At 42.6% G+C, this 576,716-nt stretch overlaps 4 protein-coding genes, 1 non-coding gene, 2 pseudogenes and 3 gene segments (V, D, J or C); 8 read left to right on the top strand and 2 right to left on the bottom strand.

Moving 5' to 3' along the window:
- Positions 1-44,980: 44,980 nt before the first annotated feature.
- Positions 44,981-54,916, top strand: LOC128562074 (fructose-1,6-bisphosphatase 1-like; the record flags this gene model as incomplete). The annotated part of the gene is made up of 5 exons (XM_053556667.1): positions 44,981-45,067; positions 48,851-48,988; positions 51,661-51,798; positions 52,882-53,001; positions 54,613-54,916. Coding segments are annotated over 5 exons (678 nt in total), but the record flags the coding sequence as incomplete, so codon positions are not given.
- A 15,869-nt stretch (positions 54,917-70,785) lies between these two features.
- LOC128562073 (immunoglobulin lambda variable 6-57-like) lies at positions 70,786-71,650 on the top strand. The segment is given in 2 exon segments: positions 70,786-71,210; positions 71,328-71,650. Coding segments are annotated over 2 exon segments (369 nt in total).
- Positions 71,651-90,924: 19,274 nt separating this feature from the next.
- On the top strand, positions 90,925-91,557 carry LOC128562072 (immunoglobulin lambda variable 10-54-like). The segment is given in 2 exon segments: positions 90,925-91,023; positions 91,157-91,557. Coding segments are annotated over 2 exon segments (447 nt in total).
- Positions 91,558-105,141: 13,584 nt separating this feature from the next.
- LOC128562071 (immunoglobulin lambda variable 1-40-like) lies at positions 105,142-105,689 on the top strand (annotated as a pseudogene).
- A 12,903-nt stretch (positions 105,690-118,592) lies between these two features.
- On the top strand, positions 118,593-119,161 carry LOC128562070 (probable non-functional immunoglobulin lambda variable 5-48). The segment is given in 2 exon segments: positions 118,593-118,638; positions 118,761-119,161. Coding segments are annotated over 2 exon segments (447 nt in total).
- Positions 119,162-221,140: 101,979 nt separating this feature from the next.
- Positions 221,141-237,145, top strand: PLA2G10 (phospholipase A2 group X). Of its 2 annotated transcripts, none has more exons than XM_053557678.1 (4): positions 221,141-221,263; positions 224,028-224,178; positions 225,724-225,830; positions 236,943-237,145. In XM_053557678.1, exons 1-4 carry the CDS (start codon positions 221,194-221,196, stop codon positions 237,083-237,085), a joined length of 471 nt encoding a protein of 156 aa, XP_053413653.1. In that variant the 5' UTR covers positions 221,141-221,193; the 3' UTR covers positions 237,086-237,145. The 2 variants fall into 2 exon arrangements, with proteins under 2 accessions (XP_053413653.1, XP_053413654.1); XM_053557679.1 differs by lacking the exon at positions 236,943-237,145 and adding an exon at positions 226,979-227,023.
- A 3,709-nt stretch (positions 237,146-240,854) lies between these two features.
- BFAR (bifunctional apoptosis regulator) lies at positions 240,855-273,923 on the bottom strand. Of its 13 annotated transcripts, none has more exons than XM_053557665.1 (10): positions 273,760-273,867; positions 267,097-267,208; positions 265,813-266,088; positions 263,445-263,649; positions 262,255-262,424; positions 259,600-259,744; positions 251,960-252,133; positions 251,549-251,617; positions 242,722-242,924; positions 240,855-241,177 (listed from the first exon to the last, which is right to left on the bottom strand). In XM_053557665.1, the coding sequence occupies exons 3-10, from the start codon at positions 266,073-266,075 to the stop codon at positions 240,985-240,987; spliced, it is 1,422 nt and encodes a 473-aa protein (XP_053413640.1). In that variant the 5' UTR covers positions 266,076-266,088; positions 267,097-267,208; positions 273,760-273,867; the 3' UTR covers positions 240,855-240,984. The 13 variants fall into 13 exon arrangements, with proteins under 13 accessions (XP_053413640.1, XP_053413642.1, XP_053413641.1 ...); XM_053557667.1 differs by having other exon boundaries at positions 267,097-267,227; positions 273,760-273,845; XM_053557666.1 differs by lacking the exon at positions 273,760-273,867 and adding an exon at positions 273,011-273,109.
- On the top strand, positions 254,267-256,759 carry LOC128562588 (40S ribosomal protein S4-like; annotated as a pseudogene).
- Positions 273,924-274,009: 86 nt separating the features above from the next.
- PARN (poly(A)-specific ribonuclease) lies at positions 274,010-546,160 on the top strand. Of its 4 annotated transcripts, XR_008373466.1 has the most exons (27): positions 274,010-274,053; positions 275,371-275,895; positions 276,333-276,410; positions 278,298-278,377; positions 278,843-278,910; positions 278,994-279,075; positions 285,527-285,587; positions 293,551-293,704; positions 294,362-294,427; positions 295,351-295,389; positions 297,309-297,351; positions 298,689-298,769; positions 302,263-302,319; positions 306,950-307,027; positions 310,986-311,029; positions 313,367-313,409; positions 314,129-314,204; positions 319,261-319,371; positions 320,010-320,079; positions 343,862-343,917; positions 345,282-345,368; positions 348,246-348,320; positions 439,836-440,022; positions 484,027-484,220; positions 493,937-494,113; positions 526,416-526,514; positions 545,732-546,160. XR_008373466.1 is itself a non-coding variant. In XM_053557661.1 (25 exons), exons 2-25 carry the CDS (start codon positions 275,709-275,711, stop codon positions 492,681-492,683), a joined length of 2,070 nt encoding a protein of 689 aa, XP_053413636.1. In that variant the 5' UTR covers positions 274,010-274,053; positions 275,371-275,708; the 3' UTR covers positions 492,684-493,621. The 4 variants fall into 4 exon arrangements, 2 of the variants coding, with proteins under 2 accessions (XP_053413636.1, XP_053413637.1); XR_008373465.1 differs by lacking the exons at positions 526,416-526,514; positions 545,732-546,160 and adding an exon at positions 515,495-515,723; XM_053557661.1 differs by lacking the exons at positions 493,937-494,113; positions 526,416-526,514; positions 545,732-546,160 and adding an exon at positions 492,631-493,621.
- LOC128563024 (small nucleolar RNA SNORA77) lies at positions 312,422-312,559 on the bottom strand. Its single transcript, XR_008373697.1, has one exon. It is a non-coding gene; the product is annotated as a small nucleolar RNA SNORA77 (small nucleolar RNA).
- Positions 546,161-576,716: the final 30,556 nt, after the last annotated feature.

The raw sequence follows: 576,716 nt of genomic DNA, 5'->3' as shown, positions 1-576,716 counted from the left end.
TTACTCAATGGATGTACAGTAGCAGTAAGACGAGGTGATGACTGTAGCAGAAAGATGACGAGAAGAGTTCTGGCTGGATTAACACTCTCCAGAAGGAATGCCGAAGACGCAGGTGTTCTGGCAAAAGAGTTCAGTATGGATGAACACAGTCAGAAATACGATGTTTGGACTCGCTTGCAAAGCATACTGCCTGTTATATGCTAGAGTACGGGAGCCAAATTCTACTGTCACTGAAGTTGTGCACTAGGAGGCAATGAAGTTGGGACATGGGCTTCGGAGCACATACGCATAGATATTCCCTCAGCAGCAGTGTTGAGTCACAGGTACGAACTATTCAAGATTTCCCTGGTAGAGTTTGCGCTGTGGAAACCCTGTTCCCTGATGCGACGTGCTGAGGAAGTTGGGAAAAGTCTTTCCTGGGTACCTATGTAAGCGTTCTGGACTAGAAGAAACTATTTCCCTCCGTGAAGCATACTGCAGCTTACATGCTAAAGTGGGGCTAAACTCCTGTGCTCACTGACATCGGGTAAGTAGTGGACGTGGCTGTTGCCTAATAAACCTAAATTGGTCAGGGATGCATATGTATTAATGTTGCCTCATCAGGAATTATCAGAGAGTCATATGTGCGATCTGTACAAGTATTTTTGGAGTAGATTGCACGTTGAAACACGCAGATGTGTTTATAAATAGGGTGCCTATGAACCGTCTGGGCAGCTAGGTATTGTGAAATTTTTAAAAGGGCATTGACGGGTGGCTCTAAAGTGCATGACCTAAGAGAAGAAACCGCTTTTCTCTGCCTGTAGGATGCTGCCAGGTATAAGCTAGTGTAGTGGAGCTCTGCTTAATCTCACTGACACCATGCACACGGTTGAATGGCCATTGGCTATTTGGTCCTCACCTCTCCCGTCTCCTAGTATGCAACACATGACTCTCGTCTTCTGCTACCGGAGTCCTCAACTCTCCTTCGATCTAATGTGCAACCAGACACATTTTCACCTTGCAACCCTATCCTAATGACTCATTTCTGCTAGTGTGCACGCAGACAGCAATCTTTTCACAGAGCACCTGAGTTCTCACCTTGCATTCTGGCAGTGTTCAATCACATGATATGCCTCTGTGAGAGCACCCGACTGCTCAAGCCGGGTGCTCAAGCTTTCAAGTAGTGCATGGCCATATAGAGCACACTCCTGTGCGAACACACCCGAGTCTGCATTACTCCTTTCTGCCAGCTTGGAAGAGACAACACTTCTTCCATACAGAACCTGAGGACCATCGTGTCCTCTGAAAGGAGTGCTGTCTGGATGCACATAGCACAAAGGCGGGGTGAGGACTACGCTCACACAGCGGAGGTTTACTAGCTGAAAGTACACTGGGAGAAAGGTGAGGTGAGACCTCGGATCAGCCGGGCAGGATGACTCCCTAGATTTACAACTGCAGAAAGCGAACTGAGCACTGTGATCACCCTGCAGAGGATTACTCGCTGGACCTACACCAGCAGAAAGGTGACGTGAGGAGAGGCATCACCCTGGGAAGGATTCCTCCCTTTAATTACAGTAGCAGAAATGCGTTGTTAGGGCTCGAATCACCCTTGGCAGGATTACTCGCTGACTGTATGCAGAAAGACGCGGTACGGACTCGGATCGTCCCAAATAGGATTACTCAATGGATGTACAGTAGCAGTAAGACGAGGTGATGACAGTAGCAGAAAGATGAGGAGAAGAGTTCTGGCTGAATTAACACTCTCCAGAAGGAATGCCGAAGACGCAGGTGTTCTGGGAAAAGAGTTCAGTATGGATGAACACAGTCAGAAATACGATGTTTGGACTCGCTTGCAAAGCATACTGCCTGTTATATGCTAGAGTACGGGAGCCAAATTCTACTGTCACTGAAGTTGTGCACTAGGAGGCAATGTAGTTGGGACATCGGCTTCGGAGCACATACGCATTGATGTTCCCTCAGCAGCAGTGTTGAGTCTCAGGTACGAACTATTCAAGATTTCCCTGGTAGAGTTTGCGCTGTGGAAACCCTGTTCCCTGATGCGACGTGCTGAGGAAGTTGGGAAAAGTCTTTCCTGGGTACCTATGTAAGCGTTCTGGACTAGAAGAAACTATTTCCCTCCGTGAAGCATACTGCAGCTTACATGCTAAAGTGGGGCTAAACTCCTGTCCTCACTGACATCGGGCAGGTAGTGGACGTGGCTGTTGCCTAATAAACCTAAATTGGTCAGGGATGCATATGTATTAATGTTGCCTCATCAGGAATTATCAGAGAGTCATATGTGCGATCTGTACAAGTATTTTTGGAATAGATTGCACGTTGAAACACGCAGATGTGTTTATAAATAGGTTGCCTATGAACCGTCTGGGCAGCTAGGTATTGTGAAATTTTTAAAAGGGCATTGACGGGTAGCTCTAAAGTGCATGACCTAAGAGAAGAAACCGCTTTTCTCTGCCAGTAGGATGCTGCCAGGTATAAGCTAGTGTAGTGGAGCTCTGCTTAATCTCACCGACACCATGCACACGGTTGAATGGCCATTGGCTATTTGTTCCTCACCTCTCCCGTCTCTTAGTATGCAACACATGACTCTCGTCTTCTGCTACCGGAGTCCTCAACTCTCCTTCGATCTAATGTGCAACCAGACACATTTTCACCTTGCAACCCTATCCTAATGACTCATTTCTGCTAGTGTGCAGGCAGACAGCAATCTTTTCACAGAGCACCTGGGTTCTCACCTTGCATTCTGGCAGTGTTCAATCACATGATATGCCTCTGTGATAGCACCCGACTGCTCAAGCCGGGTGCTCAAGCTTTCAAGTAGTGCATGGCCATATAGAGCACACTCCTGTCCGAACACACCCGAGTCTGCATTACTCCTTTCTGCCAGCTTGGAAGAGACAACACTCGTTCCATACAGAACCTGAGGACCATCGTGTCCTCTGAAAGGAGTGCTCTCTGCATGCACATAGCACAAAGGCGGGGTGAGGACTACGCTCACACAGCGGAGGTTTACTAGCTGAAAGTACACTGGGAGAAAGGTGAGGTGAGACCTCGGATCAGCCGGGCAGGATGACTCCCTAGATTTACAACTGCAGAAAGCGAACTGAGCACTGTGATCACCCTGCAGAGGATTACTCGCTGGACCTACACCAGCAGAAAGGTGACGTGAGGAGAGGCATCACCCTGGGAAGGATTCCTCCCTTTAATTACAGTAGCAGAAATGCGTTGTTAGGGCTCGAATCACCCTTGGCAGGATTACTCGCAGACTGAATGCAGAAAGACGCGGTGCGGACTCAGATCGTACTACATAGGATTACCCAATGGATATACAGTAGCAGTAAGACGAGGTGATGACTGTAGCAGAAAGATGAGGAGAAGAGTTCTGGCTGGATTAACCCTCTCCAGAAGGAATGCCGAAGACGCAGGTGTTCTGGCAAAAGAGTTCAGTAAGGATGAACACAGTCAGAAATACGATGTTTGGACTCGCTTGCAAAGCATACTGCCTGTTATATGCCAGAGTAAGGGAGCCAAATTCTACTGTCACTGAAGTTGTGCACTAGGAGGCAATATAGTTGGGACATCGGCTTCGGAGCCCATACGCATTGATGTTCCCTCAGCAGCAGTGTTGAGTCACAGGTACGAACTATTCAAGATTTCCCTGGTAGAGTTTGCGCTGTGGAAACCCTGTTCCCTGATGCGACGTGCTGAGGAAGTTGGGAAAAGTCTTTCCTGGGTACCTATGTAAGCGTTCTCGAATAGAAGAAACTATTTCCCTCCGTGAAGCACACTGCAGCTTATATGCTAAAGTGGGGCTAAACTCCTGTCCTCACTGACATCGAGCACGTAGTGGACGTGGCTGTTTGCTAATAAACCTAAATTGGTCAGGGATGCATATGTATTAATGTTGCCTCATCAGGAATTATCAGAGAGTCATATGTGCGATCTGTACAAGTATTTCTGGAATAGATTGCACGTTGAAACATGCAGATGTGTTTATAAATAAAGTGCCTATGACCCGTCTGGGCAGCTAGGTATTGTGAAATTTTTAAAAAGGCATTCACGGGTAGCTCTAAATTGCAGGACCTAAGAGAAGAAACTGCTTTTCCCTGCCAGTAGGATACTGCCAGGTAGAAGCTAGAGTAGTGGAGCTCTGCTTATCTCACCGACACCATGCACACGGTTGAATGGCATTTGGCTAAGTTTGTCCTCACCTCTCCCTTCTCGTAGTATGCAACACATAACTGTCCTCCTCTGCTACCCGAATCCTCAACTCTCCTTCCATCTAATGTGCAACCAGACACTTTTTCCCCTTGCAACCCTATCCTCATGACTCTTTTCTGCTACTGGGCTCGCAGACAGCAATCCTTTCACAGAGCACCTGGGTTCTCACCTTGCATTCGGGCGGTGTTCAGTCACATGACACGCCTATGTGAGACCAAACAACCGCTCACCTAAGCTTTCCAGTAGCGCATGGCCATATAGACCACACTCCTGTCCGAACACACCCGAGTCTGCATTGCTCCTTTCTGCCAGCTTTAAAGAGACAACACTCCTTCCATACAGAACCTGAGGACCATCGTGTCCTCTGAAAGGAGTGCTGTCTGGATGCACATAGCACAAAGGCGTGGTGGGCACTACGCTCACACAGCGGAGGTTTACTAGCTGATAGTACACTGGGAGAAAGGTGAGGTGAGGGCTCGGATCACCCGGGCAGGATGACTCCCTAGCTTTACAACTGCAGAAAGAGAACTGAGCACTGTCATCACCCTGCAGAGGATTAGTCGCTGGACCTACACCAGCAGAAAAGTGACGTGAGGAGACGCATCACCCTGGGAAGGATTCCTCCCTTTAATTACAGTAGCAGAAATGCGTTGTTAGGGCTCGAATTACCCTTGGCAGGATTACTCGCAGAAAGACGCGGTACGGACTCGGATCGTCCTAAATAGGATTACTCAATGGATGTACAGTAGCAGTAAGACGAGGTGACGACTGTAGCAGAAAGATGACGAGAAGAGTTCTGGCTGGATTAACACTCTCCAGAAGGAATGCCGAAGACGCAGGTGTTCTGGCAAAAGAGTTCAGTATGGATGAACACAGTCAGAAATACGATGTTTGGACTCGCTTGGAAAGCATACTGCCTGTTATATGCTGGAGTACGGGAGCCAAATTCTACTGTCACTGAAGTTGTGCACTAGGAGGCAATGAAGTTGGGACATGGGCTTCGGAGCACATACGCATAGATATTCCCTCAGCAGCAGTGTTGAGTCACAGGTACGAACTATTCAAGATTTCCCTGGTAGAGTTTGCGCTGTGGAAACCCTGTTCCCTGATGCGACGTGCTGAGGAAGTTGGGAAAAGTCTTTCCTGGGTACCTATGTAAGCGTTCTGGACTAGAAGAAACTATTTCCCTCCGTGAAGCATACTGCAGCTTACATGCTAAAGTGGGGCTAAACTCCTGTGCTCACTGACATCGGGCAAGTAGTGGACGTGGCTGTTGCCTAATAAACCTAAATTGGTCAGGGATGCATATGTATTAATGTTGCCTCATCAGGAATTATCAGAGAGTCATATGTGCGATCTGTACAAGTATTTTTGGAGTAGATTGCACGTTGAAACACGCAGATGTGTTTATAAATAGGGTGCCTATGAACCGTCTGGGCAGCTAGGTATTGTGAAATTTTTAAAAGGGCATTGACGGGTAGCTCTAAAGTGCATGACCTAAGAGAAGAAACCGCTTTTCTCTGCCTGAAGGATGCTGCCAGGTATAAGCTAGTGTAGTGGAGCTCTGCTTAATCTCACTGACACGATGCACACGGTTGAATGGCCATTGGCTATTTGGTCCTCACCTCTCCCGTCTCCTAGTATGCAACACATGACTCTCGTCTTCTGCTACCGGAGTCCTCAACTCTCCTTCGATCTAATGTGCAACCAGACACATTTTCACCCTTGCAACCCTATCCTAATGACTCATTTCTGCTAGTGTGCACGCAGACAGCAATCTTTTCACAGAGCACCTGAGTTCTCACCTTGCATTCTGGCAGTGTTCAATCACATGATATGCCTCTGTGAGAGCACCCGACTGCTCAAGCCGGGTGCTCAAGCTTTCAAGTAGTGCATGGCCATATAGAGCACACTCCTGTGCGAACACACCCGAGTCTGCATTACTCCTTTCTGCCAGCTTGGAAGAGACAACACTTCTTCCATACAGAACCTGAGGACCATCGTGTCCTCTGAAAGGAGTGCTGTCTGGATGCACATAGCACAAAGGCGGGGTGAGGACTACGCTCACACAGCGGAGGTTTACTAGCTGAAAGTACACTGGGAGAAAGGTGAGGTGAGACCTCGGATCAGCCGGGCAGGATGACTCCCTAGATTTACAACTGCAGAAAGCGAACTGAGCACTGTGATCACCCTGCAGAGGATTACTCGCTGGACCTACACCAGCAGAAAGGTGACGTGAGGAGAGGCATCACCCTGGGAAGGATTCCTCCCTTTAATTACAGTAGCAGAAATGCGTTGTTAGGGCTCGAATCACCCTTGGCAGGATTACTCGCTGACTGTATGCAGAAAGACGCGGTACGGACTCGGATCGTCCCAAATAGGATTACTCAATGGATGTACAGTAGCAGTAAGACGAGGTGATGACAGTAGCAGAAAGATGAGGAGAAGAGTTCTGGCTGAATTAACACTCTCCAGAAGGAATGCCGAAGACGCAGGTGTTCTGGGAAAAGAGTTCAGTATGGATGAACACAGTCAGAAATACGATGTTTGGACTCGCTTGCAAAGCATACTGCCTGTTATATGCTAGAGTACGGGAGCCAAATTCTACTGTCACTGAAGTTGTGCACTAGGAGGCAATGTAGTTGGGACATCGGCTTCGGAGCACATACGCATTGATGTTCCCTCAGCAGCAGTGTTGAGTCTCAGGTACGAACTATTCAAGATTTCCCTGGTAGAGTTTGCGCTGTGGAAACCCTGTTCCCTGATGCGACGTGCTGAGGAAGTTGGGAAAAGTCTTTCCTGGGTACCTATGTAAGCGTTCTGGACTAGAAGAAACTATTTCCCTCCGTGAAGCATACTGCAGCTTACATGCTAAAGTGGGGCTAAACTCCTGTCCTCACTGACATCGGGCAGGTAGTGGACGTGGCTGTTGCCTAATAAACCTAAATTGGTCAGGGATGCATATGTATTAATGTTGCCTCATCAGGAATTATCAGAGAGTCATATGTGCGATCTGTACAAGTATTTTTGGAATAGATTGCACGTTGAAACACGCAGATGTGTTTATAAATAGGTTGCCTATGAACCGTCTGGGCAGCTAGGTATTGTGAAATTTTTAAAAGGGCATTGACGGGTAGCTCTAAAGTGCATGACCTAAGAGAAGAAACCGCTTTTCTCTGCCAGTAGGATGCTGCCAGGTATAAGCTAGTGTAGTGGAGCTCTGCTTAATCTCACCGACACCATGCACACGGTTGAATGGCCATTGGCTATTTGTTCCTCACCTCTCCCGTCTCTTAGTATGCAACACATGACTCTCGTCTTCTGCTACCGGAGTCCTCAACTCTCCTTCGATCTAATGTGCAACCAGACACATTTTCACCTTGCAACCCTATCCTAATGACTCATTTCTGCTAGTGTGCAGGCAGACAGCAATCTTTTCACAGAGCACCTGGGTTCTCACCTTGCATTCTGGCAGTGTTCAATCACATGATATGCCTCTGTGATAGCACCCGACTGCTCAAGCCGGGTGCTCAAGCTTTCAAGTAGTGCATGGCCATATAGAGCACACTCCTGTCCGAACACACCCGAGTCTGCATTACTCCTTTCTGCCAGCTTGGAAGAGACAACACTCGTTCCATACAGAACCTGAGGACCATCGTGTCCTCTGAAAGGAGTGCTCTCTGCATGCACATAGCACAAAGGCGGGGTGAGGACTACGCTCACACAGCGGAGGTTTACTAGCTGAAAGTACACTGGGAGAAAGGTGAGGTGAGACCTCGGATCAGCCGGGCAGGATGACTCCCTAGATTTACAACTGCAGAAAGCGAACTGAGCACTGTGATCACCCTGCAGAGGATTACTCGCTGGACCTACACCAGCAGAAAGGTGACGTGAGGAGAGGCATCACCCTGGGAAGGATTCCTCCCTTTAATTACAGTAGCAGAAATGCGTTGTTAGGGCTCGAATCACCCTTGGCAGGATTACTCGCAGACTGAATGCAGAAAGACGCGGTGCGGACTCAGATCGTACTACATAGGATTACCCAATGGATATACAGTAGCAGTAAGACGAGGTGATGACTGTAGCAGAAAGATGAGGAGAAGAGTTCTGGCTGGATTAACCCTCTCCAGAAGGAATGCCGAAGACGCAGGTGTTCTGGCAAAAGAGTTCAGTAAGGATGAACACAGTCAGAAATACGATGTTTGGACTCGCTTGCAAAGCATACTGCCTGTTATATGCCAGAGTAAGGGAGCCAAATTCTACTGTCACTGAAGTTGTGCACTAGGAGGCAATATAGTTGGGACATCGGCTTCAGAGCCCATACGCATTGATGTTCCCTCAGCAGCAGTGTTGAGTCACAGGTACGAACTATTCAAGATTTCCCTGGTAGAGTTTGCGCTGTGGAAACCCTGTTCCCTGATGCGACGTGCTGAGGAAGTTGGGAAAAGTCTTTCCTGGGTACCTATGTAAGCGTTCTCGAATAGAAGAAACTATTTCCCTCCGTGAAGCACACTGCAGCTTATATGCTAAAGTGGGGCTAAACTCCTGTCCTCACTGACATCGAGCACGTAGTGGACGTGGCTGTTTGCTAATAAACCTAAATTGGTCAGGGATGCATATGTATTAATGTTGCCTCATCAGGAATTATCAGAGAGTCATATGTGCGATCTGTACAAGTATTTCTGGAATAGATTGCACGTTGAAACATGCAGATGTGTTTATAAATAAAGTGCCTATGACCCGTCTGGGCAGCTAGGTATTGTGAAATTTTTAAAAAGGCATTCACGGGTAGCTCTAAATTGCAGGACCTAAGAGAAGAAACTGCTTTTCCCTGCCAGTAGGATACTGCCAGGTAGAAGCTAGAGTAGTGGAGCTCTGCTTATCTCACCGACACCATGCACACGGTTGAATGGCATTTGGCTAAGTTTGTCCTCACCTCTCCCTTCTCGTAGTATGCAACACATAACTGTCCTCCTCTGCTACCCGAATCCTCAACTCTCCTTCCATCTAATGTGCAACCAGACACTTTTTCCCCTTGCAACCCTATCCTCATGACTCTTTTCTGCTACTGGGCTCGCAGACAGCAATCCTTTCACAGAGCACCTGGGTTCTCACCTTGCATTCGGGCGGTGTTCAGTCACATGACACGCCTATGTGAGACCAAACAACCGCTCACCTAAGCTTTCCAGTAGCGCATGGCCATATAGACCACACTCCTGTCCGAACACACCCGAGTCTGCATTGCTCCTTTCTGCCAGCTTTAAAGAGACAACACTCCTTCCATACAGAACCTGAGGACCATCGTGTCCTCTGAAAGGAGTGCTGTCTGGATGCACATAGCACAAAGGCGTGGTGGGCACTACGCTCACACAGCGGAGGTTTACTAGCTGATAGTACACTGGGAGAAAGGTGAGGTGAGGGCTCGGATCACCCGGGCAGGATGACTCCCTAGCTTTACAACTGCAGAAAGAGAACTGAGCACTGTCATCACCCTGCAGAGGATTAGTCGCTGGACCTACACCAGCAGAAAAGTGACGTGAGGAGACGCATCACCCTGGGAAGGATTCCTCCCTTTAATTACAGTAGCAGAAATGCGTTGTTAGGGCTCGAATTACCCTTGGCAGGATTACTCGCAGAAAGACGCGGTACGGACTCGGATCGTCCTAAATAGGATTACTCAATGGATGTACAGTAGCAGTAAGACGAGGTGACGACTGTAGCAGAAAGATGACGAGAAGAGTTCTGGCTGGATTAACACTCTCCAGAAGGAATGCCGAAGACGCAGGTGTTCTGGCAAAAGAGTTCAGTATGGATGAACACAGTCAGAAATACGATGTTTGGACTCGCTTGGAAAGCATACTGCCTGTTATATGCTGGAGTACGGGAGCCAAATTCTACTGTCACTGAAGTTGTGCACTAGGAGGCAATGAAGTTGGGACATGGGCTTCGGAGCACATACGCATAGATATTCCCTCAGCAGCAGTGTTGAGTCACAGGTACGAACTATTCAAGATTTCCCTGGTAGAGTTTGCGCTGTGGAAACCCTGTTCCCTGATGCGACGTGCTGAGGAAGTTGGGAAAAGTCTTTCCTGGGTACCTATGTAAGCGTTCTGGACTAGAAGAAACTATTTCCCTCCGTGAAGCATACTGCAGCTTACATGCTAAAGTGGGGCTAAACTCCTGTGCTCACTGACATCGGGCAAGTAGTGGACGTGGCTGTTGCCTAATAAACCTAAATTGGTCAGGGATGCATATGTATTAATGTTGCCTCATCAGGAATTATCAGAGAGTCATATGTGCGATCTGTACAAGTATTTTTGGAGTAGATTGCACGTTGAAACACGCAGATGTGTTTATAAATAGGGTGCCTATGAACCGTCTGGGCAGCTAGGTATTGTGAAATTTTTAAAAGGGCATTGACGGGTAGCTCTAAAGTGCATGACCTAAGAGAAGAAACCGCTTTTCTCTGCCTGAAGGATGCTGCCAGGTATAAGCTAGTGTAGTGGAGCTCTGCTTAATCTCACTGACACGATGCACACGGTTGAATGGCCATTGGCTATTTGGTCCTCACCTCTCCCGTCTCCTAGTATGCAACACATGACTCTCGTCTTCTGCTACCGGAGTCCTCAACTCTCCTTCGATCTAATGTGCAACCAGACACATTTTCACCCTTGCAACCCTATCCTAATGACTCATTTCTGCTAGTGTGCACGCAGACAGCAATCTTTTCACAGAGCACCTGAGTTCTCACCTTGCATTCTGGCAGTGTTCAATCACCTGATATGCCTCTGTGAGAGCACCCGACTGCTCAAGCCGGGTGCTCAAGCTTTCAAGTAGTGCATGGCCATATAGAGCACACTCCTGTGCGAACACACCCGAGTCTGCATTACTCCTTTCTGCCAGCTTGGAAGAGACAACACTTCTTCCATACAGAACCTGAGGACCATCGTATCCTCTGAAAGGAGTGCTGTCTGGATGCACATAGCACAAAGGCGGGGTGAGGACTACACTCACACAGCGGAGGTTTACTAGCTGAAAGTACACTGGGAGAAAGGTGAGGTGAGACCTCGGATCAGCCGGGCAGGATGACTCCCTAGATTTACAACTGCAGAAAGCGAACTGAGCACTGTGATCACCCTGCAGAGGATTACTCGCTTGACCTACACCAGCAGAAAGGTGACGTGAGGAGAGGCATTACCCTGGGAAGGTTTCCTCCCTTTAACTACAGTAGCAGAAATGCGTTGTTAGGGCTCGAATCACCCTTGGCAGGATTACTCGCAGACTGAATGCAGAAAGACGCGGTGCGGACTCAGATCGTACTACATAGGATTACTCAATGGATATACAGTAACAGTAAGACGAGGTGATGACTGTAGCAGAAAGATGAGGAGAAGAGTTCTGGCTGGATTAACACTCTCCAGAAGGAATGCCGAAGACGTAGGTGTTCTTCGAAAAGAGTTCAGTAAGGATGAACACAGTCAGAAATACGATCTTTGGACTCGCTTGCAAAGCATACTGCCTGTTATATGCCAGAGTAAGGGAGCCAAATTCTACTGTCACTGAAGTTGTGCACTAGGAGGCAGTGTATTTGGGACATCGGCTTCAGAGCCCATACGAATTGATGTTCCCTCAGCAGCAGTTAGTCACAGGTACGAACTATTCAAGATTTCCCTGGTAGAGTTTGCGCTGTGGAAACCCTGTTCCCTGAAGCGACGTGCTGAGGAAGTTGGGAAAAGTCTTTCCTGGGTACCTATGTAAGCGTTCTGGACTAGAAGAAACTATTTCCCTCCGTGAAGCATACTGCAGCTTATATGCTAAAGTGGGGCTCAACTCCTGTCCTCACTGACATCGAGCACGTAGTGGACGTGACTGTTTGCTAATAAACCTAAATTGGTCAGGGATGCATATGTATTAATGTTGCCTCATCAGGAATTATCAGAGAGTCATATGTGCGATCTGTACAAGTATTTTTGGAATAGATTGCACGTTGAAACATGCAGATGTGTTTATAAATAAAGTGCCTATGAACCGTCTGGGCAGCTAGGTATTGTGAAATTTTTAAAAAGGCATTCACGGGTAGCTCTAAATTGCAGGACCTAAGAGAAGAAACTGCTTTTCCCTGCCAGTAGGATACTGCCAGGTAGAAGCTAGAGTAGTGGAGCTCTGCTTATCTCACCGACACCATGCACACGGTTGAATGGCATTTGGCTAAGTTTGTCCTCACCTCTCCCTTCTCCTAGTATGCAACACATGACTCTCCTCCTCTGCTACCCGAATCCTCAACTCTCCTTCCATCTAATGTGCAACCAGACACTTTTTCCCCTTGCAACCCTATCCTCATGACTCTTTTCTGCTACTGGGCTCGCAGACAGCAATCCTTTCACAGAGCACCTGGGTTCTCACCTTGCATTCGGGCGGTGTTCAGTCACATGACACGCCTATGTGAGACCAAACAACCGCTCACCTAAGCTTTCCAGTAGCGCATGGCCATATAGACCACACTCCTGTCCGAACACACCCGAGTCTGCATTGCTCCTTTCTGCCAGCTTTAAAGAGACAACACTCCTTCCATACAGAACCTGAGGACCATCGTGTCCTCTGAAAGGAGTGCTGTCTGGATGCACATAGCACAAAGGCGTGGTGGGCACTACGCTCACACAGCGGAGGTTTACTAGCTGATAGTACACTGGGAGAAAGGTGAGGTGAGGGCTCGGATCACCCGGGCAGGATGACTCCCTAGCTTTACAACTGCAGAAAGAGAACTGAGCACTGTGATCACCCTGCAGAGGATTACTCGCTGGACCTACACCGGCCGAAAAGTGACGTGAGGAGACGCATCACCCTGGGAAGGATTCCTCCCTTTAATTACAGTAGCAGAAATGCGTTGTTAGGGCTCGAATCACCCTTGGCAGGATTACCCGCTGACTGTATGCAGAAAGATGCGGTACGGACTCGGATCGTCCTAAATAGGATTACTCAATGGATGTACAGTAGCAGTAAGACGAGGTGATGACTGTAGCAGAAAGATGAGGAGAAGAGTTCTGGCTGGATTAACACTCTCCAGAAGGAATGCCGAAGACGCAGGTGTTCTGGGAAAGGAGTTCAGTATGGATGAACACTGTCAGAAATACGATGTTTGGACTCGCTTGCAAAGCATACTGCCTGTTATATGCTAGAGTACGGGAGCCAAATTCTACTGTCACTGAAGTTGTGCACTAGGAGGCAATGTAGTTGGGACATGGGCTTCGGAGCACATACGCATTTATGTTCCCTCAGCAGCAGTGTTGAGTCACAGGTACGAACTATTCAAGATTTCCCTGGTAGAGTTTGCGCTGTGGAAACCCTGTTCCCTGATGCGACGTGCTGAGGAAGTTGGGAAAAGTCTTTCCTGGGTACCTATGTAAGCGTTCTGGACTAGAAGAAACTATTTCCCTCCGTGAAGCATACTGCAGCTTACATGCTAAAGTGGGGCTAAACTCCTTTCCTCACTGACATCAGACACGTAGTGGACGTGGCTCTTGGCTATTGAACCTAAATTGGTCAGGGATGCATATGTATTAATGTCGCCTCATCTGGAATTATCAGAGATTCATATGTGCGATCAGTACAAGTATTCTTTGGAATAGATTGCACGTTGAAACACGCTTATGTTTTTATAAATAAAGTGCCTATGAACCGTCTAGGCAGCCAGGTATTGTGAAATTTAATAAGGCAATCACGGGTAGCTCTAAATTGCGTGACGTAAGAGAAGAAACTGCTTTTTTCCGCCAGTAGGATACTGCCAGGTATAAGCTGGAGTAGTTGCTCTCTGCTTTTCTCACTGACACCATGCACACTGTTGAATGGCAATTTCGTAAGTTTGTCCTCACTGCTGCCCTCGCCTATTATGCAACCCAGGACTTCTGTCTTTGACTTCCTGAGTCCTCAACTCTCCTTCGACGTAATGTGCATCCAGACCCTTTTTTCTCCTTGCACCCATGTACTCATGATTGATTTCTGCCAGCGTGCACGCAGACAGCAATCCTTTCACAGAGCACCTGAGTTCTCACCTTGATTTCGGGCAGTGTTCAATCACACGACATGCCTCAGTGAGAGCACCCGACTCCAATCCTAAGCTTTAAAGTAGTGCCCATATACACCTGACTTCTCTCCGAACACACCTGAGTATGCATTTCTCTTTTCGGCCAACTTGAAAAAGACAACACTGCTTCCATACAGAACACAATGTCTCACCTGTCCCCTTAAAGGAGTGCTGTCTGGATGCACATAGCATAAAGGTGCAGTGATGAGTGCGATCACACTGCAGAGGGTTACTCGCTGAAAGTACACTAACAGAACTGTGAGGAGAGGAAACGGATCACCCTGTCAGGATTACTTCCTGGATTTCCACTATCAGAAAGGTGAGGTGAGGACTCCCATCACCCAAGCAGGATTACTCCCAGGATTTACAAAATCAGTAAACGAAGTGAGGCCTCAGATCACCCTGGAGAGGATTACTCCCTGGATTTAAAGTAACTGAAAGGGGAGGAATTGGATCACCCTTGGCAGGATGACTCCCTGGATTTACACAAGCAGATAGGGTAAGTCAGTACTCGGATCACCCTGGCAGGATTACTACCTGGATTTCCACTAGCAGAAAGGTGAGGTCAGGAATCGGATCACCCTGTGAGAATTACTCCCTGAATATAAAAAAGCGGAGAACGAAGTGAGGACTAGGATCACCCTGGCAGGATTATTGCCAGGATTTACAAAACCAGAAAGTGAAGTGATGACTCGGATAACCCTGTGCGGATTACTACCTGGATTTACAGTAGCAGAAAAGTGAGGTGAGGACTCAGATCACCCTGGCAGGAGTACTCCCTGGATTTACAATTGCAGAAAGCGAATTGAGGACTAGGATCACCCTGCAGAGGATTACTCGCTGGATGGACGCTATCAGAAAGTTGAGGAGAGGACTCGGATCATTCTGGGGAGGATTACTCACTGTATTTACACTAGCAGAAAGTCATGGTGAGGGCTCGAATCACCCTTGGCAGTGTTACTCGCTGGCTGTAACCTAGCGGAGAGACGCAGTGCGGACTCGGATCGTCCTAAAGAGGATCACTCGATGGATGTACGAGGTGATGACTGTAGCAGTAAGATGAAGAGAAGAGTGTTGGCTGGATTAACACTCTCCGAAAAGAATTTTGAAGACGCAGGTGCTCTGGGAAGAGAGTCTAGTATAAAAGCACAAAGTCAGAAATAGGATTTTAGGACTCGCTTAAAAAGCGTACTGACGGTTGTATACTTGAGTAGGGGAGCAAAACTGTACTGTCACTGAAGTCGTGCACTTGGAGGCAATGAAGTTGGGACTCCGGCTTAAGGGCACATGTGTATTGATTTTCCCTCAGCAGGAGTGTTGAGTTACACGTACGAACTATTCAAGTATTCCCTTGTAGATTTGCACTGTGGAAACCCTGTTCTGTGATGCGAAGTGCTGTGGAAGTTGGGAAAAGTCCTTCCTCGGGACCTCCATAAGCGTTCTTGAGTAGAAGAAACTTTTTCCCTCCGAGAAGCATGCTGCAGGCTTATATAGTGGAGTGGGGCTAAATTCCTGTTCTCACTGACTTCAGGCACATAGTGCCGTGGCTGTTGGCATATTAACCTAAATTGCTCAGGGATGCACATGTATTAATGTTGCCTCAGCAGGAATTGTCAAAGAGTAATATGTGTGATCAGTACAAGTATTCTTTGGAATAGATTGCCCTTTGAAACATACTGACGTGGTAAGAAAGTGCCTATGAACCATCTGGGGAGCAAGGTATTGTGAAATTTTTAAAAAGGCATTCATGGGTAGCTCTAAATAGCATGACCTAAAACTCTAAATAGCATGACCATAACTCTAAATAGCATGACTCTAAATAGCATGACCTAAAAAGAAGAAACTGCTTTTCTCTGCCAGTAGGATACTGCCAGGTATATTGGTGCTCTGCTTATCTCACTGACACCACGCACACGGTTGAATGGCCATTTTCTAACTTTGTCCTCTACTCTCCCTTCGCCTATTATGCAACACAGGAATCCTGTCTTCGACTATCTGATTCCTCAACTCTACTTTGACCTAGTGTGCAACCAGAAACTTTTTCACCTCGCACCCGTGTCCTCATGACTTTTTCACCTCGCACCCGTGTCCTCATGACTTTTTCACCTCGCACGCGTGTCCTCATGACCCTCGCACCCGTGTCCTCATGACTCTTTTATATTATTGTGCACGCAGACAGCAATCCTTTCACAGAGCACCTGAGTTCTCACCTTGCTTTCGGGCAGTGTTTAATCACCTGACATGCTTCTGTGAGAGCACCCGACTCCTCACCTAAGCTTTCAAGTAGTGCCCAGACAGACCGCCCTTCTCTCCGAACACACCCGAGTCTACATTTATCCTTTCTGCCACAGAACCCAAGGTCTAACCTATCCTGTGAAAGGATTGCTGTCTGGACGCACATAGCACAAAGGCAGGTGAGGAATGGGATCACACTACAGAGGATTACTCGCTGGAAGTACATTAGCTGAAAGGATTTTTACTAGCAGAAATGTGAGTAGTCAGATAACCCTGGCAGGATTACTCCCTGGATTTACACTAGCCAGAAGGTGAGGTGAGGACTTGGATCACCCTGTTAGGATTACTCCCTGGATTTACGTTAGCAGAAAGTTAAGGTGAGGACTTGAATCACATTGGCAGAATTAATCCCTGGATTTACAAAAACAGAAAGCTGTGGTGAGAACTTGGATCACCCTGTTAGGATTACTCCCTGGATTTACAAAAGCAGAGAGCAAAGTGACAACTCAGATCACCCTGGCATTTTTAACCCCCAGATTTACAAAAGCTGAAAGCAAAGTGAGGACTCGCATCACCCTGGAGAGGATTAATCCCTGGATTTTTAATTAGCAGAAATTAGAGGCGAGGAATCTGATCACCCTGGCAGGATTACTCCCTGGATTTACAAAAACTTAAAGGTGAGGTGAGGACTCGGATCACCCTGTGAAAATTGCTCCCTGGATATGAAAAAGCAGAGAGTGATGTGAGGAGTCAGATCACCCTGGCAGGATTACTCCCTGGATTTACAAATGTAGGAAAGTGAGATGATGACTCGGATCACCCTGGCAGGATTACTCCTTGGATTTACAAAAACTAAATGGTGAGGTGAGGACTCGGATCACCCTGTGAAAATTACTCCCTAGATATGAAAAAGCAGAGAGCGAAGTGAAGAATCAGATCACCCGGGCAGGATTACACCCTGGATTTACAAAAGTAGGAAAGTGAGGTGAGGACTCGATCACCCTGGCAAGATTACTCCCTGGATTTAAAAAAGCAGAAAGTGTAGAGAGGACTTGGATCACGCTGGAGAGGATTACTCACTGGATTTAAAATTTCAGAAAGCAAATTGAGGACTAGGATCACCCTGCAGAGGATTACTCGCTGCATGTACATTAGCAGAATGGTGACCTGAGGACTTGGATGACCCTGGGAAGGATTACTCCCTGTATTTACACAAGCAGAATAGCGTGGTGAGGGCTCAAATCACCCTGGCGGGATTACTCGATGGCTGTACCCTAGCAGAAAGATGCGGTGAGGACGCGGATCGTCCTAAAGAGGATCATTCACTGGATGTACAGTAGCAGTAAGACGAGGTGATGACCATAGCAGTAAGACGAGAAGAAGAGTGCTGGCTGGATTAACATTCTGCTAAGGGAATGTTGAAGACGTAGGTGCTCTGGGAAAAGAGTCCAGTATGGATGCACGCAGTCAAAAATAGGATGTTAGGACTCGCTTGCAAAGCATATTGCTGGTTTTATGCTTGAGTAGAGGAGCAAAATTCTACTGTCACTGAAGTTGTGCACTTGGAGGCAATGCAGTTGGGACACCAGCTTCGGAGCACATGTGCATTGATGTTCCCTCAGCAGGAATGTTGAGTTATACGTATGAACTATTCAAGTATTCCCCAGTAGAGTTTGCACTGTGGAAACGCTGTTCTGTGATGTAAGGTGCTGTGGAAGTTGGGAAAAGTCTTTCCTGGGTACCTCCATAAGCGTTCTTGGAGTAGAAGAAACTTTTTCCCTCATAGAAGCATGCTGCAACTTATATGGTGGAGCGGGGCTAAACTCCTGTTCTCACTGACATCAGGCACGTAGTGCTGTTGCTGTTGGCACATTAACCTAAATTGGTCAGGGATGCACATGTATTAATGTTGCCACAGCAGGATTGACAGAGAGTAATATGCGCGATCAGTACAAGTATTCTTTGAAATAGATTGCACTTTGAAACACGCTGACGTTGTTTATAAAGAAAGTGCCTTATGAATCGTCTGGGCAGCAAAGTATTGTGAAATTTTTAAAAAGACATTCATGGGTAGCTCTACATAGCATGACATAAGAGAAGAAACTGCTTTTGTCTGCCAGTAGGATACTGCCGGGTATAAGCTGGAGTCGTGGCAGTCTGCTTATCTCACTGACAGTATGCACACAGTTGAATGGCCATTGGCTAACATTGTATTCACCTCTCCCTTCACCTAGTATGCAACACAGGGCTCCTGTCTTTGACTTCCAGAGTCCTCAACTCTCCTTTGAACTAATGTGCAACAAGACATTAGGGTTAGGGTTAGGGTTAGGGTTTAGGGTAGGGTTAGGGTTAGAGTTAGGGTTTGGGTTAGGGTTAGGGTTAGGGGTTAGGGTTTGGGTTAGGGTTAGGGAAAGGGGTTAGGGTAGGGTTACAGTTAGGGTTAGGGGTTGGGTTTCTGTTAGTTTTAGAAGTTGGGGTTGAGTTAGGTTTAGGGGTTAGAGTTCGGGGTTGGGGTTGGAATGAGGGGGTTAGGTTTATGGGTTTAGGGTTAGGGTTAGATTTGGGGCTAGTGCTAGGGGTTAGGGTTAAGGCTAGCGTTTGAATTAACGCTAGGGGTTAGGGTTTGGGTTAGGGGTTATGGTTAGAGCTAGCGCTGGGGCTGGGGTTGCGGTTAGGGTTTGGGTATGGTTGGGGTTAGGGTTACTGTTGGGGTTTTGGTTAGGTTTAGGGTTGTGGTGGGGGTTCTTTAGGGTTAGGGTTGGTTTAAGGTTATGGTTAGGTTAAGGGTTTGTGTTACTGTTAGGTTTAGGGGCTTGTGTTGCGGCTCGAGCTGGGGTTAGGGTTTCGGGTTGGGGTTGGTGTTAGGGTTAGGGTTACTGGTTGGGGCTGGGGCTGCGCCTGGTGTTGGGGTTTGTGTTGGGGTTGGGTTAGGGTTAGGCTTGTGTTAGGGTTAGGGGTTGGGGTTAGGGTTGGTGTTGGGGTTGGGGCTGGGATTGGGGTTAGGGTCAGGGTCAGGGTCAGTGTCAGCATCAGGGTTTAGGGTTGGGGCTGGGGCTTATGTTAGTGTTAGGGTTGGGCTTGGGGTTAGGGTTAGGGGCTGGGGGTTAGGGTTGGGATTGTGGTTGTAGTTAGGGGTTTAGGTTTGGCATTGGGGCTAGGGCTATGGTTAGGGGTTTGGGTTTGGTTAGGTTTAGGTGTTGGGGTTGGGGTTGGGGGTTATGGTTATGGGGTTAGTGTTAGGTTTTGGTTTTGGGCTAGGGTTAGGGGTGAGGGCTACGGGTTAACGTTAGGTTTGGAGTTGGGGCTGGGGTTGTTGTTAGGGTTAGGGTTGTCTAGGGGTTGGGGTAGCGGTAGGGTTTGGGTTGATATTGGGGTTTGGGTTAGGGGTTGGGGTTGGGGTAGGGGTTAGGTTTGGGGTTAGGGTTAGGGTTAGGTGTTAGGGTTATTGGTTAGGGTTATGGTAGGGCTGGGGCCAGGTTCAGGGTTAGGGTTAGGGTTAGGGTTAGGGTAGGGTAGGGTTAGGGTTATGGTTTGTGTTAGGGATAGGTTTAGGTGTAGGGTTAGGGTTAGGTCTAGGGATAGGTTTAGGGCTAGGGGTAGGGTTAGGGCTAGGGTTAGAGTATGGGTTAGGCTAGGGTTTGGGTTTAGGCTTAGGGTTTATGGGTTAGGGTTGGGGTGGGGTTAGGTTTAGGGTAGGGGTGAGCGTACGGTTAGGGTAGCATTAGGGTCAGGTTTAGGGTTGGGGTTGTGGTTAGGAGTAGGGCTAAAGTTAGGATTAGTTGTTGGGGTTGGGGCTGGTTTTGGGGTTATGTTTAGGGTTTGGGGTGGGTCTAGGGTTAGTGTGTGAGGTTAGATTTAAAGATAAGGTTTTGGGTTACGGTTAAGGGTAAGGGTTTAGTGTTAAGGGTAAGGGTAAAGGTTCGGGATATGGTTGGGTTTAGGGGTTAGGTGTTAGTGTTATGGTTATGGTTTAGGGTTTAGGGTTAGGGTTAGTGTCAGGGTGTTAGGCGGTTAGGGTTAGGGGGTTAGGGCGTTAGGGTTAGGGTTGGTAGGTCTTTTGGGTTAGTTTTAGGGGGTTAGGTTTCGGGGTGTGGTTGGGGCTGTGGTTAGGGTTAGTATTAGGGTTAGGGTTAGCCTGGGTGATAGAGCCAGCAAGACCCTGCCACTAATTAATAAAATAAAAAACTTTTGTAAAAAAATTGAAAGTGTACCAGTTGATAGATTTTGTTTCTAATACAGATTAAAACTAATTTAATCAAATTAAATGAATATTTAGTTTTATAAAGATACCTTAAGTTTGGCAGAATTCTTTGGGAGTATAAGTAAGTATCTGAAATACATTTAAAAAACAAAGGCATAGCTCTGATTTGATTGTTGAATTCCAGGCAATGTCGATCTTCCTGGGATGGGATAGGAAGAGAGACTGGAGGAGATGACACTGACCCGTGTCTTGAAGGGTAAGTTGGATGCTTGGTTTTCTTTCTATTTCAGCACCAACAGCCAGGGCTAAAATCCAGGTTTTTGAACTTTGGCTCCCCTGACTGACTTCCATCTTGAACATGAGAATGTTGCTTGAAGTACTTTAAAGGCATCTCCGGTATGCCTCTAAAAAAACAAAAACTGTTCTAGATTTTTTTTTCCTAAATAGGGCAGATCTACAAAGTTGGAAAGAAGAGGAAACACCAAAAATAACTTTCCCCAATTAGAGAGAACCAAACACATATGGGAAGATGGAAATAGTTTTAGATGGCCCAAATAACACGGTGATGTGAAATGAACTCCCCAAAGCAGAGAGAAGGATTAGAAAAAGCCACAGAAATTGACTCAAGATGTTACAGGAATGACTGGCTGCGACAGTTGGGGAATGAAGCAGCCCCTGAAGGGGGGGCTGAGGCCTTGCAGCTTTTTGGAACCTACAGAAGTTGAGGGATGGCTCTGAAAACATTCATATCTGATCTTTTTCATGGAGATTACATTTTTTTCTTGGAAAGTCAGAAATTCTGGCTCTCTTCTAGAAATTCTAGGGAGGGGAAAGGAGGAGAATCAAACATTACAGGAAACCCAGAGACAAATGGCTCAGCCATTCCTGCTCCCCTGGCAGGAGTTTTGTTTTTTCTCTGGCATGTGGGGACGAGCCATGTGTGGGCTGAGGCTGCGGCAAGGCCACAGGGGCCGTTCAGATTAGGCTGCGAGCCTCAGGTCTCTGGGCTCCAGGCCCCAGGCCAACTGACCAGCTGGCCACCCTGCCTGGGACTTTTGGGCAGCTATCAGCCAGCTGGACAGGTGCTTGGTGCCAGCGCCGCCTTCCTTTGCAGGAGAGTCAATGCTGATGACCAGAAGGAGCACAGCCCCACCAAGATGGGAACTGATCTGACCTGGAGAGCAGCTCTTCCACACCACACCAGCTTCCCTTTTGTTACTGACAAGCTTCTGTGTCCTCTTACTGTCGCATATATTCAAGTTTCTCACCCCTCTTTCCTATGCTCAGAGCAGTTGTGGATTGAGTGTGCTCTGTGGGAGCACTGATGGCTACCACACTAAGCTGCTCTGACCTGGTCAGTCCCCAGTGCCCTGAGCCGCGGTGTGCTCCACTACCGGACACCTCTCCATGGCCCGTGTGGCTGGCTGGCTTTTGTCTGTCCCCCACAACAGGTGAATAAGGTGAACTTGTCTTTTGTCTGCATCTGTGATTTCTTTATTACCATCCATTCACTGATCCTTAATTTCCTACTAACACACCCTAAACTCTGCTTTGAGTCACCCCATTCATCCCTCCCTCTCCTTAAACAGCCTCAGGGCCAGGGTTTCCTTCTCTCTTGGCCTTTCTCACACTGAAGATTACCATCCTGCCTTCCTCTGCCTGTCTTGGCAGTGTCCTGTGGGCGGATGGTACCCCTCTCCCCGCTAAGCATGGTGATGTAGAATGGTGCAGACAGCACCACGTGGAGGGCCCAGAATAGCCTGTCACTTGGGCCACATCCAGACTCGCAATGGTTTTTGAGAATTGGCAAACCAGTGACATCGTATTCCTTGGCCTCTCTACTCAGCCTGCTTGGATGGAGAAGGCCCTCCTTGCTCCCTGCTTTGCTAATCAGTTTACAAAGAAAAAGGAAACCAAGGCCACTGTTCCCAGAGGGTCCTGCTTATGGACTGGCTGCAGCTCTTCCTTCTCCTCTATTCCTTCCCATGTTTGCTTTTGTTCCCTGGCAATTTTTGAGGGATTATCTTTCCTCCTGTGAGAGCACATTTATATGCAAATAACTAAAGTTCTCTGGCTTATTCTCTGACACAAGGCATTCTCAGATCCCACCTTGGGAAACACTAACTCAGAATCAACAATTGAAATGGAACAACAAATTGAAGCAGCTGCAGTTTCACCACTTAAACAAGTGAATGGACAGACCTCTGTTGAGTATCCGCCGCAAGTGAGAAGCTGTGTGTATAAAAGCAGCACAGTAGAGGACGCTGTCCTCATGGAGGTAGAGTTTCTGGTCTAGAGAAAGAGATGATAGAATCTGCACTAGGAGGCAGGAACCCAATGCTCACAGAGGAAGTCGGGGGCACCTGATGAGAGGGTTTTAGGCCTGGAGAGGACACCTGGATGTGAATCCCAGCTTTGCCGAGGACTAGCTGTGGACCTCACCATGCTTCAGTTCCCTTCACTATAAAATGGAAATAATCGTGCCTACCTCATAAGACCGTCCTGAGAATCACACAAAGATTCTCCTAAAGCTGCTGGCATGGAGTCAGTGTGAAATAAATGGAAGTGAGTTGCACAGAGGAGACAACATTTGACCTTGGCCCTGGGTGCAATTTGGGCATGCGCACAGGGAGGGTACTGGGCCATCTCAGCGCCTCAGACAAGAGAGGGCTTCCAAAGAACCAACAGATTCTCTTGTTTTGGGCCAACAGGACTTAATGGTGCCAACCCTTAGTGACAACAGTTTTTCAAAATTTCTCTTTAGGGGTCACTTCCAAAGGTCTGCTCCCCTCACTCAGGCCATGTGTACATGTGCTGCTGCTGACTCTGCCAGGGCAGGTAGTGGACATCTGGCCACAGGGCTTCCTACAGCATTCCCAGCCTGGACAGCTGGGAGACTCCTTTCAGAAGAACCTTGGGGGAACTAAGACTACACCTTTTATTTAATCTTGGCACTTTCTATTTCATAATAAAAACATATGTTTAACAGCAATGTATACTGTTAATCTTGTGATTAGTTTCTTAACCCTCAACCATGTTTTGTACTTTATTTTGTTACATTATATACTTGTAATGTATACTTTGAAATCTTTTGTTTTAATGTCTTTTTAAAAAATTTGGAATGTTCTAAACTTGAAAAGCAATTGAATATAGTATGTTGAAAATCTGAACGAAATTTCTGTTTAATATAATAGGCTTTGGAAACAACTACTAAAGAAAAATGCCAATAAAAAAAAGACCTGAAGCTCATGGGATACATTGTGGGAAGACCTGACGGTGGCCACCTGCGTGGGGATGAACAGTGTTGAGGGTGTCCCGGCAGACTTGCCCAACAGGGCCATTTCTCCCCAAGATGGCTAGGTGGCGACAGAAGCACACGAAAGTCGTGTGGATGTGCCCGTCCCATGTCATCTCTGCACTGGCAGGCCACCCTAGGGCCTGCCCTGCTCGCCACGGTGTCCATCCCTCACCCCACACCCACACAGCCATACTCTTGCCCCTTCCTGCCTTTCTCTCTTTAGATTTTAAATAGAGAAAGACTAATATGTCTCAGAGCAGTAAATGCCCTGAGGAGCAGATATGTATAGAAAATTCTGTAGAAGTAGCAAGTCTCATACGAATAGGTTGCTACATTTGAGAAATGCACGTTGTCTGTTAAGAAGTCCTACTAGAACCCTAGAAGTTCCCCTTAAAACTCAAACCTTTGGCAGGAGTGGCTGGGCTCCTGTGGTCCCAGCTTCTCCAGAGGCTGAAGCAAGAAGATTTCTTGAGCCCAGCAGTTGCAGGCTGCTATGATCATGTCACTGTACTCCAGCCTGGGGACAGAGCAAGATCCTATCACAAAAAAACAAAACAAACAAACAAAAAGTAACACAAAAAACTCAAACCCACCTAAACACAATTCAAAGGTTCCAAAGTTTCTAGGACTATATCATGTACTTGATTGGGGGTGGTGGTGGTGTGAAATTCAACCATGTTGTGTGGGAAGAGCATGACTGCCATCAGCAGTCCTCAGCTGACGGGTGAGGTCCACAGCTAGTCCTCGGCAAAGCTGGGATTCACATCCAGGTGTCCTCTCCAGGCCTACAACCCTCTCATTTTGAACCCAAAATGACAGCTCTGGGTTCAACTCCTACCTTCAACACAAACAGCCACATGGCCTCAGAAATTATTTAATCTCTGAACATCAGATTCCACTACTATGCAAGGCAATCAATAATTGCACATGCACACACATGGCATGTAATATGTGCCCAACTGATCAGTCCCTTGCACTCTGCTCTCTAGTGTAGGAGGGACACAACATGTGGCTACCCACATAGAGAAAAATGGGACGTGTCTGAGCCAGCTTGCAGGGACATTCCCTGGTCTGGGCAGGGGACTGGGGGGCTGGAGGCCTGCATGACTCTAGGCATGGGGAATGGTACCTAACTCACAGGACTCAAACACGTGAAACTTTTGGGGAAGGAAACAGAGGTGGCCCAAGACACATTTATTATCAGGTGAGGGAGAGAGTTCAACCCAACAGATACTTGTTGAGTGCTTAGTATGTGTGAGGCACAGGGATGAGCAGGAGAGGAGTTGTCACCCCCTAGCAGGAAATTATCCTGGTGGTGAAGCTTCCTGAGCAGGAGTAGGATTCCTGGGCAAAGACAGCAGAGAGGGGCAAGAAAGAGAGCAAAGAGAGAATGGAGTGAGGGCTTCCTTTCTTTTGGGTCACATGACTTATCAGTGGTTTGGGTCGGCTTGTTGCTGGGTACCTGGGTTTGATGGCCCAGGCCTGGAACTGACAGAGGGGTGCACTGAGCCAGGTTCCCTGGGGAATCTTGGTCAGGACTGAACCACAGTAAGTGTGACACGTGGTCAAGAACTTTTACAAACATTCACTCCAGGCGACCTCCAATAAAGGGTTTGTTTTGAGATTGTAAAGTTTGCTTTTAGAACAGGGGGCTGTGTTAGAGGAGCTGGGGCCAGGGCTACCCACTTGATTGCATGTCCAGTGTCAATGTCTGCTACTCAAGGGGCTTGAGACATGTGACTGTGACTTATGAAACAGGACTTGTGTTGGTAGAGTTCTAGGATGGCTCCAAGGCTCCCACCTTCTGGTGTGTAAGCCCTGGGTAGCCCCCTGCCCTGAGTGAGGTGAAACCCGAGAGTAGGGTAGGACGTCACACCCATGATTATTGTATATTGCATAACAAAGATGAAAGGATTCTGCAAAAGTGACTAAGGTTTAAAAAAAAATGACTGAGGTACCTGATCGGTTGGTTTTGAGTTAATGACGGACAATCATGGGTTCGCCTGACCCAATCACACGAGTCCTTGAAAAGAAGGTCTAGAGGTCAGACACTAGTATCAGGACAATTCTCCTAATGGTCTTGAAGAAGTGGACTGTCTTGGGGTTGTGAAGACCACATGTCAGAGAATGGAACGTGTCCTCTAGAAGCTGAGGACAGCCCTACCTGACAGCCAGCAAAGAGGCAGGAACCTCAGCTCTCCAACCATTCAGCCATCACAGGGACCAGCGAGCTTGGCTACCATGATGACACAAGGTGACCGCCTACACTGTGATGGCAGCCTGTGAGACCCCGAGCAGAGGACCCAGCTAAGCCACATTGGACTCCTGATTTGCAGAAATGCCAAGATGTGTGTGGGTGTAATTTTAAGCCCCCGAGCTTGTGGTAATTTGTTACACAGCAACAGAAAACTAAAACTAACTAAACTAACTAATACTAACTAAGACACAAGACCTCACTACCTACTTTGCAGAACTGTTGTGAGGATTAGCAAAATATACACAAAACACCAAGTATGGACCACTAATAAGTGGACTTTAAGTCCTGCAGTCCACGATGACTCCATTCTTTTTTTCAGGGAGTGTAACTTTCTTCTTCTGTGAATGAATCTCATGAAATAGTAAGAACTGTTGAGAGGATTGAATAAAATTGTGTGTATGACGTGTCCTAGGGCAGAGTCTAGAACACAGTCCAGGCATTCCCCGGGTTATCAACGAGACAGGTTCTGTAGGTTTGTTCTTATGTTGAAGTTCTATGTAAGTTGGAACAGGTACAATAGCCTACAATAGGCTCATTTTGTAAGTGTGAGTCGTATCTCAGTTGGATGTTTGTAACTCAGGGACTGCCTGTAAACAGTAAGCAATAGTAACAATGATGGTGACAATGTGGGGGTTATTCTGGTGAAAATGTGCCATGTGTTGAAATAGACATAGATCAGTGTTTTGCCTTAAAACCATTTTTGACGTGCTTTACAAGGAGCTTTTCTTGAAGAAGTACCAGAGACCATTACAGAATGATCCACTGTCTGAATAGAAATGAGTCTTAGATGTAATCTGGCCCAATGTCTTCAGTTTACAAATGAAAAACCAGTGAGTCTGAAGTCAGCTTGTCTGAAGTCAGGTCACAAAGCAAATTTAACAGCAGAATCAGGAGTAGTATGTAGTTATCTTGGTGCCAAGGTCACGTTTGCAGGATTGTATACAGTCATCCCTTGGTGTCCACAGGGGATGGGCTCCAGGGCATGTGGTGGGTACCAACATCCATAAAGGCACAAGTCCTTGGTAAAAAATGGCACAGTATTTGCCTATAACCTACAAGATAGTCCCATATCTAAATGACTTACATGTATAATACCTAATGCAAGTAACTGCTATGTAAATAGTTGTTTTACTGTATTGTCTAGGGAATAATAACAAGGGGAAAGAGTCTGTACATGTTCAGTACAGAGGCAAACATCCATTTTCCCCCAAGTATCTCTGATGCACGATTGGTTGACTGTACAGAAGTCTAACCCATGGATATGGGGGGCGGGCTGGCAGTATTTATTTCTTTCCTGAAGTGCACTCTCTAAGACATGGTGCCAAATCCACTCACAAAGGGTCAGCATGCCTTTGTAAAACTCACCCTGCATGCAATTTATCAGTCACAACATTTTTTCCAGTACCTCTCCTGAAGAATTTATTGTTGTAGTAATTCATCAAGTTAATATTCATTGGGCCTACTTTTACCGCACTTTGAACTAAGCTTGTTAAACTGCAGTGCTGAATCACTGTAACATTGTGACCAAAATTCATTGCAAGCCTTTTGGCCACAGAGGCTGTACAAGAAGGGCCTGTTTTGACCACAGGAATGGAAATGAGAAGAGGTTCGGGGCTGCCTGGGTCCAATGACTAGTAAGTGACAGAGTTAGGATTTGTACACTGACCTGGCTGACAGCCACTTTTAACTTCCTTCAGCTTTTAATTAAACTGCTTCCCAGCAGCTAGATAAGCCAAAAGTTTATAATAACAAGTAGGATGGGTCAAGAATGCCCTCCCCAGGGTTCCTCGTTAGTGGCCGTATGGTCTGGGCTCAACGCTGCTTCCTCGTCCTTGATCTGAAGCCTCCCCCCCCACTGTAGACTAGTGAGTGAGGAACCACATTTTACCTTTAAGAAAGCAGTCACAGGGGCTCTTGTTGGGAGACCCTGCAACATTTTTCTCTTTCCCTTCACCTGCAGCTCTGCAGAGAGAAACACTATGACTCTGGCTGGAGATCATCTAGAATGGGGTGGTCTCCACAGTGGTCCTGGCTGTGATCTGAACTTCTCTCTCAATTAGGTATAGAAATGTCTCCCTGGAGTTTTTAAGCTCCTTCTAATCAGAATTCTCCTTTTTCCTTAGTGGACTTCTCAGTAACTCAGTCAGACACTGATAGCAGCTCCAATCTCTCCTCTCCCTTCAGTCGTGACCCTGTCTCTCCACAGGTCACCTCCCAGATCTGCCTTCACAGGAGGGAGCCTGCATTAGGTCCCCCAGGCCTGGCTGTGAGTCAGGATCAAGCTCAGAAGCAGGGACTGGTGTGTCTTCAGGGCTCAGATATTTGTAGGGAGAGCAGGAAACAAGCCCCAAGGGCCAAGCCATTGAAGAACAGCGGACCCAGGCAGCGTGAGTCAACTGTCATGAGCTTTATGAATGACTCCCTCCTGCCCTAGGGACCATCCCCAAAAGGTAGACTCCGAGCCAGGCCCTCAGGGCAGGGGACTGCCTGCAAGTCCTGGGGGCCAGCAGGAGCAGTAAGGGAGCAAGTTGGGAGCACAGCTGAAATGCTGTTGTTTGTTCAGTTGGAACAGAAAACCTGCTTTGAGAAATGCTAAGCAACTGAGTGTTCTCTGAGATACGTGTGTCAGAATTTATGTCCGTTTGTAGCGGTGGGGGAAGGCAGGAGACAGTTCAGGTTGGAGGCAGATAAAGAGCCCAACAAAGACAGGGAGGCTAAAGGTTGACGCCAGTGCAGGGCTAAGGTGAGGATCTAACTGCTGCTGATTCCTTTCCCATGTGTGTTTGCACTTAAAGAAGCTGTTGGCAAATGGCAGTCTGTCCATTCCAATACTTCCCTTAAAACAATGCTCATGTTGTTCTTAAATTCTGTCTGAGGGCCCCGGCGAGGCTCACCATGCTGACACGCCATCTGGAGGCTGAACTGTGCTTGGCATGTGAGGCTGCTGCTACCAATTGCGACACAAAACAATCACTTTCAAGTGGTATTGAATTTATTGTAGCTTCTAGCCAATAAAGATTTCTTTTTCTTTTCTTTTCTTTTTCTTTTTTTTTTTGAGACAGAGTCTCACCCTGGGTAGAATGCTATGGCATCATAGCTCACAGCAACCTCAAACTCTTAGGCTGAAGCCATCCTCTTGTCTCAGCCTTCTGTGTAGCTGGGACTACAGGCACCTGCCACTACGCCTGGGCAGTTTTTCTATTTGTAGTAGAGATGGGGTCTTGCTCTTGCTCAGGCTGGTCTGAAATTCCTGAGCTCAGTAGATCCACTCACCTCTGGCTCCCAGAGAGCTGGGATTACAGGTGTGAGCCACTGTGCCTGGCTAGTCAATAAAGATTTTTAAAATAAGTGAGGTAAGTACTACTAATGGGACCTATGAAATGTTCTGATATTACAGTGGTGCCTCGTACTAGAAAAGGTGGGGAACTATCTCCAGAAAGGTCTAACCAAAGCTCCCAGAACCAGGAGGAGCTGCCACTCAGCCAGCATCACCAGCAAGCTGTTGTTAGGACAAGATAAACCAAATAGTTCCTTAGCATCTGGCACAACCATAGGAGAGGTTTGTTATGCAGCATTTGACATATCTTTTTTTTTAATTATTTAAATTTTTTTATTTATTTAATTTTTTGAGATAGTCTCACTGTGTGCCCTGGGTAAAGTGCTGAGGCATCATAGCTCACAGCAGCCTCAAACTCTTGAGCTCCAGAGGTGCTCTTGCCTCAGTCTGCTGAGTAGCTAGGATTACAAGTGTGCACCAATATGCCTGGCTAGTTTGTCTATTTTTGGTAGAGTCGGGGTCTCACTCTTGCTCAGGCTGGTCTTTAACTCCTGAGCTCCAGCAGTCCATTGCCTCGGCCTCCCTGGGTGCTGGGATTCCAAGTGTGAGCCACTGCACCCAGCTGCATTTGACATGTGTGATACCCTCCCAGCCAGCCTAGGAGTTAAACAAGGTAAGCTGTAACAGACAATTTTTGGGATTTATAAGATTTATCATACAAACAAATAGAAGCATATTTCTATGTCAGTGTTTGGTTAGTTCCCTATGGTACTTGTGAGAAGGAAAAGACTAGAAAAAAAGCAAGAAAAACCCCATTAGCATTGAGCCTAGAAAGCTATTGGCATGAAAGTCAATGCTGGCCCTAAATGAGAGGGATTTTATAAGGTGCAGACTGGCCCGGGAAAGAGTAATCAGGGCCACTTGTGAATTGTTTTCTACACTGTAGACTGCGTGTGGATGAGTAATTCCTTCTTATTTCTTCCCCAGGTTGTAGCTCCCAACTCCAGGGCAGGCTGTTTCTCCTGCTTCCCACATAGTCAGTCCATGAGACTAAGCAGGCCTTTGACCTTAACTGAGGTTCCCCAGTTCTATCTTGCTGCTTGAGTTCTAAATTCATTGGGTAGTCTTGGCTTGTGGGAGGCATTTGTTCAAACAAACCATTACTGAGTATGTTCTGGGCAGGGCATTTGGAAACACAGGTTGCTAGCTGAAACTCTGGCCTTTTCTTCCTCTCCTGTCCCCTGCTGGAAGTCACCTCCTCCTCTGACCCTGGGGCCTCCTGGCTCTTTCACCTTCTTCTCAGCCTGGCTCTACCCTCCTCCACCAACTCTTTTTTTTTTAATTTAATTTTATTATTTTTATTATTATTAAATCATAGCTGTGTACATTAATGTGATCATGGGGCACCACCAACTCTTGCTGTGGCAAGTAAAAGAACGGAGAGTGAAATCTTTGTTTTCTATCTCAAGGGTATTTTCTTTGAAAACCTTTTTTATTAACTGTGGATCAAAACATCCTTTGCTCTGTGTTAAAATTGGTTTCAGCTCCGTGGCCCCGGTGGAAGAGACAGTATAAACTCCACAAACCATGGGGTCACTAACTTTCTCTTTTTGTGGGCACAGGTGGCCCAATGCAGCAGCTGGTCCCCAACTTTTTTGGCACAGGAACTGATTTCATGGAAGAAAACTTTTCCATGGACGTGGGGAGGGCAGCTGAGATGATTTCAGTATGATTCAAGTGCATTATATATACTATGCACTTTATTTCTATTATTATTACATACTAATATATAATGAAATAATTGTATAACTCACCATAATGCAGACTCCGTGGGAGTCCTGAGTTTGTTTTCCTGCAACTAGATAGCACCTCCCAGGGCTAGCATCACCATCTCGGCTCCCCCTCAGATCATCAGGCATTAGATTCTCGTAAGGAGCCCACAGCCCAGATCCTTCACATGCACAGTTTACAGTGTGGTTCGTGCTCCTATGAGAATATAATGTGGCAGCTGCCATGACAGAAGGTGCGGTCAGGTGGTGATGCGAGGGATTGGGGGTGGCTCCTGCTATGGCCCGGGGATAGAGGACTACAGGTCTAGTGGACAAAACTCAAGTAAATAATAGTGATGCTGACAACTTTGTGGGTATTAGTCTGAATAGGGGCTGGGCTGTGCTGAACAGCACACCTCATAGCATCATGGCAGAGATCCTATGAGCAGGTGTTAATTCCAGTTTATGGAAAAAGGAAGTGAGGCCTATTAAGGCTGGCTATCATGCTCCAGATGACCCTAGTATCAAAAATTGCTACTTCCCCACCTTGCACTTCTAATTCCCTTTAAATTATCCTTTTCATATCTGTGTAGCATTGATCCCTGTCTTGTTCCGTAACTTACTTATCGATTAGGTTTATCACACAGATAAATCTGCCTCTCCCCAACTCCCAGTGAGAATCCATGCACTCTCCAGAGGCAGAGGTTTATCAGCTCACTGGAGGGTCCCAAGTGCATAGGATAGATACACCATAGATGCTGAGGAAATGAAAGTAGCCACGTGAAGATTGTAAGCATTAGCACCAACTTGGATACGTCAACCTAAAAGAATCAAAAGAGTCAGAATCTAGCTTAAAGAAACTTTATTCATAGACACCAAGTTTGAGGGCAGCTGCTCAGGAAGCACAGGTTCCAAAGAATGGAATCAATCCAGTGTTACAAAGTATAAAAGGTTGGGATTGTTTATATAGATAAAGTTTAAGGAAGCTTAACAGAATTTCAACATCTTTCAAGGCAGGGATGTCCAACCTTTTTACTTTGCTGCCACACTTTGGAAGAATGAGAGTTTCCTTGAACCATGATTTACATATAAAACACTAATGAAAGCTGATTAGCAAAATATTTTTCATTATATCTGCCACACAGATAAACAAAAAAATGTGCTCAGGAAGTCAGCATGCAGCCCACGGGCCACAGGTTGGACACCACTGAATAAGGCTTACAGCACAGTTAGAACAAACAATCTGATTAGTTGAGGTGGTCTTTTTGTTTCAGGAAAGATACACTTACCATTCCAGCTGAAGATGTAAAGTGATGGGATCTTTTGCACCTCTGGTCTGAGTTAGTATGAGACAATAGAGGAGAAAATTAATCTATGACAAAGATCAGTGATTAAAGGGGAGAGTCTGGTCTCTGGTCCCTCCTGCTTATTTACAGACCAGGAACGAGGAAGAATGCTAAGTAAGCCTGGGTCCTCGAGTTATATCTATATTGTTCTTTTATAGTAAAAATGGCCAACTTCTTGGTTTCTCCTTTTTTTAGAGTAGGTTCTAGAGTGGTGTTTCTCAACCTTTTAAAAAAAATCTCATGGAACACTTTACCTATAGTTAAACTTCCACGGCACACTTAAACTATGTTGATTAAAAAAAAAGAGTAAAAAAGAGAATACACTTACTATGCTTTGAACTTCTTTGGAAACTAACTTAATTAATGATCTTTAAAAATTTTTGCTGCACGCCTAAGATCGTCTCAAGGCACACCAGTTGACAATTGTGGAGGCATGGTGAAAATCACTGTTCTAGAGAGACTTTGTAGTACATGTCACAGACATGAGTTCAAACCCATGCTCTGCCTCTTACCAGCTGTGTGAATTCAAGCCAGTTACTTCCCCTCTCTGTGCCTCCATTTTGTCATCTGTAAATGGAGATAATAGTGTATCTAGCACATAGGACTGTTCTGAGGTTCAAATGAGATGTGTACAAAGTGCTTAGCCCAGAACTCAACACCTAGAAAACCCTCAGTAAATATCAGTTATTATCATTGTATTGAAAAATAAAGATTTTCTCTGCTTTTTATCCCAGATTTGTGGAGTTATAGGAGTATCTTTGGTATTCATGATGGGGCCTTGGACAAATCGCACCTGTGTTTATGCCAACGATATGACCTAGGATGGGGACCAGTCTTGTGGCAAAATGATTAGGTTTATCACACAGATAAATCTACCTCTCCCCAACTCCCAGTGAGAATCCATGCATCATTAATGGAGGCATGTTGAAAATCACTGGATTAGTGGATCCACTAATCCATCATTAGTGTTTTGTATGTAAAGGATGGTCCAAGACAACTCTCATTCTTCCAAAGTGCAGCAGTAAAGTAAAAAGGTTGGACATCCCTGCCTAGAAAGACGTTGACATTCTGTTAAGCTTCCCTAACCATGTGATTAGAGCGTTGGGACTTTGAGTCACCTAATTTCAGCCCAGCTCCTGACCTCTGTGGAGGGGCAGGGGGGTTACAGTCAGTTTCACAGCCAATGACCCAGTTAGTCCTACTTACCTAATGAAGCCCCAGGTTGGTGAACACATCAGTGTGCCAGGAGGGTGATGACTGATTCCACAGGGAGAAGGTGTGGAAGCTCTGCGCGTGGGACCCTCCCAGGCCTCCTCCCCTGCCCCCAAGCATCTCTTTGTTTGGCTGGTCCTGACTGTATCCTTTATAATAAATCTGCAAGCCTAAGTATAACACTTTGCCAAAGTCTATGAGTCATTCTAGTGAATTATGGAAACTGAAGGAGTCACACAAACCTTGAATTTTTAATTAGTTGGTCAGAAGTGCAGGTGATTCAGGGACACCCAGACTTGCAACTTGGGTCTGCAGTGAGGGCTGTCATGATGGACACAGTGCCCTTGTCCTGAGGCATCTGTGCTTATGCCTTGTGGTTAGTGTCAGATTTGAATCGCAAGGGCTACATGTTGTCATTGGATAAGATGTTGACTGGTTGGCAAAGAAACGAAACCGTGACAGAAAAAGAAATACTCTCGGAGTGCCAGGTTCTAGATTGTTGGGTTAGGAAAAACACACCATGTTTTAGTCAGAAATTCACATTCTACAGAATCAAATACTCAGCCTTCTTTGAACAAAGAAAGAAGGTCTCTTCTTGGATGTTTCTGTGAGTGGAAGTGAGAGGCTGGGACATACAGGGACAAGAATGGTAAACTTAGGACTGGATCCCAATTTAATCTTCCATTTTTATTTTGATACAATGTAACATTCTTGGGCTAGGCATGTTGGTTCACATGTGTAATCCCTGCATTCTGGGAGGCCAAGGCTGGTGGGTCACCTGAGCTCACGGGTTCGAGACCAGCCTGAGCAAGAGTGAGACCCTGTCTCTAAAAATAGCTGGACATTGTGACGGATGCCTGTAGTCCCAGCTACTTGGGAGGCTGAGGCAAGAGAATCACTTGAGCCCAAGAGTTTGAGGTTGCTGTGAGCTGTAATGCCATGGCACTCTACTGAGTGTGACAAAGTGAGACTCTGTCTTAAAAAAAGAAAAAAAAAATCTGTAATATTCTAAGGACACAACAATTATTTTCTGGGATCCAACTAAGAAAATAATAACATTATTACCAATAATGAAACTTTCAAGATCATCCCCAAAGTGGCTTATTGAAAATTGACTGTGTTTTGAATAATTTTTATTTTGCCATTGGGATCCCTGTAGGCTCCCTCATCTTAAAAGCAGATTCTGTTACTGAATGACAAGCTCCTCTTCCTGGACCCCTTCCAAACCCTCCTAGCTGTGCTTCCCTCCTGCTTCCCTGACTAGTGGGGCCCTGTTTGTGCAGGACGAGGCAGCAGACCTGCCCTCTGAGCCCCTGCCATCCTTCGGCCCTCCTCCCTGTAGAAAAAGCCTTCTGCAGCTCCCTTGCCCACACTTCCTCCTGTCCTCCAAGCTCTGCCTCAAGGCATATATCTTTTCTGATGTCTTTCATGGAGATTTTCTCATCAGCGTCTTCCCATGATTTGAAGCAACTGAACATTGTTTTCTATTCCAGATTCATCTCAGAGGACAAGCCACAACGTGTGCCTGTGTAGAAAGAGACGACATCACTGCCAAATAGTAGTATTTACTCTTTCAGTTTTCTAATGAAAATGAGATTTTCCTTGAAGAGAAAGGAAAAACAGACAAAATGTGCCTTGTCATGCTAAGGCCAGTTCCTGTTCCCTGATGATGACTGTGGTTTTGTCCTGAAGGGGAGGGGAGGGCCCGTGGGAAGACAGTTGCCACAGAGCAAAAGAGGTCAGATAAAGGGGGCCTGATCTTCAGTCCTGGAAACAGCTGCCTCAGTTCTGCTGCTGGAAAGTGTCTCAGTCCTTGGGTACATCCACACTTACTTTCTGTGTGACTGAGCCTCTTATCTTTAATTGTGCAACCCACTTGGGCCTGCTTGACAGTAGCATTTTTGAGGCAAAAAGCAGAGCAAAGGCCAATTCCAAAGGAGACTTCACAAGCCTCTCCTGAAACAACCAAATGACAGCCTCCTGAATCCCACCTTCTTGGAGGGCCTTTTCTTTATATCCTGAATCTAGTCTTTCTCTTTTGACTTAGGGAGTCTTGCTAAATACAACTTTGAGTGAATGAAGCAGCTTTTCTTCAACGAGCAAGTGGCCGATGCAGTTTAAAAGCTGTCTGTGGAGAGGAGGTGGAGCATGATGGCGGGTGGGAAGGAGGTTTAGCTCAGCTCTCCTGGAGCAACAGGCAAGAGTGAGTGAGTAGATCATTCCTGGCATGTAATATTGCTGTGGAGTGGCAGTCTAGGGTGGGCAGAGAGGTGGCGGATTGCTGGACTTGGATTGTAATCTGGAGCTGCGGAGACTGCCAGGAAAGGTTCTGTGCCTCCGCTGCAGCGGTGGCGGCAGCAACCAGCCCCACCACAGAGGATTGCAGCCCCCAGTTTGTGGGTAAACTAGGTATTGTGTGGAAAGATTGGTGAAGTGTGGACTCCGGAGTGGATTTAGGAGGCCAGAGTGGGGTGCCATCTGGTGCGGCACCACTACAGTTAGGCAGCAAGAGAGACACTCAGATGGGAAAGATCCCGGATAGGAAGAGGCCATTATTTTGGAATTTGGGAGATGGTGGTCGCAGCAGGAACCTTTCCCTGTGGGCCACCCCATGAGTCTCACCCGCAGACAGTCATCCTACACTCGGAACTGGCCCAGGATATCCTGCACTTCATGGGAACTGTTGCAGGGAGAATTTGTGAAACCTGCCTGTGAAGATTATTTGAGATGGGTGGAATCAGCAGTTCGGTAGGGTCTAGGCGCCAAGTGGGTAATCAGGCAAGCACCAAGAAAAATTTAAGCCTGGGAACCACTGATGGCGCCACCTGGTGTCCAGAAAGTATATTGCAACATAAATATATTTCTACTAAAGTCGATCCCTACAGCATGTATAGTCATATGTTTATGTATATAAATATATATAAACAAAATTATTTTATATATACATATATAAAGCAATTTTGTTGCCTTTTTTGTCTTTTTCCTTGTTCTTTTTGCTTTTTTGCATTGCTTTTCCTTTTTTCTTTCTTGTAGGAGTTATTGTTAAAAATTTTCAATTATTATTATTTTTTTTCTCTGCTTCCTTTTTTTTTAGACAGAGTCTCACTATGTTGCCCTCGGTAAAGTGCTGTGGTGTTGCAGGTGACATCAACCTCTAACTCTCTTGGGTTGAGGGGTTCTCTTGCCTCAGCCTCTCAGGTGGCTGGGGCTGCAGGTGCCTGCCCCAGTACCTGGCTGTTTTTTGGTTGTGGTTGTCATTGTTGTTTGGCAGTCCCTGGACTGGGTTCGAGTCTGCCAGCTCTGGTGTGTGTGGCTGGTGCTCTGGCCAATGAGCTACAGGCACCGAGCCCTCCCCTTCCTTTTATGGTTGCTGAGAGTGTGTATATCAGGCTATTCGAGTTTTTTGTTTGTTTCTGTTTTTGTCTTTGATTGTGTGTATGTATGTGTGTTTGTGTGTTTGTTTTTTTTGTGTGTGTTTGTTTGTTCATTTTGCTTCAGGGAACCTTGTGTTCTGCTACATGCTTGGGTTGGCTATTTTCCCTAACTCCGATTTTTACATTCAACAAGAGCAAAGGGGAGTGGGGAATTATAGCCAACTGAAGCCAGAGCTTTCAACAGAGGGAGAGATAGTGGCCAGTAAGAACACAAAAAAGCTGAAGGGTGGGAGCTGATCTGAGAGAAGAGATTGATAATTGCACATCTTTTCTGCTGAGGCAAGCTGCAACTCCAAGAAAACAAATTTCAGGTACAGAACCCACCCCAAAGAGGACGCGTGTCGATCCCCTACCCCAAGAGAGTTGCTTGCTTACTTGCTGTGTGATCTCTACTAGTGAGCAGTGAACTGAGGTCCTCTTCTCTCACCCCATGGGAGTGAGTTGCTGGAAGCTGGGACACCTTATCCAGAGGGTCCCTGCTGTAAGCCTGGGAATTCTCTTGTCTGGCATGAAGGTTGAACAAATATTTTCCCTACCATTTTTAACTCCCAGTCCACCCTTCCCCCTGGGCTGGCAGTCTAGAAGCCCAACCCCTGCAGAAACAAGAACTGTTGCTGTTCTTTGTTAAGACTGGGCATTGCATGGTCTGAGTTAGTGCTGCTACACTGTAACTGTGAATCCAGTAAAAGTGCACCGTAACTGTGAATCCAGTAACAGTGCAGAAAGGCAGGTGAGAAGGTGTATGGCATGGCTCTGAGAAAGTGCAGCTCAGCAGCAGGTGGTGTCTTGGGTCTCTGCCCAACAGGTGGAGGCTAAAGAACCACTGAAGAGTGGGAAACTGAGTAGAGACACCTCCCACATAGCAGCAGCATTAATAGAGTGATTCCACTGGGGTCATATTTCAGAGGGACACTCCCCCAATTCTGTAGACTGCTGAAGGGACCTAGATCTCGCACTGCAGGGATACCAGAGGAGCAGAGCAGCTGGGGTAGAGGCATGGTCTCTGAGGGTGAAAAACGTTTGCTGCTTTATTAACCTCTGGTTTGGAACGAGCTCAGCTAGAACACTCTCTAGTTTCCGTTGAACACCTGAGGTAGTCAGACTTCAACTCCCCCAGCCAGCTGGTGGCAGAGTGTGGTCACCTGGCCAATGAGGCATTGACTTCCCTCTGACCCTGAAGGGCCCAAATCCCTGGCACATTTTCTCATTGGAGGGAACTGGGCCACAGCACTGTGGGGCTACCAGTGCCTGGGTGTGACGAAGGTGTAAGGTGGGGAAAGAGGCACAAGTCCCCCTGGACTATTTTGCTGGGTGGGCTTTACTGATTCCACAGAGCACTGTAGTGAGTTTCACTTGAGCTGCCAGTGGACCCCTGCTACTTAGATGCTGAAGGCCTTTAGAACTCTCCCACCCAATGGGTCTTTGTGTTGACCAGGACAATTAGATTGGACCCTCCAAGGTTGTATCCTGGTTGTGTTTTTTTGAGAGTGTGGGTGTCTTCTCTTCCAGTTGTTGCCTGTGTGGGTGGGCAGTGGGGTGTCTTAGTTGCTTATATATCTCCACTGATTCACTAGGATTGGACAGAGACTAGCTGAATACAGGTCAGAGCCATCTAGCCCCATCACACCAAGCAGGTCCCCAGAGTTTCAGGCTGAATGGGACCTTTGTAAAGCTCTAGGGGAAAAGGTGCAATCAACTGCCCCACTTCTTTGATAATTACAACTCCAGGAGCCTTCAATTCAATTTCACCTTCCAAGCTTCTCCAGCCAAATGATGAAAAATAATCATGGGGAAGAATCAGTGGAAAAAACTCTGGAAACATGAATAATCAGAGTAGCTCAACTCCGCCAAGGAATGACAAAGGAGATGCATCAGAAGATGCTATTCATAAACAAATGGCTGGAATGTCAGAAATGGAATTCAGAATTTGGATTGCAAATAAGAGTAACAGAATGGAGGTAAAGTTGGAATTAGAAATTCAAGGAGCAATTCAAAAGTTCTCTCAATAATTCAGTTTGAATTCAGAGACAAAAATCACCAAAGATTTTGACACAGTGAGGCAAGAACTTGTAGCCCTCAAAATCTGAGAAATACAGTTGAATCCCTCAGTAACAGAATGGAGAAGGCAGAAGAAAGGATCACTGACATTGAAGACAAAGCTTTTGAATGCTCCCAAATGCTCAAAGAGGAAGAGAAGTAGAGAACACAAATGGATCATTCCCTGAGAGAACTGTGGGACTACTCCAAAAGAGTAAACATTTGCCTCATAGGAATCCCTGAAGGAGAAGAGGATGGTCCAAAAGGCACCAGATACTCTACTCCAAGAAATAATTGAGGAGAACTTCCCAAGCATGGCAAGAGATTCTGAAATTCAGATAGCAGACAGTTTCAGAACGGCAGCATGACTCAACCCAAATAAAGCATCTTCTAGACACATTCACCGAAGTTCACATGAAGAAGAAAATCCTGCAAGCAGAGAGACGTAAGAAAATCATAACCTACAAAGGGAAGAATATTAGAATGACTACAGATCTCTCTGCTGAAACTTTTCAAGACAGAAGAGGATGGTCATCAACCTTCAATCTCCTAAAACAAAACAATTTTCAGCCCAGGATCCTGTATCCAGCTAAATTGAGCTTCATTTATAACAGAGAAGTTAAATACCTTAATGACATACACACGTTGAAGAAATTTGCCATAACCAAACCAGCTCTTCAGGATATTCTCAGATCCATCCTCCATAATGACCAGCATAATGCTCTACCACCAAAGTAAACTCACTCTGAAATTCTTGACCAAAACCCAGTTTCCACAGTGGTGAAAAGATTTTAAATGTCCACTGGACTTTTGAAAAACTTGACACCCCAAATATTACCAGGCTTATCAATACTGTCGATTAATGTGAACAGCTTAAATTGTCCTCTTAAGAGACACAGGTTGGCTGACTGTATACAAAAACTCGGGCCATATATCTGCTGCATACAAGAATCTCATCTTACCATAAAGAATAAACATGGACTCAGGGTGAAGGGATGGACATGTGTAATCCAGGCAGATGGAAATCAGAAAAAAAGCAGGAGTGGCAATTTTATTTGCAGATACATTAGGCTTTAAACCAACAAAAGTAAGGAAAGACAAGGATGGTTACTTCATATTTGTTAAGGGAAACACTCAACATGATGAAATGTCAATTATTATCATTTATACACCCAACAAAAATGCTCCTCAGTTTATAAGGGAGACCCTAACAGACACGAGCAATTTAGTATCTTCCAGCACCATAATAGTTGGAGATTTTAACATCCCTTTGGTAGTGTTGGATAGATCCTCCAATAAGAAACTAAGCAAAGAAATTTTGTACTTAAACTTCACTATATGACAATTGAATTTAACAGACATCTACAGAACATTTCATCCTAACAAAACTGAATACACGTTCTTCTCATCAGCCCATGGAACATCCTCCAAAATTGATCACACCTTAGGTCACAGGTCTAACCTAAGCAAATTTAAAAGTATAGAAATTATTCCTTGTATTTTCTCGGATCATTATGCAATAAAAGTTGAACTCACCAATAACAGGTATCTGCATATTCATACAAAGACATGGAAACTAAATAACCTTATGCTGAATAATAGCTGGGTCATAGATGAGATTAAGAAGGAAATTGCCAAATTTTTGGAACAAAAAAATAATGAAGACATGAATTATCAGAACCTGTGGGATACTGCAAAGGCAGTCTTAAGAGGGAAATTTATAGCGTTGCAAGCCTTCCTCAAGAGAACGGAAACAGATGAAGTCAATAACTTAATGGGACAGCTTAAGTAACTGGAAAAGGAAAAACATTCCAACCCTAAACCCAGCAGAAGAAAATAAATAACCAAAATTAGAGCAGAATTAAATGAAATTGAAAACAAAAGAATTATTCAAGAGACTAATGAATCAAAAAGTTAGTTTTTTGAAAAATTCAACAAAATCGACAAACCTTTTGGCCAACCTAACTAAAAATAGAAAATTTAAGTCCCTAATATCATTAATCAGAAATGACAAAGGTGAAATAACAATAGACACCACAGAAATTCAAAGAATCTTTAATGAATACTACAAAAAACTTTATTCTCAGAAATATAAAAATCTGAAAAAAATTGACCAATACTTGGAAGCATGCCAACTTCCTAGACTTACTCAGAAAAAATTGGAAATGCTGAACAGGCCTATATCAAGTACTGAAGTAGAATCAACTACACGAAATCTCCCCAAAAAGAAGAGTCTGGGACCAGATGGCTTCACATCAGAATTCTACCAAACCTTTAAAGAGGAACTAGTACCTATATTACTTAACCTTTTCCAAAACATTGAAAAAGAAGGAATACTTCCCAACACATTCTATGAGGCAAATATCACCCTGATCCCCAAACCAGGAAAAGACCCAACAAGAAAAGAAAATTATAGACCATTATCTTTAATGGATATAGACGCAAAAATGTTCAGTAAGATCCTAGCAAACAGAATCCAGCAACATATCAAATGAATTATACACCATGACCAAGTGTGTTTTATCCCAGGGTCTCAAGGTTGGTTCAATATATGTAAATCTACATAATAGATTTACATTATTTACATTAATAATTAATTAATTAATAATAATTAATAATACATCACATAAATAAACTGAAAAACAAAGACCATATGATTCTCTCAATAGATACAGAAAAAGCTTTTGACAATACCCAGCATCCTTTCATGATCAGAACACTTAAGAAAATAGGTATAGAAAGGACTGTTCTTAAACTGATAAAGACCTTCTACAGCAAACCCACAGCCAATATCATATTGAATGGAGTAAAATTGAAAATGTTTCCAATCAGATCAGGTACCAGGCACGGTTGCCCATTGTCTCCACTGCTTTTTAACATTGTTATGGAACTCTTAGCCATCACAATCAGGCAAGAGAAGTGACCAAGGGTATACAAATAAGGTCAGAGATCAAACTTTCACCCTTCGCAGATGATATGATTTCATACCTGGAAAACCCCAGGGACTCAACTAAAAAACTCTTAGAAGTGATCAAGGAATACAGTAGCATCTCAGGATACAAAATCAATACTCACAAATCAGTAGTTTTTATATATACTAATAGTAGTCAAGATGAAAAAACAGTCAAGGACTCTATTCCCTTTACAGTTGTGCCAAAGAAGATGAAATAGTTGGTAATTTACCTAACAAAGGACATGAAAGATCTCTATAAAGAATTATGAAACTCTGAGAAAAGAAATAGCTGAAGATGTTAACAAATGGAAAAACATACCATGCTCATGGCTGGGAAGAATCAACATTGTTAAAATGTCCGTATTACCCAAAGCAATTTACAAATTTAATGCAATCCCTATCAAAGCACCACCGTCATACTTTAAAGACCTTGAAAAAATAGTACTTCTTTTTATATGGAACCATAAAAAACCTCTAATAGCCAAGACATTACTCAGAAATAAAAACAAATCAGGAGGAATCATGCTACCAGACTTCAAACTATACTATAAATCTATAGTGATCAAAAAACCATGCTACTGTCACAAAAATAGAGAGGTAGATGTATGGAACAGAATTGAGAACCAAGAGATGAACCCAGACACTTGTCATCATTTGATCTTTGATAAGCCCATCAAAAATACAAATTGGGGGAAAGATTTTCTATTTCACAAAAGGTGCTAGGTGAACTGCCTGGCGACCTGTAAAAGACTGAAACTGGACCCACACCTTTCACCATTAACAAAAATTGACTCTCACTGGATAAGAGGTTTAAACTTAAGACATGAAACTATAATCTTGGAGAGAGTGCAGGAGAAACACTTGAAGAAATTGGCCTGGGAGAATACTTTATGAGGAGGACCTCCGCAAGCAATTGAAGCAACACCAAAATACATTCCTGGGAGCTGATCAAACTGAGAAGCTTCTGCACAGCCAAGAACACAGTAAGTAAAGCAAGCAGACAGCCCTCAGAATGGAAGAGGATATTTTCAGGTTATGCTTCTGACAAAGGTTTGATAACCAGAAGCCACAGAGAACTCAAACTTATTAATAAGAAAAGAATAAGTAATCCCATTTCATTGTGGGCAAGAGACTTGAACAGAAATTTCTCTGAAGAATCTAGGCACATGGCCTACAGAAACATGAAAAAAATGCTCATCATCTTTAATCATAGGAGAAATGCACATCAAAACCACTTTGAGATATCATCTAACTCCAGGAAGAGTGGCTCACATAACAAAATCCCCAAATTACAGATGATGGCATGGATGTGGAGAAAAGGGAACACTTCCGCACTGCTGGTGGGAGTGCAAGCTAATACGTCCCTTTTGGAAAGAAGTACGGAGAATATTTGGGGATCTAAAAGTAAACCTACCATTTGATCCTGCAATTCCTATACTAGATGTATATCCAAAAGACCAAAAATCACTTTATAACAAAGATATTTGCACCAGATTTTTCATTGCACCTCAATTCATAATAGCCAAGTCATGAAAGAAGCCCAAGTGCCCATTGACCCACGAATGGATTAAAAAATTGTGGTACATGTACACGATGGAATATTATGCAGCCTTAAAGAAAGATGGAGACTTTACCTCTTACATGTTTACATGGATGGAGCAGGAACATATTCTTCTTATCAAAGTATCTCAAGAATGGAAGAAAAAGTATCCAATGTACTCAGCTGTACTATGAAACCAATTTATAGCTTTCTTATGAAAGCTGTGCCCCAATTATAGCCTAAGAAAAGGGAAGGGGAAGAGGGAGGGGAGGGGGGAGGCTGGGTGGAGGGAGGGTAATTGGTGGGACCACACCTATGGTGCATCTTACAAGGGTACATGTGAATATGTTAACCAGTTTGATGAAAATATTTCAAATTGTATATAAAACCAGCACATTGTACCCCATGATTGCATTAATGTACACGGCTATGATTTAATAAAAAAAAGAGATTGTGATTTGACTATATCAACGACATAGAAAACTATGACTTATTTATCTGTATCCATTATCCTCATCTATACCTCCAGTTCTAAGTGTTGTTTTCTCTGTTTAATTATCTTTTGGTGTGTATATAAACATATATATATTAATTCATTCAGTATGTCACCTTATATCTTCCATGATAGAGTACAAATAAATAACACCCATGTTTCTTGCACTTTCCTCTAGCTTCCTACTTTTACTCTCTTAGTGTATATTTTGTATCTTGTTATAATGTTTGCAATGTACACATAGTGTATACTCTCTATCTTGTTACAATATTTTAAAGTTGTATTTCTGGCTGGGCACAGTAGCTCACACCTGTAATCCTCTGGGAGGCTGGAGTGGAAGGATTGTTTGCGTTCAGGAGTTTGAAACCAGTCTGAGCAAAGCGAGACCCCATTTTTACTAAAAATAGAAAAATTAGCTGTGCACGGTGGTGCATGCATAATAGTACCAGCTACTCAGGAGGCTGAAGCTAGAGGATCACTTGAGTCCAGAAGTTTGAGGTTGCTGTGAGGTGGGCGGATGCCCTGGCACTCTGGTCTGGGCAAAAAACTGAGACTCTGCCTCAAAAAATAAATAAAAATAAAAATAATTATTTTTGAAAAGTATTTCTTTTGTCTTTGCTTGGAGTTAATATGTGGTCTGTTTTGATCTCCTTGATGGATCTTCCAACAATAACTGCCTTGTGTCCATTGGAACCATTTTTGGCAACAATAGAAAGGTAAAATGAGATGTATCAAGCACCCGGTTTTGGATAAAAAAAAAAAAAAAGTTAAGGTTCAACATTCAGTCCTATTTCGCTGTGGTGGAGCAGACAGAATGCGAATCAAATGAGGCTTGAATAGATTTGTATGTCAAGTCCTGAGTTTTTGTTTTCTTTCTTTTACTTTTTTTTTTTTTTCACAGAGACTTGGTCTTGCTTTTTGGCTCGGGCTGGAGCACAGTGCCACAATCATAGTTCATATGACCTTGAATTCCTGGGCTCAAGAGATATTCACAAGTAGTGGGGACTACAGTCATGTACCACCACTCTCAGCTAACTTTTTAAATTTTTGTAGAGACAGAGTCTGGTTATATTGCCCAGGCTGTTCTCAAACTCCCAGCATCAAGGGATCCTCTTGCCTCAGCTTCTCAGCGTGCTGGGATTATAGGCATGACCCACTATGCCAGCATTCAAGTTCTGCATTTTTCAGGCTTAATTGCAGAATAAAAATCCATTAGGTCATTAAGAAAGAATATAACAGTGAAACATGGTGGAAGGAGTGAAAGCCTCTTGAAACTGTGTGAGAGCTGAGCTGAGTCCTGTTCAGACTCGACTCTGTCTTTTATCTTTTTCTGCAAATTGAAGCCTTTCCAGTTCCTGGAATGGTCTCCTCTCCTTCTTACAGGTCCTTCCTGAGACTCTACCCTGTTCCTCTCAGCCATTGGCTAATTTTACGCTATTCTGTCATGGTTGAATAGTTATTCTAGAGACTCTATGACACCCCAAAACTAAAATACTAACTTTCCATTGTGGGAAAAGTTTGCTGAGCCCTGCTCTGAGTCGTAGAAAGCAGGAGGTGAACCCAGACCCTGCCTTGGGCCTTCAAACTGCAGGAGCTGAGCTGTCTCCAGAGCTTCTCTTTCCTTTTTGTTTTTAAGTTTGTGTGTGTGTGCGTGTGTGCGTGTGTGTGTGTGAGAGAGAGAGAGAGTAGGCTCGATTATAAAGACAGGTGAAAAGCCAAATAAATATCTGTGAACCCATCATAAAACATTATAAAATATAAAATACGTCCTCTTTTTTTTTTTTTATTAAACCATAGCTGTGTACATTAGTATGATCGTGGGGCACCATACACTTGGTTCATAGATCGTTTGACACATTTTCATCACATTAGTTAATATAGCTTTTGTAGCATTTTCTTAGTTATTTTGCTAAGACCTTTACATTCCACAATACGTCCTCTTAGTATCTGCTTTTGTTATTTTAGAAAGGAAACCTCACAGACTTGTGGCTAAACCTCTGCTTCTACATCTCAATAAATGAAGCAGTTAATTCAGTTGAACTCTGTTCTGGAATACTACCCAGAGAGGCATTGACTTATTCAAGTGAAACCCACAAAGATGGGTGGATGAGCAGAGTTCAGGAATTGGAGACCAGTCTGAGCAAGAGTGAAACGAGACCCCGTCTCTACTAAAAATAGAAAAGCTAGCTGCCTGTGGTACCAGGCAGGCACCTATAGTCCCAGATACTCAGGAGGCTGAGGCAGGGGGGTGGCTTGATCCCAGGAGTTTGAGGTTACTGTGAGCTCTCTGTTTCCAAAAAGGAGAAATTATACCTAAATTTGTATTTGATCTCTAAAAGTGACTTATTGTCTGATACTGTGCATAGTTGCTTTTCAAACTCACAAAAAGTAGCATCACTGTGGCACACTTGTTTTTGGTCATCAGAGAGCATTTTTCTTCGTCTTGGGTGAGAGGCAGATTCACACCAAAATCAATTTGAGTAATAGAAGGTTTGAATGCTCTGGAAGGTGGAAGAGGGTGGATTGTTTGAGCTCAGGAGTTTGAGACTAGCCTGAGGAAGAGTGAGAGCCTGTCTCTACTAAAAATAGAAAAGTTGGGTGGTGCCTGTGGCTCAAGGAGTAGGGTGCCGGTCCCATATACCGGAGGTGGCGGGTTCAAATCTAGCCCTGGCCAAAAACCAAAAAAAAAAAAAAAATAGAAAAGTTATCCAGGCATTGTGGTGGGCTCCTACACTCCCAGCTATTCAAGAGGTTGAGGCAGTTAGATTGCTTGAACCCAGGAGTCTGAGGTTGCTGTGAGCTATGACATGATACCAGGGCAACAGAGTGAGACTCAAAAAAAAAAGGTTGAAATTCTTATGCCATAAAGGCAAAGGCAATGATTCATCTGTTTTCCAAGCCATGCCAAGAAACATACCATTCCTGTTATAGACATGGAGGGAAATAATTTTTCTTGCAAAGTACCAAATCTGTAGTATAGCAAGAAAGGTGTATAGCAAAATTCGTTCCTATGGAAGAAAACCTCTGGATAATGTCTTAACCAAAAAATAAAGTAGCACTGATGTTTGCCAGACCCATTTTCTACCTCACCCCCCACCCCAATATAAGCCTCTTTTAAGGAGAAAATGGATAGACTTTGGCTATGAACAACAACAACAACAAAACCAGCTTGCAATACTGGCTTGAACTGTGATTGCCAGACAGAGCTGTCAGCAAGAGTCTCCACAGTCTTCTCAATAAACCTGGAGTGATTTAAAAGATGAAAAGAGATGATGAGTGTGACACAGCTTTTAAAGTCATTTCAGTTTTCAAAAGTTTTACTGATTGAAAATATTTGAGGGCTTGTGGGGCATAAACTTTGATGTAGATTTTGCTTCCAAGGAGACCCTTCTGGCTCTCCACAGAGAAGGTTCTGTGCTGGAATTCAGCACACATGCTCAGGGAGAAATCCGTAACTGTGACCTCCAGCAGTCATCAGGCCATGGCCACACACGCCTGGAAAAAGGCTTAAAAGGGACCTGGCAGGGCACATGGTTCCATGTCCATGTGGCCCCTGCTGTAACCTCTCTCCAGGGGCCCTATGCTCTGGCTGAGATAGTCAGAAGGAGCATGTTCTCCTGAGATGCTGGGACACCATCATATTTTGTCCATAGGTGGAGTCCAAATCCTATTATTGCTCACGTGGTCTTTAGAACATCAGAAAATAAGATTCTTTTACATATTTGACCATAGCTTTCTTGCTCCCCCACCCCTACTTCCTTCTTTAAGCTAAACGTCTTTCATGGGAGATGACTTTTAAACTTCTCTCTAAGCTAAACATCTTTCATGGGAGATGACTTAGACTTTCCCATTTCATGGGAGATGACTTTTAGACTTCTCTCTAGCTTGGTCACCCCCTACCAGACATGTGTTAATTTGAGATATTCTTTAAAAATATCCCGTCCCCACAACTAAAAGCAGAGTTTCAAAAGGAGTGTTTGGTTGCCTCTGTGAGGAAAGGTCGTTGGTGACATGAGTATTTGCTCATGGCCCCCAGGCCTACTTTCTTTTCGAAAACCTCAAGCCTCCGGAACCCCCTGTATCTTCCCTGTATTTCCTAAGTGGTGAAATAAAGCAGAGACCAATACCTATGAAGATGGAGCAGGCAGGTGAAAGACGTTGATTCCCATGATAAGATTAAATTAGTGGGAGCTCGCAAGAAGGCATGCTCCTTTTTGGAAGTGATAGTGGAGAGATGAGGGAATACCAAATTACAAAAATTGAATAAGGACGCTGATTGGAAAGAAGGATCCAGATTCAGGAAATGTGGGGTCTGGTGGGAAGGCTTCTGTGGTAATAGAATCAGGATATTACTGATGTGTGGGGGAGGCCCCTCTGGGAAGACGCCCTATCTCATCAGAAGGGTGGCAGATCATGCCTCCTGGTAATGCTTGAACTGGAAGAAAGAACCATGAAACAAAACAAAACAAAAACATACTTTGGTTTTTTTCTTACTGTATAAATCAACTAATGAGCCTTCGGAGGATGCTCTACAGCCAGGCAGGAAACTGGTGGCAGCCAGCTATGCCCTCTATGGCAGCGCCACCATGCTGGTGCTTGCCATGGAGTGCGGTGTCAACGGCTTCATGCTGGACCCGGTGAGAGACCTGGCAGGGGCTGGCCTTGGCTGGTGGCTGTGAGTGGATGTGCTGGAGAGGCAGGCTGCGGCTGTGGGGGGAGCTGGGGTGAACTCAGAGTCCAACAGTTTCTATTGGGACGAGGGCCTAGCCTGCCAAGTCTTCTGATGGTTCAAGAAACACTGGATTTTGAAGCACACAATGTTTCTAACGTGGGAAACAGTATGCTAGCCAACTAAATCTCATTATGGCTGGGTGGAGCTGCAGGAGGTCTGTTAGTCACCCACTCTGTCCATTTCCAGACTTTCTACCTACTTACCCACCAACAGGGGCTTTTCTGAGATGAACGAGTGTCCCAGCCAAAGCCGCGAATGATATTATTTCCTCAAAAATAGCTCCCAAATGTATTTGGTTCTGTGAGCATGCTCACAAATCTCCAGTTTGTTCTTGCAGTCATGACAAGGCTTTGACCAACTCAAAGAAGAATATGAAGACAATCCCTTACTCTACCTCATTGAGAAAAGTCACCTTATACAGAGGAGCCAATGGTGCCATGAAAAATGTTCATTAATGATTTTAATTTGTGGATAATTTTTTCCATGCAGAGGGAGATGGAGATGACAAGGTATACATTACTAATTTTTGAGTTATTTATTCATTGAGTTAGGTGACAGTATCAACAAAGCAGGTAAATTGAGAAAAGTCATCTCTTTAATACCTGGCACAATGAAACCCACCATTGAAACACAAACTCCAAAGAATAATCTTTAATACGTTGGCACCTTCATTATATGTTTTTGGGGAAATGAATTCGATTTATGCCCTTTTAAAAATGTTAGCAGTGTTGTCAGGTGTCATCAATGCAACATGCTATGCATGTGGTGCTTCTGGCTGACAAACTGAGAGCAAGGTGCAGCCCGTGTGACCCCTGTGGGTGAAGGGCTGCTTGGGTAAGCCCTGGGTGTGAGCAGCAGGTGGGGCAGGTCAAAGTGGCACACAGGGAACCTTAGTCCCAGGCACTCTTACACAGCTGGACGCACCCCTGCCTGGAAGCCTGGGGCGCTCAATAAATAAAACCAGGGTAGGGTCAGAGCACTAGTTAAAGTCTCCAAATGGGGTGACCTCAGGGGAAATGATGGGGGATCCAGAGCAAAGTTTCATCTGAGGCCAGGACGCAGGTTCAGGCTCCTCTTTTGTTTGCTGCTATGTGCCTCGCCGGGCGTTTCCAGCCACCCCAGACATTCTTGTTGTGCTTTCTCTGCTACCTTTAGTTGATGAATGTGTGGGGAAAATGAAATCTCTTCTTGTTTGTAGATTGGAGGCGGTATACTGGAGTAAGTTTTCGTGTGTTTGGTGGTCTTTGCCCTCTGAGAGCAGTGCAGGCCTGCTGGGGTCCCACCGGCACCCCCTGCTCGCTGCTGCTGGGAAAGGCAAGGCTCTCCCAGGAGAGGCCAAGTGCTTCGTCTTCATTTGGGCTGCAAGGACAGGCTGATGGTTTCTGCTGAAACCACCACCACCGCTCTACTTGCGTCTCTACAGGGCTTTAACTCGCCAAGAACAGTTACTTTTTGGCTCCATAAGCAGGAGGGCTTCTCTCCTTCACACCTGGGACTCTGGTCTGGGTACTGGGACCGCGTGTCTGGACAGCTTCCTGGGCTCTGCACCAGCTCCGGTTGTGAGATGGCTGCTTTCTGGATTCGGCATACCCATGTGAGCAGGAACCAGTCTGGGTCGTGGGAATATATGGCTGGGGGAGATGTGGCTGGGGCCCCTTTCTTCTCAGTTCTTACACTACGGAGCCCTGCTGGACCTCTTACCAGTGGCACACAGGGGCCCACGAGAATCCTTAGTCCAGTCCACCCGGGAGCTGCGGGAGACATCATTTCAGAAGTTTACATTTCACCCCTGTAGCAAAAGCACGTGGACCCCCAAAATCTACTGAAATGGTAAAGAACAATCCTTAATCCAGACCAGCAGTAGTCACTTAGCACTTTTTCCCCAACCTAAACCTCCGTTGGAGAACCCAGACCCCAAGGGCACACGCTGAGCGCTGTGGCTCCGTGGGGGGAGGAGGCGCGCCCAGAAAACTGCTGGTCACTGAGCGTAGGTCTGAAGCTAAACGTGCTGGGACCCAAACTCTGGGTTCTACTTTGTTCTATGGCAAAGCGCAGAAGGGAATACTTGCCTCAGGATAGAAATTAAAGCTGAGAACAGCCCTGGGCGCCGCCAGTGTCACTCGGAGGCTGGTCCTGCAGTCACCCATCTCTCCCACAGCCACCTGCTGTCGGGACCAACTCGCGTCTTATTTTCGCACCGGCTCACACATCCTCCATCGCTCTGGGCACACAGGCCTTATTCTTGCGGCTTTTGCTGTTTTGCTGTCTTGCACTCCCTATTTCTGCGAGGTTTCTTTCTTGATTTACTAAACTGACTTGCAAAGTCAAAGTCTCTTTTATCACCCGATGGCTTCTGCAGCATCCTCTCCCCCTCCCCCCACATTTCCTTGTCACTTTCTCTCTCTTTCTCTCTCTCCACTTTCTCTCTCCCTCCCCTACTTGCAATTCTTGGAGAACTTGGCAGAAGTCACTCATGCCCCAGGGTGAGGTGAGGCCACATCCCAAGCCTAGAACAGTGAAGTGCACCTGGGGGAGACAGCTGGTCATCTCCTGACCTTCCCTTCTGTGTCTCTAAAGGACACGGGAGAGTTCATTTTGGTGGACAAGGATGTGAAGATCAAAAAGAAAGGTAACATCTACAGCCTTAATGAAGGCTACGCCAAGAATTTTGACCCTGCTGTCACTGAGTATGTTAAGAGGAAAAAGTTCCCCCCAGTAAATGAGGGGTCTGGGATGGGGCTGAGGCCGTGTCCAGACATCTGGCATCAGGGGCAGGTCTAGAGAGAGGGGGGTTTCCTCTGAGGGGAGAAGGGACCCTTGTATTAAAGGGTCTCACTTAGGCCTCTTAAGGTATGTGGAAATTCATTGATTCATGATTCACCTTTGAAGTGAAAGAAAGCAAGGATGGGAGGTGGTTGGATTTCAATCTGCACCAAGGCTGCAATGAAGTTCTCATCTACGTACTGGGGATTGGAATTCTTGTCCTGAGATGTCAATGTGGGACTGTCTGTGTCAGTTCTTGCAACTTTCTCTTGGCAGAAGAAAATCCAGATAATAAAGTCAACCGGACGAATGAGTGCATGGCAATGAGGCATTTTCCCCTCTATGGGCCCCTGTTCCCAGATGGTATAAAGTGTGGTTCTCCTACCGAGATACCCTTGTCTTGGTATTTCTCTGTAGAAGTACAAATTAGTGACTATGAAGAGGAGAAATGGCTGATGGTAGAGCTGGCTCTGCATGGGAATAGCTGATTTTGTCATACCTTTCCTTAAAACCCACAGACACCAGCTGTTTTCTGAGGATGAGGCTCAAATATTGTTCCCATGACATTGGTATTCCTGAGAGCTGGGGCTGCAAGCTCTCTCTCCATCTGAATCATCTCCTTTCACTTTCCCTAGATTCTCCTCCCTCCTCCACCCTGCGCACACTCTCTCTAGTCCCCTCCTACAAGCCCACTGACAGCAGCGCTCCCTTCTCCATGTTGCTAAACTTTGCCTTGGGCAGTATCTTCTCCCTAGCTTGGCAGAAATCCTTCTGCACCTTTACAGTGCTACTAAATGGCACATTTTTTGTGAGGCCTGCCCCATAGCCAGAGTCAACCACACTTTTCTCAGGGTTTCCGTGGGTGATGTGACCTCTTGTGAGCTGTCTCCGTTGTTCCACTTCCTGCTTCACACTTCTTAGCACAGCCCCAAGCACAGTGAATGGCTGTGGAGTCAAACACACACAGGAGACGCAAAGGGAACTCGCTTTCTTTATTTTCTGTAACCCTGGTCATTGCTGTTCTTAACCTTGCAGGATAACTCAGCTCACTGTGCCACGTGGTATGTGGGCTCCATGGTGGCCAATGTTTACCACACTCTGGTCTATGGTGGGATCTTTCTGTACCCCCCTACTAAGAAGAGTCTGAACAGAAAGGTAAGCACATGGCCTGGAGAGTGACTTACAAGCAGTAGATTGCATTTTCAGCCTGAGGGATTTGATTTAGGAAGATGGAAAGGTTATGGTAGCTGTTATGCTCTAATAAGTTGCTAAGGATGTCGGTGGTGTACTCTTTTCTAGATTAAAGGTAAAGCCACACGATACCACTAAACATAAAAATGATCTCCTGAGAGTCCTTCCAGTGCTTTGGGAAAGAGAATTAATGCTCAGGAGGGGGACTAAGCATCCAGAGAGCCTCCAGCGGGTACATGGTTTGGCTTGGGCAAGGTGAATTCCATTCACAAAGGGAAATGAAACAGCCCAGGCTCATTTCCAAAGCAGCTAATCCAATACGTATCCCAAATAGGAGTCTTCTTTCGTTGTTTTCAAAAAGCATAAAATAGAAATGACTAATGAGGTGACATTTGCTACTTGGGAAATGCTACCTTTTAGGGAAGGAAGGAATCGCCGGGAAAACCTATAGCTTTCAGGTGAGCTGTTACTGCTGACCTGCTGTCTCACCCTGGGTAAGAAGCACCTGCTTTCCTCCCCCCAGGTTGGCAGTGTGCCCGCTGCGTATTGTGTCTAGTTTATTTTCACCTCTTTTTTTTTTAAACATGAGAGAAGAAAAGACCTCATTGTCATACACTCATTAGTCTGGTTGACTTTATCATTTGGATTTTCTTCTTCCAAGAGAAAATGGCAAGAGCTGACACAGACAGTCCCCTACTCGCCTTAAGATAGTTAGACATCTATATATTTGGGTATAGTGAGAGCTGTTTGCTGCAGCTGCTCTCCAGTCTTCTGAAGACACCCTTATTTATTTAGAATGCCTTTTCTGCCACAGCACCTCACGCACCCCAGCCTATCAAATTAGCCTGCCTTACAGCACATTTCTCAATGCCTCCAAAAATTGTTCCTGAACACAAATGTTAAGGCTCCTTCATTATTCCCCCCAGTTTTTCCAATCTGGCCATGACACCTACGTGAAAATAGAGTCAGGAAACACCTGCAAAAAGCTTTCTCTCAGTAGGCAGGCTGCATGAAAATGCATAACAGTAAAAAGTTAATATTTAATGTAACTGCCAAGATGTATAACATACAAAATTCCAGCCCTCAGGCCTTAGCAGAGTTGTAAAGGGAATGCATACAGAGTTGCAAACAATATTATACTGTTTGGAGGAGCCAGTCTGCTTTCCAGATGTCTGCAGCCAGACACTACCATGGATTTTTCTGATGCTTTTAGAATAGCCTAAGCTCCATCCAAAACACACAAACAGTCACTCATTAAATCCAGTTTCCATGCTATAAAGAGAAGGGACTCATCAGTTCTGCCAAAATGTCATTCTGCATCCAGGTGGTCTGTTGCGAATTTGCATCAGGTAATCTACTGCGGGTTCTGGCCTGATGAATGGCTGAATTTAAACAAATGGCTAACCGTTTCCTTTCGGATGTAACACAGGCTGGGAGGGAATTTTCACAACCTCATAGTAGGAAAGAGGGACTATCGGTTACTGCCACCAGCTCTGCACTACTTTGCTACAGGACAAGTCCCCTCTCTATGTAATACCTCGGGTATGAGGCGGCTGCTCTGGTCTTGTTTTCCAGTTGAGGCTGCTGTATGATTGTAATCCCATGGCCTATGTCATGGAGAAGGCGGGGGGCGTGGCTACCACCACTGGGAAGGAAGCTGTGCTAGACATCGTTCCCACTGACATTCACCAGAGGGCGCCGTTCATCTTGGGGTCCCTGGACGACATGCAGGAGTTCCGGGAGGTTTACAAGCAACACTCTGCCAAGTGAGGGGCTGACCTCGCCCACTCAGGAAGGAGTGTCTTCCACGCTGACCTTTGTCTCTCATCGCGTTCTGGCGGCGCATCCTACTGTCCCTAGACAGCAGAAATAAAAAGCGTGGCTGTTTTCTCCCTCAAAAGCTGTGTAATGCCTGGTGCTACATAGCAAAATGCTGTCTCCAGGATGTCACTGGTGGGCAAGATGTATCCTGAGCAGATGCAAGAGAAATAAACATGTTCTTCCTTTTAGGAAAAGGTCTTCATTGCTTTATGTCAAATGATAATTATGGTGATGATACCAGCTCACGTGTCTAACCTTAGGTAGCTCCTGTGATCCTCACAATGACCATATGGATTAGACACTGTGAAGAACCCATTTTCTAGATGACTAGATGGAGGACTGAGAGGAGAAGCAATGGGCTCCAGGCCTCCAGCCAATGAGTGGCAGAGCTGTGGTTTGACCCCAGGACCTGTGAACCTGAGCTAATGTGTTGCTTCTTCCACCTGTCGTTCCATTCCAGTCTCGCTGGGCAGAGCTAACCTGCCCAGGCTGTCAGTGTCCCCCTAGAAAGGGAAGTGCTAGTAGCTCAGCGATGGCCCCTATGCATCTGAGTCACAAATGAAGGTTTACATTGGTACCCAATGGCGCGTTTCCTATAAAGGACAAGACTGTATTGAACTCATAAAGCCTAATAATTTTTGAGATCTAGTTACCATAAGGGAAAGGATTCATCAAAAGAACAGGATTTAAGGAAATAACAATTTGTCACAATCAAGTGTGTTTCTCACAAAGCTCTCTATATAAACAGTTTCTCCCTCAGCTTATTCTGGTTCTTTGTGGACCAGAGTCCAAGATCATAGAAGTTTTATATCAGACGTAGACATTGATAGAAAATGTGGCCTTTTATGAGCTCTAGATTTTAAAATGTATCTAACCATGTATTTCCACTTGGGAACTGATAACAGGTGTCTCTGTGAATCTTGCCTCTTTCTCTGCAAATGCTCCCCATTCATTCCATGTTTTTCCAGAAGGAAACAGTTGGATCTTGAGCACTGAATCTGCTTTTGTCCACCAACCAGACCTAAAGCCAGTATCTCCCCCACTCCAGCTGTGGGAGGCCCTCTCTGGAAAGTCCTCTGACTCACAGCGCACCCTTTGATTCTTAACCTTCCTGTTGCTCAGTTGGCCTTTGGCTCTGAAAGCGCTGAGGGAGACATGGCGGGGTCTGGGAGCCTTTTCCTATCACTAAGATCACTGGAGGGAAACAACACCCACCCTGGTGCCATGATGAAACCGGGCAAAATAACAAAGACCTTTCCTCTGCCTTTGTGTGTTCTGTGTGGTGCCTTTGGATCGAGCTGTTGGTTGATTTAACACAGCGCTTTCAACTACCACTTGTCTGCATTCTGCTGATGCGTGCAAGTCTTTCTCTTTCTCTGAGAGACACACGGACCCAGAGAACAGCAGCAGTGTCAGCAATTCTCCTCGGATGGTCCTTAGAATCTCAGTTGGACTTGACCTTGGAGTGTCTTGGCTGCCACCCTTGGACAGATGAAGGTGAGGGCATCACACCCACTGAGCGTCATAGGGACGTGGCAGGAACGCAGCAGGAACGGGGGCCTGACCTTGTCACACTGCTCCTAAAAGGTGGGAGGCCCTTCCTACTTTGGATCAAATCACAGAGGAGAGCAGTGTGCTCTGGCCAAGCCAGGGTTGGCTGGTGGGATTCTGTTAGTTTTTCAGCACCAGTATGAGCTGGATTTGTGAAGAGGCCCCCCACTTCCCTCCCCCACTTGCAGGTGTGTGTTTTGCTCTTAGGGGCTCCATACCCCTCACCTTCCAAGTTAAGAACTTGGAAGTTTGCGGTAGAGCTTCAAATCAAATTCTAAGTACTTTGTGGATTTTTTTTTTTTTGAGACAGTGTCTCATTTTGTCACCCTTGGTAAAGTGCCATGGTGTCACAGCTCACAGCAAACTCAAACACTTTGGACTCAAGTGACCCTCTTGCCTCAGCCTTATGAGTAGCTGGGACTACCAGTGCCTACCATGATGCCAGGCTAGTTTTTCTATTTTAGTAAAGACAAGTCTTGCTCTTGTTCAGGCTTGTCTTGAACTCTGAGCTCAAAGAATCCATTGGCCTCGGTCTCCCAGAGTGCTAGGATTACAGGCATGAGTCACTGCGCCCAGCCCAAATTCTAAGTATTTCAAAGCCAAGCAGCAGAGAAGTTTCTCCACAGTGGTGTGTTGCTGCTGGGTGCCCTTTCAGTGTGACTTGAAGAGACCAGCAGCCCTGGCTCTGACCCATGTGCAAGGGAGGCACAACTCATGCCTGCATTTAAGCACCATCAGCATCCAAATCTCCAGAGTGACTGGGCCCTGGTCCTTACCTTCAGAATTGGGAATAATTTCAAGATGCCCATAGGGGGTTGAATGGTATCCCCTGAAAGGACATGTCCACATCTAGGTCCATGGGGTCTATGAATGTGATCTGATTTGGAAAAAGGGTCTTTGTAGATGTAACTGCTTTAGGGAGTAGAGATGAAATCATCCTAAATTAAATAGGTTAGGGTAGGTCCTAAATCCAATGACATGTCTTCACAAGACACACACAGAGCAGAAGGGGATATGTGGATAGAGGCAGAGACTGGAGTGATGTGGCTATAAGCCAAGAAAACCAAGGAGTGCCACCAGCAGCTGGAAGAGGCCAGGAAGGACTCTTTGCTTGAGCCTCCAGAGGGAGTGTGTCCCTACTTGTACCTTGATTTTGAACTTTTAGCCTCTGGAACCGTGTGAGAATACATTTTTCTTGTTTTAAGCCATCCAGTTTGCATTATCTTGTTGTGGCAGCCCTAGGAAACACTTGCTAATCCTGCACCTGAGGGATGTAATTCAGGTGTCACATGCAACAGAGCACAGAAGACATGTCTTCCTTCACACGGCTTTTGTCATCAAATAGGCGCTGCATAGGCACGGGCTGATGATCAGATCTGAAAGATTAAACACAAGGGTCCCGCCCTTTCATGAGATGCTGCTTCTGGTTTCCCAGAAGAACTAAGGTGCTGCCACTGAGGTGCAGATATCCCTGTTGCTTGCATAGCTGGGTGGTGAGGGCGGAGATGGTGTGAGTGGAGAGTGGCATCCTCTGCCCTCAGGGAGTCCTGGAAAGCTGCCAAGAGGGCAGCTGGCACCAGTGCTGATCCATGGCACTGGGTGTATGGTCAGGGTGGCCTGAGGCCAGGTGCCACCTCTGCCACTGCCCAGCTGTGGGTGTCTGGTAAAGACCAGCCACACTGGTTTCTCTTCTTGGACCCACAGGAAGACGACCTTCCCAGCCTCTCTCGCATCAGTTGAGGGCCATGGGTTTTGGCCAGTGGGGTGTGGGTGGAGAGGATGACTGGCTGACTCCCAATCCCAGTCCTGCGTTCTCTCTCCCCTCCATGCCATCTGTGAACCTGTGCATTTCAATGCCAGGGTCACAATACGGCAGGCACCTAGAGGCTGAGCCACCAGCCTGGGATGGGCAAGAGAAGCAAACCTTCCCTGTACTTAGGGACTGGGATTTTAGACTCCTGTTACTGCAGCGTAACCTGGGCGGTCCTGACTAAGACAGACTGAGCTTGGCAAAATTTTAAAAATCTCTCTGAGCCTCTGTTTCTTCATTTGTGATTTTTTTTTTTAAGGGCACTTTATTGCCCTTAAAAAAAGGGCACTTTAAAAGGCAATAAAGGGAACTTTATTGCCCTCAGGAGAGTGCCGTGGCCTCACAGCTCACAGCAACCTCCAACTCCTGGGCTTAGGCAATTCTCTTGCCTCAGCCTCCGGAGTAGCTGGGACTACAGGCGCCTGCCACAAAGCCTGGCTAATTTTTGTTATAGTTTGGCCAGTGTTGGGTTTGAACCCGCCACTCTCGCTATATGGGGCCGGTGTCCTACCTACTGAGCCACAGGCACTGCCCCATTCGTGACATGTTAACTGTAATACCTATGGTTGTAGTCAAGGCCATTTTCACTGTAGTAATAGAAGCCCTCTAATTCCAGGTGAATCAGGAAGGGAATGTGTTGGAAAGCTTCAGGGGATCCCATGAAATCCAGTACCCACTGCTTGCCCAGCCCTGAGGGCTTATCTCCCTAGTTCCTGCATCATCCTATTCAGGGGCAGGTCTGTGTCTCATGTTACAGCCGTGGAAGAAAAAATCTGATTGGCTCAGCTTGTGCCAAGTGTCTATCCCTGGTCCAATCAGCTGTAGCCAGAGACCAGGGTGTATAAAACCAATGTGCCCTGGAGTTTTCCTCTTATGGCAGGTGTGTTTTCTCTGGGGGGGATCAGGAGGTCAGTAGATGCTCAGGGACTTGTGCTGTGCTGTGCGCAGAAATGCGGAGGCTCCGTGAAAAAGTGTGTGTTGAGATTACATGAGAGGGCGGGGACGGAGGATCTTAATGAAGTTTTGCTGACAAAGAACAGTACTTCACCTAATACTCTAGAGTCACCCTCGAGATCCTAGTCTTTAGGTAGAGGATCTTGCCCTGTGACCTGCTCTAAGACTTCCTTAAGTCTGCACAGCGTCTGTTTTGTCCTTATTATTTAGACCCCGGTCTGTGAGGACATTTCTGTAAGCCGAGAAAGGCCACCCATAGCTTTGTGGTCACTGACGTATTAGCGGTGCTGAAATAACCACAAGGCGGATGTTCTTTTTCCCTCTGGGCTGTCACCACAGCCACCCTCTTGTGTGCCCTGAAGAACTCTGGCATTTGCTGAAAGGCCACCAGCTGCAATTTTAGATCATGTTGGTAACTTGAACTTCTAACATTTACAAGTAGCTGCAAAGGGGTTACAACAGCTGTGCCAGAGTCAGGCTGGGCTGGGTGGTGGTAGAAATAGCTGGTCTTCGCTTGGACCCTGCCTGGCACGAGGGTCCTCTGTGCACCTGCTCGCACCTGTGGGCACAGCAGGCTGCTTATAGATGGCACTGGCCAGCATCATCCTCTACTTGTTCCTGATACCACAGAGTGCTGGGCACCCAGCGCCTCTCCTCAGTCTGTGCTGAGGCTCTAGTTTGTCTGTTTGTGTCACTTCCAGTCTGTTGTGACCAGAGCAGCTTACAAAACCAAGGAGAGATTTGGGAATGACTAATACATACATGAAAAAGATGCTCAAAGTCACGAATCAGTAGAGAAATACAACTCCAGGCCACAGCTATTATAAAGAAAAGAATCAACAGGATTGAAAGTGTAGAGTCATTTGAGCCCTCGGTCATTGCTGGTGCAGCCCCTGTGGAGACCGTGTAGTGGCTCCTCAGGAAATTAAACATATAAAGATGCACTTCCTGAGAAATTGATAAAATAACCCTGCTGCTTGGTGCTATGCTGGGAATATAATAGTTTCTTCTGGATTTCAATATCTGCTAACTATGAGTGCCTCCTGGAGATAAGAAACATCCTTTCCGGACTTATTTGAAAGAACCCTAGCTAAAGAGATCCAGGGATTGCCATTATGTGACTGTGTGACCTGTGACCCAGATAAGACACCTGTCAGTGTGCCAGCTACACCTGGCAGACTCGGGCTCTGCAGTCTATCAATGGGAAGAATCCTTTTGAGCCCTGGAAAAAAATGGTTTTATGGATCTTTTCATCAGCTGCATTTCTCACTTTTTATCTAATGGTGCTTTTTATCATCTCCTCAAGAGAAAGTCCACCCATGTTTCGGGGCAGCCCTGTTCTGTTTACAGATGGCTGCAGTGCTCTGGCAGTGAGATCAGAGAGCTCCTTGAGGGCTTGTCCAGTTCTTTCAGCCATATGGTTTGGGCCTCTTTTCCTTAAAGTTCCTGGTACAGCCAGCACAGGTTTTTTTTTTTTTTTTTTTTTTATCAGCTTCCATGCTGTGGAGCCACAGCCCTTGGAGGTAAATAAGGTTTCCTACATAAAGAAAGGAAGGATTAGAAGCAGTAGCAGCCACAATAATGGACAGAAGCCCTGTTGTCCGGACATGCTCATGCTGACCCGCTATGTTATGGAAAAGGGCGTAAAGGGACCAGGGAGCTCACCCATCTGCTGAACTCCATGCTGACGGCCATCAAAGCCATCTCTTTGGCTGTGTGCAAGGCTGGCATGGCCAACATGTGAGTCCTGGGGAGCAGGTGCGGGCAGGTGCACAGAGGACCCTTGTGACAGGCTGGGATGTGGAAACTGAAGGTGCTTGGGCAAGAAATGGGCTCCAAAGCTTTTGGCCTTATGTGCCTCATTTCAAGTTTCCATCGTGTATTTTGATGACAGGACCTTTGACTTGTTTCAAAGAACAAAGGAACAACATATTTCAAGGCACGTATTATAGAAATACATTTACATATAGTTTTTCCAGTTACTACTTATTCTCATAACAAGTGCAGTGGCTTGTTGCATTAAAGCATATATTAAATTATCATGTCTTGTATTTGCATAGGGAGATTCCCACTGGCACAAAGAAGCAGAAGCGGAAGGGAGACTGGAAACATCTCTTTATGTCTTTGGTAGATATGAGCATTTTATTGCCATGAACTTGCCAACAGGTGAAGACCTGGAAATCATTCATAAAACAGCACACTTGGCGTGGCCCATCCTGCATCTCCTCCCTCACCACCCAGGGAAGTGTTCTGCTTGTAATTCTGTCTTTTTTCTTTTTTATTCCAGAGTATTACAGGGATCCAACTGTTCTGGTTACATGAATTGCTTTTTATGACTCTTTATCTTCATCTTCACTTGGGGTGCGGGAAGCTGAAGGGGTGCCGGGCCTGGGAGGGGAGTGCAGAGGGTTCTTCCACTTGCTTCTCTTTGGAGCTTCATCCAAGCACAAAATGAGGTCAAGTTTATTCAGCAGCCAAATATCCAGTCCCATATGCCGTAGGTGGCGGGTTCAAACCCAGCCCTGGCCAAAAACCACAAAAAAAAAAAAAAAAAAATCCAGTTTAAGTCTGTAATAAAAAGAAACTATTTCTTTAGGCTTCCATTCACTTTGTAGCAATATTAGTGGAGGTGGGAGTTGAAGGGACCCATATTTTGGGGGGAAGGGGATAGTCAAAATGAAGAGTTAAAAAAGTTATTAATATTAATTCAAAATATTTATTCTGAAAAATGTAGTGTTTTTAACACAAAAAAGTGATAGCATTACATCACAAGTTGTACTTACCACAAGATCCTCACAGACTTCCTGTATATAAGGACTGGTGACCCCGTCCTGGGGCCACATTAGCCACGCTTTACACTCACTTTCTGTTCTGCCTGTGGGTGGCTACGGTCCTATCACCACCTGCTTTGGCAGTCATGGCTGTGTGCTGCATTCAAGGGCTTTCCTGAGTGTGAGGTGCAGCCTCATGCCCTGTCCTGCTCCTGCCGGGTGGTGGCCCTGCTGAGTGACACCAGACAGCCTTTGCCTCACCCTGTACACGGCCCAGTCCAAAAAGGCAGAATAAATAGTTATCCTCTAGCCACTGCCTTTATAATTTTATGGCCATTAAACTCTTTTATTGACAAGCAGATCATTTAACTGTTTTTAATTGCCTTGGAAGATAATCTTGAATCTGTAGAAGTAAGGAAGGAGTCTTCTGACTGGAAATGTATCTGGTTTGTCTGTGAAATCTCCAGGCTTTGCAAAGGGCTTGTAGCCTATGTAAGGTGCTCACAAAATGTCTGATGCACAGATAAAAATTAATGGATGTCAGAATTACCGAGAACTATACCACAGCCCTTCCTGAAGTCCCACCCGTAGACAGCCCTCCAAGGCCATCTCAGCAGGGACGTTTCCTACCTGCAGGTAGCAGTTCCAGCACCATGATTGTGTAGGCATAGTTGGTACAGCCGACTTCAGTGCCACAGTCTTTCACACATTCAGAAGGCACCACACAGGCCACCTTATCTGAGAAAGGATTCAGGGGTGAGTTCAGTGAAGTCCAGAGAGGCACAAATCACAACAGCTGAACAAATTGGTAACTTCATTAGATCATGGGGGAAGGAAAGACATTTCCTTAAAATTGGAGATTGAAGTTTGAAGTCCATACCATAGGTCTGTTGCTGCTTTGCCTGGAACAAGAGCTCATAGCATCTCATTTGTGCAGCTGTCCTTGAGCTGACCCATGGGGCGGGGCTTTCTCTTGGGATGTGGCCCAACCACAGCATGAGAGCAAACAGAGGACGCTGATCCCACCCTCCAGAAAAATAGCAAGGGAAGAAATTCTTTCGGTAGCAACACATTCCAGGGATGCGCAGGAAGTTAAGTCCTCTGTCTGGTCATATTCAGCCCAGTATGTTTTGCCTACATCTGAGAGGAGGTGTCCCTTGTAGTAGCCAATCAGGCTGAGTACCTGGTGTGTGATGATGCCTCACGTCCCCAGCAATTGCATAAGACATTGGGTTTTGTTTGTTTGCTTGCTTGGGGTGCTTTTTTGGTTGTTTAAAAAGTATCATAACAAGGGTGGTGTCTGTGGCTCAAAAGAGTAGGATGCCGGCCCATATGCCAGAGGTGGCAGGTTCAAACCCACCCCTGGCCAAAACTGAAAAGAAAAAACACAAAGTATCATAACAAGAGATATGGAAAGTTGATAAAGTAAGATCCAGGATAATAACAGTTTATGTTATGAGTTTCTTTTCTATATTCCTTTCTAATCCTTTTTCCCAGAGAATTATCTTTTGTGCATAACTATGGTAATGATTGAGATACTATTTTGTAGCCTTCTTTTTATTTATTTATTATGTAACATAATAACCTCAGCAATTTCCCAAGTTTTGGGATATTCTTCAGTCTCTTCTATGCAACTTCCAGAAAAGAAATATACAATGATTTCTTTAGCCGTTCCCTACCTGGATGGCTACACATTCCTTCCTGTTATAAACCACACCGTGAGGCTACAATGAGAAGGGATTCTGGTTTCTTGATGTGTTTGTCTCAGTTAGAGTTCAGTGAAATAAACTAATGTGCCCTGCTGAGAAAACATGAAATCCATTGAGTCTTACCCAATGGATTTCTGTAGGAAAAATGAATTCTCTATTAGCCTAGTAAGATTTGGTTACACTCTCAGCACTCTTTATAATGACAAAAGAAAGTGTATATTTTAGGAAGACTTTCAGCACTAGAAGTTACCATCAGATGACTCAGAAAGTCACATACTGCAAACAGCTCAATTCCAAAGCAATGAAATTAGACTCAGTTCTCCAGCTGCCTCAGAGGAACTAAGATATGACAGCACATCTCAAAGCCCTTCTCAGTCCAAGACGTCATCAAACCCAACCACTACCACTCACCCAACTCAAATTAGCTCAAATCTACTCCAGCTTCTGGCGGCCTATGTCTCTGTGCTTCCTCAGTCCACACCACTCACAAACAGTATTCACGGAATCAAATACCCACAATAAGACAGGCTTGTGGGATAAGGGAGCAAAGTGGCATCTGTGCCAAATTTCCCTGCCTCCCACCTGCCACGCAAGTTATTCCTTTCACTTAGAATTCTTCCTTTCCTTCCATCCAGAATGGATTTTCTAGTTTGTAACGATTTTATTGCATCTTAAAAACTCGTCTCAGAATCCAAGCATAGAACAAAGACAGGCCATATAGATTCAGGATCAATACAGAATGTGGCTGATCATCTCCGGCATCACCACGAGAAACATGGGCAGCAGCTTCAGGTAAAAACACATGATGCAGGTAGCCTTCACGTGGGACATGTCCTTGCCACACAGACCGTGCTGCAGGATAACCTGCCAGGAAAACACTCGTGAAGAACCAGAGGATGATTTCATAAAGTATCTCTTTTCAGAGTTTAACGTGACAATGAGAAATGATGTCATGGCTAGTAGAAAATAAAAGGCAATAGAATCTGGTTTCTCATCTCTAAAATAGGATTCCCTACTGCAAGGACTTCTGAATATCTGGTATAATGTATGTAGGAACCTTGGTACATAGATGTCAGTACACATTAGCTACTATTAAAATATGCTCACAGCTCCCAGGTGGCAATGCAATAATGGTAATGTGCCCTTCCAGGTACAAAGTTGTGACTTCTGATTCCACCACAAATTATGTGTTTAAATTATGTCTGTAATACATGGAGGCATCATCAATGCCTTTTCCTTGTTATGGGGCAGTTGTCTCCATGGGACATTAACAACTTGTGATGGAAACACCATGGTTAGGTAGCCATTAGAACAGAACAGTGAGACATTCATTCCTAGATTTCTTCAGAATATTCTGAGAACCTCATCAAGTAATGATTCAAATATGACAGTCCTGGGGAAAAGAATGCATATCATTTCATAACCCTACTTAAATTATACAATCTCTTAAGTAAGAATTTTGTAGCAATGTAGGACTTTTACCCATAATGACATAACTTCTTGATATTTTTTCTTCTCAAGAAAAAATTGATATTGTTTCTATCAAAATAATAGAGATACTTTTTTCTGCTTGATTGTCCTTGGAGAGTCATCAAGGCCAGCAGTGGTTATCAATCCAGTGCTGAGGAAGCAGATATGTGGTGATAAAACACAAACCGCGAAGGAGCAGGGGAGCCCTGCTGGCAGGCAAGCTGGGCTGGGCATCAGAACTAAGGTGAACACAGGGCCACTTACAGGATGCAAGTCAGGTGGTCTGGGAGGAATTATAGATAGTAGAGATGGTTCCACAGGTTAATGGTAAAATGATGTTTTTTTTTTTTTTCTTGAGACAGAGTCTCACTATGTTGCCCTCAGTGGAGTGCCATGGTGTCACAACTCAGACCAACCTCAAACTCTTGGGCTTAAGTGATTCTCTTGCCTCAGCCTCCCAAGTAGCTGGGACTATAGGTGCCCGCCACAATACCTGGCTATTTTTTGTTGTAGTTGTCATGGTTGTTTTAGCAGGCCTGGGCTGAGTTCAAACCAGCCAGCCTTGGTGTATGTGGCTGGCGCCACAACCACTGTGCTATGGGCGCTGAGCCTGCATTTTTTTTTTTTTTTTGAAAAGCAGTTGATTATATACAGAAAATAAAGCTCTGACTATGGTTCAAAACTGGCTAACAATTGTGAAATTATAAGCTTCAAGTTCACAGATACTCTTCAGAGAGAAAATAATTTAAAATAAAATAAAATAATTCCAGATTATCAAAATGAATATTTAGTAAACAAAAAATAAGATCTCTAAAGTTATAAAAACAAAAGCAGAAAAACAAGGATAAAGTTAAAGAAGGGTCCTAGAAAGCAGAGTAAAATGACCAAGAGATAAAAATTGGGAGAAATGGTATAGACACCAGAGGACAGCTGAGTCCACCACTAAATAGAAGGTCCCAAGAAGGAAACAAAATGGAAAAAAGTCAAGGAAAAAATTACCCCAAATTTTCTAAGACATCAATTACCAGGTTGAACAGGCTCACAGTTGCTCATTGCAAGGGACAAAAATAGATCCACACAATAGTGGTGAAATTGCAGAATTCTCATGACAAAGAAAAAACTTCCAGAGAGAAAACAGCCGTCATATCTAAAGGATCAAGAATACATTCTGGATTCTAATTTGTTAACAGATGAATTCAGAATACAATGAATGTATGACTTTGGGAAAATTCTTCCTAACCTAGAAATGTGTAAATGACTAAATTATCTATCAAGGAAATGTTAGAGTGAAGACATTCTCAAATATGCAAATCCAGGATAAATTGACCTCCCATAATAACACCAATCTCAGAAAAATACTATATGTATTGATTGCCCCCAAAGAGGGAATAAACCAAGAAAAAAAATCACATGGGATGCTGAAAAAGGAGATTTAACTCAAGAGTGAGGCAAAAGGCTACCCAAAGACAGTAGTGATGGGATCGTGGGCAGAGCAGGGCACAAAACAGAGAGGAAACCCTGCCAGGCTCTGAGAGGACAGAGGCTCCCGGAGAAAATGAGCAAAAGGGTTTGTGGAGTACTTGGTGTGCTTACAACTATTAAGGGAAATACTTGTAGGGTGTGGTGTTTAATGATTAAAAATTAGCAAGAAAATTTAAAACAAAAAATTAGGGAGTATACATATCATGGAAAATATTCTAAAAAGCTAAAAGAAAACAAACAGACACACAAAAAACCAGCTCATGTCACGTGGCTCTGTTGTGAATTTCATTGAAGGAGTCACAAAACTCTGATGCAGATATATCAAGAGGGTGGGGGGCAGGAGATGTGCTCGTGTGGAACTGAGAATGGAAGGTTGTAAGAGAGCTGAGCACTCACGGCTCACCGAGGGAAGCCAGCAGAGAAATCTTAAAACTGGAAACCTAGGGGAAGCAACACGGGCACTTATTTGACCCACTTGAGGATCAAGTTAAGGAGCAAATTCTGATTCAATGGTTCTGGACAGAGTCATAGGGTCTGAGAGTGTTTATTCCTAATGATCTTCAAGGTGACGTCCTTGCTTGATGGTCACAGACCACACACTGAGCACAGGGAATTAGAAAATAGAAATAAATGTCAAAAACCTAATTGAAAGAGCTGAAAGTGTCTGCATCCGAGAGACAAGAAATAGGGTAGAGAGTGAGGTACCAGGCAGCTATTTTTTTATTTTTTAAAAAAAGCCACGTAGAAATGTTTGAATCTTTAACTGATGTGTGTGCACAAAATAGAAACTAAATTTTTTTCTACAAGAAAGAACAGCATAAACAAATGCATGCTCGCACATTTGCGCGCGCACACACACACACACACTTCACCCGATCCGTGCACCAGTACCACAGAGCTGTAATGGGTGCTCTGAGTATCATTCCCGGCCACGGAACATCCGCCATGGCAGGATCTCAGAATAAGTGGAAGGAGTCCGCCCGAGGAGTGTAGCAGCTGGTATTGATTGTCAGGTTGTCCCCCTCCACTATGGACGGGATGGCATTCGTGTACTTCTCTGTAAAACTCTCATAACCTCCAACTTTGACAAATGCTGAAAGGGCATCAGATGAAATGAAATGTCTTACTGAAATCCAACATACCTGATGTTTGGGTCCCTGCTTTGTGGTGGAGATGCACCAGCGCTTCCCACCAGCCTGCTCAAATCTGCACTGACTTTCTCCCAGGATTCCAGTCTTTCTAGCACCTCCCCTGGCAGTGAGCATGGTACCAGATTGACTGTCACAAAGTTCATAATGCAGACAACTCTAACTTTTCTCCCTAGAGTGCTCTTTGGTTTTTGAGTTAATGTCTCACTTTCAGGTAAAAATGAGACTGTAACCAGCAGCCTGATGTTGATTGCAAATTGGCAATGAATTCCTGGATATGACACCAAAAGCCCACCAAACAGAATCAAAATCAGGGGCGACATCCAAATTTAAAATGTCTGTGCATCACGGGACACTGTCAACAAAATGAAAAGACAATTTACAGAATGAAATAAAATATTTTAAAATCATACACAGGGTGGACATTACATTCCTGTGCAATTTAAGATAGTTTGATGTAGTAAATTCCACACAAAATTTACATCCACCGTGTATAAACAACATCAACAAAAACACAAATAACCTTATTATGAAATGGAAAAATCACCTGAAATGACGTTTTTCCAAAGATGATGTACAAATGACGAATAAGTATATGGAAAGATGAAGAGATGCTCAACATCACATGTCAAACCAAGGCCACAGTGATGATCATCTCACACTTATTAGGATGGCTCCTATAAGAACAAATAAACAAACAGGAAATACCAAGTGTTGACATAGTTGTAGAGAAATTAGAATCCTATGGACTGTTGATGGGAATGAAAAAATGGTGCATCTGCTGTGGGAAACTGTACAGTGGTCCCTCACAGAATTCTCATATGATGCAGCAACACCATTTCTGACTCCATCCAAAAATACTGAAAGTAGGATCTCAAAGATGTATTTACCTAAGGACATTAAACAGCACATGGAAACAAACTAAATGTTCATCCTCAGATGAATGGATAAAAAATATATAGTATATACATACAATGCAATAAGACTTAGTCTTAAAAAGGAAGGAAACCCTGTCTCATGCTATAGCCTGGATGAATCTTCAACATTATGCTACGTGAAATAGGCCAGTGACGAACAGGTATCTAAAGTAGTCAGATTTATAGAATGTAAGGGGTATGAAGTTTTGCAAGACAAAAATATTCTGGAGAACTTAACAGTATTAACACTACTGAATGGTACATTTAAAAGGGTTAAGATGATAAGTTTTATGTGTTTTTCTTTTTCTCCTAAAAAATTTTCAAAAAGAACCCAAGCTGGAGATGTAGGAACTCATTGAAGCACAGGCTGCCAACATGGGGTACAGTCTGGGTGTGTGAAAAAGGAAAAATACTTTCTGCATTTTCACTGACCTTGTGCTCAAAAGTAGCACGTCCACAAATCTCAGCCATAGGCATAGTGGCACCAATGGCAGTCCTTTGGCCATGCCTCTAGTGTAAATCAGATGCTTTCATAGGACATCATGGTGGTCACAGACTCTCCACATACCATTTATTTTCATCCTAATTCAGAATCACTGACTCTAATTCTATATTGCCATTTTATTAGGCTCAAGTTTTGGCTTAAGACTACTCAACATAACATCTAAAGTAGTAACACTCAGCTGGTCCACAAAATGAGGAATCTCTAATTGATATTAACTATTCTCTTTATCCGATCCTGAGATCCAGTTGATCCCCAGCTCTGCAAATTCTGTCTCCAAACCTCTTTCAAATTCATCTAGTCCTGCTGACTTTTCATTCTGATGTCTTTATTTCAAATCTGCATGTCTCTGCTTGATCATGGCCCTGATTAAATTTCCCTTGATTCAAACCCAAGTCCACCCCTTCAGGATGTCTTCTGATGATGAAAAATGGTCTCCCATCCCAGGGTCCCTCCCTCTTCCTTCCAGAATATCTGGCCCCTCTTTCATTCATGGTGGCCAGACTCAGCCCACATGGTCCATCCTGGAGAAGACACAGCCCTCCTCTTCATTCCATCAAACAGCCCATTCTTATTATGATATTTGTTACCTCTAGTTGGGAGTAGTGGTGGTGTACGCCTGTAGTCCCAGCCACTCAGGAGGCTGAGGCAAGATAACCCTTAGTTATTTTGAAATACATCCTTGAATTGTGCACATTAGATGAGATCCTATAAATTATAAATGTCTTACTACAGAAAAAAAGTAAGTGAGGTGATGGTTATGTTAATCAGTTTGATTTAAGCATTCCACATTGTATATCAAGTCATCACATTGTACCCTGTAAATGTATAAAGTTCTGGTTTTAATTAAAAATTAAATAAAAGGAAAAAAAGATTTTTCTTTATACTTCCTGCATAAAATTTTTTCTTGAATAAGATAATTGATTCACAAAAAGAAAGAGAAGAAAACAAATGTTAGAAAATACTCATATTGGCATATTTTTAGATCTCTCAAAATTATATTTCCATAGTTCTAATCAATATTATTCAAGTCAACATGTGTTAATTGAATGTCAGAGTACTAAGTATTGCTTAATATTGCTCTATTTTTACTTAATGTATTGCAAATATTAGATATCCTTTGTGAAGATTAATTCATTTCATAGTCTATCAAAGTTGTAGATATGCCACAATTTTTATCATTAAATCATTATTTTAATTTTGTAAAAAAATAAAAAAAAGGGATGGCTCCAGCCCAGGGGTCTGAGGTTGCTATGAGCTATGACGTCATGACACTTTATCCAAGGCGACATAGTGAGACTCTGTCAGAAATAAATAAATAAATAATAAACGAAAAAGATATTTGTTACCTCTAGTAACACAAAGTGACTCAAAACATCTGAACCTGAATAGTGTACCTTGGAAAATAAGATATTTGAAGGTTAGATGTACAGTGAACACAGGAAGGTGCGCAGAGATCCCTGAACACTAGACACGTAGGTTTGTTTTTTCCTTTTTCAGTTTTAGCCAGGGCTGGACTCAAACCCACCACCCCCGGCACGTGAGGCCGGCGCCCTGCTCCTTCAGCCACAGGCGCCACCCTGGACACGTGGTTGAACTGCGAGGGGTGAGCCTTGGGAAAGCACAGGAGCCCTGAGCAAGCGCTAGCCCGGGGCTGACTTGTCTTCTCTGACCACCAGAGGGCGCTGTATTCTAGGCACTTGCTTGGCGCTCCCCAGGGCCTGGGCTGTTTACCCAACCCCAGCTGGTGCTCCCGCGCTTTCAAGGGAGTGAACGTCCTCCCCCGCCCCCAACACGCACACTCCTACAGTCTCTCCCCAACTGCAGCCAAGGCTAACGTTGAAAATTTGAAGGAGGAGCTTATGCAGCCTCCAGGAAGGGGAAGATTTGCATGGAGATCTCCCACTCTGAGGATCAGGGTGACATATAAGAATTGGTGGACTCAGTTCTGCGAGGCTCCGGAAGCAACGCCTAGGACAGGTTGTCTCCACCATGGCCTGGGCTCTAATCCTCTTCACTCTGTTTGCTCATTGCACAGGTGGCTTCCTTCAGGGAATGCAGGGAAGGGGCCATCTGGGATGACACCCTAGCCCTCCTCCCGGGGAACAATGTGCGGACAGCCCTCACTGATCCCTGTGCTGCTCTTTCCTCGCAGGGTCTTGGACCCAGGTTGTGTTTACGCAGCCTCAGTCTGTGTCAGGGTCTCCAGGGCAGAAGGTCACCATCTCCTGCACCCACAGCAGCGGCAACATTGGGCGCAATTATGTGCACTGGTACCAGCAGCGCCCGGGCGGCACCCCCACCACTGTGATCTATAGAGATAACCAAAGACCCTCTGGGGTTCCAGATCGGTTCTCAGGCTCCATCCACAGCTCTTCCAACTCGGCCTCCCTGACCATCTCTGATCTGCAGACTGAGGACGAGGTCGACTATTACTGTCTGTCTAGTTATGATAACTATTATCACACAGTGCTCTAGACTCATGAGGAAGTGAGACAAAAACTCCCCAGAGCTGCCACACCCTGGGTCTGCCTTCAGCCTGTACCCACCACGATGTGCTGCACTTCCGTGTCTCCTGCTTTAAGGATAGAGCTGCGATTTTCTGCTCAAGCATCCTGTTCCCCCAAAACACAAATTTCCATGTCTTGACAAATTGTCTTCTAATTTCTTTGATATCATTTCAGGGAGGGGATAGTGTTTAAAATAGGGTTTTTGAGCCTTGGCACTGTTACCAGTGTGGACTGTGTTATTCCTTGTGGTTAGGGCTATTTAGTGCATTCTGAGATGTTGAGAAGCATCCCTGGTCCTCACGTATCAGATGTCAGTAGCAACCTAATGCCGAAGTAGTGACAAACAAACAAACAAAAATCTCCATTTATTTCCAAGCATTCAACGGGCATAACATTTTCTAAGTTTGAGAGCTAATGGGTTAGAAGAGCGTATTCTTAGCTATTGGGAAGCCTTGGTTTGAATCCTCTGTATGCCAGTCAGCTGTATGTGAGGCTAGATGTATCCTCTCTCTGTGCTTTTGCTTCTGCATGTGTTAAATGAAACACTTACACATAAATCAAATGATCATTTTGGTGGGGGAATAATATTCCAAGCACCTGTGAGATCAGAAAACCTGATAACTCAGTCACACAGAATGTCCTCAGAACCAGCATGGAGTGAATTACTTTTAATCAGACTAGGTGTGTAATTAACATTTCTAAACTTTTCACAAGCACATGAAAATCTAATACAGGTGTCACTCAATTTATGATGGGATTGAGCCCCAATAAACACACTGGAAGTTAAAACTACCCTAAATCTAAATTTTCTTTCCTATTATTCTCACAAAAGTCAAAAAATCATAAGTCGAACCATACTGAGTTGGAGAATAAATCCACTGTCATTTATTCTCTCAGGAAGTATGGTTTCAAGCATGAGTTACAAATATGAAGAAAAATATGACAAGGTGCTACCCTCTCAGAATTTACATTTCAAGATGGGAATGAGACAACAGGCACAGGCAGCCACGTTACTGAGTGATAACAAATGTCCTTTTATTTCACCAGAGCATCTGTGCTCAGATTTTGGCTCTACCTGTTTATAAGGCATTCCTGTTTCCCTCCATTGTACAGAATGGACACCACTAGCAACACATGAGTGTTTAATTAAATTTAAGTTAATTAAAACTAAATGAATTTAAAAGCCTGTTTTCCAGTTACACTAGTTAAATTTCAACTGCCCAATGCCCATCTCTGCCTAGTGGCCATAACATTTGACAGGTTGGTACAGAACATTTCCATGACAGTAGACTAATCTAATGGATAGTTCTGATGTAGACAAATCACTTAGTATTTTGTTACCTCTGTTCCCTTACCTGCAAAATGAGATGTTTAAAACCCTAATAAAATTCCAACGTTTCCACAATTTCCAACACCCTGCCTGTGGGGAATATTTTGAACATTTCAATCCTACTGAAATGAGGCCTAGTTCTGTATAACTAGCTTTGTCCAGTGAAATGAACAGAATGAGATGTGTTACTTCTTAGCGGCAGATGTAAAACTAACGTGTTCAGTGCACCCCATAAAATGTTTTCTGCCAGCCTGCATCCTGGAATGAAAATAAAAGGGACCAGAGGCACAGCCGATTAGGGTTAGAAATGGTATATACATAAAAAATAAGCTTTTGCTTTTGTTATGCCACTGAGTTACTGGTATAATGTTACTGTAACTTACCTTGTCCTATCCTATGCTGAGTTCTATAGGAATTAAAGCTAAAAGTATGTGTGGGAGATGGGGATCCATAGTCACAATAATAATGAACTATCAATGAAATACATAGATTTTGTTTTGGTGGCAAACAAGAGACATTGAAAAAATTGCTTAAGGAGGTTGCAGAGATGGTTTTCCATTTTATTCATTGACAAATATTTCATTAAGGTGTTACCTGTGAAACATGGGAGAGAGAATATAATTCTAGTGAACTGATGGCTGTAGCTTAAGGGGTTGAAAAGCTGACTACAAGTATGGGTTAATTCCCATAGGTGGACCAAGAGGAGAGTGCAGTTTTACATGTGGTCACCAGGGGTCACCTTAGGACAATTTCTGGGCCTGAGAAAGCAGAACACAGCGCTCACTGATGTGGAGTCAGCAGCTGTGTCCTCTCTGTATGTGGTCCCAGCACCTGCTTCCTTGCAGGCTCTGCAGATCAGGCAATTAACTGTCCACAACCCGCCCAGACCATGTTCTGTGGGAACAACACATTTGCATAAACAAGGCCTCCTCTGTGAGACCTTTGAGAATGGATAAGACAGCCTGGGATAGGCTGAACCACTGTGAGGATGGGGGGCTGTGTCCACCATGGCCTGGGCAAGTTTTCCACGCAGCTGTAGGACACAATTCCGATTCTCCTCCTACCCTTACTTTACTGCACAAGTTAGTACAGGCTTCAGAGTCTAGGATCAGCTCCCCTAGAGGACCACCCCCTGGCTCAGAACCCCAGCAGGCTAGCCCTAGTCCCTGCCCCAGCACCCACAAGTGTCTGTGTTTGCAGATTCCCTCTCCCAGCCTGTGCTGACTCAGCCACCCTCCGTCTCTGCATCCCTGGGAGCATCACCCAGAATCACCTGCACCCTGGGCAGTGGCTTCCATGCAAGTGATTTCTAGGTACACTTATACCATCAGAAGCCAGAGAGCCCTCCTGGTATCTCCTAAACTACTACTTAGACTCAAATAAGCACCACAGCTCTGGGGTCTCCAGCTTCTTCTCTGGATCCAAAGATGCCTTGACCATGGCAGGGATTCTGCGCATCTCTGGGTTGCAGCCTGAGGATGAGGCTGACTATTACTGTCAGTCCAGGAACAGTGATGGTTCTCATAGTAGCACAGACACATGGAGATGGAGACATATGCTCCATAGGCGCTGGTCTGTGACTCTGCTGAAACTGCAGGGCACCTACATTGCTCTCATAAAAACAAGAATCTCGGGACACAAATATAAGAGAGTTCTTATCTAACAAAATCAATCAAATAACCTGGTTCCTTGTACCCTCACTGAATCCCCAACAATAAAAATAAAAGAAAAACAAGAATAGTCACTCAGAAATTTCTTCCTAGTTTTTCATCAAATAAATAGAAAGAATCAACATTTTGCTCAAACCAACACAAATACAGAAGTGAAATGGTCGAGAGGAATTTATCCTGCTTACCAAGTGTTCCTCTCAATCTTTTCACTTCCAGGGTCTTCCAGACAGCTGACAGGGAGGGATCGTGTCCAGTCAGCATGGGAGCTGACCTGTTGTCCTTCCTCAGAGGCCCTCTTCATGGGAAGGAGAAGACTCATCAGCACCAGGGGAGACTCCTGGTTCTCCCGCTTAGAGTTCACTGCCTGGTGCCTCCTACACATATTTCAGATCTGTCCTCAAAGCCAAAGGCAGTGACAGCACCAAGCTTTCTCCACAGAATTCTTGAGGTTGTATCACCAAGAATTAAAATTCAGTTTTGAAGATGGAAACGGGAACCAAAAGTGACAAGAACTTGTGGCTTTGGAGGTTGAAAAATAAATATTTTGATGTTCATTAGTCACCAATGTCAAGTATAGTCCAGGGGGTACAAGGAGCTTATTTCTCCATTCTGATGCCTGGTCTGGATAGAAGTTGTTTTTAAGCTTATAGGATGCTAAAATCCAAATAATTGTACATCATGAACTATATACTCCTTCCTGTTATCAAAACTAGACAATACCTGTTATTTAAGAAAATTCAAGAAAATTCAAAATATAGCATTTAAAATTTTACCTCTGTGGTAAAATCAATTTTACCTTCAAAGAAATCATTGTGGATGTGTCTGATGACAATGAGCACAGTGCTGACCTTCCATTCAGCGAAACAAGAAGTGGTCTTGAAACAGTTGGATGCCATTCCCATGAAATTTTGAATATAAAAAAAGGATAAGGATACTATGGCCCAGAAACAGAGTTATTTATCACACTTGCTTGCTGTTAGTTATCATAACATGCTTTGGATGAACAACACATGTTTTTGCTAAAACAGGTACCATACTCATTTGCAATTATCAAGCATTATCTTATCTTCCCAATCATGTACCTTGTCTAATATTTATTATCTGCTTTTATGACATTGCCCTATTCTCAGTGAAAATAAACTTAATTGGAAACCTCAGAGTATTAACTTGCTCTTCTTTTTCAATCACACAGTACATGTCTAGTTGATAACTGGAGCTGGAGAAGAAAATCTTAAACATTCCTCAGATTTGTCCCTTCTTATTTCTTTTTTTCTTTTTCTCTATAACTATCATGCCACAGCTGATCTACACTGTCCTCCTTGAGTGAAGGCTGTCCTAAGTTCATCCTTTATTCTGTGAAATTTGTCTGAAACAGACGACCAAAAAGTCTATATTTTTCTCTTTTATTTTTTCTTTCCTTTTATTTTCCCTTCCCTTCATTTCCCCTCCCTTCATTTCCTTCCCTTCCCATCCCTTCCTCTCTTTTCTCTTTTTTTCTTTCTTTACTGAAAACATTGATATATTCTCAAATCCATAGAGGACACAGTTGGCAGATCCTCACTGTAGCAACCAATACTCACCATTATGTCCACAGAAGCTCTGTCTCGGGGGCTCCCCTGCAGCTCCCCCATCCACTGCTCTATTTTGCACCACATATAGTATATTCTATTAGACACACGGGTACACATCGCCCTGAGCCTCTCGGTTTGTGGTAAGTCACACAGTAACAATGGAAACAGATACATATTTGTTGCTTGGAAGAAAGATGCTTTTATGCCGAACATTTACAAATGTGGAAATAATTTTAGAATTAGATAAAAGGTAGAGCCTGGAGGAATTTTGAAGAGCATGTTAGCAAAGGCCTAGATTGCTTCCAACATGCAATCTGTAGAAATGTGGGTGCTGACGACCATGCTGGTGAAGACTCAGAAGGAAAGGAGGAAATGTCCTGGAAACTGGAGGACAGGGCACCTTTGCTGTGCTGTGAGGAAATCTCGGGTGGGTTGTGTCCTGCACTTGTGGTGAAAGCTGAACTTGAGAATAATAAACTTCAATATTTAGCTGAGATTTCCAAGCCAAGTGTTGAAGGCATGTCCAAGTTCCTTCTTGATATAGTAAAATGTGTGAGGCATTAGATAAAATGAGGGAAGAACTCTTTAGCAAAAAGAAACAGGCTTTGATATTTGGGAGTTTATCAGAATAGACTTGTGATCATGCTGACAAGTTCTTGTGTGTTCCCTCTTTCCCTGAGAGACCCCAGAGGTAACTCAGAATCCCCTGTCCCCAGCTAGCTCCCCCATCCTGGATGGGGTCCAGTCGTCTCCCATGAGGGCTGAGTCAGTAGTGTGATCCTGTCCTCTGCAGGAAGCCAGGTGTCCACTTTTCACACGAGCATCTTCAGAGAGGGAGCAGGTGGTCCTCGCTCTCCTGGGGAGAGTGTGATTCAGAGGGCAGTCTGTAATCTGTAATTGGAGAGCCTCACTTCACTTTATTCCTATAAGAATGACAGGTACCCTCCCATGTGTGGTGAAGACCAAATGATGCATCACATGTGACATTGTCATCATGAGCCGTAGTGGGCACAGTGCTCATCAGGGCTGTGCCTTCCAGAGATGAGGCTCACGAGTAAATTCCTCAGCTACTGTGGTTGTCATTCCAGGCACCTCCATGCTTTTCCAAAGAGCAGCACCCTTTTATTCCTTCCCCACTCGCTGTGGAGCCCAGGGAGCAGGACAGTGACCCCCTCCCCCCCCACACACAGATGGCTACTCTCTCCCTGTGGTGTTACACAGACAGGTTACTGTGCTGACTTCTGTCTATGCTGACACCCCTGAATGTGTGGCCATTCCATCCCATCAGTCATAGGAGAGAGATATTTTCAATTTGAAGTGAGTCCGTGGTAAAGGAAAAACATTTTGTAAAAATACTCTAGAGAAAGTCCTCCTTTACTCTGTGAGCCATAGTGCATTTGGGAAAAGAAAAACAAAACAAACCAACAATCAAAACAAAAAAACAAACAAAAAAGTATGTTGTGCATTTTTTTTTTTTTTACATAGACTCTCACTCTGTTTACTGGGCTAGAGTGCCATGGCATCGGACTCACTCACAGCACCCTCAATCTCCTGGATTCAAATGATCCTACTGCCTCAGCCTCCTGAATATCTACGGGAGCCCTCCACAACACTGAGCTAAGAGTAAGACAGGGTCTCACTCTTGCTTAGGCTGTTCTTGAACTTCTGAGCTCAAGTGATCCTCCCTCCTCAGCCTCCCAGAGTGTCAGCATTACAGGCATGAGCCACTATATCTGACCTGTAGTGTGTAATTCTTATGAGCACTTAGTTTTGAAAACCAAACAGTCATGGTAATGAAAGGTATAAAGGAAATATCTAGGCATGAGCTAAAAAGGCTCCCAAAGATTCCACCCATCAGGAAAGCAAACTGTGGTGGCAGGATACATTTCTCATTTTCTTGTTCACCTAATGGGCTCATTCTGCATAATGTGAGGCCTCTGGGACCTCAGATTTGTGTCTTGTGAGGATTTGCCATGTATGGTACTAGAAGTTCAAAATGCTTGTTGATGAGGACTTCTGCTCACAGGTCCGGGGAAGGCCCCATCTTCCTCACAGATGCTCCCATGAGCCTCAGTGTGTGTCTCACCCATCAGCCTCATTTGTCTAAAGAACACAGCTCAGGCTTCAGCTGGTGCTGATGGAAGAATAAAGACCTCTTGGAGGGGGAAGTGATTTGCATGAACATCCTCTCCCACCTGAAGCCGTGGAAGGAGATAAGGAGATAAAAGATGCTCAGGGCATCCCACCCCCAGCTCAAGAGCCAAAGAAGGGCTGTGTCCACCTTGTCCTGGACACTTCTAGTCATGCTCCTTTCTCACAGGTAAGATCAGGCCTCCAAGGCCCAGAGAAACTCCCCAATCTTGTCAGCCCTTCTGACTCCGAATGTCACATACAGTACCTCATCCCTGTCCCATGAAAGCCTGTGTTTTCAGGTTCCCTCTCCCGCTGGGCTGACTCGACCACCCTCTCTATCTGAATCTGTGGGAAGGTCTGTGAGCGTCATCTGCACCCTGAGCAGTGGCTTCAGTGTCAATGACTTCTGGATACATTGGCATCAGAAACCAGAGAGCCCAGTATCTCCTGACATTTCACCTGAATCAGACAAGCGCCCCAGCTCTAGGGTTCCTGGCTGACTGTCTGGATCCAACCAGACATCAGCTGATGCAGGACTTTTGGCTCATCTCTGTGTTCTAGTCCAAGGAAGAGGCCGAGTATTACTGTAAAACATATCACGGCAACCCAAAGACCTTTGCAGTGCAATGAGACAAAAACCTATAAAGGGCTCTGACCGGCTCCTCCCCCTGCCCCAGCACTGGGTGGGCTCTCAGAACCACATATGCACAGCCTCATGGACATTGCTCAGTTCTGGGCCGGAACATCCCGGGGCTATACTCTGTTCCTGCACCTGCCTCTGCACTTGGTGAGCTCTCAGAGCCGCATATGCACAGCCTCATGGACATTGCTCTGTTCTGGGCTGGAACATCCTTAGGGTGCAGCCACTCGTAAGTCTGCAGGAACACTGGGCCCCAGAAGCCCTGTGTCCTGGATGACCCTAATTCACCTCGTAGGTCCAATAATTTCTCCATCGTGGGGTCCTCAGCTTGTCGAAGATGGATCAGGACATTGCTTATGTCGTAGGGTTGTGGGAGATTAAACAAGGTCACAGAATAATCTCGTCATGGTGTTTGGCCCAGACTCAGCTGCTGTGAGCATCATCACCACTCCCTTCCAGAATTCTTGTCTTCTGATTCTTTCCCTGATTCCTGTTCCTGCTATCACTCCTTTCTGCAAGACTCTTCCATCAAGAAAGGAAATAACAGAAATATTTTTTTTAATTTTTTTTTTTTGTTTTCTTAGTTTTAAAAAATCTGAATTGCAAACACGGCTCTTACAAACATGACACACGCGTACTAGACATGTTACTGAATTGCTGTATGTGTCACTGCCAAGGTCTGCAGGATGGCCATAAAACACCCACCTCAGTGGGAAGACAGCCTGAAATGAGGGACATAGCACCAACTGCATATCTGGGCACAGTTCAGGGATAAGTCTGGACAATGCTGTCCCCTCTGTGACATCCACTTGTCCACTGAGCTCTCTTATCAGCCTGAGTGGGATCTGTCTCCATCATTCAGAGGGCTTGGAGAATGTGCCTCTCATAGTACAGATAGTGTGGGCTCCGGTGGAAAGGAGCATTTGAAAGGACAGATGAGCAGAGTTGGACATTTGTACAAATATTGACGAGGTCTCCGTACAACACAATAGCCCTGGGAGAATGCTGACAGAGGATAGTACAGATGAGGAGTAGCAGAGGCTGAATTATGTGACATGATGGGAAAGCCTCTGCTTCAGTCACAATCTAGGTCTTCAGGGTCTACTGTGTGCTAGGTGATTATCCATGAGAGTGTGGGTATGGGGCTCACGCCTGTAATCCCAGCACATGGGAGGCTGAGGCGGGTGGATGGCCTGAGCTCACAGGTTCCAGACCAACCTCAGCAAGAGCAAGACCCGGTCTCTGAAAAATAGCCAGTCGGTGTGGTGGGTGCCTGTAGTCCTAGCTATTTGGGAGGCTGAGGCAAGAGAATCACTTAATCCAAAGAGTTTCTGTTTGCTGTGAGCTGTGACATAACAGCACTTACTGGGGGCATCATAGTGAGACTCTGTCTCAAAAAATAAATAAATAAATAAATAAGAGTGTGTGTATGGGGTGGATCAGGATGGGCTGGTGGCTTAATGAAGACAGTGGCTCCCAAGAGTGGATTGCACTGTGTAACTAGACTAACGAACGGTTTCACCATTTTTTATATTTTAATACCAATGTAATTTTTCTACATTGCTATACTTCTCTGTACTAAGTTGGGGCCTTCAGTGTATCCGCAGGGTAGCCACACACAATGTGCTCGCCAGGCAACTTTCTATCACACAACCCCTCCCACCTAGCCCTCTTGTGAGTCCCCCTGTCCATCATTTCACACTCCATTTCCATGCATAAACACTATTTAATTCCCAGTCCTAAGTGAGAACATGTCATATTTATCTTTCCATGTCTGAGTTGTTTCACTTAAGATAGTATTCTCAGATTCCACCCACATTGCAGCAAAATATATTATCTTATGGTTATTTTTATAGCAGAATAGTACAGGCAGTCCCTGGGTTAGAAATGAGATAGATACTATAGGTTTGTTCTTAAATTGAATTTGTATATCAGTGGGAATATGTATATTTTCCTATCACCTGTAATGGCCTCTCTTCCTAATTGTTGAGTCATACATCAGTCAGATGTTTGCAACTTGGGGACTGCCTGTATTCCATTGCATTTTATTTACCCTGTCTTCTGTTGATGAACACTTAGGTTGATTACTTATCTTTGCCATTGTGAGTAATGCTGTGATAAAAGTACAAGCACAGGTATCTTTCTGATAAGATTATTTTTTCTCCCTTGAGTACTTAACTGGTAGCAGGATGGCTGGACTGTATGGCAATCAGGGTACTTTTAATTTCAGTTCTTTGATAAATATCTCTACTGTTTTCCATGGAAGTTGTCCTAGTTTATATTCTCAACAAAAGAGTATAAGAGTTTTCTTTTCTTTGCATCCTCATCATTTGTTATTTTTTCTAATCTTTTTAATAGTAGCCCTTCTGATTGGTATAAAATACCTCACTGTGGTTTTAATTTGTATCTCTCTGATGAATAGAGATGTTGGACATTCTTATATGTGTTTTTGTCTTCTTTTGAAGAATTTATATTCATATTCCTAGCCCAATTGTAATGGGATTATTTGGGTTTTCGGTGGTTGTTATGTCTGAGTTGTTTGAGCTCCTTGTAAATTCTGGTAGCAGAAAATTAACTGTAAATTAACTGGTAGCAGGATGGCTGGACTGTATGGCAATCAGGGTACTTTTAATTTCAGTTCTTTGATAAATATCTCTACTGTTTTCCATGGAAGTTGTCCTAGTTTATATTCTCAACAAAAGAGTATAAGAGTTTTCTTTTCTTTGCATCCTCATCATTTGTTATTTTTTCTAATCTTTTTAATAGTAGCCCTTCTGATTGGTATAAAATATCTCACTGTGGTTTTAATTTGTATCTCTCTGATGAATAGAGATGTTGGACATTCTTATATGTGTTTTTGTCTTCTTTTGAAGAATTTATATTCATATTCCTAGCCCAATTGTAATGGGATTATTTGGGTTTTCGGTGGTTGTTATGTCTGAGTTGTCTGAGCTCCTTGTAAATTCTGCGTATTAGTGCCCTGTTGGATATATAGCTTGCAAAGATTTCCCCCCATTTTGTGAGTTATTTATTCACTCCGTTGTTGGTTACTTCTTTTGCTTTGCAGAAGCTTTTTAGTTTAATTAAGCCTCATTTTTCTATTGTTGAAAGTTTAATTAAGTCTCATTTGCTTGTGCTTTTGAAGTCATAGTTAAGAATTCTTTCCCTAGACCAGTGTCCAGAAGAGTTTATTATTGGTTATCTTCTAATATTTTTTATAGTTTCAGGTGTTACATCCAAGTCTGTAATCTACCTTGAGTAGATTTTTTAGATGGTGAGAGATAGGGGCCCTGTTACATTTTTATGCATAGGACAAGCTAATTACCAGCACGATTTATTTATTTATTTTTTTTTAATTTGGCCGGGGCTGGGTTTGAACCCACCACCTCCGGCATATGGGACCAGCGCCCTACCCGCTGAGCCACAGGTGCCGCCCCAGCACGATTTATTAAAAAGGGTGTCTTTTCACCATTGTATGTTCTTGTCAACTTTGTGAAAGGTTAGTTGGTATATGTGGCTTTGTTTTTGGCTTCTTTCCCTGTACTACTGATCCGTGTTCATTTTTATATAAGTGCCATGCTGTTTTCATTACTATAGCCCTGAAGTATAATTTGAAGTCAGATAATAAGATGTCTCCAGCTTTGCCATTTTTGCTGGGGATTGTTTCAGATATTGTGAACTTTACCACTTTTTTCTAATTCTGCAAAAAATTACGAGGTGTCTTGGCAGGGATTGCATTGATTACTTTAATAACATTAATTCTTCCAATTAATGAGCTTGAGATGTTTTTCCATTTGGTTGTGTTATCTACAATTTTTTTTGTCAGTATTTTGTAGTTTTCCTTTCAGAGATATATCACCTCCTTTGTAGTTCTATATATTTTAGTTTTGTCACTATTGTAAATGGTTTGCCTTCTTGATTTTATTATTAGCTGGGTGTATATAAACACCACTTATTTCTGTATGTTGACTTTGCATCCTGAAATTTTACTGAATTAATTTATCAAATCCAGAATTTTTTGTGTAGTTTTTAGGATTTTGTAGATAAATGATCATATCAGTGAACAAAGGTAATTTGATTTCCTCTTTTCCAACCTAGATGCATTATTTTTTGTTGTTTTCCCTTTGACTTAACTAAACTGGCTAGGACTTCCAGTACTATGCTGAATAGGAGTGGTTAAAGTGGGCATCTTTGTCTTGTTATAGTTCTTTGAAGGAATGCTTTGAATTTTTCTCCATTTAGTGTGATGTTTGCTGTGAGTCTCTGGTATACGGCCATTATTGCTTCTATGCCTGCTTTGTTTAGTGTTTTAGTTATGAAGGCACACTAAATTATATAAAACTATTTTTCTGCTTATAATAAAATGTTTTTTTCCCTTAAATATGTTTACACAATATATCACATTCATTGATTTCTATACGTTGAGCCACCTTTGTGTTCTGGTATATGATCCACTTATTCACGGTGTAGTGGGTTTGCTAGTATGTTGTTGAAGGTTTTTATGTCTATGTTCATCAGGGATTTTGCTATGTAATTTTCTTTTTTGTTGTTGCTATTTTGTCCTTGTCTCATTTTGGTATCAGGACAATACTGACCTACTAAAATGATTTAGGGAGAATTTTATCCTCCTCAATTTCTGAAACAGTTTTAGAAGCATTGGAACCAATTATTCATAATATGTCTGGTAGAATTCAGGTGTGAATACAGGTGGCACTTCGCTCTTTTTTATTTTTTTAATTTGGAATTTTATTCCTGTTTCAATCTCACTACTCATTATTGATCTGTTCATTTCTCTTTCTTTCTATTTCAATCTCAGAAGGTTATAGGTATGTGTCTAGGAATCTATGCATTTCCTTTAGATTTTCCAGTTAGTGAGTGTACACACATGATTATCCATAATAGTCTCTGATGACCTTTTACATTTCTGTAGTATCAGTTGTAATGTATCCTTCTTTATTTCTGGTTTTGTTTATTTGAATCTTGTCTCTAATTTTTTTGTTGATAGTCTAGCTATTGATTTTTCATTTTTGTTTGTCTTTTTGAAGAAATAACCTTTTATTTTTTTAACCCTTTGTGTTGTTTGTTTTTTGTTCTGTATCTAATTTAGCTCTGCTCTGAGCTTTATTATTTCTTTTCTTCTGCTAAATTTGGGATTGGTTTGTTCTTGTTTTCTAGTTCTTTGACATGTGTGTTAAGTCTCGCAAATTTACAGGATTACAGACATCAACCACCACACCCAGACTTCTTTCATCTGTACTTTACTGTTTTCAGTGTGCAAATCTTGAACCGCCTTGGTCAAATTTATTTATTTTTTGGTGCTATCATTTTTTGGTGTTTTCTTGATTTCTTTTTCACCTGGGTTGTTATTTGTGTGTAGAGATGAGTTTTTCATGTTGGCTTTGTATCCTGCAACTTTATTAATTTATTTATTACTTCTAACAGGTTTTTTGATAGAGTTTTTAGGGTTTCTACATATATAGAATCACGTCACCTACAAATGGAGGTAATTTACTTCTTCCCTTCAGATATAGATGGTTTCTTACTTCTCTTTATTTTCTGACTACTCTTACTGGTACTGACAGTACTTTGTTGAATAAACATGGTGAGAGTGGGCATGCCTGCCTGGTCCCATATCTTAGTGGAGAAACCTTTCAGTTGTTTCCTGTTAATTGTGATGTTAGCTGTTGTTTTCTTCATAAATAGACTCTATTATTTTTGAGACATTTCTTTCTATATTTAAGCATTCAGACTTTTTTGCATCAAGAAAAGATGCTGAAATTTGTCATATGTTTTTCTGCATCATTTGAGATGATCGTGTGTTGTCTACCTATTCTGTCAATGTGATTTAACAATGCTTGGTTTGCACATGTTAAGCTTTGCATGACAGGGATAAATTCCACATGGTCATGATGTATAATCTTTTTGATATATTGTTGAATTTTTGCTAAAATCTTATTATAGATTTTTGCATAAATATTTATCAGCGATATTGGCCTCTGGTTTTCTTTTCTTGTGGTGCCTTTGTCTTAAGTATCAAGGTGATACTGACCTTAATAAAGGTGCTATAAAGTATTCCCTCTTGTTCTATTCTATTTTTTGAAAGAGATTAAAAAGTATTAGTGATAATTCTTCTATTAGTATTTAGAAGAATTCAGTGGTGAGAAAGTATTAGTGATGATTCTTCTATATTAGTATTTAGAAGAATTCAGTGGTGAGACCATCTGGACCTTGCCTTGTCCTTTTGGAAAGATTTAAAATTACTTCTCCAAATCACTTTATTTACTACTCCTATATTTAAGCTTTCTATTTAATCCTGATTGAATCATGGTATGTTATAATAGAATTTATCTAGTTTTTTTCTAGGTTATCTGATTTTTTGTCATATAGTTATTCATAATAGTTTATTTATGGTTTTGTTTAACATTTAAGACATCTGTTGTAATGGATCCACTATCATTTCTAATTTTACTTATTTGATTCTTTTCTTTTTTTTTTTTAAGCCTACATAGTGTTTAGCCAATTTTTTCTCAAAAGAACAACTTAGTTTTATTCGCATTTTTTCCACTGTCTTTTTTCTGTTCTCTATTTGATCTATTTGTATTCTGATCTTCATTCTTTCTGCTAACTTTGAGCTTAATATATCTTTCTTTTCCTAGATCCTTGAGGCATAATGTTAGGCTGTTTATTTGTTTGTTTGTTTGTTTTGTTTTGTTTTTTTGAGATACAGTCTCACTATGTTGCCCTCAGTAGAGTTCTGGGCTGTCACAGCTTACAGCAACTTCTAATTCTTAGGCTTAAAAGATTCTCTTGCCTCACCCTTCCAAAAGGCTGGGACTACAGGTGCCTGCCACAATGCCTGACTAATTTTTGGTGCAGTTGTCATTGTTGTTTAGTAGGCATGGGCCAGGTTCGAACCCAGCTGCCTCAGTGTACATGCCTGGCACCCTAACCATTGAGCTATGGGCACCAAGACATCTTCTTTTTAATTTCTATAAAATTCTCCTTTAGAGCTGCTATTCCTGAATCCTATAAATTTTATGTTGTGTTTCTGTTGTCATTTGTGTCAAGATATTTTAAATTTTCCCTTTTGACCTTTCCTTTGACCAATTGGATGTTCAGAAGCATTCTGTTTAACTTCCACACATTTGTGAATTATTCAAGATTCCTCCAGTTACTGATTTCTAGCTTCATTCCTTTTTGGTGATAAACACTACTAGATATTATTTAAATTTTCTTGAATTTCTTAAGGTTTGCTGTATAAAGAAAATATTAATAGACATGAAGGAATAAACAGATAGCAATATAATACTATCAGTGGACTCCAATATCCCACATTCAATCACCACACAGAAAATTAATAAGGGAATACTGAACTTGAACAGTGCTTTATACCAAATGAACCAAATAGACATACAAGGCATAGATAAAGTTTGTGTGCAATTTAAAATAGTTGTAACTTCAAATTGCACATGAATTTTATGTCCACTTTGTATATGGAAATTTGTATCCAACAGCAGGTGAATGTAAATTTTTTTCCCTAGTACACATAAAAACATTCTTTAGAGTAGACCATTTAAGGTCATACAGAAAACCTGTATTAAATAATGAACATCTTTGTCTCTTTTAACAATTATTGTTAATGTTTCACAATCACCTGCCTAAAGCAAATATAAGGCCTCTTTGCAGTATAATAACATCATTCAAGATCTAAAACAATCTTAAAAATGTAACAAACAATATATAATACTCAGCAAAAATATATCCGTATATGACAGATTAAGAAGACATAGACAAAAAGAAAAGAACAGGTAAGAAAAATAGAACAACATGGGCTCAAGTTGGAGTTATGGACACAGAATATAAAATAAGACTCTTCCTGTATTCCAGGAGCTGAAATTCAAAATTAAAAATCTCATTAGTTCCCACTTGTGGGCATATATCCAAAATAATTCAAAGCAGAATCTCAAAGAGATCTTTACATATCCATGTTGATTGTATCATTTATTCACAAAAACCAAGAGGTAGAAACAATTGAAATGCTCATTGATGTGAATGGGTAAAGAAAATGATTTATATGGAAAATTTTTTTTTTTTTTTTGTAGAGACAGAGTCTCACTTTATGGCCCTCAGTAGAGTGCCGTGGCCTGACACAGCTCACAGCAACCTCCAACTCCTGGGCTTAGGTGATTCTCCTGCCTCAGCCTCCCGAGTAGCTGGGACTACAGGTGCCCGCCACAACGCCCGGCTATTTTTTTTTTTTTTTTTGGTTGCAGTTTGGCCAGGGCCGGGTTTGAACCCACCACCCTCGGTATATGGGGCCGGCGCCTTACCGACTGAGCCACAGGCGCCGCCCAGAAAATGATTTATATGAATATAAGAAATATTATGCACATTACAAAGGACGAAATAATGTCACAGGCCACAACATGAATAAACCTCAAGGGCATTATGCTAAGCAAGATTTTACAATTGCACACATAGGAAGTACCCAGTATAGCCAAAATCACAGAAACATAAATTACAAAGGTGGTTTCTAAAGGATGAGAAGAACAAGAGGAAAAATACTATTAGATAGATAATATACTTTCAGTTTCGGCACATTAATGACTTCTTCTGTTAGGTCTCTGGGATGATGGAATTGTTTGTGGGATCATAGTTGAATGAGGTTGGATCTGGGTCACATGGCTGCTATAGAGACCGTAATAGGGGGGTGAGGAAGACACTTACGTGAAGTCATAGTCAGCATAGAATCCATTTAGTCCATGGGTGGACTGGACTGTATCCTGGACTTTGGTCCAGAGAGCTGGGGCAGTGATGAGGATCCTCTTTGGGTTCCACAGGTAGAAGGCCTATTATCAGGTGTGTGGGACAGCTTGGCTTCCTCTTGGCCCATGTTAAGTCTCCTAATGTCCACTGAGTAGATCCCTAGGCAGGCAGTGCAGCCCTAGACCCTGGCTGGGAGGGACTGTAACCGAGTTACAGGGATGCTTCAATAATTACAGCCAACACTGAGGTCTTCAAGCCTGATCTGGGGTCACAGATAGGTGTGTCTCCTAGTTGGTCCCTGGGAGGACTGGCCTGATCTCAGAGTACAGGCAAGAGAATCTGGAGCTGATTTACACGGACAATTTAAGATCAGTGATAGGACTGAGGTAAAGTCACAGCTGAGAAGGGGTAGACATGAATGTTGGGGCCATTTCAGCATCTGCTGAGCCTTATTGATTTTCTGGTCTGCTTTTGGGGGCACAAATGTGTCTGCCTCCCTCTAGGATCCTGGGTGAGTGTGATGCTTTTAGACTGAAGCAGAGAAGCTGGGATCCAGGACTGTTTTCTGATCTACTGTGGGACCTACCTTATCCACACCTGGGTGGGCATGAGAGGAATAAATGGGAGATTTAAGGGACCTGATCCCAAGTCCGTGGAAATTGGGGTCAGAGAGACATGGAGCTTCTTGAGAATTCTACACATTGAGCCTGCGGCTGTTCTTTGCGTCCTTTGTCCTTTTGTTGTACTGAATGTTCACTCCTCACATAAACAAGGATCACTCAGTAAGTCCAAATAGTGAGGAAAGCACTCTATGAAGGTAAGAGATGAGTTGTGGTGAGGAAGTTGGAGCCTTGAGCTGGCCCTTGGTGTACTTTGTGAAGACGAAGGGTGTGGTAAAGGCAACGGTCAGGAAGTACCCGTCACAGAGGCAATGGCACAGCCCAGGATGCTGACAGTGCCTTTCAGACACAATACTGGACCACGGACAGCCAGCAGGAGGCGCTGTGGGACTGTCTGATACATATGGTGAGGCGGCAGCTGGGGTTCTTTGGCTGCTGCCCTGTGCTCAGAGCTCCCTGGTGCCCATTGGATCCTTCCTCCCAAATCCCTAAGGATGCCCACATCAGAAGTTCACCAGACTTACACCCTCCACAACCAAACTCCAAGGCAGAGGGACCCAGAATCAGTCATGTCTCAGGAAGGGGCTTGGAGAATCAGGTGAAAAATAATTTTAACAATGGGTTCCTTCCTCTACCAGAATGAGGGGAATGATAAAGATTTGGGCATCTCTGTCTCAGCTGATGGTCTTGGGAAACAGATGTCTGGAGATTCTCCCCCATGGCCTGGCCTTTTTCCTCCTCCTTCTCATCACTCTCTACACAGATGACTGGATTTGTGGTGAGGGGAGAATCCCTAGAAGAAAACATGGTGGTTTATTTCCTTCTGGGTGCCCAGCATGGCTGGTGTGTTGGGCCCCAGACTTTCTATCTTTGAGTCAATGCACTTTCAGGATCCTGGACATCTACCATTCTTATTGCTGGAGTCTGTGGATCAGGAAGTCACTATCTCCTGCTCTGGGAGAAGCAGCAGCATTTGCATTTTATCATTTGTGTTGGTACCAGCTCTTACTGGTGCTTTCCCCAAAACTCCAGATTTGTGGAACCACTAGCCCCATTGTACTTCTGCTAGCTGGACAAGGAAGACCTGACATACTGAATGTCGGATGGAGCCCTCAGAGTATGAGTAGGGAGAGGGGCAAGAGGGGGCAATTGGCGGGATCTCAACTAATGTGCACATTGTGAGGGTGTTCAGTACAGCCCTGGGTGAAGGGCCCAACTACAACTTGAACTTTACCTTAGAAATGAAAACAATGTAAACTAAACATTTGTACCCTCATATTAATCTGAAATTTTAAAAAAGAACAATAAAGACATAAAATGTAAAATATAATAAAATGCCAGTGAGAATGTGGGAAATCACAAACTGTCAACTGTGGGGGCATAAACATGTTCAGCTATCTGGAAGAAAGTTCCTCAGCACACACAAAAAATAAGTGTGTTTGCACATGCCACGCAGGTGTCTACCCTGTACAGAGACAGAGGGAAATGTTTACAAGAAGATCCTTACTGTGAGCAAAGTGTTGGAAGCAAGCTCTTTGTCTAACACAAGGGGAATTTATAACGAACACACAGAAGGTGAGACACTAACCAATTGGAAGTAATAAAATAATTTCATATAAAATGGATAAAATTCAAAGTATAATTATCAGTTTAAAAAGAAAAAAATCCACTAAATAAAGAGCAAAAGTTCTAAACAAAAAAAAGTGAGTTGTTTATTGTAAAACACAAACTCACATTGTAACATTTGCAAGGTTGTACGTGTATAATGGGCAGTTGGGAAAGTAGACAGGGATATTATTTACACTTGAATGGGAGGGTCTCAAACAAAGAGACATATATGGTGGTTAAAAATAAGTTAAATAACAATATAGAGAACTTCCAGAGGCTGACCATGAGAGTGCTGTTAACAAGTGTGATTGTACTCCACAAAATAGAAACATAAAATATTCTTTATTTTTGGAGATGTAACAGATGATCTCAGTAATGACATAACGTGATGCTGATGCAGGTGAAAGACAAGCTCTTTGCAGGCAAGGGAATCATTTAGCCTGGAATTCAGTATACTGAGAATTCCCAGCTTCCCTGTATCTTTCACCAACATCGTGAACAGTTCAGAAAAGAGGGTCAGGACACCCAATGTTCCTCTAATTCTTCACATCTGGAATGCCCAGATGTGTCAGAAAGACAAGTAGGGTTTGGGATGTGGAGGCAGTGAGGAGCAGTGGGGGACATTTCTGAGATGGCCCTACCCACCTGGGAAACCTCTGAGGGCCTGCAGGGGAGTTCAGCCATCACCGCATTCACTGTGTTAGATTTGGGCCACAGCACTGACCTGCAGGACCATGAGTCAGGCCACCTCCAGCCATGGGGCCAGCTGATCTCCTTTTACTCTTTCTCCTGCTGTCCTGCGAGTACCCAGGCAGGTGGCCCAGGAACAGACAGAAAGCAAAGTCGTATTTGAATGTAGTGGCTCCATCCCCATGAAGACAGTGGGAGATATAAGGAGAATTAGTAGAGTTCAGTCTCCAAACCAGAACTTCAGGAAGCAGAACTTGAGCCTGCACCATGCCCTGGGCTCCTCTGCTCCTCACCCTCCTCACATGTCATACAGGTGAGGGTGCAACATGCAGTGAGTGTGGGAAAAGGAGCTATGGGATCCTCACCCAGCTCTGCTCCACTCTCCTCACTCTCACTCACAGTGGGCTGTGATCCTGCTCTCACTGTCCTCTCTGTCCCCCTTACAGTGTCTTTGGCCCAGGCAGGGCTGACTCAGCCCCCATCGGTGTCCATGGGCTTGGGACAGACAGTCACACTCACCTGCACTGGGAATGGCAATAATGTTGGTAATGAGGGAGCGGTTTGGCTGCAGCAGCACCCAGGTCGGTCCCCCAAACTCCTGGTGGACAGGGTGCACAATCGACCCCCAGGGATCTCAGAGAGGTTCATGGGGTCCAGATCAGGAAACGTCACTTCCCTGACCATCTCCGGGCTCCAGGAGGAGGACGAGGCTGACTATTTCTGTACAGCATGGGACAAGACCTCAACGGTTTGCACGGTGCTTCAGGCCAGTGGGGAAGTGAGACAAAAACTCATGAGCTCCCCTTTCCTTACTCAGCATGTGGGAACCTCACAGAGCACTGTGTAAACTAGACCTGTAAAAAAGATGGCTTCCTAGTCATAATATTGTATACTATTCAAGATAGTAAAAAAAATTAACATGAATAAAATTAGTAATTAACAAGCCTGTGTAGGCAACACCACTGAGTATATATGTGGCTATTTGCACATATGAATGTATATGTGCCCTAGTATTTGGTAAAAAGAAATATAAGGCATAACTAAGTTTTCTCAGATTTTTCTTGTGTACTCGCTTTGGAGCTGCTGGAGTCCATGCTCAGATTATCCATCGCTCTGCTCTTGCCAGTCCCTTTACCAGGGTCACCAGAAACTACCTCCCTCCTTGTGGTCTGGGCACATGTCCTGACTTCTCATTAGAACACCCTCAATCCTCTTCAGTGGGGATTCTTTGACCTACACCATAGATCTGGACATGAACATCACACTTGATTGATGCTTCTGCAGTCCCACTTCTTTGTCTATCCCCATCCCCCACTTCCCTGTCTACCCCAATCCCCTACACAGACAATGTCCCCACTTTTTATTGTGCTCTTTCACTCTGACAACCACGAGCAGTGTCTGAAACAGGCAAGGTAGGAGATTCCGGGTATGTTTGAGAACAATTTTGATCCCGTTTTGAAAAAAAAGAATAAATTATAATTCAAAAATCATTTTCCGCAGAGATGAAAATCTAAGTGTGAGATCATCAGGGTTCCTTCTTTTCTTGGGTTGTGACACCGGACAAAAGTACCATGTGAAAAGACCAATGTCCTACGTACTTACAGCTGTCACAGTGAGTGGAGGAGGTGGGCCCTGTGGCCAGCAGGGGACGCTGTGTGATGTGCTGAGAACGAGGTTGCTGTGCAGACAGCTGGTAAACCACTCAGCTGGGGGGAAGGAAGTTGACCACCGTGTCCTCACTGATGTGTGACGTGTGACTTTTCTCCACCTGTGAGTCCCTGCCCACTACCCCTTCTGCTCCTGAGTCTGACTCCTCTTCCATTGCTTTATATTTGAGACATTGCCTCTTTGTCTTCTTATATTTGAAAGATTTTTAAAGCTTATTTAGTTTTTCACTATTTATTTATTTTTTAAACGTGAAATTTATATATTTATTTATAATTTTATATTTTTTCTTAAATCATAACTGTGTACATTGATGTATTTGTGCGTTTCAGTGTACTGGTTTAATATACAATGTGAAATGCTTACATTGAACTAAGTAACACATCCATCACAATTATGCTCATTTCTTAATAGTTTTGAAATGTACCATTGCATCATGCACATTAGGTGAGGTCCCCCAAAATGCTCTCCCTCCTCCCATCACTCCTTTTTCCTCCCCTCTCTCTCCTCTTCCATTCTACTTTCTGGACTATAGTTATGTTTTACCATTCATATGAATGTGTAGGGGATTATATATTGATTTCATGGTAGTATTGAATATATTGGATACTTTCTTTTTCATTCTTGAGATACTTTACTAAGAAGAATATACTCCAGCTCCATCCAGGTAAACATAAAAGTTGTGAAGTCTCCATCTTTTTATGGCTGCATAGTATTCCATGGTGTACATATACCACAATTTGTTAATCTATTCATGGGTTGATGGGCATTTGGGCTGTTTTCAAGTCTTGGCTATTATGAATTGGTCTACAATAAACATTCTGGTGCAAACGTCTTTGTTGTAAAATGATTTTTGATCATCTGGGTATATACCTAGTAGAGAAATTGCAGGATCAACTGGTATGTCTACTTTTAGTTTCTTGAGTATTCTCCAAACTTCTTTCCAAAAAGGTCATATTAGCTTGCATTTCCACCAGCAGTGTAGAAGTGTTCCCTTCTCTCCACACCCACACCAACATCTGTAGTTTTGGGATTTTTGTGACGTGGGCTAATCTTACTGGAGTTAGATGATATCTCAAAGAGGTTTTGATTTGCATTTCTCTGATGATTAAGGATGATGAGCATTTTTTCCTGTGTTTGTAGGCCATGCGCCTGTCTTCATCAGAGAAGTTTCTGTTCAAGCCCACATAAAATGAGGTTATTTTTTCTTTTCTTGTTGATTAGTTTGAGTTCTCTGTGGATTCTAATTATCAGACCTTTGTCAGAAGCATAACCTGTAAAAAATCTTCTCCCATTCTGAAGGTTTTCTGTGCTTTACTTACTGTGCTCTTGGCTGTGCAAAAGCTATTTAGTTTGATCAGATCCCAGTAATGTATTTTTTGGTGTTGCTTCAATTGCCCAGAGGTTCTCCTCATAAAATATTTTCCAAGGCCGATTTTTTCTTAAGCTTATTTAATGAAACAAATTTTAATTTTACAAAAGATCTTCAGAATTTAATAGAAATAAACTGTATTATAACTTGCTATCCTGTTTTTTTTTTTTTTATATTTCAGTTTAATGTGAGAGCATAAACAATTAGGTTACAATGTTTGTGTTTGTTAGGGAGAGTCCATGTTGCAGTGTATTTATGTCCTGCACTCAAAAGTTGTGCCATATGCCCAATGTGCCCAATAAGTGAGAGCACGTCAATCTCCCTCCCTCCTCCCTCTCCTTCCTCCCTCATTCCCTCTTCCCCCAACTGAATTGGGTGGGTGTGTCTCTTCTGTATTTGTTTGTCTACTGCAGCGGTTCTCAACCTGTGGGTCACGACCCACAGGAACTATATTAAAGGGCCATGGTGTTAGGAAGGTCGAGAGAAGGTTGAGAACCACTGGCCTACTGGCTTCATATTAGTATTGAGTACATTGGATACTTACTTTTCCACTCTAGTGATACTTTACTAAGAATAATGTGTTTCAATTCCATCCAGGTTAAATCAAAAGATGTAAAGTCTCCATATTTTTATGGCAGAATGGCATTCTGTGGTGTACATATGCTACAGTTTATTAATCCATTCCTTGGTTTTTAGGCATTTAGGTTGTTTCTACATCTTTATAGTTGTAAATTGTGTGCAATAAACAATCTAGTGCAAATGGATGTGGAGAGAAAGGAACACTTCTATACTGTTGGTGGGACTGCAAACTAATACAGCTTCTTTGGAAAGAAGTACAGAGAATCCTCAAAGAACTCAAAATAGACCTTTCATTTGACTCCACAATCCCATTACTAAGCACCTACCTAGAAGGAAAAAAAAATCATTTTACCATGAGGACATCTGCACTAGATTGTTTCTCACAACAATTTATCCTCTTTAATGGTTTTTCCCAAATCTGGTCCAAGAAGGGCTTATAGATGGTTAAGTCCCAGGATATGTGTGGATGGAGTCATTCTGCTCCTATTATAGCCCAGCCAGGAAATGAGGCACAACTGTGATCACAATCCTCACAGTGGAAATTCTGGAGACAAATCTCTGAGGCGTCTCACCATGCCCTAGAGCCTTTCTTCCTCAGTCATTTATAAAAGGAACATTTGCTAGACATTTAGAGGAAGGGGACCTGAGGTCACACAGGACCTACATTCTTCCTCTGGCCCCACAAGCCACATGTGTGTTGTGTCCTCAGACTCATGGCCCTCTGTCTCAGTGTACTGGTAACTTGCTCACAGCCTTCTGCAAAGGAAACTTCGGGAATTTGGTAACTTTCATGCAGTCTGGAGCCACCAGATCCCATAAAGAAGCTCTATAAGGTGAGGAGTGCTGTGCTCTGGGCTACCCCCTGAGCAGGAGGCCCATTGTAGACCAGGATGACAGCCTCAGAGGTGACTCTTTGCTCTAAGCCCCAGGAAAAACTCTAAGACATATTATCTGTTGTCTTTGCCAAGTGTTTTGCTCCACTCTCACTGTATTTCACCCGCTCTAGCTCATTAGAGATATAACTATCATTTCTGGAAGAAAACCCTAAATATCTAAGGTCATAAATGCACTCAGGTCCAGGCTTCCCATTCAGAAATGTCCAGCTTGTGGCCCTAGGGCACCATGCAGAATATTTGAGACCTTTTTTTTGCTTCTCTGCAGTGTTGAATATTGCAAAACTTAAGCACAGACCTTTATTTCTTTTTTATTTATTTTTTTTCTCATCGGCTTTCATTAGTGTTTTGTATTTTAGTGTGGTCCCAAATAACTCTTCTTCTTCCAATTTACAGCAGGAAAAAAACAAGGTTGGACACCCCTGGTTGTCAAACCATTGATTTACCTTGTGTAATTTTATCATCTAATAGTTGCATATCAACGTTGAGAAACGAAGGCACTAAGGGGCTGGAGATACCTTTACATTTTCCTGATCTAGGTGGAAATGTCTCCCCTGAAGTAAGAAGCTGTGTATTACTATATTATAAACATATTTCTTTTTTCTGTTTCTGTACAATTAACTACTTTTTTTTAAAATCAGGAATAGCTGTTAAAATTGGCCAGATTCTTGCAAAATCCATTCATTCAATAATATTTTTTTTTTTTTTTTTTTTTTAGAGACAGAGTCTCACTGTACCGCCCTCGGGTAGAGTGCCGTGGCGTCACACGGCTCACAGCAACCTCTTAACCCTTGGGCTTACGCGATTCTCTTGCCTCAGCCTCCCGAGCAGCTGGGACTACAGGCGCCCGCCACAACGCCCGGCTATTTTTTGGTTGCAGTTTGGCCGGGGCTGGGTTTGAACCCGCCACCCTCGGCATATGGGGCTGGCGCCCTACTCACTGAGCCACAGGCGCCGCCCTCAATAATATTTTTTGTGATGTAATAATATGGTGTATTCTATTAAAGACTTTATTATTATCAAAACAACCTATATTTCAAGAGTAAATTTCACCTGACAATTATGTGTCAATTTTTAAGTCTGGGGTTGAATTCAGGTGACCCCACTCATATATCACCCCTGAAAGACTGAAGTCTGGACAGTGGCAGCAGGGGGCACTGTAGGCCTTGCTAGCACATGTGGGTAGGGAGAACCCCCAGCTGCCCAATTCCCAAAACTCCCCAGAGCTGGGCCAGTGGAGCCTGCACTCACTGGGACAGACTCAGCAGCTGCATCCTCCATGGGCTGAGCAGAGTCTCCTGCTCATAGGCCTGTGGAAGGTCAGAGCAGCTGCTTCCTTCCTTGTCACTCCCATGGGGCAAACTGTGAATTTCACTCATCAGACCAAAAACGAAGCTCGAATGTCAAATAGTACTCAGGGTGGGGCAGAGACCTCCAGTTGGCAAAACAAATTAGTGTGAATGCCCCTCCTCCTTCTGGACAGTGGAGAAGATAAAAGAGCTCCGGGCCTCTCAGCGCTGCTCCAGGACCTAAAGATTCTGTGTCTGCCGTGGCCTGGACTCCTCTCCTCCTTGTGCTCCTGTCCCATTGCGTAGGTGAGGACAGGCTGCAGGTGTCTGGGCTGCTACCAGCTCCTCTGTTTCAGACCAGCAAGACTCTTAATCGTGGTCTGTGCCCCATCACCATGGGTGTCTGTGTTCGCAGGTTCCCTCTCCCAGCCTGTGCTGACTCAGCCACCCTCTCTCTCTGCATCCCCAGGAGCATCAGCTAGACTCACCTGCACCCTGAGCAGTGACCTCAGTCTTGGATACTATGCAATATATTGGTTCTAGCAGAAGCCAGGGAACCCTCCCATGTATCTCCTGAGGTATGTCTCAGACTCAAGTAAACACCAGGGCTCTGGAGTCCCCAGCCACTTCTCTGGATCCGAAGATGCCTCGGCCCATGCAGGGATCCTGCACATCTCTGGGCTGCAGGCTGAGGACGAGGCTATTACTGTCTGATACGGCACAGCAATTCTAATGTTAACACAGTGCTCCAGACCCAGGGGGAAGTGAGATAAATACCTCCTGTCTGCTCTCTGGACCTGTTGCAGTCACCCCTGCTGGTGGCCCTGACAATCCCAGCTCAGGGTGACATCTAGTGTGAACAGCTAGTGTCCTCAGGAGAGCAGCCCTGGCGGGGCCATATTCTTCCCTTCAGTTCTCCTGACAGACTGAGCCAATGCATTTACTCTCTCACCTCATTCATGTTTTCCCAGGAAGATATCACTTGTTCACAGACAAAAAATAAATCTTCCCAGTAGAGACATTTGGGGAATCAAGAGAGGTTGATCACAGCCATGTCCCCCCAGAGTCCAGGAGGAGCTCCTAGTGCCGTGATCTGCACTCGAGGACCTCATAGTGTCCAGATTCAATCTGGGTTCACAAAACAACTCCAACCAACAGACGTGGATGCATCCTGTATGCTAAAAATAAAATAGCAAGTATGATGAAATAAAACCGTATCACTTATGATAGAATCAAAATGAAATACTTAAGGATAAAGTAAGTAGGGACAAAATGATACAAAATAATTAAGTAAATATTAAATAGGTGAAGAAATACTCTATTTTCAGTTTGTGTTTTCAAATACTTAATATGGCTAAATCAATATTTCCGTTTTTGATAGATTCACTGCAAGGTCTTCCTATAAAATATGCTTTCAGGGAATAAGGTAGATTTCTGAGCTAAGAAATAAAAAGCATAAGAAAAGGCATCAAGAAAACAGCTCTGGGTCAATCTGCTCATGCTTCACATAACCTGACTATATCTGGGGAAGGGGTGTGGAGTGATAACAAACCAAAAAAAATGTGGTTTGTATTTTGGAAAAAGGAGAACTTTATTGCTAATACAGGGGCTTTTTATAGCCCCCAGTATCTATTCCGGGAAGCTGCATGAAACACAGCTCTCAGCCACAGGCAGGAACACAGGAACAATAGCTTCACAGAAGAGACCTAAGAAGCAGGATTTGATACTGGGAGGAGTGGTTGAATAAACATATTCCACAAGATACAGGGGAGTCATGAATATTCACGAACTAGAATCATGCACATACATAATGGTGCTTCTCTCTCTTTCTATCATGGCCAGGAACTCAGTTTTTACGTGTTTCTGCAGTGCTTGTAAATAAGAGGGCCTGTTCAGTTAGCAGAGGGCTTAGGATTTCTTTTTATTTTGTTGTTGGGGATTCATTGTGGATGCAAAGAACCAGGTTACATTGATTGCATTTGTTAGGTAAAGTCCCTCTTATATTGTGTCCCTCTCCCAAAAGGTGTGTCACACACCGTGACCCTCCAGCTTCTCCCTCGTTCCCTCTCCCTGCCCTCCCCTTTCCCCAACCCACACTGTGTACTAGGTCATTATTGTTCTCATATCAGACTGGAGTACAGAGGATTCTTGCTTCTCCATTCTTGTGATGCTTTGCTAAGAACAATGTGTTCTACTTCCATCCAGGTTAATACAAAAAAATGTGAAGTCTCCATCTTTTTTAATGGCTGAATAGTATTCCATGGTATACATATACCACAGCTTGTTAATTCATTCCTGGGTTGGTGGGCTTGTAGGATGTTTCCACATTTTCTCAATTGTAAATTGAACTGTGATAAATGGTCTAGTGCAAATGTCCTTACGGTAAAAGGATTTTTTTTACTTCTGGGTAGATACCCAGTAATGAGATTGCAGGATCAAATGGGAGGTCTAGCTTGAGTTCTCTGAGGGTTCTCAAAACTTCCATCCAAAAAGGTTGTATTAGTTTGCAGTCCCACCAGCAGTGTAAAAGTGTTCCCTTCTTTCTACATCCACATCAGCATCAGCAGTTTTGAAATTTTGTGATGTGGGCCATTCTCGCTGGGGTTAGATGCTATCTCAGGGTGGTTTTGATTTGCATTTTTTCTAATAATTAGGGGTAATGAGCATTTTTTTATATAATTGTTAGCCATTTGTTTTCTTTAGAGAAGTTTCTATTTATCTCTCTTGCCCAGTGATATAAGGTATTGTTGGCTCTTTTTAAGTTTATTAATTTGAGTTCTCTGTAGATCCTACTTATCAAGCTTTTGTCCAATTCATAATATGCAAATATCCTTTCCCTTAGTATTGGTTGTCCATTTGCTTTGGTTGTTGTCTCCTTAGCTATACAGAAATTATTTGGTTTAATTAAGTCCCTTTTGTTTATTTTTTTTGTTGTTGCAATTGCCAAGGAAGTCTTCTTCGTAAAGTCTTTCCCTAGGCCACTATCTTCCACTGTTTTCCTCTTACTTTATTTGAGTATTTTTATCATATCATGCCTTAAATTTCGGTATTTTATCCATCTTGACTCAATTTTTGTGAGTGGAGAAAGGTGTGAGTCCAGTTTCAGTCTTTTACATGTGAATATCTAGTTCTTCCAGCATCATTTATTGAATAGGGATTCTTTCCCCCAGTGTATGTTCTTGTTTGGTTTATCAAAGACTAGGTGGCTGGGTGGCGCCTGTGGCTCAGCGGGTAGGTTGCCGGCCCCATATGCCAAGGGTGGCGGGTTCAAACCCAGCCCCGGCCAAACTGCAACAAAAAAATAGCCGGGCATTGTGGCGGGCGCCTGTAGTCCCAGCTACTTGGGAGGCTGAGTCAAGAGAATCGCCTAAGCCCAAGGATTTGGAGGTTGCTGTGAGCTGTGTGATGCCACGGCACTCTACCGAGGGCGATAAGGTGAGACTCTGTCTCTACATAAAAAAAAAAAAAAGACTAGGTGGCTGTAAGATGTTGCTTCCATCTCCAGGTTTTCTATTTGGTTCCAGATTTTCAGTTCACAGTCTTCCTTTTTGGCCAAAGCGTACCAGAGGCAGAAGTGATGACTGAACTCTGTTTTCTCCCCTCATTGACAGTGTGGACTGCCAATTTGCCCTAAAGCCATGTAGGCCCTCACTGGGACCTGGATGGACAAGGAGAGCTTTAGAGTCATAAAGTCTTACAGTCAGTTAAACATTTTGTGTAAAACAGGATTGGAGTAACATAGGAACTCCTTATCCCCTTGAAAACTTTTAAGCAATGCAATTCAAAACTTTATAAATTAAGTTTACAAACTTACATGTATGTGTTGAGACACTGTAGTATTGCTTGTAGTCACAGACATGTAGCAATTTTTGTGAACATAAGCATTTTGCTAAGACCATTCTATCTCTCAAACTGGCCCTTACAATTTCCAACCCTTCTCCCTTCTGTGATGTTTCCTGGGTCTAGAGGGGGAACAGTCTGTCTGTAGAGTAACAGAAATAGAAATAGAATAAAAATAGAGAACAGTAATAGAAATCAAACCGGGCCCCATGAGATTTCAGACGAGGAAGCTGTGCAAGCTTTGTTAAGTCATCTCCAGTTTTCAGGATATCATAACACTTTTTTGTTCTTTTACAGAAGTAAAATGAGAGATTATTATAACATTAATTATCTGACAGTTAAAGAGGAATTTGGGTATCAGAATGGAAAAGCATTGTTTTTAATTAGGGAGTCAAATAAAAACATCCTGAAGTAAATTCTGACCTTTTCTTATGTTTTCTTCTTTTGTAGACAAGAACTAAGTAGTATTCAGTCCAAACTTGGGATAATTTGTTATTAAAAAAACTGTATAAACAGAAGGACAAGACTTGGATTTGATAATGGATTTTTGATAATTTATTTTTCTCCTCACTTTTCCATTTTTACCAAAGACAAATCATATTAGAGCCAACTTACTCACAGACTAAATTTTAGCCTCCTTATACCTGGCTTCAGTATATGCACAAAGTTCAGTGAAGACAAACATTAGCCGTATAAAGGTTTGTTTGAAACACTGGCTTTGCTAGAACCATCACCTCCTTTTTAAAAAGAATTTCAAGTTACTTGGCCCAGGCACAGTGGCTCATGCTTCTAATTCTAGCACTCTGCAAGGCTGAGGTGGGTAGACTGCTTGAGCCCAGGAGTTTGAGACCAGCCTGGGCAAGAGGGAGACCTCATCTCTCCTAAAAAAAAAAAAAAAAAAAAGCCGGGTGTGGTGATAGGCACCTGTAGTCCCAGCTACTCAGGAGGTTGACACAAGAGGAACCCAAGAGTTTGGAGGTGCTGTGAGCTATGACACCAGGGACCCCACTCTATCCAGAGACTCTGTATAATAATAATAACTAATAATTAACAAAAAAAATCTTGTTTTCATAAATAAATCTCCTATATATGGGTCATTATGAAAAGTTTTGAGATACCCCAAATTATGAAATGTGAAATCTATGCAGATGGAAACAAATGAAGCCCTCCCAGTAACACTGATAAGCAAAGAAATTTTAATAATTAATAATAATAATTATTATTATTATTTCAGATTACTTAAATGTCTCCTCAGGCAAGCCAGGGAGGTAACTTCCTATATATCCCCACATGAACTGGGCAACTCCTCCCTTTCAAGGTGCCAATGTAGGTTGAGGTTCCTGGACCTATCGAAAAGTAAGTTCTTCCCTTTCCACAGATCAGGGAACATTGTAAATGAAGTATCAGCTCAGTATTTGTTTTTCCAGATGGGTTTTTATTGACCTTATTAAACAACCTGATTCCTTGAACCAGTCTGGGTATATTTGAAAATATGTCAAACCACTCAAAGAATTGGTAAAACAACCCGTATCTCTAATTATGTCCTTTTATGCAAGTAATAGAAAAACCAATTATGGTCAGACTTACCGAAATGCCTATATTGCCACGATATAAGAACATGTATGAATAGTTTCCAAATTCTAGAGAAATCAAATAGAGGAACAAATAAATGTTTTGAATTACTTACAAAATATACTTTACCAATGTGTTATAAGTTATAAATAGCTTATAAGTTTTCTTTTATTCTGGAAAACAAAAAAAAATAATTAGCATTGTTTTCGCTAATTATTTAGCAAATCTAAATGGTCAAAAATTTAGATCTGCCCTATGTAATTAATTTTGGAACTGCTTGAGGTTGGATTATAGATTTGTTGAGATGTTTGCCTCAGTCCCTCCTTTTGGGGTGTCAGCCCTCACTATGTCCATCGTCAGTGTTGACAACTTTAGGCATTTATGCCTCATCATGAGACTCATCAGCCTTCCCATGCAACTGCAGCTCTGTATGGGAAGCAATTCCTCATTCAGGACACAGAATCTCCCCAACGGACAAAAAGTATGTTGACATAGTTTTAATTTTTGTATAATACATGGGTCACTATGAAAGTTTTGAGACAGTAGACTGTTATGGTCCATTATTTCACTTCCAAGAAACACGGTTGACAGTGTCCTTTCTGATTCACCCATGCAAGTTTCAACTTGCTTTACTTATCGGTGTCACCGGGAGGGATTCATTTGTTTTCATCTGCGTAGATTTCATGTTTCATAATCTTGGGGCATCTCAAAACTTTTCATAATGATCCATGTATAGGAGAGTTATTTATGAAAATGAGTTTTTTTTATTATCCAAATGTGATTAGGAGGTTGACAACCCCAAATAGGTTACTGAGGCAATGAATGATCTCTACCAAAGGAGGTTTATTAAGCCGAGATGTGAGGATATGTCCAGGAGAAAAAGGAACTACAAAACAAACAAACAAAAACAATATGACTGCTTCTCCAAGGGAGAATTTTGGAACTATAATTTTTAAGTACACAAAATAAATAAAAGAAGCTGAAGGGCACAGTGAGGCAAAACTGTTGCTTTCTTGTGAGGCCTAGGAAATATATCTTTGACATACGATAAAGATATTGTTAGAAGAGGGGAAAAAAGACAGTAAAAACATCAATTGTGTAGGTGTCCCTGGGTAGGTGAAACGTTGAATCTTTCCTTGTCCCTGTTCTGCACCTGGAGAGATAGACTTGTAATTCTTTATTAGTGTAGACAGGGAGGGGACCCAGGCATCCTTGTCCTGTGTGAGAGATATTTCAGCCTGAGTGAATCCCTCCTTATTCAAGTGAGAGGGAGAGGGAAACGAAGTTCACTGTGAACATGTATGCACCACCACAGGGGAAGCAAGGGCCATGAAACATGAGATGCAAGCACAACTGTAACAGTTTTTCTATGTAATAAAAAATTGAATTTAATATTTCCTGTTGTTGGCTTAGTGCCCTGTAGCTCAGCGGCTAGGGCATCAGCCACATACACCAGAGCTGGAGTGTTCGAACACAGTCTGGGCCTGCCAAACAATAATGACAACTCAACCAAAAAATAGCCAGGAATTGTGGCAGGTGCCTGTATTCCCAGCTACTTGGGAGGCTGAGGCAAGAGAATTGCTTATGCCCAAGAGTTTGGGGTTGCTGTGAGCTGTGACGCCACAGCTCTCTATCCAAGATGACATAGTGAGACTCTGTGTCAAAAAAATATTTTTTTTCCTGTTGTCTGTAAACACAATAACTTTTAAAATTGCATATAAAAGCACGGTAAAAAAACAAAAAACAAAACACAGCTTACAATAAAAAAGAATGTTTCAAATAATAACCTTGCAAACCTAAAATGTTTCATATCTTTATATTCAGTTATCTATATGGGTGGGTTTTATTTACATGACTGTAGTAATTATTCCTTCTTTATTCCTTTTTTTAAGCATTGTCACTGCCTAGTGATAAACTCACCAATATAAATATTAACAAATCAACCCGTATACCTAAAGTCCCCCCATTATAATGCCAGAACTCTTGCATTTGTAATAAAAATTACGAGTATATTTTTATTTTATTTTTGTTTTGATCAATGACATATTTTGTTTTATTTAATTGTTTCTCACATATATGTTAGATATCTTTACAATTTATAGATCAATAATTTTTCTCAGATTTATACCATCCCTGATAGCACTCATTTCTGAATATGGGCCATTTATTTTTATTCTCTAAATAAAATATTATTTTTACTTCTCTCTTTCTCCAAATAGGATGATGTCAGAGCTATCAGGCACCAGGCTCACCTGGAATCAGACACTGGTAGAAGCAATTTGAATTCCTAACTCTGCCCATCTTCACATACTGAATGTCCCTGTCATTTTTGCTCTTAAGAAAATTATTGTGCAGGCAGCTGCCATGGGGCCCTCAGACCTGCCTTAGGGTCTTGGAAGATCCATTCCTAGGGGAGGAGCACAGATCACAGTACATGCAGGTATAGCTATTATTTCAAGTCTGTGGAAATTAGAATGGGAATAAAGAATTCCTAGAATAACCCTTTGGAAATGTTCCTGATGGCTTCTCCTGTCACTCCTCTGTCATTGGAGAGAAGAGCTCCCTTTTTCACCAGCACTCTGGGAGGAAATCTCTGGCCACCAGGTAGGGATCATATATAAGGAAAGACCTGGTCACCCCCAGTATGGAAGTGAGTCCATTCTGGCTGGTCCCTGCTCTGGACTTGATCCTGACCCACAAAGACTGTGTCTACAGGGAACCTGCCTAGGAACAGCCCAGGGAGCCAGGGACAGATTCAAATGAGGATCCCAGTAGAGCAGGAAGATTTCCCTGAGCTGATGGGGAGGTGACAGGAGCAGTCACCTGACCCAGCCTGAGTCAGGGGGCAGCGGACAGAGCAGTGGGGAGGCAGGGCTGGTTATGGGACACCCTGGTCACCATGCCACATGATGGTGTGTCCAGGTTTGGCCACCAGGGGGAACATGTGGCTCATTTTTTCATGGTCTCAGGGTAATCAGAGCTGAAACCAGCCACCTGCTCAATTCCAACTATGACCTCCCCACCTACTGTGACCTGACACAGCCCTGTCCCTACCTGCCCCTGACACCCTGAGGTTGAGTGGCCTGAGCAGGGCCCAGGGTGGGAGGTTCATGTGCATGGATGGGGCCTATCCTCTCAGGGTAAGAAGAGGGGACAGGCAGACCTGGGGGAGCTGTGCCTCAGCTGTGGGCACAGAAGGCAGGAATCAGGACGTCCTCACAATGGACCATTCCAGGACCTCAGGAATCAGGTCCCCTCTCCTCCTCACTCTCCTGGATCACTGCACAGGTGACCAGACCTGGGCCAGGGGAAAGGCCCTGGGGAGACCCTGGGGCCCTGCTCTCTCCTCTTGTCTCCAGACCCAGAATCACCATGTCTGTGTCTCTCCTTTCCAGGGTCCTGGGCCCAGTCTGTGCTAACTCATCTGCCCTCCATGTCTGGAGCCCTGGGGGAGATGGTCACCAACTCCTGCACGGGAAGCAGCAGCAACATAGGGGTGGGCATTATGTGCACTGGTACCAGCAGTTCCCAGGAATAGCCACTAAACTCATCATCTATGATAACAGAAAAAGACCCTCAGGGGTCCCAGACCTATTATCTGGCTCCAAGTCCAGCAGCTCTGCCTCCCTGACCATCACGGGTCTCCAGAGTGAAGATGAGGCTCATTATTACTATCAGTCCTATGACAGCAGCCTGGATGCTCCCATAGTGCTCCAGGGCCAGGGGGAACTAAGACAAGAATTCCCTTCTTACCCCTCAAATGGGTGAACACCCAGCAGCCGATGCTCAAGCCTGGCATGTGGCTTTTGCTGCTGCTGCTGCTGTCACCCTAGGCCCAGGTGCAGCCATGGGCACCACAGATTGGAGCCTCCTCCCTTTCAGTCCTCAGAGTCACTCACAGCAGCCAGGAAAAGGGCCTCCAAGGAAACAGCATGCCCTGCTCCCCTGTATTTGGGGACACGGGGTCTGTTGTACTGAGTTCCAGGGCCTGGCAGGCCCAGCTGTGTCATCTCAGAACCCTCCTCTGAAGGGGGAACCCTGAGTCTCCATCCTCCTGTCCATGTCCAGGACTTCCCAGGGCTGTCTTTTTCTCATTGGTCCTGAGGGTGGAGCCAGGTTCTTTTCATTTTTCTTTCTCAGCCTATACTTTTTAATAAATCTCTTGTCATGAAGACATACAATAGATGGCCCATATTGATCGTATAAAAGTAGATACATTTTGAAATTTTTATGCATCCCTGAAAACCTCAGCACAGTGGAGAGATCAGTATGTGTGCCTATCCCCCAGCCTCCTCCTGACCCTTTGTAATACCCCCCACCCCCTCCTGGGCAGCCCTGGTTCACCTCCTGTCAGTGCTGCTTGGTGTCTTTTCTCTGGATTTACAGATTTCCCATTCCATTTGCATCCAGCTTCTTTCACTCTGGTCACTTCAGTGGAGTCTCTGCGTTATTGGTGAACTGAATTCCATCCCATAGAGAGTTCATTATACCTTGAGGGACTCTAGGACCAATGTCTTTCATCGTCGTTCCTCACTAAAAACAACAATAACAAAAACAAAACATATTTATTTATGTGTATTTTTTCTGATTAAAAAAATACTTTTTCCCCCTTGGCTCCTAACATGTGGCATCCTCTAGGCACTGGGTCTTCTGTCTGGAGGGATGCTCAGCCCTGCTGTCCCCTTATGCTATTATTTACTCATCTCTAACCAGTCAGTACTGAAATTGTGCCATATTCTTCTGATTTTTTTTTTTTTTTTTTTTTTGCAGTTTTGGGCTGCGACTGGGTTTGAACCCACCACCTCCAGCATATGGGGCCAGTGCCCGACTCCTTTGAGCCACAGGTGCTTCTATTCTTCTGATTTTTAATCAGAACAAACTCCCAACTTAAACTTTGTAAAAGCACCACCTTGTCCTAGATTCTTTTTTTGTTTGTTTGTTTGTTTTTGTGGTTTTTTGGCCGGGGCTGGGTTTGAACCCACCACCTCCGGCATGTGGAACTGGCGCCCTACTCCTTGAGCCACAGGCGCCACCCTTGTCCTAGATTCTTAATTCTGGCCCTTTGGATTCTCTCAGTAACAGTGACCAAGATGCTGATTTTTTCTTTTTTATGTCACCCTCTGTAGAGTGCTGTAATGTCACAGTTCACAGCAACCTCCAGCTCTTTGACTTTGGCGATTATCTTGTCTCAGACTCCTCAGTAGCTGGGACTACAGGCGGCCGCCACAACGCCACAACGCCTGGCTATTTTTTTCTTATTGCAGTTTGGCCGGGGTCGGGTTTGAACCCGCCACCCTTGATACTCACTGAGCCACAGGCGCCACCTAAGGTGCTGATTTTTATGTTCTTCCCAGTGGGGACCTCTTGTTATAGAGTGAACAGTTGACCACCAGACAGATAAAATTCAAATGCCAATCAGGAGTCTTTATTGATTGGCCAGCCGGCTGTCTCCCTAAGTCTGGAGAGCAGCCCCGACCAGTTGGGGAGTCTGGGTTTTTATAAGGCATAGGTAGGGTAGGGGCTGGTTGAGCTGATGCAAGCAAGCTGTTGGATTTTAGAACCAGCCTTCACAGAAGCAGACCTTGCAGGTGCGGTAAGCAGATGAGCAAACAATTTTCAAAAGAAGTCAAATTCAGTAAACTCTTATCCCATTTCTTCATTCCTCCCTCCTCCGCCCGCACTAGGTCTAAGGGAGTGTTTTCACCATTTCAAGGCCGAGGTGGCCTCACAGAATTCTTATCTCGGTTTCCCCTCCATTCCTGTTCCTTGTTGGGGGGTTCAAGAAGTTGTCAGTGATGGAGGGAGTACCCGTTTCACTCTGTGTGTATAGACGTCAGTTCATATGTGCACCTAAATCACTGCGTTTCTTTGATACAATTGGGACTTCGCTGTTGATTGAGGATTCTTAAAATAACTTGTCTTGTGTCTATTGAACGTATGCAATGTGATATTACAGCATAAGTACATATAGAGAGTAAAAAATACTGATGTTAACAGGGGTGGTGCCTTGGCTCAAAGGAGTAAGGAGCCAGCCCCATATGCCAGAGGTGCTGGGTTCAAACCGAGCCCTGGCCAGAAACTGCAAAAAAAAATACTGATACTAACCAATATGCCCTTTATCTCATATAGTTATCTTCTTGCGTGTGTGTGTGTGTGTGTGTGTGTGTGTGTGTGTGTGTGTGTATGTGTGTGTGTGTGTGTGTGTTGTGGCAAGGCGGAGCCTCCTGGCTCTTGGGAACTAGGCAGAGCGAAAACCTGAAGAAAGATCCTGGGAGGCCAGGCACTGTCAAAGTGGGGCCCTGACTCCATTTTCCAATGGGTACTTACTGAGATTCAAACAAAGAATTGTAAGGGAAAATGTTACCATAAATGTCACACTGTGTAACAGGAGGGCAGGACATGCAGAAAGGGCAGATGTGACTGTTTTCCTGTGTGGATGTATCTAGCATGGGACACGTGAGCTTTGACACCAACTCCATATTGGTCTGACGGGTATAGTATAAATTGTTCGCTCTGTGTTAAAGACTATAATTGATATGACGGCTTCTTGTTTTCATTTTTGGTACGGATACAAAATTATAGCTTTTGGCTAATTCTAATTGCTTATTAGTATCAATAAATATGAGACAGCCATATTAAAATCCTTCTGGTCATCTCTGTGGATCTGTGAGCTCAGGAGAAGGTTCCTTCCATGTTCAGTGGGAGGCCCGGAGTGCACCATGCCTGTAACATCCTGCACCGAGTGGGGCACAGGAGGGTAGTTTGAGGGGCTCACTGGCAGGAGGCGCAACAGACTGAGGCCTGAGGAACAATCCTTCACCAAGCCCACCAGCTCCCTCCTGCCTGTGTCAGACCAGAGACTCTCAGACGTTCCCGTGCACAAGGGTTACCCGGGATCCTGTCACACGTGGACTCTGACTCAGGAGATCTGGTGGGAGCCTTAAAGACTGAATTTCTAATAAGTATCTTTCCCCACAAAATTCACATCACTAAATCTAAATAATAAGAATGATTGAAAATACTGGGAAAAGGCAGTAGAGAAATTAAAAAAAAAATTAACAGAGAGAACTAAAGGGTTTTGATTAGGAATTCCCCAAGTCTTAGCCACAAAATGACCAGTGACCACAAAGGATGGCTGAGGTCCTTGGAGAGGGTTTACATTCTTCAGAAATGAAAGCAAACCTATTCCAAACCTTCTCTATACCTGGTGTTAATCCCTGGCTCCTCCAGTGTCCCCACCAGCTTCTCCCTTCTCTGGCCTGGCTCAGTCACCTGAGCAGCATCCTTGTATGGATGCTGCTTCCTCCAGGGCTCCCACAAGGGGCAAAGCAAACCTCCCCCTCCTCAGTCTGCAGGGATAGCTGAGCCCCAGCCCAGGGTCAGGGAGGGGCTGGGGAGTCCCTGGGTGGAAACACATTTGCATGAGCAGCCCTTCCTGTGCAGAGGGTGGGGAGAAAAGAAGGCCGGGGGCAGCCCAGCCCCACTGTGGGACCAGGGCTGTGTCCCCCATGGCCTGGGCTCCTGTCCTCCTCCTGATCCTATCTCAGTGCTCAGGTAGGGACAGGCCTCAGAGGCCAGGAACAGCCCCTACCCTGACTCTGGATCTTCTGGCAAAGATGCCTGAGGAACTTTACCATGGATTCTGACCTAGTAAGAGTTTGTGTCTGTCTTTGCAGGTTGCCTCTCCCAGCCTGTGCTCACTCAGCCGTGCACCCTCTCTGAGTCCCGGGAGCATCAGCCAGACTCACCTGTACCCTGAGTAGTGGCTTCAGTGTTGGTAGCTATTCAATATCCTGGTACCATCAAAAGCCAGAACGCCCTCCCTATTATCTCCTGAGATACTACTCAGATTCAGATAAGAACCAGGGCTTTGGAGTCCCCAGCTGCTTCTCTGGATCTAAGGATGTGTCGACCAATTCAGGGATCCTGCACATCTCTGGGCTGCAGGCTGAGGACGAGGCTGATTACTACTGTGCCATATGGTACAACAGTGCTTCTCACAGTGACAAACACAATTAGGGAAGTGGGTCAAAAATGGTTATGCTTATTTTCTTTATGTTAAATGTATCCACACTACTATGATTTAAACAAATCAGATTATTTTGGTTACTTACCAAATAATTATGAGATCTAACAAAAACAAATGCCAATCCAATTGCTCAGCCAACAGAATTACAGACACTATTGAAGAGAAATTTCTTCTGCTAAATTGCACCTGTACCCAAAATTCTGTCATCTTCAGAAAGCAGTTTATAATTAAAATTTGTTTCCATATGATCAGCCTGGTTGTCGTCCTCCCAGGTCCCCTTCCCAGCTCTGAGAATCTACTTTGGCCTCAGTGAGACTCCCTTTCCTCCTTCCAGCACCCACAGCAGTGCAGTCCATGGCTGGCCTTGCCCACTACACTCTGGGAAATGTGAGATGAAGGACAAGACTTCAGTTATATGGGGATGGAGGACAAAAAGAAACTATAACTGTGAGGCATTTTTGAAAAAATTTTGTTATCTATAAGTTGAAAAAGTCAAATAGAGGCAATATTAGATTGTTCCTTTGTGCTGAAAGCCACTCCAAGTTGAAGTTTCACACATCCACTAAGCTTACGTAGCACAGAAATTTGTACCCCTCTTCATCCCAAATTACACATTCTCACCTGTTGTCAAAAGCTGAAGTATATACATTTTAAAACTTTAGATTAGAATATATCATGCAATAGAGTAAAATACAGTTTGTTTCCATAGTAACATGGATTATGCATGAAATTAATCCCTGTGAAAATGTTCTGTAGCTCAACACACACGCTGCTGACCTTGCTGCTAATTAAGAGATGAATTACTTTGAGATAGCAAGTTGCTGTTCACATCAAATCCATTCTTCACCTTGTTACTGAACATGTCAAAGGCATGATAATTCTTTTGCATGCAAATTATGGTTTTATAAAATATATGTTAGTATTTATCACTTGCTCTACCAGTGGTGGATACTACATATGAATATATTTGTATTCTAAGTTGTTATTTCAATTTAAAATCTTGGATGAAATTAAAGTCTTATGCTTGTATTTCATATTATTTTTCAATCAGATCGGCATGGTTTTTGGCATCTGCTGAACAAGACATGTTTCTAGTAAACACTTACGTGTTCGACCATCTGCAGAGTAGATGCTCATGTGACGTGACTGTAACTCTTTGAAGCTACCAGTTCTTCAAGGCAAGAAAGTTTGGTGAGTTGTCTTTTCTTGAGATGCTTTTGATAAACACATTATAGTCTTGTTAAAGTAGACACCATATTCATCTTCAGGCTGAAAGGATTATCTCCTCTCCCCAAACACTCACCCTTTATAATGTACCTTATCTGCTTTTATGATATGTCTATTTCTTGAGTCACAGAAATTGTTAAGCCTCAGAGTTGGCCTTAATTCTCTCTGTGAATCATATGGTGAACAGAGCTGGCCATGGGGGCTGGAGATAGGAATCCTCCACGGCTCATGGAACTGCCGTCTTTTTCCACACAGCTATCCTTTTCTTTTTTATTTTATTATTATTTTTTTTTATTGTTGGGGATTCATTGAGGGTACAATAAGCCAGTTACACTGATTGCAATTGTTAGGTAAAGTCCCTCTTGCAATCATGTCTTGCCCCCATAAAGTGTGACACACACTAAGGCCCCACCCCCCTCCCTCCATCCCTCTTTCTGCTTCCCCCCCCATAACCATAATTGTCATTAATTGTCCTCATATCAAGATTGAGTACATAGGATTCATGCTTCTCCATTCTTGTGATGCTTTACTAAGAATAATGTCTTCCACTTCCATCCAGGTTAATACGAAGGATGTAAAGTCTCCATTTTTTTTAATGGCTGAATAGTATTCCATGGTATACATATACCACAGCTTGTTAATCCATTCCTGGGTTGGTGGGCATTTAGGCTGTTTCCACATTTTGGCGATTGTAAATTGAGCTGCAATAAACAGTCTAGTACAAGTGTCCTTATGATAAAAGGATTTTTTTCCTTCTGGGTAGATGCCCAGTAATGGGATTGCAGGATCGAATGGGATGTCTAGGTTGAGTGCTTTGAGGTTTCTCCATACTTCCTTCCAGAAAGGTTGTACTAGTTTGCAGTCCCACCAGCAGTGTAAAAGTGTTCCCTTCTCTCCACATCCACGCCAGCATCTACAGCTAAGGAGACAATAACCAAAGCAAAGAGACAACCCACATAATGGGAAAGAATATTTGCATATTTTCAATCAGACAAAAGCTTGATAACCAGGATCTATAGAGAACTCAAATTAATCCACATGAAAAAAGCCAACAATCCCGTATATCAATGGGCAAAAGACATGAATAGAACTTTCTCTAAAGACGACAGACGAATGGCTAACAAACACATGAAAAAATGTTCATCATCTCTATATATTAGAGAAATGCAAATCAAACAACCCTGAGATATCATCTAACCCCAGTGAGAATGGCCCACATCACAAAATCACAGCTGTCCTTTTCATCAGACCTGCACTGTTCCTCCTCGTGTGACATCTGACCTAAGTCCCATCTCTGCTCTGAGAAAGCTGCCTGGAACCAACCCTGGAATTTCTACCCCTTTCTCTCTCTCTCTCTCTCTCTTTTTTTCTTGTTTATCACATATGTCCTTCTCTATCTAGAGAGATCTAGCTCTAGATACCTAAACCCACACAGTCTGCAGAGGACAAAGTGCCTGGCCCTCAGGTGGTACCCAAACCCCATCCTCAGTTCTGAACCATCCAGCCCTCAATGCTGCCCTTGGCTGCCCACACTTCCTCCTCCGGGCTGCCCACACTTTCTCCTCCCCTTATCCTTAAACATCCCTGTATGTTTAAGGCCACTCAGTTTACTGCAGTTTGTCACATTGACAATAAAAATAACAAGAAAAGAATGAGAACGAGGGCCCCACACAGTCACTCATGCCTGTAATCCTAGCACTCTGGGAGGCCAGGGTAGGTAGTTTGCTTGAGCTCAGGAGTTTGATACCAGCCTGAGCAAGAGTGAGATCCCTGCTCTAAAAATAATTTCCAGGTGTTGTGGTGGGCACAGTTCCAGATACTCAGTGGGCTGAGGCAAGAGGATTACTTGAGCCCAAGAGTTTGAGATTGCTGTGAGCTATGACACCACAGCACTCTGCTGAGAACTACAAATGAGACTTTGTCTCAAAAATAAAAAAGAAAGAAAGAAAATGAATGCAAGTGAAAGGAAGAGGGGTGCTTCTCTAAAATGATATACAAAAGTGTTGGTATAGTTTTGAAATTGGAAAGGAAGTAGAGATTGGGAGAACTCTGAGAAACCAGGTAGAAAAGCCTAAGTCAGCAGTTCTCAACCTATGGGTCATGACCCCTTTGTAACAATGAAAATACATCCTGCACATCAGATATTTACATTACAATTCATAACTGCTAACTAAATAGTAGCTAAATAACAGTAGCTAAATCATAGTTGTGAAGTAGCAATGAAAATAATTTTATTGTGGGGGGGTCACCACAGCATGAGGAACCGTATTAAAGGGCTGAGGCATTAGGAGGCATTAGGAAGGTTGAGAACCACTGGCCTAGATGGATTAAATGTGATGTCATGAGAAATGTGGATGCTGAAGACTCTGCTGGGGTCAGTAGGAAGTGAGGAGTGTGGCAGGGGACAGCTGCATTGTCACAGGGGCACCCAGTGCTGCACAGACAGACTGATGGTGGAAACATGGCTGCTAATAGTGCTCCTGGTCTACTGGGGGAAGCTCATGAGGAATTAAGGGACACATTTTGGTGAGCTGGCAGAGAGAGCATCATTCTGGAAGGAAGCCAAGCTTTCCTGTGTGGTGCTGTTGTGTGGAAAGGAGAACTGGTAAGCCATGAACCTGGATAAGTCATATAGTGCTAATATTTTGAATCAAAGTAGTGAATGTGCAACATGGTTTATTCCGGTACATATAGCAAAATTTATGAAGACAGAGATATAAATTGAGGAAGAAAGTCTTAAACAGAATGAAATGAAGGCATAATAATTTGGAAATTAAAGGCATCCATATTATACTAATTACTTGCTTGTTGCCTCTTTCCAAGGACACCGAAGTGTAACCATCACCCACTGCCTTTCATTCATTTCCTCCCTTGTCTGGAGAGTGGTCCAGGCCTCTCACAGGGAAGGTGGTCATGTCAGCAGTTCCTGTCCTTCGTAGGTATCCAGGTGTCCACTCCTCACTCTGCTGTCTCCAGATGCAAACTAGTGATCCTTGCTTGCTGAATCATTCACAGAGGAAGGGGTGGGGATGGACACAACACTCCTTAGCCCTGTGATTTTACCTGAGACCTCTGAGAGCCTCATTTTATAGAAAATTCTGTGAGGATTACAGGTGCCCTCCCCACTGGTAATGAAGTTCAAATGATGCATCAGAGGTGATCAGAGGTCTTTGCAATGGCTGTAGTGTTCCTGGTGCTCACTAAGCGTTGATTCTCCCAGCTAAATCACTGTGCTGCTTGTGCCCAGGAGTTCCACAAAGACCACACTGCCAAACAAGCCAAATTCACAGCCGGCAACTGCCTAAGTGTCCCAACATAGGGTTTCTGAGAGCAGCCCCGAGTGCTTAAGGGGTCGGGTTTTTAAGGCTTGGTCTGCATCCTGGTTGGCACCAGGCTGTCCAGGTGCATCTGGGTAGACAGCAAGCAAGCATTGTACAGAATTTTGCAGTTAGTTAGCCATACGTCATGCATGTTTGTTTTAATATTTTCCTCTATACATCTTAGTTTCAGTATTTTTCGTCTTACATCTTAGTCTCAGTATTTTCGTCACTTGGTATTGTTTAAAAGTCAGTCTGGGAACAGTTGGTACTTCCCAGTTTGTCTCCCAGGAATTTAGCCAAGCAAGAACCTGGGAATGAACTAGAAGCAAGAAATCAGTTAGTACTTTCTCATTTATCTTGGTAGTGATCTAGACTTATTTCATTTCATTTGAAAGCTTGCAGTCCAGAAATTTGCTAGGAGTCAACTGGTATTTTTCCATTATAGCCTAGGCCTGACACCTTTCTGTCTTAGCCTAGGCCCACTAGGTCTATCACTACTGTGGCCGCCACTCCAGCCTCCCCTGTGCTCTTCAACAGAGCATTACTTTTGCACCACTCCATCCACCACGGTGGGGTCCAGGAAGCGGTAGGGTAAGTCTCCACCACCTGGATCCTGTCTTGTTATGCTCTGCGAGTCACCCGTGTAGGTGTTTATGCTGCCTCCTGTCTGGCTGTCCTTCCAAATCCCTCACTGCTTGTCCACTAAATTTCATTAGTCCCAGGAGGCAGCTGTCAGCACAACATACTTTGAAGGGGTCATGGGTAGTCCATTTGGTAAAAAAAAATTACTCCATGGACATCCCTTCCTAATCCTGAGAGCGTGGTGCTTTTGCACTCAACTCTAATGTGAACTTTTATGTGCACTGCATTTTGAAAACATGGGAATGATGATAATAAAAGAAAGGAATGGGAGAACTGGACGTGCCAACTGTGAAGGGTCCTGAGATTTCGGCCGATGAGACAAATGCAGTGTGGGAGACAGGTGGGATTTCTAATGCTATGAGCTTTACTTCATTCTGTATCAACATCAGGCCTCTGATAGCTGAGGTTTCTGTTTTCTGAAAATTTACTGAGTGGCAGCTGTCCCTCAAGATGCCCTTAATGATCTCTGACCCCTGGTACTTATTCTCTTGTACGTACGGAGTAGGGACCACTTGTGTAATTAGCAGGAAATTGAAGATATTACAGAGTTTGATTTCTCCTGTGGGGCTGTAATAGTTTGCACTTTGCATCTGCTCTCTCAGATCACCTGCTCTTGGGAAAGCTAGTTGCCCTGTTGTAGGGACACTCAAGTATCCCCAGGCAGAGGCTCATGTTTCTAGGAACCGAGGTCTCCTGACACCTGTCTTGTGACCCAGTGCATGTGAAAGTTGATTTTCCAGCCTCCTTATGTCTGTAGCCACCATGGAAATTCTACTGTCACCTCATGAGCAAATCTGATCCAGAGCCACCCTGCTAAGCTGATTCCAAATTCCTATCACATGGAAATTGTGGGATCACACTTGTTTGCTGTTTTAAGCTGCTACATTTTTGAGAAGTAGATGGGAAGTAACAGACACTGACCACACCCAGAGAGGGGAGTGGCAATGTGTGAGGGGGAGATGGGTCCCTACTTTTATTGTCTGCCTTTAGTGAAACTTGATGGGACCACGATGAATGCCAGCCCACTTATGATTCCAGTGGCCTGTGTACTGCACCAGCCCTTTCCGTTTATTTTTATTTATTTTTATTTTATTTTATTTTTTTTGTAGAGACAGAGTCTCACTTTATCACCCTTGGTAGAGTGTCATGGCATCACAGCTCATTGCAACCTCCATCTCCTGGGTTTAGTCAATTATTTTGCCTCAGCCTCCCGAGTAGCTGGGACTACAGGCGCCCGCCACAACGCCCGGCTATTATTTGTGTTGCAGTCTGGCCAGGGCTGAGTTTGAACACACCACCCTAGGCATATGGGGCCAGTGCCCTACTCACTGAGCCACAGGCACCGCCCAATTTATTTATTTATTTTTTTTTTTGAGACAGAGTCTTAAGCTGTCACCCTCAGTAGAGTGCTGTGGCATCATAGCTCACAGCAACCTCAAACTCTTGGGCTTAAATGATTCTCTTGCCTCAGCCTCCCAGGTAGCTGAGATTACAGGCGCCCACCACAATGCATGGCTATTTTTTGGTTATAGTTGTCATTGTTGTTTAGCAGGCCTGGGCTGGATTCAAACCTGCCAGCTCCAGTATATGTGGCTGGTGCCCTAGCCGCTCATCTATAGGCGCTGAGCCAGCACTTTTTCTTTTAATCTATGACTCAGGTGTTAACATCCTGCAAGGAATTCTGCACATTTATTAAATTTTGTCAAGTTTCCCTGGCTAATCATTTGAATGTCAATTAATCAAAGTTTGACATAGGTCATATTTTCCAAATCCTGACTTTTTAAAACTGAATTCTTCAAATTCAAGGTCCTGATCTTCCTGTTGTCTTTGTCCTTCACCTGCCAGAGTCTGTCCAGCGCAGAAGGACATGAGCTATCACTCCCCTGTTCCTCTGAGCACTAAGGGGACACCTGTGTGCACTGCCGACCCTTCAATAGGGAAGCTGGTGATGTAACAAGCGGGGAAGCCACTGGGAAAGAGACGAATAAAAAGACAGCAGTTCCAAATTCTGTATGGCTGATGACTGAAGAGAACTTTCCAACCACAGTTTAGAAGAGATGTGATTCTAGTTTTTCACCTCAGGAGGTGAGTTTGATAATGACTGTCCAAATGAGGATGAAAGGAGGCCTTTTCACACTCCTCTGTGAATGTGGCATCAGAAACTCACAAAGTTAGGGCAGAAAAGAGAGAGGAAGGATGGGAGAGCCCAGGCTGTTAGCAAGTCCCACCCCAAAGACAATGTGAGTACCCATGTAGCTGTCCAGGGAATGAAGGGAAACCAGTGAGGTTACATCCACATCCTCCGTGACAAAACTGTTGTCACCACTCAGACATCCCCCCATTCTTCCTCCACCCCCACCCATTTTTCTCTTCCCCTGATTTGCCCATGGTAGCCTTCCATGACTTCCCCTGTCCTATCCCTGTGGCTTGAACCTTCCTGCCTTGTATGACTCATTTCATAAACATTTTTGTAATGGATAGTGACATCTTTACAAAGTCCTATGAGAGGAGATATTATACATATTTCAGGGCCCTCTGGCCCAGCTGGAATGACTCACTGGTGCACAGTGCGTTGGTGGCAAGGGCAAGGCCAGCTCTTCCAGGGCAGGCAACACAACATAAACATAAACCCACACAGTGCTCTCCTTCTACAGAATCACCCAAGAAATAGCAGACCCATGGAAGTGAGAATTTCTGTCATTCCCTAGCACCCCACACCATGTGCAGTCTGAACACTTGTGCGTGCTACTCCATCATCTAGAAGGGTCAACTCGTCTAATAATAGTGTTTTCCACATTTGTCCCTCAGCAGGAGCCCACTCTCCACTCAGACGCAGGGCACAGTCGCCTCCTTCCCTGGTCCCTGGGGAAGGGGCTGCTCAGGGCTTTGCTACCAGATCCCTCTGCATCCCCCCGCCTCACTGCAGCTTCCAACACTGGACAGTCATCACATCTCACACATGGCCTCTCCTAGGGAGCCAGGAGTCCTCACTGGAAAGGCTGATTATGACCATCGGTCACTCAGGACATAGCAGGATGTGGCCGTGGACTCTGTGGACTGACAATGACCAGGCTCTCAGGGGAGCCCACTCACGTGACTGTCACTCAGAGACTGCAGTCTGCGCAGTGAGCAGCAGGGGGTGCTGTGGCTCTTCCCCGGGTCTGCAGAGGGCCCGCCCACATCTGCCAACCTCCAAACTGCCCATGGCTGGGGCAGTGGAGCCTAGCACATGCTCTGCAGCTGTGTCCTCTCAGTGTGATTTCCCAGCACCTGCGTCCTCCCAGGTCCTGCCTGATAGATTCCCCCCTCCACCAGCCCCCAGATCCTCAACAAATGCATGTGGCTGTTCCAGTGGGTGGGACACATTTGCATCCATAAACCCTCCCGTGTGATCCTGGTGGAGGTATAAGAGAGGCCTGGGATCCCAGTCCTGCCCAGGAGGACCGTGTCCACCATGGCCTGGGCCCCTTTCCTCCTCCTTCTACTCTGCTACTTCTCAGGCAGGGATGGGCCTCCACGTCCTGGAGCAGCCACCTGGCCCAGTCAGTGCCCTCTGTCTCATGTCTCTACGCAGCTCCACTTTTGTCCCTGGTTTCTCAACCATGAACATCCGTGTTTACAGGTTCCCTCTCCCAGCCTGTGCTGACTCAGCCACCCTCCCTCTCTGCCTCTCCTAAAGCATCGGCCAGACTCACCTGCACCCTGAGCAGCGGTTCTGTTGTTGGTGGCTATCACATGTCCTGGTACCAGCAGAAGCCAGGGAGCCCTCCCCGGTATCTCCTGAGATTCAAGTCTGACTCAGATAAGCACCAGGGCTCTGGGGTTTCCAGCCACTTCTCTGGATCCAAAGATGCCTCGGCCAATGCAGGGATCCTGCACATCTCTGAGCTGCAGGTGGAGGACGAGGCTGACTATTACTGTGGTACATTACATACCAACAGTGGCAAGTACACAGTGCTCCAGACCCAGGGGGAAGTGACAGAATACCTCCCCTGTGTTCTCCCTGCCTGGTGCAGACACTGATGCCCTCCCTGCCTGGGGCTGAATCAAGCTAAGGGTTAGTTTTCTAGGAAATATGCTTGTGTAAATGCGAGGTTTTATTGTCATTGTTATTGCCATAAAATGTCAATTTTATCTATTGCTATTATCTTCACACATTTATTATGTCTATATGTTGAGTAAATCATTTTTTTTTTTTTTGAGACAGAGTCTCACTCTGTCACCCTGGGTAGACAGGGCTATTTGTAAGTAGCCCAATAAGTGGTATTATAGCATTATAGCTCACAGCAAATTCAAACTCTTGGGGCTCAAGTGATTCTCTTGCCTCAGACAGGTCTCAAACTCCTGAGCTCAAGCAATCCACCCTCCTCCACCTCCCATAGTGCTAGGATTACCATTGTGAGCCACTATGCCTGGCCAGTAAATCAGTTTTCAAAGCAAAGATTCCCTCCAGGGTGATTATGGTTGAGTAAGGATATGGTTGAGCCCACACATGCTGTCTCAATTCTCTTTCATTTGTTATAAAAAAAATACCACTAATTGGGCTATTTATAACGAGTAAATGTTTATTCAGTTCAGAGTTCGGAGTCTGGAAAGTCCAAAGGCGTGATGCTGGCAACTGTTAAGGGCCTTCCTGTTACATTGTCCCATGGTTAACAGGTGAGCAAGAGTGGAGGAGAGAGAGAATCTGGTTGAACTTAATCCTTTCATCAGAATCCTACTTCTGCAACAACCACCTGAGTTCAACATGAAGGCACTGATCCATTCATGAAGACAGAGCCCTGGTGACATCATCACCTTTAAAGTCCACAGCTCTGGATACTATTACAGTGACAATCCAGTTTCAATGTGACTTTTGGAGGGGACATTCACATCATGCCATATGTGCAGCCCAAAGTGTGACTCTGGCTCTAATGCCTGGGTGGGCTGAGTGAACCTGGTTAGTCACCGGATCCTGAAACCCAGGCCAAGATCCACTCACCAGCTCCAAGATGGAGGTCACCTTTCCTTGCTCCTGATCATTCCACCCTGTGCTGGGAGCTATTCCTCCCTCCTAAGGCTCAGAAGAAATAGGTCTCAGTGCCTCAAGGGGTGCTGGGAAAATGAAATTTTCTGCACAGTGAGATGTGAGTGTGTCTGTGACCCCCCGACCCCCCCGCGCAGTGTGCATAGGACACCAGCATCAGTCTTCTTCCCCCACTGTGTCAGGTCCTGTAATAACAACCTCTGCATCTCAAGGTCATCTGTTGCTCTTGCCAAGACTTCAATGTGGTGGGAGACACTCAAGGATTAAAGACACTAAAATAAAAAAAGATCCACTCTCAAGAATGTATGAAGGGGGATCAGAGTTACATAGGAGAGCTGAGTCCCCATTCTGGTGTGTCTGGAAGTAACTCTGGAGACACCTTCCCTGACCTGGCATCCCCTCAAAATCCTACTCTCTGCACAGGAGGGGGGTTGGAATCAGCTCAGCAGGAACAACTTCCTCTCCTCTGTCATCCCCTAGTCCAGGATGGGGGCTCTGTTCTGGCTTCAAATAACAGTGATTGTGAGCAGCACAATCTCTGAGTGACTCAAAGATCTGTTTCATGGTGTCATAGCCTGGGCTAATCTGGATTGACCTCAGCTCCTCCCTCAGTGACCTCAACCCATTGATCCAGTGTCAGCTGTGCCTCTCCCCTGGGCAGCTGCTGAATCTCTCCTCTTCACATCTCTTATTCCCTCTCACCTGCTTATCCTGGAATGTAACCCCAGGTCCACCTGACAGCCTGGCCCAGCCCTCCTGTGCTCCTTGTGAGGTGCACAAGAGGTGGAAGAGCCATGAGCCTTGCTGATCCCGTTCTTGGACACGTCTCTAATGAAGCCTTATTGGTGCTGACACCACGGGACAGTGTGATGTTTGAATTTGTGGGCAATGCCCGATGAGGACAATAGGCCTCCTGAATGTGCATGTTTGGAAGCCTGGACCAGCGGAGGTTCCATCTGTGTGGGAGGCACACCCTTGTGTTGGTGGACATCTTGCTTGGCTGGGGTTGTCACTGAGCAGGAAGTCATGGAGTTAGGTTAAGTGTCACAGTTGCCCTAGACCCATAAGGATGCTGAGAACTTTGGGTAGAGATTAGCTGTCATCTCTTTGATCCAACTCCACTATTGTGGAAGTTCTTTTGTGCCCCCCAGCAAAGCACTATCCTCATAGATGGAGCGGCCTTTTTATTTGAAGGCTGTCATCAGGCAATGTCCTGATCAGGTGATCGCTGTGGGTTTCTTGACCTTTATATGGTCGTAAAAGGGACTTCTCTGGAAACTGAGTGCAACCCCTTCAGGCTGTCATCATTTTGAAACACTTACTTGTCACCGAGTCATATAATTGTTGTGGGAAGGAAATCTTCATGGCCTTGACAAGACTACAGCCATTTTTGGAGACAGCTGGTGAGAAAATTCAGGCCAGAAACCAAATTGTATGATAATAAACCCCTCCCCATCCCTGGAATGTTTCAAGGCTGCTGTCCCTGGGAAACAACAGAACAGTAACTTTTACTCTGGCTTGGCTGGCATCCAATGAAGGGAATACATCCTAGTTCATTCTTTAAGCTGAACATCTTTCATGGGAGATGACTTTTAGACTTCTCTCTAGCTTGGTCACCCCCTACCAGACATGTGTTAATTTGAGATATTCTTTAAAAATATCCCGTCCCCACAACTAAAAGCAGAGTTTCAAAAGGAGTGTTTGGTTGTCTCTGTAAGGAAAGGTCTTTGGTGACATGAGTGTTTGCTCATGGCCCCCAGGCCTTCTTTCTCTTCCAAAACCTCAAGCCTCCAGAACCCCTTGTATCTTCCCTGTATTTGCTATGGGGTAAAATAAAACAGAGACCAATACCTATAGCAGGTCATATAGAAAGGTAGGGTCTAGAGACTTTTTAATGTTGCCAAATGCTTTGTGCTCATTAATCCCTGGCCTTCTACAAAAGAATGGAATAGATTCCCCTGGAGGAAAAGCATCATTGCTTAGGGTTTAGAGGAAGGACTTCATACAATTAGAAAGGCTAGAGAAGAATTCCTCCAAATCCATGACTCAGTGAAATTACTTTCTGTTTTTATTTTTGTTTTGAGACAGAGTACTCTGTCGCCACAGTAGAGTGGTATCATCATAGCTCATTGCAACTTCAAATTCCTGGGCTCGAGCAATCCTGCCACCTCAACCTCCCAGGTATAGCTGGGACTACAGGTGTGCATCACCCTGCTCAGTTAATATTTTCTATTTTTAGTAGAGATGGGATCTCACTCTTATTCACATTGGTCTCAAATTCCTGACCTCAAGCGATTCTTCTTCCTTGGCCTCTCAGAGTGCTAGGATTACAGGCACGAGCCACCGCATCTTGGCGTATTTTCTCTTTCTTCTGCGTGTGTGGGTTATAGACAGTGTTACTATTTCTTATTCCTGTACAAGGGAGTGTAAGAGCATTTTGTGACTTCATTTCATGAAAAGGCTGTTTACTTTTGCACCTTCACCACAGGCAGGCATGAATGGTGGAGAATTGGTTACTCAAAGCCTACAGTAGGGGGAGAGGATAGTTAGATGCCCAGTGGGGAAGCTAATAGTTATTAAAATGACCCTTGGACTAGTGGTTCATACATTAATTTTATTTTTTCAAGACTGTGCATTGGCAAATTTAGGGTTAGGGAAAACAACTCAAAGCTTTGATCTTGTGAGAGTCTATTTAGCTGCAGTGCACTAACTGATGAGTATAAACCAAACTAAATCAAATGACTCAACTAAATCCAACCAGTTAACTAATCAGCCACCAAGATGAAAACCATGAGAAGGAATGAGCAATGGGGGAGAGAAATGGCTTTTGTGATTCTTTTACACGAGTAAAAAGTTATTTTTTTTTTGTCACCCTCAGTAGAGTACCGTCACCTCACAGCTCACAGCAACCCACCATTGAAACACAGACTCCAGAGAATAATCTTTAATGTGTTGGCACCTTCATTATGTGTTTTAGGGGAAATGAATTAGATTTATGCCCTTTTTTAAATGTTAGCAGTATTGTCAGGTGGCATCAATGTGGCACCCTATGCATATGGTGCTTCTGGCTGACAAACTGAGAGCAAGGTGCAGCCAGGGGGACCCCTGTGGGTGATGGGCTGATTCGGTAAGGCCTGGGTGTGAGCAGCAGGTGGGGCAGGTCAAAGGTGGCACACAGGCAACCTTAGTCCCAGTCACTCTTACCCAGCTGGACGCACCCCTGCCTGGAAGCCTGGGGCACTCAATAAATAAAACCAGGTTAGAGTCAGAGCATCAGTTAAAGTCTCCAAATGGGGTGACCTCAGGGGAAATGACAGCAGATCCAGAGCAAAGTTTCATCTGAGGCCAGGACGCAGGTTCAGGCACCTCTTTTGTTTGCTGATTTGTGCCTCGCCGGGCATTTCCTGCCACCCCAGACATTCTTCTGGTGCTTTCTCTGGTACCTTTAGTTGATAAATGTGTAGGGAAAATGAAATCTCTTCTCGTTTGCAGAATGCAGGCGGTATCTTGGAGTAAGTTTCTGTGTGTTTGGTGGTCTTTGCCCTCCGAGAGCAGTGCAGGCCTGTTGGGGTCCCACCAGCACACCCTGCTTGCTGCTGCTGGGAGAGGCCAGGCTCTCCCAGGAGAGGCCAAGTGCTTCGTCTTCGTTTGGGCTGCAAGGACAGGCTGATGGTTTCTGCTGAAATCACCACCACTGGTCTAGTTGCATCTCTACAGGGCTTTAACTCGCCAAGAGCAGTTCCTTCTCGGCTTAATAAGCAGGGGGGCTTCTTTCCTTCACACCTGGGACTCTGGTCTGGGTACCGGCACCACGCATCTGGACAGCTCCCTGGGCTCCGCACTAGCCCCGGTTGTGAGATGGCTACTTTCTGGTTTTGGCATACCGCATATGGGCAGGAACCAGTCTGGGCCGTGGGAATAAATGGCCGGGGGAGGTGTGGCTGGGTCCCCCTTTCCTCTCAGCTCTCACACTAGGAGCCCCGCTGGACCTCTTACCAGCGACACACAGGGGCCCATGAGAATCCTTAGTCCAGTCCACCCGGGAGCTGCAGGAGACATCATTTCAGAAGTTTACATTTCACCCCTGTAGCAAAAACACGTGGACTTCGAAATCTACGGACATGGCAAAGAACAGTCCTTAATCCAGATGAGCAGCAGTCATGTAGCATTTTTTCCCAAATCTAAACCTCTAACACAGACCCCAACCACACAAGCTGAGCGCTGGGTCTCTGTGGGAGGAGGAGGCGCGCCGAGAAAACTGCTGGTCACTGAGCGTAGGTCTGAAGCTAAACGTGCTGGGACCCAAACTCTGGGCTCTACTTTGTTCTATGGCAACGCACAGAAGGGAACACTTGCCTCAGGATAGAAATGTAAAGCTGAGAACAGCCCTGGGCGCCGGTGTCACTTGGAGGCTGGTCCTGCAGTCCCCCGTCTCTCCCACAGCCCCCTGCTGTCCGGACCAACTCGCAGCCTATTTTCGTACGGCTCGCACATCCTCCATCGCTCTGGGCACACAGGCCTTGTTCTCGCGGCTTTTGTTGTTTTGCATTCCCTATTTCTGCATGGTTTCTTTATCGATTTACTGAACTCACTTGCAAAGTCAAAGGCTCTTTTATCACCCGATGGCTTCTGCAGCATCCTATCCCTCTCCCCCTCCATTTCCTTGTCACTTGTTCTCACCACTTTCTCTCTCCCTCCCCACTTTGCAATTCTTGGAACATTTGGCAGAAGACACTTGTGCCCCAGGGTGAGGTGAGGCCACGTCCCCAGCCTAGAACAGTGAAATGCACATGTGTCCATGCCTGGGGGAGACAGCTGGTCATCTCCTGACCTTCCCATCTGTGTCTCTGAAGGCCATTGGAGAGTTCATTTTGGTGGACAAGGGAGTGAAAATCAAAATGAATGGTAACATCTACAGCCTTAACGAAAGCTACGCCAATGAATTTGACCCTGCTGTCACTGAGTATGTGAAGAGGAAAAAGTTCCCCCCAGTAAGTGAGGGGTCTGGGGTGGGGCTGAGGCAGTGTCCAGACATCTGGCATCAGGGGCAGCTCTGGAGGGAGCGGGTGTCCTTTGTGGGGAGAAGGGACCCTGGGATTAAGGGCCTTGGACCTCATTTGGGCTTCTTGAGTTATGAGGAAACCCATTGATTCATGATTCACCTTTGAGGTGAAAGAAAAGAGGGATGGAACTTGGTTGGATTTTCATCTACACCAAGCCTGTGATCAAGTTGTCATCTCCGCACTGGGGACTGAAATTTTTGCACTGACATGTCAAAATGGGATTGTCTGTGTCAGCTCTTGCAACTTTCTCTTGGCAGAAGAAAATCTGAATGATAAACTCACCCAGATGAATGAGTGTATAGCAATGAGGCATTTTCCTCTCCACAGGTCCCTGGTCCCAGATGGTTCAAAATGTGGTTCTCCCACCCTGGCACCAGCCATTCAGTATCTGTCCATCTTGACCTAGCATCCAAGATGGCTTTTACCAGTCATCTCAGGAATGATAATGTCCATCTTAGTATCTGCCTAAGGAGGGTACAAATTAGTGACTCTAAAGAGGAGAAATGGCTGATTATAGAGCTGGCTCTGCATTGGAATAGCTGAGGTCATACCCTTTCTTTCTTTTTTTTTATTGTTTGGGATTCACTGAGGGTACAAAAAATTAGGTTACACTGATTGCATTTTTTTGATAAATGTCAAAAAACTGTCATACCCTTTCTTAAAACCCACGGGCACCTACTGTTTTCCTGTTGTTCCCATGATGTTGGAAGTCCTGAGAGCTGGCCCCCTTCCTCCAGCTGAATCAGCTCCTTTAACTTTCCCTCCCCCACCCTGCCTACACCCTCACTAGTCCTACAGGCTCCTCTGCTAGGTCTGGTGACAATAGCACTCCCCTCTCCTTGTTGCTAAGCCTTGAATTGAGCAGTGTCCGCTCCCTAGGTTGGCAGAAATCCTTCTTGACCTTTACAGTGCTACTAAATGGCACAATTTTTGTGAGGCCTGCCCTGACCCCAGAGCTAGAGTCAACCTCACTCTCCTTGGGGCTTCTGTAGGTGATGTGACCTCTTGTGAGCTGTCTCTACTGTTCTACTTTGTGCTTCACATGTCGGAAGGTGCCCAGTGAATGGCTGTGGAATAAAACACACACAGGGGACACAAAGGGAACTCACTTTCTTTATTTTCTACAACCCTGGTCATTGCTGTTCTTAACCTTGCAGGATAACTCAGCTCCCTATGGTGCCCGGTACGTGGGCTCCATGGTTCTGATGTTCAATGCACTCTGGTCTATGGTGGGATCTTTCTGTACTCCGCTAACAAGAAGAGCCCCAGTGGAAAGGTAAGCACATGCCCTGGAGAGTGACTTACAAGCAGTAGATTGCATTTCCAGCCTGTGGGATTTAATTTAGGAAGATAGAAAGGTTATGGTAGCTGTTATGCTCTAGTAAGTTGCTAAGGATGTCGGTGGTGTACTCTTTTCTAGATTAAAGGTAAAATCACGCGATACTAACTAAACATAAAAACGGTCTCCTGAGAGTCCTTCCAGTGCTATGGGAAAGAGAATTAACGCTCAGGAGGGGGACTAAGCATCCAGAGAGTTTCTAGTGGGTATGTGGTTTGGCTTGGGCAAGGTGAATTCCATTCACAAAGGGAAATGAAACAGCCCAGGCTCATTTCCAAGGCAGCAAATCCAATACGTATCCCAAATAGGAGTCTTCTTTGGTGGCTTTCAAAAAGCATAAAATAGAAATGACTAATGAGCTGACATTTGCTACTTGGGAAATGCTACCTTTTAGGGAAGGAAGGAATGTTTGGGTAAACCTATAGCTTTCAGGTGAGCTGTTATCACTGACCACATAGCCCCAAGGCTCCCAGCGTCCCCAGGGTGGGCTGTGCTGTCTCACACTGAGTAAGAAGCACCTGCTTTCCTTCCCCCAGGGTGTGGAAGCGTGCCCCCTACATAGAGTGTCTAGTTTATTTTTACCTTTGCTTTTTTTAAACATGAGAGAAGCAAATTCCTCATTGCCATACACTCATTGGTCTGGTTGACTTTATCATTTTGATTTTCTTCTGCCAAGAAAAAGTGGCAAGAGCTGACACACACAGTCCCATACTCTCCTTAAGATAGTTAGACATCTATATATTTGGATGTAGTGAGAGCTGTTTGCTGTGAATGTGGTCCAGTCTGCAGAAGGCACCCTTATCTACTTAGAATGCCCTTTCTGCCACAGCACCTCACACACCCCAGCCTATCAGATTAGCCTGCCTTACAGTACTTTTCTCAATGCCTCAAAAAACTGTTCCTGAACACACATATTAAGGCTCCTCCTTTATTCCCCCCAGTTTTTCCAATCTGGCCATGACACCTACATGAAAATAGAGTTAGGAAACACCTGCAAAAAGCTGTCGCTCAGCAGGCAGGCTCCATGAAAATGCATAACGGTAAAAAGTTAATATTTAACGTAACTGCCAAGATGTATAACATACAAAATTCCAGCCCTTGGGCCTTAGGAGAGTTGTGAAGGGAATGCATACAGGGCTGCAAACAATATTATACTGTTTGGAGTAGCCAGCCTGCTCTCCAGACGTCTGCAGCCAGACACTACCATGGATTTTTCTGATGCTTTTAGAATAGCCTAATCTCCATCCAAAACACACACACACACACACACACACACACACACACACACACACACACACACACGCACACACACAGTCACTCATTAAGTCCAATTTCCATGCTATAAAGAGAAGAGACTCATCAGTTCTGCCAAAATGTCATTCTGCGTCCAGGTGGTCTGTCTCAAATTTGCATCAGGTAATCTACTGCGGGTTCTGGCCTGATAAATGGCTGAATTTAAACAAATGGCTAACCGTTTCCTTTCAGATGTAACCTGGGCTGGGAGGGAACTTTCACAACCTCATAGTAGGAAAGAGGGACTATCGGTTACTCCCACCAGCTCTGCACTACTTTGCTACAGAACAAGTCCCCTCTCTATGTAATACCTCCGGTATGAGGCGGCTGCTCTGGTCTTGTTTTCCAGCTGAGGCTGCTGTGTGAGTGCAACCGCATGACCTACATCATGAAGAAGGCGCGGGGCATGGCTACCACTGGGAAGGAGACTGTGCTAAACATCGTTCGCAATGACATCCACCAGAGGGCGCCGTTCATCTTGGTCTCCCCGGATGACGTGCAGGAGTTTCTGGAGGTTTACAAGCAGCACTCTGCCAAGAGAGGGGCTGGCTGCGCCCACTCCGGAAGGAGTGTCTCTGATTGCGCTCCCCTGTTCTGGCGGCGCATCCTACGTCCCTAGACAGCAGAAACAAAAAGCGTGGCTAATTTCCCCCTCAAATGCTGTGTAATGCCTGGTGCTACATAGCAAAATGCTGTCCCCATGATCACTGGTGGGCAAGATGTATCCTGAGCGGATGGAGGAGAAATAAACATGTTCTTCCTTTTAGGAAAAGGTCGTCATTGCTTTCTGTCAAATGATAATTATGGTGATGATAACAGCTCACGTGTCTAACCATAGGTAGCTTGTGTGATCTTCACAACAACATTTATGGATTAGATAATGTGAAGAACCCATTTTCTAGATGACAAGACCGGGGACTGAGGGCAGAAGCAATGGGCTACAGGCCTCCAGCCAATGACTGGCAGAGCCTTTTTTTTTTTTTTTTTTTTTTTGCTGTTTTTGGCCGGGGCTGGGTTTGAACCCACCACCTCCCAAATATGGGGCCGGCGCCCTACTCCTTTGAGCCACAGGCGCTGCCCCCACAGAGCTGTGGTTTGACTCCAGGCTATGTGAACCTGAGCTAATGTGTTGCTTCTCCCACCTGTTGTCCCATTCCAGTCTTGCTGGGCAGAGCTAACCTGCCCAGGCTGTCTGTGTCCCCCTAGAAAGGGGAGCACTAGTAGCTCAGCCATGGCCCCTGTGCATAACCGTCTGAGTCACAATGAAGGTTTACATTGGTACCCAATGGCAAGTTTCCTATAAAAGCACAACACTGTATTGAACTCATAAAACCTAATAATTTTTGAGATCTAGTTACCATAAGGGAAAGGATTTGTCAAAAGAACAGGATTTAAGGAAATAACAATTTGTCACAATCAAGTGTGTTTCTTACTAAGCTCTCTATATAAACAGTTTCTCCCTTAGCTAACTCTGGTTCTTTGTGGACCAGAGTCCAAAATCATGGCAAGTTTCATATCAGATGTAGACATTGATAGAAAATGCGGCCTTTTATGAGCTCTAGATTTTAAAATGTATCTAACCATGTATTTCCACTTGGGAACTGAAAACAGGTGTCTCTGTAAATCCTGCCTCTTTCCATGTAAAGGCTCCACATTCATTCTCTGTTTTCCCAGAAGGAAACAGTTTGATCTTGAGCACTGGATCTGCTTATCTCCACCAATCAGACCCAAAGCCAGTATCTCCCAAACTCCAGCTGCAGAAGGCCCTCTCTGGAAAGTCCTCTGACTCACAGCACACCCTTTGATTCTTTTTTTTTTGGGGGGGGGGTGGTTTGTAAGGAAGCAAAAGGGTTTTAATCAAATTGTGGTATACTGTCATATATACAGTTATGGCTACAGATGAAACCTTGGCCAATAGGAAGGAATAACACCAAGAAAACTGAGGAATTAGTTTTCATGTACACCCTTTGATTCTTAACCTTCCTGTTGCTCAGTTGGCCTTGGACTCCAAAAGCACTGAGGGAGACATGGTGGGATCTGGGATTCTTTTCCTATCACTGAGATCACTGGAGGGAAATAACTCTCACTTTGGTGCCATGATGAAACCGGGCAAAATAACAAAGACCCATTTCCTCTGCCTTTGTGTGTTCTGTGTGGTGCCTTTGGTTCGAGCCGTTGGTTCATTTAACACAGCGCTTTCAACTACTGCTTGTCTGCATTCTGCTGATGCGTGAGAGTCTCTCTTTCTCTGAGAAACACACAGACCCAGAGAACAGCAGCAATGTCAGCAGTTCTCCTCGGATGGTCCTTAGAATCTCAGTTTGACTTGACCTTGGAGTGTCTTGGCTGTCATCCTTGGACAGATGAAGGTGAGGGCATCACACCCACTGAGTGTCATAGGGACATGGCAGGAACGCAGCAGGAACGGGGACCTGACCTTGTCACGCTGCTCCTAAAAGGTGGGAGGCCCTTCCTACCACAGAGGAGAGCAGTGTGCTCTGGCCAACTCAGGGTTGGCTGGTGGGATTTTGTTAGTTTTTCAGCACCAGTATGAGCTGGATTTGTGAAGCAGCCCCACACTCCCCTCCCCCACTTGCAGGTGTGCATTTTGCCTGGAACAAAAGGGTTTTATGGATCTTTTTATCAGCTGCATTTTTCACTTTTTTACCTAATGGGGCTTCTTATCATCTTCTCAAGAGAAAGTCCATCCTTGTTTCTGAGCAGCCCCGTCCTGTTTACAGATGGCTGCGGTGCTCTGGCAGTGAGATCAGAATGATCCTTGAGGGCTTGTCCAGTTCTTTCAGCCATGTGGGTTGGGTTCCTTTTCTTTAAAGGTAACAATATGACCAGAACAGTTTTTTTTTTTTATCAGCTTGCGTGCTGTGGAGCTACAGCCCTTGGAGGTAAATAAGGTTTCCTACAGAAAGGAAGGAAGGATTTGAAGCAGTACCAGCCACAATGACGAACAGAAGCCCCTTTGTCTGGACATGCTCATGCTGACCAGCTGTTATGGAAAAGGGGTGTCAGACCAAAGGGACCAGGGAGCTCACCCAGCTGCTGAACTCCATGCTGATGCCCATCAAAGCCATCTCTTTGGCTGTGTGCAAGGCCTGCCTGGCCAACATGTGAGTCCTGAGGAGCAGGTGTGGGCAGGTGCACAGAGGACCCTCGTGCCAGGCTGGGATGTGAAAACTGAAGGTCCTTGGGCAAGAAATGAGTTCCAAAGCTTATGGCCTTATGCACCCCATTTCAAATTTCCATCGTGTGTTTTGATGACAGGACCTTTGACTTGTTTCAAAGAACAAAGGAACTAAATATTTCAAGACATGTATTATAGAAATACATTTACATATAGTTTTTTCAGTTACTACTTATTCTCATAACAAGTGCAGTGGCTTGTTGCATTAAAACATATATTGAATTATCATGCCTTGTATTTGCATAGGGAGATTCCCACTGGCACAAAGAAGGAAAAGCAGAAGGGACACTTGGAACATCTCTTTATGTCTTTGGTAGATACGAGCATTTTATTGCCATGAACTTGCCAACAGGTAAAGAGCTGGAAATCATTCATAAAACAGCACACTTGGCATGGCCCATGCTGCATCTCCTCCCTCACCACCCAGGGGAGTGTTCTGCTTGTGTCTCTGTCTTTTTTCTTTTTTATTCCAGAGTATTACAGGGATCCAACCGTTCTGGTTACATGAATTGCTTTCCTTAACTCTTTATCTTCATTTCCACTTGGGGTGCGTGAAGCTCGAGAGTGCAGAGGGTTCTTCCACTTGCTTCTCTTTGGAGCTTCATCCAAGTACAGAATGAGGTCAAGTTCATTCAGCAGCCAAATATCCAGTTTAAGTGTGTAGTAAAAAGAAACTATTTCTTTAGGCTTCCATTTTTTTTTTTATTAAATCATAGCTGTGTACATTGATATAATCATGGGGCATCATTCACTAGCTTCACAGACCGTTTACCAAGTTTCACATATACCCTTGTAAGATGCACTGCTCGTGTAATCCCACCAATCCTCTTCCCTCCACCCACCTCCCCCTCCCTCCCCTCCCTTTCCCCATTCCCCCTATTCTTAGGTTGTAACTGGGTTATAGCTTTCATGTGAAAACCCTAAATTAGTTTCATAGTAGGGCTGAGTACATTGGATACTTTTTCTTCCATTCTTGAGATACTTTACTAAGAAGAATATGTTCCAGCTCCATCCATGTAAACATGAAACAGGTAAAGTCTCCATCTTTCTTTAAGGCTGCATAATATTCCATGGTGTACATATACCACAATTTATTAATCCATTCGTGGATCGATGGGCACTTGGGCTTCTTCCATGACTTAGCAATTATGAATTTAGCTGCAATAAACATTCTGGTACAAATATCTTTGTTATGATGTGATTTTTGGTCTTCTGGGTATATGCCCAGCAGAGGGATTACAGGATTGAATGGCAGATGTATTTTTAGATCTCTAAGTGTTCTCCATATCTCTTTCCAAAAGGAATGTATTAATTTGCATTCCCACCAGCAGTGCAGAAGTGTTCCCTTTTCTCCACATCCACGCCAACATCTCTGGTCTTGAGATTTTGTGATATAGGCTAGTTTCACTGGAGTTAAATGGTATCTCAAAGTAGTTTTGATTTGCATTTCTCTGATGATTAAAGATGATGAGCATTTTTTCATGTCTGAAGGCCGCACGCCTGTCTTCTTCAGAGAAGTTTCTCTTCAAATCCCTTGCCCAGCCTGCGATGGGATCCCTTGTTCTATTCTTGCTAATGCATTTGAGTTCTCTGTGGATTCTGTTTATTAAACCTTTGTCGGAGACATAACCTGCAAATATCTTCTCCCATTCTGAGGGCTGTTTGCTTGCTTTACTTACTGTGTTCTTGGCTGTGCAGAAGCTTTTTAGTTTGATCAAATCCCAGTAGTGTATTTTTGAAGCTGCTTCAATTGCCCAGGGGGTCCTCCGCATAAAATACTTGCCCAGACTGATTTCCTCAAGGGTTTTCCCTGCACTCTCCTCTAGTATTTTTATAGTTTCATGTCTTAAGTTTAAATCTTTGATCCAGTGAGAGTCTATCTTAGTTAATGTTGAAAGGTGTGGGTCCAGTTTCAGTCTTCTACAGGCTACCAGACAGTTCACCCAGCACCATTGGTTAAATAGGGAATCCTTTCTGGAACAGAATAGAGAACCAAGAGATGAATCCCGCTACTTAACGTTATTTAATCTTTGACAAGCCAATTAAAAACATTCAGTAGGCTTCCATTTTCTTTGTAGTAATTCCAGTGGAGGTGGGAGTTGAAGGGACCCATATTTGGGGGGGAATGGGAGAGTCAAAATGAAGAGTTAAAAAAGTTTATTAATTCAAAATATTTATTCTGAACAATGTAGTGTTTTTAACACAAAAAAGTGATAGCATTACATCACAAGTTGTACTGATCACAAGATCCTCTCAGACTTCCTGTGTATAAGAATTCGTGACCCAGTCCTGGGGCCACATTAGACATGCTCTATGCTCACTTTCTGTCCTTTCTGTGGGTAGCTACGGTCCTATCACCACCTGCTTTGGCAGTCATGGCCACGTTTTTCATTCAAGGGCTTTCCTGAGTGTGAGGTGCAGCCTCGTGCCCTGTCCTGCTCCTGCCTCGTGGTGGCCCTGCTGAGTGACACCAGACAACCTTTGCCTCTCCCTGTACACAGCCCTGATGTTCTTAGCATGGTGTCCTGAGTCACATATCAGGATCCTTCTCTCAGACCACCAGGCTCCTCCTCTGTGCTGGACTCTGGTAAGCAGCAGCTGCTGCAGTGGGTTCTTACTCATCTGACACAGAGCCCCGACTTTGTGGTAATTGAGTGTCCTGATGAAGTGCCATTAGGACAGTGGTTCTCAACCTTCCTAATGCTGCAACCCTTTAATACAGTTCCTCATGTTGTGGTGACCCAACCATAAAATTACTTTCATTGCTACCGTTATGATCATAATGTAAATATCTGATATGTAGGCTGGTCTTAGGCGACCCCTGTGAAAGGATGGTTCGACCCCCAAAGGGGTAGTGAACCATAGGTTGAGAACCGCTGCCTTAGGAAGTGGGTGATTAATATGTTCATCTAACTCGCCATTTCCCACCTTGTGGTCACAGGCAGTGATTTAGTCTTTCTAAGACTCAGTTTCCTCATTGTAAAATGCAGAGGTTTCTAATAATCCATAGGCTTTAGGGTGTTGCCAGGGTGAGTAAGTCCCTATGGTGATGAATTCAACATCTCCTGGCCCTGAAATAAATGCCAAGTGACTGCTCCTCACTACCCTGGTTCCAGGCCCAGACCTGGGAAATTCTCCTAGTGGTTGATGCCACCATTGGCCACCAGGGGGCAGGCACAGCCCGAGGACGCCTGGGCTCCCGCTGTTTCTGGGCTGCTGAGGCATGAGACCTGTTCTGCCCATTCAGAGGCTTCCTGCCCCTGAACCTGTCAAAGACCTCCAAAGTGGCAGCAAGAGAAGCCCACTGGCTGGAAATTCTGCCTTTCTACCAAGATGCTGAGATTACTTTAAAAGGACCGTGAACAAAAGGGACTCTACTTAATCAAATGTTATGATTTGGTTGTTTGTACCCTCACATTAACCTGAAATAAAAAAAATAAATAAATAAGGATGTGGAATTGCTTCTCAGAAATCCTAAAGGTGGCCTCTGTCCCAAAGAACCCAGGCTTTTCTGTTCAGAGACTGGGATGGTCACACACTCCTGCCACTGTCCTCTGGAGGGGACCTGAGCCCCTCACTCCTGTGCTTCCTCTGTGTGGAAGATGTTTCCAGGAAGAGGCTTGATGAATGCAATTGAAAAGTTACCAGTCTCCCATTATTGTTAGTAAAGCATCACAAGAATGGAGAAGCATGAATCCTATGTACTCAATTTTGATATGAGGACAATTAATGACAATTAAGGTTATGGGGGGGAAGCAGAAAGAGGGAAGGAGGGAGGGGGGTGGGGCCTTGGTGTGTGTCACACTTTATGGGGGCAAGACATGATTGCAAGAGGGACTTTACCTAACAATTGCCATCAGTGTAACCTGGCTCATTGTACCCTCAATGAATCCCCAACAATAAAAAAAAAAAAAAAGAAGAAAGAAAGAAGTTACCAGTCTCCCTTTATTCCTCCTCTCCTGACTTTGGGAGTGGTGCCACCTGCCCATCCCAAAAGCCTCTCCATGGCTTCTTCATGGTCAGATGGTAGAAAAATCTGTTTAAAAACTGTCAGGAAGTGTTAGCACCAGGTAAAATGCTCAAGATGTTGTCCTGTGGGCTGGAGAGCACTTTGTTACCCATGCCCTAGCTTGAGGCTTGAAATACACAAGGTGGGGGATGCTCATTCAGGAGAGAGGATGGTAAATGAGTTTGTCCCCAGCTTAAAGTAGATCCTGGATTCTCAACCCTGGACTTCCTTCACCAAACAAAGGTCATTAACATAAGGAGGAAAGGAGATTACTTTCTTGCCATCTTTTCTTCATAATTCAGTGAACAGATATTGAGCATGTCCTATTCCTCTGCACACTGTGCAAACAAAATTGGAAGGACAGTTCTTGCCCTCAGTAAGCAAAGAATCCAGTAGGAAAGATGTTCCATGAGGACCAAGGAACACTGTAAAGGGATGACAGGGAGTGTTGGTGTGTATGGAGTGTGTGAAGGGGGTCCAGGGAGGCTTCCTGAGTGGCAAGGAGGCAGAGTGGGGAAATCTAATGGTGAGCAGACAGCACTGGGATTAGGAGACAATAAATCAAGAAAGAGTTTTGGGATTGGGAGCTGCCACTTGAGACAGACGGCCAGGGAAGGCCTCACTGAGAAATGATCCTTGAGTCAAGACTTGAGGGAGGTGACACCATGTGGCTCTCAGCGGGGAGAGTGTCCTTGGTAGGGCTGCAAAGCCAATGAGCAGGTGGTTATAATGCAGGTGTGCTCCTGGTGAGTTTGGAGGCTATGGGTGGCCTGCTCAGTGGGCAGGAGAGGGACAGAAGGCCATGCCTATGTAGAAACAGAACTTCCACAGTGAGACCTGATGCCAAGGGGGGGACTGGGCTTTGCCTCTGGGTGGACTTGGAGGCATGTGGCTGCATTTCAGAAGGCCTTTCCCTCTCATGCTGAGTGGAGAACATCCTGAGTGGGTGGGGGCGGAAACGGGAGGCCCCTGCCATTCATGCTCTAAGCCACAAAGCCTGCAGACAGAACTTTCACAGTAGCAATCCTTCTATTGCTTGGGAGGATTGTGAAGAAGCAAAGAAATAAGTCTGCCCTCAAGTTTCCTGCTCAGTTCCAGTAACACCAGGTTGACTTTTACCTTGAGCCAACACGACACCCTGTGGGGAGAACTACAAAGACTTGAAATCCAGTGCTGCAAAGACATGGTCCTTTGCTTTCAGGTGACATGTCTGATTTTATGAGCTCCCCCATCCTCTCCTCTCAGCAGTGGGTGTGGGTTGTACTTGGTCAGGCTGGATTCTGGTTTATCACATTGGGAGACTAAGGTGTAATATGAGGATATTCCTGGGGTAAAAAGGAAGTAAGGTCGAGAGCCACCACTTAGAGACACAGCCTGTCTTCTGCACCTGCAATTCAGAGACTCCAGAGACACGGAGGGAGTGTGGCTCAGCAGGTGTCTCAGTGTCAGGGCTTCTTTGCTGGAGTTAGGACTGACCCCCCTAAGAAATTATTCAGCCTTTTTTTTTGGAATCGCAGGGAGCATGAAGGTGACGGGAGATGACGTGAAGAAACTGGATGTATTATCCAATGTCCTTGTGTGTTAGGCCCAAGTGGGCCTAGGCTAAAGCAGAAAAGTGGGGCCTATGCTATAATGGAAAAATACCAGTTAACTCCTGGCAAATATTTGGACTGCAAGTTTTCAAAAAAGAAATGAAATAGTCTAGTTCACCCCTAAGATGAATGAGAAAGTACTAATTGATTTCTTGCTTCTAGTTCACTCCCAGTTTCTTGCTTGGCTAAATCCCTGGGGAAAAAAAATGACTGTCCATGTACTGACATTTAAACAATACCAGTTGGATAAAATACTGAAACAAAAATGTGTGAAACTAAGATGTATAGGGGGTGTATGACATATAGCTAACTAACCACAAAATTCTGCTTCTGTACAATGCTTGCTTGCTGTCTTACCCGGATGCACCTGGATAGCCTGCATGCCAACCAGGATGTAGACCAGGCCTTAAAAAACCGACCCTTTAAGCACTCGGGGCTGCTCTCAGAAACCCTATGTTAGGACACTGAGGCAGTTGCTGGCCGGCACTTCGATAAAGGGACTCTGCTGTAATTTGGCTGTTTGGCAGTGTGGTCTTTGTGTAATTCCTGGTCACAACAGGTGATCAACATGCTCCAGTCTCCCTACAGCACCTGTATCCTGGTGTTGGAGGAAAATAAGGAGGCGATTATCACAGCCAAGTAGAGGGAGGTGCGTCCTGGGATGCAGTGCCCATGATCACCAGTAGATGGTGGTACTGAGCTGGGGAGAATCCTTGTCTGGCGTTGTTGCAATTCCTTGAATTTTTCCTCTGTATCTGACATTTGTTTTCTAGAAACTAAGGTTACATGCTTGTTTAGTTGTAAATCTTATACTAACTAGTTAAAGTAAGACTCCACAGTAAGGCATTGATTCATTCAATAAATTAGTGATTTAGGAAATGCCCTGTGGGTGGGCGTTAACAGCTGTTCACTCAACATGCCGGTAACGCGTGTTGGCAGCTTCTGAGGCTTGAACTGGTGGAATCCAATAAAAAGTAAGTTTCTGGGAAGAGCTGTACCATACAGCCTCTCATTCTCCCCTCCCCGCTTCTCATTTCCACACTTCACACCTTCCCCACCCTTTGATAAGGGGGGTGTGGGTTCAGCAGAGATTCCTTCATGCCTGACAAACTGTTAGACTAATATAGAAAATAAATAAAACTCCCGTGCTCTTGCCCTGGTACAGTGATAAAGTCGGTTAGTGCAGGGCATGGCGGTGGTGGGCCTATAGTCAAGATGGAGTCACAAATACCTTATCATAGACAGTGTTTTGCCACCAATGTTCAGCTACAGGGCAGTACTAATAAAACATCACTGCTGGGACACTGACCCTTCTTTCCTACACTGGGCATTGGGCATGGGGGTGTATTTGTTTGTAATTAGCCAGAAAGATGGCATAGATGAGTAAAGCCAAATTTACTAAGCTCCTTTTGTATGCCAGGTACTATGCAAGGCACTTTTATACCTGCCTGTCTCACACAATTTAAGCTAAATAAAGCTTTTGTTTTCAAATTTCAGTTTCAACTGATGTGACCCTCCTTTCTCACTCCACTCTAAACTCCCTCCTGCAGCCTTCCTTGTTGGCCTCAGCTACACAGGTCTTCATGGTGGTTCTTGAATACCCCACACCTGCTCATCTCTCTGCCTAAAATTCTCCTGAGTTGTAGTTGAGTCCTTCACCCAAGGGGCATGCTGAATACCTGCACATCAGGTGAGATCCCGCCAATCATGCTTTCTCCTCCCCAACATGTTCTTTTTAACCATTGATTCCACTTCTAAGACTGTATTTTAGTGAAATAATCAAGGTCTAACTACATATTTATGGGGAAAAATATTCTTCACCGTGTTGTAATTAAAAATAATTTAAAGAAAAATAAAAACAATTTAAATGTAAATAAATACTAGTAATGGCCATTAAAAAGAATGGTTTTGAGGAATGTTAAATAGCTTAAGGTTAGATTCAAGATAAAAAGCTAAGGAGAACATAAGAATTCAGAACTGTATACAGAGCATGAGTCCAACTGTGTTACACGTGCACATGCCATTGTCCAACAGACACTGGAAGGAAATGCACTGAAATATTTAGCGTGTTCTTTCAGAGAGGGAGGATTATGGAAAGTTTTTCTTTTCTTTACTCCACTAAAGTTCAATCTCTATGAGGGAAAAAATATGTCTGTTGTGGGCAAGGGACCTGAATAGAAGCTTCTCTGAAGAAGATAGGTGCATGGCCTACAGACATATGAAAAAATGCTCATCATCTTTGATCATCAGAGAAATGCAAATCAAAACCACTTTGAGATATCATCTAACTCCAGTAAGAGTGGCTCACATAACAAAATCCCAAAACTACTAGATGTTGGTGTGGATGTGGAGAAAAGGGAACACTTCTGCACTGCTGGTGGGAATGAAATCTAATACATACCTTTTGGAAAGAAATGTGGAGAATACTCAGGGATCTAAAGGTAGACCTGCCATTAGATCCTGCAATTCCTCTACTAGGTGTATATCCAAAAGACCAAAAATCACTTTGTAACAAAGATATTTGCACCAGATTGTTCACTGCAGTTCAATTCATAATAGCCAAGTCACGAAAGAAGCCCAAGTGCCCATTGACCCACGAATGGTTTAATAAATTTTGGTAAATGTATTCCGTGGAATATTATGCAGCCTTAAAAAAGATGGAGACTTTACCTCTTTTATGTTTATATGGATGGAGCTGGAATATATCCTACTTAGTAAAGTATTTCAAGAATGGAAGAAAAAGTATCCAATGTACTATTATGAAACCAATATGAAGGAACAGTATCCAGTACTATTCTGAAACCAATTTACAATCACTCACACTTTCATATGAAGAATAGATCACAACTATGGCCCAGGATGATGGACAGGGGATGGGAAGGGAGGGGAGAGCTCAGATGGAGGGAAGGTGAATGGCGGGATCACACCTATGGTGCATATTACAAAGGTATATGTTGGATCTATTATGTATACAGCATAAATGTCTTAATACAATAATTAAGTAAATGAAGTGAGGGATATATTAACCAGTATGATGTAAGCATTCCAAATTGTATATGAAATCAGCACATTGTACCCCATAAATGCATTAATGTATACATGAACTACCTCTTTATGATTTAATAAAAAAAATACCAATGTTGGGGGGGAACAACAAAATTTTAAGGGAAGAATAGACTAAAGGTAAAACAGGGTTTTTTTGTTCTTTTTTTTTTTTGTATCACTAACAATGAACTCCTTGATATTGAGTGGCATAACTTCATAGCACTCATCCTTTATACAGTAGCATATACTGTGAAAAATACATTTTTTTAATCTCTTGATATAAAAGTTTTCTTCCTGCAATCTCAATTGATTTTTAGAACCAGGCTGTGAGGCAATCAGAGCAGGCTCACAACAGAATCACTACTGTGTTCATGTTTTCAATGAATAAAACCATAGTTCAGAGAGGGTAAATGACTTATATAGATGAGACAGTGGGTAGCAGAGCCCTGAAAAAGAAATCTCTTACATTCTCAATGTTTCTATCATAAATATATTCATAAGTGATTAATGTAAAAAATATGCCCTAGTCTTGAAATTAAAGCAGTTGTATAGCTAAGAATACCCTCTTTGTCCACTAAACACTGGCAAATTTGAGAAGTTAAAAAAAAAAGAGCTATTTTAGGTACCCCCTTACCTATTAGCTAATTTTTTTTCCCACTCTTACCACGGGTATCCTCATAGATTTTTAATATATCCCTCTCCTAACCCAGTTATAACCTAAGAATATGTGGAAGGGGAAGAGGGAGGGGAGAAAGGGGGGAGGTTGGGCAGAGGGAGGGTGATTGGTGGGATTACACCTACGGTGCATCTTACAAGGGTACATGTGAAACTTAGTGAATGCAGAATATGATTGTCTTAACACAATAACTAAGAAAATGCCAGAAATTCTATGTTAACCAGTGTGATGAAAATGTGCCAAACGGTTTATAAAACCAGTGTATGGTGCCCCATGATCGCATTACTGTACACAGCTATAATCAAATACTAATAAAATAAATAAATAAAAAAGGAAACTACTCTCGAGAACTATTCATGTACTACATATGACTCCTGTAAAGGAGTCTTACATCCTCAATAATGAAAGTTTAAAATGCCATCCCTCCAAGGAAAACATTTCACACATTTCCATATACATGGTATCTAACTGCTAAGCCTTGTAAGGACTCTCAGAGCATTTCAGGCAGCCATTGGTAGGTTACAGTGGTGGCTTACAGGAGAGAGCAGCCACTACCACCCATGGCATATCGCAGTTCACCTCGCCCCATGGACATCTGGTCCCCAGTGCCACACTGCAATGTTGTCTCGACAGGAGAATGTTTCTCAAAAGCTCTATTAGAAGAACTCTGTGACGAGACTTGGAACAGGTCAATTACTAGTTTAGGATTCCCTTATGAACTCAGTTTCTAGGAAGTTTCCTCCGTGCTCACTTATTCCCAACCTGACCACTGTGTTTGGAGACAGCTGTTTTCAGGATCCCCAAAAGCCTGAAGAAGAACAGATTCTGCGGTAAAATCTTTTAAAACTGCATTAAAGCAGTAACTGTGAATGTCCTTTGTACAGTCACAAAACTAACAAGTATTCATCGAACGCTAGTAATGTAGAAATGTCAACAAAATAAGACACTGCCTCTGCAGCGTGTGAGTCTAGGGGGTGTGTCATTTCTATCTAAAAACAACAACAACAACAACTCAACTTCATTCACTTCTAGACAACCATCTACGACAGTATATGTGTGTGGGATTATATATATATATATATATATACATATTTATTTGTTTATGTTTTGGCGATACACTCTCACTCCACCTTCACTGGGAGGAGCGGCGTGGCCCCATCACAAGTCACAGCAAACTGGAATTCTTGAGCTCCAGAGAAACTTTTGCTTCAGACTCCCGAAAAGCTGGGACTGTGGTGGGGAGGTGGGCTGTCATCTCCTGTCTTCACCGGCCTCTGCCTCCCAGAATGCTAGCATTACAGTGGAGATCAACCTCCCCCGGCCCCGTAACTTCTTTCTGTGTGTATGGAGCTGTTCCGCGGAGGACAGATCCGTCCTCTCAAAGCCCAGTGGGGAGGCGGTGCGGGGAATGGTGGGGACAGATCCTAGGAGTTCTTCCCTTCAACCTCGGCTCGGGTCAGGTCAGGTCAGGTCAGGTCGGGTCAGCTCCTGAGTGTTTGGCTACTTACCTCTCCTGTAAAACGGAACAGATCAGAAATAAAGGTCAAAAACTTGACTGAGGACTGAAGTTTTTTTCTGGACTGGAAAGCGGGAGTGGGGAGAGAGGAAGGGTTTCTGTTCCAGGAACTGTGCTACGTGACTATTTACCTCTTTATTTGATTGATTTTATTATTCATTTTTTTAAAATTTATTTGATTTTTTTTTTTTTTTGGTAAGGCAGACTCTCACTATGTCACCCTCCGTAGATTGCGGTGGTGTCGTGCCACATCTCACAGCAACTTCCAACTATTGGGCGTTAACTATTCTCTGGCCTCAGCCTCCCAGGTACCTGGGACTACAGGAGCCCGCCACGACACCAGGCTATTTTTGCTTTGTTGCAGTTGTCATTGTTGTTTAGCTTGCCAGGCCAGGCTCGTATCCGCCAGCCTCCTCGGTGGATGTGGTTGCTGCCTTAACCACTGTGCTATGCACCACCACCTCCACCCCACACAGCCTATTTATTTAGTTAATATTTTTCTTCTGCGGTTTTTGACTGGGGCCGGTTTGAACCCGCCACCTCTGGTATATGGGGCCGGTGCCCTACTCCTCTGAGCCACAGGCACGGAACTAGTTTTACTCTTTGATTTTCCTTCCTTCCTTCGTTTATTATTTTCCATTTTTTTATTTTTTACTAATTTATTTTTTTTGAGACAGAGTCTCAAGCTTTCGCCCTGGGTAGTGTACCGTGGCGCCACATCTCACAGCAACTTCAAACTCTTGGTCTTAAGCCATTCTCTTGCTTCAGCCTCCCGAGTACCCGGGGCTACAGGCAGGCGCCTGCCACAAGGTCCGGCTATTTGGGTGTTGTCATTGTTGTTTGGCAGGCTGGGCCTGGTTACCCGCCAGCTCAGGTGTAGGTGTCTGGCGCCCTACTCGCTTTAGCTACAGGTTTGGAACCTATTATTTCTTTATTTATTTTCCTTTTCTTGCAGTTCTTGGCCGGGGCTGGTTTTGAACCCGCCACCTCAGGTATATGGGGCCGGCGCCCTACTCCTTTGATCCACAGGCGCCGCCCCCTATTATTTCTTTGGAAACAGTGCCAGGGCTGTCAATCAAACATCATAGCTCACCCTGGATCTTCGACTCCTGGGCTACAGCGATCCTCTCCTCTCAGGTTTTCTATTTTTACTTAGAGACAGGGGTCTCGCTCTTAATCAGGCTGCTCTGGAACTCTTGAGCTCAAGCAGTCCACCCGCCTGGGCCTCCCAGAGTGCTAGGCTTACGGGCAGTGAGGCGCCACCGCGCCAGGTCCCTCCGTGACTTTTTAAGTTCTTTTGGTCCTATTGTCTTAGTGCACCTTATTTTTAAATGAACCTACGTGAATCCACAGAAGCCTGTCGATGGAAAAACACCCAACCTCAGGAAAACGAATATCCCTGAGCCACGTCTAAGAAACCTTGAGCGAGCTGTCTCGCTGTGGGTGAGTTACAGTTTGCTTGGTATTATGACATTTTAGAGGGGTGGGGTTATGGGTAAACTCAGAATCGATACAGGGGAGTGTTACCTGGGTTTGCTTTCAAAAGGCAGGGCATCCTCTGAGCAGCGGTTCTCAACCCGTGGGTCGCGACCCCATAAGATTACAGTTATGAAGTAGTGACTAAAGTAATTTTATATTTGGGGAGGGGTCACCACAACACGAGAAAGTTTGAGAACTTTAAAGGGATTCTTTGATGGGTTAAAGCGACGAGGTTTTGTCTATCTAAAAAGACTTGGACGATGAGGAAGCCTGTAGGTCGGAGACGAGCCACCGGAGGAGGTGGGTATGGCGGAAGTTCTACCTTGTATTGCAGCCTTAGGCCAGATAATGAATTACAAAGGATATCTTCCAGAAGTGCCCCTCCCCACCCCCACGCCTCCTCTCTTTCACCGGTAGCCTCATTCGAATGCAAAATGGTCTCCATCCATCCTTCGGAACTAAGGGCACACTCAGTCAGTCCCGGTGGCCTCAGGCTCCTCGACCGTTAAATCCTTTTCATCTGGGACCCCACCCAGCTGCTGTGTGCAGCCGCCTGCGAACCACAGGGGGATGTATGCGCGCCTGCGTGCGAGTGTGCGGAAGCTCCAGGCCCTCTGTCTAGGGCAGAGGGCAAAAATAGCAGTCCTGCCTGGCCTCTTCCCCCCTCCCCCCACCCCCCACCCCCATCCCCTTCTTTCCGTGTGTGCCACCGTAACGGTGCGCCTGAATGCTCTTTTTTTATTTTATTTTTTTTATTAAATCATAACTGTATACATTGATATGATCATGGGGCATCATACACTCGCTTCATAGACCATTTGACACATTTTTATCACAGTGGTTAACATAGCCTTTCCGGTGTTATCTCAGTTACTGTGCCAAAACCTTTACATTCTACATCTACCAAGTTTCGCAAATACCCCTGTAAGATGCACCACAGGTGTGATCCCACCGATCCCCCTCCCTCTACCCACCCCCCCCTTTCCCACTTCCCCCTATTGTTAAGTTGTAACTGGGTTATAGCTTTCATGTGAGAGCCCCAAATTAGTTTCATAGTAGGGCTGAGTACATTGGGTACTTTTTCTTCCATTCTCGAGATACTTTACTAAGAAGAATATGTTCCAGCTCCATCCATGTAAACATGAAAGAGGTAAAGTCTCCATCTTTCTTTAAGGCTGCATAGTATTCCATGGTGTACATATACCACAATTTATTAATCCATTCGTGGATCGATGGGCACTTGGGCTTTTTCCATGACTTAGCTATTATGAATTGGGCTGCAATAAACATTCTGGTACAAATATCTTTGTTATGTTGTGATTTTTGGTCTTCTGGGTATATGCCCAGCAGAGGGATTACAGGATTGAATGGCAGATCTATTTTTAGATCTCTGAGTGTTCTCCATATATCTTTCCAAAAGGAATGTATTAATTTGCATTCCCACCAGCAGTGCAGAAGTGTTCCCTTTTCTCCCCATCCACGCCAACATCTCTGGTCTTGAGATTTTGTGATATAGGATAGTCTCATTGGAGTTAGATGATATTTCAAAGTAGTTTTGATTTGCATTTCTCTGATGATTAAAGATGATGAGCATTTTTTCATATGTCTGAAGGCCGTGCGCCTGTCTTCTTCAGAGAAGTTTCTCTTCAAATCCCTTGCCCAGCCTGCGATGGGATCCCTTGTTTTTTTCTTGCTGATGCGTTTGAGTTCTCTGTGGATTCTGGTTATTAAACCTTTGTCAGAGATATACCCTGCAAATATCTTCTCCCATTCTGAGGGCTGTCTGCTTGCTTTGCTTACTGTGTTCTTAGCTGTGCAGAAGCTTTTTAGTTTGATCAAGTCCCAGTAGTGTATTTTTGAAGCTGCTTCAATTGCCCGGGGGGTTCTCCTCATGAAATACTCACCCAGACCAATTTCTTCAAGGGTTTTCCCTGCATTCTCCTCTAGTATTTTTATAGTTTCATGTCTTAAGTTTAAATCTTTAATCCGATGAGAGTCTATCTTAGTAAATGGTGAAAGGTGTGGGTCCAATTTCAGTCTTCTGCAGGTTGCCAGCCAGTTCAGCCAGCACCATTTGTTAAATAGGGAATCTTTTCCCCACTGAATGTTTTTAATCGGCTTGTCAAAAATCAAATAGCGGTAAGTAGCTGGATTCATCTCTTGGTTCTCTATTCTGTTCCAGATATCTACTTCTCTGTTTTTGTGCCAATACCATGCTGTTTTGATCACTATCGATTTGTAGTCAAGTCCGAGGTCTGGTAGTGTGATTCCTCCTGTTTTGTTTTTATTTCTGAGTAATGTCTTGGCTATTCGAGGTTTTTTCCGATTCCATATAAAACGAAGTAATGTTTTTTCAAGATCTTTAAAATATGACAGTGGAGCTTTAATAGGGAGTGCATTGAAATTATATATTGCTTTGGGTAATATGGACAGTTTGACAATGTTGATTCTTCCCAGCCATGAGCATGGTATGTTTTTCCATTTGTTGACATTTTCAGCTATTTCTTTTCTTAGAGTTTCATAGTTCTCTTTATAGAGATCTTTCACGTCTTTTGTTAGGTAAATTCCCAAATATTTCATCTTCTTTGGTACTACTGTGAATGGGATAAAGTCCTTAACTGCTTTTTCAATTTGACTGTTGTTGGTGTATATAAAGGCTACCAATTTATGAATGTTGATTTTTGTAACCTGAGACGCTGCTGTATTCCTTGATCACTTCTAGGAGTTTTGTAGTAGAGTCCCTAGTGTTTTCCAGATACACAATCATATCATCTGCGAAGAGCGAAAGTTTGATCTCTTCTGACCCTATATGGATACCCTTGATCACCTTTTCTTCCCTAATTGCGGTGGCTAAAACTTCCTTTACAATGTTGAAAAGCAATGGAGACAATGGGCAGTCTTGTATGGTTCCTGATCTGAGTGGAAATGATTCCAATTTAACTCCATTCAATATGATATTGGCTGTGGGTTTGCTGTAGATAGCCTCTATCAGTTTAAGAAAAGTCCCTTCTAGACCAATTTTCTTGAGTGCTCTGATCATGAAGGGATGCTGGATATTATCAAAAGCTTTTTCTGCATCAATTGAGAGAATCATATGGTCTTTGTTTTTTAATTTGTTTATGTGCTGAATTACATTTATAGATTTACGTATTTTGAACCAGCCTTTAGACCCTGGGATAAAACCAACTTGGTCATGATGTATAATTTGTTTGATGTGTTGCTGGATTCTGTTTGTTAGGATCTTGTTGAATATTTTTGCATCTATATTCATTAGTGATATTGGTCTATAATTTTCTTTTCTTGTTGGGTCTTTTCCTGGTTTGGGGATCAGGATGATGTTTGCTTCATAGAATGTGTTGGGTAGTCTTCCTTCTTTTTCTACATTTTGGAACAGGTTGAGTAATATAGGTACTAATTCCTCTTTAAAGGTTTGGTAGAATTCTGACGTGAAACCATCTGGTCCCGGGCTTTTCTTTTTAGGGAGGTTTTGTATAGTTGATGCTATTTCTGAACTTGATATGGGTCTGTTCAACATTTCTACTTGATTCTGGTTAAGTCTTGGAAGGTGGCGTGCTTCCAAGTATCGGTCTATTTCCTTCAGATTTTCATATTTCTGAGAATAATGTTTCTTGTAATATTCATTAAGGATTTTTTGGATTTCTGATGAGTCTGTGGTTATTCCATCTTTGTTGTTTCTGATTGATGAGATTAGAGATTTTACTCTTTTTTTCCTGATTAGGTTGGCCAGAGGTTTATCTATTTTATTGACCTTTTCAAAAAACCAGCTTTTTGATTTATTGATCTGTTGTATTATTCTTTTGTTTTCAATTTCATTTAATTCTGCTCTAATTTTGGTTATTTCCTTTCTTCTACTGGGTTTGGGGTTGGAATGTTCTTCCTTTTCCAGTTACGTGAGATGTCCCATTAAGTTGTTAACTTCCTCTCTTTCCGTTCTCTTGAGGAAGGCTTGCAGTGCTATAAATTTCCCTCTTAGAACTGCCTTTTCGGTGTCCCAGAGGTTCTGATAGTTTGTGTCTTCCTTGTCGTTTTGTTCCAAAAAATTGGCGATTTCTTTCTTAATCTCATCTCTGACCCAGCTATCATTCAGCATAACGTTATTTAACTTCCATGTTTTTGTATGGGTATGCAGATTCCTGTTGTTACTCAATTCAAGTTTTATTCCATGATGGTCCGAGAAGATGCATGGAATAATTTCTATTCCTTTAAATTTACTGAGGTTAGACTTGTGACCTAAAATGTGGTCAATTTTGGAGTAAGTTCCGTGGGCTGATGAGAAGTATGTGTATTCAGTTTTGTTGGGATGAAATGTTCTGTAGATGTCTGCTAAATCTAAATATTGGATGGTTAGGTTTAAATCTAAGATTTCTTTGCTCAGCTTCTTTCTGGAGGATCGAGCCAACACTGCCAAGGGAGTGTTGAAATCTCCGACGGTTATGGAGCTGGAGGAAATCAAGTTGCTCATGTCTGTTAGAGTTTCTCTTATAAATTGAGGTGCATTCTGGTTGCGTGCATAGATATTAATAATTGAGATCTCATCATATTGAGTATTACCCTTAACAAATATGAAGTGACCATTCTCGTCCTTCCTTACTTTTGATGGTTTAAAGCCTACTGTATCTGCAAATAAAATTGCAACACCTGCTTTTCTCTGATTACCATTTGCCTGAAATATGGATGACCATCCTTTCACCCTGAGTCTGTATTTGTCTTTTAAGTTGAGATGTGATTCTTGTATGCAACAAATATCTGGCTTGAGTTTTTTTATCCAGTCAGCTAGCCTATGCCTCTTTAGAGGACAGTTTAAACCATTCACATTGATGGAGAGTAGTGATAAGTCTGGTGGAATTTTGGGTATCAAGTTTTTCAAAGGTCCAGTGGACATTTTTAATCCTTTCGCCAGTGTGGAAGTTGGAGTTTGATCCGAAGTTTCTGAGTGAGTTTACTTTTGTGGTATAGGATTGGGTTGGTCATTGTGGAGGATAGGTCTGAGAATATCCTGAAGAGCTGGTTTACTTATGGCAAATTTTTTCAACATATGAATGTCATTGAAGTATTTAATTTCTCCATCATAGATGAAACTCAGTTTAGCTGGATACAAGATCCTGGGTTGAAAGTTTTTTTGCTTTAGGAGATTAAAAGTTGATGACCAGCCTCTTCTGGCTTGAAAAGTTTCAGCAGAGAGATCTGCAGTTATTCTAATATTCTTACCTTTGTACGTTATAGTTTTCTTTCGCCGGGCTGCTTTGAGAATCTTCTCTTTCATGTTAACTTTAGTGAAGCTAATTATGATATGTCTGGGAGATGGCTTATTGGGGTTGAATCGTGCCGTGGTTCTGAAGCTGTCTGCTATCTGAATTTCAGATTCTCTAGGCATATCTGGAAAATTTTCTTTCATAATTTCATGCAGAAGGGCCTCTGTGCCCTTGGAGGCCACATCATCATTCTCAGAAATTCCTATAATCCTTATGTTGCTTTTTTTTGAATTATCTGAGAGTTCTCTGAGTGAGTGATCCGTTTTTGCTCTCCATTTCTCTTCCTCTTTGAGAGATTGGGAGCGTTCGAAGACTTTATCTTCAATGTCAGAAATCCTTTCTTCTGCTTGCTCCATTCTGTTGCTGAGGGATTCTACTGTATTTTTCATATCTTTGAGGGCTGTAAGTTCTTGCTTCAGTGTGTCTAAGTCTTTGGTGGTTTTGTCTTTAAATTCGTTAAATTCTTGAGACAACTTTTGAATTTCTCCTCGGATTCCTAATTCCATTTTATTAATCTTGTCTGCCATCCAAATTCTGAATTTGATTTCTGACATCTCAGCCAGTTGTTTATGAATGGGATCTTCAATCACATCTGCCGTATCTTTTCTTGGGAGGGTTGATCTATTCTGGTTATTCATGTTACCAGAGTTTTTCCACTGATTCCGCCCCATGGTTATTTTACTCCCTTTGGTTTTTCCCCTGGGGTTTTATCGAGGGCCCGTACAGTGTTGTGGCCTGAGAAACTGGGGCCCTGTCTGGTGTGGTGGAGCAAAGTGGTTCCGTCTTATTTTCAGCTGGTTTCTGTTCGATCCTATTGCAACTTCTACTCTGGCTTGAAGTCTCAGCTGTGTGATAAAATCAGCAATTAAGTCACCCCACCTGCCCACCTCTGGCCCCAGTTGGAAAAGGAGAATCAACCTTCCTACAACCATACACCCAGGGCACTGCCTGAAAAGTCCTCAGTCTATTAGCCCAGTTCAAAACGTCCGAATCTACTGTCTCAATCGGCACTTGTCTCGGGTGAGAGAGTTCAAGAGTTCTCTGGGAACTGGATCACAGGGGCCTGGTGACTCCTCTGACACGGCTTACCCCAGTGCAGCGTGGAGTCAGGAGGAGCCACCCAGCAAACAGAGCAGTCTAGGAAGGTTGACGTCTCCTTCCCCACTTTGCCCCTCCGTCAGACCCAGTCACTGGTATCTCTGCAGATGGCTAACCCAGTTGCCTGCAGTGAACAGACACTCCAGGGGTTTGCACCTGCCTGAATCGCAAGGAAGTCTGCCAGGCCCCTGCAGACTGCCGCTATCTAGCAGGAGGAGATGGGGCCTGACATCTATGAGTGTTTGATGCAGGTGATGGGAGGGAGGTGTTCACTCAGGCTTAGCCCCGTCCCTGATGGATGCTGCTAACAGAACAGAGCAGAACAGAACAGACAACTTTGCGGGGTTCTGTCTCTGTTCCTGCCGAAATCGCCTACAGAAGACGGGCTGTTCTGAGTTCAAATGTCTTTGCTGCTGGAGGTTTGTGTCCTCTTTGCTGCTGAAGGCTTGCGTCCGATCACCTCTCTGGGTCGGCCCCGCCCTGGAAGCTTCCCAGGTTTGTGAGCAGTGTCAGGAAATCCCCCGCTCACCAGTGGCCTCCTCTGGTTGCCCAGGGAGACAGGAGGTGTGGCCTCAGAATATCCAGAAGTGAGCCGTTCTGCCCTTAAATAAAAATCGGCTGTTGCTCTGCCTCCAGGGAACTGCCGCTCTGGTGTGGGCACTCAGGCGACCCTTTTCTCCTCTGTCTCGTGCCCCAGAGTCAGCACTGAGCAGCCGCAGTTTATGCTGGGTCCACAACCCTCGAGAGATCCCCCAAGAATCTGAACTCTTGGGGGACAGGCCCCCAGACCACGAGTGGGAGTGGGGGGGTAGCTAGAGTTTCATTCAGTTTTATGCCCGGCCGTACTGTTGCCCGCCCGGGGAGGGCTGCTGCACCGCACCGCAGGGAAGTGCCACCAAGGCTTGATTTCCCCTCAGCAGAGTGCCCTCTCCTCGCTCACGTGTCTCAGAGTCAGCACTGACCTGACGCAGCTCGGGCACTGTGCACTCCCCTCGAGAAATCACCCAAGGATCCGAACTCCTGGGGGATAGGCCTCCAGACCCCCAGCGAGAGTAGGAGCACTTAGCGGGGAAGCTAGAGTTTTATTCAGTTTTGTGCCCGGCCGTAATGTTGCCCGGGGAGGGCTGCTGCACCGCACCACAGGGAAGTGCCGCTGAGGCGTGACTCCCCCTCAGCCCGGTGCTCTCTCCTCACTTGCGTGTCTCAGAGTCAGCGCTGACCAGTCGCGGCTCGGGCACTGTGCACTCCCCTGGAGAAATCACCCAAGGATCCGAACTCCTGGGGGACAGGCCCCCAGACCCCGAGTGAGAGTGGGGGGTGTGAGCTAGAATTTCATTCGGTTTTATGCCTGGCCGTATTGATGCACGGGGAGGGCTGCTGCACTGCACCACAGGGAAGTGCCGCCGAGGTGTGACTCCCCCTCAGCCCGGTGCCCTCTCCTCACTCGCGTGCCTCAGAGTCAATGCTGACCAGTCGCAACTCGGGGACTGTCCACTCCCCTTGAGAAATCACTCAAGAATCCGAACTCCTGGGGGACAGGCCTCCAGACCTCAGTGGGCGGGAGGGGAGTGTTGGGAATTCAGGGTTGCCGGCAAAGGATTTTTAAAGTTTTATTCAGTTTTATGCCCGGCAGGAGAACGCCACAGCACCCCAGTAGGGGAGGTAGGTCCAGTTTTTAGAAGGTCTCTCCCGCGGAGTGTAGTGGGAGGGCCTTTAATTTCTGCCCGTTTGTTTAATTGTGGGGCTCTTGAGCCAGTCTCATGGGGGAGGGGGACTCCCGTCCGCTTGGTGGTGGATTTTGTACCTTTTGTTTGCGTCCTTGTGATCACAGCTTGCCTCAGCGGTGTTGATGTGCGTTCTTCAAACTTCTCTCTTGGAGTGGCTCAAGTCCACCAGGATACTCACTAAATTCCTGTCCCTTAACTCTCCTTCTGGACGGGAGCCTCTGTTGAAAGCTGGCTTCAGTCCGCCATCTTGTCTCCCTCCCCTGCACAGGTTATTTATGTGGTCACTCAGTTCTTTAATGGATTTCAGGTAATGTGTCTCAATTAAGTCACACAGTGGGGGTCATTTTTATCATTGGCCAGTTTCTGCAGTTCCAGTAGTGACTGATTTACACCATTTTCCCTAATGTAACGCAAACTCCATCACATTCATCCCACTCTCCCAGTCATCAGTCTGATTGCAAGGTTTCTCAGTTTCTCAGCATGTTCCCTCACCTCATGAGATTGGAGAAGAAACTATTTGGCAAAATTCTTTATAACCACATCTTCACGGTCAAAGAAGTAAGACATGGACAGGCAGACATAAGAGGATAGAGCTCCAGGATGAGCTGGCAACTGATGGCAGCCTCTGAGTCCTGGTGGTAGTTCTGGTTTACTAGCAAGGGGGACGTGGTTGTCTTGCCGGTTGCTAAGGAGAGGTGGTGGCATCTGCAAGAGTTTGAGTGGTGGCCCCAGGGGGTCTTGGGATGGTAGGAGGGCACAGTAAAGAGGTATTTGACGGCTGGTTGTGAGTGGCCGACCAGGGTGGGGGATGAGCACCAGGTTCTGTCCAAACACTGTTGAAGCTAGACACCATGGTGACTCTTGGTGAAGAACATTATGTGGTGTCATTCTTGAAACCCTGAGAGTAGAGACTCAGCATAGAGAGAAATGAGAGATTCTGACCACACCAACACGTTCTAAATCCTACCCGGGTACTACCACTTGGTATTGTTACTACCACCATCCATGGATTTTGGGTTGATGCATATGTAACCAGATGAAGAGAGTACCAGCTGCCTGTCACTGGTACTGCCTGCTCCTCATGAGACTGGAGAAAAACTCCTCAGTGCCAAAATTCTTCAAAGCCATATCACAGTCAAAGTAGTAAGACATGGACAGGTAGACATAACAGGTGTAGAGTTCCAGGTTGAGCTGGCAATTGATGGCAGCCTCTGAGTCCTGGTGGTAGTTTTGGTGCACCTGCAAGGGGTACATGGTCATCATGCCAGTAGCTGAGAAGATAAATTTCTCTCTATACCCTTTCTCAAGAGGAGAAATTCTCACAACACCAATATGTTCTGCACCCTACTAGGGTACTACCTCTTGGTAGTGGTAATACCACTGACATAAATTGTCAGCTCAACCTGGAGCTCTACACCTCTTATGTCTATCTGTCCATGTGTTACTACTTTGACTGTGATGATTTGGCTTTGAAGAATTATGCCAATGGGGAGTTCTTCTCCAATCTCATCAGTCCATGAAGGGGGGGCAGACACTTTATGTAACCAGATGAAGACAGTCCAGCTGCCTGTCACTGTCAGCCAATATGTAGAGACAGGGATAGGTTTAACAAGCTTTATCTTCAGAACAGCAGCAATTCTGAAGAACAGAGAGAGTAGGCATCCAAGACTATTCTGTTCTTCAATTTCTAAAAACACAGTTTCATACATAAAGTTAAAAGCAAGAGCCCTACTCATCTCTATCTTAAATAACATTCATCTTAATAACATTCATCTTCAACAACAGCTATTGCCATAATCCATGACCCATAATAAATAATAATTGACATAATCCATGACTGACTTATACAACAACATTTTAGTTGAAAAGTTCATCTCCTAAATCAATAGCCCTACACTACTCTGGTCACATAGAACCTAAACTAATCAGACCAGCTATGTCATGTCAGGCCTAGCCTGATGGACTCCATCTCATTCTCACTACGTGAGTTCTCACTTACACTGGTCTGCCACAAACTAAATTATCTTGTATACTCAGGGTAACTGTGAGACCCTTTCAGATATTTAAAAGTATTATCCCTCTAGTGGATTATGTTCATATTTCCCTGGGGAAAAAAATCCTACCCAGAAACCTCCAAAATGCAGAACACACAAGCTTCTTTAAAAAACAAACTCCAAGAAGGCATAACTGACTCCCTTTTTATGCACACTATGTAAATTTCAATTTCCTCATTAAGAGCAAACAGGGACCAAAACTTACCTCAGACCCTCACAAAAATTAAGGAGCACAACATCAACTCTGAAAGACAAAGTACTCTCAAGTCATTAGCGAGGATTGTTGTGGGCAATTACATAGTCCTTGATTGCCTCTTAACATGCCAAGGGGTAATTTATGCTACAGCAAACACTCCTCGCAGCACCTACGAACTAAAAAACAAATAAACTCAGATAAAGTTAAGAAAATACAAAAAGTGTGTTATACCTATTTAAATACCTGCCTTCTCTATTGATAAGTGTCTCCAGTAATTTAGAGACATTTTCTCATCTTCACGCAGAGCCAGACCTTTAACAAATGGAGATTTCTTTCACAGATGTAAATATTTTCAGAGTTTCTCTTGGGCCTATTTTTCTTCAAAATAATTAGCTCAAAATAATCTTTATGCCAAACACAGGCATAATTCGGGGTGGCATAGTATAGCCTCTTACAGTCATACTTTTGGTTGGCATGTCCTGGACCCCATTTGTCTTTAATGCCTTTCTACAACCATTGTCAAATCAGAGGATTTCAATAATTTCCCCTGTAGCAAAAGGAGCGAGAGAAACTAATGAAACTCTAAACTTTGAATATATTGCCTTCAAGTAGTTTCTAAAGCAAAATCCTAGCTATGGTGAAAACCTGGATATTATGGTTGAATGTTCTTCAGGCTGACTTCATCTGGCCTTGGTCAGAAGAAGAGCTAGGAAGAGGGGATGTCAAGAATTCCCTGGCATCCAAGAGCTAGCCTGGTACTGTCAGCCAGATCTTGTTGTTGCGAGGAGCTGGCCTGGCCCTCAGAGTTGGGCCATGGTGATCTGCTGCTGAACATAAACAACCTCACAGAACAGCAACACCAGACAAGGCTGTGATGGACACGGGCAAAAACAAAACCACACCATAATCCTACTTTAATGGCAGATGAAGAGGGTCCATCTGCCTGTCACTGTCAGCCAAGTACAGAGACAGGGATTAGGTCCAATTAGCTTTACTATGAGAAAGCCAGAAATTCTGGAGAAGAGTGAAAGTAGCCTCTTCAAGACTGTTCTGGCCTTCCGTTTCTAAAACTACAGTTTTCTACATAAAAGTTCAAAGCAAAAACCATGTTAACCCTACTTTTAAACAGCAAGTGTCACTTCTTTTATATTATTTCATTTTAGTATTTATTTATTTATTTTTACTGGGACAGAGTCTCACTTTGTCACCCTGGGTAGAGTGCCGTGGTCTCAAAGTTCATAGAATTGTCAAACTTATGAGCTCAAGAAATTCTCTTGCCTCAGCCTTCCAAGTAGCTGGGACTACAGGCACTCACCACAACATCTGTATATTGTTTGTTTGTTTAGCAGGGCCTGGTTTGAACCCACCAGCCCCGGAGCATGTGGATGGCGCCCTAACCAGTTAGCTATGGGAGCCCAGCCAGTCCCTTATTTTAAACAAAGATAATCATGACAAATAATATACAATATTTGACATAACCTATGCCCGAAAACAACATTTCTAATTCAAAAATTAATCTCTTAAATCAAAAGCCCCAAACTACTTAACATACACTTTTAGCTTAAACCTGAATTTACAAAACAACAAGGATGGAAAAGAAGACGTTAAGGTCATATAGAACCAAAACTGACCAGGCCAGCTGTGTCATGTTGGCTCTAGCCTGACTGACTCCATCTTATTCTCCTACATGTGTTCTTAACACAGACTAAACATAAACTTTGGGTAAGGTACAGACATGAAAAACATTCCCCTATCCTAACTAATAGGAATGACTACTGCACTTTGATTTTTTAAGCAGTTACAGCTCTAGCCACACTCTCAACTCTTCCCTCCTACCAAATAGACTTCTTAAGATTCGCAGTTCTAGAATTATCCTCAATCCCTCACAGCATCTGCTTCAAAGCAAAATACTATTTACTCATATCTTCTATAAAACAATTTAATACAAACCCCAAACCTAAAATAAATCCTTTCTACTTTTACTTTTCACTTTTATTCTATTTACTTCTTCACGTGAGAGGCCATAGTGGGTGGATAGCCTGAGCTCACGGGGGTTCAAAACCAGCCTGAGCCAGAATGACACCTCATTTATAAAAATGTCCAGGTGTTGTGGTGGGTGCCTGTAGTCCCAGCTACTTGGGAAGCACAGGCAAGAGAATCACTTGAGCCCACGAGTTTGAGGTTGTTGTGAGCTGTGAACACCATGACACTCTACTGAGGGCAACAAAGTGAGACTGTCACACACACACACACACACACACACACACATACAAAAAAATTTATTTGTTATTATTGTTTCAGAAGCAAGGTCTTCTCTATCACCCAGCCTGGAGTTCAGTGGCACAATCACATTTCATTGCATCCTGGAACACCTGTGCTCAAAGGATCCTCCTCCCTCAACTTCTCAAGTCTCTAAAACTACACATGCACCTCACCACATCTAGCTAATATTTTATTTATTTATTTATTTATTTATTTATTTATTTTTGTAGAGACAGGTTCTTGGTATAGTGCTGCCCCGGTTGGCCTCTAACTCCTGAGCTCAAATCATCCTCTCTGCCTCAGCTTTCCAAAGTGATCTTACTACAGGTGTGAGCCACCACACTTGGCCATAATAAGACTGTTCTAGTATCCTTTCCTGTAGGTACTACATGGTTCCTTAAAAGAGAAGTAAGTCCCATTGTTTCATAATAGGGATGCTTGTTGTGTTGTTTGACTATTTCCCAATATTTTACATGAAGAAAAATGAGAAAATTGACTCAAATTTTCACCCCTACAGGTGCAGAACTGCTATCCTCTTCTCTACATTTCTTTTAGTCCATTCCTTCATCTCTCATCTTCTCAAAAGAGGAAAGTAATTTTGAAATACACACACTTCACCATTGGTAGGAGTTCAGTGCACTTAGCATTAAATTCGTTATTTTAAAGGCCTGTGAATAATTTCTCTAAATGAAATTTAGATCAGTTCTTTGTGTTCAAAATGACCCATGCTCAGGAAAGTTGCTGGATTCCTAGTGACTAACTCTAAAGAACATTTTTGGACAAAAGTGGAATATCTGTATTTGCCCTGTATTTCCATCAAAAGTCTCAGATTTTCTTTCCTGGTTCAAATGGCTTTCCTTAACATAGTTCTTAAGTGTGGGAAGAGGTGGTAATAAGAACAGACATACAACTATGCAAACAATCCATATGATCACAATTATATTTGCTAACGTCATTATCAAGAATAAAGATCAACTTGTGAAGATTCATACCTGAAGAACTCCTTCCACTGAACCTGGTGGAGTCCTTCTACTTTGAAGCTTGACTCTTATGAACACTCAGGGGTTTTCTGAGCCAGCTTCATGTTGCACTCATGTTGAAGATGTCCTGCCATCCAGTGGTCAAATTGCATATTGCTTCTAGCAGGAAGGCTATGTGAACCATTGTGATGAAAATGTGTCAAATGGTCTATGAAGCGAGTGTATGATGCCCCATGATCATATCAACGTATACAGTTATGATTTAATAATAAAAAAAATAAAATAAAATAAAATTGAGTTCAGGCTTGGCGCCCAACCGTCAGTGACTAGGGGGCCAGCCAAATAACAGAAGGCGATGGGTTGGAGCCTGGCTCAGGCCTGCTAAACAACAATGACAACGGCAACCAAGAAATAGCTTGGCATTGTGGCAGGCGTCTGTAGTCCCAGCTACTTGGGAGGCTGAGTCAAGAGAATTGCCTTGGCACTCTACCAAGGGTAATATAGTCAGACTCTGTCTCAAAAAAAATAAAAAAATAAAAATAAATAAAATAAAATTGAGTTCAATGGTTAGAGAGCTCCAGCATACCCTTTTGGACTGAATGAAATACTGACAAAGCTCCATCTGTTTCAAGATGCCAGCAATGGTTTAAACTTTTGGGAAATACTCTGACTTTGATGGGAAAACACATTTTTCATCACAAAAGGATTTTATTTGACCTTGAAGCAGAGGCCCCTTTGTCCTGACCTTATATGACAATGTTTGTGGATATCTGTCTTGAAACCATGGTGGGATACATGTTGGTATCCGGGTTCTGGGAGCACTAAAGGTGTGAAGGTGTATTTCAGGAAGTCTTTGAAAGTCTGGGCATGCCCTACAGGCTGCAATTTGTGCCCCAGAGTGCTAGAGATAATTGGGAAGTTTCAGGGGATGCAGAGCCCAGAGAAGTGATCTTCATACACTGTGTCTTGAGTTTGAGAAATCCAAATTTATATGCGGATTATAAACTGGGACCATGGGAACAACTAATGCTCAGGACCCTGAATCAGGCCTTAACTGAAGAGCACATGAGCAATTTATATATATACTCTTAAGAAAGATAAATGTTATTTAAGAGCAAAGAGAAAGCTTAGAGTGTTTCTAAAGAAGCTTGGAAGAGTGTCTCTGCCATAAATGAGAAGAGGTGAGAGAGACAAAGGCAATGCAGAGGTATAAATACCCCATTTATTTTGTGCCATTTGAAATTGATTGCAACTCTTTTATTGGTCTCTCTGCACCTTCAGACATTATTGTCCTTTTCTATTGGTCATTGATTATTGCAGGAGCAAATGATAACTGAAGTCAAGATAATCCTGGCTTCTAGCTGAGAAAAGAATTGGCATCTAGTGAACTTGCCTTTATTGCCCTTGAAACTAGACAGGAGCAGAGAAGGGGAGTTGGACCTGAAGCTGGGACAAGGTAGGTGTATAGAAGCTTTGAGTATAGATAGTTTGGAAGTAGATATCAACAGAAAACCTCAAACTCTGTAAAGATGATTTGAGGAGGTTTATTTGGATCCTAATACGTGTGACTGCAGCCAAGGGAACGTGATCTCAAGAGGTCTTGAGAAAATATGCCCCAGGTGCTCAGGTTATAGGTTTGGATGTTTTGTTTTAGTTTGTTTTGTTATTGTTGTTGTTGTTTGTTTGTTTTTTGATCCAGAGTCTCATGCGTCTCCTGGGCTAGAGTTCAGTGGTGTGATCATAGCTCACTTCAGTCTCTAACTCCTGGGCTCTAGTGATCATCCTGTCTCAGCTTCTCTAGCAGCTAATACTACAGGTGTGCCCCATCATACCCTCCATTTTTTAAATATTTTGTGAAAACACTGTCTCACTACGTTGCTCAGGCTGGTCTTGAACTCCTAGGCTCAATAAACCTTCTGCACTTGCCTCCTAAAATCCTGGGATTACAGGTCAGGGCCACCACACCTAGCCTACAGTTTGGTTTTATAGGTTTCTATAACTCCTTGGAAAGGAGTTATAGGTGAAACTTAAAGCATATGAAGTGACAATAAGATGGAGTCTGTCAGGTTAGGGTGGACATGAAACAGATGCTCTGGTCTGGAACAGGTGAGCTTAGGCAATCCACCCTCCTCTGCCTCCCAAAGTGCTAGAATTCCCGTGAACCACCATGCGCAGCTTAGGAAATGGAGTTTGCATGCCTGCAATCCCAACATTTTTGAGGCCAATACCACAGGATTTCTTGAGCTCAGGAGTTCAAGACCAGCCTGAGCAAGAACAAGACCCCATCTCTAAAAATAGCCAGGTGTTGTGCCGGGGAACTGTAGCCTGAGCTACCTGTGAGGCTGAGGTAAATGTTCAAGGTTTCTAAGCCAGGCACAGTGGCTCATGCCTTTAATCCCAGCACTCAGGGAGGCTGAGGAGGGTGAATAGCTTGAGTTCAGGAGTTCAAGACCAGCGTGAGCAAGAGTGAGACCCCACCTCTACAAAAAAAACTACCCAGCAATTATAGACGGTGCCTATAGTTCCAACTACTAGGAAGTCTGGGGGAAGAAGAACACTTGTGTTGAAGAGTTTGAAGTTGCTATGACCTATGATGGCAGGGCACTCTACGGAGGGAGACTAAGTGAAACTCTGTCTCAAAAAAAAAAAAAAAAAAGAAAAGAAAAGAATATAAGTAAACAAATTTTAAAAATAAAAATTAATACATAAATTACTGTTTGAAAAAATAACAAAACTGACTTTCCAATTGAAAGTGTTGTAATACATTTTCACTGAGTTGTGTTTATTATTTAAAATAAGGGTCAATATGGTCTTTGATTTGAATCCTTTTGAATAAAAATGTGATGTGATTTTGGAGATATAAAAACAACAGTCTTGAAGAGGCCACTCTCACTATCATCCAGAATTGCCAGCCTTCTGACAAGTAACGTTTGGTGGAACTATCCCTGTCTCTGTAAATTGGCTGACAATGACAGGTGACCAGAGCCTCTTCACCCAGTAAAAAACCCATGAATCAATACATGGAAAGAATATCTTGTATTAGCTCCAAAAGGCAGGGCATCTTGAAGCTGGGGTTTACAAGTCCTAGGTGGGTTTTAGGGGTTTTTTAATTGGCAATTGGTTGAGAGAGGAAAGCTTTGTCTAAAGACCTGTAATCAGAAGAAAGAAATTTGTCAGGTGAAATACACTAGATTTAAGATGGAAAATAAGCCACATTATAGTGGATTAATACAAATGCATTCAATGAGATGTTATTCGCAGTTACTCACCAGTCCTCTTACAAAGAAATTTGGAAAAGTGGGAAAATAGATCACAGTTCAGTCTTCATGGAATTGGTTCCATGTACAATGATTTGAATGTCCTCTCCAAAACTCATTGAAATTTAATGGCTACTGTGTCTATATAAACAGGGAGACCCTGAAGAGGTGATTATGTTCTGCCCTCATGAATGGGCTAAAGCCTTAATTATGGAAGTGGATTAGTTATCAAGGGAGGGGGCTCCTGATAACAGCATAAGTTTGGTTCCAATTTTGTCTCTGTCTCACATGCTGGTTTTGCCTTTCACCATTCTGCCAGGGGAACAAACAGAAAGAAGACCCCTTCCTCATGCCAGCAGCATGCTCTTGGACTGCTCGGTCTCCAGAATCATAAGTCAAATAAAGTCTCAGTGTTCAAAGACTACCTAGTGTAAACTAAAATAAAATCTTAAGGATCCCCCTCAAGCAGCTGACTGACTGGACCCCGTCCCCCTTGGCCAAGGGGAATCCCCTAAAACTGAGTTGCTAGCCATGAGAAAAGAGATCAGACATCCTTCATCATGTCCCCCTGCCTTCTTAGAGATGACTTTCTTAGAGATGACTTTCTGACTTTCATTAATAGGCCTAAGTCTATTCAAGACTTACCTGGGAGATCTTCCATGCACACAACTAACCACTTAAGTCTGGGCATATGTCCTGCAACTTGTCCCTGATTAATAGACTCTTAAATCAATTCAAGCATTCCTTTTCCCTGACTCCTGCTGAAAGCACATGTAATTAGAACAAGGTAGAGTCATTCCATGTAGGGCCAAGAGGACACAGTTGGTCTGGTCAGTTTAGGTCCTATGTGATCTTCACCTCATGCCTCCTGTTCTTGCTGTTTTACAAATTCAGCTTTAACATAAAAAATGCATATTTTGAGTGGCTAAGGACAATTGAATTGGAATGTTGTTTTGGATCAAGGGTAATCCTGACTATTATTACATGGGTCATCGTTTGTGCTGATTATTATTATTTCAGATAAAGATTAACAGGGGGTGGAGCATGATGGTGGATGGGAAAGACGATTAGCTGAGCTCCCCTAGAACAACAGTTGAGAGCAAGTTGGCTAGATCATACCTGGCTTGGCATATTGCCGTGTTGAAGTGGCTGGATTACTGGACTTGTAGTGAAAACTGGAGCTGTGGCGACTGACAGGCAAGTTTCTGCAAGTCTGCCTTGGCCACGGCAGAGGCCACAGCAAGCCCCCCCACACACAGAGGTCCCAGAAGAAACCTGTTGCAGTTTTTCATGCTTGGGTAAAGCTAGGCTTGGAGTGGAAAGATTGGTGAAGTGTGCACACCCCAGCAGAATTTAGTGGCTGAGGCTGTGCCACAGTTTGTCAGCAGATGAGACATCCATGTGGGGAAAGTTCCCAGACAGGAGGCCACTGCTGTCATAAAATTTGCAAGACAGTTGTGTAGGCAGGTTTGTTTCTGCGGACCTAAGGCACTGAGGTCTGAGCTCCGCCTGCAGGGAGCCATCCTATGGCACACGCCCAGGATCTCTGGCACTCTATGTGAACCGTTATAGGGGGAATCTGTGAGACCTGCCTCTGAAGATTTTTTGAGAACTGTGGAATCACACATGGGCAGGGATGAGTGCCAAGCGGGTAATCAGGCGATCACCAAGATCAATTTAGCTGGGAAATAGGCATAAGCCTAGGAACAAGGCAGAGGTTAATAGCTGCGCTTTTCATCACCCAAATTCACAGGGTCACTGGGTGTCAAAACTATATATATTGCAACATAAATATATTCCTACTGAATCAGGATTCCTACATCATATATATGCATATTTACATATATAACTATAAAAAAAACCATGACTCCTACAACAAAGAAGAGAAAAAAAGCCAAAAAAAGAAAGCAACAAAAATTTTTATGTATATAAATATATGTATAAAAGAAAAAAGCAGCAAAGTTTTTTATGTATATAAATATATATATTTATAATATTTTTATTGACTCATAGCTGTGTATAATGCAATAATGAGGTACAATGTGCAGGTTTTATATACAGTTTGAAATAATTTCATTGAACTGGTTAACATAGCCTTCATGGCATTTTCTTAGTTATTGTGTTCAGACTTTTATATTCTGCATTTAGTAAATTTCACCTGTATCCTTCTAAGATGCACGGTAGGTGTGGACCCACTAATTACCCTCCCTCCACCCATACTCCCTTCTCCCCTCCCCTCCCTTGCCCCTGTCCCCATATTCTGGTGTTAAGATGGAGTTATAAATTAGTTTCATATTAGGGCTGAGTACATTGGATACTTTTTCTTTTATTCTTGAGATACCTTGCTAAGAAGAATATTTTTCAGCTCCATCCATGTAAACATGAAAGAGATATAGTCTCCATCTTTCTTTAAGGCTGCATAATATTTAATAGTGTACATATACCACAATATATTAACCCATTTGAGAGTCTATGGGCACTTGGACTTTTTCCATGACTTAGCAATTATGAATTGGTCTGCAATAAACATTCTGATACAAATATCTTTGTTATAATGTGGTTTTTCTTCTTCTGAATATAAACCTACTAGAGGAATTATATGATTGAATGGCAGGTCTATTTTTAGATCTCTAAGAATTCTCCAAACATCTTTCCAAAAGGAACATATTAATTTGCATTTTCACCAGCAATGTAGAAGTGTTCTCTTTTCTCCACATCCATGCCAACATCTCTGGTTTGGGGATTCTGTGATGGGGGCTAATCTTACTGGAGTTAGATGATATCTCAAAGTAGCTTTGATATGCATTTCTCTGATGTTTAAGGATGATGAGCATTTTTTCATGTGTCTGTAGGCCATGCACCTGTCTTCTTCAGAGAAGTTTCTCTTCAATTCCCTTGCCCAGCCTGAGATGGGATCACTTGTTCTTTCCTTGCGTATATGTTTGAGTTCTCTGTGGATTCTGGTTATTAAACCTTTGTCGGAGACATAACCTGCAAATATCTTCTCCCATACTGAGGGCTGTTTGTTTGCTGTATTTACTGTGTTCTTGGCTGTGCAGAAGCTTTTTAGTTTGATCAGGTCCCAGTAGTGTATTTTTGATCCTGCTTCAAAAGCCCAGGGGATCCTCCTCATAAAATATTTTCCAAGGCCAATTCCTTCAAGAGATTTCATTGCACTTTCTTCTAATATTTTTATAGTTTTATGTCTTAAGTTTAAATCTTTAATCCAGTGAGAGTCTATCTTAGTTAATGATGAAAGGTGTGGGTCCAGTTTCATTCTTCTACAGGTTGCCAGAGCACCATTTGTTAAATAGGGAATCCTTTCCCCATTGAATGTTTTTAATTGGCTTGTCAAACATCAAATAATGGTAGGTAGCCGGGTTCATTTCTTGGTTCTCTATTCTGTTCCATACATCTACCTCTGTTTTTGTGCCAGTACAATGCTGTTGTGATCACTATCGATTTATAGTACAGTCTGAGGTCTGATAGCATGATTCTTTCTGCTTTGCTTGTATTTCTGAGTAGTGCCTTGGCTATTTGAGTCCTTTTTCTGACTCCATATAAAATGATGTATTATTTTTTTCAAGATCTTTAAAGTATGACAATGGAGTTTTAATAGGGATTGCATTAAAATTGTATATTGCTTTAGGTAGTGTAGACATTTTGACAATGTTGATTTTTCCCAGCCATGAGCAGGGCATGTTTTTCCATCTGTTAACGTCTTCAGCTATTTTTTTTCTTAGAGTTTCATATCATTCTCTCAACTGATTCAGAAAAAGCCTTTGATAATATCCAGCATCCCTTTCTGATCAGAACGCTTAAGAAAATGGGTATAGAAGGGACATCTCTTAAACTAATAGAAACCATCGATCACAAACCTACAGCCAATATCGTATTGAATGGAGTTAAATTGAAACCATTTCCACTCAGATCAGGAACCAGGCAAGGTTTCCCATTGTTTCCACTGCTCTTTAACATTGTAATTGAAGTTTTGGCCATTGCAATTAGGGAAGAAAAATCCATCAAGGGACAGAAGAGATCAAACTTTCACTCGTCGCAGATGATATGATTGTATTATCTGGAAAACACCAGGGATTCTACTACAAAACTCTTAGAAATGATCAAGGAATACAGCAATGTGTCAGGTTACAAAATCAACACTCATGAATCTGTAGCCCTTGTATATACCAACAATAGCCAAGCTGAAAAAACAATCAAGGACACTATTCCATTTACAGTAGAGCCAAAGACGGTGAAATATTTGGGAGTTTTTTTTTGCTTTTTTTCTCTGTACGTTTATATACGTAAAGAATTTTTTTTTTTACTTTCTCTATTTTTTTCCTTTTTTTATTCTGTTTTTTCTTGTAGGAGTCGTGTTTAACTTTTATTCTCTCTCCTTTCACTCACCTTTTGTTTTCTCAGATTGCTTATATCAGGCTATTTCAGCTTTTTTTTAAATCTTATTTTGATGTATTCTGTTTTTTACTAAGGTGTTCTGTTGTTTCTTTTCCTAATTCACATTTTTACATTCAACAAGAGCAAGGGCCTTTGTATTTTTTTCTTTTTGCTTTTTTCTTTTTGTTGGTTGCAAAAATTTGAGTTTATTTATTCTCCCTCCCTATTTCACTCCTCAACATTCTCTCAGATGATACTCTTCTGCTCTTCTTATCATTCCCACATGCTGTACTTCTGCAACAGCTAAGATATTCCCCTCCCCTCTTTTGTTCTTTCTTCCTGGATTGTTGTCTTTCTTTTTTTTTTTCTTTATTCCTTTTCCTGCCCTCTCATTTATTTGATTGAATGGTACATTAAATTTCCTGGATCCACGCTTTTTAGCAATATTGTTTTCTGTTTTAATTTATTTATGTTTATCTTTATTTTATTTTTTGTTTCTTTCTCCTTTTTCCTCCACCCTTTTTTTCCTGAAGGCAGATGTGACACAGTTGTGGTCTGGCATGTAGACCGCAGCAGTAATGTGACTCAAGTAGGCCAGGAGAATTCTATACCATTGGCACCAGGAAGAAAGTATTAGGAAGACCGCTCTGGAGATCTTTTCCATTTTTCCTTCTTTTCTTTTCTTTTTTTTTTCCTCTATCCCCACTCAAGTTTCTTTTCTTGTGATTTGTGTTTGCTCTTTTCCTTTTCTTCCCAATTTTGGCAGAGAAAGAGTCTGAATGTGTTCAGCCTAGTTATGAGTGCCTAATTTAGAAGAGTGCACTTGGTGCAGCTCCTTAAAACCCTTGAGCTATAGACATGACTTTAGCACTGGGCTGAAAAATAACATTTCTTCTATCACTCTCAACTTTCCTTCACTTCCTCCTTATCTCCTGTTCTTCAATTTTCATTTGTCATTCTCCCTCCCCAATTTTTATTTATTTTGTTTCTTTTTCTTTACCATTACTCTTTTATTCTTTTTTCCTCCCTTTTGTTTCATTTCTTCTTGCTTCTCCTTGCTTGCTCCAACACTTCTCTGCCTTCTAACCCCATACCAAGATGTGTCTTTATCAACTAAACTTGAGGCAAAATAACTTGGAGAAGAGGAGGAAGTGAGAAGGAAAAAAATGCACAAAAAGTGAACAAGAAGAAAGTGCTTTTGAGGAGGAACAAATAGAATCATTTAGGAACCACTAAGAAACAAAATAGTGCAACTCCTCCAAGGAACCACAAGACAATTTTAACAGAAGTCTTCTCCTAAAAAGAATTAATGGATTTGACAGAAATGTAATTTAAAATCCTCTGGAATACAGCAAAATCGGCCCTGAGAGAAAAATTTATTGAGGTAGATGCCTGCTTTTGAAAAACAGAAAGTGAGTGCTTCAGCACACTCACAAACCATCTTAGGGAATTTTAAAAAGAAGATCAATCTAACCCTAAACCCTGCAGAAGAAAGGGAATAGCCAAAATTAAAGCAAAGATTAATAAATTGAAAACAAATCATTCAGGGGGGCGCCTGTGGCTCAGTGAGTAGGGTGCCGGCCCCATATGCCGAGGGTGGCGGGTTCAAACCCAGCCCCGGCCAAACTGCAACAACAACAAAAAAAAATAGCCGGGCGTTGTGATGGGCGCCTGTAGTCCCAGCTGCTTGGGAGGCTGAGGCAAGAGAATCGCGTAAGCCCAAGAGTTAGAGGTTGCTGTGAGCTGTGTGATGCCATGGCACTCTACCCGAGGGCGGTACAGTGAGACTCTGTCTCTACAAAAAAAAAAAAAAAGAAAACAAATCATTCAAAAAATTAATGGAAAAAAAGTTGGTGATTTAAAAAAGTAAATAAAATAGATAAACTTTTGGTCAGACTAACTAGAAACAGAAAAGTAAAAGCTCTATTAATTTCAATCTGGAATGTTAAAGGGGAAATAACAGATGCCACAGAGATTCAAGAGATTTTCTCTGAATACTACAAGAAATTCTACACACAGAAATTTGACTACGTAGAGTAAATGGATCAAAACTTGGAATCACACCCTCTCTCTAGTCTTAATAAAAAAGAAATAAATTTTCTGCATAGACTAATTTCAAGGAATGAGACAAAAAAATAAAAATGAAAAACTCCGAACAACAACAACAACAACAAAAATGCCCTGATCCAGGTGGCTTCGTACCAGAATTCTATCAAACCTTGGAGGAAGACCTTATTCCCATATGGCAGAAATTAGTTCAAAAAATTAAGGAAAAAGAAGTCTTCCCCCAACATGTTCTATGAAGCAAACATCACTCTGATACCAAAACCAGGAAAAGATCCAACTAGAAAAAAAAAGAATTACAGACCAATTTCGCTAATGAACATAGATGCAAAAATTGTCAATAAAATCTAGCCAATAGGGGGAGGAGACAAGATGGTTGACTGAAGCCAGCTTTCCACAGAGGCTCCTGTCCAGTAGGAGAGTTAAAGGGCAAAAATTCAGCAAGTAACTTGGTGGAGTTGAGCTGCACTAAGAGAAAAGGTTGAAGAACGCACGTCAACCCCACTGAGGTGAGCTGCGACCACAAGGATACAAACAAAAGGTACAAAATCCATCACCAAGCAGACGGGAGTCCCCTCCCACATGAGAATGGCTCAGAGTGCCCCACAAACAATCGAGCAGAGTTCAAAGGTCCTCCCACTACACTCCACAGGAGAGACCCTCTAAAAACTGGACCTACCTCCCCTACTAGGGTGCCACGGCATCCTCCTGCCAGGCATAAAACTGTATAAACTGTATATAGTCTCTACCTGGAATTCTGAGCTCCCAGTGCTCCCCTACAGTCACACTGAGGTCTGGAGGCAAGTCCCCCAAGAGTTCAGAATCTTGGGTGATTTCTCAAGGGGTGTGGACAGGGCCTCGACTGCAGCTGGTTGGTGCCGGCTATGGGGCGCGGGAGTGAAGAAAGGACGGTCGGTGGAGAGGGGACCACACAGGAGTTGCAGTTCCCTGAGGCACAGTGCAACAGCCATCTTTTGGTGAAGATACGGCCAGGCATAAAACTGTGTATAACTGTGTGTGTTCTCTGCCCACAACCCCAGGCTCCCAGCGCTCCCCGTGCTCCCCTCTGCTCTCACTCCAAGGTCTGAAGGCCTGTCCCCCAGGAGTCCAGACTCTTGCGCGATTGCAGGAGGGGAGTAGACAGTGCCGGGCTGCAGCCAGTCGGTGTGGACTTTGGGGCATGGGAGCGGAGAGAGGATGGTTGGCCAGAAGGGAGCTGCACCAGAGAAGCGGTTGCTGAGGCATAAAACAGCAGTCCTCTTTTGCTAGCAATACAGCTCACTACCGAAAATTCAGAAGCCACACCCCCTGTCTCCCTGGGCAACAAGACTGTGAGTATAGGATTTGCCTGAAGCAACTCCAACTTGCAAACTGGAGAAACTCCCAGGGCAGGGCTGACCCTGAGGTCCACTTTACTGAACCTAAGACGCACCTGGCCCTCAGGAGCTCGTCAGCCTACAGACAATACAAGAACAAAGACAAGCTGATTTGGAACTCAATGCAGCTTCTCTTCTGCAGGGCAACCGAAAAGTTGTTCTGTTCTGTTCTGTCAGTAACATTAATCAGGGGCGAGACTGGACCTGAGTGAAAACCCCCCAACCTTCATCAAGCACCTGAGGTTGTCAGGCCTCACCACCTCCCGTTAGAGAGAGGCAGAGCACAGTGGCTTGGCAGACTTAATTGTGATTCAGGCAAGTGCAAACTCCTGGAGTACCGAATCACTACAGGCAACCGGATCAGTCAACTGCAGGGCTATCAGTGACTGGGTGTGACAGTGGTGCAAGGTGGGGAAGGAGGCATCAACCTTCCCAGACTGATCTATTGGCTGTGTGGCTCCTCCTGACTCCACGCAGCACTGGAACAAGCCACACCAGAGTAGTCACCAGACCCCTGTGATCCAGTTCCCAGAGACCTCTTAAACTCTCACCCGAGACAGGTGCAGACTGAGACAATTGAAAGTGGACCATTTGAACTGAACCAATCGCCTGAGGACAAATTGGGTGGTGCCCTGGGTGCACGGTGGTAGGAAGGTTTGATTTTTCTTTTCCAATCATTTGCCGGTGGGGGGCGGGGTGACTTAATTGCTGATATTTCTCCACAGCTGAGGCTTCAATCCAGAGTACCTGTTTCACTAGGGTGGAAAAGAAACCAGCTAAAAACAACACATAACGACTTAGCCCCACCACACCAGACAGGGCCCCAGTTTCTCAGGCCACAACACTGTACAGGCCCTCGACAAAGCCCCAGGGGGAAAAAATCAAAGGGAGTAAAAAAACCATGGGGCGGAATCAGTGGAAAAACTCTGGTAACAAGAATAACCAGAATAAATCAAACCTCCCCCAAGGAAAGATATAGCGGATGTAATTGAAGATCCCATTCATAAACAACTGGCTGAGATGTCAGATATCGAATTCAGAATTTGGATGGCAGACAAGATTAATAAAGTGGAATTAGGAATTCGAGGAGAAATTCAAAAGTTGTCTCAAGAATTTAATGAATTTAAGACAAAACAACCAAAGACTTAGACACACTGAAGCAAGAATTTGCAGCCCTCAAAGATATGAAAAATACAGTAGAATCCCTCAGCAACAGAATGGAGCAAGCAGAAGAAAGGATTTTTGACATTGAAGATAAAGCCTTTGAACACTCCCAAACTCTCAAAGACGAAGAGAAATGGAGACCAAAAATGGATCACTCTCTCTGATAGCTCTGGGATAATTCAAAGAAGGCTAATATCTGAATCATTGGAGTTCCAGAAACAGATGAAGTGGCCTCGCTGGACACAGAGGCCCTTCTGCATGAAATTATGAAAGAGAACTTTCCAGACATGCATAGAGATTCTGAAATTCAGATAACGGACAGCTTCAGAACTGCAGCACGACTCAACCCCAACAAGATATCTCCCAGGCATATCATAATTAACTTCACTAAAGTTAATATGAAGGAAAAAATTCTCAAAGCTTCCAGGAGAAAGAAAATCATTACCTTCAAAGGGAAGAATATTAGAATGACTGCAGATCCCTCTGCTGAAACTTTTCAAGCCAGAAGAGGGTGGTCACTGACTTTTACTCTCCTAAAGCAAAATAACATTCAAACCCAGATCTTGTATCCAGCTAAACTGAGTTTCATTTATGATGGATAAATTAAATAATTTAATGACATTCAGATGTTAAAGAAATTTGTCATAACCAAACCAGCTCTTCTGGATATTCTCAGACCTATCATCCATAATGACCAATTCAATCCTATACGACAAAAGTAAACTCACTTAGAAACTTTGGATCAAACTCCAATTTCCACACTGGTGAAAGGATTAAAAATGCCCATTGGACTTTTGAAAAACTCGATACCCAAAACTTCACCAGACTTATCAATATTCTCCATTAATGTGAACGGCTTAAACTGTCCTCTGAAGAGGCATAGGTTAGCTGACGCCAGATATTTGTTGCATACAAGAGTCACATCTTAACTTAAAAGACAAATACAGACTCAGGGTGAAAGGATGGTCATCAATATTTCAGGCAAATGGTAATCAGAAAAAAGCAGGTGTCACAATTTTATTTTCAGATACAATAGGCTTTAAACCAACAAAAGTAACGAAGAATAAGAATGGTCACTTCATATTTGTTAAGGGTAACACTCAATGTGATGAGATCTCAATTGTTAATATCTATGCATCCAACCAGAATGCACCTCAATTTATAAGAGAAACTCTAACAGACATGAGCAACTTGATTTCCTCCAGATCCATAATAGTCGGAGATTTCAACACTCCTTTGGCAGTGTTGGATCCATCATCCAACAAGAAGCTGAGCAAAGAAATCTTAGATTGAAACCTAACCATCCAACATTTGCATTTAGCAGACATCTACAGAACATTTCATCCCAACAAAACTGAATACACATACTTCTCATCAGCCCATGGAACTTACTCCAAAATTGATCACATCTTAAGTCACAAGTCTAACCTCAGTAAATTTAAAGGAATACAAATTATTCCATGCATCTTCTCGGACGACCATGAAATAAAACTTGAGCTGAGTAACAACAGGAATCTGTCTGCATACTCATACACAAACATGGAAATTAAATAACCTTATGCTGAATGATAGCTGGGTCAGAGATGAGATTAAGAAAGAAATTGCCAATTTTTTTAAAACAAAACAACAATGAAGACACGAACTATCAGAACCTCTGGGACACCACAAAGGCAGTTCTAAATTTATAGCACTGCAAGCTTTCCTCAAGAGAATGGAAAGAGAGAAAGTTAAGAACTTAATGGGACATCTCACGTAACTGGAAAAGGAAGAACATTCCAACCCCAAACACAGTAAAAGAAAAGAAATAACCAAAATTAGAGCAGAATTAAATGAAATTGAAAACAAAAGAATAATACAACAGATCAATAAATCAAAAAGCTTTTTTTCCAAAAAGGTCAATAAAATAGATAAATCTTTGGCCAACCTAATCAGGAAAAAAAAGAGTAAAATCTCTAATCTCATCAATCAGAAATAACAAAGACAAAATAACAACAGACTTCTCAGAAATCCAAAAAATCCTTAATAAATATTACAGGAAACTGTATTCTCAGAAATATGAAAATCTGAAGGAAATTGACCAATACTTGGAAGCACGTCACCTTCCAAGACTTAGCCAGAATCAAGTGGAAATGTTGAACAGGCCCATATCAAGTTCGGAAATAGCATCAACTATACAAAATCTCCCTAGAAAGAAAAGCCTGGGACCAGATGGTTTCACGTCAGAATTCTACCAAACTTTTAAAGAGGAATTAGTACCAATATTACTCAACCTGTTCCAAAAGGTAGAAAAAGAAGGAAGACTACCCAACACGTTCTATGAAGCAAACATCACCCTGATCCCCAAACCAGGAAAAGACCCAACAAGAAAATAAAATTATAGACCGATATCACTAATGAATATAGATGCAAAAATATTCTACAAGATCCTAACAAACTGAGTCCAGCAACACATCAAACAAATTATACACCATGACCAAGTCGGTTTTATCCCAGGGTCTCAAGGCTGGTTCAATATACGTAAATCTATAAATGTAATCCAGCACATAAACAAATTAAAAAACAAAGACCATATGATTCTCTCAATTGATGCAGAAAATGCTTTTGATAATATCCAACATCCCTTCATGATCAGAACACTTAAGAAAATCGGTATGAAAGGGACATTTCTTAAACTGATAGTGACCATCTACAGCAAACCCACAGCCAATATCGTATTGAATGGAGTTAAATTGGAATTATTTCCACTCAGATCAGGAACCAGACAAGGCTGCCCATTGTCTCCATTGCTTTTTAACATTGTAATGGAAGTTTTAGCCACCGCAATTAGGGAAGTAAAGGTGATCAAGGGTATCCATACAGGGTCAGAAGAGATCAAACTTTCGCTCTTCGCAGATGATATGATTGTATATCTGGAAAACACTAGGAACTCTACTAAAAAACTCTTAGAAGTGATCAAGGAACACAGCAGCGTCTCAGGTTACAATATCAACATTCATAAATCTGTAGCCTTTATATATACCAACAATAGTCAAGTTGAAAAAACAGTTAAGGACTCTATCCCATTCACAGTAGTGCCAAAGAAGATGAAATATTTGGGAATTTATCTAACAAAGGACATGAAACGTCTCTATAAAGAGAACTATGAAACTCTTAGAAAATAAATAGCTGAAAATAGTAAGAAATGGAAAAACATACCATGCTCATGGCTGGGAAGAATCAACATTGTTAGAATGTCCATACTATCCAAAGCAATATATAATTTCAATGCAATCCCTATTAAAGCTCCACTGTCATACTTTAAAGATCTTGAAAAAACAATACTTCGCTTTATATGGAATCAGAAAAACCCTTGAATAGCCAAGACATTACTCAGAAATAAAAACAAAGCAGGAGGGATTACACTACCAGACCTCAGACTATGCTACAAATCAATAGTGATCAAAACAGCATGGTATTGGCACAAAAACAGAGAAGTAGATGTCTGGAAAAGAATAGAGAACCAAGAGATGAACCCAGCTACTTACCATTATTTAATCTTTGACAAGCCAATTAAAAACATTCAGTGGGGAAAAGATTCCCTATTTAACAAATGGTGCTGGCTGAACTGGCTGGCAACCTGCAGAAGACTGAAACTGGACCCACACCTTTCACCATTAACTAGGATAGACTCTCACTCCATTAAAGATTTAAACTTAAGACATGAAACTATAAAAATACTAGAGGAGAGTGCAGGGAAAATCCTTGAAGAAATCAGTCTGGGTGAGTATTGTATGAGGAGGACCCCCCCGGGCAATTGAAGCAGCTTCAAAAATACACTACTGGGACTTGATCATACTAAAAAGCTTCTGCACAGCCAAGAACACAGTAAGTAAAGCAAGCAGACAGCCCTCAGAATGGGAGAAGATATTTGACAAAGTTTTAATAACCAGAATCCACAGAGAACTCAAACGCATTAGCAAGAAAAGAACAAGGGATCCCATCGCAGGCTGTACAAGGGATTTGAAGAGAAGCTTCTCTGAAGAAGACAGGCGTGTGGCCTTCAAACATATGAAAAAATGCTCATCATCTTTAATCATCAGAGAAATGCAAATCAAAACTACTTTGAGATATCATCTAACTGCAGTGAGACTAGCCTATATCAGAAAACCCAAAGACCAGAGATGTTGGCGTGGATGTGGAGAAAAGGGAACACTTTTGCACTGCTGGTGGGAATGCAAATTAATACATTCCTTTTGGAAAGAGATATGGAGAACACTTAGAGATCTAAAAATAGATCTTCCATTCAATCCTGTATTTCCTCTGCTGGGCATATACCCAGAAGACCAAAAATCACAACATAACAAAGATATTTGTACCAGAATGTTTATTGCAGCCCAATTCATAATTGCTAAGTCATGGAAAAAGCCCAAGTGCCCATCAATCCATGAATGGATTAATAAATTGTGGTATATATACACCATGGAATATTATGCAGCCTTAAAGAAAGATGGAGACTTTACCTCTTTCATGTTTACATGGATGGAGCTGGAACATATTCTTCTTAGTAAAGTATCTCAAGAATGGAAGAAAAAGTACCCAATGTACTCAGCCCTACTATGAAGCTAATTAGGGTTTTCACATGAAAGCTATAACCCAGTTATAACCTAAGAATAGTGGGGAGGGGAAAGGAAGGGGAGGGAGGAGGCAGGTGGGTAGAGGGAAACGAATTTGTGGGATTACAACAGCGGTGCATCTTACAAGGGTATATGTGAAACTTGGTAAATAACGGTCTGTGAAGCTAGTGAATGATGCCCCATGATCATATCCATGTACACAGCTATGATTTAATAAAAAGAAAAAAAGAAAAGAAATTCAGTTTTACACTATGGCACACTGCAATTCAGACTAGCTATATTTTAAGCAGTCAGTTAACGACATGTGCCTGTTGGGCAACTCAGCTCTATTATTCATATCTTTTCATGTATTCTATTTTTTATGAATATCTCTTTTTTATGAATATATATTTGTATAAATCTTACCAGTGCATTCAACCTCTCTTGGATTCTTTCATTATCTATATGTGTCTGATCTATTTATGCATTTCATATATATTTAACTATAGAAAACAAACATGTCTATGATTGGTGTGGTCCATATAAATGGGCTGCCATTTATAAAATTCACCTAATGATCTTCTTTTGTGTTACTATATAATTATTTGTCTTTTCACTTGCTGGGCATCTGGGTAATTTATCATTTTTCTGTGTTATACATATTACTACTATGAAAAAAAATCTAGCCAATAGATGATAGTTTATCATTAAAAAAATTTCATAAACAGCAAACAAGTAGGTTTCATCCCAGGGATGCAAGGCTGGTTTAATATAAGCAAATCCATAATCCTAATTCACCATATCAACAGAAGCAAAAACAGGACCATATGATCCTCTCAATAGACACAGAAAAAGCATTCCATAAAATTCAGTATCCCTTTCGAATTAGAAATATGCAGAATATAGGCATTGTTGGCAAATTCCTTACACTATTGAATTCATGTATGAGAAACCCACAGCTAATATTATACTGAATGGAGTAAAACTGAAAACTTTTCTATGCATATCTGGAAGAAGACAAGGGTGTCCTCTATCACCACTGTTATTAAACATAGTGCTGGAAATTCTACCCCATATGATCAGGCAAGAGAAGAAAATAAAGGGCATCCAAATGGGGGCAGAGGAAGTGACGCTCTCTCTCTCTGCTGATGATATGATCTTACACTTAGAGAACCCCAAAAACTCAACCACAGCACTCCAGGAAGCTATGGAAAAATACTGTAACATCCCAGGATATAAAATCAATGTAAAGAAAACAGTAGCCTTTGTATATGCAAATAACAAACAAGATGAGAATGTAATCAAGGGTACAATTGCCTTCTCAATAGCTCCAAAGAAAATGAAATACCTAGGAATATGCCACACAAAAGAGGTAAAGAACTTCTGTCCACAAAACTATGAACCTCTAAGAAAGGAAATAGCAGAAGATAGTAACAAATGGAAGAACATCCCATGCTCATGGCTGGGAAGAATTAAAATTGTTAAAATGTCTATCCTTCCCCCAAACAATCTACAGATTCAATGCCATCCCTTTTCAAATACCAACATCATACTTATACTTTCAAGACTTGGAAAAAATAATTCTTTGTTTTGTACGGAATCAGAAAAGACCTCATATAGCCAAGACAGTTCTTAGTAATAAAAACAAAGCTGGGGGTTGGCCTAGTGCCTATTGCTCAGCAGCTAGGGTGACAGCCACGTACACTGGAGCTGATGGATTTGTACCAGCCCAGGTTTGCCAAACAACAATGACAACTACAACCAAAAAATAGCCAGGCATTGTGGTAGGTGCCTGCAGTCCCAGCTACCTGCAAGGCTGGGGGAAAAGAATCACTTAAGATCAAGAGTACAAGGTTGCTCTGTGCTGTGACTCCAGGGCACTCTCCCAAGGATGATATGGTGAAACTACGTCTCAAAAAAAAAAAAAAGCTGGAGGCATCAACCTGTCAGATTTGAAGTTGTACTACAAAGCCATAGTGATTAAAACAACATGGTATTGGCACACAAATAGAGACATGGAAAACTGGAACCACATGTAAAACAAGGAGATAAAACTGAAATCTTACAGCCAACTAATCGTTCATAAACCAATCAAAGACATACACTGGGGGAAAGAATCCCCATTCAATAAATGGTGCAGGGAAAACTGGATATCCACATGTAAAAGATTGAAACTGGACCTGCACCTTTGTCCACTCACTAAAATTGATTCAAGATGGATAAAAGACCTAAATCTAAGCAACAAAACCATTAAAATCCTCAAAGAAAGTGTGGAGAAAACACTCGAAGTTATTGGCCTGGGAAAACACTTTATGAGGAATACTCCCATGGCAATTGCAACAACAAAAATAAACATATGGGACTTAATGAAACTGAAAAGCTTCTGTATTGCTAAAGAGACAACGACCAAAGCAAATGGGCAACCTGCCCAGTGGGAAAGGATATTTGCATATTTTGAATCAGACCAAAGCTTGATAATTAGGATCTACAGAGAAATCAAATTAGGCAACATACATCACTGGGCAAGAGAAATGAATAGAACCTTCTCTAAAGAAGACAGAAGTATGGCTAACAAACATACCAATAAATGCTCATTGCCCCTAATTATTAGAGAAATGCAAATCAAAGGCACCCTGAGATATCCCAGGGGTCCTCAAACTACGGCCCGCTGGCCACATGAGGCGGTGTGATTGTATTTGTTCCCGTTGTGTTTTTTTACTTCAAAATAAGATATGTGCAGTGTGCATAGGAAGTTGTTTATAGTTATTTTTTTTAAACTATACTCCAGCCTTCCAACAGTCTGAGGGACAGTGAACTTGCCTACTATTTAAAAAATTTGAGGACACCTGATTCTAACCCCAGTGAGAATGGCTGACATCAAAGTCTCAAAATTGCAAATGCTGGCATGGATGTGGAGAGAAGGGAACACATTTACATTCTGCATTGCTCGTGGGAATGCAGAATACTACAACCATTTTGGAGAAAAGTATGAAGAACCCTCAAAGAACTCAAACTAGGACTGCCATTTGATCCTTCAAACCCTTTACTGGGCATCTACCCAGAAGAAGAAAAAATTCTTTTACCATAGGGACACTTGCACTAGACTGTTTATCATAGTTCAAATTACAATCACCAAAATGTGGAAACAACCGAATGCCCACCAACCCAGACATAGATTAACAAGCTGAGATATGTGTGTACCATGGAATAATATTCAGCCATTAAAACAGGTGGAGACTTCACATCTTTTGTATTAACCTGGATGGAAGTGGAAGACATTATTCTTAGCAAAGCATCACAAGAATGGAGAAACAAGAATTCTATGTACTCAATTCTGATATGAGGACAATGAATGTCCTAGCACACTGTTGGGGGGGTGAGAGGTGGGCAGAGCAGAGAGAGGGAAGGGGAAGGGTGTTGGGTGGATCACTGGAGGTGTTCACATTTTGGGGCAGGAACACTATTGTAAGAGGTTCTTCATATAACGCAAGCAATGAGTGTAAACTGTTTTTTGGTACCCTTGATGAATCCCCAACAATCAAAAATTTAAAAAAGAAAAATAATAGTATTTAAGAAAAACCTTTTTGTGAAGTGGAAAGAATTGGAATAGTAGCAAAGAGTGTTTTAATTTTTTTTTTTTTTTGGCCAGGGCTGGGCTTGAACCCGCCACCTCCGGCATATGGGACCGGTGCCCTACCCGTTGAGCCACAGGCGCCGCCCGAGTGTTTTAATTTTTTTAAGGGTCAGAGCCACATTTATATCCAAATGGTATATCAGAAATATTTCTACCTTCATTAGTACTATTTCCTATGATTTTTTATTCTAAAAAAATTTTAAAATGTTGAGAATATATATTACTTCACTAGCCATCCATACTAAGTACATTTAATAATTTATAAAGGAACTCTTACCATTGGAGATGATATAATTTTTTATCAATTATTTTGAGAGAAATAATAATTAAACTGTCACAACTATGTTTTAACCACTTTATACATAATAGTTTCAATTTGCCACCACTTTATACTGTATGTACTGACAGTGAGTACAGGGTGCTAATCAAATCATTAGATAAGTATAATTATTTTTACTTGATTGTTAAAGCAAATTGTTATGGTACTTTTACCCAGAAACAATGAGTTTGATAGTTTTGCATATAGGATCTTTAAATGGGTGTAGATTTATTGCCTTTAGCAGTGGCTCACATAGGTAACACCCAGAATTTTGGCAGACTGAGATGGGAGGATTGCTTGCACCCATAAATTTAAGATCAGCCTGGGCAACATAGCAAGACCTTATTTCCTCTAAATTAAAAAAAAAACAAAACGAGTGTGGGTATATATTTATTTGATTCTTCATACCTGGATTTTGTATTTTTGCAGAGTGCTTGTTGTTAATGGACACTTCCATGGATTTAGAAGGTTATGTTGAAATGTAATTTGAAACGAGTTAATTTCTTCTTTCTCATGTGTGGCACGTATTACAGAGTATTGCATATTTTCTAATGATGTTCAATTGTACTTGATATAACTTGTCCGTAGGAGAATGCAGCACCAAGAAAAGTTTTAGCATCTGGTTGATTAAAAGTGAGCAATTGTGTAATACAATAGCATTTTTTCCCCCATTGCCATTTATTTCAGTGTATGTCTAAACCAGGGTCTGTGGACTGCATGTGGATTAAGTGAGGACTGTTTTGATTATCTATGGTGGCAGATAAAATGCACGGACTTTTTCGTGTTGTGGTTGCTGCCACCTTTTGATAGTTTTATGTATTTAATATGTGGCCCAAGACAACTCTTCCATTTCCAATGTAATGCAGAGAAACCAAAAGGTTGGACACCCCTAACTGCTGGCGATCTTCATAGGACGTTGCAAAAGATTCCAAAATAATTATTCCATGAACCAAAAATAGTTTGAAATTACCTAAAAAATTCTAGTTCATTCATTCCTAATTTGTTTGTAACTCTAAGCCTAAATATTTATGCCAGGAAATAGTTTATGTTACATAATAAAGATGAACTTAAATGCAAAAAAAATGATAAAGATTAACATAATTTTTACTTTGAATTTTTATGCTGTAATTTTGAAAATGGCAGAACACAGTAGTCTTAGAGAGGCTACTCTCCCTGTTCTCTGAAGTTTCCAAAAATGCTGGCTTTCTGACTACGAAGTTTGGTAGACCTATCCCATCTCTGCATATTGCCTGAGAGTGACAGGCAGCCAGACCCTCTTTGGTAACACTGGTATATTAGACAGAGCCTAACTCTTTTAGCCAATTGTTAGCTAAAGAATATTTAAACTGGCATATAACCCATGGGCATCTGCTTTGAGGTGTCCCACCTTTTTGAGCCAAACCAAAGTATGTCGTACATGTATTGATTTATTACTTTACCTTTAATTCCTTTCTCCTTGAAATGTACAATGAGTACTCACTGAATCTTTGTCTGTCTAGGGAAGGGACAAAAAAAAGGCTGTGAATTGGTTCTCTCCAAGAAGGAATGGCCATTATTCCCTGAAGTGAAGGAAGAGAAAAACAGGGAGGAATTCAGAGGGGGTCAGGGCTTTGTCACAGGATCACACCTGCAAAGGAGTGGGGGAAGCTCTATTTATTTATTTTTTGTTTTTGTTTTTGTTTTTGAGAACACTCACTATGTTCTCAGTAGAGTGCATGGTGTCATAAATCACTGCAACCTGAACCTCTTATGCTTAAGCAATTCTCTTCCCCAGCATCCCAAGTAGCTGTGAATACAGGCACCCAACACAAGAACAACCCCAACAACAACTGGCTATTTTTTTTTTTTGGTTGTAGTTGTCATTTTTGCTGGCAGGCCAAGACCAGGTTCAAACCTGCAAGTCCTGGTATATGTGGCAAGAGTCCTCACCACTGAGCAACAGGTGCCGAGCCTTTTTCCAGAGACAGAGTCTCACTTATTGCCCTCTGTAGAGTTCCATAATGTTGAAGCTCACAGCAACATAAAACTGGTACACTCAGGTGATTCTCTTGTCTCACCCTCCTCAGAAGTTGGGACAACACTCACTGGCAACACCACCCTGCCATTGGACACTCCCAGAACTGAGGTCAGGAATGTTGGAACTGTCAAAATATGCTAATATTTTCCATGATCATCATAAATAACTGGAGCTATTGAGTACACCACTGGACACACTACCTGATCAGATGTTAAGAGAGGACAATAAGTGAGACACCTACCTTCCCAAACAAGCCTCTTCTAGAGAAATAAGTCAATCATAACGAAAGTAGAAATTGGATTGTGTGACATACCTGTAAGGTCTGTGAAATTACTGTCTGATATTTGTGCTTGGGTTCTTGGTCTACAAGATCCCAGGGAAGCAGTGGGTGCAAACTTCACTCTTCCATTTTCTTACAAAACTATGACTTGAAAAGGAAAGAAAGGTTTGTGGGATACCTTTGCCACAGATACAGAGAACTTTAGGAAGCAGAAATTGAGTGTGGAGAAAAGAACCTCCTCGTTTGAAACAATTAGAAACACAAGAACAACCCCAACAAGAAACTCTGACGGTCACTACCCATGATTAGCAGGAATAAGGCTAAGCTTGAGGATGATCTGGACCTCACAGGACAACACCCAATGTGATGTCATCAACTGTGACCTTGTAGTAACTTCATCCTGTAATGGCCTTGGATCCAGGCTTGTGGTCAAAGATATTACGAGGCCTTTTAAGCTCACCTCAGCTGGCATCCAGGATGTGTTTGGCACAGGAAAATTGTTAGCCCTCCATCCAAAATAGTCAAAAATGTTCTTCCATTTGTGCCTTGTTGATTCTAATAACAGATGTGTTTCCCAGCACTGGGTTGACACAAGAGTTGAGATTTTGTACAGCACTGTGACTCAAGCAGCGACAGACCTGACAAAAGTGGATGGTATCAAATAAGTGAGAAGCTATTTCAAGGACCCATTTTGACACATATCAAAAAAGGTCCATTTTATAGAAGCTTACAAAATTACTATGCCTGGCAATGGTCTACATTTGGTCAAAGCTTCATAGGTCTTAAAGCGTGTCTACTTTGATTGAACCACCAAGGTACTTCTGGTCTTTCTAGATGATGAAAATGTTTGTTAGTTTGTCTGTTTGTATATGCGTGTGTGTGTGTTTGTGTGTGTGGGGAGGGTGAGTGCGTGCATGGGTATTTTTGAAATACGTTTCCCTATGTTGCCCAGGCTAGACTTATGTGGCCTCAGCCTAGATCATAGCAACCTCAAACCCTAGGATTCAATGAATATTCCTGCCTCAGGCTCCAAAGTATTTAGGACTACAGGTGCCTGCCATAATGCCTAGATGATTTTTCAATGTTGTAGGAGAGGCAGGGTCTGACGGTTGGACAGTTGGTCCTCAGCTCCCCCTACTTCAAGAATTCCACTCCTTGTTTCAGCGCCTATATGCACCTGTAGTCCCAGCTGAGGGAATAAGTTCGCTTGATGTCTCCACTTGAAGATTTCTGTGAGCTGGCTCAGTGCCCGTAGCACAGCGTTTGCCGTGCCAGCCACGAACACCAAGGGTGGCAGGTTATAAACTGGCCCAGGTCAGCCAAACAACAATGACAACTGCAACAAAAAATAACTGGGCATTGTGGTGGGTACCTGTAGTCCCAACTACTTGGAAGGCTGATACAAGAGAATCGCTTGAGCAAAAGAGTTTAAGATTGCTGTGATCTGTAATGCCATGGCACTCTACTGAGGGCGACATAGTGAGACTCTGTTTCAAAAAAGAAAAAGAAAAAAACAAAACAAAACAGTTTACTGTGAGCTGTAATACCAGGATACTCTAATGAGGGCAACAATAGGAGACACTGTCTCAATATAGAAATGAAGATAACCATTTTAATGGGACTTCCCCTTCATGTTTACTTTTTTCCTACAGATCTAGGTTGAAAATTTTACCCCTAGACTGAATTTCAATTAGACAAAATACTATATAAGAAAGGAATTATTTTTTAAAACCTATATTAATCAAGCCTCTTGATTTGACCTAACTCTTACACTTTGACAAACTAGATTTTTATACTTCTCTAGAAATTGCACCCACAATGAATTTTTGCCTAAAATCAGGTTTTTTATATGCACACTAATCAATCCATAGCGTCCCTGCACCTACTGTTTTGGACTCTTTCAATCTTGGCCAATGTTACCTTGCCCAATCACTCCATGGCCAGTTACCAGACGTCTCTGGGCAACTCCTACACTTTAGATTTACTGACAGTATCCACACTAACCAATCCCAAACCTACTTGTCCTGACTCACTCATTCCTCTACTCAGGGGCCACAATAAATTGCTCCTTTATGTAGTTTTCTATTCCACCTGACTACTGACACATTCTTGTAGTTTTGCTCTTGGAAACTATGAATATCAAAATTTCTTCCTTTCTATATGTGTGTGTGTCTGTGTATATTATACATATATATTATAAATATATAAATATATGTTTATATATACACATATATATTTTTTTTTTTAAATGAGACAGACTCTAATCTGTTGCCCAGGCTAGAGGGTTATGACATCATGCTAAAACACAGCCACCTCAAACTCCTGGGTTGAATGGATCCTCCTGTCACATCCTCTGGAGTAGAGGGAATGACAGGAAAGTGCCAGAAGGCTTGGCTACCTTTTCTATTTTAGGGGAAAGAAGGTGGGAAATCAGGAGTGAGGGTGTCTTGTTGTTGCTCAGGATTGTCTCCAACACCTGAGCTCAGGGGATCAACACATTTTGGCCTGCCAGACAATCCAAGTATTTTAATCATGCTTATCAAAAGCCATTCAGCCCTAGTTAAAAAATGACCCTTTATGGAGATTTGAGGACTGTCTAATAATCAGGCTCCTAAGACACATACAGACTATGTCAGGACTATTTTTCAAATCTGTGGTGGCAGATATTACCAAAATTATGCACTTATCAAGATGGCGGCCGAGTAACAGGTTACCTGCAACTGGGCATCAGGAGTCGGGGGAGATTAGACTCCAGGCATCTCTGGCTGGTGGGATCTGCCTATAATCATCCCTTTGAGGACACAGGGAGTCAGTGAGAGACTTCTGCACCCCAAGAGGAGGACAAAAACAGTGGGAAACTGGCAAGTCGTTGCATATGTTCTATGGGTTTAATACCACCGGCAGCTGTAAGTACAATGGCAGTGAGACTGCAAACTGGAAAGGCCTTACCTGTGAACTGTTTTGGTGTTTTTGGATGTGGCACCCAGTTGTACTGCCTTGGGGAGATCTTGGGCAGGAGTGCAGAGAAGTTTGGGTATTCTCTAGTGCCCCATACGGAGCCACTGAGCCAGACAGAGGGAATAGTGTTAGGCTCTGGGCTTCAGGGAGTCATTGTGAGAGAACTGCCCCAGCAAGCTCCGGGTCGCAGAGCAAGGATCGGGCAGGAGCTAGTAATCTAGTGACTGAGCAGCCTAAAGGTGGGGACTGAGCCACCTTACAGCCTTAATTCTCAGGGGACAGAGTGAGACTGGGTATGTGGATAGCCACTTCAGCAGTGATCCCAGCAACAAGCACTTTCTTGGAAAAGCTTCTGCTTAGCCAAGTTTAGTAGTTTAAAGTGCCTTTTAAAAGGGCTGAAGAGAGATTAGGGTCTCCACCCTGTGAAGTTTGAGAAATCAGTGGAGGCCTCCAGTCGTATTAGCATTGTGATTAACATCTCATACCCCAGAAGACCACCTATTGCACAGACAATATTCAACAAGATATATATACTGCTTTGTTTTGGGTTTTTGTTTGTTTGCTTTTTATTTATTTTTTTTAATTTCAACCCTTTCCCTACAATTTTTTTCTTTTTCTCTTTTTTCTTCATCCATTTTTTCTAGTTTAAATACAATTTCCCATTGCTGCCTTATTCAATAATTAGAACTTCATTTTTGCTAGTGATTCTACACCTATTTGTTTTTTTGCCCAATTTTATCTAGTAAAGTTTTCTGTTTGCTTCTTTTGGTTTCATTTATAACATTTTTCTCTTTCCTTTCTACTTGGTGGAGGTGGGATACTGTGTCCAATCAGGTTAGCAAAAAGCTGATGACCTCAAGGGAACCACCCAACTGGGCACCCTCAGAGGTTGGGGATTTCTTAAGGTTGTGTCAATATACACTACTGTACACCTATATGGTTCTGTCTCCCTCTTTCTGGGCCTCTCTTCTTTTTGTCAATATTCCCTTCTACCCACTCCCTCTCCTTTCTCTATTTACTTTTCTTTCTTTCTTCCTTGTTTCTTTTTCTTTCTTTTATCCCTTCTTGCTCTTCAACCTTCGCATTTTTCTAGTTCTGTACCAAAATGACTCATAGAAACCCTAGTCCACAGGCATGGCAACTTAAGGAGCAAGAGGAAGTGAAAGTAAAATTATGGCAAGGAAGCAGATAAAAGAAATCACTCATGAGGAATAATCAGCAGAAAACTCCTGGCAACATGAAGAACCAGTCCAGAGCAACCCCTCCAAGGGACCATGAGGTAGCTACTATAGAGGATTCCACCTATAAATAAATGTTAGGAATGACAGAAAGGGAATTTAGAATACACATGATGAAAACAATGAAAGAAATGATGGAAAGAAAAAAACTGCTGATAAACTGGAAAATAAAAAAAAGGAAATCCCAAAACAGAATCAAATAAGAGATGAATGATATGACTATAGAAAGGATATAGCAGAGCTGAAGGAACTGAAGCAGTTAATTAGGGAACTTAAAGATGCAATAGAAAGTATCAGCAACAAGTTAGACCATGCAGAAGAAAGAATTTCGGAGGTAGAGGACAAAGTTCTTGAGATAACTCAGATAGTTAAAGAGGCAGAAAAGAAGAGAGAGAAAGCAAAACAGTTAATGAAAAAATTATGGGACTTTATGAAGTGCTCCAACATATGAGTGATAGGAATCCCAGAAGGGGAAGAAGAATGCCCCAGAGAACTGTAAGCTATACTAGAGAATATTATAAATGAACATTTCCCAAATATCACCAAAGATTCTGACACACGCCTTTCAGAGGGATATTGGAACCCAGGGCGCCTCAACTCTAACCGAGCTTCTCCAAGACACATTATGATGAACCTGTCCAAAGTCAAGACAAAAGAAAAGATTCTGCAAGCTGCCAGGAGTAAGCACATGTTGACCTACAGGGGCAAATCCATCAGAGTGACTGCAGACTTCTCTAATGAAAAACTCCAAACAAGAAGACAATGGTCTTCTACCTTTAATACTTAAAGAGAACAATTTCCAGCCCAGAATTCTATATCCTGCTAAGCTAAGCTTTAAAACTGACGAAGAAATCAAATCATTTACGGATATACAAACATTGAGGAAATTTGCCACAAAAGGCCAGATCTACAGAAAATACGTTAACCTGTTCTACACACTGACCATCACAATGGATCAGTAGCAATGTAGGAAATCAGAAATTAAAGGAAAGAATCTAACTTCCACACTGATGCAAAAGATAAAATTAAGCAATGGGGGAGGTGCCTGTGGCTCAACAAAGTAGGGCGTCAGCCCCATATGCTGGAGATTGCTGGTTCAAACCCAGCCCCGGCTAAAAACTGCAAAAAAAAAAAAAAAAAGAAAGAAAGAAAACTAAGCAATGGACTCTCACGAAATAAGATGAATAGAATACTACCACACTTATCAATTATCTCAATAAATGTTAATAGTTTGAATTCGCCACTGAAGAGACATAGATTGGCTGACCAGATTAAAAAAACACAAGCCACCCATTTCCTGTCTTCAGGAAATACACTAGGCTTCAAAAGACAAATTAAAACTCTGAGTCAAGGGTCTGAAGACAATTTTTCCGGCAAATGGAATTCAGAAGAAAACAGGAATTGCAATCTTATTTTCAGATACATGTGGATTTAAAGGAAATAAAGTCAAAAAAGACAAAGATGGTCACTTTATATTGCCCGAGGGAAAAATACAACAACAAGAAGTTTCAATTCTAAATATTTATGCACCCAATTTAAATGCTCCCAGATTCTTGAAACTGACCTTACTCACTCTGAGCAATATGATATCTCATAATACCATAATAACAGGGGACTTCAACACTCCTCTTACAGAGCCTCTAAACAGAAATTAAACAAAAATATATAAGAGATTTACATGAGACCCTAGAACAAAAATGCTATGACAGATGTATAGAGAACATTCCATCCCAAAGGTAAATAATATACATTATTCTCATCGCCCTATGGAATATTCTCCAAAATATCCTGGGACTCAAAACAAATATCAACAGAATCCAAAGAATTGAAATTTTACCTTGTATCTTCTCAGACCATAAGGCACTAAATGTAGAATTCAACTCTAAAAATGTTCAACCCCACACAAAGGCATGGAAATTAAACAACCGTCTGTTGAATGACAGATGGGTGAAGGAAGAAATGAAACAGGAAATCATTAATTTCCTTGAGCATAACAACAACAGAGGCACAAATTAACCAAACCTGTGGGATAGGGCAAAAGCAGTTTTGAGGGGAAAAATTTATTGCTTTACATGCCTACATTCAAAAAACAGAAAGAGAGTGCATCAACAAACTTACAAGCCGTCTTGTGAAATTAAAAAAAGAAGAACAATACAAGCCTAAACCCAGTAGAAGAAAATAAATATCCAAAATCAAATCAGAGATCAATGAAACTAAAAACAAAAGAATCACTCAGAAAATTAATGAAAGAAGGAGTTGGTTTTTTGAAAAAATAAATAAAATAGTTTAAACCATTGACCAGACTAACTAGAAATAGAAAAGTAAAATCTCTAGTAACCCCAATCAGAAATGATAAAGGGGAAATAAAAATTTATCCAACAGAGATAAAAGAGATCCTCTCTGCATACTACCAGAAACCCTATGCCCAGAAATTTGACACTGTGAAGAAAATGGATCAATATTTGGAACCACACCCTCTCCCTAGACTTAGCCATGAAGAAATAGAGCTCCTGAACAGACTAATTTCAAGCACTGAGATTAAAAAAACAATAAAAAGCTTCCAAAAAAAAAAAATGCCCATGTGCAGATGGCTTCACACAAGAATTCTATCAAACCTTCAAGGAAGAGCTTATTCCTATACTGCAAAAATTATTTTAAAAAATTGAGGAGGAGGGCGGTGCCTGTGGCTCAGTCAGTAGGGCGCCGGCCCCATATACCAAGGGTGGTGGGTTCAAACCCGGCCCTGGCCAAACTGCAACAAAAAAAAAAAATAGCCGGGCATTGTGGCGGGCACCTGTAGTCCCAGCTGCTCAGGAGGCTGAGGCAAGAGAATCGCTTAAGCCCAGGAGTTGGAGGTTGCTGTGAGCTGTGTGAGGCCATGGCACTCTACCGAGGGACATAAAGTGAGACTCTGTCTCTACAAAAAAAAAAAAAAAAAAATTGAGGAGGAAAGAATCTTCCCTAACACATTCTATAAAGCAAGCATCAGCCTGATATAAAAACCAGAAAAAGACCCAACTAAAAAGGAGAATTTCAAACCAATTTCACTCATGAATATAGATGCAAAAATTCTCAACAAAATCCTAGCCAATAGATTACAGCTTATCATCAAAAAAGTCATACATCATGATCAAATATGTTTCATCTCAGGGATGCAAGGCTGGTTTAACATACACAAGTTCATAAACATTATCCACCATATCAACAGAGGCAAAAATAAAGATCATATGATCCTGTCAATATATACAGAAAAAGCATTGGTTTTTTTTTTGTGGTTTTTGGCCGAGGCTGTGTTTGAACCCACCACCTCCAGCATATAGGACTGGTGCCCTATCCCTTGGAGCCACAGGCGCCGCCCAGAAAAAGAATTTGATAAAATCCAGCATCCTTTTCTAATTAGAATACTGAAGAGTATAGGCATAGGTGGCACATTTCTGAAACTCATTGAAGCTATCTATGACAACCTACAGCTAATACTTTACTGAATGGGGTAAAACTAAAAGCTTTTCCTCTTAGAACTGGAACCAGACAAGGTTGTCCTCTGTCACCTTTACTATTCAACATAGTGCTGGAAGTTCTAGCCAATACAATTAGGCAAGACAAGGAAATAAAGGGAATCCAAATGGGAGTAGAGGAGGTCAAACTCTTCCTCTTTGCTGATGACATGATTTTATACTTAGAGAATCCCAAATCCTCAACCACAAGGCTCCTGGAAATCATCAAAAAATACAGTAATGTTTCAGGATATAAAATCAGTGTCCACAAGTCAGTAGCCTTTGTATACACCAATAACAGTGAAGATGAGAAGCTAACTAAGGACACAACTCCCTTCACCATAGTTTCAAAGAAAATGAAATACCTAGCAATATACCTAACAAACAAAGTGAAGGCCCTCTATAATGAAAATTATGAAATTTTCAGAAAGGAAATAGCAGAGGACTTTAACAAATGGAAGAAAATACCACGCTCAAGCTGGGAAGAATAAACATTGTTAAAATGTCTATACTTCCCAAAGCAATCTACCTATTCAATGCCATTCCTATTAAAATGCCAACATCGTATTTCCAAGATTTGGAAAAAATGATTCTGTGTTTTGTATGGGACTAGAAAAAAACCCGTTTTGATGGGCAGTGCCTGTGGCTCAGTGAGCAGGGCATCAGCCCCATATACCGAGGGTGGTGGGTTCAAACCCAGCCCCAGCCAAACTGCAACAAAAAAATAGCCGGGTGTTGTGGCGGGCGCCTGTAGTCCCAGCTACTCTCCTGAGGCAGGAGACTCGCCTAAGCCCAGGAGTTGGAGGTTGCTGTGAGCTGTGTGACGCCAAGGCACTCTACCAAGGGCCATAAAGTGAGACTCTGTCTCTAAAAAAATATAAATAAAAAATAAATCATATTGATAAGTCAGTGCTTAGTAATGAAAATAAAGCTGGGGGCATCACATACCAGATTTTAGGCAGTACTACAAAGCCATAGTAGTCAAGACAGCATAATACTGGCACAAAAATAGAGACATAGACACTTGGAATCAAATAGAAAACCATGAAATGAAACTAACATCTTACAACCACCTAATCTTTGATAAACCAAACAAGAACATACCTTGCTGGAAAGACAACCTATTCAATAAATGGTGCTGGGAGAACTGGATATCCACATGTAAAAGACTGAAACTGTACCCTCACCTTTCCCCACTCACAAATTGATTCAAGATGGATAAAGGGCTTAATTTTAAGGCATTAAACCATAGAAATCCTCAAAGAAAGCATAGGAAATATACTGAAAGACATTGGCCTGGGGAAAGACTTCATGAAGAAGACTGCCATGGCAATCACAACAACAAGAAAAATAAACAAATGGGACTTCATTAAACTGAAGAGCTTCTGTACATGTAAGGAGACAAAAAACAAAGCAATTAGACAACTTACACAATGGTAAAGAATATTTGAATATTTTGAATCAGACAAAAGCTTGATAACTAGGATCTATAGAGAACTCAAATTAATACACATGAAAAAAGCCAACAATTCCATATATCAACGGGCAAGAGACATGAATAGAACCTTCTCTAAAGAAGACAGATGAATGGCTAATAAACGTATGAAAAAATGTTCATCATCCCTATCTATGAGACAAATGGAAATCAAACCACCCTTAGATACCATCTAACCCCAGCAAGAATGGCCTACATCACAAAATCTCAAAACTTTAGATGCTGGCGTGGATGTGGAGAGAAGGGAACACTTTTACACTGTTGGTGGGACTGCAAACTATTACAACCATTTTGGAAAAAAGTATGGAGAAACCTCAAAGCACTCAAACTAGACCTCCCATTTGATCCTGCAATCCCATTACTGGGCATCTACCCAGAAGGAAAAAAAAATTTTATCATAAGGACACTTGTACTAGACTGTTTATTGCAGGTCAATTTACAATCACCAAAATGTGGAAACAGCCTAAATGCCCACCAACCCAGCAATGGATTAACAAGCTGTGGTATATGTACACCATGGAAATTTATTCAGCCATTAAAAACATGAAGACTTTACATCCTTCGTATTAACCTAGATGGAAGTGGAAGCCACTATTCTTAGTGAGCATCACAAGAATGGAGTATCATGAATCCTATGTACTCAATTTTGATATGAGGAGAATTAATGGCAATGAAGGTCACAGTGGGGCTGGGGGAAGGGGAGAGCAGAGAGAGGGAAGGAGGGAGTGGGTGGGGCCTTGGTATGTGCCACACCTTTTGGGGGCAAGACACGATTGCCATAGGGACTTTACCTAACAAATGCAATCAGTGTAACCTGGCTTATTGCACCCTCAATGAATACCCAAAAATGAATTTTAAAAAAATTATGCACTTATCTTTTTTTTTTTTTGCTTTTCAGTTTTCATTATTGTTGGTGTATTCAATGTGTAGCCCAACATAACTCTTCTACTTCCTATGTGGCCATGAGAAACCAAAAGGTTGAACACGCCTGCCACTGAAGTCAGAAATGTTACAAGTTTCCAGATAGTCTGATATTTCCCATAGTCTTCATAAATAACTGGAGCTTTGAGTACATAAGTGGACACAATGCCTATCCTGAGGTTAAGAGAAGATGTTCAGAGAGACACGTATGTTTTAAATCAAGGTTATTCTTGAGAAAGAAGAAAAACACCATGAAAGTAGAATTGAGAATTTTGTGACATAACTATCAGGTCTGTGAAATCACTGTCTGAACTGTGGGCTTGGGTTCTTCAGGTCGCAGTCATCCTAGGACAGCAGGAGGTGTAAACCACACTCTTCCATTCACTTACAAATACATGACTTGAAAAGGAAAGGAAGGGTTGTTGAATCCCTTGGCCACAGATAGAAAGAAACTTTAGGAAGCAGGAATTAAGTGTGGAGAAAAGAATCTCACTCTTTTGTAAAAGTTTGAGACACAACAATAACAACAACAAATGTGGACAGCCACTACATATGCTTAGCAGGAATAAGGTTAAACTTGAAGATGGTAACCAAGGCAACACACATTGTGATGTCATCCACGGTGAGCATGTAATGACTTCAACCTGTAATGTCCTGGGACCCAGGCTTCTGGTCAAAGATACTAAGTGGCCTTTTCTGCTCACTTCAGCTGGTGTCCCTCAAATTATTGGACCAGGATGCTTGTTAGTCCTCCATCCACAGACAGAGAAGTGTTCTCACATTTGTGCCTCATTGATTCTAATGACAGTTGAGTTTCATGGCACTAGGCTGACAGAACAGTTGAGATTTTGAACAGCAGTGTGACTCAAGCGTCACCACAGCTGAAAAAACTGAATGGAGTCACTTAAATGGGACTCTGTTACAAGGACCTATTTTGACACCTTCCCCAAATTTGTTCAATTTGGTCAAAGCTTCACAGGTCTTAAGCATGTTTACTTTGCTTGAACCATCAAGGTAATTCTGGTCTTTTCAGATGATGAAAATATTTGTGGGTTGGTTTATTAATTTGTCTGTGCATGTGCGTGTGTATGGGTATTTTTGAGGTACGGTTTCCATATATGTCCCAGGCTAGTCTTTCATAGCCTCAGACTATATCATAGCAACCTCAAATTCAAGAATTCAGAAAATCCTCTTGCCTGAGACACCCATGAGGTTAGGACTGAAGTTGGCTGTCTCGATTCCTAAATAATTTTTTACTTTTTAGTAGAGACAAAGTCTGACTCTTGCTCAGTCCATTCTGAGCACCCTCTTGTTCAAGAACTCCACTCATCTCAGCCTGCCAGATGGCTAGGCTTATAGGCGTGTGCCAGAAAATCTGGTCATTTTCTCTTTCTTTCTTTCTTTCCCTCCCTCCATCCTTCCATTTGTCCCTCCCTCACTTTCTCCTTCCTTCTTCCAATTCTCTCTTTCTCATTTACTGACTCTCTTTATTCTTTTATTTCCTTCATCCCTCTATTTAAACTCACTCTCACTTTCTCTCTTCTATTCCTTCAAGGAAAATTCTCTCATAACAAACAAACAAATCATACAAGTGATCCCTGAATGTGTCGTAATGAGCTCCATACTTGAAATGGGTGAATTGTGGAATGTGTAAATTATATCTGAACTGCGTTGTTATTTTTTTTAATGTATGGGCTATTACCTATGATGCAAATAGAGAAAAAACTTCACCAAACATAAGGATGGATGAGCACCATAGATCACATGTATAATCCTAGCACTTTCAGAGGCTGAGGCAGAAAGATCACTGGATGCTAGGGGTTTCATACCAGACCTAGCAACATAATGTGACCCCGCCTGTCTATGAAATAAGTGCAAAAGGTAACCAGCAGTGCTGGCATGAGCCTGTACTCTCGGCTGCTGAGAAGGATAAAGTCAGGGGGAATCACTGAATGTCAGGAGTTTTCATTGTCTTGAGCTATGATGGTGCCACTGTACTTTTTCTGGGAGAAAGAGTGAAATGCAGTCTCAAATCTATAAGAGATATACTGTATAGGTGAGGAATATTCTGGTAGCATACAAAATACTTCATACATGTATCCCAAATGGGATTTATGTCCAAGAATGCCAGTCTAACTCACTATGAGAAAATAAACTAACAGAATACACGACATTAATAGAATCAATAAGAAAAACCACATGGTCACCTCAACAGACTCAGAAAAGGCTTTTTACAGAGGCAACATATCTTTTTGATAAAATCTTTTAAAAATGTTAGATGAAAAGGGAATGTCTTCAGTACTATTAATGGGATCTACAGATGATGGGATACATATAACATGTTATATTCACATGATGGCATATTTTTCAAAAATCAAAAAGAATGAAGTGCACATACATGTTACAATAGAAATGAACCTTACTTGGTTTTTTTTTTTAGCTGGGCCTGGGTTTGAACCCACCACTTCTGGCATATGGGGCTGGTGACCTAATGCTTTGAGCCAAAGGCACCGCCCAGAAATGAACCTTAAAAACATTATGGTAAGGGAACAAGGCCAGTTACAAAGGGCCACATAGAGTGTGACTATACTTAGAAGAAAACATCAAGACAAGACTAATTGTTTGCTAGGAGTAGGGGACAGGTGGGAGAGGGTGGAGAGAAATATGAAAGTGACTACTAATAGTGTTCACTTTCTTTAGGTAGGGAAGAAGTAAAAGTTCTATAATTACATTGTATGATAGCTGTACTATTATGTGAATATACTAAGAAACACAGAATTGTACACTTCCGAAGGGTGAACTACTTATTTCAATGAAGCTACTTAAATATGTTTTCCAAAACTTGAGGTGCTCAAAAGGCTCACAGCATAAGAAGTACCCAGGTAGTGACAGTGCCTGAGAAACAGTCAACCCTATCTCCCTACTCAAACACAGGCTACCATGAATTGACTTGGGAAGGCACATTGTTCCATCCTACAGAAATTGTCATTTTCTTTTTCTTTGAGACAGAGTATGACTCCTTCCCCCTGGGTAGAGTGCCCTGATGTCATCATAGCTAACTGCAATCTCAAACTCCTGGGCTCAACAGATCCTATCGCCTTAGCCTCCTGAACACCTGGGAGGACAGGTGCTCCACCATAGTGCCCAGTTACTTTGAAACACCCGCCTCTGCCTCCCAGAGTGATAGGATTACAAGTGTGAGCCACCACTCCACACCTTGAAGTTGGTATATTCTAAAACTATGGTTTGTGGTCATCATTGGTGCTTCATGCCTGTTATCTTGGCACTTTGGGAGGAACAGTCAGTTGGATTGTCTGAGCTTCTGAATTGTAAACCAGCCTGAGAGAGAGTGAAAGCCCCACCTGTGAAGAATAAAAAAAATGACTGGCTGTTGTGTGAGTGCCTGGAGTTGCAGCTGAGGGAATAGTTTCACTTGATGACAACACTTGAAGATTTCTGTGAGCTATGATACCAGAGCACTCTACTGAGGACAACCAAATGAGACTCTGTCTCAATACATAAATGGAGAAAACCATTCTTAGGTGACTTACCCCTCATTTTTACTTTTACCACAGATGTAGTTTCAAAATTTTACCTCTAGATCAGTTGTCAACAGGAGACATTATTACCTCATATGGAAATTGTTTTCCTAAAACCTGTACTAATCAAGCCTTCGAATTTTATGTAACTCTGACCCCTCTGATCCATTCTTATAGTCCTCTGAAAACTGCCCCTACAGTCAATTCTTGCCTAAAATCAGGCTTTTGATATGCACACTAAAAAATCCAGAGTACATCCTCCACCTCCACTGTAGGGCTCTTTCTTCATTTTTTTTTTCTTTTTGCAGTTTTTGGCCTGGGCTGTGTTTGAACCCACCACCTCTGGCATATGCGACCATTTCCCTTCTCCTTTGAGCCACAGGCACTGCCCACTGAGACCTTCAGGCACTGCCCACTGTAGGGCTCTTTCAATCTGGGCTAATATTCCTTTGTCCCAGTCATTCCAAGTCCAGAGACCAGACATCTCTGGACAACCCCTACCCTTCAGATCAATTGATAATATCCCAAGGAACTGATCCAAAACCTGCTTGTCCTGACTCACTTGTTCTTCCCCCACAGAGGCCACAGTAAATCTCTTCCATTATGTAGTCCCCTATACCATCTGCCTACTGAACTATCCTTGAACGTTTTCTCCTGGAAAGTGTGCCTAATTTCCTTTCTTTCATTTTTTTTTCATGAGACAGACTCTCACTATTTGCCCAAGCAGGCTAGTGTGTAATGGCCTCAGCCTGGCACACTGTGACCTGCAACTCTAGGATTGAATGGATCCTGCTGCCTCAGCCTGTGAAGTAGCTGGAACCACAGGCAAGTAACACAAAGCTTGGCTATTTTTTCTATTTTTGTATAAACCAGGTGGAATATCTGGGGTGAAGTTTTCTCACTGTTGCTTAGCCTTGCCTTCAACACCTGAGCTCAATGGATCAGCCCACCTTGGCCTGCCAGAGCCTACAAACATTGTAATCATGCGAGGCAAAAGTCATTGAGCTCGGGCGGCGCCTGTGGCTCAGCAGGTAGGGCACTGGTCCCATATGCTGGAGGTGGCGGGTTCAAACACAGCCCCAGCAAAAAAAAAAAAAAAAAAAAAGTCATTGAGCTCTACTTAAGAAATGACCTTATCAGGGGCATTAAAGAGAGTCCAATCCTGAGGTCCCTGTTACATATCAGGATTGTGTCAGAACTGTTTTGCATATCTGCGTTGGCAGATATCACCACAATTATGCACGGATCTCTCTTTTGCTTATCAGGATTCATTAGTGTTTGTTTATTGAACTTGTGGCCCAACATAACTCTTCTACTTCCTATGTGGCAAGAGAAGCCAAATGGTTGGACACTCCTGGCCCTGAGGTCGGGAATATTGGAACTTTCCAGATAGGTTGATATTTCCCATGATCACCATAAATAACTGGAGCTATGTTGTTCACTACTGGACACAGCGCCTAACCAGACGTCAAGAGGACCTTCAGTGAGACACCTACCTTGCCAACATGCCTATTATAAAGAAAGAAGTAAAAACCAAGAAAGTAGAAAGTAAGAACTGTATGACCTACCTGTCAGGCCTGTGAAATCACTGTCTCACGTTTGGGCTCAGGTTCTTGGTCTACAAGTCATTGAAAGTGAAGGGAAGACAAGAAAAACAAAGAGAAAAGATGAGAAGGGAAGGAAATGGAAGAAAAAACACACAAGTGAAGAGGAAGAAATAAAGAAAGAAGAAAGAATGGAAGTTTGGAAGGAAGGAAAAGGAAGAAAAGAAAGCAAAGGAAAGAAAAGAAAAATGAAAGGTAAGATAAGGCAAGGTAAGTCATTGAAAGAGAAGGGAAAACAAGGGAAACAAAGGGAATAGATGAGAAGGGAAGGAAAAGGAAGAAGAAACACATAAGGGAAGAGACAGAAAGAAAGAAAGAAAGAAAGAAGAAAGGATGGAAGTGCAGTTGCAAGGAAGGAAAAGGAAAATGGAAAGCAAAGGAATGATAAGAAAAATTAAAAGGTAAGGCAAGGTAACTCAATGAAAGAAAGGGGAAGTAAAGGGACGTATGGGAAGAGAAGGAAAATAAAGAAAAAGACAAAAAGAAAGACAAAGGAAGAAAGAAGAAAGGATGAAAGGTAGGAAGGAAAGGAGAAAATAAAAAGAATGGAAAAAGAAAAGCCAAGGAATGAAAAGTAAGGTAAGGTAAGTTAAGTCAAAGAAAGGGAAGGAAAGACAAAAGAATCAGAGGAAAGGGATATAAGGGGAAGGGAAAGGAAGAAAAAAAGACAATAAAAGAAAAAGAAAGAAGAAAAAAGAAAGACAGACAGAAAGAAATAAAGAAAGAAAGAGGAAAGAACAGAAGCTTAGAAGGAAGGGTAAGGAAGAAAGGAGAGGAAAAATGAAAGCAAAGGAATGAAAAGAAAAATGAAAGGTAAGGTAAGGCAAAGTAAGTCAAAGAAAGGGAAGGGAAGGCATGGAAAGGGAAGGAAAAGGAAGACAAAAGAGATCAGGAAAGAGAAAGAAAAGAAAAGAAAAGAAAAGAAAAGAAAGAAAGAAAGAAAGAAAGAAAGAAAGAAAGAAAGAAAGAAAGAAAGAAAGAAAGAAAGAAAGAAAGAAAGAAAGAAAGAAAGAAAGAAAGAAAGAAAGAAAGAAAGAAAGAGAAGGAAGAAAGAGAAGGAAGAAAAGAAAGAAAAAAAAATGACAAGGAGGTGGAATATATATGTCTTAGAAACGTATATCAGGAATGGAAGAAAAATATTCAATGTACTCAGTACTACTATGAAACCAATATAGAACTACTACACTTCAATATGAATGCTACAACTCAGCAAAAGCCTAAGGTAATGATGAAAGAGGAGCAAGAGGGTATAGGGGAGGAGGGGTGAAAGGACAATAATTTCTTGCTCTGTACCAGTTGTGCATTTACAAGGCTACATGTTAAATATGTGAATTGTAAAATATGAATATCATATGAGAAGACTGAAGAACTGTGGGGAAGTATATGTTAATGAGATGATGTAAATATTTCAAATATTTTATGGAACCATGACATTGTACCTCATAATTGCATTAATGTACACATATCAGATTTAATTTAAAAAATAATAAATAAATAAATAAAAAATACAGGAAGAAAGAAAAAAAGAAGAAAGGATGGAAGTTTGGAAGGAAGGGAAAGGAAGAAAAGAAAGCAAAGAGGAAACCAAAGGAAGGAAAAGAAAAATGAAGGTATAGCAAGGTTAGTCATTGAAAGCAAAGGGAAGAAAAGGGAAACAAAGGGATGAGATGAGAAGGGAAAGAAAAGGGAGAACACACATGGGAAGAGAAAGAAAGAAAGAAGAAAGGATGGAAGTTTGGAAGGAAGGAAAAGGATGAAAAGAAAGGAAAAAGGAAAGCAAAGGAATGACAAGAAAAATTAAAAGGTAAGGCAAGGTAAGTCAATGAAAGCAAAGCAAAGGGAGGTATGGGAAAAGAAGGAAAATAAAGAAAAAGACAAAAGGAAAGAAAAAGTAAGTAACAAGAAAGGATGGAGGTTGGAAGGAGTGAAAAAATGAAAAGAATGGCAAAAAAAGCAAAGGAATGAAAAGAAAAATGAAAGGTAAGGAAAGGCAAGGTAGATCAATGAAAGGGAAGGGAAGACAAAGGAAGAAAAGGGAAGGGATAGGAAGAGAAGGGAAAACAAGAAATAAGACAGAAGGAAAGAAGCAGATAGAAAGAAAGAAAGAAAAAAGATAGAAAGAAGGAAATAAGGAGGGAAGGTAGGAAGGAAGGAAAGAAAGAAAGAAAAAACGAAAATGGATGGTTTGTTGGAAGGAAGAAAAGAAAGGAAAAATAACAGCAAAGGAATGAAAAGCAAAATGAAATGTAAGGAAAATGAATGGTAAGTCAATAAAAAGGAAGGGAAGACAAGGGTAGGAAAGGGAAGGGATGTGAAGCGAAGGGAAAAGAAGAAAAAAGACAAAAGGAAAGAAAAAGAATGGGAAAGGAAGGAAGGAAAGAAAGAAGAAAGAAAGAAAATTTCAAGGAGGTGGAACATATTCTTCTTAGTATTGTGTATCAGGAATGGAAAAGTAGCCAAAGTACTCAATACTACTATCAACCCTATATAGATCCACTACACTACAATACGTACACAAAGAAAGAAAGAAGAATAGGAGAGAAGGAGGGATGGAGGAAGGAAAAAAAGGGAGGGAGAGAAGAGAAAGACAAGAAAGTAAAGAACAGAAATAGGAAATTTAAGAAAAGAAAAAGGAAAGAAACAGAAAGAAAAAAGAAAAGAATGAGAGAAAGAAGACAGGAAGAAAGAAAGGAACAAAGGAAGGAAGGAATGGCAAAAAAAGCAAAGGAATGAAAAGAAAAATGAAAGGTAAGGTAAGGCAAGGTAGGTCAATGAAAGGGAAGGGAAGACAAAGGAAGAAAGAAAAGGATTGAATAGAAAAATGAAAGGTAAGGAAAGGAAAGGAAGGAAAAGAAATAAGGACAGAAAGAGAAAGAAAGAAGAAAGAAAGAAAAAATAAGAAAAGAAATGAAATTGGAGCGTATTTTCCTTAGCCAAGTATCTCAAGAATGGAAGGAAAATATCCAAGAACTCAGCCCTACTGTGAAAACAATATACAACCACCCACAATCCCATATGAAAGATAAAACCCAACAATAGCCCCAGGTGAAGGAGAAAGAGTATGGGGAGAGGCAGGGTGTCGATATGTGGATGGAGATTAATTGGTGGGACCACAACAATGGTGTATTTTATAAGGGTACATGGTAAACCTGAGAAGAGTAGAATATAAATGTCTTAACACAAGAACTAGGAAACAGCAGTGAATGCTATGTTAACTAGTTTGATATGAGTATTTCAAATTGTGTAGAAAACCAGCACATCACACCTCATAATTGCATTAATGTAACCACCTATCTTTTAAGAAAAAGAGAAAGAATGAAAGAGGGAAAGAAATGATGAAAACAAAGAAAAAAAGAAGGGAGGGAGGGAGAGAGGAAGGGAGAAAGACCTACCTGGATTTGGAACATATTCCTCTTATCAAAGTACCCCAAGCATGGAAGAAAAATATCCAATGTACAAAGGCTTTCTGTGAAACCAAAATATAAGGACCCACACTTCCATATGGAAGGTTAACCCAACAACAACCCAAGGAGAGGGAAGGGAGTGGGAGGATGGATGTATAAAGGGTACTTCTTGGAAGCACACTGATTGTGCATTTTATATGGGTACATGTTAAAACTGCAAAGTGTAGTATATAAATTTCTTAACATAATAACTAAGAAACAGTGGTGAAGGCTATGATATCCAGTTTGAAAAAATATTTCAAATTGTACATAAAACCATCATATTGTACCCCATAATTGCTATAATGTACACAACTATGTTTTAATGGGAAACAAAGGAAAGGAATAAAGAAAGAAGGAAAGAAAGGAGAGAGGGAAGGGAGGGAGGGAGGGAGGAAGGAAGGAAGGAAGGAAAGAAATATGGAAGGAAGGAAGAGGCACAAATGGCACAACTATTTTTTCTCTGTGGATGGAGGGCTAAAAAGTTTCCTGGTATAAACACTTGAGGGACACCAGCTATAGTGAGCAGAAAAGGCCACTTAGTATCTTTGACCAGAAGGCTGGATCCCAGGACATTACAAGATGAAGTCACTACTTGGTCACCAATGACATCGCAATGGGTATTGCCCTTGGTTACAAACTTCAAACTTAGCCTTATTCATGCTAAGCATGTGTAGGGGCTGTCAAAATTTATTGTTGTTTTTGGGCTTCTTGTTGTTGTAGGGTCTCAAACTGTTACCAAATAGTGGGATTTTTTTTCTCCACTCTCAATTCCTTCTTCCCGAAGTTTCTTTGTATCTGTGGATTCAACAACCCTTCCTTCCCTTTTCAAATCATGGATTTGTAAGCAAATGGAAGAGTGTGGTTTACACCTACTGCTGCCCTGGGATGTTGCCTTGCCTTACCTTACCTTTCTTTTTTTTTTTCTTTCCTTTGCGTTCCTTTTTGCTTTCTTTTCTTCCTTTTCCTTCCTTCCAAACTTCCATCCTTTTTTTCCTGTCTTTCTTTCTTTATTATTTTTTAAATTAAATCTGATATGTGTACATTAATGCAATTATGGGGGATAATGTCATGATTCCATGCACAATTTGAAATATTTACATCAATCTCATTAACATATACTTCCCCATAGTTCTTCAGTCTTGTCATAAGATATTCATATTTTACAATTCACATATTTAACATGTAGCCTTGTAAATGCACAACTGGTACAGAGCAAAGAATTATCGTCCCTTCACCTGTCCTCCCCTATACCCTCTTGCTCCTCTTTCATCATTTCCTTAGGCTTTTGCTGTGTTGTAGCGTTCATACTGAAGTGTAGTGGTTCTATATCAGTTTCACCGTAGTACTGAGGACATTAAGCATTTTTCTTCCATTTCTGATACACGTGTCTAAGAAGTATATGTTCCACCTCCTTGTCATTTTCTTTCTTTCTTTTTTCTTTTTTTTATTCTGTCTTTTTTCTTCCTTTCCTCTCCTTTCCTATCCCTCTTCCCTTTGCTTCCATTGTCTTCTCTTCCCTTTCATTGACTTACCTTGCTGTTCCTTTCCTTTCATGGCTTTTTTTTTCTTACTTTCCCTTACTTTCAACCTTCCATCCTTTCTTCTTTCTTTCTTTCTGCCTTTTTTCTTCATTTCTTTCTTTACTATTTTTTTTTATTAAATCTTATATGTGTACATTAATGAAATTATATGGTACATGTTATGGTTCCATGCACAATTTGAAATATTTTCATCAGTCTCGTTAACATATCCTTCCCCACAGTTTCTTACACCTTTTGATATGATATTCATATTTTACAATACACATATTTAACATGTAGCCTTGTAAAATGAACAATTGGTATGAAGCAAATAATTATCATCCCTTTACCCGTCTTCCCCTATACCCTCTTGCTCCTCTTAATTACCTTGAGCTTTTGCTAGGTTGTTGTGTTCATATTTAAGTGTACTGGTTGTATATAGGTTTGAAAGTAGTTGTGAGTACATTGGATATTTTTCTTCCATTTCAGATACACGTTGCTAAGAAGAATATGTTCCACCTCCTTCTCATTTTCTTTCTTTTTTTTCTATTTTCTTTCTTTCTTCTTTTTCTTTCCTTTGTCTTTCTTCTTCCTCTTCTTCCCTTCTTATCCCTTCCCTTTGCTCCCCTTATCTTCCCTTTCCTTTCATTGACTTACTTTGCCTTACCTTACTTTTCATTTTCCTTTTCATCCTTTGCTTTCCTTTTCCCCTTCTTTTCTTTTTACCTTCCTTCCAACCTTCCATTGTTTCTTCCTTCCTTCCTTTCTTTCTTTCAATCTTTCCCTTTCCTTGTGTCTTTCTTCTTTGTTTACCTTCCATTCCCATTCTTTCCCTTTTCAGCCCTTGTCTTCCCTTTTCTTTCCTTGACTTGCTATGCCTTACCTTACCTTTCATTTTTCTTTTCATTTCTTTGCTTTTTCTTTTCTTTTCTTCTTTTCCCTCCTTCCAACCATCCTTCCTTTTTTACTTTCTTTCTTTCTTTTTTCTTTCTTTCTTTCCTTCCTGTCTTTCTCTTTCCTTGTGTCTTTCTTTTTCCTTTGCCTTGGCTTCCTGTCTCTTTCCTTTGCTTTTCTTGTCTTCCTTTTCTTTCATTGAGTTACCTTACCTTACCTTTTAATTTTTTTCATTCGTTTACTTTCCTTTTTCCTTTCTTTTCTTTCTTTATCTTCCTTACAACCTTCCATTTTTTTCTTCTTTCTTTCTTTCTGTCTTTCTTTCTTCAATATTTTCTTTTTTCTATTTTTTTTTTGAGACAGAGTCTCACTTTATGGCCCTTGGTAGAGTGCCGTGGCCTCACACAGCTCACAGCAATCTCCAGCTCCTGGGCTTAAGCGATTCTCTTGCCTCAGCCTCCCGAGTAGCTGGGACTACAGGTGCCCGCCATAGCACCCGGCTATTTTTTTGTTGCAGTTTGGCCAGGGCTGGGCTTGAACCCCCCACCCGCAGCATATGGGGCCGGCGCCCTACTCACTGAGCCACAGGCGCCACCCTCTTCAATATTTTTTTAAACTGAATCTTAAGGAGGTGGAGCATGATGGCAGACTGGGCGGACGTGTAGCCCACCCCTCCCAAGTCATTGGGTGAGAGGAAGGGTCGTCTGGACCTTTTCCCTATGTAGATTATTGGTGTGAACAGAAAGCTGGAGATGTGCAGCAAATTGGCAGATTGCTGTATATGAGGTTTAATTTAAAACCACAAACTGTTTTGTAGAGATATTCCCTGCTTGGTCATACTGGCTGGCAGGCCACTCCCTCACAATGGACAGCAGCTTGCAATTCCTGGCAATACCCACCTGACGAAAATTTATTCCTGAGTAGAGTTTGGCACCTGAAAGGGGAGCCACTTATAATCACAAGGAAATAAGCAACCCGATGGAAAATTGAAGGGAAGGGATTCTGTCCGGGAAACAAAAATTTTGAATTGTCCAAAATGGCAGGTACCTTCCCCCAGAATAACAGGAGTGATTAAATAGAACATTCCTGGTGGGGAATATTGGTGTGGGCTGGCAGTTCAGGCTGTGCAGTGAACTGGCATGTGGATGGACTCAAAAGTCCACATTCAAAAGTGAAACTCTGAGCCACAAAAAAATAGTATAAGGTTTCAATGCACCACAGCTGCCATGGCAGCGAGACCCAGTAGCAGGCAGCACCCTCCCCCACAGCCGATTGCAGTTGCCAGTTTGCAGGAGAAAGTGGGAGCAGAGAAGAAAGATTTGTGAAGCTTGGACTCATGCACAGAGTTGGGAGGTTGGATAGGAGTGCTATCTGGAACAGAGCAGCTGAGGTTGCACAATAATTAGGTAAAAAATCTTTTATAGAAACTCCAAAATGGCGATCAGCAAGGTAGGGTGGTTACCGTGGTGACAGTATAAACTGTGAATCAGGTATAAAACTGGGAACCACTTACAGCGCCACCTGGTATCCAGAAAGTATATTGCATTATAAATACATTTCCATGAAAGTTGATCTCTATGTCATACATATAGATGCATATTTCTACATATATATAAGAATAATATTTTTGTAGTTCATGCCTTTTTTTCTCATCACTTTCTTGGAGGAACTATCATTAACTTTTATTATTTTTTAATATTTTTTAATGTTTATTTTTTCTATTTTTAATTTTTTCTCTCTTCTTTTTGAACTTTTTTATGAACACCACTTTTTCCCCCATCTCTCTCCCTCTTCTTCCCTTCTTATGGTTTCTGAGAGTGCTAACATCAGATTTCTAGAGGTTTTTTTGTTTGTTTGCTTGTTTTGTTAGTATGTTTTTTATCTTTTTTCTCAATTACTTTATGATTATCATTATTTTTATTGTTTTTTTTTTGTAATTGTTGTTGTCTGTATATCTATGTGTTTCCGATTGTTTGTGCATCTGTGGGCTTGTGTGTCTGGTAGCCTTTTTATCTGTTTATTTGCTCATTTGGTTTCAATGAGTTTGGTGTTTCAACCTGCAATTCTGAGCTCCCAGCACTCCCCTCCACTCTCACTCTGAGATCTGGATGCCTCTCCCCCAGGAGTCCAGATTCTTGGGTGATTTCTCGAGAGGTGTGAACAGGGCCTGGACTGCAGCTGGTCAGTGCTGAGTCTACAGCACAGGAGTGAGGAGATTACAGTTGGCTGAGAGGGAACCACACTGGAGCAGCAGTGCCCTGAGGTGCAGAGCAGCAGCTGTTTTTGGCAACAATACAGCCCACCCCTGGATATTCTGAAGACACAACCCCTGTCTCCCTGGGCAACCAGAGGAGTCCAGGAATCTTCTCAAATTGCAACCACCACGGATCAGATCTGGGAGTGAAACACAGGCCCTGTGAGTAAAGGGTTTGCCTGTAGTGGTACCAGCCTGGGTGGAGCACGGGGACTAGAAAACAAATGCGTAGCACCAGGAAATTCCCATGGTGGTGCTGACCCAGAGGACTGCTTTACTGAGTCTAAGATGCACCAAAAACTCAGGGGAATATCGGCCTATAGACAAAGGAAGGCAGGAGGCTAGAACTGACCATGCTATGAATACAAACCTGCAGGAGTAAAGACAGGGCCTGAGGCACAAGTTCTGGGAACTCAAAACAGCTTCTCTTCTGCAGAGAAATTTAGCAGGGACAGAAACAAATTCCCACAAACTTGTTCTATTCTGTCAGTAACATCAATCAGGAGTGGGGCTGGAACTGAGTGAACACCCATGAACCTCCTTCAAGCGCCCAAGCTTGTCAGGCCTCACCATCCCCTGCTGAATAGAAACAGAGAGCACTAGACTGGCTGAGCAGATACACATTTCCTTGTGATTCAGGCAAGTGCAAACCCCTGGAGTATCTGCTCACTGGAGGCAACTGAGCCACAGCCCCACAGGGCTTTCAGTGACTGGGTGTGACAGAGGTGCAAGATGGGGAAAAGGGTATTAACTTTCCCAGACTACTCTATTTGCTGGGTGGGTCATACTGACTTCATGGAGCACTGGAGCAAGTTATATTTGAGTTGTCACCAGACCCCTGTGATCCAGTTCTCAGAGACCTTTGAAATTCTCACACCTGAGACAGGTGCTGACTGAGACAATTGATTTGGACCTTTTGAACTGAACCAATTGACAACTGATTTGTGGATGTTGATTTTATATCCTGAGACATTACTGTATTTTTTGATGACTTCCAGGAGTCTTGTTGTTAAGTCTTTGGGGTTCTCTAAGTATAAGAACATGTCATCAGCAAAGAGGGAGAATTTGACCTCCTCTGCTCCCATTTGGATTCCCTTTATTTCCTTGTTTTGCCTAATTGTATTGGCACTATGTTGAAAAGTAATGGTGACAGAGGAAAACCTTGTCTGGTTCCAGTTCTAAGAGGAAAAGCTTTCAGTTTTATTCCATTCAATAAAATATTAGCAATGGGTTTGTCATAAATAGCTTCAATCAGTTTCAGAAATGTGTCACCTATGCCTATACTCTTCAGTGTTCTAGGTAGAAAAGGATGCTGGATTTTACCGAATGCTTTTTCTGCATCTATTGAGAGGATCATATGATCTTCAATTTTGCTTCTATTAATATGGTGGGTAACATTTATGGACTTGCGTATGTTAAACCAGCCTTGCATCCCTGGGATGAAATCTATTTGATAATGTTGTATGACTTTTTTGATGATAAGCTGTAATCTATTGGCTAGGATTTTGTTGAGAATTTTTGCATCTATATTCATGAGTGAGATTGGTCTGAAATTCTCCTTTTTTGTTGGGTCTTTTCCTGGTTTTGGTATCAGGGTTATATTTGCTTCATGGAACATGTTGGGGAAGATTTCTTCCTCCTCAATTTTTTGGAATAATTTCTGCAGTATGAGAATAAGCTCCTCCTTAAAGGTTTGATAGAATTCTGGTGTGAAGCCATCTGGACCAGGGCATTTTTTTGTTGGAAGCTTTTTAATTGTTTCTTTACTCTCAGTGCATGAAATTGGGCTGTTTACGAGCTCTATTTCTTCCTGGCTAAGTCTAGGTAGAGGGTGTGATTCCAAATATTGATCCATTTCCTTCACATTGTCAAATTTTGGGGTGTAGAGTTTCTGGTAGTATTCAAAGATGATATTTTGTATATCTATGGCCTCATTTGGTATTTCCCCCTTATCATGTCTGATTGAGGTTACTAGAGATTTTACTTTGCTATTTCTAGTTAGTCTGGCCAAAGGTTTATCTATTTTATTTTTTTTATAAAAACAATTCCTTGTTTCATTAATTTTCTGAATGATTCTTTTGTTTTCAATTTCATTGATCTCTGATTTAATTTTGGACATTTCTTTTCTTCTACTGGGGTTAGGCTTAGATTATTCCTCTTTTTCCAATTCCATAAGATGGCTTGTGAGTTTGTTGATGCACTCTCTTTCTGTTTTTTGAATGTAGGCATCTAAAGCAATAAATTTTCCTCTCAAAACTGCTTTTACAGTGTCCCACAGGTTTTGGTAGCTTGTGTCATCATTGTTGTTATGCTCAAGGAAGTTAGTAATTTCCTGTTTTATTTCTTCCTGCACCCAAGTGTCACTCAACAGAAGGTTGTTTAATTTCCATGCCTTTGTGTGGGGTTGAAGGTTTTTGTTGGAGTTGAGTTCCACCGTTAGTGCCTTTTGGTCTGAGAAGATACAAGGTAAAATTTCAATTTTTTTGATTCTATTGAGGTTTGTTTTGTGTCCTAGGATATGATCAATTTTGTAATCTATTGGCTAGGATTTTGTTGGAGAATGTTCTATGGGGTGATGAGAAGAATGTATATTCTTTATCTTTGGGATGGAATATTCTATATGCATCTATCAAGCACAGTTGTTCTAGGGTATCATTTAAGTCCCTTATATCTTTGTATAATTTCTGTTTACAGGATATGCCCAGCTCTGTGAGAGGAGTGTTAAAGTCCCCAGTTATTATAGTATTATAGGATATCATATTGCTCAGACTGAGTAAAGTATGTTTCAAAAATCTGGGTGCATTTAAATTGGGTGCATAAATATTTAGAATTGAAACATCTTCTTGTTGTATCTTTCCTTTGACCAATATAAAATGAGGTCTTAGCAAATTAACTAAGAAAATGCCACAAAAGCTATGTTAATTAGTGTGATGAAAATGTGTCAAATGGTCTATGAACCAAGTGTATGGTGCCCCATGATCATATTAATGTACATAGCTATGATTTAATAAAAAAATAAAAAATAAATAAAATAAAATAAAAAATAAAATGACCATCTTTGTCTTTTTTGACTTTAGTTACTTTATATCCACATGTATCGGAAAATAAGATTGCAACTCCTCTTTTCTTCTGAATTCCACTTCCCTGAAAAATTGCCTTCCAACCCTTACCTCGGAGCTTTAATTTGCCTTTTGAAGCTAAGTATGTTTCCCACAGACAACAAATGGATGGATTGTGTTTTTTAATCAAGTCAGCCAATCTATGCCTCTTCAGTGGGGAATTCAAGCCATTAACATTTATTGAGATAACTGATAAGTATGGTAGTGTTCTATTCATCTTATTTTGTGAGAGTCCATTGCATAGTTTTATCTTTTGTATCAGTGTGGAAGCTACGTTCTATCCTTTAATTGCTGAGTTCTTACTTTGCTGCTGATCCATTGTGATGGTCAGTGTGTAGAACAGGTTGAAGTATTTCCTGTAGAGCTGGTCTTGTTATGGCGAATTTCCTCAATTTTGTATATCAGTAAATGATTTGATTTCTCTGTCAATCTTAAAGATTAACTAGCAGGACATAGAATTCTGGGCTGGAAATTGTTCTGTTTAAGTAAATTAAAGGTAGATGACCATTGTCTTCTTTTTTTTTTTTTCTTTGTTGGGGATTCATTGAGGGTACAATAAGCCAGGTTACACTGATTGCAATTGTTAGGTAAAGTCCCTCTTGCAATCATGTCTTGCCCCCATAAAGTGTGACACACACCAAGGTCCCACCCACCTCCCTCCTTCCCTCTTTCTGTTCCCCCCCCATAACCATAATTGTCATTAATTGTCCTCATATCAAAATTGACTACATAGGATTCATGCTTCTCCATTCTTGTGATGCTTTACTAAGAATAATGTCTTCCACGTCCATCCAGGTTAATACGAAGGATGTAAAGTCTCCATTTTTTTTAATGGCTGAATAGTATTCCATGGTGTACATATACCACAGCTTGTTAATCCATTCCTGGGTTGGTGGGCATTTAGGCTGTTTCCACATTTTTGCGATTGTAAATTGAGCTGCAATAAACAGTCTAGTACAACTGTCCTTATGATAAAAGGATTTCTTTCCTTCTGGGTAGATGCCCAGTAATGGGATTGCAGGATCAAATGGGAGGTCTAGCTTGAGTGCTTTGAGGTTTCTCCATACTTCCTTCCAGAAAGGTTGTACTAGTTTGCAGTCCCACCAGCAGTGTAAAAGTGTTCCCTTCTCTCCACATCCATGCCAGCATCTGCAGTTTTGAGATTTTGTGATGTGGGCCATTCTCACTGGGGTTAGATGATATCTTAGGGATGTTTTGATTTGCATTTCTCTAATATATAGAGATGATGAACATTTTTTCATGTGTTTGTTAGCCATTCGTCTGTCGTCTTTAGAGAAAGTTCTATTCATGTCTCTTGCCCATTGATATAAGGGATTGTTGGCTTTTTTCATGTGGATTAATTTGAGTTCTCTATAGATCCTAGTTATCAAGCTTTTGTCTGATTGAAAATATGCAAATATCCTTTCCCATTGTGTAGGTTGTCTCTTTGCTTTGGTTATTGTCTCCTTAGCTGTACAGAAGCTTTTCAGTTTAATGAAGTCCCATTTGTTTATTTTTGTTGTAGTTGCAATTGCCATGGCAGTCTTCTTCATGAAGTCTTTCCCCAGGCCAATATCTTCCAGTGTTTTCCTATGCTTTCTTTTAGGATTTTTATTGTTTCATGCCTTAAGTTTAAGTCTTTATCCATCTTGAATCAATTTTTGTGAGTGGGGAAAGGTGTGGGTCCAGTTTCAGTCTTTTACATGTAGACATCCAGTTCTCCCAACACCATTTATTGAATAGGGAGTCTTTCCCCCAAGGTATGTTCTTGTTTGGTTTATCAAAAATTAGGTGGTTGTAAAATGTTAGTTTCATTTCTTGGTTTTCAATTCGATTCCAAGTGTCTATGTCTCTGTTTTTGTGCCAGTACCATGCTGTCTTGAGCACTATGGCTTTGTAGTACAGACTAAAATCTGGTATGCTGATGCCCCCAGCTTTATTTTTGTTACAGAGAACTGCCTTAGCTATACGGGGTTTTTTCCGGTTTCATACAAAACGCAGAATCATTTTTTTCAAATCTTGAAAGTACGATGTTGGTATTTTGATAGGAATGGCATTGAATAGGTAGATTGCTTTGGGAAGTATAGACATTTTAACAATGTTGATTCTTCCCATCCATGAGCATGGTATGTTCTTCCATTTGTTAATATCCTCTGCTATTTCCTTTCTGAGGATTTCATAGTTTTCTTTATAGAGGTCCTTCACCTCCTTCGTTAGGTATATTCCTAGGTATTTCATTTTCTTTGAGACTATGGTGAAGGGAGTTGTGTCCTTAATTAGCTTCTCATCTTGACTGTTATTGGTGTACACAAAGGCTACTGACTTGTGGGCATTGATTTTATATCCTGAAACATTACTGTATTTTTTGATGACTTCTAGGAGTCTTGTGGTTGAGTCTTTGGGGTTCTCTAAGTATAAGATCATGTCATCAGCAAAGAGGAGAGTTTGACCTCCTCTGCTCCCATTTGGATTCCCTTTATTTCCTTGTCTTGCCTAGTTGTATTGGCTAGAACTTCCAGCACTACGTTCAATAGTAAAGGTGACAGAGGACAACTTTGTCTGGTTCCAGTTCTAAGAGGAAAAGCTTTCAGTTTTACTCCATTCAGTAAAATATTGGCTGTGGGTTTGTCATAGATAGCTTCAATCAGTTTTAGAAATGTGCCACCTATGCCTATACTCTTCAGTGTTCTAATTAGAAAAGGATGCTGGATTTTATCAAATGCTTTTTCTGCATCTATTGAGAGGATCATGTGATCTTTATTTTTGCCTGTGTTAATATGGTGGATAACGTTTATAGACTTGCATATGTTAAACCAGCCTTGCATCCCTGGGATGAAGCCTACTTGATCATGATGAATGACTTTTTTGATGATAAGCTGTAATCTGTTGGCTAGGATTTTGTTGAGAATTTTTGCGTCTATGTTCATGAGTGAGATTGGTCTGAAATTCTCCTTTTTGTTTGGGTCTTTTCCTGGTTTTGGTACCAGGTTGATGTTTGCTTCATAGAATGTGTTGGGGAAGATTCCTTCTTCCTCAATTTTTTGGAATAATTTCTGCAGTACAGGAATAAGCTCTTCCTTGAAGGTTTGATAGAATTCTGGAGTGAAGCCATCTGGACCAGGGCATTTTTTTGGTTGGAAGATTTTGTATTGTTTCTTTGATCTCAGTGCTTGAAATTGGTCTGTTCAGGAGCTCTATTTCTTCCTGGCTGAGTCTAGGGAGAGGGTGTGATTCCAAATATTAATCCATTTCCTTCACATTGTCAAATTTCTGGGCATAGAGTTTCTGGTAGTATTCAGAGATGATCTCTTGTATCTCTGTGGGATCAGTTGTTATTTCCCCTTTATCATTTCTGATTGAGGTTACTAGAGATTTTACTTTTCTATTCCTCCTTAGTCTGGCCAATGGTTTATCTATTTTATTTATTTTTTCAAGAAACCAACTCCTTGTTTCATTAATTTTCTGAATGATTCTTTTGTTTTCAATTTCATTGATCTCTGATTTGATTTTGGATATTTCTTTTCTTCTACTGAGTTTAGGCTTAGATTGTTCTTCTTTTTCCAATTCCATAAGATCTCTTGTGAGATTGTTGATGTGCTCTCTTTCTGTTTTTCGAATGTAGGCATCTAAAGTGATGAATTTTCCTCTCAAAACTGCTTTTGCAGTATCCAACAGGTTTTGGTAGCTTGTGTCTTCATTGTTGTTATGCTCAAGGAAGTTAATGATTTCCTATTTTATTTCTTCCTTCACCCATCTGTTATTCAACAGAAGATTGTTTAGTTTCCATGCCTTTGGGTGGGGTCGAGCATTTTTGTTAGAGTTGAGTTCCACCTTTAGTGCCTTATGGTCTGAGAAGATACAAGGTAAAATTTCAATTCTTTTGATTCTGTTGATATTTGTTTTGTGTCCCAGGATATGATCAATTTTGGAGAATGTTCCATAGGGTGATGAGAAGAATGTATATTCTTTATCTTTGGGATGGAGTGTTCTATATGCGTCTATCAAGCACAGTTGTTCTAGGGTCTCATTTAAGTCTCTTATATCCTTGTTTAATTTCTGTTTAGAGGATCTGTCCAGCTGTGTAAGAGGAGTGTTAAGGTCCCCTGTTATTATGGTATTATCAAGATATCATATTGCTCAGACGGAGTAAGGTCTGTTTCAAGAATCTGGGAGCATTTAAATTGGGTGCATAGATATTTAGAATTGAAATGTCTTCTTGTTGTATTTTTCCCTTGACCAATATAAAGTGACCATCTTTGTCTTTTTTGACTTTAGTTGCTTTAAATCCACATGTATCTGAAAAGAAGATTGCAACTCCTCTTTTCTTCTGAATTCCATTTGCCTGAAAAATGTTCTTGCAAACCTTGACTCGGAGCTTTAATTTGTCTTTTGAAACCAGGTGTGTTTCTTGTAGACAGCAAAGGGATGGCTTGTGTTTTTTAATCCAGTCAACCAGTCTATGTCTCTTCAGTGGGGAATTCAAGCCATTAACTTTTATTGAGATAATTGATAAGTGTGGTAGTATTCTATTCGTCTTATTTGGTGAGAGTCCATTGCTTCGTTTTATCTTTTGCATCAGTGTGGAGGTTTGGTTCTGTGCTTTAATTTCTGAGTTCTTACTTTGCTGCTGATCCATTGTGGTGGTCAGTGTGCAGAACAGGTTGAAGTATTTCCTGTACAGCTGGTCTTGTTGTGGCAAATTTCCTGAATGTTTGTATATCTGTAAATGATTTGATTTCTCCATCAATTTTGAAGCTTTGCTTAGCAGGGTACAGAATTCTGGGCTGGAAATTGTTCTGTTTAAGTAGATTAAAGGTAGATGACCATTGTCTTCTTGCTTGGAAAGTTTCATTAGAGAAGTCTGCGGTCACTCTGATGGATTTGCCCCTGTAGGTCAACTGGCGCTTATTCCTGGCAGCTTGCAGAATCTTTTCTTTTGTCTCGACTTTGGACAGGTTCATCACAATGTGTCTTGGAGAAGCTCGGTTAGAGTTGAGGTGACCTGGGGTCCGATAGCCCTCTGAAAGCAGTGTGTCAGAATCTTTGGTGATGTTTGGGAAATTTTCTTTTATAATATTCTCTAGTATGGCTTCCATTCCTTTGGGGCATTCTTCTTCCCCTTCTGGAATTCCTATAACTCGTATGTTGGAGCGCTTCATAAAGTCCCAGAATTCTGACAGTGAACGTTCTGCTTTGTCTCTCTTCTTTTCTGCCTCTTTTACTATCTGAGTTATCTCAAAAACTTTGTCTTCTACCTCTGAAATTCTTTCTTCTGCATGGTCTAACCTGTTGCTGATACTTTCCATTGCATCTTTAAGTTCCCTGATTGACTGTTTCATTGCCTTCAGCTCTGCTATATCCTTTTTATATTCTTCATATCATTCATCTCTGATTTGATTCTGTTTTTGGATTTCCTTTTGGTTATTTTCCACTTTCTTAGCAGTTTCCTTCATTGTTTCCATCATTTCTTTCATTGTTTTCAACATGTGTATTCTAAATTCCCTTTCTGTCATTCCTAACATTTCTGTATAGGTGGAATCCTCTGCAGTAGCTACCTCATGGTCCCTTGGCGGGGTTGTTCTGGACTGGTTCTTCATGTTGCCTGGAATTTTCTGCTGATTCTTCCTCATGGGTGATTTCTTTTATCTGTTTCCTTGCCCTAATTTTCCTTTCACTTCCTCTTGCTCTTTAAGTTCTCGTGCCTGTGGACTAAGGGTTACAGGACCAGAAGGGTGAGAAGGTTTAAGAGCAAAAAAGGGATGAAAGAAAGGAGGACCGAGTGGTAAAGAAAAAAAAAAGAAAAATATAGAAAGGAGAGGGGGTGGGTAAAGGGAATATTGACAAAAAGAAGAGAGGCACAGGAAGAGGGAGACAGAGCAATATAGGTGTACAGTAGGGTACTTTGACCCAACCTTAAAGAAAAACCACCTTCTGGGGGTGCCCAGTTGGGTAGTTCCCTTGAGGTCAGCAGCTCTTTGCTAACCTGATCATACACAGTACCCCACCTCCACCAAGTAGAGAGGAAAGACAAAAATGCTATAAATCAAACCAAAACAAGCAAACAGAAAACTTTACGGGATAAAATTGGCTGGAAAAACCAAATAATAGCGGTAGAAACACTAACAAAAATGAAGTTCTAATTATTGAAATAGGCAGCAATGGGAAATTATAATTAAACTAGAAAAATTGAGAAAGAAAAAGGATCTGTATGGAAAAGGTTGAACTTAAAAAACAAAACAACAATCCTCAACATCAAAATAAACAAAAAAAAAACAACCAAACCAAAAAAAAAAAAAAAACAGAACCAAAAACAAAGCAGTATGTTTATGTCATTGAATATTGTCTGGGCAACACGTGGTCTTCTGGGGTATGAGATGTTAATCACAGTTCTGGTAGGACTGGAGGCTGCTAGTTTCTCAAACCCCAGCAGGTAGACACCCTAAATCTCTCTTCAGCCCACTTAAAAGGCACTTTGAACTTGTTCACTTACTGAGCAGAAGCTTTCTCAGGGAAGTGCTTGTCGCTGGAATCACTGCTGAAGTGGCTATCCACTTACCCTGTGTGTCAAAACTGGTCTCCCTCTGCCCCCGAGGGTTAGGGCTGCAAGGCGGCTCAGACCCCGCCCTTAGGCTACTTGGTCTCTAGGTTACCAGCTCCCACCCAATTCCAGCTCTGCGACCCTGAGGGCGGAGCTTGCCGGGGCAGATCGCTCACAATGTCTGCCTGTGACCCAGAGCCAAGTACTATTAGCTCCGTCTGGCTCAGCCGCTCAGACTGGGGCCCTAGACAAAGGCCAAAGTTCTCTGCACTCCCGCTCAGGCTCTCCCCAAGGCAGTTCAGCTGAGTGCCAAGTCCAAAGACACCAAAACAGTTCACAGGTAAGGCCTTTCTGGTTTGCAGTCTCGCTGCTACTGAACTTACAGTTGCGGGCGGGTTTAGACGGATTGAACACACACGACCACTTGCTGGTTTTCCACTGTTTTAGTCCTCCTCTTGGGGTCCCGAAGTCTCTCGCTGACTCCCTGTATCCTCTCAGGGGTGATGATAGGCAGATCCCACCAGCCAGAGATGCCTGGAGTCCTATATCCCCAGACTCACAGTGCCCAGATGCAAGGAAGCTGTTACTCGGCTGCCATCTTGCTCCGCCAAGATAGCACCTTGAATGCTGGTCTCCCAGAGAAGAGGAGTGCCGTATCGTCACATGGCAGAAAGCAGAAGGGTGAAAAAAGCTGCAATAAAACCTTTTGTGCCTCTCCCTCTGATTTGAAATATTTGTGGCCTTTGTGTTATAATGCTGATGAGTATGGAATTTCTTTAATGTTGATATTGCAGGATCACAAAGCAAGTAAATCATCTTATCTTTAGCAGAAACAAAATAACATTGCAATTCCCAATCCTCATTTGAAAATTTGTCTTCTTGGCTCAGCACCTGTGGCTCAAGCAGCTAAGGCACCAGTCACATACACCTGAGCTGGCGGGTTCGAATCCAGCCTGGGCCCACCAACAACAATGACAGCTGCAACCCAAAAATTGCTGGGTGTTGTGGCGGGTGACTGTAGTCTCAGCTACTTGGGAAGCGGAGGCAGGAGACTCGCCTGAGCCCAGGATTTGGAGGTTGCTATGAGCTGTGATGCCACAGCACTCTACTTAGGGTGACAGCTTGAGGCTCTATCTCCAAAAAAAAAAAACCAAAAAATTTGTCTTTTTCCTTCAGCATACTCTTGGTCTTCTTTGACAAAATTAGCTGCTCTTACCATACATAAAATCAACTCAAAAATGGATCTGGAGCCGGGCGCAGTGGCTCACGCTTGTAATCCCAGCACTGTGGTAGGCTGAGGAGGGAGAATTGCTTGAGCTCAGGCGTTCGCGACTCGCCTGAGTGACAGTGAGACCCCCGACTCATGAAAAAAATGGAAAAACCCAGCCGGGCGCCATGGCGAGCGCCTGTAATCCCAGCAGCTTCCGGAGGCTCGACCATTGTCTTCTTACTTGGAAAGTTTCATTAGAGAGTCTGCAGTCACCCTGATGGATTTACTCCTGTAGGTCAACTAGTGCTTACTCCTGGCAGCTTAAAGAATCTTTTCTTTTGTCTTGACTTTGGACAGGTTCATCACAATGTGTCTTGGAGAAGGTCAGTTAGAATTGAGGAGACCTGGGGTCCAACATCCCTCTGAAAGGAGTGTGTCAGAATCTTTGGTGATATTTAGGAAATTTTCATTTATAATATTCTCTAGTATGGCTTCCATTCCCCTGGGGCATTCTTCTTCCCCTTCTGGGATAGCAATCACTCATTTGTTTGAACACTTCATAAAGTCCCATAATTCTGTCAGTGAACATTCTGCTTTCTCTCTCTTCTTTTCTGCCTCTTTAACTATCTGATTTATCTCAAGATCTTTGTCCTCTACCACTGAGATTCTTTCTTATGCACGGTCTAATCTGTTGTTGATACTTTCTATTGCATCTTAAAGTTCCCTAATTGACTGCTTCAGTTCCTTCAGCTCTGCTATATCCTTTCTATATTCTTCATATCATTTATCTCTTATTTGATTCTGTTTTTGGATTTCCTTTCGGTTATTTTCCACTTTATCAGGAGTTTTCTTCATTGTTTCCATCATTTCCTTCATTGTTTTCATCATCTATATTCTAATTTCCCTTTCTGTCATTTCTAACATTTCTTTATAGGTGGAATACTCTGTAGTAGCCACCTCACAGTCCCCTGGGGGGAGGGGGGGTTGCTCTGGACTGGTTTTTCATGTTGCCAGGATTTTTCTGCTGATTCTTTCTCATGAGTGATTTCTTTTATCTGATTCCTTGCCCTAATTTTCTTTTCACTTCCTGTTGGTCTTTAAGTCGGCATGCCTCTTAAGGCAAGGACCAAGGTTTTGATGGGTCCTTTTGGTACAGGACCAGAAGGATGAGAAGGTTGAAGAGCAAGAAGAGAAAAAAGAAAAAAAAAAAAAAAGGAAAAAAGAGAAAGGAGAGGGTGTGGGTAAAAGGGAATATTGACAAAAAGAAGAGGGACACAGAAAGAGGAAGACAGAGCAATATAGGTGTACAGTAGGGTACTTTGACCCAACCTTAAACCCTCCACACACCTCTGGGGGTACCAGGTTGGGTGGTTCCCTTGAGGTCAGCAGCTTTTTGCTAGCCTGTTCGGACACAGTACCCCACCTCCACCAAGTAGAGAGGAAAGACAAAAATGCTATAAATCGAACCAAAACAAGCAAACAGAAAACTTTATGGGATAAAATTGGGTGAAATTTCAAATAATAGGGGTAGAAACACTAGCAAAAATGAAACTCCAATTATTGAAAAAGGCAACAATGGGAAATTATATTTAAACTAGAAAAATGAAGAAAGAAAATAAAAATCTATAGGGAAAATGTTGAAATTAAAAAACAGAACAACAATAACAACAACAATAACAACAAAAACCCAAACAAAGTAGTGTATATCTCTTGCTGAATATTGTCTGGGCAACAGGTGATCTGCTGGGGTATGAGATGTTAATCACAGGGCTGATACACCTTTACCAGATGGAGACAGGAGGCTTCTGCTGATTTCTCTGCTGATTTTCTCTCCACCCCCGCAGGGTGGGGAACCTAAAGTGGAGACCCTAAATCTCTCCTCAGTCCACATAAAAGGCACTTTAAACTGCTAAACTTGGCTAAGCAGAAGTTTTCCCAGGAAAGTGCTTGTCACTGGGATCACTCCTGAAGTGGCTATCCACTTAACCAGTGTGCCAAAACCAATCTCGTTTATGCCCCTGAGGGCTAAGGCTGCAAGGCGTCTCTGTCCTTGCCTTTAGGCTGCTCAGCCACTAGATTACTAGCTCCCACCAGATCCTTGCTCTGCCACCCTGAGGGCAGAACTTGCTGGGGCACTTCTCCCACAATGGCTCCGCATGGCCCACAGCTGAACACTATTAGCTTTGTCTGCCTCAGCGGCTCAGTCTGGGGCCCTAGACAATGCTTAAAGTCCTCCACACTGTTGCCCAAGTTCTCCCAAGGTAGTTCAACTGACTGCCAAGTCCAAAAAAACCAAAGCAGCTCCCAGGTAAGACCTTTCCAGTTTGCAGTCTCACTGCTGCTGTACTTAAACAGCTGCCAGCAGAATTAGACTGAATGAACACATGCAACCACTGCCAGTTTTCCACTGTTTTTATGCTCCTCCTGGGGTCCAGAAGTCTCTCGCTGACTCCCTGTGTTTTCAAAGGGATGTTTATGGGCAGATCCCACCAGCCAGAGATGCCTTGATTCTTGCCTCCCCAGACTCACCGTGCCCAGTTGCAAAGAAGCTGTTACTCGGCCCCTGTCTTGCTCTGGATCTGTCCATTGTGTTTTAAAACCAGGCACCAGGCATGATGCTGCCACAAACATCCCATGGCGTAGAACCGCCAAAGCTGTGGTTGAGTACCTTCCAGGCTGATTAGGACCGAAAGGCCCTGGACCTCCTTTTCTGTTAAACAGAAATGCTGACATTAGAGAGCACTCCGACCTTAACAAGCCAGCACTATGATTAATGTTAGGTATGATGTATCAAAGACCCACTCTGAGCCATATGGTGTGCCCAGAGCAAAATTCTTTGCATGTGCTGCCTTATTTACTTAACTCTCCTAATAACCCCTTTTGCAATTAAGGAGACTGAGCCACACAGAGAGAAAGTGAATTGACTGGGTCTCATAGGTGCTGAGTGTTGTAGCGGGAACTTGAACAAGGTCTACCTTGGAAAGGGATTCCCTACTTATCCCCCTCCTGAGATGCCTGAGCACTGAGATTCTGAGGAAGTCCCTGGTAAGTAAACTTTGTTCATCTAATGAATGGCATTAGTTCCTCTAGTGCATTGGTCAAGATAAACAGGGTTGGTATAGTAACAAGTGAGCCCAATTCTCAAAGGCTAGCTATAAGAAACATTGATTTGGCTGGGTGTGGTGGCTCACACCTGTAATTCTAGCACTCTGGGAGGCCAAGGCAAGTGGATAGCTTGAGCTCAGGAGTTTGAGACCTGTTCTAAAAATAGCCAGGCATTGCGGCAGGCACCTGTAGTCCCAGCTACTTGGGAGGCTGAGGCAAGAGAATCACTTGAGCACAAGAGTTTGAGGTTGCTGCGAGTTCATTCATTGCTGTGAATGCCATGGCACTCAAGTGAAGGTGACAAAGTAAGACTCTGTCTCAAAAAAAAAAGAAAGAAAGAAAGAAATATTGACTTCTTTCCCACATGACATGTCCACAGCAGGCTACATGGGGAATATCAACAGTTCTGGAAAAAAGAGACATGCCTGGCCACCTGCTGGCTCTGACAGTTTTGGCTTAAAAGTCACACCCTCCCACCATATTTCACTCATCAAAGCAAGACCTAAGTCCCAGCCTGCTTAATGGGGTGTGTAGGGGCAAAGGGAAAAGTTCCCCTTCACCTTCTAAAGGTTCACTAAAAAATCAACTCATGAAAGGCAGATTAATTAGAAAAAAAGCATACGGTTTTTTGTTTTTTTTTAATGTGACACAGGAGCATTCAGAATGAAGAACCAAAGATATATGGGAAATTGTTCATTTTTATGTTCAGGTTCAATAAAGTATGGAGAGTCATGTAGAAATGTGATTGGACAGAAGAGTATGATCTACTGGTAGGAGACAGAGTAGGAAACTCAGCAAGTCCTGTCTTGAGTCTTCTTGGCCATTCTGCACAACATTCCCCTTTCTACATGTGGGGCAGGACCCTCTCTGAAATGGGAACCTTATGATGTACAGTAAAACAAGGAAGATCAGATACTTTCTTGCTTTCTTTTGAGTGACAGGGTCTCACTATGTTGTACAGACTGGTCTTGGACTTAGAGCTCTGGGGATCCTCCCTACTCAGCCTCCTGAGGAGCCGGGATCATAGGCTCAAGCCACCACAGCTGACTGATAATTGCTTTATGGCCAGTTTTTACACATAGACGTTGAGGGAGATTTAGAGTACTATTTGTAGGTTTTATGGCTGGCTTTTGGGGAAAAGGTTTTTAGTTTCTATGACCCACCTTGGGGAGGAGGGATCCTAGTTTCTATGCTAGTCTCAGGAGAGAAGGGAGTTGAGAAACAAGAAGGCAGGAGAAGGTCAGAGAAAAACTTTTGCTTCTGAGGCTCCTTCTGAGGCCTTGATTTTGGGAAATTGTTTTCTGAGCCCCGACAGGGGGGAAGTGATAATCTCTCAACAAGAGGGTCAGCAAATATTGTGAATGATACCTGGTCTTCAGGAATCTTTTTGTTTTGTTTTTCTTGTTTTTTTGTTTTCTTCACTACCAATATACACTCTCTAACTTCCTTCTCTCTCTCAATAACCAGTCTATGGTTTCAAAACCTTTATTGTAAGAAAATGTTTTCTTCCAAGTGACCCAAATCTGGAGAAAGTCATTGATTTCCTGCTTGGAGCTTCACGCCTAAATTGTCCACCAGGTGGAGCATCTTCCCCACATTCTAAGAATCCTCTTGCAATTCAAGGTTCTTTGAAGCTTTCCAGCCTTTTTTACGTAGGTGTGTTCCTCTGCCTTCCAAGTTTTTGCTCCGTTTTTCATCCTCTAGTCTGGAAAATTCTTTGACCTCACTGCCACCACTGAGCTGGCTGGGGGAGAGGTGGACAATTTCTGTCTTCTGCCTCATATCCTCTTGGCTTCAGCTCAGATTCCAGCAGGGGCTTTGACCCATCTCACACACTTCCCACCCTGCTCCCTCGAAATTGGATACAGCAACCTGGGATGAGTGCTTCTCTCATTTGTCTGTTGGAGAGTTATGACATGATTTCTAGATGGATCCTGAGGAGATCCCTTTGGGTTAAGTCTCAGCTGCCCTCCATGCAGCCATCGCTATAAACACACCCTTGTTCTATCTTTTCTCTTTTCTCCTTCACTCTCCCAGTCTCTCTCTCTCTGCTTCCTGGATCCACTTTCTGGAATCATACACCTGCTCCAGAGTCCTGAGTCCAGGCCCTGCTTTCATTTAGGACCATGAAGCATCATTCTGGATCCCACAGCCCTGGGCCTTCCTCTGTCACCGACCAGGTCTTATCCTCATGTCCCTCAGCACTTTCATGCCTGTCCCTCAGCCCATTGTGAGTTCCTTGAGGCAGGAGCGGCCTGATGTCACACTGTAGCCCTAATACAGGGCCTGTTCTTGAGGATGTGCTTGACCCACACTGGGGGCTAAGTGATGAATGAGTGAAGAATTGAATAACTTTGTGATTAGCCCTGTCTTCTACATACTAACCAGTTTCCTGTTCTGTCCCTGCCGTGAGATCAGTTTTCTCATCTGTCAAATGGGCATCCTATGCTCCTCCTTAAGCTGCAGTCTCAAAGATCCTATACTCCTCCTTAGGCTTTAGTCTCAAAGCAAACATTGGCATGATGCCCTTGGCCATCTGCAGGGATCCACCCTGGACCAGGGCTATGAGCACTGGGGTAGGAGGAGCCCCAATTGCTTGGCCTGATTCTGAGCTAGACCAGGTCCTGATAAGTACATCACCCCGAGCCTCATTACTCACATCCTCTGCAATCCCAAGTCTTGGGATGTCTGTAACCCACATTCTATGTGGGTTCAGCAGACTGCTGTATACAAGAGAGAGGAGTGCAGACTTTGCTAACATGCAAGTGCTCCTGAGTGTGGCCAAAAAGGACTGGAGCCTCAGATGCTCATAGAAGGAGGCAGAGAAGGGCTTGGCCTTGGAAGAAATGAGTTTAGAATGGTGGCTCCCCTGCTTCTTGGCTGTTAGCTTCTCTGATCCTCAATATCTTTGTGTGAAAGGGAATGCCTGGGGCCTGAGGTTGTGATAAGATCATGCACCCGCTGCTAGTGGCACCCTGGAGACATGATATCACCTTCATTATCATTGTCTTTGCCAGAGACAGGAGGAGGGGCCTAGGCTTCCGTTCTCAGAAGTAGGAGAGGAGAGAACAAGGGAAGTTGGTGACTGGGCAGCAGACAGCACAGTGTCTACATCGTGGACTGCCAAGCCATCTCTTTTCAATATGGAGCACATATTGTGTGTACCTTCCTAGCTCACACAGTCCCTTGGGCAGATGAGACACTTTAAAGAGAAAGGTAGGGGCCCCTGGCTTGCTCAGACACAGTTGCAACACCTCTGTCCTCACACCTTTCCAGGGCCATCTTTTACCGGAACCCACTGTGACCTTGGGCAAATCGTTGGCTGCCTCAGTTTCCCCACTGTGGTGGTGGTGGTGGGATTGTAGAGAATTGATTTCGAGGGGTGTCAGATGTGCAAAATGTCCTAAAATTTAAGGCAAATTCAGCACTATCCCTCCCCCAAGTCCTCTGCTCCTTTTGGGTGCCCAGCTGAGCGCCAGGAGAGTGTGGCGGGGAGCAATAACGTCAACAGAGTGCCTTTTTGCTCATTTACTCCACCGGAGCCTAACGCCCTCCTGGCCCCAGCGCCGCACCTGGCCTCTCCAGCCCTCCAGGTGACCAAGATGCAGAGGTGAGGACCTGCGCTGCATGGCCCAGGTGCCGGCCCCTGCCTGGCTCCGCCCTGCGGGAAAGTGAGGCCGGGGGCGGGGCGCGGCGGCCGGGGTTGGGGGCGGCCGGGCTGGTGACTACCCCACCGCCCAAATGGCCCTCACCTGCCACCCTCGGTCGGGACCGCGACCTCTGTGCCCGCCAATCATGCTGCTGCTGCTGCTGCTGCTGCTACCGCTGCTGCTGTTGCTGGAACCTGGACCCGGACCCAGTGCCGGTGAGTGAGGACCCAGGAGCTCCCAGGACTCGCCAGCTCTCCAGCTCTCCGTAGGGCAGGAGCCGTCCTTCCCACCGCGGCTTCTAACATTCACCCACTCATCTTTCCTGGGAACCTGGGAGCTCTAGACCACACTCAGGGACTCTAAAGTAGCCCAGCCTTTCCCTTGGGGCTCAGAGTCCTCTGCAGACATCCTTCTGCCAGCCCTCTCCAAGCAACTTGGAGCCTCCACACTGGGGTCCTGGGCACTGACCCTTCACTCCACCTGTCCATGGGGGAGAAGCAGCAGGTGGACACGAGAGGGGAGAGGATTGGGACCGGGTGGAGGGGCTGGGCTTGGGGGAGGAAGAGCAAGTGTTACCCTTCTCATCCACGGTGGAGCCCCCTCAGTGAGGTACCCTTGGTGATGGCCTGTTTCCAGGGTGCACAGATCCATGCACTCACAGGTATCTACAGGCTGTAAGCACAGAGAAGCAGAGCCCCTGGACTCACCTGGGCACTTAGGTGCATGGCTCACACAGGCCCAGACTGCATACACAAGCAAATAGCCTATGGAGCACACGTGCACACACAACTCAAGGAAAACAGAGACAGCCCCCAGGCACATCAGATGCACCCTGGACACACACACACACACACACACACACACTTATGTGCACATAGACCCTGGCACAGAGGATGCTCAGACAGCCCTGGCACTCCCAGAGGAGGCTTCAGTGGGCAGACAGAGCAAACAGACCCCAGCATGACCTGCCCCACCTCTGTTGGCACAGAGGGAGTGTTTTCCTTTATGCTAACCCAGTGCCTGGTGGCCGCCCATGCCTGGGCCTGCCACGGAGCAGTTCCTAAGCCTCTGAGATACCATAAAGTGATCAGGTCAGGGTAAGAGGGGACCTGTGGGGATAGCGTCAGGGTATGACATTAGGACTTGTCAGGGGGTGCTTAGCAGGGAAGTGTTCCCATTGGGCTTGGTGGATCCAGAGGTCACAGGACCTTTCCTGGAAACTCTGTCTGTGCCAGGGCATCCAGAGCTGCCCAAGTCAGAGATTTGCTCTCAAAATCCTGCCAGGCTGGAGGGTTCTCCCATGGGTAGACTGCACCGTGGTATCGGGAGGGCCCCTATGTCTATTGTGGGGCAAGGCAGATTCTGGAAGTAGGTAGCCCGTAAGCGGGATGAGGATGGGGTCCAGGTATTTGTGGCAGAGAGTGTAGGTGACAGGGTATAGAGAGGTAAGAGGGGTTGACTCCTGCCAGGCCTTGAGGCACAGTGATGCCCCAGAGCTTGTCCAGACTAAGAGGACACCCCAGGAGGTTTGAGGCAGAGACACAGGCCGCGGGAAGAGGGAAGCCTGTTCGTCAAAGAAGATGGGGAAGCTTTGAACTCTAGACTTACTTGTACATTTTCTTCCTATTGGATCCATCTCTGTTCCCCCAGACTAATATACTACTTTTTGAGCAAGGAAAAAAAAAACAAACTCAAATTTAAACTTGGTCTGGACTCCTCAAAAAAGTCAGTGTGATAAGAACATGTTGAAAGAGAAGAAAAATAAAAAAGAGATGAAAGAGAAGAGATGACCAAATGCAGCATCTGGACCTCCCCTGGATCCTCAGTCACCAAGCAGTGGAGAGGGGATTCCCAGGAAGTGCTCTGCTGCCCATGACCCTTGACTTTGTCACCCTGAAAGGCCACTTTCCCTTGCTATTAACATGCTAGGAGGGAGGAGCACTGGTTCGTGAGTCAGAGCCTGGGTTGGAGCCTCAGCCCGGGCTCTTGCTACCTTCCCCAGCTGGCCTACTCTTTCTCACCTGTCCAGTGCAAAGGTGCTAGTCACATCTACAAGTATTGGGCACTACTGTGTGTCAGAGCAGCACCAGGATCCAGAGAATTAATTGGGCTTGGGCTGAGAGGCTTCCCTGTCTGGGTACTGTGAATGAATGAATAAAAGGAGATGCAAAGGGCCCCGAGGCAGGAGCCCTCCTCAACGACAGGGACCCTACTTAGCGCATCTCTGATTCTCAGTGCCCAGAACAGGTAACTGGACAAATGTTTGATGCATAACTCACAATCTGACTGTATCCAGAGTTGATAGGACAGGGGATTGGGAAATGGGGCATTCCAGGAAGTGGGAGCAGCCTATGCAAAGGCCCAGGGGCATGATCTCTTCTGTACTACAGTCTGTGACTCCGCCCCCAACCCCTGCCCAAGGCTGCCTTGAAGATATTGATTATAGGGCGGCTCCTGTGGCTCAGTGAGTAGGGCGCCGGCCCCATATACCGAGGGTGGTGGGTTCAAACCCATCCCCGGCCAAACTGCAACAAAAAAATAGCTGGGCGTTGTGGCGGGCACCTATAGTCCTAGCTGCTTGGGAGGCTGAGGCAAGAGAATCACCTAAACCCAGGAGTTGGAGGTTGCTGTGAGCTGTGATGTCATAGCACTCTAACGAGGGTGATAAAGTGTAACTGTCTCTCTAAAAAAAAAAGATATTGATTATAGTAGTTAGGCCTTGTCAAGGGTAATGTGATTTTCATGCATTATCCCAATTCTATGAGTTGAGGTCCCCTTACCTCCTATTTCACAGACAAAGAAACAAGGCACAAAGAAGTTAGTAATTAGTCCAAAGTTATATAGCTAGGAAGTGAGATACAAACCCAGACAAGTCTGGCTGCAACATCCAGGCCTTTTTCAGGCCATTGTCCCTCTGTAGGGTCAGGGAAGCCCTGACATGCAGCCTCTGACCTTTGTTTACCACTACCACATTCCCAGCTTCTAGGAGGTCACATGTGCATCGACGTGGGCTCCTGGAACTGGCGGGTACTGTGAATTGTGTTGGCACCCGAACCCCCATTGCCTATGTGAACTATGGCTGCTATTGTGGCCTGGGTGGCCATGGCCAGCCTCGGGATGCCATTGACTGGTGAGTACATGCTTGGGCCTAAGCTAGAAAATATTCCACCCTTGGGGGTAGTTAAGACCTACCAGGAAATACCCAAAACCTTAGCACGTGATGCTCCCTTGTAGGCAGAGGACCTTCTGGGTAATGTGGCCACTGAGGCCAGGTCTTGGTGCCAGCTGCAATGGGTTGCTTACATTGCCTAAAAACTAATATAAAGGTAGCCAGATTATTATACTCTAGGGACTGCTCTGAGGCTCCCTGTGACTCCTCACAATAATCCCAATTCATAGACAAAGAAATTGAGGCACAGAAATATTAGGTAATGTGTCTGGGGACACACAGAGAGGAAAGTGGGAGCTGGTATTTGAACCTAGGCAGGATCTTGCTGCCATGTAAAACATGACTGCCATGTGCAAGTCTGGGGCTAAGATCTCTCTGTGACTTCCTCTCATTTCCTGTCACTGCCGTCTATGGAGACAGCCATGAAAGTCATCCCCATTTTAAAGATGAGAACCCTGAGGCTCAGAAAGGCTCAGTCACTCGTTTCCACAAAGCTCATAGGTAGCAGAGGGCAGAGTTTGGCTGCCTTTCCCCTAGCTTGGAGGTTGTGATAGTCACCAGGAGGTCTTTATTTACCCTCTTGTCTTGGATTCATCTGCTTTCCTCTGCGGGCTCCTGCACTCTGATTGTTTGGTTCCTTTGTGTCCTTCAGTCCTTCAGGAAGTCCTTCAGAAGTCTTCAGGAAGACTTCTCTGAACCCTAGCTGGGCCTGCCACCTTGTCTGGGCTCCCAGAGTCCCCAGGGCTTACACCAAATCTTAGCACTTCTCACCAAGCATGTGTTTGGAGGCTGTCTGCCTCCCTTACCAGACTGGGCTCCCTGAAATGCTGGCCTGTGCACACCAGGCCTCCTTGAGGGATTGGCAAAGTGTGGCTGATGGGCAGGTGGAGAGAACACCTGTGAATGAATGAGTGATTGACAGATATGGGGGGGGGGTTGTGAGTCTTCCTCTGGGAATTGTTCCACAGTAGATGTTTTCTGAGGTCCTATTATGTGGCAGGGTCTGGGCTGGGCCTTAGGACCCTGGATATAGATGCTAAGGCAGTTACCTTTATAAACCTGCCCTAAGGGAAAAGAACCTGGCTTTATGAGAGGATATATACTGGGGAGGTCAGGTGAGGCCTAATGACATCCTGTGCTGGGGGCTGGTGCTTGGGCTGAGATCTAGAAGACAGGAGTAGGCATGTAGCGTCCCAGGCAGAAGGTACAATGTGGGCAATGCCAGGAGGGGGCAGGGGCTTGGCTCACTCCAGGAACAGAGAGGCGGCTAGTGGAGCTGAAGCTCAGAGACTTGGAGTGGAACAGGCAAGTGGGCACGTGGCATGGTCTCAGCCAGGACTGGAGGTGGTACAGATGCTAGGGTCAGCACATGGGTCTTTCGAGGGACAAAGCTTAGACCTGAGGATGCTGGCTCCTTGGGGCTCTTCACTCACCCATAGTTCCAGCAAGGAAGGGTGGCCACACTGCCTTCACCCACCTGCCGGTCTGCCCATGTGACATCCACAGGTGCTGCCATCGCCACGACTGCTGTTATACTCATGCTGAGGAAGCTGGGTGCAGGCCCAAGATAGAGCGCTACTCCTGGCAATGTGTGAATCAGAGCATCCTGTGTGGTGAGTCCCTGGTGCCACACATGCCGACCTCCCACAAGTGTCCCCTGGACATCCCTACAGAGCCAGGCAACTATTCCATGCCCTATTGCACTAACATACCACTGCTTCCAATGCTCCATAGACCATGCTCGAGTTTATGTAATATAAGTGATCTTTATAGTGCAGAGCACTTGGGGGAAAAAAAACTAAGAAACCTATTTCTTCTATATCTGGACAAAAAGGAAGAAGGCAGAAACAACACTAGGTATAAATAACCTGAATGTGCATGAGAAGGGGGTTGAGTAAATAAATAATGTGGTCTCACTGTGAAAGACTGTAGGCTGGAGGGAGATTAAGGCCATGCCATATGATGACAGAGAAAGATGGTGAGTTAAAAAGCAAACTGTAGAATGATATTTCTAGTACAGCACCAATTGTGTGTTTGTTTAAAAAAAGGAAAAGAAAAAACAACTTGCAAAGTAATACCAAACTACTTTACTTGGCCATGTGTAGGTATATACAAAGGTCAGAAAAAGACAGGTAAGGGTATGCTCCAAACTGAGGATGACTGTGGTCATCTCTAGTGAAAAGATAAGGTTGAGGGGGCAATGGTACAAGGCAACTGCATGTTCTCTGTGTATTTTCATTATTTACAAAGAATGTCTTCGTGAGTTATTGTGAATTAAAAGTTTAAAAGGAAAGGAATATGTAGACTGAGGGTTTAAGGGTGAAGCAGACTGATGTCTACAACGTATTTTAAAGTACATCAGAACAAAACAAAACAAAAAGCAGATGGGTGGATAGAGAGAGGGATGGGCAGATAGGGGATAAGTGTTGAAGCAGAATATTCACCTGTGTGATGGATATACAAATGTTCTCTGAACAATTTCTTCAACTTCTCTGTGTTTGAAACTTTTCACAATAAAATGTTAGAAAAAAAAATTAAAGAAGATAGGAGGAGGGTCCCATCCCTCTATTTCCTCACCTCCAACCACAGTGTGGAAGCTTCTCAGCAGGGGGTCTGGCTCCTCCTTGGCAGGGTGTGATGACGCCCTGTGCAAGGAGGGCCAGAGGCCATGGCTGGGTCCCATCCTAGTGGACAGAGGTGTGTAGAACCCAGACTGAGCCTGTACCCTGAGTGCCCATTTCCTTGACCCTTCTTGCCTAAGATTGAGCCAGATGAGAGTGGCCTCTTCCCCCTTGGAAACCCCAGGAGAAGCCCGTTCCCTTCCTGGGACATACCTTCATCTGTACAAAGTGGATATAATCACATTATAAACTGATGTCCCTTGGACCACGTTTGTCCTGTAAATGTTTTTCTTTACCTACATAGCATTTGGAAAAAACTATTTGAGCTAATATTTGAAAAACCAAAATATCTCACATAAAGACCTGAACTTCTGAATGTTTAGATTTCCTTAAAAAAATGGAGGCTTTAACCCAGTAGCCAACATCGGCCGGAGTTTAGAGGGGCTGCCACTTACAGGCAGGGCTGTCTCTCATCTGCCTCTGACCCCACTACACCCTACTTTCTGTCTGACATTAAGGACAAATGTTGATTACTATATATCATATTCTTTGTGCTGTTGATTTTGTTATAAAAGAGAAATATTTCTTTCTTTTTTTTTTTTTTTTGTGGTTTTTTTGGCCAGGGCTGGGTTTGAACCCGCCACCTCCGGCATATGGGACTGGCGCCCTACTCCTTGAGCCACAGGCGCCGCCCTAAAAGAGAAATATTTCTAACAAACCCAGGACAACAGAAGGTAGAGCAAAGGAGCTGAGGGTTTCAAGAAAAGCAAGTGTCCTGAGGCCACTGACACGTGAGGATGAAGAGCATCCTGTGTCTGATGTGCTGCCTTTGCTTCACTGGGGTGCCTGCCCTGGTGAACACAGTGAGCTTACAAACCTTCGCCTATGGGTCAATAGCTTCTGCCTTAGTTCATTTCTAATCATGCGAGCAAGGGCAAGTTCTTGTCTCTCAGATCCTCAGTTTTCTCATCAATAAACTGAGGTAAAAATCAAGGCTACCTGTATGAGGACAGAATGACAATGATATGATGCTTCATGCTTATGGAGGCCCTGGAAGAAGAGAGAAGAGCTCCAACACGGACCTCAGTGGGGAAGACACAGCTGGTGCCCACTGAGCATGCAGCTTGGCGTGAACTCAGTGCAAAGTAACTCTGAACCCCAAAAGGTGGAAAGTTATTTGTCTCGCAATTTTCTTTTCATCTTTCTAATTGTGTGGAGGGGAAAGTCTCAGTTCAGTGCTACTCTAGCTTTAACATCTCTTAAACACTTGCTGACCCGTTTTCAACAGCAAGAGCAGGCTTCTGACTTATTTTATTTAAGAACAATTGTATACCTCAATCTAATTTTGGCTTTTAAAAAAATTCCCTGTGCCTATCTACCTGCCTATAAGTTTATTTCTCTTTAACTACAGCAATGTGTATTTAATGAGGATAATTCTCACATAAACCATTCTCACATCATAGTATACATTTTATATAAATAACCTACTACTAAGGTTAAAAGAAAAATAACACTACAGCGAAAAATGTTGTTTGTCTTGGGGCAATCTTACCTGATTTTGAAACAAAGCAGTAAGACATTTTTAAGATTACATTCTGATGTTTGATGTTTTCCATTATGGTTTCCTTTCAAATGAATATTAATTAAACAGCTAGATCAATTGAAAAAACTAAGGCCAGACACAATGTCTCACACCTGAAATCCTAGCACATGGGTGGATCTCCTGAGCTCAGGAGTTTGGGACCAGCCTGAGCCAAGAGTGAGACTCTCACTTTAAAAAAAATAGCCAGGCGCCTATAGTTCCAGCTACTAGAGAGGCTGAAGCAAGAAGATTGCTTGAGCCCAAGAATCTGAGGTGGCTGTGAGCTGTGATGCCACAGCACTCTACCGAGGGTGACAAAGTGACACTTTATCTCCAAAATAAAACACTAGGAAGTGAGCAGTAGTTCAGACAGAATATAGGTAAGACTTGAATTGAATTTAGGCAGTGAGACTTAAAGTTCTCTGAAGTGGCTCCATCCCTTTTATTTCTATTTTCTTTTAAATGAAAATTAATATAACATTAAAAACCATTTTCAAGTGTACAGTTCAGTGATATTTACTATATTCAAATGTTGTCCAAAAATAACCAAGACATTTTCTTTTTCTTTTTTTTTTTTTGTAGAGACAGAGTCTCACTGTACCGCCCTCGGGTAGAGTGCCGTGGCGTCTCACGGCTCACAGCAACCTCTAACTCTTGGGCTTACGCGATTCTCTTGCCTCAGCCTCCCGAGCAGCTGGGACTACAGGCGCCCGCCACAACGCCCGGCTATTTTTTTGTTGCAGTTTGGCCGGGGCTGGGTTTGAACCCGCCACCCTCAGCATATGGGGCCGGCGCCCTACTCACTGAGCCACAGGCGCCGCCCAACCAAGACATTTTCATCATTGCCCCTCAAAAACCCCAGGCCCATGGGGCAGGTCCATTCCTTCCTTCCTTCTAGTCTGCTCTCCGTCTCTGTGAACTTGCCTGATGTAGACTTTGCATGGAAGGAGAGTCATGCAGTACGTGATCTTTGTGTCTGGTGTCTGTCACTTAGCAGAGTGTTTCTGAGGTTCATTCATGCTCTGGTGTGTGTTAGTGCAGCTATTCATGGACAAATTCGAATAGCTGTTTTCAATGCTTTGGAGATTACTGAGCCATATATACCTCTGTGTTTTACTTTTTGAGGAAACACCAAACTTTTCAACAGCAGATACACCATTTTATATTCTCACTAGTGATGTATGAGGGATCCACTTTCTCCACCTCCATACCAACACTATTTTCTAGGTTTAGTGGATATGAGGTAATCTCTCACTGCGATTTTGATTTGCGCATCTTGTCATGTGCTGCTTAGCCATTTTTATATGTTCTTTGGACAAATGTCTATTCAACCCATTTGGAATTAAGCTGTTTATCTTTTTGTTGTTGAGTTGTAAGACTTCTTTATATATCCTGGGTACTGAACCTGTATCTGATGTATCATCTGCAAATATCTTCTCCCGTTCTGTAGGTGGCCTTTTCACTTTTTTGATAATATCCTTGATACAAAAAAGGGTTTTGATTTTGATGAAGTTCACCTTATCTGTTTTGCTTTTTGTTGTTCGTATTTTTGATGTCCTAAGAATCCACTGTGAAATCCAAGCTTAAGAAGGTTACCCCTGTTTTCCTTTTAATAGTTTTAAATTTTTACCTCTTATATTTAGATTCATTTCAAGTTAATATTTACACATGGAGTTAGGTAGGAGGGTTTAGCTTCATTCTTCTGCATGTGGTTATTCAGTTCTCTCAGCACCATTTGTTGAAGAGATTCTTTGTTCCCCACTGAATGGCTTTTGTCCTGGATGGATGAGGCTCCATTGCTTTTTTTTTTGGGTTTGAGTTTTAAGTTTATTTGCAGACTTCCCAAGTTGAAAATGAGCACACAAGGCTCCATTGCTTTGAGCTAATGGCCTGACCAAACTGAGCCTCAGTCTCCTCACCGGGAAGATGGGTGTTGTGAAGATGAGAAAAGGGTTTAACATGATAAACAGCCTGAGAGGGATTTTTCTCTCTTTCTCCTCTCTGACTTCTGCTTACTTCCTCTAAAGCAGCGGTTCTCAACCAGTGGGTTGTGACCCCTTTATAACAATGAAAATACATTGCAGCATTAGGAAGGTTGAGAACCACTGCTCTAAAGACAGAATTAAAGACCTGATGTAATCTTTACTAAAACTCCAGTTTCTGCTGATTTGGTCTGATCTGATCTGCTGATTTGGTCTGATCTGGAGCTTTATCATAAAGCTTCCTAGAAGGAGATTTTTAGATATGTATGGATTCTCGGCCATAACTCCTTACTACGAATTAGGGGGTGGCCTAAGAGCAAAGCTGAATTAATACGGGGACACAATATAGATTTTTATTAGAACTGAAAATGCCCCAGGCATCATCTCATTCAATCCTCTTATTTAGAGTTAGGAAAGAGTAAGTAACTTGTCCCTAAAATGCCCCCTTCCAGTGTGGGCAGAGAGGAGGTGAAAGGGGGCCTGAATGGGAAATCTGCTAAATATCTTTCCCTTCTCCCTTCAATTTGCATGTTCTGTTGGTTTCTACCCATGTCAGAATGATGTTTATAAAATTCCAGTGTGTTTGCTGGTGGAGTCTATGCCTGTTTACAGAACTGTCCTCCCTGAACCAAACGAAAAGAACCAAAACACCTATTATGGATTCTTGGCTAAAAATATTACCTTATTCTGTTTGGAGATATTTTAAACATAGTTGTTTGTTTAATTACAGGTTTGGCCCATCTTCCATTTATGGGCCTGACTTAAATATATTAAAATTTTTTTAAGTATAATAATATTTACTGGCAAGTCTTAATTTTAAGCCTAACCTTTGGGAGATATTTTCCCTTTTAAGTTTTATTCTTCTTGAAAAATGTTCTGCCATTGGGTTTCTGAGACCATGGAGCAATGGGGTCAAGTCTTGCTTTTGAAAGTCTCTTTCTTGCTTTGGGAGAAGAGTAGGAGGGCAAGAGGGGTACAGGTGTTGGATCAGGAGATTCTGGTTGGATCCTGGTCTGCCTCTTCCCAGTTGTGTGACGTTGAACAAGTTACTGAACCTCACTTTCCTCATGGAGCCTCACTTTCCTCATCCATGAAATAGGAATAACAGAAGATTGTTGTTGGGTTTGTGTGAGTACTGGAGACAATGCCTAGCTTTTCTATATTCTTAATAAATGTTATTGAGAATCTGCTCTGTGTCAGGCTTCATGCTAAGTTTTGGGCAATACAGAGCAGCAAGGTGCTGTAGTCTAAAAGGAGGAGAGGCTGGGCACAGTGGCTCTCTCAGAGGAGAGAGAGTACCTGTAATCCAAGTACTTTGGGAGGCTGAGGTGAGAGGATCAAGATCACTTGAGGCCAGGAGTTCCATACCAGCCTGGGCAACATAGTCAGACCCTCTTTCTATTAAAAAAAAAAAAAAGTAGCCAGGTATGGTGTCAAATGCTTAGATGCCTGCTACTGGGAAGACTGAGGCAAGAGTATCACTTGAACCCAGGAATTCAAAGCTGCTCCAGCCTGGGTGACAGAGTGAGACCCTGTTTCCTAAAAAAAAAAAGAAAGAGAATAGTGCATTGCCAAGCATTTTTGTAAGTACTATATACCTATAAAATAAAGTGGATTAAGTACTGTACCTACTAAATCATGAATAGACTTTGAAAATGTGTTGTTAAGTGAAAGAAGCTAGACACAAAAGGTCACATATCGCATGATTCCATTTATATGAAATCTCCAGCCCAGGCAAGTAGAAAGCAGACTGGTGGTTGCCAGGGACTCAGGAGAAGGGAATGGGGATTGACTGCTTAAGGGGTAATAAAAATGTTTTAGAGCTGGATAGATGCACAGCATTGTGAGCGAACTGTATGCCCCTGACTTATACACTTTAAAATGGTTAATAATAATTAATTTTATTTTGTGAAATTTTTGCCTCAAAAAGAAAACAGGAGTATAAGGTGAGGGGTCCTCTTATTTTATTTTATTTTTTATTTGAGATTTATATAAGGGTACAAACAAGTAGGTTATATTGTTTGCATTTGTTAGATAAAGTCCAAGTTGTATTTGAGCCCTTCATCCAGGAAGTGGGTGGTATACTCTTACATTATGCCCGTTAGCTTACCAAACCCTCTCCTCCTCCCTCGTCCCCCACCATTCAGATGAAGCTCAATCCACAATTGCCAAGATGTGGAATCAACCCAAGTGCCCATCAATTGATGAATGAATTATGGTGGTGTATATATACCACGCAGTACTATTCAGCCATAAAAAAGATGGAGACTTCACATCTTTTATACTTACCTAGACAGATTTGGAGAATACCCTCCTAAGTAAAGCATCATAAGAATGGAAAAGAAAGTATCAAATGTATCAATACTTAATATGAAACCAATAGATGAACAACTACACTCCCACGGGAGAAGGGTCCTCTTTTATTGAGGGGTTGGGGTAAGAGACAATCTCACTGGAGGAGATACTGGAACAGCCCTGGGGTGGGGATGAGTGCCTGGGTGGTCTGAGGAGCCCAAGGAGGACAGTGAGGCTGGACCAGAGTCTGCCAGGGCGAGAACAGCAGGCAACCACATAAGAGAGCAGTGAGAGCTGAGTGGTGGGCACTGGAGGCTTCCTCTGAGAGAGGGGGAGAGCCAGGGAGGGTTCTTTGAGTTTTTTTGTTTTTGTTTTTTTCAGTAGAGTGCAGTGTCATCACAGCTCACAGCTACCTTAAACTCTTGGGATTAAGTGATTCCCTTGCCTCAGCCACCCAAGTAGCTGGGACTACAGGCACCTGCCACAACACCCGGCTATTTTTTGGTTGTAGTTCTTATTGTTGTTTAGCAGGCCAGGGCCTGGTTTGAACCTGCTAGCCTCAGTATGTGGCTGGAGCCCTACCCACTGAGCTATGAGTGCCAAGCTGTCAGGGAGGGTTTTGAGCAGAGGAGGGACATGATCTGATACGCATTTTAGACAAATCACTCTGGCTGCATGGAACATATCCTGGAGGGAGCACGAGTGAATGCTGGGTGCTGGTCATGAGCCTGTTGTGCTAGTCTTGGTGATATGTGGCTTGGGCAGGGGGAGGACATTGAAGATGGTGCAAGGGGTTGGCTTTTGGAGAAGTTTGGCCAGAAAGTAGAACCACAGGATTTTCTGGGGATGAGTGAGGGTATGAAGGGGGAAGGAGCTGGCCAGAGTGTTTGTCCCAGTCGTTCTGTGCTCTCCTGTGGGCTGGCATGGGGCTATCGTCAGGAGTCCCCTCCACAGTGCATCACTCACTCTGAGGTGTCCACCGAGCAGCAGCCCATGGAGAGTTTATGGGCAGGAGGGTGCACTGCTACACTGGCCGGTCCTATTACCAATTTTTGCACGTGTTATTTTTATCTATCATCTGGCTATCTATCCATTCATCTAAGCATTCATTTATTAATATATAATTTTTAAAAATTCAGGCCAGGTGCAGTGGCTCACGCCTAGCACTCTGGAAGTCTGAAGCAGGAAGATCCCTTGAGACCAGGAGTTTGGGACCAGCCTGAACAAGAACATGAACCCATCTGTACAAAAAAATAGAAAATTTATAGAAAAATTAGCCAGATGTGGTGGGTGCCTGTACTCCTAGCTTTATTTTTTTTAAATATGGCGGTATTTTTTTTTATTTTTGTCTTAAGTATAAGCTGTGGTCCCTGTCATTAAAATTCTACTAGACCATCCTGTTATAAACCTGAATTATAAAGGTGGGATCAAGGATGCCCCATCCCTTGTTGGGGACAGACACACCAACAGGCATTAGGCAGAGGGGACTGTGCCAGGCTGGGCCCTGCTCCCCTTGCCCTTTCCTGGATCTCTCTTCTGTGAGATGAGGGTGCTGATGGCACTACCCTGAGAGGGCGAGATGCCATGCGACCACAGGGTCCTTTGCCTGTTGCCTGTCTCTGCGTAGCTGCTCACTAAGCACCAGCTCCCACTGTTGCTACTTTTATTGTTAGTTGTTTAATGGATCATAACAGGCAGTTTACAGAGTGTGTAAACAATAGCTTTTGGAGTTGGGAGTGTCAATGTTCTGTCCTCCTTCCCAATTATGTTTCTTAGAGTATGGGAAGCTTAACAAATGAATTTAAGTGAGATTTTTCCCTGTCAGTCCTGTGTTATCCCAATGAGGCAAGAAGGAAGTGTAAATTGTGTGATGATCTAACTAGTAGTAAAGAAGTGAAAGCTGTATGCTTACTAATCTCTCCTTTTTAAAAAAAATCAAGGTCCGGGCGGTGCCTGTGGCTCAAAGGAGTAGGGCCCTGGCCCCATATGCCGGAGGTGACAGGTTCAAACCCAGCTCTGGCCAAAAACTGCAAAAAAAAAAAAAAAAAAAATCAAGGTCCTTCAAACTGGGTGCTCATAGCCTTTAAGCAGGCAGCAGATCCAACAAGACTTTAATACTAGAGCCTAATCTTCGCTGGGCTTTGTTGGTGGTGTTCTTTGTTTTTGCCCAGTAGTTTTAAAAATCAGTTCATTATATTCATGGTATAAGATTTTTGTTTTCTATCATGGCAGTGATCGAATTTATTTAATGTAATCAATATGACTTAATCTAATTGAGATTTAAGAGATCATGAATTTAACAATTGAATTAATATTAAAAAGGGAGGGGAATCCCCTGGGGCCTGACAAACAAACAAAAGCAGTAAGCTTTTTTTTTTTTTTTTTTTGACAGAGTCTCACTCTGTCGCCCTGGGTAGGGTGTCATGGCGTCATCATAGCTCACAGCAACTTCAAACTCTTGGGCTCGAGCCATCTTCTTGCCTCATCCTCCTGAGTACAGGCACCTGCCATGACACCTGGCTAATCTTTGTTTTTTGTTTTCATATTTTTAACAGAGATAGGATCTTCCTCTGGCTTAGGCTGGTCTCAAACTCCTGAGCTCAAGCAATCCACCCACCTAAGCCTCCCAGAAAGCTGGAATGTACGGGCATGGGCTGCCATGCCCAGCCTAAAAGGAGTAATCTTGAAGTGGCCATGGCCCTGAGTGAGTTGGGGAATCACTGTATAGAGGCATGCAGATGACCTGGGTCTTGTTTCCTTGCCCAAGTTAGGGTGCAGTCTTGCAATTATAGCTCACTGTAGCCTCAAACTCCTGGGCTCAAGTGATCCTCCTGCCATAGCCTCCCAAGTAGTTGGAACTGCAATCATGGGGCACCGCATCTGGCTAATTTTTAAACATTCTTTTAGAGACAGGGTCTTGTGGTGCTGCCCAAGTGGGTCTCAAACCCCAGCCTTAAGCAATCCTCCCACTTTAGCTTTCCAAAAATGTATTAGGATCACAGGCATGAGCCACTATACCCAGATAAATCCTTTTCATTAGCTCGCCTCACAGAAGGGCTGGAAAGATGATGACCAAAGGGTCCCAGACCCCCATCCACCACTCTCTCCCCTCATGGCACTGCCCCATCTCTCTCTCTCTCCCTGGGTCTTACTCCTGGAGAGAAGCTGAACTTTCTGACTCTCATGCATTATTTCTCTTTGTTTTCCAAGTAATTTGTGCTCTTTAAAGATTAGCTGGCAGTTTAAGGAGGTCAGTTTCTACTTCCTGAGCACCTACTGTATGCCCCACATCTTACCGAGTTGGTCTCTTTTTATTCTCTTAACAGCCCATAGAAATGGGTGCTATTGTTATCTGCATGTTGCTCTGAGGAAATGGAGTATGGGAAGAGACACTCCTAAAGGTGCAAGGCTGCCAATTCCGGGGCTGAGCTGGCAGATTCCAAGCCTCATGCTTCCTCACTCTTGTGGGAATCTGGAGGGATTTAATAGTGGATTTTTTTCATTTATGTGAATAATTAAGAGCCCACGCTAAAAGGCAGTGGTGACATGATGAAGTGACATATCCATAGCTGTTGAAGGCATAAGATTAATAAGGTAAGACTTGAAGATGACAAAATCTTTCCAAGTCAAATAATACATGTCTAGTTGTGGAATTTCCAAGACAGAAAGACGCTTGTCTTTAGGTGGCAACCTTTGCCAAGACAAAGGGGTGAGGTGAAGTACATGATTGTTACCTATAGTAAGCTGTTTTTTTCTTGAAGAACATCTGAAAGTCTTGGAACAAGGAGGCAGAGATGCGCAGGTGGGAGCACTTTATGTAGGTTTCTCATCCTGGCTGCCCAGTAACCCTGCAGAGTGGAGAATGAGAACATTTTATGGAGGACTTGCACTGAGACAGGTTGGGCAAGATCCCAGTGCTCAGGCACAGTAGAGCAGGCAGCCCACACCCAAGAGCCTACTGTCTCATCTAAGTGGATCCTCAAGTAGTGTAATATTCATGCAGAAAAGAAGTCTACAGACTTTGGCCTCTGCCATCTGAAACTGATTACCTTTCTGAAAAATGAGGCTGATATCACCAGCCTCCTGGGGTTGCCGTGCTGGAGAAGATCACCCCGGGAACCGTCATGTGTCACAGAGAAGTACAATTTATGTCTTGTCCTGACTCCAGCTTTACTGGCTCTTCTCATGGTTGCCCCTGAGTCTCTGCAGGACCCTCTCTAACCTCAGTTTCCCCACTTCTTCCAGGACCAGCAGAGAACAAATGCCAAGAACTCTTGTGCAAGTGTGACCAGGAGATTGCTTACTGCTTAGCTGGAACTGAGTACAACTTAAAACTCCTCTTCTACCCCCAGTTCCTATGTGAGCAGGACTCACCCAAGTGTGACTGACTAGCTCCATTGCACAACATTCTTTTGCAAAGGGGAATAAAGCTCCTTCTCAAGAATGAACAACAGTATTCAGTTTTTTACAGGAGGGAATGGAAGCCAAGTGATAAAGCCACAGCCCTTGTGTTTGCTTTCTTTCCCCATTCTGGAACTCAGGGCTAGAGTCTATCTCTTTTCCAGTTTGATTGAGGTCAAAAGTCCTGGGCCTAGTTTATAAAACCATGATTGTATTTAGGACTGTGTTGAATTTGGTACCACTCTTGAGGTTTGACATTTATGAAAAATTGGTCTTTGGGTGGCGCCTGTGGCTCAAAGGAGTAAGGCGCCAGGCCCATATGCTGGAGGTGGCGGGTTCAAACCCAGCCCCGGCCAAAAAAAAAAAAAACAACAAAAAACTGCAAAAAAAAAAAAAAAAAGAAAAAAAGTTGGTCTTTGACTTCTAACCTGCTCCTGGAGCTGGTTATCAAATGTGAACAAACACCTACTATGTTCCTGGCCGTGTTCTAGGTCCTGGGACACGAGGAAACAAGACAGCCACACAACACCCATCCTTGTGAAGTTCTAGTCTTGTAGTTGTTAGGTTGAGCAAGGCATTCTACTTTCAATAATTAAAATTTATTTCCTGTTTATAGAAGTAGTATATACTCATTGCTTTAAAAAAAGAAGAAAAATAGAGAAGCATGGAGCAGGAAAAAAGAATTACTCCAATGCCCACAATCCAGAATAAGCCTTGTTAGCAGCGTCTTAAGTGTGCTGTCCAGCACCCTTTTATATATATATATATTTTTTTGAGACAGAGTCTCACTTTATCACCCCCAGTAGAGTGCTGTGAAATCATAGCTCACAGCAACCTCCAGCTCCTGGGCTTAGGCTGTTGCCTCAGCCTCCCAAGTAGCTGGGACCATAGGCACCTGCCACAACACCCGGCTTTTTTTTGTTGCAGTTTGGCTGGGGCTGGGCTCAAACTTGCCACCTTTGGTATATGGGGCCTGTGCCCCACCCACTGAGCCACAGGCACCACCCACTTTTCTAGTTTTAAAATCGTAGTTGAGATTACACCATATGATTTTTTCTTTTTTTATTAAATCATAGCTGTGTACATTAATGCAATCATGGGGTACAATGTGCTGGTTTTATATACCATTTGAAATATTTTCATCAAACTGGTTAACATAGCCTTCACCACATTTTTTATTGTGTTAAGACATTTATACTCTACTTAGTAAATTTAACATGTACCCTTGTAAAATGCACCATAGGTGTGGTCTCACCAATTACCTTCCCTGCACCCATCCTCCTCCCTTTCCTCCTCTCCCCCTCCTCTTTCCCCTTCTTAGGCTATAGTTGGGTTATAGCTTTCATATGAAAGTATTAGTTTCATAGTAGGGCTGAGTACATTGAATACTTTTTCTTCCATTCTTGAGATACTTTGCTAAGAATATGTTCCAGCTCCATCCATGTAAACATGAAAGAGGTAAAGTCTCTATTTTTAAGGCCAGATAATATTCCATGGGAGATTATGCCATGATTTTCATAAGTTTTCTCCATGTCATTAAAACTCTTTGTAAACTTTATTTTAAATAGATGTATTAGATACATTTTATAGAACTTTTGGATGTTAGAGTATATCCTGTTTTTATCAATTGCTGTGATGAAGATGCTTATAAATAAATCTTTGCCATGCTTCCTACCCCAACAGCCTGTTTATTTATCATTCTTTAGCCCAGATTTGCAGAAATGGCATTTTTGGATCAATAGATCTGAGTATTTTAAGTAGACACTGACGCCCTCTTCTGATGCACCCAAGCCTGCTATGATTTCTATGATTTTTGGTTTTTTGAACAGTCTCACTCTGTCACCCTAGGTAGAGTGCCATGGCATCATAGCTCCCAGCAACCTCAAATTCTTGAGCTTAAGCCATCTTCTTGCCTCAGTCTCCTGAGTAGCTGCAACTATAGGCACCTACCACGACACCTAGCTAGTTTTTCTATTTCTATTAGAGAGATGGTCTTGCTCTTGCTTAGGTAGGTCTTAAACTCCTCTGCTCAAGCAATTTACCTGCCTCAGCCTTCCAAAGTGCTAGATTACAGGCATGAGCCACCACACCTAGCTGCCGGCTGTGATTGCTGAGAGGCAGTCCATGCCTGTCCTGTCGCTCCTGCTGGGCAGAAGTCACCAGAGTCCAGCACAGCCTGTCTGCTATCAGCCAAGTGTCCTTTGTCCTCCTTCCCTAAGCAGACGTGGTTATTACTTATCTTTGAAGCAGGCTGTAGGAGCAGGTGAGGACAGGTGTAGGAGGCCACAGGTGGAGGTGGGCAGCACTGGCCTGGAGTCTGGCAGTCTGTGAGTGGCCCAGGCCTGGCTTTGCCAATGCCAGCCAGCATTAGCTCAGTGACCTTTGCCAGCCGGCCTCCATCTCTTCATCCGGAAAAGAAGAGAATACTGATCACCTTGCCAGGTATGAGACCAGGATGTACAAACACTGAAATATTCCCAGATCCATAGTGCCATCAGTGCTTCTGACAGGTCATGAGTATTAAATAGGTAGCACCAGGCAGCCCTGGGGCCTGACAAATGAACTCAAGGAGGAAGAATGTTTTTCCCTCAGGATGGCTCCGTGGCTCAACGGCTCAACGTTGGCATCAGGATCTGGGATTTAAGCATGACTAGCAGATCATAGTAGGCAATGAAGATTAATTTTTTTAAAGAACCAGTTTTTCCCTATAGAGACAGGTTTTATCTGTATAAAAAAATCTTTATTTTTATTTCAAGTAATTTTTTCAAACTTTTCAGATACAAAGCTTGAGTAAAATCATCACTCAAAGATACAAAGGGTTAATGAATGGTTCATGAAGTCACAAAAGAACACTTTGGATGCAAGCTTATCCCTGCAAGGCCACACTCTAGACAGCTTACATCTCACACCTGCTGTTATCACCCTGGAAGGAAATGAAAGGTCATAGTTCACCCCATTCCATAATTACAATCACACCACTTGGCCTAATTATACTGGCTGTTTTACACATCAGGACAGGACAACAAAGATCAACTTACAAAATGCTTCTTTGAACAAAAGGACTATCCTGGAATTTATTTTACAGATTAAATTCTTAAAAACAAAACAAACCCCAAAACAACAGTTTTAAGTAGCACTGAGGCAGTTCAGCCTGCTCTTGGGAAGTACTAGCCTCCATGAGTGCCTCTTGTCCAACTCATCTCTGTGCTCAGAGAAGGGATCCATACTTTCAATGATTACAAAATACAAATAAAAACCCCCAAAATCAGAGACTACAAAGCTAGCCGTCATTCTAGTCTCAAAATGAATCCTTTTAGAGGTTTTACCTTGAAACTTGGCAACTCTTCAATGATACAGACTTGATGATTGAAGTTTGGGGTTTCCTCTGTATCTTTTCTGTGAAACTGTCTATGCCTATGACAAAATTTTAGTCTTGTTTTCCTAAACTTGACTTCTAGGATAGGCCTGGCCTCAACAAGTCTGGTCTTGAGCTCTTGGAGCCTCTGTCAGTTCCTGAGGTAGGGGTAGGGGACTGCCAATGTGGCGGCCTTCTTATGTCACTTGCACTGCATCCTTGGAGGACCCTGAGTCTTGCCAGCTGTCATGGACTAGGCCTCCTACGTCCCTGTGAAGAAGGTGGCCAGGCAGGAGGGCTGCTGCTGTATCCAAACAGACTGTCCTCCCACGCTGGGATGTCAGTCCCACTGCCATGATGACACAGGCAGAGCAGAAGAGGCCATGGTTGGAGCCTCTAACATATAAAACAGCACCTTGCTTTGCTAGGGGTAGAAAGGAGGACATCCTCTCCCTACCTCACCCCTCTTAAACATCAAAGATCGGATGTAAGGGAGGCCAGAAGAGTCTCTCAGAGCCTGGGCAATGCCAGTCACAACACCTGAGTTTCCAGCCGGCGAACCTCCTTGACCACAAGATCAATGTTAATAATTGGGTTGAAGTACAGGGCCCAGTAAAATAAACAGTTGCAGACAAACTGAGGAATGAGGGGCCAGAACATGGCTACAAAAAGCCCTTGTGTTGATACTTTCCAAAAATGGCTCCACATTCTCTGAGGCACAGTCCTGAAAAAAGAAGAGAGGCAGATGAAAGGCAGAATCGGGTGGCATCTCCAGTGACCCTGCCAAGTGCCCAGGCCCCGGCCTTTTCCCAGTGCCTTGAGTGTGGCTGCCTGTGCTGCAAAGACTGTCTCTGTCCCCACTGACTGGATAGCTTGGCCTGACCAACTTGTCTGTGACTCCCAGGACACAGACTAGAGGGTGTTTCCTCAAGAACTATGGCCTGTAAGGCCTCATTGTTACAGGCCCACCTGCACTTACACATGCACTTCAACATACGTATTTTCTCTACTATGCTATATAGGTCTGCCAGAGTACTTCTTTACCAAAAGATCTGCAATATCTAGCGGGTTCAGTAAGGGCATGAGTAAATGAGTTTGCTGAATCAAAACAAATATAGGTTTTTTTCTGCAGTATCCAGCAGGTTCAGTAAGGGCATGAGTAAATGAGTTTGCTGAATGAAAACAAATTTAGTTTTTTTTTCAGGTTCTCAGAACTTTTCATAGGGCTATGAATCACAGGATGTCAAAACAAAAGGCTGCTGGTGTGGTGGCACCGTTACCTGCCTCGCCACTATCCTCCTCTTCTAGAAATAGCTTCTAAATGTTCCTTTGGAGATTTTCCTCTCCTTTTTCTTTTCCATGTGGTCTGGGTGGGGCCAAAGCCAACCACTGACTTGCCTGGTCAGTGGACCTTGCCTCCAGCCTGGTCAAGAAGAGCCTGGCTTATTCTGGCATAGAGTGATGGGTTTGGGGGACATGTGACCCAGGGTGGGCCAATCAGAACAAAGGCATGTGAGTCCTAAGAACTTCACAAGTGCTATGGGAAAAGAAGTGCTTTCTTTCCAGCAGGTGTGCTAAGCTGCTCAGATGGAAGCCTGCATGGCCAAAGGTCCCCATGTTGAAAGAGCTGCCTGAGGCTGAACAGCAGATCACCAGTAAGAAAGAGTCGAGCCTAATGACAGCTTTTGGGTCTCTGGGTCCAGTCACGCTGAAGCCTTGACTGGGCATTTCTTTTTTAGTAAAGTCAGTTTAGGTTGGTTTCTGTCACTTGCAACCAATAGTCAGAGACTGTCTAGTCCAAAATGCTCACTTTATGTATTAGTGCAGAGAAGTTGTAATCATCCCAGGTGGTGGCAGGTCAGGATTAGAACTCATGACTATAGAATTCCCCATCAGATCTATGTATGCTCTGTCATACTGCCATTTTCCATTAAGGACCCTTTTCTCACTTACTTATTCCTTGATTATTAAATTCCTTCATCACCCCCCCCCCAATTAAATTGTATGTTATTACATAGAGATAAGATATAGGGAAACACTTGCACAATGAGTGCCACGAAATGCCCCCCCCTCCCAAAAAACAAGAGGTAACTTTCTTACTCTCTTTAAACTGGTGTTTCTCAAACCAGAGCCTGAGGAGTCTTGGTGCATAGAAGATTTACTTATCTTTCAAATTTGAGAAATACTTCAAAAAGGACTTTTCCCCACCTGGTATTCCTTTCCTAGCCCCTGTTGCTCCAACCATCTCTTACATAAAAATATACTTACTTCAGTTCACATCTTGACCAGATTCTCCAAAACGAAAATAATTCTAGAACCGAAAGTAACATGGCATTGACGATGAGAAACCGTGATGTCCAGTAATGGACCTCTAGCCAGTCCCAAGCAAATTCAGCAATCAGCTGGTATGGAAGGAAGGAATATTTGACAAGGAATTCTCTCCACTGCTTCCATGTGGGTTCCCTAAGATCCTTGAAAAAAGAACACACAGACATAAAAAAATCATGAGAACTGACTACTGACTTTTATGCAAAATACAATGATCATCCCAGTGAGCTTTCCATTTAGTGAACTAACACACACATATAAATCCAATAACCTAAAATGAAATTTCCATCCATCATCTCATTGTAATAATTAATCTTAATTTAGATAAATGTTACCAAAAAAGGTTGGATTGGGATGCTTGTCACATAACTGTGGAAACTCAGAAGCAAAAATCTAAACGTGAGAGTCCACTGGTCTCTCTTCCTGGAGCAGGCTGCTAGGAGAGGTGTTTTGCAGATAAAATGAGATAAAGATGCAAAAGTAAAGGTCCTATGTAGAGGGGGGCAGAAACAAGATGGCTAACTGAAGCCAGCTTTCCACAGAGGCTCCCATCCAGAAGGACAGTTAAAGGACAGAAATTTAGCAAGTAACCCGGCGGATTAGAGCTGTGCCAAGAGAGAAGGTTGAGGAACGCACATCAACCCTGCTGAGGCGAGGTGCGACCCCAAGGATACAAACAAAAGGTACAAAATCCATCACCAAGCAGACGGGAGTCCCCTCCCCCATGAGAATGGCTCGGAGTGCCCCACAAACAAACGAGCAGAGTTCAAAAGTCTTCCCATTATACTCCCCGGGAGACACCCTCTAAAAACTGGACCTACTTCCCCTACAAGGGTGCCATAGCACTCTCCTGTCAGGCATAAAACTGTGTAAAACTGTATATATTCTGTACCTGCAGTTCTGAGCTCCCAGCACTCCCCTCCACTCTCACTCTGAGTTCTGGAGGCCTGTCCTGCAGGAGTCCAGATTCTTGGGTATTTTATCGCTAGGTGTGGACAGGGCCTGAACTGCTACTGGTCACTGCTGATTCTGTGGCACGGGAGTGAGGAGAGGATGGTCAGCTGAAAGGAAACTACACCTGAGTGGCGGTGCCCCGAGGCACAGAGCAGCAGCCGTTTTTGGCAATAGGGCTCACTCCTGGATATTCTGGAGTCACACCCCCTGTCTCTATGGGCAACCAGAGGAGGCCGGGCATCTTCTCAGGTGGCAACCACCAGCAGAACTGATATGGGACGGAAAACGCAGGCCCTGTGAGTAAAGGGTTTGCCTGAGGTGGTACCGGCCTAGGTGGAGCTCAGGGACTAGAAAATGCATGCACAGTGCTGCAGACTCCCAGGGTGGGTCTGACCCTGAGGACCGCTTTACTGAGCCTAAGACACACCTGGCCCCAGGGGATCATCAGCCTAGACAAAGGAGGGCAGGAGGCTAGAAATGACAGCTAACCACACTGCGAATACAAACTACCAGGCAGCAGCAAAGACAGGGCCTGAGGCTCAGGTTCTCTGAACTCAACACAGCTTCTCTTCTGCAGGGAAATTTAGCCAGGACAGAAACAAATTCCGCAAAGTTGTTCTGTTCTGTCAGTAACATCAATTAGGGGCAGGGATGAAACTGAGTGAAAACCCCCAGCCACCATCAAGCGTCCGAGGTTGTCAGGCCTCAACTCCTCCTGCCGGATAGAGGGAGAAAGCAGTGGCCTGGCTCAGGAGACACAGATTTCCTTGTGATTCAAGCAGGTGCAAACCCCTAAGTATCTGCTCATTGGAGGCAACTGGGTCACAGCCCTGCAGGGTTATCAGTGACTGGGTGTGACAGAGGTGCAAGATGGGAAAGGAGGCATCAACTTTCCCAGACTAATCTATTTGATGGGTAGGTCCTCCTGACCTCACGGAGCACTGGAGCAAGTCATATTTGAGTTGTCAGCAGACCCCTGCGATCTAGTTGCCAGAGACCTTTTAAACTCTCCCACCTGAGACAGGTGCTGACTGAGACAATTGATTTGGACCTTTTGAACTGAACCAATCGCCCAAGGACTATCCAAGTGGTGCCCTGGGTGTGTGGTTGTGGGAAGGTTTGATTTTCCTTTTCCACTCGTTGCCTCTGGGGGGTGGGGTGACTTAATTGCTGGTATTTCTCCACAGCTGAGACTTCAGCCCACAGTAACTGTTTCACTAGGGTCGGACAGAGACCAGCTGAAAACAAGACAGAGCCACTTAGCCCCACCACACCAAACAGGCCACAGTTTCTCAGGCTGGAGCACTGTATGGGTCCTCGGCAAAGCTACAGGGGAAAAGTCAAACAGTGTAAAATAATCATGGGGCGGAATTAGTGGAAAAACTCTGGTAACATGAATAACCAGAGTACATCAATGTCCCCCAAGGAAAAATATGGCAGATGTAACTGAAGATCCCATTCATAAACAGATGGCTGAGATGTCAGAAATCAAATTCAGAATTTGGATTGCAACAAGATTAATAGAATGCAGGAAAATTTGGAATTAGAAATTCAAGGAGAAATTCAAAAGTTGTCTTAATAAGATATCCCCTAGGCACATCATAATTAACTTCACTAAAGTTAATATGAAGGAGAAAATTCTGAAAGCAGCCAGAGGTAAGAAAACCATTACCTAAAAGAGAAGAATATTAGAATGACTGCAGATCTCTATGCTGAAACTTTTCAAGCCAGAAGAGGGTGGTCATCGACTTTTAATCTCCTAAAACAAAATAACTTTCAACCAGGGATTCTCTATCCAGCTAAACTGAGTTTCATTAATGATGGAGAAATTCAATACTTTAATGACATTCACATGTTGAAGAAATTTGCCATACCCAAACCAGCTCTTCAGGATATTCTCAGACCTATCCTCCATAATGACCAGCCCAATCCTCTACCACAAAGGTAAACTCACTCAGAAACTTTCGCTCAAACTCCAACTTCCACAGTGGCAAAGGATTAAAAATGTCCACTGGACTTTCAAAAAACTCGATACCCAAAATTTTACCAGACTTATCAATATTCTCCATTAATGTGAAGGGCTTAAACTGTCCTCTAAAGAGGCACAGGTCCCCTGAGTGGATACAAAAACTCATGCCAGATATTTGATACAAGAATCACATCTTGGCGGCGCCTGTGGCTCAGCTGGTAGGACGCCGGCCCCATATACCAAGGGTGGTGGGTTCAGACCCAGCCCGGGCCAAACTGCAACAAGAAAATAGCTGGGTGTTGTGGTGGGCGCCTGTAGTCCCAGCTACTTGGGAGGCTGAGGCAAAGGAATCACCTAAACTCGGTAGTTGGAGGTTGCTGTGAGCTGTGACACCACATCAAGGGCAATGAAGTGAGACTGTGTCTCCAAAAAAAAAAAAAAAAAAAAAAAAGAATCATATCTTACCTTAAAAGACAAATATAGAATCATGGTGAAAAGATGGTCGTCCATATTTCAGGCAAATGGTAATCAGAAAAAAGCAGGTGTTGCAATTCTAATGGCAGATACAATAGTCTTTAAACCAACAAAACTAAGGAAGGATAAGAATGGTCACTTAATATTTGTTAAGGGTAATACTCAATATGAGATTTCAATTATTAATATTTATGCACCCAACCAGAATGCACCTCAATTTATAAGAGAAACTCCAACAGACATGAGCAACTTGATTTCCTCCAGCTACATAATAGTCGGAGATATTAACACTCCTTTGGCAGTGTTGATTAGATCCTCCAATAAGAAGTTGAGCAAAGAAATTTTAGATTTAAACCTAACCATCCAAAATTTGGATTTAGCAGACATCTACAGAACATTTCATCCCAATGAAACTGAATACACATACTTCTCATCAGCCCACGAAACATACTCCAAAATCCATCACATCTTAGGTCACAAGTCTAACCTCAGTATTTTTAAAAGAATAGAAATTATTCCTTGCATCTTCTGAGACCACCAGGGAATAAAAGTTGAACTCAGTAACAACAGGAACCTGCATACTCATACAAAAACATGGAAGTTAAATAACCTTATGCTGAATGATAGCTGGGTCATAGATGAGACAAAGAAGGAAATTGCAAAATTTGTGGAACAAAACGACAATGAAGACATGAATTATCAGAACCTCTGGGATACCGCAAAGGCAGTCCTAAGAGGGAAATTTATAGCACTGCAAGCCTTCCTCAAGAGAACAGAAAGAGAGGAAGTTAACAACTTAATGGGACATTTCAAGCAACTGCAAAACAAAGAACATTCCAACCCCAAACCCAGTAAAAGAAAAGAAATGACCAAAATTAGAGCAGAATTGAATGAAATCGAAAACAAAAGGATTATACAACAGATCAGTAAATCAAAAAGTTGGCTTTTTGAAAAGGAAATAAAATAGATAAACATTTGGGTAACGTAACCCAGAAAAAAAGAGTAAAATCTCTAATTTCATCAATCAGAAATGACAAAGTCGAAATAACAACAGACTCCTCAGAAATTCAAAAAATCCTTAATGAGGGCGGCGCCTGTGGCTCAGTGAGTAGGTCGCCGGCCCTATATGCCGAGGGTGGCGGGTTCAAACTGCAACAAAAAAATAGCCGGGTGCTGTGGCGGGCACCTGTAGTCCCAGCTACTGGGGAGGCTGAGGCAAGAGAATCGCTTAAGCCCAGGAGCTGGAGGTTGCTGTGAGCTGTGTGATGCCACGGCACTCTACCAAGGGCCATAAAGTGAGACTCTGTCTCTACAAAAAAAAAAAAAAAAAAAAAAATCCTTAATGAATATTACAAGAAACTTTATTCTCAGAAATATGAAAATCTGAAGGAAACTGACAAATACTTGGAAGCACATCACCTTCCAGGACTTAGTCAGAATCAAGTGGAAATGTTGAACAGGCCTATATCAAGTTCTGAAATAGCATCCACCATACAAAATCTCCCTAAAAAGAAAAGCCCGGGACCAGATGGCTTCACATCAGAATTCTACCAAACCTTTAAAGAGGAACTAGTATCTATATTACTCAACCTGTTCCAAAATGTAGAAAAAGAATGAAAACTACCCAACACATTCTTTGAAGCAAACATCACCCCAATCCCCAAACGAGGAAAAGACCCAACAAGAAAAGAAAATTATAGACCAATATCACTAATGAATATAGATGCAAAAATTTTCAACAAGATTCTAACAAACAGAATGCAGCAACACATCAAACAAATTATACATCATGACCAAGTCGGTTTTATCCCAGGGTCCCAAGGCTGGTTCAATATACGTAAATCTATAAATATAATCAGCACATAAACAAATTAAAAAACAAAGACCATATGATTCTCTCAATTGATGCAGAAAAAGCTTTTGATAATATACAGCATCCCTTCATGATCAGAACACTTAAGAAAATTGGTATAGAAGGGACATTTCTTAAACTGATCTACAGCAAACCCATAGCCAATATCGTATTGAATGGAGTTAAATTGAAATTATTTCCACTCAGATCAGGGACCAGACAAGGTTGCTCATTGTCTCCACTGCTCTTTAACATTGTAATGGAAGTTTCAGCCATCGCAATTAGGGAAGAAAAGGCGATCAAGGGTATCCTTATAGGGTCAGAAGAGATCAAACTTTTGCTCTTTGCAGATGATATAATTGTATACCTGGAAAACACTAGACATTCTACTACAAAACTCTTATAAGTGATCAAGGAATACAGCAGTGTCTCAGGTTACAAAATCAACATTCATGTATCAGTAGCCTTTATATATACCAACAATAGTCAAGCTGAAAAAACAGTTAAGGACTCTATTCCATTCACAGTAGTGCCAAAGAAGATGAAATATTTGGGAGTCTATCTAACAAAGGACGTGAAAGACCTCTATAAAGAGAACTATGAAACTCTAAGAAAAGAAATAGCTGAAAATGTTAACAAATGGAAAAACATACCATGCTCATGGCTGGGAAGACTCAACATTGTTAAAATATTCATACTACCCAAAGCAATATACAATTTTAATGCAATCCCTATTAAAGCTCCACTGTCATGTTTTAAATCTCTTGAAAAAATTATACTTTGTTTTATATGGAATCATAAAAAACCTCAAAAAGCCAAGACATTACTCAGAAATAAAAACAAAGCAGGAGGAATCACACTACCAGACCTCAGACTGCACTAAAAATCAATAGTGATCAAAACAGCATGGTACTGGCACAAAAACAGAGAGGTAGATGTATGGAACAGAATAGAGAACCAAGGATGAACCGAGCTACTTACCATTATTTCATCTTTGACAAGCCAATTAAAAACATTCAGTGGGGAAAAATTCCCTATTTAACAAATGGTGCTGGGTGAACTGGCTGGCAAGCTGCATAAGATTGAAACTGGACCCACAGCTTTTACCATTAACTAAGATAGACTCTCACTGGATTGAAGATTTAAACTTATGACACGAAACTATAAAAATACTAGAAGAGAGTGCAGGGAAAGCTCTTGAAGAAATCAGTCTGGGCAAGTATTTTATGAGGAGGACCCTCCGAGCAATTGAAGCAGCTTCAAAAATACACTACTGGGACTTGATCAAACTAAAAAGTTTCTGCACAGCCAAGAACACAGTAAGTAAAGCAAGCAGACATCCCTCAGAATGGGAGAAGATATTTGCAGGTTATGTCTCTGACAAAGATTTAATAATCAGAATCCATCGAGAACTCAAACGGATAAGCAAGAAAAGAACAAGTGATCCCATCGCAGGCTGGGCAAGGGACTTGAAGAGAAGCTTCTCTGAAGAAGACAGGCGCCAGTGCATCTTACAAGGGTATATGTGAAACTTGGTAAACAGTCTGTAAAGCTAGTGAATGATGCCCCATGATCATATCAATGTACACAGCTTTGATTTAATTAAAAAAAAAAAATCAAAAAAAAAAAAAGAAGACAGGTGCGTGGCCTACAGACATATGAAAAAATGCTCATCATCCTTAATCATCATAGAAATGCAAATCAAAACTACTTTGAGATATCATCTAACTCCAGTAAGATTAGCCCATATCACAAAAATCCCAAAACCAGAGATGTTGGTGTGGATGTGGAGAAAAAGGAACACTTCTACACTGCTGGTGGGAATGCAAATTAATACATTCCTTTTGGAAAGATATATGGAGAACACTTAGAGATCTCAAAATAGACCTGCCATTCAATCCTATAATTCCTCTACTAGGTATATACCCAGAAGACCAAAATTCACATTGTAACAAAGATATTTGTACCAGAATGTTTACTGCAGCCCAATTCATAATTGCTAAGTCATGGAAAAATCCCAAGTGCCCACTGATCCACGAATGGATTAATTAAAATTGTGGTATATGTACACCATGGAATATTATGCAGCCTTAAAGAAAGATGGAGACTTTACCTCTTTCATGTTTACATGGATGGAGCTGGAATATAATTCTTCTTAGTAAAGTATCTCAAGAATGGAAGAAAAAGTATCCAATGTACTCAGCCTTACTATGAAACTAATTTATGGCTTTCATATGAAAGCTATAACCCAGTTATAACCTAAGAATATGGGGAAGGGGAAGAGGGAGGAGAGGAAGGGGAGGGAGGGGGGAGCATGGGCAGAGGGAGGGTGATTGGTGGGATTACACGTACAGTGCATGTTACAAGGGTACATGTGAAACTTATTAAATGTAGAATATAAATGTCGTAACACAATAACTAAGAAAATGCCAGGAAGGCTATGTTAACCAGTGTGATGAAAATATGTCAAATGGTATATAAAACCAGTGTATGGTACCCCATGATCGCATTAATGTACACATAGCTATGAATTAATAATAAAATAAAATAAAATAGAAATCTAAATGTGAGTAACGAATAATGCAATTAGAATGAGTTTAAATTAACCAGAGTTTTATTCTTCCGTCACTGCATGGCTAGCTCAAACCATTTCCCAAAGTCAACATCTTAGCTATGGGAGAATGATGAGTTTGTGGGAAAATTGCATACATACACTGCCCTCGAAAAAAGTTAACTTTTTTGTAGTGGCAGTGGAAGAAGCTTTTTAATTATAGAAATTAGCAGATAAAAATAGTCTGATGAATAGGAAGAGGCTGTTGGGGTCTGTTAAATGGAAAGGTCAGGTCTCTGTGCTCCCAGTGTGACAAGGCAAGTACCAACTGGACATGAGTAATCAGAGGAGCACCCAGCAAGCTGGCTAATTAGCAGGCTTCAAATGGTATTCAAGGCTGAAGTCCATTAGGCAGATACATAACTATAGTGTTTAAAAGGACTTTGGAAATTTAGAAATTCTACTTTTATATTTATGGTGTGGCCTTAGGCAGATACATAACTATAGTGTTTAAAAGGACTTTGGAAATTTAGAAATTCTACTTTTATATTTATGGTGTGGATTCCTCTATCCTTGTGACTTTTTGACATAAACAGGTCAGAAGGATTGGCCCCAAATATAGCAAAACAAAGGATGTTATGCTCAAATGACAGTCATCACCCCAGTGAATGCAGACCACCTAAATCCGTGGGTCAAACTGAAGAAAGGTGCCCATAGTGGATACTACCCTGAAAGTGGCCCATGTAAGCTGGTGGTGATTTCCATCAGAGAGCTGGACAATGGCTTGCTGCTCTTAGTCCATCAACATGGGCACTCACCCTGCCCTGGGGTCAGGATGAGCACTCGCCCTGCCCTGTGGGTCAGGACGGCCACTCGCCCTGCCATGTGGGTCAGGACGGGCACTCGCCCTGCCCTGTGGGTCAGGATGGCCACTGGCCCTGCCCTGTGGGTCAGGATGGGCACTCACCCTGCCCCGTGGGTCAGGACAGACACTCACCCTGCCTTGCGATAGGACAAGCAATCTTCTTTGGGAGTCCTGTGAAGAGACAGTTTACCTAAGTGGAAGGCCCATAAATCTAGTCCTTTAGGGTAATCAGGATCTACCTTAATTTATAAAAAAAAAAAGCATGTTTGTTTGTTTTAATATTTCAAATCCAGAGGGCAGCCCCTCTTGCTAAGTAATGCAAGAAATAATATGGGCTTCTAGGGGTAGAGAAGGTCATTCTTTCTTTCCCTCTGCAAGAGGCTCTCCCTGTAAAATTCAAACAAAGGCTGGCTGTTGTCTTTTCCTCCATGACAGGTTATAGCCACATCTCCAATTCCATACTGCACTGAGAGATGGGAGAATAATTCTATTCGCGGCACTCCACAGACCTACCAGAAGCTTGGTGATGATGTCTTCCCCAGAACCATCTTCCTGCAGAGGACAGATGGTATGGATGAAGGGCAAGAAGGTATCTGTGTAGTCAAACAGGTACAGATACAGCAAACCAAGCCGGGGGGAGCTCTTGAGGGCGTACAGCAAGAACAGGGATCTCCCTGGGTTCACGGCCTGCAGAGGATAAGGCGAGCACAGGGACATGTTACAGCTCCCCACCCATGCTGCTCCTCCTATATACAAACTCTTTGCCATTAGCCTTTTTGCATGGTGCCCATGAATGAATAACAAGAAACCAAGTAATTCTTATGCTGAGCTACGTTCTACAAAGATCTAATCTCTATACTTTGCTGGGGAAAGGGGTAAACAGCATGCTTTGGGGCACTTCTTGTAGAACATACCTTTTTGAAAAGAATTTTGTAAAATGTGTCAAATAGTATTTTTTTCTTTTTGGAGACACTGTCTCCTACTGTCATCCAGGCTGGAGTGCAGCGGTATCATCAGAGCTCACTGCAACCTCAAACTCCTGAGCTCAAATATCCTCCTGCCTTCCACCCCACAAATAACTGGGACTACATATGCAAGCTACCACACCCAGCTAATTTTTCCATTTTTGTAGAGATGACGTTTTACTACATTGCCCAGGTTGATCTTGAACTCCTGGCCTTAAGCCATCCTCTTACCTTGGCCTCTCAAAATGCTGGGATTATAATCAGGCCCAGAGAGTCTTAAAAATATTGAATTTGACCAATCCATAAGTATCACTTAATACAAATACAGTAGAATCTCCCTAGTTCACCATTTCCCTATACTGACAACCTCCTTAAGTTGACCTAATTTTCATAGACCAGAATATACCGCGTGTACGTATCAGTATACTAGGCCTTATTCCTTTTGTTGCCCACCTCCATATGCTGATCAGTTTGTTACAGTCCCTTGGGTGGTCAACTTACAGAGGTTCTATTTACAGAGGCTTTATTTATAAGATGTTTAGTGTTGCATTGTGCATAATAGTGAAAAACAGTAAAACCCATGGCCCAAGTAAATAAATTACAGTAATACTAAACATGAATTCATAAAGCCAGTTTTATTTTCTTTACTTTTATAAATTTTTCAAATTTTACTACAATGGCTCAGCACCTGTAGCTCAGTGGCTAGGGTGCCAGCCACATACACTGCAGCTGACAGGTTTGAACCCAGCCTGGGCCTGCCAAACAACAATGACAACTACAACCAAAACATAGCTGGGCATTGTGGCAGGCACCTGTAGTCCCAGCTACTTGGGAGGCTGAGGCAAGAGAATCACTTAAGCTCAAGAGTTCGAGATTGCTGTGAGCTGTGATGCAAAAGCACTCTACTGATGGCAATATAGTGAAACTCTGTCTCAAAAAAAAAAAAAAGTTCAAATTTTACCACAATGTTTTTTTCCTGATAATAAAAGTAACTTTAAAAATGATTCAATTTAGTCGATGCTCAGTAGCATCAAATAAAATAGGCACTTCACCACAGAAGGTATAAAGGATAGCAAAGAAACCCATGAAAAGATGCTCAATGTCATTAGTCCTTAGAGAAATGCAAATTAAAACAACAGTGGAAATCATTGCACTGGGGGGATGGTGGAGAAGGGGGAGTGACGGATGTGTTTATCTTGATCATGGCAATGGTTTCACAGGTGTGTAGGTATGTGAAAACTTGCCAAATCATACACTTTAAATACCTGTATGTCAATTTTACTTCAATATAATTGTTAAAACATTCAACTAATTTGATGCAACTAATGGCTTACTATTATATTTTTTTAAAGTGTGATGGTGACTACATTTTTGAAAAGATTTTCTTTAGAAATTCACACTAAAGTACTCAGGGATGAAATAATGCAACGTGTGGATATGCTTTAATGTAGCCCCTAAACTGGGATGCGAGGGGTGGAATGGTACAAATAAATTAAGGATCCAATGAGTTATAATCACTGAAGCTATAAATACACTTGCCCTTCAATGTATCCAAAATTTTTTTTTTTTTCTTTTGGAGACAGTGCTGTGGCATCACAGCTCAGCTCACAGCAACCTCCAATTCTTGGGCTTAAGTGATTCTCTTGCCTCAGCCTCCCAAGTAGCTGGGAGACTACAGGCGCCCACCACAACATCTGGCTATTTTTTGGTTATAGTTGTCATTGTTGTTTGGCAGGCCCAGGCTGGATTCAAACCCACCAGCTCCGGTGTATGTGGCTAGCGCCCTAGCTGCTGAGCTACAGGCGCCGAGCCTATATATCTGAAATTTTCTATAGTGAAAGATTTTTTAAAAAGATCCCACTTGTGAAATGGCTGATTCCAGGCTTAGGGCAGAAAAGGTACAAGAATAACTTGAATATCCTGACACATGAGAAAGAAAACTATCAAAGACTAATGAGGTCACATCAAAAGGACTCACTAGCAAGTACATTGTACCTCAATTCAAAAGTTACAATTTTTAAAAACTGAACTCAGAAAATAATGTGAGGAGCCTTCTACTCAGAAAAGGGCAATTTGAGCATCAGTAAGTGTAATAATTTAAACTTACTGAAACACATCAAGAATGTTAAAGTCTTCAAGTAAATAATCCTAAAGAAAGAAAATGGCCACCTTCAGAATATGATGGGGACCATGTCATTATCCTGAAACTGATAAATAAAGGGAAAGAAAGGAGCAATCAACCAGCCTTTTTAGCACAAACTGTCAAAGTGCGCAGGGTAATTACATGGTTGATAAGGGAAGAGTTCCTGTTTTTAAGATTTATTTCAGCTAATAGAGTATTACAATATCATCATTTTGGAACCCCTAATGAGGTAATGGATTTGAACAATCAATGATCACAGTGTATGCTGTCCAAAGAAAGAGAGACCATTGGATATTATGAGCCCCTTAGTGGAAGAAAACACCAGCACCTATGAAATAGTCTTGCCAAAACATCAAGCTTGAAGCAAAGCAAGTCTCTAGATCCAACTTCTGGATTTCTAAATATGTAAGGGACAGAAGGACTGCTAGGTGACACCTCAGAGACAACAGCAAAATTCCAAAATGTGGGAAAACTCTATAGTACAAAATGATTTGGTTTCTTCAACAAATATATTTGGGAGCTGAGAGGGATAGCTATAATCCTAGCACTCTAGGAGGCCAAAGCAGGTGGATCACCTGAGCTCAGTAGTTTGAGACCAGTTTGGGCAAGACTGAGACCCCATCTCTGCCAGATGTGTGGCAGGCACCTATAGTCAGTTACTCAGAAGGCTGAGGCAAGGGGATCTCTTGACCCCAAGAGTTGGGGTTGCAGTAAGCTATAATGCTATGGCATTCTACCCAGGGCATAGTGAGACTCTAGCTCAAAAAAATAAATAAATAAAAATAAATGAATAAGAAAATAAATAAAGGTGGGGTAACTAAAAACAAGGGAGGGAGAATTCATATACTAAAAGAGACGTAACAGCCAAATGCAGACCTTGCTTGAATCCTGATTGCAATAAACCAACTGTTTAAAAAAGTGGGAAATTAGGGCGGCGCCTGTGGCTCAGTGGGTAGGGCGCCGGCCCCATATACTGACTGTGGCAGGTAAACCCAGCCCCGGTAGTCCCAGCTACTCAGGAGGCTGAGGCAAGAGAATCGCCTAAGCCCAAGAGCTGGAGGTTCCTGTGAGCTGTGACACCATGGCACGCCAAGGATGATAAAGTGCGGCTCTGTCTCTAGGAAAAAAAAAAAAAAGTGGGAAATTGGAAAACTGACAAGTTGTTTTTAATGGGGGAGGAGTACAATGATGATATTGTAATTTTATCTTTTAAAAGTCTTCACTTTTGCTCTTTCTGTGCCTAGCACAGCCATGGCTGTGGTCCCAAGAAGCATCTGCAGTGGGTAGCAGCTCTAAAGCATTGGATGGTGGATAAATTGACTGGCGTGTTTGCTCCTTTCCATCCACTGGTCCCACAAGCTTAGAGAGTGTCTTCCACTCATCATTTTCCTAAGGAACAGGCTTAAGTGTGCCCTGACAGGAGATGAAGTAAAGAAGACTTGCATGCAGCAGTTCATTAAGATTGATGGCAAGGTCAGAACTGATATAAACTATCCTGCTGGTTTTATGGATGTCATCAGCATCGACAAGACTGGAGAGAATTTCCATCTGGTTTATGACATGAAAGGTCACTTTGCTGTTCATATTACACCTGAAGAGGCCAAGTACAGGTTGTGCAAAGTGAGAAAAATCGTTGTGGGCACAAAAGGGACCCCTCATCTGGTGACACAGGATGCTTGTACCACCCGCTATCCTGATCCCCTCGTCAAAGTGAAGGACACCATTCAGATTGATTTGGAGACTGGCAAGATTACTGATCTCAAGTTTGACATGGGTATCCTGTGTATGGTGACTAGAGGTGCTGTTGTTGTGATCACCAACAGAGAAAGATCTCTGGGTCTTTTGATGCAGTTCATGTGAAAGATGCCAATCGCAACAGCTTTGCCACTTGGTTCTCCAACATTTTTGTTATTGGCAAAGGCAACAAGCCATGGATTTCTCTTCCCCAAGGAAAAGGTATCTGCCTCACCATTGCTGAAAAGCGGCATGAGAGACTGGTGGCCAAACAGAGCAGTGGGTGGATGGTCTCCACACCTGGTGGCATGTTAAAAAAAGGTCTTTGTGTGATAGCCGGGCATTGTGGTGGGCACCTGTGGTCCCAGCTACTTGGGAGGCTGAGGCAAGAAAATCACCTAAGCCCAAGAGCTGGAGGTTGCTGTGAGCTGTGTCGCCACAGCACTCTACCTGGGGTGACAAAGTGAGACTCTGTCTCTAAAAAAAAAAAAGTCTTTGTGCGTAAACATTAATACAGCATGAAAAAAATTCTTCACTTTTTAAGTTGGGTGTAGTCGTGTGTACCTGCAGTCCCAGCTAATTGAGAGGCTGAGACAAGAGGGTCACTTGAGCCCTAGAGTTTGAGATACCACCCTGGGCAACATAATGATACTCCACATAAAAAAAAAAAAAAAAAAAAAAAAAAAAGTCTTTACTCCTTTTCTTTTGCAGTTTTTGGCCAGGGCTGGGATTGAACCCACCACCTCTGGCATATGGGGCCGGCGCCCTACTCCTTTGAGCCACAGGCGCCGCCCAAAAGTCTTTACTTTTGAAGACATTTATGTTGAAATATTTACCTACAAAAGTATGGTAGCTCAAATTTTTAAAATAATCATGGGTGAGAACAGATGGGGGAATTAATGAAAATAAATGTGGCTCTGAGTTGCTGTTGCTTATATGGGTAGATGGCAGTTTTGTACCAAAGGAACACAGGTCCCAGAAACAAAGCCCGATTGTGTCTAACCAGATCTTGGTAAGTGTAAGAGAATGGGAGATGACCAGGCCACACATTTGTAGGGCTGGGGTCAGTGTGACTACTGAACCAAAACAATCCAACTTTTGGCTACTTTCCATCAGATAAAGAAGAAAAAATCAACTACCCAGTGAGGTGACTGTGATGACAGCACTACAGAGGGGAGCTGTCCCCTTCATGGTGGTGAGAGCATTCAGGAGGACTTGAGCTGGGACACAGGAGTCTCAGCCACTGTCAAGTGCTGCCCTCAGGGTGGGGCTGGGAGCAGGGAAGAACTACAGAAGCTAAGGATAAGATTCTGCTCACATTCCCATTTGTTCTGGTTAATATTAAAGATTATGAGATGACTTGTACATATTTTAACCAGGGGGTGATGACTAAGAAACGTTCTGTCAGATTTTTTCTTTTTTTTTTAAGAGACAAGATTTATGTTACCCAGGCTGATTTAACTCCTGGCCTCAAGTGATCCTTCTTGCCTCAGCCTCTCCTCCTGCCCCAGCCTCTCAAGTAGTCAGGACTACAGGAATGTGCCACTGCAACTGGCCATGTTCTGTCAGATATTAAAAGCCACCAAAGGACTAATAAGGCTATAAAAAGTTCAGTGTATTAACAAAACTAATAAGTTATGATTTAAAATGTAGGAACTTTTAAAAAATCAACTCCCTAAAACAAATCTACCTCAGGAGCTCCATACCCCTTGCTTAAAAAATTTGAACTAGTTTTTAAAGTAATATGTGTATATCATAAACAAATATTTTTTCAAACAGCCCAGAGCTATACTAAATGACAAATAAAATTCTCCCTCCAAGTCTCATCCCCTGGATCAAACCACTGGTAACACTTCATGTATCCTTCCAGAAGTTTTCTATGCATATGCAAATCTATAGATACATACAAATGTATACTTTCTACTATGATTGTCTATATTTTTAGTTACCAACACATCCTGGGCATCCTTCCTGTGATCACACAGTGACCCCTTCCTTTCTCAGTGGCTGCCTGTGAGTGTGCCTTATTGATTTAACCTGTCCCTAAACATGGACATCTAGGTTGTTTTCCATATGCTATTACCAACAACACTGCAGTGAACGACCTGAATCAAACATCCACTTCTCATTAGGAACCTCTGAAGTCATTATTAAGGAGGAAATGGGCATGAAGGGGCCCAGGTGCTTGCTGGTGTTCCCACAGGCAGTGTGTCGTGGAGGAGCCCAGGCAGATGGAGCCAGAGCCTGTCCATAACCAAGATACTATGCTGCCTCTGCTCTAAGTGCAGAGGAGTGAAAGTCAAAGTCTTAACATTTAAACACTATTGACAAATTGCCCTCCAGTGAGACTGTAGCAATTCAAGATTCTCAAAACACACAGGGCCTCTTCCCTCCTATTATTAAATGTCTTATCTTTGACAATAGCATAGGTGAAAAAAATGACTTCTGGTTGTTTTAGTTTACACTTCTTTAATTATGAATGAGCATTTTCCCCCATAAGTTTATTACTTATTTGTATTTATTTTTCTCTAGGACATCTATTTTAGGGCATAAGTCTGTGCATTCCAGATAATCTATAACCAATAAAAACATAGTATTTGCTTTTGGTTTACATTACAGTAATCATTAAATCCTCTGTGAAGGAGAACCAGCTGATACAATCACATTGACGATCAATTTCTCAGTATGAAGTAAGGCTGAAGACACACATTACTTGTATTACATCATAATTCTAGTTCTCAATATATACCATCAAGAAACTCGTATATATGGGTGGTGCCTGTGGCTCAAAGGGGTAGGGCGCCGGCCCCATATGCCAGAGGTGGTGGGTTCCAACCCAGCCCTGGCCAAAAAAAAAAAGAAAGAAACTTGTATATAAGAGCATAAGACCTTCCCAAGAATGTCCACAGAAGCACTGTTTATAATAGCAAAAGTGGAAGTCCTCTCAGTAGGAACACGCATAAAGTATCATATACTCATGCAATGGAATATGGCAAGCCATCGCCATAGATAAAAACTACCTGCATTCAGAAGGACAGGTTCAGTTCATTCAGGCTTCTTACAGTAAAGCTAAGAGCCTGTACAACAATGCTCCCATTGCTTGTGGACACACACCCATACTACACGTAGGAAAACAAGCCCAGGAACGGAGCACAGTGCCAGGTGCAGGATCACAGTTACCTTTGGAGAGGAACGGGTGCTCATGGGTTCAATACTATCTTGTGATGTTTTCTTTCTTAAGCAGCAGCCATGCAGGTGACTGCTATGTTGTTCTCAATACTTTTTTCCATTAAAAAAAATAAAGAGTTTACCTTATATTCCCAGAGATTTTGTGGGGGCTTCACGCCTAGTGCTTTAACACGTTCTAGTTCCATGAGGATAGCTTTTCTGTGGCTGCTGTTTTCTATAGTATATGGTGCCCTTGAAAATTCTTCTTCTGTCAAAGTTAAAAGCAATCTGTGGAGGGGTAGGGGGCGGGAGATTTCTTTTGAGATTATGGGAAGCAAACTTTCCACGTTCAGAGTTCTAGCTTACATATCAACATCACCACTTTAGGTGTGAAGTAAGGTGAGGCATTTAATATGTGCAACAATATTAATGACGGCAAATAACTGAATGCTTACTATTTGCTAGTGACTGTATGAAAACGCTTTCATAAATCACCACTGATCCATTTAACAGTTCTACAGGATGGGTGGCATTATGCCCTTTTGCAGGTCAGGAAACTGGCTAAGAGAAATAAGGTGACTTGTTCCAGGCACACCCAGGTCTGTTTTGTTCTTAAGCCTTTCATCTTTCAATTACACACTTTGACCTCCCACATATTATTCTATTTTTAAAAGTGTGTATATAGAGAAGAAAATCAAATAAAACATTACAACATTAAGAGTAGTTATTTTTGACCAGGAGCAGTGGCTTACACCTGTAATCCTAGCACTCAGGGAGACTGAGGTGGGAGGATCCTTAAGCTCTGAAGTTTGAGACCATCCTGAGCAACAGTGAGACCCGAATCTCTACTAAAATAGAAAAAAATTAGCCGAGCATTGTAGTGAGCATGTGTAGTCCCAGCCACTAGGGAACATAAGGCAGCAGGATAACTTGAGCCTAGGAGTTTGAGGTTGCTGTGTGCTAGCTAGGCTGATGCCACAGCACCCTAGCCTGGACAACAAAGTGATATTCTGTCTCAAAAAGCAAAAATTAAAAAAAAAACCACATTCCTAAAGAGTATTTATTTGGGGATACTGAGTTAATTTAATAAAAATTGCTGGAGACCCCTTATTTGCTTTACTTATCAGAAACATAATCTCCACAGTGATTGAAAACATCATTGTACATGGGGAGAAAAGAGATTGGTAGGTACATGCAGCCACTAGGTGGACGAGTATAAATGGATGGTCCTGTGAATAATTTGGTAATATTTATTCAAGGTGTATAGACTTATTCCTTTTGACTCAGCAATTCCAATTTTAGGAATTTATCCTCTAGAAGACTGGCAAAAATACATTATAATAATGAAGTAGAGAATTTTTGTATCAGAATTCTGGGAGGGGAATTTCTATTAAAAAACATTATTAAAGTGGGAGCATTTCTCTTCCTCAAAGGAGGAGAGTCAAGTGGTGGGGAGAAAAAGTGACTGGAGTGTGCAGGGTGGCAGCTGGGCAGGCCAGCAGTGAATGGGCTGTGTGTCTAAAATGAATGACTTAGAGCTGCTGCTCTCATCACTGTGTGGTATTCTATGTAACACCACTGATGGGCATGCATGTATAAATAAATATATGTATACGTGTGTACATACAAATAAGTCTGTCTAGCACAATAGTATTTTCAGTTTAAATTAAAAATGATACATTCATATATTTATGTCTGCATAAATGTCGAAAAAATCTGGAAAGATATCTAGCAAGATGATCACAGTGATTTTGTCTAAAGAATAGGATTATAAGGGCATGTCACTTTTAATACCATATAGTTACCCATTATTTTTTTAAAAATGTTAATTTTATAATCAGAAGGCAAGAAAGAAATTAAATTTTCATTGATATAGCTACTATGTAAAATAATTTGACAGTTAATCATACAGTCGAAATAAGAGTTACCATATAACCCAACCATTCCACTCCAAGACAGTATTGAGCATGTATACCCATGCAAAAACTTGCACACTAGTGATCATAGCAGTGTTACTCATCATAGCCACAAAGTACAATCAACCCAAATGTCCACCAGTTGATGAAGGATAAATAAAATACAGTCTATGCATACAGCAGAATATAATTCAGTCATAAAAAGCAATTAAGTACTGATACCTGCTACATCACTGATGAGCTTTGAAAAAACTGTTCAAAGTGAAAAAGACAGAAAAGGCCACATATTGTATGATTCAATTTAAATGAAATGTCCAGAGCAGGCAAATCCATAAAGACAGAAGGTAGAACAGTGTTTTCTGGGGGAGAGGTGGAATGAGGATTGACTACTAAAGGGTAGCTTTTCCGAGGGGTAAAGGGGGGTGGGTGACGAAAATGTTCTAAAACTAGATTGTGGTGATGGCTGCACATTATTTGTGAATATATTTAAAAACACTGTACACTTCAAATGGGTGAATTTTATCATATGTAGATTATGTCTCAATATTGCTGGGTTTTTTCTTTTTGAGACAGAGCCTCACTCTGTCACCCTGGGTAGAGTGCCATGATGTTATAGCTCACAGCAACTTCAAACTCAGGCTCAAGAGATCCTCCTGCTTCAGCCTCCCAAGTAGCTGGTACTACAGGTGATGTCACAACACCCAGCTATTTTTTCTATTTCTAGTAGAGATGGGGGGTCTCACTAACTCCTTAGTTCAGGCAATCCACTCACCTTAGCCTCCCAGAGGGCTACGATTACAGGTGTGGGCCACTACACATGGCTTCAATATAGCCGTTTTTAAAAATGTCCATGGGGCATTATCAGAAGACTTTGCTTCTCACCTTCCATTTACTCTTTCAGATAAAAATCTGTCCCTGTAGAGAGAAGCCCAAGGACCCAGCTGCTCCAGCCAGAGAACAACTTCTTCTGCTGTCCATTTGCCCACAGCCTTGTGGACCAGGAGGTCATGCTCAGATTCTCTGCTGCTCCAATGATACACAAGCAGGACCACCTGGGGAAAACAGGGACCTTAAAACATGGAGAGGTCAGAGAAGCCAGTTTCTAAATAGGCTAGTGTGGCCAGGGAAGGGAAAAGGCCAAGCTCGAAGGGAATGATGCTGAGTGTGTATGTATATAGGTGGAAGCAGGGCAATGCCATTGCCACAGAGAACCAGGAACACAACCGTCCTCGGCACACCTCTCTGCTGACTGCCTGGGTGGTGAAGGAAGATGCCAGAATAGGACTCATGGCAGGATACTGGACAGCATTTGCACCCTTAACTCCATCAACTTGGTTAGCATAACTGACACATGTGGTGCTTTTGGTATTGGAAAACATTTAGATTTTTTTTTTCTTTTGTAGAGACAGTCTCACTTTATCGCCCTTGGTAGAGTGCCGTGGCGTCACACAGCTCACAGCAACCTCCAACTCCTGGGCTTAGGTGATTCTCTTGCCTCAGCCTCCAGAGTAGCTGGGAATACAGGCATCTGCCACAATGCCCGGCTATTTTTTGTTGCAGTTTGGCTGGGGCCGGGCTCGAACCCACCACCCTCGGTATGTGGGGCTGGCACCCTACCCACTGAGCCATAGGCACCGCCCAAAACATTTAGATTTTTGAAGCATATAACATAAAAAAAAAAATACCCTCTACATTAGAAGTCAAAAGTGATACATACTTAAGATTAAATCATCAAGGCAGGCATGATCTTAAATTCCAGTCCTACTACCTTTCTGCATCTGTTTCCTTAGCTCTGTAGGTATAACAACAATGGTGCCTGCTCCATAGGATAGGAAGACAGTTGAGGAGGTTAAATAGGTAACATTTCTTGGGTGCTAACAATTGAGTGGTCTACTTGAGTAAGCAACATTCCTGAAATCACACAGCCCCGCAGATTCCCATGAAGGCAGTGAAGTGCATGGAGTTCCAGCATCAGTTGTTTAAGTGACTTCTACAGAAATGACTTCAGTGAAAATCAGAGGCAAGGGGTCAGGGCTGGGGTGGGGGTGCAGAGAAACAGTGATAAGACTTACTGCCACACCAGTTAAAGCTGTGAGCACTCCAGAAAAGAACCCCCCTCCTCTCTGCTGATTCACTCGGCCTGTGTTGGAAGCTAAAGGAATCTGATCATTCCCATATTTTTGAAAGGCTGAAAGACTTTGGACTATGTCATTATTCTGCTCAATATCTTCAAATCTCATTCTAATGGCATCAGGAAATAACTTTTCAATGGCATCCCTATGGAGAACAGAGAAAAACAATCGCAAGACAGTTATTTGATTGAGTATAATGTATATAGGTCAAAATAAAACTAAGAGTCAACATTTACTGGTATCCAGGCACCCTGTATACACCCCTGCATCTACCCCGCTATATGTGTGAATTGACAAGACCATCAGTTACAGTCCTGTTGGTAAAATAAAAAAAAACTAGAACCATGAAATATGTCTACCTATAAGGAAAGAGTTAAATAAAATATAGTATATTAATTCAATGGTGTACTATCTAGTTTTCAATGAATTTACTGGATCAGTATGTGTCAGGATAGATCAATTTAACACATATATATTATTGAATGAAAATATTAATAGTAAACTACAGAACTATACAGATAGTACACTACTGATTAAAAAATACTTGCATTTTCTATTGGCACATATATGTGTTTTGTTTTTTTTTTTGGATTTTGGCCAGGGCTAGGTTTGAACCTGCCACCTCTGGCATATGGGACCGGCGCCCTACTCCTTGAGCCACAGGTGCCGCCTGGCCCCTTTATGTTTTAAAGTAGCGATTCTCTGGCGGCACCTGTGGCTCAGTGGGTAAGGTGCCGGCTCCATATACCAAATGGTGGGTTCAAACTCGGCCCTTGGCGAACTGCAACAACAAAAAACAGCCAGGCGTTGTGGCAGGCACCTGTAGTCCCAGCTACTTGGGAGGCTGAGGCAAGAGAATCGCTTAAGCCCAGGAGTTGGAGGTTGCTGTGAGCTGTGACACCATGCCACTCTACATAGGGAGGGCGAGACTCTGTCTCTAAAAAAAAAAAAAAAAAAAAACAGCAGCGGTTCTGAACCTGTGTGTCATGACCCCTTTGGAATGTAGTAAAGGTTCACGGCATTAGGAAAGTTGAGAACCACTGTTTTAAAGTATTTTTTTTAAACTTAAAGAAATGACAATTAAGTTATAAGTGAAGTTACCACGGGGAAAAGGAAGGAAGGAAAGATTCCAACACAGAGAAAGAGGGATCAAAGGGCTGCTTTATCAGTGATGTTCCAATATTTTACAAAGAATATAAACAATAAATATATATGTATTACTTAAGTTATTAAAATTAGTTCATAAAATAGGGGGGGAAAGCAAAATTCATTAGTAAGAGAAAGCCAACCATCATTATAACTGTAGGGCTCTTTTTACCGTCAATTATACACAGAGAACCCTCCTTCAATTTAAGATTAAGCTTTAGGTAAAGCAAGCCTGACAGGTAGGAGCAAACTGTATATACACTTCCTGTAAAAGACAATGTTGGGTTAATGGTTACATGGAACTTTCTGGTATTCTGCAGATAGCAAGAAGGCTGCACACATTGCTAAGGCAATGGAAGAGAGGACAAGGATTTATAGGCACATATGACCACTTGGAAGCACAAAAGATCTGGCTATTTGAAAGGTAGTCTTCTCTATATGATGCTATGTATGAGAACTATTAATATGATAACTGGAACAAAGTTTATAAAAAGATAATGAAATCAGAATTATACAGTTATAGCATTTTCTTTAATAGACCTAAGGTGTTCTCGGAAATACAAATCAGTAAAAAGTATATGACATAGGATTACAAGCAATGGTCTGATAACCAGAATTGACTTCTTCACTTATGATATACAAATTATGGATTGGGAATTAGGGCTCACACCTGTAATTCTAACACTTTGGAAGGCTGAGGTGGGAAGATCACAAGAGGTCAGAAGTTGAAGACCAGCCTGAGCAAGAGCGATACCCCATTTCTACAAAAAATAGAAAAAGTAGCCAGGCGTGGAAGTGGGTGCCCATAGTCCCAATCCTGGGAGGCTAAGGCAAGAGGATCGCTTAACCCCTGGAGTTTAAGGTCATTGTGAGCTGTGATCAAGCCATGGCACTCTACCCAGGCAACAGAGCGAGACCTTATCTCAACAAACAAACAAACAACAACAACAAAAAAAAAAAACACCAAAAACAAAACAAAAAAACAACAAATTATGGTCACCAATGAGGGAGTCTGGATTTTCAGGTCCTTGAGCCCTGGACTCATATCTGAGCAGATACGGAGTGACCACCTGGTAGATGAGCTCCAAATCTCCAGTCTTTTCACACCCTGTTGCTTCCATTGCAAGAGAATACATTTTAACTGATGTGGGCTGAGCATTACCTGAGGAGAATATTGACCTTGGGGAAACCTTCCCACTTTTCTCTGCATTCTGGACACTCTGTTTTCTTTGAAGACACCCACCATAAAGCTAGGCAGTGCCGGCAGAAGCTGTGGCCACAATTCAAGGTGGTGGGGTTAACCAGGATGTCATAGCAGCAGTGGCAAGAAAATTCACGGATAGAAATCTGAGGGCTGGTGCTTTTGAGAGCGTCCTCTATCTCAAGGCCCATTGTGTTCAGATCATTCTTCTGAGGCTCCTCCATCTCTTAGCAAATTCTGGGATCCACAGACACAGAAAATTTTAGACTTAGAAAAGTACTACAAGCATCATTAATCTAGATATATGAAGAAGACAATGTTGGGTTAATGGTTATATCTAGTTATATGAAGAGAAGAGCAGTTAGCACAATACCACCATTCTATCCAAACTCTAATTTTTAAATGAGACAAATTGATTCATAAAAATCTGTATTCCATAAACTTAGCAATCATCACTGAATTCCCTTCTGGCCTGTTTGCTACACTTTTCAAAGTTAGTAAAGCAAAATGGCATAGTGGAAATTTCAATAGATTTGGGGTTTGGGATAAAGAATTCTGGATCCTTCCCTTTCACTAACTTCTAATTAAATTTTAAATTTCTCTGGTCTAATTGTTCTCAATTTAGTTTCCAAAATCCTTTCTAGATGTGTTTTAAAATAAGCCAGCTTCTTGGCATGGTAAAATGTCTGGGGTTGACAATAACAGATACACTTCATGTAAATAACTCATTTGGTCCACATAAGTAATTGCCATTAGGGAATTTGATATCAGAGGCTCTAACAGAAACAATTCCAAGAAGTGAGTGAAGCCTTGTTTTCTGGTGCCCTGTGCCAGGCCAGCCTTCCCCATGCCTCAATATACTCTTCTCCCTTATATCAACCCAAACATGCACATGTCCTCTAGATCTGGCCAGTTTGGTGCCACAGAAACATGGTAATGTCATCAATGCATGGAGTACAAGTGACAAAGAACCAGACTCTTCTCATTCTTACCCTGATCTTAGGTAGATTTCTTTTAGATTGAGAGGCAGTGTGACAGAGACCTTGGAATTAGAATCACATCTCCCCAACTCAGTAGCTGCACGAGTATGTAGCAGTTACTTGATCTCTGATCCTGGTTTTCCCAACTGTGAAACAGTAACAGTACTTAAATCTTAAAGGCTTCTTGTGAGGATTAGTGATAGTGACGGGAAGTGGCTATGAGGGTGAATGGTGTAAACAGAGGCCAAGAAATGATTATTCTTACTATATCTGGTGTTATGGTCACATTTTCCCAATCTCACTGCTATGAAGGTTTCAGAGGCGAAGAGATCAGCACGGGCTTGTGGATATAAAACTCATCATGAAGGATGAATACGCTGGAAGTAGGGAGAACAACTGAAGATGTTAGAAATGAGGTGTTACTACTTCTGGGACTAAGGTGGCAAAAATGAAAATGTAAAGAAAGGGAGAGACTGTAAGGAAATAATTTAATGAGTAGAGAGAAAGAATGACCAAAGATGTGGGCTAAGTTTCAGACAAGAGGAAAAACTGTACTCCTGATAGAAACCAGGTCACTGTAAACAAATGTTGAATTTTAGATATGTTAGGTTTGAGGTAGTAAGAATTCCAAGTAGAAATGTCTAGTCAGCAGCTGAAGACACAAAGCTATGGTTGGGAATAAGAATGAGGCTAAATGTATGGATTTCAAAATCATTACAGAAAATTACAAATAATATATTGAAATTAATTTTTCACGAATTAGCCATTTTAAAATGAGAATACACGAGCAGTTCCTTGCCTACTTGCTCTGCAACTTTATTTATCATGAGAAAAAACAAATCACGCACTAAAGTTAAACAACGATTTTGTAAAGCTGAGGTGCCCCTTGAGTTTGTTTTGTAACTACCTTTAACAAATTAGACAATGCATGGACTTTGATAACTTCTTTGGAGTTTTGCTTGTTTCATTTTACCCCAATTTCAAAAAGTGTAAGCTAACAGAGAAAAAGAACACATTCTTAAACAAATTAAATGGGTTATTTCTGTTACTTCTGTATCTATTTGGGTTACTTCCAATAATTAAAGAAAGCTGTACTCCTGGAGAAGAAAAGTGCATCTCAGAGGATCAAATCTAGCTCTGACACTAACATTACCAGCTGTGGTATTGGGATTTGTGTGAACATGTCCTCTGATGCTGGCAACACTTAAAAGCCTTTTTGAGAAGGCCTGTGGCTGTTCTCTGCAACCAGCTCTACAGGCTGGAGCCCTGAGAAGCAAGCATGTATTGAATGTCTCTCCACTACTGTTCTTTTTACCTGTTTCCCCCTTCTATCAAAGGCCTTGAAGGTGGAGCGGATGTGAAGGATATATCCGTGTGGGGGGAGAATCATTCTATTTCTATTCCTAATTCACTGTTCACATGGATACCCTTCTATTAATGAAATTACAAGTGTTATATTAACTAGTTCAAAACGAATGGGAAGAATGCCTGAGTTTAAGGAAAATCAACAACACAGCAAACATAAACAACTTTATGGCTGGGCACAGTGGCTGGCTACTACAGTATATAATTTCAGCATTTTGGGAAGCTGAGACAAGAATATTACCAGAGGCCAGGAGTTCAGGACCGGCCAGGGCAACATTTTGAGACCCTGTCTCTACAAAAGAAAACAAAACAAAACTCAGGTGGGAATAGCAGCAGGTGTCTGTAGTACCAGCTACTCGAGAGGATGAGGCAGGAGAATCACCTGAGCCTAGAAGTGTAAGGTTGCAGTGAGCTATGATGATACCACTGCACTCTGGCTGGGGCAGCTGAGCACCCAATTCAGGAAAAAAAAAAAAAAAGTTGAAAATGAAAGGTTGAATAGTACAACAAAACTTCAGGAATTCCCATAGGGACTGAATCATTCTTTTTTTTTTTTTTTGTAGAGACAGAGTCTCACTTTACTGCCCTTGGTAGAGTGCCGTGGCATCACACGGCTCACAGCAACCTCCAGCTCTTGGGCTTATGTGATTCTCTTGCCTCAGCCTCCCGAGCAGCTGGGACTACAGGCGCCCGCCACAATGCCTGGCTATTTGTTTTGTTGTTGCAGTTTGGCAGGGGCTGGGTTTGAACCCACCACCCTCAGCATATGGGGCCGGCGCCCTACTCACTGAGCCACAGGCGCCGCCCGGGACTGAATCATTCTTAAGAGTTGTTTCTGAACAAAAGTTGGATTTTTAATTGAACACTGGAGAATTCTCAGGAGGTGTGTGAAGTCCATGTCAACCTTTTGTCTATGCACAGTATGTGCATTTCCTTGGGAGGTGGGTCTCAGAGGGGACCAAGACCCAGAGGTTAACAACTACTGTTTATCAACTGGGATCAACATACCACCTCATGCAGGGTTATCACAAACCAGGTGAGGCTCGCCACAGCAACGCAGCTTTGTCACTATAAGCATCCTCCATCACCACCAGTAGCTACTACCCTACCGAGGCAGCATCTGGCCTGCAGGCAGGCTTTCTTTCTATGGTGTTTTTTTTCTTTTTAAACTACTAATTGAAACTAAATTAAACTAAATTTTACATAAAAATCTAGATTTCTGGTTTCTCTTGAAAAAAAAAGTCAGATCTGGCAACACTGAAATCTGATTTTTCATGACAAGAATCAGCTGGCTAGGGCAGAGGAACTCAGCAGTTGCCCATTTGTCAGGGCTGCCAGCTGCGGTCTGCAGTGGTCCTCTCCCCATTCTGCTCTCCTCAGTTTTGTTACTTGCCTGACCTGAGTTCTCCTCCCTTGTCCCATAATGTGATACTTTGAGTATACTGACGGGTCTACGGTTGTTTCTAACTAGCTTTAGGCTAGACAGCCTTTAGAGTTTTGTCAGCTCAGGGGTTTCCTCTCTTTTTTTCTTGAGACAGGGTCTCTCTGTCATCCAGGCTGGAGTGCAGTAATGTGATCATAGCTCACATAGCTGTAATTCCCAACTCCTAAGCTTAAGCAATCCTCCTGCCTCAGCCTCTGAAGTAGCTGGGAATATAAGCATATGCCACCAAACCTGGCTAATTTGCTTTCTACTTTTTTGTTGATAAGGGGTCTTGTTGTGTTGCCCAGTCTGGTCTTGAACTCCTGGCTTCAAGTGATCATCCTGCCTTGGCTTCCCACTGCTAAGATGACCACTAGACATCTTAGCAAAAATGTTCAGTGCAAGAATAGAAAGATGTTTTAACTTCTTCAGTCCTCTGGTTTGACTATTTTCTCTCATTGCATAAAACCTGATAACAAAAAATAATGACAACTGCTAATATTTACTGAGCCCTTAGAAAGTGAAATGCACAGTAATTGTATGGGGTAAGTATTACTAGTATTTCCACTTCACAGATGAGAAAATAGAGATCTAATTAGTAAAGGGCATAGACAGGTTTAAAATCATGGTCTCACTTAAAGCCTTATAACACTTCATCATTCCAATAAAGTAATTAGCAACAGTTATTAGCTCAATGGATTATTTACTCTTTTATCATCTAGGCCACATCACAGAGCAGCTTGTGCACAGCTGAGAAAAACAAATGAGAGAAAACTAGAATGTGACAACACTGCATTTTGGAACATGAACTCCATCTGGCAGCTGCTGGAGTAAGTATGCTGTTCAATGCAAAAATATTACAATAGAACAGGCAGGTTCTGAAAGAGGATTGAGAAAAAGGGGGTGGGGGAGAAGGAAAAAAGAAACAGGGGAAAGGATGGATAAGGAAACCCCTAGTTATAACACCCAGATCCACTCCTGGGGACACTACTATAAACACTGGCAGAACACTAAGATAGTATTAAATGTCCAGAGACTGTCCAACCTTGCCACATGGAAGACAATATGTGGATAAAAAACAAAGACTGTCCACCCATTTATGGTGGCTGAGTGGCTATAATGAGCACATTTATAAAAACAAATGTGCTCAAATATAAACAAGGCAAGGAGCAGAAATGGCAGTTAGAACAGAATATTACGTGTACTTCCTGCAGGGGCCAAAAACTGGCTCTTCCATTAATATGAGTAGCATTTCCAGTCACTTACTGTATAAAACCTTGTTTTTCTGACTCCAAATAGATTTTCTTTCTGGACAGAAATCAGTAGGGAAAAGGTAGTTAGTTCCTCTGGCTGTAGACTCAGTGCCTGAACTTTGAAGCCCCATGATTTACTGTCATAAGTAGTATTGGGCAAGATGGGGGCAAACTGACAAGGAGATCCTGGCTCTCTTTGGAGCCTGTCATCTCATCTTCCATTTTTGACCTATCCTTAACTAAACCCTGTAGATGTTCAACAACTCAGAAAACTACACTGAAGGCTACCAAGTAACCCATACCTTAACTACTTGTTTTTAAACATTCTGAATGACTCATTCAGTTAGTTATAAACTAACATGCCCTTTTCAAATTTAGCTCACTCTTAACACTTTTTACACACTACTGTTTCAGTCATGTTTTTGGTTCTCCAATCAAATCCTTAGCTCCCTGAGGTCAGGAACTAAGTCTTTGAATTTTATCACCATACCTGAAAGTGGCTGGCACAAAGCTGGACTTTAGATATTTGTAGCTGAAAACGAAATTAACAAATTTGTCATTCTTAATACCACCATCAGAATCACCTGGGAAGTTTGGCGAACTTCAACTCTCAGGATGTCTGGGAGAGAGGCTCATGATGTGCATTTTAAAAAAGCCCTTTAGGGGGTGGCACCCGTGGCTCAGTCAGTAGGGCGCCGGCCCCATATACAGAGGGGGTGGGTTCAAACCCGGCCCGGCCAAACTGCAACCAAAAAATAGCCGGGCGTTGTGGCGGGCGCCTGTAGTCCCAGCTACTAGGGAGACTGAGGCAAGAGAATCGCTTAAGCCCAGGAGTTGGAGGTTGCTGTGAGCTGGGTGAGGTCACAGCACTCTACTGAGGGCCATAAAGTGAGACTCTGTCTCTACAAAAAAAAAAAAAAAAAAAAAAAAGCCCTTTAGGAGATTCTTCTGCACATAGAAGTTTGGGAATGAGAAAGTGCTGTTACGTACAAATAAACATTGATATGCCTAAATGTATGTCTCGGACAAAATGTGAGTATGTGTGAACAAAATAAAGTTTAAATAACTTTCCATTCTCTACTTGCCAATCTCTCTTCTCTTCCTTGCCTGAATCATTCTGATTAAGCCCCTCCTTTGCTCAGAAGCTTACTACATGAAAATGAAGTCCACAGTTGAAAGCAGGCTATTGAATTTTTACAGCCTGTTAGCAATCAACATAACTTTTAAATTTGGAGCACAAACTCTGGAGCCAGAATGAATGAGTTAAAATCTCAAATCCTCTAGTTATTAGCTAAATGATGTCTAAAGAGTCTCTTAACCTTTCTGTACCTCATTTGTAAATTCCCCTGCTCATACAAGAGACCACACCATAGTCTCATCCATTCCTGCTCCTTGGGCATTTTTCCATATTCTCATGTTGTTCTCTTCATCTGTAATGCAACTTCACAACATCTCTGGATCAAAAGCACCCAACTGACAAGACTCAAATCAATTGTCACTTGAAAGTCTAACCCGTTCCCACCCGAATCAATCTTTCTTGTCTCTGTGCATTAGTGTGACTTTTGTTTGTGCAAGTTTTGTCATCTACTAGACTATAATATCCCTCAAGAGGCTGTTAGAGTTCAAACGGTGTGGTTTTCAGGGTGAGACTGATCTGGGTTCCAAACCTGGTCATCTCTGAGCCTCATAGCCTCAAATTTCCCATGCATCAGTATAGGATAATAATATTAACATCTAAGTGCTGTTGAGAGGCTTAACTGACAAACTCCACAGATACTCAAAAAGAGTTTGTTGTAGGGTATTATAATCATCAATAGTGGTATTTACTGAGTAGTGGCTGTGTAGTCAGTGCTAGTGCACTGGATGAAAAAAAAAAACTGTCTTGGAGAAGTACAGTTTTTCCATCAAGTTTATGGAGATACCCAGGGAAATGCAGAGCACATTGGTCAGGACATACCCAAGGTGGCTGTTTATAAAACAGAACAAACAAAACAAACCCATCAGCACGTGCAGTCTCCGCGGACAACTGGTTGTGCCCTGGAGAAAGCGCGCAGAGTTATTCCTTATTGGCCCTTCGGAGGGTGACATCAAGACCACCCCTAAAAGAGCAACCAATGGGCTTCGGCGGGAGGACTCACCGGCGACAGTTGAGGACGTGACAACGTCTAGAGGCTCCAGATTTCTCTTCACCAAAATTGAGAGGCTGCTTCTCGCCCCCCAAGATATCCTCAAATAGACACAACCCGCTTCCCATTTGCTTCCACCACCCCCCCTTTTAATAAAAGAAAACGCTCTTTTGTACAAATTCGGATATTTGAGCCGTGAGGCTCCGTATCAGAAGAGCCCAGCCCCAATAGGACTCTAGGTTTCACTCTGCCCCCATTCTGCGTTTCCCATTATCCTATTTTAAAAGGAGGTAACAAATCACTCTGCCTTGGGGCAAGAATGTGCCTCAGCAGTTAAGACTATAAGCTAAACCAGGAGGCTATCAGGAACTCGATCCAGTCTGGCTGAGGTGCTCCAGGCCATGGAGCAAACAGGCGCCCTGCTGTCCTCCTCCAAAATTTACGGTAGTGATGCTCCCTCCATCCCGCCCTAGGAGCCTCTGGAGTAAGTGGCTCTGACCCTGACTCCCGAGGGGGATCAAGCGAGGCCCAGCGACCGACTGAGTTGACGTGAGGCTACTAAAATGTATGGAGTTGGCCAAGCTGAGATCCCACCCCGCGGTCAGGACTGGGCACGGCTCAGGAAAGGCCGCTACACCTTCTCCAACTTCGCCAGGACGGCGACGGCTAGTCCAAAAGGATTCCAGCTCCGTCATCCACACCACGTCCCGAAATCATTCCTGAGCCACTCACTCACCAACCCCCGCCGTGCTGCTGCTTACCATTCCATTCGTACCGGGGCCAACCCGGACGTCGCCCCCAGCCCCTACCCCTGAGCAGAGGTGGAGGCCTCACTTCCGGAAGTAATTTTGGACCAACTGCGAAGAATGCCTCCAGCCTGCGACCATAGAGGAGAAGCCGCACTCGTTTCTAATCCCCTTAATCCCGGGACCTCCTCGCTGCCTAGAGCGGTCACTCACCCGCGGAAGAAGCGGGCGCATGCGTACCACCGTCGATCCCGCCCCTTCCTCTTGCAGATCCACCGAGAGCCTGGGTTCCAGAGTTCTGCCCGCAGGGTAGGGATACTGTGTGTGTTTGAGCTTCTGCCGAGCGGCTGTTTCTGTGTCTGGAAGATACAGATTTGCCCAGAAATTAAGGAAATATTACAAGACCAACTGTACTCACCCCAGTTTTTTTTCCCCTTTATTTTGTGCAGAAAATTACAGGGCCATAGCTAAAGAGCCATTTGTTAAGAAGAATCGGTGTGTTGTGGTGGCTCACGTCTGTAAATCCAGCACTTTGGAAAACCAAGCGGGAGTATCGCTTGAGCCCAGGAGTTCGAGACCAGCCTGAGCAACATAGCTAGCCCCAACCCCACCCCGCCGCCTTTATTATTATTTTTTATTTTAAATTAGCCAGGCTTGGTAGTGTGCGTCTGTAATCCCAGCTACTGGGGAAGCTGACAATCGCTTGAACCCAAGAGTTTGAGGCTGCAGTCAGCTATGATGATGCTACTGCACTCTAGCTCCGAAAAAGAGACTGAGCCCCCCAATAAAAAGAAAAAAAAAGAACCGTAATAAAAATTATCACCACGTTTTATCCCCCAGCACGTTGGTCTTTTGGGAACTCATGATCTGTTTTAAGTCGCTGGCCTGGAGATGGCTAACGTGCTACTTTGAGATGGCATTTTCTTTTCAACCTATCAAATTGGCAAAGATCAAAAATCTTGGTAATCTTTTCACCAATTGCCGTGATAGCACAGGAAGTATGTGAACTCATATTCTGAAAGCTAATCTGGCAGTAAGAATGAGCATTTTAAAAAACTGTGGTAGAAGATACATAAAATTTACCTTTTAACCATTTTTAAGTATACAGTTCAGTGGCATTAAGTACATTTACATTGTTGTACAACTGTCACCACTATCCATCTCCAGAATTTTTTTTTATTTTACTAAACCGAATCTCCTCTACCCTTAAACATTTATTTATATTATTAAGCACAAATTTACTTTACACGTCTCATACAATTGTCAACACCGATCCTCAGCACAACACCAAGAAATTGAGATTTAGGAAGGTTAAATATGTTCTCTAATTGGCCAACCTAGTCTTTGAAAACAGGTCTTCCAACCAATTTCATAATTGGCTTTTATGAAAGACCAATGTGAATTTATTCACTCAACTCAGGCTTACTGAGCGTCTACTATCTGTCCGCTCAGAGCTAGGCTTAGGGCGGCAACAGCGATCCTAACCAACATGCAACTCGTTTAGGGAAAGACCTCACATGCGCTCGCCACAGTATTCCCAGTAGCTAATGCAGTAGATAAAGGTCTAGATCTGGGCTTTGCTTTTCCTGCTCACTAGGTAACGACCCCCATTATTTTCTGTTGCAGCACCCTGCTCTTTTTCTTCATAGCAACTGCTGTGTGTTTCCAAATGGCAAGTTTGATTCCCACCTGAATTTCTCCTCTTACCCCAAGTTCAAGCTATAATGGGGCAGGGACCGTGTCTTCCGGTTCATCAAAGTATCACCTCCCCTATCAGAGTGGTTAGTACACAATAGGAACGCAGTAAATATTTGCTGGTGGACTGACGTCAGGACATGCCATTTCTTCTTCTAAAGTGAATACCAGCGCAAATAAGACCCCCTCCTTGGCGACATCGATAGCCACACCCCTCCTCCTCAGTCTGGGGGAGGAGTGGAAGTGGCCCACCCTTGGCCCCACCCCCTATGTTGACGAAGGCGCCGACGCAGGAGCTGTCGCAAACCCAGCCCGCGCGCGCTGTTTCCGGAAATCGTCTCGTCTGTGTTAGAGGCTGCTGCGGCCGCCACGGAACTCTGGGAGTGGAACAGCTGAGGCTTGCCCGGGCTGGGCCAGGGTTCCGGCCACTCTGCAGAATGGAGATAATCAGGAGCAGTGCGTGTCCACGTACCCACCCCTCCACTCCGGCCTGCTAGGCCCAGACCACGGTCGCGTCTCCTCCCTTCCACCCCGGCCTGCTAGGCCCAGAGCACGGGGAGCCTAGGAGCTCCGGTGTGCCGGGAGCTGAGGCAGCGCCTCAGGAATTTGGCCCCTGCGCCTCTTGGGGCAGTGTCTCGTTGCGGACCAAGCAACCCTAGGGGCCTTGTCCTCCGGGCCGTGCACCCTTGGGGCTTCTCCCTCTGGTCCATGCACCCCTCGGGGACCTGATCCCCTACGGCCGGTGCACGCCTCTGACACCTCTGAGATTTGTTCCCCGCACCCTTTGGCCCTTGGCCTCGGGAGATCCGCAATCCTCCTTCCTTCTTCCCTTAGGAGACAGTGGGCAGGAATTTAGGCCACCGGTTCTGAGCCTCTTCTCGATTTCTCCGCAGATTTTAAGAGTAATCTTCACAAAGTGTACCAGGCCATAGAGGAGGCAGACTTCTTCGCCATCGATGGGGAGTTTTCAGGTATCCCTTTCTTGGAAGCTCAGGGCTAGCATCTGCAGTGAATAGCCGAGGCTTTTTCAGTCCCCCAGCCTCTGACTGGTCATTCCTGAGAGCGGTTCCTAGCCGTTTGTAGCCTTCAGCGGGTTGCACAAGTCTCAACATTTCCCCTTAAACGTTTCAAAAGCATGGAAGGGGTGAAAGGATGGAAGGGGTTAAGAGATGGTGGTGGATTTGCGATTGGTCTTTTGAGTATTACAGATAGAGATTATGGTTTTGGTACTGCTTAAAAGTTTGACATATACATGGAAGAAGCTTTGAGGATTAGGGTCAGGCTTTTGTTTTCCCTTTGTGGTAAAGTACGTATACAATTTACCTATCAATTATTTTTAACTGGTTTCACAGTTCAGTGGCATTAAGTACACTCACTTTGCAGTGCTACCATCACCATCCATCTCTAGATGTTTTTCATCTTCCCTAATGAAACTCCATACACATTGAACGCTCCATTCATCCCTTCCTGAAGCCTCTGGCAACCATTTGTCTTTATGAATTTGACTACCATAGTAGAGTAGTTATATACTCCCTATACGTTAAATATGTGTTCTTTGCTACCCTGTTTTCCCGAAAATAAGACATCCTCCGAAAATAAGACCTACTTACAGGAAAGATAAGATGTCCCCTGAAAATAAGACCTAGCGCATCTTTGGGAGCACACCTTAAAATAAGACATTGTCTTATTTTCGCGGAAACAGGGTAGAATCAGGCTTTTGCAGGTAAATAAGTATATTCCTTTATCCATTAGGGAAAGTGTTCATTGCCTATGTAGGCAGGTGTGTTATACTTTACCAACACTTACAATTACAAGGTTTTTTATTTTTCTTTTTTGGGGGAAGCAAAGACTAATTTTTTAATTGTTGACATCAGTATGGATAGTTCACACCCTTTGGTACAGATACCACTTTTTTTGTTTTTTTTAGAGACAGAGTCTCACTTTATTCACCCTCCGTAGAGTGCTATGGTGTCACAGCTCACAGCAACCTCCAACTCCTGGGCTTAGGCGATTCTCCTGCCTCAGCCTCCCCAGTAGCTGGGACTACAGGCGCCCGCCACAATGCCCAGCTATTTTTTGTTGCAGTTTGGCTGGGGCCGGGTTCAGACCTGCCACCCTCAGAATATGGGGCTGGCGCCCTACCCCCTAAACCACAGGCACCGCCCAGATATCACTTTTACTATGTGATTTTACATGTTTAAAAAATCCTAGCTCTTCTAAAGGAATCCATGTTGGGGTAAATGTGGTCATTGACTTTATTTTATTTTTATTTATTTATTTTACATTAAATATTTGTTTTACATAAACTTCTTCCCTGTAGATAGTTTTAAAGGAATAGAAGTGATATGGCTTACTCAACAGCAGTGGTCATTGATTTTAATTGTGCTGTTTCTAGTTGGAGTCAGTTCTTTAGAAGGCTAAGAATTTTCACCAAAAATATTTTTTTCTTGACCTTGAAAATACTTTTCTTTTATAGATGCTACTCCAAACTATTGCCCAAGACTGGTACTCTAGAAAGAATATGCTTATGGATTTGTTGATGTTTGATCATCCATTAGTCCTTTAGAAAGCAGCAAAACTTGTTCAAGCATGTAGCTTATTTTCTTAAATGATTACTTTTTTTGAACCCCATTTTAGACACTGGAGCTGCCCATTCTCAAGTTGAAACATTAACAACTCCAACTTTATTATTACGGAGTTTAGCTTGGTGGCCAGTTAACGCTAATTTTGAAAAACTGAGATAGGGAGCGCTTCCAATCAATCTTAATTCTTGATATGAAATAATGGAGGCATTGAATGATTGACTAACATTTTTACATTTACAAGTAAGTTAAAAACTTTTATTTCTTAAAATCTAGGAATCAGTGATGGACCTTCTGTCAGTGCATTAACAAATGGTTTTGACACTCCTGAAGAAAGGTATCAGAAGCTTAAAAAGGCAAGTAGATATGCTGGGAAATCTTTTTCTTTCTCATGTTGGTCCTCTTTATGTTAAATTATAGACAAATATTATTACTAAACTTGCACATTAAGGTTTTCCAAGTGCAGCACTTCTTCTCAAACCTAGCCAGGAAGTGAGATTTAAAACAGCAAAAATAATCGTTCACTGGAAAAAATATTTTGGGAAAAGTTTAGTATTTTTGATGTTAATCTGATTTATAGGAAATAAGATATGATTATTTTAATCATTTGGCAGTGGATCCGATACAATATTGTGGATAGGCACTTAATTGGTAAAAATATTAAGAGAGATCTATAAATCAATAATGCTTTTGATTTATAATCTAGTTGAGTAAAACTAGCCAAAGTTGTGTAATTCAGAAAGCCCACCAGTTTGAGAATACTACTGCTCATGTTGAATATGCAGCAATATTGTGACAGATGTTTTATTTCCCTTTTCCAGCATTCCATGGACTTTTTGCTGTTTCAGTTTGGCCTTTGCACTTTTAAGTATGACTACACAGATTCAAAGTAGGTTATTTTGACAAATGGTGGGAATTCTTTATTTGTGCATGGTATATCCCTCTAAGTTTCCTTTTGTCTCATTTTCCCAGGTATATAACGAAGTCATTTAACTTCTATGTTTTCCCCAAACCCTTCAATAGATCTTCACCAGATGTCAAGTTTGTTTGTCAGGTTAGTAGCATAATTGAGTTTTTACTTTTATGGATTGGTGATAAGGCCACGTAGAAATATGGAATCTAAATTCTCTTTACAATTTGGTGCTACCACTAACGTTGGGCTTTGGGAAAATCAGTTTCACCTGTCTGACCTTTGGTTTCAGGATTATAAATTAATGTTACTGTAATCTTGTCCTTTGGTTAAGAAGGAATTAAGGAAAAAGACAAGCAGAGAGAAATCAAAACATGAGCTTTGTTATTCATAAAGCTGAATTTGAGGCCAGGCACGTTGGCTTATGCCTTGAATCCCAGCACTCTGGGAGGCCGAGGCAGGCGGATCGCCTGAGTTGGAGATTAGCCTGAGCTAGAGCGAGACCCCATCTCTAAAAACAGCCCGGCATTGTGGTGGGCACTGTAGTCTCTCTACTCGGGAGGCTGAGGCAAGAGGATTGCTTGAGCCCGAGAATTTGAAGTTGCTGTGAGCTATGACTCTAGGGCACTCTACCAAGGTTGACTGATAAAGTGATACTCTGTCTCCACAAACAAACAAACAAAAAAATAAAGCTGAATTTGAGAACATGGCTTCCTAACTCTACTCGGGATTTTTAATATCTTACCTCCAATTGAACTTGCACATCAGGACTTGCAGGCTTCTCTCCTATCCCCTTCTTCTTGCACCCACTCCATGGATAGAGTGTTACATTCTGGAAGAGCAGAGTGTGTGTATCCAATCCAAAAAGAGAGAACCCAGAAGGGGCTAACCTACTTAACACTCACTTCCTTTTCCCAAATTCACCAATTAAGAGAGGGAAGGTGAAAAAAGGTGACTATTTCCTCTTGAGGAGGAGAGACCTTACTTTTTGGGTGAAGGTAAGGAAGCAGGGAGCTTCCCATTAGAATATACACTCTAAGGTTGGTGTAGCTGATGATTCTGAGAGGTAGACACCCAGTAAATACCAGGTTTCTCTTTCAGTCCTTTTGATTTTCTGTTGTAATGGATAAGCAGAATGTTAATAAGTGGTATGAGTGTGTGGATATGTGTTTAAAAATAAGTTAATCTTTTCTCCCTTAGAATCTTGCTCCTTGTCTTCTCTCCCACATTCCTTTGAGTTTTGCGAGCTTTCTTTTTTCTTACAAATAAGTGGTAATGCAATTAGGAAAGCCTGGAGGATAAGAGAAAAGGCAAAGGTAATTTTAGTCTTATAGCCAGTTTTCTTATGTTAGCAAAATAAACCATAGTTGACATTTCCTTTACCCTATAATCGATCAGTAGCTCAATATTACCAGTCACCTAATATTGGTACATTTTCAGTGAAAAATATTTTTCGATAGGCCTGGTTTGGAAATTTGTGTGGATATAGTTTTCTGGCAGTACCAAGAACTGAAAATTACTTAAAAAGTGGGTTTCATGGCTTTGGCCACAGGATGCTTTTGTCTAGAAAAGAAATGGCAGAGAAAAGGTTAGACTCTGACCTTGTGAATTGTATGGATAAGGTAAATGTATCTTTGGATTTTCTTCCTCTTGTTTCTCACTTCTTTTTCTGTTCAAAATTCTGTTATTGCAGCAGAGCTGCCATCTCACAAGGAGATTGGGTTCTAGAGTCAACAAGTGGGATAAAAATTATGTTCAAAGTCATTCTCAAAAAGCTCTTAGCACCTTTAAAATATATAGGATTGGAAGGTAAAGCAAGTTAATCTGTTCTCTGAGAAATAAGTATCTGTACACACAATGAGACACACTATAGGCAAGATGTGGAGAAATGTGGTGATAGAACTACATAGACTCCCAGAAATGCTCTTGTCAAATAGAGTGGCAAGCAGAATAGCGTGGCATTTACGTAGCTTTTGTTTCTCCTCCTCCATTTTCTTTATCCCTTTGCCTTTTTCTAGGAACATCTGTAAAACTCATGGAAGGTACATATATGGTTGTGAAAAATCAAAACAATATTGCTATGTATAGAGTAACACATGAATTTCTTTCCTTATACCCTTTCCCCATGCTTCCTTCCTATTTCATTATTTTTCTAGCTTTTATGATATATATACCCACATATATCTCCACACACACATAATTTTACCATTTTTGTTAATGGTATCCAAATATTCATATTGTATATACCTTGCATTGTCCATTCAACAGACTGTATTTCATAATATAGGTGTGTATAATTGTTTAGTCAATTCATTAGTTGGAATTTGGTGGCTTTCCAGTGGTTATCAACAGTGCTATAATCAACATTCATGTGCAGTATATTTTTTAGTATACCTAGGAATTTTTCTGTAGGATGGACTTCCTGGAAAGGGAATTATTGAGTCATAGGACATGTGCATTTAAAATCGCACAAATTGTAAGTGCCTCAAATTGTCCTCACAAATACCTGTGCTTATCTCTTGAATCTTGAAAATGTTACATTTAGGACAAATCAAGGGTATTGGATAGTAAACCACAAATAGTTTTAGTTAGGTTAAAGGTTTTCTAAAATTGTAGTAAAATATACATAACGAAATTTACCATTCTAACCAATTTTTTAAAATTTATTAAAAAATAGTTTTTTTTTAGAGACCAGAGTCTTGCTGTGTCACCTAGTCTAGAGTGCAGTGGTGCAATCATAGCTTACTGTAACTTCTAACTTCTAGGTTCAAGTGATCCACCCACCTTAGCCTCCTGAGTAGCTGGGCTATAGGTATGTACCACCACAGGCAGTAATTTTTTTATGTTTATATTTTGTAGAGACAGGGTCTTGTTGTGTTGTTCAAGCTGGTCTCGAACTCTTGGCTTCAAGTTACCATCTTACCTTGGCCTTCCAAAGTGCTGAGATTACAGGCATGAGCCAGTGCACTCATTTTAAATGTATATATAGTTCAGTGGTATAAAATGCATTCACATTGTACAACTCAAAGAGTATTGTTTTGTTTTGATTAGAAAATAAATTGTTTTGAGGAAGGAATAGATGAATCTTTGACTCTGGATTTAATGTGAAGAAGGAAAGTGTTTTTTGGAGACTAGTACAAAGACAGAAATGCCTTTTCACAGTCTTTTTTGGTGCCTCTAAAATTTTTTTTTTTTTTTTTTTTTTGGTAGAGACAGAGTCTCACTGTACTGCCCTCGGGTAGATTGCCGTGGCGTCACACGGCTCACAGCAACCTCTAACTCTTGAGCTTACGCGATTCTCTTGTCTCAGCCTCCCGAGCAGCTGGGACCTACAGGCGCCCACCACAACGCCCGGCTATTTTTTTTTTGTTGCAGTTTGGCTGGGGCTGGGTTTGAACCCGCCACCCTCGGCATATGGGGCCAGCGCCCTACTCACTGAGCCACAGGCGCTGCCCTGCCTCTAAAATTTTTAAGTGGGCAGAATTATAAGGATGCTCAGGTGTGATAGACAGAAAGGAGTCTGATAGATCAAGCCAAAAGACATTGAGTCTTGATTTAGGACAGAATACAAAAGAAGCAGACGTGAGGAAATGTTGCTTCTTTAAAGTATAGAAATCCTGGACATGGTAGAAAATTATACAAATGTAGCCCAGTTTGTGTGTGCCTATTTGTGGAAAGATTTCTTCCTTCCTTCTCTCCCTCCCTCCCTCCCTCCTTCATTCTTTCCATCCTTCCTTCCTTCCTTCCTTCCCTCCTCCTATTTTTTCTTTTTTTGCGACAGAGTCTCAAGCTGTTGCCCTGGGTAGAGTGCTGTGACATCGCAGCTCACAGCAACCTCCAACTCAAGTGATTCTCTTGCCTCAGCCTCCCAAGTAGCTGGGACTACAAGGTCCTGCCACAACACCTGGCTATTTTGTTGTTCTTGTTGCAGTTGTCATTGTTGTTTTAGCTGGCCCGGGCTGGGTTCGAACCCCCAGCCTCCGTGTATGTGGCCGGTGTCCTTCTCTTTGTTTTCTTGACAGAGTCTCACTCTGGCACCCTAGTAGAGTGAGATGGTGTCATCACATTTCACTCCAAACTCAAATTCCTTGCCTGAAGCAATTCTCTTGCCTCAGTCTTTCAAGTAGCTGGGACTACAGGTATGCACCACCATGCCCCACTAATTTTTCTTCTTTTAGTAGAGTCAGGAGTCTCCATCTTGCTCAGGCTGGTGTTGAACTCCTGAGCTAAAGTGATCCTCCTAAGTTGGCCTTCTAGAATGCTACCCTGTTTCCCCGAAAATAAGACAGTGTCTTATTTTAAGGTGTGCTCCCAAAGATGCGCTAGGTCTTATTTTCAGGGAACATCTTATCTTTCCTGTAAGTAGGTCTTATTTTCAGAGGATGTCTTATTTTTGGGGAAACAGGGTAGGATTATAGGTGCGAGCCACCTTGCCCAGTCAGGATTATCTTTTTATATCTTGCCTTGTTTAAAAAAGGATTGGCTAGTAAAGATTATACCGCACAGTAGAATCTTAGTAAGTTGACTACCCAAGGGACAAACTGGTCAACATACAGAAGAGGTCAACATAAGGAACAAGGCCTACCAATACATGCATGTGGTGCATGTCTGGTCTGTGAAAATTAGGTCAACTTGAGGTGGTTGAGGCAGACAGGTGGTCAACTATGGAGTTCTATATTTTAACATTAGAGTTTTAAAATAAGTAAATGAGACATTGAAAGGGAATTTATATGATTACTATGGTATGAAAAGAACATAGAATTTGAGCTAAAGAAAGTCTCAATTGTTTGTCTCTCAGTTCCCTAGCGGCAAAGAAAAGAGGGTTTTGTGGTCCATAGGATTAAAACAATCCAGGGCTCATGATCAGTATAGTTTTTCCCAGAATAGAGACTTCAGAACATTTATCCTTTAAATGGTAAAGAAATCATTGCTGTAGAAAACCCTGTGTTCAGTCATATCTCTGAAGTGAATACTATGGTAAGGTTAATGGGAATGTTTGGTACAATGTCCTTTGATCTAAACTGATGGTAAAATGTCAGAGAATAGTTCAGTTTAGTAATGCTTCCTCTCATTAGTCAGTTTGAGTACAAACTTAGGATTTTGCCATACCTGTGTACCACCTGTAATAGTGAGATTTTTATTTAAATTTGCTTACGTGACTTTTTCTCCTGCTGTGTAGATGCCTAGTAATGGAATTGCAGTATCTAATGGAAGGTCTATTTTGAGTTCTTTGAGGATTCTCCATACTTTCTTTCCAAAGAGGCTGTATTAGTTTGCAGTCTCACCAACAGTATAAAAATGTTCCCTTCTCTCTGATGGGGAATTTACATAGTTTGTATTAACCTGGATGGAGTTGAAACACATTCTTCTTAATAAAGTATCACGACAATGGAAGTGAAAGTATCCACTGTACTCGATGCTACTATGAACCCAGTAGATGATTTAATACACGCCTACACAAGAGAAAAACTTAATTCAAGTTGGGAGGAGGGGATAGAAGGGAGGTTTGGGTGTGCTCCCACTAACTGAGCACAATGTAAGGGCATATGTGCTCAGGCACACCTCTTAGGTGTAGGACACAACTACAACAGGGACTCCACCTAACAGATGCAAGGGTTGTAACCTAATTGTTTATACCCTCACTATCTGAAATAAATAAATTCACAGAGAAAAAAAACGAAACTAAATTTGCTTACGTGTTTCTGCTTATCCTAGGGTTTTTTGCTTTTGTGTCTGTTTTTTTTGCGACAAAGTCTCACTTTGTTGCCCTGGGTAGAGTGCCATGGCTTCATCATAACTCACGACAACTTCAAACTATTGGGCTCAGGCAGGTCTCTTGCTTCAGTTTTTCTATTTTTAGTAGAGACAGGGGTCTCACTCTTACTCGGGTCTTGAACTCCTGAGTTCAAGTATTTCACCCACTTTGGCCTCCCAGCGTGTTGGATTACAGGTGTGAGTCACCATGCACATCCTAGGTTTGAGGTAAGTTTGTTTAGTAAGGCTTATTACTGGAAACTTCTCTGTCTTGATCTTGAACATTAAAAACATCCAATTAAGATTTTGGGCGCCAGGTGCAGTGGCTCATGCATGTGAAATTTTAACATTTTGCAAGGCTGAGGTGAAAAGATTGTGTGAGACCAGGAGTTTGAGATCAGCCTGAGCAAGAGCAAGACCCCATTTCTACACAAAGTAGAAAATTAGCTGTTCGTGGGTGGTGCATGCCTGTAGTCCTAAGCTGCTTGGGAGGCTGAGGCAAGCAGATCTCTTGAGCCCAAGAGTTTGAAGTCACAGTGAACTATAATGACCCGACTGCCTTCTAGGCTAGTTGACACAGTGAGACCCTGTCTCAGAAACAAAAACCAAACACACACACACACACACACACACACACCACCCCCAAACAAAAGGAGAAGAGCCCAAATACTGCAAGTGGGTGAACGACCCTGGGTGGAGTAGCAATCCCTTCTCTCTGACCTTTGCTGTGCTGCTTCCCGGCTTGGTTGTCTTATTTACTTTCCTATTTACTTCCCTATTTCTGTTCCTAAATTTGCTGCTAATGTCACCAAAATTTATGTTCTGTTTGTTCTTTTTTCAGAGCTCAAGCATTGACTTTCTAGCAAGCCAGGGATTTGATTTTAATAAAGTTTTTCACAATGGTAAGATTATATGTGGTTTATCTTTACAGTTTATAAACCTTTTAAATGTTCTTGGGACGTGAATCTGGATTTGGTTGAAAAGTACTATTTTGTGCCTTCTATCTGAGACAGAATCTAGTTCTAGTACACTGTATATAGCCTTAGAATTTTTTAAAACTCTTATCTTTTAGTTTTTTACTTCATTTAACTCTAATGAGTGCTTTCAAATTCCTGTTTCTATTGAGTGTAGTTAGTTTATTCTACCATTGGTGTGACTTAAATACTTAACTCATCACTTATGGGAAATGCTTCTTTGTTTGCTTCCAGTCTCACAAGAGGTATAGTACTTTCAAAAGTAGTCACATTTCAGTAATGCTAAAATAAAAACCCCCTTTTCCATTCAGGCTCTGTAAATGCACTTGTTTTATAATTGGAGACAGTTGCTTGGTTTTTCAAGGAAGGAAAGAAAAGTCCACAAAGAGTACACAATTGCTAGGGCAAACTTACTGGGTGTCAGGCTGGTGAGCATATTGACGAAGGGAGTGTGTCTAATTCATCTCAAATCCCTAGTACATTCCTCTTCTATATCAGGGATGTGGCCACTAAATATTTGATGAATGAATGGGGGCATGGGTGCTGGACTATAGCATGCCAGATTGGCTTTCCTTCCATTTTATTTATTTCCCTAATAATGTTTGGGAAAGCCTCTGCTTTTCCCAGTGATATTAAGCACATACTACTTTAAGGTCAATAGCAGTTTTAATTATTTTTACAAATTGTTTTTTTCCCCCAGGGTGAATATAGAATGAATGAATGAGGAAGGGAAGGAGGTTTGTGGCAGTAAAAGTACTAGATTTTTCTCAAAAAAAGTACATAGAGTTCAAATAAATTGTCTTCTCAGCATGGCCTTCTTGCAAGTTGATGCCATGCCATGTTGTTTTTAATTGCTTCGTTGGTGCTACATCTGCATTTTTATGATGATCTTGATTTTTAAAAATATTCAAAAGTTTTTGGAGCCTAAACTCCTTAATATAGTGAGTGAACAGCTAGGCAGTACAATTTGAATATCAAAGTAATTTTTTTTAAATTTATCTCACACTTTATTCTAGAAGCCATTATAAAGCAGAGACTCTGGCTGGGCATGGTGGCACCTGTAGTCCCAGATACTCAGGAGGTTAGACAGGAGGGTCTCTGGAGCCCAGAGTTCAAGGCTACAGGCTGCATTGGTCATATGCAGGTCATTGTGGCAGAGCGAGACTCCACCTCTAAAAATTAATAATTAAAAAAAACCCAAACAGAAGTTCCAAGTTTATTTAGAACTCTATATGGGAATAATGTAAAAATCTTTTGAAAGAACTATTTTAGCCAGTATTATATGGTGGTATAGTTTCCAGCCTGTTGGTTTTATTTTCATAAAAGAAGAGAAATAGTCAAATGGAGTATGTGACTTTCTCATTGTTTTATAGTCATGAACCTTGGAGTATTCTAGTCACAACTGAATCGATTCCCAGGCCACCCGTTTTTACTAAGACTTATCCCCATGCTGTTGTAGATACTCTGTAAATCTGATCTGGACTCTCCTTTCTCTTGTTATCAAATCTTTCCATTTAAGCTCTGTAAATGCCAGACCCATTACACTGGGCAGTCTTCTCTGAAGTTCCTGTGACTTCCTTGTTGGAAAGTGGACCAGGCGACTCCTCCTGTTGCTCTTTCCCCCTGCAGCTTTTTCTAAGGCAGGTGGTTTCACCTCTCACTCTTCTGTGTTTTGGGCTACACTGTGTGAGGTAACTTCCATGGTTCTCCATGCCACTTCCAAAGCACCTGAATTCCCATTTTCCTCAGGACTGTCACCGACTCTGCTGCTTTCTCTTTGCTGACTGGGCCATTCCCATTCCCTCCATGCCCATTCCTCTCTTCATTCACGTTCCTGTGGATGTGACTCTTGCACCCACAGGATGATGGCAGAGGCTCTGCCAGTCCTTGACCAAAGCATCCACAGTGTTTGCTTCTGTCTCCCTTAACAAGCATGATGGGTCTCGTCTTTGCTAACTGCACCTATTCTTTCCCATCTGCAGTGTTTTTTTCCTCAAGAGCACTGTCCAGTACCTGGCTTCAGTGATCTGTTGACTTCTGTTGCATTTTCACTGCCTTATTAACTTCCCCTCTTCAATACCTTTTTTTTTTATTAAGTCATAACTGTGTACATTGATGTGTTTATGAGGTACAATGTGGAGTGGGTACATCAAACTGGTTAACATAGTCTTCACCTCACTTACTTAATTGTTGTGTTAAGACATTTATACTCTACTCTTAGTAGATTTGACATGTACCCTTGCAGTATGCACCATAGGTGTGGTCCCACTGAAAACCCTCCTTTCTCCCGGCCTCCCCCCGCCTCTCCCTTTCCCCTCCTCTTCCCTCCTTCATCCTGGGCTATAGTTATGTTTTATCTTTCATATGAAAGTGTGAGTGATTATATATTGGTTTCATAATAGTATTGAGTATATTGGGTACTTTTTCTTCCATTCTTGAGATACTTTACTAAGAAAAATATGTTCCAGCTCCATCCATGTAAACATAAAAGAGGTAAAGTCTCCATATTTTTTATGGCTGCATAAAATTCCATGGTATACGTATACCTCAGTTTGTTAATCCATTCATGGGTTCATGGGCATTTGGGCTGCTTCCATGACTTAGCAATTATGAATTGGGCTGCAATAAACATTCTAGTGCAAATATCTTTGTTGTAAAATGATTTTTGGTCATCTGGATATATACCTAGTAGAGGAATTGCAGGATTGAAGGGCAGGTCTACTTTTAGTTCCCTCAGTGTTCTCCAAACTTCTTTCCAAAAGGGACATATTAGCTTGCATTCCCATCAGTAGTGCAGAAGTGTTTCCCTCTCTCCACATCCATGCCAGCATCTGTAGTTTTGGGATTTTGTGATGTGGGCTACTCTTACTAGAGTTAGATGATATCTCACAGTGGTTTTGATTTGTGTTTCTCTGATGATTAAGGATGATGAGCATTTTTTCATGGGTTTGTAGGCCATAGGCCTATCTTCTTGAGAGAAGCTTCTGTTCCAGTCTCTTGCCCACAATGAAATGGGATCACTTGTTCTTTTCTTATTAATTAGTTTGAGTTCTCCGTGGATTCTAGTTATCAAACCTTTGTCAGAAACATAACCCGCAAATATCTTCTCCCATTCTGAGAGCTGTCTGCTTGCTTTACTTACTGTGTTCTTGGCTGTGCAGAAGCTTTTTAGTTTGATCAGACTAATAATATATTTTTGGTGTTGCTTCAATTGCCGGGGGTAGGGGGTCCTTCTCATGAAATACTCTCCCAGGCCAATTTCTTCAAGTGTTTTCTCTGCACTCTCTCCAAGTATCTTTATAATTTCATGTCTCACTTTTAAATCTTTTATCCAGTGAGAGTCAATTTTTGTTAATGGTGAAAGGTGAGGGTCCAGTTTCGGTCTTCTACAAGTCACCAGCCAATTCACCGAGCACCATTTGTTAAATAGGGAATCTTTCCTCCAATTTATGTTTTTGATAGACTTATCAAAGATCAAATGATAAGTGGCGGGGCTCATCTCTTGATTCTCTATTCTGTTCTATTTTTGTGCCAGTACCATGCTGTTTTGATCACTATAGATTTATCGCATAGCCTGAAGTCTGAAAGCGTGATTCCTCCTGATTTGTTTTTATTTCTGAGTAATGTCTTGGCTATTCGAAGTTTTTTCTGATTCCATATAAAACGAAGTACTATATTTTCCAGATCTTTAAAGTGTGACGGTGGTGAATACCTTGACTCTCCTCCTTATCCACATGGTCCATCATTGTCCTTCCTTTCTTCTCCCTCCATTGTACTTGTCTAGAAAAGTCCCAACTGTGATAGAATCTGGACCATACACCTTTTCTGTTTCTGAGCATCTGATTATTGCTGGAAAGCACAACAAACTTGAACTAATTTGCTCTAAATTATGGGCACAAACTTCAAATAAGCACTCTGTTGTGCTCAAAAAAATCTTACTTTTCCAACCTAGAACTACCTTTTAGCTCTCTTAGATGCCTTTTTGAATTACCAGGTTTCTCCAAACTCCCCATCCCAGCTCATGACCACGTCTCACCAATGAAAATAGAAGCCAGGAGAGAAGGGCTTCGTATACTTATCGCCAGAGCCTGTGATAGGCTGTCCTAAGTCTAAACCCAGTTTTTTTTGCCTCCTTTGCAGTGGAAGAACACTCCCTGCACCTGTTAAAGGCTAGGCCATCTGCCTTGCCAAGCACTAGCTCTTTCAGTTTATCCTTCTTTCTCCTTAATCATCTTCTCTTCTCTTCTTTACTGGATCAACCTTCATTAACATGCTACAGGTACAGAACTTCTTAACCCAGTCCAAAGGCACCTTGTCTACTCCCCATAGGTAGAATTGAGGAATCCTGAACTTGGAGGGGAGAACATTAATGTCTGTATTTTTTATACCTTTGAGCTGAAATTTAATAGTTTCTTCCATTATGAATGTAGGTAACAACCCCAATAGTACTTAACAGTATTTGGGACTGTGTCATCAGTGGAAATCTAAATATCTTCAAATAACATTTTAGTTACAGATATCTTGAATACTGCTTATGTTCATCAGTACTTTGAAATTATCATTGTTTCACTTGCCATTTGGATCTTGTCTTTAATGTGTTGGTGAAGAAACTGATAACACTGTATCACAAATATTTAAAACTATTCTTATAACTGTTTTAACATCATTGCCATTCTTTATAATCTTGTTTATTTGTTTCATGCATCTGAAAACATTGCTCTGAGGGAGGAGTCTAGGCTTTACCCAATTGTCAAAGATATTACATTACTAGAAGGCCAAACACACCTGTAGGAGTATCTCTATGTTAAAATAACCCAAACCAAGTAAAAACCAAACGTTCTACCTTGATTCCACATTCCTCTCCCCTTTCTACCCAGTGATGCTTCCACTTAGAGAAAGTGCCGTGAAGCAGTTTTCCGTAGCCCTGCTCCAATCGGCCCCCTGCCACTCCCTCACTGAGGCCTGCCGACCCACACTGGGCTGCCACAGTTTCAGATCAAGGTTGTCCCCCTTGGTCTTCATCTCGCTCCACCTTTTGGCAGAATCCATCCCAGCTGATTGTTCCCTCCTGGCTTCCAACACACTTGTTCTTCTGGTTTTCCTCTCACTCTTGACTCCTCATGTCCTGATTAGCTCTTTTTCCTGTCACCAGCTTCTAAGTATTCCTTTTCCTAGTTGATCTTATAGCCCATGGGTTTATTTTATTATTATTATTTTGAGACAGGGCTCACTCTTGTCACCTGGGCTAAGCTGCAGTGCCATCATCATAGCTTGCTACAACCTCGAACTCCTGGGTTCAAGTGATCCTCTCTCCTCAGCCTCCCAAGCATCTGGGACTATACACCTGGCTAATTTTAAACTTTTTGTACAGGCAGGGTCTCACTATGTTCCCTAGGCTGGTCTCAAACTCCTGGGTTCAAGTGATCCTCCCACCTCAGCCTCCCAAAGGGCTGGACTTATAGGTGTGAACCACCATACCCAGCTTTACATTTTTATTTTGAAATAATTTCAGACTTACGTGTTGCAAAAAAATACCACAAGGAGTTTCTGTAGACCTTCCCTCCAGTTCCCTGAATGCTAACAGTGTGGCTTGTCATTTTTTTTTTTTTAAGAGACAGAGTCTCACTTTATCACCCTCAATAGAGTGCCGTGGCGTCAGAGCTCACAGCAACCTCCAGCTCTTGGGTTTAGGTGATTCTCTTGCCTCAGCCTCCCGAGTAGGGCTTGTCATTTTTATACATGTGCACACATTACACTTTTTCCCCCTGAACCATTTTAGATTAAGCTGCAGACATGCCAACCCTTAGTCCCCACTCCTTATGTGTATTTCCTAAAAATAAGGATGATCTCTGCTACAGTAGTACTGTTACCTAATTTACAAATCTTATTTAAATTCTACCACTTAAAGCAAGAGAAGAAAATGTATTCCCTGATCGAGATTTAGTCCTGGATCACACGTCACATTTAGTTGTCATTTCTTTATTTTTCTTAAATCCAGAAGTGGTTCTCAGTCTATTTTTGTCTTTTAATACCTTGATGTTCTTGAATGTGGAAGTTACATACTTTGTAGAATGCCTTCTGTTTGGCCATGTCTAATGTTTCCACAAAACTGTCCACATACACTTGCTCATTTTTGGCAGGGTCACTACAGACACACATGTGTGTCATTCTCAGGGTGCCGCATCAGGCAGCACGTGATGGCAACTGGTCCCGTCACTGGTGATGGTAACTTGGATCACTGTTTTTTGCTGATCAGTTTTAGTATCTATTGATGATTCTTGCTTCAGTTATTGATGACAGATGGTGATTTTCTAATGTCATTATTCTTTCTATAAATTCCTTAATGTCCCATGGTTTTTACTTGTAATTCCACTTATATCCTGATGATAACTAAATTTATATCTTAACACATTTCTCTTAAGCTATAGGCTTCTATCTGCAACTCTGTATATGTATATCCTTAGATGATTTAATATATCCAAAAGATAGAGTTGGACTCCTACCCCTTGGACTCCCAGACCTGTTCTTACCCTAATTTTCCTTACCTCAGTTCATGGCCCTACCAACTTCTCAGTTCCTTAAACCAAATAACTAGGTGTCAATTCTTGATTGTGCTTTTTTCTTTATTCCTCACCCTTAGTGTATCAGTAAATTTTATCTTTTCTATATTGAAAATCACTCTCTGCATTTATCCTGCCATCTTCATTGTCCACACCAAGGTCACAAAGGGTGGCCTACTGCTGGCTGCCTATTTTGTAAATAAAATTTTATTAGAACACAGCTGTACCCACACATGTACATGTTGTATATGGTTACTTCTGTGCTACAGTGGACCCCCATGTGGCCCACAAGCCCAAAGCATTTATTATCTAACCCTTTAAGAAAAGTTTGCTGGGCGGCGCCTGTGGCTCAGTGAGCAGGGCGCCGGCCCCATATATCGAGGGTGGCGGGTTCAAACCCAACCCCGGCCAAACTGCAATAAAAAAAATAGCCGGGCGTTGTGGCGGGTGCCTGTAGTCCCAGCTACTTGGGAGGCTGAGGCAGGAGAATCGCCTAGGCCCAGGAGTTGGAGGTTGCTGTGAGCCGTGTGATGCCACGGCACTCTACCAAGGGCAATAAAGTGAAACTCTGTCTCTACCAAAAAAAAAAAAAAAAAGAAAAGTTTGCTGACTTCTGATCTGAGCTGTCATATCTTGCCTGGACAGTTGCCCCTAACTTGTCTCCTCACTTCCACTTTCACATTAGTCAACATGACTTTTTAAACATGAAGCCAATAGCCAATGGTCTTTCTTAACCTTCTTCTAAAGATCTTGCCTTCTAATGGTGTCCATTTGCTCTTGGAAGGAAATAATTTATGGGCAATAAGGGCTGACATAAACTTGCTCCATTCTCTTTCCAGCTTGATGTCATATCATTACCCCTTTGCTCACTGTGTTTTGGCCACAGCAGCTTTCTTGCTGTTCAACCACAGTCCAACTCAGTTCCATCCTGTGTGCATTTAAACTTGTTTCCCTGCCTGACATCCTCTTCCCCTAGCACTGTACATGACTGACAACGTTCTCATCCTTCGAGTTCTTTGTCACAGAAGCCTTTGCTGATCATCTTGTCAGAAATAGTTCCCTTCACTACAGAGCAGGGTGCATCTGCTTGTTCGCTGTTCAGTTCCCCAGTGGCAGTAAAATGCTTGACAAAGCAAAAAAGTCAAGTAAATTTTTTGTTGAAAGAAGAATGAATGAATGAACACATTTCAAAATTACTTACCTTTTCTGTTGATTCTTTTGTCATGAAATTAAATATGGTAAAACTCTACTGAGTAATTTAGCCTCTGGTGCATTAAAAGTTTTTTAAACAGTTACTTCTGTTAATGCATTCTTTTTAAAATTATGTTTAGGAATTCCATATTTAAATCAGGAAGAAGAAAGACAGTTAAGAGAGCAGTATGATGAAAAACGTTCACAGGCCAATGGTGCATATGTATCTCCTAACGCTTCAAAATGTCGTGTGACAATTCCTGAGGACCAGAAGAAATTTATTGACCAAGTGGTGTAAGTTCTAAACTGAAACCAAACAGGCATTTCATAACGTGTATTGGGACAAGACTGGCATCTGTGTCTCACACCTGTGCTACATGCACATAGTATGTCGTGAGTGGCTGGATTTCACTGTGGCATATCTGAATTTGTGCAACAGCAGCAAGTTATAAATAGCGTTCTATGTACATGGACTTGGTACATGTCACTAGAGACCTCAGCACATGGCAGACCCGCATGCACCAAGGGCCTGACACCCACTGTCCCGTCTCCCTGTTGGCAGAGGAGTGGATCAGACCCACTCACACTGCAACATGTCCATGTTTATCTTACTCGCAGTGAAGTTTCTGACAAGTAGATGTGCCTTTGGATGAGTATGTGTATGTGTTCTTGCTCATTATAAGTGCTTTACTAGAAAAGTAAAGACTTAAATCGCTTGTATTGACAAATCCTTGAGAAGTTGTTCCCAATTCATTAATCCCCTCTAAAAGGATATCCAAAGTAAAGCATTTTTAAAAAAAGTCTTTGGACTAAAAAGTTATAGCATGATTTGGTAAAATTACATTGTCACATGTTCTTGTAGTTAGACTACTTTTAGATATGATTATTCTGTTGGTTGACTACTTCATTCCCTGAAGGTACTGATGGTCATGATCTATTCTGATTCCTCAGAGAGAAAATCGAAGATTTATTACAAAGTGAAGAAAACAAGAACTTGGATTTAGATCCATGCACTGGGTTAGTTGTCCTGAACATTTTCTTGTGTCCTTTTTTTAAAAGGTAGATGATTTCTGGCGTTTGATGCATTTGGTCTTCTTAAAACACCTTTATAAGTAGTCTTTTTATTATAGGCATGTTCTCAAGATTTATGTACTAACTTTAGCATTACTCAGTGAGGATGATTGTGTATTGAGACACTGAATGAACACTTTGTCCTGTACCTGGAGGGGAGAAAAGCTGTGCAACTTTGACTCTGAGTTATGCCCAAGAATGACATCATTACTTTGGCTCTGGGGAGTGCTAAATACATGAAGTCCTCAAAAGATAAGATTCACTGCCAGGCTTCCTCTGTTCTTTTCTCTTTGTAGTAAAAAACATCAGCCTTTCAGAGAGTCAGTAACTTGAACATCTTTTTTCTCTTTTACTTTGTGATGAGCTTCATAAGATGGTTATAATGCATCTGTATACTTTAAACTTTCTTTATACAGCCACACAGGAAATAATATTTTCATTAAACAAGAATTTCTACCTCTTTTTTAAAAGCAATATAATAATATTAAGGAAATTTTTGAAATGTCAAGTTATGAGGAATTTTCCTACTTCAGATATTCTATTTTCTTTTTCTTTGATTCCTTTTTTTTTTTTTTTTCTTTTTGAGATAAATCTCTGATAGCTTGCTTTGTCACTCAGACAGAAGTCTAGCTATAGCTCAGATTTGGCTTGAATTCCTGGCCTTAAGTGATCTTCCCCCTTTGGTCTCCCAAAGTGCTAAGATTACGGAAATCAGCCACCATGCCTGGCCCATCCTGCCATTTTTATTTGCTTGTTACCTGTCAGTTCTAATGAAGTCTCTTTTTAAAATGAAATCTTTCCTACCAATGCCTGATAAGTTAGGGTTTACTTTTAATGAGCCAAGATTAATACTTTTTTTTATCTTATAGGTTCCAAAGAAAACTAATTTATCAGACTTTGAGCTGGAAGTAAGTGTTTATATTGCATGCAAGAGTTCCATGAGGGACCCAAGACTTAAAAACTAAATATAATCTCTTAGCTCTTGTTTTCTTTTGAAATTCTGCAATTCTTGGTGATTTGAAGATACAAGTTCCTCCTACTTTATTAAGTTTAATATCAGCTTATTTTTCTTTATTATTACTTTCTTTTTTTTTTTTTATTGTTGGGGATTCATTGAGGGTACAATAAGCCAGGTTACACTGATTGCATTTGTTAGGTAAAGTCCCTCTTGCAATCATGTCTTGCCCTGGGAAGTATTACTACTTTCTAATAGATGCTTTAAAGCCTCTTAAAATTTATTTTAATTATCACAGTGGCCTTATCCATTAAGCTCCAGATACACTGTGTGTTTTTTTTGAAGGTATAATACAAATACAAATTTGGTTTTAAGATCTTGGTAATAGGTGCTTTTTCTAAAGCAGAGGTTCTTAACTTGGGGTTAAATTTTGGATGGGTTTCAGGAGATCTGTGAATCTCTTAAAATACCTGACACATCCAGTATTTTGTGGTTGTATTTTTTTTTTTTTTTTTTTTTTGTGAGACAGAATTTCAAGCTGTCGCCCTGGGTAGAGTGCTATGGCGTCACAGCTCACAGCAACCTCAAACTCTTAGGCTTAAGCAATTCTCTTGCCTCTACCTCCCAAGTAGCTGGGACTACAGGTGCCTGCTACAATGCCTGGCTATTTTTTGGTTGTAGTTGTCGTTGTTTGGCAACCCTGGGCTGGATTTGAACCTGCCAGCTCTGGTGTACATGGCTGGCGCCCTAGCTGCTGAGCTACAGGTGTGGAGCCTTGTGTGTGTGTTTTTCCTAGTATGTTTCTCTTGGTTTCATTGTATTTGCAGGTGGGTCTCTAATTCAAAATTGAAAATGGCCTCAGGCCAGGTGGACATTTGCTTTTGCCTTTGGGTCCTTATTTTTCTTTTGGAATCTGCCAGTGACATTTATTCTGGGAATATACTTTGAACAAAACAGGACAAAGGGCCTGTGATGTGCCAGGCACTGTCCTAGACTCTGAGGCCACAGCAGTGTACAAGAGAGACAATATGCATTCCCTTCTGGAGCTTGTCTTCTAAGAGCAATTAAGAGAATGGTTTGCCCTTGCAGGTGGGGTCATGTGATAGTTTTGGTTAGTGAGTGTTGCAGAAGCCTCACTTCTGGGTTGAAACATTTATTAGATGGTGTAAGACTAGTACTGTGCTTTCCTGCCTAAGTCATGGAAGCACATAAAGAGAGGAGCCATGAGATCAAAGTAGTCTGGAACCCTGGGCCCCTGCATGAAGGGCAGCTATTCTAGAGAGTTCCTAGACCTGCAGTGGATTTTGTGGGAATGAAGAATAAACATTTGTTATGTTAAACCACACACACACACAAAGCAGGACACGGCCATCATTTAATTTTCACAGGCTCCTTTCCTATCGTGTTACCCTTGCAACTTACTCCATGTGCATTCCAGGTCTTTCTCTTGCACCACCAATGCAAACTACTATGCCAAATTACAAAAAAGCTGGCCATCTCAGACCTCCCCTCTGTATGCCCCGTGCAATCTAAAAAGATCTTTCAATTTTCAGTTAGGAAATAGACATCTTTGGAATCAAGATTTGACTATGTGGTAATAAGTTGACTGCATTATGTGATGCAAGACATTTTAGAAAACGCTCAAATCCTTTAAAAAAATTAATTTGAGGTCAGGTACATTCCCATGTTTAAGAAACCATTTAGCAGCTGAAATGTGGAATATGCTTATTATCAAGTCTTCATTGTAGAGATAATTATTTCATACTTAAAACTTATTTTACTTAGTTTATAGCTAGATAGTTACTTTTAATAGACTTTGGGTTTTAGCTGTCATTGAATCATCTACTAATACCATATTTTCCTTCTCTTTAGGTATCCCAAAGGCATTCATGTTGAGACTTTAGAAACTGAAAAGGTAACCCCAAGAAGTTCTCCAGGGTTAACATTAAACACAGCCCATGATACATCCATGTGTTGAAAGTCAGAATGTCCACTTTGGCTCTGCTACATGTGAGCTGGGTGACCTTGGGCAAGTCATTTATTTAACCTCTCTAAGCTTCATTTTCTTTATTTGTACTTTGGGGCTGAGCATGATAATGATGATTTATGTCTATCTCAGCTTTTTTATGATAACCTCATGGGTAAACAGAAGTGAGCATGCTTTGTAAACTTGAAAGTATGTAAACGTTGGTTCATATTCTTACTCTGGCAGAAAAATGAAAAGTTAAATCACTTGTATTAATAAATCCTTGAGAAGTTCTTACTGAATCACTAGTCACTCCCAAAAGAATATTCAAAAGAAAGTATTTTTCTAGCAGTCTTTAAACTACAAAGTTATGGCATGATTTGGTAGAATTACAAGTACTATGGCTTTATGTTACGTAAAATTAAATTCAGGTCAAGGTCATAAACATCACTACTGTCATGTATTCCCAAGGTGCACTGGGCGGCTAGTGGTGGGTTCCTTTTGCAAAACTTCTGAATTTAAAAATTTGGATTTTTGCTCTTAAGTTAGATATCAAATTAGAAATTAAATAAATTGAAAACAATTGTGCTAGAAGATAAGTCTCAAACTTTGACATAGAAGGTTTTGTGGTATGTTTAATGGACTATATATAAAATGCAATATATGAGGAAGAAAGCCATAGTTATCTGACACATTACCAGAAAATCCAGGGTTTTATTTTTCTTATGCTAACAAAATAAACAATAGAACCTCCATAGATGGCCACTTCCTTTCTAGAAGTTGACTACCTCCTTATGGTGACCTAATTTTCATAGACTGACATGCACCACATATATGTCTCAGTCCAGCAGGCCTCATTACGTATGTTGACCACCTCCGTATGTTCACCAGTTGATTGAACTTGGATGGTCACCTTACAGAAGTTCTACCGTATAGAAATTTTTCTTTAAAACTAGTTACTTAGAAATTCACATTCAAATGTAGCATAACTTTTTAAGTATTTGTCATAAAAAATGTCTTTTTCTCACAGTCTGTTGATAGATTTAATTGATGTCTGTTGTGTTGGTTTAGTAAACCATGGGAAAACGTTATGGAAACAGAGAGGCAAAGTTTTGGTTTGAATGCATCAGTTCAGCTTTTGTTTGGCATTTCAAAATGCTTTCTGTTGTTTGGCCCGTGAAAGGCTGCACAGTGATCCCCAAACTATAACTTGTAATGATAGCAGAATTCTGAATTTTGGGGGTCAAGTTGCTTCCAGAATATTGGATGTCTGTTTTGTCTTTTAGAAGGAGCAGTATATAGCTATCAGCAAAGTAGATGAAGAAGAACGCAAGAGAAGGGAGCAGGAGAAGCACGCGAAAGAGCAGGTAATGGGTTGCACAGATTTCCTTACAGTGAGTGAGAAATGGCACCATAGATGCTGGTTCATTCCTTTCTCTATATTTCTAGAGCATTTGTTGGATTCAGTTAAATGAATAGTTTCCTACCATGGAAGAATTGATTTGTTAAAAAAAAAAAAAAACAACTAGATTAGAATAAGGGAAATGTTAAGCTTAAGCTTTAGGCATAGCCAGCCAAGGGAGTCTGATGCCATGGTCGACCAGTGTGCAGTGGAATGAAGCAGTCTTGAAGGGAGTATTCTGTTTCATTCAGCTTGTTTGTCACTAGCATCAGTGCCCATTACCTAATACTCCCGTGTCTAAGTTTATTTATTACTGGTTTTCCTAAAACAAAGTTCAGGATATGTGATCTGACAGATTAGGATATAAGATGCTCATACCTGCATTGTTGGAACATTATCACTCTGGTTGCTGTTTGAAGAATGGATTTGCAGGAGTAAGACTTGGAGGCAGGAAGCAAGTTCAGCTGTGGAATAACCTAGCTAAATGATAGTAGTGACCTGGAACAGGATAGTTAGCAGTGTGAGTGGAATCTGGAGATTACTTGGAAGGTAGAATCTGTGGAATTAAGATTGGATATGGGTGTGGAAGGGGAAGGAAGAAGAAGGAAGACACTCAAGCCTTGCACGGCTGGGTTGATTGTGGTCATTTCACGTAGGTAGAGTTGGTTGGAGTGACACTGGTGAGGGAAAGGGTAGAGGAGGCAGGAGTGGATTTGAGTGTGGATGAATGTCAAGTTCACACACATGTAAGGCAGGGCCACCCCTGACTGCTGTAGCCAGTAAAGACACAATGAAGCACTTTCAGATTTAGATAGTTCTTTACCCGCAGAGAGGAAGGAATGTTCGCAGAAGGTGCCAGCTGGTCCTTGTACTGCATACCAAAAAAGAACACAAACACAAGGCCAGATGACTATAATGTGAGTTGTGGATGTCCCATTATAAGGAACCAGTTCTAGACCATAGCTCTTTCTGAGCAACCACACTCCTTAAAACCTGTGACAGCTTCCCAGGAATGCTAACACAGTGGGTGGGAGATGACTTCACAACTGCTCCTTACACACCTCTGCCTCCCACCCCTTCCTCCTGAGGCAGTCTGCAAGACACACTGGTTCATGTCCAAGGCACAAATCAGCCTTAACCTGCATGACCTATTTGGAAACATACAAGGTCACTTACCAGGAAACCATGGTGAGACTGTTCCCCTCTAGTGGCAGAAAACATTACATTCTGTGTCACCTGATGAGGGTGTTTTTGGTGTCTTTGGGACATTCAAGGGTGGATGTCCTGTTAGCAGATTTGTCAATCTAGAGTACAGGAGAAAGTTGTCATTGGCAGTCACTACGGCTGGATCAGAGCAGCCATGGAGTATGTGAGGAATGAGGGTAGATTCCTGAGGAGCACCAGCATTTAAAGATAGACAGAAATAGGAAAAAAGTACCAGGAAATTAATTGTGACACGTAGCCAAGGGAAGAGAATGTTTAGAGTAAGTGGTGGTCAACAGTGTCAGATACTCTCGAGAGATAAGGATAGCGACGTGGCCATTGGACTTCACCTTGAGAGTTGTTATTTTTATTTTATTGTTTTTCGAGACAGCCTTAAGCTGTCGCCCTGGGTAGAGTGCTGTGGCATCACAGCTCACAGCAACCTCCAACTCCTGGGCTCAAGCGATTCTCCTGCCTCCGCCTCCCAAGTAGCTGGGACTACAGGCACCCGCCACAACACCCAGCTATTTTTTTGGTTGCAGCCGTCATTGTTGTTTGGCGGGCTGGGCAGGGTTCGAACTCGCCAGCTCAGGTGTATGTGGCTGGCGCCTTAGCCGCTTGAGCCACAGGTGCCAAGCCAAGGGAGTTGTTATTTTTTAAATATACTTTAAATTTAAAAAATTTTTAATTATAAAATATACACAACATAAAATTTATTATCTTGACTATTTTTAAGTGTGTAGTTCAGTAGCATCAAGTACATTCACATTGTTGGGTAATCATGACTACCATCCATCTCCAGAATTTTCATCTTGCAAAACCAAAACCCTCTACTCATTTAACAACTCCCTATCCCCACCCCCTGCTCAGCCCCTGTTAGCCACTATTCCGGTCCCCTCTTTTTTTTCTTCTTTTTCTGGTTTAGACAGGGTCTTCCTCTGTCACCCAGGGTAGAGTGCAGCAGCACCTCAAACTCCTGGGCTCAAATGATCCTCCTGTTTCAGCCTCTCAAATAGCTGGGACTGCAGGTTTGCACCACTATGCCCAGCTCATTTTGGTTTTTGTAGACACAGGGTTTCACTATGTTGCTCAAGCTGGTCTCCTAACTCCTGGCCTCAAGTGATCCTCTTTCCTCAGCCTCCGGAAGTGCTGGGATTACAGGGATGAGGCACTTGCAGTATTTGTCCTTTTGTGACTGATTTGTTTCTCTTAGCAATGTCCTCAAGGTTCATCCATGCTATAGCGAATGTCAGAATTTTCTTCCTTTTTCAGGCTGAATAATTTTTCATTGTATGGGTGTATCACACTTTGTTAAATCACTTTCTGATGGACACTGGGTTGCTTTTGGCTGTTGTAAATATTGCTGCTATGCACGTGGATGTACAGGTATCTGGGTCCCGGCTTTGAATTCTTCTGACTGTGTATATACCTAGAAGTGGAACTGCTGGGTGATTTGGTAATTTGGAAGGAGGGGGACCTCCATTAGTGTTTTCCTTAGGGGCTACACTGTTTTACATTCTCACCAAGAGTGCACAAGGGTTCTAGTTTCTCTTACCCTGAGGGTTAGTTTTAAGGACATGAGCAACTTCAGTTAGAGTGAAGACAGAAAGCTTAGGGCTGGATGCACCTGGGAGTGAAGCCTGAGCTGGTGTGTAAAGAGAAGTCTTTCAGCAAGTTAGCTGTGATGAGAAGAGGAGAAGGGGCAGTAGTTTAGAGCTAAGGAAAAGTTTTCAAGATTGCCTGTTATAAATACCACTTGAAAGAAAATAGGAGAGAAGAAGGTGAGTGGGGATGAGTCACAGAGTCCTGTGCTCTAAATATTTTGTAAAAGATGTATTTGTTCAGGAAAAAAGTCAGGAATTATGAGAACTTGATTTGATTAGTTAGCTGCTGCTTGGATTTCCTTAGAAATGCATTATTGCATTTAGCCAGCAGGTGGTGACTTTTTAAAGTTTGTGTTTTTGGGATACCTTGATTTGGAAATTTCAGCAAATTATCTGAAGTGATAGATAAATCCTCACATTGTTATTTCAGTAATGAATGAATAATTTCCCAGTTGCTTATTTTACTTTCTAAAAAGGAAAGGTGTGTATAACAGATCTTTTAGATGTAGTTGTTTGGGATATCAGGCACAAAGCGCACGAGACTAAAGCTGTCTAACTTGATATAAATTCATGTTAGGGGGGCTTTTTTTTACTTCATTCAATTAAGGGAATATATGTACATCAATAGTGGGTTCATTTGTTTTTAATTAGGAGGAACTGAATGATGCTGTGGGATTTTCTAGGGTCATCCATGCCATTGCTAATTCGGTAAGTAAACCTCTTTCTTTCCAGCTAGATTGCTGAATGTAATATTTAAGATGAAGCATCTAATTATCATTGCAGATGAACTACTTGGTTTAATTTAGAATGTTTATGTGGTATGGATGAAGAAGTTAGAACTTCATCAAGATAGACTATAGTTATAATGCCCTTGGTGAAAGACATTCTAATTTTTGTATTCAAACCATTTTTCAAGAAGTCTTGCTTATAAAATATATAGGTGGATTATACTACAATGTTCTTATATGGCTACATGAAACCAAGTTTTTTTTTGTTTGTTTGTTTGTTTTGCAGTTTTTTTTTTTTGGCTGGGTCTGCGTTTGAACCCGCCACCTCCGGCATATGGGGCTGGCGCCCTACTCCTTTGAGTCACAGGCGCCACCTTGAAACTAGGGTTTTTTATTCTCAAAACCAGTAAGCTGTAGAATAAGAAAGTAAGGAGTAAGGGAAGAAGCAATCAGATAACTGACTGAAGGTGTTTTGTTTCCCAAGTAGAAGAATGCGAGGGATAAAAATAATGATGTCTCTGTTGAGTTGTGCACAAGCCTTAATAATACTTGATACGTTTTAAAAACAGGTTGGCCATTAATATAAATACACTAGAGGGCTCTGTGGTAGCCAAGACAGATGCTTCTTGCTGTGGGAGTCCTTTGGACCTGTGTTTTGCATAGGCAGCCTGGGTATTGCTGGTTGTTTTAGGCATATACCTGCCCAAACTGCCTGGACCTCAGACGTCTTTTCCTTGACCATTTGGCCCTGGGAAAAGGAATCACCTTGTTCCTTAGATTTCTGACCATCAGGGAAGCTTTAAGACCATAGAGACTCTCAAGAGTTCTGTGCCCATCTCATTATCACGGTTAGCCTTATTAACAGGATGGTGGAGGGAAGGCACACCCCTGTCCTTGATCAGGGATAAACAGAAGTTACAGAGGCTTGTAAAAGAAGAGGCTTGGCTCACCAGGAACTCCCTTGCTGAAATAAGTGAGGTAATGAGAGTGGAATAGAATCGTTGGATGAGCCTGGAGAGGAACAAGATAAGAGCCTCCTCAACAGTGGCTAAGGTCACATATACTCAAAAGCGAAGATTGGGTTTCAGGTTACATTTGCTCATGTTGTACACACTTTGCCAGCAGATTTCAAAGGAGTGGTTAGTTTGACTGAAGCTGTCCCTAAAACGCGGAGACATGGGTACATCTCTTGGCTTTGAGCTCTCTTGTAGCCATCATAATATTAATAATTTAGCTAGTTAGCTTTTCCAAGATTAGGATATCTGTTTGCCTTTTACAAATTCAGACTTGCTCTGCCTTTGTTAGCTGTTTTCTGGTGTCTTTCTTCTACAGGAATAAGTCATAGTATGTTGCCAACTGTTGGTGGTTAACAGCCCAAAGCTATGAGAAGAGCTCTATTCATTAGTGATTCAGACATTTGAAATGATAAGTCACTTAAAAATATTAATACAAAAATAAAAAAAAGAAATTATCCACGTAAAAAACATTTTTTCCAAAGCAAAAATATATATATATATATTAATACAGTTAATCTCTACAAAGTTAATCTCTTACTTATGTCACACCAGCTTTTTTTCCAGTTAAGAATCCTTCTTTATGGTTTTTAGAAACTTTTTATTTTATTTTAATTTTACATTCACAGAAAAGTTGCTGAATAGTTCAGAGTTTCCATTTATCACCTACCCAACTACCCCTAATGTTAACATCTTACATACCCATTATGCAGTTATCAGAACCAGGAAATTAACTGGCACAAAATTAATGAACTAAACTAAAGACCTTGTTTTAATTTTACCAGTTTTTCTACTAAGTCTTTCTTTCTCTTCATGATTCTATCTGGAGTCCCACATTGTGTTCACTTATTTCCCCCTGGTGTCCTATAGACTTTAGCAGTCTTTCATTCATAACCTGGGTACTTTTCACAAATATTGATATTTTGTTAAATATCCCTAAGTTGGGATTTGTCTGATACTTTCTCATGATTAAACTAAGGATATATGGTTTTGGCAAGAATACCACAGGATGATTGTTCATGAGGTTGACCTTGGTCAACTTTGTTAGAGATGTCTGCTGGATTTGTGTTCTGTGAAGCTACTATTTTTCTTTCTTTTTTTTCGAGACAGAGTCTTACTATGTCACCCTTGGTAGAGTGCTGTGGCGTCACAGCTCACAGCAACCTCAAACTCTTGGGCTTAAGCAATTCTCTTCAACCTCCCCAAGTAGCTCTGACTATAGGTGCCTGCTACAATGCCTGGCTATTTTTCTGTTGCAGTTGTTTAGCTGGCCAGGGCTGGGTTCGAACCCGCCATCATCGGTGTACGTGGCTGGCACCATAACCACTGTGCTACGGGTGCTGAGCCAAAGCTACTATTTTTCCTTTGTAGTTAATAAAATATCTTGGGAAGAAACCATGGAAAATCCTATTTTTTCTCAAACTTTTGCCCACTAATACTACCATCCCTCAGTGGATCTTCCCTGCAGTGTTATTACCTGATATTCTGGTGGCGAGTTTATAGTCCCCTCTTTCTATACCTGTTCTTGGAGTTCTTCCATAAGTGAAAACTATTTCTTTTCTCTGTTTTCTTAATCATTTTTATGTAAATGAGTATGGACTCAGCAGTATTTATTTTATTCTACAGATTATAATCCACTATTTATGTATTTTGCTGCTCAAATTGTACCACCTTTGGCTATTGGAGCTCCTTTGGCTTGGCTCCTATATCCTTTGAACAAGCTCTCATCCTTTTTCGAACACTTCTTACTTTCTAGCTCAGTGGTTCTCAACTTTCCTAATGCCATGATGTATTTTCATTGTTACAAAGGGGTCGTGACCCACAGGTTGAGAACCTCTGTTCTAGCTTTACAAGATGTTCCAGGTTCATCTTGTATTTTCCCTGACTTGGCAATGGAATCAATAACTTCTCCAAGGAGCTTATGGTTCCTTTTACTAGAGAAGTGTCTAGAAACCAAGACTGATCCTGGGGTATTATTATGATGTCTTTGCTTCTAGGCTCTCTACCTAGACAGGGCTGAGAATGATATTTCTGGGTAACATGCTTATACATGTGCAGCTGCACTACGTGTGTGTGCATCTGTGTCTGTATATTCATGCCTTTATACTCACAGCTCAGATTCTAGTACAACACCACAGGGCTCATTGTTAGCTTTCTCTCTTTTCTTATTGGTTAACTTCTTTCTCAATGGTGAGAAATCCAGTTCTTATTATCTACATTATATATGTTTGTTTAAAGCACATTTATCGACTAGATCACAGTGTACATGTGTAGGTTTTTTTGTCTTCAGCCTTATGGACTCTAGTCAAGTGCTGTTTAACACATTAGTTTTTCTTGCTGGTCCCCTTCAGTGTGGTCCTGGTGTTCATTCACAGTACAGTTAGGTGCACTGTTTCGTACTGTATTTCGTTGTAGGTTTTCTGCGCCTTTTCTGTGGTTTCAGTCAGTGCTCAGCGTTGTAGCCCTGGACGGGTGTTCAGAGTGTGCACACAATGACCCACAGGACAGCTTGTCTGTGAGGCTTGGGGGGTTTTATGTAGGGTGAGTTGTTTCAGAGCATTATGTTTAGTCCTGTGAGTCAAGCAGTGTTACGCTGATAGTCTGTAATGACCTGATGTTTTATGTTAAAAATGTTGCCACCTGGCTAGCTAAATCCAAGTTGAGGTTCCATTTTGGTAGTTTGATTTTTATCAAAATGAAATAATTTATTGCCCATGTATTGTGAGATTCATTGCCCACTGTGCCAAGAGGGCTGCCAGCATGTATATTGTATTTCAGTTGGTTGAAAAGCAGTGAACTTTAATGGAAGTGTGTTTAAAAGCATGCCCTATGAAATTTGACATAGATGATGTAGGAAATGAAAATTCATTCCGTTTAATATGGTTAGCCTGTGGCTCAGTGAGTAGGGCGCCGGCCCCATATGCCGAGGGTGGTGGGTTCAAACCCAGCCCCGGCCAAACTGTAACAAAAAAATAGCCGGGCGTTGTGGCGGTTGCCTGTAGTCCCGGCTGCTCGGGAGGCTGAGGCAGGAGAATCGCGTAAGCCCAAGAGTTGGAGGTTGCTGTGAGCCGTGTGACGCCACGGCACTCTACCCAAGGGCGGTACAGTGAGACACTGTCTCTACAAAAAAAAAAAAAAGAAATTAGATATTTTTACATTTTAGCATTGATGAGTGTATCTTTTAAGATAAGTGGGTTGTTTTAAAGACTATAGTTCTAAAATAGGTATTTTGAGTTTTGTCCACAAATTATTTGACAGTTGAGGAACTCTGTGTTTTCAAATTTTACCTTTAAAAAATTCTGACTCCAAATTTACTGCTACTAATTCTTAAAGTAGCCATGATTAATAAAAATCAGAGAAAAACATCAATAAGATTAAAATTATTTAGAGCTTTTACTTTGCATTCTGGATTTAACACTCTACATTTGAAGAGAAATGAAGCCAGCCCAAATTATTTACATGTATTTGTACTTTTTTTGATGTGGAAAAGCAAGTTTTGTACAAAATCTTCATGGAATCTGAACCATACATTCATTCTCAAACCCCGGTATAATTTTGTACCTAGAACTCCTTTCTTCTGACCTTGACTCTCTTTAGGGGAAACTTGTTATTGGACACAACATGCTCTTGGATGTCATGCACACAGTGCACCAGTTCTACCACCCCCTGCCTGCGGTAAGTGGCTTGTCAGCCTGCATTAAAAGTACATGATGCATTTTTACTAAGAAAATGTTCTGTATTTGGGTGCTGTTTCCTTGTATGCAGTCCGTTCCCAGAGAAAAGAATGTTATGCACTTGGTTGTGCATATTTGACATGATGTACATACAGGCCATTTTAAAGGATCTGCAGTCACTGCCGTTTCAACATTCGTTTCATGGTACCGGTGGTTGCTCATTTAGTGCTGGGTAGGGGTTCCTAGACCACAGGTGTGGGCTGCTAATTTGCTACTGTTAACATAAAACATAACAGGACCACTGAAGAAAAGTGCTGTCAGCTGAGCCAGACTGGGTTCTATGTAATTCTCAAATTGCCTCCTGCAAGGTGCTTCCCACTGACCTGCCTCAGTGGTAGTTTCCATTCTGAGCCAAGTTGTCTCAGTTTACCAAACCACAAGTTTCTTTGGTTCCTATTCTGGCTCTTCCTGTCCTGCTTCTAACTGCACACCGGGCCTCATCTCATTTGCCCTCCCATTACGCTGTGTTCCACTTTGATTTTTTTTTTAAGAGACTGAGTTTTACTTTATTGTCCTCCATAGAGTACCATGGTGTCACAGCTTACAGCAACCTCCAGCTTGGGCTTAGGTGATTCTCTTACCTCAGGCTTCCAAATAACTGGGACTACAGTTGCCCGCCACAATGCCCGGCTATTTTTTTGTTGCAGTTTGGCCAGGACCAGGTTCAAACCTGCCACCCTCAGTATATGGGGCCAGTGCCCTTACTCACTGAGCCACAGGCACCCCCCTCCACTTTGATTTTCTCTTCATATTTTCTTTTAGTGGTCCCATCCACCATGTTCATAACTTTAGCTATAGACATCAACATCTTTATCCCCAGCTGTGCTCTCTGCTCAGGTCAGGTCTACATTCCATACTGGGCTCCAGCTGTCTGCACCTGAATAGCCCTCAGACTAAGTGTTGTTAGAATGGAAGTGTCTCAAATGAGATCTTTAACTTACACTCCCTTTCCTTCCTTTTTACCATCTCCAAGCCAGTTCTTTCTTCTCATTCCATCTCTTAAAATGAGGCCCAGTTTTTTGACTCTTCCTCTGTTCTTAGATCTAGTCGGCTACAAAATGCTGACAGTTTTGTTCCCATGCTGTGTCTCATATCTGGGTTCTTTTCCTTTTATTGCAAGTAAGCAAGCCTTCTGTTATTCACCTGAAGTTTAGCATCCAGGCAGGCTTCCTGTCCTGGTTCAACCTTCAGCCCACACTTTAAACCAGAATTTAGCAAAGATTTTCTATAAAGGGCCAGATAGTAAAATATTTTGGGCATTCCAGGCTCTATAGTATTTGTTATAACTCTCAGCTCTTCCTTGTAGCATGAAAACAGCCATAGAATACATGAACAAGTGGGTGTGGCTGTGTTGCAGTGAACTGTATTGTAAAAAGGTGCTGGGCCGCATTTGGCCTGCTGGCCATAGTTTGCAACACCAGATTGTATTAATCTTTTGTCAGTTTTTGATTGGAAACATGTTGAGAGTTGGGTTTCATTCATACACCTGCAAACCTTCAGTGACTTCACATTTCCTCCATCACATAGCTCTACCAGCATGTGGTCGTTCAGGCCGTGAGTGTAAGTGGGCCTGTTCCTCTTCTTATCCTGTTTCTGCAACCTTAAGTTGTCATCAGTTTTCATGACAACTCTATCACTTTCTGGGACTCAAAGACTTCATAGTTGTGAGTCTCAAACCAAGTATGACAGATGGATTTGCATTTTTTAAATCTAATGAGCTTAATATTTATTTCAGATCACCCACTTCTTATTGACCAGATAGACCAAGGTAGCAGCTCCTCTTCTGACTTTTTGACCTTTAAAGCAATGACGTTATCAGTAACTGTGTTAGGTGTTTTGAATACCAAATATAACTTGACACACTGGAGTTCTTAAATATTGACTTAATGAATGAAATGTCTTCTTACTGTGCCAGTTTTGTAATCTTCTGATACATGGCTCTGTTCACATTACTGACTCTGCTCAAAATTCTAAAGTAATCCCACATTCCTTGTTTTTCTGTACAGTTGACTCTCTTTAACCTGGCACATCAGGCTTTCCATCATCCGTATAGTCTAACCTCTTATTACTCTCCTTCCCAACTGGCTCATCTGTTCCTTGAGAAATGCTTTGTGTTTTCCCAGATGTGTGGTTTTGGTGTATAATTTCCTCCAACTTGAATTTTCTCCAGCTTTTCTCAGTGTCTGCTGTATACACCTTTACCTTATCTGTGCATGGTCCAGCTCCTGCCTCCTCTGTGAAGTTTATCCTGCCTGCTGCCATCAAGGAGATGATCATTCCTTTCTCTGAATGCCCACAGAACTTTGTACCTCTATGGTACATAAACTTTGTCTTGTATTGTACACCATAACCCCTCTTCTCCTTCCAGGTGGTTAGCGCCTTGGACAGTGAGTGTAGCCGTTTTATTGTGTCTAAATACCTAGCACAATTGTATGTAAGCATTTAATGAATGTTAAACTGAATGAAGCTAGTCTTGAATTGAATTCTGGTAGAAAGAGGACATGATTTGTTGCAGACGAGAAGCAGATTAGGGTAAGCAGATTATCCCTTGTTTTATGACTAAGGGTACCTCGGTAAAAGGTAAAAAGAGGGAGGGAAAAAATGGTTTTTCTTCCATCTACTTTTGGAAAAAGTGATGAGAATAAATGAGAAAGTCTGTTTAAAATGGTAGAACTAGTAGATGCAATGACATGTACCCATAGTCCCAGCTATTCTGGAGGCCAAGGCAGGAAGAGGGTCACTTGAATTTAGGATTTTGAGTCCAGCCTGGGCAACATAGCAAGACCCCGTGTCTCCAAAACAAAAAAGAAAAGAAGAAGTAGAACTTTTGCATGTACTGGCACCAAAATGTGCATTTAAAAAGACACCAAAGAATCCATATTTGGAGCTGCCTTTCAGGGCATGTCTCTTCTTACAAGCTGTCTTGGTACTTGAACATGACCTTTTAGAAGGCACTGGTCTGGAACTTTGCTATGAGCTGGCCTTAGAGGCAGTTATAATTCTCCTTTTTCTTGTAAAACTCTGTAGTGACATTGAGAGATGACAGTCATTATTGTACTTTTGTTTGGTTAGCATCAAAACCACTCCATCATGTATTGCCCATTAATTTAACTATAGCCATTGAAAAGCTGGTAAATATTTCAAGCCTGCCAAATACCATCTGTATTTATAGGTCTGAAAAGCTAATTGGAAATAGCAATTTCCTATGAAGCATAACTAACATTGCAGAGAAGTGTAGTTTTGCAGAGTCGGGAGTATGACTAGTTAGTCTTGTGGCAACTATGTGTGTGAATAAGTTAATTCAAAATTAGAACACTCTTATTTCAGCTACAAATTTTCTGATCAAAATAAACTTGGGAAATGAAGTGTCTAATGTAGTTACTTGCTGTTAGAACTATGTTAAAACAGGAATTATGTACTAAAAGGTCTGTGTTTTAGTGGCCATTTTTACTAACATTTTAAACATGATCTCAGTAAAGGTCTAAGCTAGTTTAGAATTTGTCCATTTCCTATAATTAAAACCATTTAATTTAAATGACTCACTATTCTCACTATTATGACAAATTCAGGTACAATCTGTTAGGAATTACTATTTTTTTGGACTACCAGCCTTTCAAATATGTATACCCTACTCCAATTTCAGCTTTATAATCCTTAAATTTGTCTGTTTTGGTTATGTAAAAGTTGGTTATCAGGTCATATGGTTCCAAATCCATGAAGAAATCGGAAGATTTTTAAAAAGTAATTATTAACTAGAAATGGGGTTTTCATTTAGCTTAAGACTTCCGTGATATATGACAGTTTGAGAAGATAGCTGTGGAACTATTTATGTTTTTTTAATTTTTAATATTATGACTCTATTAGGAAAATTGTAACAAGTCATTCTGTTGTTTTTTTAGGACTTAACTGATTTTAAAAAGATGACAACATGTGTTTTCCCCAGGTGAGCTTTCTCTAAGGATTTGTCTTTCATTTAAAACCCTCATTGTGACATACACAATGTAAGTAGGTGTACAGTAATTTGTTAAAACCCTTAGGTCAAGATTAGAATCTAGTTTGTGAAGTTTATGATTAGAGTTGGGCAATGTAGTTCACGTCTGTAATCTTAGCACTTTGAGAGTCCGAGGCGGGTGTATTGCATGAGCTCAGAAGTTCGAGACCAGTCTGCTGAGCAAGAGTGAGACCCTATCTATGTTAAAAATAGAAAAAACTAGGGCGGCGCCTGTGGCTCAGCAGGTAGGGCGCCGGTCCCATATGCCGGAGGTGGCGGGTTCAAACCCAGCCCCGGCCAAAAAAAAAAAAAAAATAGAAAAAACTAGCTGGGTATTGTGGTGGGAGCCTGTAGTCCCAGCTACTGGAGAGGCTGAGGCAAGAGGATTGCTTGAGCCCAAGAGTCTGAGGTTGCTGTGAGCTATGATGTATGATGCCACGGTACTCTACCAGGGCAACAGAGTGACACTCTTACAAAAAAAAAAAAACACCATGAAATTTAGGATTGGTTTTGTTACCCTGTTAAAAATCAGTTTGAGCTAAGAGTCAAAGTAGACAGCAGCTCATTTTTTAAAATCATATATCTTGCTATGTGAAGAACTGGTGACAATTCCTTGTGATGGCTCTTTTTGGGCTTACGTTTAGGATATACCTTTTACCTATTGAAGTGTCCAATTCAGACTATTCTGAATTGTCTGGCTAGAGAATTTTTTTTCTCTACTTTAAGTCAGTACCTTTTTCTGTTAGTGTTTTCCCCAGTTGATATTACATGTTCTGCTATGTCACATGTCACCCCTCTGATAGTTCTCATGTCAGCCATATGGTACCTATAGAGCAAGGGTCTGTGTTTTAGGACCCACTGAAAAGGGACAGACACAGTGCCCCAGCAGTTGCTCTTTCAGCAGAGCTATTTCTATTTCCAGAGTGTTAACAGTTATATTGAAATAAAAAAAAAAGAGAAATAGAGTTTTTTTTTAATTTTTTTGGAAATAAGATGGTTTATTGCTTTTCCTCAGTTTCCTCCTTGGTTTTCTCCTTCACTGAAAGAGCTTCTAGCTTTTCAGCTACTTTTTTGGCATTATCGTTTTTGCCTGATCCCTTGGGACTGACTCCTGCCAGGACCAGCACTGAAGAAGGCCACGCAAACACATGTTCACGAGCTGCCTAGACCTCGGGCAGGCTGCTCAGTGGTATCTGGTCACTTACTACCACAGCCATCATCCAGCCCCAGAGCAGGTGACTATGTCCTTTGAGAGACAAACAAGAACCATCTCAAAGCACCTTCACACTCTGGAGAGTTTAGTCAGAGCATTGTGAGGCAACCTCCTGGCTATCAACACCGGACACGTATGTCCCCAGGCAGCTACATTGCCCTTGACAGCCGGTCAGGCAGTTGTAGCACCTGGACTATTTCCCTGGCAGATGGAAGAAATAGATTTTTCTTATTAGTCCCTCTCACTTTCTTTCTTTTTGGTATTTCTGATCTTTGAAATAGAATAGTGAGAAATAACAACAGCATGAAATTACTGCATGTGAATTTGAGCCCTCAATAACAATGTACGCTGTAAAAACCTGGGTGGTGGTAGTAGAGAGTAGCAGTTAGGGAATGTTAGGTCTAAAGCAGGATTGGAGGGAAAACATAGAAGGGGTTTTGACTTACTCATGGGATTGATATAGCCCACAGTCTCTCAGGGTGCTAGTGAATCTGGACGTTGTGCACCAGAGCATGGACTCTCTGACAGCAACTTGACAGAGTCCTTGGCCATGGCAGAGTGACTAGCCTAGTGTAGCAAGGATGCCAGTGCCAGGTTAGAATGGTTTATGTGTTTAATTCCTCTGTCCACTTTTGTGTATTTTATGCATTAAATATTTTATGTTTTAAGTATGTATTAAATATGTATGTTGGCTCGGAGCCTGTAGTTCAGCGGCTTAGGGCACCAGCCACATACACCAGAGCTGGCAGGTTCGAATTCGGCCCGGGCCTGCCAAACAACAGGGACAACTACAACCAAAAAAATAGCTGGGCATTGTGGCTGGTGGCCACCTGTAGTCCCAGCTAGTTGGGAGACTGATGCAAGAGCTTCACTTAAGTCTAAGAGTTTGAGGCTGCTGTGAGCCGTGATGCCACGGCACTCTACCAAGGGTGACATAGACTCTGTCTCACAAAAAATAAATAAATAAATAAATAAATATGTATGTTATGTGTTAAGTATTTTTGTATTTCGGTAAAGTACATTTTGAATATTGATATACACTTTTTTCTTTATTAAATTTTTTTGTTTGTTTTTAGACTCTTGGATACTAAATTAATGGCCAGCACACAACCTTTTAAGGTATTATTTAAATTTGAACTATCACTGATCAGCTGTATTTTGAAAATTTTGAATTACTGCCAGGAGTGTTTGGTTTCTGGTCTATTTAAATGTCATTTCAAATTCATCAAAAAAAAAAAAAGAAGAAGAAGAAGAGAAAAGAAAGGATAGAGTGAAAAATTGGAAAAAGGTCAGAAATTAACATATCAAAATGTGAATAGCAGTTGTCTTTGGATGGTGGAATTATATATTTTTTCCTTTATTCTTTTTGAATGTAAGTTTTTAATGTTAAAGTATATAACTTATTTTTGAATAGTTTATACATGCGCACAGGACCTCCTTCATTTTCTTATCTTTATTTTATATATTTTGGATATATTTTCTAATCAAGAAAATTGAAGTAAAGGTATAATCATTTGCCACTTTGTGAAGTGACTTTGTATAACTGACTGAAGCGAAGGCTAAAACAGTACAGCCTTCTGGCAAAAGGTCTGCAGCTATTTAATGTGTCTGTAAAAATCTTTAATTTGGTTATCCTTTTCATATAGTGAAAATTAACCTTGCTACTTCTCTTTCACATTGAATAAATGATGATGTCTGTATGTCTGTGTTTCTTTAAAGAAAGAAACAGGGGGACATACTAGATTTTTTTTCGTCCAACCAGTGAATCTCTTTATTATGCACATGTGTATTGCACAGACATGATGAAGTCTCATGATTCTCTACTTTCTGGTTTGCAGGATATCATTAACAACACATCCCTTGCAGAATTGGAAAAGCGGCTAAAAGAGACACCTTTCTGCTCTCCTAAAGTTGGTAAGACTATTTAAAAAACCTGAAAACCCCCAAACTCTGGTAATTTGAATATATCATGTTGTAGAAGAAAGGTGAAATGGCTTTAGAAGCTATGTTGTACAGTAAAGGAGAAAGAGATATTTGGCTAAATTAACTTATGTCCTGGGTTGAATTACTGTTCCTGAATAAAGATGATCTTCTAAGTCTACTTCTGTTTTATGTTAATAGAGTTGAGTAGCCATTAAGAATTTGAGCAATTAAAGTTTCAAGGCTTTTATTTCCTGATGCTTGGAATTGTTCCAAAACTTGATGTGTCCTTGTTTTCTGTGGTATATTGTTTGAGCAGAAACAAAGAGTTGCCATTAATTGATTAGTCATTGGGGTGGTGGGGTAGAGAGAAAATACATTTTCTGTCTTAGAAAAGCCTAAGAACTGAAGAAATGAAGGAAAGTCCTCTTCCCAGCCTCCTTATAAGCTGGTTTAGGGATCAGGAACCACAGCACTGAGGGAAACCATAAGTCAGGAGGAACGTTTCTTGTAGGCTGGAGGTGCTTTACAGAGCCTGGCTGCTGCCCAGGTATTTGGTGAGCCTTCTAGGTGCTACTTCCTTGGTTCCTGTTATCCTGATTGTGCTGCTGATACTGTAATTAGCATTCCATTAGCTGTAGCCTGGAAAGTTCTAAAGACATTTAATAGGACCAACGGTTTAGAAACTGATAATGCAAGGTATTAAAGCAACCTATATTACAGTTATTTGCCTGCTTTTCTGGGTAATAGTTCAGGAGAGGAATTAAGACAACGAAGAAAACCTAGACCTTTTTTATAACAATATAATGGAAATAATCGATTTTGGAAATAATGTGTTTCAGCTGGCAATAAGAGTAGACAATACAACCTTGGTAGCTACCATGTTAACAATCCTTTTTTAAAAGTTTCAAGCCCAATATTTACAAAAGTTAAGGAATTCTTGCTTAAAGAGCATATTGACATAAAAAATTACAGCCTTTTCATTGTTAATTTTTGTTCATGCTTTTGATTCCATGTTGTAGTAAACTGCTTGACGTTAATTTACAGAGTGATTCTATGAAATAATTATACATGAGTTACATTTTGTTATTGTTGTTGTTGTTGGTTTTTTTTGGAGACAGAGCCTCAAGCTGTCGCCCGGGGTAGAGTGCCGTGACGTCACAGCTCACAGCAACCTCCAACTCCTGGGCTCAAGCGATTCTCCTGCCTCCGCCTCCCAAGTAGCTGGGACTACAGGCGCCCACCACAATGCCTGGCTATTTTTTGGTTGCAGCTATCGTTGTTGTTTGGCGGGTCCGGGCTGGATTCGAACCTGCCAGCTCAGGTGTATGTGGCTGGCGCCTTAGCCGCTTGAGCCACAGGTGCTGCGCCATGAGTTACAGTTTTATTCTGTTATTTCCATGTAAACTTCTGGTGTCAGGTAGAGAATTTAGTGTAAAGCAGATCGTTCCTCTTAGACTTTATCCCTCGCATCTGTGTTTATCACTGTAACAAAAGAATCATGTTATAAATGGTATTTGCTATGAAGTGGCTCCATGATCCCAGGGCAGCATCACAGCAAGTTCTGATCTGTTTTTGGAGTTGCAGTGCCTTCTTTAGATTTCTGAGTTTGGAAACATAGTAGTGGAAATACTGAGTTTGAACTATCAGTATTGAATTGGAATCTTTTTTTTTTTTTTTGGGGGGGGGGTTATTGATAGGTAATAATTTCTGAGCATTTACCATGAACCCAGCACTAGGTGAGAGCTGTGCTCCAGCATCCATGCTATATTAATCTTCATTCTGAAATATCTGTTGTGTCCTGATGTTATCATCATATATAAGGGAAGAATTTCCTTTTCATGACCTTAGAAGGCAATCAGAAGAGGAATAATTGTTGTAGACTGAGTTATGTGTCATCATGTGTATGATAGTAAACAGCACCCACCAACATGGGACAAGAAGGCCCACAGCTGAGGTGCTGGTAATGTAACTGAGACGTTTTTCTGATCTAGACCAAAGCCCTCATTTTCAATAACTGTATTATCTTGTATTGTAAGGTCTTATTCAGACAGAATTAGAAATCAATAGCTTTTTTCCTGTTTATTTAGGATGTATCTGCAGCACAAACTACAGTAGAACCTCTGTAAGTTGACCACCCAAGGACCGTAGCAAGCTGGTCACCAGGGTCAGCGTGAGGAACTAAGCCTATTACACTGATACGTCCATGTACTTTGCTTTCTTTTACAGCTTTTAATGAGAATATCATACGGAATCATTCGTATTCAAAACACAGTAAAATCATACATACAGTATTATACAAAATCAGTACATTTACTGTTTTCTTGTGGCTTAATCATTCTTTTCAAAAAGGGTCAATCTTGGGCAGCGCCTGTAGCTCAAAGGAGTAGAGCGCTGGTCCCATATGCCAGAGCTGGCGGGTTCAAACCCAGCCCTGGCCAAAAACTGCAAAAAAAAAAAAAATAATAAAATAAATAAAATAAAATAACCTGCTCTTATTACAAAACAAAAAAAAAAAAACAAAAAGGGTCAATCTTAGTCTGTTTCTTATCCTTATTATAAATATAAGTGGAGAGGCTTGGTGCCCATAGCACAGTGGTTACCGTGCCAGCCACATACACCAAAGTTGGTGAGTTCAAACTAGCCTGGGCCAGCTAAAACAACAATGACAACTGCAACAAACAATAGCCAGGCATTGTGGCGGGCACCTGTAATTCCAGTTACTTGGGAGGCTGAGGCAAGATAATCGCTTAAGCTCAAGAGTTTGAGGTTGCTGTGAGCTGTGACGCCACGGCACTCTACCCAGGGTGATAGCTTGAGACTCCATCTCAAAAAAAATAAATAAATAAAAGTAAGTGGAGAAAGCATGCTGGACACTGGCTCCATTCAGCACAGTTGGGCATTTTCCATGGCAGATGACTTAAACTGTGTTATCAGGTGCCTCATGTCCCTTTCTTCTGGCTTCTCTACAGTTTCTGTATCATTCACTTCATCATAGCTGCTTCACATACTTACTCATTGACTGTACTCAGTGAGTGACATTTGGAAAGTTGCTTCTGGGTCAGGTTCACAATAGGTTGTCACTTCATCATCCACTGCAGTAAAACCTTCAAAATGTGCTCCTTCAAATTCTAGCAGATGGACAGTCTGATATGGGGCCAAAGCATCAGGCCTTTGGGCTGTGACAAATCCAACTTTCCTGAAACACTTCTGTATCATTTCTGCCTGAACTTTATTCCCAGCTGATCCAGGACAGCATCCAGAGCGTCTGATGCAGCAGCTGAAGCTGCTGCCACAGGCAACCACAGGTGTGTGTTTTAGTGATGACCTTCTGCGGGAGCTGGGCTTGTACTGCATTTTAAATGTTTTGATGAGGTCTTGGTCATGAGGTTGAATTTTTGAGGTCGTGTTTGGAGGCAGAAATTTCAGTGTCACGTTTGTGAGATGACTCACTTGTGGGAGGCCAGGACAGTTGTCTACTATCAGAAGAAGGGACTGCTTTTTCTTCTCACTTCTCTCAGTTGAGACCCTTTACGCACTCCTCCAGCAATGCACCAGTCGTCCATGCACGTTAGTTTGATCTTCAAGTGAAGTTCCCAACTTCAGGATTCAGTTTCTTGAATGCATGTGGTTTTGCCAATTTACCAGTCACCAAGGGCTTTAGTTTTTGTTCGGTTGGGCTAGTGCAAAGCATAACTGTGAAAGGTTCTTTGGAAAGTTTCCCACTCTTTTATTTATTTGTCACCATTCATGATGAGGCTCATGTCAGGCATAGCTTTGAAGAAGAGTCCACACTCATGAGCACTGAAGATGTCATCATCTTTGAAGCCTCTGGCAGAGTCTGGGAACTTTTTGATGAACTCTTCCACAACTTGTACTGGAACTTCATGGATCCACCACGTGAGATTTTCTGGGAGATCTTGTGTCATAGTTTAAATTTCTCGAGCCAACCACTTGATGCTTAGAAATCTTTCACCTCAAATTCCTGTGTGGATTTTTTAGCAACTTCTTGAATCATTGGCCTAGAGAGTCAGGAATAATTGCCCTCATTTGTTTGAACTGGCTTAATGTGGCTTCACTGGCTTCATCAAAGGAAGTTTTCCTCCTTTTCTGCAGCAGGTCTCAGATTTTCTTTCCATCTCTCCGAGAACTCAACATTTACATTTCTGTATGTTGCTAACTGTGGTCTTAGTAACACCAAAATGTTCCACCATCTGTCTTTGGCTGCTGCTTTCCAGAAAAATGTCTATGATCCTTTTCCTTCAATATCAGCCCTTCAAGTTCTTTCCATCATGTCTTATCCAGATCATCATGTCTTGATGAACTGTAAAATTTTTCAGTAATTTTAGAAAGTACCTACAATTCTTTCAACAGACCATGTTGAAAAATGTTCTACAACATGTGCTGAACAATAGGACTAATTAAACACATGATAATAATAAAACATGAAAAATAACTTATACTAAAGAAAAAAATAATCCAACTAAGGGGTAAAGCCCACACCATCTCTCCAGTGTTTTTTGATCTTTTTTATATCACGGCACACTTGAAACTATGGTTAAACTTCCACAGCATACTTAAATTACGTTGATCAAAAAAAAAAAAAAGAGTAAGAAAAAGAATACTTGAACTTCTTTTGAAAATAATTTAATTAATGGTCTTAAAAAATTTTCACAGCACACCTAAGATCCTCTCATTGCACACCAGTGTGCCACAGCATACCAGTTGAAAATCACAGTTCTACTCCTTAGTGTAGAGTGGACTTAACTGGTCAAGTTATAAAGGGAAAATTAATCTTGTGTATCACAGTGCAAGTGGTTAAGATACAACTTACAAAAAAAAATACAGTTTGCAAAGGTGGTCAGTGTATAGAGGTCAGTGTTCAATTGAGTACATGTAGTGCATGTCTGGTCTATGAAAATTAGGTCAACTTAAGGTGGTCAACTATCGAGGTTCTACTGTAATGCAGTTTGGATTTGGTAGGGCAGTGTGCTTACTAGTTTTTGCGTTTTGTAGTGTTCTGGAAAAAATATTTTTCTTTTTTCTTTAGAAAGTGCAGAAGGTTTTCCAAGTTATGACACTGCTTCTGAACAGCTCCATGAGGCAGGCTACGATGCTTATATCACAGGACTGTGCTTTATCTCCATGGCAAATTACCTAGGTATGTACTACATGTGTTTCTTTCAAACACCTGTTTCCCTGTCATAGCTCAAGCAGCTGTAACAAATTGCCATAGGCCAGGGGCTTAAACAACAGACATTTATTTCTCACCACTCTGGAGGCTAGGAAGTTCAAGATCAAATCACTGGCTTATCTGGTGTCTGATGAGAACCCATTTCCTGGTTTGCAGATGGCTGTCTTATGTCTTCACATGGTCGAGAATAGAGGGAAAATGCTCTCCTGTCTCCTTCTTACGAAGGCACTAATCTCCTTCATGAGGGCTCCACCCTCATGATCTAATTATTTCCCAGAGGTCTCACTTCCCAGTAGCATATGTTGGGGACTAGCTTCAACATATGAATTTGGGGGGGAGCACAAACTTTCATTCTGTAACACTACCATTTTCTTGGGATCCACTGACCCAGTTAGAAGTAGGTAAGTTTTGAGTTAGGAGTTAGAGGAGCTGGGGATTCAAGAACAGACAGGGAATTATGGACATCTGTGGTATGATACTTGGCCTACAAGAATACCTTTTACCTTTGCTGAACCATATTGTTGATTTAGATACATTTTTGTCTGAACTTTCAGGCTTTTTCTACAGGACTGTGTATAATTACCCTGCTTCTTTTTGTTCATTAGGTTCTTTTCTTAGTCCTCCAGAAATTCATGTGTCTGCCAGATCAAAACTCATTGAACCTTTTTTTAACAAGTAAGTAATCAAAGGGTCTCAATCCCCAAGTATTATGAGCTCAATATCTCAGGATGCCCATTTGGAATGATCGGGAACTATAGTGCATCTTTATTTTATTTATTTATTTATTTATTTATTTTATTGTTAAATCATAGCTGTGTACATTAGTGCAATCACCTGTACCCATTCTAAGATGTATAGTGCATCTTTAGATAAAATATTTCTCATGTATAGTGGATCAGAGAATAGAAATTGACCTTTTGGGAAATAATTTATTTGAAAATATTAGCTTAAGAAAAAGAGAAGCAGGGGTGGTGCCTGTAGCTCAGTGGGTGGGGTGCTGGCCACATGCACCAGGGCTGGTGGGTTCGAACCCAGCCTTGGCCTGCTAAAAACAAAAAAATAGCCAGGCATTTTGGAGGCTGCTTGTAATCCCAGCTACTCGGGAGGCTGAGGCAAAAGAATCGCTGAAGCCCAAGAGTTTGAGGTTGCTGTGAACTGTGACATCATGGCACTCTACTGAGGATAACATAATGAGACTCTGTCTCAATTAAAGAAAAAAAAAGAAAGAAAGAAAGAAAAAGAGAAGCAAACATTGCCAGAGCTAGTACATATCTTTCAAGAAAAAGAACTGGTAATTTTTACATTTAAATTTACTATAACAGGCCAGGCGAAGTGGCTCACACCTATAATCCTAGCACTCTGTGAGGCTGAGGTGGGTGAATTGCTTGAGATCAGGAGTGTGAGACCAGCCTGAGCAAGAGGGAGACACTGACTCTACTGAAAAGAGGGAAAAAAAAAAACAAAAATAGCTGGGCATGCTGGCACTTGCCTATAGTCCCAGCCTCTTGGGACTTGTGAGGCGGAGGCAAACAGACCTCTTAAATCCAAGAGTTTGAAGTTACTGTGAGCTATGATGATGCTATAGATGAGTGAGACTATCTCAGAAAAGAAATTTTTTCCAATAAGGGAAATGTATGTATGTATGTTTCAACCTAACCTCTAACAAACTTAACATGTGAGATTATTTATGCTCACATTATTTTCTTATTAAATAATACTGTTTCTAGATCTCAAGCTTGAGGCTTTCCCAATACAAGGTTCAGAGTCAGATTTCTCAAGGCTACCCGTAAGGTTAATAATAATAACAATAGGAGCTGATATGTTCACTCAGAAACTGCTGGCATCTTTGTTCCCTCCCTCATCTTACCCGCTAGGGAAATAGACTTCAGTAAAAGCAGAGTGGAGCAAACACTCAGTGCCATTGCTGGAATCCCACAGATGGGCAATGGACCCCTGAGTTCCCACTTGTAATTCTAAAAAACAAATAATAATAAGAATGTTTCTTCTATAAAACCAGTGTATGGTGCCCCATGATCGCATTAATGTACACAGCTGTGATTTAATAAAAAAAAAAAAAAGAATGTTTCTAAGTATATGTTGGTTGTACAGATGGCTTTTAAGAAACTATGAAATTTTGATTCTCATTACATCCTGAACTCTTATCTGAATGGACCTAACAGAATAAGGGCTTAGGCATCTTCATTGTTGTGATATGTTAGTGTGGTTTAGGGAGGAGTCTTTTTTTTTTGAAACAAAGTCTCACTGTGCCACCCACCCCCCTGGGAGCCTTGGCATCACAGCTCACAGCAACCTCAGACTCTTGGGCTCAAGCGATTATTCTCTTGCCTCAGCCTTCCCGAGTAGCTGGGACTATAGGCACCTGCTACAAAGCCCGGCTATTTTCAGAGACAGAGTCCTGCTCTGGCTCAGGCTGGTCTCAAACTCCTGAGCCTTCCCAAGTAGCTGGGACTATAGGCACCTGCTACAAAGCCCGGCTATTTTTCAGAGACAGAGTCCTGCTCTGGCTCAGGCTGGTCTCAAATTCCTGAGCTTAGGCAATTGGCCTTCTCGACTGGGATTACAGCGTGAGCCACCTCGACCGGCTTTAAGGAGGAGTATTAATTTCAAAGCAGTTTTAAAGAATCTTTACAGGTTATGAGTTCAAAGTGTGGTTTGTGTTTGCTTAGCAAAATTAAAACTGAAATTAGGGATGTGATCCTCAAACATGCCAGAGAATGCCACTGTGCCAGAGCCCTAAACCTTCATCTTTAATGAAGCTTCAAGGCAGGGTTGGGTCTAGGAAATTCTGCGTGAGCCACAGAGAACCAGGCAGCCCACATTAATTTCTACCACTGGAAAAAATAACTATGGAAAGTGTTAAATTGGTTACATCATTTCCTTCCATTATATTTAGCACTTTATAGTCCTGTCATTGCCTTACCGGGTAAGAATGTTGTACTTTCTCCTTAAGACACCTGTGTAAATGTTAGTACCACCATGCTTGTGCTGAGGTGGCATGCTGCAGAGACAGATGTTAATTCCAAACATTTAAATTCCAACAGGTTCTGAGTTAGTGAAATCTATTATACTGTGGCTGCTGCTTTTTTTTTTTTTTTTTTTAATATTTGGTCTTTTTGATGCAAGTTCAGAAATAAATGTGAATGACATTCAAATGTCTTTCAAAATGGCTTAGGTAACAGTGTGGTATATGTTGGAGATTAAGTTGAATTTTTCTGCATGGGAAGTTAATTCTGCTAATCACTTGAGTCCTTTCTATCTATCCAGTTCTTTAAGGGTGTAAAAGGCTTTTCCAGACTCTTCACTCTTATTTGGGGGGCCAGTGTTTATCTTTGTAAATCTTTGGAAAGATAGCTTATACCATAGACCCTAGAACACAGGTGGCACTAAATATAGTTCTAAATCATGGCTATTCCTTACATTTTTGTACGTCATGTCAAATTCATTGTTCAGCAGTATTTTATAACTAGGAGATAATGATTCATTTGTAAATATTTAAAACAGCCATCCTTGCCTCTCCACTAAAATCAACTCCATATAAAATAAGGTGTTGGATAAAATTTGGGTTAGATCTAGATGGCCATCTAGTTCATCAGTCATGTGGGTAACTGATGTGCAAAGCAATCAAAATCAACTTTGGTTAAAAAGCTTAGCTAAGATTTCCTATATTTGTAGATCAATCTAATCTTGCTAATATGGTACAAAGACTGTTATCCAAATGAACTGGACAGTAAAATGCAGAGTTTTTAAATTGGGACATCTGTCTATTCAGAATTTTTTTTTTTTTTGCTGAAATCCCAAATGCATACGAAAAATAGTTGAATAGAAGGTAAGATTTAGGAATCCTTCTATAATAATCCACTAAAAATTCCTATCTTTGCCTTGACAACTTGGGCCTTTAAAAAAAATTCCTGCCTATCTTTTTTTCCATCTATTATTTCCTCATCTGTAAAGGAAGGAAATTTTCTTCATCTTGGAAGAAAATTCCAGCCAGATTTGAGCATAAGAACTGTTTTTGTTATTTGGTGTTAGAATAACTTGGTCAAGTATAGTCAACCATTCTTAACCAATTTAGAAAGTGGGAAAAGCAATTGCTTCTTGCGATACCTTTTTCTGCATTAATATCAACCTCATTCTTTCTTTCAGGTACAATTTATGACATCAAAACTTGTTTCTGGTTATTTTTTGAGATCTCCTTTGTAGAAAACATCCAACAGTTGCCCCTAATATTATCTCAAGTCGATGATTTTTTTTAAATATGTAAATTTTTTTGAAGGCTAATTTATTTCGACACCAGACTTTTTAAATGTAAGCTTTACTTTTTTTTTTTTAATCCTCATAACAGGCTATACGCTTTACTAAGCATTCATAGTCCTAACATAAATTTGGACAGACATCAAACTGCCCACATATGTAAATAATATTTTATTCTGCCCTCATCAGATTTAATGTTTAAGAAATATACCTTGAGAGAAATAAACTCCCCTTATTTCTGCATTATTCTAAATTAGCATTTACCAGCATCAGTCATGCCTCTCTGGGAAGCTTTATTGAGTCAACTATTGAGAACATCCTGAGACAACTGGGATTGGAGCAGTCTGCAGAGACCAAACATAATGAATCTCCTACAAGGTTTTGCTTGGTGCTTTTTGTCTTTTTCACAGTCTGGTCCTAGACACTGCCTTGCTTTCCTGGAATCAGAACAAAAGTTGTAAGAGAATTGAGTCCTGAAAACCAGGATGCTGATAGGCTGTGTGGAATGTGCTCTCGTTTGTGTTGGAGGCTGTGTGGTCAGGAGATAATTTACCTTCTTCCATAACGTTGGTCAGTTTTAATCAATGTATGGAAAACCAGACTGGAAGTTAGGATCCTTGGGCCAAATCCTTTTAGGCTACAAAGAGCTAATAATACTCTCTGCTTTTGCTTTTTATTGCACAACAGAAAGCACAAAATCAGACCTTCTCTTTCTTTTAACAATCTTCTGTTTCTGCAAGACACCTTGAATGCTCATGTAGATAACTTTTTGTGAAGGTGCTTCTTTGAAAGTTATTTTCCATTTACCTCAGTTCTTAGAAAGAGTAAGGAAATGAACAAGTCTCTTATTTTCTCTATTCTCTATAACTGGTAGAATTTGAAAGGCAGAGGTAGATGCCTGCAGTTTACTGTCCAGAGCTGCTACCTTGTCCTGTGACTGGGCAGGGCTCCTCCAGAAATCTTGCTGTTCTGGGATGGCACTGCTCTGTGAGCTACTGAGGAGAGCAAGCTGTAACAAGGAGTGACATGTTCTTAGACAAATTCCTTCCTCCTCTGTTTAATTAATGTAGATAAAATTATTCACTTTCCACGGAGGTTATAAAGAGTGCATGAGATATAAGAGGACTTTGATAGTTCCTAGAACTTAGTAGATACTCAGTATATTATTTTCCTTCATTGAAATGTAAGATAGGGGAGATTGGGAGATGTTGATAAAAGGATACAAAATTTCAGTTAGAAGGAACAAATTCAAGGACTTGGTTGTACAACACAGTGATTATAGTTAATTATGGAGTGTTGTGTGCTTGAAAATTGCATACAGAGAGTAGATTTTCAGCATTCATACCACCAAAAAAAGTATGTGAGGTAACGCATATGTTGCTTAGGTTGATAGAGCTGTTTTGTAATATATACATGTTTTAGAACATCATGTTATGCATCATAAAAACAATTTTCATTTGTTAATTAAAAGAAAAGTAAAAAAAAAAAAATGAAGATCTAACATGCTAAGAGATTGGATAAAAGTAGAGGTGGTGGTAGGGTTAAGACCAAATTCCGCCACTGAGAGATCACCAGACACACATGCAAAAAAACAAAGGAGTGACTTTATTCAAAATGCCGTACCTCCGGCAGGACTCTGCTCAGAGGGGACCACCCCGAGGTAGAAATGATGGTGGGTTTTATACTCTTTGGCATGATGCATTTTGGGGTACAACAAAATGCGGGGGAAATTTCTCAGGGGAAACCAGGACCAAGTTGAGGGGTTGGTCCGTGCAGGGACTGAGGTAACTTAGGAGGTTTAGGATTGGCTGGCTCTATCTGGGACTGGCCCTACCTGGAGGCTGTGAGAACAAAGGCGTGCATGTTGGATTGGCTGGCTCTATCTGGAACTGACCCCGCCTGGAGGCTGTGAGACTCGTGAGGGCGGGCCCTCCCTGGTTGTGGCTGGGGCACAAGGGCCACCTCTCACCCAGGGGGTGGCTGCTGAGAATGTCTCAGCTCCTGGTGAAAAACCCACTCTGCCCCCCACTCCTCACCCGGCTAACTAGCCTTTTTATCTTCTCTCTCTCTTATATCCCCTATGTCTCCCATTGCCCTTAACATCTCTGGGTAGGAGTTAGTTAACACTGTAGTGTTGCAGTCAAAACCCTCTTTCCAGCAATTAAAGAGTTACTACAGAGTCTGTTAAAAACTATTTTTTCTGGCTGCAAAATAAAACTGTGGTTGCTATGTTACAAGTAGTTTTGAGATAAGGTGCTGGCATTCCAAAGAAGACCCAAGGTCAATTACTCATTTAGAACTAGAGAAAAAAAAAATGGTCTTCTTAAACTGTAGCTGCTTTTCCCCCCCTCCTCTACCCCACCACAGGGTTAGGATTCGCCGCCGGGCCCTTCAGTAGAATGCATTTTATGTATTTAGTTTAATGATACAGAAGAAAGTTTACTATCATGTTGATGTAAACTTGGAGTACAGTGCTGCAAATGTGCCTTCCCTGTGGGATTTGCTTTTAGAAAATCACATCTTAGTAAATGTAGAATATAAATGTCTTAATAACTAAGAAAATGCCGGGAAGGCTATGTTAACCAGTGTGATGAAAATATGTCAAATGGTATATAAAACCAGTGTGTGGTGCCTCATGATCGCATTAATGTACACAGCTATGATTTAATACAAATAATAATAATAATTAAAAAAAAGATTTACTAGAAAATCACATGATGGGGGCAGCACTTGTGGCTCAGTGGGTAGGGTGCTGGCCCCATATACTGAGGTTAGTGGGTTCGAACCTGGCCCTAGCCAAACTGCAACAAAAAAGAAAATAGCCGGGTGTTGTGGCAGGTGTTTGCTTCTCTGAGGCAAGAGAATCACCTAAGTCCAGGAGTTGGAGGTTGCTGTGAGCTATGACGCCATAGTACTCTACAGAGGATGATAAAGTGAGACTCTGTCTCAAAAAAAAAAAAAGAAAGAAAGAAAATCACATGGTGATGTGTCAGAGAGGCACAGGATGGAAGCAAGATTGTTTTAATTTGGAAGATTTTTAGAATTTTTTTTTTCCCCCAAAGGAATATGATGCAGCAATTTATGGAAGGTTGTATAGGTATCTGTAACAGCCACACATACAGAGAACACTGTGGTGGCCAAAATAAAGCACACAGTGTTTTCTCCTTTTCTTCCATGGAAAGCAATCGTGTTGGCAACAAATTGTGTTTTTCTTATAGTATGCATGTGCTTGATATTTAACATTAGCGAGATTTTAAACTGAAGGATTAAAGTTTTCTTCCCAACATCAACTTGTTTTTGGTGACCAAAAAAAATTTTTCCTCGCCCTCTTACTGATAACAGAGCAACTCTTTATTTGCCACTTCCTGATGCAACTGCCATAACCACCCTGCAGCACGGGCTGCAAGGGCCTAGCAGACCCTAATGGAACCTACCTGCCCCTGTCCTTAACCTACTTAACTTCCCCCTGTCCTGCCCGTCCTGCCCTCCTACAGGGGCACGGCATAAATGAAGTCCACAGTAAGTCCTCCTCCATCTTCCTGGGACTTCCAACTTACTGAGAACACAGTTGGTACTGTGGGTAAGCACAACACCTCACTGGGTCAGTTTCCATTTGAATTTAGAAATGTGAAAGGCTTTTGATTGACTTCTGCAGCAGAATTGCTTCACTTTCAGTATCATGCCATGTCATGTGTGCAGATGGATCCCAGCTGTACTCCTTACCTGTGTAGTTGTGAGCAAGCTCCTTACCCTCTTTGTGCCTCAGCTTCCTCATCTGTAAATTGAGGAGGGTGAAAGGAGAGACTATATGTACGATGCACAATGCCTAGCACATCCTGGGCTTCAGACAGCTTGTCACTGCCTGGTGACAATTATGCTGAGGCAGCTTGCCTGACTGGATGCTGCAAACAGAAGGACTGTTTTCATAGAAGATCCTGTGTGGTCGTACCTTTTGCACTGTAGACACCCTTTAAGTAGGACTTTGTATTAAATTATGAGCCTTGGCAGAAGCAAGGGTGGAGATCAAAAACAAACAAAAACCTACTTATAAGACTGTGCGCTTGTAAGATTGGAATGCATCACCTTTTTGTGTATTTCTCTCTGAAGTATATGAAGAGTTCTTAGCCTTTGTGCTGTGTCCCATTTTCGTTGTAGACTTTTAGCGGAAGAGGAGGGCAAAGGAACAGCATCTACTAGATGACCGTTAGAAGATGTTTCTTTCATTTAAAAAAAAATGTCCTATTGGGGTATAAATACATATACCATACCGGTCACCCTTTTAGAGTTTATAATTCAATTATTAATTTTTAAAACATTGTGCTAAAATATATGTAACAAGATCTGCCTGGGTTTGTTTTTTTTTTTTAATTTTTTGTAGAGACAGGTGTCATGTTGCCCAGGCTGGACACAAACCTGTTAGTTTATTTTTCTTGGGGTGGGGGGAGGCAAGGTCCTGTTCTGGTGCCTGGTCACAGTGCAGTGGCATGGTGGCATCATCATAGCTTACTGTGATCTCAGACTCTGGGCTGGAGTGATTTTCCTGCCTTAGCATCCCAAGAAGCTGGGATACCACATCCAGCTAGTATTTGTATTTTTTTGTAGACATGGGGTCTTGCTTTTGCTTAGGCTGGCCTTGAACTCCTGGTCTCAAGTGATGCTCCTGCCTTGGCCTCCCAAACAGATGTGAGCCACTGCACCTAGCCTATTTATTTTTTTAATGCCCTGAATGTGCTAAGACCATTTTAATTATTTGTAAGGGGCAATTCAGTAAGATTAATTAGGTTCACAATGTTGTGTAACCATCACCACTGTTTATTTCCTGAACTTTTTATCATCCCAAACAGAAGCTCTGTAACCATCAAGCCATAACTCCTCATCTTTCCCCTCCCCTCAGCCCCTGGGGACCTCTAATCTGTCTGTCTCTGTGTATTTGTCCTTTTATGAGCTGTGTTTTGTTGTTGTTGTTGTTGTTTGTTTGTTTGTTTGAGCAACTCATTGTTTCAGTGAGATTTTTAAATCTATTAAAACTATTGATATTGAATCACCCGGAGCATTTTTCTTTTGTGATTGTATTGCTATCTATGTTTCATTCACTTCTTGGGCACACAAATGTTAAGATATTTAGGTTGTCTTGCTCAGCTAACTCAACTGAGGTAGCTTAGAAGTGAGATTGCAGGGGCCTGAGGGAAAGAGCAGAGGCCTCAGGGTGGGTCAGCTGGTTTAGAGGGTCCTTTCTAAAGCCAAGTTTCTACATTTGTGAAATGGAGGTAGTAAACCTTCACCTCGTTGGGCTACACTGTTAATAAGGCTGCTTAGTATAGAGTGTGGCATGTAGTATATGTGCAAAATTTAGTAACTGCTGTGACTTACACCACTGTGAACTTCAAGAAAATTGCATTAAACTAGTTTTTCATTTTGTTATAGGACAGTGATAGAGAAACAAAGTGGGCGGTGTGTACTTAGCTGAGTACCCTTGGGTGGCAGTCTCCTTGTTGACAGGAGCCAAACAGCATGAATACATGATACCAACAAAATCTTTTTTATAGAGAATGGAAACTCCTAAGAAAAACACTTTATAACTGTCTTTGTATCTTAATTTTAAAGGTCTTGCCGTGAAGTTGTGAATGAAAAGAAAATATCTGTCCTGTGTGCTAGTTGTACTCATGTGTATTGAGAATTTTGATGCTGGGGAGCTATGTGATTTTTGAAGCAGCAGAGTGGAGCAGAAGGCCTCTCCATTTATCTGTCTGTTCCATTCACATCCCTTTCCTCAGAATCCCCTGGTGATGCCAGAACTGAGGTCAAGGTGGGTAGGATGGGGCAGATTATTAGCAGTGGTGATTATGGGACCCTCCTTTCCTATGGGCTGGCTTTCTCAAGAACTTCATAGGATGACCAGATGGCGTGGAGCAAGGCTGTAATCCTAACACTTGGAAGGCCGAGGCGGGTAGATTGCCTGAGTTCACAGGTTCGAGACCAGCCTGAGCCAGAGTTGAGACCCTGTCTCTAAAAATAGCCGGGAGTTGTGGCAGGTGCCTGTAGTCCCAGCTTCTTGGGAGGCTGAGGCAAGAGAATCACTTAAGCCCAGGAGTTTGAGATTACTGTGAGCTGTGTCACCACAGCACTCTACCAAGGGTGACAAAGTGAGACTCTGTCTCAGAAAAAATTTTTCAAAGATGTTATCCTTTAATTTTATATTAGTAGTGCTTGAGTAAAGGAGTAACTCAAATTACTCCTCATAGCAGAGTGGAGCAATATGAAATACTCCTCATATTTTTTAAATATGCTGTCCGCTACCCCCTATCTTTTATGAAAAATGGATCTTGAACCTTGGATAGGGAGCATAACGCATCATAAACTGGCTAACTGTGGACTGGTGCTGTTCTGGATATTACTCTTTAGTCATAAAGAGCCTAGGAAGTAAGTATTTTAATAAAATGAAGTCAGTTTTCAATCTCCTCCAGATTGTGCTAATTTTGGAGACAGGTGCTGTGAAAGTAAAATCATAGCACTGCAGATGCTTAGAGTAAACTCCAAGCTTCCAAAAGGCTGGAAGCCAGTTTTTCTCCAGTTTACAAAATATATTTTTCTCTGATATTTTATCCTCACGTTCTTCAATCTAAGTCCCCTTTATCTTGCCTCATAGTCTTATTTATGTCATTTTTGATCCCTCATGATACTGTGGTTAAAAGGATCTCTAAGAATTGGTTTGGTTTGATTGCCCTGAAAGTTCTGTATTTTGAGAAAGAGTCTCACTCTGTTGCCCTGAGTAGGGTATCATAGTTCACAGCAACCTCAAACTGCTGGGTTTGAGCAATCCTCTTGCCTCTGCCTCACAAGTAATTGGGACTATAGGCTCCCACAATGCCCAGCTAATTTTTCCAATTTTAGTAGAGATGAGGTCTTGCTCTTGGTGAGGCTGGTCTTGAACTCCTGAGCTCAGGCAATCCACCTGCCTCGGCCTCTCAAAGTGCTAGGATTACAGATGTGAGCTACGGTGCCAGGCCTGTCTCCATTTTAAAACTAAGACATCTGCATGGGGCTCCAAGGGGAGCAGAGGCAGGGATAACCCTGACTGTCCTCACTGAGAGTGTGTTCTTCCTGCCTCCCTAAAAGGGACAGTGCATTTTTTTTTTTGTCAGTATCTTTGAAAGATTTCTTTTTCTCTCACTGTTTGGCCAGAGCAGTTATTCTAAAAGATGTTGACTTTGACCATTGGATTATGTGGGGCTCGTTTTCTCTGACACTTTGCAATCTGTTGTTTGACTGATTGCTTTTGTATAATGCTTAGTTTAACATTTTTACTTGATATAATTTGATACGGTTCATTTGATGGTGACTGTTTAAATGAGCTGCTGGTTTTCTTTTTGATTTCTTTTTTTGCCTTGTTTCTAGTGTTGTATCTGTTTAAGAAAGGATAGCAGTTGGATTAAAGACAAATGTTGGATAATGCTGTTTGTCAAAACAGCAAGCGGCTAGATTGAAAACTGTATCCCCCTACCTGAGTGAAATTAAAATAACTAATGCCACAGACACTCCTTTCTAGCCAGTGGTTACTCTTATTTTACACAGGAGCTTTACTAAGCAAAATAAATGAGCTTATTTTGTGAGAGATGTCTGCATGCTTCCTACCCAGGTTGATAAAATTAGTTTTTTATAGCACATAAATATGTATAATGATGAGCCCTTGCATACAAGGTTCTTCATTTATTGTTTGAGATTATATTAGTTGTATGATTTTTGTTTTTTTAAGACACAAGGTCTCTCTTTGTCACTCAGGTTGGAATGCAATGGCACAATCATAGCTCACTGCAGACCTGAACTCCTGGGCTCAAGGGACCCCCCCCTGCCTTAGTCTCCTAAGGTAGCTGGTACTACAAGCATGCACCACCAGGCCAGCTAATCTTTTTTTTTTTTTTGGTAGAAATGAAGTCTCACTGAGTTGCCCAGGTTTGCCTCATGTGATCCTCCTACCTTGATCACCCAAAAGGCTGAGATTACAGGTGTCAGCCACCATGCCCAGCACTAGTTATATAATTTTATAACCTTAAAGAAATACCAAAGCATCATGGCATGCACCTGTAATCCTAGCTACTCAGGAGGCCAAGGTGGGAAGATCACTTGAAGCCAGGAGTTCAAGTCCAGCCTGGACAACATAGAAACACCCCATCCCAATTTGAAAAAGAAAAAATGCCAAAGTTATTTTTAAAAGACATTAAACTACTGGTCACATGGTATGGGTAGCCTTCAGTGGACTGTCAGGCGAACCTGCAGTGGTGTGTCCACAGCTTCCTCCGTGGCGGGGCTTCTGGGCAGTGTGCCCTTCCCTGCACCGTGCCCCCTTCAGCACTGGCCATGACCTTTGCTAGCTCCTTACAGTGGCTGTCAGCCCATCTCGGATTTGCTTTCTTTGTCTACCATCAATTATGGTACTGAAAAGCCTGCTCCTTTGGGGGAAAACTTAGTTTCTTTTCATTTGTGAACACAACCAGTGATTTCCTATATAGATTTAAAATGCAGAATTCTAAAGAACATAATGATCTTTTCAGTTCCAAAGGTTTGAGCCTTCATATAGAGCATTCCTGAATCACCTTTAGGACAGTTTGCATGCATTTTTCAATTATCATTTTTTTCTTTGAGCATAGCTGCATAAAATGGGTTAATACCGTAATTGTTTTGCTATTCTTTTATAAATACCAGACAACTAGGGAATGGTTCATATAAGCCACAGTCCAAGGCAAGCTCTTACGTCTTCAAAGAATAGCCTTTGATCTTAGTGCACTTTTACTTCTTAGAGCAGCTTAGTATGTTGTGTGGTTTCCAGAACCTGTTGTCTGAGGCTTCTTGGTAAGGTTGGAGAATTTTGATAAGGCTGGAAGTGTCTGATTCTTTGTTCTCTGTTTTCAAGTGTTTGCCAGTCTTCATTGCTACAGTGGTAGCAAGCTTAATTTATGGCCAGTTCAAAGAAATAGGTTGGACTTTTGCTAATGAGCTGTCGAGAATAGTTTGAATAATTACTTATCTTCTTAAAAGTGAGAACTGCAAAGAATGGAAGAAAAAGTACCCAATGTACTCAGCCCTACTATTAGTTTATTAGCCACAAACTAATTTATGGCTTTCATATGAAAGCTATAACCCAGTTATAACCTAAGAATATGGGGAAGGGGGTAAGGGAAGGAAGGGAAGGGTGATTGGTGGGATTACACCTACAGTGCATCTTACAAGGGTACATGTGAAACTTACTAAATGTAGAATATAAATGTCTTAACACAATAACTAACAAAATGCCAGGAAGGCTGTGTTAACCAGTGTGATGAAAATATGTCAAATGGTATATAAAACCAATGTATGATTTAATAATAATTGTGTTTTTTTTAAAGTGAGAACCGCAGCTGTCAGCAGCGATTTCCCCCAAGTTATCACTTGCAGAGTGCCTAGTTGCTTGTCACAGTTTGAGCTCTTGGTGTCAGCCGGGTGGAAGGCTTCCATTATTGCCTCTTGGCTTTTCAGATAATCCTTGGTATTTTAATAATTTTGTCAAAATCATTTAATATAAACAAAATACAAATACAAATACTTTTTGGAGAATTTAGCACAAGTCATTATTATCTAGCTGATTGCGGAATCATCTTTAATGATAATTAACAACACAACATTGAACATACTGTTTTCCTGTTATCTCAATGATTTACCGTACAATGTTTCTGAGTTAGTAAGTCTTGCATGGGGCCCAGGAATTTGCATTTCTAGCAAGTTCCCAGGTGATGCTGATGTAGCTGGTGGGGAACCACATTTTGATAATGGCTTAAGGTTCAATGATCCTGAGTTGTATATTTGAAATGAAATTCTTCAGTGACTAGCAGCCTTAGTCTAGGACACAGTGACAGCCCTGGTCATGAAGAAGTCTGGAGGTTGGCTTTTTGTGAGTGCTGTACAGCAGGTAAGTGACCGATGGGATGGCTCTTTGGAGATAAAGGCATTGTGTAACCTATTCTGTGTAGCCTATTAAGAGACGAAACTGATGTTACCCAGTGTGCTGAGCAAAAGCCCCTGAACTATGCTGTGCTTTACCCTTGAATCTTTGCAGACTTGTTTAAAAGCCAGGATAACCAGCATTGCCACTAGTGTACTCTTAGAATGTTAAAAAAAAAAAAAAAAAGACAAATTCCACAAAGGGTAAAATTTGTTTTATGTCATCTAGAATGTGATTGAGTTACACAGTTTCTTAAGATAGAATTCTGGCATGAAATTGACCATTGTAGTAATAGGAATTTTAATTTTAATCTTCAATAGAGTTAATGTCAATCCTTAAGAGAATAAGTGGGAAAGTAGGATTTTATCAGAAAGCTTCAGAAGTGTGACAGGACTCCTGCATAGTCTTGAAGGTCTTGACTATATTACAGCCATCTCAAATTTTCACTTAAAATAGAAAGAATGTTTCGTGTAAGTGTTAGTCCAAGTGTCTTTTTGATATCTGCAGATGAAAGTCTTTCTGGGAGAGATTGTTCAATACAATTCATGGTGATAGAACGTCCTTTCATGTGTTTATCAGCAATTCTGCTTTCCTAGTGCATTTCCTTGTATGTTAAGATGAAAACTGTCAAGTTAGATGTTCCATGTTTGAAGTATTTTATCAAATCACTCCAGGGAGACAGTGCAGGCCCTTTGACAGTCCATTTGGGTGAGGTATGCACGCAGTGAAAATGTTTTAGTTTTACTTCAGAAGGGCAGGAATGTTACCAGAGCAGTGGTATCCAAATAGCGTGGCTATTGGAGAGTGGGAGGCCTTTGGGAGAGTTTACTTTGGTTCAGTTCAGCAGACTCTCAGCTACACTTTTAGAGGGAGTTTCACAATTGTGAAACTGGAGAGACCAGAGATGCAGTCTGCCAGGTCACACACAGGGCTGTTACCGTGTTCTTTTAGGGTTTGGGACTGTGCGGCCCTCTCTAAACCCCAGGTAGAGCTATAAAGGAAGAATGAGAAGTACTCAATAATTCATTTTAAAGAGTTTCTTTCTTTTCTTTTTTTTTTTGATACACAGTCTCGCTTTGTCACCCTTAGTAGCTGGCGTCACAGCTCACAACCTCAAACTCTTGGGCTCAAGTGATTCTCTTGCCTCAGCCTCCCAAGTAACTGGGACTACAGGTGCCCACCTCAACACCTGGTTAGTTTTTAGAGACAAGGTCTCACTGATCTTGAAGTCATGAGCTCAAGCAATCCACCCGCCTTGGCCTCCCAGAGAGCTAGGATTACAGGCGTGAGCCACTGCGCCCAGTCTGAAGGAGATTTCTGTTTAAGTACTATTTTTTTTTAATTTATTTATTTTTATTGTTAAATCATAGCTGTGTACATTAGTGCAATCAAGGGGTATAATGTGCGGGTTTCATATACAATCCGAAATATTCTTATCAAACTGTTCAACATAGCCTTCATGGCATTTTCTTAGTTACTGTATGTAGGCATTTGTGTTGTGCATTTAGTAAGTTTCGCCTGTACCCATTCTAAGATGCACCGTAGATGAGGCCCCATCCATTACCCTCCCTCCACCAATACCTCCCCCCTCCCTACCCCTTCCTTGGCCCTTTCCCCATAGTCTTGTGCTATAGTTGGGTTATACCCTTCGTGTGAAAGCTATAATTTAGCTTCATAGTAGAGCTGAGTACATTGGATACTTTTTCTTCCATTCCTGAGATACTTTGCTAAGAAGAATATGTTCCAGCTCCATCCTTGTAAACATGAAAGAGCTGAAGTCTCCATCTTTCTTTAAGGCTGCATAATATTCCATGGTATACATGTACCACAATTTGCTAGTCCATTCGTGGGTCGATGGACACTTGGGCTTCTCCCATGACTTAGCAATTATGAATTGGGCTGCAATAAACATTCTGGTACAAATATCTTTATTATATTGTGACTTTTGGTCTTCTGGGTATAAACCTACTAAAGGAATTATAGGATCGAATGGCAGATCTATTTTTAGGTCTCTAAGTATTCTCCAAACATCCTTCCAGAAGGAACATATTAGTGTGCATTCCCACCAGCAGTGTAGAAGTGTGCCCTTTCCTCCACATCCACGCCAACATCTCTGGTTTTGGGATTTTGTTATGTGGGCTACTCTTACTGGGGTTAGGTGATATCTCAAAGTAGTTTTGATTTGCATTTCTCTGATGATTAAGAATGATGAGCTTTTTTTCATGTGTTTGTAGATTGTGCGTCTGTCTTCTTTAGAAAAGTTTCTCTTCAAGTCCCTTGCCCACCCTGAGATGGGGTCACATGTTCTTTTCTTGCTAATATGTTTGAGTTCTCTGTGGATTCTGGTTATTAGACCTTTATCGGAGGTATAACCTGAAAATATTTTCTCCCATTCTGAGGGCTGTCTGCTTGTTTTACTTACAATGTTCTTGGCTGTGCAGAAGCTTTTTAGTTTGATCATGTCCCAGTAGTGTATTTTTGATACTGCTTCAATTGCCTGGGGAGTTCTCCTCATAAAATATTCACCCAGGCCGATTCCTTCAAGAGTTTTCCCTGCACTTTCTTCAAGTATTTTTATAGTTTCATGTCTTAAATTTAAATCTTTTATCCAGTGAGAGTCTATCTTAGTTCATGGTGAAAGGTGTGGGTCCAGTTTCAATCCCCTACAGTTTGCCAGCCAGTTTACCCAGCACCATTTGTTAAATAGGGAATCTTTCCCCACTGAATGTTTTTAATTGGCTTGTCAAAGATCAAATAACGGTAAGTAGCTGGATCTATCTCTTGGTTCTCTATTCTGTTCCAGACATCTACTTCTCTGCTTTTGTGCCAGTACCATGCCGTTTTGATCACTATCGATTTATAGTACAGTCTCATGTCTGGTAGCGTGATTCCTCCTGCTTTGTTTTTATTGCTCAGTAATGTTTTGGCTATTCAAGGTTTTTTCTGATTCCATATAAAATGAAGTATTATTTTTTCAAGATCTTTAAAATATGACAATGGAGCTTTAATAGGAATTGCATTAAAATTATATATTGCTTTGGGTAGTATGGACATTTTAACAATGTTGATTCTTCCCAGCCATGAGCATGGTATGTTTTTCCATCTGTTAACATCTTCAGCAATTTTTTTTCTTAAAGTTTCATAGTTCTCTTTGTAGAGATCTTTCACATCCTTTGTTAGGTATACTCCCAAATATTTCATCTTCTTTGGCACTACTGTGAAAGGAATAGAGTTCTTGACTTTTTTCAGCTTGGTTATTGTTGGTATATATAAAGGCTACAGATTTATGGGTGTTGATTTTGTAGCCTGATACATTGCTGTATTCCTTGATCACTTCTAAAAGTTTTGTAGTAGAATCCCTAGTGTTTTCCAGATATACAATCATATCATCTGCGAAGAGTGAAAGTTTGATCTCTTCTGACCCTATGTGGATACCCTTGATCACCTTTTCTTCCCTAATTGCAATGGCTCAAACTTCCATTACAATGTTAAAGAGCAATGGAGACAATGGGCAGCCTTGCCTGGTTCCTGATCTAAGTGGAAATGATTTCAATTTAACTCCATTCAATACGATATTGGCTGTGGGTTTGCTGTAGATGGCCTCTATTAGTTTAAGAAATGTCCCTTCTGTACCAATTTTCTTAGTGTTCTGATCATGAAGGGATGCTGGATATTATCAAAAGCTTTTCTGCATCAATTGAAAGAATCATATGGTCCTTATTTTTTAGTTTGTTTATGTGTTGAATTACATTTATATTTACGTATATTGAACCAGCCATGAGGCCCTGGGATAAATCCCACTTGGTCATGGTGTATAATTTTTTTGATGTGTTGTTGGATTCTGTTTGTTAGGATCTTATTGAGTATTTTTGAATCAATATTCATTAGTGATATTGGTCTATAATTTTCTTTTCTTGTTGGGTCTTTCCCTGGTTTGGGGATCATGGTGATGATCCCCAGGCAAAGCTTCATAGAATGTGTTGGGTAATGTTCCTTCTTTTTCTGTATTTTGGAAGAGGTTTAGTAGTATATGTACTAGTTCTTCTTTAAAGGATTGGTAGTATTCTGACGTAAAGCTATCTGGTCCTGGACTTTTCTTTTTAGGGAGATTTTGTATAGTTGATGCTATTTCAGAACTTGATATAGGCCGGTTCAACATTTCCACTTCGTTCTGGCTAAGTCTTGGTAGGTGGCGTACTTCCAGGTATTGGTCGATTTCTTTCAGATTTTCATATCTTAAGAGTAGAGTTTCTTGTAGTATTCGTTAAGGATTTTTTGAATTTCTGAGGGGTCTGTTGTTATTTCATCGTTACCATTTCTGATTGATGAAATTAGAGATTTTACTCTTTTTTTCCTGGTTAGTTTGGCCAAAGGTTTATCTATTTTATTGATCTTTTCCAAAAACCAACTTTTGGATTTATTGATCTGTTGTATGATTCTTTTGTTTTCAATTTCATTTAGTTCTGCTCTAATTTTGGTTATTTCTTTTCTTCTGCTGGGTTTGAGGTTGGAGTGTTCTTCCTTCTCCAGTTGCTTGAGATGCCCCATTAAGTTATTAACTTCCTCTCTTTCCGTTTTCTTGAGGAAGGCTTGCAGTGCTATAAATTTCCCTGTTATGACTGCCTTTGCAGTATCCCAGAGGTTTGGTAATTCGTGTCTTGATTGTTGTTTTGTTCCAAAAATTTGGTGATTTCCTTCTTAATCTCGTCTATAACCCATCTATCCTTCAGCATAAGGTTGTTTAGCTTCCATGTTTTTATATAGGTATGCAGGTTCCTGTTGTTATTGAGTTTAACTTTTATTCCATGATGGTCTGAGAAGATGCAAGGAATAATGTCTATATTTTTAAATTTGCTGAGATTAGATTTGCGGCCTAGGATGTGGTCGATTTTGGAGTATGTTCCGTGGGCTGATGAGAAGAATGTATATTCAGTTTTGTTGGGATGAAATGTTCTGTAGATGTCTGTTAAGTCCAGATGTTGAATGGTTGAGTTTAAATCTAAAATTCCTTTGCTTACCTTCTTTTTGGAGGATCTATCCAGCACTGCTAAAGGGGTGTTGAAATTTCCAACTACTATGGAAGTGGAGGAGATCTAGTTGCTCCTGTCTGTTAGAGGAGATCTAGTTGCTCATGTCTTATAAATTGAGGTGCGTTATGGTTGGGTGCATAAATGTTTATAATAGAGATCTCATCATTATTGAGTATTACCTTTAAGAAATATGAAGTGTCCATCCTTATCCTTAATTATTTTGGTTGGTTTAAAGCCTATCGCGTCTGCGAACAGGATTGCAACACCTGCTTTTTTCTGCTTTCCATTTGCCTGGAATATAGATGACCATCCCTTCACCTTGAGTCTATATTTGTCTTTTAATGTAAGATGCGATTCTTGCATGCAGCATATATCTGGCTTGAGTTTTTGTATCCAGTCAGCCAACCCGTGCCTCTTTAGAGGACAGTTTAAACCATTCACATTAATTGAGAATATTGATAAGCCTTTTGAGAGTCCAGTGGACATTTTTAATCCTTTTGTGACTGTGGAAGTTGGAATTTGATTAAAATTTTCTGGGTGAGTTTACTTTTGTGGTGGAGGATTACACTGGTCTTTATGGAGGATAGGTCTGAGAATATCCTTGAGAGCTGGTTTAGTTATGGCAAATTTCTTCAACATGTGAATGTCCTTGAAGTATTTAATTTCTCCATCATAAATGAAACTCAGTTTAGCTGGGTATAGGATCCTGGGTTGAAAGTTATTTTGTTTTAGGAGATTAAAAGTTGATGACCATCCTCTTCTAGCTTGAAAGGTTTCAGCAGAGAGATCTGCAGTTATTCTAATATTCTTCCCCTTGTAGGTGATGTTTTTCTTTTGTCTGGGAGCTTTCAGAATTTTCTCCTTCATATTAACTTTAGTGAAATTGATTATGATGTGTCTGGGGGATGTCTTATTCAGGTTGAGTCGTGCTGGAGTTCTGAAACTGTCTGCTATCTGCTATTTCAGAATCTTTTGGCATGTCTGGAAAGTTCTCCTTCATAATCTCATGGAGAAGAGCCTCTGTGCCTTGTGAAGCCACTTGTCGCTTTTGGGGATCCCTATAAGACGAATATTGGTTTTATTCGAATTATCTCAGAGCTTTCTAACAGAGTGATGTGTTTTTGCCCTCCTTTTCTCATCCTCTTTGAGAGTTTGGGAGAGTTCAAAAACTTTGTCTTCAGTGTCAGAAATCCTTTCTTGTGCATGGTCCATTCTGTTACTGAGGGATTCTACTGTGTTTCTCAGATCTTTGAGGGATGCAACTTCTTGTCTCAATGTGTCAAAATCTTTGGTCATTTGGTCTTTGAATTTGTTGAATTCCTGAGATATCTTTTGGGTTACTGCTTGGAGTTCTAATTCAATCTTATTTGCTATCCAGATTCTGAGTTTGATTTCTGACATCTCAGCTATTTATTTGTGCATTGGATCTTGTGCTGTGTCTGCCCAATTGATCCTTGGGGGAGTTGATCTACTCTGATTATTCATATTGCCAGAGTTTTTCTGTTGATTTCGCCTCATGATTGTTTTTCATCGTTTCCTCTGGCCGTCCAGAGAGTTGAGGAGGTGTCTCTCCAAGATTAGATCCCAGCGGGATCACTCTATTGTTGCTTGATCTTTGTAGGGAGTGACAGTGTGTAGTTCTTCTGGGGCTGCTCCCGCTAGGGAGTTCTCGTTGTGGAAGCAACTCTGGTGTGTTTCACACCCAGATCCAGCAACAGGGCGGGAGGTGGTGCCCATGGTTCTGGGAGTGCCTGGCGCCCAGTGAGTTTGGCAAAGAGAGGTCAATGTTCCGGCAGTCTCTGGCCAGGGGAAGGACTCTGCGCAGAGGCAGGGAGGGCTCCAGAGGGCACGCAGCTACCAGTATCCCTGGCCAGACGAGTGGGCTAGTGTGGAGACTGGGAGGACACAGAGTTTCATGGCTCCTACAGTTCCTGGTCAGGGCATGCGGAGGCCCGGTTGGTGCGGGTTTGCGGCACAGATCTTATGGAGGTCCGGGCAGCACCAAGCCTAGGAATTTGAGTTTGCTATGAGCTGTGACACCACGGCACTCTACCCAGGGCAACAGCCCGAGCCTCCAGTGTGCCGAAACTGTCTCACTCTGCCCCTAAGGGTTAAGGCTGTAAGGCAGCTCAGTCCCTGCCTTTGGGCTGCTCAGTCACTAGGTTACTAGGTCCCGCCCGATCCTTGCTCTGGGACACTGTGGGCAGAGCTTGCTGGGGCAGTTCTCTCACACAATGGCTCCCTGCAGCCCAGCTCAGTGGCTCTGTCTGGGGCCCCAGACAATGCCCAAAGTTCTCCGCACTCCTGCTCAAGCTCTTCCCAAGGCAGTTCAACTGAGTGCCAAGTCCAAAAACACTGAAACAGTTTACAGGTAAGGCCTTTCCGGTTTGCAGTCTCACTGCTGCTTGTACTTACAGTTGCCGGCGTGATTAGGTCGATCGAACACACGCAACCACTTGCCAGTTTTCCACTGTTTTTGTCCTCCCTTGGGGTCCTGAAGTCTTTTGCTGACTCCCTGTATCCTCAAAGGGATGATTATAGGCAGATCCCACCAGCCAGAGACGTCTGGAGTCTTATCTCCCCAGACTCACCGTGCCCAGTTGCAGAGAAGCTGTTACTTGGCGGCCATCTTTAATCTCTCTTTGTTAAGTACTATTAAGTAAGCAAACAAGATAGCCTAGGGTTGGCTAAATTAAGAAAGAAAAAATATGGGTGGGGAGTACTTTAGCTGAAAATGAACTTCTACTTATTTTAATCAGAGATAATACTTAGAATCAAATGAAATATTAGGGAATGAATAGCCTATACATTGCTTGACCAAAGATATTTTTCCAAAAAAGTTTTAAAATATCTACATGGTAAGAGAAATTGGAAAAGCCTCCTTTTTCAAGTATAATCTTGTATTTATAGGACAATAGGTTTTTTTAATTTGTTACCAAGGTTTCATGACTCTATAAATAAAGTAAAACAAAATTTTAGAAGAAATAAAGTAATTGTAGATTCAGGGTTGTGGTTTTATTTATTATATCCCTGTCCCCAACAGTCAGCTAAGATAGTGCACAGGACATGCAGGGTTAATTCAAATGGCATTTTCAGCTGGGTTTTTCTGAGAAAGTCTCTAGTTTTTTCTCCTGGGCTCCTCAGGCCTGGTAGCCTTTAAAGCAGTAGTTCTCAACCTGTGGTTTGCAACCCCTTTGTAACAATGAAAATACATCACAGCATTAGGAGGGTTGAGAACCAGTGCTTTAAAAAATGATAGTAAAAGGAATTTTGGAAAGCAAAGCTCAGAGTCCCCCAAAGTGTTTGTTTTTTCTTTTTTGCTGGGAGGAGGTACTGGAGTTACTTTTTATTATTGGTTTAATCACATAAATATTTTATGAAGATACAATCATAGCATAAAATTTTATGCTTTTTTTAAAACTTAAGGTTGTATCACAAGTTATTCATGTTTTGACGTTTTCATAGTTATTTTGATGTTTGATATTATGTTGAATCTTTGAGCTATAATTTACTGAGCCCCACGTCATTGAATCTCGAGGTTGATTCTGATAATGGGCATATTTGACAGCACAGCAGTGAGCATGCTGTTGATTAGCTTGGGTTCTTCTCTTAAAGTTAGTGTGAAATTTTAAATTATTTTTATGATGCTTGTTCTGATTTACTAACTTTTAAGGTATTTTTTTTTATTAGACTTTTTTGGGTCTTTTTTTTCTTTTTCTTGTTTTTTTTTCAGTTTTGGCTAGGGCTGGGCTTGAACCTGCCACCCCCGGTATATGAGGCCGGTGCCCTCTTCCTTGAGCCACAGGCACCACCCTAATTTGGTTTTTTTAAGTTTACTAAATGAAGAATTGAAAATTATATGCAACATGACAGTATTGAGCTTTCTAACCCAGGAATAACTTTCTCGGTTCTGGTGGTCGGTAGTAATGCTGACTGGAGAACCTATTATGCTGGGCGATTGATATATACCGTTTGTTGTCTTCTGGCATTGCAGGTAGTATTGATGAAATTGGGTAAAGTAACTAACAGAATCAGAATAGTAAACTTGATCCTAAATTAGTGAACTAAAGGTAAATTTGGTTTCTTAACTATAGTTTTGGTTTATTAAATTGTAGGCCAGACAACAAATTTTCAAACCACAGAGTACCCTGACTTTGTTTTTTCTGACATTAACAATAGAAGAGTGTTTTCGATGCTGATGGTTCCATTTGTAAACTAGCTCATGCCCTGCTTGGCTTTTGAATGCCTGGTAATAATGTGCCTTAATTGCAGGTCAGTGAAGCCAAACTAATTGCTTTTTGGGCACTTGGATTGCCTTTTTTAATTTGCTGGATAATGTGGTCTCTACCAGAAATGCACAATACATTGTTATCTAAGTAAAAGTCATGAAAATCATCTTACAGACAGCAAAATGCCTCATATTTTGTACATAATCTTGCCAAATAAAAGAAAATTGAATGGCATTACAGAGAGTTGTAATTTACAAGCGATCTTTTAAAAGTGTCTTTGTATCCATTTGGGAAGATACACATAAAATGACTGCTATGGTTTATATTAGTGTGATAGTTTTGTTTTTGTTTTGTTTTTATTTTTACCAAGGATTATTTTGCTTTGTGTATTTAGTATGTTTTAAATGATAATAATGATACAGGCTTTTGAGATAGTCACTTATTTCAGATTGTGTAGTTCACCCAAAGAGAATAGCATTCATCTGGCAACTCGTGTTTTATTAAAAAGAAGAAACCTACTCTGTCATCCTCAGCTCACTAACACTAGTCATAAGAGTTACCTTTGTAATTTGTGGGAACACTTGTTCATAGTTTGGTAAAATAGTTAATATTTGTTTTCTTTCAGGTTCCTTGAACTAACTTAACAAGGTAGCTCTGCACAGGACTTTATCTTTTTATTCTTTGACTATTAATTTCATTCATTTAGCTAATATTTATTGAGCGGGAACTAGGTGCCAGGACTGTTGTAGGTGCTGGGTTACCAGTTTTGTTTTCTTTTTCCTACTTATGATAAATATTTGGCCCAAGAGAAAAATCTCTAGAACGAATTTCAGAGCTTTAGAAATGATTTTAGACATAGACTAATATACTTAAGGCACTTCTACTAAAAAATTTAATAAATGCCTATCTAGGCCTTTTTAAAGTAAATAGCCCATTAGTTTTTCTTTTTGTAGGTTATTTCTTATGAGACTCATGGATATCCCCTATCTAAACTTGGAAGGACCAGACTGTAAGTAAATTTTTATTTTCTTATTGCATCTGTACATTTAAGTGTGTGATATAGAAAGAATAACTGGAAAACTATTACTAACAAAAGAGCCCTTTTACTTAAAAAAGGGCAGTGATTTTATGGCTATTACGAGGACTGTGCTTAAGTTAATGGGACCTTTTGGGCTTCATTAGTCACCTCTGTGAATATATTTTTTCAGTTTATGTATTGATTGAATTGGCGCCTGTGGCTCAGTGAGTAGGGCGCCGGCCCCATATGCCGAGGGTGGCGGGTTCAGACCCAGCCCCGGCCAAACTGCAACAGAAAAATAGCCAGGCGTTGTGGCGGGCGCCTGTAGTCTCAGCTGCTCGGGAGGCTGAGGCAAGAGAATCGCGTAAACCCAAGAGTTAGAGGTTGCTGTGAGCCGTGTGATGCCACGGCACTCTACCCGAGGGCGGTACAGTGAGACTCTGTCTCTACAAAAAAAAAAAAAAATCTTCTCTTTATCATTTCATTTTCACTCAGAGCTCTAATTTCATTATTTCCAATAAATATTTATAATAGATTTTAAGGTATATTAGGTGTAAATAACTTAATTTCTATTTTCCAATTGCTTGAGTATGTACATATTTAAATTTAGTAGATTGATTTTCTTTTCTCTCTCTCTCTCTCTTTTTTTTTGTTTTTCTGTTTTAAAAATCTTGAAAGGCCAGTCTATTTGGGAGGTAGTTGCTTCTTTTTTTCTTCTGTCCTTGATTTATTTACCTTAAAACATGGAATTGGTATGTAGAGATAGGTGAATTGTACTTGGTGATAATTGTTGCAGTGATAATTTGAGGACATACTTTTGGCTTACCCTCTGTATTAGACTTATATTTTAGTCTGTCATTCTCACAATTATTCTGAAAGCTAAATATTGCCATTCCCAATAAATAGCCCAGAGTGGTTAGTGGTTAGGTCTCTTGCTTAGAGTTGCATAGTTAACTGGTGGGTGTGATATTAAGAACATAAGATTGTGACTCAAGAGTGCCTCTGCTTAAAAACAATTAGTCTATTTGGAAAGTGCCTTAAAAAGAAAAAACTTATAGAAAGATTAAAAGGAGAAAGTTAAATATTTAGTGAAACTTATTGCATAGAGTCCTTCCCCTGCCCCCCTTTTAAATAATTTGCACAGGAATTTCAGGAGAAGACATGTTTGTGCATAGAATTGCTAGGGTTCAAATTGTTGTGAGTTCCTTAAAGTATCGGAACCTAACGTCTAGATTACCATAATTCTATTAATCCTAAGAAGTTCAGGAGTTGTATATTATAGTGTCATCCGAGAATCACTGGTATACCTGATCACTTTTCAACTATCAACATCACATCAAAAATTTGTCTTGTAGTGCAACCTAAACGTGACCACGTTCTCCATGTGACATTCCCCAAAGAATGGAAAGCCAGCAACCTTTACCGACTTTTCAGTGCCTTTGGTAAGTAAATCACAAGTACAGATTCCTTCTCAGGATTTTGATATTCTTTCGATGTAGATGGTCAAAGGTAGATAGCTTCAGCTTGGGCAAAAAAGAATGCTGATATTCAAGGTCTTAATTTCACTCATGGAATTTATTTTGGTTTAGGATTCTATCTTTGCTCTAATACTATCTGACAAACTTTTAGTAGCATCTTGCAATGAAATGCTATTAATTCATAGAAAGCAAAATACCGTTACTATGACTGCCCTAACTGCTGGTCAGGGAGAACAGCCTAGGCTGAGGGTAAGTCATTTTTAAGATTAAATTTAGAGAAAATGTCTGTTTCATGAAGACAGGTGGTCTTTGCCTGAGATAGAAGAATCAAAGCAACAAATAGATGTTTGAGCAGATCAGGATTTGTTATCCAGATGAGGTCAGGCAGTTCTCTTTCCTTTTCATCAGGGCACATGCTTAGGTTAATTTGAGCAGTCTTCTGATGAGGGGCTTTTAAAGACCACTCTGCTTGGGTAGCCTGTAGCAGTCCCCTCTTTATTTGAACAAATGAAATATTTAATTGTTTTTGGAGATTCTTGGATTCAGTGAAGGCAACAAAAACCTAAATGTCCAATAGTAAGAATATTTAGTAAATGTTGATATATCTCAAGGGACAGTATGTAGCCATTTTAAAAGTATTTTAAGAATTTATTAAGACATGGTGTTTATATTTTAACATTTGAAGAAAAAAGCAGATATAAAGTAGGCTTCCTATATAACACTATTTTTAAAGGATTATGGAGATTAGGTTGAAAGAAAGTATCATGACAGAAAGTATTTGAATGTTGTAAATAGGATTAATTTTTTTCTTTATGCTTTTTTCTATTTTCTAAAATAAGCATGTTTTACCTTTTGTAAGTTTACTTTACAGCTTTTTTAGAAAAATATGCAAAAGGTATATTTCTGGAAATTTTTCCTAACCTTTCTGAAATTCTAGTCTTGCTTTTCAATTTGAATGAAGATTTAGAAATACAATTGAATGTCAAGGCTTATTTCATTTGAAAGCTTTTGTTATTTCTTGTTGAGTTCTATCCCTACATAGTCAAACTTACTGGCTAAATTAAGTAAAATTCTTTGAGTAGAATTTTTTTTTCAGTTTAATTTTAAAAATTAGCTGAATACCATGGGCAAATACCCGCTCTTTATCTTTATTTCATCATAAGAGGTGACAATGATGATATTATTTTATTAGCATATTATAAGGATTGAGCTAGTCCATGGAAGGCATTTAGTATGTGGTTCACAATAACTACTCAGTAAATGCTAGCTAGTATTTATTTAAAGGTAACACCTATAACTGAGCATTGTGGTGGGCATCTCTAGTCCCAGATACTTGGGAGACGGAGGCAAGAGGATCGCTTATAAACCCAAGAGTTTGAGGTTGCTGTGAGTTCTAACACTGGCACTCTACCAAGGGCAACAAAGTGAGACTCTGTCTCAAAAAATAAAAGGTAACACATGCACTTAGGACTACATGTAATTGGGAAGGTTAGTATGGTGCCTTACTGTGTGGCTGAAATCAGAAAGTGTTCTTTTTTCCTTTGTTAGTAAAACAAAGTAATTTTCAAAAATTTCCAGCCCTTTAGTAGGAATAAAAACTTTTTTATTGCTAAATTCTGATGTTGATTTTGCCTATTTTGTAAAATCTAGTGTTTTGTACTTGTTTGAGAAGCGTGGTAGCAGAATATTTAGATCTCTGCTTTTCCCTTTGGTTTCCTTCAACTTCCTACCTCTCATCATCATCTGCCTCCTCCTAAGTGGGCTCTGCCTTTCCATTGTTTGTGTTTAGTCTTTATTGAGTAGTTCCCCTCTGTATGGGAACATCATCTGTTTCACTCCTTGCTTTTCTGTTTTTCTTCCCTCTGTAAGTGTGTTTTGTTTTTTTCCTCTGGCTTCTTTTCTTTGTCTCCCACAATGTCCTGCTACCTTGTTCTCTTTACCTGGCTTTGATGCCAATACTGAATTTTTCTTAATGCTGTTTATATTTATTGACTCATGTCCCCCATTTTTAATTTTTAAAATTGGTGTCTCTAAAAATAAATTGTTGTGGTTTTTTTTCCCTTTTTGGAGTCAGAGTCTCATTCTATTGCCCAGGCTGGAGTGTAGTGGTGCAATCATAGCTCACTGCTACCTTGAACTCCTTCACTTGAGTGATTCTTCCGTCTCAGCCTTTTGAGTAGCTGGGTAAGGTGTGCACCACTATGCCAGGCTTTTTTTTTTTTTGCAGTTTTTGGCCGGGGCCAGGTTTGAACCTGCCACCTCCGGTATATGGGGCCAGCACCCTACTCCTTGAGCCAAAGGCACCGCCTTATACCAGGCTATTTTTAAATTTTTTTTTTTTTTTTTTTGCAAAGGCAAGAAGATCTCTCTTGAAATCCTGGCCTCAAGCAATCCTCCTGTACAGCCTCCCTAAGGGTTGGGATTATAAGCGTGAGCCATCATGCACTACCCTATTTGTAGTTTTGAACCCATGTGATCTCTGATTTTTGTTGGTGATCTTGATAAGTGAAAAAAGTATCCAACCCTGGTATAAAATTAGATTGAACATGGTGTGGCCCAGGATTTTATTTGGAAGGTTCTTTCTGTTGTGTTTAAACAAACTTCTGACAGCTTCTTTTTCCCCCTGGTTTGTGCCCTCTCTTAAAGTTTAACCTGAATGAGTATTGTAGTAAGATTTAAGTTTTAAGCAGGTTAAATCCGTGTAGTGTTGATCCAATTTTAAAGCAACTCCTCTCCCTTTAAATTATAGCACACATTCAAATGTGTGAGATATACAAATTAAATCCTAGTAGCTCTCTAAAGGGTCAGATATGCACTTTTACTTTAATTTCTATATTTCAGGTAACATTCAGATATCCTGGATTGATGACACATCAGCATTTGTCTCTCTCAGCCAGCCAGAACAAGTACAGATTGGTAAGCATTTTGGACATCTGTTTTGAATATTAGTAAAGTGGGAGCTTGCCCTCCCACGTATCCCCCTCACTTTAAAAGCTGTGAGTTCAGTCAACTTGTACACAAGCATTGCTGCCCATTTTTTTTTTTGTTTTTTTTTTTTAGCTTATCTCCAAAATAAAGGAAATAAGTAGTATCATGTATAGATGAGAAAATGAGACCAGTCTTTTGATGGGTTAGGCATAGTGCATGGTGTATTTTTTCACTAAACCTCTGTTCTGTTCCTTCTACATTGCACTTTTTCTAAACTGAGATGCAAATTTACTTTGATAAGTAGAAGTACCTACAGTAAATGGAGAGGAGTAGGGAACACCAAAAAGTGATACCTATGTTGACCTGTTCATCTCTATACTTTTACCATTTACTTATAAACGTTTGTGATTTATTTACTCCATTAAAGTTACATCATATTATTTTATAAACAAATAAACTGAATATTTTATTTGCTTTTAAAATAGGATTCTAAAAAGTGGAGCAACAAATCTCTTGTACCCTGAATAATTTTAATACTAACCATCACTAAACATTCTACAGTATTTTCCTAAGTTGAAAAGAAATTGGATTAAAATGTTGAAAATATGTATTGTTAAGCTATGTATCCAATGGTGTTTAATGGGAAAGGTGTGGAAAAAAGTCTAATTTTTTTTATTTAACAAAGTGCCACACACTAAAACTATATGATCCTGATAATGTAATCATTGAGTAATTATATACGAAAATTTCTTAAAACATACAAATTCATATCAGAATATTTTGGTATTTTTAATTATCTGAGCATGGCAGGAATACCAGTGGGCCATGCTATAGAGAGTAAAAGGTTAATTGTACTCTATACAATCTATGGTTTTATGACCCTGGCAGGTTATTTAAACTCAATAAGCTCCTGCTATTCCTTGTAAACTGAGAATACTAGTATAGACTTGTTAGTGTGATTGAGAGGATTACTGCAGATTGTGCATATAAACCTTTGCATAGCTTTTAGCTTTTATTATGGTTATTTAAAGAGCTAAAAATAACTTTTAAATGAGGGGCAGGAGCCCTGAGGTTGAGATTGTAGTGAGGCTTCAGTGTGGCTAAAAGAAAATTAATCCTAAAACTCACAACCCTCAGTTTCATTCCATCTCTTCTGTTCAGGGTCCACTTTTTAGCTCCCTCATTGGTCACGTTTGGCTGACATTAAAGTCACGCACTGGGATGGAGGGAGATGCACAGACTGACATGGGAACTAACTTTAGCTCTAGCACTTGCCAGCCATGTGTCTTTGAGAACATTATGTAAATCCTCTAAGCTACAGGTTCCTGGTTTTGAGAGGGAGATGATAGTAGTTACTTTGCAAGATTGTCATGAGGATGAAATGAGGTCATGTATATTAAGTTTCCAGCAAAGAGCCTGGCACTTCACAATCAGTGCTTGACAAATGGTAGGTAATTATTAAAATACTTACTTGGCCTCCCTTGCTGTGAACAATGAAAATGAGAGTGTGGGCCAGGAACAGTGGCTCACGTCTATAATCCTAGCACGTGGGAAGGCCAAGGCAGGAGGAGCACTTGAGGCCAGGAGTTTGAGACCCCCATCTCTACTGCCAAAAAATAAAAGAAAAATGAGAGTGGGTAAAAGTGTTTTGGAGTTTGTAAAACAATAATTAGTAGTCTTTATTTCAAAATGCAAGCTTAATTTCTTGTTTCTGTATGTGGGATGTCAGAGATTGTTGCGGTGTTCCTTTTACTCCATATCTCTTGTAAAATAATGAATGCTCTCTTACTTACAACTGGAAGATCCTTCAAACAGTAGCTTTAAAACATTTTACTCAGTGATAACTGAAATCGGGACTTTTTCAGAATCATATGTAGCCCCAGAAGCACTCTGTTGTATTTGTCCGTTTGCTCCTTGGAGCTACCTCCTTGAAGGCAGTGGCAGTGTTGGGTTTATCTTGTTCTCCACTGACTCCTCTCTCATGCCCAGCACACACCGTGACATGAAGAAATAAATGTGTGTTCTGACGGGGAATATGGGAAATGAACCAAGGTGAAATGATGATCTTTTACTTTTTTTCCTTCCAGGTTAAGAAATAGATGACTGTTGTCTTTCCTTTGCTAGTAAAGTTTAACTTTCCACCACTCTTTCCTTACATGAAAGGCAACTCTTAACAAAACACCTGGCAATTTGAAAATGCAGTGCCTCTGACCATAGTTTCCTTTGCCAGAAGCCATCCTCTACTATGCTCCCCTCCCTCCATAACCTGGCTCTGCCACCTTCCTGCCTCATTGCAGCTGGAAGGAGAGTTTCATGGATGTGTTCTCTGGCTCCCTTTGTAGACGAATGGGCCCCGGTCTCTGTGCTTGCATAGGATCCTTTACACTTTGTTTCTTTGCTTTCACAGATAGACTATGTATGCTTTGATAGTAGGGGCCGTGTCTCTTGTTCACCATTGTGTTTTTAGTAGAGTAGTAGTGTCTGATATCAGTAAGTAAAAGTTGAATGTTTATCAAATAAATTATATTCATAATGTTATGACTTACAGATGCCTTTTTGCATATGATGGATGGATCTAATATTCTGATCTTTGATGTGATTTCTAAAATTATTCAGATATTCTGGAAGACAATGGGAAGGTTTTTTATAGTAGTAAATTTAATGATGAAAGGGACCAGGGTATCTGATGTGCTGCAAATCCTATTAATGTTATCTTAAACAAATTATTTACTCATTTCAGCAGAAACAGGGCCTGTTAGATCAATAATGTAACGCTGAAAAAATCATTAAATCCCTGTTTATATAGCAGCTCATAATGGCTTCTTTGGCTCTGTTACAAACTATCTACATGTAAGGAGTTGCTTTCTAACTGACACCTGTTTCTCTTTTAGCAATACTAATTGAAAGCAGGATTTTCAAGGTCTTAATATGAAAGTTCTATTTCTATAGGAAATCTTATAGTAATTATTAAAATCCTTCTGGCTGGGCATGATGGCTTATGCCTGAAATCCTAGCAATTTGAGAGGCCAAAGCAGGAGGATTGCTTGAGCCCAGGAGTTCAAGACCAGCCTGGGCAATCTTGAGACCTCCATCACTACAAAAAAATAAAAAAAAATTTAATTAGCTGGGCATGTTGGTATGTGCCTGTAGTCCCAGCTCCTTGGGAGGCTGAGTCAGGAGAATCGCTTGAGTGAGGAGTTAGAGTCGGAGTCTGCTGTGAGCTATGATCACCCCACTGTACTCTAGCTAAGCAACAGAATGAAACTATATCTTAAAAACAACAACAAAACCCTTCTACTAAATGCTGTTTGGTTTGATTTCTGCTGCATTTTGTTTGTTGCTGCTGTGAAGACAGGGGTCATGGGTCACTTTACAGTGTTCAGATGACCTGCATAAGCCACACATTCAGCATTTTTTCCCTCTGGCTCTTCAGATGAGCCAGTACATGGCCAGGGTGGTACTTCATCCCATGGAGGAGGCCACTTATTCTCACCATTTAAGAATTTTTCTCAAAGCGGTCAAGTAAGAAATCATCTTGGATGGTCAGACCTGAAAACCTGGTGGGCCCTATAGTCCCAGCTGCTGGGGAGGCTGACGCAGGAGGATCTCTGAGGCCGACCTCAAGGTACTCTATCCTGGGGCAACAGAGTGAGACTCCATCTAAAAAAGAAAATTGTATTAAATAAGCTTATTTTGGGAAGGAAGCCATATGATTGTTAGGCTGTAAGTACTGGATTCTAAAAATAATGTACAGTTGTTTCTTGCTATCCATTGTAGATTGATTCCAGGATCCCCTGTAGATATAAAAATCCATTTACCAGCTTAGTCTACTGTGAAAAAAATTTAAAAATCTAAGAATGTTCCTGTCCATGATATGAAATAATATAGTATTTTCAATAACCTGTATGCATCCTCTCATATATTTAAAAAAATATCTAAATTGGGGAAGAGGCAAGATGACCAACTGAAGCCAGCTTTCATCAGAGGCTCCCATTCAGAGGGAGAAATAATGGCCAGAAACAACCCAATGAAGCGGAAGATCGGGAGCTGAGGTGAGAAATAGTATCAATAGGTCCGCATCACCCTTGCTGAGGCAAGCTGGGACTCCAAGGAAACAAATTTCAGGTACAAAACCCATCCAAAAGAGGATGGGAATCCTTCCCCTCAGCCCCTTTTGAGAGCAGCTTGAGGCAAGTAGAGAACAGAGGACCTTTTGTTTCACCAAAGGAGAGAGAACAACTGAGGGCCAGGACTCCTTCCATAGAGAGATTCTGCTGCAAGCCCAGGCAGTCTCTTGCCTGGGCCAAAAGTTGATCTAATATTCTCCCTAACTTTCTGAATCCCAATCCACCCCTCCCCCCTCTCCTGGTGATCTAGAAGACTACCCCGTGCAAAATCCAGAGTGTTCGCAGATTTTTGTTAGGGCGGGGCATCTCATGAGCTGTGGGGCAATTGCACTGAAACTATAACTTTAATAGAGGCGAGGAGTCACAATGGGAGAGACTTGCCCTGTATTGGAAAGAGCATAGCGGGACCCGGGACACTGACCACCTGGACCAAGTGGGCGCTGCCAGAACCTGCTTCTGCAACCTGCAGAGCATTGCCCACTGGCTCTCCATACCCCTGTGGCTGGCGACCCTCACTGGGCAGCTCGGCTCCTTGCCCAGCTCCTGCAACCATGGCCTGTGGGGCCCAGGGACAGCAACTCTGCCCTCTGGCTCCCCACCCATCTCCTGCAGCTGGCAGCTGGTGACTGCACCCTCCAGCTCCCCACCCATCTCCTGTGACCTACACACAGCAGTACCCCAGACTGGCAGCACTACCCCCAACAGTAGCAGCACCACCCCTGACAGTAGTGGCGGCTCCACGGTCCCTCCCACTGGGGTCAAATTTGGGAGAGAAACTTCCCCAATCCTGTGGAGTGGGGGGAACCTGACCTGACCTGCAGGGGTTCCAGAGGTAGAGTGTGGCCAAGGCAGAGGTGTGGTCTCTGAGGGAGAGAAACACTCCTCCACCGTAACCCCTGGCTGGGCACAGACACAGGTGGAACGCTTCCCAGTTTCCAATGATCACCAGAGGGAATCAGGCCTGAACTAGTCCTGCCTACAGGTCTCACGGTGAGATGGCCCGGTTGGGGAGGCGTTGTCTCTTTTTTGACTTAGGTGCAAATCCCTGGTGTACTTGAGTATTAGAGAGAGCTGGGCTGCGGCCCTGCAGGGGTAACCAGTGACTGAGGATGATAATGATGCAAAGTGGAAAAAGAGGCCCAGCTCCCCTGCAATAATTGTTTTGCTCGGTGGGCCTTTCTTACTCCTCAGACCACCAGAACGAGTTACACTTGAGCTTCCAGTGGATCCCTGCTGTCCAGTTGCTGGAGACCTTTTGAACTCTCCTACTTGATTTGTGTTTGTGCTGACTGGGACAGTTGGTTTGGAACTCTTGATCTGGGCCATCACCCGGGGACCCTCCGAAGGTTATACCCTGGTTGTGTTATAGAGGGAGGGTCTGATTCTCCTCTCCCAATTATTGCCAATTGGGGGCAGGGTGTCTGAATTGCTTGTATTACTCTACAGCTGATATTTCAACCCAAAGTCACAGATCCAGTAGGATTGGTCAGAGTCTAACTAAATACAAGACAGACCAACCTAGCACCATCATACCAAGCGGGTCCCCAGAGTCTCAGGCTGTAGTACTGAATGGGACCTTGGTAAAGCCATAGGGGAAAAGCTGCCATCACCAGTCCCAGCACTCTGGTAAAGGGCTGATTAATTACATCCCCAGGAGCCCTCAATTTAATTCCACCTTGCAAGCCTCTCTAAACAAATGGTGGAAAATAACCATGGGATGGAATTAACGGGAAAACTCGGGCAACCTGGATAACCAGAGTAGATCAACCCCCCTAAGTTACGACAAAGGAGATGCAACAGAAGATCCTATTCATAAACAAATGGCTATGGTGTCAGAAATTGAGTTCAGAATTTGAATAGCAAATAAGATTAACAGAATTAAAGTAAAATTGGAATTAGAAGTTCAAGGAGTCATTTAAAAGTTGGCTCGAGAATTCAATGAATTCAAAGATAAAATTACCAAAGATTTTTGACAAATTGAGACAAGAAGTTGCATCCCTCAAAGATCTGAGAAACACAGTAGAATCTCTCAGTTATAGGATGGAGCAGACAGAAGAAAGGATCTCAGACATTAAAGACAAAGCTTTTGAATGCTCCCAAATACTCAACAATGAAGAGAAATGGAGAGCAAAGACGGATCATTCCGTGAGAGAGTTGTGGGACCACTCCAAAAAAGCAAACATTCACCTTATTGGAATTCCTGATGGTGACGAGAATGATCTGAAAGACACAGATGTGCTACTCCAAGAGATTTTAAAGGAAAACTTTCCAAACATGGCAAGAGATACTGCAATTCAGATAGCAGACAGTTTCAGAACCCTAGCACGACTCAATCCAAATAAAGCAACCTCCAGACCACATTATTAATTTCACCAAAGTTAATATGAAAGAGAAAATCCTGCAAGCAGCCAGATATGAGAAAATCATAACCTACAGGAGGAAGAATATTAGAATGGCTGGAGATCTTTCTGCACAAACTTTTCAAGCCAGAAGAGGATGGTCATCAACCTTCAATCTCAAAACAACTTTCGGCTCAGGCTCCTGTATCCAGCTAAACAAAGTTTCATTTATGATGGAGAAGTCAAATACTTTAATGACATTCACACGTTGAAGAAATTTGCCATAACTAAACCAGCTCTTCAAGATATTCTCAGACCCATCCTCCATAATGCCACCACAATGCTCTATGACCAAGGTAAACTCACTCAGAAATTATTGATCAAAACCCAACTTCCACAGTGGCAAAAAGATTAAAAACATCAACTGGTCTTTCAATAAACTTGACACCCAAAATACTACAAGGCTTATCAATACTCTCAATTAACACGAATGGCTTAAATTGTCTGCTAAAGAGGCACAGGTTGGCTGACTGGATACAAAAACTTAGGTCAGATATCTGCTGCATACAAGAATCTCATCTTCAAGGATAAATATAGACTCAGGTCGAAGGTATGGACAACTATAATCCAGGCAAAAAGAAAACAGAAAAAAGCAGGGGTTGCAGTTTTATTTGCAATACATTAGGCTTTAACCAACAAAAGGAAGGAAAAACAAGGATGGTCATTTCATATTTGTTAAGGGAAACACTCCACGTGATGATAAATCAATTATTAACATTTATGCGCCCAACCAAAAAGCTCCTCAATTTATAAGCAAGACCCTAACAGAGATGAACAATTTGATATCTTCCAGCACCATGATAGTCGGAGATTTTAACACTCCTTTGGCAGTGTTGGATAGATTCTCCAAGAAGAAACTAAGCAAAGAAATTTTGGACTTAAACTTCACCGTACAATTGAATTTAATAGACATCTACAGAACATTTCATCCTAACAAAATTGAATACACATTCCTCTCATCACCCCATGGAACATCCTCCAAAATTGATCACATCTTAGGTCACAAGTCACCTCAGCAAATTTAAAAGAATAGAAATTATTCCTTGTATTTTCCAAGATCATCACAGAATGAAAGTTGAACTCATCAGTAACAGGAATCTGCATACTCATACAAAGACATGGAAACTAAATAACCTTATGCTGAAAGATAGCTGGGTCAAACAGGAGATAAATAAGGAAATTACCAAGTTTTTGGAACAGAATGATAATGAATATACAAATTATCAGAACCTCTGGGATACTGCAAAGACAGTTCTAAGAGGGAAATCTATAGCACTGCAAGCCTTTCATAAGAGAACAGAAAGAGGAAGTCAACAACTTAATGGGACATGTTAAGAACTGGAAAAGGAAGCACACCTCCAATCCCAAACCCAGCAGAAGAAAAGAAATATCCAAAATTAGAGCTGAATTAAAATCAAAAACAAAAGAATTATTCGAAAGATCAATGAATCAAAAAGTTGTTTTTTTGAAAAGTTTAACAAAATAGATAAACCCTTGACTAGCCTAACCAGAAATAGAAAATTAAGATACCTAATTTCATCAATCAGAAATGACAAAGGCAAAATAACAACAGAAACCTCAGAAATTCAAAAAATTCTTAATGAATACTACCAAAAACTCTGTTTTCAGAAATAGGAAAATCTGAAAGAAATTGACCAACACTTGGAGGCGCGCTACCTTCCTAGACTTACCCACAAAGAATTAGAAAAGTTGAACAGACCTATATCAAGTACTGAAATAGCATCAACCATACAAAATCTCCCAAAAAAGAAGAGTCTGAGCCCAGACAGCTTCACATCAGAATTCTACCAAACCCTTAAAGAGGAACTAATACCTATAATACATAACCTTTTCCAAAGCATAGAAAAAGAAGGAATACTTCCCAACACATTCTATGAAGCAATATCACCCTGATCCTCAAACCAGGAAGAGACCCAACAAGAAAAGAAAATTATAGACCAATATCTTTAATGAATATAGATGCAAAAATATTCAATAAGATCCTAGCAAACAGAATCCAGCAATACATCAAATTATACACCATGACCAAGTTGGTTTTATCCCAGGGTCTCAAGGATGGTCCAATATATGTAAATCTATAAATATAATACATCACATAAACAAAATAAAAAACAAAGACCATATGATTCTCTAAATTGATGCAGAAAAAGCTTTTGATAATATCCAGCATCCTTTTATGATCAGAAATTAAGAAAATGGGTATAGAAGGGACATTTCTTAAACTGATAGAGGCCATCTACAGCAAACCAACAGCCAGTATCGTATTGATTGGAGTTAAATTGAAATCATTTCCACTCAGATCAGGAACCAGGCAAGGTTGTCCATTGTCTCCACTGCTCTTTAACATTGTAATGTAAGTCTTAGCCATCACAATCAGGCGATCAAGAGAAGGTGCTCAAGGGTATCCATATAGGGTCAGAGAGATCAAACTTTTGCTCTTCGCAGACGGTATGATTGTATATCTGGAAAACCCCAGGGATTCAACTACAAAAGTCTTAGAAGTGATCAAGGAACACAGCAGCATCTTAAGTTACAAAATCAATACAAATCTGTAGCCTTTATATATAGCAACAATAGTCAAGCTGAAAACAGTCAAGGACTCTATTCCATTCACAGTAGTGCCAAAGAAGATAAAATATTTGGGAGTTTACCTAACAAAGGACATGAAAGATCTCTATACAGAGAACTATGAAACTCTGAGAAGAGAAATAGCTAAAGATATTAACAAATGAAAGAACAGCATGCTCCTGGCTGGGAAAAAGAATCAACATTGTTAAAATGTCCATACTACCCAAAGCAATATACAATTTTAATGCAATCCCTATTAAAGCACCATTGTCATTCTTTAAAGACCTCAAAAAAAATTTCACTTTATATGGAATCAGAAAAAACCTCAAATAGCCAAGACATGACTCAGAAATAAAAGCAAATCAGGAGGAATCATGCTAGCAGACCTCAGACTATACTGTAATTCAATAGTGATCAAAATAGCATGGTACTGGCACAAAAACAGATAGGTAGATGTATGGAACAGAATAGAGAACCAAGAGATGAACCCAGCTATTTACCCTCATCTGATCTTTGATAAGCCAATCAAAAATATTCAGGCGGGAAAAGATTCCCTATTTAACAAATGGTGCTGGGTGAACTGGCTGGTGACCTGTAGAATACTGAAACTAGACCCACACCTTTCACCATTAACAAAGATAGACTCTCACTGGATAAAAGATTTAAATTTAAGACATGAAACCATAAAAATACTAGAAGAAAGTGCATGGAAAATACTTGAAGAAATCAGCCTGGGAGAATATTTTATGAGGAGCACCCCACCCCCACCCCCTGGGCACTTGAAGCAACACCAAAAATACATTACTGGGATCTAATCAAACTAAAAAGCTTCTGCGCAGCCAAGAACACAGTATGTAAATCAAGCAGACAGCCCTCAGAATGGGAGAAGGTATTTGCAGGTTATGTCTCCAACTAAGGTTTAATTACCAGAATCCACAGAGAACTCAAATGTATTAGCAAGAAAAGAACAAATAATCCCATCTCAAGGTGGGCAAAGGACTTGAATAGAAACTTCTCTGAAGAAGACAGGTGCATGGCCTACAGACACATGAAAATATGCTCATCATCTGGGGCAGCGCCTGTGGCTCAAAGAAGTAGGGCGCTGGCCCTATATACCGGAGGTGGCAGGTTCAAACCCAGCCCCAGCCAAAAGCTGCAAAAAAAAAAAATAAATAAAAAATGCTGTTCATTCTTAATCATCAGAGAAATGCAAATCAAAACCACCTGAGATATCATCTGAACTCCAGTAAGATTAGCCCACATCACAAAATCCCATAACTATAGATGTTGGCATGGGTGTAGAGAAAAGGGAACACTTCTGCACTACTGGTGGGAATGCAAATGTTCCTTTTGGAAAGAAGTTTAGAGATCACTTAAGGATCTAAAAATAGATCTGCCGTTCGATCCTGCAATTCCTCTACTAGGTATATATCCAGAAGACCGAAAATCACTTTATGACAAAGATATTTGCACCAGAATGTTTATTGCAGTCCAATTATAATTGCTAAGTCATGGATGAAGCCCAAGTGCCCATCAACCCAGGAATGGATTAATAAATTGTGGTATATGTACACCATGGAATATTATGCAGCCTTAAAAAAGATGGAGACTTTACTTCTTTTATGTTTACATGGATGGGGCTGGAACATAATTCTTCTTAGTAAAGTATCTCAAGAATGGAAGAAAAAGTATCCAATGTACTCAGCCCTAATATGAAACCAATTTATAAACACCCACACTTCCATATGAAAGCTGTAACCCAACTACAGCCCAAGATGAAGGGGAAAGAGGAGAGGGTGGGAAGGGGAGGGGGGAGGATGGGGGAAAGGAGGGTAATTGGTGGGACCACACCTATGGTGCATTTTACAAGGGTACATGTTAAATCTACTAAGTGTAGAATATAAATGTCTTAACACAATAACTAAGAAAATGAGGTGAATGCTGTGTTAACCAGTTTGATGAAAGTATTTCAAAATGTGTATAAAACCAGCACATTGTACTCCATAATTGCATTAATGTACACAGCTATGATTTAATAATAATAAAAATTCTAAATTACTTATATTCCCTAATATGACATAAATGTATGTAAATAGTTGTTACATTATATTGTTTAGGGAATAATGACTGGAAAATTCTGTATGTGTGTAGTGCAGACTTTTATTTTCAGCAATAATCATTTTGTTGTTGACCAGGCTGGAGAGCAGTGGCACAGTCATAGCTCCCTGCAGCCTTGAACTCTTGGGCTTGAGAAAGACTCTTGCTTCAGCCTTCTGAGTAGCTAGGGCTGCAGACATCATGCCACCATGCGCAGCTAAATTTTTTTTCCAATTATTTTTCATCCATGTTGGTTGAATCCACAGACATAAAACCTGGGGGACCAACTATATTTCTTTTTATGCAGGCAATATTTTTACAGTAGTGGCTATAGAGCACATCAGTTTATTAAAGGAAAATCATTAGCAAAGTGCATGAATGTCTGTTTTATGTAGGTATCTTCTGACATGAAAACTTTTAAGAGCAACTGACTTATTAAAAATTTTCTGAATCACTTAATTCATCAAAAGCACTGTGGAAAATTTTAATACCATTTATTAAGAACCTTCTAATTTTCCAGTTCCACAAATGTGTTTAATTTTGAGAATTAGCAGTCTTATGTATCTCTGCTATGAAATCTTTATCAGACAGATTTAAGAGCGTGACAATAACTTACATTCTCTCTAGTTAGCATTCTTTAGGGCATTTAATTGGTATGAGAATAGAACAAAAACTTTCCTAACTGCCAGAGGATTCCCAAGTCCTTGATATTTAAAGCATCAGCATGTCCCCTGGCAGTTTGAACAGAACCAGAAGAGATGTAGAGGCTTGTGCTCCATAGAGACTGAATTTTCATGTTCTGTTACACTGTTTCTTATCTAAATCCCGGGCATATTTTTGTTAGGACCTGTGTTACCTAGATCTGAGAATGTTTGCTCTGTGTTGCACTATCAAATTATTCAGTAAATATCAAATTTATTTGCAGTAGCACTTATTAAAAAATTGATTTTGGGGCTGCGCCTATGGCTCAGTGCGTAGGGCGCCGTCCCCATATACCGAAGGTGCCAGGTTCGAACCAGGCCTGGCCAACTGCAACAAAAAAATAGCTGGGCATTGTGGCGGGTGCCTCTAGTCCCAGCTACTCGAGAGGCTGAGGCAAGAGAGTTGCCTAAGCCCAAGAGCTGGAGGTTGCTGTGAGCTGTGACCCCACGACACGCTACCGAGGGCGATAGAGTAACTCTGTCTCTAAATTTAAAAAAAATTGATTTTCTTGTGCTCTCCCACCCCCAATTTTGGAAGTAAATCCACTCATTGTTGAAAATGTGAAAAATATCTGAAAATATAAAGAAGAAAACAATTCAATCATGATCTCATAACGGAGACATGAATGCTAGTAAAATTTTGCTTAATATTTCCTTTCAGTTGTTTCACTCTGTCTAGATGAATATTTTTGTAACAGTTTTCCCTTTTATTTGTCAGATAATAATAGTACATAACTGTGTGATACAGAGTGATATTTTGATACATGTATATACCATGTATAATGATCAAATCAGGTTAATTAGCATGTCCATCGCCTCAAACATCTATCATTTCTTTGTGTTGTGAACATTCAAAATCCTCTCTTCTAGCTTTTTGAAAATATACAGTAAATCACAATTAACTGTATTTAGCCTGTGGTGGAATAGAACACCAGAATTCCTTTCTCCCATTTAGCTGTAATTTTGTATCCGTTAGTCCATCTTTTCCCATCCTTCCCTCCCCTCTACCTTTCCCAACTTCTAATGCCCACAGTACTATTCTCTACTTCCTATGTTAGTTGAGCTCAAAACTTCTTTTAGCTACACCTGTGAGAGAGAACATGTGGCATTTATCTTTTTATGCCTAATTTCATGACATAATGTCCTCCAGGCTCATTCTTGTTGTCACAAATGACAGGATTTCATTCTTTTTGTGGCTGACTAGTACCACATTTTCTTTACCCATTCATCCATTGGTGGACATTTAGATTGATTTCATGAATAGTGCTACAATAAACATGGGATGCAGCTGCCCCTTCAATACATGTTTCCTTTGCTTTTTTTAACTACCTAGTAGGGCTATTACTAGATCATATGGTAATTCTATTATTAGTTTTTTGCAAAACTTCCATACTGTTTTTCAGTATGGCTGTATTAATTTTCATTCCCACCAACAGTGTTAACGGTTCCCTGTTTTCCACATCCTTGGTAACATTTGTCATTTTTGTCTTCTTACTAGCCATTCAAACCAGGATGAAATGATACCTCATTTTTTTTGTTTGAATTTCCCTGATAATTAGTGATGTTGAGCATTTTTCATATGTTTGTTGGCTATTTATATATCTTCTTTTGAAAAAGTTCTATTTACTTCCTTTGCGTACTATGTAATTTGATTATTTGGGTCTTCTTGCTGCCAGGTTATTTGAGCTCTTACGTATTCTGGACATTAGCCCCTTGTTTGGTGAAGAGTCTTCCATTCTACATGTTGTCTCATCACCCTGTCGATCGTTTCCTTTGTTGTGAAAATTTTCAGTTTAATATAGTCCCATTTCTCAATTTTTATTTTTGCTGCCTGTGTTTTTGAAGTCTTAGCCATAAAAATCTTTGCCTGGACCAGTGTCCTAAACCATTTCCTCTGTGTTTTCTTCTAGTAGTTTTATGGTTTTGGGTCTTCACAGATAACATTTTTTTCAGTTTCTGGCCGGGGCTGGGTTTGAACCCGCCACCTTTGGCATATGGGGCCAGTACCCTACTCCTTTGAGCCACAGGCACCGCCCCACACATAACATTTCTAATACTAATTGGGTTCTTTAAGTACATTTTGGATCTGCTTTTTTTTAGTTAGCCGTATGTTAGGAACATTTCTCATTCCATTATACATTTGTCTAGAATAGTTTTCATTTAATGGGTGCATTATATTTCTTTGTACCTATAGACATAATTTATTTAGCTATGTTTATTTTTGATGTTTAAGTTATGTCCAGGTTTTTGCTATTTTAAATTGGCACTTTAATTAGAATCTTGTATTTTAGTTTTTGTCTATATTTCTGATTAGGTTTTTTTTTTGAGACCTATTTCATTTTGTCACCCTAGATAGAGTGCTATGGCAAACTCTTGAACTCAAGAGATCCTCTTGCCTCAGCCTCTCAAGTAGCTTGACTACAGGTGTCTGCCACAGTGCCCAGCTAATTTTTTTTTTTTTTTTTTAGTGGTTTTTGGCTGGGGCCGGGTTTGAACCCACCACCTCCAGTATAAGGGGCCAGTGCCCTATTCCTTTGAGCCACAGGCGCCACCCTAATTTTACTATTTTTAATAGGAGACGAGGTCTTGCTCTTATTCAGGCTGGTCTCAAACTCCTGAGCTCAGGCATTTCACTCACTTCAACCTCCTAGGTGCTAGGATTACAGGCATGAGCCACTGCACCCAACCTTTGGATTAGTTTCTTAAAATAAATTTTGAAGAAGTAAAATGAGTGGGTCTGTGATGCTCATAAAGAAAAAAAAAAACCTAAAAACCAACTAATTTTTCCCTTCTTAATATTAAACAAGTGATATTTCATTTTCATTAATAGATTAAAAACTAAATAGAAAAACAAGGAAAAATTGTCTAGTGCCCTTCTGTTTAGTAACAAAGATAATTGCATATAACGTTTGAGGTTTTGTTTAGGTGTGATAGCTCATGCCTATAATCCCAGCACTCTAGAAGGCTGAGGTGGGTGGATTGCCTGAGTTCACAAGTTCAAAACCATCCTGAGCAAGAGCGAGACCCCATCTCTAAATATCGCCAGGCATTGTGACAGGCACCTGTAGTCCCAGCTCTTTGAGAGGCTGAGGCAAGACAATCATTTAAGCCCAAGAGTTTGAGGTGACTGTGAGCTGTGACACTAGGGCACTCTACTGAGGGCGACATAGTGAGACTGTCTCAAAATGAAGAAAAAAAAATTTTTTTCTGAAGTATCCACCACTAACAGTTATATTTATCCTTGTATATTGCTAGATATCTTACGTTTATATGCTCAGTGTTCTTTATAGAAACACAGAGAATAGAGTAAGAAGGTATTTTGTAGGATTTTTTAAATCCTGGCTTTCGTTTGTGACCTGCAGTGTTATTCTTTGCATAAATATTTGCCTGCCTGCTGTTAAATGACGGAAGGACTAAAAGATGGGGGAATAAAGATGCAATGTTATCTTGTGATACAGACAGTTGTGTAGACAACCAGTGGATCAGGGTGTGCTGAATGCTGTGATAAAGGGAAGTTGCTGGGGAGGGAGACTAGCTCAAACTGGCACAGAGATGGAGAAGAGGTCAGCAGGGAGGCTCCTGGAGGAGGTGGTACCTGTTCTTATCCTCCATTAATGAGTTGGAGTTTGACTATCACAGGAAGGCTAAGAAAGCTTTGGTGAAGAGTGGGACCAGCACGTCCTTTGGTGTACCCAGAATGGAGGGTACATGCAGGGAGGTAACAGGAAGAGAAGTTAGAAGGTAGAAACAGAGGTTTGGACCAAGCACAGAGGCCCACACCTATAATCCTAGCACTTTGGGAGGCCAAGTAGGGAGGATCACTTGAGGCCAAGAGTTCAAGACCAGTCTAAGCAATATATGGAGACCCTCAGGTATACAAAAAAATTTCAAAATTAGCTGAGCATAGTGGTACACACCGATAGTCCCTGCTACTCAGGAGGCTGAGACAGGAGATCTGCTTGAGCCCAGGTGTCTTAGGTTTCAGTGAGTTACAGTGTTGTCACTGCACTCTAGCCTGGATGACAGAAAAAGATCCTGTCTTAAAAAAACACACACACACACAAAAGTAGGAATTTGAATCTTATCCTTTGTATAACTCTTGCTGTCAGGTTGATTTAGGTTATGTTTTTTTTTGGTTGAAGCAAAGTTTAAAATATTGCATCTAATCAGTTTCTTTGAAAAGTTTGGGGCATTTGAAAGAATTTCCAAGTATTAAGTACCAAGTTGGTCAACCAAATAGGCAACTGCCCTGGGAAAACTTGGCTGTTGTTCAGTGGCACCCCCTGGCACTCTTTTCCACATATGTCAGGTGGCTTTGCAGCACAGAGTCAAAAATAGATGAAATAGACGGACATATTCAAGTAGGTTCTATTTATTTTTAAGTGTCTAAAAGGTTGGTCTTTGGATTTACTCTAGTTCCTAGCCTTCTCTAAGAGGCTGAGGCCAAATTGAATTTATCTGGGAACCTGCCATATCTATAAATGCTACACAAGGTAATAAATGGGACATTAACTCCAAAAATCAGTGACCATGCATTTCAGTTCCTAATTTAGAGTTCATGAAAATTGTCCCTTGGCAAACAAGATTGCAAAATACAGAAACCCTATTAGATAGATTCATCTTCTGACAAACATTTAACTGTTATTTACACAAATGGTGCTGGAGTGAGTCAAGTTAGGGAATGAGTGATTGAATAAATGATTGAATGCAAATGGCAAGTGTTTTTGTGTTCAGAGGAAGAGGAGATGACTGAAAGTGTATCATATAATGGTAACTTGTCTCACCCAGTAGACTTGGCTTCTTGAAGTAGGGGTTACATCATAGTCATTATTTTACAACCTTGGGATTTGGGCCAGTGCTGGGCACAGAGCTGGGGAAGGCTTTGAGGATAGGCCTTGATACAGTTGTCCTTGTGGGTGGGCAATTCTGGGACAACAGAGAAGAGAGGAACTCCCCAACAGAATTAGGGATGAAAGTGGAGATTTATGACAGTGTTTTAAAACTGTGGGCCACATTACCTCAATGGGTTGTGAAATCAATTGTTGAGTTATAATCAGCATTTTTTAAAAAAGGAAGAAATTAGAAAACATCAGAGCGTATCCCATATAATAGAGGTAAGTTTGGCTCTTTTAATATAACTTTTTTCAGAATTAAATCTGTACATACGGATATGCATCTATGTGTACTAGATGGTAATAAAAATGTATTTTTGTTGTGGATCATGATCAATATTGTCTAAACTCAGATAGTTTAGGAGAAAAGTAAAGTCTTCATTTGATGAAGAATTACTTTCTTCCATGTGTGCAAAGCACTGTGGCAAGTGTTAGAAGTGGGAGGAGGAAGCTCTGCCACCTTAGGGACCTCTCAGGACTCATGTCACAGCATGTGGAAGAAGCGCTCATCCTTTCTTCACCCTTCCATGTCTATGGATGTGGAGGAAACTCTGCTTCTCTCCAGGAGAGGAATATTGCATTTGCAGCCTGGCCCTCTCTGCATCTCCACAGCTTGGTACCCCATATTGGAGCAGAATGGATGGCTTCACTGACAGGTAGCCTCAGAAGAGGCTCACACCCCAGGGCCACTGGACAGTGCATGGAAGAAGGCATCCCTGGAAACCATCTGATAGAGCCTCTTTTTAAAATATTATGAAACTGATTTTATAAAAAATTGTAATTCTGAGGCTCCTTGCCACTAGTTGTTAAGGCTCCTGACTAATGGGGTCTTATGGTCATGATTTCCACAGGGGTAGCATTAGCCATAGTGGAGAGTCTCAGTGAGATCTCAGGCTCGGGTTCCATCTCCAATACTATCTACATAAAGGTGATGGTAAATCTATTCCTGAACTTGTTAGAACCCTAAGGGAGAGTTGGCCTAACTGCCAACAAGTCTCACAGGGAGATATGCTGGAAAGGCCAGGTTCTGATTCTTTTTTTTTTTTTTTTTTTTTTTTTTTAATGTTGGGGATTCATTGAGGGTACAATAAGCCAGGTTACACTGATTGCAATTGTTAGGTAAAGTCCCTCTTGCAATCATGTCTTGCCCCCATAAAGTGTGACACACACTAAGGCCCCACCCACCTCCCTCCTTCCCTCTTTCTGTTCCCCCCCCATAACCATAATTGTCATTAATTGTCCTCATATCAAAATTGAGTACATAGGATTCATGCTTCTCCATTCTTGTGATGCTTTACTAAGAATAATATCTTCCACGTCCATCCAGGTTAATACGAAGGATGTAAAGTCTCCATTTTTTTTAATGGCTGAATAGTATTCCATGGTATACATATACCACAGCTTGTTAATCCATTCCTGGGTTGGTGGGCATTTAGACTGTTTCCACATTTTGGCGACTGTAAATTGAGCTGCAATAAACAGTCTAGTACAAGTGTCCTTATGATAAAAGGATTTCTTTCCTTCTGGGTAGATGCCCAGTAATGGGATTGCAGGATCAAATGGGAGGTCTAGCTTGAGTGCTTTGAGGATTCTCCATACTTCCTTCCAGAAAGGTTGTACTAGTTTGCAGTCCCACCAGCAGTGTAAAAGTGTTCCCTTCTCTCCACATCCACGCCAGCATCTGCAGTTTTGAGATTTTGTGATGTGGGCCATTCTCACTGGGGTTAGATGATATCTCAGGGTTGTTTTGATTTGCATTTCTCTAATATATAGAGATGATGAACATTTTTTCATGTGTTTGTTAGCCATTCGTCTGTCGTCTTTAGAGAAAGTTCTATTCATGTCTCTTGCCCATTGATATAAGGGATTGTTGGCTTTTTTCATGTGGATTAATTTGAGTTCTCTATAGATCCTAGTTATCAAGCTTTTGTCTGATTGAAAATATGCAAATATCCTTTCCCATTGTGTAGGTTGTCTCTTTGCTTTGGTTATTGTCTCCTTAGCTGTACAGAAGCTTTTCAGTTTAATGAAGTCCCATTTGTTTATTTTTGTTGTTGTTGCAATTGCCATGGCAGTCTTCTTCATGAAGTCTTTCCCCAGCCCAATATCTTCCAGTGTTTTTCCTATGCTTTCTTGGAGGGTTTTTATTGTTTCATGCCTTAAGTTTAAGTCCTTTATCCATCTTGAATCAATTTTTGTGAGTGGGGAAAGGTGTGGGTCCAGTTTCAGTCTTTTACATGTAGACATCCAGTTCTCCCAACACCATTTATTGAATAGGGAGTCTTTCCCCCAAGGTATGTTCTTGTTTGGTTTATCAAAGATTAGGTGGTTGTAAGATGTTAGTTTCATTTCTTGGTTTTCCATTCGATTCCAAGTGTCTATGTCTCTGTTTTTGTGCCAGTACCATGCTGTCTTGAGCACTATGGCTTTGTAGTACAGACTAAAATCTGGTATGCTGATGCCCCCAGCTTTATTTTTATTACAGAGAACTGCCTTAGCTATACGGGGTTTTTTCCAGTTCCATACAAAACGCAGAATCATTTTTTCCAAATCTTGAAAGTATGATGTTGGTATTTTGATAGGAATGGCATTGAATAGGTAGATTGCTTTGGGAAGTATGGACATTTTAACAATGTTGATTCTTCCCATCCATGAGCATGGTATGTTCTTCCATTTATTAATATCCTCTGCTATTTCCTTTCTGAGGATTTCATAGTTTTCTTTATACAGGTCCTTCACCTCCTTCGTTAGGTATATTCCTAGGTATTTGATTTTCTTTGAGACTATGGTGAAGGGAGTTGTGTCCTTAATTAGCTTCTCATCTTGACTGTTATTGGTGTACACAAAGGCTACTGACTTGTGGACATTGATTTTATATCCTGAAACATTACTGTATTTTTTGATGACTTCTAGGAGTCTTGTGGTTGAGTCTTTGGGGTTCTCTAAGTATAAGATCATGTCGTCAGCAAAGAGGGAGAGTTTGACCTCCTCTGCTCCCATTTGGATTCCCTTTATTTCCTTGTCTTGCCTAATTGTATTGGCTAGAACTTCCAGCACTATGTTGAATAGTAAAGGTGACAGAGGACAACCTTGTCTGGTTCCAGTTCTAAGAGGAAAAGCTTTCAGTTTTACTCCATTCAGTAAAATATTGGCTGTGGGTTTGTCATAGATAGCTTCAATCAGTTTTAGAAATGTGCCACCTATGCCTATACTCTTCAGAGTTCTAATTAGAAAAGGATGCTGGATTTTATCAAATGCTTTTTCTGCATCTATTGAGAGGATCATGTGATCTTTATTTTTGCCTCTGTTAATATGGTGGATAACGTTTATAGACTTGCGTATGTTAAACCAGCCTTGCATCCCTGGGATGAAGCCTACTTGATCATGATGAATGACTTTTTTGATGATAAGCTGTAATCTATTGGCTAGGATTTTGTTGAGAATTTTTGCGTCTATGTTCATGAGTGAGATTGGTCTGAAATTCTCCTTTTTGTTTGGGTCTTTTCCTGGTTTTGGTATCAGGGTGATGTTTGCTTCATAGAATGTGTTGGGGAAGATTCCTTCTTCCTCAATTTTCTGGAATAATTTCTGCAGTACAGGAATAAGCTCTTCCTTGAAGGTTTGATAGAATTCTGGAGTGAAGCCATCTGGACCAGGGCATTTTTTGGTTGGAAGCTTTTTTATTGTTTCTTTGATCTCAGTGCTTGAAATTGGTCTGTTCAGGAGCTCTATTTCTTCCTGGCTGAGTCTAGGGAGAGGGTGTGATTCCAAATATTGATCCATTTCTTTCACATTGTCAAATTTCTGGGCATAGAGTTTCTGGTAGTATTCAGAGATGATCTCTTGTATCTCTGTGGGATCAGTTGTTATTTCCCCTTTATCATTTCTGATTGAGGTTACTAGAGATTTTACTTTTCTATTCCTCGTTAGTCTGGCCAATGGTTTATCTATTTTATTTATTTTTTCAAAAAACCAACTCCTTGTTTCATTAATTTTCTGAATGATTCTTTTGTTTTCAATTTCATTGATCTCTGATTTGATTTTGGATATTTCTATTCTTCTACTGAGTTTAGGCTTAGATTGTTCTTCTTTTTCCAATTCCATAAGATCTCTTGTGAGATTGTTGATGTGCTCTCTTTCAGTTTTTCGAATGTAGGCATCTAAAGCGATGAATTTTCCTCTCAAAACTGCTTTTGCAGTATCCCACAGGTTTTGGTAGCTTGTGTCTTCATTGTTGTTATGCTCAAGGAAGTTAATGATTTCCTGTTTTATTTCTTCCTGCACCCATCTGTTGTTCAACAGAAGATTGTTTAGTTTCCATGCCTTTGGGTGGGGTCGAGCATTTTTGTTAGAGTTGAGTTCCACCTTTAGTGCCTTATGGTCTGAGAAGATACAAGGTAAAATTTCAATTCTTTTGATTCTGTTGATATTTGTTTTGTGTCCCAGGATATGATCAATTTTGGAGAATGTTCCATGGGGTGATGAGAAGAATGTATATTCTTTATCTTTCGGGTGGAGTGTTCTATATGCGTCTATCAAGCACAGTTGTTCTAGAGTCTCATTTAAGTCTCTTATATCCTTGTTTAATTTCTGTTTAGAGGATCTGTCCAGCTCTGTAAGAGGAGTGTTAAAGTCCCCTGTTATGATGGTATTATCAGATATCATATTGCTCAGACTGAGTAAGGTCTGTTTCAAGAATCTGGGAGCATTTAAATTGGGTGCATAAATATTTAGAATTGAAACGTCTTCTTGTTGTATTTTTCCCTTGACCAATATAAAGTGACCATCTTTGTCTTTTTTGACTTTAGTTGCTTTAAATCCACATGTGTCTGAAAATAAGATTGCAACTCCTCTTTTCTTCTGAATTCCATTTGCCTGAAAAATTGTCTTCCAACCCTTGACTCGGAGCTTTAATTTGTCTTTTGAAGCCAGGTGTGTTTCTTGCAGACAGCAAATGGATGGCTTGTGTTTTTTAATCCAGTCAACCAATCTATGTCTCTTCAGTGGGGAATTCAAGCCATTAACATTTATTGAGATAATTGACAAGTGTGGTAGTATTCTATTCATCTTATTTTGTGAGAGTCCATTGCTTAGTTTTATCTTTTGCATCAGTGTGGAGGTTAGGTTCTGTCCTTTAATTTCTGAGTTCTTACTTTGCTGCTGATCCATTGTGGTGGTCAGTGTGCAGAACAGGTTGAAGTATTTCCTGTAGAGCTGGTCTTGTTGTGGCGAATTTCCTCAATGTTTGTATATCCGTAAATGATTTGATTTCTCCGTCAATTTTGAAGCTTAGCTTAGCAGGGTACAGAATTCTGGGCTGAAAATTGTTCTGTTTAAGTAGATTAAAGGTAGATGACCATTGTCTTCTTGCTTGGAACGTTTCATTAGAGAAGTCTGCGGTCACTCTGATGGATTTGCCCCTGTAGGTCAACTGGCGCTTACTCCTGGCAGCTTGCAGAATCTTTTCTTTGGTCTTGACTTTGGACAGGTTCATCACAATGTGTCTTGGAGAAGCTCGGTTAGAGTTGAGGCGACCTGGGGTCCGATATCCCTCTGAAAGCAGTGTGTCAGAATCTTTGGTGATATTTGGGAAATTTTCTTTTATAATATTCTCAAGTATGGCTTCCATTCCTCTGGGGCATTCTTCTTCCCCTTCTGGAATTCCTATAACTCGTATGTTGGAACGCTTCATAAAGTCCCATAATTCTGACAGTGAACGTTCTGCTTTCTCTCTCTTCTTTTCTGCCTCTTTTACTATCTGAGTTATCTCAAAAACTTTGTCTTCTACCTCTGAAATTCTTTCTTCTGCATGGTCTAACCTGTTGCTGATACTTTCCATTGCATCTTTAAGTTCCCTGATTGACTGTTTCATTTCCTTCAGCTCTGCTATATCCTTTTTATATTCTTCATATCGTTCATCTCTTATTTGATTCTGTTTTTGAATTTCCTTTTGGTTATTTTCCACTTTATTAACAGTTTCCTTCATTGTTTCCATCATTTCCTTCATTGTTTTCAGCATGTGTATTCTAAATTCCCTTTCTGTCATTCCTAACATTTCTGTATAGGTGGAATCCTCTGCAGTAGCTACCTCATGGTCCCTTGGGGGGGTAGTTCTGGACTGGTTCTTCATGTTGCCTGGAGTTTTCTGCTGATTCTTCCTCATGGGTGATTTCTTTTATCTGTTTACTTGCCCTAATTTTCCTTTCAATTCCTCTTGCTCTTTAAGTTCTTGTGCCTGTGGACTAAGGGTTACAGGACCAGAAGGGTGAGAAGGTTTAAGAGCAAAAAAGCGATGAAAGAAATGAGGACCGAGTGATAAGAAAAAAAAAAAAAAAAATGAAAAAAAGGAAAAATAGAGAAAGGAGAGTGGTTGGGTGAAAGGAATATTGACAAAAAGAAGAGAGGCACAGAAAGAGGGAGACAGAGCAATATAGGTGTACAGTAGGGTACTTTGATACAACCTTAAAAAAAAAAAAAAAACACCTTCTGGGGGTGCCAAGTGGGGTGGTTCCCTTGAGGTCAGCAGCTCTTTGCTAACCTGATCAGACACAGTACCCCACCTCCACCAAGTAGAGAGGAAAGACAAAAATGCTATAAATCAAACCAAAACAAGCAAACAGAAAACCTTACGGGATAAAATTGGCTGGAAAAACCAAATAATAGTGGTAGAAACACTAACAAAAATGAAGTTCTGATTATTGAAATAGGCAGCAATGGGAAATTATAATTAAACTAGAAAAATTGAGAAAGAAAAAGGATCTGTATGGAAAAGGTTGAACTTAAAAAACAAAACAACAATCTAGAACGTCAAAATAAACAAAAAAAACAACCAAACCAAAAAAAAAAAAAAAAAAACCAAACAAACAAACAAAAAAAAAACACACACGCAACCAAAAACAAAGCAGTATGTATATGGAATTGAATATTGTCTGGGCAACACGTGGTCTTCTGGGGTATGAGATGTTAATCACAGTTCTGATACGACTGGAGGCTGCTAGTTTCTCGAACCCCAGCAGGTAGACACCCTAAATCTCTCTTCAGCCCACTTAAAAGGCACTTTGAACTTGTTCACTTACTGAGCAGAAGCTTTCTCAGGGAAGTGCTTGTTGCTGGAATCACTGCTGAAGTGGCTATCCACTTACCCTGTGTGTCAAAACTGGTCTCCCTCTGCCCCCGAGGGTTGGGGCTGCAAGGCTGCTCAGACCCCGCCCTTAGGCTACTTGGTCGCTGGGTTATCAGCTCCCACCCAATTCCAGCTCTGTGACCCTGAGGGCGGAGCTTGCCAGGGCAGATCGCTCACAATGTCTGCCTGTGACCCAGAGCCAAACTCTATTAGCTCCGTCTGGCTCAGCGGCTCAGACTGGGGCCCTAGACAAAGGCCAAAGTTCTCCGCACTCCCGCTCAGGCTCTCCCCAAGGCAGTTCAGCTGAGTGCCAAGTCCAAAGACACCAAAACAGTTCACAGGTAAGGCCTTTCTGGTTTGCAGTCTCGCTGCTACTGAACTTACAGTTGCGGGCGGGTTTAGGCGGATTGAACACACGCGACCACTTGCCGGTTTTCCACTGTTTTAGTCCTCCTCTTGGGGTCCAGAAGTCTCTCGCTGACTCTCTGTATCCTCTCAGGGGTGATGATAGGCAGATCCCACCAGCCAGAGATGCCTGGAGTCCTATATCCCCAGACTCACGGTGCCCAGATGCAAGGAAGCTGTTACTCGGCTGCCATCTTGCTCCACCCCTCCCAGGTTCTGATTCTTAATTGCTACCCCCAGCATATTAGCACTTTGTGAATAGCAGAGAGCCTTTTTACACACTGAGGGGGCTGGGTGTGATTCTAAAGACTTATTAAAGAACTTCCGTAGGCATAATGGTTTCCAGTGTGAGAGGGATGGGAGTGGCTGAAGCATTTCCGTAAGTGACAGGACAACCACTAGTGACATACAGTGAAAATATTTTCTGTTCTTGGATTGGTCAATGAGAGTATTGAATTGCTACTGACATTGCTTGGGTTTTACAGAAACTACAATTTCTAGTTTGCCCCCCTTCTGGGTTACAGTGAGCTTGAAATGCTTTTAGCTCCAGTGGTGACTTTACCGTGTCTTAATTGCATCTCACCAACCAGAAGATGGTGCTGTTGTGCTGGCAACCAGTCTGCCTTTCCGACTTAAAGTAAAACTTGCCATCTAAATGCTCACTCATGCTAAGTAATGCAGATAGATTTAGCAGTTGGATTCAACAGTGGACCCCCTGCAGTGTGACAGCATCTAGACAGCACAGGGCAATCACGGGACCAAACCTTCAGAGTCTGGAGCTAGAGAAGCCTGGTACAGGGGCCTTCCTGGGGTGCTTGTCAGGGCATTTTAGTGCTCAGAGCCCAGTGACCCTCCTGAGGGAGTCGCAATGAAGACAGCCCTTAAGTGCTGTTTGATCTGTGAGCAGGTGTCCAGGATTTGGTTTAAATTAATAAAGGAAAGATAAATTTCTTTTTTTTTCTTCTTTTCTTTTTGGAAAAGATCTCAGCACACATAGGAAAACTCATGAATCCATTTTATAAGAAATACTTACAAATTAATTAGTGGTATCTAATTCAACTAGTTAGTATTTATTTCAACTAGTTAAAATACCCAAGTAATCTCTAAAGTTGTTTTAGCCACTTGAAGGAAACCCATTTGGTATGATGGATTTGAAGGTGGTGATTTTTTATTTAGCCTCTTGGAGCCTTTAGCTGTAAAATGGAAATTAGAAAATTCACTTTACAGGGCTTAGAAAAATTAAACAAGGTAATAAAAGTAAAGTTCTTGACACAATGCCCAGCACTAGCTACTCAGTAATTGTACCCCTGCCCCCCATCCTCATCCCATTCAGAAATCCAGACACTGCTGCATCGTTGGTCACTCAGTATAAAGCTCTCAGTCTTGGTAGGATCGGCTTACAAAGTAGGTAGGTCTACAAACATGTCCCTAAGTGACTTACAGGTAAAGTCTTCTTGTCTGTTCCTTTTGAACAAAAACAAAAGCTGCTGCAAAAATGACTTTTAATTGTCTCTCCTTTTCTTTTTCGTGGCTTCCTCCAGCTGTGTAGCCATTCTAATTAATCTCTTACCAGTGTAGTCAGGGGTCTCCTTTCCAGCCTCGTGGAGGGTTTCCACTTCACCATTTACTAGAGCATCTTTCTTTTACCAAGATAGGCTTTTGAGTAGGTTTGTAAGATTCCACAGACACAAAAGAAGTTTGCTATAGGGCAGCGGTTCTCAACCTGTGGGTGGCAACCCCTTCATAGGGGTCGCCTAAGACCATTGGAAAACATTCATTTTTGAAAAACACATATTTTGGGTGACACCTGTGGCTCAGTGAGTAGGTTGCCGCACCATATACTGAGGGTGGTAGGTTCGAACCCAGCCCCGGCCAAACTGCAACAAAAAAATAGCCAGACGTTGTGGCGGGCGCCTGTAGTCCCAGCTACTCAGGAGGCTGAGGCAAGAGAATTGCCTAAGCCCAAGAGCTGGAGGTTGCTGTGAGCTGTGAGGGCACTCTACCAAAGGTAACAAAGTGAAACTCTGTCTCTAAAAAAAAACAGAAAGAAAGGAAGACACATATTTTTGCACACATGAAGTAGCAGCGAGAATAATTTTGTGGTTGGGGGTCACCACAGCATGAGGAACTATATTAAAGGGCATTAGGAAGGTTGAGAACCACTGCATAAGCTAAGATCAGATTCAGTAGGTCTGTGGCTTTATTCTCAGACTCAGTTTGGAAAGCTGCTTTTGGCATAGTTTTAAAATTATAGTCAGCCCATGCCAGGCTCGGTGGCTCATGCATGTAATCCTAGCACTCTGAGGCCAAGGCGGGTAGATCCCCTGAATTCAGGAGTTTGAGACCAGCCTGAGCAAGAGTGAGACCCTGTCTCGCTACTAAAAACTAACTGGGTGTTGTGGCGGGTGCTTGTATTTCCAGCTACTCGGGAGACTAAGGCAAGAGGAACCTTGAGTCCAAGAGCTCAAGGTTGCTGTGGACTTTGATGCCATGGCACTCTACCCGGGGCAACAGTGTGGGACTCTGTCTCAAAAAAATAATAAAAGTATAGTCATCCCTCATTATTCACAGATTCTATATTTGCAAATTCACCTTATTAAAAGGTTTTTGTAACCTCAAAATCAGTACTCAAGGTGCTTTTATGGTCATCAACAGATATATGTAGTGTTGGGATAATTTTGAGTTGCCTAACACACATGTTCTCACTGAGGTTGAATAAGATGATGCTGAGCCTTCTTGTTTCAGCTCTCCAGTGTTACCCAAGTGTTCTTTTCATAATTTTTTTGTGCCAGGGTTTTGGGTTTTTTTTTTGTGTTGTCCTTTTTATTGGTGATTTTGCTGTTTAAAATGGCTCCAAAGCATAATGTTGAAGTGACATCTAGTGTTCCTCAATACAAGAAGGCTGGAGTTGCCACACAGAGTTAATGCAGGTTAGATGAGCTCAGGATGAGCTGCAGTGCTGCTGACTGTGAGTGCAGAGTCAACTGTGTTTATTAAATAAGATGTCTTTACACAGAAAAGCACGTGAAAGATTATATGTTAATTCATTGATAAGAATGTGACCAGAGGAACCTAATCTTGTATTTTCTTGGGAGTAATGATTCAGTATTTGCTAATTCAGTGTTCATGGTATCAAAAAGAAAAAAATTTCAAGAAATGTAGTTTGAAGATCTTAATTGGCTTATTTGTGATTCCAGAATCAAGGCAGTACTTCATAGCATAAAATAAAGTAGAATTAGTGTTCCTGTGAGCTGGGTAAAAGATCAGCTTTATAGACAGAGAAGTGCTAAAGAAAGCAGAAACAAAGAACAAAAAGCAGATTGGTCATTTCAAAGACACTTTTCCTTGTAAAGGTTTAAGCAGAGGGAGTTCCTGTATGCCAGCTAAAACTGGCTTATTTAGGGATTTGGCTGTTCTACTGAATCTCTGAAGGCCAAGTAACAACTTAGTTTCAACTGACATAGACCTTTAACATGAGTGACTCCATTTGAGTTTGGTCTGTTGGGGGTAGTGCAGGAGCTCAGGTCCAAACCAATGCCCTCTTATAAATAAATTTTATTTGACAATAGAATTTTTATAGAACTTAACTACAAGCAGGACTTAGCTCTTTGCTGCTGCTTGCCTTTTTTTTCCAGGGTGTTTTACCCAAAGCCATTAGGGAAAGGGATTTCTGGGCTGCTGACTTTTTGTTTATAAAGGAGAGTTACCTGTCTGACAAATTCAGGAAAGTTATTCTGCTTTTTCCCTAATGATTACAGTGCTGCAGAAATGGGCTCCCCAAAAGGTGGCACAGCCTCTCTCAGCCCCACAGGCAGCTCTCCCAGTATGCTGGCACAGGCCACAGACAGCTTCCGTGCTGGATGACCAGGGCAGTGGAGATGCAGCATGCAACTGTTGGATTTGACTTTAGTCAAAAATGACATCTGTATTCTTTCTCAGTTCCTTATTTTCCACAGATAAATTCTTTTATTGTGGATCACCACCTTAACCCTTTCTTCTTTGTGTGATCAGGTTTGAGAAAATCAGGGGTGTGTGGTTTTCTTTGCTAGCCCCATTTACATTTCAGTTGCATTTGAACTTGCCCATTGGCCCGTTTAGAAGGAATTGGAACTGAGAAGGGAGAGGAGTAAAAAGCAGCAGACGGCCCATTTAATTCATTTGGCAGACACTTGGGAAAATGTCAGGTACCAGATTTGGTTGAGATCGCAGTGAGACTCACATCTTTCTTCTCACCTCTGTACGTCTAATGCTTAGTACAATCTTCCTGTGGTGCCTGCATTTAAGGAAAGTGTTGCTTTTAGGTTTATTGAGCTAATTGAATCCCTAGAATCACTGAGTATCTCTGCCCTGTGGTTGGGTGATAATGCAGAGAGAGTGCCATGAACATGATGGACGTGCTGAGGGGGTGTGACGCCCACCCCAGCACACCGCACACTCCTTTGCACTGCACACCCCAGCAAGCTGCACACTGCTGCCTCCCTCTGGCTGGACAGTTGTTCCATGGTCTGGTCTTGTTTGCCCTGCTATCATCTGACTGCTGTGTTTGTGTGTCCTGCCTCACTCTGAGAGTAATTTGTGCCCTGCCTTGTTGTCTCAGGTAGGTTATTCTTTTTGCTGCATTGGTGGTCATAAAATATCAGATAAGTAGTAAGAGCTGGAAACTGACAAGTCTTAGACAACTTCAAACCAGGCTTCTTGAGTTTTCCAAACACCTGTCCGTCTTTCAGATGGGAAGGAGTCATCCGCTTCCTTTCATGGTGAGCAGCCTTCTTCCCTTGGTGCATTCACTTTCTCAGCTGTAGGGTCACATTTAGTAAGAATAGCTTGAGAACTTAATCCAGATGTTATTCTCAGAGCTCTTCAAACTGAAATTCTATCATGAGATTATCTGTGAGTCTCCTGGATAACTTCAGAGAAGCAGAAACAAGGAAATGCTTCATGTAACACCCCCATGTTTTTGAGTAGTGATAGTAGTTTCTAGCATATGTGCTTTAAAATCTGTCACTCTTGGGTGGCGCCTGTGGCTCAAAGGAGTAGGACACTGGCCCCATATGCCGGAGGTGGTGGGTTCAAACCCAGCCCTGGCCAAAAACTGCAAAAAAAGTAAAAAATAAAAATAATAAAATCTGTCACTGCTCAAATCCTTCTTTTTCATGAAATTAGATCCCCTCACCTCCCTATTTCATAAACTGTTGGGCTATATAATGTTTAAGGGAGATGTAGAAATGAAGTAATAATTTCATTTTATGTGTATGACACTGCTTTTGTCTGGTAATAGAAAGATTTAATGGATCTGAATGAGAAAAGCTACACAAAAAACACAGAGCAGGCTTTGAGTGGCACTGATGACTATAGGCAGTTGGTAGCTCAGAGACATTGTAATTGAATGATGTTTAGGAAATCATGTAGGTATAGAAAATATTTTTAGTAAATTGTTCAACTAAATTTAAAGAATTTCCCCTAAATTTTCATTAGATTTCTAATTTTAGTTAAGGGAACATTTCTCCCCCTTGTCTTTCTCCCCTTTAAAAGCAGTTCAAAGAGTGATTATGCTAGAGTTTGATCTTCGTCTACTTATCTTGATAAATCAAATACTCATAATGCTGCATTTTAGCAGCAGCAGCGAACAGCTGCCCCAAAGAGGAAAGACCTTTTTTGTAATTCATGTTCGGACAGGAAGATGTACCTGGTAATGAATCTTGATTACCTAGACTGCCAGTGATGGACCAAAGGTATGATAACATACTAGTTTGCCTTCAGGCCTCAGCTCTTTGAGAGATTACCAGTAAGGAAAAACAAAATAAAGTCAGATAATTGCCTTTGGAAAACAATAGTCATGAATTGTTTTAAGTGTCTTAGGCTAAGAAAAACGAAAGTTTTAGCTGAGCTTCCTGGTGAGAATCTTCTGGTCTCACACCACATGACAGTTCAGTCAAGTGCAAACTGTGTGGGCTGTGGTAGTCCTGGGGATTATAGTGCTGTGTTTTTACCATACTACTTTTCTGTGTTTCGATAAGTCTGGATACACAAATACTGACCATTGTGTTATAGTTGCCTACCATATTGAATATAGGAGTGGGCTGTCGAGGTCTGCAGCCTCGGCGTGTGGGGGGCTCTCCCACCTCTGTTTGTCTGTGCACACTCTGTGGTATTGCCACAGCAAAGAAGTTCTCAGAAGGTCTCCCCTTGATTCAGCACCACATGACCGTACTTAGGTCGTGTCAGGACTTCCCTGTCCCCAGAAAAGTCACTAATGCTTGTATCACAGAAGGCACATGGAGCAGGCAGGTTTTGTTTTCCTCCTGTGGTTGGCTATCCTTAATATTAAATGTCATAATCATTCCATGTCCTCTATAAGTCTTCAGCCTTTTCTGCATCTTCTTTCTTTCTACATATATATATACAGTAATAATTTCAGGTCAAAAGACTTCTCTGCGCTCAGAGAAATGGGGCAGAAAGTGAAGATTGCTCTAATTTGCATCCCGTCCCCCCTGTAGTTTCTGATTTTATTGCATTGTGTTAGAGAACGTGGTAAGATATTCTGCAGTATTTGTCAAGTCTTGCTTTATGACAGATTTTGTAAATATTCTAAATACATTTTAACGTGTATTTTCTAAAGGTTAAGTATAGGGTTCTATGTGTTCAGTACATCAAACTTGTTAAAATATATATAATCTATATATTTGCTATTATTTTTTTTGCTTGATCTAAAAGTTTATATTTGGGATATATATAAATTCCTACTGTGGTTGTGGGATTGTTTTTCTTTGTATTTCTGGTAGGTTTTGCTTTTTTACTGCTGCGGTTCTAATGAGTGGTTTGTTGTGGTTGTATTTTTATCCAGGACTCATTTTTGTCAGATAATTTAATAATACCCAGGGTTTTCCTTCTTGGTTAGTATTTGCCAAGCTTTTATCTTCGGTCTTTCTGAATTGGTTTAGATGTATCTTTTGTGAATAGCATGTACATGTAAATTTGGTTTTCTTCAATCTGAGAATGTCTCTTAATTGGTGAATTTGGTCAATTAATCTTTGTTTTTACCATGTGTTTTCTTTTTTTTTTTTTTTGTTCAAATTTCTTTTTTTTTTTTTTTATTGTTGGGGATTCATTGAGAAATTTCTTTTTTTTTTTTATTTTTTATTTTTTAATTTTGGGGGATTCATTGGAGGGTACAATAAGCCAGGTTACACTGATTGCATTTGTTAGGTAAAGTCCCTCTTGCAATCATGTCTTGCCCCCAGAAGGTGTGGCACACACCAAGGCCCCACCCCCCTCCCTCTTTCCTTCTCTCTGCTTTTCCTCCCCCCCCATAACCTTAATTGTCATTAATTGTCCTCATATCAAAATTGAGTACATAGGATTCATGCTTCTCCATTCTTTACTAAGAATAATGTCTTCCACTTCTATCCAGGTTAATACGAAAGATGTAAAGTCTCCATTTTTTTAAATAGCTGAATAGTAATCCATGGTATACTTATACCACAGCTTGTTAATCCATTCCTGGGTTGGTGGGCATTTAGGCTGTTTCCACATTTTGGCGATTGTAAATTGAGCTGTAATAAACAGTTTAGTACAAGTGTCCTTATGATAAAAGGATTTTTTTCCTTCTGGGTAGATGCCCAGTAATGGGATTTGCCAGATCAAATGGGAGGTCTAGCTTGAGTGCTTTGAGGTTTCTCCATACTTCCTTCCAGAAAGGTTGTACTAGTTTGCAGTCCCACCAGCAGTGTAAAAGTGTTCCCTTCTCTCCACATCCACGCCAGCATCTGCAGTTTTGAGATTATGTGATGTGGGCCATTCTCACTGGGGTTAGATGGTATCTCAGGGTGGTTTTGATTTGCATTTCTCTAATATATAGGGATGATGAACATTTTTTCATATGTTTGTTAGCCATTCGTCTGTCTTCTTTAGAGAAGGTTCTATTCATGTCTCTTGCCCATTGATATATGGTATTGTTGGCTTTTTTCATGTGGATTAATTTGAGTTCTCTATAGATCCTAGTTATCAAGCTTTTGTCTGATTCAAAATATGCAGATATCCTTTCCCATTGTGTAGGTTGTCTCTTTGCTTTTGTTGTTGTCTCCTTAGCTGTACAGAAGCTTTTCAGTTTAATGAAGTCCCATTTATTTATTTTTGTTGTTGTTGTTGTTGCAATTGCCATGGCAGTCTTCTTCATGAAGTCTTTCCCCAGGCCAATATCTTCCAGTGTTTTTCCTATGCTTTCTTTGAGGATTTTTATTGTTTCCTGCCTTAAATTTAAGTCCTTTATCCATCTTGAGTCAATTTTTGTGACTGGGAAAGGTGTGGATCTAGGTTCAGTCTTATACATGTAGATATCCAGTTCTCCCAACACCATTTATTGAATAGGGAGTCTTTCCCCCAAGGTATGTTCTTATTTGGTTTATCGAAGATTAGGTGGTTGTAAGATGTTAGTTTCATTTCCTGTTTTTCTATTCGATTCCAAGTGTCTATGTCTCTGTTTTTGTGCCAGTACCATGCTGTCTTGAGCACTATGGCTTTGTAGTACAGACTAAAATCTGGTATGCTGATGCCCCCAGCTTTATTTTTATCACTAAGAACTGCCTTAGCTATATGGGGTTTTTTTCTGGTTCCATACAAAATGCAGAATCATTTTTTCCAAATCTTGAAAGTATGATGGTGGTATTTTAATAGGAATGGCATTGAATAGGATTGCTTTGGGAAGTATAGACATTTTAACAATGTTGATTCTTCCCATCCATGAGCATGGTGTGTTCTTCCATTTGTTAATATCCTCTGCTGTTTTCTTTCTGAGGATTTCATAATTTTCTTTATAGAGGTCCTTCACCTCCTTCGTTAGGTATGTTCCTAGGTATTTCATTTTCTTTGAATCTACAGTGAAGGGAGTTGTGTCCTTAATTAGCTTGTCATCTTGACTGTTATTGGCGTATACAAAGGCTACTGACTTGTGGACATTGATTTTATATCCTGAAACATTACTGTATTTTTTGATGACTTCTAGGAGACTTGTGGTTGAGTCTTTGGGATTCTCTAAGTATAGGATCATGTTGTCAGCAAAGAGGGAGAGTTTGACCTCCTCTGCTCCCATTTGGATGCCCTTTATTTCCTTGTCTTGCCTAATTGTAATGGCTAGAATTTTCAGCACTATGTTGAATAGTAAAGGTGACAGAGGATAACCTTGTCTGGTTCCAATTCTAAGAGGAAAAGCTTTCAGTTTTACTCCATTCAGTAAAATATTGGCTGTGGGTTTGTCATAGAAGGCTTCAGTCAGTTTTAGAATTGTGCCACCTGTGCATATACTCTTCAGTGTTCTAATTAGAAAAGGATGCTGGATTTCATCAAATGCTTTTTCTTAATCTATTGAGAGGATCATATGATCTTTATTTTTGCCTCTGTTAATATGGTGGATAACGTTCATGGACTTGCATATGTTAAACCAGCCTCGCATCCCTGGTATGAAACCTACTTGATCATGATGTATGACTTTTTTGATGATAAGCTCTAATCTGTTGGCTAGGATTTTGTTGAGAATTTTTGCATCTATATTCATGAGTGAGATTGGTCTGAAATTCTCCTTTTTGTTTGGGTCTTTTCCTAGTTTTGGTATCAGGGTGATGTTTGCTTCATAGAATGTGTTGGGGAAGATTCCTTCTTCCTCAGTTTTTTGGAATAATTTCTGCAGTACAGAAAGCTGTTCCTCGAAGGTTTGATAGAATTCTGGTGTGAAGCCATCTGGACCAGGGAATTTTTTGGCTAGAAGATTTTTTATTGTTTCTTTGATCTCAGTGCTTGAAATTGGTCTGTTCAGGAGCTCTATTTCTTCCTGGCTAAGTCTAGGGAGAGGGTGTGATTCCAAATATTGATCCATTTCCTTCATGTTGTCAAATTTCTGGGCATAGAATTTCTGGTAGTATTCAGAGATGATCTCTTGTATCTCTGTGGGATCAGTTGTTATTTCCCCTTTGTCATATCTGATTGAGGTTACTAGAGATTTTACTTTTCTATTTCTTGTTTGTCTGGTCAATGGTTTATCTATTTTATTTATTTTTTCAAAAAACCAACTCCTTGTTTCATTAATTTTCTGAATTCTTTTGTTTTCAATTTCATTGATCTCTGATTTGATTTTGGATATTTCTTTTCTTCTACTGGGTTTAGGTTTAGATTGTTCTTTTTCTAATTCCATAAGATGGTTCGTGAGTTTGTTGATGTGTTCTCTTTCTGTTTTTCGAATGTAGGCATCTAAAGTGATAAATTTTCCTCTCAAAACTGCTTTTGCAGTATCCCACAGGTTTTGGTAGCTTGTGTCTTCATTGTTGTTATGCTCAAGGAAGTTAATGACTTCCTGTTGTATTTCTTCCTGCACCCATCTGTTATTCAACAGAAGATTGTTTAATTTCCATGACTTTGTGTGGGGTTGAGCATTTTTGTTAGAGTTGAGTTCCACCTTTAGTGCCTTATTGTCTGAGAAGATACAAGGTAAAATTTCAATGCTTTTTATTCTGTTGATAATTGTTTTGTGTCCCAGGATATGATCAATTTTGGAGAATGTTCCATGGGGTGATGAGAAGAATGTATATTCTTTATCTTTGGGATGAAGTGTTCTATATGTGTCTATCAAGCACAGTTGTTCTAGGATCTCAATTAAATCTCTTATATCATTGTTTAATTTCTGTTTAGAGGATCTTTCCAGCTCTGTAAGAGGAGTGTTAAAGTCCCCTGTTATTATGGTATTGTCGGCTATCATGTTGCTCAGACTGAATAAGGTCTGTTTCAAGAATATGGGAGCATTTAAATTGGGTACATAAATATTTAGAATTGAAACATCTTCTTGTTGTATTTTTCCCTTGACCAATATAAAGTGACCATCTTTGTCTTTTTTGACTTTAGTTGCTTTAATTCCACATGTATCTGAAAATAAGATTGTAACTCCTCTTTTCTTCTGAATTCCATTTGCCTGAAAAATTGTCTTCCAACACTTCACTCGGAGCTTTAATTTGTCTTTTGAAGCCAGGTGTGTTTCTTTCAGACAGCAAATGGATGGCTTGTGTTTTTTAATCCAGTCAGCCAATCTATGTCTCTTCGGTGTGGAATTCAAGCCACTAACATTTTTTGAGATAATTGATAAGTGTGGTAGTATTCTATTCATCTTATTTTGTGAGAGTCCATTGCTTACTTTTAGCTTTTGCATCAGTGTGGAGGTTAGGTTCTGTCCTTTAATTTCTGAGTTGTTACTTTGCTGCTTATCTATTGTGGTGCTCAGTATGTAGAACAGGTTGAAGTATTTTCTGTAGAGCTGTTCTTGTTGTGGCGAATTTCCTCAATGTTTGTATATCTGTACATTATTTGATTTCTCTGTCAATTTTTTTTGTATTAAAATCTCATCAAATAATTTATTATGAAAAGCCTTTCTGTGATATCCTCTGCATTACAAAACAGGGGGTTCATAATATTAATGTAACTTCATAAAATACAAGGTGAATAATTTGGTAAATGACTTATTATATAATTTTACTTTGTAGTAATCAAAGACTTAGTGGGCAGGCAGATAACCAGCAGTTACATGCAAAGTTTCTCAGATTTTTAATGTATTTACGACTTACATGGACAGTTCATTAAGAATGCAAGTTTATGGGCCAAACCAGAGATTTTAATTTAGTAAACTGGGAAACAGAGATGGAGCCTAGGAGTCTGTAAATTATTAAACTCTGAGTATTTTATATTAGGCTACTATGGATTTAAACTTTTCCATACTCATTTGTACTGGACAAGTGGAAGGATGATTAGAGGCAAGACCAAGCCAAGATGTTCTGGCTTAGATAAAATGGCTCAGAGCAGAAAAGACCTCCAGGATCCATCAAGTTAAAAAAAAAATACAGGGATTAAAATGTTGAAACTATCGGGAGGCTGAGGCAAGAGAATCGCCTAAGCCCAGGAGTTGGAGGTTGCTGTGAGCTGTGATGCCACAGCACTCTACAGAGGGAGATAGAGTGAGACTCTGTCTTAAAAAAAAAGAAAAGACTGTTGAAACTAATGTTTCAGAAAAGGGGAATAATAGTGATTTTTACAGGAATACTGATTTGATGTTATGCATAGTAAGCTGGAAAGCCAGTGAAAAGATTCAGAATGAGGTGATGAAGCTGGGCGTTAGGAGGAGTTATTTACTATAGAAAATGAAATGCCAGAAGACCTTTTGGTAAAAAATACTGAATTTCCTTTCATATACTTTAGGACAAGCAGTTAAAGTTAAATATATTATAAAATACCCAGAACAAACGTATGAACAAAAGCAATAATAACATCAATAATAACAATAACAAGAATAAAATAATTTTCAACAGGTTTCTCAGATGTTTCCTTTCATCATTCTTGACACTCCACGGGAGCTTAGCAGTCTCTGTCAATTTTAAAGCTTAGCTTAGCAGGGTACAGAATTCTGGGCTGGAAATTGTTCTGTTTAAGTAGATTAAAGGTAGATGACCATTGTTTTCTTGCTTGGAAAGTTTCATTAGAGAAGTCTGCAGTCACTCTGATGGATTTGCACCTGTAGGTCACTGGCGCTTACTCCTGGCAGCTTGCAGAATCTTTTCTTTTGTCTTGACTTTGGACAGGTTCATCACAATGTGTCTTGGAGAAGGTCGGTTAGAGTTGAGGCGACCTGGGGTCCGATATCCCTCTGAAAGCAGTGTGTCAGAATCTTTGGTGATATTTGGGATATTTTCTTTTATAATATTCTCTAGTATGGCTTCCATTCCTCTGGGGCATTCTTCTTCCCCTTCTGGAATTCCTATAACTCGTATGTTGGAACGCTTCATAAAGTCCCATAATTCTGACAGTGAACGTTCTGCTTTCTCTCTCTTCTTTTCTGCCTCTTTTACTATCTGAGTTATCTCAAGAACTTTGTCTTCTACCTCTGAAATTCTTTCTTCTGCATGGTCTAACCTGTTGCTGATACTTTACATTGCATCTTAAGTTCCCTAATTGACTGTTTCAGTTCCTTCAGCTCTGCTATATCCTTTTTATATTCTTCATATCGTTCATCTCTTATTTGATTCTGTTTTTGGATTTCCTTTTGGTTATTTTCCACTTTATTAGCAGTTTCCTTCATTGTTTCCATCATTTCTTTCATTGTTTTCAACATGTGTATTCTAAATTCCCTTTCTGTCATTCCTAACATTTCTTTATAGGTGGAATCATCTGCAGTAGCTACCTCATGGTCCCTTGGCGGGGTTGTTCTGGACTGGTTCTTCATGTTGCCTGGAGTTTTCTGCTGATTCTTCCTCATGAGTGATTTCTTTCATCTGTTTCCTTGCCCTAATTTTCCTTTCACTTCCTCTTGCTCTTTAAGTTCTCATGCCTGCTGACTAAGGGTTACAGGACCAGAAGGGTGAGAAGGTTTAAGAGCAAAAAAGGGATGAAAGAAAGGAGGACCGAGTGATAAGAAAAGCAAAGAAAAATAGAGAAAGGAGAGGGGGTGGGTAAAAGGAATATTGACAGAAAGAGGGAGACAGAGCAATATAGGTATACAGTAGGGTACTTTGACACAACCTTAAAAAAAAACCCACCTCTGGGGGTGCCCGGTTGGGTGGTTCCCTTGAGGTCAGCAACTCTTTGCTAACCTGAGCAGACACAGGACCCCACCTCCACCAAGTAGAGAGGAAAGCCAAAAATGCTATAAGTCAAACAAAAACAAGTAAACAGAAAACTTTACAGCATAAAATTGGGTGAAAAAACCAAATAATAGGGGTAGAAACACTAGCAAAAATTAAGTTCTAGTTATTGAAAAAGGCAGCAATGGGAAATTGTATTTAAACTAGAAAAATTGAGAAAGAACAAAATCTGTATGGAAAAGGTTGAGAGAAAAACAAAACAACAACAACATCATCAAAATAAACAAAAACAAGCAAAAAGAAAAAACCAACCATAAACAACGTAGTATAAATATCTTACTGAATATTGTCTGTGCAGCAGGTGGTCTTCTGGGGTATGAGATGTTAATCACAATGCTGATACGACTGGAAGCCTCCGCTGATTTCTCAATCCCCACAGGGTAGACACCCTAAATCTCTCTTCAGCCTTCTTAAAAGGCACTTTAAACTTCTAAACTTGCTAAACAGAAGCTTTCCCAGGAAAGTGCTTGTCACTGGAATCACTGCTGAAGCAGCTATCCACTTACCCAGTGTGCCAAAACTGGTCTCACTCTGCCCCTGAGGGTTAGGGCTGTAAGGCGGCTCAGTCCCTGCCTTTAGGCTGTTCAGTCACTAGGTTACTAGCTCCCGCCTGATCCTTGCTCTGCAACCCTGAGGGCGGACCTTGCTTGGGCAGTTCTCTCTCAATGGCTCCCTGCGACCCACAGCCAAACACTATTAGCTCCGTCCGGCTCAGCGGCTCAGGCTGGGGCCCTAGACAACACCCAAAGTTCTCCACACTCCTGTTCAAGCTGTCCCCAAGGCAGTTCAACTCAGTGCCAAGTCCAAAAACACGAAAACAGTTCACAGGTAAGGCCTTTCCGGTTTGCAGTCTCACTGCTACTGTACTTACAGCTGTTGGTGGGATTAGGCTGATTGAACACACGCGACCACTTGCCAGTTTTCCAGTGTTTTCCACTGTTTTCTGGGGTCCAGAAGTTTCTTGCTGACTCCCTGTATCCTCAAAGGGATGATTATAGGCAGATCCCACCAGCCGGAGATGCCTGGAGTCTTATCTCCCCAGACTCACGGTGCCCAGATGCAAGGAAGCTGTTACTCGGCCGCCATCTTGCTCTCTCTCCTCCACCATATGTTTTCATTTCTTTTTTTCTTAACTTCCTCTTGTGGAGAATGACTGAGATGGGATTTCTCCATGGGCGTGGTTACCATTCTCTGAGCCAGTTGGTGAGTTCTTCTGGTCCTGCTTTCTGTCAGGAAGGCAGTCCTTCCATATGCCCAGCTTTATGCAAGGGTCTTGTTCCACTTTCCTGTCCCACACAGCCAAAGGCCATGTCTGGCTCTCTTTGTGGCCTCTGGACATCAGGGGCTATACCTGGGTCCTCTTCCCTCCCCAGGGCTGGCCCAGCCCACTCTTGCTCTTAAGCTCTGGCTTTACGTTCTCTCTTGTTTCTGACATCTGAGATATGTGCATTAAGAAAACAAAAAAAGTTCTAGTTATCCTTTATGTAACACTCTGATGCATCTCTAGTGGGAGGAGGCCCTGTGTTAGCTCAGTCTGCTGTCTCCCCTGCAGCCCAGTTCTGTTTGGTTCTTGATGTGGTACGAATGAGGTCTGTGGCTAAAGATCTTCCTATAGTATTGGTGTATGAGCTTTTCTTGTTTTTACCTGCTGTGTTATGTTTACCTTTGACTTAGCTCCTTTGTAATACAGCCAAGCATCACTTAATGATGAGGAAATCTGTTATTAGGTAACTTCATTGTGCTAACACCATAGAGTGTCCTTGCATAAAGCTAAGCTGTGTGATACAGCCTTTTCCCTTAGGCTACAAATTTAGTGTGTTATTGTACTAAAAACTGTTGTAACACAGTTGTAAATATTGCTGTATCTAAACATATTTAGCGGTAGAGCAAGTACAGTAAAAATGTGATATTTTAATCTCATGGGACCACTAGGGTATATGTGATCTCATTGACCAAAATGTCATTATGTGGTGCTTGACTGCACTGAGCAGGTATTCCAAATGGAAAGCACAAGCCTTTCTCTGTTTGTGTGAACTGATGCTCAGTGGTTCCGTGTTTGTTTAGTGATGTGTAAATTTTACAGGTTTTACATGTCAGATGTTGGCTATGCTGGAGGACTGAGTAGTGGGGGAATCTGCAGGTCATAGGATTTTTTGGAAACTCTGGTTTGTATTTAGAGAACACTACGAGAGATTGAGTTTGGGATGTTTGTTCTGTTACTATTTGAAATCCTAATCCCCATGACTGTGACAATCTTAAGGTAGCCAAAATCTAGTTCCTCCCTTAACCAATGGTTAGGCCTAATCTTAATTACTTTGGAGAAAAAAATGAAAGGAACTTACTTTATTGTCTGTTAGGTCCTCCTACTTTGTTTTTCATATGAAAAAGAAAAGGGACAAGTTAGGTTTTCCAAAGTGTATGTTATAACAACTCTTGATGACACTGAAAAGCAGTGAAAGTAAAAATGATGTTCTGGTGAATCTTTCGCCTTAATTAAGCTATTTGGAGAAACTGGACTAGAAAATTAAAGGGTAAAGCATTGTGACATGGTTACTCTGTCCCCACAGTGGCGGTGATGGGAGACTCCAGTGATGGGAGTTTCCACAGTGCTCTGAGCTATGGGTTGGGGAAAGGGAGAACCAGCTGCAGTCAGGCAGTTGGTGTAGGTGAACTTTTTATTGCAGAAAAATTTCCAAAGTACACCATAAAGAAGTATATAGGCCGGGCTTAGTTGTTCACGCCTCCAATACCAGTACTTTGGGAAGCCAAGGTGGGGGATCACTTGAGCCTAGGAGTTTGAGACCAGCCTGGGTGACACAGAGAGACCCTGTCTAAAGTAAGAAAAATTAGCCAGACATGGTGGCACCTGTAGCTCCAGCTATTCCAGAGGCCAAGGCAGAAAGATCACTTGAGCCCAGGAGTTCCAGGCTGCAGTGAGCTATGATTGTGCCACTGCACTCTGTCCTGGGTAATAGAGACCATATCTCTTTTTCTTTTTTTTTTTTTTTTTGATTTGTTTTTTTTTTTTTTGGCCGGGGCTGGGTTTGAACCCGCCACCTCCGGCATATTGGACCGGCGCCCTACTCCTTGAGCCACAGGCGCCGCCCAGACCATATCTCTTTTAAGAAAAAAAAAAGGCGCGGGAGATATAATCACTCCTATACACTCACCTCCCTCCCTTCAGTTACTATTATGGCCAGTCCTATTTCATCTCTACAAACATCTCCTCTCTCCATTTTTGTTTTATTTTGAAACGTATTCTGGATCCACATCATATTTCTTGGTAAATATTTATATCTCTCCAAAACAGATGCTTTGTTTCTTAATTTATAGGTTTGCCTGCCTGCCTGTCTTTCTCTCATTTGTTAAAGAAACAGGGTCATTTGTCCTATGGAATTTCCTGTAGTCTAGATTTTACTGATTGATCCCACACCCTACCCTCTGTGTTGCTTGATATATTCGTCTGTCCTCCTTTTTCTTATGAACTGGTAGTTAAAACTGGAGATTTGATCTGAATAAGATTTGGTTTGTTGAGGATATGAGACTGCTTCATAGGTGGTTTTGTGTTCTTCATCAGGATGCACGTACAAGAGTATCCTACCTGCTTAAACTAGAACCATCGCACCATTAGAGGCCGCAGTGTGGTGATACTGTAATCCTACCATTAGTTTTTATTTGTTGGAATAAATCTGTAAAGAGAAACTAACTAAATCTGCTATGTAGTTGCATATGGTACAGGAAAAGCAGATTTTGTTTGATTCTTTCCTTTACTGCTTTTTTAAAAAGTTAAGTTAATTTACTACAACTGGGAATTTGGTGACCAGTCAGAACCATTATGGATTTGTGGACATAATGACATAGAGACATTTATGACGTGACTCAGTCAGTTGCAGGCTTGACCCTTACTGATGTTAAATTATTCCAGCTTTACAAATAAAACCTCTTTAGGTTGGCTGATGAGTCATTTGTTTGTTTGGGGGTTGTTTTGTTTTGTTTTTGAGATAGACTCTCACTCTCTTACCCCAGCTCCAGTGCAGTGGCATCATCACTGGTCACTATAACCACAAACTCCTGGAATCAAGTGATCCTCCTGCCTGAGCCTCCCAAGTAGCTGTGATTACAGGTGTGCGCCACCTCTACTAATTTTTCTATTTTTAGTAAAAACAGAGGTCTCACTCTTATTTAGGCTGGTTTTGAACACCTGAGCTCAGGTGATCCTTCCACCTAGACCTTCCAAACTGCTGAATTACAGGTATAGGCCACTGTACCTAACCTCTACTTTGCTTTGTTTTTATCATCATCATCATTTTTTATTATTTTACAAGATTTTCAGAAGATTACTTTGTAGTAGTATTGACACAGGAAAGTGACTCCCAATGCTGGAAGCCACTTTGCTCAAGAAAGAATTTAGGAAGGAGCTAACAGTGTGAAAGCAGTTTTTATTCAGAAACTAGCAAGTGTACTCCCCAGACAGAATAGAGCAGTGGTTCTCAACCTGTAGATTGCGACCCACAGGAACCTATATTAAAGGGCCGCAACATTAGGAAGGTTGAGAACCACTGGAATAGAGGCTAGTACTTACTCTGGAGGAGAACTGGCGCTGTGGTTTCTTTTGCCCCACTATTTAAGCAATAGCTTAATTATAGGCTAAACTAGGGGAGTATTATTTCTTGAGAAGGGACAGTGTTTTTCTGGAATTAGAGTGATACCTTCCTTTTGACTACATATGGTCAAACAGGAAGTGTCATGCATCAGGTACATGATGGGAGTGGAAGGTTTTCTTAGAAACTGTATGGTAATGGAGTGTGTAATGAAGCTGTAAGGTCAACAAGTGGTCAGTTTCTCCATAATCTTGGCTCTAATGGTTTGAAACTTGCCCTGCCTCCATCCTGTTCTGATCAGGGTAGTTGGAAACTTTAAGACTTCCTGACTCAGTTAAACAAATGCCTGTAGTAAAGCCCAAAGTGGTGCCCAGAGCACTGCCTGCCAATTCCCTGGCTCAGTACCACAATAGTAGTACAGTTTAGTGTTGGATTTTGCTTTGCTAGCCCTTCTGAATGATTTTCTTTTATAGGAGAACTAAGCCCTTTTAAATTTATTGACATAGCCAATATGTGTTGCCTTGGTTCTGTCGTTTTATATAACACACACACACATAGTCTTTCTCTATGTGTCTCATTTCTCTCTTTAGTATTTTCTTTGTTTTTATTTATTGTTTTTATGAGAGGTTTTTTAAGAGCAATTTAAATTTTTGTTCTAAGGGCTAGCATAGTATAATGCCACTATGTAACACATTAGCCACCTCCTTTTCTCATTGTCCATTGGTTCCCCACATGGAGAAATATTGAAACTAACAACCCTTCCCTTTAACATCTGGTTTGAGGCTGAGCACTGTGGTTCATGCCTGTAGTCCTAGCACTCTGGGAGGCCAAGATGGTTGGATTGCTTGAGTTAAGGAGTTGAAGACCAGCCTGAGCCACAGCAAGACTCCATCTCTAAAAAATAGCTGGGTGTTGTGGTGGATGCCTGTATGTAGTCCCACCTGCTCTGGAGGCTGAGACAAGAGGATTGCTTAAGCTCAAGAATTTGAGGTTGCTGTGAGCCGTGATGCCACTGCACTCTACAGGGGCAACAAAGTGAGACTCTGTCTCAAAAAACAACAACAACAAAGAACATGGTTTGGAAAAATCTTATTTTATCTCCAGTTTTTAACTATAACGACTTGTCAACAAGTATATGCTTGTTTTCATATGGCCTCCCCATTCTTAAGCTCATTTTCTGGTAATTGCTACATAATAAACCACCCCAAACAGTGATTTAAAACAATACTATTTCTCACAATCATGTGTGATTGCCCAGAAGGTTCTTATGCTCTGTGGCACCTGGCTGGGGTGGATCACCTCATCCATGGTCCTGCCTCTTAGCTAGGGTCCCTGAGACATTTGGAGAAGCAGCCTTTCTCCATATCCATCATTCTGTGGATGGGTGGCTCAGGCTTATCCCCATGGTGACTGAAAGGCACCCAGAAGAGTAGAGAGCAGCATCCTTCAAGCCTCTGTGTTCATCTTGCTTGTTCACACACCTTCAGCACAGCAGGTCTCGTGGCCATCTACATCCAAGAGATGACTGGTAAATACCACACCTCTTGATGGAAGAGCAGAAAAGTCAACATTGCCAAGTGTGTGCATAAAAAGGAAGAATTTTTGGCTGTTTTATAATCTACCACAAATAACATAATACTTTAACTATATGGAAATTAACTGGCCTTAACTTCCATATTTGGAATTTTTTCCCTACCTTTCCTCCTCTGCATTGGATTTAAACAAAATACCATTTCCTTATCACATTACTGACTGTAAGGGGTCAACACTCAAATTTATTCTACTTCTCTTTTGTGCCCTCTCCAGTCTCACCTTTTCTTTTTTAAATAATTACATTGCACCTACATTGTCAGAGCAAATAGCCATTATGTACTATATGTTCGCCCTCATAACTATCTGCTAGTCACAGCTTTACGAGTAAATAGATGTCTAATTCTCACTGTCAGTGTGATGATGTTTCCAAAGTAAGTTTTGTTATCTGGAGCTTATTCTCTGATATATATTTTTAGGAAGTCATGGGGAAATGTTCCTTGGGTTATTGTGTGTGATTTTTCTACAGTTTTTATAATTAAAAATAAGTTTAGCTAGATGTAAAATTTTATGTAAAAGAACATTTCTGCTTTCGGCTTGAAGAGCTCCTTCTCTCAAAGAGGCTTAACTCTTTTTAAATGGATCTTCTTTGCCCATCATCTGTATGTGTCACTTTTTTTTTACTTTTTTATTTTTTTTTGGTTTTTGGCCGGGGCTGGGTTTGAACCCACCACCTCCAGCATATGGGACCCGCACCCTACTCCTTGAGCCACAGGCGCCGCCTGTGTCACTTTTTTTTTAAATTTTTTTTTTTTTTTAATGGGGCCAGATAAGCAGAAGGAGAGAGGACAGGGATTTAAAATCATTTTTATTTTTATTTTTTTTTTAAATTAAATCATAGTTGTGTACATTAATGCGATCATGGGGCACCATACACTGGTTTTATACACCGTTTGACACATTTTCATCATACTGGTTAACATAGCCTGCCTGGCATTTTCTTAGTTATTGTGTTAAGACATTTATATTCTACATTTACTAAGTTTCACATGTACCCTTGTAAGATGCACTGCAGGTGTATTCCCGCCAATCACCCTCCCTCCATCCATCCTCCCCCCTCCCTCCCCTCACCCCTTTTCCCCATATTCTTAGGTTATAACTGGGTTATAGCTTTCATATGAAAGCCATAAATTAGTTTCATAGTAGGGCTGAGTACATTGGATACTTTTTCTTCCATTCTTGAGATACTTTACTAAGAAGAATATGTTCCAGCTCCATCCATGTAAACATGAAAGAGGTAAAGTCTCCATCTTTCCTTAAGGCTGCATAATATTCCATGGTGGACATATACCACAACTTATTAATCCATTCGTGGATCGATGGGCACTTGGGCTTTTTCCATGACTTAGCAATTATGAATTGGGCTGCAATAAACATTCTGGTACAAATATCTTTGTTATAATGTGATTTTTGGTCTTCTGGGTATATACCTAGTAGAGGAATTATAGGACTGAATGGCAGATCTATTTTTAAATCTCTAAGTGTTCTCAAAACATCTTTCCAAATGGAATGGATTAATTTGCATTCCCACCAGCAGTAGAAGTGCTCCCGTTTCTCTACATCCATGTGAACATCTCTGGTCTTGGGATTTTGTGATATGGGCTAATCTTACTGGAGTTAGATGATATCTCACAGTAGTTTTGATTTGCATTTCTCTGATGATTAAGGATGATGAGCATTTTTTCATATGTCTGTAGACTGTGCACCTGTCTTCTTCAGAGAAGTTTCTCTTCAAGTCCCGTGCCTAGCCTTCAAGGGGATCACTTGTTCTTTTCTTATATGTTTGAGTTCTCTGTGGATTCTGGTTATTAAACCTTTATCGGAGACATAAACTGCAAATATCTTCTCCCATTCTGAGGGCTGTTTGCTTGCTTTGCTTACTGTGTTCTTGGCTGTGCAGAAGCTTTTTAGTTTGATCAGGTCCCAGTAGTGTATTTTTGAAGCTGCTTCAATTGCCTGGGGGGTCCTCCTCATAAAATACTTGCCCAGACTGATTTCTTCAAGAGTTTTCCCTGCACTCTCTTCTAGTATTTTTATAGTTTCGTGTCATAAGTTTAAATCTTTAATCCAGTGAGCGTCTATCTTAGTTAATGGTAAAAGGTGTGGGTCCAGTTTCAATCTTATGCAGCTTGCCAGCCAGTTCACCCAGCGCCATTTGTTAAATAGGGAATTTTTCCCTACTGAATGTTTTTAATTGGATTGTCAAAAATCAAATGACAGTAAGTAGCTGGGTTAATCTCTTGGTTCTCTATTCTCTTCCATACATCTACCTATCTGTTTTTGTGCCAGTACCAATTGATCACTATCGATTTATAGTATAGTCTGAGTCCGGTAACGTGATTCTTCCTGCTTTCTTTTTATTTCTGAGTAATGTCTTGGATATTCAAGGTTTTTTCTGATTTCATATAAAACAAAGTATTATTTTTTAGGATCTTTAAAGTATGACAGTGTAGCTTTAATAGGGATTGCATTTAAATTATATATTGCTTTGGGTAGTATGGACATTTTAACAATGTTGATTCTTCCCAGCCATGAGCATGGTATGTTTTTCCATTTGTTAACATTTTCAGCTATTTCTTTTCTTAGAGTTTCATAGTTCTTTTTATTGAGATCTTTCACGTCCTTTGTTAGATAAACTCCCAAATATTTCATCTTCTTTGGCACTACTGTGAATGGAATAGAGTCCTTAACTGTTTTTTCAGCTTGACTATTGTTGGTATATATAAAGGCTACTGATTTACGAATGTTGATTTTGTAACCTGAGACTCTGCTGTATTCCTTTATCACTTCTAAGAGTTTTGTAGTAGAATCCCTGGTGTTTTCCAGATATATGATCAGATCATCTGCGAAGAGTGAAAGTTTGATCTCTTCTGACCCTATGTGGATACCCTTGATTGCCTCTTCTTCCCTAATTGCGATGGCTAAAACTTCCATTACAATGTTAAAGAGCAGTGGAGACAATGGGCAGCCTTGTCTGGTTCCTGATTTGAGTGGAAATGATTTCAATTTAACTCCATTCAATACAATATTGGCTGTGGGTTTCCTGTAGATGGCCTCTATCAGTTTAAGAAATGTCCCTTCTATACCAGTTTTCTTAAGTGTTCTGATCATGAAGGGATGCCGGATATTATCAAAAGCTTTTTCTGCATCAATTGAGAGAATCATGGTCTTTGTTTTTTAATTTGCTTATGTGCTGAATTATACTTACAGATTTATGTATATTGAACCAGCCTTGAGACCCTGGGATAAAACCGACTTGCTCATGATGTATAACTTGTTTGATGTGTTGCTGGATTCTGTTTGTTAGGATCTTGTTGAATTTTTTGCATCTATATTCATTAGTGATATTGGTCTATAATTTTCTTTTTTTGTTGGGTCTTTTCCTGGTTTGGGGATCAGGGTGATGTTTGCTTCATAGAACGTGTTGGGTAGTCTTCCTTCTTTTTCTATATTTTGGAACAGGTTGAGTAACATAGGCACTAATTCCTCTTTAAAGGTTTGGTAGAATTCTGATGTGAAGCCATCTGGTCCCGAGCGTTTCTTTTTAGGGAGATTTCGTATGGTTGATGCTATTTCAGAACTTGATATTGGCCTGTTCAACATTTCCACTTGATTCTGGCTAAGTCTTGGAAGGTGACGTGCTTCCGAATATTGGTCAGTTTCCTTCAGATTTTCATATTTCTGAGAATAAAATTTCTTGTAATATTCATTAAGGATTTTTTGAATTTCTGGGGAGTCTGTAGTTATTTCGTCTTTATTGTTTCTGATTGATGAAATTAGAGATTTCACTCTTTTTTTCCTGGTTAGGATACCCAAAGGTTTATCTATTTTATTGAACTTTTCAAAATACCAACTTTTTGATTTATTGATCTGTTGTATAGTTCTTTTGTTTTCAATTTCATTTAATTTTGCTCTAATTTTGGTTATTTCTTTTCTTCTACTGGGTTTGGGGTTGGAATATTGTTCCTTTTCCAGTTGCTTGAGATGTCCCATGAAGTTGTTAACTTCCTCTCTTTTCTTTCTCTTGAGGACGGCTTGCAGTGCTATAAATTTCCCTCTTAGGACTGCCTTTGTGGTATTCCAGAGGTTCTGATAATTCATGTCTTCATTGTCGTTTTGTTCCAAATATTTGGCAGTTTCCTTCTTAGTCTCATCTATGACCCAGCTATCATTCAGCATAAGGTTATTTAACTTCCATGTTTTTGTATGAGTATGCAGATTCCTGTTGTTACTAAGTTCAACTTTTATTCTATGGTGGTCTGAGAAGATGCAAGGAATAATTTCTATTCCTTTAAATTTACTGAGGTTAGACTTGTGACCTAAGATGTGATCGATTTTGGAGTACGTTCCGTGGGCTGATGAGAAGTATGTGTATTCAGTTTTGTTGGGTTGAATTGTTGTGTAGATGTCTGCTAAATCCAAATGTTGGATGGTTAGGTTTAAATCTAAAATTTCTTTGCTCAGCTTCATATTGGAGGATCTATCCAACACTGCCAAAGAAGTGTTAAAATCTCCGACTATTATGGATCTGGAGGAAATCAAGTTGCTCTTGTCTGTTAGAGTTTCTCTTATAAATTGAGGCGTATTCTGGTTGGATACATAAATATTAATAATTGAAATCTCATCATATTGAGTATTACCCTTAACAAATATGAAGTGACCATTCTTATGCTTCCTTACTTTTCTTGGATTAAAGCATATTGTATCTGGAAATAAATTTGCAACACCTGCTTTTTTCTGATTACCATTTGCCTGAAATATTGATGACCATCCTTTCACCCTGAGTCTTTATTTGTCTTTTAAGGTAACATGTGACTCTTGTATGCTGCAAATATCTGGCCTGAGTTTTTGTATCCAGTCAGTTAACCTATGCCTCTTTAGAGGACAGTTTAAGCTATTCTTGTTAATGGAAAATATTGATAAGTCTGGTAACATTTTGGGTATCGAGTTTTTCAAAAGTCCATTGGACATTTTTAATCCTTTCGCCAGTGTGGAAGTTGGAGTTTGATCAAAAGTTTCTGAGTGAATTTACTTTTGTGGTAGAGGATTTGGCTGGTCATTATGGAGGATAGATCTGAGAATATCCTGAAGAGCTGGTTTGGTTATGGCAAATTTCTTCAGCATATGAATTTCATTAAAGTATTTAATTTCTCCATCATAAATGAAACTCAGTATAGCTGGATCCGGGGTTGAAAGTTATTTTGCTTTAGGAGATTAAAAGTTGATGACCACCCTCTTCTGGCTTGAAAAGTTTCAGCAGAGAGATCTGCAGTCATTCTAATGTTCTTCCCTTTGTAGTTAATGGATTTCTTTCGTCTGGCTGCTTTGAGAATTTTCTCGTTCATATTAACTTTAGTGAAGTTAATTATGATATCCCTGGGAGATGTCTTAATGGCATTGAGTTGTGCTGGGGTTCTGAAAATGTCTGCTATCTGAATTTCAGAATCTCTTGGCATGTCTAGAAAATTCTCTTTCATAATTTCATGGAGAAGGGCATCTGTGCCTAGCGAGGCCATTTTATCATTTTCAGGAATTCCAATGAGGCTGATATTAGCCTTCTTCGAATTATACCAGTGCTGTCTGAGAGAATGGTCCATTTTTGTTCTCCATTTGTCTTCCTCTTTGAGAGTTTGGGAGTGTTCAAAGGCTTTGTCTTAAATGTCAGAAATCCTTTCTTCTGCTTGCTCCACTCTGTTACTGAGGGATTCTATTGTATTTTTCAGATCTTTGGGGGCTGCAAATTCTTGCTTCAGTGTGTCTAAATCTTTGGTGATTTTGTCTTTAAATTTGTTAAATTCTTGAGACAACTTTTGAATTTCTCCTCGAATTTCTAATTCCGACTTTTAAATTGCTCCTCGAATTTCTAATTCCAAATTTTCCTCCATTCTATTAATCTTGTTTGCAATCCAAATTCTGAATTCAATTTCTGACATCTCGGCCATCTGTTTATGAATGGGATCTTCAGTTACATCTGCCATATCTTTCCTTGGGGGGGTTGATTTGTTCTGGTTATTCATGTTACCAGAGTTTTTCTGCTGATTCCGCCCCATGGTTATTTTACACCATTTGACTTTTATCCTGGAGCTTTTCTCAAGGACCCGTACAGTGCTACGGCCTGAGAAATTGCGGACGTGTTTGGTGTGGTGGGGCTAAGTGGCTCTGTGTTGTTTTCAGCTTGTCTCTGTCCGACCTAGTAAAACAGTTAGTGTTGTTTGAAATCTCAGTTGTGGAGAAATACTGGCGATTAAGTCACCCCACCCCCACTGGTAACAGTCGGATAAGGAAAATCAAACCTTCCTACAACCACGCACCCAGGGCACCACTTGAATAGTCCTTGGGTGATTGGCTTAGTTTAAAAGGTCCAAATCAATTGTCTCAGTTAACACCTGTCTCAGGTGGGAGAGTTTAAAAGGTCTCTGGCAACTAGATAACAGGGGTCTATTGACAACTCAGATGTGACTTGCTCCAGTGCTCCATGAAGTCAGGAGGACCCGCCCAGCAAATAGATTAGTCTGGGAAGGTTGATGCCTCCTTCCCTACCTTGCACCTCTGTCACACCCAGTCACTGATAGCCCCGCAGGGCTGTGACCCAGTTGCTTCCAATGAGCAGATACTCCAGTTCGCACCTGCCTGAATCACAAGGAAATCTATATCTGCTCATGTAGGCCACTGCTCTCTGCCTCTATCCAGCAGGGGGAGGTGAGCCCTGGGAACCTCAGGCACTTGATGGAGGCTGGGGGCTGTTCACTCAGTTCCAGCCCCGCCCCTGATTGATGTTACTGACAGAACAGAACAACTTTGCGGAAATTTGTTTCTGTCCCTGCTAAATTCCCCTGCCAAAGATAAGCTGTTTTGAGTTACCAGAACCTGCGCCTCTGGCCCTGTCTTTGCTCCTGCTGGTTTGTATTCGCAGCATGTTTAGGTGTCAGTTCTAGCCTCCTGACTTCCTTTGTCTATAGGCTGACGATGCCTTGAGGGCTGGGTGCATCTTAGGCTCTGTAAAGCCGTCTTCTGGGTCAGCCCTGCCCTGGGAATCTCCCGGCTCTATGTACGTGTTTTCTAGTTTCCACGCTCCACCCAGGCCGGTACCGCCTCAGGCAAACCCTTTACTCACGGGGCTGCGTTTCCATCCCAGATCTGTTCTGAGGTGCTTGCCACCTGAGAAGATGCCCGGCCTCCTCTGGTTGCCTAGAGCAACAGGGGGTGTGACTTCGGAATATCCTGGGGTGAGTCCTATTGTTGCCAAAAATGACTGCTGCTCTGTGCCTCGGGGCACCACCGCTCAGGTGTGGTTCCCTCTCAGTCGACCGTCCTCTCCTCACTCCCGTGCCGCAGAATCAGCACTGACCAGCTGCAGTCCAGGCCCTGTCCACACCCCTGGAGAAATCACCCAAGAATCTGGACTCCTGGGGAACAATCCTCCCGACCTCAGAGTGAGAGTAGGGGAGTGCTGGGCACTCGGAATTGCTGGTAGAGAATATATACAGTTTTATGCCTGGCAGGAAAATGCCGTGGCACCCTAGTAGGGGAGGTAGGTCCAGTTTTTAGAGGGTCTCTCCTGTGGAGTGTAGTGAGAGGTCCTTTGGACTCTTCTCGTTTGTTTGTGGGGCACTCTGAGCCGTTCTCATGGGGGAGGGGACTTCTGTCCACTTCATAATGGATTTTGTACCTTTTGTTTGTATCCTTGGGGTCGCAACTTGCCTCAGCGGGGTTGATGTGCGTTCTTCAACCTTCTTTCTTGGTGAGCTCAAATCCACCAGGTTACTTGCTAAATTTCTGTCCTTTAACTCTCCTTCTGGATGGGAGCCTCTATGGAAAGCTGGGTTGAGTCAGCCATCTTGTCTCTGCCCCCCTTAAAATCATTTTTAATGTCCTCATTTCTTTTTGATTTTAAGATTTTTCTGCCCTTTTTGTCATTTATTTGAGGCATATTGTGTTTGTTCATTCTTGTAGTTTTTCTAGTTTATTCTTCATTTGTAAAATGATTTTTTTGTTTTATATCTAGTTCTGTTTTGATTCTGTTTTCTTGCGTATTGTTACCTTATTTCTGAGGTTTTCGAATTCTGACTTATGTTCTTTCGTATATCAAATACTACTTCTTAAATGTTTTGGTTCATTTTAAAATACTCAGTAGTTTCCCTCTCCTTGCTGGGCATGTCTTTCTGGATTCGTTCGCCATAGTAATGCTTTGCTTCTTTTCAGTAACTTCCTATTGTATTTTAAACACAGTCCTTTTCTGTTATTCCTTGTGATTGTATCCTCTTTTTAATATTAAAATCTGAGGAAACATTAAACATTAAATTGTCAACATTAAGGAACAAGGCCTGCTGTACTGACACGTACATGTGGTGCTTCTCCGATCTCTGAAAATTAGGTCAGCTCTTAGTTTTCCAGAGCGCTGATTTTTTGGTGTTTCTTTTTGACCACACCCTTTCTCCCACCAGTGTCCACTTATCTTTACTAGAATCTAAAGTCTATGACACATGTATTTTCCTAATGCCTAGAACAACCCCTAAAGCACACTATGCACTCACATCTTTATGGCATGAATGCCGGTGTGCCAAGAATGTAGTGGTGTGTAAAACAGATGGCCCCCCCTATGGAGTTTGTAGTCTAGTGGAAATGACAGAAGGAGGTCTAGCAAATTATGGAAAGTGTTGTGTGAGAGGGCAGAACAGGGGAAATGGACCTAGAGGAGGGCAATCAGGGTAGGCTTCTCTGAAGAGAGTTTGGTGCTGATAAGTAAAAGAATCTTCAGTATGAGCTTTGACGGGGAGTGCTCCAGCAAGATGGAACACCTTTTCCAGAGTCTTGAGTAGAAGACAGCTGTGTAGGGACAGGGAAGGAGAGCTGAAAAGCTGGGAGGCAGGCTTGGCACATCTAGCAGTATCTTGCAGACAAGTTCCAAATTCACCAGTTCACAGCCACATAGGTGACATGTTGAGCTGTAACTCAGAAAATATGGTATATCATAATATGTCTAATAAATACAGGATTGATTGTACAGGACACCCAGCCTAATGATTAATGACAGAATCAATTGTTGACAGCCACGAGAGGTCAAAGCATAGCTCACATAAAACAAATACATGTAGATAGTTCATATTTGTATTATATATTAGCAGGTTATAATACTTGAATGTTTTTGTTTATGATGGTACACTTTATTTGCTGAAGTTTTAAAAATATTTTTTAAGTGCTCTTGGAAGAAAAGCATTTATTTGAGTTGTAAGATTGAAAAATAACAACAAAGCCCCTTTAAAATGTGTAAAATGCTGCTTTCATTGGTAGTTTCCCCTTCGAGGTCAAGTTTTATAGAAGTATGGATGAACAAGCATATCAGAGTAAGGCAGGAGGCATTTTGGGAGCCCCATAGTTCTTAATTTGATCAAGCTTATCAAGATTTTCTGAGCCTAGGTTTCCTCCTGTATAAGACAAACCTGAAATAGTACTTTGCATATGCATCTATAGCAAGACAGTGAGTTTCTTCCTCAGAGAGGCACCATTTGCACTGGCTTCTATAGCATGGGCCTCGTAGAGACCACCCCAGGGTAGGGAGAATGATTATTAATTATTAACACAACACTTAGCACAGACCTGGCACTTAAGGAGCCCTTAAAAAAATGATAGTTCTTACACATGAAGGATAAAACTCTTTGTCTTACTGGTTTTTGTACACAACTAATGCCTTTTTGATTTATGTTTTCCAGAAGGAAGGGGAAAATCGCTTTATTACTAGACCTTAAAGACAGGAGAATTACTCACATTTGACTAGATACATGGATCTCTACTTGAATCTGCTAAACCTAATAATTCAGAAGGCAAGGGAGAGCCAAACATATCTGAGTCTCATATTTTTGTCATGATTTCATCTCATTGATTCAAGCTTATAACATGTGTGTGATGTATTGTTTATTAGCTATTCTCTGACTTGTATAGGAATTCATCTGCTACTCAAACACTTCTCAAGTAACTTTTTCTTTAATGAGCCCTCAAATAGGATGTGGCTTGAGGTTTCTCAGCAGTGGGAATAGATTTGTTTTAGTCCATCTAGACTCTCTGTCCCTACCCTTAGTGAACAACATCATTGTTTTCTGTGCCAGGTATAGACTGTGTCCGTAGAGCAGGCCAGGCTGTCTCATCCTTGACCTTTAAAAGATAATGGGCGGCGCCTGTGGCTCAGTCAGTAGGGCGCCGGCCCCATATACCGAGGGTGGCGGGTTCAAACCCGGCCCCGGCCAAACTGCAACCAAAAAATAGCCGGGCGTTGTGGCAGGCGTCTGTCGTCCCAGCTACTGGGGAGGCTGAGGCAAGAGAATCGCTTAGGCCCAGGAGTTGGAGGTTGCTGTGAGCTGTGTGAGGCCACAGCACTCTACCAAGGGCCATAAAGTGAGACTCTGTCTCTACAAAAAAAAAAAAAAAAAGATAATGGAATTCCTGTGTCAACTCGTGGAGATAAGTAAACTAGGGCTTTAGGGTTTGAGCTAGCAGTGGATTTTTTTGTTGTTGTTCTGTTTTTTAAGTAAGGGAAGACTAATGTACAATTTAAAGGAAATATTTACAAAGCTATGAGATAAATAGAAGAATTAAGATCTGATTTTCTATATTCGTGAGACTCTTTAAAAGGAGAAATGATCCAGAATCTGTTATTGAGGGATCTCATGGTTATGTGGCATTCTGAACTTTTAACATTGGTGAATACTTTTTCTCTGTGACTCAGTTCTTTTCTGAAAAGATGTGGCTCAGAAACATTTTTGCTGACTTATAGGTATCTTTTCTTCTTTTGTCTTGTCTTTCCTCCTTTCTGGTTTAGCATAACAGAAGAGTAAGCCTGGCTAGATGATAAGGATTGTCTGCATGGCAGAGTCCAGCATGATGTCACAAAGATGGTGGTGGTGGGACATCTGCTGGCTTGTTCCTCCGCTGTTGGCAGTCAAGGGCTGGAACACAGACATAGGCTTAAAACATAGTGCCCTGGCATGGGCTTTGGAAAAGCAGGATGATGGATTAAGAAATTAAGTCCAACTGAAGGTTTAGGTTTCCTTATTTGTAATTTTAACTAAGTAATTTTTTTCTTTCTCTTTAAGCCTATGATTTCTTCTTTTTTACATCATAAAAGTCAATCTTCTTCTTTACTTGGGATTTAAAAAACCAAATTTTTATAAAGCCGACTATAATTTGTGGTTTAGTATAGACACTTAATTATCCCTAAGTAGATAGCTTTCCCAGCCTTCATTGTTTCCTAGGCTTTGTGAAAGTGATAGAGAAATATACTACAGGGTAAGGTGGATATTGTGTATATATATATATATATATATATATATATATATATGTATAAAAAGAGCTACCCTGGATAGCAGTGTACAATTTAGGAGAATATGTAGTTTTACTCAGTTTTTCCTAAAATTTGGTGAAATTCATCCCCTCAGGCTTTGAAAATGATCATGACCTTTTCCGTTTCCTCACAAGTGAACGTATTCCCCTAACCTCTGCTGTTTTTTTCTGTCTTCTGAGGTGAGTCTCAAGCTGTAAAGATGCTTGAGATGAGCTGGCAGCAACACCCAGTAGATTAAGTGAGTTACTCCTTGGTATTCTAGGAATCTTTCTGAATAGAACCTTTCCACCAATTGTTTTTATTATTTTTGTTGGGATGTTTTTGTTTGTTTGCTCCTGCTGAGGGTTTAGAGCTCTCCCCTGAAAAACAGCTGTTAGAAATACGTTAGCAGAAGTAGAGCCAGTCTAGCCTCACATTTTTGGTTGTGTGTCTCTACTCTGGTGAGTTGTGAAACCTGTTTCTTAGGGGCCAAAAGTAGTAACAAGGATACTTAACCATTATCTTACTTTTCCACTAAAAGAAATTTAGTGGCAACATGTTTATTCCTTCAAGAATAGAAAAATATACACAAACCTCCCCTAGGGTCAAGGAATGTGCTTATTTATATTTAAAGGTTTTTATCTACAACATCAGCTTCCCTAGTTTTCCCTTGTCCTCCAGCTACTGTGATTTCTGAGGCTGTTTCAATACATTTTGCCCTAACACTTGTCTGTTGCACTTAATATAAATAAAAGCATTTTTCAGGTGCTCTTGGGGTATTGGTGGTACTTGACCCAGTAGTAGAGGTTTTTATTTGTGGAGTTTCAGTGATGATGAGGATTTGTTGCTGTTTCTCTGTTGCCCAGGCACAGTTCACAGTGATCTCAAACACCCGAGCTCAAGCAGGTGCCTTGGCATTCTGAGTAGCTAGGACTACAGGCATGTGCCACCACACCCAGTTGTTTATTTTTAAATTTCTTTAGTAAAGGTAGGGTCTCACTATGTTGTCCAGGCTCAAACTCCTAGTCTTAAGTGAGCCTCACATCTCAACCTCCCCGAGTGGCTGGGGTCACAGGTGTCAGCCACTGCATCTGCGTCAGTTCATCTCCATAATGTGATCTCAGTTGGATCCCTATTTTACATAATGGCCCGGATATAGGGTTTTGGGGGTTTTTTTAATTATTTTTTTATTAAATCATAACTTTGTACATTGATGCATTTATGGGGTTCAAGATACTGCTTCAATAGGGGTATAGGGCTTTAAATTTGCATCCCTCAAAGATCTTCTCACATGAAAATGGAATGATAATTAAACTGCTTTACCATTTTCAACAAAATTCTAAAATAAGCAGTTTATTTATTTATTTTTATTGTTAAATCATAGCTGTGTACATTGGTGCAATCAAGGGGTACAGTGTGTGGATTTCATATACAATCTGAAATATTCTCATCAAACTGTTCAACATAGCCTTCATGGCATTTTCTTAGTTACTGTATGTAGGCATTTCTATTCTGGGTTTAGTAAGTTTCGCTTCTACCCATTCTAAGAGGCACGTAGGTGTGGCCCCACCTATTACCCTCCCTTCACCAAAACTTTCCCCCTCCCTTCCCCTTCCTTGGCCCTTTCCCCATAGTCTTGTGCTATAGTTGGGTTATAGCCTTCATGTGAAAGCTATAATTTAGCTTCATAGTAGAGCTGAGTACATTGGATACTTTTTCTTCCATTCCTGAGATACTTTGCTAAGAATATGTTCCAGCTCCATCCATGTAAACATGAAAGAGGTAAAGTCTCCATCTTTCTTTAAGGCTGCATAATATTCCATAGTATACATGTACCACAGTTAGCTAGTCCATTCGTGGGTCGATGGGTACTTGGACTTCTTCCATGACTTACCGATTATGAATTGGGCTGCAATAAACATTCTGGTACAGATGTCTTTGTTATATTGTGACTTTTGGTCTTCTGGGTATAAACCTAGTAAAGGAATTATAGGATTGAATGGCAGGTCTATTTTTAGGTCTCTAAGTATTCTCCAAACATCCTTCCAGAAGGAATATAGTAGTGTGCATTCCCACCAGCAGTGTAGCAGTGTGCCCTTTTCTCCACGTCCATGCCAACATCTCTGGTTTTGGGATTACGTGGGCTACTCTTACTGGGATTAGGTGATATCTCAAAGTAGTTTTGATTTGCATTTCTCTGATGATTAAGGATGATGAGCTATTTTTCATGTGTGTATAGATCGTGCGTCTGTTTTCTTTAGAAAAGTTTCTCTTCAAGTCCCTTGCCCATCCTGAGATGGGGTCACATGTTCTTTTCTTGCTAATATGTTTGAGTTCTTTGTGGATTCTGGTTATTAAACCTTTGTCAGACATATAACCTGCAAATATCTTGTCCCAATCTGAGGGCTGTCTGCTTGCTTTACTTACTGTGTTCTTGGCTGTGCAGAAGCTTTTTAGTTTGATCAGGTCCCAGTGGTGTATTTTTGAAGCTGCTTCAATTGCCCGGGGGGTCCTCCTCATAAAGTATTTGCCCAGGCCGATTTCTTCAAGAGTTTTCCCTGTACTTTCTTCTAGTATTTTTACAGTTTCATGTCTTAAGTTTAAGTCTTTAATCCAGTGAGAGTCTATCTTAGTTAATGGTGAAAGGTGTGGGTCCAGTTTCAGTCTTCTGCAGGTTGCCAGCCAGTTCACCAAGCACCATCTGTTAAATAGGGAATCTTTTCCCCACTGAATGTTTTTAATTGGCTTGTCAAAGATCAAATAACGGTAAGTAGCTGGATCCATCTCTTGGTTCTCTATTCTGTTCCAGACATCTACTTCACTGCTTTTGTGCCAGTACCATGCTATTTTGATCACTATCGATTTATAATACATTTTCGTGTCTGGTAGCATGATTCCTCCTGCTTTGTTTTTATTGCTGAGTAATGTTTTGGCTATTCATGGTTTTTTCTGATTCCATATAAAACGAGGTATTATTTTTTCAAGATTTTTAAAATATGATAATGGAGCTTTAATAGGAATTGCATTAAAATTATATATTGCTTTGGATAGTATGGACATTTTAACAACGTTGATTCTTCCCAGCCATGAGCATGGTATGTTTTTCCATCTGTTAACATCTTCAGCAATTTTTTTCTTAAAGTTTCATAGTTCTCTTTGTAGAGATCTTTCACATCCTTTGTTAGGTATACTCCCAAATATTTCATCTTCTTTGGCACTACTGTAAAAGGAATAAAGTCCTTGACTTTTTTCAGCTTGGTTATTGTTGGTATATATAAAGGCTACAGATTTATGGGTGTTGATTTTGTAGCCTGATACATTGCTGTATTGCTTGATCACTTCTAAAAGTTTTGTAGTAGAACCCCTAGTGTTTTCCAGATATACAGTCACATCGTCTGCGAAGAGTGAAAGTTTGATCTCTTCTGACACTATGTGGATACCCTTGATCGCCTTTTCTTCCGTAATTGCAATGGCTAAAACTTCCATTACAATGTTAAAGAGCAATGGAGACAATGGGCAACCTTTCCTGGTTCCTGATCTAAGTGGAAATGATTTAAATTTAACTCCGGTCAATACGATATTGGCTGTGGGTTTGCTGTAGATGGCCTCTATTAGTTTAAGAAATGTCCCTTCTATACCAATTTTCTTAAGTGTTCTGATCATGAACGGATGCTGGATATTATCAAAAGCTTTTTCTTCATCAATTGAAAGAATCATATGGTAGGGCGCTGACCCCATATGCAGGAGGTGGTGGGTTCAAACCCAGCCCCAGCCAAAAAAAAAGAAAAACAAAAAACCCTCAATTTAAAAAAAAAAAAAGAAAGAATCATATGGTCCTTATTTTTTAGTTTGTTTATGTGTTGAATTACATTTATCGATTTACGTATATTGAACCAGCCTTGAGACCCTGGGATAAATCCCACTTGGTCATGGTGTATAATTTTTTTGATGTGTTGTTGGATTCTGTTTGTTAGGATCTTATTGAGTATTTTTGAATCAATATTCATTAGTGATATTGGTCTATAATTTTCTTTTCTTGTTTGGGTCTTTCCCTGGTTTGGGGATGAAGGTGATGTTTGCTTTGTGGAATGGGTTGGGTAATACTCCTTCTTTTTCTGTATTTTGGAAGAGGTTTAGTAGAATAGGTACTAGTTCTTCTTTAAAGGTTAGGTAGAATTCTGACGTAAAGCCATCTGGTCCTGGGCTTTTCTTTTTAGGGAGATTTTGTATAGTTGATGCTATTTCAGAACTTGATATAGGCCTGTTCAACATTTCCACTTCATTCTGGCTAAGTCTTGGTAGGCGGCGTACTTCCAGATATTGGTTGATTTCTTTCAGATTTTCGTATTTCTGAAAGTAGAGTTTCTTGTAGTATTCGTTAAGGATTTTTTGAATTTCTGAGGGATCTGTTGTTATTTCATCGTTACCATTTCTGATTGATGAAATTAGAGATTTTACTCTTTTTTTCCTGGTTAGTTTGGCCAAAGGTTTATCTATTTTATTGATCTTTTCCAAAAACCAACTTTTGGATTTATTGATCTGTTGTATGATTCTTTTGTTTTCAATTTCATTTAGTTCTGCTCTGATTTTGGTTATTTCTTTTCTTCTGCTGGGTTTGGGGTTGGAGTGTTCTTCCTTCTCAGTTGCTTGAGATGCCTCATTAAGTTATTAACTTCCTCTCTTTTCGTTTTCTTGAGGAGGCTTGCAGTGCTATAAATTTCTCTCCTAGGACTGCCTTTGCAGTATCCCAGAGGTTTGGTAATTCATGTCTTGATTGTTGTTTTGTTCCAAAAATTTGGTGATTTCCTTCTTAATCTCGTCTATAACCCATCTATCCTTCAGCATAAGGTTGTTTAGCCCATGTTTTTGTATGGGTATGCAGGTTCCTGTTGTTTTTGAGTTCAACTTTTATTACATGATGGTCTGAGAAGATGTAAGTAATAATTTCTATTTTTTTAAATTTGCTGAGGTTTGATTTGCGGCCTAGGATGTGGTCTATTTTGGAGTATGTTCCGTGGGCTGATGAGAAGAATGTGTATTCAGTTTTGTTGGGATGAAATGTTCTGTAGATGTCTGTTAAGTCCAGATGTTGAATGGTTGAGTTTAAATCTAAAATTCCTTTGCTTAGCTTCTTTTTGGAGGATCTATCCAGCACTGCTAAAGGGGTGTTGAAATTTCCAACCACTATGGAAGTGGAGGGATCGAGTTGCTCATGTCTATTAGAGTTTCTCTTATAAATTGAGGTGCATTCTGGTTGGGTGCATAAATATTAATAATTGAAGTCTCATCATTATTGAGTATTACCTTTAACAAATATGAAGTATCCATCCTTATCCTTAATTATTTTGGTTGGTTTAAAGCCTATCGCGTCTGCAAACAGGATTGCAACGCCTGCTTTTTTCTGCTTTCCATTTGCCTGGAATATAGATGACCATTCCTTCACCTTGAGTCTATATTTGTCTTTTAATGTAAGATGCAATTCTTGTATGCAGCAGATATCTGGCTTGAGTTTTTGTATGCAGTCAGCCAACCTGTGCCTCTTTAGAGGACAGTATAAACCATTCACATTAATTGAGAATATTGATAAGCCTTTGGAGAGTCCGGTGGACATTTTTAATCTTTTTGCAACTGTGGAAGTTGAAATGTGATCAAAATCTTCTGGGTGGGTTTACATTTGTGGTGGAGGATTATGCTGGTCTTTATGGAGGATAGGTCTGAGAATATCCTTGAGAGCTGGTTTAGTTATGGCAAATTTCTTCAACATGTGAATGTCCTTGAAGTATTTAATTTCTCCATCATAAATGAAACTCAGTTTAGCTGGGTGTAGGATCCTGGGTTGAAAGTTATTTTGTTTTAGGAGATTAAAATCGATGACCATCCTCTTCCAGCTTGAAAGGTTTCAGCAGAGATCTGCAGTTATTCTAATATTCTTCCCCTCGTACGTAACGGTTTTCTTTCTTCTGGCAGCTTTCAGAATTTTCTCCTTCATGTTAACTTTAGTGAAATTGATTATGATGTGTCTGGGAGATGTCTTATTTTGGTTGAGTCATGGTGGAGTCCCAAAACTGTCTGCTATCTGAATTTCAGAGTCTTTTGGCATGTCTGGAAAGTTCTCCTTCATAATCTCTTGGAGAAGAGACTCTGTGCCTTGTGAAGCCACTTCATCGCTTTCGGGGATCCCTATAAGACGAATATTGGTTTTCTTCAGATTATCCCAGAGCCCTCTGAGAGAGTGATCTGTTTTTGCCCTCCATTTCTCTTCCTCTTTGAGAGTTTGGGAGCGTTCAAAAGCTTTGTCTTCAATGTCAGAAATCCTTTCTTCTGCTTTCTCCATTCTGTTTGAGGGACTCTACTGTGTTTCTCAGATCTTTGAGGGCTGCAACTTCTTGTCTCAATGTGTCAAAATCTTCGGTCATTTGGTCTTTGAATTTGTTGAATTCTTGAGATATCTTTTGGTTTACTGCTTGGAGTTCTAATTCGATCTTATTTGCTATCCAGATTCTGTATTCGATTTCTGACATCTCAGCTATTTGTTCGTGCATGTGATCTTGTGCTGTGTCTGCCCCATTGATCCTTGGGGGAGTTGATCCACTCTGATTATTCATATTGCCAGAGTTTTTCTGTTGATTTCGCCTCATGGTTGTTTTTCACCATTGCTTCTGGCCGTCCTCAGAGTTGTGGAGGTGTCTCTCAAAGATTAGACCCCAGCAGGATCAGACTATTGTTGCCGGATCTTTGTAGGGAGTGACCCTGTGTAGTTTGTGTGGGGCTGCTCCCGCTAGGGAGTTCTGGTTATGGAAGCAGCTCTGGCGTGTGACACACCCAGATCCAGCAACAGGGCAGGAGGTGGTGTGCACGGTTCTGGAGTACCTGGTGCCCAGTGACTTTGGCACAGAGACCCCATGGCTCCAGCAGTCTCTGCCCAGGAGAAGGGCTCTGCGTAGAGGCAGGAAGGGCTCCAGAGGGCATGCGGCTACCAGTATCCCTGGCCAGATGAGCGGGCCAATGTGGAAGCTGGGAGGACACAGGAGGGAGGATGCAAGGTTACATGGCTCCGGCACTTCCTGTTCTGGGCATGTGGAGGTCCGGTGGGTGCGGGTTGGGGGTCGTGGCGCAGCTTTTATGGAGGTCCAGGCGGTACCAAGCCCAGGAGTTTGAGGTTGCTATGGGCTATGACGCCACGGCACTCTACCCAGGGCAACAGCCCGAGCCTCCAGTGTGCCAAAACCGCCTCACTCTGCCCCTAAGGGTTAAGGCTGTAAGGCAGCTCAGTCCCCGCTTTTAGGTTGTTCAGTGACTAGGTTACTAGGTCCCGTCCTATCCTTGCTCTGGGACCCTGTGGGCGGAGCTTGCCGGAGCTTCTCTCCCAATGGCTCCCTGCGGCCCAGCTCAGCAGCTCAGTCTGGGACCCCAGACAATGCCCAAAGTTCTCCGCACTCCTGCTCTAGCTCTCCCCAAAGCAGTTCAACTGAGTGCCAAGTCCAAAAACACCGAAACAGTTCACAGGTAAGGCCTTTCCGGTTTGCAGTCTCACTGCTGCTTGTACTTAGGGTTGTCGGCGGGATTAGGTCAATCGAACACATACAACCACTTGCCAGTTTTCCACTGTTTTTGTCATCCTCTTGGGTTCCAGAAGTGCCTTGCTGACTCCCTGTATCCTCAAAGGGATTATTATAGGCAGATCCCACCAGCCAGAGATGCCTGGAGTCTTATCTCCCCAGACTCACTGTGTCCAGTTGCAGGGAAGCTGTTACTCGCAATAAGCAGTTTATTGATAGATAAATGTATAGATTAAGAAATTACTAAATAGGGCAGCACCTGTGGCTCAGTGATTAGGCTGCCAGCCCCATATACTGAGGGTAGTGGGTTCAAACCCAGCCCTGGCTAAACTGCAACAAGAAAATAGCCAGGCGTTGTCATGGGTGCCTATTGCCCCAGCTACTCGGGAGGCTGAGGCAAGAGAATTGCCTAAACCCAGGAGCTGGAGGTTGCTGTGAACTGTGATGCCATGGCACTCTACTGAGGATGATAAAGTGAGACTCTGTCTCTACAAAAAAAAAAAAAAAAAAAAATTACTAAATAATCATGCACTAAATCACATTTATAGAATAAAAGTTTTTCTTCCCCTTCCCTTTACCTCTAGATCACTGACTCTTAAGTCACTGTTTGTCCTTTCCATGAGACTGGCTTGGTGATGTTGCCAGGAAGCATGCTGGTCATGACCGAAATGCCATGACAGGGGCCCATGAGTGAGATGTAGCAAACAGGTCCGCAGCTTCTCAAACAAGCTATTTACCATTAGCATCTATCCACTGTAACCTGGTAGGAGAGATGCCTTTCTCATTGCAAAGGGCTGTCTTTCTTTGAGCAGTCAGTGTAAGTGGATAATGTCCCAAAATTTATTTTATTTCTCAGAATAATTTTACTTATGTTTCAATAATTTTACTTACAATTTAGCTCTTTCTTTGAAAATTTTACCTTTTTTAAAAAAGTGTACCTTCTTGATTCTCAGAATAATTTTATTCTTGGAACAGTTTACTTTGAAGGATAATTTTTAAATTCTGTCAGATGTTTAAATTGTCAGCTTAAGATGTGGATTTGCATACATTCAGAAATGATGGAGATTTCTATTCAGTATTTGATAACTCTGTTACCTTTAAATCTATGATTATAGATGAAATGAATTGTAAAATTTTTGTTTAGCCAAGACTAGGGTTTTTGAGCTTGTGCTATATATTCAAAGATGAAACATACAAAATTAATTAAAGTATCGAGACTATTCCTTCTCAAAGAAAATTTGGTTTTTGCTGGCATGAATTAATCCCTTTGATTATAATAATAATAATATGTGCAAAGGGGTTCATAACCTTCCTTCCTAATTTTCAAAAACTTTGTCGTACCAGGATGAGTTTTGTTTTGTTTTGTTTTTTAGTTATTGCAGAGTACATCACTGTGGGACTATGAGCGTGTGCTACCCTGCACTCAGCTTTCAGCTCATCTACCCCCAGGCTGGCAGGCTGCATGCAGATTATTTAAGGACTGTTTTGCTTATCTGTAGTGTAGGATTTCTCAAAAATTTTGCACCTTTTCTTCAGCTCATCAGCTTTGGTGTTTATGTACTCAGTGTATGTCCCAAGACCGCTGTTACTCATCCATTTTGTGGCAGAAAAGAAAAAAGGTTAGATACCCCTGATCTAATCAAATAATATTAACAAAAGGCTTTTGCTATGCCAAATTTTTTGCTGTCTTTTTAGAGACAGGTTCTCAGTCTGTCACCCAAGCTTGGGTGCAGTGTCACCACACAATGGTAGGTCACTATGGCCTGGCCTCAAGACTTAACTTCCCAAGTAGCTGGGATTACTCTTTCTCATATTTTGTTATGAGATGGGGCCTTGCTATTTTGCCCAGGCTAGTCTGAAATTCCTGGCCTCAAGTGATTCTCCTGCCTTGAGATGCTGGGATGGCAGGTGTGAGCCACTGCACACTGCCTTGCTTTTTATTTTTAAAGTGGAATTTTTTTCTTTTTTTTTTTTTTTGGTAGAGACAGAGTCTCACTGTACCGCCCTCGGGTAGAGTGCCGTGGCGTCACACGGCTCACAGCAACCTCTAACTCTTGGGCTTACGCGATTCTCTTGTCTCAGCCTCCCGAGCAGCTGAGACCACAGGCGCCCGCCACAATGCCCGGCTATTTTTTTGTTGCACTTTGGCCGGGGCTGGGTTATGAACCCGCCACCCTCGGCATATGGGGCCGGCGCCCTACTCACTGAGCCACAGGTGCCGCCCTGCTTTTTATTTTTGAAAAGTATTTTTTTTTTAATTTTTTATGCAGTCTTTTTATTTTATTTTATTTTTTAGAGACAGAGTCTCACTTTGTCGCCCTCAGTAGAGTGCCATGGCGTCCCAGCTCACAGCAACCTCCAGCTTTTGGGCTTAGGCGATTCTTTTGCCTCAGTCTCCCAAGTAGCTGGGCCTACAGCTGCCTGCCACAATGCCCAGCTAACTTTTGTTGCAGTTTGGCCGGAGTCGGGTTTGAACCTGCCACCCTCGGTTTATGGGGGCCGGTGCCCTACTCACTGAACCACAGGCACCGCCCTTTAAAAAGTATTTTTAGAAACAAATACATGTTCATGACATAAAATTTTGAAAACACACACAAATAAACATAATTATCCAGAAATAATTATGATAACATTCTGGTATATTTTCTTCCAGTATCTTGTTTCATTATTATATATAATTATACTATAGATATAACTTAAAGTTTTGCATTTTTAATAGTTGTGAGAAATTTTCTGAAGTTGCTTACACTCTCAGAAAACGTGTTTTAGAGACAGGATCATACCTTGTCATCCAGGCTGGAGTGTAGTGATCCAATCATAATTCACTGTAACCTCAAACTTCTGGGCACAAGTGATTATCCTGACTCACCTTCTTGAGTAGCTGAGACCGCAGACATGAGCCACTGCACTTCACTCTCAATACTGTTGTTTATGTTACTATACCCAAGCTTTACATTTTTTCCATAGTAATAGCTATCAGTTTATTGTTTTATAGCTTCTGGTTTGGGTGTCCTGTTTAGAAGGATTAACCATTTAATATAGTAGGAATGAGTTTTGTTCAACTGTCTGTTAATCAGTAAAAGTTGGGTTGCCAGATTTCACTTAAAGTAACCATATCCCAAATATTGTATGAAATGCATATATTTATACTTATGTTTATACATATATTTATATGATTTGTTATTTATCTGAAATTCAACTTGAACCGTGCACCCTGTATTTTTATTTGTTAACTTTATCAGTAAGTCTTGCCCTGGCCACTTTTTTTAAAACCACAACCCGTGTCTTAGTGCTCCCTATGTTTTTTTTTTTCTATAGCTCTATGTGTACATTGTATATTTTACTTTTTTGTTTAGTGTCTGTATCCTGCCACTAGAATATAAATCCATGAAGTTAGGCTTTTTATTTTAACTCATAAGTAAAAGTCAAGGTTAACATACATGTAGAAACTGTACTGCTCAGTGAATTATCCCAAAGTAAATATATCCAATCAGGAGGGTGAAGGCTTTTGTTCTGAGTTATTCTCAATGCCTAAAATAGTAGGTATATAGTAGATGATCAAATATTTATTGAATGAATCACTGATACAGCCTGTGAGATAGGCATTCAAGTTATATTTTCTAAACAACTAGCTAGAGAATTTTTTGATTATTTATTGCTTGGTCATTATTCTCCTGAAAGCATGTTTTACTTTTTAAGACACAGGGTCTTATTATGTTGCTGATGGCCTCAAACTCCTGGACTCAAGCAGTCCTCCCCTCTCAGTGTCCCAGGTAGCTGGGTAACAGGTATGCTCCACTGTGCCTGACTTAAAAGCGTAATTTTAATGAATATAAATAGCCTAACTTATGAAGCTCTTCCTCTGCTTTTGAACATTTGTTCGTGGTTTTTTAAATATATTTACAGTTTTTAAAAGTTTTAACTTGTCTTTTGTGCATTAAAAATTAGTCCTCATTTCAGATTGTTTTCATAGGATGATTTCCTAAAAGAAGTATTACTAGGTCAAAGGATATGATTCTATTGAAACCCCTTCTTGTTTACACAGAACATTAACTGATAGTCAGTGGACCTCTCTGCTAAAGAAGGCACACAGAAAGATTGTCAGCTTGCTCAGTAGCACAGCAGTTTGTGAGTGGCCAGTGCTCACTGTCTGCTCTGAAACATCTTGGATTTGTATTCCAGTTCTTCTTATACCAGCTGCTAGACTCCAGGCAAGTCATTCAGCAGCTCTTCAGTTTTCTTCTTTACAAAGATGAGGGTAATGGAGCCTTCAGCATTGGCAGTGTGCACCATATGTATAGTCTCAGGAAATGGTAGCTGTGGTCTTCGTGTAGACAGCCCTTCTGTTCAAGCCTTGCCCAGCCAGTGTCCCAGACCATTTTTGGTAAATGAGTCAATTAATGTAAGGGTGACCACTTTACCTTGTCCAAGAAATTCTAGCCAAGTGAATAAGGGCCAGGACGTGAATTGACAGGATAGGATTCCCACTTTCCTGTTATGTCCACAGGTGTGTAGGGAAGGGAGCAATAACATAATCCCTTTCACATAGGAGACTGACTTGAACTATGATAGCATACCTTCCTAGCTTAAGCTGCCCAGTCTTTCCTTGCTTATACGTGATTCATCCATTTCTGTCAGCTTTGCTGAAAAATATAGATATTACATTACCCTTTCTCACATGAGTCAGCTCTTTTCTAGATTGTTTCTAACCACAAAGAACTCCCAATAATTCCCGGGGTGTCTTTTGTGAATGTTGAGTACAAATTGTGTAGAGTAGTCTGTGTGGACACGACCGACACTCAGCACCTTGCTGCAAGAAGGGAGGCGGGGGTCCCTTCTCCCCTCTGATGTCATTTCACCAGAAAGGAGAATCAGTTGTTTCCTCAGAATCAGTTGTTTCTTCATCTCAATATTTATGAGATGTCTCTGTGGGAGGAGGGGATTCTCAAACATCTTCTAAGCATCCCGAGTCCCACAGGAGAGCACATAGGAGCACTCAGGGGTGCTGGCTGGGGAGTGGAGCCTGAGTTCAGTTTCCCTAGAGCAGTGGTTCTCAGCCTTCCTATTGCCACAACATTTTAATACAGTTCCTCATGTTGTGGTGACCCCAAACCATAAAATTATTTTCGTTGCTACTTCATAACTGTCATTTTGCTACTGTTGTGAATCGTAATGTAAATATCTGATATGCAGGATGTATTTTCATTGTTACAAAGGGGTCATGACCCACAGGTTGAGATCTGCTGCCCTAGAGTCTTTTGTTTGATCTAAACCAGCCTCACAAATTTTAAAACTCCTATAATGCATCCATTTTATTTTAATACTAAGCTGTTTTATTTTTTTTATTTATTTATTTTTTTTGTAGAGACAGAGTCTCACTGTATCGCCCTCGGGTAGAGTGCCGTGGCGTCACACGGCTCACAGCAACCTCTTAACTCTTGGGCTTACGGGATTCTCTTGCCTCAGCCTCCTGAGCAGCTGGGACTACAGGCGCCCGCCACAACGCCCGGCTATTTTTTTTGGTTGCAGTTTGGCCGGGGCTGGGTTTGAACCCGCCACCCTTGGCATATGGGGCCGGCGCCCTACTCACTGAGCCACAGGCGCCGCCCATACTAAGCTGTTTTAGATGACCAGATTAATTATTTAATTTTTCTTCCCTGATCTCCAGTAAAATCCATGCCCTGGAAGTTAAGCCCTGGTTATTCAGAGACTTGTAGTAATACAAGCACTGGGCTGCTTGGAAGGAGGGCAAAGTGGTTGTGCTGGGTGCTCTCTCCTGGAGAGACCTCTGGTGGTACGGAATGGCTGAAACACCTTCCTTGTCTTCAGAGAACCAGCGTGGGTGTATACAATCAGAGGACAGGCACAAAGGCTTAGATGTTTATTCACTGGGTATTAAGTACAGTTGCATGATAAAAGTTTAATAAACTTGTGTGAATTCAAATTTACTCTGTTTAGATAATTTTTTCATAGCGAAACTGGTTCAGCTTGTCACTCCACTCAGTGAAATTATGTGTCCATGTGAGTTGGAGGTAAAATGGGAGATGTGGGTCTGCATTTCCCGTGTGTCAGTTCTCACACTCCTCCTGCAGCTACCTGCTGATTAGAAACCATGTGTGCACAAGAATATGTGGACGTGCATGTCTACTGACACAGTGCTCACGGGCAGACCACCTTCTTCCTCTGGTGTGTAGAAGAAACAGCAGTGTGTCCTAGCGTTGAGGGAGACCTGGTTATTACATTGGACTCAGTGAGAGATGCGTGATGCTCTCCAAAGTGGCACATCCAGAAATAAGGTTTAAGAGTAATTTTGACTGAAGGCAGTTTTCAACTTTAAGCCCTCACTCCTCTCCCTCACAGGAGTGCTCTGCTCCCTGCAACTCTGCTTCCTAAAACTCCGGTCTTACTTAGGTGCTTTCCCAAAACCAGCAGTGGAAAGCACATCAGCTCAAAGATCAGAAATCAGTTCCAGGAAGGTGACGGTCCAGTAATTCAGCTGTCTGCCCCCAGGGTGCGTTCTCTTCCACTGCACCATTCTGCCTCTGCGGTGTTTGTTAAAATGTTTTAAATCCTGAAGTAGTCAAGAATAATTTTCTTTTTAAAAAAATAATCTAAATATTTAGTTAAGCCTGCTAAAGAGCTGAGCACAAGGTCTGTCTGTGCTCTTTTGGAAATAAAAGTGAATTATGGCTGCACTATAGCTTGAGTAGTAACAGAACATACCCCATGGGTGTGAGTTTTGTGCCACGTCTGTGACTTTCAGGTGCATTCCATAGCTGCTTGCTAATGCATTCCCAGGAGAGCGTGCTTGTGGAGAGAGAATGTGCAGGAGGCGGAGGCCAGCTGTGTGCTGGGGGAACACATGACTCAGCATTCCAGCAAGCTGCCTACCCAGTGGCGATTCTCACTGTGACTGCCTTAATAAAACGGTGGCAGGTGGCCTGGTAACCTGAGAGGTAGGTGGGGAGGGTCCTACCTACTTTACCAAAAAGCTTTCTATCAGCTGTTGATCACAGCAGGTTGGAGTGAGAGAGAGGTTTGGCTCTGCTAGCTGACATTCTTTTTTATTTTTCATGCCTCTGCCTGCATTTTTACATCTGCTGTTTCTTCTTATTTATGTATTACTTAAAGGTGGAAGGTGGACAGTTGACTCCATATTAAGTCCTCATTGGATTTAGTTACTGAAAACATGTTGTTGTTTTAATGTTAGTCAAAAATTTAATTTGCAGTTCAGACCGATAGACTGTTTCACTGCGTATGCATGTATATGTGTATTATAGCAGAAAAGTTTGCAGCCATGTACCTCCTTGTTGATAATTTGGTTTTGGCAGAACAGCTCTGGATGTAGCTTTTTTCTTTTCCTGTTGGTAAGGGCCCTAACTGCTACCACTGTCTGTCAGCTCTCTGGAAAGCATGGTTTGTGAAGCTTTATCGCTGGGTCCCACAGAAGTTGCTTTCAGTTACTTAACTTTTTTTTCTTTAAAATCACAGGATAATACTATCCAAAGGCAGTATAAGTAAATTCATTCATTAAACATGCTTTAAAATGAGACTTATATGTGTATTTGAAGCATTAGATATGGCACTTCTAATTAGAATTCAAGTTTAAAGAATGGCAGTATTTCTCTAGGAAAAAAAAAGAGTACTTTTAAAAGTCCTCTAGTATTCCTTTATCAATCAAAAAACATTCTTCATTCCGCCATATAGTAGATACATGACTTTCAGAAGTTGTTCAGTTTTCTAATTTGTGTTGAGTATTTTGACATTGTAGGAAACCCTTGGGTCATTGGAAATTTTATGATAAAGTTATAAAATATTCAAAAGTACTTTAATATCACACTTGTCATTGTATTGATTATTTTAAAAGTCTTTTAAAATTTTTCAATTTTCTAGAGATAGTGTTTTGCTATGTTTCCTGGCCTGGACTTGAACTCCCATCTCCACCTCCTGAGTAGCTGGGAGTATAGGCAGGCATCACCTAACCCATCTTGTATTCATTTGTTACATATAAGTATAAATATTAGGCTTGACTTTTAAAAAAATCTAATGATTTGATTTTTCATTGGGCGTCCATATGAACAAAAACATCTATGTTAATTTCTCCTTAAGATGTAGAAAATCAGATGAATGTCTAGAACAATTTAGAGATTTGAACACCTTGAGGCGTGAAACCTGAACAATGTCAGTATCACTTTTTAAAAAGAATTTCAGACTCTTTTGCTGTACCAGAGTGGCAAAGAACTTGTTATTTCCCTGAATTGTCAGAGTTGCCACCTTCTGAAGCACTTACTCAGCAAAGGGAGAAGTTCCTGTCACTCTCAAAAGCTCAAAAGTTACTCTCTCCTTCCTCCTCCCACCTCTGCCTTTGACCTCCCCTGCTCTCCTCACTCCTCGCCCCTCCCTCTCCTTCTTGTCCTCTTTCCCTCTCCCCTTTTTCCCCCTCTTCCCCTCACCTCTCTCCTCCTCTTCTCCTTCACTCCTCTCTCCCCCTTTCCTCCCTCCCTCTCCTTCCTCTGCCCCTATCTCCCTCTCCCCCTCTTCCCTTCTTCCCCTCTCCTCTCCTCTCCCCTTTTCCCCCTCTCTCCCTCTCCCCTTCTCTCCATCTCCACCTCTCACCCTCTCTCCCTCTTTCTCTCTCCTCCTCTCCCCTTCTCCCCCCTCCTCTTCTCTCCCTCTCTACCTCTTTCCCTCCCTCCCCTTCTCCCCCTCCCTTTCCCCCTTTTGCCCCTCTCTCCCTCTCTTTCTCTCTCTTCTCTCCCTCTCCCCTTTCCCCCCTCCCTCCCCCTTGCCATCTTTCCCTAGCTCTTCCTCCCTCTCCACCTCTCCCCTTCTCCCCATTTCTCCTCTCCTCCTCTTCCCCTTCCCTCCCCTTCTCCTCCTCTCCTTCTCCCCCTCTCTCCTTCTCCCCTTCTCTCTCACCCCTTCCCTTTCCACCTCTCTCCCTCTCCTCCCTCCACCTCTCTCCCTCTCTACCTCTCTCCCTCACCTCTCTCCCTCTCCTCCCTCCACCTCTCTCCCTCTCTCCATCTCCCCTTCTTCCCTACATCCCCTCTTTTCCTCTCTTCTTCACTCCCTCTCCCCCCTTCCCCCCTCCCCCTCTCAGTTGCTCAGCCAGCTCACTCTCCCTCCCTCTTCCTCTCTCTGCCCTGCACTCCACCTTTCTCTCTATTTCTTCCCTGACTTAAGCTGGCCTGTGTGTCTGTGTCTGGTTGGAGGTGAGTGTCACCCAGCATGCTTCCTCTCATTTTTGGCCTGTATTTATGTCTGACATCTGCAGCAACCACCGCCCCCCCCACCCCCCGCCCAAAGCAGACAAACAACTTCCTTAAGGAAGAAGAAAACAGAGGTGGAAAGGTCTTTCTAAATCCTGAAGTATGAAAGGAAATGATTTGGTAATTTTTAAGAGGAGAAAAAATAATGCACGTATAGAATCACTGTTAAATGCCAAGACAGGATAGAACCTTAAAATAATTCTTAACTCAGTTTTGTGCCACTATTTGGGGATATTTGGTAATCCTTAGAGCTTTAGTTGATAGTGTATTGACAGAACCCACCAGTGAAATAAGTTGTTTGTTAGGCACATCTCATCAAAGGCAAAGAGTAAAACTGATGAGAAAAATAAAACCACATCCTCATTCTTTATCCCTTTGGAAAAGTTTTTCTTTTTCTTTCTGCTGCTTTTCTGAAATCAAATATTGTCAGTTATAACAAGTAAATTTCATCGTCCCAAGGTGACCTGTGGTCTGAAGAGAAGATTCCATTCCTTTTCTTACCAGATAGTTCCCTGCCCACAGAGGACAGGAAGACCAGGCACAGTGCCGGTGGAGGTGACTGGCTGAGTGTCTAAGGAGGGTATATTGGCATTTTTGGCATTGTTTCAAATCCTTTTTTCCCTCCCCTCGCCTTTTCCTTTTTCTTTTCCTAGAGATGGAGTCTCAGTTTGTCGCCCAGGCTAGTCTCAAATCCTGGCCTCAAGCAGTTCTCTTGTTGTGCCCAGATCTCGAAATCCCCTACAAAGACCATCAGGGAGCCGAGTCTGATGCAAAAGCAAAAGGGCCTTTTATTGCAAGTTCAAACTTGGGCTCCTGGGGACTCCACTGCAATGGATCCAAGCCAGGAGCCCTGAGCACTGGAGCAGGGGGTTCTTATGGTCCCGTGCAGCGGGTGGGCATGCACAGCTTGAAACAAAGGGGGCACTTCTGGATTGGTTAGGTCGGGGGGGTCCCTGTTTGGTGGGTGGTTGTCTCGTGATTTGGGGGAGTTGCCTGGGCTTGTCTGGAAAGTAAAACTTGCTGAGTGAAGTGGCAGGGAAAGCGAAATTTAACTCTTAAGATGGCGCTGGTCTGGTTCTTTCATTCCCCCCCTCTACTTGTAAATTCAAGGGCCCAATCATGGGTCTGGTACTGTGTGTGTCATCTCTAGCTTTCTGTCTGAAAAGGGCCGATACTGGCCTCTTAAGACCAGCAGTTGTACAGCTCTTACACGGTCCTGTACAAAAGTGATGAGCCTATTGATAATGTAAGGGCCCACAGTCAGGAGTAGGAGTAATAACACTAGGGGACCAGCCAGGGCTGATATCAGAGTTGTTAGCCAAGAGAGACTTATACCAGCTCTGATTATTTTTTCTTTCTAATTTACGTTTGCGCAAGCTCTCCTGCACAAGGGCCATTGATTCTTTCATTATTCCTGAGTGATACTGAGAACAGCACACAACCCTTTTTTTTTTCTTTTCACCAAAGTCTAAAGTTTAATTAAGGCAAGTTCCTCGAGGAGTTTCCTAAGGCTTCAGCCATGCGTTGACCAGCCAGCTCCCAGTATGTGGCTGGAACAGGGCATGTTGGACATCTTAAAAGTTACCTTTACTTTTTAAGGGGCAGTGAAGCTTTATTTGGCCAGCTCTGATGACTCCAGGTGAAGATTTTTTTCATCTTCACTGCCGTGCATGTGGTCAGGATGATGGTGTAAAGTCCTTTCTACTTTGGTTTGAGGGGGACCAGGTTCTGATTCCAGACCTAAACTTGGTCCCTTGATCTGCAAGTTCTTGAAGGGCATTGCTCTATATGACTGGATTCCTGGGGATACTGTTGGTCCTTGGCATGTGTTGAACTGGCTGCAGGTGACACACTGTAGACTGACAGTTTTGGCCAGGGCTGCCAGGTGGGAGATGTAGAAGTACTGGCCCAGCAACTTCATCAAATACTCCTGTCACCATGGTGGCTGTTAGAATCTGGGGACTGCTACTCATCCATCTAGCATCTTTATTCATTCTCCCTCTGCTTCCTGGTTCCCCTCCGCTGCTAACCATTCCTTCTCCTTCCAGGAGTAGGGGTGAGCTCCGGGATGCATGGGGTGAGGGGAGCCACCTGCAATACTTGGTATGGTTGGGATGCAGCTTTCTGCCTCAGTATCAACCCTAGTGTTCCCTTTAGTGAAGGTGGAAACATTTCCTTGATGTCCACGACAGTGCATCACTGCTATCTTCCAGAGTTTCCATACTGCCTTTAGTAACTGAAGTATCTCCTGCTGATACTTAATGTCCTTTTTTCCAGAATTTAATAGTCCCTTCTCCTTGTACAAAGTCCTGTGTACTTGGAGAGTCAGAAAAGCATTCAAATTTTTCCCTTGACTTAGTTCTAAGGCTCCAGTCAAGGCAATTAACTCAGCCTTCTGAGCCATTGTTCCTTGGGGTAGGGGCTTAGCCTCTACAGTCTCTGTTAAGGTAACCACTGCATACCCAGCCCACCGCTCACCTTGTGCCGTCATGTAACTGCTTTCATCTACATATAAGTCCCATTCTGCATCTGTCCAGTGCTGGTCACACAAGTCAGGTCTGCTAGAGTACACATTATTTATAACTTCTGTATAATCATGCTCAGTCTCTCTTCCACTGACTGGAAGGAGCGTGGCTGGGTTCGGAGTGTTGCATTAGAGAGCCAAAAATGTCTCTTAGTGTCCATTAAATTGACCACAGAGTACGGTACTTTCACTCTGAGATCCTGCCCAGAGTCAGCTTATCACCTTCTTGCACAAGGAGAGCAGTAGCAGCTAGAGCCTGTAAGCAGGGTGGCTATCTTTTTCCACTCCATTCAACCGCTTAGAGAGGTAAGTTACAGGCCTTGACCAGGACTCAACCAGTTGGGTTAACACACTCACAACCATTTTATCTCTCTCTGAGACATACAGAGTAAAGGGCTTGGCCAAATCTGGTAGTCCCAATGCAGGTGCAGCCATCAGCCTCATCTTTAGCTAGGATGAGGCATGTTCCTGTTCTCCTTCCCACTCCAAGGGCTCTCCCTCCTCTCTTTTAGTTGCCTCATACAAGGGCTTAGCTAAGATGGCAAAGTTGGGGATCTAAAGACGACGGAAGTCGACTGGACCTAAGAATTCCCAAACCTGCTTTTAGCTCTTGGAGGTGGGGAGGCAATTAATTACCTGCCTCCGTTTCATGCCTAGATTCTCCCCTTGCTGAATAAGTAAATCCCAGATAACGTACTTGCTGCTGGCAGACCTGGGCCTTCCACTTAGACACTTTATAGCCACATACCTCTAGATGTCATAAAAAACAGTCCATGCCTCGGGCGCAGCCCTCCTGGGTAGGGTGTCCTGAAAGGAGGTCATCGACATATTGGAACAGCACATATTTTAATTCTTCAGCCAGGAATTTCTGGAGGTCACAAGCCAGCACTTCTTCAAAAATCGTGGGTGTTTTGAACCCCTGTGGCAACCTGGTCTATGTGTACTGTTTCCATGTCTGGTCTCTCTCACTGGAAAGCAAACAGCTTCTGGCTTCCCAGAGCCAGCCTTACACTGAAAAAGGCCTCTTTTAAGTTCAGACAAGTGGGCCACTTGGCTTCTGCTGGCAGCAGATTCAGCAGAGTACAATGCAGTGTTTACAGTTATACCATTTACTGGGAAATTTTAGATAACATTTAATACTGCACAAGTTTTCCAGTGTAGCCAACAGGTGACCTTTGTTGAGTCTTAAGGCTTCAGAGTAAATATAACCACTATATATAATTCTATACTCTTTGGCCAGTCTCTTAGTCCCATTCAATAGATTAATTTAGTAAAACAGTTACGTCTCATTTTATGAGTACAGACAAGGCTGGGATCTAAATACAGATGGACCACAGCCTCTTTTTCCTCCTTTTAAACTATTTTTATCTCTCCAGTTTCTCTCTTTATTAAAGGCAAATTATAGTAGAACTAATTTACTTGCTAAAATAAACTGTACCTTCAATATACGGGGTCTGATTATTAGCATAAAATGAAGTAAGAATAATTAATTATTAGCCATATAGGCTCTTTTTTCCTTTAAAATTGGCTTTGCTGGAACCTTTTGTAAGGAATCTCAGGCTGGACTTTTGGAAAGCCTTTCAGAGCCCAGGTTTCATCTGTGCCATTAGATACCTGTATGCATTGGGTAAATCCCTCTTCTCTTGAGGTCCCCAAGCACATTTCGATTCCCAGATCTGTCAGCAAGCGACCTTCGTTACTTACCACAGATAAGGAAATGTTACCGATGGGTATCTAGCTAATTTTCCAAAGGAGTTTTTTTTTTTTTTTTTTGGCCTTATAAAGTCAACCTGAATTCCTTAATGCAGTCTGGACACCTCTGGAAATGTTGTTCCAGCCAAAGCCTTGGTAAAATAACCAGTGCCATTATCATGTCCTATAAAACAAAACAGATTGCTATTGAACTTATGCAAATAACTGTATTGTCAAAAATTAAGAATACTTAAAATGGCTTTCACATTCCAGAGAAATCAAGGAGAGAGAAAAAAAGATACATGTTTCAAACTCTGCTCATAAGTATACACATTCGTCGAAAAGCTACAAATAGCTCAAAAGACAGAAAATTATTTCTTGACTTCTGGAAAACAGAACACAGAAAGAATCAACAATATTTCGAACAAAAAGCCATTATAAACTAGCCCAGTTCCATGTAACTGATTTCTGTTCTTTTTGAAGTTAGCAATACTCATAGATATGTTATCTTTCCAATGAAATTTCTAAAAATCTGCTTTTAGTCCGAAGGTATTCAATTTCCAAAGACATCAGTAGTTTGAATTCGAGAGAATTCATCAGCCTCTCTTAATATTTCTTTTTCTTTTCAGGATAAACTTTGGACTCAGCCAGTTACATAAAAAATACTTTTTTTGATGAATTAAAATTATTACCGACAATATATGTTAGGACAGACTGATGTCTTATACGTTAGGACAGACCAATGCTTTATAATGTTGGAACATATATATAACTATAACCAACATAAAATTAATCACCATTTCATATTTGACAATGTTTCATATATATATATATATATATATTTTTTTTTTTTTTAATTGTTGGGGATTCATTGAGGGTACAATAAGCCAGGTTACACTGATTGCAATTGTTAGGTAAAGTCCCTCTTGCAATCATGTCTTGCCCCCATAAAGTGTGACACACACCAAGGCCTATATATTTTTAATAAATCAAATAAGTTTAATTTGTTTTCCCATGACTTTCAGTAGTCTTAATATTTCAAGAAGACCAAATTTAAAGTTGTGGTTTTTTTGTTGTTGGCCTGGGCCAAGTTTGAACCCGCCAGTCTCAGTGCATGTGGCCAGTATTGCAACCACTGCCCTCCGGGCGCCAAGCCCCAGATTTAGAGTTTTTATTTTGGAAGGTTTGTCAAATATCAAAGGCCTAAAACATTTGTTTAAATAAAATTACAAGCCAAAAGATTTTAAAGGAAATACATAGTCAACTGGATCACATGTAAATTCTTTCACAAATTCTCTTTTATGAGCTTCATTTAACCTACACAGACCATCTACAAACATTCTAAACTTTCTTTAACTTTTACCCTGCCTTTCATTTTCTTACACAACCATTCTGTTTCAGGACAAAATTTATCACACAAGATTCTTTCTTTACACAATGCCATTCTCCTTTCTGTCCAATTTCTCTTACTCTCAAAAACTCACTTTCCACAAAACAGGATCCCAGTTTACCATGAAGTCACCCATTCACTCAGCCAAACTGATAATTAAAATGTTTAAAAGGCAAGAATTTTATCCTTTGACAAAGATTCAGTTTCCCCAACAGTTTAAATACCAAATTATTACATTTTACAAATGAGAGACATTTATGAGCTGTAACATTGATACAGGATTTCCCCACTCAGGGCTGAACAGGGAACCCCCATTTTTCAGGCTCAGGTGAGCTTAGACATCAGACTCCAATCTCCCGGCACAAACACATCACAAGCCACACTTTCTGAGGAATAAAGCAGTTCTAAATTTTTTTTGGATGACTCCACCTTGAGTAGGGAGCACACACCCTAATTTTCTCCCAGATAAAAACTGCAAAGACTTAATAACTTTGTTTGTCTAAGGTGCAGGGCTGCCTTCATTCATGTGCTAGAATATTCAGTTTGCAAAAATATTTTTCTATTTATATAAATCACTAGTGGCAAAGGGCCAATAATAAAGGTTCTGAGCCTCACCTGGGCCCTGGGGTTAGGTGAACGCTGCTGCCAGGGGGCTGTAACACTCAGGAGGCTGGCCCACCCCACAAAGGGCGGGGACTCCCAGCCACTTTCCCCACAGGGCCTTCTCAGCCATCCTAGAGCAGGTTGCTGCACACCGCCATGGTGGAAATGCGCCCGGCAGTGGCCAGTTGCCGGCCAGGGGGCGATCCTCTGCCACGGCTTTCATGTGAGTCCCTGACTCGCACACGTGTTAGACTCCTTGATTTGTGTTTCAAGATGGGTCGTGTGGGTAGCAGACATCACCACTGACCCTGTGCGCTCACTTTGCTTTTTTTTTTCTTGTGTGGCCCCTGGAGAGAAAAAAAACAATCCCTAGGGCTAAAGGCGCAACCCACCCGGGGTACACTGGGGAAAGTTTGCCCCGCTCCTGCCCCCGCCCTCACTGCGTCCCCGCCCCGATGCTGGACGGAGGGCTTACGCAGAGGGAGTTGGGGGAGCAGTAGCGTAGCCTGGCCCCCTGGGAGAGCACTGGCGCAACCCCCACTGAGGGGAGAGTGCGGCAACCGGTCTCGCTTCCTCCTCCCCAGGGGTCCATGGCCCGCAAGTGTAGAACAACAGTCAAGTCAGCTGCCACCTTTCAATGAGCTCGCTGCCTGATCGCCAATGGTGGGCTTGCAGCGACAGGCTTTCCCTCCGCCACTTCCCTGGGAGGTGGGTGTTCGCCCTGTAGGGGGTTCAGCGAGGGGTGATATGGAGGAGGGCAAAGTAGATCTTGGTCTGCACTATCCAAGGGGTAAAGCAGCACAGAAGGTTTGTGGGGTTTCTTGTTAGGGGAGTTAGGAAATTCTCACGCACTGCGAGAACCGAACTGCTCGGGAAGTGCTTTGAGCCAGGGAGGGGGAGATGAATAGTTCCCTCTGGAGGCCAGCCAACATTGAAGGTCGGCCACTCTGTCCTGCAAAAGGTAATCAGTTTAGGTCTTTTTTTCACCACAAGTCTCAAATTTTGAGCTCTGAGTTCAGCCACACTAAGATACCAGCGTAACACAAGACACACAATACACTGAGGACATAGAAAATCGACATTGCGCAGAAACAATAGCCGAGACAGTCTCTGACTGTGTTGCAAGAGCAACCCGCTTCGTCCACCCAGAAAAACTACAAGAGGGACTGTGTCCACACCACGCCCTGAGGGTTTCACGTTTCATTTGGGGGGCGGAGGTGGGGGGACAAGGTCACTTCCAGAATGGGCCGGGACATTTCCTCGGCACCCTCGGCCGGCAGCCTCCAGCGCGTTCACTTTGACTTTGCTGACCACCTTTATAGATTCCAGATTTCCAAAAACAACCAAGGCAGACAAGACAGACAGACACTTACCACCCTTCAGGTCAGGGTCCTCAAGGGGTCTTGGGGAATTTCCCAGCCAACGCACCAAATGTTGTGCCCAGATCTCGAAATCCCCCACAAAGTCCACTAAGGAGCCAAGTCCAATGCAAAAGCAAAAGGGCCTTTTATTGCAAGCTCAAACTTGGGCTCCCTGGGACTCCACTGCAATGGATCCAAGCCAGGAGCCCCGAGCTCTGGAGCAGGGGGTTCTTATGGTCCCACGCAGTGGGTGGACATGCACAGCTTGAAACAAAGGGGGCGCTTCTGGATTGGTTAGGTGGGGGAGTCCCTGATTGGTGGACGGTTGTCTTGTGATTTCAGGGAGTTGCCTGGGCTTGTCTGAAAAGTAAAACTTAACCGAGTGAAATGGCAGGGAAAGCGAAACTTAACTCTTAAGATGGCGCCAGTCTGGTTCTTTCACTCTGGTCTCAGTCTCCCCAAGTGCTGCGATTATAGGCATGCACCATTGTGCCCAGCTGAAACCTTTTTGGCAGCGACAGATTGTGTGTGAGTTGTCCTGCTGACACTGTAAAGTTCAGAATGTGCTGTCTCTGTAGATGATTACAAGGGTGGGGAGTAGAAGAAGTGAGACAGGCCTAGGAGAGGGCTCATGTTATCATTCAGCCCTGGTAACCTCGAGGGCACAGTGTGTCCAGTGCTGGGAACAGGGCAGGAAATGGCCATGAGAACCATAGACAGCTATCCCATGTACAGTTTATGAGAAATGTCTGTGGCTCTTTTCTTACCAGGTTGGGAGAGGCTGCTTTTGGTGACTAACACCCTCACTCCCAGGTGTCATCCATTCTTATTCTCTCCCCAGTTCTCTCTCTTACTCCAGGCTTCACTTGGTTAATGAATAAGCTGAGTCATGAGGCAAAAGTAAATTATTTTATCAGATGAAAACCACTTCAAAAACATCCACAAAAGACATTTAATGGAAATGTAAATAACCCAGCACATCATCTCCTATAATAGCTTATAAACAAGCAAATGTTAAGCTTACAACTATTGAAACCTTTAAACCTTAGAACAGATGCTACTCAGGCAGGCTTCTCACATACATGGTTATAGGGAAGTAGAAAAGTAGTACCACTTAAGCTTTGTCACAGTATTACTAAAATTGTGGCAGATTTAGGGCTTTATAAACATCTGAACAAGTTGCCAAGATAAACTAGTCCAAAAGTATTCTCTTGATGCAGGTGGTGTACCTATGTATTGGGTGTGTATTTATACCTGGCACCCAAAGTTCCTGAGAACTGGTCCAGATTAAAGGACCCTACTTAATCTGATCATAGACCGAGCCACTGCCTCCATCCAGCAGCTCAGTTAAACACAGGCTCTGAATAGGTTGTGTCCTGAAAGTTTTTTTGTTGATTAACCTTTTAGAATACAAAGCGTATTGTTGAATAGAAATGCTGTTTTGAATGGTGGGTGTCAGTGAGCTGTGGCATGTTTCAAACTTGAGGCGGGGGCCTGTTAGTGGATGAGGAAATCAATGCTGGTTGGTACCACCATTTAAAAAAGAAGGGAAGAAGACAAAGAACAGAACACATCAGAGTGGGTTTTCCCTAGTGAAGGGAAGTATTGTCTGGTGATACTGCTGCATTTAAAACCCAGTGCATGCTGCATGCAGCCATTAAAGTGGGAAAGGTGCTCAGGTGGGGGAAGTGGTTGTGAGCAGGGGGTTAATTTCTGGTGGTTTCCCCTCATCCTTGCACTATGACATCAGGCAAGTTAACCCTCGGAGGCTGAATTCTCTTATTCAAAATAGGGCTGTTTGTATTACAGAGTTAGGATTAGAGATAGAAGAGAATAGATTAGGTTAATATATTAGAGAAGAGATAGAAGAGAATAGATTAGGTTATATTCTAAATCTGTAGGATTTAGAATAGTATATTAGAGGTAATATACCACCTGGTGCTTAGTAACCTCTCTGTAAACCATGATTATTATCTATTTGTTCATATGTATATAAGCAGACCTTAAAGATATAAAATAGCATAACTAAAACATGTACTATTCAGTCTTCCTTGGAGTGGAATTTGTTCAGTGTTCTTGACATTTAGGATCTGCCATTTCACAAGATCTAGGAGATCTTTGAGTTTACGTCTGAAATTATTCTTGTGTGGTTGACACATCAATCTTAATTTTCTCCCATGAAGTGTGAAGAATGGTGTAAATTGCTTAGGCCTTTCAGCTGTCTGTCATCTTCCTCAAGACTGTTAAGTAGGGAATTGCTTCCCAACTTCTATTTTAAGTTCCTCTCTTAAAAAAAAAAAAAAAAAAACAGTTCAAAACTTTTTTCCGAATTCCGTCCACTTCTACTTTACTCCATCATGAATTCCTCCCTCCCTTCTGCCTATCACTACCCTACCCTTCAAGGTGCTACATCTGCACTTGTGAAAACCTTTTTATGTTTGGCTGGGTTTGTGGGCAGCTCTGGTGGTTGCTTTGAAGGGTAGGTTGAAATTGGCATCGGAAGCATGGCAGCCCCCGATCCACAAAGCTGGCTGCACACCTGTCATATTCTGAGTCTTTATGGAAGTATGTCCCCACACATGTGCTCTGGGGACCATGTACCCACCTGTTGGCTTCTTTCTAACAGCATGAAGACCTGCAGATCCCTTCCACCTAGTCATGATCCTGACTCACCTTCTCTCCTGACTCTTCTATCAGCAATTTGAGTGGTCTACAGCCTATAGCATGCTGGGTTCCTCGCTCACTCCCCCTAGCTGTGGTCTCCACACCACTGAGCTTACACTTCCTGAGGGCCCCAGTGACCCCCTGCCATACCCAGCAGACACCCTGCTCACCCACCCATCACTCAGTACACTGCAGGGTGTTCTGGGATCCTCATTGGACTTCCCAGGTTTGTCCAGTCCCCTTCAGCCCACACCTTCTTGGGCCCCCATATCTGCTCTTTCATCCACGTAATGACTAAATATGAGTGTTCCTCAAAAGTCTGGAGGCTTCTTAGTCTGTGTCTTTTCTGTCAGCATTGCCGCCCTGTCTCAGTGCCTGGGTTCCCAAACTGACTCCCTTACGGGTCCCACATTTCCTCCAGATGTTTCCCAGGCACCGCAGGTCCATCTACCCGCTTCCTATGTTCTTTCTCTTGCTCCCTGGTCCCTACACAGTACAACCCTGCCCAAGTGGGGACTCCGAGGACTGTCCCTCAGTTCTGTCTTTTTTTTCCATATCCCCACCTCCTCCATCCTATTAGCTGCTGTTCTTTCTCTCCTTGTTTGTTATACTGGCTTACTATTGATCTCTCCAAATCTGTCAGAAGGGGAGGTCTGATCATGAGTGCCCCCTGAGCCTGCCTGCAGTGGCTCCCCCGTGCACTCAGCTTCCCCGCCAAGCTCTACCATTCTGGTCACTCAGTCCCCAGTCCAGACTGTCGCCTCACTCTGAGGTTAGTCTCTCATATTCCTACTGCCTGGAACACACTTTGAATATTTTCTACACTGTCTGCTCTCCCAGCCCCCAAGTCTCGGGAAGACCTGAATGCCATTTCCATGGGGAAGCTGTCCCAGAGTTGTCAGCTTGGTCATTTTCCCTTGGGAAACCCCAGAGCACAGCTCCCTTTTTAACCCTCAGCTCAGATATGGTGGCCTGTGCACTTTCTCTCCCCTACTCATGTGCCTCTGATTCACTTATACCTCAGTTTTAGAAGATGGCTTGCTTGTTTATGAATGAATGGATAGATAAATAAATGAACAATTGAGAATTAAATATACAGTCGTCCTTCAATATCTGCAAGGGATTGGTTCTAGGATCCTCCACACACATCCCGCTCTGTGCATACTCGAGGGCCAGTCTGCCCTGCGGACCTGTGTATTGAGAAGATTAGCCCTCCATGAACGTGGGCTTTACATCTCCCAAATACTGTATTTTCAGTCTGCAATTGGTTGAAAAAAAATTTGCATGTAAGCGATCTCATGTTGTTCAAAGGTCAACTGTAACATTAGTAAATACTTAATAAATGGTAGCTTTAATAATTTTTAATTGACTTTTCAGCCTGTAACCATGAAAAAGAAAAATACCAGGCTGGTTAATCAAAACAGCGTTCCTTAGTGATATCATTCATTAAATGCCCAGGCTGCCGGCATGGGCTGTGGGGACACACAGTCTACATGGCCACTCCTCCACCTCCAGTCCCCCTTTAATACATGGATTTGCTGTCTGCTTTGCTGCTGCTGTTAAAGGCATCATTTCCCAGCTAGATTCCTGCCTGGCTGGTATCCTCTAAAGTCTCTCTTTTTCCTTTACTCCTCTAGATTGTGAACTTCCTCCCCTCTGCCACACCCCAGGACCCAGCACTGTGCCTGGAGCCATTGTTTATGAATGAATGAATAAAATGAATGTTTCAAAAGCAGAGTAGGGTTGTGTTGAGAGAGTTTTTGATTATCAATTAACTAATTTTGGTATTAGTAAACTTTTGAAAATTTACAGTTCAGACTTTTTTGATTTTATACTTGTCAAGATTGCTGGATTACACATTTCTAAATGATAGACCTATTCCATGAGCTATTACAGACTCGAGGTGCCTTGGGCCACCTCACTTCTGTCACACCAGGGCATAATGAGTTTGGTGAGTGTGCACTCACTGGATCGGTCTCACTGTGGAATGTATTATATTGGCTTGGGCACAGTTCTTTTTATTGCACATGTTTGGGAATTTAATAGCGGTAACCTATGTGTGTCTGTGCTAAAAGCTTACTATATACTTCTGTTCTTCCGAACAGCTTTCTAAGGTAGGTAGAGATGCCCATTATTTGGATTAGAAGCTGAGGTCTGGTAAGACGGGTGACTCACCTCAAGCAAATTAAGATTTGGGCAGGATTCAGACCCAGGCCGGGACAGCCTCAGAACCTGTGGTTTTCCCACTTGACTTGGCTGCTTCCCTTTAGGTAGGTTTTAAGTCATTGAACTTTACCATTATCTTTATGGTTGGTTTGCAAAGAGTTTTCCTTGCCACTTCCTTGGCCTTCATTGGAGAACTGTGAGGTGTGTAAACAGTAGCCAGCATGAATGCCTTTCTTTTTTTTTTTCAGCTGGGGCTGGGTTTAAACCCGCCACCTCCGGTATATGGGGCCAGTGCCCTACTCCTTGAGCCACAGGTGCCACCATGAATGCTTTTCTTTCTTTAATTGAGGGGGTGGCACCGTGAGAGCACAGAGTCGAAGGTGTGCCTTGTCATAGGCAGCAGAGCCAGCGTCACACCTCTACCTGACACCAGTTGCCAGCAACATGGAGGTAGCACCATCTGCCTTCACAGTGGTGGTGTCTGTGGAACTTCTCTTGCTGGTGTGCTCTGTGTCTCTGCGCGTGCAGTCCTCTGGGCCTGCTGCCTCTGCCTTCATTCCCTTCCCTGAGGGCATCCTGTGTATGTCAGGCGCTACCATGAAGACCCCTCGCTGCCTGCCTTTATTAGTTCTATCTATCTGTTTCATGGGCCTGGAGCTCTTTCATTGCCCTAGTTCTCAGTCTTTGGGTCTCCATACTTTAAAAAAAAAAAAATTATCCTTTGTTGGGAAAGCACCCATGGTGTGAAAGGAAGGGTGAGGACAAAGATTCACAAGCCCTGGTTCCTTGCTGTTTCTTTCCCTGCATGGCTTAAGGCTCAGGAGTGGTGAACCCTGTCCCAATGAAGCCACCCTTCGGGGTCAGAGCTGGTACTGGAGCTACTGCCTCTCACTTCCCGTCTGACCTCTTGACTTAACACCCAGGCTTCATCGTGGGATCTCTACTGAAAAGTCTATAAATATACATCCTGGTTCTGGCTTTTTTTCTCTTGAGTAGAAACATGCTGCCAACAGACACGAAGGCTCTTGGTCTCTTCCTTCTTCCTCCTTTCTTCCCATGATCACATATTAAATGCCTGCAGAATATCCTAGCAAACCCCGGTGCTACAAAGATGGACACACGTGGATTCTTCACTCAAAGAGCACTTGGCCCCGTTTGGGAGACACACATCTAAATGTGGGAAATAGAGCTGAAGTGAGAGAGCAGGGTAGAGCTAAGTTATTATTAAGGGCCCTGTATGGTATACCAGCAAGTTGATCATGAAGGCTCTGAACAGTTTGATAGAAGAGGATGGATCATGTCAGCTGGGGTGGGATGGGCTAGAGAGGGTAGAGAAAAGGGCTGTCATTTTCCAGGCTGGCCTGCCCTTTTTTACTTCTTTGGCCACATTAGAAAAGTCTGTAGTTTACCAAGTTTCTGTTAAGTCAGTCACTGATTCCTGACTTAGGAATCAGTCACTTAGGCTAGTCACTTTTTCTGATTTTTTCCTTATCTATAAAAACAAAATAATGCTTACAGGATTTTCTGTACCTGCCAAAGTAAATATTTTATAACTGCTTGTCTTTTTTATAACCATCGGATTAATAAGAATATAGGCAGTTCCCTTAGACACTGAGAACTCAGTAATTGCTGAGGATAGCCATTGCAGAAAATGCAGGACTAATAGTGTATAACTGCTTCAGAAGTTTCCTAATATCCTCACCTCTACCCTCAATAGTTGCTGCAACAAACAGATTTCAGCAGTCTCAGAAGCAGACTGCAAAAGTGTCCTCAGCTCCAAAGTAAGACTTTAGAAGCCTGGCATTGCAGCAGCAGTATTTATGTAGTATTTATACCATGTACAACATGGGGAGGGCTCTTCTTCCCTGTAACTAAAGACATTGAAACAGGAGTAACTTTTAGCTAGCTGGTCTTAAAGAGACCATCTCACTTAGACTGTATAGGAAATGGTCATTAGTAGTGGGACAGGGTACACAATGGAAAAGCTAGACCTTTTGTTTGTTTAAAATGTAATGAACATCTATGAAGCTGCCACTCTAAACACCACTACTGAATTCATCTACCTCTTGTTCTTCTCCTTCCAATCCTCCCTGCCAGGACAAGGAATCTGTGCTGCTATTTTCTTGCTTTTGTGTGTATGTTCTCTCTCATGTACACATTTCTGTGAAATGACTGTACGTGTTTTTCCATGTCTTTTGCCCCTTTTTCTGTTGCTTCCCTACTGATTTATAGGCGTTTTTATGTATCCTGGTGCTAGTCCTGTCAGTTGTATGTCTTATAAATATCTTCCCCTGGTTTATAATCTTTCCTCTCTTTAAAGTGTCTTCTGATGGCCAAAAGTTTTCATACTAATGTAGACAAACTTACTGAATTTTTTATGGTTAACCTTTTTTGCATCTTCATAAATTCTTCCCTACTTAAAGCTCAGAAAGATATTCCCTTATGTTTCAAGTTTTCAAAGTTTGCTTTTGACATTTAAGTTCTTCATCCATCTGGAATGGATTTTTCAGCATGGTGTAAGAATCCAATTTCATTTTTTTCCTATGGATAAATAATTTTTCCAGCTTTTCCTTTCCCAGGCTTTTCTGTTACAAGTCAAAGTTTCGCAGATGCATTAAGTATTTTTCTAGGCCCTTACTTCTGTACACTGGTCTGTTTGTCCCCACACCATCCTGCACTGCCTTAGTTACTTAGCTTTACAGTGAGCTTCCTTGGCTTGAGAGGCAGTAGCCTTCCTGTTCTTCAGAAACCTCTCAGTTGTTGTTGGCACTGTGTTCCTCCATTTAAATTTTAGAATCTGTCTATAATGTCCTGTGGAATAATTAAAGAATAATTTATATACAATAAAACAGCTGTCTTTGGTGTGCGGTTCTGCTAACAAATGCACGCAATCATGTAACCACCACCATGATTAAGATATGGGACAGTTCTGTCAGCCCTCCAATTCCTTCATCCTCTCAGTTCAGTTCTCATGACCACTGTTGTTTTCTGAGATTTTTTTTTAATTTTTATTTTTAGTTATGTCAGTGTTTAATTAAAGTGTTGGAATTTTATCCCTGAATTTACTTTAAATCTATAGATCAATTTAGGAGGGAATTTACATTTTATGTTAAGTTTTCCTATCCATCAACTTAGTTAAATTTTCCTTGATGACAATGGAAAGTTCTCCTAAAAAGCCTTAAACATTTCAAGAAAAACTTTAAAACTCCTAATATAGGAAGCATTTGTAAGATAATTGTCAACTTAAATAAACAAAATACATATAGATACAAGCAGACATGTGGCAGTATTACGTCCTTGTTGTCATAGAATGTATGTGTGTGTATGTGTGCGCGCACACTCCACGTCTTGGTTCTATACCATCTTTATTGCTTACCTATAAGACTTCAGGCAAGCTGTTTATAGCATCTTTGATGCTCATTCTTTTTATCTCTATGGTGACTACTGCATCCCTTACTGGTGGGGGTTGTGGAGAATAAATGCCGTAATGTGTGCAGAGTGTCAAATGACAATGGACCAAGAACAATGAAGCCATGAGTGGATGAAACTATTGTATGATGGGAACTGCTGCCATTTACCTCCGGGAAACAGAGGACTTTGAACGTGTTTGGTTCCCTAGTGGCTTTGACAAAGTTGTAGGATGGACAGATTGCCTTGCATCATTTCCCTGACAAATTTGGAAAAGGTTAGTGTTACCCAGCAGCCTGCTACATGCTGCTTCTGATAGGCGAGCTGGAATCCCGCAGTTGACAGCCAATTCATTTTGCTGATTCATCCATTAGAGTTATGGCTTTGAGCCAGAGCCTGGCTTCTAAATTAAAGTCCAAGAGCTGCAAAGCTGCTGGGACTTGAAGGAATACTGGTACATTATTGCCACGTGAAGGCCAGCAGGGAAAAGGGGACTGTTAATTTGTTTTCTCTTTTAAGTGATGTTTACTCCACACATGTGCTCAGATCAATTCCCTCACCGTGTCAGAGAGTTGTAATATTTGTCTTTTCATTTAGGAGCCAAATTAAAGGACACAATCAGATACCATTAAAGAGATAATTTTAGCTTCTTTATGACCCTGAAGTCACCTCTGCTTTCATGGGAAACATTCACCCAAGCGTCCTCTTTCACTTGATAATCCAAATTAAACTTGAGAGTGAGATTATTACAGGTGTCATCTCTTTTGGGCACACTTTCAAAGTAAACCTTCCAAATTAAAAAACAAAATTTATAGAGGAAAACCAGGAGGTGCTTGTCAGGCCCCAGGTCTCCGGCCCAGCTTAACTGGGTTCTAGACACGGACCGCTAAATTGCCTTGCTCAGGAACTATTTCTCTTAGGTGCCTGAGGGCTATCTGCTTTAGTTGGAGAGAGAGAGAGAGAGAGTATTAGAGAGAGTAAAGCAGTCTTAGAATAGATAGATCTTAGTCTTTAGTAGAACTTAGTAATCTTCAGCAGAGAGACACCGTGCTGGCATTCTGCAGACAGGAGAGGAGACAGAGTCAGAGTGTGTCCATGATAGAATGCGCATGCTCCCGACCGCAGTCTCCTCCAGCCTAATATAAGGCTGATCTTGTGCTGCTCAACACCACAGATGTAGAGACTGCCAAATCACTGCTGCTCTCATCTCGCGAGCTCTCATGCTTGTTAGGAGAGCTAAATTCCTCTCCATGCCCTATTCACCAAGGTGTTCCATTATTGAGCTATACAGGTATTTCTTATAACTCTCACTCCTCCTAGCCATAGGCTATATGGGCTGCTACAGGTGCTCATTTGCCAACAGTTGATGTAGAATAATGATGGTGGAAGTTCTCATTATGTGTCACATTGGGAGGTTCATGTGTTTAAAGGAAGTTTCAAGCTTATAGGGAAATCGCCTCTACATGAAACTGGTTTGTGACAGGGTGAGCTTTGAGAGGGTGGGAATTGTGTCTGGTTTTACCAAATTCCTTAACATAGGCCCTGGGACCAAGGCAGTAAGCAGTCACTGGATGGAAGAACAGGTGGATGATGTTTGTTGGATGTAAATTGTTGGGAGGTTGGATAAATTAATCCAAAAATCAGAAATATGACACATGGAAAGTTGGAAAAGTAACTGTTCCAGGGAATAAAATCTTTAAGAAATGATCCAATTTCTGTGATTCTCTGATATGAGTAACTGTGTTCAATAGCACGTCTCCAGAACTGGCTGGCTTCCAGTTTATCTCCTTGTGAGTAAGTCAGAGCATGCTGTGTGGAGCTCACATTTCAGGAACTCACTCTACTTTTTTTGAGAGACTGTGTGTAATATGAAAGTTCTCTAATACTTTGGGGTCCTCTCCCTTTCTCTCTAAATCAAGTGAATATTTGAATATACAACAAACTTTTTGATAAAATTTATGTTTTTTAGGAATAGTTTTCTTCCTATTTCATTTCTTAGATGACTGGATATTTTTGCACAGCATTCTGGAAACAATTGTTGTGCTGAGACTTAGTCAAATCCGGTCTATTTGAAGATTAAAAGTCTCAGGCATCGGGAGTGTGGACCTCTGTCTCTTATGCAGTTGTCTTTCTCTCAGACTTAACATCCCTGATGTAGCACAGTCCCTTGTCCAGTTCTGACGTGCTCAGACCTGCCTGCCCATCACCACATGCTGTACTCTGTCCTACATTCATTCACATAGCATTTATTGAGAACTACTCTGCACCCAGAACTTTTCTAGGTACAGGTACACAGGCTGTTTCTGACATCATGATGCTTTTGCAGCTACCTAGGACTGCCCCTAACAGCACAGACAAGCACTTGTTATCTCCCTGCCAGTGTGGGTGGTAAGTGCTGGCACTGATAGTGGGTCATAATCCCAAACTGCGTAAGCCAAAAGCAGTGATGGCACCCATCCACTGACAGGCCTCCTGTGTTTCTCCCTCCCCCGTTACTAGCATGTTCCTTCCACCAGCCCCAGTGGAGGAGGCAGCATAGGATTAGCACAGAATTGACCTGAGTGTAGTACGAAGCATTATCACCTAGAGGGGTGGGGATGGGATTAAGCTCCAAATCTCAAGTACTCTTGCCAGCCGGAGGCACACTACAGAGAATGAGCATCTTTCACAGCGGAAGGAAGGAAAGAGGCGTGGAGAGCTGTCTTAAATCGGCAACCTGCCAAGTGAGGGGCAAAGTAGCTAGGACAGCCCTGGCACTGGGGGCAGAGCAGCCCGTCTTTGCATCTAGCCTTGCTGCTCACCACACTTCGGACTTTGTGACCCTGCTTTCTCGTCAGTAAAGACATTTCTTCCCTTGCAAGTGTCCTGCAAAGAATGAACGTAAAGTCTGGGGCAAAGACACACAGGGGACAGTCAGTATTTGACACTGTGATTGCTACCACTGTTCATATTGCTTTTGTTGTCATTTTCATTTTTAACAAAATAGTGAAGACTTACAGGTTTCCTTTCCTAGCTTTGTTCATTTTCTTACACTGAAAATAAGTAATTTTCAAGTGGTAAATGTTAGCTGCAAATACTCCGAAAATTAGTATTTTACTTATGTCACTACAGTTATTTACAGTTCACAAAGCACTTTCATACTGTAAGGGAGGTCGGAAGAGCAGTGACTCTTCTCTCCACATGAGGAAACTCAAACTTGGAGAGTTCATGGGACTTGCTCAAGGTCACCTTTCTTCTAAGTTGGCCATGCCAGGATCAAACTTAGACCTGAACCTTTAGCTATGTTGGACCACCTTTCAAAAGTGATATCTTTGGGGCTAGGCAAGACCTTCATAAGGTTTTTTTCCCTTTCTTTGCAGCCGTCAATACCAGCAAATATGCAGTAAGCTATCGGATCCAGACCTATGCTGAATATGTGGGGAAAAAACAGGAAGAGAAGCAGATAAAGAGAAAGTGGACAGAAGATGGTTGGAAGGATGACAGGAAGCGGTTGAACACACAGTGTGTATCCTATGCTCTGCAGAATCACTATTACTGCAACAATAGGTAAGAGTTCTTGGCTGTTGATTTTAAAGGGCAGAGTTACAGTGCTAGCTTTTCTTGTTGCTTCCCATAGGATTGTAAATAATAAATCTGACTTTTGAGAAAGATTGTTTTTGAACTTTTCACATAATAACAGAAGTGACTTCCACTTTAATTCCTGGTGTCTTGGAGAACGCTTTATAGAACACAGCTATTTCATTTAACCCCCTTGAAGCAGACAGGATATGTCTTATTCTACTTTACGGATGAGGAAATGGAGGCTCTGTGACTTCTCTACCAGTTCTGTAGGAACCAGAGTTAGGGTTGATCTTATCTATCTCTGACCCTCTGCTCTTCTCACTGTGCTGCGTTGCCTCTGCCTGCACTTCTGAATGCATTTCCAATCCCGTGTGTATACTAAACCACACGTGTGCTATAGAATGAGTACTTGGCACAGCCTTCCTATGGTCATCATCATCCTACCTTCAGAGATAAATTCTGGCAACATTTGGTATCTTTGTGAAACTGCAAAACTTAGGTATAGAAAATAGGAAAGAATTTATATGTAAAAAAAAAGTGTGTTTATTATAGAAAAAATTTAGAAAAATATGAATTAACAAAAGAAAAACTTAGCCATAATTCCAACACCCAGAAGAAACTACTGTTAATATTTAGTGTTGCTCTCCACACTTTTAAAATGGTTTTCTAGGGACTTTAAAAATTGAGGTATAATTAAGATACACTAAATCTTAAATATTAAACTCAAAGAGTTTTAACAGTTACATATACCTATGTAACCACCACCCAAAACAAGATATAGAACATTTCTATTTCTTTTTTTTTTTTTTATTGTTGGGGATTCATTCAGGGTACAAAGAACCAGGTTACACTGCTTTCATTTGTTAGGTAAAGTCCCTCTTACAGTTGTGTCCTACCCCCAAGAGGTCTTCCTTGACCCCCAAACCCCCTCCCTCCTTCCCTCTCTTCACCCACCCCCCCATTCTCCCATCTCCTGCCATGTCCTAACATTAGTTGTCCTCCTATCAGAATTAAGTACATTGGATTTTTGCTTATCCATTGTTTTTTTTTTTTTCCTTTTTGGGGAGAGAGTCTCACTATGTTGCCCTCGGTAGAATGCCATGGCATCACAGATCACAGCAATCTCAAACTCTTGGGCTTAAGCGATTCTCTTGTCTCAGCCTCCCAAGTAGCTCGGACTACTGGCGCCCACCACAATGTCCGGCTATATTTTTGTTGCAGTTGTCATTGTTTAGCTGGCCCGGGCTGGGTTCAAACCCACCAGCCCCGGTGAATGTGGCCAGACGCCGAGCCTGCTTCTCCATTCTTGTGATGCTTTACTAAGAAGAATGTGTTTCAGGGTGGTGCCTATGGCTCAGTGAGTAGGGCACCGGCCCCATATACCGAGGGTGACGGGTTCAAACCCAGCTCCAGCTGAACTGCAACAAAAAAATAGCCCGGTGTTGGGGTGGGCACCTGTAGTCCCAGCTACATGGGAGGCTGAGGCAAGAGAATCGCCTAAACCCAAGAGCTGGAGGTTGCTGTGAGCTGTGACGCCATGGCACTCTACCGAGGGTGATAAAATGAGACTCTGTCTCTACCAAAAAAAAAAAAAAAAGAAGAAGAAGAATGTGTTTCAACTCCATCCAGGTTAACAAAAAGATGTAAAATCACCCCTTTTTTTTTTTTTTTTTTTTGAGACAGAGTCTATGTCGCCCTTGGAAGAATGCCGTGGCATCACAGCTGACAGCAATCTCAAACTCTTGGGCTTAAGTGATTCTCTTGCCTCAGCCTCCCAAGTAGCTGGGACTACAGGTGCCCATCACAACACCTGGCTATTTTATTTTTTGTTATAGTTGTCATTGTTGTTTAGCAGGCCTGGGCCAGGTTTGAACCCACTAGCCCCAATCTATGTGGCTAGCGCCCTAACCACTGAGCTACAGGCACTGGGCCGCACCTTCTTTTTTGTGTCTGAATAGTATTCCATGGCATACGTATACCACAGCTTGTTAATCCATTCCTGAATTGGTGGACATTTAGGTTGTTTCCTCAATTTGGCAATTGTAAATTGAGCTGTGATAAACAGCCTAGTGCAAATGTCCTTATGATAAAATGATTTTATTCTTCTGGGTAGATGCCCAGTAGTGGAATTGCAGGATCAAAGGGAAGGTCTACTTTGAGTTATTTGAGGATTCTCTCTACTTCCTTCCAAAAAGGTTGTATTAATTTGTAGTCCCACCAGCAGTGTAAAAGGGTTTCCCTCTCTCCACATCCATGGCATCTGCAGCTTTGAGATTTTGTGATGTGGGCTATTCTCACTGGGATTAGGTGATATCTCAGGGTGGTTTTGATTTGCATTTCTCTAATAATTGGGGACAATGAGCATTTTTTCATGTTTGTCATCTGTCTTCTTTAGAGAAGATTCTATTCATCTCTCTTGCTCCATTGATATAAAGGATTGTTGGCTCTTTTTATGTTGCTTAATTTGAGTTCTCTGTAGATCCTAGTTATCACGCTCTTGTTCGATTCATAATATGGAAATATCTTTTCCCATTCCGTTGGTTGTCTCTTTGCTTTGGTTGTTGTCTCCTTAGCTATACAGAAGCTTTTCAGTTTAACTAAGTCCCATTTGTTTATCTTTGTTGTTGTTACAGTTGCCACTGGAATCTTCTTCACAAAGTCTTTCCCCAGGCCGATAGCTTCAAGTGTTTTCCCGACATTTCTTTGAGGATTTTTATTGTTTCACACCTTAGATTTCGATCTTTTATCCATCTTGAATCAATTTTAGTGAGTGGAGAAAGGAGTGGGTTCAGTCTCAGTCTTTTACATGTGGCTATCCAGTTCTCCCGCACCATTTGTTGAATAGGGATTCTTTTCCCCAGTGTATGTTCTTGTTTGGTTTATCAAAGATCAGATGGTTGTAAGATACTAGTTTCATCTCATGGTTTTTATTCAGTTCCAGATGTCTGTGTCTCTATTTTTGTGCCAATACCATGTAGTTTTGATCATTTATGGCCTTGTAATATAATCTATAGGCTGATTTCCCTAGCTTTGTTTTTATCTCTAAGGAAATTGCCTTAGCTATATGGGTTTTTTTCTGGTTCCATACAAAATTCAGAATTATTTTTTCCAAATCTTAAAAGTATGATATTGGTATTTTAATGGGGATTGCATTGAATCTGTAGATTGGTTTGGGAAGTATAGACATTTTAAAAATGTTGATTCTTCCCAGCCATGAGCATGGTATGTTCTCCATTTGTTAATATCTTCTGCTATTTCTTAGGGTTTCATAATTTTCTTTATAGAGGTCCTTCACCTCTTTTGTTAGGTATATTTCTAGGTATTTCATTTTCTTTGAGGCCACTGTGAAGGGAATTGTGTTCTTGATTAGCTTCTCATCTTGGCTATTATTGGCATATACAAAGGCTACTGATTTGTGATCAAGATTTTATATCCTGAGACATTATTGTATTTCTTGATCACTTCCAGGAGTCTTGGGTTTCAGTCTTTGAGATTCTCTAAACTATAAGATCATATCGTCAGCAAAGAGGGCAAGTTTGACTTCCTCTGCTCCCATTTGGATGCCCTTTATTACCTTCTCTTGCCTGACTGTATTGGCTAGAACTTCCAGCACTATGTTGAATAGTAGTGGTGGTAGAGGACAACCTTGTCTTATTCCATTTCTTAGTGGAAAAGCTTTCAGTTTTACTCCATTCAATATAATATTCACTGTGGGTTTGTCATAGATGGCTTTGATCAGTTTAAGAAATGTGCCATCTATTCTTAAATTCTTCAGAGTTCTGATTAGAAAAGGATGTTGAATTTTATCAAATGCTTTTTCTGCAACTGATCTGCATATGATCTGAGAGGATTATGGGCTTTGTTTTTGCTTCTGTTGATAATGGTTAATTATGTTTATGGACTTGGCTATGTTAAACCAGCCTTACATCCCTGAGATGAAACCTGCTTGATTGTGATGTATGACTTTTTTAATGAGAAGCTGTAATCTCTAGGCTAGGATTTTACTGACAGTTTTTACATCTATATTTATTAGTGAAATTGGTCTGAAGTTCTTTTTAGTTGAGTCTTTTCCTAGTTTTGGTATCAGGGTGATGTTTGCTTCATAGACATTTTCCTTCCTTCTCAATGTTTTGGAATAATTGATGCAATCTGGATGTAAGCTCTTCTTTGAAGGTTTGATAGAGTTCTGGTGTGAAGCCATCTAGACCACGGCATTTTTTTGTTGGCAGTTTTTTATTGTTTGATCACAGTACTTGAAATTGGTCTGTTCAGGAGATCTATTTCTTCTTGATTAAGTCTAGGGAGAAGGTGTGATTCTAAGTATTGATGTATTTCCTTCATATTATCAAATTTCTGGGTGTAGAGTTTCTGGTAGTGTTCAGAGATAATCTCTTGTATCTCTGACATCTGTTGTTATTTTCCTTTTATCATTTCTGATCGAGGTTACTAGAGATTTTACTTTTCTGTTTCTAGTTAGTCTGGCCAAAGGTTCATCTATTTTTTTTTTTTTAAACCAACTTTTTGTTTCGTTAATTTTCCAAATGATGCTTTTCTTGTCAATTGTATTAATTTTGATTTCATTTTGTTTATTTCTTTTCTTTCGCTAGGTTTAGGGTTAGATTGTTCTTCTTTTGCCAATTCCATAGATGGCTTGTGAGTATGTTAATGCTCTCACTTTCTCTTTGTTGAATATAAGCATCTAAGTGCAATAAATTTTCCTCTCAGGACTGCTTTTGCTGTATCCCACAGATTTTTGGTAACTTTTGTCTTCATTATTGTTATGTGTGAGGAAATTAACAATTTCCTCTTTTATCTCTCCCTGAACCTAACTATCATTCAGCATAAGGTTGTTTAATTTCCATGCCTTTGTGTGGGAATGAACATTTTGGTTGGAGTTCAGTTCCACCTTTATGGCCTTGTGGTCTGATAAGAGACATGATATAATTTCTGTTCCTTTAATTTTGCTGGGGTTTGATTAGTATCCTAGGATGTGATTTATTTTGGAATCTGTTCCATTGACTAATGAGAAAAAAGTATATTTTTTGCTTTGGGATGGTGTGTTCTGTATATATATGTCTATTAATCCTATTTGTTCTAGGGTCACCTTTAAGTCCTTTGTATCTTTGTTTAGTTTCTGTTTAGAGGATCTGTCCAGTTCTGTCAGAGGTGTGTTAGAGTCCCCGGCTATTATAGTGTTATGGGATACCTTATTGCTCAGACCCCTCAAGGTCTGTTTCATAAATCTAGGAGCATTTAAGTTAGGTGCATAAATATTTAAAATTAAGATGTCTTCTTGGGGCAGTGCCTATGGTTCAGTGAGTAGGGCACCGGCCTGGCCAAACTGCAACAAAAAATAGCCAGGCATTGTGGCCGGTGCCTAAAGTCCCAGCTACTTGGGAGCCTGAGACAAGAGACTCACCTAAGCCTAAGAGCTGGAGGTTGCTGTGAGCCATGATGCCACAGCATTCTACCAAGGGTGACAAAGTGATACTCTATCTCTAAAAAAAAAAAAAAAAAAGATGTCTTCTTGTTGTCTTGTTCTTTTACTAGTATGAAATGTCCATCTTTGTCTTTCTTAACTTTAGTTGCTTTGAATCCACTTGTACCTGAGAATAAGATTGCAACCCCTCCTTTCTTCTGATTTCCATTTGCTTGAAATACTGTTTTCCATCCTTTAACCCTGAGTCTTGATTTGTCTTTTAGATCTAGTGTCTACTGGAGACAGTATATGGATGGCTTATGTTTTTTTATCCATTCAGCCTGTGCCTCTTCAGTGGGAAATTCAATACATTGACATTTATTGAGAGAATTGATAAGTGTGATAGAATTTTATCATCTTGTTATGAGAAAGTCTGTTGTGTAGTTTTATCCTTTGCACCATCATGGAAGCTAAGTTTTGACCTTTAGCTTCTAGGTGTTTACTTTGGTGGTGGTCCATTGTGATCAGTTGTGAGAATACGTCTCAGTGTGAGAATTTCCTGTAGTGCTGGTCTTGTTATGACGAATTTCCTCAGTGTTTGTATATCCCCAAAGCATTTGATTTTTTCCATCAGTTTTGCAGCTTAGTTTAGCAGGATACAGCATTTTGGACTGAGTTTTGTTTTATTTAAGGATATTGAAGGTATATGACCATTCTCTTGTGGCCTGAAAAGTTTCAGTCGAAAAGTCTGCTGTCATCCTAATGGCTCTGCCTCTGTAGGTCAGTTAGCACTTACTCCTAGTTGCTTGCAGTATCTTCTCCTTAATCTTGACTTTGGACTGGTTCATTACAATGTGTCTTGGAGAAGCTCTGCTAGAATTGAGATGACCTGGAGTTCAATATCCATCTGAAAGGAGTGTGCTGGGATCTTTAGTAAATCTTGGGAAATTTTCTTTATGATAGTCTCCATACAGCTTCTATACCTTTGGGACAATCTTCTTCACCTTCAGGGATTCCTATCATTTGTATGTTTGAATGCTTCATGGTGTCATGTAGTTCTCTAAGTGCCTGCTCTGCTTTCTGTTTCTTCTTTTCTGCCTCCATAACTACCTGGGTAAACTTGAACACTTTATCCTCTGGCTCTGATATTCTTTCTTCTTCATGGTCTAACCTATTTTTGATACTTTCTCCTACATCTTTACATTCCCTGATTGTCTCCTTCATTTCCTTAAGCTCCGCCGTATCCTTCCTATATTCTACATATCTCTCATCTGTCTTTTGGTTCTGTCTTTGCATTTTCTCATCCATTCCCTTTATTGTTTAAATCACCCATAATTTAAATACTCTTTCTGTGAAATCTCTTAATTCTTTATAGGAGGAGTCTTCTGTAAAAGCTGCCTTGTGATCCCATGGAGGAGTTGGTCTGTTTTGGTTTTTCATGGTGCCTGAATTTTTCTGTTGGTTCCTCCTCATGTGAGTTTTCTTCTTGTTCACCTCCTTGTGCTCCTTTTTCCTTCTCACTTTGCTTCAAATTACCTTGTCTCAGAGTTTAGGTGATAAAGAGGCTTCTTGGTATGAGACCAAAGGAAGAGAAAGGTAAAGAGGGAGCAAAGAAAAACAAGAGGAAAGGAAAGAAAGAGGAAAAAAGAAGGAAAGAGTAAAAGAAAAGAGAGAGAATAAAAGGAGAAGGGGGAATAACAGTATACAACTTGAAGAACAGGAGATAGAAAGAGAGGATGAGACTGATGGAAGAAATGTTATTGATCAGCACGGTGCTAAGGCCATCCCTGTAATTCAAGGATTTCAAGGGGCTAGCCTGGGTGGGTTCCTCAAAATCAGGCGCTCCTTACCAGTTTGGGCGGAACCAGACTCTTCCTCTGCCAAAAATAGGAAGAGAAGAAAAAGAGCAAAAACAAAAAACAGGAAAGAAAAATTAAGTAAGGATGAAAACAAAATAGAGAAATTCTGCAGCATAATCTTGCCAGTACTTTTCTCCTAAGGCCAAAGGTATAAAGGTCTCTTAGCCCCCTTGAGCCAGACTACTGCTGTGACTACCTGTCAAACCACAATGTGTCACCCCAGCTCTCAGCAAAAAAAGAAAAAGATAAATAAATAGTATTAAAATAAGAATAGATAAAGGAAATTAAAAATGCCATTGTATCAAATAGAGGAGAGAGAGGGAAGTGGAGAAAGAAAAACAAACAAAAAAAGGGAGTGGATATCTTAGCTGTTGTGGAAGTGATTTATGTGGGAGAGATGAGAAAGGTAGAAGAATCTTTATCCAAAGAGAGAATATAAAAGAGTGAAATAGGGAGAGAAAATAAATAAGGCTAAAATACTATAATCAAAAAATACAGGAGCCCTTGCTCTTGAGGAAAGTAAAAATGGAAGTTATGAAAAGAACCAGCCAAACAAATTAGCAAGAAACAAAACACATCAATACAACATAACAAAAAGCTCTAATAACCAAAAGCAAGCAACCTCAGCAACAAATAAATGAAGAAGGAAGAAGAAAAAAATACTAACAACAATGATGAAAAGAAAAAAAAATTAAATATACATCTATATAAACACATATATATATTTATATGCAGAATTCGACTTTAGTAGGAATATATTTGCACTGTAATATAGACACCGGGTGGCACTGAAGTTTTAGGGGTTGGACAACACAGCTGTTAAATTCTCCCTGATTTCCTGGCATAGACCTATTTCCCTACTTAACTGTCCCTGGTGATCACCTAATTATCTCCTCAACATTCAAACCCCACTGGGTTGGGGCTTCACAGCTCTCCAGAATCCTTTAGAGGCAGATCTTACTGTGGCCCCAGACAACAGTTCCTATGGGGTGCAGGAGTCCCTAAGCCTGTCAGGAGTGGAGGTCTGATCCTAGCAAGCGGAACTAAAAAGGCTGTGTACCTGTAGGAAGCCCACCCTCAGGATCTTACGACATTCCCACATGGCCTCCCTCAGTTGTCATGACCTTCCTAGTATGGCTGTCTTTCCCTCCACCACAAATCTGCTCCCACCAGCCCTCAAATCTTGCTGCTGATCACTGTTCGGGTACGCCCACTCTTCCAGGCTTTCCACTCAAGGCCCAGCTTCCCCCAAGAACCAAAAACTGCCAAAAGGCTTTTTCCCTTCCAGACTTCCCTGGTGGAGTCAGCTCATAAAAAACTTGCCTAGCATGTCAGGTCTCTACTAATCCGGTTTCTGCACTGTATCCGGTTTCTGCACTGTATCCAGCACCAGGCCACGTCTCTGCGCACCCCAAGCCATAGCTCCGGGCAAGGTCTCTGTGCCAGGTACGGCCTGGATTTCTCCTGTCCCTCAGTTGTACTAGGAGAACTTGGCTGATCTACTTTTCTGGTCCGTCCCCTAGAACATTTCTATTTCCCCCAAGTTTCCTTGTGCCCTTTTCAAGCAACCCTTTTAAATTTCTACTACTATAGGTTAGTTTTACCTATTCTTAGAACATACACGTTTGGCTTTTTTCACTTAACATGTTTTTTAAATTCATCTTTGCTGTATGTTTCAATAGTTTATTTCTTTATCAAGTAGGAGTTCATTACGTGAATATACTGCATTTATTTTACCCATATTCTTGATGGTGGACGTTTGGATTATTTCTAATTTGGAGCAGCTTTGCAAGACCATGTCTCTATAAGAAAATTAAAAAAAAAAAAAATAGCTTGGTGTTGTGTCATGCACCTATAGTCTCAGCTACTCCGGAGACTGAGATGGGAGAATCACTTAATTTTAGCCCAAAAGTTCAAGGTTACAGTGAGCTATGATCACATCACTGCACTCCATCCTGGGTGACAGAATAAGACCCTTTCTCCTAGAAGAAAATAAATAAATAAGGTCTCTATGAATGTCTCAGTTAAAAAAATTTTTTTTTCAGCATATATTTTTATTTCTCTTCAATAAATACCTAGGAATAGAATTGTTTTTTACAATAGGTGTGTTTTAACTATAAGAATAATGAAACTGTTCTCCAAAATGGATATACCATTTTATAGTCCACCAGTAATACTTACTGTGTGAATTCTGTTCATTACACATCCTTGTCAGCATTTAGTGCTATCAGTCTTGTAATTGTAACCATTCTAGACATGAGATGGTATTGCATTATGGTTAGAATTTGTATTTCTCTCATAACTAATGATATTCACTACCTTTTTATGTTCTTGTTGGCCATTGGAATGGCTTTTTTAGTTACCTGCCCCTTTTTAAGTTGGATTGCCTTTTTTTCTGTTAATTTAGAGAAGTTCCTGTACGTATTCTAAATATGCAGCCTTTGTCAGATGCCTGTTCTGCACGTAAATGTTTTCAATTCAATGGTTTGCCTATTCATTTTCTTAGTTATGCTTTCTAATGAGCAGAATAAAATCCTGTTTATTAATGTTTTTTTCTTTTACGGTTAGTGGAATTTTTGCCCCCTCCCCCCCAACATCTTTGCCTACCTTAAAGTTGCAATGATTTTCTCATATGGTTTCTTATAGAATGTTTGTAGGCTTAGCTTTTAGGTCATGATACATTTCAAATTAATTTTATATATGAATGAGACACGAAGGTCAGGGTTTAGTTTTTCCATGTCATTATCTGGTTGTCCCAGCAAGTTTCATTTAAAATAACTTTCTTTCCTCATTGGATGAGTGACGATGTAGTTCTAGGTCTCTTTTTCAGCTCTTTTTCCATTTATTTATATGTTTTATGCCAGTTCCATCACACTCTTTTTACTGTGAGTTTATTGTAAGTCTTGAAAATCAGATAGCATACCCCTTCTAGTGTTGTTCCTTTTCCGGGGAGGTGGAGGGATACAGAGTCTCACTTTGTTGCCCAGGCTAGATACTGCCGTGGAGCCAGCCTACTTCACTGCAACCTCAGACTCCTAGGCTCAAGCAATCCTCCCACCTCAGCCTCCAGAGTAGCTGGGGCTACAAGGCACCCACACCACAACACCTAATTTTTCTGTATTTAGTAGAGACAGGGTCTTGCCATCTTGCTCAAGCCACTCTCAAACTCCTGAGCTCAAGAGATCCTCCTGCCTCGGCCTCCTAGAGTGCTAGGATTAAATTATAGGCATGAGCCATTGTGCCCAGCCTTTACGTCTTTTGTTTCTTTTCTTTGCTTTGTTTCCAGTATTAGGGCAGGGAAGCTCAATGTCTTCTCCCTTATATATGATTTTAGGTTGTTCATACAAGTTCTTTATGAGGTTGAGAAAGTTTCCTTCTATTTCTTGTTTGAAAAGTTTGATTCATAGATGGATATTTGGGTGTTTTGATCTTTTCAGATGCTCTTTCTGTGTCTTTTCAAAGTCTTCACAGTATATTGATTGATTTTTGAAAATTTAATCAGATTTACATGCCTGAGAGAAATCCCACTTGGTCATGAAGTGTTATTCTTTGAACATTTTGCTGAATTTTACTGCTAATCTTGTGTTAAGTATTTTTCATGAGAAATATTAAGCTGTAATTATCTTTTATATCTTTGTCAAGTTTTGGTACCAGGATGATGCTGACCTCATACATCTTGTTAGGATTGTTTCCTTTTTTGTTATTTTCTGACACAATTTATGTAGAATTTTTCTTAAATTTTTGGTAGAATTTATCAGTGAAGCAATTGAGCATGGAGTTTCTTTGTGGAATGTTTATTATGACGTCAATTTTTTAAATAGATATAGGTATTTAGATTTTCAGTTTCTTCTTGTATAAGTTTAAGTAATTTGTGTTTTCCAAGGACTATTCCATTTCAGCTTAAGTTGTCAAATTCATTAGCATAAAATTATTAGGTCAAAATATTCCCTTGTTATAATTTTAATACTTTTAGGATTTTTTTTTTTTTTTTTTGATACAGAGTCTCAAGCTGTTGCCCTGAGTGCCATGGTGTCATAGCTCACAGCAATGTCCTAACTCTTGGGCTCCAGTGATCCTCTTATATCAATCTTTATATTTTTAGTAGAAACAGGGTATTGCTTTTTCTGAGGCTCATGTCAAACTCGTGAGCTCAAGCTATCCACAAGCCTCAGCCTCCCAGAGTGCTGGGATATAGACATGAGCCACTATACCCGGCCCAGGATTTTGAATTCTTTTTTCTTTCTTTTTTTTTTTTTAATTTTATTTTTTTATTAAGTCTTTTGCACATAGATCATAAATACATTTATGTCCATTTCAGTGTGTTGATTATTTGTACAAATTGGAGTGCTTACATCATACTAATCAGCATAGCTTTCATCTCAGTTACCCAATTATAGCATTAGGACATTTGTGTTCTACACATGATAGAACCAACTTGTACTTGCCATGTGCTCCATAGTTGTGGTCCCCCTACTGTCCCCTACTATCCCTCCCACCCCCTCCCCAGCCCTCACCCTTCCCTTCCCTCCTTCATCATAGTCTAAAGTTGTGTTTCATTTTTCATATGCAAGTGTGAGTTATTATAAATTGGTTTCACAGTAGTACTGAGTACATTGGATACTTTTTTTTCCATTCCTGAGATACTTTGCTAAGAAAAATATTTTCCAGCTCCATCCATGTAAAAATAAAGTCTCCCTTTTTTACTGCTGCATAATATTCCATGGTATACATATACCACAATTTATTAATCCATTCATGGGTTGATAGGCACTTTTCACTATCATCTATTATAAAATATTTTCTGATATCTCTTGTACTTTCTACTTTAATCCAGGGTTATTTTAAACTTCTTTGATAACTAATGAGATTTTTTTATGGCCTGGCGTATTGTCTGTCTTGGTGAATGTCTCACATACATTTAAAAGAAAGAATAGAATCTTCCATGAATATCATTTCAGGACTAAGTTAGCTTGTACCATTCAAATCTTCTGTTTTGTTACCATATTCTTTTTTAATCTACTTCTTTTAAATACTGAGAGGGGTGTGAAAATCTCCAACTATGGTTGAAGAATTGTTTATTTCTCCATTTAATTGTGCTAATTTTTTGGTTCATGTAATTTGAAGCTCTTTTGATATGTTTATGCCCATTCAAGAATGTTATGTCTTCTTAGTGAATTGCTCCTTTTTTCATTGTAGAATATTCTTCTTCATTTCTACTAATCTTTCCTACTAACCTTTTTGATGTCAATTTTGTCTGTTATTAATTAGCTAATTCTATTTTCTTATGTTTAGTATTTACATAGTACATTTTTGTTTAGCCTTTTAACTGGCAACTTGGTTGTCTTCATAATTAAAGTATGTTTCTTATAAACAGCATATAATTGAGTTGCTTTTTTATTCAGTCTGGCGATCTCTGGCTTTTACTTTTATTTGATGATAAGGATGGGTCTCACTGCCATCATGCTTGTTTCTTTGTATCCTGTTTGTTTTGTGTTCCTTTGTTCCTCTTATTCTTTTGCCTTTTGGATGAATTATGTGTTGTTTGCTGATATATTATAATAGTGTTCCATCTTGTCTTTTCCATTTTCTTTTTTTTTTTTTATTGTTGGGGATTCATTGAGGGTACAATAAACCAGATTACACTGATTGCATTTATTAGGCAAAGTCCCTCTTGCAATCGTGTCTTGTCCCCAAAACCCCAAAAGGTGTGGCACACACCAAGGCCCCACCCCTTCCCTCCTTCCCTCCCTCTGCTCTTCCTTTCTCCACCCTGCCCTCCTTCTTTCTCTCTCTGCTCTCCCCTTCCCCCACCCCCACCCTGTCATTAATTGTCCTCATATCAAAATTGAGTACATAGAATTGATGCTTCTCCATTCTTGTGATGCTTTACTAAGAATAATGTCTTCCACTTCCATCCAAGTTAATACGAAGGATGTAAAGTCTCCATTTTTTTTAATGGCTGAATAGTATTCCATGGTATACATATACCACAGCTTGTTAATCCATTCCTAGGTCAGTGGGCATTTAGGCTGTTTCCACATTTTGGCGATTATAAATTGAGCTGCAAAAAACAGTCTAGTGCAAGTGTCCTTGTGGATAAAAGGATTTTTTTCCTTCTGGGTAGATGTCCAGTATTGGGACTGCAGGATCAAATGGGAGTTCTAGCTTGAGTGCTTTGAGGTTTCTCCATACTTCCTTCCAAAAAGGTTGTACTCGTTTGCAGTCCCACCAGCAGTGTAAAAGTGTTCCCTTCTCTCCACATCCACACCAGCATCTGCAGTTTTGAGATTTTGTGATGTGGGCCATTCTTGCTGGGGTTAGATGGTTTTAAAGGCACTGTATATCAGGCAGGAAAGCCCTGTATATATATTGGGAGGCAGGAAACAAGGTGAACCCAAGGATTACTCTAGTTTACTGCCTTAGACAGTTATAAGGCATGGTGCAAGAAAGGAAAACTAAGGCAGGAAATGGACTTCTGAAATGTGGAGATGGATTTGAGGAACAGGGTGTGGTGCTTACTCAGGGCAGAGAATAATGCCTATTCCCATCACCAAATGAGATCCATCCATCACAGCATTGGTGAAGCAAAGACATCACTGAAGCAAATACTAGTGAATTTGAAGGCATATCAATAACACTTACCTAAAATGAAATACAGAGAAAAAGAAATTTAAAAAATGAAAAGAACACCTGTGACCTATGAAACAGAGTAATTGGATTCCCTAAAGAAGAAAATTAGAGTAGGGAGGAAAAATATCTGAAGACATAAAGGTTGAAAAATTTGCAAACTTCATGAAAGCTATAAACCCAGAGATCCAAGCAGCTCCACAAATCCCAAGATTAGAAATCTGAAGAAAACATCACTAAGGCACATCATAATCAAAATGCGTGATAAAGAAAAAAATCTTAGAAATTAGCCATAGAAAAGTCGTCTTACATGAAGATAAACAAAGATAAGGGATGACAACAGATTTCTGTTCAGAAACAATCCAAGTGAGAAGACAGTGGAGCAACATCTTTAAAGACCTGAAGAGACTAGTGAGGTGGCTCAAGCCTATAATCCCAGCTGAGGCAGGAGGATCCCTTGAGCTCAGGAGTTCGAGATCAGCCTGAGTAAGAGTGAGACCCCAAATCTGGTAAAAATTGAAAAATATTAGCTGGTGTCATGGTGGGTCCTGCAGTCCCAGCTTCTGGGTAGGGTAAGGTAGGAGGATCGCTTGAACCCAGAAGTTTGAGGTTGCTGTGAGCTAAGCTGACACCATGGTACTCTGGCCTGGGCAACAGAGTAAGACTTTATCTAAGAAAAAAAAAAGTACTGAAAGAGAAAAAGCCTGTCCATTTAGAATTCTATTTTAGGCTAAAGTATCTTTCATAAATGAGGGTAAAATAAAGCCATACTCATACATACAAAAGTTACAAGAATTCATCACCTGCAGGTCCCTACTACAAGACATGACTGAATCCTTCAGGCAAAAGGAAAATGGTATCAAATGGAAATACGTTGCTACACAAAGGAGTGAGGAGATGTTTCTATATGGGTAAATATGTAAGATTTCTTATCACTTCAGGCTTCACCACTATACAGTATATCCATCTAACAAAACTCCACTTGTACCCCATAAATCACCTGAAATATAAAATTTAAAAATTTAAAAATCATTGACTATTTAAATAAGAAATATAATAATGCTGTGTGCTAGTTATACTATATAAAAGTAAAGGCTAGGCAGGGACACATGTGAGCACTGGACTATGAAGCCCCCACACTGTATGTGAAGTGGTGTGTTATCACTTGAGGGAGATTATGATAGGGGAAAGGTGCTACACGGCCTAATTCAACCTCAATCAAAATTTTACTAGGCCCTTTGAATAAAGTTGCAGGATGATTCTAAAGTTCATAGGGAAATACAAGGGATCTATGATAGCCAAAACAATTCTGAAAAAGAAGATCAAAGGACAAAATTGGAGCAACACCCTGGGAAGAGAAGGGAGAGGAAGGCACCCAGTGGTGGGCGAGTGTAACACAACGAGGCCCTTACCTACAATATCTGCAAGTCACAGGGTAAATAAAAAAATCAAGGAATAGCAGGTATAGGTAAACATCAAAAGAAAGAATTAAAAGTGATTACCTCTGAGGAACAGGATTGGGGTAGGAGAGGAGTGCTGCTTTTAATTATAAATTTTGGGGGGTATTATTTAGCTTTTATAAATAAAGTTGCGTATTTCATTGAAAATATTTTTAAAAATTGCAAGGACTATCACAAACATTTTCTTAATCTGTGAAAAACCTGTATACCAAGAGTAAATCATTCCTTGTCATCACATGGGTATACAGTACTCAGCTCGGTCATAAACTGCCTTGTGATCTTGGTTAAGATACAGCTTCTCTGAGCCTCCAATTCTCTCTTGTAACATGACAGCAGGTAGACTCAATCACCTCCAAGTTCCTTCCAGCTCCATAAACATGTTACCTAACTTTTAAAAGAATACATGTACATTTTTCAGAAATATCCTTTTAGGGCACGGTGGCTCAGGCCTATAGTCCCAGCACTTTGGGAGGTGATGAGGGAGAATCCCTTGAAGGTAGGAGTATGAGACCAGTCTGGGCAACAGAGTGACACTCTCTCTCTACAAAGTAGAAAAATTAGCCAGGTGTGGTGGCATGCACCTATAGTCCTAAGTAGCCAGGAGGCTGAGGCAGGAGGATTGCTTACCTCTGGGAGTTGGTGGTTATTGTGACCCGTGACTGTGCCACTGTACTCCGGCCTGAGTGACAGAAACCCTATCTCAAAAAAACAAAAACAAACAAAAATGGGTCCTGAAATCCATCTTCACTTCATCTGAATTGTTGTATTCCACAGTTGTTAACATTTACAAATAGAAATGACACATAAGAAAAATTTCAAAGCCAGTTACCTAAACAATAAATTTTATAGCATAAGTTTTTCAATCCTGTGTGTTTTTGAAGACATTTTATCTCTTGAGAAACAGTCATTTTTGGTTCCTCCTGTTCTTCTTACAAACTCATTAATTTCAACTTGAGAAAGAAAGAAATGCCAACTGAGTACCATAATGCCAACTGAGTAGGGTCAAATTTGAAAGTAAACTACTGCTTCAAAAATGATGATAAAGGAAGCAGGCAGGTGCCTTGAAGGCTCCAACTATTCCTCTCTGCTTGATCACTCACCTTGGTCTGATGATGCCCATGGCAGCCAGCTCTAATGGAGAAGGTATGAAGAAACCTGCCAGCCACATGTAGGGTCCTTCTGTAAACTCTAATGCTTTCATTGTATGTCATAAACTTAGCCATCCTAAATGGATGTCATGTCATATTATTCAGGCAAATTCCAAATGTGATGGCATCAGTAGCACTAACAATCTGATGTGATGAATGAACAGAGTATAATGGCTTTACTGTTAGAGGGGACAAAGTGCCAACCAATAGGCTGCTCCTGACGTGGAGAGTGGCATTTCAGCTCCTTCAGACAGAGAATCACTCACCAAAAGATCATCTGACACAAGAAAAACCATATACTTCTTGCATCTTGGTTTGCTTTGTGAAGACCCTTCTGGGATTGAATCCTAGCTACAGCAAACTAGAAACTAATCTCTTCGAGAATTCTCCAATTCTCTGTAGCAAATGGATGACACCTAATGCAATACTCAGAAAATGATGGTCTGACTACTGATTTCTGTAACATGATATGAAATTGATTTTCTTTTAAATTATTTTTCTTGGCTCAGCGCCTGTAGCTCAGCACCTAGGATACCAGCCACATACACCTGGAGCTGGTGGGTTCGAATCGGGCCTGCCAAACAACAATGACAACTACAAACAAAAAATAGCCAGGCATTGTGGCAGGTGCCTATAGTCCCAGCTACTTGGGTGGCCGAGGCAAGAGAATTGTTTAAGCCTGAGAGTTTGAGGTTGCTGTGAGATGTGACTCCATGGTACTCTACCAAGGGCGACATAGTGAGACTCTGTCTCAAAAAAAAAAGTATTTTTCTTAAAAATGTGATAGCATAAATGGTCTTCAGACATGAGATCCAAGGCACCTATGACTCATCTACTCCCACCTTCGGATGGTCCTTTCATTCTAAACAACAGGTAAGGCAACAAAATAAAGTAGATACTGGTACAATTATGAAAAGAATGTCATTCCTCTCTGCCTTATCATTAGCAAAGCAATTGAAAGCATTCCTAGCATGACTTTCCATTATTAAAGAGAAACAAGGCAGACTGACTGAATGACTTTCTTCAGTAGGGATAGTGGGTAGGAAAATAGGTTCAAGTGTGTCAGAAGGTCTCTTGCTCATTCAATTACATAAACACTAATATGAATACACGGCAATCCTCAACTTTACCTTTTTACTTCCTACAAGAGCCCCAAATGCAAAGAATTCCCAAGGACTCTCTGTGGCATGGAAGTACCTCAGAAGGCTTTTCTAGTGGCAGAGAAGGATCATAAATGGAAATCTGAGAAGGGAGCAGACATTTTACAAAGCACATGAATGTGATTTGGGAGGAGAGACTTGAAGGTTTGAATCTATTATATTCTGTCATTATGAGTTGACTCTGAGACAAAGTTACTCAATTATAAGATAGGTTATTTCAAGAATTCAACAGGAAAATAAAAAAGTGCACATTAGGGTGAATAGTACATGACAGACTCTCTTTTTTTTTTTAGAGACAGAGTCTCTTTGTCACCCTTGGTAAAGTACTGTGGCGTCACAGCTCACAGCAACCTCCAGCTCTTGGGCTTAGGTGATTCTTTTGCCTTAGTCTCCCGAGTAGCTGGGACTACAGGCGCCCACCACAACACCCGGCTATTTTTGTTGCATTTTGGCCAGGCTGGGTTCGAACCCGCCACCCTCGGTGTATGGGGCTGGCGCCCTATTTACTGACCCACAGGCGCTGCCCAACCTGATGGTACTCTTAATGAGTGCTAGTGCCTCCTTCTCTGTCTTTTCCCTGCTGACTGATGGGAAAAGTGGAGGGTGCATGCTTTTAGAGATGACAATGATCTGGATGTTCAAAGAGAGTGGTCCAAACCTTCCCAAAGCATCAGGAAAGGACAAAAAGAAGAAGAGAAGTAGCTGGTGTGAACAGCAAGAATAGCCTGTATAGAACGGTCCTGGTGGCTGGGTGGCAAGGTGGGAGGTGTTCCAGCAACCTCACGGTGGGCAGTTTAGCCATCAGCTAGATGGACATTTGGAACCTCTGGATCCCAGCACTACCCCAACTGCCCTACTCTACTGAAAATATACACAAAGTTTTTAGAGGACACAGTTCCTCTTTTCCCTAATATTTTATTGTGAAAACTTCAAATATATGGAAAAGTGTAAAGAATTGTAAACATTCATTTATCCACCACAGATTGTAGTTATTTTGTATTTGGGAAAAGGGGACATAAAAGGAGAGCTCTAGAACATTTCTATCTGGCAAACCCTTGGCTTTTGCACTAACCGCAATGCAAGCTGAATCAAAGATTCTTGAATGGACGAAAGGAAGGACCTCAAATCTGGAGATAACATTTACACATTGAACCACCTATCATTACAATAACAAAGTTGATTTGGGCCACAGCAATCATCCTTCATCATTCCACCCAGCCTCCCCCAAATAAACACAAAGTGTCAAAAAAGAATAGCCAGGCTTGGCGCCTGTGGCTCAAGCAGCTAAGGCACCAGCCACATACACCTGAGCTGGTGGGTTTGAATCTATCCCGAGCCCGCCAAACAACAATGATGGCTGCAACCAAAAATAGCTGGGCGTTGCGGCAGGCGCCTAGAGGCAGTAGAATGGCTTGAGCCCAGGAGTTGGAGGTTGCTGTGAGCTGTGATGCCATCACACTCTACCCAGGGCGACAGCTTGAGGCTCTGTCTCAAAAAAAAGAACAGCCAGCGGTGGCTCAGACCTGTGATCCAGCACTCTGGGAAGCCAAAGCAGGAGGATCTCTTGAGCTCAGGAGCTTGAGACCAGTCTGAGCAAGAGCCAGACTCCATCTCTATTGAAAACAGGAAAATTATCTGGGCATTATGGCAGGTGCCTGTAGTCCCAGCTACTTGGGAGGCTATGGCAGGAGGGTCACTTGAACTCAGGCGTTTGAGCTTGCTGTGAGGTAGGTTGATGCCATGGCACTCTAGCCCGGGTGACAGAGTGAGACTCTGTCTCAGAAAAAAAAAGAACCACCAAAATAAAAAGTTAAGAATTTTTATATCTGACAGTTAAGGATCAGGATTTACACACTTCATATTTTATTTCAGCTAACACTACTACAAATACATAGGAATGCTACTAAATGCATATGATTTGGGCAACTCAAACACGAAATTTGTTCAAATTTAGTTAATGGACCTGGAAAAATACCATTTTATTTCTCCATTTTCTTAGTGTGTTGTGTCATTTGTAAGCATCATTATACGATTACAAAAAAATTACACTATAGATGGTAGTAAGTACTAAATAATATAACACACTGTTAGAAATGTAGATGATAAAGACTTAATTATGGTTAGTCAATTAACATGAAGATATGGAAAGAAAACAATTTTCAAATATTACTGCTAGTAAGAAACATGAAAGTGCTCCAGCACAACATAAGTCATACGAGTATAAGGTGATCTAAACTTAGCTTCATGTTATTTAAACTAAAATCTTGAGATGACACACTGCCTTAAAGTGTGAGGTAAAAGCAGGCGTCAGTGTCAAATACCAAATTTCTACATAACAAGAGCTTTTAAATGGAAATGCTCAGTTTTACTGGAGATGGTCACAAACCTATGTTTTCAAATTTATTCTTTTTCTATTTTTCTTTTTGTTATGTTTTCAAATGTAAAGAAAGATAAGCCATTGCTAAAATCTTCTGAACTTTAGTGAAATAAGTACATATTAAAAAAAAAGATTTATTTTTTTAAATGAATATAATTTTAATAAATATAATTTCACAGCTGTACTTCTGTCAGTCTATAGAGTTGACACTTCATACTCTAGCTTGATTAACGCAGACCATCATCTAAGTGTCCATACAATAGGTGAGAGGAGAAAGGCTGGATCTAAAAGGATTTTAATAGCTAAAGCATAAAATAGGCAAGCAGTAACTGAAATTTATGAACTCATCATGTACTTTTCTTGATGATAATTCTTAATTCTGTTTAAATTTCAAAGTGAATAAGCCTCTCTCATCAGCATTTTATCTCCGATCATCAAGAGATTCTACTCCAAACAAAGTATTCTACTATAAACAAAGGTGTTCCAAGTTGTCTGAATCTCTTTTTAAAAATGTTTAATAATAGTAAAGTACACATAACTTAAAATTTATCTCCTTAACTATTTTTAAGTGTACAGTTCAGAAATGTTACGTCCATTCACACCAATCTCCAGAACTCTTTCTATCCTGTAGAACTGAAACACATCAAATCACAGCTCCTTATCCCTCCTCTCCCCACCCACAGCAACCACCACTCTCCTTTTTGTCTTTATAAACCTGACTTAGTGGAGGGACTTCATGTACGTGGAATTATCCAGCATTTTGTCTTTTTGTGAAAGGATTATTTCTCTTCGCTTACTGGGAAGATGCATTCCTGTTGGGGGATGTTTTAGAATTTCCTTCTTTTTCTTGCTCTATGTATAATGCTAGATTTGTTCATCCAAGTTGCCTGCATCTCTTTACATTATGTTATTCTTAGGAATCCTATTGAAAGCTCTTCTGAAGAAAGCAATAGCATCCTGACCTATTAGTTCTAGAGAAGTCAATGGAAGGAGACAAGTTAGACCAAGTCATCTTTCCTGGACACCTGACCCGGCAGATGGGATGGAGGAGTACTTGTTAAGGCTTTATTACACTTTGATTTGAAAACCAGGTTTTATGTTATAGGAATATTCTATGATAAAGACCAATTTAATCATTCCATTTTATTAATACTTTAAAATTCTGCATTTCGTTTTCTAGTTTTATTCTGAAATTTATTTGAATCCCTCAAAATGCTCCTTTCAGAGAAGGCTGATCACTTTTTTTCAGCTGTGTGGCTGGTGAGGCAGAAAGCAGCTGAACAAGAGGGTGAACTCCGAGGAGGGCTGAGGTAATTCCCTTTTCTACTTTTCCAGTCTGAAATTAGGACAGCTCTTTAAAAGATAATCAGAACTAGCCAAAAGCAGTAAAGAGAAGGGAAAAGTGTCAGATCAGCAGGAAAAAACTCTAGATTAAATGCTAGAATATAAAGACAGAAAACATGGTACCTGCCTTGAAATAAACAGAAAAGTAAATCAGTGATTCCAGTGATTAGAGCAATGTATTTAAAGTTCTGAGAGGATACAAGTTTTGCTTCTAGAATTCCATATCCAGCAATATTATCAACTGTGAAGGTGAAACAGAGACTTTTTAACAGGGTTTATTCATCATTCACTACACATGAAAAAAAAGAAAGGTATCATTCAAGGAAAAGAAAATTACTTCCCTTAAAAAAAAAATTCACACAGAAAAGACTAGGATATTTGGAAGATTCTCCTTTGGGCAACAAAGTTTTGTTTTTTGTTCTTTTTAATTAATTTTTTTTTGTTGCAGTTTGGCCAGGGTCGGGTTCGAACCTGCCACCCTTGGTATATGGGACTGGTGCCCTACTCCCTGAGCCACAGGCACCACCCTGGGCAGCAAAGTTTTAATGACATTGGAAAACATCTTCTTCTCTTTGGGTCCCATTTATGCAATTTATTTTAATGCAGTGTGGCATTTATATAATTATACACAATCACAAATTGCATACTGATCATCATCCCTTGCAATCAACTTCTAAAGAAAGCACAAAAGGGCCAGATGCGGTGGCTCATGCCTATAATCCTAGCACTCTGGGAGGCTGAAGTGGGTGGATCGCTCATAAACTCATGAGTTCAAGACCAGCCTGAACAAGAGGGAGACCCTCATCTCTACTAAAAATGGACAAAATGAGGCAAGAAGATCACCCGAGAGTTGGAGGTTGCTATGAGCTAAGATGCCATGGCACTCTACCCAGGGCAACAACTTGAGACTCTGTCTCAAAAAAAAAAAAAAAAGCACAAAAACATAGATACAAAAAAGCAGTAAATATAAATAACTTAAAAAAGTAAGAAAAGGGGGAGAAAAAGATGGAAGGCAGTATGTATAAAGTAAACTCCTAATCTTTGTAGTAGTGATCAAGACATACTGTTCAAAGTTGACAAGTCAAGAAACAGAGCTATTATTTAAAGGTGTGATGGAAATCACTCCTAGAAAATGACAACAGTGACTGTCACTGGGGAGAGAGGAGTAAAGATTAACCCCCCGCCCCTTAATTGTCTACTCTACAGTACTACGTAAAGTTTTAAAAATTCTGGGCATTTATAATTTCACTGGGTTAAAAGGCATCACAGGAAATATTTTGTTTGTTAAAATGTACATCTATTTACCGCACAAGCTTTATGTTGAATTTCCCAACATTTACTCTGCCCAAATATAAGAGAGATTCCTGGTGGTTAGAGTAGATAATTCCTTTACTCTATCTCAAGGGATATACAAATTTTAGAAATGTTATTTGGTTAAGACAGATGGGCTAAGTACAGTGGCTCATGCCTATAATCCCATCAGTTTGGAAGGCCAAGACAGGAAGATCATTCAAGGCCAGGGGTTTGAGGTCAGCCTAGGCAACACTAAGACCCTGTCCCTATAAAAAACAGAAAAATTAGCTGAGTGTGAGGGTTCATGACTGTATTCTCAGCTACTTGGGAGGCTGAGGCGGGAAGATTGCTTGAGCCCACAAGTCTGAGTCTGCTGTGAGCTGTGACACCACTGCATTCCAGTCTGTGTGACAGTGCAAGACTCTGCCTCCAAAAATTAAAAAAAGACATCTGTGTAAATTCTCTTTAAAGGAAAAACAAAAGAGAGAAAATGAATGAAAGAAATAACATATCAGTGCAAAATGGGGTTTACAGAATATGTAAAATATAACAGAAAAGATCACAAAGTACAGAAGGATGTAAACAGAAATGTACTGTTGTAAGAGCCTCACATTGTTCATGAAGTAGAACAATTGTTACTTAAAGACAGACTGTGATGCTTGGAAGATATACATTATAATCTTAGAGCAGTGTTTGGCAAATAGAAATATAATGTGAACCAGACATATAATTAAAAATTTTCTTTTCTTTTTTTTTTTATTTTTATTGTTGGGGATTCATTGAGGGTACAATAAGCCAGGTAACACTGATTGCAATTGTTAGGTAAAGTCCCTCTTGCAATCATGTCTTGCCCCCATAAAGTGTCACACACAAAGGCCCCACCCCCCCTCCCTCTGTCCCTCTTTCTGCTTCCCCCCCCCATAACCTTAATTCTCATTTATTGTCCTTATATCAAATTGAGTACATAGGATTCATCCTTCTCCATTCTTGTGATGCTTTACTAAGAATAATGTCTTCCACTTGCATCCAGGTTAATACAAAGGATGTAAAGTCTCCATTTTTTTTAATGGCTGAATAGTATTCCATGGTATACATATACCACAGCTTGTTAATCCATTCCTGGGTTGGTGGGCATTTAGGCTGTTTCCACATTTTGGCGATTGTAAATTGAGCTGCAATAAACAGTCTAGTACAAGTGTCCTTATGATAAAAGGATTTCTTTCCTTCTGGGTAGATGCCCAGTAATGGGATTGCAGGATCAAATGGGAGGTCTAGCTTGAGTGCTTTGAGGTTTCTCCATACTACCTTCCAGAAACGTTGTACTAGTTTGCAGTCCCACCAGCAGTGTAAAAGTGTTCCCTTCTCTCCACATCCACGCCAGCATCTGCAGTTTTGAGATTTTGTGATGTGGGCCATTCTCACTGGGGTTAGATGATATCTCAGGGTTGTTTTGATTTGCATTTCTCTAATATATAGAGATGATGAACATTTTTTCATATGTTTGTTAGCCATTCGTCTGTCATCTTTAGAGAAAGTTCTATTCATGTCTCTTGCCCATTGATATATGGGATTGTTGGCTTTCTTCGTGTGGATTAATTTGAGTTCTCTATAGATCCCAGTTATCAAGCTTTTGTCTGATTGAAAATATGCAAATATCCTTTCCCATTGTGTAGGTTGTCTCTTTGCTTTGGTTATTGTCTCCTTAGCTGTACAGAAGCTTTTCAGTTTAATGAAGTCACATTTGTTTATTTTTTTTGTTGTTGCAATTGCCATGGCAGTCTTCTTCATGAAGTCTTTCCCCAGGCCAATATCTTCCAGTGTTTTTCTTATGCTTTCTTGGAGGATTTTTTTTGTTTCATGCCTTAAATTTAAGTTCTTTATCCATCATGAATCAATTTTTGTGAGTGGGGAAAGGTGTGGGTCTAGTTTCAGTCTTTTACATGTAGACATCCAGTTCTCCCAACACCATTTATTGAATAGGGAGTCTTTCCCCCAGGGTATGTTCTTGTTTGGTTTATCGAAGATTAGGTGGTTGTAAGATGTTAGTTTCATTTCTTGGTTTTCAGTTCGATTCCAAGTGTCTATGTCTCTGTTTTTGTGCCAGTACCATGCTGTCTTGAGCACTATGGCTTTGTAGTACAGACTAAAATCTGGTATGCTGATGCCCCCAGCTTTATTTTTGTTACTAAGGACTGCCTTAGCTATACGGGGTTTTTTCTGGTTCCATACAAAACGCAGAATCATTTTATCCAAATCTTGAAAGTATGATGTTGGTATTTTGATAGCAATGGCATTGAATAGATTGCTTTGGGAAGTATAGACATTTTAACAATGTTGATTCTTCCCGTCCATGAGCATGGTATGTTCTTCCATTTGTTAATATCCTCTGCTATTTCCTTTCTGAGGATTTCATAGTTTTCTTTATAGAGGTCCTTCACCTCCTTCGTTAGGTATATTCCTAGATATTTCATTTTCTTTGAGACTATGGTGAAGGGAGTTGTGTCCTTAATTAGCTTCTCCTCTTGACTGTTATTGGTGTATACAAAGGCTACTGACTTGTGGACATTGATTTTATATCCTGAAACATTACTATATTTTTTGATGACTTCTAGGAGTCTTGTGGTTGAGTCTTTGGGGTTCTCTAAGTATAAGATCATGTCATCAGCAAAGAGGGAGAGTTTGACCTCCTCTCCTCCCATTTGGATGCCCTTTATTTCCTTGTCTTGCCTAATTGTATTGGCTAGAACTTCCAGCACTACGTTGAATAGTAAAGGTGACAGAGGACAACCTTGTCTGGTTCCAGTTCTTAGAGGAAAAGCTTTCAGTTTTACTCCATTCAGTAAAACATTGGCTGTGGGTTTGTCATAGATAGCTTCAATCAGTTTTAGAAATGTCCCACCTATGCCTATACTCTTCAGTGTTCTAATTAGAAAAGGATGCTGGATTTTATCAAATGCTTTTTCTGCATCTATTGAGGGGATCATGTGATGTTTATTTTTGCCTCTGTTAATATGGTGGATAACGTTTATGCACTTGCGTATGTTAAACCAGCCTTGCATCCCTGGTATGAAGCCTACTTGATCATGATGAATGACTTTTTTGATGATAAGCTGTAATCTGTTGGCTAGGATTTTGTTGAGGATTTTTGCATCTATATTCATGAGTGAGATCGGTCTGAAATTCTCCTTTTTGTTTGGGTCTTTTCCTGATTTTGGTATCAGGGTGATGTTTGCTTCATAGAATGTGTTGGGGAAGATTCCTTCTTCCTCAATTTTTTGGAATAATTTCTGCAGTATAGGAATAAGCTCTTCCTTGAAGGTTTGATAGAATTCTGGTATGAAGCCATCTGGACCAGGGCATTTTTTGGTTGGAAGATTTTTTATTGTTTCTTTGATCTTGGTGCTTGAAATTGGTCTGTTCAGGAGCTCTGTTTCTTCCTGGCTGAGTCTAGGGAGAGGGTGTGATTCCAAATATTGATTCATTTCTTTCACATTGTCAAATTTCTGGGCATAGAGTTTCTGGTAGTATTCAGAGATGATCTCTTGTATCTCTGTGGGATCAGTTGTTATTTCCCCTTTATCATTTCTGATTGAGGTTACTAGAGATTTTACTTTTCTATTCCTCGTTAGTCTGGCCAATGGTTTATCTATTTTATTTATTTTTTCAAAAAACCAACTCCTTGTTTCATTAATTTTCTGAATGATTCTTTTGTTTTCAATTTTATTGATCTCTGATTTTATTTTGGATATTTCTTTTCTTCTACTGAGTTTAGGCTTAGATTGTTCTTCTTTTTCCAATTCCATAAGATCTCTTGTGAGATTGTTGATGTGCTCTCTTTCTGTTTTTCGAATGTAGGCATCTAAAGCGATGAATTTTCCTCTCAAATCTGCTTTTGCAGTATCCCATAGGTTTTGGTAGCTTGTGTCTTCATTGTTGTTATGCTCAAGGAAGTTAATGATTTCCTGTTTTATTTCTTCCTGCACCCATCTGTTATTCAACAGAAGATTGTTTAATTTCCATGTCTTTGGGTGGGGTCGAGCATTTTTGTTAGCGTTGAGTTCCACCTTTAGTGCCTTATGGTCTGAGAAGATAAAAGGTAAAATTTCAATGCTTTTGATTCTGTTGATATTTGTTTTGTGTCCCAGGATATGATCAATTTTGGAGAATGTTCCATGGGGTGATGAGAAGAATGTATATTCTTTATCTTTGGGGTGGAGTGTTCTATATGCGTCTGTCAAGCACAGTTGTTCTAGGGTCTCATTTAAATCTCTTATATCTTTAGAGGATCTGTCCAGCTCTGTAAGAGGAGTCCCCTGTTAAAGTCCCCTGTTATTATGGTATTCTCAGATATCATATTGCTCAGACTGAGTAAGGTCTGTTTCAAGAATCTGGGAGCATTTAAATTGGGTGCATAGATATTTAGAATTGATATTAGAGGATCTGTCCAGCTCTGTAAGAGGAGTGTTAAAGTTCCCTGTTATTATGGTATTCTCAGATATCATATTGCTCAGACTGAGTAAGGTCTGTTTCAAGAATCTGGGAGCATTTAAATTGGGTGCATAGATATTTAGAATTGAAATGTCTTCTTGTTGTATTTTTCCCTTGACCAATATAAAGTGACCATCTTTGTCTTTTTTGAGTTTAGTTGCTTTAAATCCACATGTATCTGAAAATAAGATTGCAACTCCTCTTTTCTTCTGAATTCCATTTGCCTGAAAAATTGTCTTCCAGCCCTTGACTTGGAGCTTTAATTTGTCTTTTGAAGCCAGGTGTGTTTCTTGCAGACAGCAAAGGGATGGCTTGTGTTTTTTAATCCAGTCAGCCAATCTATGTCTCTTCAGTGGGGAATTCAAGCCATTAACATTTATTGAGATAATTGATAAGTGTGGTAGTATTCTATTCATCTTATTTGGTGAGAGTCCATTGCTTAGTTTTATCTTTTGCATCAGTGTGGAGGTTAGGTTCTGTCCTTTAATTTCTGAGTTCTTAACTTTGCTGCTGATCCATTGTGGTGGTCAGTGTGCAGAACAGGTTGAAGTATTTCCTGTAGAGCTGGTCTTGTTGTGGCGAATTTCCTCAATGTTTGTATATCCGTAAATGATTTGATTTCTCCGTCAATTTTGAAGCTTAGCTTAGCAGGGTACAGAATTCTGGGCTGGAAATTGTTCTGTTTAAGTAGATTAAAGGTAAATGACTATTGTCTTCTTGCTTGGAAAGTTTCGTTAGAGAAGTCTGTGGTCACTCTGATGGATTTGCCCCTGTAGGTCCACTGGCGCTTACTCCTGGCAGCTTGCAGAATCTTTTCTTTTGTCTTGACTTCGGACAGGTTCATCACGATGTGTCTTGGAGAAGCTCGGTTAGAGTTGAGGCGACCTGGGGTCCAATATCCCTCTGAAAGCAGTGTGTCAGAATCTTTGGTGATATTTGGGAAATTTTCTTTTATAATATTCTCCAGTATGGCTTCCATTCCTCTGGGGCGTTCTTCTTCCCCTTCTGGAATTCCTATAACTCGTATGTTGGAACGCTTCATAAAGTCCCATAATTCTGACAGTGAACGTTCTGCTTTCTCTCTCTTCTTTTCTGCCTCTTTTACTATCTGAGTTATCTCAAGAACTTTGTCTTCTACCTCTGAAATTCTTTCTTCTGCATGGTCTAACCTGTTGCTGATACTTTCCATTGCATCTTTAAGTTCCCTAATTGACTGTTTCATTTCCTTCAGCTCTGCTATATCCTTTTTATATTCTTCATATCGTTCATCTCTGATTTGATTTGTTTTTGGATTTCCTTTTGGTTATTTTCCACTTTCTTAGCAGTTTCCTTCATTGTTTCCATCATTTCTTTCATTGTTTTCAACATGTGTATTCTAAATTCCCTTTCTGTCATTACTAACATTTCTTCATAGGTGGAATCATCTGCAGTAGCTACCTCATTGTCCCTTGGCAGGGTTGTTCTGGACTGGTTCTTCATGTTGCCTAGAGTTTTCTGTTTCATACTCTGTTGAAAATGAGTGGTTTCTTTTATCTGTTTCCTTGCCCTAATTTTCCTTTCACTTCCTCCTGCTCTTTAAGTTCTCGTGCCTGTGGACTAAGGGTTACAGGACCAGAGGGGTGAGATGGTTGAAGAGCAAAAAAGGGATGAAAGAAAGGAGGACTGAGTGATAAGAAAAACAAAGAAAAATAGAGAAAGGAGAGGGGGTGAGTAAATTGGAATATTGACAAAAAGAAGAGAGGCACAGAAAGAGTGAGACAGAACAATATCGGTGTACAGTAGGGTACTTTGACACAACCTTAAAAAAAAACCCACCTTCTGGGGGTGCCCAGTTTGGTGGTTCCCTTGAGGTCAGCAGCTGTTTGCTAACCTGATCAGACACAGTACCCCACCTCCACCAAGTAGAGAGGAAAGACAAAAATGCTGTAAGTCAAACCAAAACAAGCAAACAGAAAACTTTACGGGATAAAATTGGGTGAAAAACCAAATAATAGGGGTAGAAACACTAGCAAAAATGAAGTTCTAATTATTGAAAAAGATAGCAATGGGAAATTATAATTAAACTGGAAAAATTGAGAAAGAAAAAGGATCTGTATGGAAAAGGTTGAACTTATAAAACAAAACAACATCAACAACATCAAAATAAACAAAAAAAAAAAAACAAAACAAAAAAAAAAAGAAACACAACCAAAAACAAAGCAGTATGTATATGTTGTTGAATATTGTCTGGGCAACACATGGTCTTCTGGGGTATGAGATGTTAATCACAGTTCTGATATAACTGGAGAGTGCTGATTTCTCAAACCCCAGCAGGTAGACACCCTAAATCTCTCTTCAGCCCACTTAAAAGGCACTTTGAACTTGTTCACTTGCTGAGCAGAAGCTGTCCCAGGAAAGTGCTTGTTGCTGGAATCACTGCTGAGGCAGCTATCCACTTACCCAGTGTGCCAAAACTGGTCTCACTCTGCCCCTGAGGGTTAGGGCTGCAAGGCGGCTCAGACCCCGCCCTTAGGCTACTTGGTCGCTGGGTTACCAGCTCCCACCCAATTCTAGCTCTGCGACCCTGAGGGCGGAGCTTGCCGGGGCAGATCGCTCACAATGGCTTCCTGTGACCCACTGCCAAACACCATTAGCTCCGTCTGGCTCAGCGGCTCAGACTGGGGCCCTAGACAATGGCCAGAGCCCACTCCCACTCAGGCTCTCCCCAAGGCAGTTCAACTGAGTGCCAAGTCCAAAGACACCAAAACAGTTCACAGGTAAGGCCTTTCTGGTTTGCATTCTTGCTGCTACTGAACTTACAGTTGCGGGCGGGTTTAGACGGATTGAACCCACGCGACCACTTGCCGTTTTTCCACTGTTTTAGTCCTCCTCTTGGGGTCCAGAAGTCTCTCGCTGACTCCCTGTATCCGCGCAGGGGTGATGATAGGCAGATCCCACCAGCCAGAGATGCCTGGAGTTCTATCTCCCCAGACTCACGGTGCCCAGATGCACGAAAGCTGTTACTCCGCTGCCATCTTGCTCTGCCTCTCAACACATCTCGTAATGGCACCATTTCAAGTCCTCAGTGGCTAAATAAATGGCTACCATATTGGAAAGTGTAACTCTAGAACAGGGCTCAGCACATTTTTCTATGAAAAGCCAAATTGTATACATCTTGACCCCCAGAGTGTGCAGATTAAAGCACACAAAAGAAAAGAAAGGAAAAAAGCAAAAAATAAAAACAGCCAGGCAGGATTTGGCTCACGGGCTGTTGTTTGCCAATCACTACCCTGGAACAGTGACTGAAAAACAACACAAAGAGGTGTAAGTAAAAAGTCGGTAGAAACGACAAAATGGATTGGAAAAAGAAGAACAATCTAAGCCTAAACCCAGTAGAAGAAAAGAAATATCCAAAATCAAATCAGAGATCAATGAAATTGAAAACAAAAGAATCATTCATAAAATTAATGAAACGAGTTGGTTTTTTTAAAAAATTAAAAAATAGATAAACCTCTGGCCAGACTAACTAGAAATAGAAAAGGAAAATCTCTAGTAACCTCAATCAGAAATGATAAAGGGCAAATAACAACTGATCCCACAGAGAGATCATCTCTGAATACTACCAGAAACTCTATTCCCAGAAATTTGACAATGTGAAGGAAAGGGATCAATATTTGGAATCACATCCTCTCCCTAGACTTAGCCAGGAAGAAATAGAGCTCCCAAACAGACCGATTCCAAGCACTGAGATTAAAGAAACAATAAAAAATCTTCCAACCAAAAAATGCCCTGGTCCAGATGGCTTCATACCAGAATTCTATCAAAACTTCAAGGAAGAGCTTCTTCCTGTACTACAGAAATTATTCCAAAAAATTGAGGAGGAAGGAATCTTGCCCAACATGTTCTGTGAAGCAAACATCACCCTGATAACAAAACCAGGAAACGACCCAACCAAAAAGGAGAATTTCAGCCAATTTCACTCATGAATATAGATGCAAAAATTCTCCACAAAATCCTAGCCAATAGATTACAGCTTATCATCAAAAAAGTCATACATCATGATCAAGTAGGTTTCATACCAGGGATGCAAGGCTGGTTTAACATACGCAAGTCCATAAACGTTATCCACCATATTAACAGAGGCAAACGTAAAGACCATATGATCCTCTTAATAGATGGGGAAAAAGCATTTGATAAAATCCAGCATCCTTTTCTAATTAGAACATTGAAGAGTATAGGCATAGGTGGCACATTTCTTAAACTGATGGAAGCCATCTATGACAAACCCACAGTTAATATTTTATTGAATGGAGTAAAACTGAAAGCTTTTCCTCTTAGAACTGGAACCAGACAAGGTTGTCCTCTGTCACCTTTACTATTCAACGTAGTGCTGAGAGTTCTAGCCAATACAATTAGGCAAGACAAGGAAATAAAGGGCATCCAAATGGGAGGAGAGGAGGTCAAACTCTCCCTCTTTGCTGACGACATGATCTTATACTTAGAGAATCCCAAAGACTCAATCACAAGACTCCTAGAATTCATCAAAAAATACAGTAATGTCTCAGGATATAAAATCCATGTCCACAAGTCAATTGCTTTGTATACACCAATAACAGTCAAGATGAGAAGCTAATTAAGGACACAACTCCTTACACTGTAGTTTCAAAGAAAATGAAATACCTAGGAATATACCTAACAAAGGAGGTGAAGGACCTCTATAAAGAAAATTATGAAATCCTAAGAAAGGAAATAGCAGAGAATATTAACAAATGGAAGAACATACCATGCTCATGGCTGGGAAGAATCAACATTGTTAAAATGTCTATACTTCCCAAAGCAATCTACCTATTCAGTGCCATTCCTATTAAAATACTAACATCATACTTTCTAGACTTGGAAAAAATGATTCTGCATTTTGTATAGAACCAGAAAAAACCACGTATAGCTAAGGCAGTTCTTAGTAATAAAAATAAAGCTGGGAGCATCACCATACCAGATTTTAGGCTCTACTACAAAGCCAAAGTGGTCAAGACTGCATGCTACTGGCACAGAAATAGAGACAGAGACACTTGGAATCGAATAGAAAAACAGGAAATGAAACTTAACATCTTACAACCACCTAATCTTTGATAAACCAAACAAGAACATACCTTGGGGGAAAGACTCCCCATTCAATAAATGGTGCTGGGAGAACTGGATATCCCGCTCACAAAAATTGATTCAAGATGGATAAAGGACTTATATTTAAGGCAGGACACAATAAAAATCCTCAAAGAAAGCATAGGGAAAACACTGGAAGATATTGGCCTGGGGAAAGACTTCATGAAGAAGACTGCCGTGGCTATTGCAACAACAACAAAAATAAACAAATGTGACTTCATTAAACTGAAAAGCTTCTGTACAGCTAAGGAGACAATAACCAAAGCAAAGAGACAACCTACACAATGGGAAAGGATATTTGCATATTTTTAATCAGACAAAAGCTTGATAACTGGGATCTATAGAGAACTCAAATTAATCCACATGAAAAAAGCCAACAATCCCATATATCAATGGGCAAGAGTCATGAATAGAACCTTCTCTAAAGAAGACAGATGAATGGCTAACAAACATATAAAAAAATGTTCATCATCCCTATCTATTAGAGAAATGCAAATCAAAATGACTCGGAGATACCATCTAACCCCAGTGAGAATGGCCCACATCACAAAATCTCAAAATTGCAGATGCTGGCGTGGATGTGGAGAGAAGGGAACACTTTTACACTGCTGGTGGGACTGCAAACTAGTACAACGTTTCTGGAAGGTAGTATGGAGAAACCCCAAAGCACTCAAGCTAGACCTCCCATTTGATCCTGCAGTCCCATTACTGGGCATCAACCCAGAAGGAAAAAAATCCTTCTATCATAAGGACACTTGCACTAGACTGTTTTTTGCAGCTCAATTTACAATCGCCAAAATGTGGAAACAGCCTAAATGCCCACCGACCTAGGAATGGATTAACAAGCTGTGGTATATGTACACCATGGAATACTATTCAGCCACTAAAAAAATGGAGACTTCACATCCTTTGTATTAACTTGGATGGAAGTGGAAGATATTATTCTTAGTAAAGCATCACAAGAATGCAGAAGCATGAATCCTATGTACTCAATTTTGATATGAGGACAATTAATGACAGGGTGGGGGTGGGGGAAGGGGAGAGCAGAGAGGGAAAGAAGGAGGGCAGGGTGGAGAAAGGAAGAGCAGAGAGATGGAAGGAGGGAGGGGGTGGGGCGTTGGTGTGTGCCACACCTTTTGGCTGCTCAGCACCTGTAGCTCAAGCGGCTAAGGCGCCAGCCACATACACCAGAGCTGGCAGGTTCAAATCCAGCCTTGGCCCGCCAAAACAACAATGACAACTACAACCAAAAAATAGCTGGGCATTGTGGCGGGCACCTGTAGTCCCAGCTACTTGGGAGGCTGAAGCAAGAGAATCATGTAAGCCCAAGAGTTGGAGGTTTTTTAACAAAAGCCCATACTTTATTCAGATGTTTTTTTCTTTTTTTACCTAATGTTCTTGTTCCAGGTTCCTGTCTATGAGACCAAGGTACATTTTTGTCATTATGTCCCCTTTAGGCATCTCTAGACTGTGGTAGTTTCTCAGACTTTTCTTGTTTTTATAACCTTGACAGTACACTGTTCTATAAAATGTCCTTCAGTTTGAGTTCATCTGTTATGTTTATTTTATTTTATTTTATTTTATTTTATTTTTGAGACAGAGTAGAGTGCGTCACAGCTCACAGCAACCTCCACTCCTGGGCTTAGGTGATTCTCTTGCCTCAGCCTCCCGAGTAGCTAGGACTACAGGTGCCCACCACAATGCCCAGCTATTTTTTGTTGCAGTTTGGCTGGGGCCGGGTTTGAACCCACCACTCTTGGTATATGGGGCCGGCGCCCTACCCACTGAGCCACAGGCACTGCCCTCGTCTGTTTTTTTTCTAATGATTGGGCTGGGTTTGTGGGCTTGTGGCTGGAAGACCACAGAGGTAATGCTGTTCTCTCATACCAAGGGTACGTGCTGTCAACATGGCTCCTCACTTTTTTCTTTTTAATGCTTTATGTAGATAATAAACTATGCATATTATTTTATTTGTAATCCCATATGTTAAGGGGCACTGTTAAGGTAACAATCACTTTTAAAAAGTAACAACCAATAAACCAGTATTTAACTTGGTATTTTAAATCAATAATTAAAAATCAAATGAAGCACCCTCTAAAATAACTTAAGTCATAACAAAACCCATCAAATTCAAGCACTACTTATTGGAAATAGGATAATTCAATATGGGGTAACTTAAAATATACCTGTAGAGATAGAATAAAGGTATACATTAGCAAAATATTAAATAAGATTTTTCAGGGAGCCCCTAAACTTAAGTTTAAGAAGTTCAGGACTCATTCTGTATATGCAAAAACTGATTAGCTACAAATTTCTTTCTCATTCATTCACACATGACATTTTGAAGCAATGTATTTGTATTTCACCAACAAAATTCATGTCAATAAAATATTTCTGAAGCATTGTCCCCCAGACATTTCATTAATTTGAAATAGTCATTCCAATGAGTAGTCTGAATTTCTATTGGAAGTGAAGCCTTTAATGAAGATACGCTTCTGAAAATAAGGCAATTTTTCTATAATCTGCTTATGAATAGAAAAGAAATCTTCGGTTTTTTGTTAAAGTGGTAGGAAGGATTTTGCAAAAAGAAATACTAAAGAACTAAAGAATTAAAAAATTCTTAGTAAGCAATGGGAAATTCCAAACCCCATCAAGGTCAGTAGAGTACCTAAGGCACCTCAGGTGCAGATGAGACAATCATCTTTGCTTAGAGCTTTAGTCATCTGTGTACATGGTTCTTACCACCTTGAGAATGTGAAGCTGATAAGGAAATGTCTAACAGTGGTTGTGAACAGAGAGAATCAGGACTTGGTAAATGGAAGAGACAAAGGAGATCACCTGTCCTACCTTTTTGATGTTAACCTTCATCACCTAGGTATGGTGGTGTTCATCAGATAGAAATCTGATGTAAAATTACCTTTTTTCTCCTTTCTATACTGTACTATTTGAAAGGAAGTAATTATACACGCCTCACACTTACGGGGTGAGGGTAGTGTATCAATGTTAATTACCTGGAATTCTGAGTGGGAGGTTTATCTCTTCTCCCTGGTTCATTTATTTATTAAATCATTTATATCACTATATGGGTGTAAGTTTGTTACAGAGAAATAAAACACTAATTCTCAATGGTTTCTAATGTTTTAAATTGCAGTATACTGTAAGTCATGATTTTGCCCCTTTTTTCCATTTCTCTATTTTTGAGCTAGAGGAAGAGAATTTGTAACATTTTGACAGAAATTTTTAAAGGTCACAGGAAAATCAACATTGATCCTTAAGATTGCTTTGTCTTTGGGCGGCTGAGGAGGGCAGATCTCCTGAGCTCACGGGTTCGAGACCAGTCTGAATTAGAGCAAGGCCCCATCTCTAAAACCTGGCACTGTGGCAGGTGCCTGTAGAACCAGCTACTCAGGAAGCTGAGGCAAGAGAATCACTTGAGCCCACGAGTTAGAGGTTGCTGTGAGCTATGATGGCAGCGCACTCTATTGAGGGCAACAACGTGAGACTCTGTCTCAAAAAAAAAAAAAAAAAAGAAAGAAAGAAAGAAAAAGATTGCTTTGTACCTTTTCGACTTATCTGGACATTTCTATGGTCCTGCACTACATGGAAAGCAAGACTGGGTGTAGTTTTAAAGTATACCTCAGTCCCTACTTTATCTTTGTTTCCTCAGAAAAAGTTTCTTTTTCGGGCGGCCCCTGTGGCTCAAGGAGTAGGGCGCCGGTCCCATATGCCGGAGGTGGCCGGTTCAAACCCAGCCCCGGCCAAAAAAAAACCACAAAAAAAAAAAAAAAAAAGTTTCTTTTTCCTGTCTGTATTTTGATCTGTTCAGGGTTTTGTCTCTGTTAGAAGCTTTCTTCATGTATTTAGCTGTTCTTAGCCATCCATGATTATTTAAAAGAGAAGTTCTGAGTGTCGAGGCCAATCTTACTGATATTTGTTCTGTGCAGTATGATGAAGTGAGAAGTTTGCTTTGTAATTATATATATACCTTTTTTCAGTCTTATTCATTTTCTTTATGGTTTATGCTTTTTATCTCTGCATAAAAATTCTCTGCCTAAACTAAGGTCACAAAGATTTCCCTTTTTTTCTCTCAGTTTTATAGTTTTCAGCTTTATGTTTAGTATATGATCAAGTTAATTTAATTTTTATATATGGTAAGAGACATGGGTGCAAGGTTTTTGTTTTTGTTTATTTGTTTTTGTTCTTTTTTTGAGACAGAGTCTCACTGTGTCACCCTCTGTAGAGTGCCTTGACGTCACAGCTCACAGCATCCTCAAATTCTTGGGCTTAAGCGATTCTCTTGCCTCAGCCTCAGGGACAATAGGTGCCTGCCACAACACCCAGCTGTTTTTTCTTGCAGTTGTCATTGTTGTTTAACTGGCCCAGGCCGGGATCAAACCTGCCAGCCTCAGTGTAGGTGGCTGGTGCCATAACCACTGTGCTATGGGCACTGAGCCTTTGTTTTTGTTTTTTGAGCCAGAGTCTCAACTCTGTTGCCCGAGGCTAGAGTGCTGAGATGTCATAGCTCACAGCAACCTCAAAGTCCCAGGCTCAAGCAATTCTCCTGCCTCAGCCTCCTGAGTAGCTAGGACAGGTGCCTCCCACAATGCCCAGCTAATTTTTTTCTATTTTTAGTGAATGGGGGACTTGCTCTTGCTCAGGCTGGTCTTGAACTCCTGAGCTCAAGTGATCTTCCCACCTTTACCTCCCAGAGTGTTAGGATTACAGGTATGAACCACCGCACCCAGCAACAAGTTCATTTTTTGCAATTATTACATCACCATTTTTTGAAAAAACTATTCTTTATTCAGTTATCTTGACTCCTTTTTCAAAAATGATTTGGTCATATACAGGATGGACATAAATTAGTTTGCTATTTAAATTGCACACAAACTTTATGTCCACCCTGTATATGTGGTTTTATTTCTGAACTCTCTTCTGTTCTATTGATCTAGAGTCAATTTGTTGGTTTCTACAAAAAGCTTGCTAGTTCTTTGGGATTGTGTTGAATCTGTAGATAATGTGGAGGAGAGCTAACATCTTAACTCCAAGAGTCTTCCAACCCACAAATGTAGTATATCTTTTCATTTATTTAGGCTTTCTGTGATTTCTCTCATCAGTTATTATAGTTTTCAGCACAACAATTTTGCATGTGCTTTATTGGAGTTGTCTTAAGTATTTTGCCTTCAGATGCTACTGTAAGTCATATATTTTTAAAGTTCTATTTCCAGTCATTCATTGCTAATATAAAGAAATAAAACTGATTTCTGTATTTAACCTTGTATCCTTGGACCCTACTAAATTCACTTACCATTTCTAATAAGTTTTTGTAGATTACCTGGTATTTTTTGTTTAGACAACGATAATCTGCAAATAAAGGCAATTGTATTTCTTTCTCAGCAATGGACCAAACGAATTTTCTTTCTTTCTCTTGCCTTATTGCACTGGTCAGGCCCTCAAGAGACTGCTTTCCTGTTTGCACCTCAGTGGATATAGGCCTGGCTACTGGTGCTGTGGGTACAGACTGGCAGAAGGCAGCTGGAGGCCTTGCTTCTCTGTATGTGGAAGACAGCTGCTTGCCCCCTTACTCAGTTCATATGGCCTCACTCCTGCTCTCCACCACTGGTGGCTCTGAGTTCTGGACCTCCATGAAAGAATCGCCTTCTCCAGAGACTAAGCCTCCTGTCTAGCTCCTACTGGCCTGGGGGGAATGCTGTCCCCTGGCTTTCCAGGCACGGCTGGGGGGGGCAGGGGGGTAGGCATTCTGATACAGCCTTTTCTCCTGTTGACATAGCCCCAGCCCTTATCACCTGCTGGTTTTAGGAATCCAGGGCCTGGTTTTTGTTGCTACTTGGCAGCCTTTTGTAAAACATGCAGATCTCTGCTTCCTCCTCTGTGCACAGCTCCTTAGTACCCCAGTCCCTGCTTTCCTCAGTGTCCCATTCTCTGATGCCAACTGTCCTGCTCTCTTTACCTTGTAGGTGTGTTCAATCTGTCGTGTTTAACTTCTGGGAAATTTTTTTAAGTAATTTATTTTCTGAAATATTTGGCTTTTGATATATAAGGATGACGTTTTGTTTTTCCTCCTATAGCCTTGATCATGTTACACATATGAGAAGTACATCTGTTCATCGAAACCAAAGTTAAATTTTAGTGCAAAAGTAAACTTCACTTTAGCCTCTGAAAATTTTGTGTCCTGAATTCAGTTCCAACTAATTGTATGTTGAGTATTTTTAGTTTAATAATTAGCTGTATTAAAGTAATGTCTTTCATATTTGTCATCAATTAATCTTTTCTGTGTTGAATTAAATTGAGTCAACAATAGGGTATTTTTTAAAAACTCAAATAAGGTTCTTATAAAAAGTATTTCTAACTGAATGCCATTGATTCTTTGTAATCATGAGCCAGTTTCTCTTTTACTTAGGCTGGTATCACAAATAAGCCTTATGCCTAGGACTGAGCACAGACACAGCATGTACATTTCTTCTCTCCCCTCCCCCAACACACACACACAGGTGCATGTGCACGCACCCCATGAGAGGTGTCCTTTATCATTGGGTGGCTGTCATACAGGCTTTATTTAATGTTGTTTTTGTTTTCTAACTCAAATTCTGTATTAGAAGTAGGAATCCTAGTTTGTCAGCAAACTCTAAGATTAGCTTCTGAACCAAGCATTGACTTTCCAACGCCCTCCCCTCCTCCACCCAGAATATGACCCAAAATTTGCTCATGGAATGTGAATTCAGCATGAGAGTTTGTGAATGTAATAAAAGGCACTGGCCAGCTCCTGCTTACTCCAGTGTTTCCAGTTCATTTTTCTGTGTTGTTTGACAGTGAGCATTCTTTCATTCCCTTAGCTATATCTAGGAGGGAATGTGTTTTTATCCAGCCTCACTGGGGAAGTGGCCACACATAGAATATAAACTGTGTTGATGCTGTATAATTCAGGACAAAGTAAGCTAGTAAGCTTACTTATTTGTCATTTGCCTTATTGCTTTTAGGATTGATGTTGACTTGTTTATTTCATCCACACAACAAACCCCAGGCAAGGACAAACCTTCATGCCAGTTGCTGAAAACTCAAGGAGTGTAAGATCCTGCTGTGAAGCAACTTAGGTTCTAGTGGTAGAAAGAAAATAAGCAAGTAAGGAAATAAATAAGATGCATGGGTAGAGATAATTAGGAGGAAGAAAACAGTGTGAAGGAGAAGTGAAGGCTACAGGGAGAGGGCCATCTGGACACCTCCGAGGGTCAGGATCTCTTTTCAATTGAGGCCCGTACAGTGAGTAACTGTCCAGAGGAGGATGGGAAAGGACAGTTGTAAAGCAGTCCCAAGAGTACTGGACTTGGAGCACAGCTCAGTCCCACCTTAGTAGCCAGACCACCTCAGAGAAGTCACTCCTGCTCAAGAGGAGCTTTCTTTTCAGCAGTGTGGAAATGTGAGCACTTGTTCAGCTTCCAGTAGTTGTCTGCAAGTATCAGAATAGAGAATTTTGTAACTAGCAACCTTTGAAAGGTGGTTTTTTTTTATGAATAGACTTACTCTCCCTGTCTGTAAGACTTCCTGAACCTGCGGTAATAAAGGCAGTGTGGTGCTAGCACGAGGAGAGACAGGTGAACAGCACAACAGAGTAGTCTGCAGAAGCACAGCCATGCGTGTGTGCATAGTGGGTTTCCAGTAGTGTTTCCACACGGGAATTCCTTCCTGCATCTCGAGGACATGTGTGTGCTATTCCAAATCCACTGGCATCAGATCAGAAGCAAGAGCATAGTCAGTGACATGTGAAGTCAAAGGTTAAGGTCAACATTTTCAGGACCAGGACAGGAACATGTTGGTGAGAAGGGGGTCACAGTCAAGTCAACCAGCCTTGCCTGGTGCTGTTGCCATGTTAAAAGTATGTGACCATGGCTCCATGAGTTGCTAACAGTGAATCTTCTTATCTATAAAAAACTGTTGAGTTTATGCACATTAGTATACTTTATAAACCTCAAGAGGTAATAAGTTTTGGAAGTAGTTGATAATTTTGAAACATGATTCTGTGCAGTGCTATTAACCTTGCTAGGTTATCCAAATGTTACCTTATCTTCTTAGAATCCAGTCATGTTCAGGGTTTTTTTTTTTTTTTTTCAGTGTTTAATATTTGATGCAGGCTATAATTCTTTAAATATTGTATAGAAGAAATATAAAGAGAAACTATATATATTGTTGTGAAATACTACATCGTGAAATCAGCTGATATAAAATCTGAATTAGGAAAAGCAGTATTAATTTTAACAGCAAAGCGAAGGCAAGCAAAGTATTTTCATCCTGAAAAAAAAAATGAGCTTATTATGTGAAGCACTATATAGTTTAAAGCCCAACTTCAATTTGCTTTGGGCACACTCTTACTAATTTACCAACATCAACATAACACACAAAAGCTCTCCTATGTTTGAGATATTTTTAACAAAATAATTAACAGTTAATGCCTGTGTGTTTTAAAATATCACTTAGGAATAACTTATTTTTTAACATAAATATAGGAAAAATATCTTTTAAATGTGAGCTGTGACACCATAGCACCCTACCGAGGGCAACGTAGTGAGACTCTTGTCTCATAAAAAAAAATAAATAAAAAGAAAAATATTTTGTCCTCATCCCTTTTTTATTATTATGAAAACATAATTTTCTTATTGAGTTGTAAGAGTTTTTCATATTTTCCTAGATTCAACTACTTTATTAGATAATTTGTGGTATCTTTTAATTTTCAAATGATATTTATTTGGTACCTATTCAGTGCTAATGTATTCTTCTTTTAATGTTTTCTAGTACCAAATGTGTTTATTGGGTAGTGATTATTTTTGTATGACATTGAAGTGTATGATTTTTTAACAACGTACTGGTTCATAATAGTAACCTATATGTGTAATCATTGTATCTTACTTTACAGAACTGACCCTTGAAACTTTTAATATAACTCTTATCACAGAAAAGTGATTCACTATATAATGTGTTATTCATAAATAACAATAAAGGACTGTGAAAAATACAGATTAATTTATGATTTGGGCATTTTGATTCTTATTCCCAAATTTTGAAGTTAATGACTGTTGAGAATTTAGAAAATCTAAAAATTCCTGACAAAGGTGCTTTTACTCCAGTGGGCAAAGGGCAGACGAACTTCTCTTCTTACATTACACTATATACAAAATGAACTTGAAATGACTCATAGACCTATAGAAAACTATAACACTGCTAGAAAATGAAAGAAAATCTTGGGTTAGGCGAAGATTTCTTAGATATGACAACAAAATCATGAGCCATAAAGATAAATATTAATAAATTTGATTTAATCAGAATTAAATGCTCATTTTCTCAAAAGATACAAAATAAAACTCTAAAGAAAAGGCACAGACTAAGGAAAAAAATTGCAAAACATATCTAATAAAGTAGTTGAATCTAGGAAAGTATGAAAAACTCTTACAACTCAATAAGAAAATTATGATTTCATAATAATAAAAAAGGGATGAGGACAAAATATTTCTTTTTTTTTTTTGTGAGACAGAGTCTCACTATATGTTGCCCTCAGTAGCGTGCTATGGTGTCACAGCTCATAGCAAACTCAAACTCTTGGCTCAAGAGCTCGTCCTGCCTCAGTCTCCCAAATAGCTGGGACTACAGCTATAGCCCACCACAACGCCCGGCTAGTTTTTCTATTTTTAGTAGAGATGGCATCTCACTTTTGCTCAGGCTGGTCTTGAACTCTTGAGCTCAGACATTCTACCTGCTGTGATTACAGACATGAGCCACCACACCCAGCCTGTTTTTGGTGTATTTTTACTGCGAATCATTTCGTAGTCATTTTCAATGCATTGAGATTTTCCTTCTTTTTTTTTTTGGAACAGTTGAGTACTTCATCATTCTGTGTACCACAGTGTATTTAAGCAGTTTTCTATGCTTAGACAATTAGGAACTTTATAGTGTTTTGCAATTACAAATAATGTTGCAATAACTTGTACATAATGCATTTTTGCATAGTTGGAAGTATACTTTCTAAATCCCTATAAGTGGGATTGCTGGCTTAAAGAATAAATGCTTATGTCGTTTTGTTAGTTGTTGCAACACTCACCTCGTAAGACTAAGTTTTGCCATGTTGCAAACTCACTAGCAGTGTGTGACAGGGCCTATTTCCCCCCTCTTAATAATGAAGTGTATTGTTGATCTTCTGCTTATTTTTTCCAATCTAAAAATCTTACAAGCAAAAAAACTGGATCAAGTGGAAGAACATTCTCCTTAGGAAAGTATCACAAGAATGGAAAAGCAAATATCCAGTGTACTAAATAGTAGTATGAAGCCAGTAGATGAACAACTTGATGCCCACACAAGAGGAAAACACAATTAAATTCAAGTGTGGGGAAGGGAAAGGGGCGGGGTATTGGTGAGCTCTCACCTAATGGGCACAATATAGGGGTATGGGGCACACCTCCCTGGTGAAGGACTCAACTACAACTTGGACTTTACCTGACAAACACAAACGATGTAACCTAATTGTTTGTACTCTCATATGAATCTGAAATAAAAATAAATAAAAAGATGTTTTAAAAAGCTCTATAATAGATGCAAAAGAGAGGACAAGTAGAAGGCCAGCCCATCGGTCTTAAGAAGAGGAGGGCTCCAGTCTCTCTTCTGCTTTCTTTTTAATAAATTTCACTTCCTAGGACAGGCTGACAGGAGTGTGTCTGTTCTCATTCTCCCTCTGTCTTACCCCTTCCCCCATCCTCTTCTCTGTGTGTGAATGGCTCCCTTAAATGGAATGCCTTGAATTTCTTTATGCCTTTCATAACATGGGGGCTATTATGAAAAATATGTAAGACCCATTCAGAGGAGAAAGGACTCACTGGCTGTGTGGACTCTGTTTCTATCCAGTTATATTTCAAGGAACCTGTTTTCTCAAGGAAAAATCAGGACATATAATGTGATTTAATTTAGCATACCAAATCCTATAATGCTTTTAGAATGAAGCCAGGTTTAACTATAAATTTTTAACAAGTCACATTTCTGGAAAAGAAAATTACATGAAGGTGGGTATGTTCATAACTGTGTTCAAGTTTTGAGCAGTGTGAGAGCCGACTGTCTCACGGACTCATAGCTCTGCTGCTTGTCCGGCAGGCCATCGTGAAGATGATGCTGCTGTCTTCTAATGACATGTAATCCAAGCTATTATTCTGTTATAGTAACTTTGCTATTCTATTTTACTGTTCTGTTACAATAGCTTTATCAAAATGGAGACCAGGAATTTTCTTTACACATTTGTTGTTAAGCATTAAAACAATTTATATTTGCATATATCTATATACAAGTATAATTTAGAACTTCCTTCTGAATGAGCTTTCATAGGCAAACTTTTAGATTCTAGTTCATAATAAGACCTTTAATTTTTTTTTTTTTTTTTTTTTTTTTGCAGTTTTTGGCCGGGGCTGGGTTTGAACCCGCAACTTCTGGCATATCGGGTAGCGCCCTACTCCTTTGAGCCACAGGCACTGCCAATAAGGCCTTTAATTTTTACACAGAGGCAGCAACTGCCCAAGCTGATGATTGCTAGTCAAGTGTTAATGGAGTTAAAAGTATTAAAATGTTTTTATAGACTAGTCTTCCTGTTTCTTTCAACAACTTTCATGTTGTTCCACTTTGCATTTCAGTTTTACAGCTACCAGCACAGTAGGCAAAAGAAATTTGAGTCCTACCCTAGAAGAAGCTGGCTTGGAGGACAGAGTATCGGGGAAGATTTCTGACACTGAGCTTGAGCAGATAGATTCCTGTGCAGAATCCCTCTCAGAAAGAAGAAAAAAGGCCAAGAAATTAAAAAGAATGAAGGAAGAGCTTTCTCCAGCAGGTTTGTATTGTATCTTACTGAAGTTCCAGGGTTGTCTACTCTTTAAATGCTCCGAAACTTCTATTTTGGGGGAGAAATTACAGGAAGACTCCACTTGGTGGCAACTCCTGTGTCAGCTTCCACCAGATCAGATTATTTTTAGGATCAATTCAATTTTATTTGAGAAATCCTTAAAAGCTCTGGCTTGGGTAGCATAAGGCGTGGGGTGGGGTGGGGGTGAGGGAGTCTCCTTGTTAAATATGGTTAGTCTATTTTAGTAATCTCTCTCCTCCTCCGTGGTTTAGAGATTTTCCTGATGTGTTTAAAGTAGACTCAGTATTTAAAATGTGCATTTAAATTTGCACAGAGGCCTACTCCTACGTGTAATTTTCAGTAACCGAGTTTTCACTGCTCCCAGCAAAACCCCCAGGCAACCTGGATTTTCCTCATAAGCAGAATTGTATGAGAAGCAAAGGAAACAGGAAGTTAACACATGTTGAGAGCCCACGACATGCTAGACACTGTAGTAGGAGTCTGTCCTCTGCTTGTTTCCTTTAGTTTTCACAGTAGTTCTGAGCTGGGGACTCATACTTATTTTAGAGAAGCAGATGCCTGAGTTCAGAGGGTGAGAACGTGTGCAGGTTTGTGTGGCCAGAGAAGCAGAGCTGAAAGGTAAACCCAGGCCATTCTGAGCTCAATTCCATGTCCTTCTACCCTGTGGACACGCCACAGGGGTCTGTGGCCTAACTCAGCCCTAAGCCCTCTGGCCCTTAGGACACATATCCCCCCACAGGGCCAGAGCAGGAGGCCAGAACAGGCTTCCTGTTCATGAGTGTGCATGAAAGGCCATTCCCTGCTGCTGAGGGACGTTGGCCGTGGCGTGATTGGGCAGCAGTCACGTGGTGAAGGTTGTAGCCACTGCTTGCTGAATGCTTTCTAAAGGGTCCAGGACAGCACAGTGCTTGACAGAAGTTCTTTCATTTAAAGCTGTGAGACCATCATTATTGTCCATTTACAATTAAGAAAACAGGGGCTGTATGACTTGCCCAAGGTCATGGAGCCCTTAACTTCGCCCTATAAGAAAGCCAGTGCCTTTACCCAGGGTTACATTCTTGAAAACATGGACCTCAATGTGATTATCATTACCCTTTGCTACACATTGCGCCAGGTGCCCCGCTTTGCAGACTAACCACCAGACCAAAGGAAGGTTGCAGTCAAGTAATGCAGCTTTACTTATACCTAAGATGAGGGTTCACCATTTTTTAATTAATTCCTTTTTTGTATGTGGGCCAGGTCTGACTATTAATGAAATCACAGAAGCAGCAAAAATGTTGCATGTGCTTTTTATACATTGTGCTGAAGCTTGATTTTTAACAGAAAACTTTAAAACACTTGTTTGAAGCTTTGATTATATATATTAGTGTCTCCTTGAATCTGGGCAGCTCCCTTCACCTGTGTCTCCTCCTGTGCTTAAATTAAGTATTGAAGAAGTTTTTCATTGTTAGCATCCTTGGTCTTCAAACGTGATACCTTGTTATCACCATCAAAAGTGTTAAATACCAAATGTGAGCATGGCATTCAGGGTCAGGCTGAGTGTGGTTAGGAAGGATAGGTCGGGCTTTCCTCTCTTGTATTCCTGTCCTTCACTTCTTGGTCTCTTTTAAATTTTTTGACTTTACCTACTACTTTGTAGGGATAAACTTTTCTTTTTTTTCTTGTGTTAGCATAATGTATTAGCATAATCTTAAAAATATTAAAATTAAAGTACCCCCAATTATAGACTGCATTAATAGATTAGCTCTTTTCATAAATTTTATTATTTTAAGTGAAAACTTTCTGTAAGTTATTTAGGGTTTTGAATTTATAACACTATAATTAAAATAGGATTTTTTTCTCCCATTGACAGTAAAACTGTCACTGCCACAGATTTGAGCTAAAAAAAAAAAATGTAGAATTTTGTACTTCTTTGTCAGTGCTGCTAAAAAAAGACAGAGAGAGATGTCTTGACAACTTTTAATTAAATCAGAGAACTTGAGAAAATTGGGCTTTCTTGTGGAGCACCATTCAACGAGTAAGACTTGTGACAGTGCAAGGTGGAGGTTTAATGGATCCTTTTTACCTGGTTTGTTTTCAGCATTTGATCCTGTTAGTATCAGCAGGATGTAGGTCAGGATATCAGATGCTGAACCTGTTGAATCTGCCAATTTTGCTTGCTCAGTTACTTTAATAAAGTCCCAAAATGAATGAGTGTACAAAGTTCATATGCTGGTAAGGGTCTGCATTAAACCCTCAGAGCAAGACAGAGTGTACCAGGAGCCATGGCTTTGGGGGTGGCAGGCAACTACATTAGAGTATTAGGTACAATGTGGCAAAGTCTGTCTATCCAAAAACAGTTCTGAGTTGTTGGGTCTGAGCTCTAGGTCTCAGGAGGCTATAAGGTACTTAGTGGATTCACTCAGGTGGTGGGTGCCAGCACTGGCAGTGAGGGTGTAAAAGGTAGGGTCCCCTCAGGAATTTACTGTTTCCTAAGGAGAAAGTAGCAAAACTTAAGACCATAGAATATTGTGTGCTGTACAAAATAGTGTCATTTTTCTTAGTTACATATTTGAATATCTAAGATAAAATAAGAGCTAGGTACTAGACCCCATCCCAGATAACAAAATAAACTAAATAGCAAAAGAAATAACCATTTATTGGATTTATGTTGTATGCTAAACATTGTCTGGGGGTATCCTTTATTACCTAGCCTTATAAATACACAGTAAGGCATAGAGATCATTATTTCCCAACCGTAGTGAGGAAACTAAGGCTTGGAGCTGCAGATTTGTAAAGTCAGATACATGGGATGCTGCCTGGCTCCAAAAGCGCATGAACTACACCCCTCTGCAGTGGGTGAAACTTATCCAAGTTGTAGAAGAAATGAAGGATTCTTTGCAAAGGTGAGTGTTTTTTGGAGCTGTTCTAGATCAAAAACAATTACCAACCTAGACTTTGATGAGTTAAAGTCGTTTGATAAAAATCCAAGTGACTGCTCCCCTTTGGGGTTTCTATTTTACATACATGTTATGTACTGAGCAAATATTTTTCTCCTAAGTGCAGTTGATTTGTATCCTGTTTTCAGGAAGCAAATGTAGAGTATGAGTCCTCTCCTATTTGGAGTTACTACGCTTAGAGTTGATGGATAGTGCTAGATACTTTCCAAATGAGGAATTCAAGGTACGTCATTTAAGCTTGGCTAAAATGTCTTTAATACCCCGCCTCACACTCAGCCAGCATGAGAGGTGTGATTCTGCCCTGCTGGCCATTCTGAGAATACTGCTGGGCAGTGCAGTGCTGGTGGTGCTGGTGCTGGTTAGACAGCACTCACAGAGCTGGGCCAAAAAGGACGATGACTGATGGCTCAGGGTTACATTTTGTCCTGTAAATAGAGGCGTTGTTCCAGGTCTCTTTCCTACCATTTAAAACAGCACATTAGACCTTTAAACGTTTGCCAAGAACAGTGAGTTTTATTGGAGTCTTGAGTAATCTGCTGAACTTTTGAAGCTTAAACCCTTAGGGTTACAGTATAGAACTTAAAATCTACTTAGAGCAGCTATCTCCTCTTGCTATTACATGTCTCATTAAAGTCAGAAACAAGATGTACAGGGGCAGTTGTAGGTCCCCCGAGAGACCAGGCTGCAGAACCCCAGGAGCCTTTTAATTACTACGTTAAACATGGTTTTCAGCCAGACGGGGCCAGGGAAGTGTGTGGGGGCTGGTGAGGCTGTGGTTCAGTGCAGTCTGCACCTCCCTGTCCCTGCCAGCATCCCCATGACTTCCCACCAGTCACTGAGGGGACCTTGCTTCGTGTGGGAGACCCGCCCATTACAGGCCATCCTGAGCATTTCCTCCTTAGAAACTTGTACATAGCTCTCCAATGGATATTTCTGTGTATAAAATTCTACTCTGTGAAAAACAGTCTGATAGCAAATTCCCAATGGACTGTGCAGTAGCAGCTTTTTAGATTCTGTTTTAGATTCACTTGAGGAAAGAGACATCTTAGCCCTCCCTTTTAACTCGAGCTAGGTGAAAGGGCAAATAAGCAGAAACAGCCACTTTTTTGGGGTTCACTGCCTTTTAGTTTCTGTCATTGTTTTGGTTAATAATGTACTCACCATGAGAATTTGTATAATGCAGAAAAATGGGAAGAAAATAAAAGCACACAGTTGTAACAAGTGTTGCTCTGTTCAGAGGTGTTCACATTCTACTGTTCATTTATCTACACAACTGGCATCATGCTCTGTGTGAAATTTGTACCCTGTTTTTTCCCATTTTATAAACTCTTGGTAAAATAATCTTAATTATTGAAAAAAAGTTTTTTTTTTTCTGAGAGACAGATTCTCACTATGTCACCCTCAGTAGAGTGCTGTGGCATTACAGCTCACAGCAACCTCAAACTCTTGGGCTAACGCGATTCTCTTGTCTCAGCTTCCCGAGTAGCTGGGACTACAGGCGCCCGACACAATGCCTGGCTATTTTTTGTCACAGTTGTCATTGTTGTTTAGCAGACCCGGTTGGTGTATGTGGCCAGCACCCTACACACTGAGCTATGGGCGCTGAGCCAGTTATTGAAAATTTTATTGTTGGATTTTTTTAAACACCATTCTTAGTATCTTTTGTTGGATCAGCCTTAGTAAGATAAAATTTGCATCCAATAGAAGTCATCACTTTTAGGTGTATGGTTTGATAGGTTTTGACAGATGTATACAGTCATGTAAGCACTATTGTTTACAAACCAGTTCTGTCATTCCAGAAAATCCCCTCATGCCCTTTTGTAGCTCCTCCCTTCTCCAGCCCCAGATCCTGGCAACCACTTATTCTCTATCCTTGTTATTTTTCCTTTTCCGTAATGTCATATAAATGGAGCACAGGTACCCTTTTGAGTCTTTCACTAACTTCTGTCATGCAGCACGATATGTTTGAGAGCGTGTTGTGCCTGTGTCATGAGTTCACTCCTGGGTACTGCTCAGGGGCTCACAGTCTATGGACGTATCACTGCTTATCCCTTCCCCAGCTGAAGGATGTTTAAGTGGTTGCCACCTTTTGACAACTAAGAAGTAGCATAAACATTTGTGTACAGATTTTTATATGAGTAAGTTTTTGTTTCTTTTGGGTAAATAATTGGTAGCAGCAGAATTGCTAGATCACATGTTAACTGTTTAACTTCATAAGAAGCTGGACACACCGTTTTCCAAGGTGGCTGTACCATTTTGCATTCTCCCAACAGGGTGTGAGGGCTCCAGTCAGTCTGCACCTGCACCAGTGCTTGGTGCTGCACCTCCAGTCCACTCCCTTTTCTGCTGTTTCTATAAGCCATTCTAATGCAAGTGTAATGATGTCTTATTGTGGCTTTGGTTTCTATTTCTCTAGTGACAAATAATGTGGAATATCTTTTCATGTAATTATTTGCTATCCATAGCCCTTCTTTGGTGAAATGTCTATTCATATCTTTTGCCCATTTTTTCACTAGATTGTTCATTTTTTTTCGTATTGAGTTTCGAGAGTTCTTTTTCTGGATACAAATCCTTTTCAGTGTTTTGCAAATATTTCTTCCACACTGTGATTTTTCTTTTTGTTCTTCTAACAGTGTCTTTTGAAGAGTAGGAGTTGTAGATTTTAATGAGGGCAGTTTGGTTTTCTTCCTACTTGGATTCTGCCTTTGGTGTTATACCTAAGAAATCTTTTGTTATTCATTTGCAAGGGTTTGCTCCTGTATTTTCTTCCAGACATTTTACAGTTTTAAGTGTTGCATTTAAGTGTACGCTCTATTTGTACCCCCTTAATATTTTGAAAGAAGAGGCTCGGCACCCATAGCACAGCAGCTAGGGCACCAGCCACATACACCAGGGCTGGCGAGTTCGAACCCAGCCCAGGCCTGCCAAATAACAATGACAGCTATAACAACAACAATGACAACAAATAACTGGACATTGTGGCAGGCGCCTGTAGTCCCAGCTACTTAGGAGGCTGAGGCAAGAGAATCCCTTAAGCACAAGAGTTTGAGGTTGCTGTGAGCTGTGACGCCACGACACTCTATCCAGAACAACACCTTGAGACTGTCTCAAAAAAATAAAAGAAAAGAGAAAATGTGTGTTCACACAAAACTCCATACACAGTGTTTATAAGTGCCAAAACCTTTGCCAGGCGTTGTAGCGGACGCCTGTAGTCCCAGCTACTTGGGAGACTAAGGTAAGAGAATCATGTAAGCCCAAGAGTTTGAGGTTGTCAAACGCCACCGCACTCTACCCAGGGCGACATAGCGAGACTCCGACTCAAAAGAAAAGAAAAAGAAAGAAATTTTTTGTTAAAATAAGAAAGAAGGCTGACTGCAAAAAAAAAAAAAATAATAATAATGATGTATACAATCTATCCAAGTTAATGGATTATAGTTGTATATGATACAAGATATGGATTAAGATCTACCACAGCAAGAGACAGATGTTTTTAATTATTTATTTAAAAAGAAAAATTGTTCCTAAGTAATTCTTCATGCTCTAGTAAAACAGAGCTGTGAAATGAGTTCTCTGGGAAGGTGACCATAGCTCATCCTCTAACAAAGGCTGGTCCTTTGCTAGACTCCCTCTCTGGAAAGCATCAGAGTGAACCCTGGCTGTGGCCTTCAGTTCCCCTGGTCCAGGCCTCCTATGAACAGCCCCTAGCTCTTGTCCCTCTGTACACATCATTCTTCTCAGTGGCTGCAGTGTGAACTAGCATCTAGCATCAGCTGTTGTCCTCCTGGGGAATAACCATGTTCAGTGTTGGGTCACATGATTGACAAGGGGACAGGACTAATGTTCATGAAAATCCTGCCTAGGAATTTTGCTGTATCACAGACCTCCCATGAGGCACAAAGTGGTATTTGGTCCATTTTATAGATGAGGCAGTGAGAAATGTTCAGAGTCATCCTGCTAATGAGACACCAAAACCCAAGTCTTCTCACTGCAGAGCGTTTGCTTAGGCCAGTAGTTCTCCCCTGCTCTTCACAGAGCCAGTCCTGCACATGCTGGGGCTCATTGCCACTCTCACATACCCCCCAGCTAATGGCAGGTGCTTGACAACTATCACAATCCAGTTGCTTCTAGCAATTTGTCTTTTTTCTTTTTAGCTAGATTTAATTCAGATCTCCACATTTGGCATTGTAGCCTTTACCTTTAGAATGGTTGACAGACTGCTGAAATACTTCTTTGATATGTGAATTACAAAATGCCCTTATTGATACTTATTTTCCTACATTTCCTATTGTAGGAATGTGTGACTGAGCAGGCTAAACTAGTTACAGCTTATCATGGGCCAGTTGCAGTATCCATTGGTTCCTGGGAGAGGCGTAGTTTATTAAAAATCATCTTTGTTTCCTAACTTGACCATGTGAATCCTTTTCACAAGGATCATCTCCTGTCCATCAGAGTCCCAGGGCTTGAAAATTCAATACAACTTTGAGACCCGGAGCAAAAAAAATTCCAGTTGTCCCTGTCTTGGTCTTCTGATCCTAACTCTGGATCTTCTTGTAGTAAATGATCAGATGTGAGAACTGCTATGTTGGCTGAGATTCCCTCCACGTAATTTTGTATGTTTAGACCCAGGTATCTCTGGGCATCCCTGTAACAATGGCCACTCTCAGCCGAGTGATTTCCTAGTTTGTAGAACACTGTGCCCCCGAGTTGTCTAAGTTTCTTCCATTCAAGGCATCATGAAAGACTTCTCTCTCTTTGAAATCTCGGAAGAAATCTAGAAAGCAGTGGTCCAGGGCCCAATGGTTGGCTGCAACCACTGCTGCTATTATAGAAAGTGGCATGGCTGAAAAGGAATGGCTTCTAACCGTGGGGTGGAATGATTTGTATCTGTAGTGATTCTTTTCAGTCCAAGAAGAGGACCTCAGGTAACTTGGCTGAAGTCAGAAAAAGCTACAAGGCTCTTTTGCCCCTTCTGGGATCCCCAAATCTCCACTGGTCAGCTTCCCTCTGCCCCTGAAACTGCCCACCTGAGCCTTCAGCACTGGGAATTCGCATCCCATCTACACTACCAGCTGGCTGTGTGTGACTGCTCATGTTACCTTGCCTCTTCAAATATGTTCTTGCATCAGTAAAATGGAGAATTATTGTGAACATCCACATTTTAACTCTTGTAAAATAAATAGAGGCACCCAAGGCTAGGGGCAGGCGCCACTTCACTAATTCCTCAGTGATGTTTCTGTGCCTTCACCTGCTGGGCTCTGCCCTCCCTAGAAGACCTGTCAGTGGACTTGCCAGTTGTGATGTGGAGCTCACCGCCACTCCAACCCGTCTGAAGCTGTCTGTGCAGCCAGCACAGGATACTGGGTCTCTACTGGCCATGCCGTGTTCCCCTCATGGTATGGGCCTCCTATGGGTCATGCCGTTTTGTTCTTTCCCAACAGGAAACATCTCAGACAGCCCTGCCATGCTCTTTGAAGTTCCTGATACATGGTAACCAAGTCCTGAGTGGAACAGACAGCTGGTGCTGTCACTGAGAAAGGGCCAGACAGCATGTGTGGAAGCCATACTGTATTTAATTTAATAAAACGTGGTATGGGAGGGGTTGGAAACCAAGAATGTCTTATGAAAAAAAAAGTTTTTATTTTTGTGGCTGTGTTTCTTTTTTCCCCTTTTAATCTAAGCTGCCTGTGGATGCTCATTGTGGTGCAGGCTGTCATGAATGTGTACGTTATTAACCAGGTCATTATTTGTTGCTTGCGTGGAAACTTTTCCTGTCATGAATGTGCTTAAGAATCCACTTGGGCAGGGAATATGCAAAAAGAGCTGACATTCTGGGTGCTGTGATCATGAATTTGGGATTGAGCTGTTTTCCTGCTGGTCCGTTTCTCGTGCTCAGATGTTGGGGCAGTTGCAGTCTCCCAGTGAACAAACCTACTGTCTCCCACTTCCCGCCACAGTTGCCTGAAAATGTGAAGTTTTCAGACTTGCGTTTCCAGTAGGAAGATGTCTATAGTGTCCTCCCACCATAGAGCTGACCGTGCACCTTTGCCTTGGGGCATATTTATTGAGAGTTATTTTTCCTGAGATGTGAGTTTCTCATCACAGGAGTGTACAAGTGGAAAAAGTCAGCTTCTGTTCTTCCCAGTGTCTTAGCCTGCCCTTGTCTTCTGTGTGGGTGGCAGTCTGGGGGTAAGATGGCATGTGTATGTCCGTGTGTGTGTGTATGTGTGTGTGGAATCATGGTAACTCTACAACATGTACCAGCCCTTTCTCTGTCAAAACAGATCACAGCAACAGCAAGAGTTCACGATCTACTTCAGTAGATCTGCTTCAGACAAATCATTGTTAGATATTTAACATTTTTGTATTGTGGAAATAAAAATGAAAAAAATGTATTTCCAAAAGATGAAAATTAAAGGAATTTTCATAGGACTCTGGTTCATTCTCTTTTGTATAAGTGAATGAGGTATTTGCTCTCCACATACGTAGATTTCCCACCCCTAAAAAGACCTGGGAAGTCCCAAAGCCTGGTGTTCAAAGACTTTTCTTTTTTTCTTTTTCTTTTAAACTCTTAGGCCTCTACCTGCCTTAATAGATCATATACTCAGGGCTGAAGCGGAGCTGGTGGTACATGGCCTCTTAGGGTAGGAGGGATTGAAGATCTTACAAGTCACATTGGAATTCTGTGGTATTTTGTGGCATGTGAGACAATTTCCTCAATCAAGTCTCTTAACCCTTCCCCAACAGTTCTGTCGCCACAAAGTGACAACCTCATGCTTGGCAGGAAGGAGAAACCCACCACCACCACCACCACCAGCTGTCGGTGCTCTCAGTGTAGCAGAAAGTGAAGACAGCTGAGGACAAGCTGGCAAACTGGAGGTGTTTACAAGGGCTGCTCAGCTGCTAAGCCCGCAGCGCTTACAGGTAGAAACACGTGGAGCCTGACCCTTCTTTTTTAAAAGAAAGGGAAACTGAAGGCTGTGGCTTGGCATACTAGGAAAAAAATGTATGTAGCCTAAGGAGCATGCCTGGTGTGGAAATAGCCTGGGAATAGAGAAGATGGAAGCCCCTTGCCCTAAGACAATGAAAGTCTTGGCTGTACCCTGAGGCTCTCTCCAGTGTGTGCACAAAATGCTTCCTGCTCTGAATGCTTTACAAACACACAGGTACAGAGAGGCACTGAGGAGGAGGGCTTTCTGGAGAGGCCATGTGCCCTCCTGTAATTCCCACTCTGCAGTTCTTAGATGAGTTCTTACCCTCTCTAAGCCTCGGTTTCCTGAACTGTAAAATGAGGATAATAAATCTACCTCACTGGGTAGTTGTGAAGATTAAATGAAGTCACATACAATGCACAGTGTGTGCACGCACACAATCAATTGTAATTATATTTAGATTGTGCTTTTGATCTGAAATCCTTATTGTATCTGCTTCTGTCGTGTAGAGCAGACATAGTCACCGGAATTTGGCTTTGACTTAGGTGCCAGTGGAGCCCTCATACATGGATCCTTGTCTAACCAGCTGTGTCAAGTGACTTAAAACAGGCGAGCTGTATTGCCCCCCACCCAAAACAGACTGAACTATTTTTTTAATACTCTCTGATTTCCCAGTCGGGAGAGGGTACCCCAGCTGGACCTCAGGAGTAACCAAGTGTCATAGCATTTTCCTCTCTATGTCAAGAGAAGTGCTGCAAAGTACTCCCAAATGGGGATGCTGCACACACAGGCTTTCTTACATCTCCCTGGGGGATAAATCCTAAGGTGGTGCTTCTGGCTCATAATAATACAGAGGCCCAAGGCTGAACTATGATAGTGAAGCTGTGGGTTAGGGGCTATAGCCAAACCCAGAGTCAGACAGGGGAATGGGGACTTCTGTGTGTCCCTGTAAGTTATTTTGTAGTCCTTTGATTTTTGATGCTAAGATGGAGATTAAGCACCATGCTTGTGTCAATTTCTCTATCTTTGAATTTGTCCAGTTTTCCAACATTATTAAGAAAATTTTCAAACATACAGAGAAGTTGAAAGAATTATTGAGTGAACAGTCATTGACTCACCACCTAGGATATAGGGTTACCATTGTGCTGCATAGTCTCCCGCCATTTAAAGTCTGTGACAACAGGCCACATCTACAGTGATGGGTCCATGAGATTACAATGGAGCTGAGAAACTCCCATTACCTCCAATGTGTTTGTGTTTTAAGCTGTGTTGTTACAAAGGAATCAAAATGTTAAAAATTAAGTATATAAAGTAAAAATTAAGTAAGCTAAGATCATTTTATTGAAAGAAAAAATTTAAAGTGTAGCTTTAGTATACAATGTCTTTATAAAAAAAGGTCTATTGGAGGGTATGTCGTAGGCCTTCCCACTCACCCACTGCACACTGACTCACCGGGACATCTTTGAAGTTTCATTCATGGTAAATGCCTTGTAAAGTGTACCATTCTTTTATTTTTTTACACTGCTTTTGTACAGTTCTCTTGCCCACATTTTATCAGGTTGTCTTTTATTAAGTTATAGAAGTTCATTACGTCTTATGGACATCAGTCATTTTCTAGTTGTTTTGCAAATATTTAGTCCAAATCTATGGCTTGCTTGTTTATTTTCTTAATATCTTTTACTTGGCAGAAGTTTTTAATTTTGATGAAGTCTACTTACCAACTTTTTCTGTCCTGCCTAAAAAAAAAAACCCAACTTATATTCTTCCACATTTTCTTCTGGAAGTTTTGTACTATTAACATTTATGTTTAAGCCTGTGATCTATCTACCTCTATTGAGGTTCCCACATTCCATATGGATGCCTGGTTACCCCAGCAAACCTGTGGAGAAGACCTTTCCTGTCAGATGGCATTAGCAGAGCTTTAGTCAAAAATCTGTTTACCTAATGATAAGTGTGGGTCTTGAGTGGGAGGGAGAGTCTTTTTAATTTTTAATTGACAGTAATAATTATGCCATTTTGAGGTACATATTGACTTTCTAATACATACAATGTGTACTGATCAGATCAGGGTAACTAGTATATCCAGCATGGCACATAGCATGGCACAGTCTTTGTTTTTGGAACATGCATTGTCTTCCTTCCAGCTATTTGAAATTAGTGTTTCTAATTGTTGACTATTATTACTGATAGTCATCCTTCAGTTTTATAAAACACTAGAATTTAGTCCTCCTCAGTTCTGAGTTGAATCCCCTAACAAGTCTCTCCTGACCCCTCCCTCCCCCTGCCCTTCCCATCCTCTGTGGCTCCTCTGTCCTACTTTCTCCTTCTATGAGGTCAACTTTTCTTTAGCTTCCACATAAGAGTGAGAACACATGGTGTTTAACTCTCCAGTTCCAACATGTTGCCACAAATAACAAGATTTCATTTTTTTATCCCTGAATAGTATTCCATAGTGTATATAGATCACATTTTCTTTAACTCTTTACCTATTGTTGGACACCTACTTTGATTCCAAATCTTGGCTATTGTGAATAGTACTGCAGTAAATATGAGTGTGCAGATGGCCCTCAGATAGATGATTTCCTTTACTTTGGATAATTCCCAGTTGTAGGGTTGTGGATCATGTGGTAGTGCTATTTGCTATTTGCAGTTTTCTGAGGAACCTCCACCGTCTTCTCCTTAGTCACTGTACTTGTACACATTCCCGAGTGTTCTGTTCTTGCAGAAAAGCCGCACAGTCTTGTCACCCCTGTGTGTGCAGCAGTCCTCATTTGGGAGTACTTTGCAGCACTTCTCTTAACATGCAGAGGAAAATGCTATGACACTTGGTTACTCCTGAGGCCCAGCCAGGCTACCCTCTCCCAACCTGGCAAACCAGACAGTATTAAAAAATAGTTCAGTCTTTTTGGATACTTTTTTTTTTTTTTTTTTTTTTTTTTTTTAGAGTCTCACTTTATGGCCCTCAGGTAGAGTGCCATGGCCTCACACAGCTCACAGCAACCTCCAACTCCTGGGCTTAAGCGATTCTCTTGCCTCAGCCTCCCGAGTAGCTGGGACTACAGGCGCCCACCACAACGCCCGGCTATTTTTTTGTTGCAGTTTGGCCGGGGCCAGGTTTGAACCCGCCACCCTCGGTATATGGGGCCGGCGCCTTACTGACTGAGCCATAGGCGCCACCCTGGATACTTTTTTTTTAATCTCATGACTTAAGTTTCATTACTTCGACTGAAAATCCCCCCCCCCAAAAAAAATGATTCATGGAATGATTCATGATGCATGTAAATCTATGCATCTGATTGTGCTGAGGAGGAGAAATAGACTATGTCAAGGCCACTGGTCCCTGCTAACAAGACAGCTCTGTTTGTCTTCAGCTGCTTGCTTGTTTCTTTCTCATCCTCTTGCCTCTTCTAGTCATGCTGTGAACTTGACCTTGAGAAAGCTCTTGATGCAGATGGGGCCTGGTGAAAATGCTGTATGTTCACCAGCAGGGAGAGTCTTTTCAAATGGAAATGTTCTAGGCAAAATAATTCTTGTCAAAAAAGGACAACCAGAAAGAGGTTTTTTTTGTTTTTTGGTTTTTTTCTGGAGGGAGGACAGTGGGGAATGTAAATCTGTATTTCATAAGAAAAGAGTCAATCTTTATACTGATAATTTGAAAAGTGAGAACAGAAAGCCTGAAGCCAGGGCACCTTGCCTGGGTGTGCAAGTGTGGACTTGTATAGAGCCCAGTGTGGAGAGAAGCCTGGGGCACCCACGCCAGGCCCAGGCAACCTTTCCATGGACGCAGTTTGCCATGTTTCCAGTACAGGCCTGAGAATAAGTTACCAGCTTTTCGATGCTTGCCTCTCCTTAGCAGAAGGAAGGTGAGAGAGGGCAGGACTCTTTAACCCAGCTGTCCCTGCAGTTGCTCTGAGTCTGGGCGGTAGAATCTTCCTTACTGGCAGGTCTTCCGTGAGCAACAGCCAGATTGCCAAAAACACTTCAACTGAGTGTGGTTCCCTACCTCTTTCTATTAGTAATGAGGAAAATCAAGTCTCTTTACACATCTCCCTTCTGTACACCATGGTCTACTTTGCACAGCCTCTTATTTCTAATAACCCAGAATCTGAGAATTTAAGAGTCATTCTTTTTACTCAGGAAGGACTAACTTCACCCAGCAGGTTGTCCTCCATTTGTTGAATGGGGTAAAAATTACACAGCATCTTGGAATCCTATGCCTACAATTACCTTGGTAAAATGATGGTGACTTAGGTTTGGGAAACTAAGTCCAAACGAGGAAAAATGGAGGGTCTGTTGGGTTTTCCTGCTGTTTTTAGGAGCCCTCATAATTCTCCATTGTCTGGTACGTTTAGATTATCCAGTCCTCAGCATCCTGACTGGGTGGTGTGGTGGCAGCACCCACCTCACATAGCCTCAGAGCCCTCATTGTCTTCCTCATTTGCTCATTCCCACTCAGACGCTCTGGCCACTGGCATCCTGAAAGAGTTTCCATTAATAACAGGGTTTGAGGAAACCACACATTAGAGGCAGTGAGCAACTTTCAACAGCATCTGGGCCTTGTGATTGCAGAGCTGAGCTCAGGACCTGCTCAGCACCCACCAGCCTTGCGCCTGAGACTGCTGCTTCAGTCTCTTCACCTGTCATAGAATAGACGATCACCACCCTCCTTACAGGGGAAGAATAGACTGCACCCAGAGGCAGCAAGTAGTGATCCTTCAACTGTTCCCCTTACATCAGGAAGGGCCAAGAGTCTTCTTGAAAACATACAACCCCTGCTCCCAAGAACTCTCCAGTTTAAACCAAATTCTCACCCTGGTATGTATCCTTGACTATGTGCAAGCAAATTTTCTTCCCTACCTCATGTGTGTGTTTTTCTGTGATAATAATAGGAAATGTCAGCCAGAAGCAGTGGTTCATGCCTATAATCCCAGCACTCTGGGAGGCCAAAGGCAGGAGGATCCCTTGAGCTCAAGAGTTCGAGACCAGCCTGAGCAAAAACAAGACCGCCATCTCTACTAAAAATAGAAACATTAGCCAGGCATGGTGGTAGGCACCTGTAGTTCCAGCTACTCAGGCAACTGAGTCAGGAGGATCGCTTGAGCCCAGAAGTCTGAGGTTGTTGTGAGCTAGGCTAATGCCATGGCCCTCTAGCCCAGGTGACAGAGCAAGACGGTCTCAAAAAAAAAAAATAGTAAAATGAGATGTGTGTTGGAGCTCGCTCCATCCTGAGCACTTCACACTTTTCTGGATTATAGGAGGCACTATTACTTGAAGGTAAACAGGTTCGGGCAAGTTCACTGGCCTGCAATAGACATCACAGCCAGTGGCAGAGCTGGAATTCAAACCCTGGGATGTGACCACAATGCACCTACGTGCCTAAAAGTAATTTAGTACTGTCATCCATAGGAAGGATGTCACCAGGATGGAAGATACAGAGAGAGAACAGGTAGACAGGAGAGACAACATGTAGACAGGTGGTGCCCATAGCTTAGTGGGTAGGGCTCCAGCCACATACACCTGGCCCTTGCCAACTTAAACAACAATGACAACTGCAACAACAACAATAACAATGAAAAAAAAATGGCTGGGTGTTGTGGCGGGCGCCTGTAGTCCCAGCTACTTGGGAGGCTGAGGCAAGAGAATCGCTCAAGCCCAAGAGTTGGAGGTTGGTGTGAGCTGTGACTCCATAGCACTCTACCCACAGGGACAGCTTGGATAGAGCTCAAAAAAAGAAAACAGGTTGACATGCTGAGTCATGTGGGCAACCAGAGTCCATTGGCAAACCTATCTAATGTGTGTGTGTCCTATATCTTTGTGCTGGTGTGGGCCAGAATCCCCACTCTTCTCACTCCTCCTCTGTAGTGCTAGAAATAGATTTGCAGACATACTTGCAGCCTCCTCGATGTCACAGGCAACTGTAAAGCTGTGTGTGCATCTTAGTCTGTTTCTTCCTGGAAAGGTGTTTCAGCATTACAAAGCAGAAGCATTCTAAAGGTTCTTGGTAAGTATTGCCAAATTGCTTTCCAACACGTGCACCTGCCAGAAGTCTACAAATCCTGAGTCGCAGCGTACACATGCCCACCTGGTAAGCCAGCTGATCTCTTCAATCAAAGAGGGGGCCCACCCTGAGATCTCCACTCCTAGAAGGAAGAGAGCAGACACTGGGTCTCCATCCCCGTCTGTGAAGCTCCTGTTCTCAGAGTGTGGCTGCAGACCAGGGGCATCACCAGAGAACTTGTTAGAGATGCAAATTCCGGCTCAGCACTGATAGCTCAAGTGGCTAAGGCACCAGCCACATACACCAGAGCTGGCAGGTTCGAATCCAGCCCAGGCCTGCCAAACAACCATGACAACTACAACGAAAAAATAGCCAGGCGTTGTGGCAGGCACCTGTAGTCTCAGCTACTTGGGAGGCTGAGGCAAGAGAATCGGCTAAGCCCGGGAGTTGGAGGTTGCTGTGAGCTGTGATGCCACGGTACTCTACCCAGGGTGATAGCTTGAGGCTCTGTCTCAAAAAAAGCAGAAATGCAAATTCTTGGGCCCTGCTCCAATCCTACTGAGTAACAAAGTCCAGGGCCAGAGCAGGCAGTCTGGAAACAAGCCCTCCAGGTGAATCTGTTGTCGGCACAAGTTTGGGAGCCACTGATACAGGGAAAGCTAAGTCAGCTGAAAGGGGAAATGTCCCACACTTGCTTATAACCAAGTCTGTGACAGCTGGGAGTAAATCCAAGGGAAATGTCCCTTCTGTGGTTCATTCACATTAAGAAAGAACAGACCCCTTGACGGGGTCTGTAGTCGGGATAAGTTGGCCCAATTGGGACATATCCCTCTTTCCCCTTTGCTCCCTTGAGAGGGGATATGAAAGCTTGCAGCAGTTTAGAAATGTCCTAAGGTCACAGGGCTAGTAAGTGGGAAAACTGAAATTTGAACCCAGTCTGCCGGAGACTGAATTCTCAACAGCCACACTGCCTGAGAAAAGGAGTTAAGACACTTATATAATGTAGGAGCCTTTCAAATTACTGGGCTTGTTCTGGAATATTCCAATGCTCTGTCTGGGGTGTTGTGATGAGTAGCTTTCCCCACATATCCTAATCTTGGACCCTAACAAACCAAAGCCAGTCTTAGGCACGTGTAGCTTTTAGCTGGTTGACAAAGTAAGAGTAAGCTAGTGAAGTGATCTTTTTTTTATTTTTCCCCACTTATTTTAATTTGACTCTTAGGAATTATGTCTACAGCGTTGAGCCTCCCAGCATCCCCTTGTAAGTGCCTCAGTGGTATGTCACCTTGCCCGTGAGGTGTGATCAATCCCCAATCATGTCTTGAATGACAGATGGGGGCAGAGGCACATGGAAGGCTGGGTGGGGAGTGTGAAGGACAGGTACACAGATGGATGCAATGGCAGTTTGTTGGCTTACCACCTCTCTGGGGCATGAGCCTACCAAGGAGGATTCAGACTCCCACTCTGGCTACCCTGGGGCTTCTAGCTCAGCTTCCAAGGGCATTCCGAGGGTTGTGCCTGAGGCCAGAATCTGAGAGCAAGGTGAGGCTTGCTGCTCCCTGGAGGAATCCCCCAGGAAGCCTCAAAAGGTGCCTGCAACAACCACACGACAGAAGAGGCTCCAAGTGTTTCCTTTTGAGGATGGGAAAAGGAAGCCAAGAGAAATGTGAAGAGGTGTCTGAAAGCCCAGAGGAAACCAGGAGGCCTTTACATAAGATCTATTTGCAGTAAGAAACCTTGGCATGGGGCTGCAGGCTCTGCTTCAAAAATAAACCAATGTGCAGAGAAATAGCTTAATTCTGAAAGCAAATGTCCCACCAAAGGGAAGAGAGCTTGAGCTGGGACTTAAAAGGGACTGCCCCTCTCTCCTGCTTCCCCATACCCCAGAAGAGGGAGAGAAACATTTCCGAAACATAAACATTTTTACAAGGACTCTTGATGGAATCAAAATAAGATGTTCCTACAACCCCTCCCTTGGTGGGTCAGGTTCAATGCCAGCTCCCCTTCACTAGGCTGTCTGTCATTTGGATCAACATGAGAGAGATGATCAAGAAAACGCACAGCGTGCAGCAGAAAACAGTACATGGGAGAGCGGACCAAGAGAACAACACAGCATGCAAAAGGAGCAGTGTGCATACACAGAAAACAGTGCATGGGAGAGCCAAACAAGAGAACACCACAGCGTGCAGCAGGAGCAGTGTGCATACACAGAAAACAGTGCATGGGGGAGCCCAACAAGAGAACAGCACAGCGTAGAGCAGGAGCAGTGTGCCTACACAGAAAACAGTGCATGGGAGAGCCAACCAAGAGAACAGCACAGCATGCAGCACGAGCAGTGTGCATACACAGAAAACAGTGCATGGGAGACCCAACCAAGAGAACACCACAGCGTGCAGCAGGAGCAGTGTGTGTACAAGAAAACAGTGCATGGGAGAGCCCAACAAGAGAAGAGCAGCACAGTGTACAGCAGGAGCAGTGTGTGTACAAGAAAACAGTGCATGGGAGAGCCAAACAAGAGAACAGCACAGTGTACAGCAGGAACAGTGTGTGTACAAGAAAACAGTGCACGGGAGAGCCAACCAAGACAACGGCACAGCGTGCAGCAGGAGCAGTGTGCCTACACAGAAAACAGTGCATGGGAGAGCCAACCAAGAGAACAGCACAGCGTGAAGCAGGAGCAGTGTGCCTACACAGAAAACAGTGCATGGGAGAGCCAAACAAGAGAACAGCACAGCGTGCCGCAGGAGCAGTGTGCCTACACAGAAAACAGAGCATGGAGGAGACAACCAAGAGAACAGCACAGTGTACAGCAGGAGCAGTGTGCCTACACAGAAAACAGTGCATGGGAGAGCCGACCAAGAGAACAGCACAGCGTGCAGCAGGAGCATTGTGCATACACAGAAAACAGTGCATGGGAGAGCCAACAAAGAGAACAGCACAGCGTGCAGCAGGAGCAGTGTGCCTACACAGAAAACAGTGCATGGGAGAGCCTACCAAGAGAACAGCACAGCGTGCAGCGGGAACAGTGTGCCTACACAGAAGACAGTGCATGGGAGAGCCCAACAAGAGAACAGCACAGCGTGGCGCAGGAGCAGTGTGCCCACACAGAAAACAGAGCATGGGAGAGCCAAACAAGAGAACAGCACAGCGTGCAGCACGAGCAGTGTGCCTACACAGAAAACAGTGCATGGGAGAGCCAACCAAGAGAACAGCACAGCGTGCAGCAAGAGCAGTGTGCCTACACAGAAAACAGAGCATTGGAGAGCCAACCAAGAGAACAGCACAGTATACAGCAGGAGCAGTGTGCCTACACAGAAAACAGTGCATGGGAGAGCCGACCAAGAGAACAGCACAGCGTGCAGCAGGAGCAGTGTGCCTACAGAGAAAACAGTGCATGGGAGAGCCCAACAAGAGAAGAGCACAGCGTACAGCAGGAGCAGTGTGCCTACACAGAAAATAGTGCATGGGAGAGCCGACCAAGAGAACAGCACAGCGTGCAGCAGGAGCAGTGTGCCTACACAGAAGACAGTGCATGGGAGAGCCGACCAAGAGAACAGCACAGAGAGCAGCGGGAGCAGTGTGCCTACACCGAAAACAGTGCATGGGAGAGCCGTCCAAGAGAACAGCACAGCGTGCAGCGGTAGCAGTGTGCCTACACCGAAAACAGTGCATGGGAGAACCGACCAAGAGACCAGCACAGCGTGCAGCGGGAGCAGTGTGCCTACAGAGAAACCAGTGCGTGGGAGAGCCGAGCAAGAGAACAGCACAGCGTGCAGCAGGAGCAGTGTGCCTACACAAAAAACAGTGCATGGGAGAGCCGACCAAGAGTACAGCACAGCGTGCAGCAGGAGCAGTGTGCCTACACAGAAAACAGTGCATGGGAGAGCCTACCAAGAGAAGACCACAGCGTGCAGCAGGAGCAGTGTGCCTACACAGAAAACAGTGCATGGGAGGGCCCACCAGAGAACAGCACAGCGTGCAGCAGGTGCAGTGTGCTTACACTGAAAGCAGTGCATGGGAGAGCCGACCAAGAGACCAGCACAGCGTGCAGCGGGAGCAGTGTGCCTACACAGAAACCAGTGCGTGGGAGAGCCAACCAGAGAACAGCACAGCGTGCAGCAGGAGCAGTGTGCCTACACAGAAAGCAGTGCATGGGACAGCCGACCAAGAGAACAGCACAGCCTGCAGCAGGAGCAGTGTGCCTACACAGAAAATAGTGCGTGGGAGAGCCGACCCAAGAGAACAGCACAGCGTACAGCAGGAGCAGTGTGCCTACACAGAAAACAGTGCATGGCAGACCCAACCAAGAGAACACCACAGCGTGCAGCAGGAGCAGTGTGTGTACAAGAAAACAGTGCATGGGAGAGCCGAACAAGAGAACAGCACCACAGTGTACAGCAGGAGCAGTGTGTACAAGAAAACAGTGCATGGGAGAGCCAAACAAGAGAACAGCACAGTGTACAGCAGGAGCAGTGTGTGTACAAGAAAACAGTGCACGGGAGAGCCAACCAAGACAACGGCACAGCGTGCAGCAGGAGCAGTGTGCCTACACAGAAAACAGTGCATGGGAGAGCCCAAGAAGAGAAGAGCACAGTGTGGAGCAGGAGCAGTGTGCCTACACAGAAGACAGTGCATGGGAGAGCCGACCAGGAGAACAGCACAGAGTGCAGCGGGAACAGTGTGCCTACACCGAAAACAGTACATGGGAGAGCCGTCCAAGAGCACACCACAGCGTGCTGCGGGAGCAGTGTGCCTACACCGAAAACAGTGCATGGGAGAGCCGTCCAAGAGAACAGCACAGCATGCAGCGGGAGCAGTGTGCCTACACCGATAACAGTGCATGGGAGAGCCGACCAAGAGAACAGCACAGCGTGCAGCGGGAACAGTGTGCCTACACAGAAACCAGTGCATGGGAGAGCCGAGCAAGAGAACAGCACAGCCTGCAGCAGGAGCAGTGTGCTTGCACAGAAAACAGTGCATGGGAGAGCCTACCAAGAGAACTGCACAGCGTGCAGCAGGAGCAGTGTGCCTACACAGAAAACAGTGCATGGGAGAGCCCACCAGAGAACAGCACAGCGTGCAGCAGGTGCAGTGTGCCTACACTGAAAGCAGTGCATGGGAGAGCCGACCAAGAGAACAGCACAGTGTGCCGCAGGATCATTGTGCCTACACAGAAAACAGTGCATGGGAGAGCCGACCAAGAGAACAGCACAGCGTGCAGCAGGAGCAGTGTGCCTACACAGAAAACAGAGCATGGGAGAGCCAACCAAGAGAACAGCACAGTGTACAGGAGGAGCAGTGTGCCTACACAGAAAACAGTGCATGGGAGAGACAACCAAGAGAACAGCACAGCGTGCAGCAGGAGCAGTGTGCCTACACAGAAAACAGTGCATGGGAGAGCCTACCAAGAGAAGAGCACAGCGTGCAGCAGGAGCAGTGTGCCTACACAGATAACAGTGCATGGGAGAGCCCAGCAGAGAACAGCACAGCGTGCAGCAGGTGCAGTGTGCCTACACTGAAAGCAGTGCATGGGAGAGCCGACCAAGAGAACAGCACAGCGTGCAGCAGGAGCAGTGTGCCTACACAGAAAACAGAGCATGGGAGAGCCAACCAAGAGAACAGCACAGCGTGCAGCAGGATCATTGTGCCTACACAGAAAACAGTGCATGGGAGAGCCGACCAAGAGAACAGCACAGCGTGCAGCAGGAGCAGTGTGCCTACACAGAAAACAGTACATGGGAGAGCCGACCAAGAGAATAGCACAGCGTGCAGCAGGAGCAGTGTGCCTACACAGAAGACAGTGCATGGGAGAGCCGACCAAGAGAACAGCACAGAGAGCAGCGGGAGCAGTGTGCCTACACCGAAAACAGTGCATGGGAGAGCCGTCCAAGAGAACAGCACAGCGTGCAGCAGGAGCAGTGTGCCTACACAGAAAACAGTGCATGGGAGGGCCCACCAGAGAACAGCACAGCGTGCAGCAGGTGCAGTGTGCTTACACTGAAAGCAGTGCATGGGAGAGCCGACCAAGAGACCAGCACAGCGTGCAGCGGGAGCAGTGTACCTACACAGAAACCAGTGCGTGGGAGAGCCAACCAGAGAACAGCACAGCGTGCAGCAGGAGCAGTGTGCCTACACAGAAAGCAGTGCATGGGAGAGCCGACCAAGAGAACAGCACAGCCTGCAGCAGGAGCAGTGTGCCTACACAGAAAATAGTGCATGGGAGAGCCGACCAAGAGAACAGCACAGCGTACACCAGGAGCAGTGTGCCTACACAGAAATCAGTGCATGGGAGACCCAACCAAGAGAACACCACAGCGTGCAGCAGGACCAGTGTGTGTACAAGAAAACAGTGCATGGGAGAGCCCAACAAGAGAACAGCAGCACAGTGTACAGCAGGAGCACTGTGTACAAGAAAACAGTGCATGGGAGAGCAAAACAAGAGAACAGCACAGTGTACAGCAGGAGCAGTGTGTGTACAAGAAAACAGTGCACGGGAGAGCCAACCAAGACAACGGCACAGCGTGCAGCAGGAGCAGTGTGCCTACACAGAAAACAGTGCATGGGAGTGCCCAAGAAGAGAAGAGCACAGTGTGGAGCAGGAGCAGTGTGCCTACACAGAAGACAGTGCATGGGAGAGCCGACCAGAGAACAGCACAGCGTGCAGCAGGAGCACTGTGCCTACACAGAAAGCAGTGCATGGCAGAGACGACCAAGCGAACAGCACAGCGTGCAGCACGAGCAGTGTGCCTACACAGAAAACAGTGCATTGGAGAGCCAAACAAGAGAACAGCACAGCGTGCAGCAGGAGCAGTGTGCCTACACAGAAAACGGTGCATGGGAGAGCCGACCAAGAGAAGAGCACAGCGTGCAGCAGGAGCAGTGTGCCTACACAGAAAACAGTGCATGGGAGAGCCAAACGAGAACAGCACAGCGTGCCGCAGGAGCATTGTGCCTACACAGAAAACAGTGCATGGGAGAGCCGATCAAGAGAACAGCACAGCGTGCAGCGGGAGCAGTGTGCCTACACAGAAAACAGTGCATGGGAGAGCCGATCAAGAGAACAGCACAGCGTGCAGCCGGAGCAGTGTGCCTACACAGAAAACAGTGCATGGGAGAGCCAACCAAGAGAACAGCACAGCGTGCAGCAGGAGCAGAGTGCCTACACAGAAAACAGTGCATGGGAGAGCCGACCAAGGGAACAGCACAGCGTGCGCAGGAGCAGTGTGCCTACACAGAAAACAGTGCATGGGAGAGCCGACCAGAGAACAGCACAGCGTGCAGCAGGAGCAGTGTGCCTACACAGAAAACAGTGCATGGGAGAGCCAACCAGAGAACAGCACAGCGTGCAGCAGGAGCAGTGTGCCTACACAGAAACCAGTGCATGGGAGAGCCGACCAAGAGAACAGCACAGCGTGCAGCAGGAGCAGTGTGCCTACACAGAAAACAGTGACCTTGGCTGACCTGATCCTCAAAGGCTGGACCTCCGTACAGTGGTCTGTGGACCTCCTTTAAAACATCAGGTTGACGATATTGGGTTTGGGACACCACCGTGGAAGGAGGAATGGACTCCTGAGGCCATCCTAACTGGAACACAGCACAGTGACCTCCATGTTGAAGGCGCTCATTTGCTCCTCTCTGAGGCCACACTTCTCCCTTAGGAGCAGTGCCCTGGTCCCTTCGCAGCAGGGAAGGACAGCAGCACCAGCTGCAGATGTGGATCAGCTTCCTCACATCATCTGGGTGGTTGTCAAGTAACTGCAACAGCTACTCCAGACAGCTGACCATTGTGAGGTCACTGTGAACAGACACCATGAGCAGGGCCACCCAGGGAGTAGAGCTGCTTGAGAAGGAGCACTTTATTTTATGGCCCAAGTAGTCTGGGGAGGATCATAAGGAGCTTATCCCACTGTGTCCTCTGCTAGGACTGAGAGACTAAGCTAATCACATCTATTTGCCCCTTGCCTCTCTCTCCCTCTGGCAGGCCAAGAACCGTCAGTGTTCAGCTGTGATTTTGTACTCCACTGCCACTCAGCCTGCTGGGGTTGGAAGATGAAATGTCATCTGGAATTAAGAGCCCAACTTACCAGGAAGGAAACTCCCTCCTGTGGTAGAGAAAGGCTGGGTGTGTCCTTGAGGGAGGATAGCAGGGCTGTCCCAGAAGGTTTTTTAGCTGGTAGTTAAGATCCTCATCTAAACAGAAGTGGGCAGAAAAGTGAGGGGAGGTTGCCAGGAAGACAGAAGGTGGGGTGGGAGGTAGAGGAGGGAGGCACAGGAATCCCATTCCAGATGCTGCAGCAGCAGTGCATTGAGAGCGCCCTCTGCAACCCGGATTCTGTGGGGGTACTTGGTTTTGCAAACATGCACAGAAAAACCTTCATCCACATACGTGCATAATTGGTCTGAAGTGGAAATGGGCTGCTTTTTCTGGAAGCAACTCATTTCTCTAAGCTGAACTCCGATTATGTAATTCTGGGTGGGTCTGCCACTCCCAGCAACGCTCACCCACAGTAGCAGGTGGGCCAATCACAGAGAATACTCTCTTGCCAGCTTCAGCCACTGTGCTGGAAGAGCAGGTGGCAGGGGCTGGCCACCATCTTGCAGTCTTCCCTAAGAACCCATTTGCTGAAGGAGGAGAGGTGGATGACCTAGTGTGAGGGAGGCAATGGATGGACCTGTGTGTGCCCAAAGCTAGATCCACCATATCCTTTCCAGTTTCATAAATCAATACATCTTCAACCCCCTTTTGCTAGTTCTAGCTTGAGTTACATTTCTGACACTTGCCACCATGAAAGCCAAAACTGTGAAAGGAAGGACCCTAAAGGCTGTGAAAGGAGTTTGCTGGTGTGCAGTAGGTGGGGACACTAGTACAAACAGTAAAACAGGAATGTTGGTCTTGATTGAGAAAGTTTTCTCAGGTCCTTGAGAAGCTCACATTGACCTACAGCTAATGGATGAGTTTTACAAATCCCTTATCCATCCAAGTGGGCACGCTGACATGGTACAGCTGTAGGTCAGGAAGAAAGTGAGGCTTCAAACAGGAAAAGGCTGCACAGAGTTGAGCTGACAGGCAACCAACCTGGCATCACTTCCCCAGTGGAAGGATGGTGTGGATGGTAGATCACTGGGGCTGAGCTGGAACCCGCTGGTTAGGGGTGGCCCCTCTCAGCCAGAGCTTTCCATATCTTGGGGGGGACCTCAATAGGATCTTCTCCAGAGGTGGCTTGTGGCTTGGAGCTTTTCTGTCTGTCCTCTAGGAGGACATTACTAATGGCCCTGCTGGAGGTGGCTGGTCGTCAGTCTGTGATAACACTGCCTGCCTCACACCCAGCCCCAGTTCTTACCCACACCATCCCATCTGTTATTCAGACTTTATGCTCTGTCACTCCAGCCTTCCCTATCATTTATTTTGAAATTGGGAATGTGTCCCAAACCAACAATTTCCTGGACCACAATGTTCCTTTCTGAGTGTCCCCACAGGACAGTCAGGGAGCATGGTGAATAAAACCAGCAATCGTTGCTCCCCGCCCTAGTAAAGGGACTGTTTTGTCAGGCTGTTGCCCCATAACATACCACTTCTGTCTCGTGTTTGACTTCACATAGTGAAAATCTTCTAAAACACAGAGCAGGAGCTTCCTCTCTTAGATCTCTCTATAGAAGCATTGGAAGCCCTGGAATGATTTGTAGTGAAACAAACTGGAAGTCAAACTTAGCCTCAACACTTATTTGCTTTTGATCCTGGATAACTTCTACATACCTGTGAACCTCAGTTTTCTTCTATGCAATGAAGACAACAATACTACAGTGTGTGCAATTAGGTTCAGCTATAAATAACAGAAGTCTGAATTGGTGGCCTCTGACACTTATACAGGCAGGCAGGCCCAGGCTGTTGAGAGGTGTGTATGTCATCACAGCCCCAAGCTCCTCCAATCTTTCAGGACTAGTTTCCATTCTAACAGTCACCTCATGGCCCAAAGTGGGTGCTAGAGCTCCAGCTATCATATTCCAGGCTGCAAGAAAGAGGAAATGCATTCTGATTCATCTTTTATAGAGCCTTCCTACAAGTCCTTCATAAAAATCTGCTTATATTTCATTGGCTAGTATTTAGTCACATGGCCATGCCTAGCTACAAGAAAATCTGGGAAAGATAACCTCTAAAATGGCCCCAATAATTCCTTTATTTGGGTATTCATTTGTTTGTGTAATTACCTTTCCTTGAACGTGGGCTGGACCTAATAACTTTTTTTTAACCAATGGACTATGCAAAAGTAATGGGATGTCGCTTCTGAGATTAGGTTTCAAAGGGTTGGTGTTTCAGTCTTAGGTGCTCTTTTTGCTCTCTGAGGAAAAGCAGCTACCATGAGCTGCTTTATAGAGAAGCCCACGTGGCAAGAAGCAGATGCCTCTGGGGAACAGCTATCAAGTTCCTGAGGCCTCAATCCAACAGCCTCATCATGAACAAGCCTGGGCAGAAGATCCTCTCCTGGTCAGGCCTTCAGATGACTGCAGCCCTGGTGGAAATCTCGGCTGCAATCTCATGAGATACCTGAGCCAGAGAACCCTCAGAAAATATGAAATGATGAACATTTTTTGTTTTCAGCTGCTAAGTTTGGGGTTCAGTTGTTACACAGCAATAGCTAGCTAACCAATACAGTAGTTTCCCAGCTATAGACACATTGCCAGGATTCTGTTTCTCAGAAGGAAAGAAAGGATGGAGATTGGGAGGCAGCCAACAGTCACCACCCCCTGTGCCCACCTCAAAAGACTGGTGTGAGGATGGACTGAGGTGAATCTGTAAAGTGTCCACATTGACTTTGCCAGCACCTAGGAAATGCCTAGAGAGAGGTGGCAGTTAGTGAAGGGCCATCATCCTGTGCCTACTTCCCAGGTTTCTAGAAAACAGGTTGGACTGTGTCTTATGTGAGATTTTCTCTGGCTTCCTCTCCCCTTTTACAGTTCAGAACCCCCTTCTCCAACCCAACTAGTAAAATGACTACTCCTACAAACTATGGACCAGTGATTTTCAACTTGTATGCCATGGCACACTGGCATGCCCTGAGAAGATCTTCAATATGCCACAAAAATTTTTAAAGATCATTAATTAAACTATTTTTGAAAGAAGTTCAAAGTGTAGTAAGTATATTTTTTTAGTCTTTTTTTGGATCAACATAATTTAAGTGTGCAATGGAAGTTTAACTATAGGTTCAACTGTGCCGTGAGATAAAAAATGTCGTGGTCCCTAAGGCCTTGGTTGTGGTTGCCCCACGAAGGAACCAGGCATGACACAGATTAGAAGTACAAGCTTCTTGCGGGAGACGGGCTAACCTTAAGTGCAGGGTAGCCCTGAGCCCCCTCTGCAATGGTTATTTATTAAGGTTATACACAACAGGTGTGGAGAGTTAAGGTAATTACATACGAGGGCTGTGTGTATAAGGATTGCCATGTGTTCTTTCCGTACAGCCCCCCATGAAGAAATATCAAGCATCAATGTTTAACACATGCTTACTAATGAGTGATGGCTCTGATCTCATTCCGGAACACTGAGTTACTTGGGGGATTGCCCCTAAGTCACAAAACATCTCTAGGCTTACCAGGAGACTGTCCTGTTCTTGGCGTTTCCTTTTAATGTGATAAGAAACAGTAACTGTGCTTTGCAAGCATAGTGTCCATTCCTCTACAAAAAAAGGTTGAAAAACACTGCTATTAGACCCACAGGCCCAACTGGTGGGTTTGTAGAATGGTAAGATTTTAGAGGGAAAGGGGCTTAAAACCCCTCTAATCCATCTCCCCTCTTCCCAATGTAAACCAAGACACTCACTCAAGGTCACAAAATCTCAAGGCAGAAGAGGAACTTGAATCCCCACCTGGGAGATGACCTAGCTGTCTGTTCCAACATCTTTCCACGTGGCTGTTGCTCAGGCAGATCCCAGTGTGTGAAGCATTTTAAAGTTTCCTATATTAAAATAAAAAAAAAATGCACTAGTTCAACCCAATTTTCTCTCCCCAAGAGAAGTTGAAGTCAGGTTTATGGGACAGGAGAAGCTTTTCAGTGAACAAGCATCATATTCTGGCTTTTCTTTAGGCTTTTGGAGGTCCCTTTTGTCCTCTGGCTTGACAGTGAGCTGAACTCCTTGCAAACACTCCTCTAGAGCTTGTCCCTCATGCATGTAACTGGGAGAAAAGTCTAGACATGAGGGCTCTCCCGGATCCCACGGCAATGTGTGCTCCTACCCAAGGCAAGAACAGTCTGTATTCTTTCCCTCCCCCCAGAGTGCAGGACATATGTCACCCTGGGGGAATGTGCACTCATTTCATATACAACAAATTCTCAGTTTTTCAAAATGGATTGAGACCAAGGCCTGTCAGTGAAAACAAATGTTTTGGGGAGAAAAAAAATTGATGATAATTCTTATGGGGTTTTTTGTCTCCTTTACCTCCTTCAAAAATGATGGGTAGGCTCAGCACCTGTAGCTCAAGTGGCTAAGGCGCCAGCCACATACACCAGAGCTGGCAGGTTCAAATCCAGCCTGGGCCCGCCAAACAACAATGACAACTACAACCAAAAAATAGCTGGGCATTGTGGCGGGCACCTGTAATCCCAGCTACTTGGGAGGCTGAAGCAAGAGAATCGTGTAAGCCCAAGAGTTGGAGGTTGCTGTGAGCTGTGATGCCACAATACTCTACCCAGGGTGACAGCTTGAGGCTCTGTCTCAAAAAAAGAAAAAATGTTCATTACATAATTTTACAAAGATGTGGCCAACACATCATTGTTCCTTATCTCCCATTAAACAGGGATCATGATTTGTACCTGCTACAAGGTCAGAGTGATGACTTTAGGGAAAGTGGCCCAACCACCCCAGACCTGGGTTTCCATATCAGTCTTGCAATCCCGCGTGCTTTCACACCACAGGTCACTTCTTTTTCTGTTGTCTCTGATGGAAAACCAGCTCAAAATGACTTAGGCATAAAGGGTACTGACTAGCCTACATAAATGAAAAGTGCAGGCAGCAGTGTGGCTTCGGGAATAGAAGATCCAAGTGCTCCAATGTGGCTTCCGGAAGCCCACTGCTGGCTGTGTGGTGTCATGTGAATGCAGTTTCCCTTTATGTCCAATTTCTCAGCTCCCCAAGGTAAGTTCCAGCAAAAGCTCAGGCTGAGACTTGTTGGCCATCTGTCCAGTGCTGACCCCATCTCTGTGTCAAGTTGGAGGTATTGTTTGATGAAACAGGCCTGGGACACAATGGCCATCCCCCAAGATAGGAATGGTGTCATCTTAATCTGAAACACGGGAACCAAGAGTGGGAGAAGGGTAAATCGTCAAAGGAAAATCCAAGCCCTGTTACCAGGAAGAGGAGGAAGGGAGGCCTCACAGACTCAGACACCAAGTGCCTGTGGCACCACAGCCAGCCATCTGCTTCTGCCATGGCCAGTGCACCCTGTGACCCGTTGATCCTTTCCTTCTTGTCCAGTTCCCCTTCACCCCAGCAGTTGTCAGAGCAGGGGACTAGAAGCAGGTGAGGGAGAGGGTTTACCCTTGGGGCCCAGCCTCTGCCCCCACCTCCCAGGCATTCTGCAGGCAGATCTCCAGCCTGGGGAGCTAAACTGGGCTGAATAGTGTCCTCCTAAAATGCACGTCCACCCAGATCCTGTGAATACATCCTGATTTAGAAATGGAATCTTTGCAACTGTTGCAGCATGAAATTATACTGCACTTGGGTGAGCCCTGCATCCCGCATGACTGGGGTCCTTGTAAGGGGAGGGATGTCTGGACACAGGCACAGATGGGGAGGAGCCCAGGTGATAGATGAGGCAGAGACTGGAGTGACGAAGCCGCAAGCCAAAGATTAGCCGCAACCACCAGGAACCTGAAAGAGGCAAGGAGGAGTTCCTCCTGGAGCCTCCAGAGGAACCAGGGCCCTGCAACACCTCATTCTGGACTCCCAGCCTCCAGAGTTGTGATAGGGTGGATTTCTGTTGTTTCCAGCCACCCCATTGGTGATACTTCGTTACAGTAGCTCTGTCAAACCAATACCCAGACTTCATGAACATACATAGCTCTGTCCCAGACCCAGGGCTTTTGAATGGGAAGAAATTCCCAGCTGATGAAAAGACTTTAGCAGAAAAGGCCACATAACCTTTGCATCAGGGGCTACTTCAAATGAAAGGCCCTTCCCCAGGCCCCACCCTGAGATTCAGCATCTCAGCTCCCTTGGGACACCACTGGGCAGCATAGTCCTCCCCCAGAAGGCCCTGCCAGGGTTAAAGCCCAGAAAGGGGTCTGCAGAGGCTGTGGCCTCGGGCAGCCAGGGCTAGGCTGTCCACCTTGTCCCTGTTTTCCTGGGACAGTCCCTTGTTAGCCCTAGCAGTCCTGTGCCTTGGGAACACCTCAGTCCTGGGCAAGCCAGGATGCTCCTTCACCCTCCCTACAGGTGTTGCTAGTTTTAGCTCCTTGGGAACATGGAGGACAGGCTCAAACACTCTGCCATCTTACCGTGGACACCTGTAGGCTTCTACGCCTTTATGGTGCACTGATTTTGTTTCTGATACGGTGCTAGGCACTGTATGAATGATGCATCTAGTCCTCACACACACCTGAGAGGTCCCTGGTTTACAAGCTAAAGCTTGAGCCATAAGAAAGCAAGAGAGGTTAAGCCACAAGCTGTGGAGTTGGCAGATGACCCATTGCGCACCTGCTGCCCCTGAACTCACCCTGGAGGGGCAGGAAATGCCCCCTCCTAGATCAGCCCTGTACCCCCACTCAGTGCCTCCTGCAGGTGGAGAAGATGTCACCATCTCCCTCTGATATCTCACTTGCAGCCATGTGACCTCGGGTAGGTTACCACTCCAGGCCCCAGTGTCCTTATCTAAAATACGGGAGCAATAACAGTACCTCCTTGTAGGGGTGTGGGGGGTTCTATCGCGGGTGTGCACTACAGAGTGAAAGGTTAATAGCTGGGAGAGTCGGACCTCAGCTTCCAAAGTCAGATGGAGCTGGGGGCGAGCAGCGTGACTCCTGAAGATTTAGCTACCCAAGCTTGAGCCCCCAGTCTGCAAAATGGGGATAAGGCAGCCCCTTCCTCATAGCACAGCCATTGAGAGAGCAGGTGTGTTGCAGGTTGCCCCAGCAACCCCATCAGGTGCCACTCTGTGGACAAAGACACTCAGCCAAGCTAGTGATGAGTTTAAATTGTGGGCAAAGTTCCCATAATTTTTTTTTCAGTGGCCCTATCATGTGTGTTTTGAATCACAGTGGAGTAGACAGGGCTGGCTGTGGAGTGCTCCTGCCAAAAGTCCCATGGAGGAAGGAGCCCCCCAAGGGTCAAGAGACCTGAGTCTTGGTTTGGCTCCATCTGACCTTGGGTGACCTTGACTTCTCAGGCTTCTGCTTCTCATCCTTGTGGTGGACAGAACTTTGGGATCAGTGCCTGGACCTTGGGCTGGAGATGATTTCACCAGTTACTCCCACGGTGATCCTCGAGGTAAGTCGTTTTCAGTACTCATCATGCATTCAACTTGGGCGGCTCCACTGGCCTGTGACTGGAGCAGCCGCACCCTGAGCTCAGCAGGGACTCCATGCTTGATGAAGGCTCTCATGCCACCTTCTTGAAATTCTTAATTTTTGAATTAAGAATTCTTAATTTTTTTTTAATTAACATTTCATTTTGCACTGGTGCCTACAAATGACACATCCAATCCTACTGTCATCAAATCTTTTTGGCAGGTACCAGGACACCTCAGTGAGAAAGGGGTGACATAGTCACTGTCCTCATGGAGTTTGCAGTCAGTCTAGGAGGGTCGTGGTGGGTTAAACAGTGTCCCCCATTCCTCACCCTAGAAAGCTATGAATGTGACATTATGTGGAAGGAGGGTCTTTGCAGGTGTAATTAGAGATTTGAGGATGAAATAATTCTGGATATAGGGTGGCTCGAAATCCAATGACAAGTGTCCTTAGAAGAGAAAGGAGGCTCCGGTGCATTGGCTCATGCCCTATAATTCTAGCACTTTGAGAGATTGAGGTGGGAGGACTGCTTGAGGCCAGAGGTTTGAGACCAGCTTCAGCCACATATCAAGACCTGTCTAAGAAATAAAAATTAGTTGGGCCTGGTGGCCAGCTATGCATCTAGGCCAGCTACTCAGGAGGCTGACACAGGTGGATCACGTGAACCCACAAGTTTGAGGCTGCCGTGAGCTATGATTGTGCCATTGCACTCCAGCCTAGGTGACAGAATGACACCCTGTCTGAAAACAAGAATGAGAGAGAAAGGAGAGGAAATTTAAGACACACAGACACGGGCCAGGCGCTGTGGCTCATGCCTATAATACCAGCACTCCAGGAGGCTGAGGCAGGAGAAGCGCTTGAGCTAAGCAGCTCAAGACCAGCCTGAGAAAGAGTGAGACCTTGTATCTACTAAAAAACAGAAAAATTAGCAGGGCGCTGTGGCATGTGCCTGTGGTCCCAACTACTCCAGAGACTGAGGCAAGGGGATCAATTGAGCCTAAGAGTTTGAGATTGCAGTGAACTATGATGGCACCACTGCACTCTACATGGGGTGACAAAGCAAGACTCTGTATCAAAAGAAAGAAAGAGTCAGAAAGAGAAAGAAACAGAAACGACAGACGCAGAGGAAATATAGAAGGAAAAGCCACATGAAGACAGAAGGGCAGAAATTGGAGTGATGTGCCAACAAGCTGAGGAGCGCCACGGACCGCCAGCAGCCACCATGACTAGAGAGGCATGGAACAGACTCTCCCAGCCTCCAGAAGGGACCAACCCTGCCAGCGCCTTGGTTTTGGACTCCTGCCCTCCAGAACAAATTAATGTTATTATTATTTTTTTTTTTGTAGAGACAGAGTTTCACTTTATTGCCCTCGGCAGAGTGCCGTGGCGTCACACAGCTCACAGCAACCTCCAACTCCTGGGCTTAGGCGATTCTCCTGCCTCAGCCTCCCGAGTAGCTGGGACTACAGGCACCCACCACAACGCCCAGCTATTTTTTTTTCGTTGTTGTTGCAGTTTGGCCGAGGCTGGGTTTGAACCCCCCACCCTCGGTATATGGGGCCGGCGCCCTGCTCACTGAGCCACAGGCGCCACCCAAATTAATGTTATTTTAAGCCACCAAGTTTATGGTAATTTATTATAGCAGCCTTAGCAAACAGATACAAGGGTAGATAGACATTGATCAAATAATCCAGCAAACAAATGTGAAATTGTTATGTGCAGGGTGCCCTGCTTGGGGAAAGATTCTTGGGGGCTTGAAGTCAGAGGAGTTAACCAATGGGGTGCTGGGAAGAGCACAGTAGGCCAAGGGAACAGTCCCCGGGTGGGAGGCTCCCTTTATAAAACCAACAAGTCTGCAGCCCACGTGGGCCTCTCTGATGTGTTGTCTTGGCTACAGAGGGCTTTGAAAGCCATGGCACTGGACAGGTGTCACTGTTGTGGCCATGGAGGCAGTTTGGCGCCTGTGTTTTCAACTCCACCCGCTTCACATGTTTATGTTACCAGACTGGTCCCTTAAGGGAATCTGTTTGCCAGGCCCCAGCATGCCAGGTGCTCACAGTGGCCTCGCCAGCAAGCCCTGAAATCTGCCCCACCTGGTAGAACGGGGCCCTTTCACCCAAAGGGGCTGTGCCAGGCTATTTGCTATTCCCAACAAAGGAGAGAATTATTACTGTCTTTCATTGACTTGTGAGGGGTCCAGAAGGCCTGGCTCAAGATGTGGCTGGTATAAAGTGCCCAAGACCTGCTGTACTGGAGGGAATTGTCCTTGTAGGAGCTGAGGATACAGCCAGTTCTGAGGCCTTGGTTTTGGGGGAGTGGGGGAGGCAGGGCCTTGAAGCCACAGGGGAGGGGTGGTGTGTTAGAGTGGGGGCCTCAGGCTGCTGAAGAGAACCCAGGGGGGGTTGCTTCCCCCAGGAGGCCAGCTGCACAGCCTGGGACACCATTTCTATGCCTGTTTGCCGTCAATAAATCCAAAGAAATTACTCTCATTGGCTCCTGCTTTATAAACTGGGTTCAGGCCAGGCACAGTGGCTGCTGCCTGTAGTCCTAGCACTCTGGGAGATCAAGGCAAGAGGATCACTTGAGACCAGGAGTTTAAGACCAGCCTGGGCAACATAGCCAAATCCCATCTCTACAAAAAATAGAAAAATTAGCCAAGTGTGGTAGCATGTGCCTACATTACCAGCTGCTACTAGGAGGCTAAGGCAGGGAGATCACTTGAGCCTGGGAATTTGAGGTTACAGTGAGCTACAATGATGTCACTGCACTCTAGCCAGGGTCTAGAGAGTGAGACTGTGTCTCAAAAAATAAATAAATAAACAAAAAACCACCAGGTGCAGTGGCTCATGCATAAGAACGAATTCAAGACCAACCTGAGTAGGAGTAAGACCCCTATCTCTAAAAATAGCTGAACAATGTGTCTGGTACCTATAGTCCCAGCTACTCAGGAGGCTGAGGCAAGAGGATTGTTTAAGCCCAAGAGTCTGAGATTGCCACTTTACCTAGTAGGGCAACAAAGTGAGACTCTATTTCAAACAAACAAACAAAAAAGAAAAACACCAACGTTCATAACTATATCTGCCTTGGTAAAGCAGTTGCAGAAAGTAGACGATTCGTTCTTTCATTCAACAATATTTTCTGAGCAGGTACTAGGTACTAGAGCTGTTCTAGATGCAACTGATAAGAAAGCAAACAAAACTAGACAGACAGATGTGCTCTCCCAGGACTCACATTCTAGACAGGGATCTGCAGGCTGCAGCTCACAGGCCACATCTGTTGGCCATGTTTTTCACAGGGATTGTGAACTAAGAATGGCTTTCACCTTTTTAAATCGTTGAAAAATAATCAAAAGAATAATAGCACTTTATGAGGGCTACTGAATTCCTACTACTGAATTCCTGTTGCAGCGTCAGCAATCCGCTCTGCTAAGAACGTAGCAACTTACTCGGCTGCACACTGTCCTGTCTGCTTTTGCCATATATCAGCAGTCACACAGTCGTAGCAGAGACCACAGCCCCTCAAAGCTGTACATGTTTGCTATCATGCCCTTTACTGGAAAAGTTTGTCACCTCCTGTTCTAGATTCCTGCTGCTCCACATGTGATCTCTGGACAACCGCATCAGTATCACCTAATGCTCATTAGAAATCTGGACCAGAGTCTGTTTTTCAGTAAGATCCCTAGGTGATTTGATTTGTGTGAGCACTGAAGTGTGAGATCTTTTTGTTTTTTTTTATAATGTATTTCACCTTTTAATTCCATCAAAGTTTGTTTTATATATTTTGAACTTATTATACATGTATACATTGAAAGTGAAGATAGTTTATTTCTGTTTAATTGGTTCTTTTGTAACTATGAAACTTCCTTCTATTTCTTTTTTTATTTTATTTTTTTTTTTTTATTAAATCATAGCTGTGTACATCAATATGATCATGGGGCATCATACACTTGTTTCATATTCTATGAAGTGTGAGATCTTTTTGCAGCAACATGGATGGAACGAGAAGAAACCAGCCAAACACGGAAAGAAAGCTATCACATGTTCTCAGTCATATGCGGTGCTAAAAACTGTGGATGTGGAGAGTGGAATGATGGACGACGGAAACTCAGAGGAAGAGGGAGAAGAAAGGGGAAGGGAATGAGAAAGCACTTAATGAGGACTACGTTATTCGGGTGATGGATGCCCTGAACGCCCTGGGCTGGGCCCGTACACAACCTGTGCATGTAACAAAATTTCACTTGTACCCATCAGTTTATATAAATAGGACATAAAGTGCTGTGATGTGCTGCACTAAAATGCTTGGCACAGTGCCTGGACTTGGTTAGTGCTGAATCCCTCTCCTAAACCCCAGAACTGTGAATGTGGTAATTTACCAGGTAAAAGGCTTTGCCGGTGTGATTAAATTAAGCCTCTTGAGATAAGGAAATTCACCTGGATTCACCTTGGGGCTGGTGATGTAATCACAAGGGTCCTGGAAACAGGAGGCAAGAGGCACACAGAAGAAAGGGAGCCGTGATGGAAGCAGGGGTTAGAGTAAGGGCCTTTGAAGGGGCAGCCACGGGAAAGCAATGCAGGTGGCAAGGCAGAATTTGGAAAAGACAAGGAAATGGATTCTCCTTTGGAGCCCCCAGGAGGAACACAGCTCTATTGAGACCTTGATTTTAGACTGTTAAGAGAATAATTTTATCTTATTTTAAGTCACCAAGTTTGTGGTAACAATTCAGATTGTTACCATTGTCCTATTGTTAGTTGCATGCTGGCTCTGCCCTCTAGCCGTGGAGCTGTTTCAGGCACATTACTGAATCTCTCTGAAAGTTTAGTTTCCTGCTCTATAAAATAGAGATAGTAACTTGTCCTTCCTCAGATCACTGCGAGGCTTACATGAGATAAAGTGGCTCCATAAAGTGTCACCTGCCATGATTGTTGTTGATCTCGGTTTAGTAGAGGTGGTGGCTGAGGGGTGTGACATCGGGTGAGTTATCTGATCTCTCTGAAACTGAGTTTCCAGATCTACTAAGTGAGGGCCCAGGCTGCGCTTAAAGAGAAGGCTGGTGTGTTTAAGGCCACACTGTAAAAAGCAGTATCAGATCTCCAAACTGAATGGGCCCCTCCAAGGTGTCTGATCCAGGCCCTTGTGTCAGAACTGGGCCTCAGCTGGGTTCCTGACCACCCTGGAGGGCTCAGCGCAGGGCCTGGAAGACAGCAATTATCTGGTGGACCAGCGAACGTGCCCAGTGAGGATGAGAAGGGTGTTAGCCCTAGTGGAGCCCCTTCCGGGCTGGTTGGTCAGGTCCTGCCCAGGATGGGATGTCACCGACAGGGACTTACAGCTCTGAAGACAAGAGGCCTACCCAACCAGGCCCAATGCTGGGAGAGGTTAATGTGCCCAGGGCTGCTATGCAGGGAACATTTCTTGTTTTTACTTTGTTTTTTATTCCTTCTTGGTTTTGTCACTTTATCCCAACATTTTATTACAAAAATCTTTGAACATATAGCGACATTGATTTGTTAACATTTTGGAAAATTTAATGAATCACATCTCCATCTACCCTGTTTCCCCGAAAATAAGACATCCTCCGAAAATAAGACCTACTTACAGGAAAGATAAGACGTCCCCTGAAAATAAGACCTAGCGTATCTTTGGGAGCACACCTTAAAATAAGACACTGTCTTATTTTCGGGGAAACAGGGTATCCCTCCATCCTTCCATCAATCTACCCTACTTTTGTTGCATTGTTTTTAATGTTTATCAGGAAAGTTTCAAGGTACGTGAAATAAGAAAAACAGTATAATAAACACCTATGTGCCAGCTTCAGCCTATCAACATTTTGCTTTTTGTCTTCCCTGTCCCTGTTTTTTTCTGGAGGCTTTTAAGCAAATCCTAGGCACCACTTCCTTTCCCTTGTAAATCTCTGATGAAAAGGTTTTACATAGAGGCCTCTGTGGTTCTCTACAGGTAACTCAGCTCCTGGAGCCCGTCAGACACTAGCGGAGTTTGTTCCAGCAGCCTGCTGGCCTGGGATGAGTTGTTTGGCCCAGACTGAGTGTGAGATTATTAAGAGACTGAGAATCCCAGGTGCAGGGTGTCAAGCTATGACCACTCCGCTCTCTCCCCACCTGAGGGATTCCCACTCTCCTGTCCTGCGAGCTGGGCCCTCTGGCACCTATGTGTGGGGCAGAGCTTTGGTGCAGGTGAACTGGGGATCTTCCTGCCTAACTCCCTCCCTCTCTCCCGCCACTGTATTCATTGCCTGGGACAGTGCCTGAAGGACAGTCAGGTACTTTCCAGGTCTCAGTAATGAAGCTGCAGCTAGTGTTTTTGTCTGTGTGAAATTTACATAATACAAAATTAACTATTTTATTTATTTAATTTTTTTAATAGAAGCAATTTTCTTTTTCTTTTTCTTTCTTTCTTTCCTTTTTTTTTTTGAGACAGCATCTCACTCTGTCACCTGGATAGAGCACTCTGGTGTCCTAGTTCATAGTAACGTCAAACATTCCGGTTCAGGCGATCCTCTTGCTTCTGCCTCAAGCTGTCCCTTTGCCTCACTCTCCTGAATAGCTGGGACTACAGGCCTCAATGTCCTGATAGTTTTTCTATTTTTACTAGAGACAGGGTCTCACTCTTGCTCAGGTTGCTCTCCAACTCCTGAGCTCAAGCAATCCACCTGCCTTGGCCTCCCAGAGTGCTAGGGTTACAGACCTGAGCCACTGCTCCTAGCTGGAATTAACTATTTTAAAGTGAACAGTTCAGTGGCACTTTTGTACATTCCTCGTGTTGTGTTACCACCACCTCTACCTAGTTCCAAAACACCTTTGTCACCAAAAGAGAACCCTGTGCCCATGAAGCAGTCTCTCCCCTTCCCCTCCTCCCAGCACCTGGCCACCACTAATGTGCCGTCTCAATGGATTTGCTTTTTCTGAACATTTCCTATGAATGGGATCACACAACAGGTGACCTTCTGTGTCTCTTGTTGAGCCTCATGTTTTGAGGTTACATATATGAGCCCCTCATTCCTGGAAGTCATCCTTGCAGCAGCATCCCTCCTAGGAGGCCCCCAGGTGCGGGGTGCTGACTCACAGACATGCATACTTTTCCTGCCCTCCCCAATGTCTCCATCACTTGATGGTCCTACCAACAGTGTATGGGAAGGGCCACTTCTCAGCACTGAGGCCAGCACTTATTATGAGCAAATGTTTTCTTTTGTGCCCATCTTAGGGCTAAAGAAATAGGACCTCCTTGCTGTAATTTGCCCTCTTCCATCACCAGCACGATAAGCATCTTTGGGAAATTTGCTCTGGAATAGCAGCATCCTCATTGCCTGCAGCAGGCTGATCAGGGAGGGGAGATAATCTGGGAATCGGGACTCTCCTGGGCACCCTCAAGTTGAAACTGGGTGGGCATCTACTAAGCTGACAAAAGGTCATGGTCTGCCTGGGACTGTTCTCGTTCTAGCACTGAAATTCCCACATCACAGAGGATGCTACAGTCCCAGGCAGATGGGGGTGGCTGGTACCCTGGCAACATCCTTCTTCTCCTGGACTTAGACTGTGGAGTTGAGGGAGGGACATGGCACAGAGTGGGAACTGTGCTCCCTTCTTGCTGGAGGACAAGGAGAAGATGGCCCAGATGCACTGCTCACACAGAATCCTCTAGTGGGGATGTTTTCCTCCCTGGGTCAGCTCATCCCCTGCCTATGCCCACCTTCTGGGGCCTGGCAGCAGGGAGAAGGGGCTCTGCCCAGCCCACTGCCTGCAGCCTGCTACTGCTCAGTTCATAGAGGGTCCCCGAGCCACACAGCCTGGCCTTGTGTCTATACATGCACTTCCCTTGCCCCCACAGTGCACCTCAAATGCCCCTCCATCTAGGACTCCTTCTGTGAGCAGAGCTGACATCACCCTGGTGCTCAGACATGGGTGAATTAGGGACCAGCTCTCTAGAAACTGGCCATGTGGCAGGATCCTAATGGAGGGGAACTCCTTCCTCCTGGGTGACACCCCCATTAGAGTAGCAATTAGGGCAGAATGGATGCTGAAGGCTGCCACCTTCCATCTGTCCTTCCACCCATCCTCTGTCCCAGAGGCATCGTTTTCTCATCTGAGCTTCCTCTGAGACAGACTCAGACACTGCCCAGTCCTCCCACCTTGTCTCCTGTTTGGAACATCGGCAACTTTAGAACCACAACTCACAACTCGGCCCTAAAGTTAGGATCAGGACACAGTGTATCCTGGGTGTTCAGCAGATCCTTTTTTGGACATAAGAATGGTGCTAACTCATCATGCCACGTTGGGAAGTCATCTTTCCCTTTGTATCTCAGGGGCCCCATCTGTAAGATGGACATGCTTCTTTGGCAAATCCCTCAGGCGTCTCAAGTCCATTATCCCCAGCTGACCCCTCCAGCCCCAGGGCATTGCAGTCCTTGGGCACCGGAGGCCCTGCAGTGGTCTGAGGCCCCATGTATCTCTCCCTATGTCGTACTGGCACTCCCCAGCTCTCCCCTGTCCCAGGCCTCAGCAGTGCTGGCCCACTACCTGGTCACCTCCTTCTATTTTTCCTGTCTCTGTTGCCATCCATTCTTCAGACACCTTCTCAGACATGGACTTTCTGGATCCTTCCCCAACCTGCCCCTCCCAAGTAGACACCCACCCCATGTACTCTCTATCCAAGTACCGTTCTTTTCTTTTGTAGGATTAATACAGATACATGATTTATTTTTTCTTGGGGCAGGGCTAGGTCTGTCTTATTCCCTCCTGTATTACCTGGCACAGCACCCACTGACCACGCACACAAACGAGGAAAACGTGCCAGGCCTCTGCTCCCCTGCCGCCACCCACCCTCATCAGGCTTGCTGTTTATGATTTGCTGAGGGCTTCTTATGTGCCAGACACCATGCCAAGCCTTGTCTGAAGCATCCTTCTAAGTGAGGTTCCTGCATTTCACAGACATGGCAGCTGAGGCCCAGAGAGGTAAGTGACAGGCCCCAGGTCACATGGCATCCTGGAGAAGAAGCCAGGATCAGATTGAAATTGCTCCAACCCAAGGCCCATGTTCCATGTCTCCACACAGCCATCCTAAGTGGGTCTCCCACCTGGCCTCTTCTCTTTCTCCTGCCCTCTCAAGAAGCAGGACCTAGAAAATTCCAAGGGACTCCAGACGCCCCACCTGGACAGTGGCCTGACCCAGGGCAGACCTGCCTTCCAAGCTCTGTGTTATGTTCCTGTCTTTCTTGCTGCCTCCCAAATTATTTCCACATTAAGCCCAGGGCCTGTAGTTCCCACTTGTTTTCTATAACTAGAGCTCCCTCAGTGCCTGGCACCAAGATCCATGACTTGGAGGCAGCCCAGGGTCCTGACTTCCTTGGATCACTTCAAATGATTGTATTGGCAGAGAAAAACCCAGCCAGGGGTCAGTGGGTGGATTGATTTTCCTTCCCTGTAATCAGGTAGTGATGGAGCACAGACTGCCAGCATTGGCTCCTGGGACACACAGGAGATGAGGGATGGGCCTGGTAAGCACTGGTTGCTTTAGGCCCATTTGCTAACTTCATCCCAGCAACCAGGAACCAGGGCTCAGAGAGGTCAGTGGATTTCTCTGGAGTCACACAGCAAATGAATAGCAGGGCAGACTCTGCCCCCGAGTCTGCTGGCTTCAACATCAGACTCGAGCTTGGGCTCTTCTTCCCAAATTCCTTCCTAGCCCCAGACTGTAGTCAAGACCTGGGCCCGGGGACCTTGAGTGGTGAAAACCCAGACCTTGCTGCAAAAGTCAAGCAGAAAAGGACCAGATTGAGTGCAAACAGTGATCAAAGAAGTGCCTGCCAAGATGTGACAATATATATTTTTAGACCGTGAGTCAGACCTGATGATTCACAGACCTGGCAGGGCTTTCAGGGCAGCCCCAGGCCACAAAGGGCAGGACAAGAGAACAGCCATGCAAAAAACCAGGAAAAGGGCCGCCTCCTCCTTCCCCACTGTGCTGTCAAGGGTTGGAGCTGGGGTTGGACACCTTCCCACTTGCTTGGGAGATACATTTTTGAATAACTACTTAAATAGCTTATGTGAACAGAATTAGAAAGTGATATAACACATCAATTTATAAACATCTGCTGTGGGCTGGGCACTGTGCTAGGTACTGAGGAGATGGCAGAGCATGGAAGTGACCAAGCCCTAACCTCATGCGATAGATCTTCTAGAACGGGTGTCAGCCAGCATGCTTCCCCCATAAAGGGCCACATGGGACATATTTTAAGTTTATGGGCCCAGCCGTCTCTATTGCAACTACTCAACTCTGCCCTTGCAGCAGGGAAGTACCCACAGGACAGAAGTAAATGATGGATGTGGCTGTGTGCTAATAAAACTTTATTTACAAAGTCAGGGAGTGGGCCAATTTATCCATTCTAGAAGATGCTTTCCCCCACCCCCCAGTTCCTTCATCTGCCCTCTTCTGGGTGACTTCAGGCCCCCTGGTCCTCTGGTGATGCTGGTGACTGTCTCCTTGGAGGCAGTGAGAAAGTGTTTACATCTGGCCGGCCGCAGAAGCCCTTATCTGTAGGCACTTCTGGGCCTCATCAGCCTGTGGCCTCCTGGGGCAGCAGCATCTGTGTCCAGCCTAGTGCTCAGGAGAGGGGAGGTGGTAGATGAACATTTATTTGCATAACGGACACCCCAAGGCTGTTTCCAGCCCGGTCTATCTTTTCCACTTGAGTTCACTTTAGCTTCACTTCAGTTAGAAACTGGCATAAAGGGGAGGGAGCTGTGTAATCAACAAGGCCTCACTTTGGTCTTTCCCTTTGTCCTGCAGGGTTTGGGCACTTCAGTGTCTCTCCCCCACCCCTAGGGTCCAGGAGGGAGGTGAGGAACAGCGGGAAGGGCTCTGGTTAGAGCTCCCACCTGGCTCAAGGTAGGTACCCAGCACTGAGCCCAGCTCCTCTGTGAAATGAATGGGGAGAAGGCTCACGTCTCACACGGAGGTTGCTTGCAGGCTTAACTGAATCACTGTGCTAGCTCAGCTTCTAACATTTGAGGCAAACTATATCACCCCTTCCTCTCAGACCTTCAGAGAGATGAAGTTAGTGCCATTTTCACAAATAGGTCAATGTAACTAGGCTGTCCAAGGACTTACTTGAGGTCACAGCCAGTAGGCGCAAAGTGGGATCCAGTCCTGTTCACGCTGTGCCTCCCTTGGCCCTGGGCCACCCTTTGTGATCAGGGACCAGGTGGCTGCCCTTGTCCTTGTCTTCCCAGGCTCAGTTCCTGCCCCTGCTTTCCAGCAGATAGGTCCCCGCTCTCTGCCCACATCCTTTCAGCAGCTGGCCAGGCGACGAGCTTCCTCACTGCTGTGTGGACGCTCTGGGAGGGGCTAGCTGGCACCTGGGAGAGTGACCAAGTGGCAGCCCCACTACCAAAGCTTTTAGATGCCTGTGCTCTGGGGAGGGTGCTGAGTTGACATCTTCAGAGCTGAGTTCAAGCCCCGTGTCAGAGGACAGCTAGCTTTGCATTGTTGGAAGGGTACGGAACACTTCCACACCTGTTTTCTCACTTACAGAGTAGGATTGCAAATGACACACAGAGATGCCTAGCTGGCTCTTATTCTCTGTGGTAGTTATGTTCTATAAAGTCATTAGGAACGCTGGATTAGCAAATCCTGAACCATTGCTCCTAGGGGAATACAGGTTAGGTTCCTATGAGCTTCTGGTCACATTGTGTCAACTAATCAATACCTAACCTGGTTCTATGTGTGTTTCTGTTTAAAGACACTCTACTCGTTAACATTGAACATGTGGCCAACAGCACTGACATGCAAACCTGATGATGCTTCCCACCTGGTGTCTTCTCTGTAATGGACGTCACCTGTGTGGGGGGGACACTAGGCAGCATGCCAGCTCCACGTGTGCCATTCTTAACACCAAAATCACCAACAAAAAGCACAAAAATGTGAAGAGAACACAAAAAGGACAGTTGTTTATAGCATGAGAGCTTGAAACCAGAAGGCAGAGTTACCTGTGGGACTCTGCTGGGAAGGTGGTCGTCAGGTGGGTGAGATCGCTTTACTCCTCTGTATATGTCTGCAAATGACCTTAAAAGCACCTGAGTATTGTTTTTTTGTGTGGTGGTGGGGGGTGGAGATTACAAACTAAATTGAATAAGTAGATGAATTCATAAATAATGGTATCCTCAGATAGTGAGGATTGATGGAGATGTACATATATGTGCTTAGTTACTGGCTGGAAGCAGCCCACAGAAAAGGTGGTCTGTTCTTTTTACAGATAACAGAAACCTACAGTATTAAGAATATGCTTTGTGCCTGTCTGAGCTTCAAGGCCTTAACTTATTAGTCCTTGAAGGGTCCTGTGAGTTTGGTACTGTTGCCATCCTCATGTTACGTATAAGACACAGAGAAGTTAAGTGACCTGCCTGTCACCCTACAGCCAGCAAGAAGAATGCAAACCTGGGTCTGTCATAGGGTGGCGATATGGGCTGGTGAGTTTTGATCAGGAGCCTGGCTAGACACAAAGCCCCCATCCCCTACCCCACCAGGGATGACTGTAGGTGAAGTTCCTGGTGCACACAGCGAGGGCTTTGTAAATGGCACTTGTGATGGAGTGGGTTTAGTCTGGCCACCACAGATGCTGGACCTCAGAGAGCCTTCAGAATTTATTTAGCAGCAGAAAAGGGAATGGGATTACAGGTGTCCTCAAACTTTTTAAACAGGGGGCCAATTCACTGTCCCTCAGACCGTTAGAGGGCCGGACTACAGTTTAAAAAAAAACAACTATGAACAAATTCCTATGCACACTGCACATATCTTATTTTGAAGTAAAAAACAAAACGGGAACAAATACAATTCACACCGCTTTATGTGGCCTGTGGGCCGCAGTTTGAGGATGCCTGCTCTAAAACATTCAGATACATGATTCACGTACCATCTGTGTTAAATCCTGCACTGGGCCCTGAGGATATAGAAGGGAATATACAAGCAGATCCTGGCCCCACGGGGCTCCCAGTCCACAAGACACAAACACCCAACACCCATACATCCCAGCTACTTGGGAAGCTGAGGCAGGAGGATCACTTGTGTTTAGAAGTCCAAGGCTACAAGTCATGTCACTGTACTTCAGCATGGACAACGAAATAAGAATGTCAAAACAGAAAAGAAGACCTAATTGAGACTGTGATAAGTGCTACCAAGAAGTGAGGAAGCAAGGCTAGGCGTGGTGGCTCACACCTGTAATCCCAACACCTGGGAGGATGAGGCAGGTGGATTGCCTGAGCTCATAGATTCAAGACAAGCCTGAGCCAGAGTGAGACATTGTCTCTAAAAATAGCTGGGCATTGTGGCAGGTGCCTGTAGTACCAGCTACTTGGGAGGCTGAGGCAAGAGAATCACTTCAGCCCAAGAGTCTGAGGTTGCTGTGAGCTATGATGCCACGGCATTCTATCGAGGGCAGCAAAGTGAGACTCTGTCTCAAAAAAAAAAAAAAAGTGAGGGCACAGATGTGCCCAGCTGCAGAGACGGAGTCACTAAGAGTCTAGCCCTATTAAGGCAGTCCCCTTCCCTTCACTGGACACTTGCTTCCCAGCTTCTCTTGTAGCTAGAAGTGACCATGTGATCAGCTCTGGCCAGTGTAAGGGACAGATGTTTCTTGCATCTCTCTCTACCTTGAATGTGGATGCAGCAGGCACCTTGCACCCATTAGAGGACAAGCTGGAAATAAAAGCCAATGTCCCCAGGGTGGCAGACCTAGAAAACAGGAGGGAGCTGGGTCATGGGTACCAAGAAGCATTGGCAATTAACCTCCAACCTTCTCATTGAGGGAGCCCGTCCACATGTGCAGCTCTGGGTCACTCCCTGTGGGATTTCTTGTGATTTGTGACTCACTCAGCCATCCTGATGGTGTGCCAAGCAAGGAGGTGACCAGGGTGCAGCGTGGGATCTTAAGATCTCTGACTCGTCATTCAGAGTCCTCTCTGCCCTGCCCACTGGTTCCAAAGCCTCAGCCTTATGACTGCTGCGCACGTGTCCCCGGCCTCTCGTGTGCACACTGCCGCCACCCCACACATCTCAGGGCTTTCAAAGCCCAGTTCCTCTTTTGCCACCATGTCCCTTTGTGGACATGGCATGGTCTCTTTTCAACTCATTCCCCTGTGTTCCACTTACAATAAGCTTGTTTACAAAGAAGACTTTACATCCCACCATCAATGAAAAACTAGTGTCCTTTGCTGCAGAATGAGGCCTTGTTTCTTTTCCCCCCTCTAAAGTGAGGATTATAATATTACTTCACTGTGTGTGGTGTGCAAAAACACTGGAACAATGTATAGCTTATAGTACATGCTCAATAAAGGTTTTTCATTATCACTCCTGAATAAAAAGGTCATTATAAACATAAATGCAAATACACAAATATGGTGGACTGTATGTACTAAATCACTATTTGACCATTTTTAAGGTACAATCACAACAATTATATTTGGTTTAACAGTGCATGTGTGCACATATAAAATACGATATGTCCATCACTAATATATAACAAATAGATGATCTCAATGGAAAGGCCCTGGTCTGTAGGCTGCAGGAAACGGTGTCATGCCCACTGGGCTGTGCTCTGGCCATGGGGACCCCAGCCCAAGGGAGGGTGGCCCAGAGTTGTGCAGTCTTCAGGGGCAGATGGAGTACGATTGGAATAGTGGTTTTGACATGCCATGACCATCGAGTAGAGGATGGCTTCTCAGTTATCCTGTCTGTCAGTAAGGGTGGTGACAAGGGCTCCCTGACCAGGGAGTGTGTCTTAGATGATGTCACAGATGTGAAGTGCTTAGCCCAAAGCCCGGCAAGTGATGCAAGCAATGGCTTTCTTGTTCCTCCTCTTCATTCCTTCTATTTTTAGGACTCATTTAGTTGTTACTATTACAGGCTAGTCAATAAAGGACATGTGTCAAGGAGAGCAGACCGCAGTGGTTCTCCCAGCATGGCCCTGCCCTGCGGGGCGAGAGGGTCACCTGCAGCCATCCCACATCACCCTGCCTGCTCTTCCTCCTCCGCCCTTCCCAACTCTGCCTCCCATGCACCCATTTCCTGCGAGTTGACCTGCCCCAGACCCACATTGTGGCTTGGCCTCTTGGCAGGTCCTTTCCACCCCCCTTTCTTCCTTTAATTGAGTCATTCATTCATTCCAAAATCCTCTCCTGACCTGTTCTAGAGTCTGTTCTAGGCCCTGGGGTCACAAAGATGAGCCAGAAGAGGCCTGGATTCCCCAAGAGCACAGTCCAGAGAAAGAAGCAGCCTTGGGACGGAAACCCCATCCTTCCCAAGTTGGAGGTTTTGGCTCACAATAAGCAGCCTGGCATCAGGAGCAATGGCTCACGCCTGTGATCCCAGCACGCTGGGAGGCTGGGGCCAGAGAATCACTTGAGTTCAGGAATTTGAGATCAGCCTGAGTAAGAGTGAGACCATGTCTCTACTAAAAATAGAAATATTATTGGGACATGGTGTGTGCCTATAGTCTCAGCTACTCAGGAGGCTGGGGCAGAAGCATCATTTGAACCTGGGAGTTTGAGGTTGCAGTAAGCTAATGACACCATTGCACTCCAGCTCAGGCAAAAGAGTGAGCTGTCTCAAAAAAAAAAAAAGCAAATTGGACCCCTTTTTTAAAAAATTCAGAAGTTCTTTAGGCTTTGGATGTCAGCTTCTGTAGTCCATCTCTGCCTCCTTCCTTTGCACACCCCTTATCCCAGCCAGGAGGAGACATTTGCAATCTTTCAAAGGCAGGAGCCAAAAGGTAAGGGGTGGGCTCTGCACAAGTACCCCCTCCCTAGTCACCTGACCTCAGGTGAGTGACAAAACACCTCTGACCAGTAAAAGGCAGCTGCTACCCTGAGTAGCCATTGCATCGACTGGGTGAATTCTTATGTGTCACAAGCTGGGTTCAGGGCCAGCAGCCACCAGCAGCATCACTTTTTCTCCTCCCCTTGGCCAGAGCCTCCTGGGAGCCAGAGCTGTGTCAGGAGCAATGCTCCTTCCCATGAGTCATGAAAGGAGCTGGCCTTCATCCCTGGCTGCTCGGAAGAATAACCTGGGAGCTTAAAAACGTGTATGTCTGGATCTCACATCAGCCCAATCAAATCAGACTTCTGGGAACAAGCACAGACTTGGTACTTTTAGAAAGCTTACCCCATGATTCTGAAAACATAGGACTAAGAACCCCTGTATTAAAATTAAATTAAATTAAAAATCAAAAATTAGCAGAAAGGTTGAGTCATTCTCCAACTTTTTCTTGTGAGCATTATTATACATACAGAAAACTTAAACAATATAGAGTACCATAAACACCCACAAAACTGCGCCTAGGCTTAATAATTTTTTTTTTTTTTTGAGACAAATTCTCACTATCTCCCCCTGGGTAGAGTGCTGTGGCATCATAGCTCACAGCAACTTCAAACTTTTGGGCTTAAGCAATTCTCTTGCCTAAGCCTCCCAAGTAGCTGGGACTACAGGCACCGGCCACAACACCCAGCTATGTTTTGTTGCAGTTATCACTGTTGTTTAGCTGGACCAGGCCGGGTTCGAACCTGCCAACTTCAGTGTATGTGGCTGGCACTGTAACCCCTACCAAGCTGGCTTAATAATTATTGTTTTCTATACTTGCTTCATCTTACTCAAGGGAAGTGAATTGTTTAAAAATAAATTATGGAACTTATGACTCTTTACCCCTAAATACAAGCAACAAAATTTCCATATCGTTTAGGAGGCAGTCCACAGTCAAATGTTCTCAAATGTTGTACCAATACACAAAACCATATTCTGTAGCTGCCTTTTAAACCAGCGTCCTACCAGGCATGACTTCTACTCTTCATTTGGTTGCATTGTTTCAATTTTTTGGTTTATTTTTGTACTACGGTTTTTTCCCCCTGACATTGGCGTTTAGAAAACTCTCGGCCTCTAATCTTTTTTTTTTTTTGGGGGGGGGGGTGTGCATAGGGATATATATTTTTTTTTTCTTTTTTATTGAATCATAACTGTATACATTGATATGATCATGGGGCATCATACACTCGCTTCATAGACCATTTGACACATTTTTATCACAATGGTTAACATAGCCTTTCCGGCGTTATCTCAGTTACTGTGCCAAAACATTTACATTCTACATTTACCAAGTTTCGCAAATACCCCTGTAAGATACACCACAGGTATAATCCCACCGATCCCCCTCCCTCTACCCACCCCCTACTCCCTTTCCCACTTCCCCCTATTGTTAGGTTGTAACTGGGTTATAGCTTTCATCTGAGAGCCCCAGATTAGTTTCATAGTAAGGCTGAGTACATTGGGTACTTTTTCTTCCATTCTTGAGATACTTTACTAAGAAGAATATGTTCCAGCTCCATCCATGTAAACATGAAAGAGGTAAAGTCTCCATCTTTCTTTAAGGCTGCATAATATTCCATGGTGTACATATACCACAATTTATTAATCTATTCGTGGATCGATGGGCACTTGGGTTTTTTCCATGACTTAGCAATTATGAATTGGGCTGCAATAAACATTCTGGTACAAATATCTTTGTTATGTTGTGATTTTTGGTCTTCTGGGTATATGCCCAGCAGAGGGATTGCAGGATTGAATGGCAGATCTATTTTTAGATCTCTGAGTGTTCTCCATATATCTTTCCAAAAGGAATGTATTAATTTGCATTCCCACCAGCAGTGCAGAAGTGTTCCCTTTTCTCCACATCCACGCCAACATCTCTGGTCTTGAGATTTTGTGATATAGGCTAGTCTCACTGGAGTTAGATGATATCTCAAGGTAGTTTTGATTTGCATTTCTCTGATGATTAAAGATGATGAGCATTTTTTCATATGTCTGAAGGCCGTGCGCCTGTCTTCTTCAGAGAAGTTTCTCTTCAAATCCCTTGCCCAGCCTGCGATGGGATCCCTGGTTTTTTTCTTGCTGATGCGTTTGAGTTCTCTGTGGATTCTGGTTATTAAACCTTTGTCAGAGATATACCCTGCAAATATCTTCTCCCATTCTGAGGGCTGTTTGTTTGCTTTACTTACTGTGTTCTTAGCTGTGCAGAAGCTTTTTAGTTTGATCAAGTCCCAGTAGTGTATTTTTGAAGCTGCTTCAATTGCCCGGGGGGTTCTCCTCATGAAATACTCACCCAGACCAATTTCTTCAAGGGTTTTCCCTGCATTCTCCTCTAGTATTTTTATAGTTTCATGTCTTAAGTTTAAATCTTTAATCCAATGAGAGTCTATCTTAGTTAATGGTGAAAGGTGTGGGTCCAATTTCAGTCTTCTGCAGGTTGCCAGCCAGTTCAGCCAGCACCATTTGTTAAATAGGGAATCTTTTCCCCACTGAATGTTTTTAATTGGCTTGTCAAAAATCAAATAGCGGTAAGTAGCTGGATTCATCTCTTGGTTTTCTATTCTGTTCCAGATATCTATTTCTCTGTTTTTGTGCCAATACCATGCTGTTTTGATCACTATCGATTTGTAGTCAAGTCTGAGGTCTGGTAGTGTGATTCCTCCTGTTTTGTTTTTATTTCTGAGTAATGTCTTGGCTATTCGAGGTTTTTTCTGATTCCATATAAAACGAAGTATTGTTTTTTCAAGATCATTAAAATATGACAGTGGAGCTTTAATAGGGAGTGCGCTGAAATTATATATTGCTTTGGGTAGTATGGACATTTTGATAATGTTGATTCTTCCCAGCCATGAGCATGGTATGTTTTTCCATTTGTTAACATTTTCAGCTATTTCTTTTCTTAGAGTTTCATAGTTCTCTTTATAGAGATCTTTCACGTCTTTTGTTAGGTAAATTCCCAAATATTTCATCTTCTTTGGCACTACTGTGAATGGGATAGAGTCCTTAACTGCTTTTTCAACTTGACTGTTGTTGGTGTATATAAAGGCTACTGATTTATGGATGTTGATTTTGTAACCTGAGATGCTGCTGTATTCCTTGATCACTTCTAGGAGTTTTGTAGTAGAGTCCCTAGTGTTTTCCAGATACACAATCATATCATCTGCGAAGAGCGAAAGTTTGATCTCTTCTGACCCTATATGGATACCCTTGATCACCTTTTCTTCCCTAATTGCGGTGGCTAAAACTTCCATTACAATGTTGAAAAGCAATGGAGACAATGGGCAGCCTTGTCTGGTTCCTGATCTGAGTGGAAATGATTCCAATTTAACTCCATTCAATATGATATTGGCTGTGGGTTTGCTGTAAATGGCCCCTATCAGTTTAAGAAAAGTCCCTTCTAGACCAATTTTCTTAAGTGTTCTGATCATGAAGGGATGCTGGATATTATCAAAAGCTTTTTCTGCATCAATTGAGAGAATCATATGGTCTTTGTTTTTTAATTTGTTTATGTGCTGAATTATATTTATAGATTTACGTATATTGAACCAGACTTGAGACCCTGGGATAAAACCAACTTGGTCATGATGTATAATTTGTTTGATGTGTTGCTGGATTCTGTTTGTTAGGATCTTGTTGAATATTTTTGCATCTATATTCATTAGTGATATTGGTCTATAATTTTCTTTTCTTGTTGGGTCTTTTCCTGGTTTGGGGATCAGGGTGATGTTTGCTTCATAGAATGTGTTGGGTAGTCTTCCTTCTTTTTCTACATTTTGGAACAGGTTGAGTAATTCCTCTTTAAAGGTTTGGTAGAATTCTGACGTGAAACCATCTGGTCCCGGGCTTTTCTTTTTAGGGAGGTTTTGTATAGTTGATGCTATTTCTTTTTTTTTTGTAGAGACAGAGTCTCACTGTACCGCCCTCGGGTAGAGTGCCGGGGCGTCACACGGCTCACAGCAACCTCTAACTCCTGGGCTTACGCGATTCTCTTGCCTCAGCCTCCTGAGCAGCTGGGACTACAGGCGTCTGCCATAACGCCCGGCTATTTTTTTGTTGCAGTTTGGCCGGGGCTGGGTTTGAACGCGCCACCCTCGGCATATGGGGCCGGCGCCCTACTCACTGAGCCACAGGCGCCGCCCAGTTGATGCTATTTCTGAACTTGATATGGGTCTGTTCAACATTTCCACTTGATTCTGGTTAAGTCTTGGAAGGTGGTGTGCTTCCAAGTATTTGTCAATTTCCTTCAGATTTTCATATTTCTGAGAATAAAGTTTCTTGTAATATTCATTAAGGATTTTTTGCATTTCTGATGAGTCTGTTGTTATTTCGTCTTTGTTGTTTCTGATTGATGATATTAGAGATTTTACTCTTTTTTTTTTCTGATTAGGTTGGCCAGAGGTTTATCTATTTTATTGACCTTTTCAAAAAACCAGCTTTTTGATTTATTGATCTGTTGTATAATTCTTTTGTTTTCAATTTCATTTAATTCTGCTCTAATTTGGGTTATTTCTTTTCTTCTACTGGGTTTGGGGTTGGAATGTTCTTCCTTTTCCAGTTGCTTGAGATGTCCCATTAAGTTGTTAACTTCCTCTCTTTCCGTTCTCTTGAGGAAGGCTTGCAGTGCTATAAATTTCCCTCTTAGAACTGCCTTTGCGGTGTCCCAGAGGTTCTGATAGTTTGTGTCTTCATTGTTGTTTTGTTCCAAAAAATTGGTGATTTCTTTCTTAATCTCATCTCTGACCCAGCTATCATTCAGCATAAGGTTATTTAACTTCCATGTTTTTGTATGAGTATGCAGATTCCTGTTGTTAGTCAATTCAAGTTTTATTCCATGATGGTCCGAGAAGAAGCAAGGAATAATTTGTATTCCTTTAAATTTACTGAGGTTAGACTTGTGACCTAAAATGTGGTCAATTTTGGAGTAAGTTCCGTGGGCTGGTGAGAAGTATGTGTATTCAGTTTTGTTGGGATGAAATGTTCTGTAGATGTCTGCTAAATCTAAATATTGGATGGTTAGGTTTAAATCTAAGATTTCTTTGCTCAGCTTCTTGCTGGAGGATCGATCCAACACTGCCAAAGGAGTGTTGAAATCTCCGACGGTTATGGAGCTGGAGGAAATCAAGTTACTCATGTCTGTTAGAGTTTCTCTTATAAATTGAGGTGCATTCTGGTTGGGTGCATAGATATTAATAATTGAGATCTCATCATATTGAGTATTACTCTTAACAAATATGAAGTGACCATTCTTGTCCTTCCTTACTTTTGATGGTTTAAAGCCTACTGTATCTGCAAATAAAATTGCAACACCTGCTTTTTTCTGATTACCATTTGCCTGAAATATGGGTGACCATCCTTTCACCCTGAGTCTGTATTTGCCTTTTAAGTTAGGATGAGACTCTTGTATGCAACAAATATCTGGCTTGAGTTTTTTTATCCAGTCAGCTAACCTATGCCTCTTTAGAGGACAGTTTAAGCCATTCACATTGATGGAGAGTATTGATAAGTCTGGTGGAATTTTGGGTATCGAGTTTTTCAAAGGTCTGGTGGACATTTTTAATCCTTTCGCCAGTGCGGAAGTTGGAGTTTGATCCGAAGTTTCTGAGTGAGTTTAGTTTTGTGGTATAGGATTGGGTTGGTCATTATGGAGGATAGGTCTGAGAATATCCTGAAGAGCTGGTTTACTTATGGTAAATTTTTTCAACATCTGAATGTCATTGAAGTATTTAATTTCTCCATCATAGATGAAACTCAGTTTAGCTGGATACAAGATCCTGGGTTGAAAGTTATTTTGCTTTAGGAGATTAAAAGTTGATGACCACCCTCTTCTGGCTTGAAAATTTTCAGCAGAGAGATCTGCAGTTATTCTAATATTCTTTCCTTTGTACGTAATAGTTTTCTTTTGCTGGGCTGCTTTGAGAATCTTCTCTTTCATGTTAACTTTAGTGAAGCTAATTATGATATGTCTGGGGGATGACTTATTGGGGTTGAATCGTGCTGGGGTTCTGAAGCTGTCTGCTATCTGAATTTCAGATTCTCTAGGCATGTCTGGAAATTTTTCTTTCATAATTTCATGCAGAAGGGCCTCAGTGCCTTTCGAGGCTACTTCATCGTTCTCAGAAATCCCAATAATTCGTATATTGCTTTTTTTTCGAATTATCTGAGAGTTCTCTGAGTGAGTGATCCGTTTTTGCTCTCCATTTCTCTTCCTCTTTGAGAGATTGGGAGCGTTCGAAGACTTTATCTTCAATGTCAGAAATCCTTTCTTCTGCTTGCTCCATTCTGTTGCTGAGGGATTCTACTGTATTTTTCGTATCTTTGAGGGCTGTAAATTCTTGCTTCAGTGTGTCTAAGTCTTTGGTTGTTTTGTCTTTAAATTCGTTAAATTCTTGAGACAACTTTTGAATTTCTCCTCGAATTCCTAATTCCATTTTATTAATCTTGTCTGCAATCCAAATTCTGAATTCGATTTCTGACATCTCAGCCAGTTGTTTATGAATGGGATCTTCAATCACATCTGCCGTATCTTTTCTTGGGGGCGGGGGGGTTGATCTATTCTGGTTATTCATGTTACCAGAGTTTTTCCGCTGATTCCACCCCATGGTTATTTTACTCCCTTTGATTTTTCCCCTGGGGCTTTATCAAGGGCCCGTACAGTGTTGTGGCCTGAGGAACTGGGGCCCTGTCTTGTGTGGTGGGGCTAAGTGGTTCTATCTTGTTTTTAGCTGGTTTCTGTTCGATCCTATTGCAACGTCTACTCTGGCTTGAAGTCTCGGCTGTGTGGAAAAATCAGCAATTAAGTCACCCCGCCCGCCCACCTCTGGCACCAGTTGGAAAAGGAGAATCAAACCTTCCTACAACCGCACACCCAGGGCACTGCCTGAAAAGTCCTCAGTCTATTAGCCCAGTTCAAAAGGTCCAAATCAACTGTCTCAATCGGCACCTGTCTCAGGTGGGAGAGTTCAAGAGGTCTCTGGGAACTGGATCACAGGGGCCTGGTGACTCCTCTGACACAGCTCACCCCAGTGCAGCGTGGAGTCAGGAGGAGCCACCCAGCAAACAGAGCAGTCTGGGAAGGTTGACATCTCCTTCCCCACTTTGCCCCTCTGTCGGACCCAGTCACTGGTATCTCTGCAGATGGCTAACCCAGTTGCCTGCAGTGAACAGATACTCCAGGGGTTTGCACCTGCCTGAATCGCAAGGAAGTCTGCCAGGCCCCTGCAGTCTGCTGCTATCTAGCAGGAGGAGATGGGGCCTGACATCTTTGAGTGCTTGATGCAGGTGATGGGAAGGAGGTGTTCACTCAGGCTTAGCCCCGTCCCTGATTGTTGCTGCTAACAGAACAGAACAGACAACTTTGCAGGGTTCTGTCTCTGTTCCTGCCAAAATCACCTACAGAAGGCGGGCTGTTCTGAGTTCAAACGTCTTTGCTGCTGGAGGTTTGTGTCCTCTTTGCTGCTGGAGGTTTGCGTCCGATCACCTCTCTGGGTCGGCCCCGCCCTGGAAGCTTCCTGGGTTTGTGAGCAGTGTCAGGAAATCCCCCCTCACTGGTGGCCTCCTCTGTTTGCCCAGGGAGACAGGGGGTGTGGCCTCAGAATAACGGCAGAAGTGAGCCGTTCTGCAGTTAAAGAAAAAACGGCTGTTGATCTGCCTCCAGGGAACTGCTGCTCTGGTGTGGGCACTCAGCCAACCCTTTTCTCCTCTGTCTCGCGCCCCAGAGTCAGCACTGAGTGGCCGCAGCTTATGCTGGGTCCACAACCCTCGAGAGATCCCCCAAGAATCTGAACTCTTAGGGGACAGGCCTCCAGACCCCGAGTGGGAGTGGGGGGGAAGCTAGAGTTTCATTCAGTTTTATGCCCAGCCGTATTGTTGCCCGGGGAGGGCTGCTGCACCGCACCACAGGGAAGTGCCACCAAGGCTTGATTCCCCCTCAGCAGAGTGCCCTCTCCTCACTCACGTGTCTCAGAGTCAGCGCTGACCTAACGCAGCTCGGGCACTTTGCACTCCCCTCAAGAAATCACCCAAGGATCCGAACTCCTGGGGGATAGGCCTCCAGACCCCGAGTGAGAGTGGGGGGGAGTGCTGGGTGCTCAGCGGGGAAGCTAGAGTTTTGTTCAGTTTTGTGCCTGGCCGTATTGTTGCCCGGGAAGGGCTGCTGCACCGCACCACAGGGAAGTGCCGCCAAGGCTTGACTCCCCCTCAGCAGAGTGCCCTCTCCTCGCTGTGTGTCTCAGAGTCGGCGCTGACCTGACACAGCTCGGGCACTGTGCACTCCCCTTGAGAAATCACCCAAGGATCTGAACTCCTGGGGGACAGGCCTCAAGACCCTGAGTGAGAGTGGTGGGGAGTGCTGGGTGCTCAGCGGGGAAGCTAGAGTTTTGTTCAGTTTTGTGCCCGGCCGTATTGTTGCCCGGGGAGGGCTGCTGCACCGCACCGCAGGGAAGTGCCACCAAGGCTTGACTTCCTCTCAGCAGAGTGCCCTCTCCTCACTCACGTGTCTCAGAGTCGGCGCTGACCTGAGGCAGCTCAGGCACTGTGCACTCCCCTCGAGAAATCACCCAAGGATCCGAACTCCTGGGGGACAGGCCTCCAGACCCCGAGTGAGAGTTGGGGGGGATTGCTGGGAGCTCAGCGGGGAAGCTAGAGTTTTATTCAGTTTTATGCCTGACAGGAGAACGCCACGGCACCCCAGTAGGGGAGGTAGGTCCAGTTTTTAGAAGGTCTCTCCTGTGGAGTGTAGTGGGAGGGCCTTTAATTTCTGCCCGTTCGTTTAGTTGTGGGGCTCTTGAGCCGGTCTCGTGGGGGAGGGGGACTCCCGTCCGCTTGGTGGTGGATTTTGTACCTTTTGTTTGCATCCTTGTGATCACAGCTTGCCTCAGCGGTGTTGATGTGCGTTCTTCAACCTTCTCTCTTGGTGTGGCTCAAGTCCACCAGGATACTTACTAAATTCCTGTCCCTTAACTCTCCTTCTGGACGGGAGCCTCTGTTGAAAGCTGGCTTCAGTCCGCCATCTTGTCTCTTCCCCCCTCGGCCTCTAATCTTGTAGGTTTTCTTAAATTCCTCACATTGTGGCCTCCTCTCCCTCTTATCCACAAGGACACATTCTAAGACCCAGGGTCCCTGAAACCATGGGTAGTATCAAACCCTCTGTACACTATGTTTTTCCTATACTCTAACATTATAAATTAGATACAGTATGAGATTAGCAACATTAATAAAACAGCACAATTAAAATTATATATTGTAATAAATTATGTGAACGTGGCCTCTCTCACAATATCCTACTGTACTATACTAACTGATTTTTCCAATCACCGTTGACCACAGGTAATTAAAACCTCAAATTTCAAAACCACAGATAAGGGGGGGACTACTGTGCATATCAAATTGTTTCCTCATGTGGTTTCCTCCTTTGTCTCCAGTATTTTCTACAACCTGGAAGCTAAGCCTAGATGAAACATTCTTTGCACCTCACAGGCAACATGATGTTAGTCAGATCACCGGGTCAGTGGTGCTGAGTTTATTACTTCATTGAAATGCTCACTGCTAGACGTTTGCAGTGGTGAGTCAGTGTCCGGGTATAGTCAGTGTGAATAGACTGCTCCCCAGTGACCTTTCACCTGGTGCTTTGGCATGCGGCCCTAGCCCCTGCCTGAACTGGCTATTGCACTGGGGTTTGCAAAACTCATTTCTCTAACTCCATCATTCCTGCTACACTTTTACTGGTATTCTTCTGTAGAAAAGAGCTCCTGTCTCACTTTTATCTTTTTATTGAGTACAGTCAGTTCTTATTATTTGAGGGAGTTAATGTTTTTCGAACTTGCCATAAACATTAAATCCGGGCATAAGGAACCTTCACTCTCAGGGGAAATGCAGGTTTGGTTCCTGTGAGCCTCTGTCACATTGTTGCCAAATTATCAATACAACCTGGGTTTATGTGTGTTTCCGTTAAAGACTGGTCTCTAAAAGAAGCTTCTCTAAGGTACGTGTTTTCTACAAGAAGCACATCACAACTTTCTTACGCTCAGGAACACTGGACACCTCATCAGCACCACACTTGGACCATTTTAAGTAATGACATCACCAACAAGAATCACGAAAACGTACACACACAAAACTGGCAAGTCAGTTGCATGACTGCAAAATGGACGCTGTTCAGGCGGCGCCTGTGGCTCAGTGAGTAGGGCGCCAGCCCCATATGCTGAGGGTGGCAGGTTCAAACCCGGCCCCGGCCAAACTGCAACAAAAAAAAATATCTGGGCATTGTGACAGGCGCCTGTAGTCCCAGCTGCTTGGGAGGCTGAGGCAAGAGAATCACCTAAGCCCAAGAGTTGGAGGTTGCTGTGAGCCATGTGACCGCATGGCACTCTACCCGAGGGTGGTACAGTGAGACTCTGTCTCTACAAAAAAAAAAAAAAAGACACTTGTTCACCGCATTCAAGCTGAAGCAAGGTAAAGTGCAGCCTTGTTCACCCCCCACCCCCCGCCGGGAGTGAGCGTGTCAGGACACTGCTCTGTATGTGTCCAACTAGCCATGAGCGCATTGCAAGGACAAGTGATTTAGGAGGTAGAGTTTGACAATATAGAAGAATCCTTTAATAACAAGGATGGATTATATTGGTGAGGACACAGGGATTTTTACTTACTCAATGTATTATAGTTCATTATAGTAAGTCTTTTAGATGTGCACAAAGCTATACGGGGTTTTTTCCGGTTCCATACAAAACGCAGAATCATTTTCTCCGAATCTTGAAAGTACAATGTTGGTATTTTGATAGGAATGGCATTCAATAGGTAGATTGTTTGGGGAAGTATAGACATTTTAACAATGTTGATTCTTCCCATCCATGAGCATGGTATGTTCTTCCATTTGTTAATATCCTCTGCTATTTCCTTTCTGAGGATTTCATAATTTTCTTTATAGAGGGCCTTCACCTCCTTCATTAGGTATATTCCTAGGTATTTCATTTTCTTTAAAACTATGGTGAAGGGAGTTGTGTCCTTAATTAGCTTCTGATCTTGACTGTTATTGGTGTATACAAAGGCTACTGACTTGTGGACATTGATTTTATATCCTGAAACATTACTGTATTTTTTGATGACTTCTAGGAGTCTTGTGGTTGAGTCTTTGGGGTTCTCTAAGTATAAGATCATGTCATCAGCAAAGAGGGAGAGTTTGACCTCCTCTGCTCCCATTTGGATGCCCTTTATTTCCTTCTCTTGCCTAATTGTATTGGCTAGAATTTTTAGCACTATGTTGAATAGTAAAGGTGACAGAGGACAACCTTGTCTGGTTCCAGTTCTAAGAGGAAAAGCTTTCAGTTTTACTCCATTCAGTAAAATATTAGCTGTGGGTTTGTCATAGATAGCTTCAATCAGTTTTAGAAATGTGCCACCTATGCCTATACTCTTCAGTGTTCTAATTAGAAAAGGATGCTGGATTTTATCAAATGCTTTTTCTGCATCTATTGAGAGGATCATATGATGTTTATGTTTGCCTCTGTTAATATGGTGGATAACGTTTATGGACTTGAGTATGTTAAACCAGCCTTGTATCCCTGGGATGAAGCCTACTTGATCATGATGAATGACTTTTTTGATGATAAGCTGTAATCTATTGGCTAGGATTTTGTTGAGAATTTTTGCGTCTATATTCATGAGTGAGATTGGTCTGAAATACTCCTTTTTGTTTGGGTCTTTTCCTGGTTTTGGTATCAGGGTGATGTTTGCTTCATAGAATGTGTTGGGGAAGATTCCTTCTTCCTCAGTTTTTTGGAATAATTTCTGCAGTACAGGCATAAGCTCTTCCTTGAAGGTTTGATAGAATTCTGGAGTGAAGCCATCTGGACCAGGGCATTTTTTGGTTGGAAGATTTTTTATTGTTTCTTTGATCTCAGTGCTTGAAATTGGTCTGTTCAGGCGCTCTATTTCTTCCTGTCTCAGTCTAGGGAGAGGGTGTGATTCCAAATATTGATCCACTTCCTTCACATTGTCAAATTTCTGGGCCTAGAGTTTCTGGTAGTATTCAGAGATGATCTCTTGTATCTCTGTGGGATCAGTTGTTATTTTCCTTTATCATTTCTGATTGAGGTTACATGATTTTACTTTTCTATTTCTTGTTAGTCTGGCCAATGGTTTATCTATTTTATTTATTTTTTCAAAAAACCAACTCCTCGTTTCATTAATTTTCTAAATGATTCTTTTGTTTTCAATTTCATTCATCTCTGATTTAATTTTGGATATTTCTTTTCTTCTACTGAGTTTAGGCTTAGATTGTTCTTCTTTTTCCAATGCCATAAGATCTCTTGTGAGATTGTTGATGTGCTCTCTTTCTGTTTTTCGAATGTAGGCATCTAAAGCGATGAATTTTCCTCTCAAAACTGCTTTTGCAGTATCCCACAGGTTTTGGTAGCTTGTGTCTTCATTGTTGTTATGCTCAAGGAAGTTAATGATTTCCTGTTTTATTTCTTCCTGCACCCATCTGTTATTCAACAGAAGATTGTTTAATTTCCATGCCTTTGTGTGGGGTTGAGCGTTTTTGTTAGAGTTGAGTTCCACCTTTAGTGCCTTATGGTCTGAGAAGATAAAAGGTAAAATTTCAATGCTTTTGATTCTGTTGATATTTGTTTTGTGTCCCAGGATATGATCAATTTTGGAGAATGTTCCATGGGGTGATGAGAAGAATGTATATTCTTTATCTTTGGGATGGAGTGTTCTATATGCATCTATCAAGCACAGTTGTTCTAGGGTCTCATTTAAATCTCTTATATCTTTGTTTAATTTCTGTTTGGAGGATCTGTCCAGCTCTGTAAGACGAGTGTTAAAGTTCCCTTTTATTATGGTATTATCAGATATCATGTTGCTCAGACTAAGTAAGGTCTGTTTCAAGAATCTGGGAGCATTTAAATTGGGTGCATAAATATTTAGAATTGAAACATCTTCTTGTTGTATTTTTCCCTTGACCAATATAAAGTGACCATCTTTGTCTTTTTTGACTTTAGTTACTTTAAATCCACATGTATCTGAAAATAAGATTGCAACTCCTTTTTTCTTCTGAATTCCATTTGCCTGAAAAATTGTCTTCCAACACTTCACTCGGAGTTTTAATTTGTCTTTAGAAGCCAGGTGTGTTTCTTGCAGACAGGAAATGGATGGCTTGCGTTTTTTAATCCAGTCAACCAATCTATGTCTCTTCAGTGGGGAATTCAAGCCATTAACATTTATTGAGATAATTGATAAGTGTGGTAGTATTCTATTCGTCTTATTTTGGGAGAGTCCATTGCTTAGTTTTATCTTTTGCATCAGTGTGGAGGTTAGGTTCTGTCCTTTAGTTTCTGAGTTCTTACTTTGCTGCTGATCCATTGTGGTGGTCAGTGTGCAGAACAGGTTGAAGTATTTCCTGTAGAGCTGTTCTTGTTGTGGTGAATTTCCTCAGTGTTTGTATATCTGTAAATGATTTGATTTCTCCATCAATTTTTAGGCTTAGCTTAGCAGGGTATGGAATTCTGGGCTGGAAATTGTTCTGTTTAAGTAGATTAAAGGTAGATGACCATTGTCTTCTTGCTTGGAAAGTTTCGTTAGAGAAGTCTGTGGTCACTCTGATGGATTTGCCCCTGTAGGTCAACTGGCGCTTACTCCTGGCAGCTTGCAGAATCTTTTCTTTTGTCTTGACTTTGGACAGGTTCATCACGATGTGTCTTGGAGAAGCTCGGTTAGAGTTGAGGCGACCTGGGGTCCGATATCCCTCTGAAAGCAGTGTGTCAGAATCTTTGGTGATATTTGGGACATTTTCTTTTATAATATTCTCTAGTATGGCTGCCATTCCTCTGGGGCATTCTTCTTCCCCTTCTGGGATTCCTATAACTCGTATGTTGGAATGCTTCATAAAGTCCCATAATTCTGACAGTGAACGTTCTGCTTTCTCTCTCTTCTTTTCTGCCTCTTTTACTATCTGAGTTATCTCAAGCACTTTGTCTTCTACCTCTGAAATTCTTTCTTCTGCATGGTCTAATCTGTTGCTGATACTTTCCATTGCATCTTTAAGTTCCCTAATTGATTGTTTCGGTTACTTCAGCTCTGCTATATGCTTTTTATATTCATCATAGCGTTCATCTCTTATTTGATTGTGTTTTTGGATTTCCTTTTGGTTATTTTCTACTTTATTAGCAGTTTCCTTAATTGTTTCCATCGTTTCTTTCATTGTTTTCATCATGTGTATTCTAAATTCCCTTTCTGTCATTCCTAACATTTCTTTATAGGTGGAATCCTCTGCAGTAGCTACCTCATGGTCCCTTGGTGCGGTTGTTCTGGACTGGTTCTTCATGTTGCCTGGAGTTTTCTGCTGATTCTTCCTCATGAGTGATTTCTTTTATCTGTTTCCTTGCCCTAATTTTCCTTTCACTTCCTCTTGCTCTTTAAGTTCTCGTGCAATTGCAGGCAGGTTTAGACCGATTGAACACACGTGACCACTTGCCGGTTTTCCACTGTTTTTGTCCTCCTCTTGGGGTCCAGAAGTCTCTCGCTGACTCCCTCTATCCTCACAGGGGTGATGATAGGCAGATCCCACTAGCCAGAGATGCCTAGAGTCCTATCTCCCCAGACTCCCTTGGAAGCAATTTTACTGGGATAAAACAAACAGTAAATACTATTAGTATTTACTGACAAGCTGAAGTGGAAAAAGTAAAGCATGAAGTTTACAGAGCACATGCTGGTGTGATAAAAGACATAAGAGTATGTCTGTTTTTTCAAATAGTCTCTTTTTTAGAGACTATTAGTATTTACTGTTTGCTTTATCCTAATAAAATTGCTCCGAAATTATAATAGCAACAACTTCTAAAAATAAACTTACAAGAGACAAAAAACAGATTGTTGCTTTCCAAAGGCTGAGGGAAGGATGGAATGAGGAGTGACTACTTCAAAATGACGAGGTGTTCTTTTGAAGTGATATAAATGTTTCAGAACTAGATAGCTGTGATAGTTGACCAACATTGTGGACATACTAACTGCCATGAGTTGTAAACTTTAAAATAGTTAGGCTGGATGTATGAGTTCATGCCTGTAATCCAGTACTTTAGAAGGCCAAGATGAGAGAATCACTGGAGGCCAAGCTGGAGACCAACCTGGGCAATGTAGTGAGAGCCCATCTCTTAAAAAACACAAAACCCAAAAAGCTAGCTGGGCATTGTGGTAGGATCTGGAGTCCAGCCTCCCTACATGGGAGGCTGAGGCAGGAGGATGCCCTGAGCCCGGGAGTTCCAGGTGCAGTGAGCTACTATGACAACCACTGCACTCTAGATGTGACAGACCCTGTCTCAAAAAAGAAAAAAATAGGTAATTTTGTGTTTTGTGAATTTCACCTCAATTTTAAAAACCAAGATTCCTATGTAATTCTTTTCATCTTTAATATGTATCACTCTGAGGAGGGATAATCAGATCACTCACTGAGAAAATTTTTCTCATTTTCATTATGTTATCAATTTGTACAACTAGGTTCACTTTCTGTTTTATATTCAGTTATGAGATTTGCTTTCTTTCCTTTTAAATATATGTATTTTTTAAGAGACAAGGTCTCGCTTTGTCATCCAGGCTGGAGTGCAGTGGTTCAATCATAGTTCACTGTCAGCTCGAACTCCTGGGATCAAGTGATCCTCCCCCTCAGTTTCTCAAAGTGTTAGGATTATAGGTGTGAGCCATTGCATTTGGCCTTGGCCTCATTTTAGTTCAATTTTTTGGAGCTAGAGTTCACCTTGTCAACCCAGATAAATTGCAGCGGTGTCATCATAGCTCACAGCAACCTCAAACTCCTGGGCTTGAGTGATCCTCTTGCCTCTCCGCCTCCCCAGTAGCTGAGACTACAGGCACCACCACACCTGGCTAATTTTTCTATTTTTGGATGAGACGGGATCTTGCTCATGCTCAGGTTGGTCTGGAACTCCTCAGCTCAAGAGATCCTGGTGCCTCAGTGTCCCAGAGTACTAGAATTACAGGTATGAGCCACCACACCTGGCCTGGTTTTATTCTTTGAGTACATAAAACAACACATAAAGTTTTTAAAATAAATATTGTTCCCATCCCTGTCCTTCCTTCTCCCCCTTTCCCAATCAGCTCTCTTTGAGCAACTGTCTTCATTTTCCTGTATTTCTTTTTGCAAAAATAAACATACTCTTATGTCTTTTTTCACACCGGAGTGTGCTCTGTAAACTTCATGCTTTACTTTTTCCACTTCAGCTTGTCAGAAATAATCACTCTACCAAATGCTGTAAATTTTTTTCAGAGTTTGTCATTGGCCTTTCATTTTGTACATGGCTTTAAACAGGGCAGCATTGTAAAATTTGTATGTGGCCAGTTTTACCCATCTCTTTCCTTAAAGGTTTCTTGCTTCCATGGTCAGGGACATTTTCTTTTAGCTTTTATGGTACATCTTTACATTTAAATATTTAACCCTGTGAGGTAGGAACCTAACTCTGTTCATTTTTAAAATGCTGGCTGTTCCAAGTGATCGGCCCTTTCCTACTACTTCAAGATGCCACCCTGACCTCACACAAAGGGTGTGTTGAAGCTTGGGTCTACTGTGGACTCAGTTCCTGGCCATCAGCCTGTCCATTCATTGTTATAGTTGCTGCCCAGTCTCTGTTGTAGAATCTTTAGATTCTTGTAGCATCGGGATCTCAGACCCACTTAGTGAAGGTCTCTCTACTTCAAGGCAAATCATGTGGTTAAGCCACTCAAGTGGCCTCATCTGGTGACACCTTCTGTCCAGGTACTATTTTTGATGCCAAAGAAACAGAGCTGATGAAGGTAAGGTCCCCAGTGCCAAGACAGTTGGAATTATGTTTTGAAAGTTCAACAGAATTTTCTGGAAAGAGGAGAATGGGCTATGGGGAGCAGCATGTAGCAAACCAAAGGGATATCCAAGGATGGAGCTCAGGCCAAGTTCCCGTGGCTAAAGCGAGGATGGCAGTGAAGGAGTCCCAGGCCTTAGCCTCCCTCTCTGTCTCCCATACTGGCACTAGGGAGCCATTGAAGGCTTTATAGTAGCAGAGTAGCCTGGTTGGTTCTGGTTGGCAAGATTGGTCTAGGGGTGGGGATGGAAGGCAGCTGCTCACAGGGGCCATGAAGACCTGTTGGAGAGGTCCCCCCAAGTCCCTTTGGGCTCTTAGAAACAGAGCTGAGGACACTCTGGTATGGCCTGGGGCCTTTCTGTCCCTCCTGACCCTTCCTGGCCCTGGGGGCAGTATGTCCTTTCTGTGGCCTGAAGTCCTCCCTCTCCCCTCTCCTGGTGCTTCCAGAAAGATCCAGGCTCAATTCAAATGATGAACCCACTTGTTTCAAGCTCACACTTCTCACTCCTGGACAGTGGCCTTGATACTTGTCCTGGGATGGGAGTGCTGAGCAGGGGGAGGGTTACTCCAGGCACTGGGGGAGCATGAGGGAGGAGTTATCCAGCCGCCTAGCACCTCCTTGGTGGCTCCTCCCAAACCCCCCAGAGACTCTCTGGGCAGGTGAGTGATTGAGGCTAGGGACAGAGTGTGGGGAGACAGCTGTGGCCTCAGGTCTCTGAGAAGCCCACAGGGGGCATGGACAGAAGAGGTGGGTATGGGTCAACAGGGCTGGACCCAGTAGGGGAAGGGCTCCCAATCCCAAGCATTATTGACAGGGATTCCAGAGGGCCCGGGACAGGTGTGGGGGGTGGCTGCAGGGCTCTGCCTGGGTCCCTGTGACTCACTGTCTCACCTTGGGCCTCTCAGCCACAGCTCAGTGTGGGAACCCCTGCCTAGAGCCGCTCACTCTGGCAACCTGTGGGCAAGGAACCCTTTCTGAGTCACTGATTCCCTCAAAGGGCTACTCATCATCTGCAGCCACAAGCCCAGTTCCATCCCAGTGTGAGTCCACTCACACTCTCTCTTTGGGCCATTGAGTGACAGGAAGTCCAGTGTGGGTGACTCTGGGCTCTGGGCAAATCTCTTCCCCTTCCATCCTCGGTTCACCCATCTCCCGGTAGCCTTGATGTTCCTTCCAGTTGCTGAATTCCAGGATTCTTTTGTTCTTCTTATCAATGAGACCGTGTGGTATCTGGCCGTTTGGGTCTGGAACCCTTCACTTAACATCATGTTTTCAAGGTTCATCCCTATCATAGCAGGTATTAGCACCTCCTTTTTATGACTGAGTAATATTCCATTGTGTGGACAGACCATCTTATTTGTCTTATCTGTTGATGGACATTAGTTTCCTCTTTCTGACTATTATGAATAACACTGCTGTGAACTTCTACATGCACATTTTTATATAGACAGATGTTTTTGATTCTCTTGGGCACACGCCTAGGAGTGGAACTGCTAAGTGATAGGGGCGACTCTACATCTAACTGTGTGAGGGCTGGTCCTTACACACAGCTGCACTGTTACAAGTGAAGGTCCAGTCTGAGTTCCCCAAGGCTTAAAACATAACAAAAATAATGCAGTAAAAGAAGCAGCTGCCTTGTGCAGCCATGAAGCCTGATGGGTTGTTCAGGCCTGTTTGTTTCTACTTACCCTGGAGTTCTACCTCTGAGCTTCGCAGTGTGCCAGCTCCTCCATCAGGAAGAGATCAGAGAGATGAGGAGGATCCCAGAAAGTCCTATGCCCTCTGTTTCAATCCCAGCGGTAGCCTGTCAGGAAGGCACCATTATTATGGCCATCTGTGGATAAGAAAGTTGGTGCTCAGAGAGGTTACAAGACTTGCTGGATGTCCCACAGTCCCATAGCAGCCAACATGGGAGTTGAACCCAGGAAGCCTGACTCTAGAGGCTGCCCCCTTCACTACGAATCAGCCCCTGAGATGGGGCTGAGGTGCAGGTGGCACTCTCTGCATGGCTAGAGGGGTCTGGCTCCAGTTGGATAACTGGAGGTGGAGGTTTTAGCTAATGGCAAGAGGCTGCCTTTCTCTGACCCCAAAGGAGGAAAAGGGTGAGGAGGGGAAGCACTGCCAGCTTCCCAGCCCCCTGCTGGTGTCCCCACCTCAGCTGGTACTGACACCAGTTCATGTTGCCCAAACCATCTGGCTGATTAGCCCCAGCAGCCATTCCCAAGAGGCTCTTGGGGCATCAAGATGAGCTGATTACTCAAACTGCAGGGCTTCTTTCTCCCTCGGCCCCCTGCCTGCCTCCCCTGGGGATCTGTCCTCAGCGAGAGAGCCTGGTGGGCAGGGAGGGGCAGTTGGGCACAGCCCCACTCAGGGCTGCCCCTGTAGGAGCCACTCTTACTTTGCTTCAGGGTGAGGGAGCACAGGAAGGCTGCTGACCAGCCTGGTCAGGTGCAGTCTGCCCAGGGCATCTCTAGACCCTTCCCTGGGTCCTGAGAGGCTGCCTTCTTTTAAACAGTGTTGGTAGGATGTACTTATTCACTCATTTATAATTCTATGACTTTTAGTAAATTTACAGAATTGTGTGACCTATACCTCCTTATGCATGTCTATCACTCCTAAGAGAAACTGGATGTTCACTTCCAAGGCCCACCCCCAGGCAGCCACTCATCTGCTTTCTGTCTCTATAGACAGACACTGTCTGAGCATTTTATAATCACAGAATCATACTCCATCTGGTCTTTTGTACCTGGCATGTGAGGTTCATCCAAGGTGTCAGTGCTTCATTCCTGTTCACAGACGAATCACATTCTGCTATCTGTGGAGACCACAAGCTGCTCACTCATCCACCTGTTGGTGGGTCTGTGGGTTGTTTCCACGTTCGGACAATTAGGAAGGATGCTGCTGTGAACATTTTTGTACAAGTTCTTGTGTGGACATGTGTTTATGTTTCTCTTAGGCATATGCCTAGGAGTAGAACCTCTGGGACACAGGGTCCCCATATGTCTAATTGTTTGTGGGGCTGCCAGCCACCTTCACATGACGGCCAGTCTGGGTCCTCCATGCTCACTTTTCTGTTTAGGTTCCCACGTTTTAAAGAAAAGCCACTGCTGGGCGGCGCCTGTGGCTCAGTCGGTAAGGCGTGGGCCCCATATACCGAGGGTGGCGGGTTCAAACCCGGCCCCGGCCAAACTGCAACCAAAAAATAGCCGGGTGTTGTGGCGGGTGCCTGTAGTCCCAGCTACTAGGGAGGCTGAGGCAAGAGAATCACTTAAGCCCAGGAGTTGGAGGTTGCTGTGACCTGTGTGAGGCCACGGAACTCTACCAAGGGCCATAAAGTGAGACTCCGTCTCTACAAAAAAAAAAAACCACTGCAAAAGACACGCCACCTGTCCAGCCAAAAAGCCAAAACGCCAAAAAGCCGAGCTCCAGGTGTGACGCTTTGGAAAGCTGCCATACTGTTCTGCACTGGAGGTTCAGCTCCTCCCACATCCTCACCAATGTTTCTGTTCGCCCTTCTGTTTACAGCCATCCTAGCCAGTGTGAAGTGGCACCTCACTGTGGCTTTGATTTGCATGTCCCTGGCAGTTGATGATGCTGCTGAACATCTTTTCTTATGCTTGTTTTGGCCATTCCTATATCATTGGGGGAGAAATGTCTATTCAAATATTTTGCTCATTTTCAACTGGGTTATTTGTCGTCTTGTTGAATTGTAAGAGTTCTGGATATGAGTCTCAGGTGGGCATCTGATGTCTCCATTTCCAGAGCAAGCCAGATCTTAAGGTGGTGAGACCCCATGGTGGGCCTCTGCCTGGACTGCAGAGCCAGCTCCTGCTGGAGGCAGAGGCCTGTGCTTGCTTAGCGGGGGAAGCTTGGAGGAAAACTTCAGGGCACCAGGTGCTTCTGGGTCTCCAATGGCTTGGGATGACAGTTGAGTTGGGGGTGGAGAGACATCAGGGCCTGCTCTTCTGACACCTGCCATGGAGGATGGAGAGTTTGTTACTCTGGCCTCTGACCTTTCTTCTTTCCAGCAAGGAATACCCCAGAATCCTCAGAACCCATAGCCTGTCTCTCTCAGAGCCCCTGAACCTGACCCTTACCCTGTCTCTGCAGAGGTCCTCAAAGCAGCTTTGGGGTTCACGCCCAACTGCAGATCCCCAGGCTGGGAGCCAACAGGTCTCTGGGACACACTTTCTTCCACTTGCCACCATACAAGCCATCCAGCTCTAAAGATACCAGTGTGAACCTGGGATTCAGGGAGAGGGGGATGTGTTGTCCCTTGAGGCTGCCATCTACCCTTCCCACTTTAGGCCTGGGTCCTGTGAACCTGTGTCCTGGAAAAAATTCTCCAGCTAAGGGATTTTCTAGGGCCTGAGCAAGATGCCTGATGTGGGCTCGGGTACCTGCCACAGCTGGTCCAGAGAAAGGGTGGTCCTTGGGGGCAAGGGTATGCTATGTTTACCTCTGTGTCCCCAGCTCCCTCAACAGAGAGGTGGTCATTTTCCCAAGTGCTCCCTGGGCATGACTGGGACGGAAAGCCCAGGTCCTAACCCCTCCCTCCCTGCCCCTCAAAGGGTGACACTGTTAAACTCTTGGCACCTCAGTTTCCTCTTCTGCAAAATGGGACGTGACTCATCTCACAGTACTGGATGTGGCTCCAGAGAATTAGGGAGCCCGGCTGGTGAAGCTGACTGGGAGGTGGCCTAGGGCTTCCCCTCAGGAGCCCCCTGGGACACACTCCTCTGCATTTGCACAACTGTGCATGGCCCAAGCTTTGCTCCTGTGGGGCTGTCCTTATCTGTCTCCCCTGACAGATCAGGGGGTTCCTTGGGGACAAGGGTGTGCTGTGCTCACATCTGTGTCCCCAGCTCCTCTGAGCCAGACAGCAGGGACTGTACAGCTGAATCCATGATCCCCCCCTCAGGGATTCCCAGTTCGAGGACTCAAGGGCTGGACACAGGCCCTGAGGACCAGTGGGCTTCGTCCTAGTCTCAAGTAGCTGAGGACAGGCTGAGTGCAAGGCCAGCGCAGCCAGGCACAGGCCACCAGACATGAGTGGGCAGCAGGGCCCCCACGGAGCTCCATGCTCTGCCCTCCCTGTCAGGGGCGTGCTTGGCTAGTTGGAGTTTGCTGACATGGGGCCAACCAGTTCTTGTCCTTCATTCTCAGTGTCTCCTGTCCTGGATTGTCCCTGACTCCCCCAGGGGAGGGTCTCTCACCCACCCCAGCCCTTGGGTGATCTGAGCCCATCTTTGCCAGACTAGAGTCCCAGTGGGGCTGTACCACGCTGGGAACTTGATATCACAATGCTCCAACTCTTAAAAGGCATAGCATCTGGTGGGAAGGGTGCTGTACCTGGCTCAGCGTGCGCGTTCTCAGCTCGGATGTCCCCCTCCAGGTGTTGCGGGCCACCTTAGACAGGTGACCCCCACCTTCCTGTTCTCAAACTCCATGGACATCCTGGTGTCATCACGCTCTGTGTATTCCTGACTGATGCAGGTTAGGACAGATATGCTGTTTGCCACCGGTCAACCCACCAACCTCAGACCTGCTGGAGTGAGAGTAGCAGAAACTTTCCAAAGGGCAGTGACCCCCGGCCACTGAGCTCTGGCTGCCCATCCAGCCTTGGATGATTGCCAAGTGACTTTCTTAGTCTCAGCTCCTCACTCGTCCTGCAGTCTTGTGCAGGTAAGAGAGATGTAATATACTGAAAGCACACTCAGGAAAATGCCTGGTCCTGTAAAAGAGGGAACCTGACACTAGGCTAGAGAGGGGGAAGGGCAGTGAAACCTTTGCACTCTAAGCCCCCCATCACCTGAAGCTGCCTCCCTGAAGACTGAGGGGGCAGCTGGCAGGAGTGGAGCCCACCTACTTCTTGCTTTGAGGCCCTGGGTGCAGGTGGGTGTGAGTTTCCTCCCATAGTTGGCTGAGGAGAATTCTCAGTGGAATTGCCTGGTATAACACAAGATACTCAGTTATTCAGAAAAACAATGAGTAATATATACTAAAAAAAAAAAAAAAAGTATTCATTGATCCGAAAATCAAACTGAACAGGGCATCTGGTGTTTTTGTGAATTCTGACAATCGGCTCTCAGCTTTGTCCTGATTGGTTAACCCAGGGCTGGAGCCTGGCCCCTGGGCTGATAACAGACAAAGGCCAGGGCCAGTGTGTGTGGGGGTTAGGATTGGTTTAAGCCAATCAAGGCTCATCCTGGGGTTGAGAGTAGGGTGTGTGATCCCCCAATCACTGGGCCGAAAGGTGTGGGGATGCTGCTGCAGGGACCCCGGTTCCCTATAACCAAGAAGCCACCAGTTACTACACACTCTTCTGTCCCTCTGGGGAGACTATGTCTAGAATGGAAAGTTCGTAGGTTCAGCCAACATCTTAACTCCCAGCCCTTCTTTGGTTACTTAAACAGAGGTCTCACCCATTTCCCAGACAGAAGGACTGAGGCAGGGAGCCTAGGAAGGGAGGTGGCCAGCTGGAGGGCGCAGTGGCCTCCTGAGTGACAGCACAGGGCTATAGAGAGGCACCTGGTTGGCATCTCTTAAATCTGTTCATGACTGAGAACTTTATGGGCATGCTCACATCCATCAGTGAGGAGGGTGTGGACATCCATTACTTTTGTTTCGGAGTGGGTGGGGGCAATGTAAGGCGTTGTCATGCTTTATTGGGGGGCCCAAAATGTGCTGGCAAGAATCATTCTCCACAATGAATCCCAGGATGACTCCTATTTGCAATGGAGGCCCAGACTGGGGAAATGACCAGCCCAGGGTCACTTGGTGGTAAGCTTCCTGGCTTCTGAGTCAGCTGGAGTTCTCCCTACCAACACCCCACTGCCAGCTAAACACCGGTTTCAAGGTCTTTTCCTGGGGCATTCAGCTTTGTAACTTTGCATTCCATGCTTACTACACCCAGGGTCAAGGGAATGTGATGAGACATCACCCCCTTTTCGTTAAAGCCTGGAAAGGGGTCCTCCTAGGTCTAGCTAGGTGGAGAAGGTATAAGTAGCCCCTTAAACTATGATTTCACTGGGTAGTGAGAAATTATTTCCATTCCCAATGAATAACGAATATTCCTGTTTGAACAGCCCTGTTGTAGGAAGCTTATTAGGTGAATGGCGGTGGCGATAAAATGTGTGGATACAGTGAAGCCCCAGCGGTCAGGAACCAGTGATGAAGTTTGGCCAATGTGGCCTCAGTTGAAGCAGATGGAAGCCAAAGTTCCCTAACCCCTGGGCTTCCAGGTGTGGCCACAGCCGAGCTCTGCTGATGGGTTTGGACAGAGTAACCCCCGCTGGCCTGCCTTGGGGATCAAAGTGACCATAGTGGGGCCCCAAGCCTGCTGCTCTGCCTGGCTGGCAGCTTTCATGGCCCCTGTGGCCTGCCCCTGGGCTCTGGGTTTGGGGCTCCCCAAAGGAGGCTTCCTCTTCTCGTATCTGGGAGCCCCTTTGGCTGGGTCTGCACTACCTGCTCTGACCCTCCCCTGAGACTTGTGCGGTCTCAAGAGTACCTCTTGGGTCCTCTTGAATGGACTCCAGGGAGGTGAGGGGTACAAGCCTATACCCATTTCACAAATGTCCTCTGGCCAACTGGTGCAGACTGCCAGGGCTGAGATGCCACCTCTGCCACCTCCTCCCTGAGTTTCTGAGGTTTTGTGTGGATTTAAGAAAATAAAATAGAGATGCATTTGGAGCAGACCTGGCACCTGGGATGCACCATACCACACAGCTGCCCATTCCTGGTGTTGCTGTGGTCCAGGCTCTGCTCTCCCTGCTTCTTTGTTCTCTGGTGTCTGAGAGGTGTCAGCTCCAGATGAGTGGCAGGAGCACGTCCTCCTGCACAGGAGGCAGGCAGGGCAGGGGATGGCCTTTCCACCCACCCTGAGCTTCTTCTCTGCTCCAGCTTGAGCCAAGCCAGAGTGACAAGAGTAGGGTGTCCAGGAGCCTGAGAAATGGGGCAGCGAGCAGAGCTGCCCTGTACCAGACCTTGCCCCTGTGTGTCCCCATCAGCAGCCAACCTCTGGGGCCATCCAGTAAGTATATGACAGAGCATAAGGCTAAAAGTACTTGGCACTAAGAACAGAGCCATGCAGCCTGGGGTGCATAATGAAGACTCCTGGCTTCCAGAAGATTCTTTCTTACTCCACTTTTCCTTTCTGATGTGAGACAACCCAGGGAGCAGATGTGTGGCCAGGTCTTGAGCCTTTTCTGCAGCCAAAGCCATGGGGGTGTAGTAAGACCTAGCTGTGCCCTTGGTAGCTGCATGACATGGAGTGTGAGGCCCTTGGCCTCACTAAGCCTTGGGTTCCTGGTCTGAAAAATGGGGACAAAGTTGCCTGCTTCCTAAGTCTGTTACATATGTTAAATGAAGCAGTGTCTGCATGAAGCCTGCAGAGCTGGGCTGAGAACCCAGGCAGCTGGTTCTGGGGTCTGTGCCTGAATCTCTGCATTTGCCTCTGCAGAGAGGCTAGTCTGGAATCGTGGGTCCTGAAGCCACCATGAGCTAATTGGGGTTGCAATGATAATACCCCTCTGCTAGGCCTGGTGCCAGGCATGGGGTGCCCAGAACCAAGTGACACAGGCAGGCCCTTGTGAGGGCACACGGGCAGCCAAGGAAACACGCATTTCAAACACAGATTTCCTTGTCACTATGATCTTGTATGGGAGTATTTCTGAAGTCTGAAAGTATCCCTCCTGTCTGATGGCATTGATGTAACAGCAAGCGGGGGAAGACGACCAGGCCCCTGGCTTTGTGGAGCTTGCTTCTTGTAGGGGGAGCCTGAGTGTAATACATTAACAGGGTAATTTCAGAGAGCCGTAAGTTCTAGAAGTAAATGAAGTAAAAGTAAAATGAAGTAAAAGGAAAGAGAATGACTGGTAAAGGGTCTTGGGGGACCTCCCTAGAGAGATTTTGCTAGGAGGCCTCTCTGAGGAGGTGAGTATGGGCAGAGCCCTGGCAGGTGAGAATTTCTACAGGGTCTAAAGAGGATAGTTCTCCAGGGTGGGATGGTGCAATGGGGAAGGAGGAACAGTCTAAGACGCTGCTCTTGGGACAAAGCAGAAACAGGCATTCCCAGCTAGGGAAACCTCCTAGACAAAGGCCTGAGCTTGAGAATTGCCCATGATCTGGCCCATTTGGTTGGCTTGAGGCAGGTGAAGCTGTTATTTTGTAAATATTGGGGTCTGCTGAAAGACATGCTTCCCCATACCCTTACTGGCCCCACATGCAGCTCAAGCCATAGGAAGACCTGCAGGGCAAGCAGCACAGGCAGAGGGAATGGCATGTACAAAGGTCCTGAGGCAGGTGGGAGCTTGACCATACTGAGCCAAAGGAAGAGTGGCATGACTTGCAGAGTGACATGGGGGAGGGGTAGGAATCCTGAAAGTTTGGCAGGGGCCAAGTTAAACTGGGCTGTAGGCCTTTGGGATGGGTTTGGATTGAACCAAATCCAAAAGCTCCTTGATGCTATCATGAGATCAGCAGCTTAGAACATGGAGAAGGAGGTAACCTCGATCCCATGTGCTGCAAGCTTCCAGTAAAGGCCCCAGGGAGCCCCAGGGAACTCTGTCCCTAACCTCTGATAGCTCAGGGGTGCTTTTCCATGAGGCGAGGCTCTGAGGGCATGGGGCATTGGATGGAGCTCAAGACCAATGGCTATGTCCAGGAAGCTTGCTCCTATGGAGCAGAAGAAGGAGGCCGAGGGGTTTGGAGACGTAGCCAAAGGCCAGGTCACCTGGGCTCTGCTTCACGTGAAGCTGAGGGGAGGAACTGACCAGATGAACTTCTTGTGGCTTACATAGTGCATGGATTTCAATTTTTTTAATTGTAGTATTTTGAAATTAAGATTTTATTAAAAATTCAGATTTCTGACTTGCTTGAATAGGAAAAAACTCTGGCAGCCTCAGGCCTCCATTCCCACCTGCCAGGGGCTGGTTGGAACCATACCCTGCGCTTGCCCACAATCCCACTGCTCCCTATTGTCTCCCACCAGGTCCCTTCACTCCTGTTTCCCAGCCGGTTCTTGTGCACAGGTGAAGTAGTGGTTCCTGCTGGGGCAATGGGAGCCACATTAGGGTAAACTTATGGTAACAGTATTAGGATGAACCATTGAGGCTGGGACAGAGGCATGGAAGGGGACAGGTGTGCTAGGACCCAGGGAATTGTGGTCACCCTATCCCTGCGTGCTGACAAATCTTGACATCAGGAGGTGGCATGGGAGACAAAGGGGGAACTGGCCTGCCCCTAACCCAGACTGTTCTTGTTGAGTTTCTCACGATGACACTGTGGGCTTGTCTTCATATCCCACCTCCTTTCCCTGCCCCTTCATGCCCTCCCAGCTGATCTTTCATCTGGAGAAGCCTCTTCATATCTGGATGGGACTTTCCATAAATGGAACCATAAATCTGGCTGGACAGTTGTCATCAGCAGTGATTGAAGGCTTCCCACCCCACCCTGGGGTATCCCCAGTTCTGAGAGCCTTCGTTCCTAGACGGGTAGGTGGCAGGGAAGCCTTGTCCCCTAGGATATAGCTTTCCCTTTTCTTGCCCGAGGCCTGTGTGTACCCCACATACCTGAGTCACAACTCACTCAGCCAAGGTCCTTGATGACTCAGCATCCTGGTCAACAGTGTCTATGGAAATGAGAATTGCTCAGAGCTTGGTGGAAGAAGGCTGCAGGGCCTGAGATGCCATTTCAAGCCCCCTGTAAAGGGGCTGGGCAGGTGTGGCAATGTATGCAAGGGGGTCTTCCCACCACCCTGCATCCCCAGGGGCTGGAGATGCTGCTCCCAGCTGCTCGTCTCTCCCTGGAACACCTTTTGTTCTCATGGAGTGTGGCCTTCCTTTCTTCTGAGTGAGGAAAAAGTGCTTCAGGAGAGAAGGGCAGTCATGAGTGGCTAGGATGTTGCACTGGCCAATTCTCATGGCCCCTGGGGTGGCATGCCCAGCTAGTCCCACTATACAGAGGGGAAACTGTGGCTTAGGCACATGGTGACAAGCAGATGGACACTGCTGCTGAGGTTGGTGCCAGGAGTCCCCCCTCCACCCTGAAGCCTCCTCTGCTGATTCCTTGCTCTTGGGCTCCTGTGACGTGCTGTGTTGAGAAGGCCAGCTGCTGTGGCAGGCTGACCTGGGCCGTTCGGGGCACCAGGCGTGGCCTGTCTGTGACTCCCACCCCCAGCTGCCAGGTCTGATTGGTCCTCTCTGGTAGGAGCATTTGTCCTCAGGGTCTGGAATGGCTGGGCTTTTCCAGTGCCCAACTGTTAGCCAGGTCCTCAAGTGGGCACTGATACACTGATAGACCTTTTCTACCCTGTAGATCCCTCCCAGTAAGGGCTCAAGGTACAAATTTGCTTTAAAACTTAAAATAATATTTTGAGGGGTTTTAACTGGGTTTGAACTAGTTTTATCTGCAGGTTTGAATGGCAGGTCCTCAGTCTAATGACTGTGTGACTGTGGGCAAGTTTCTCAACCTCTCTGTGCCTTAATTTCTCATCTGGCAAGTGGGGGCAGTAATGGCACCAAGTGTTGAAGGATTTAAGATGCACAGAGCCACCAGGTGTTGAAGGATTTAAGATGCACAGAGCCCTTAGTGTAAGGACAAGCTCTGAGTCAGTGGCTCGGCCGTGGCCTCCTCACTTCATCGTCACTGCCATCCTGTGATATTTGTTACATCATTGGACACATTTTCTAGTCAAGAAAACTGAGGCCCTAAAGTTAGACCATTATTTTAAGATCCTGAAATAAGAACGTCATGAAGGGGATCAGAGAGCATGAACTAGCCCAACCCATCCCCTTTCCCACCAGGCACACTGAGCCCTGCCTCTCCCTGCTTGCAATTACATCCCCACCCTCAGCCTTCCCTGGCCTAGGAGCCAGCTCCTTACAGCCCCTGGACTCCGGGGCCACCCAGGGAAGCCACACTCCCAGCCCGTCTTTGGAGGCTTCTGCCCCTCCAGACTCTACCCCATGAGGAGACATCTCAGTCCCCCACCACTCAGTTTCCAGGGAATTCAAAACAGCTTTGAACCCCTTTTGGCCCTGCCCTGCAGGTGGTCTGACACACGGGTGACCTGGCGTGGCCGATTCCATAAGGGTGTCTGAGTGTTTTTATTTGCTCTACCACACATTGCACGCACACAGCCATCTGGAAGAATTCCTGGGCTGAGCTATGTGTGACTCAGCACTCCCAGAGCAAGCCTGCTTGTGGGCGTCTGGGTGTATGTGAACCCACCCGTGCATATCAGCTTGGTAAATTTAACTTCTTCACTATGGAAAATTTCACAAGTGCACAGAGAAGAGGACTGAGCCGTGACTCCGGCACCCCCGCCCTTGGTTTTTGCCAATCTTGTCTCATCACCTCCTTGCAGGCGCCTTGTCCTGCCTTTTCCCTTTTGGCTGTAGTATTTCAAAGCAAACTGCAGACATCATACCATGCATATCATTTTTTAAAACTTTAATTTTGAAATCATTATAGATTCACAGGAACCTGCACAGTGAGTACAGAGTGGCCCTGTGTGCCCTTCACCCAGTTCCCCCTAATGGTTACTTCTTACATTATCTACAATATTGAATGTCAATTTTTGTTGTCTGTAATGCCAAAACTCAGATATTGACATTGGTAGAATATGTGTGTGCGGTTCTATGCCATTTTGCCACTGGGCTGATTCCTGTAACTATCCCCCTGTAAAGAACAGAGTTTCCCTGTCACCACCAAGATCCCCATATAGTCATGCGCACCCCTCCCCCACCATACCTGAAACCCAACAGCTGGTCTCCATCTTTATAATTTTTTCTTTTGGGAATTATCACAGAAACGGAGTCAGGGTTGGGTGCAGTGGCTCACACCTGTTAATCCCAGTCCTTTGGGAGGCTGAGGTGGGAGGATCAGCTGAGCCCGGGATCTCTGCACTCCAGCCTGGGTGACAGAGCAAGACCTAGTGTCGCTCTTATTCTCTCTCTCTCAAAAGAGAAATGGAATTATCTATGTGGCCTCTGAGACTGGCTTTTTCCCTCACATAGCACCATGCCCTTGAGATCCACTCCAGTCGTGCTGTGTCATCAGCTTGTCCTCCTGTGCTGTCCAGGTGCATCCGTGGTGTGGACGTCCCAGGTTGCTGAACCATTCACCTGTTAGCGGGCATCTGGATCGTTTCTAGTTTGGGGATATTATGATAATATACACAGATACACATGTCTTTGTGACATCAGTTTTCTTTTCTCTGGGATATATGCCCAGGAATATGATTGTATAAACTTCTAAGTTTATGTTCTGTTTTTAGGGAAAAGACACAATCTTCTCCAGAGCGACTGCCAGAGTGCATCATTGTAAAGGGAAGCATCTATTTCCAGGAGCCCAAGGAGCCAGTCCAAGGATGCTAAATAGTCTGTGCAGAGCTCCCAGTATCAAGCACTTACTATGTCCCTAGGAAAGACCCTGAGGGAACACAGACCCTGCTGACAGGAGCAGGGGAGGAACAGACTGCCGCAAGTTCTGCCTCCTGACCTTTGCCCCAGCCCCCTCCTCTCTCCAGCACAGGTGGAGCCGTGGCTCCGTTGCCAGCTCAGTGCTCTCGGCCCTACTGGGTTGGCCTTGCCACCCTGGCACCTGGGTCCTACAGGAGGGACCCCCGACCCAACCTCATCTATACACTAGAACTCCCATCTTTCCTGTCATTTTGATAGGAGCAGGGAGCATAAGAAGATGCATGCTTTCCTCTCTATCCTCTCCTGCAGCAGGATCTGAGTCTCCTCCCTCCCTGTTGTGCATTGGAGAGGTGACGACGCTGTCCGCTTGTGGTGGAGACGGGAACACCCACCATCTGCTGGGTGCTGTGGGTGGCACTTGAGCAAATGATGTCGTGGTTGGCATGACCAGCCTGCATTGGGTCATCACCACTGCCTTAGAGGGTGAAGCCCAGCTCACAAGTGACAGAACTGGGGTTTGGTTCGAAACCATGTCCATCTGACCTCCCAAACCAAGTGTTTCCAACAGAGCTGGTTAGGAGGGTTTTTTTTGTTGTTGTTTTGTTTTTTTGGCAGGGGCTGGGTTTGAACCCACCACCTCCAGCATATGGGACCAGCGCCCTACTCCTTGAGCCACAGGTGCCGCCCGGTTAGGAGGGTTTTTACCAACTCTGCAGGAGAAGGCTGTCTTTTATGCCCAGGATGGGGTAGCCTGGACCTCTGAACTGTCTGGACTCTGGACCCTGCTGTCTGACTGTGGTTCGGGTGCCCTGCCATGGCGGCCCCTGCTCAGGAGCCACTGGAGGGACCCAGTGTAAACCCTGTGGTCTACTGCACCCACTGCTCTTGAGTGAAGTCTTTCTTCAGGCCTGAACTCACAGGCCTGCCCTTATCTCATACCTTAACTTTCTTGCTGTGTGAGCCCTGGCAGGTGACTCAGCCTCTCTGATCTTTCCTGTCTCCTCCATGTGGGGCGATGAGTCTTTCCCTTCCCAGGCAGGTCTAGCCCTCAACAAACTGTTAGCCTGAAAGACGCCCAGTTGTGAGAGGGAGCTGTTTAGACTGGCACCCCTGCACACAGTGTAACCTGGAGCAGGTTACTTTAGCTCTGGGCCTCCTCTTCCACTTAATGGAGATAGCTCTTAGGATAGGTGTTCCGAGGTGGCTCAGGACGTGGCTCTGCGTGGACCTGGAAGCATGGCACAAACACCGAGCTTTTCTGTCCATCAAACCCCAAGCTCGGGGCTCTGTATTTTTCATTTCTGAGCCTATTTCTCTTTTGTGGCTCCAAAAGTTGAATTAGGGGAGTGTGTTTCTGATCGAGTCACAGTGCCTATATAGCTAGGAGAGTGGGAACAGGATTCCCTCCTCTCAGCACTGGTGCCAGACCCAGTACTGGGGACAGAGAGGGGACTAGGGAATGGTGTCTGCCCCTGAGAGGCCCCTGGTGCACTGGGGATTCAGGAGTAGACAGAACATCACTGCTGGGTGCCATGGGCAGCAGTGGAGGAGTGTTGCAGGAAGAAACCCAAGCCAGCCAGGTGAGGCAGAGGAAGGCTGCTCAGGGGATGTCCTTGAGGCATGCACGGGAGCTCAAGGTGAATTGCATACGGGTGGGGAGCAGGCAGGCAGGGATGTGGAGAAGGATATTCCAGGCAGGAGGAACAGCACAAGGGAAGGCCTGGAGGTGGGAGGGTGAGTGACACACCCTATCTGCAGGTGCCCCAGGTGTGTGAGTTGCTGGAATCACCTGGTTTTCCTGCTGAGTGCTGAGTTAGCATTCAGCATCTGCTTCTACCGTGCCCAGCTTGCGCCCTGGGGCAACGTGTCCTTTCCCAGCCTTCAAGTTTTCCAACACCATCCATCTGTCACCTATATTCATCCATCTATTTCCCCATCCATCTCTCTGTCCATTTCTTCATTTATCCATGTGCCCATCTACTCACTCATCTCTGCTCATTTGTCTTCCCATACACATGTACATTCACCCATTCATTTATTCACACATGCATCCAGAAATTCATCCACTATTTATCTATCTAATCATGCATTGATCCATCCATACCATCCAGATGACCATTAGAGCTATCATCGTATTACACTCAAAACACACAACAATAATAAACACCACTCAGCAGGACACCAGCACATGTGGACATGAGCATAGCTGTGAGACACTGATAGACCCGAGTGACCAAGTTATTTGTACAGTGTTGCCAATGCAAGTGCACAGTGGCAAGTTCTCAAACTTAACCCTCAGACCCTCGTATTATGACAGGTCTGATGGCCATTCCAGAATAGTGGATAAGGCACTGGCATTGGTGCACAGCTTCCCAAGGGGAGCACTTTGGAAGCGGCCATAATGATACTCAGCAATGAATAGGATGAGTCTGTGAACTGAATTGTTAGATCTCATATTTAACAAGTGCTGATGCTGTGCCAAGCTCTGCTGGGCAGAGTCCTCCCTGGGGATGCAAGTGTTGAGCAGATGTGGGCTGAGGCTTGCCTCACTCCCTGCCGGGGCCCTGCCCAAGATGGGCATGGACTTGCCCCTGGAGTTCCTCCCTGTCCTGGGTTGCTTATTCTTGTTAAGAGGGAGGAGGCCTTCACCTCTTGGCTTGGAAAACTGTTCCTGACATTTTATTCTTGTTACTTCCCCAGACAGAGGGTGAGGAGATCAACTCAGACCGCAGGTGGCTGCACAGTCCCCAGGACGGGGCCTCCTTCCTGCCCCTGCCAGGAAAACCCCCACGTGCTGCCTCTCTAGGGACAGGCGCATGTGCTGAGCTGCTGCTGACCAAGCGCAGCTTCCTCCAGCCCCCAGGCCTTTGGTTTTCCAGACAAAACACCAAATGTTCACACCGCTTGTTGAGCCTTTTGACAGCTGGTTCCCTGATGGTCCTAGAGCCTCTCAGTGGCCTTTTTAGCTTTGGGGAAAACAAAAGCCATTACTAACCTCACTGTGGGTCCCTTCTGGTGTCCCTAAACCAAAAGGTTGGTGGGCTCCTATCTTTCCACTTAAAGATTTGAAAACACCTGGGCGTGGTGGCTCATGCCTATAATGGCATGTGGGAAGCCAAGATAAGAGGGAGGATCATTGGAGGCCAGAAGTTCATGGCTACAGTGAGCTATGGTTGTGTCACTGCTCTCCAGCCTAGGCAACAGCAGAGGACCCTGTCTCATTAAAAAAAAAAAAAGGTGAAAATAAAACCAATCCCCCTGCCTCTTGAGGTCATAACAGTGGCAAGGATTTCAGGGTATAGATAAGGCTAGACCCCTTGGAGGGGGTCCCCTCCATGCAGAATGCCAGGGAAGGCAGAGAGAAGGAGATTCAGCTCTGTCTGTGCTGGAGAGAGGAGGGGTCTGGGTCAGCCTGGCCCAGAGAGTGGAGAAGCTGGGCCCCTGGTCTGCTCACTGTACCCAAGACCACAAGGCATGGCCAGGTAGTAACATCATCTGATGTACTGGCAGTGGTCACCAGGCCTTGGGAAGTGACATTTTTAGATCAGCCCAGGAGCGAGTACATGTGTCCAGGTGAGAGATGGACTTGTGTGACTTCCGTAAAAAAAGATACTAAACCACATGCACCTTGCATTCCAGTTTCTGAGGACTAGATAATGACCATGGACAGGATGGCTCAAAAAGAAATGATTTTTTGCACGCCCTGGTCCAGAAGACCAGAATCCAGGTGTTGACAGGGCCTCAGGGACATTCACTGGTGCTTGGATTCAGGGTTTTGATGTATCTTTAAGGGAACACAGTTCAACTCACAACACCACAGGACCCTGATTATGTTTAGAAACACACTTGTGGCCGTGTCCTGTTTTCTAATCTGGATGTTCATTACATGGGAGTTTTTGCCCTGAAAATTCATCAAGCCATAAGTTTATGATTCATGTACTTTTTTTTTTTTTTTTTTTGTAGAGACAGAGTCTCACTTTACTGCCCTCGGTAGAGTGCCATGATGTCACAGGACTCACAGCAACCTCCAGCTCTTGGGCTTATGCGATTCTCTTGCCTCAGACTCCCGAGCAGCTGGGACTACAGGCATCCGCCACAACGCCCGGCTATTTTTTGTTGCAGTTTGGCTGGGGCTGGGTTTGAACCCGCCACCCTCGGTATGTGAGGCCGGCGCCCTACTCACTGAGCCACAGGTGCCGCCCTATGGTTCATGTACTTTTATGCACATATGTTATATTTCAATTACCACATCATAAATCATCTACACATGTGCTGGAAACAAAGGCAGGCAGCCCCTGCACCACCTCCCTGGGGAGTGGGTCTGTGGGTTAATTTCATTTTCTCCCCATATGTTCCAAGTTTTCTGCAATAAGCCTAACGTAACTTTATTGAATAAAAAATACACACGTTTCGTAAAAGAAGTGCTGGAAATGGAACCTTCACTCACTGATACTTCTCTATCCCCAAAGATATTGTTCTAAGAAAGAGGTGGGGATCTGAGTGAGAATTTGGCTGCCCTTAGAATTCTTTCCAAATAAATATTTTTAGTGCCATTACATACTCCCTTCAAATGTCCTAGGGATGATTTGTGGCCCTGATGATCCGAATAGTTTTTCCATGGAGTGATTGGTGTGTCTCCAACAGTACCCTCACCTGTGTCCTCTTCCTGAGGACAAAGGTAATAATAGGACTGATCTCATGGGTGGCTGGGAGGCTTGATTGGGATACTGTATGTGAAACTCTGTGTACCGGGCACTGGCACAGGGGACAGGCTGCCGCAAGTACTCTGCTGATCAGAAGATGCCAGGGTGTAAGGCAGGCATTCCCAGCATCTGGTTCAAAGGCTCAGCATGAGGGGACGTCCAGTACACCATAGCTCTCCCTGGTCCAGAGGGGAACCCTGGGGGACAGACTGGAGTACTGGGGCTTCCTTTCCTTGGCCTGTTTCCCACATCGCCTCCTTTTAACTGATCTTGATTCTCTTCTCTGTCTCCCTCATTGCCACAGCTGCTGTCACAACTATTCAGCTTTCACAGGGAGACTTAGAGGAACCTGCTGGGGGTGTGGTGGGGGAAGAGGGGAGACATGTCTTTCTGCACCCTGGGTCAGCTCAACCAGATCCGACTGTCCCAGGGCTTTGGAATTTGGGCCCAGACCTGCATGGAACTTGCCCATCTTTATGACAAGATCTGTCTGAATTGCGAATGCAGAAACTCTGTCTCAGCTGGTCTGCTGCCTGCAGTAACCCTGCAGATAAACTGGTGGTTGGGTAGGCCTTATTTATGTACAAGGTCATTCTTTGCAACCTTGTAAAAGTGAAAGATTAAAAACCTTAACCCCATCAGTGGGATGCTGATTAAATTAATGGCACACTCCATATAACTGAATATACCACTCAGTTGTGAGAAACTAGTGAGGACCCGTTTCTAACCTTTATTAGGTAAGAAAAGCAAGGTTCACACTATGTGGTACAAACCTCTGTGTAAAAAGAGGGAAGACGTGGGAATATGTATTTGTATCGGCTTCTATATGCATGAAGACCCTGCCATTCACCAAATGACTACCTGACAGAGCTAGAGATGAAACTGAGTGAGGAGAGGACGTGCGGAGGGGACACAAATTTGCTCATTGCCTTTGTGGGGTGTGCAAGGGTGCAACTTTTCAAAATATCAAGCTTAAAAATGCAGTGCCTTTAAAACAGTCTCCGTTTTAAATGTAGCAGCTTGGGCTTGACTGTTACACTGGGTCTTGTGTCAGCTGTGTGACCTTGGGTAAGTTACTCAACCTCGCTGCTTCGGTTTCTCCATCCATGAATTGAAGTACCAACAGTTCCAACCTTGAGCAACTTGGATGATTAAATGAGATAAACTATGCCTAGTGCTGGGCTTAGGTAAGGAACAAGAGTGAATTGGTGGTGGCAGTGGGCTTCCTGAAACCACTGTAGTTTGGAACGGCCCACTGGTTCACAGGTGAGCCATGAGCCCTCATCTGTTCCCTGTGCCTTGGGGACCCTGGCCTGGTCCAAGCTGTTCCTTAAGTCACAGTAGGTTCGTGGACTCTCCTCCACTTCCTCCCCATCTCTTGCTTGGTATAGACAGTGTGGGGACACCTCATGGCCTGGAGTCCTAAATGTTCGTCAGCTAGGAGCTGAGGGTGGGGGAGGTGGAGTGGTCTGCAACCTTTTCACCAGAGACCAGTTTCATGGAAGACAATTTTTCATGGACCAGGAAGAGCGAATAAGGTTTTGGGATAATTCAAGCACATTACCTCTCTACCTCAGATCATCAAGCATTAGGTTCTCATAAGGAACAGGCAACCTAGACCCCTCACATGCACAGTTCACAGCAGGCTTTGCGCTTCTATCGGAATCTAATGCTGCCACTGATCTGACGGGACATGGAGCTCAGGCAGTGATGCCAGTGATGGGGAGCGGCTGTAAATATAGATGAAGCTTCGCTCACTCATCTGCCACTCACTCCCTGCTGTGTGGTCCAGTTCCTAACAGGCCACAGGCTGGTACTGGTCTGTGGCCTGGAGGGCAGGGACTGGAGCATTAAAGCATATGAGCATCATTCAAATTGCTGAAGCTGAGTGTGAGGATAAAAATAGCAAGTCCTCCTTGGAGCCCACTTCTGTTCTGTCCTGCTTGACCCCTAGCTCTACTTCCTGGAAACCCCAAATGCGAGGAGCCCAGGGTATAGGCCCTGGGGTCACACCCAGCCCTTGTGCTATACCAGTGACACCAGCAGGGTGGGGCACCACCTGCCCAAGGTCAGTAACTGGTAAACGTTGTGCCAGAGTATAGCACCTGGCTCAGAGACCATCTCACTTCCTGCCCAGCAAGTGCTTCTTCTAGAAGCTTCTACTTTCTATGGCTTTGGGGGCTGAGTTTGCCAAAGAAACAGCCTCAGTTTGTTCACTTGTGGAACGGGGCAATAACCCTCCTGCCTCTTCCTCATGAGGACAAGGTAAGGCTTGCAGTCACTTCGGAGGAAACAGAGATGAAGGGACCTGTGATCTCTTTTGCATGTCTGCCTTTACCCAGTGGAGCTGTTTCTGAGATACGAGTCCACGTCAATTATGTTACATGATTGTTCTTTAAATGAGGGCAAACTTGAGTAGGAATATAAAACAGCCCCAGCCTCAAGTGTATTGGGATTCAGTCGTGTATGAATTCATTTAGTTTCTGTGTAAGCTACCATCCTACTGGGTTAGTGGAAAACCTTAGCCTCAGTTATTTAAGGCTAATCCCTCTCATGGAGTTGTCACTGTGATCTATTGGGCTGAAAAGAACAGGTGATGTTGGGGCAGGGGTGTCAGCCCCCAAGATCTGGAGGTTTGTGGCTGCTCAAGACAGAGTCTTACAGTAAGGATTGTCCATCTTCCCTTTTAAGGCCTCTCTGACATGCCTTTGGGTGTCCTATTCCTCCCACACTACCTCCTCCTCAGAGTAATCTTTACCCTATTCCTTCCAGCATGTTCCTGGCCTGAGTATGGAATAGCCTCAATTCCCTGTGAGGCTGCTAAGGGCTACAGGGGTTGGCAAACTTTCTAGAAAGCACCAGACAGTAAGGATCTCACAGTCCACAGACTCTATGATCTCTGTCTCCATGACCCAACTGAGGTCAGTCAAAACAGCCACAGACAACAATTCATCAACAAATTAGATATGTTCCAATAAAACTTTGTTTCCTTAGTTGTGCTATTTTTTTTTGTAAGTAATCAACAGAGTGAAAAATTCAACCTCCAGAATGGTAAAAATACAGTAGAACCTCTGTTGGTGGCGCCCCCACCCACCCCCAGTGAACTATAACAAACTGGTTGGTGTAAGACACTGGTCCTACTATACATGATGCAGTCATGTGGTGCCCAGTTTAGGAAAATTAGGACAATTTGAGGAGGTGGTCAATGTAGCGGGTGGTCAACTATGGTCATCCTACCGTATCTGCAAACCATATATCTAATAAGGGGTTAATATACAAACTATATAAAGAACTCTTACCACTCAATAGCAAAATAACAGATAACTCCAAAATGGGTGAAGGACCTGAATAGACATTTCTCCAACAGGTACCTACAACAATTAGCCAACAGGTATATGGAAAAGTGTTCAACCTCACTAATCATCAGGGATTTCAAAGTTAAAACCACAATAAGATAATCACCTCAAGTCTATTAGAATAGTTATTACTCAAAACAAAAAACAACAATATATAGTTGGTGGGAACGTAAAATGGTGCAGACACAGTGTGAAAGTTCCTCAGAATCTTAAACATGAAACTAGTACAAGATCCAGCAGTCCTACTTCTGGGTGGGTATCCAAAAGAATCAAAGTCTGGATCTCAAAGAAATAGCTACACTCCCGTATTTGCTGTGGCATCAGTCACAATAGCAAAGGTAATGGCAACGATTCAAATGTCCAATCAAGAGATGAACGGATCGAAAGGTGGTCTAGCCAGACAAAGAAGCACTACTCAGCCTTAAAAAGGACAGAAATTCCGACACACGCTGTAACAGGGATAAACTGAAGCAGTCACAGAAGGATACATAGGCATGATTCCACTTACATGAAGTACCTAAAATAGTCACACTTATAAAAACAGGGTAGAATGGTGGTTGCCCGGGGCTGGGGAGAGAAGGAAGTAGGAGTTGCCGTTCAGCAGGTGTAAGATTTCATTTATGCAAGATGACTATGTTCTAGATATCTGCTGTATAACATAGTGCATATAGTTAACACTGTTCTCTACACTAAAAATGTGCTGGGATGGGGTAGGGTGGCTCACACCTACAGTCCCAGCTACTCAGGAGGCCGAAGTGGGAGGATCCCTTGAGCTCAGGAGTTTGAGGCTGCAGTGAGCTGTGATCATGCCACTGTACTCCAGCCTGGGAGACAGAGAAAGACCCTGTCTCTTAAAAAAAAAAAATATGTGAACAGGGTAGACCTCAAGTTAATCATTATGAGGAGGCGGCACCTGTGGCTCAGTGAGTAGGGTACCGGCCCCATATACTGAGGGTGGCGGGTTCGAACCCAGGCCCGGCCAAACTGCAACAACAACAACAACAAAAAATAGCTGGGCATTGTGGCAGGCACCCGTAGTCCCAGCTACTCAGGAGGCTGAGGCAAAAGAATCACCTAAGCCCAAGAGCTGGAGATTGCTGTGAGCTGTGATGCCATAGCACTTTACTAAGGGTGACAAAGTGAGACTTTATCTCTAAAAAAAAAAAAAATTATTACTAGGGGAATGAAAAGAAAATCAGATTTTCATCTTCGAAAACCAGCTCACTTGTGAATCCTTTTGTAAGTCAAATATCACTCCCTAATTTAAATTGGAAGGAAGATGGATTTTCCTACACTGATTTGCCTAAAGCTACCTGTGCTCAATGCTCTGGGTTATCAGATTCTCGAGGGCTCTTCCATGAACATCTCGAGTGCTCCAGGTGTGTGGCTGAGACCACCTGCTAGGGAAGTCCAGCTTTTGAGGCAACCAATTAGAGAGACAGTGTGAAATAGAGGACAGGATTCAGCAAGCTGAATTGTTCATATCCTACTGACTTCTGGCTAGAGGTATGACGTCTCTGAGCCTCAGTTTCCTCATCTGTGAAAGAGATGATAAATAGTAGCAACTTCCCCAGAACTTCTATGAGATGGTGCCTTAGGAGCTGGTATGTAGTAGGCACTTAATACATGCAGTAGATTTAGTGTTTACCTCTGCTGATCACTTGCCTGGGTTCTCCCAGCAGCCAGGGACCCCTGAGGACAGGGCGCCATCTTGGTGGGAGCAGTGAGGGTCTTCCATCCATTGAGTCACTCGGGGAGAGAGGTTCACACCAAGATGTCTCCAGAACCAGCAGGTGCCTGGAGCTTCAATACCAGTATCTGCTGGACTATATAAGTTGATCTCTTCTTTGCTGTCTTTCCACTATGATAATATATGACAAGTCCTTTAAGAATGTTTTTTGGTTTATAAAAACAGTAAGCCTGGGGGTAATCACCTTGTGATTCTCCTCATGTGCATGGTATTTGGAAATAAACATTTATTTTATTACCAAAAAAAGCAAGTTTATTTAAAGAGAAATACTAAGCAATGAAAGAGTTCAGAAGGCAAAGTCATACTGAATTGAGTTTGGGAAGCTCCAGGGTTGAATGGTGAACAGAGTCCTGGGCTGAACAGCCCAGAGTGAGGTGGGGGCAGACATCTCACAGGGGTACATCTGAAGACCCTCTAGGGCGACATTTTCAACCAGTGTGCCATGAGAGGATCTTAGGTGGGCCTCAAAAAATTTTAAAGATCATTAATTAAATTATTTTTGAAAGAAGTTCAAAGCACCGTAAGTATATTCTTTTTGTTAACTCTTTTTTCTGATCAACATAATTTAAGTGTGCCATGAAATTTTAACTATAGGTTCAAGTGTGCCATGAGATTAAAAAGGGTGAAAAACACTGGTCCAGTGAATTAACATCCCTGAGCCTCAGTTTTGTTACCTGCAAACTAGAGCAGGTGAAGGTTGTGAGAATTAGGTGAGGTCAAGTAGGCGGAGTGCTCGGCGCAGGGCCTGGCTCTGCATAACACCCGGGGGTCCATTTTTAAGATGGGAGGGAGGAAAAGTGCCATGTGGTGCCCTGGATTGGGTTCTGGGACAGGAAAAGGGTATTGGTGGAAAACGAGGGACATCTGTGTACATCTGGAGGGTAGTCGACACTCAGGTACCAAGATTAGCATCTCGGTGTTGGCATGGTTAGGTGAGATGTTTGCCCTTGGGGTGGTGGGGTGACGGTGTGTGGGAACTCTCTATACTACCTTTGTGACTCTTGTATAAATCTATAATCACTCCAGAATGAAAAGCTCATTTAGAAACATTCAGAGAGCTAAGGGCAGAGTGCTATAGCTCACAATTCCTGGAGGATTCCCCCAGAGGGCAGGGACAGTTGAGTCCTGGAAGAGAAATGGCGGAAAGGGAGGGAGCTGAAGCCCAGCCCTTCCCCCCGTGTGGGCCTGGCCCAAGGCACATCAGACCAGGTCCCCTGTTGTCACACACACTCACCCTGAGGGGCTGGGTCCTGGCTTAGCCTGGCCACACTTCCGTAATCACCTGGTTCCTGGCTTTCCACGTGCTCAGAAGGGCCCTGTGCTTGGTCGAATGCTCTGAGGCCCCTGGTTTTGAAATTCTTAAGTTTTGAACAAGGAGAGTTGCATTTTCACTTTGCAGGGTCTGGGCACTGTAGCTTGTAGTAGTCCCAGGAGGATTGCTTGGGGCCAAGAGTTTGACCCCAGCTTGGATGATGCAGTGAGACCTCGCCACGTCTCAAAATTTAAAAACAAAAAAATGCGTTCTGTTGTTGTTGTTGAGACAGAGTCCCACCCTATGCTCTGAGCAGGGTGCAATGGTGTCATAGCTCACTGCAACCTCAGACTCAGACTCAGGCTGTGGGCATCCCGCTGCCTCAGCCTCCAGAAGCTGCTGGGATTACAGGCCTTGCTGTGGCACCCGGCTGGACTTTTCCATTTTTTCATGAGTCGGGGGCCTCACTCTCGCTCAGGTGAGGCTCGAACTCCTGAGCTCAAGTAATTCTCCCTCCTCAGCCTCCCACAGTGCTGGGATTACAGGCGTGAGAAAAAAAATTGTTTTTAAATTCATTTTGCACTGGGCCCCCCAACAAATTGTGTGGTGGGTCCCAGTGGGACTATGCATTTGTTTTTTGTGGCTGATGTTACAAATTTCTACAAACTTAGTGGCTTTAAAAACTTATATGTACTGCCCGGCGCCTGTGGCTCAGTGAGTAGGGCACCAGCCCCACATGCCGAGGGTGTCGGGTTCAAACCTGGCCCCGGCCAAACTGCAACAAAAAAATAGCTGGGCGTTGTGGCGGCGCCTGTAGTCCCAGCTGCTCTGGAGGGTGAGGCAAGAGAATCGCCGAAGCCCAAGAGCTGGAGGCTGCTGTGAGTCCTGTGACATCACGGCACTCCACCGAGGGCAGTAAAGTGAGACTCTGTCTCTACAAAAACAAACAAACAAAAAAACTTATATGTACTATCTTAGAGTTCTGAAGGTCAGAAGTCTAAAATAGGTCTGTAGGGCTGTGTTCCCGCGGAGGCTCTGGGGAAGATTCACTCCCTCGCTTTTTCCAAGTCTCCAGGCTGCCTGCTTCCTCCGAGTTCGAAGCCAACAGCATGCCATCTTCTCTTCTCTCACCGCTGCTTCCATCCTTACATTTTTTCTCTCTGGCTCTGACCCCCACACCTCCCTCTTATCATGGGTCTACTTGGACAATACAGTAAAACTCATCTCATATCCTGACTTAATCCCATCTGCCAGATCTTTTCTGCCATGTAAGGTGACACACTTACAGGTTCCTGAGATTGGGACGTGGGCATCTTTGGGGGACTGTTACTTAGCTGACCACACCCATGAGCTGGAAAGGCAGGGCCTCAGCTGGTCCCCACTGTATCCCCACACAGTATCTATACAGTATCCCCACTGGATCCCCGCACATCTATACAGTAGATGCTCAATAATTGCAGAATGAATAAATGAATGCAAGGAGGCAGTGGATATGGAATGCAAGGAGGACTCGGATTACCCTGGAGAGGAGTGTTGGCTTGATGTAGACTAGTAGAAAGGCTAAGTGAGGCCCCAGGTCCATCTGGGAGAGGAGTGCTGGCTGGATGTACACTAGTAGAAAGGCGAGGTAAGGACTCGGACAATCCTGGAGAGGAGTGCAAGGACCAGGGAGGGCAGGAGACTGGCTCAGGCATGGCCTGGACAGTCACATTTTGGGGCTGGAACTCTACCTGGGCTGGTGGGCAGAGGTCATCAAGAAGCTGGCCTTGAGTGGCAGAAGACCAGACAAGGTGGTCAGAGCCTGGCCTTGTTGTTTCTTGGCCTTTTCAAGTCCTCCCAGATGGTACTGCATGCCCTTTGGCTGACTAGGCTGAGGGCGTGTAAGCGTTCCTCCCTGTACTATCACCTCCCTTCCCCAGGGTCACCTCTGCCTTGAGAGGACAGGGGTGGAGCAAGGAAGCAACTTGGATATCACAATGCCCCACTCTGAGATGTACAGCAAAGGGCGTCGTGTCATTGTGACGGGAAGATGGTGACCCAGTGGGTTGGCAGTCATGCCCTAAGCCCTTGGGCCTCTCCTCAGACCAGCTGTGGGACGGTTTTTGTTCTGGTCATAATCAATGCTGAGCGTCAGCTGCACACTAGTCACTGGGCCAAGTCTGGGGATAGGAGAGTGACAAGCTGGGAGGGTCCCTACACTTCTGAACTCAGCTAGCCCCGACACAGTTCTAGGCAGGGTGAACGCCAAAGGCAGAGGCCTGGGGGCAGGACCCACACAAGAGGAGGTAGAGGCCACCTTACAGACCCCTCTCAGCTGGTTCTGAAAGGAGGGGGAGGGAGTGCAATTGTTAATTTTATATTTACAGAACATTCATGGGATACAAATGCACTTTGCTAAACTGATATACTTTTTTTTTTTAAGACACAGTCTCACTCTGTCGTCCTGGGTATCAAAGCTCACAGCATCCTCAAACTGTTGGGCTCAAGAGATCCTCTTGCCTCAGCCTCTCCAGTAACTGGGACTACAGGCACCCACCACAATGCCCAGCTATTTTTCTATTTTTAGTAGAGATGGGGTCTTGTTCTTGCTGAGGCTGGTCTCAAACTCCACCCACTTTGGCCTTCCAGAGTGCTAGGATTACAGGCATGAGCCAATGTGCCTGGCCTGATATACTTTTTTTTTTTTTTTAAGAGAGAGATAGTATGTTGCCCAGGCTGGAGTGCGATGGCCATTCATAGGCGCCATGGCAGCTCACTGCAGCCTTGAACTTCTGGGCTTAAGTGATCCTCCTGTCTCAGTTCTTGAGTAGCTGGGACTACAGGCACACACACCACTGCACCAGTGTGATTTTTTTTTTTTTTTTTTTTTTTTTTTGCAGTTTCTGACTGAGGCTAGGTTTGAACTCTCCACCTCCAGCATATGGGGCCAGCACCCTACTCCTTTGAGCCCCAGGGGCTGCCCTGATTTTTTTTTTTTTTTAAGTATAACTCTGGCAGCCCAGTGGAAGTGGCTTTAGAAGGCCAGAGTAGGGCAGGGAGAGCAAGGCCACATCCATGGGTCCTCAATCCCAGCTCCGAGCCTGCAGTATGGGACAGGGTCACCTTCCTCTCTCTCCATCCTCAGGGGATGCTGGTACTGGGGAGTTGTCATTCTGAGATGGGGCAAATACCCCCAGCCAGGCAGGAGAATCATGTTCCTGCTTCCCTTCTACCTTCTCCCCAGATGGTCTGTCCCACTAAATCAGGACATTGGTAGCCATGGACTCCAGGGAAGGCTTTTTCCTACCTCAGCCTGGGTGGTCAGAGGACCAGGAACCTCTTCAGAGCACAGGTCTCCCTCCAGGGACTCCCTCCAATCTCCCAGCAGGCACCTGGGCACAACCAGGGTAAGGTCCCCTCCAGAGAGCCCCAGTTGTTCCTGGTTACTACCCCACACCTCCCAGGGAGGATGGCTACCCCCACCAGGGTGGTGCCAGGGAGCCTGCCCGAGGTCAGCACCCAGCTCTCTGGTAAAAAGTAGGGCAGGGAGAGCAAGGCCACATCCATGGGTGGGGGTACTAGAGCTGGGTGCTGGAGCCAGAGTCAGGGGGTCTGAGTACTCCACAGGATTTAGCTAGCCCACTGGCCAGAGGCCCTGGGCATGGGGCATCTGCCCAAGGCAGTTCCTCCCCTGGCTCTCTCTTGCTACATTGTACACCGTGTTCTTGGGTGACTCCTGTGGCTGTCAGCAAAACTCCCTGAGGCAGACAGCCCCCTGCATACAATCTCCAAATCTTGTCTGTGTTGCCGCTGGAGCCACTGCCAACCCCATGCCAGGGGCTGGCTCTGTTGGGAAGTGGGTGATATTTGTCTTCATACCATGCCTGGCTCCAAGACCCAGCCATGGGAACGGCCTTGAGTTGGGAAATGAGTGCCC

Source organism: Nycticebus coucang, chromosome 12 (assembly GCF_027406575.1).
Source record: "Nycticebus coucang isolate mNycCou1 chromosome 12, mNycCou1.pri, whole genome shotgun sequence".
In the NCBI taxonomy this organism is placed as follows: domain Eukaryota; kingdom Metazoa; phylum Chordata; class Mammalia; order Primates; family Lorisidae; genus Nycticebus; species Nycticebus coucang.
The sequence above is the reverse complement of the archived record's forward strand: the minus strand, read 5'-3'. Positions and strand labels throughout refer to the sequence as shown.

What these genes read in the sequence shown, in the direction of transcription:
- PLA2G10 (XM_053557678.1), top strand. Translation starts at nt 221,194, where the DNA reads ATGCTGCTGCTGCTGCTGCTGCTGCTACCGCTGCTGCTGTTGCTGGAA. An exon ending in CCTCGGGATGCCATTGACTG is followed by an intron (nt 224,179 to 225,723) that starts GTGAGTACATGC and finishes TGACATCCACAG; the next exon opens with GTGCTGCCATCGCCACGACT. An exon ending in GAATCAGAGCATCCTGTGTG is followed by an intron (nt 225,831 to 236,942) that starts GTGAGTCCCTGG and finishes CACTTCTTCCAG; the next exon opens with GACCAGCAGAGAACAAATGC.
- PARN (XM_053557661.1), top strand. Translation starts at nt 275,709, where the DNA reads ATGTTGACGAAGGCGCCGACGCAGGAGCTGTCGCAAACCCAGCCCGCG. An exon ending in GGTATCAGAAGCTTAAAAAG is followed by an intron (nt 278,378 to 278,842) that starts GCAAGTAGATAT and finishes TCCCTTTTCCAG; the next exon opens with CATTCCATGGACTTTTTGCT. An exon ending in GATTTAGATCCATGCACTGG is followed by an intron (nt 294,428 to 295,350) that starts GTTAGTTGTCCT and finishes TTTATCTTATAG; the next exon opens with GTTCCAAAGAAAACTAATTT.
- BFAR (XM_053557664.1), bottom strand. Translation starts at nt 266,075, where the DNA reads ATGGAGGAGCCTCAGAAGAATGATCTGAACACAATGGGCCTTGAGATA. An exon ending in CAGCTTTAACTGGTGTGGCA is followed by an intron (nt 262,425 to 263,444) that starts GTAAGTCTTATC and finishes TGTTTTCCCCAG; the next exon opens with GTGGTCCTGCTTGTGTATCA. An exon ending in AAAATCTCTGGGAATATAAG is followed by an intron (nt 252,134 to 259,599) that starts GTAAACTCTTTA and finishes TATCCTCTGCAG; the next exon opens with GCCGTGAACCCAGGGAGATC.